The following is a 576716-nucleotide window of genomic DNA, read 5'->3' on the forward strand; positions in this document are numbered from 1 at the left end:
GCAGTGATTACATCTGCCCATCTTGCAATCCCAGTTTTGACCCCTAGATTGGGTCACATTGTCCCTTTGGGCCACAGGGTGAGGACCTCATTGCAAAGATCCCAGAAATTATCTAGTCCAAATAACTCATTGTCTCACGTAATAGAAGAATTCAGTGATAATGTATAGTTCAAATTTATGCTGATGGTCAGTTAGGGACAGAGTCAAGACCAAGACGCACATCCCTTGTGTGCCACAGTGAAGTGGAGAGAGCACAGAAATTCTTGGACAACTTTGAATTCTGCATCTCCAACATACTGTCTTTGTGACCTTAGCTAGTCCCTTAACCCTCTGAGCCTCAGTTTTTTTGACTGTGAAATGGAATAATAACAAATATCTCCTGCGGTAAACTGACTGATTTCAAGATAGTATTTATGAAAAGTGGGTGCTCTCTGAATGCTGGTTCTCTTTCCCTTTTTCACACCATTTTTGGATTGAAAATTTTTTTCTCTCATCCTGTCTCTCAGCAGTGATCCTCCTATTTAACAAAGGATACACTATCTTTTTTAATGTACAGTGACATTTTTAAAGCAGTGTCCCACTGACTAAATTCAGTTCTCCACATCTAAAATAGTTGAGAGATAATGCCTACCTGACCTTCTAAGCTGGTTGCAGACATGGCCCAGGCAGTGCCACTCTGAGAGTGGGGGCTTGGGAGGAAATCGTACTTCATTCCCTGGTGTTGGAGCTTAGCCAGCACCAAATCTAGCCTGGGCTATAAGTCCCACATCTTTCTCCAGGGAGTTACCTGTTACACTCCAGGGGTCATTTGGGCCCCGTCAAAGAAATTCAAGAGGTAGGTGAAGATATTGATAATGAAGAAGATAGTGGTGATTCCAGTAGATCCACTTTGGCTGGTACTTTCCTCTAAAGAATGAGAAGAGTCTTCCTTACAAAAATCAAAATGGGCCCCAGGCATTTTTCTTAGTTTATTTCAAAGGATTCTCATCTATGTGATAAGCATCCATCAAATGAAATTTAAATTACTTGAAATATCAGATATTATACTCTACCTCTCTTGAATCTTTGTAAATAAGCTATTTGTCTGTCTTTTAAAGATCATATATTCATGTTTGCTTATTTTTATTTGTTTTTCTTTTTGACTCTGAGTAGTATATTAATAGAGAGTTGACTACAATTAAATAGTTTGCTTACCATCTCTCAAACCTTAAGGTGAAGCTGAAAAATTGTATCAACTTTCACAGAATTTAAACAAAAGGGAAAACAGTTCAGGGACTGGTGAGGCCAACATGAAACTTCGTAATTGGAAGAAAATGAAAAGGGGCTTCTATTCTCTGCTCTCCAGCTCTGACTTCATTTCCTGAGTTGGACGCTCAGTGCAGGAAGGGAAAATTCACAGCCTTACTCACAATACTGGAAGCCCAACACAGGGCAGAAATCCTAAGCCAGGAGCTTGTGCTGCTGCATATTCATGGATGCAAATCAGGCCCCACTGCTATAGCACTTGGCTCTGAGATTTCAAATCTTGGTATTAGCAAGGAATCCTGCAAGTTTTTATGAATATAAACTGGGGGGAGAATGTCAAATAGGCAGTATTTAGAAATTTTTCTTCCAACCTGTTAAAAAAAAATGTAAGCTCTGGTAAGATGTCCTGTCCTTCCACTTAGCTCCTTTGTGATATGGAGCAGTAAAGGACTTTATCATTGAAAGAAAACAGGGAAGCCCTGGACCATGGACTCTTGCAGAGTCACTAGCAGCCCTGGACTGGAGGTGTCACAAGAGCAGGGACTGTGGCAATGACTGCGGTATCCCCAGCTGTTAGTGCAGTGCCTGACTCCCTGTACTAGTTCTCTATTATTGCATCACAAATTGCCACAAAACTGAGGGGCTTAAAACATTTAACATCTCACATTTTCTGTAAGTCAGGATCCAGGTGTGGCTCAGCTGAGTCTATTAGCTCTGGTTCTTTAATGAAGCTACAGTCAGTTCAAGGCTTGACTAGGAAGGATCCATGTCCTAGTTCACTCAAATGGCTGTTGGCAGGATTCAGTTTCTTGGGAGGCACTGGCCATTGTCTTTGTGGACCTCTCCACAGAGCATTTCACAGCATGCAACATGCTTCATCAGAGTGAGCACGTGAGGAAAGGGAGAATGTGCCAGCAAGAGACAGTGCTAGTAATATGAAAACCACAGTCATTTGAATGATGAACAATTATACATTTTGTCTATAATTACACAGATTCATTAAACTGAAGACTCAAGATTAATATTTTAAAAGGCTTATATGGGAACTTGCTGAAATGTCTTTACAAATCTTCTGTAAATATGAAGCTATTCTAAACTAAAAAGTTCATTAATACAAATACATGTTTTAGTTACACTATATGAAAAAGCACATACATTGTAACAGCAATAACCTAAAATATGAGAGGGAAGAGAAGTTAAAGTGTAGAGTTTATTAATTCTATTGAAGTTAAGTTGTTGTCAGTTTAAAATATGTTGTTATAAATAAGTTTAAATTATTTTATCTAAATCTCATCATAACCATGAGGAGAGAAACCAAAAGAAAATCCTATAGTAATTATACAGAAAGCGCAATAAAGAAGTCAAAGCATACTGATACCAAAAAACAACAAAATGAGAAAAAAAAAAAAGACAGCAGGATGAGAAGAGAAAAAAAGATCTATGAAACAATCAGAAAACAGTTAACAAAATGGCAATAGTAATTCCTTACCTATCAATACTTTAAATGTAAATGAATTAAGTTCTTCAATTAAAAACATAGAATGACTGAATGATTAGAAAAACAACAAAACAAGATTCAAAAAGATGTTGCCTACCAGAGACTGACTTTAGCCTTAAAGAATAGACTGAGAATTAAGTCAAGCAAATGATAACCCCCCCAAAAAGAAAAGTAGGACTAGCTGTAATTATAGACAAAATAAACTCCAAAAAATGATAAAATGATACAAAGATCATTATATACCAATAAAGGGGTTAATACATCAAGAAGACATAATCATTGCAAGTATTTATGTACCCAACATTGGAGCACTTAAATATATAAAGCAAAAATTTAAAGAGCTATAAAGATAAATAATATTGGGGTACTTTAAAACCCCACTCTCAACAATGGGTAGATCATCTAGACAGAGAATCAATAAGGAAACTGTGGATCTTAACATTACAGTCCAAGAATATATATAGAACATTCTATCCAACAGCAGCAGAATACACATTCTTCTCAAGCACATGTGGAACATTTTCTAGTGTAGACCATATGTTAGATCACAAAGTAAGTCTTAGAAAATTCATGAAGATTGACATCCTGTATGCTAGAAATTGACACATTTTAACTGACTGTACTTCAATTAAAAAAAAATAAAAAATTTTTTAAAAAGATTGAAACCATGCTAAATATCTTCTCTGACCACAATGGCATGAAACTAGAAATGAACAACATGAGAAAAACTGGAAAATTCAAAAACACATGTAAATTAACAACAGTCTCCTGAACAAACAACAGATCAAATAAGAAATTAAAAAGGAAATTTAAAAGTTTCTTGAGACAAAAAATGTAAACACAACACACCAGAGCTTGTGGGATACAGCAAAAGCAGTTCTAAGAGAGGTATTGCTAGCAATAAACATCTACATTAAAGCAAGAAAGACCCCAATAAGCAAACTATACCTTAAGGAATTAGAAAAAGAAGAACAGATTGAGCCCCAAATTTTGCAGAAGAAAGGAGATAACAAAGATTATCTTGATGCTCAAAACTAAAGGCCAGAGAATTGCCCTCAGGACTGTATACCTATTTTCCTCTTCTGATTTCTTTTTCTTTCTCTATTATTTATCATCAATGCTGGCCAGAGCTTTTATATTTTTTCTGTCCAGTTTGGAATTTTAAGATTTTGTTATCTCATTATGTGGCTCCTGGTACCCCATATTCTAATGGCATTGTTGTGGACTTTGCAGAATCTTAACTTAAGCACTTTTGAGAGAATAGAAGAACATATGACAAATGGCCAGCTTTTCTTATTCTTAAAGAATACTTTATTTATTCTTTTATTATTTATTTATTTATTCATTCATGCATACATTCATTCATTCATTCTTAAAGAATACACTCTTTTGGTGACTTGTGAAATTCTGCAAAAATTAGCAAAGTTTGTACTTGAAAATCCCTGCTTCTTTTTATGTACCCTGTCTTCTCCCTCATCAGTGGGCTCCCCAGGTTCCCCAGAAACCCCTTTCATGTAGGAAAGAGACCTAGGATACTGATTCACACAGATATGTTACACATTTAATGTGTTTCTCATTGAATACATATTTATGAGTGCCAGACACAACACTAGTATCTTCCCATATATCTCATTTATTCCTTACCCTTTTTTATACTTTCTTTAGTAGATATTTTCACTTCATTTTAATGATAATTTTAAACAAATAAACTATGGGTCAGAAAAAGTTAGTACTTTGCCCCAGGGGGTTCAAAATCAGGTCTCTTTAGTTCCAGGTAATCGCTGCCTTTTGCCTGGTGCAGGTCACGCACGGTCATCAGCAGAAGGTGCCACCCGTTACCTGCACAGAAGGCAGGTCCTGATAGAGAGCTAGCTGGGATCTCACCTCTCTATCCAGGTGATAATATTGCTCTTGCATTAGGGTTGGACATTTATGAGTATTGGATGTGAACAAAGGATGATAGGGACTCCTGAACCTTCACTCTTAGTGAGGGGAGAGGTTTCTATCAGATACTTAGATAATCCTAAGGCCCACTTCTACTTTGGGCAGAATTAGCATTTTTCCTTCTACCAGAATCAAGAGGAACCCCTGAAAGAGAGGAACAGGATGCCTTATGTAAGGAAGAAGGGAGCGCCATTTTGCTAAGAGCTTAGTGTGTTAGGTAATTTGCTAGAATTTTTCAGTCTTATCTCTAGGAATCTCATTCCCATTTTCCTTTATTGTGCCTAAACACTTTGTTTTTAGTTGAGGGAGAGAAAGTAGACAGAAAAAAATGAAAGTAAGGTAACTCAGTTTAATAGAACTTTAAAAATTCTTGTTTTGTTGTGTTTGTTTTTTCATGACCATCAATATTAAACTGAAGTTTGTTCCTGAACCTGGAAAACTTTTAAACATAGATATGAGATCTGCCAACCCTGGAAATAAAAGCACTTCCTCTGACTTGTCTTTTGGATGATACTTTTTAACCAATTTTCAGTGTTTACTTGAGGCATTCGTTTTACCTGTCATGTTCCCCTGCTTTGAGGATGAACATTGTATGATTCTGGGTTCTTTTATTTCCATCTCTCCTGAAAATTGCAAAAAGAACACAATGATACTCAGCAGTTCTCACAGAGTCCTGGGATTTGAGTTGCTCAGCAATGTTATCAGTGGACACCGTAAATGGAATCAGATTACAAATAATGCCCCCATCCTATTTCTAATTTAGATTCTAATTTAGAGGCTTTCTGCCCTCTGCTTAAAGCACTACTTGGGAAGGTCTGGATCACTAATTTTAGAGTTGCTACAAGTCAAGGCCTTAGACCACTACCATCTGTAGCATCCAAGTCAGATTGGATAAGTTCCTCTCAGACAGATTTAAAGTCCATCGGGTCTTGGGGAAATATCATCTAAACGGCCTTAAGATTGACTGATTTTTTTTTGTCTCCAAAGGAAACAAGTGAACATTTCCACAGAAGGAGATCAGCTAGTTTTAACCCATAAATCTGTCAGCAAAATTTATCCTTCATGTTCATAAAATTGGGCAAACGTTTTCTCCTCCATTCCATGTCATTTTGAATTATGTACTCTACAACACAGAGAGATCAGCTGTTTCTTGGCTGCTTGCTTATCTTTTGGAAATCTGGGATATGTTTTCTTTCCATGTCAATCTACTTCTGATTTGGCGCCTAGGGTGACTTTGGCCATATATCAGGTTAAAAATTAATCTTAAAAAGGTAAGTGCAAACCACGTTCCATTATAACCAATGAAATGTGATTGTTTCTTTTGATGACTCACTGAACTGCTTTGATTTTCGTAACTGGCTTAAACAGTGTATGAGTCTTTCACATTTTTCATCCCTGCTGTTCTACCAGTTACTTAACCTTCCCCAAGGAAAATAATGCTAGTTTCAACTGCCTTAAATGCATCTATCTTGTTTTCCTGCTATACATCACCCACAATAACATGATAATTACCATTTAAAAATACGACATATTCAGGACCATCACACAGATGTACCATACACAGGAGCACAGAGCTGAGGGGGTAACTGGAAGTTAACATTCAGTCTGATCTCCGCTTGACAAACTGTCCAGCCAGAGAAAGGATTATATTTTCCAACTTCATGACAGGAGCTATATTGGAAGCTATACAGATACTATTATATTTCGTCTGTCCCAAACTGGTCCTGGTTGGATGTTACTATCTGCATTTCCCAGATACAGAAACTAAGGCTCGGAAAAGTGAATTAGCTAGCCTGGGGTAACACAGTAAGTGGAGGCGTCGGATTCGCATCTTGATCTGCAGGGCTGTACAGCCCCCCCTCATTTCTCAGACCCGTGAGACCTCTTCTGCTCCAGAGGAGGCACCGTGTCTTCCCTGAGCACAGCTAGATTCAAATGGCTTCCTCATGACTCTCTTAAGTGTTATGGATACTTTTGCTTATAGTTTTTCCAGATCATTTTCATAGCATTGGCCAGTATGAAAATTTAGGAAAACCAAGTTTGTGTTTAGTGCTAGTCCAACTTTTGGTTTGCAGAGTGAACATAGGGTTTCTCTTCCAGTTAGATCTACTTTTGTGACAGGGAAGACAACAAGCTCAAAAAAAAAAAGAGTTGGGGGAAGGATTGTTGTATGACAATAGAGAGTTCCCAGGACAATGGGAGAAGAGCTGAGCACTAAACCCAAGAAATATCAAGAAGCAAATCTCCAGAAGGGCAGTTCTGCTATGTGGTGCTCTCTTAATCTCACTTTCTTCTGACTTCTTTTGGTAGACCCTCTGTACATGTGCTCCTTTCTGTTCTATTTCTTCTCATCCACTTTTTCCTAGATTCTACTCCTTCATGCTATGTGTCCATATAGGCTGGTAAAAGCAGCTTTAGACTCAAGGTCACAGGACTCTGAAACTCCACCATCAGAAATTCATTTCTTTGTCTTCTGGTTCTAGTTTCCAAATTGAAGCAGGTAGCCTTCGCTCATTTTTCCAAGCCAAGGAATAGCCAATTTATGGGTTGTCCATCCTTACTTAGGTGTCTATCCGTCATCCAGTTAATGTAATAGGAGTGAGCCATATAGGATTACATATTATTAAAGTAACCACTCGGAACGAGCTATAGGTGAGAAGAACTCTCATTAGGTGCATGGGTAGCAAGTACCTAAAGTTTATCTCAAAAACCTTCCAACCAACCACTCTGGCATCAAACTGTGCTTATAATCAACTTAGCAAAGGGCACTAACAGTCCCAGAGCGGAGCCAAGGAGCCAGTGGTTGTAGTTTCCTTCCAAGGAAGTTGTTATGATAAAAATTGATAATTGTAGTTTTTAAATACCTTTGCTGTAATCAGTTATAATTGATGATAATATTGATCTGAAATTAACAATCTTCATATATTCATAATTCCCAGGGAACCCCATCTTTCAAACAGTGCTACAGGACCATTTCCCTGATTCATTTTTTTCTCAAGAAATTGATGGTTAAGTAAAATATCCCCAGGGGCTTCCTGAAGGTCAAGGCCTGCCCCTAGGAGGCTGTCCCTTGCAGTGAGTTAGGCTAAGTGCAAGGTGTTAGGATTGCATTAGATTGGAGACTGTATCAGCAAGGCAGAATCTGATTATAGACTAATCCAGAAATCTAGTCCTTGCAGAGACAGAAACCTGACTGATATCCAGCAAGAGAGAGCCCATCTTATTTTCTTCAAAAAATAGCTCTTTTCTAATTGATAAGGTCTAAAATCATCCCCATCACCCACTACCCTAATTTAATAAAATACCTTATTAATTAAAATATGAAACAGCTTTTGTGCTCAATTTTGTGGGCCAAAATAAATAGGGGAGAATAATGACAAATAAAGTGAACGCCCATGCATTTTTCTTCTTTGTTTATTCAAGGCTGGGTCTCGGTCAAAGTAGTTGGTCATTGACATACCAAGCACTAGCAAATGAAGAAACATTCCCAGTGGAACCTCTTCAAAAAGGAAAGGATGCATATTCCAACGTCTGCCACTATGCCCTCTGTAGACTTACTACTGTGTGCAGCTGGCATGTAAATAGAGGGGCGGAGTTATCTATTTGCTTCTTGGACCATACTTGGACATTTGGGAAAAGCAAAATGCTATTGCTTCAATGATTATTTAGTCAAGAAATTTCCCTAATAGGTAAGACAGGTGCCCAGAGGTTTCTGGCTGCAAAGATTGTGTGTCAAGAATATCTGAAGGTCTCTTTAGCATGGATGGCAAAGTCCTCTGCAGTTTAACTGTGGAGCCTTATCTTTCATGTGATCCACCTGGTTCCTTTGCTCCAGCCACACCATGTTCACTTTCACCTCTGTGTTGACTTTCCCCAGCGTGAGACTCATCAACTCCTCTTTCTCCATGTCACTCCTTCAGCCCTTTAAGACACTGCCAACTTCTGCTCTGTCAGTGTCTCCAGTCACAGTAATGCATGACGACCAACGACCTCTACTTTCTTTAACCCTGTAGTTCTTTTGATGGTTACATCTTGCAGTAACTAAGTGCGCATGCTGTAGAGTCAGTTGGTCTGGAACAGAAAACTGCCATTTCGTAGGTGAGAGCTCTTGGGAAAGGTCTCAGTTCCCTCATATACAAAGTAGGGATAATAATAGTACCTATCTCAGGTCATCATGGTGGGGCTTGGAGAGCTCATACTGTTTTTAACGTAGTATCTGCAAAAAGTGATTTTTCCTTTTTGTGGGTATATTTTAGTAAAGAGACTGTACTTTATTTGAGGGCAGTGATTGTAAATTATATGTCTTTGTATCTACAAAAATGCTTGCAGTTGGCAGACACTAAAATAGATATGAATTGATTTATTTAATCAATACAGATAAACACTTAGTGATTGTGATGAACTGTGAATTAGCTTTTCTTTCTTCTTAATTCCATTAATGAAATCAACATTTTTGAGCATGTATTATACTTAGGGGTCTGTGGAAATACAGAGGGTCATGGCCCTGCCCTTAGGAAACAACATAAATAGACCCATGAATGAGTGATTTGAGCATGGGGAGAACAGTGCTGTGACATGGCTAACACAGGAGTCACAGGGACACACAGGGGAGGGCCGGGGGGCAGGTGACCCAAAGGAATCCCATCACACACAACCAGAGCTCACAATTATGGTGGCCTGTCTGATAAGGATGTTATCCATCCACTACTAAAGAATAGATAGATGGTGAAATTACATGCTGTAAACTCTATGGGGAAAAAAATTAATTTCAGGAGAAGACTGAGTCAAAACTGATAGTATTCCTTGAGATGAAAGAGGGGTTCAAGTTTACCCAATTTACTGTGATACTGTTTTCCTTTGCAGATACTCATCAGAAGGACAAAGGGGAGAAGGAATAATCCTTATTCATACAGTTGTTATTCCTGTGTATCTCCACTCCTGTACAAATTTTGAGGGTATATTCAGAACTGCTTTAATTGATTCAGATGGTTTTGTTTGGTACCAGTTTAGGCAAGAGCCAGGCAGCAAGCAACTTATGACTTAATTACTAGGCCATGTTAAAATATAGCAATTTAATTGCTGTTAGTATGATAATAATTTATTTATAAAATGCCAATGTATACATTTGTATTTGACAATCCATTTACTTTCAGCCTGGTACTGTGTGTGCTCCATTAAATTATAAAATGCCAGGTCATTAACCTGCAATTTCATTTGCATGTTATTAAATGACATCCTGTCCCTTTTCTGGTTGAGACAGAATTGTTAGATCATTTATCTGTACCATTTAATTTACCTGTGATCTTCCAAAAGCTCTTATCACTGCTAATTAAACAGGTGTGACCTGTGCTGAAAGCAGTTGGCACTCTTTGAACATCTGGCCAGGACCCAAAATTGGGTCAAGTCTCTTTAGTGTTCTCATTTTCCTCTTATTTGCCTTTGGTCATTAGCAATTTTGGCAGCTCAGTACCTGTTTTCATGTTCAGGATCATTAGCGTTTGGGGGGCTTTAAAGAGAGAGGTTGGCTTGTGACCAAGTGCACCATGGATAGAATGGAGAAGCAAAGCACTCCCTCTGCTACTAAAGCCAAGATGGTACTTAGTGTTGAGTGGTCAAGGCCGTTGAGCTCAGTGTTATGGATAATAAGTCATGGATTTGTAGAGTGGAACTTCCCAGGTGGGTTGTTTTTCATAGATAAAACCTATGTTTTCTGAACTTAGGGCACTTACACTCCCATTCCAGGATGTCTATCCACATACCTTACTGGGTACATCTGAGCTAGAAATTGGACAATCAGTCCAACTTTTATTCATGACTTTGGCAGAACAAGTGAAGAAGGAAAGAAAGAAATGGGAGTTACTATTTATATTCTCCCATTGGAGTATTATTTAATATCAAATGTGAAAGCTTTTAGCTCATGCTCGACTGAAGTTCCCTGTATTGCTCTCAGAGAGCTGTTGCTATAAACCCGGTTTTACAGGTAAAGAAACTAGGGCCCAGAGAGAAAAATATTCACTTGCCCAAGTGTGTACAGGTACTAGGTAGCTGAGCTAGAATTTAAAGTCAAGTCTGTAGAACTCCAAAATGCTTTGCAAGAAACCACACAATTCAGTTACCCTCTGGCACCACCATGCACAGAGCTGACTCTCAGTCTCCCTGAGCTTAGGTATCTTGTCTAAGGATTAATCATGTTTGAATGTTATCTTCCTCCCCTCTTTTGCTGACTCTCTACTGACCACGTTATTACCTGCTAATTTTTTTTTTCAAACTGAAGGAAAGAAAGAGCAGACATAGAAAGTATAAGGTAAATATAGTCAAATTTCAGATAATGGTAATTTTTGATCAATGAAGCAGCATGTACATATTTAAGGTCCAAATGTGAATGAAGAGAAAGAAAGAAAGAAAGAAAGGAAAGAAGGAAGAGAAGAAAGGAAGAATATATTCAGTGAAAATTGTATATATTTAAGGTATACAACATGATGTTTCAATATATATTTACGTAGTAAAATGATTACTACAGTCAAGCTAATTAGTATATCCATCTCCTAGTTACCTATTTTGTCTATGTCATGAGAGAACCTGAAGCCTATTCTAGTAGCAAAATCCCAGGATTCAGTACAGTGTTATTAGCTCTAATCATCGTGGTATACATTAGTTTTCTAGACTTAATCATTCTATCTAACTGCAACTTTGTACTCTTTGACCAATATGTTCTCACTTCCTCCACCTCCCCATCCCTGATAACCACATCTCTACTCTTTGCTTCTATGTATGTGACTTTTTCAGATTATGTGTAAAGTGAAATCATGCAGTATATTTCTGTGTCTTATGAAAGAGATGTTTTTAATTAACCTTTTTTCAAATGAATATCTTGTCTTTTTTTAACAGAGCTATTAATATGTGTATATGTATATATAATATTATTTTTAATATTACTTTTCTTGTATCTCATCTGCCTCCTCTGTGACACCTTAGACTCATAAGAGCGGTGACTTTGACTCTCTTAATTATTCTAGAATCTGTTCTCCACTAGAACAGGACTTGACATATAATCAGGTGTACTAAAACAGGGAATGAATATTCTGACTACTGTTAATTATGTAGTGTGATATTTGGGCAGTGTCCTCTAGGGTTCTCAATGCATAGGACTATTTTTCCATTTACTAAGCATCTGTATTTTGCCTTTTATGTCTGTTTGTTTTTTTTTTTTTTTACAGTGTCTCTCTGTATTTACTTTTCACTTCCATTTGTTATTTGTTTAGTTTTATAACTATGCCTGCCAAAAGCAGGTACTTCCTGATTCTAATATCAAGGCTGGAGTGAACAGGGGAAACAGATGCTCAAACTTAAAAAAAAATAAGTTATATTAATTTGTATATTAAACGTAAGAGAGGGCATCAGGGTTTTGTCTATGAGTTAGCAAACCAGTTTTAATGAATCTGCATTTGTAGCATCTGATTTGGGTATTCTTAAAGAAGACTAACTTGTAGTTTGAGGTATTCTCTTTCTCTCATTCTTTCTCTCTCCTTTTCCCCCTCTACCAACCCATGACAAATCTCAGTTCTCAAAGGGCGCTGTGGCAGGGTTCTTCTTTGTAAATCTATTTGCAAATTGCTGTTGTTCTTATCGGTCCTTCCACAAGCCTCTGCCCAATGACATGTCCGTACATAAACTTTTCCCATTAATTTCCCACTGTGTCCCTCCAGGGTGCATTAAGTAAGTGAATGTTACAAGCTATTTTTCATAAATTTGAAGTTATTGAGGGAAACATAAAATCACTAGCTGCTGGAAGTGAGCAAGTCCGGGAAATAAATGGAATATAAGACTTTGCAGAGGGTCCTAATTGCATCCATTTTTCCTACCTTATGAACCTGGTCCTGAGTGGAAGAGTCTCATGGCAATGGACTAAAGATTGAATCCCATTTCCATATGCTTAATATAGAACTTAAAGACCAATGAATGTAAAAGATCATTCTCTCAACTTTGCACACAGTGAGTCTCTTTGGGGCATGTTTCATAAATGTCAGCCAACAGTTTTGTGTTGTTTTAAATCCTAATGTAAGTTAAGCAGATCAATGTTTGATAGTTTCTTAATAAAATCCCAGACATGAACCCAAAGCTAACCTGGGTTATGGAACTGGCAGAACAATTGTGAGGCTGGCTGGTAAGAAACCAGACAGTTTGCTATTTCAGATGCTTTATGTTTCTTAGGAATTTTCAAGTTATTCTCAAAGGTAGTATTATGAGAAGAGATTAGTGTGAAAATCAGGATGCCTGCATTCAAGTCCTGGTTCCAACCAGGGCTCTGTCATATGGATAGACTCTTTCTTTCCCAAGATCTAAGTCCTAGGACCAGGACAGGGTAAGGCAAGTGAGGTGCCTCAGGCACAAAATTTAAGGAGGCCCTTAAAATACTCACTCTCAGAGTCCTTTCCAGGAAAGTGTGGTATCAGCCCTGAGAATTAGTGACTCCTTAAATTTTGCACCCTAAGCACCTCACTTACTTTACATTTGTCTTGATCCTGCTCAATCCCTTTTCTTTGCAATGAATGGTTTGACTTTAATTAGTAGTTCTCAAAGTGGGATGTACAGAACAAGAGTTTTCTGGCTGCTTTAGAAAATGAAATTCTGTAGGTGGAGGCAGTTGAATTTAGGAAATGTAATATGTTACATCCCTATCTTGGAAAATTATAATGCATCTTATATGATTGGCTCTGATCTGAGATAGCCTACAATAAAGATATCTTTTTAAAATGATACAATTCATTTTTTTCTAAAATCATTGGTTATCAAAATTTTTTGCTCTTCCTTGCTTAATAACTGTAAAAAAAATGCATCATTTAGAAAAACTGTACATTAGGGAACTCTACATGCAATTTCTAAATTAGTCCTTGGAACAGCCCTATGAGGTGGGCACAATTGCTATCCACAGTTTACAAAAAAGAAAACAGACTGAGAGAGAGAGTAAATTTGAAGAGACATTTGTGCTTTACCAGCGTGCTTTCTTATTGTTGTGGTGGACTTCACATTCACAGAGTTTTCTTGTGTTTATTACTTTCAAAATGAGTACATTTTATTTTCAAAATAATGAAAACTACTTTTGTAGGAATGAAGTAGCAGCTTGGTTTATGCTTGTCTTTCTCTCCCTCTTTTTTTCTTTTTTATAAAGTTCTCACCTTAACTGACTTGTAACGAAGCTTTTATTTACCTCTAAGCCCCCAGCCTGCCATGCTAGCATCGTTTTTCAGCATTGACTGGCTCAATAGGCTTCCACATACTCCTGAGCAATGTGAATTTCAACCACAGAGTTGCTCAGTGCTGATGCTGAGATCAGTAGATGGAACTGTAAGAAGGGTATTGAATAGCACTTTGTGTAGAGTTGGCTGCCCAGGGTGCGAGGAAGGAAGCAAGTGACAGAATGAACAATGGTCTCCAGAAGACCCTCTGTAAAGGAAATACCTCTTCTATGGAGTGTTATTATGATTTACACTGGAAGTTCATTATTCAGTGCCAATTATTATTACCAGGGACTGTCCCAGATCCCAGATTACAGTGGTGGAAATGATATACATGATCCATGTTGTCTTATAATGTCTAATCTGGTAGTCTGGTGTTCTACACAGATGCCCAAGTAAAGCTAATGAATAAATTGTGAATTGAGAAAATCACTTTCAATTCTCCACCATTTAACACTTCTCTCCACTGTCCCTTGTGATTGGCAGAACACATCCGTTTAAGGGACTGAGAGATGCTTCAGCTATATCCACAGAGAGTTATTGTATTTATATTTAGAAACTCAATCCTTCAGCAACTCTTAGTCCATGAGCTGTGGGTTCAGATACAATTTCCAAGAGTCCCTATTCAAGAAGGCTGAATTACACACTTTGGCTTCAGTGACAGTGACATATAAAATTCCCTCAGGACTTGCAGTGCCTGCTGGACTGCAGGACTTTGTGCTTGGGAGAAGCTGATGCAATTTAAGTTGACTACACTCAGTACAGATCTTCTTTTTCAGAGAATTTTGCTGACTTCTTAGCAAGGGGGTAAATAATTGGCCCCAACATGTATTTGCTAGGGCTATATTTAGAGGGCTGGGTCAGCTCAACATTTTATCACATTCTGATTTCCTATTTCGGAATGAGATCACCATCTCGATTTTATCTTCAGTCCTATCCCTACCATCCATATATGTTAGGGCATGTTTGCCTGATTGGTGGGGAAACTTGCCAATTAGTTATCTATGTATCAGACCAAGTTGCATCCCAGGAGAGAACTCATTCTCTGGGAGATGGAGTTATTCTTACAGCGCCTCATCATCAAGGGAGAGAGGGTTGATTCTCAGCACAGCATGAAAAGTTTAGAGCATACTTCCGTTAGGATTTGATAATGTTTTCTCCTTTTTTCTCACTAGATTTTTAAGAGCTTAAAGAATATAGAACATGTACTACTCACCTTTAAACCCTTGGTGTCTACTATAGTACCTTGTCCAGAGTAAGCACTAAATAAATATTTTGAATAAATAGAAATTACAGGGCATCCTAACTGATATTGGCACTTTGTGTTTTTCATTACAGAATATTTTGTTCTGTGCAAACTAACAGATGCTTAAAATATAAAATGTATTATTTTTATAGTGTCTGTGTGATAGTCCTTTTCTAAAGTTTTTCTGGTACTTTGACAAATTCCTCTGACTCCTTGAAAAAATCTGTCATATGATGTATTTTATAATATAATGCTGTTATACAGTATGATCAACTATAGTCCCCATGTTATTATACATTAGATCTCCAGACCTTATTCATCTCATAGCTGATTATGAACCCACTTAAGTTCACACTTATGTTCAGATACTTGTGTTAATTGTTTTTTCTGTGCAGTGACTACATTAAGCCCTTACTGTAGGGAGAAATAAGATTATCTGTGGATTTTCACAGCTGAATTTTACTGCACAAGCAATTATACTAAGATTTGGACTCTGTCTTGTGTTTTTTCACTATTCCTTGACTGATAATGCCTAAGGATTCAGCACTCACAAGCCTTATTGAATATGTTAAGAAAAACACATCTATAGGTCTGTTTAAGAGTTTTCTGACATTTGGATAAATTCTTATTTATTTGACCTTCAGATACTTCTGTAGTATTTGGCCTAAATCTATTAACCATTATGAATTACATTATATATTCTTATTGTGGAGTATAAGGACTCTTGTTAAGTAATAATATAAAGTCACCTGAAAACATTTAAGGTTAAAGCAACAATTTAAACACTCCTCTATTATGTTTTGAAATATTGCTGAATTCAGTTTTTTAATTTATCTCTCTTCAGCAGATTTGGTATGTTTTCATGATTAATTATATTAGTGATGTTTCATAATTCAGTGACGTTGTATTTTTAGATACACAGCCATTTATCATCCAAGTAGAGAGGCACCTCTTTCTTTCTCTAACTTTCATTGTATTAATTTAATATAAAATTTAACCTGATAATCTTTCAACTTCAAACATCTTAGGATAAGAAGTTGAACTCAAATCATCTAAGCCTTTAATATGTAGATCATATTACCTGCACTAAAAATAGAATACTTCATGTGATAAATGATTTTTTTTTTCTTATTGGTAAATGTACTTAATAAAAAGTTTTATTAACTTCATGGAAATTAATGAATTTAATGTAAAATGGTACCTGTACCATAAATTTCATGATTAATTTGATTTAGATGTTTTTTTTCTGGTCCTTTTTTCCCCTGTGTGTTTGATGTAAAAATATGCAGCAAATACCATAGTTAAATTTATTAACTTAATATGCATAAAACAATTACAGAAAGTTCAAGATGATCATATAACACATAAAACATGTTTTCTAAGTTAAATACTAAATGTGTGGCCCAGACACCAACTACATCGAGACTTAAGGTGAATGCCAGTTGCAGGGTTCTTCACCTAAGGCTAGGGTAAGCTTCAGAGAAATTATATGCCTATGTGTACACGTACATATACGTATACTTCTTCTGTTAAGTGTCCATCGCTTTCATATGATTCCCAGTGAAGCTCATGGCTCATACTGCCTAAGTTCTACTGATATAATAGTTTCTCCATTGGTATAATTGAAGACAATAGATTTTATTTTCCCTGAATTTCACTCCAACTCTCAGATTCTGATTATTCCTCTTGTGTGTTCACTGAGTTCCTTCTTTCCTTCCTTTTTTCCATCTTTCCTTTTTTTCCCTTCTCTCTTATGAAATGATGTAGTCACTCCCTCATTTTATAGATGAAAATAAGTTCTACTGAGGAGTAACAACTCTCCAAAATTTGTATGTTTGTCTCTCTCTCTCTTGTTTGGGAGCAAGATGTTAGGATGTTTTGAAATCAAGTTTTACCAAAGAAATATTTTATATAAAGTTGTTGGGAAGGAGTAGTGAGAGTGTAAAAATACACAGACAAAAAGGTAAGGGTCGTGGCAGCAGAATTGGCATGGACAATGAATTCACTTAGCCGTAGAAGGAAGTTTGTTTTTTTTTTAACAAAGTAAAGGACTAGAAAAATAGGGATCCAGGAAATGGAGTCAGAAATGGTAGAGTAATAGAAACAATAAAAAAAGTAGAGGATCAAAGCAGAAAACAGTACAGCACAATTGCTTGAAAGAGGTAGCATGGCATGATGTCCCAGGATTTCAACAAATAGACTGTGTTAAGTCTCATGGAAGAGACAACTGCATTCAAAGGTCATAGCAGAAAGCCCGAATCTACCGTTCTGCTGTCCCTCTACCATTCTGCTTTGTCACACACAGGCTTCTCTCTGCAACAACAAAAATCAAAAACTACTTAAGAATCTGGAAACTTCTGGAATTTACAAACATGAAGGAGAGCAACTGGGCCTTTGGTGATGAGGGAGCTTTGGCCTGTCATACCAAATGGAGAGAAGAGATGAGATTAACAATTCAAGTCAGGGGCATATAGGGTGTTCTTTGAGCATCAAATCAAAGCCTAGCCCCTTCTTTCTAGAAAGAAGGGCATATATCTGAGTGATCTAGTCTCTGCTTCTCTGTGAGGTGTCTCCATCATGGAAGGGCTCTCACATAGCATTCAAGAGGTGTTCACTGCCTGGACACCTGAGATACTGATAGGTAAAGTCTCTGAATTCTTTTTTGGGGGAAATTTCCACCACCAGGTTTTAGATAGCCTGAAATCATTCAGTAAATGGAATGAATGGTGTGGGGGAAAAGAGCATGAGATTTTGGAGGTCAAACAACACAAATTAAGTCAACTCAGTAATTTCATCACCAAGTAGTTTCCCCATATGACAAAAATGCAGATACATATGCCCTGGTTTCAGTTCAGAATTTAATTAGATTATGGATGTGGCAGAACTTAATAAAGTTCTTTACAAATGTTAGCTTACTTATTTATTTAAAAGATAAATATAACTCCCTGGCGCTTGCATGGCCCAAAGACCATTTAGAGGTTAAGCTTGCATACAGTAAACAGATCAATGCTCAGCTGGGGCACAGTGGGAACCTCTCCCTCGGCTACTTGTCCCCACCGAGCAGCTGGAAGCAGCCAAGCATCGTGAGCCAGCTCCCAGCATGAGGCCCATCAGAAGTCTTCCAAGTCTGACCCTTTCTCTGTGGGGAGATTTTCCAATGAAATGTTCCTACTGTAGCTTCTCTGGGCAGAAGTGATTGCGAGCAGGAGGGAGGGGAGGCTAAATCCAGGATGAGTCAGTAGCTCCTGAGCCTGGTGGTAGAGCAAGCATTTGACTTCCCATCGTCCTGTTTTGAGTGGAAGGAGACAAACGAGTTTCTTGGGGGGGGGCGGAGACCAAATGTCAGAAATGTTAGAGTTAGTAGGGGTCCCTCTGTTCACATCTCTGAGCCCCATGATGTGATGGGAAAGAGATCTGGACTTGGAGGTAGGAGGTTTGCTTTCCAGGCTGGCTGCTCCATTAACTCACCTTGGGAAGTCATTTGACTTCTCTGTTCTCCCATTTATAAAAATAGATTTTAAAATGTATCCTGTTTTCCTTATGAACTATTATGAAGTATATTTGAAAAGCGTTTTAAAGTCACAATATTATAAAGAGGTAGGTATGCACACACACACACCTTATATCATTTATATTGTGAGGACCACAATTCTCTTAATTTATGAGACACTATATTACACCTACTTATATGTGCTTTAGAAGTAGGGGGACTTGGGTTTGAATCTCTGCTCAATCTCTGCTACGTAATCTTGAATGATTTCCTTAAACAGCCTGGGATTAAGTTGGTTCACCTGGAAAATGGTCCTGAGGATGCCAGAATTGGCATCACAGAATTACTGCAAGGTGGAGAAGATGTGATAGATGTCCATACAGTATCTGGTCAACAATAGATTTTCATTAATCATTAACTCCATTCCACCCACACTGTACAGTATTAAAATGGAATTTATAAGTGATGTGAATGTAAAACTTTTTATCAGTCATCTGGCTTATTCTGCTGTCCTTTGGGTTTTCAATCTCCATATAGTACATAAAAGTGTTCCACATGGACATTTTAAGGAACAATTAAGAAAATAAATAGCACATTAAAGAATACATTAATGTGTTCAAGTGAGAGAGGAGTAATTTCCTTTTGAGGATTCTCATCTCCTTAGATTTAGTTTAAAATAAAATTAATATAGGAACAAGCACATCTGCAATGGGAAATGTAAAAGGCAGATGAATAAAGGAGATGTATTTTTTTTCTTCTGTGTCATGTTACCTTCAACACATCATGCATCTCTGTTGGGTATCAGTTTCTTTCTTCACAAAGTGATGCAGTTGAGCATAAGGCCCTTTCCAGCACTGTCATTTTTTTTAGTTCTGTGTTGCTCTGGCCATATTTCTGCATCTTTGCCTTGGATCCATTCACCCCTAAAAGAGGAAGCTTGGATTGATCACTGGGGACAGGCAGGAGGCAAAGTTAAACAGCAACATGAATGGATGACTGTGTTTCCAGCCTTACCCGTGTCTCTCCGACACCAGCCCTACCAAGGGTCACTGCTTCAGGACTTGGCTTAATGAACACGTGCAGCCGCACATTAAACTTCAGGTGGACCAGTGGCACTCCCCCCAGACCTGTGTCTCTTTCAGGGAGGGGGTTGTTTTATGGTTTTCTCTTGGTTGGAGTTAATTATAATGTGCTGGTCATGAGCAAAACAGACACTGCATCACCAGGAGCAGCAGGGTAAATCTAACTTGATGCATAAGTAAATTTACAGAAGGCACAGGTTCTAATATGGGTGTCGTTAATAGATACTTTTTATGTATAAAGTTGTTTTCATCTGCTGTGGTAGCCCTTGTGGAAGTAGAATGTGCCAGTTTTCACCTGGACGTAACAAATATGGTGTGAGAGACCTTCCACTGCTCGTGGAAAAAATGCCAGGTTTTAAGTTTTCTTGAAAGCAGGATGGTTTCAGTTCCCAGACATCAGCATGGGTGCTTTCTTTTTGTACCTTACTTTTGTTGGATTCAGTGGTTCTCTCATTTCAGGGGAAGTATGTTTTACCATACAGAGCTGTGTATTTCCAACAGTATATATTATACGTTATGAGTGGCTCAAGAGACTTCCCAGGATAATTTTGAAAACATGCAATTTTCATATTACATGATGAATATAGAATGGAACCCTAGTAGAAAGCAATTCTATTTTGTTTTTTGCTCTGAATATCGACAATTCTTAAAATCATGGGTAATAATGAGTTAGCTAAGCTTGGATGTGGGCACGCATACATTTGGGGTGAGAGGCTCAGCAAAACATTTTCAATAAGTAATTGGTCAATATCTTATCAACTTTAAAAGTATGCAAATTTTTACTTTGTAATTCCACTTCTAGCAGTTGTTTTTACAGACATATATATACAAGCGCCCAAAGATGTATAGAAGGATGTTTATTGTAGGATTGATTGTTGTTGTAAAACAAAGCCATTAATGGATATACTGCCTTAACTATTGTCATTTTGTACTTTGGATAAACGTGTGGTCTCTTACCTTGATCTTTAAGGCCCTGAAAGACCAGGCTTTTGGTTACATCTCCAGCCTTTTCTTGTGTTCTCTACCTTCTTGTCATCTATACAACAGTAACTGGTATTTTTCTAGTAACTCCACAAAAGTGGAGTGGATAATAGATAATACACCTAGACAAATGAAAAATTTGAGGTGGATGTATCTACAAAGATGAAAAGCTCTCCAAGGCAGCATCATCTTTTACAGAGGGACCTAGGGTGTGTCTGTGTGTGCATGTGCATACACGTAGCTTTTGCTCCTCTAGAATTATGCAGCAGATTTGTGAACCTGCTCCTTCACCTGGGCTGAGTGGAAAATCTGAATAAACTCTTGAAACTACCACTTCCAGGCTTACTCCTTTTCTCTCCCCTTCACAGAAATTTTCAAAGCATAATCACATTACTCCTCACTCTGGCCCCAGAGAATGCTTTCATAAGTCTGTCCTAAGCCTTATTATTTTTTATAATAGCAAGTATTTATCAAAAGTGAATTTGTGCAAGGTCTTGTATTTACTTTCCATATATTTAGTTTATACATTTAACTCAAAAGACTCATGATATAAATAGTCAATATCCTTATTTATAGTGTGGATCAGGAAGGTTAAATAACTTCTTACTCTGGTCATGCAACTAGTAAGTGATAAAGTCAGCATTTAAATCCAACTCAACTGACTCCAGAATCCATGCTTACTAGCACTAAACTGGCTGACAACAGGGGACAGAGGTAAAGTTTGTACTTAGTTAACTGACCATACCGTTTCCCCCGCCCCAAATCCCACACCAAGTAAGGCATGTAAGAGAGAAAGGACAGTTGGCTACATTGTTCTTAAAGGGGAAATGAGCTACAGCTCTGTGCTTCCATGTCTGAGACAACCAGAGACTCCTTAAACGTCACAAGATGTAGCTCCAAGTCATAGAAATATCTCACCATTCTCCTTAGAGCAGAGATGACTTGATCTCCTAATGGTTCCAGTCCAGTCCCTTCAGAATCATAGGGACAGAAAAGCAACCCAATGCAACTTACCTTCTATGACATCAATTGTCAGGCTCCTGAGCTCACAGGGAGGAGACCTAGGTCAGCTTTGCTATTTCCCTTTGTTCCAGAACTGTGTTGTTAGAGTTAACAGCTTCAGAGACAGACCTGTCCATGATTTATGGACTAGAGTCAAAAGGAACAGCTCTTAAACTTGCAAACATTGCTTATTTTCCTACTTTAAGGACCCTAATTGCATTTCTCACCTTTTGGTTTTAGACTTTGGCCATTATTTATTGCTGTGATTGGCTGTGATTTTGTAAGCAGTCATGCTAAATGCAGACGAAACTGTGAAAAGGAGGAGTCAGGAAGCTTCAGAAGCAAAGTGATAATATCTGGTCTGGACCTGCTGACCTTTACCTTGGTCAGATCATCAAGAAGTCATGGGTCCTCGGGACCCCCTACTCCACAGTGGTAATGGATCTTGTTACCCACTCACTGTCTGGTTTGCTAACGACTTTCTGAGTATGTGCCCATGCTCACTCGTTTCTGCTCCCAGAGAGTTTTTTTTTTTTTTTTAACTCTCATTCACTTAGCTTACACTTCAGCTGTTACAATTAACTACCATGGAAGTTGTACCATAAATGGTTTCAAAATATTTTTGTTCTTATCTTATATTGTTTTACTGATATCTATAGTAGACCATTGATTAAAAACAAAGATTAAAGGACATTACTAATTAAATATATAACAGCATAAAAAAATTCTGTAGATGCACATCACGGTGATCCATGAGCTTCTTGGATTGTTCTTCATCTGAGCAAAGTGGTACAGTCCATCAAGATGCCTCTGGCTTCTCTCCTTCAAGTACAGTTCACAAGATTTATTTCATGGCTACCCTAACAATGAGTGGAATTCTAAAATTTACTCTAAAGAACTTTGGCAAAGATTAAATAGACTGCCTCAGGAAGGGGTGTGACCTTGAGTTTGTGACTCTGTGCAGCTGAGGACATGCACGTGTCTTTGGGATATAAAGGAAAGAAACTTAAACTAACTTGCCTAAACAGGGTAGGAGATGGGGATGGGGATTATTATACAGTGCTATTCGAATTAGAAGTTGGAAAACTATGAAATAAAAATAGTAATTCCTTCTGTCTTTCCATTGTTTCTGTCTCTGACCTCTCCTAGATTGTCTTAATTTCTCTCTCTTTTTACCGGTCTCTCTCTGAGTCTCTGATGCCCTTTAGTCATTGTTTCTGCTTCTGTTCTTGTGCTCATTTCTCCTCTCTCTCAACTCTATTCTGCTTTTTCCTTCTCTCAAGATTTGATTTCTATGAAATATTGCATATGTGACCTCTTCCATCAGATGCCTACAGCAACTGGCAACAATCTCAGATCTCTTTTAGCTCTGTCCCAAAAAGGCTTGGAGCCTTTCTTCTGGGGTTGGGGAAAGGTTAAGGGATAAACCACAAGTTTACAGTAATGTGTTTGCCAAGATGGTCCCTCTTTGAATATCTTCATGAACTTGTAGATAAGGTAGGTTAAAAGCCAAACCTCAGGGATCCTGAGCTCCAACAAAACATAACCTATCATAACCTTTCAAACAATATTATAATGATCAAGCCTACATGATGGATAGTCTTACCTTAAAAAGATGTCTCAAGCACTAGAAAAAATGCCTATCAGTGCTTTCTATATAAAAAGGCACTACTAAGCCTCTGCCAGATAATGCCTCTTTGATTTTTTTTTCCTGTCAGAGTTATGTTTTATTTTTTGGGATAGTTTTCTTTGTGTCACCCATACTTTCTGTCCTGACCTTCTCTGTGATTTGTAGAGGGTATATGTGTTTTGGAGTAGGAGGACTAATTGTGAAAAAAAGCAAATTTATGTTCCACACAGGGATCACATTTATAACTGATCCTATGAGCACTGTCTTCACAGCAAATGAAAATTAATGGAAACAATGAACACACACACACACACACACACACACACACACACACACACACACACAGTGCTGCATACATACATAGAGGCAAGCCATTTCAAGCTCTGTCATGGAATCTCCCAGTGGCTTCACCAACTTGACCCTTGTAAGTCAACTCATGCCAATGGTGGATCCTAGTTAAAAATATTTTCCAAACAGCATCTTGGCTGTTTGTGTTTAAGGGTGACTAGTTCCTGATTGGTTTCATCTGGGTGAGGAAAAGCTAGTGCTTCCTTTGGTGGGTTGGTCAATGAATCCATGGCAATGGTGGGGTGTGGATTGATGAATATTCACTTCTTATTCTTGTTCCTGTTCCAACCAAAGGGCAGCCAGCTGGCAGTTCTCAGGCCTGGCATCCCAAACTGCTCAATAATCTGATACCTACTCATGTTCTCACATTGCTGAAAAACAAAGAAGCCCATCTCTCACTGGCTCCTACTCTCATCTAGTTCCTTAATAGCCATCTAAGTGCTATCTTGTCTTCTTTCTTTAGAACATCACTAAGATCACAGGATGTTTTGCCTAAGGTAGGCGGCTAAGGGAGGAAATAGCTGTTGGGTTAAGGCTTAACCATTAAGTAAAGGTAAATAACAGCATTGAACTCTCAGCTTTATAGGAATCATGCCTGGCTTTTGGGAACTGGTACAGGGAGTGAAAAGAAAGTGGATTTGGGGCTTCCTAGGCAGAATCTAAACCAAATACATCTCTTTCAATTACTAATTGTATGGATTTGGGGAAGTTAATTAAACTCCTTGAGCTTTAGTTTATTCTGTGAGTGAGGATGAAGTTTTTTTGAGATTGATTGTCTGTACCTTTGTGGAAGCAGAACTGAACCTCAACCACAGCTGGAAATCACTGATTATAAAGAAAGAACTAGACCCTTATCTCTTAGCTTTAGTTTCTTTAAAGAACCTCTGTACTTCTGGTATCCACTCAATCATTAAAAGGATTTGCATTTCTACCACAAGGTCATGAACTTTTCTTTTGCCTTTTAGAAAACCCCATTCACAGGAAAAAATAGGTAGTCTAGGGGAATAAGAAGGCTAATTATCCATCTTAAGGATATTAAAGTACATTGGTTTAAGAAAATTTGTATTATCACTCACTACTCAGAGATGACTTTTATTATGTAAAACTAAAGTCCATTGTATTATAGTTTACAATATTTCAGAAGAAACAATTGTTCCAACTTCATGTTGTAGTTTATACTTTATTAAGATCCATCATGTCCATTGAATCCTTAAAGGAACCATGTTACTAATTCTACTTGCCAGATGAAACAAACAAAAAATGTCAGTTCAGAGAGTTGTGACTCACCAGCCATCAGTATGAAATTAAGACCTTATTCAAGTGATTCTGAACTCTGTGTTTCTTCCATTGTTGCTATTTTGTGTCCCATTAATAATACTAGTTTTTATGATGTAATAGTAATAATGATATGCCTTAACAGGCATTATGTTGACATTTTTGTCCTGATTTCTGCAAAATACACCTTCCCTTTACCCCAAAAAATAAATAAAGACCATGTCTTTGATTTCATGATTTAGATTTTTGCTTAAATTTCCACTCAGGCACCCTCTTTTACCTCATGAATTATTTTTCAGTACTGTGTTATTGACATTAAATAAAGTTCCAAAAGGAAGTGTTCAACCATAACAATTCTAATGGGATATAAACATAATATGATAACCACATTTTACTCTTTATTATTAGAGGAGTTAATTGAACCTGGACTGCCACCAGCTAAAAATTTTGTTTTATGGAAATGGTGAATATAATTTCCTTCTTATATAATCCTTTGCAGTAGCAATGCAAATGAGGAGCAAGAAGATAGGCTTCAAGGATAAAACTTTAAAAGATTATTTCATTTGAGTTACTTGCTTTTTCTACATAGATGGGAAAAAAAAAACACTACCATATTTTAAAATGAAAATATGTATATATATTTCCTTTCCAATTGAAAGGCTAAAACACAATTTTTAACAGGTCGAATTTGGCATTGTAATCAAGCCCAGACAAAATCTACCAAAATGGGCTTCCCCTGTTCCTACTAGAATCTCAGCGAATCTCTATGACATAGAACATGTGTCTTTGAACTATATGAATGAATCTGGAAGAAGTTTGCTTTTGCCCTTGAATTTTTACTTTATTGGCATGTTACACGAATTATCTCTCTTTTTCAACGGTAATATTGAGGTATAATCTCTATAACCACAAAATTTGTCCATTTTTAAGTGTAAAGTTCTATGAATATTTAATAAATTTGGACAGTTATGCAACGATTATAAAATCCTACTTTAGATAGTTTCCATCACTCCCAGAAAGTTCTGATTCTCTTTTAAAAAGAAAAAAAAGCCCTTTGTTATTTACATCCCACTGACTTAAAATTATTGACAGTTCAGAAAAACAGGAACCTTATTACATACGAAAGAGGACTCTGGCAAGTATAGAACATCTTCAAGCCTCTCTTTAGTCATCTGTGGAAGTGATTAATAATCTCTGCTTCACTCATAAGATTTAAATGTGTTTCTACACTTTGAAGTGTAGAAATCTTACTTCCATTTGAGTCTCTTTATTTTCCCCCTTTTAAAATATAATCACATTTATTTTGTTATTTATAATTATGTAATTATATTTCCTGTACATATACTGAGCAACATGTCATATGGTGCTATAATTCTTGTTTCAGTAATACTATTTAAGGAGCTCACAAGAAGTAGATTAGGATATTATATTTACCCCTATCTTGCCCTTTCTGATGTTCTTTCCTTTCTAAAATTCTGTGCTTTCTTCTGTCCTTTATTTTCTATTTACAGAAATTACTTTAGCCTCTCACTGAGGTTAGTTATGCAAGCAACAAATTCTCTTGATTTTCTTTTGTCTGAGAATGTCTCAATATCCTTTTCATTTCTGAAGGTTATTTTTTGCCTGATATAGAAATAATGGCTGGTAATTCTTTTTATTTTTTCTAGTAGTTGAAAAATATTCCATTTTCTTATGGCCTGTGTGTTTTCAGATGAGAAATCTGTTATTCTAATTGGGGTTTCCCTACATGTGATATGCCATTTTTCTCTGACTTCTTTCAAGAATTTTCCTTTGTCTTGAGTTTTTAGATGTTTATTATCTTCAAGTTTATTCTATTTGGAGCTCAATTAGCTTCTTGAATCTGTAGATTTATGTTTTTCACTATATTTGGGAAATTTTCAGCCACTATTTCTTCTAATATATTTTCAGTCTTATTTTTTTTTCTCTCTCTCTCTCCCCTCTCCAGTCTGCTACTGAGACTGACACATGAATGTTAGCTCCTTTGTTACTATAACACAGATTCCTTATACTCTGTTATTTCTTTTGTGATCTAATTTGGTAAATTGTATTGTTGTGTCCTCAAATTCACTGATTCTATGCTCTGTCATTTCCACTTTACTTTTGAACCCATCTGGCAAATTTTGTTCTGCTTTGTTTTTAATCTTATTGCATTTTTCAGTTCTGGAATTTCCATTTGGTTCTTTTTTTATAATTTATTTCTTGACTAAAATTTTCTATTTATTCATTAGTTTCAAGTTAATTGGTTATTGTGCATTGAAGCATTTTAATGATGGTTGCTTAGAAAACCTTGTCAGGTAATTTTAACTTCTGATTTATTTCAGTGTTGGCATCTGTTGATGATCTTGTTTTTCATTTAAGTCATGAACTTCCTGGGTTTTGGTGAGATGAGGGCTTTTTAATGGTGCCACGTACGGTTTGGATATTATATTATGAGATTCTGAATCCTGCATTACCTCTGTTGAGGTGTAGAGTAAAGGCGAGTGAACACGTATGTACAGCTTTCTGCTGCCTTCCACCCTCCCATCCCACTGGCAGAAGTGCAGTGCTGCCTCGTTGCAAACGTATCAGATGGGAATTTAGCTTCCACCTCTGTCCACTACCACCTTCCTGGCAAAAGTGGGGCACCAGTTTAAGCTCCCTGCTAGCCCAGCTGACACAAGGGAAGGGGAAACAGAGAGTTGACTCATACCACTTTACTGCTGCCGGTTGAGGGCTAAAGCTTAGCTCCACACTGGGCCCCATTGGTACCTGGGGAGGGGAGAAAGGAATGAGTTCCAGAGTTACTGCTGGCCTCTGCTGATACCACCCTGTCAGGGGAATTAGAATACTTCCTAGTTCCACTGTGCAAGATGTGGAGATCAGCTCTCTGCTCAGCCCTATTGACACTACTTAGACACGGGCTATGAAATATCACCTTCTTTCAGTGAGCAGAACATTGAAGATTACCTTCCCATTCAGCCCTGCAGATACCAGTGGGCAGAGGAATTGGAATTCCACTGCCTGCTTCTATAGGGCACTTCTCTGGAGGTGGGGTAGAAGGTCATTTCCTGCTCAGCTCCACTGAAACTGTGGGAGTGGTATATGGCTTTTCTGTTGGTGTTTGGCCGAGTAGATTGGGTATTGCTAATTTTTCTTCCTACTCACCTATTTTCTGGTCCTTTGGCTAGGGGAGACAGGCTTTTCTTGGGGAAAAAAAATTGTAATGTTCCTGTGCCTGTCAGCAGTTCTGGGTTGGAGTCTTCTGCAGTGCTCTGTCCAGGAGATATGGGAGCCGCTAAGAAAACCAAGGAAGCTCATTACTATATTGTTCCTCAAGTCTTGAGTTCTCTAGGCAGTCCACCTTTCCACCTTCAAGGGTCTTCCTGTACTTCCTCAGTATTTTATGTCCAGGGCTTTTTGATTGGGCAAAAGGAAAAAAGGCCACTCCCTCTTGGCCAGAACCAGAAATCCTCTGATAAAGTGCTTTTAAATTTTAAAATCCAACATAAATGTAAGAAAATATTTTCTAAATTAAATCCAAGGGACAATGATTTAGACAAGTATATGGAAGAGAAATTATATTGCTTCAAGGAATAAGCTCTTTTCACCTGTCTGGAATTTTCATCCTCACAGTAAATATGGTAATGACAAATTTTCTATTAGTTCACTAAAACAGATTCTCTCCATGGAATGACTTCTGGTAGCATTTCGTTATGGAGATTGTAGTTATTGTGCCTTTTAAATGTATTCCATAACTCTTAATTTTCAGAAATTCAAAATGTTCATTACTTCACTAAGTGAACAAGTGTGCTAGTCATTTTCAATGCCTGAATTAACAAAGATGAAAATCTGTGTTGAAGTAAGCCCTTCCTTTTCCTTGTTAAAAAAGCAAAATTCTCCCCATAGAATCTGAACTTCTTATCTTATAAGTTAACTAGAGAAGATAAGAAATAGGCTAATTTTTTCTTAATCTGAACATTACAGCATAGTGTTCTATGGTGGCAAAACATGGTCCCTCATATTACAAATACAACATTTTAAATCTTCCTGCTTGATATAATTTCTTAGTATATTATTCAGTGCCTAGGAGTCAATTTACATCTCATAAAAGTCAGTATCCCTGCTATTTATTGGTTGTGCCTGCTATTGTTGCTCAGCGTGCCTTGTGTAAGTGATCCTAACTAAGCCTCATTTCACCAAGGTCTGTTTCCAAATATGTGTTTACCCAGAATGCACCCAGAATTATGCTACAAGATCTGATGGATGGACAAAGGTAATTGTTAATTTAAAATGCTACTGGTAATGATTATTATAAAAGTATATAATTGTTATAAAAGATGAAAGGAGCTTACAGTTGAGTAAGGAAGATGAACTAAATGCACAAAACTCTTAAAGATGTTGCAATTCACAGTCAGAGCCCATGAGAAGCTCTAGAGTCTGAATTCTACTACACTGTTGGTCTAATCATGATGATACAGGAAAAATGTGAGGTGTCACAAGATGGCTGTGACCCAGGTCCCAGGCGAGTCCCTGAGATGTGCCCCATCAAAGTCCTTGGCTTCAAGCAGGAAAGAATTCAAGGGTGAGCCATAGTTGAGTAAAAGTATATTTATTCAGAGGAATACACACTCCGTAGACAGTGCAGGCCGTCTCATATGGGATGAGAGAGCAACCGAGGCATGGGGGTGGTTAAAGCAAAAGTAGATGTACACACTTTGTAGACAGCGTACAGGCCATCTCAAAAGGCAAGAGAAAGGCCTAGGAGATATCTCATATGCAGAATGCAGGCCATCTTACTCAGAAGGGAGAGTGACAGCCTCAGAGCATGGGTCCACTAGGAAAAATGAGATCTGCCATGAGATGAGTGTGGGGTTGTTAGTTTTTATGGGCTTGGTAACTTCATATGCTAACAAGTGGGAGGATTATTCCAACTACTTTGGGGAAGGGGCTGGGATTCCCAAGAAGTGTACCATCACCCACTTTTTGACCTTTTATGGTTAGCCTTGAAACTGTCATGGCAACTGTGGGAGTGCCATGTAGCATACTGTTATATTTCAATGAGTGTATATTGAAACTCAAGGTCTACTGCGAGTTGAATCTTTCACCACCTTGGTGCTAATTGCTGTGTCATTCTTTTTATGGCTGTACCCTGTCCCCTTCCCTCTTGTCTCAATGAGGCAAGGATGCTGGGCTTTTGTATCTCCAGCTCAGCCAGTATTTGACTGTGGCCCACCTAGTCTCTTGGTGATACAGAGTATCACCAAGCAGGCAAGGCAACGTCTGTCTGAGAACAATTCTCAGAGGTAGGTGGTTATTATGAGGTGTTAGCTGACAACACCTATGGGAAATGTGGGATGGGTGCTCCTATACATGTGTTATGGGTTGCCTTGTGTTCCCCCAAAATTCATATGTTGAAATGCTAACTCCCAATGTTTCAGAATGTGACTTTATTTGGAGATAGGATCTTTCCAGAGCTAATCAAATTAAAGGGAGGTCACTAGGATGAGTCATAATCCAGTATGACTGAGGTACTTATAAAAAGGGGAAATTAGGATATAGAGATTGACATGCATAGAGGGAAGACAATTTGAAGAGACACAGGGAGAAGACAGCCATCTACAAGCCAAGGAGAGAAGCCTGAAACAGATCATTCTCTAGTTTTGTCTGAAGGAACCAACTCTGCTAACACCTTGATCTTGGACTTGTAGCTCCCAGAATTGTGAGGCAAAACATTTCTGTTTTTTAAGTCACTTAATTTGTGGTGCTTTTGTTAGAGCAGCCCTAGAAAACTAATACATTCAAATTTGGCTAATGTCTCTCTTCTCTGACTCAAGAAAGAACTTGAAATCTGCCCCTCTCTGGGAAGAAGGTATGCTCTGTAAAACTTGAGAATTCTTGTCAGTCTTAAGTTTTGGACCTGTGGAGAAAGCTAGCTTTTGATAGGAGAGAAAAATGAAGCTAATATCCAGAAAGAAGTAGACACAAGAGAGAGAAGGAGCACCTGCTAATGGCTATTTTATTTGAGGTTGTCTTTTAGGGTTCCTCGTATTTATCAAACTACCCTTTCTGTTCAGTGCATCTTTCCTCGCTTACAAGTGCATTTGTGTGTGGTGTGTGTGTTAGTTTAGATCCTAAACTAGCTCCTACATTATTTTTGTTCCAGTTTTTAAAAAGGCACCAACTCTGGTCAGATTTTTTCCTGTGGGCACAGTACTCAGTTAATGGAGTGTGAGCTGGATTTGAACTTAAAACAGCCCCCTCACTGGTTTTCCAGTAATCAATACAAACCACCTTTACAGAGAACCTGCGTGAATCTCAGCCTTGAGGTGCTAAATTCCACTTTTGTTTAATGCCTCCCCTCTGTTTCTCAAACACCAAATCCTTGTTTTTAATCACTCAAACATCCATGATACTAGCCAAAGTAATAGATCAATACCATCGAGCTGATCGGTCGTTAATTCATGAGTATGTTATTACCTCCTTCCCCATGGCTTCTGTAATAATCTATAAATGGAGCGGGTGGATGGTGGTGAAAGTGTTTGCTTGGTCTAGTGGTTTTTATCTTCTGAGGAGAAAAAGACAGGTTATTTCCCACATTGTCATTATTTTTGCTATAATATTGAGTTTAAATACCATATAATCCCTGGAAAATTGGAAATTACTTTGTTTCATTTCATTCTAGAAGTAAATAAAATCATAATGAAAACATCATGTCATCAGCAGGAAAAAAAATATGCCTGGACAGGGCTGGTCCAGCTCCAAGGCCTCCATATGTAACGTTCTAGAACGCGGGATGCCAGGTAGAGAGTGAGGTGGCAAAGGCAAGGTGATAGCAATTCTCAGCCACAGAGGCCAGAACATTATCCTAAATAGATGATTTTCTCTGAGATTTGGGAAGAAGCCAGGCACATGAAGAGAATCTTCAACATAAATAATCCCCCAATTTGTAAGCATTTTCATGAGGAAAAAATCAAATTTATAAAATCAGCTTAGGAAAGGAGAAATGCAACTTACTTAAGAGAGATATATTTAGTAAAGACTTATCTAGTTAAGGTGGAGGAAATGAAATTAAATGGAACATAGTATTTCTACAGATTCATATTTTTCCAGTTACATTACTCAGATTTAAAAATCTACGAGGCAGGGAGTTTGGGCTATGACTCACCTAGCTGGGGCCTTGTGTACACCATTTATGGGCTCTAAAAGCAGGTGATGTCACACCATGCTTTATGGGCTGCACAGGAAAGACACAGGATCCTAAAGATGGACAGGAAAAAAGCCTCTAATCTGTTTCTGAAGTTAATATTTATCTACTCTAAAAATCAGTCTGCTTTAGAAATCTTCCCTGTGCCCTCCCTGAAGGTGAACTGCTTTTAAAATGACTACTATAAAAGTTCAACTGCTTTGTCCTCTGTACTGTGATTTCCTGGGATTTCATTTCGGGTGGAGTCTCAGGGGACCACAGTAAATATCTGAAGGTACCCATGACTCAATTTATGCTGATACCATCACTACTTGCAGCCCTGAAAAAAGAACAAGTAGTCCAGTTAGTGTTTCCCTCGGTGAACTATTCTGATAACCTTTCATAATTTTTGACTCATGTTGTGTTAGCAGGTGATGATTCAGTTATCCTGTGGCAGAGAAGTAAATTCACATCATGCATTTTGTGTCAGTGGTCTGATTAAATGTCTGCAGCAGTGGCGGAAATAATCTTCGTCATTAAAAAGCTTGTAAAAAAGCTTTAAGCCTTCTTGGAGTCTTAGTATTTTTTTATACTCCATGACATCATCATCACCAACTTCATCATTGCCTCCTTCCTCAACATTATAAAAATGACACAGATAAAAATATGTATTCCGTACAAAGCAGACACTAAGCTAAGCACTTACATGTATTATCTCCTTTAATTCTTCCTAACACACACACAGATGAAGCAAAGAAGTTAGGTAACTTGCCAAAGGCAACTCAGTTAATAGCACCAGAGTCAGGATTGTCTGGTGTGTGTGTGTGTGTGTGTGTGTGTGTATACATGTGTGTTTGTATGTGTGTCTAATAAGTCTGAGGCCTTCACCATGTGCCATACCACCTCTCGTCTGAAAGCACGCCTGAAATCTTTAAAGTGGAGGTCTCAGAACCTACCCCAGACTTAACTTCTTCCTTTGCCCTTCCTTTGCTACTTGTATTAGCCTAGAGAGGGTAGAACTAACCTTTTAATACTCAGATCTTTTTTGTTTCTTTTCTGCAAAAATTTGTTAGTGCAGGGGGAGTGAAAGCATTATTTATTATGGCACTTATAGTGTACCAGGCTTTTGCATAGGTATGTTTATTCTCAAAGCAATCCTGAAAGGTGATTATATTCACTTAGGAGATGGTGTGACTGAAGCTTAGAGAGGTGCAGTGATGTTCCCAGGGTCACACTGAAATAGCCCAGACTGGCTAGAAACCCAAGTCTACTGGGCTAACCTCTAAGGGATCCTATTTCTAATACAGTTGTTGTCAGCCATAGCCCCTTGGTGTGAAACTGGAAATAAGGTCAAGTTAGAGAAATGAAGGATGGCGTGCAGCCAGCCGAGAGTAGCAGAAGATTAGCAGGAGGAATGAAGTGGGGCTACGGAAAAAGGGCATTGTAAGGGGTCCAGAGGAGGGAGTCAGGTGTGTGGGGTTGGGCAGGGAGGAGAACTCAAGAGCTAGGGGCAAAGGCAGTACAAGATCCGCTTTATTGTTTGACGCAGGCTGACTCTAGGAATGAAACTCTTGGTTGGAAAATAAAGACTGGCAGGGCTGCTTGTTCCAGATAGAGCCAGGGCTTCTGTTGCTCCCTCCCTCTTGATTTAATGACTTGAGTAAGACTGTATTTAACTAGTCGTGAGCACTTCTCAGAACCCCTCTGTTCTTGAGTGAAGAGTTGTACAGAAGGGGATGGTATGCAGGCTTCGTTTAAGGGGGAGGGAGCTGGAGTCACACTGATGTCGTCCTCATGTTTCTGTTGCCATTGCCATCGCTGGTGCTGATAAACCTTTCAGTACAACTAGCTGTTTTTCACTGTGTAAAGTACTACAATTAAAAATTAATAAAACTCCCAATAAATCAAGAGGTAAACATGGAAGTTATCCAGAGGGAAGACAAAAAGCAGTTATTCAATGAAGAGCATTTCATTCCTGAGATGAGTCTGGAGAACTTTGATGAATTTATATGGGTCCTGACTCATGACTGGGATCCCAGAGGGTACCAGTCACTCTGAGATTTTTTTCTCCTGACATCTAATAAGTTCTAAACACTTGGCTATTGAATTCACCTTGACTCTTTGAAGGGATAATGCCCAAACTAGTTCTCCCTGGCCACCCAATCATTTCTCATCAAACTTTACCCCATTTTGGTCACAGAAACGTCAGCTGGGAATAAGAGTGAATTTATATAATCTGGAATAAACTCTAATTTGCATAATAAATTTGCTTTAAATAGATTCCAAACCAATGATAGTATTGTGATTTATCTGATATATATTCTGTGATCAATTCCCACAAAATAAACTAAATCAAGTACAAATGAAGTCAACGCCTCATTAATCACATCTACTTTTTGAAAAAAGGTATAATGCTAATTTTTCTTAAAATGAGTATTGGTTAGTTGTATAAAACCACCACGCTCACTTGAGACTATTTTGCCAACACGATCTCATTCAAAATAGCATATATGTATATTCTGAAGACGAAGTACATACATTTACTTCTATAATTTTGTTTTGAAAACAACGTTTTTTTCTAACATGATTAATATACTAAGGATCAATTTGAGCATAACACATATTATGTATTTGCTTGTAAACACTTTTGTTCTTGAGAAATACTAGGTAAACTTAGAAAACCACACTCAGCCGAACAGAGCTGTGTAGGAATACACACACATGCGCACATGTCAAACATCTACAGACACCTCAGTTCACTGTGTTAAGTGCTACATCCATGTATGTCTGGCGTTATGACTTTTTGTCTGATTTCAGACAAAAAAATTTACTTCTACCACTTTACAATAACTCACAGGCTGCACCCTTTAAATGTCTGCCCCTCCAAATATGTATGAAGTCTTTGTAAGCTAAACTGCTACATTTATTAGAATATTATAAATTTCTTAACCATTTAATATATGGGAAACTGTACTACTGGTTTCTTGTGCTCCTATGTACATAGCTTTTTTGCTTATGAAGTTTTTGAATATTGTGCCTTTAGCCCCATTTCCTCCACAAGCCCTATAGCATTTGTTAACATGATTTTTCAAAGTATGAATATTTTTAAGAACACTTACAAGGAAAAAGTAAAATGTTTCATTTAAAAAAAAAACCAAAGTTACTTTAAGGCCCCAAAATGTATGTCATCGTGGATGTGCACAATATTATTACTTTCAAGAGATGGGGAGAAATGGGTGGTGTTACTACACCATGGAGGATTGCTGTGTGATGTTCAGATATTAAAAGTGATAAACCACTCCAGACAGTCCATCTGTATGTCATTCATTATTTCTGATTCAAGCGAGACATCTGCCCATTTAGGAGAAACGCCTTCTCCCCCACGAATCCTGACAAAGCTTGATACTGATACACAGACAATAAACCAACTATTACTGAGAAATAGAGAAGATGGGCCATGCATAGTTTAGAAGTGGACAAGGTCTAGAAGTGGAGATAAATTGTTTTGAAAGTAATCTTTTACCCAATGTTTGAGAAACAAGGATCACCACCATTGCCAGCAACGGTAATTATGAAGGACTACATTTGAAAAAGTGTCAATCCATATTTGTTGAAAGAAAGTAGAGCCAAGGTCTGTTGATTGCATATTCCAGGCTACATCTTATAGATTTTACATATATTTTCACAATAATCTTATGAGAAATCTTTTTGTGTGCTCTTTTTATAAATGGGAATTGTGAGTGTCAGAGAACTTAAATAACTTGCCTAAAGGCACGCAGTTAATATGTGCAGACCAAGATTCAAATTCCTTCTTTCTCTGTAATTCTTGTACTCTCCACAAAGCTAGAAATGGAAGCAAAAAGTAGGAATAAGGTATCTACTTAACATGCTTATATGTCTGTGTCTTTGTCAAGCTTCCAGTTTTCTGTCTATAACCCTCTCTTGGTCTCTCATCCTTGTTTTATTTCTATTTCTGCTATCTCACCACATATGGACATTTTGCCATTTATTTATCTTTCTGCAAATATGAATCAACTTGAGAAAATGTTGGACCCTTCATAATACTTAGTAACCTTGTAAAAATCTTGAAAACAAAATCCTTGGAAAGGAAGGCTGATTTACTTTCAGAATGAATTGAAAGATGCTTTCAAAGTTGGCTTTTCCTCCCCTACCTACAAACATGTATCCCAATATTGTGTACGGTTAGGAGCAAATAAAGCACCAAAGACTAGCTTGTGCCTGCTCAGGAAGAGGAAAGCTGATGATTCTTGACATAATTTGTACACTGCACAAAGGATGTGATTTGTACCTTAAGGACGTGATCATCATACTAGCCATGTGAAACAATCTCCTACTTTTTTTAATTTGGTACAAGTCAAAACAACATTGAAAATTGAGCTTCTTTGGTTACCAAGATTGCAGTGACTCTCTGCCTTTGATTAACATTAAGCCAAAAAGATTTGGTATTTTCTTTATACTTAAAAGAAACACATTTTTAGAAAGAGAACTGATGTAGCAATGACATTATAAGAGATAATGAATTCACTGGTATAAAGTCAAAGGAAAACCATCCAACAGTAGTTTTAAATGCTTTATTTATAACTTTATATGATAATGAAAGGGAACAAATTATGCTTGGGTGTATATGTTGTTTAGAAATCTAAAAATACTATCTGAACATTATTTTAATAAAGTTATAGAAGAGCTACAAATTGATCTCCACAGATGTACTTTGATTTTCATGTCAAGGTTGAACAATTTGAGTAACAGTCAACAAATCTTGATTTAAGGAAAAAAATACCCAGCTTATTGTTTGGCAGGACTTTAAAAATGTTGCAAATAAATATGAACCTTAATTAATGTGTATGGATGAAAATAACACCCAGTAAATTAACAAACTGAGTGAAGGAAGAACATTCAGTTAATTAGTATTAGGAATCTGGTTAGACTGTTTCCTGAAAGTTAATTTAATTGTCTAATTTTTTTTTTGATTAACGATAGAAGGAGAAACTAATTGGGTTTCTGTTGTGAAATGTATAAAATTAATACACAAGTGAAGAAAAACAAAGCTCTTTTAAATTTAATAACGGCCGTTTATGACTTTAATTAAGCAGACTATGTAACTGATAATAAATTATTGACCTTGTATTTGCTCATTATTTTTGTCTCTTCCAGACTTTAGTCATTGATGTCTGACTGTGACAAACATTTATGATTCCTTTGTCAGGGGCTCTTGTGTTTAGGGACGCTGGATGTAGATGGTAGCTTTTCTGTGTGTGTATAAATCTAGCTATAAAGTGTAGATGTTTAATTGCACCTTTAGTACTAGTCTCATTTGACTGTTCTACAGTCTGTGGTCAGAACTACTGTTTTAGAGCCTGTCATTGTAGCTTACTTGAGATTTGAATTCCTAGTTGCCCCAAAGCACTTGTTCAATTTCAGCAGCGCCATATCTTTTACATTCCTATAACATAAACCTGGCTATTGCTGTACCTTCCCACCCATGTCCAACGAGTGTACTTCTAAATTAACACGCAAACATCAGGGTACCTTCAAGATACTCTGTCTTCGCTATAAGCAATTGCACAGCCCCCTCTGGAGGTGATTTGGAAGGTGGGTCTGCTATGAAACAGGATAGTTTAGGACAGCTGGGAGCTGGAAGGTGGTCTGGGATGGGACTGACCTATGAAGCTTTCAAAAAGTCATCCCAAATTTATTATATGTTACCATAACATTCCTGAGCTGAAATTCAGTGATTTAGAGAAAGTCAGCTCCTAAGTGTTATGAGTCAATGACTCATTTTGTTGCAAAAGACCACTGTGCTTGATCAAAAACTGTCCACAGGCCTACCTGACCAGAGTGACAGCTGTGGAAAGTTTGTTGTTGTTGTTTTTATAGGTAGGCTGTGTCTCTCCTTCCATTTTCCTTCATCCTCTTCTAATTGTGCTACGTAAGGTCCTCATTTCATACGTCACATAATACTTTCCTCCACATTCCTGCTTTAAATGTATTTTCACTATTTCAAAGAAAACAACTGGTTTTAAAAGGTTGTCTCCACTCAGAGTTCTAGCAACTGTGGCTCACTCTCAGCCCAGAGTCCTGCAGTCTCTTCTGACTCCCTATACCCTCAACAGGGTTCCTCAAAGCACCTCCTTCTCATAATTCATCATCTCTTTAGTGGTATAAGCATCTCTTTGGTCATTCAATCCAGAGAGCCTCTTCCCTCTTACCTGTCTCTAAATTAATCACCGACACCTACTGGTCACACATTCCCCTATTTTCCCAGTGTATCCCAGTGAGGGGTTTCTCACATGCTGTATTTCTTACCTGGATACTACAGCAGGCTTCTACTTTCTTTCTCTGCCTTCAGCCTTGCTGGAGCCATTTTAGCTTCTTGAGAACACAGTGTCCATCAGTGAACCTCTCCTGATGTAATATGTATGGGACAGGAATGCCATGGGCCTCCAGTCATGCTCTGTCTGGGTTTGCTGGGGGTGGGGCTGGAGGAGGGTGGGTGCTGAGAGGGTTGGGTCTGAGCTGTAGGTTTGCTGAGGCCTTCAGCCTGGAAGTCCAGACATACTGTCTTGCCCCAAGGAGCCAAGATCCCACCTATACCAGAGTATTAGCTTCTGAAAGAGAAAGGCAAGTCCTGGGTTGTCAGGATCATGACACCTGCCAGTGACACCTGAATGCTGAGTAAGAATAAAATCAGAAGTAGAGCATATGCTTAGAGCAATAACAAGCAGGGAAAAAAATAAGACTTGAAAAAATGATTACTCTGGGGCCATCTGAGGGCTATTAGGAAACTCTTTTTCAATTATTTTCATCACCTATTTATCCTTGGTGCTTAAAATTCTACAAAATGATTTCTTCCTCTAGCCCAATGTACTGGGTTTCTGCAAAAACAATTATTTTTGAGAAAGGCCATATATTCAGTAATTATATATCATTAACTACCTCTCTATTCTCCCTCCCACACTCCCTCCCTCCCTTCCTTTTCACGTATCATGATGTCTTCAAGTTTCATCCATACTGTAGCACACATCAATATTGCATTATTTTGATGTGACAATGTAACATATACACCATCTTTCGTTTATCTACTTATTCATTGATGAACATCAGGGCTTCTTCCACTTTCGCTATTATAAATAATGCTGTTGTGAATGCTCGTGTGAAAGTTTTTGTGTGGACATATGTCTTCACTTCTCTTGAGTATATACCTAGAGGCGGAGTTGCTGGGTCCTACTCTAACTCTGTGTTTAACATTTTGAGGAATTATTGAAATGTTTTCTAAAGTGGCCACACCATTTTATAGCCCTACTAGCAATATACATGGGTTTCAGGGGGGAGGGTATAGCTCAAGTAGTAGGGCACATGCTTAGCATGTACAACGTCCTGGGTTCAATCCCCTGTACCTACTCCAAACATAAGCAAACCTAATTACCTCCCCCCACACCAAAATAAAGTAATTAAATAATACAATAATAAATGAATAAAATATTAAAAATATATATATATACAGGTTTCAACCTCTTCAGAGACTCATCAGTACTTTTGTCTTTTTGATTATAGCCGTCGTAGAGAATGTAAGTATCATCTTCCATATTGGCTGTTAATCACAGCTACAGTTCTGGAATCTAGATCATCATTTTCCCTGTTTTCTGATTCAGTCAAGTCTCCTCTTAAAGAAGTTATAGTCCAGCTCCTCTGGATGGGTTCACAGTGACTCTTATGTAAGGAGAAACTTAATAATTGCACCAAACATTTAGTGAACACTCACCATGGGCCAGGCCCTGCTCTAAACAGATATTACCTCATTAGATCTTCACAACTACCCTGTCCTTGACTGTGATCATCTATTATTCTGGAAAGTTACTGAACAAAACGTAAATATTTGAAAAGCTGTTTGTAAAACACATGTTCCTAACTCTCCTGGTTCTTCCAGGCATGTTGTTCTATTTCTCCCATAAGTGCCCTTCAAATATTTCCTATTACAAGGGGAAGTATTTTCCCAGAGCCTTAGCACACTGCAGACACACAGGGCAAGTTCATTCAGCTCACACAACCCCAGAGGTTCATGGAAGGGACACAGAAAGAGGTTTTCATACACCACTCCAGCTTTCAGCAAGTTCTCTCCACATGACTTCAGATCAGCGTGTTTCTCAATAAAAGGTAGGGTGAGGGGGTATTGATAAGGAATGAGAGAGAGTGTTTGAAGTAGTTTGAGGATTTCGCCACCCAAAAGGGAAGGAAAGCTCATGAATTGAGCAGGTGAAGGACTCTCTTGCCCCATTAATGAGGACACATTATTTTTGCTCTTTGTAGGTTGCACACAAGAGAATAATCATCCACAAAGGTTTTCTCATTTTATACTTCTATTCTACAAATGCTCAAAAGCCAATATGTGCAAAACCATTTAACAAAATGCCACCATGGGGTACATAGTTTGTGGTTTTAAAGAACAACAACCAAAGGCTGCTGTACCTCATAAATTATGTAATAAAAAGTTTTGAGTAAGATTGAAAAATAGGAATAAAACCTACATTCCCAGCAGGCAAAATATTGCTTGACATTTTTAATAATAATGAAACCTAAGACCTCAGTGGGGCAAAACAAAAACATATTTGCATGTCAAAGAATAGGTTCTATTTAATTTGTTTAGGTTTCTTTGTCAGCTTTTCTGTTTCTTATGGGATAATTCCAAGGATACAAAGAATGTAGTACATGTCTAATTGATTGAGAGGAGGTGTGAATCCAGAGGAAAACAGCTGATTTTCTAACTAGACTCTCGATGGAGAGGAATCTGTATGCAAGAAGTACCTTCTCTCCTTTGTTTCTTTCATATGGTTTTGTTTATTTCCAGAGGCAAAAAGGAAACCAAAGTATTGGCCAGCTTTACACTTATAGAATGTGTTTTCTCCTAACTGTGCATAAATGTAAGGGCTTACACTCTGTTTTTTGTCCTGAGGAAGCTTACCTAATTGTCACATTTTTGACCTTTTTGCAGGAGAAACACTGTCACAACAATCTCCTAAATTTAACACTTTGTGGCTTATTCACCTATTGCTGTTCATTCCTCCCTTTAGGAGAGAGGAGAAGCGGGGCTGCGTTTTATAGCGAAATTGAGGTTCACAGTTAGAACAGAGGTCACATATTATGTAAACTTTGGTTAGCCCCCCAGATCTTTAAGGATATTAAAAAACAAAACAAACAAAATGTTTATTATAATTTTTAAAAATCAATTCTTTCTACTTTATAATTGGTCTTTATTTCTCACTTGGTAAGATGAAAAGTAGTTTTAATGGCTGGTAAATCAATATAAAGGGACAAAAGTGTTTTCTATAGATTTTCTTATTTTAATTAATGCCGTAAATCTTTCTTTGGTTGGGTAAAGACTTTGAGACTAATTTATGCTTAACACAGTATTTTCACTTATCAGGAAAGCATTGTGTAGACCCTTGGCTAAATAATTCAATTAATTGTAATAATGTGTGGAAGCTAGAACTGAGTTTTTCAAGAGCTTGCACTTTACAGACCAATATTTTCCAACATTTTGGATTTTGTTGAACTGACCTTTAATGCACAGAAGATGTTTAAATACCATTTGGCGACATGTGGGTTGTGAGCTCTGTGTTTGCCTGGGTCTGTTCTCTTGAGTATTGTCCTGCTAAGGTAAGAGATGTTCCTCCAGGGCAGGGCAGTGGGTGCCCAAGTGCCTGACATTTACCAGGAACTCAAATATTTGCAAGGGTATATGTGTAAGTCCACAAATGAATGGATGAAATGAAATTATGGCTAAACCTGGTTTCTTGGGAGCCACGGTGTTGATTTGCACATTGTGATGGCGTTGGTAGAGATTTATGCAGTTGAATACTCACAGGTAGTGAACTCTAGGTTATGGAACCATGGCTCATTTATAGAATTTGAGTTGACCCGTGAATAAATCAATTTAAAATGGAAACCTGGGTATCGTCTGTTTTGCTGCAAAATTGGGTGGAATCATTCTTCATCTCCCAATGCCATCATTTCTCCTACCAATCTCCTTCTCTCATGGGCCTCCACTGTCGCATTGTTCCAGTTCTAGTGTTCCCAGTACAGCTGGGGTTTGAATTTTGATTCTGTCTACCTCTTACTGTGTTCTTTTGGGTAGATTACCTAATCTCTCCTAGCAGAAGTTGTTCATTTTTTTTAATTTGATTTTTTTTTTTGCAATGAGTATTAATTTTTGTTCTCCAAGAAAGCCATTTTTAAGAGAGAGTGCAAACACATACTTCTCAGTGTTGCAAGGTTTTAGTACAGTCATACATGTCTTCTCCTGGGGACATAGAAATATGTGGAAAAATAAGCTACCATCTATAGCAACAGCAGCAGCACCACCACCACCAGTAAGTAGTAATACGCTGATGGGGCAGTTACGCATTTATGTGATAACTTAATTTAAACCAGCCAATGTCTTCTCTGACCACTGGATGATGCCCCTTAAATGATAAAATGCCTTGACTGAGGTTTAATTACATATTTACTTAAAAAAAAAAACACTTCAGTGAGGGAAACTGTAAACTTCAGCATAACCTCAAGTTGTTGGTTGTTTCTGTGTATTAACATTGCAGTAGAATATTATTCCATGAGAAAGCAATATGTTTTGACATGATCACATCAAACCCTCCTGGACAAAGTGCAAATATCTTAATATGTTTGCAAAATATTACTAAATATCTGTTACCCATGTTGTTTTATGAACACCTCTCAAACAATGGAATGCAGTTCATTTTTTCCAGTTTTGATAAGATTATTTGTAGTTGAGGGAAAATAAGATTTTTATTCTATTAAAATAGTTAGTGTCTATATCAGAACTAATTATCAAAGCCATCTTTAAATGTTTTATTAAAATAAATGATTAATGACATTTTTAATATTATAAAAAGTACTGGAAGACTGTTAGACATATAATTTAGAATTTCTTTTGAAGTCTGGGGTGTTGAAAAAGAGATCACATGTGGCTCAAATATCCTCCGCCTGCTTTATTTCACCCCCATGTGTCTAATACATAATTCACCAAAGTAAGACAGTATATAGAAATATAAGCTGTATTTAAAGTAAAAAATATGTTTAATTCAGTGATTTTGTAGGCAAATTTTTTTTATTTATTCATTTATTTTTCCTGCTTTATTGAGGTTTAATTGAGAAAGAAAATGATCAGTTTTATATTTTTCTCTGTTGCTTCTTAATCCACTGAAAATAATTTCACAATACACACTTTTAAACAGCTTCTTTGTTACTTTCTTTGGTTCCTCCTTTTGGCAACAACATTCTATTTCAGGTTTCCGGTGTACAACATAATAATCAGATATTTGTATTTATTGCTAAATGATCATCACAATAAGTCTATTATTAGTTATATCTATTACCATTACAATTTTTTTCTTGTGATAAGAGCTTTTAAGATTTACTCTCTTAGCAACCTGCAGATATACAATACAGTATTATTAACTGTAGTTACCATATTGTGCATTACATCCCCATGACTTATTTATTTTATAACTGGAAGCTTATAACTTTTGACTCCCTTCAGCCATTTTGCCCAACCCCTCAACCTCACCTCTGGCAACAATCAATCTGTTCTCTATAAGTTTGATTTTTTTTTTTTTTTAGATTAAACATATAAGTGAGATCATACAGTAGTTGTCCTGTTTCTGGCTTATTTCACTTAGCCTAATGCTTCTGCTCTCAAGGTCGATCCATGTTGTCACAAATGGCAAGATTTCATTCTTTTTTATGGCTGAATAATATGCCATTATATTGTGGAAAATACCACATTTTTCAGTCACTCATCTACTGATAGATGATGATAGCTCAGTTTTCAGTGACAAACCTTTCCTTGTTGAACTTTTAAGAAGAAAAGCCTGTACCATAAAGGGTCCCAGATTCAGCAATCTGTACCTACAAACTTCACTGATAACTGCTTGCAGACTGATAGCTACCTGGTCATTTAACACATCCAACCTTGCTACTTTGGGCTCAAGAAAGTTCTCCATTTCTTCATTTACTTTAATTACATGTCCAATTTAAAAAACATTCAAGCATTTTGGGGATGTCACAACTAATGGAGTTGATATCTAAAGGGTATAAAGTGATGAGCTGATATATGAATACACTGTCAGGAGTCCCATCATCTCACTGTTGATTTAATTAACCTATTTAACACCTCACATATTTGCCTTTTTTTCATTAAATACTTAAGATCTACTATCTGAGCAAATGTCTATTACACAATGCAGTATTCAGCTAGAATCACTGCTATCCATTAGATCCTCAGATCTTACTCATCATGTGTAACTGAAAAGATTGTTTTTTACCCCATTTCCCTTTATCCCCCTGCCCATTCCTGACAACCACCATACCATTCTTTGTTTCTACGAGTTCAACTTTTTTTTTTTTAAGATTCCATACATATGAGTGATACTATGCAGTATTTTTTTTCCTTGTCTGGCTTAATTCATTAGGCATAATGCACTCCAGGCTCACCTATGTCATTGCAAACAGCAGGATTTCATTCCTTTATAAGGCTGAATAATTTTCCATTGTGTATATATATCACATTTTCTTTATCCATTTATCCATTAATGGATACTTGTTGTCTTATACCTTGACTATTGTGAATATACTACAATAAACACAGGAGTACAAATATGTCTTCAAAATAATTACTTTTCTTTTGAATATACATCTAGAAATGGGATTGTTGGATCAGATGATAGTTCTATTTTTAATTTTTTGAAGAATCTCTGTACTGTTTTCCATAGTGACTGTGCTAATTTACATTCCCACCAACAGTGTACAAGGGTTCTCTTTTCCCATATTCTCACCAACATTTGTTATCTGTTACCTTTTTGGTAATAGACATCCTAATGGGTGTGAGGAGATATTTCATTGTGATTTTGATTTGCATTAACCTGATGATTAGTGATGTTAAGTACCTTTTCATGTACCTGTACCCCATTTGTATGTCTTCTTTAAAAAAGTGTCTATTCAGGTCCTTTACCCATTTTCTGACTGGGTTATTGTTTCTTTGCTATTGAGTTATATTAGTTCCTTATATATTTTGAGTATTAACATCTTACTAGATAGGTGATTTGTGAATATTCTGCCCCCTTCCATAGGTTGCCTTATTATTTTGCTGATGGTTTTCTTTGCTGCAGCTTTTTAGTTTGATGTAGTCCCACTTGTTTATTTTTGCTTCTGTTGCCTTTGCTTTTGTTGTCATAGCCAAAAATTCCTAGCCAACACCAACATCAAGGAGCCTACCTCCTATATTTTCTTTTAGGAGTTTCAAGATTTCAGATATCACACTTAAGTCTTTATTTTGAGTTGATTTTCATGTATCGTATAAGGTAGGGATTTGTTTTCATTCTTTTGCATGTAGATATCCAGTTTTCTCAGTGCCATTTATTGAAAAGACTAACTGTTATCCATTGTGTATTCTTGGCCTTTTATGTCAAAAATTAATTGAACCTATAGTCATGGGTTCATTTTGGGCTCCTGGGATTCTTCTTTTCCATTAGTCTATGTGTCTGTTTTTCAATACCAATACCATACTATTTTGATGACTATAGCTTTGTAATATAGTTTGACATTAGTAATTGTGATGATTATAACTTTGTTCTTTTTTTGTCAAGGTTGCTTTGGCTATTTGGAGTCTTTTGTGTTTCTATACAAATTTTAAGATTGCTCCATTTATGTAAAAAAGTAGGGATTTTTTTATTGAAGTATAGTTGATTTGCAATGGTTCAAGTGTACAGAAAAGTCATTCAGTTTTATATATATGTATATTTTATGTATATATACGTAAGTTTGTTTCCTATGTCTGTAAGTCTATTTCTGCTTTGTAAATAAGTTCATTTGTATTATTTCTTTTAGATTTCACATATAAATGATATATGATAGTTTTCTTTCTTTGTCTGACTCACTTGGTATGATAATCTCCAGCTCAAACCATGTTGCTGCAAATGACATTATTTTATTCTTTTTCTTTATGGCTGAGTTATATATATATATATGTAATATATATATATATCTCCATCCATTTATCTTTCGATGGACATCATTTAGGTTGCTTTCATATCTTGGCTATTGTCAGGGAGAAGACAAGGATGCCCACTCTTGACACTTTTCTTCAACATAGCTTTGGAAGCCCTAGCCACAGCAATCAGAGAAGAAAAAGACACAGAAGGAATCCAAATTAGAAAGAAAGAACTAAAACTGTCACTGTTTGCAGATGACTTGAAAGTTACATGGAAAATCCTAAAGATGCTACCAGAAAACTAGTAGAGCTCATCAATGAATTCAGTAAAGTTGCTGAATATAAAATTAATATACAGAAATCTGTTGCATTTCTATACACTAACAAGGAAGTATCAGAGAGAGAAATTAAGGAAACAATGCCATTTGCCATTGCATAAAAAAGAATAAAATACCTAGGAATAAACCTACATAGGAGGTAAAAGACCTGTACTCCAAAAACTGTAAGACACTGATGAAATTGAAGACAACACAAATAAATGGAAAGATACACCGTTCTTGGATTGAAAGAATCGATATTGTTAAAATGACCATAATACCCAAGGCAATCTACAGATTCAATGCAATTCCTATCAAATTACCAATGACATTTTTCACAGAAATAGAGCAAAAAAAAAATGTTTAATTTGTATGGAAACATAAAAGGCCCTGAGCAGCCAAAAAATCTTGAGAAAGAACAGACCTGGAGGAATTACATTACCAGACTTCAGACTATACTACAAAGCTAAGTAATGGCACAAAAACGACACATAAATCAATGGGACAGGATTAAAAAGCCCAGAAATAAACCCACACATTTATGGTCAATTAATTTACAATAAAGGAGGCAAGAATATACAATGGGAAAAAAGACAGTCTCTTTAGTTAGTGGTGCTGGGAAAACTGGATAGCTATATGTAAAATAATGAAATTAGAATATTCTCTAACACCATATGAAAAAATAATCTCAAAATGGATAAAAGTCTGGATACTGTAAAACTCCTAGAGGAAAACATAAGCAGAACACTCTTTGACATAAATTGCAACAATATTTTTTTCGGCTCCATCTCTTAGAGTAAGGGAAACAAAAGCAAAAATAAACAAATAGGACCTAACTAAACTTAAAAGCTTTTGCACAGCAAAGGAAGCCATAAACAAAACAAAAAGACAGCCTATGAAATGGGAGAAAATATTTGCAAGCTATGCAACTGACAAGGGCTTAATTTCCAAAATATGCAAACAGCTTATACAGCTCAATATCAAAAACAGACAAACAAAAAACAGCCCAATTAAATAATGCGTAGAAAATTTCTCAAAAGGAGACGTACAGATGGCCAACATGCACATGAAAAGATGCTCAACATCAATGATTATTAGAGAAATGCAAATTAAAACTACAATGAGTACCTCATACCAGTCAGAACAGCCATCATCAAACATTTACAAATAATAAATGTTGGAGAAGATGTGTAGAAACGGGAACCTTCTACCTTGTTGATGGGGATAAAAATTGGTTCCGCCACTATAGAGAACAGTATGGAGGTTCCTTCAGAAACCAGAAATAGACTTCTCATGGGAATTTTAATAGTGCTTGCATTGATTCTGTCTATTGCTTTGGGTAATATGGACGCAGAAATCTTTCCATTTATTTGTAGGTCTTTCAATTTCTTTCATCAATGTTTTATAGTTTTCAACGTACAGAACTTTTACATCCTTGTCTAAATTTATTCCCAAATATTTTATTATATTTGTTGCTCTGTAAATGAGATTGCTTTCTGAATTTCTCTTGTTGATAGTTCATTGTTGGGCATAGAAGTGCAACTGACTTTTGTGTATTAATTTTGTATCTTGAAACTTTACTGAATTCTTTTCTTAGTTCAGACTGTTTCTTGGTCAAGTATTTAGTGTTTCCTTTATATAAGATGTCATCTATAAACAGAGACAATTTTACTTCTTCCTTTATGATTTGGATGCTTTTTTACTTCTTTTTCTTGCCTATTTTCTTTGGCTAAGACATCCAGTATTGTGTTGAATAAAAGTGGTGAGAGTGGACATCCTTGTCTTTGTTCCTGATCTTAGAGGACAAGTTTTTAGCTTTTCACCATAGAGTATAATGTTAGCTGGGTTGTCACATATGGCTTTTGTCATATTGAAGTTATACAGTGAGCTTGGGTGTACAGCCATGGTGGCAGTGAGGGTTCCTGCACCAATTTAAAAACTACTTCTTTGTTCACCATAGTCCTGTGGGACTTGAGATTACAAGCCCCATTGGTTTTTAGAGCTGGTTTATTTGGAGGCCCAACACTCAGGTGGCAACAATAAAAGTTGGGATGCTAGATGTGTGGATAATCTTTCAGGGAAAAGTTCATGACTTATTTATGGTAGGAATGAAACAGAGAGAGAAGGTGGTAGAAGTGCCCAGAGGCTCTTTTGAGCTTCAGGGAGGATCACAATCAGCGTTAGATGCATGCAAATTAAATGCTGGACCCTGAGCCAGCAGTTTGTAAAATATGTAGTCAGTCCCCTTCCAGAGAAACCCTGGCAGATCCGCATTTTTTTTTTTTTTCCTGTTTTCTCTTCATTAACCCAGGGTAGAGCCGGGAGCCACAGTGAATACTCATACTTCTGTTAACAACCACTTCTCCCTTTGCTATAGTACTGTGAGATTCATGAATGCAAGCCCCATTGGCTTTAGAGCTAGATTATTTGGGGTCTCATACCCTGGATGTCAGCCTTGTAAGTTGGGATATTGGCTGAGTGGTCCACACCCTTCACTTCTCAGGGAGATGCTAGGAGTTCCAGTGTTCCCTCCTGACTAGGATGCTGTGCCAGGTTTACCAGATTATGGTGAGAGTATGCCTCAACCTCGCCTGCTTTTTTCTGTGTGGGCTCTCTCTGTCTCTTGATGGGTAGGAGTCACTCAACCCATGTCTGAATTGCTGTCAAATGTATTGCTCTATGTGAAGGTGCATATTTAGTGTGTCTTTGGCAGGTGGGACATTCAGGAGCCTGCAATGTACCATCTTCATCCAAAGTCTGAAAAGGTACTCAACAAATCTATTTATTAAATGAAAGTAAAAAGTATGTTAGTTTTTATTGTTGAGTATATAGATATCAGACAACCTTAGATATAGCCAGTTAATGCAAAATTCTAAGAACGAGTACTTTGCGTAGAACATTTGACAATTCTTCGTGAAATAAGCCATTGTGAAAAATATACCTTCCCCGGTTCATTCCTTAATATGTATGTGTCATTTTTTACCATTAATTTTATGCCAGATGGATATACAGTGACCAATAATACCCTTAAGGTGCTTGTTCTTTTATAACTGACTTTCTAATTAGGGATGGAGGTAGGGCTGTGATGGGGGAAATAAAGACATAAACAAGTAAAGAAGTAGATTACTAAGGCAATCTCAGGTCATGGAATATGCTCTATAAAAAATAAAACAATGACCATGTGAGAGAGGCTTGTCATGGATGCAATTTTTGATTGAATCATCAGGGAAATCTTCTCTGAGGAAGTTACAAACAAGTGCCCTATCTAGTATGTGATGCCTGATCTCTCTAGTATTGTCAAAGACCTCCCTAGGGGTAAGGGGTGACAATGGGGTGAGATTCAGGGAAATATTAATTATGCCCTTTTTGCTTATAAATTGCTAATGAAGTGACAAAATTTCAATGCTTTATTTGTATGTCATATCACAATATCCTCATGAGAAAACAGTTATAAAAAAGCATGCATTTATGTAACAGAGAGAGAAAAAGGCTGGGGAGATTTAAGTGCTTTAGAGAAGATAAGTGTGATTTGGAGCCTGGCTTTGGGGTTATTCTGCTGCCCTGCCGTCTTCAGTTCTTATATTGGGGTCTTGGGAAAATTGGGAGGACTCTAGTTCTCAAAAACAATCCCAAGAAAAGCAGTAGAGTGTCAGCTTTTTGTGTTTGGTGAATGCATTTACTGCCTTACCCATCATAGGAAGAATACTCAGGATCTGCATATAGTCTATACAATTTAAATAAACTGTTTGATATGTGGTCTATTAAAATTATACATTAATTACACAATTTGCAATGGTAATCACATGTTTCAGATATCTGCAAGAGTGATGCTATAGGGAACTAATTGCCTTGGGGATTTATGATACAAACAAGGTGACAGAAACTGCATTTGGCTTTACAAGACCTTAGGTGAAGGTAGGGGATGTGTCTCATGTTCCTTTTTTACTCTAGATTTTATTTCAAGTAGTAAGTAAAGAGATATTTATAGGGGAATTCTTTTACCCAAGAATAAAGAAAGATGAAAGAACACTAGATCATCTACTTTGTGAAGACAAGGACAATGTCTACAATTTTTCTGCTATCTCTCCGGGACCTGACACATGATAAACTTTAAAACATACCTGTTGATGAATGAATGAACCAAGGAACAAATGAATTGAAATGGGGATTGTAAGCCTGATGCAACCATGGAGGCTAAAGGGTTTGGCCTGTGGGATATTGTTAGACATATTATGAGTGACTTTAAGAGATTAATCCAGGGACAGAGAGTAAGTTTTAGGCAGAGAATTCAGTTCAATATAAGGAAGAACGTGCTCTTGTAATTGCTGGTTTAGTGGCATCTCCTGCTAGCATGTGGGCTTTCTGAGTATGTGTCCAGGTGTATTGGGTTCACTGTGTAACAGATTGTCTGTCAAAAAGTGCCCTTCAAATAACTAGTATAAATACATAAAGAAATAATGATTCGAGCTGCCCAACTGTATGGAAGTAGTGATCTTCCTATCATTGGAGGTATTCTAGCATTGCCCAAGTATGACTACACAGCATGAGTATATAGCAAGGATTAAAGCATAAAGAGGCTGGACCATATAACATGCGGTATTTTCCTGTCTGGGTCTAACCTTGATCTTCTAGGCTTCCATTAAATTAGAACATGTGAGGTACCTTATTACCCAGTTGTTAGAGAAAACTACCTTTTCTACATTCAAATTATTTCTCCAAGAAGTCATAATTTCTTAATCAGTAGTGAGGAAAGACAGCTATGTGCTCTCTGCTGCAGTCAAGTGGGGGGAGGGAGCCATATATCTATAGGTCTTCGCCTTAATTCTTTCTAGATCATCTTCATCTTTACTGCAAAATTCTTACCTAGATTTCAGAAGATTCAGGTTGCTCAGGCAAATAGTAGAGGCCTTGCTTGACAGCATAACTTAATAAAAATTTCTTCCTAAATGATGCCAGAGTATGAGGCTTTTGCAGAAAATTCACTATGAAATTGTCCAGGTGACACGTCATCACTCCTGGGTAATGTTCCTCCCACTTTTCCATGATGATTTATCCAGTGGCAAACCCCCATTGAAATGTAAACATTTACTCTAATCAAGGACAGATTCATTTTATCACATTACTTGTTTTAAATCCCAAGTTGCATAACCTGAGATGTGTTTTTTAGGATCTATGATTCTTAGTTTTCTTCTCTGTAAAGTGAGGATATTAATAGCATACCTGGTTAGAGTCACTGTATGGATTTTGTGACACTACAATTTGGAAAAAAGGTCTCAGCCTATTCTGGATAACAATAAGGACTCAAAAATTGTTATTATTTTTATTAGTTTGTCCAGCATCTTTCTAGCACATGTGTTTTTATAGCACTTGAGGCAAATTACGTATCCTTTTATCTTATTAGTTCTTATTTTGTGTCACTTTTGTAATGTCCTCTCTCCCAATTACCAAGAAGGGCTGCCTGAGTTTCGCCAGGGTGTGATACTGGGGAGACTTAAGGATGTTGGTTTGGAACCAGAAGGCCTGGGTTACCATCCCAGTTCCACAGTTTACAAGCTCTATGCCTTCAGTGTCAGTTAATGTCTCTAGGCTTTAGATGCCTTATATAAAATGTATACCAGATCTGCTTCAGAGGGTTGTCAAAAGGACTAAATGAAGTACCACTGGGATGTTCCTAGTGCATTTCCCATCACATGGTAGATATTCATTAAGTGTTAGACTGAATCAGGGGACAGGAGGAGTGTCCCCTATGTCATGTCTACTAATTCTTTGGTAATGTGGCCCCCTCTTTGCATACTTATCACTTTCCCTTTTCTTAGTGGAATTTAAGATTTAAGATGTTTGTTATTTACTTCCAGTGTTAGTCATCTTAAGGACTTGATTTTCTCTGTAATTACACATGGAACTAGAGTTAACCCCTGAGGAAGGGAGTAGTAAAGATGGCCAGGCCCTTCAAATATCATAAACACAACCCCCCAGTGCAAAGACAGGACATCATTCCTCGTTTACATGGGAAATGCCTGCTCATCTAGTGCAGTTTTTGGAACTTAGGAGTTGTTGCTTGACTACCCCGGTGAAGTGGGCTGAGTCTTGCTGATGAGACTATAGATTCTGAATGAAAACTCCCCAGAATGGTCTATACCAACATTTCCCAAAGAGTAGTGTTCAGAGCACTCATCCCAAGAAGTGTTGACAAAATGGGCCCGTTCCTTGGGGCACTGCATGATGTCACCCTCAGAAGAGTCAGGAGCTTTGTGCTCTAGTACCAGCTCATGTAGGAGCTCAGCACTGGACTGTATGAAAATCAGTGGTCCCCACTTGATTTTATTCTTCGTTTGTGTTATTAAAGGGTGGGGCTAGAAGAGATGATGTCTTCTGTCTTTCCACAACTTTAATGTCTTTACCTCTATGAATATATATATTCATTTATATTCTTTTTTCCTCCTAAAAGCATTAGATAATGGATGCCTTGAATTTTAGTGGTATAGGGTACCATCCCAGTTCCAAATCAATGCCAGACCAACAAAGGCATATTTAAAAGAGTTAGTTTGTTATTTCTCCCATGAACATCTGGCAGTTATTTTCTAAGTCTTATCTTTCCTAACCCAAGACTGTGCCTGCTGGAAAAAAAATAATAATTAAACATAAGGAGGATAGATGAAACTACCTTGAAATTTTAATTAGGTTTGTCTGAGGCATAGTGGATAATTTTTACATTCTTCCTTTTACTTCTCCTGATTTATTATTTTTCCTACCATAAACTGTTATTTGTTTTATACCTTAAAATAAAAATGAATACGTATAAAATTATTAGTGTTCTGATATCATTTATTCCCATTTGTCTCACTGTTTTTTTCTCACAAATGGCATGTTTTTAATCTTTAATATTTTATCTCATTAATATCTATGTGATATTTATCATCTTTAATTAGATTATAAGCTTCTTTCAGGCAGGAGAATTGGTAGAAAAAAATTAATCTTGTGACGTATTTATTGCTCATATATTTTTTTTCTTGTAAATTGATGAAAATGGAGTTTTTTTTTTACAGTAAAATATTTGTAGGTTTTTTCATTTGTTTCTAACTTAAACATTTTTCTCTGCCTTTATTCATTTCCATTTTAATTCATGTTGTCAGGATTCTCAAACTTTGAATGGTGTCTCAAATAGTGATAACTCTCTGCTTATCCCAGACAAGATATAAATAAAGGCCCTTTAATAGGAATGACTGGGCAAAGGATGAATGAATTTATGTTTTGATTTACCAAGAGCCAAATACACACCCTTTCTTACCCCATCCTTTCTTGCCTTGGTGAGTCCAGCCTAAAGAGTATTAATGGCATTAGGACCTAGATTCTTCGGTCTTTAAAGAGTTAGAGAGCTCAAGACCTCTAAAGAAAAAATTCTTATCTTGGTTGTAGACAGCAGAAAAATGTCAGGAAACAATTACAGGTATTGTTGGCCATGGATGTCCTATGGAATCCACCACTCTGCTGTAGACGAGAGCTATTGCTTGATTCTCCTGTAGTACACTGGGGAAAATAGACTTATGGTATGCATTATAAATCTAAGCCTAGGACTAGGATTAGGGTGAGGAAAATAATGCCAAATCATGCAGCTGCAGGATTTGATCCTGATTTATCCTGTACTGATAATTCCATTGTACATAAATTGTTTTGTATTTATCTAAAATTTGTCTAAGTACTTTATTAAATATTATTTAATTTGATTGCTTATGTTTTTTTGAACTCCCTTGCGTGCTCTGATTGGGCCAACATGTTCTCCTTGGCTAGGATATTGAAATGTGGCATTGCTTTTTTCCATACGACTTCTAGGTTTTGCAAAGATAATAGTATTTTGCAAGTTACCATGCACTGTGTCTTTTTCTGGATTGCATCGGGATCCTCTGGAGGCTGTATCTGCTTCCATGAAGGTGCTGGAACATGGAAGGGATCCCATTTACCTTGCTCCCTTGATCTCCATTGTATCTCTAGTACTTTATGTTAGGCACTTAGGAATGGCTCATTAAATATTATTTGATAATATTTTTAAACATCATGTGTGTAGTAGTATGTGTAGTATACACACATGCAGGCAGTATGAATTTGCAAATGATATTTGTAAATAACATACCTGATAAGGGGCTAATATCCAAAAAATATAAAAAAACTCATCCAATTCATCATCAAAACAAACAACCTGATTAAAAAATGGGCAGAGGACGTAAATAGACTTTCTTCCGAAGAAGACATATATATGGCCAACAGACACATGAAAAATTACTCAGTATCACCAATCGTTAGGGAATTGCAAATTAAAACCACGGTGAGATATCACCTCACACCTGTCAGAATGGCTATTAAAAAAAAAAAGACAACAAATTATATGTGTTTGTGAGGATGTGGGTAAAAGTGGGAACCCTTGTGCATTGTTGGTGGGAATGTAAATTGGTGCAGCCACTATGGAAAACAGTATGGAGGTTTCTTAAAATAATAAAAATACACTTATTATATGATCCAGTAATCCTACTTCTGGGTATTTTTCCAAAGAAAACAAAAACACTAAATTGAAAAGATACATGAACCCCTATGTTCATTGCAATATTGTTCACAATATGCAATATATGGAAGTGGCCGAAGTGCCTGTAGGTAGATGAATGAATAAAGAAAATGTAGTATATATGTACAATGGAATATTACTTAGTTAAAAGCAAGAATGCCTCCCCTTTGAACTAGACCTAACCACCATCTAGGTATTACAGCCAGCCCTTGCTCTCATTTATACAACCTGCCCAGCCCTAGTTAGCATTGGAGCATGTGACCCCTGCTGCAGAGTTTCTGTCTGTAGCCTTTACAAAGGATGGCATGGCTCCAGTCCAGTCCCACTCACCACAAGGGGGAAAAGGAGAAAGACTTCATGGCTTTTTTCCTTCAGGTTTATTTGAAAGAAGAGCTTTTCTTCAGGTAGAAGGAGCTATTTCATCCATTTTTTCAAATAAAAGATGAAAAAAAAAGTCAAATAAGGGTAATAATTTTCCCAAAGTCACAGGTGGGCTGACAGGTCTGGCTTTCAATTCTGTCTTTTACCCATGTAGTTTGTTGGAGAACTATTATAGACTGACACCTGTGCACTGTTATGTTGAGGTCCCCATAAAATTCATATGTCAATGCTGTAACCCCTAGCTTGGCTGCATTTGGAGATGGGGTCTCTAAAGAAATAATTAGGTTTAAATGACTTCATAAAAGTGGAGCCCTCATCTGATATGATTCATGTCCTTGAGTTCTTTCTTCACCACCTCCTGTCTGTACCCACACACCAAGGAAAGCCCATGTGAAGATAAAGCCCTCACTAGAAAGGGGCCATACTGGCACCTTGATCTTGAATTTCTAGAATTCAGAAATGTGAAAAAATAAATTCCTGTTGTTAAAGTCCCCCAGCCTATGGTATTTAGTTATGGCAGCCTGAGAAGATTAATGCAAGGGTTAGAAATTAGTGTGAGGACACGTACACACGTTTGCCTTTGCTTATGCTGTTTAGGATACACATGGAACTCAAGAGCTGGTGGTTAAGACTGATGTAAAGTGATTTTCCTGTTCCCTTTGGAGAAGAGGCTATCTCAGTTCATTTCAGACATATTCATGATCTCTCAAGGAAAATGAAATATTCTTATAGGTATTTTATAAGGAATAACACCCTAATTGTCTTACCTGTTGATGGAGATAATTCAATTGATAGATATTGGGTGCTGTGTCCCATCAGCCTGAATTAAGGCACTGGCGGGTTCTAATCTCTATTCCTTCACCTACTAGTTTGGCAGTTTAGGGAAACTATTAATGTCTCTATATCTCAAGTCTATACTTGCTAAAATGAGAATAACAACAACTACCTCAAGGGCATGTTGCATACTCTCTAGTTTACCACTATATTATACTAAATGAGACAAAGTGTAAACATGCCCAGCCCCTGGCTAGCTTTAACAAATGCCGGTTCATTTCCCTCCCTGAAGCTGCACTGGTGGTTTGCTCTCCATTACACAGTTGCCTAGAGCAATGCAATGATGAGAGCTGGGGGCCAGCTCTGCCAAGCCCTTTTGCTTTGCTATCCTTACCTGCTGTTGTTAAGTCTGGCCCAGATCTTAACTTCCTTTAGGGTATTTATTCACAGCAAAATCTAGATGGCTAGGTTCTTAACTTGATAGTCCAATTCCCAGACAGCTTTACCTTGTCTGGACTTTTCTGTTCTTTTTAATCAGTAGGAATTATATATATACATATATATGTATGTATGTATATGATTATATGTTTAAATATATATAATTCTTATTTTTATTGAAGCATAGTTGATTTACAATGTTAGTTTCAGGTGTACAGCAAAATGATTCAATTATACATCTACATAGATACATACATATATATTTTTTGCAATTATTTTCCATTATGGCTCATTATAAGAAATTGAATATATTTCCCTGTAGGTCCTTATTGTTTATCTATTTTATATATAGTAATGTGTATCTGTTAATCCCAAACTCCTAATCTGATAGGAACAGAACATATTTCAGAGCAATGTATTATTTGATAATTCGAATCACAGAAAGCAAAGTTTGGTCTCTCTGCTTTATCAATAATTTTTTTTGCAAGGATCTAGACCAGTGGTTCCCAACCAGATATGATTTTGCTGAAGCTAACGTGAATTTTAATCTCAGGATCTACCATGTGTCATATTCCTTGACTGCAGCTCTTGGTCTATATCTTCTCAGCTTGAATCCATTGGCATGAGAATTTATTTATTTTTTCTAATCACTTAAGATCCTCAAAGGCAACAGATACCACTTTTCATCTTTCAACACCTTGAAGTCTAGCATAGAATCCTACACTCCACAAATACATAACATTAGATTTCCCAAGCAAATATATAGTGTCTCAATAGGAAAAACAAAAGAGTTGGGTCCCAGAAGGAAAATACATGTATCTTAAATTGTACAGCTGGATAGAAGCCAAGTGTAGAAAACATTAGTGTTTGCCTACAAGACAAGGTAATCCAATTTGCACTACTAATGAATGTCCAGAGATGTGATTGCTAATAAGATATGAGGAGAGGTCTGCTAGGGGTGTGCTCAGGAGAAAGAGAGTCTTTCTTTTAGCTTTTATAGAGACTCATGAGAAGAGACAGCCTCTCTCTTTGGCACAATGTTTATTATCAGCCTATGCCAGATGGAACTGCAGCACACATTATATGGCCAGGGAAGGGGCCAAAACACCGAGGCTGGCAGAGCTGAAAGTTAGGGGGGATCCAGGCCGTCATTAAGCTTTGTATTTAACGACCCAAGAATTGCCTGCTTCTGCGGTTCTTATTATACAAACCAATAAATGTGTTCATCATTTAAGCCACCTATGGTAGTGTTTCTGTCCCTTGCAGCCAAAGGCATCCTCACAGGTACCCGCAAGAATCAGGGCTTTTTCCAAGAGCTCAATTCACTTGTTGAGAAAGAAGACCTTTTTTTCCTCTGGAACATATAGGCAATTTTTGTCTGGCTGAAGCTGATGGAGAACATTTTTACCTGGTCGGGTATTTTATATATTCGACCTGCAGACAGTAAGCTGGCCTCTTTACATGCCCTCGCAGCAATAGACTAAAATTGCAAACATAGTTTGCCTGCCCTTAAGGAACTTTCCATCTCCCCAAAGACTTGAGGACTGGCCTGCACAACCTGATAAGTTACGTCTTAGCACGTTACTCTGTTTCTTATCTCAGCACTGCCATGCTTGTGGTAGGCACATCTGCAACACACAGCGTGATGGACAGATCAGGTGATCTGGACATTGTGAATCCAGGAGATGTGTCTCCAAAAATAGATGAGGGAAAAGGAGGAATGTAAGAGAAAATTTTAGAAGTATAACCAACCTTTATGTTATAAAAATAGTATTTTGCTTTGAATTCCTGGAAGACCTGGTCTCAGGGATTGGCAGTGACTTGTAATTAGAGATCTGAGTTTTTGAGTGAATGAACGAGGAACAACATAACTTCAGTAAAAAGCAGGTGTTCTATGTAATTCCTTCCAAATGAACATCTTAACATGATGATTGATTTTGTGTAACCTGAAAAAAATTTTAATTTTTTAAAGTAAAAAAAGAACATAAAATTTCTCACCTTAAACATTTTAAGGTACAGTTGTGGTGTTAAATATATTCATGTTGTGTAACAGATCTAAAACTTTTTCATCTTGTGAAGCTGAAGCTCTATACCCATTGAACACCTCTGCCCCACCTCTGCCCCTAGCAGCCAGCCATTCTGTATTCAGCTTCTATGTATTTGACTACTTTAGATATCTCACATATGTGGATATATATGTATACATATGAGGATATAGTATTTATCTTTTTGTTTGTATTTGACTTATTTCACTTAGCACGAGGTCCTCAAGGTGCACCCGTGTTGTAACATGTTTCATGATTTTTTTTAAGACTGAATAATATGCTATTGGTGGGTATGCCACATTTTATTTATCTATTTATCCATCCATAGACATTTGGGGTGCTTCCACCTCTTGGCTATTGTGGTTAATGCTCAAGTGAATATGGCTGTGCAAATATCTCTCCAAGATCCTGGTTTGGATTCATTTGTGTATATACCCAGAAGTGGGATTGCTGGGCCATATGCTAATTCTATTTTTAAGTTTCTGAAGAACTTTCATACTCTTTCCCACAGTGACTACACCAATTTACTTTCCCACTAGCAGGGCACAAGGATTCTAATTTCTCTACTTCCTCCCCAACCCTTGTCATTTTCTGGGGTTTGCTGGTTTGTTTGTGTTTTTGATAGTGACCATCCTAATGGGTATGGGGGAGATACTGTATTGTGGTTTTATATCTCGAGTGATTAAGGATGTGGAGCATCTTTTAATGTGGTTGTTGCATAGTTGTATGTCTTCTTTAGAGAAGTGTCTCTTCAACTTCTTTGCCCATTACAAAATTATTTTTGGTGTTGTGGTGGTAGTGGTTGAGTTATAGGAGTTTTTGTGTATTTTGGATATTAATCCCTTATCGGATATGTGATTAGGAAATGTTCCCTCCCATTCTGTAGGTTGCCATTTCACTCTACTAATTGTTTCCTTCAATGAGCAGAAATGTTTGAGTTAGATGTGGTCTCATTTGCCTATTTTTTGCTTTTCCTGTCTGTGCTTTTGGTGTAATATATAAGAAATCATAACCAAACCCAATGACATTAAGCTTTTTTATTATGTTTTCTTCCAGGAGTTTTATAGTTGTAGGTCTTAAGTTTAATTCATTTTGTGTTAATTTATTTCATATCATATGAGATAACTTCATTCCTTTACCTGTAGATACCCTGTTTCCCCAACATCACTTGTTGAAGAGACTGTTCTTTATTGTGTGGTCATGGTACCCTGAACCAGTTTCTAAGTCTTGAAGCAGATAAAGAACTGAGGCTAGATACATGTTTGGATAAATATAATGTTTTGCTTGTTTTGTTTTGTTTTTTAATAGGATTGTAAGCTCTTTAGAAATACTGTGTGTTACTTAAACAGGACATAAAACCAGAAATGCCACTCTTTAGGCACTGAAATCTCTTTTTTGTGTGTGCTTTGTTTTTCATATGCTATAAATAAAACTTATTTATTAGAATTATCTGACTTCTAAGAGAGATAGATCAATTAGATTAAAGTGATTTACCTGCTACAATTTCTGTATACCATGTGTTTTTCCCCTAGAAATAAAATAAAGCTGTGCAAAGTTTTCTACAGCCCTTATGAGACCAGATAAGATATTTTAAATATCATGAATTAAATTAGCTCTATTTTTGGTGTGTTTTTATTGATGGGGTGTGAGACAAATTAAATCATTATATATTTATTGAAATTTTACTTTGTGTTTAGTGGTGTATTAGATGAAAGATTAAAGAGAAATTATTTTTCTTAAGGATAAGATGGTTTAGTAAAAGTAATGTGTGCATTTAATAATAGTGTATGATAGAAAATAAATAACAAGCACTACATACAAGTAAAGGATGAGTTCCTGGCCACAAGGCATTCCAGGTCAGGTCAAGGCAGAAGTGGAACAGCAGGATCAGAAAAGGAATAAATGGGAGATGGCAGGGGACTCAATAAGGTACCTAGAATCCATTGAGGTGTTGGTAGAAAAGGATATTAGACATGAAGTTTAGGACAGAATAACAGGGGACTGCAAAATCTACAAAGTTTGTGCTTTATCCTGAAGACAAGGAAGAGTCATGAAGGGTGTTTGCATCAGGGAGTGGTGTGTTCAGAGTTGTGTTTTATGAAGATTAAACTATACAATATCAGTTTATCTACATAATAAGGTATAGATAAACTCACAGGGCATAACTTCTATGTTTAATTATGCTCAAATTGCTGAAAGAGAAATTGAGGCTCAGAGATTAAAAGATAAATTACTTCTAAGGTTCCTAAAATAATAAGTAAACATGAGTTGAGACAGTTAGCATTAAAACTTCAGTTTCATTGACTCCAAAATCCCTGGTTTTTGTGTGTTTATTTTGTTTTCCTGTTCATTGTTGTTTTTTTTTTTTTTTTTTTTTTTTTTCTCACAAGGAGAAGAGATATGCAGGTACGGATGCCAGCTAGGCAGCTCTCGTACTGCACAGAAGTGGTAATGAAAGCTTGCACTAGGAAGAAAGGAGAAATTTTTCAGTGGCTTGGAACATGCAGAATCATATTGTTTCCACCATTGACTGGGACTGGGAAACTTGGAAAAAAGAGGATCCAATAAAGATTCTGCAGGTTCAGGTAACTAGATAGATCTTAGGTTATCTAAACACTAGAATAAGGGGTAAGGGATGCATTTGAGGGTGAAGATGATGAGTTCCATTTTGGACGACCATCTTCCGGATGTCAGACATCATCCAAGTGAATATGTCCAGTAAGTAGTACAGGCATGTTGGAAGAAATTCAGAATGAAGATAGGGATTTGGAAACCAACATTCTCAGAAAAGTAACTTCTAATCCCACTCTCTTTTGAGCTTAATCGAAGGACTTTGCTATCAGATAAAGTAAACATGGCTCAATTGTTAAATACGTTTCATCACTGCAGTCCTATTTCAAAGAGAATTTGCTTTAAATTTTTTAAAATGTTTTGAGACTAGTATATGCAAATATGTAAATCTACATGCATATATATGTGTATATATTTATGTCTATATATTTTTTTAATTTTTTGACTTGTGTAAGCCAATACATAAATATACATGCATATACACATTTATATTTATGTCTATGCATTTGTAATGATAGATAGGGGGTTTTTTTGCATGAATAATATAAAAATAGAGGATTTTAATATATTTTTTTCCTCCTGGATCTAATATGACTCTGAAGCCTCAGTTTTATCCTGCTTCCACTTGCTGGTGGAAGAATTTTCTACAAGGAAAAAAAAATGCAGAGAAAAAAAGTCCAGCCAAACAGGCTGGCAAAGCCTGGTATCTGAAGTTTGGCATTTTAAGAGACATCAGAGATTTAGCCAGGAGGAAGGATTGGACTGAGCCTTCGAAGTGGGTCAGTACTGAACTTCCAATAATAAGATCAGACTTCGTTTTTGAGCTGTCTAGGGTGGCTGTTATGTTTCAGAGGAAACTGAGTTAAGTGCTCCGACACGAGGAGGGTCAAGTTTTCAATTCAGACTGTGAAGGTCATCGTTAACAAAGGCTTGAAGAGCAGAACTAGCTCAAGTCACCATTTGACTTTTTGAATTTGAATATATTAAGTTCCTTATGAGAAATATCAGAGATGATATTTATATCTTAATCCTTAAATCTAGGATTGCCTCAAAACAGACCATTGGCACATGTGGCAGAACAATTTTGTGCAAGTTCTAAGCCTAGTTCTCAAGAGATTTTGTTCGCTTTTGTTCATTCTCTGGAAACCTCTGTACCTTCCTTCACTGTGTGAAGATGCCCACACTAGCCTGTTGGAAGGTGAGAAAACATGCAGAGTAGGGATGAGACAATCCAGCTGAGATATGGTAGTTCAGCTAGCCCCAAGCCACCCCAGCTGCTGACCCAGACACAGGACTGAGCTGGATGAGTGCAGTAAGTCCTGCACTGAGCAGCAGAACCATACAGATGAGTCCAGCTCAAACTGATGACCCGCAAGTCACAAAATCATGAGCCAAATAAATCTTTGTCATTGTAAGCCACTGCATTTTTTTACTTGCTTATTTTAAAACATGACAAAAGCTAACTGACACAATCCAAGAAATTGGCTGGATGTGAAATGTGAAATCAATCAAATTGCCAGAGCTGAAGGCTGGGAAACGTTCAAGCCAATCAGACGTAGGACCTAAAGGATCACTTCACATGACATATATGGGGAAGGCAGAGTGTGAGAGTGTCCCCCCCAGTTTCTGCAAGATGGTTAGACTTGGAAAACATATAGACAAAATTGATACCTTATGCTTTTTTTCTTCTTTGCAAATACATGCTTAAAGGTGAAAGGGAGAATGTTTAAAATTACATCTAACCCTGCAGTAAAGTGATTTGTTTTTTCTCATCATATTCCCATGAAGGAAATGAAAGTTCTTCTGTTAAATATTTTTTGTTTGTTTCTCCCTTCCTACACCAAGAAAACATAACAGGAAACAAAAAATGAGAAGACAACAGGAAACTTTACATAGTTTCTTGAGCCATCTACAGTGAAAGTAAAATATAGTGATAAAGGGAAAGGGTGCTTCAAATTTTGTGCGAATTACACTCAGCCCAAGAGCCCAGTCTAGACAGAAGGCACAAAGCTCTGTCCTGGAGATAAGTCTGGAATTACAACTAAAGGAAACATAGAGGCTTGAGAGCCATGGGAGGGAGTTCAGACTGGGAAAAGGCGATTAACCCTTAAGTCCCTCACAAATGTATGATTCCCTTTCTGTCTTGGAAAAAACTCAGTTCAAAGATCAGATACAGGAACACCTGATATTGACTAAGTGACTAACATGGGGCAGAAGTGAAGCTCAGGATCATGATAGATGAAGAATTCCTGTACATATCTCCTATCTAGGATTTAGAAATGCTCCCAGAAGTAAATATTGACAGCCATCCATATTCACTGACATGGATATCTCTTCATTCTATTTTATTACTTAAGAAAAAAAGTCCTAAGATAATACTATAAGCATCCTTTTTTTGTATGAAAAAAAAACTGTAAATGCAGAAGAAAAAATTAATGAAAGCTTCTATAGCAGACTCTATTTTTAAAGATGACCAGCCAATACATCTTATCTCACAATCTGAGGGGGGCTGTAACTGTGATTGAATTAACACTGTGACTTCCAATGCCAAATTGTAAAAGCAATACGTAAGATAACACAGAAATAATTGCCACAGGCAAGATCTACCAATAAATGCTAAGTTTAGAGGGCAAGATTTAGGAGAAATAGTATACTTTCATAGTCTCAAAGTGTCTTTCCCAAAGTATTTGTTAATCACCAAGGGAAAAATAATAACTTTACAGAACGGAAACCTGGCAAACATCACCGTAACCCAGCAATGAAGATTTATGTTAAAAAAAAGTATCAATATCATCAGCTCCTTGATTGTGCCTGAGAAAGACACATCACCTCTGCATTATCCTTCCTAATAATGCATAACCTCCATCTAACCATGAGAGAAGATAGATAAATCCAATTTGAGGGACATTCTACAGTACACCTGACCAGTACTTTTCAAAAGTGTCAGCATCATGAAATACGAAGAACCAAAAAAACTATTAAAGATTGTAAAAGACTAAGGAGGCAAGTCTAAAAAGAGGTAATATGGTATCCTGAATTGGATTCTGGAGAAGAAAAATAAGACATTGGTGAAAAATAAAAAACTTGTGTAGTCTAAATGAAGACTAATGTTTAGTTATAGTATTGTAGCAATGTTCATTTCTGAATTTTGATAATTGGTCCATGATTATGCCAGTTATTAACATTAGGGGTAACTGGATGAAGGGTATTCAGAAATTCTGGTATATTAAATTTGCAGCTGTTTTATATATTCAAATTTTTACAAAATGTACAGTTTTCAGAAACATAGGCTAATACAGCTTTTGCTGGACTGTGTTGTGATATTTGCCCCTGAAACACAGCTATTACGCTGCAAAGAAGTCAAACAGCTGCATAGAAAGGATATGTGTAGTTTGTTCAGCCACAGCTCCTGCTGAGGTCCCAGGGACAGACAGCGTCAGACATGTGAACAAAAGAGTGTTCAGATGGTTCCAGTCCCAGTAGTCACAACACTCCAGCCAAAGCCAACGAGCAAAGATGAGTCACAACCCACCAGCCCCACACATATTGCAGACTTATAAGCAAAATAAATGTCATTTTTGTAAGTTACCATATTTTGAGGTGGTTTGTTATACAACAATGAATAAGTGGTATATACATATAAGAAGCTTTCGGGGGTTGTATATGGGTGACTTCTATTTTGCTTTTCTTACTTACATTTTCTATTACTATTATAGTGAAAATGAATTATTTTTATAATAAAATGAATAAAACATTGGAAGGACAAGCATTTACAAGTGCATCATTGCATTTCCAATGTCTCTCCAAAATGTTGGTAATCATGATGATGGGCTGAAACATGAATAGGCCTGGAGACTTAAGGGAAAACTGATTTTAACATTAAGGGAAGACTTAAATTTTTTTAATTGATAAAAAAGTAAATACTTACTGTTTTCCCTAGGTGACATACACTCTCTCATTGTGGGATTCTTAAAAATATTGAAAAGAAATATGCGATATAGTTACCTCATTCCAATGACTGTTAGCTATTTTGACCCTCACCATTAAACCAGCTTAGCACAAAGTTTACATTGTATGATTTAACATACATGAAACAAATCTGTTTATACAATTACTTATTTATTTCTACTCTCTGAAATCATAAGCATAGTGATAGATTAGATTACTGTTTCATTTATGACACAAAAGCCTGTAAGTCACCCACAAAGATAAAACTTAATAGTGTAAGTTGCAGAGAAAACAATGTTAATGAGACAGGGAGTTCGTATACGCATTAGATTTGGGTGTATTGGAAAAGGCAACAGTATATTAGGGATTGGCAAAATTATATCACAGAGTCAATCAATACCAGCATGGCACTTTTGTTAGTGAACAATTGGTATAAATAATGCTGAATTCATTTAAAATATCCTAACTACTGAAGAAAATAGTGGAATCAATAGTGGGAAGCAGATGGCTCTTTTAATTTATTTCTCAATTACAGCTGACACATTAGTTACAGAAACTTTAACGTCATTTATTTTTTTATGGTGCATTTTACAGCTGTGTTTATTGTTGTAATAAATAAATACATTATACCCTCTTATTAGAGCAGCCATGGAAATGTAGCAAAGCCCTCACACACTCACGTGACACTGACACCCCAAATGGAACACCAATAAGGGAGGTGTTCCCCCAGTAGAAGAATAAAGTTTCCCAAGTAGAAGAATAAAGTCTATGTGTGGTTAAAGGTGACGAAACCAAAATGGAGTCACAGCAAAGGGTAATATTTTTTAGTTTGCACAGGGGTCATTAATACTTGTGATTTTACATCTCACACAGTCTTTTGAAAAATACATACGCATTTATAAATCTGTGTGGACGTGTATCAGAAACAAGTGTGTTGCAAACTACCATCTAGTTCAGTAAGTTATTACCTCCATTCTAGATTCTCCCAACAACCAGCAGGGTCTAACAGGCTGATAGGAAACATCCCCACCAAGTTGATATTTTATAGCTTCATACATTGCATTAGGAGAATGGGGTCTATATTTGCAGATTAACAGCTAGATTGTTTTGTTTTCTCAGACTCTCAATTAGAGTAGGGAAGGAAAGGTCGTATGAATCAGTCAAGCAGCACATACTTCTTGAACACCTGCAATTTCTCTCCTGCTGCTACTTCCCTCTGTTAACAGGGCACTTTGGAAAACATCCCTTGTTTATTTGACTGTATTATTCAAACCTGTAACTATGTGGGCATTCTAGCCATTTATTGTATTCCTGAGCTGTTCTAGCCTTGACTAATTGTCCACTTGGATCTCCTTTTATCTCCGATTTTTGTCCTGAAAAGTCTTGGCAAACTGAATTTTAGGGACTATAAAGGGCTTGAGCTATCTGAATCAGAGAGAGATTAAAATCCTAGCTCTTCCGCAGGTGAGATATATGACTTTAGGGAATTCACCTAAATTTCTGGTGCCTTAGTTTCCTCATCCAAATTATAAGCATAATAATTGTATCTATCTCATAGGATAGTTAAGATTATATGAGCTAATTACTACAAAGTACTTCACAAGGTTCTTGGTATATACTATGGGTGATAGTATATATTTTGATTACATGTAATTGTAATATAATGTGATATTCATGCTGAAATAGGGATACACAAGATGCTGCTATGGGAGCACAATGTGCAGAAATCATTTAAAAAGGTGGTTTCTGAGTGAACCCTTAATAAGCAGGAAGAGACATGTTGCTTTTTAAACTGTGTAACTTTGCCAAAATTGCTTCTGTTCTCTGAGCCTCAATTTCTTTTCTCTGTAAAATGAGTGACACCAAACCGTGGAGCTGATGTGAAGATCAAACCAGCAAATGCAAGCCTAGCAGCATGCATGTGGTGGGCCCTCAGTAAACGCTGGTTGAATGAAAGCTTGAACTCCTTTTGATTCTGTTACTGTATTCATTTTACAGGTGAGCAAATTTAAGTTCAGAGAGGTGAAGTGCTCAAAGATCTCACAGCCAGTAAGTGACAGGCATTCCAAAGACCTCCAGTTTCATAATATATCTACCTGTCTTGGGTTTTTGACAAATTTGAGTAACTCTATACCGATTCATATACGCAGTTATGCTGTGAAGGAGAACATGGGACACACCTGAGAAATCAGTAGTTTAGGCAATTCATTCTGTACCTCCCTGTATTACACATCCCAATGCAATGAATCAATAGCATAATTTCCGATTTTAAACAATGGCTCAGCTCTTACAGTGCAGAAGCCATTAACAGGCATTGGGCATGATACGAACATGAACTACACCTGATAGCAACTCAAGACATTTTGTACGTTTACTTTTTTGTGTGCATATGCATATTTTCAAAGAATTTATAGCTTATTTGTAAGTATTATTTATTCATTAAAGAACACTCCAAAAATATTTGAAAGACCATTTAATAAATGTCCAGATGACAAGACAAAATATCCATCAAACCAACCAAAATGACACCACTGCCAAGAACAAGAAACAAAAGAACCTTCAAATAAATAAATCATAATATGAAACTTGGGGTTTAAACAAAAAGAAAGAGAAGGGAAGGGACAGGAGAAAGAAAGAGGAGAAGGAGGAGGAGAAAATTGAAGTATAATGACAGAGTGAAAAAATAGTCGATTAGAAAATTAAAGCTTAGAGAAGGTATTCTCACAAGGAAAAAAGATGAACTGAAATTCCTGAGAATAAAACAAAGAGCAAAATGTGATCTTTTACAGAGAACTTGATGTCTAATAAAAGGAAGTCAAGTCGGGTTTACTCACAGAAATATGCATTTGGTTATTTCTGTGAAGGGAGTTGGGCATCCTAACATACAAGACTGTTAAGTTTCAGTATTAGAATTCCAGATGCCTTACATATAATTCTTCTTTAAGAACTATTTTTAAAGAAACAACACTTGTATAGATACATGTAACTGAAACTAGTAAAGCGGACCTCTTGAAGAATGTTTTAGGCTTAGAAAGTTCTGATCAAGACAAATGTAGATGTTAATTTTATAGTCTTTACATTGTATCAGTGAAGACAGCATTGGCATTTAACTAAAAATGTGATAAAAGTGACACAGAAGAGTCCCTGAATGCGTATGTATGTGTAGAAGAGGTGAATAGTTTTCTGTGAGACAATGATGATTTAACAAACACATGAAGAGTGTGAAAGAATGTATTAGTGATGAGGAACAGAGAGAGCGAGAAGAGAGTGGGGACTCGAGTTTTACAAAATAGTGTGTGCAAAGGCCATGTGGCAAGAAAGCACGGTAGCTAGTAGAAACGAAAAGAAAACCATTGTGTGTGTGTGAATTGTGAAAACTGAGGGGTGTGGAAATAACACTGGAGCGTGAAAGGAAATAATGCCTGTAACAGACTTAGTAAAGAACATTCCAGCTAGTGAATATGCTCACTGTTGTTTCTATCATGGACTTCAATGTATGGCATCTATCCATAAAAGTCTGGTTAATAACAATTCATCTTTCTTCCATAAAATTATTTGGATTAAAGAAGGAAAAAGCAAGTCCTTTGAGGCTAACATAGAGGAACCAGGGAGCATTCTCAGTGCGACTTCTGTGGTTCTAGACAATTCTTTGCTAGTATTTGATTAATTCTTGAAAACCATCAAGCACCAGCACAAAGAGGGCCCTTCCAGCCAGTTCTGTGCAGAAGGAGACCAGACCAGTCAGCTGTGTATTAATATAAGAAATTAGCTATTTCCAAATATCTATTTCAAATGTCCTTGGCTCTTCGAGAAACAACATTTGTTAAATTCCAGTTTCATTGGACTGAGTCAAGAAGATAAACACATGTAATTGTGATAAGTGATCAGAATTATTTCCAGGTATGATTTTATTTGACTATTTTTCTTCTGGATGTTGTCATCTCTTTTAAGTACATATTTATTCATTGTGTTAACGTCTCTGGGTAAGTGATCACCAAATGCAATGTCTATGCAGTAAATTATATAATTGTGAGTTTAAGCAAAACTTAATGATTTCTGAACATGTTAGGTGTACAGATTGTGTGTTGTCTCCATAAAGGATTGCAGGGGGAGGAGTGGTTATGCCAGTAAAAAAGAAATGGAAAGGCAACTTAAGTCTACAATTGGAGAACAGGGAACTGCAGGGATTTGGAAGAATGCTGTTTATGAATCAGTAGCTGAGGAAGGAGATTATGGTAAGATTCAATTTTCATTAAGACCAACTACAAAACATTTACTCAGCTCCTGGCTATGGTGCTTGACTCTGAGCCCTATTTTTATTATGGTTGGTGGTGAAAAAGCTTACTTTAACACTGACCCTTCTGTAAAGGCAGCGTTAGCTTGCAATGTGCATGCAAATGTCTGGTTAAATTCTTCAGCAAGCTCATCATTATTCAGAATAAGTAGGTGCATTCCTGAGAGAAAAGCGGGGAACAGAATCATTGACTTGTACCCTGTAAAGTCAACATAATCAAGAGTCAGAAACTGCCTTTAAGTGAAAGGGTAGGTGGAGGGAAGGCTCTTCGTTGTTGATGTGAAGAGTTAGGGACGTGTGGCTGCTCTTAGGTCCCCCCCAGTCTGCATTTCTGCAGCCAACTCCTCTGGGCTTCTCCACAGTCTCATGCACGCCATTCTCTAGCCGTATTTCTGGTTGCACAGTGACATTTGTCAGCTACCATGTTGTGAAGAGGAAACTGCTGTAATTTTGTACCTGTAGCTATCTTTTGTTTCCTATCATTGCATATAAATTAAACCAGCAGGCATTTTTTGAAATTGTATACTGGTTGCATTGCAAATTCACACTGTGCTGCAGGACCCTGAGCCCTGTTTTTTACTCCATATGTTTGAATCTTATCTACTCTAGTTATAGCTCTTCTATGTAGACTCCCCTAATGCCTCAACTCACAGTTATCACTCTTGTCTTAATTGTTTTTTAAAAAAAAAACTAATGGCTCAATTTTTGGACACACTTTATAGTGTGATATATTATTATCATGTTTTGGAAATTATTGCATTTTCTGTGTATATATGAATTATAAACCCCAATTATATTCAATGTAAGTCTTAGGAATTCCATAAAGTCAAACAGCCTTGTCTTAAAAACAACTATAAAAATTTTAGACTTTCATACCCAAATTTGACTATAGGTTTTTTGCCATCTGAATCAAAATTCCAGCAGATTTAAAACAAATAGAAATTAATAAGCTGATTAAAAATTTATGTAGAAATAGGAAGGACCTAAACTAGTCAAAATCTTTAACAGGGGAAAAATTCAGTTAAGTGAACTGGGGGAAGGAGCAGAGGTTACATGGGACAAACAGGGAAGAGAAAAGATCTTGAAGAAAGACTTCAAGTGGGGAATGAACTTGGCCCTTTCTTGAAGTAGGAGAACAAAAAGTAAATAAAAATAAAACACCAGTTTGACTAGTATAAACATAGAAAGAGTATTAGAATGTTAGGTAAGCAAGAGTTGTAGGAGAGAACGGGTCATGAACCATGACGCTTATGTTGAAAATTATCCTGATATCTGGGGGGCAGCGACACTTGATTAACCCCCCACTCATGAGGAAGTGAAGAGCACATTCTTCTTCTCTGAGGAAAAGCTGCAAGTTCAAAGCTTAGAAGTGACCTATGGTCCTAGTAACTTTTATCAGCAAATATGTAACTCCTACCCATCTCACTGGAAAATTAAAATCTCTTGCAAAAGCAGAATATAGAATAGATTTAATCATAATATGTCTGTAGAGAAGGTCAAACAGTTACTTATAAATCTCTCTGTACTTCCTACAGGAGAGAAAATGTTAAACCATTTCCTTTCAAATGCTCTTGTACAGTTCAATATTAAGCTCATCTGAAAGAAATCTGGGGTTTGCGGAAGGTGGTTTTCATAATATCCAATATTTCAGGCTCCATGTAAAAATATCAACGAGCTAATTCAAACTTGCTTTTTCTGAACAGCTGGATTGACAAATCTACAACAGTCTTTACATATGCCAATACAGCAGCTCTTCCTTACAGAGAAAGCTAAATATGAATCTCATTATCTGTAACAGGAGAATTTTCCTCCTGGAAAATCTTTGTAAAGAAATTATTTGGGAGGAAATGTGAAAGTACCACGTTGCTGAGGCAAGCATGGAGTAACAGATTTTGCCTCTGAACAGTCCATCTAAATCAAATCCCTTTTTACAATCTTTTCAATTGCAATTCCCTGTTCTTCCCTGGGTAGGAAGATAAAGGCATTTGCTGCCTCTTTCCACGAATGAACCTAGACTTTACTCTGATATGAGGCACAATGATGTTCCTTTTGGAAAATGAGTGAGAGCTCAGACTTAACTCTTCTTAACCTTTGAAAATGATGGTTTCTAATTCAGATTCAGTGTTTCTTTTCCTGGAGGGAAGGAGTTGTATGGCGGTGGAGGGGAGGGAAGGGGGAGTAAGTCACCAGGAGATGGTGAGGTGGTGATGAAGGAAACCCTCAGACTTAACTTGGTACTTAACCAGGCAAGATTTTTTAACTCACTGCACTTACTGTCCAGTATGATTTTCCCAGGAAGTCAAAGCTTTCTCCAGCATTTTAGAAGTCATTTCAAGTCTGAATGGATTGGTCCATAGAGGAAGAAGAGGGGTTTTCATGCAGGAATGGTAGAGTCAGGTGGAGCATCAAGTCTGATTTCAAGAATTAGATGACCAAGAGCCTCCTAATTCAAAAAGAAAAGGCAGCTGATCTGCCCAGTTGCATGCAGGCAGCCTGTGTTCCCACACAGCTACACATAACCAATATCCACTTCATTTGCCTCCCAGGACACACTCATTTACACAGAAAATTCCAAGTGCTAGCATGATGCCAAACCCTTCTGCTTTGGGACTTTTTGGACTCAAATCACCTTCACAAGAAAAATAACAATGATAACTCTTATAATTGAATATTTACTCTGTGTGTGACAATGATGCTAAGCACTTTGAATAAATGATTTCCTTAAATATTTGGAACACTATGATAGTTATCAATAATATGTTTATTTTGAAATTTATAGGTAATTTAGACCTAAAGAGTTCATATAACTTGCCCCAAAGTCACACAAATAGCAACTATGAATATTTGAAACCCATTTAGGATAACTCTAGAGACTAAACTTTATTACATCTCTGAGTAACATCAGGACTGGGCCACAGACACAGTGGTGGATTTGCAGTCAGAGGGACTGAGTATAAACCCCTCTCCTCTGTTTGCTCCTGGGACCCCAGGCAGCTTCTCTGCAGAGATGCAGCCTATTTCCCTTTTTCTCAACCTCAGAGACTCTAGTCTCTCCTCCACACTCACACTAATTTGTCTGTTTAGCACGTACTTCCCAGCCAACAACATCCTTTCCATTATTATCTTTCTAGATCAATGGTTCCAAAGTGTTTTCAGTTTGGTGGCCTTTGGGTAATTTTCATGCTTGGGACAAATAGGGTAGACTTCCCTTCTTTGAAAGGGTTGTAACCGAGATTTTAACACAACGTTTTGGTGGTTTAATAAAGTGATTACACAATTGTTTCATCCAAATCATTTTATGTACAGCCTCGGGTATGCAAACGTGATATTTCAGTTATATTTTGTTAATATTGGAAAACTGGTGTTTCCTGGAAGAGCATGTTTTCCCAGAATTTACCTCTCAGCTCTATGATTCTGATATATCCTTTTTGTGATCCCCTCTTGCGCCTAAGACTGCTACTTGAGAGACCATTTTTGAGACCCATCTCCTTTAGTAAATAAAATGTAATTTTCCCCTAGAAATTGAATAATGGGAGCTCTTGAATTTAATCACTCAACTGTTTTCCACATGTGTCACTAAATTCTATTAACTGGATTGTTGTTTTCAGTGGCAATCCTTACTGCTTAATCGCTTTCTGCAGCACATCAGATCCAGGCTAAAAGAAATATTTTGTTTCACGATACTTCCCACTTAATTCACAAAAACAGATTGATTTTAAAGGTAGTGGGTAAGTTTTGCTTTTTGAAATAAGATATGGAACTCATTTTTATATTCATTTCTAACTTGGTTGTTAGAGAACTTTATTTTTGAAATTAAGGTAGTCTCACCCTTTTACTATTGATAATCAGGGGAAACAAAGTCTGAATGTTGTAATCATTCAATTTTTTCCAACATTTCCTCCCAGGAAGAATTATGAAATAATTATGGCTTTAAATGTATTACAGGAAAGTTGTACTTTTGGGGAAAGATATTTATACAGTCGTCAGCTATTAAATAATGAATGCTTTGGGTTGCTAAAATGTCTTTTTCTCCATAAACATGATGTAAGACTTTCGTTTCAAGAAATAGTTATTAGATGTTGTCTGTGGTTCAAGGAAATCCCTTGCCCTTTCCAAACGATAAAAAAGATGAGAGCTTTTGTCATACTAAGGGGAAAAAAATAGCACCTTTTATTGAAGTTCTGTCTGTGATATGTACTAAAAGTAATTCCAACCCTATAAATGGCTTATATAACCCCATCCTATACTTGTGGAATATAAGGTCAGGGAAGTTGAATAACTTGCTGATCATCAAACTCTGGAAGTAATGGAACCAAGACTGAAACACAAATCTCTGCAATTTCATACCCATGCTCTCAATTACTGCATGCTGCTCAACACACACTCATATACACACATGTGCATGCACACACATAGTCACATGTGCATAACACACACACACACAATCACACAGGTACAGAAACTGTTTTAGAGGGAGTTTTTAGCAGTGTTCAGAGTACAGACATTGGAGGCTAGGATACTGGAGAAATGAATTTCTAGGAAGGGTATCAGTGAAAGCAGACCTCTAAATCTTCATATTCTTCTCCAATCAAATGCTGGAATGTGTCATGTGACTCCTACAAAGGACAATTTTGACTCAGGTTGTGTGAGTTCTATTCAAAGCAAAATACGATGGTAGGTAAATGTTCAGTAACTGATGGAGATACATTCCAAAACAACAAAATGTATGAATCTAATATGGGAAAACCCAGAATATAGTTTCTGTTAATACTTGGTTAAATAATTCTTATTTGATTAATAACTGTAAGCAGAAATGTTATGTCAACATGGGTCATATTTTAACATTTTAAATTATTTTGTATAATGAATCAAATATATTGTACCCAAAGGAATCACCTAAAACAGCACAAACTTTTTTTCTTTTTATTGAAGTATAGTTGATTTACAGTGTTGTTAGTTTCTGGTGTACAGCATAGGGATTCAGTTCTACATTTTTTTTTTACTATAGGTTATTACAAGTTATTGAATATAGCTTCTTGCGCTATACAGTGGGACCTTGTTATTTATCTATTCTAAATATAGTAGTTTGTATCTGTAAACCCTGAACTCCCAATTTATCACTCTCTCCACTGTTTCCCTTTTGGTAACTGTAAGTTTGTTTTCTATGTCCATGAGTCTGTTCTTGGCTTATAAATAAGTTCATTTGTCTCATTTTTTTGGACTCCACATATAAGTGATAAAATGTGATGTTTGTCTTTCTCTGACTTCCTTCACTTAGTATGGTAATCTCTAGGTCCATCCATGTTGCTGAAAGTGGCATTATTTCATTCTCTTGTTGGTATTTCATTAGGCACATGAATAGATGTTCAGTATTACTAATTATCAGAGAAATATAAATCAAAACAACAATAAAGTATCACCTCAAACCGGTCAGAATGGCCATCATTTAAAAGTCCACAAACGATAAATGCTGGAAAAGATGTGGAGAAAAGGGAACACTCCTACACTGTTGGTGGGAATGTAATTTTGTGCAGGCATTATGGAGAATAGTATGGAGATTCATTACATAACTATAAATAGACTTATCATATGATCCAGCAATCTCACTCCTTTGCATATATCCAGAGAAAACTCCAATTTGAAAAGACAAATGCACCCCAGACTTTTTAATCTGAAAAAAATGATTAAGGTACCATCCACACGCCTTAGGAATAAAATTCGTTTCTTTGGTTTGGAAAGGACAATTGTAAAAGCAAATTGTAAAACTGGACATAACTATAAAACTATATAAAACCTATAATTTCTCGTAGCATATAGTAGTTGGTGAATTATTGGTGAACACCTGAATGAATAACAATGGGCATAAATTATGTTACTGACTGACCAGTGGAATATTTACTAAGATTAAAAGTTTATTGTACATAGGTAAAATATCTATTTCCTGAGATTTTATTTAAAATATGGTTTCTACCAGTACCTCCATTAATTCTAAAAATTTTGTAAGCAAGAGTAAAACAAATAAATCTTATATCTATAGTTATCAGTAAATACAAGGTTTAGCAAACTAATGAACTTATCTTAAAAGCATGTTCCACTTTGATTGTTTTGAGTAAAAATAGCCAGAAACCTTCAAGGATATTCACTGTTGTCTTTTTCCTCATAGAAGATGTTTTGAGAATAAATTAATTCTTCCCTTTCCTTACATTCCTCAGAATATTATTTTAAAATAATATTGTAGGAAAAAATATTCTCCTGACTCTGAAGTTTCAGAAATGACTGAGATTTTTAAGTATCTAAAACACTTCATGTGAAAAAAGATATCTTAAATTAAATTTTACTAAGACCCTAAAGTTTCATTAACACTGGTGAAAAATAAAATGCAAGGGAAGTTTGCTTTAGAGAGATTCAGAATCAATCTTATTTTAATGGCAACTGCTCAGTGGTTTGCAGAAAATAAATTTATCCTGTTTTGGAACAAGAATAAGTACATAATAGAAAATAAGGTGAAGCCTGATTCTAAAGTAAGACAGAAATACAGCCTAGCTAGCAAAATAATGGAAGAAAACATTCAGCTCAGATTTGTTATATTATTAAACTACTTCCTTTTTACAGAATTCTTAATATATGTGACAGAAAGAGGGGCGTCATAGGCTAACTTCTGTAGTCAGCAGCCTGGTTGAAGAATGAAATTACCTTGCCTCAGAAAATGATTTGTTGGCTTCTTTTGCTTGTAGTTCAAATAAGTTTAACTTCTCATTTGAGTTAATATATAAAAATATTTCAGAAATTCAGCATTGTTTCCTATTTCTTATACTTCTCAAATAATGGGTTTTTTCTAGGCAAATCAACATAAGTTGCAGAAGCTATAATCTATTTCGTTTGTGTAAATTTTAACAGCAAAGCTTTACTGAGTTTCAGTGATAGGCAAGGCATCGTGCAGGCTAGAAGTCAGAGTGGCATAGAAGAGCTGTCCCTGAGGGACATCTAACCTATTCAGAAGAAAAGAAGTATGTGTGGCAAAAGATAAACTGTCGTTCCAGGAAGTGAGCCTTAAGAGCCAAGCTGAGAAAGAGTCCTTGACCTCCACACTGGGGAGGTGCGCTGGCTCGTCCACTGTGATAGGGCGTAGACAGGGGAGGCTAGGATACGGGAGAAATGGATTTCTAGGAAGGGTACGACTAGTAATACTAATGCTAATACTCTTCTCCAGTCAAATGCTGGAATGTGTCATTTGACTCTTACAAAGGACAGTTTTGACTCGGGTTGTATGAGTTCTGTATTTCAAAGCAAAAGATGATGTTAGGTAAATGTTCAGTAACTGGATGGAGGTGTATTCACAGCCAGCAAACTATATAAATCTAATATGAGAAAACCCAGAATATTGTTTCTATAACTATTTGGTTAAATAATTCTCTAATCAAGGGCAGTCATTCCAATTCTTATTTCATCAGAATAACTCTCCTGCTGCTTGCTCTTGCATATTTATATTTATTTATTTATTTAGGAAATTCCTGTTAGAACTGTATTTTGGCATCTTGGGCTCCTTCCAAGTAATCATAGTTTACTCCTTAGAGCCTGGGCTTTTGTCTCTGCAGCACACTTACATGTGATTTTCTATTACAATCCAAATGAGATTAGCAAATTTTGTGGCTTCTGTTTGTGACTGAGAATGAGAATATATTAGAAGAAAGGATAATTGCCCTGGAAGGACGAATTAAACTTTAAAAAATGAAAATTATGTATGAGTGTACTTTCCTATATAAAATCCTAGCCACTCTCAAGAGTAGGTAACAAGAAGTTAAAAAGATTGGGGCCACATAAAATGAACCACTAGGATGAAAAATGCCAGCAGATTTGTTTAGTATTAGGTTACTTCAACACAATAGTCAATCTCAGACTTTCTCACTGACTGTGGAAGGACCCCATCAACATTGCTAATTTAAACAAAAGTAATATATGGAGAGGACTGGAGAGTTTAATTAGATTCCTGCTTCCAAAGTTCTACCCTTTCTTTGGGAAATCTTCATGATTCCGTACGTCACACCTTGTGAAAATGCTCCTACATTTTCCAGCCTTACAAGATTAGAGGTTGATTATATTGAGGGAGAGGGCAGGCTTAATATATTTCTTGTGTATTTTACAGGATGAAATAATAAGACACAAGTCAACCCACAAGAAAAAAAAAAAAAGGAAAAGAGGGATCTCCTTATTGGTATTTGGGGAAAATGGAAGGATTTCTATAAAAGCAATTAAATTTCAAAACTCTTAAATAAATACACACAAGATTTTTTTATTTTTTTAAGAACAAGACTCAATCACTTTGACCTCAGAAGCTTTGAACACCTTAGACTTGAACTGCTGTGACTGCTCGATGGTGGCTAGGGACAGTTTTTCTCTTTCCTTGTTGCCATCCTTCGAAGATAATTAACAAACTCAACTCCTCTGGAAAAAAAAATGGTATTTACCTGTCAAAGCCTATGCGCTCTCTCACTTTCAACATCTCTCACATGAAAGAATTAAAAAAAAAAAAACAAAAACCTGAGTCCTGCCAAGTCTTTTTTCTCTCAAGCTAGGTGTTTTTACAATTCCATGTTCAGACTCCCAATTAACTGTGCAACTTATTGTTTGCAATTATATGGTCAATCCATTTATCTGGTAGTCTCTCCTCTCTGTATTATCTCTCATTCTCAAGTATGTGTTCCTAAGTTATGTGTGTCCACTAGCACACACGTACTTCTTCAGGGCACTAAGGTTAATTCAAAGGACTGGATTATGCAAGGAGAGGAATTTGCTCCTCCTCATTAGATTGTCTTCCTAAGAAAGATTTGTCTCAACATTGAAGCTGCGGGATGTTTGTAGTTACCAGCCATGCTTCTCAGTGTGGTACAACGTGAGGGTTCAGCCCTTGACTTTATTGGAACGTATTCCTGCTGTCCTGGCTACTTTTAAATTCTCCTCTTTGGCCTTTTCACTGTTTGCCTCCACATCGTTCCGACTTATCTTTCTGTGTTCTCTACTGATGTTTCTGGACTTTGATGAAGAATGGATTCCTATCACTGCTGTTCTCCTGTCTTAAATTTAAATATTAATAAGTTTGTAATGGTCCTGAGACAGCAGGAAGGGTATTTTTTTCCCCACTTGCTTGACTCTTTGGTGCTTTGACTTCTCTTATGTACAAGACACTAAAGGGAAATCTGTTATTTTAAGACAAAACTTAAAGCCCTGAAAGACAATCCAAACTCTACAAAGGGTAATAGGATAACTTTGAAGTTGAAAGATTTTAATAGCTAAAAGCTGTTAGCAAAATCATTGTTGAAGAATGCTGTTGTTGTTATTTTAGCAGTGTTAATGGTCAGAGTCAGAGGTTAAGAGCTGGTGTAGGAGGCAGTTACACCTGTAGATGAATTAAAGCTGACGCAGTAAGTCAAGGTACAGGCAAAATCAGTTGGTTCCTTTTGCCCATCTGCAACCTCTCCCGTAATCACACTTCCTCCCAGCACCATGTTTTCCAGCCACATCTCCAAGGCTTCATCTTTGGGGAGGCAGTGTGCCAGGGGGCTCTATTTGTGACTCTACATTGGAGTTAACTTAAAGCCATAGGCAGTCTCTGTGTTTGCATCAGGAAATGAAGAACGCTGGAAGTTCTTGCAATCACCAGATCTGGAAGGTGGCCATCAGGGAAGCAGCAGAGATGGTGAAAGAGCAGAAGCGTTGTTATCAGAGTAACCAGTATTCAAATCCTGACTCCACCACTTTCTGCCTGTAGGACCTCAGGCAGTTACCTAATCTCTGAGCCTTGGTTTTCCACCTCTCACGTGGGGAATGTGATACCTGCTGTGTAATTTTCTTTGTGAAGAATAGTTACTGTATACGAAGTAGTTGAGTACGTGGTATAAATCTACCTCTGTATCTCTCTAGCTCTCTCTCTAGCTAGCTAGCTATCATCTGTCTATTATGTATCTATTTACCTATCTAATCATCTATCCCCAGACTATGCTGACAGGAAGCTCGGTATTCAGGAGCATTGCAAAAATACTTGAGCAGAAGGACAAGTATGATTTTAATTTCCATTTACTTGTTTTTTATTTTGAACTGGGGGGAAAAATCACCTACTTAATGACTGCGTACTGGAGTCTTATCCTTCCTCCTGCTGTAGAAGGTGACACTTTGGAGACTTTCTAGGACCCCCATCATTTTTTGTGTTTTTGACTAATTATTCAGTAAACAACATTTTCATTACTAAATTATGCATTTTATTTCCTTCATCTCCTTTCTGCCCATGAAGTCCATTGTTAGATGTAATTATAATTACTTTATAATCACTGTGTCATGGCATTAATTGATATCACATCAAGCCACTAACAATATTATTCTGCATAAAACTCATCTTGTCTCAATGATCATACGTGGTCCATACTTGGCCTATGATTGCCTGCCTCTCTTCTCCAGCTGTTACATTTTTTTTCCTTTTAAGAGATTTTAAAGAACTTTTTAACAGCTTGCATGTCCTCAAATTATTTTCTGCTCACAATAGGATCGTCTATCTGCAGTGTCTTGTGGAGCTTACTTTCTTATTCACAGCCTTAATTCTCTCAAAAGACATTGATTACCTTCCTCTCTCTGACTAGCAGCCTAAGTCCATGGTCAGAAAACTGGTTTGTGGGCTGCATGTGGCCAGTGAACTATTTTTACATAGTCTTTGAGTAAAAATGATTTTTACATTTTAAAGGGCTGCAAACAAACAAACAGAAACAAAGAATATGTGGCAGAGAGATATGGTACTGATAAAACATAAAATATTTAATATTTGAGCCATTATGGACAAAAGTTTGCTAACCACTGGACTAGGCTCATTATTAGAATTCCCATTCAAAGGAAGCCAGAGAGAAAGTATAAATTTCAGAGCCATCATTCTGTTTTGCACCTTCCTTCAGGACTGGAGGAATGGCCTCTGGCACAAATCGTTTGTCTCTATGTTTGTTATGTCATTATACAATTTTGTTATTTGTACATTAGTGTATTTTACTTTCTCTCTCTCTCTCTTGGATTGGACTCATGTTAAAGTTGCAATAAACAGGAAAAGGGTATAGGACTGTTTTCAAGGAGACTGGTTTATTTGTTCTATTTTTATTTGTGGTGTGATCATGTTTGAGTCCATTCAATACCTCTGGTCCTTAGTTTCATCATCTATAAAGTGGAGGAACTTGACACAATGATGTTGAAAGTCCATTACAGCTCCAACATTCTAGAATCGGACTGAGTGAAATGCAAGAATATTTAAATGACTTGGAGGCTAGAATGGCCTTATTGCTCTACTGAATGAGAGCTGGGAATTTGGGGATCTCCTTGAGTAACTACAGGGACAGAATGCTCAGACCTCCATCATCACGCAATTCTATCATAGGAAATCTCTTTGTTTCAACCTCATTGTAACTTCTATCCACTGGTCACAGTTCTGTGCTTTGAGAACACATAGAATTAGGATAGGACTGCAGATGTTAGAACCTGGCTAATATGTCCCACCAGATCTTTCTTCTAACATGTGAAGAAATTAACATGCCTTAATTTCTTTGAACCATTCAACAAATGGGTGATCTAGAAACATCCCTGTCACTCTGTGCCAAGAACACCATAATACATCTCTGTCCTCTTGAAAGGTGGCAATTAAGTCCATAAATTTCAGATGGGACCATATAAACCTGGGATATTTAATAAGTGTTCCAATACAATAGAAAGGCCAGTAGACAAACTGTGTCAAGCTTACTTTCTCTAAGGACATACTCTTTTTACATATTCTTTATAAATATTTGACAAAATATTTGTTTGTCTGAAATATTTTTCCTGTTGGCCTTTCATGGCACTGTTAGAGGAGTTCATCTGGAAGACATGACCACCAGCTGACCTGAGAGTTGGACCCAGTCAACTGGAGGCTCATCAGCCCCTCCTCTGTCCTAGGAATGTGTATCTCACCTACTGTTCCAATTCTAGCAGCTGTTTCAAGAATATAGTCTTGAGATAATTAGGTTTGTTGAGACTATCTGCATTGATTAAGTGACTGACCACAGTTAAGGCCTCTGTGTAAACTTTTAAGATTCTGGTGGACAGGTGTGAAGACCTACTCATCCTGCAGTAACCCAAGACAAGCCTTGAATGTAAGTTCCCTTGCTCATTAAAACTGCCTCCAACCAAGTGGGAGTTGGCTGCCACTTTCTTTGGTCTCTTCTTGACCTCCGTGTACTGGGGCCAGTTTTAACTGTGAAAACTCCCAAGGTTGCACCCCAACAGTTACCACAAAGCAATTCAATTATCCCAGTACTACAATTTCTCAGGTTAGTTGACAAGATTAGTCATTTTTGCTATAATTTAAAGCCCTAAATCAAAATAAAGAAAACCTTGGGAGTTAATTTTATCCAGTCCCAGACAGGAAGCAAGTGAATTTTTTATAAAGATTTTCGGTATTATAAACTCCAGGATGTTTCTCATTTTTATTAGAAAAAATTAAAGAAAATTTAATTATAAAATTAAAAATATAGTGCTAAAATACTTATAATAAAACAGTGTGAGTCCTGCTTCATCATTTCACTACTGTATAATTCACTCCCAGTTCCTATTTTTCTTCTAGTATCCCAATAGAGTCAATAAAAATGTATTCAAATAATGCCAACATTTATATTATTATGCCTCTGTGTATGTTATTCCCTGTAGAGTCAAATAATGCATTAAGATCATGTTTCTTTTCTGGCCACTTGCATAATTTTAACATACCCATTATAAATTATGTCTACCATTACCATTATATGGCTAACAGTATTTTTTTCCAAATGGCTCAAACATTTCTGAAAATTATTGATTCAAGTTGTATTTCCCCTGAGCCCTCTCAAAATTTCCATCCTCCATTCAAATACTGAAATTTCTGCCAATAACTTTTTGTTCTTTTTTAATTGAAGTATAATCTAGTTTACAATGTCATGTCAGTTTCTCATGCACAGCATAATACTTCAGTCATAAATACATATACATATATTCCTCCTCATATTCTCCCTCATTACAGGCTACTACGAGCTACTGAAAGTAGTTCCCTGTGCTATACAATATAAACTTATTGTTTATCTGGTTTTGTGATGATTCTCCTTGTATTTCTGATGTAAGAGATATTCTGCCAAAGTTCAGTAGGTATTCTATGGAACTGTGTAGAAGTAGTTTTTAATTTATTCATGGGAGACGGTGAGCTACGTGCCCTTCTACTTTGCGATTTTGGCCCAGCCTCCTCTGCCAATTACTTTTAGAGCTGTTATAACTCTCTTATTTTCTGAGTGTTGGATTCTCCATCTTTCTCTTTTGGTCTGTTAACTTACCTCATTTTTGTGGGATTTCACTTCGGTAGCTTCTAGAGAAGAACGCATGGAATCATAAAACAGAAACAAAACAAATGAAAAACAACTAACAAAAACAACCAAAAGAGTGAGTTCATGTCTATCATACTTTCTGTCTTCACATTTAAGGAAAGTTTGGCTGAGCACATACCTGTAAGCTGAAATTAATTTTCCTGCCTATTATTTGAAAACACAGCTCTGTTGTCTTTATCATCCAGTTCTGGCAGAGAAAATGCCGATGCTCTTCTATTCCCATAGTGGTCTAGCTGTTTCAAAGCCTGTAGGATGTCTTATTTATCCCTGGCATTCTGAAATTCCCCAAATACGTTCCTTGCTTTGGATTCATGTTATTCACTTTGGTGAACACTCATTAGACTCTTTCAATCTGGAATTGAATGTCATTCAGTTCTGAAAAATTTGCTGGTAAAGTTATTTATTTATGAAAGCCACCATTTTCAATCAGAGGCCCATGGTACTTGTATTTATGTATTTACTTTTAAATTACAGTTATTCCCTTTGGAAACTATTTATAGTTTTACTTACCCCCATTCTTCCTGGCTTGATAATTTGGAGACATTGCTTGGCATGGTGGCAATGGCTGCCTAAGTCACTCTAACTCTTCTCTACTCTGTGCTATACTCAGTCCATTCTCCATGTCTTCTTTCAAATCCTGTCTCTCTTTTCCCTTCAACTCCTCCCAAATTCTATTTGTCCAACATGGCCAGCTGAAGTCCAATGTCACCTAAGAAGACCTTTGACTATTGTAGCCCTTCTCTCTCCTTCCTGAAGTTCCTCACACTTGATCATTGTCACCCACGTGGCAGTGGGAAGTAGGTACTGTCAGTTTCTCATACTGCCTTTTTGGATTCTCCATAGTTTGCTCTTTCTAACCACTTTTATTCTAATACTGCAGGTTATGTGATGAGCTGTGCCATGATTTTATATTTAAATTCTCATTTTCCTATTCTAGGCAGCTCAGGGACTACAGGCTCTTGAGTGTACAATGCCATATGCTTTTATTTTGTTAGTTTTTAATTTCTAAATCTATGTTATGAACTCCTTGTTAGCTTGTAGCCCCAAAGAATATTTTATATATTTTGAGGAAAATATTTTATATATTTACATATTTTGGGAATTCCCAACATCCCCTTTCACTCTCATTTTGTTCATCTTGTTTCCAAAAAGACTTTAAGTGATTTAAAGAGCAGAGAAACTACTGATAATGATAATCTTAATAAAAATCATGATACTTTAATATTTTAATTTAAGACAAAATCTAATGTTTTTCAAAGGATTTTTACTTGAACTGATCTTCAGACATTTCATTAAAGAATAAATAATTCCAGTCACTTCAAACTCCTCCAGAGAAAATGCAAGAGCCATTGCAAAGTACGTAAAATTTTCAGTAGAGGACAAAGTGAATGAGTTTTAAATACTTTTAAAAATTCAAATTAGATAACGAAGTTCTTCTTCCTTTTGGTGATTGTAATCAATCTGTGCTGCCATGAGAGGGGTTGTTAAAACTGTCAGTGTTTACACTGAACTAAAAGCTTTGATATGATTCCTCCAGCAGAATATAATACCATAAAATATGTCTACATACACATGAAAACACTTATTTCATTTCTTTTGGGGAGAGGGTAAATGAGATTTTGTAAATCACTCTATTCGTCAATTTAAAGACATTTTAATTTAACTGCATTTTAAAATCGGCTTATCAAACTATAACTTACATACCAAATTCAGCAAATCCATACTTCAATGCATTTTGACAAATTCATACAATTATGCAATGACTGGCACAAAAAGGGTAAAGAATACTTCCCTCACTCCCAAGAGTTCCCTCAGCCCCTTCTCAGTCAGTGTTTCCTTCCAGTCTCTGCAAACTGCTTGTCTGCTTCCTGTCACTGAAGTTCACATAAATGGAATCATATAGATTGTAAACTTTTTATGTGTGTTTTTCACTTAGCACATAGCTTTTGAAATTCATCCGTGTCATTTCATAAACCAGTAGCTAATTTATTTTTTTTGCTGAGTGGTCTTCCACTGGGAATGTATCATCATTTGTTTATCCACTCACAAGTTGGAGGATGTTTGGATTCTCAGTGCTATTATTACCATTTGTGCACAAGTCTCTGTGGGAACGTAGTTGTTTTTTTCTTTCCCTTATGTAGTTACTTAAAAGCAGAGCTGCTGGATCGTGCAGTCATTTTGTATTCAATTTTAGAAGAAACTGCAAAACTATTTTCCATTGTGGTTGTGCTATTTTGCTTTCCCATCAACAATTTGTGAGATTTCCACTTACTGCACATTTTCACCAACACGTGATATTGTTAGTCTTTCGAATTTTAGCTATTCTACTAGGGGTACAGTAGTATCTAGTGGTTTTCATTTGATTTCCCTAGTGACTGACGATATTGTGCGTCTTATCCTTTGCCTAATTTCCATTTGCATATTTCCTTTGGTGAAATGTCTCTTCAAATATTTTGCCCATTTTAACTTGAAATGGATGATAGATCTAAATATATAAAGTTATTCAATTTCTAGAAATAAACAGGAGAAAATATTTGTGATTGGGATTATGACAAGGTTTCTAATATAGGATGCAAGAAGTAGAAATCATTAAAAAATGATGACTTTATCAAAATTTTAAACTTTTGCTTTCCTAAAGATGCTCTTCAGGAAATTAAAAGACAAATCACAGACTAGGAGAAAATATTTGAAAAACATATACGTGATAAAGTACTTATGTCCATAATACATAAAACACTCATACCTTATTAGTAAGATGTGCAGCTTGATAAAAATACATGAATGAATCACCTTTAAACATAGCATTAAACATTCTTCTCATTAACTAGTCAAAGAGCTTTAATTTTCAAAGCAGTGATTTATTTTTAAAATTTTCTTAGTTGGCATTTAAAATACTCAGTTTGTATTATTTTCTAAATTCATTTAATATTACTGGAATTTTACAAAATTGTAGAGTAGTGGGTATGTGGTGAGATTCAGTTTTTCCAAATCCCCTTACAGGTGCCTTATCAGAAGAATGCATGAAGTAATGAGGGGTTTCCAAAAGAAGAGGTTTCAAGTTGCTCCTGAAGGAAAAGCCAGAAGATACATTTCATCACAGGCAAGTAAGAAAAGGTTGTAAATGTCAACTGCCTAAGTTTTTGTATTTTCAGCATTTCCTCACTTTAAGCAACTTCATTTTGAAGGAGTAGGGAGTGTGTTACTGAAGTAGAAGAGGAATTATTTGCTGGTCTTAAGAGATAATGATGAAATATCAGATATTTAGATTTCTATAACCCTAAGGGTAAATTATTTTTCCAAAGGACTTTGCTGACCCAGCATGAAACCAACACTCTCTGGACAACAAATCTCTCCTTAAGGCAATTTTCAAATGAAGAGTAGACACACCTGATTCACAGGTCTCTCCTGACTCACATGAATATGTTCCATGAGCAAAGACAATGGGAAAATGATGCTCAAGGAAAGAGAAAGTAGTGAGTTTAAGTTAGGTTTAGAGAAGCAGAAGATTGAGAGCCTGATTATAGACATAGAACAAACTCACGGTTACCAGGGGGGAAAGGTGGTGGCAAGGGGTAAACTGGGAGTTAGAAATTTGCAGATACTAACTACTATATATAAAATAGATGAACAACAAGTTTCTTCTGTATAGCACAGGGAACTATATTCAATATCTTATAGCAACCAATTATGAAAATGAATATACATATGTATATGTATGAATGAAATATTATACTGCACACCAGAAATTGACACAACATTGTAAACTGACTATGCTTCAAAGAAAAAAAAGGCAAAAAAAAATGATTGAGAGTCTGAGATTAAAGATACTACCTAACACTTTTATTGTAGTTGCTATGTGCCAAGCACTTTACTTGTATTAACTTACATAGATCAAGTGCTTTGCATATATTTACGTATTTCGCTCTCACTGCTATTCAGGAGGTAGTTATCACACTGTGATCCTTGTTTCACCTTTGACAGTAACTGAGGCACAGAGAGATCTGGTTATTTGCTTCAGGCTGCACAGATGGTAAGTGGCAGAGCTAAAATTTAAGCACAGAAAATCTGGCCCAAGAGGCTGAACTCTTAGCCAATAACCTCTGCAGCCCCTTGTGTTTTCACAGGTTATGGAGTGGGTTATAAGTAAGTTGCTACTATTGTTCAAAAAACAAAAATCAGTCTGTTGATGACTTACATTTGAATCAGTGCTTGCTATCTCAGAAATCTCTCCCACTGAATTGCATTTTTAACTTCATGTCTGCTTTATTTATATACATTGCAGAAGAATCAAGACCCTCCAAGTCTGCAAGTAGATGTTGATTAATCCAGAGGAATGATTCTCAGACTTCACTGGACACATGAATTACCTAGCATAACTGTTAAAATCATGTCCTAGCCTCAGAGATTCAGATAGATTAGGTCTATTTCAGGACCCTGGAACTTACAAGATCTTAGATATTTTTTCCTTTTTTTCCCTGAAATACTGCCTTTAGATCAATCTGACTATTAGAGCATCTCACTGACCACACTCTATGTAACACTGGGTTAGGTGCCCCATATATTATAGACAAAGAAATGCCCTGTAAATCCATCCCAGCACTGACCACATAGTATATCAGCTGCCTATTTACTCATCTATCTCTCTTTCTGTTCTGGAAAACTTTTGAGGTTGATTCTTATATATGTTTTATTGCTGTGTATCTAAAATCTTTCTAGCAATTTATATATAGTTGGAGTTCACAAATAGCTGTGGAATAATGAAAGACTGAATGGATGAATGCATGACTGAAAATAAGGTCACTTCAGATCATGCAAAACTTTATCAGATGGCTGAATTCAATATGCAAAATTGTACATTTAGTTGAGTATTTGCAGAGATCAAGTGAAAAAGAACTTTAAGCAAAAATGGGATGGCATGGACTCAGCTCATCTTTGAAGGTCATAGAACACCACTTTAATACATGCAGACGTAGGCGCAGCAGCAGCAATGGATGGTGGTGCCTGGGGGTCTGTCTTACCAGCAAAACTGTCAGCAGCATGGGATTAATAATGTGTTCAGTGTTCACTTTGTGTCGTCCACTGTGCCATGCTGATTAATCACAAAAATAGGCTGCTATAGTCTGAATGTTTGTATCCCCCCAAAATTCATATTTTGAATCCTAATCCCCAAAGGTAATGGTATTAGGAGGTGGGAACTTTGGGAGCTGATTTGGCAGAGCCCACAAATAGGAGTAGTGCTCTTATAAAAGAAGCTTCAGAAACCTCCCTTGCCCTATTCACCATGCAAAGATACATGGACCTGGAAGAGGGCCCTCACCCAACCACATTAGCACCATGATCTTGGATGGAGTAAAACATTGGCATATTCATCATATGAAAGCCTGGGTACCAGTTACTTATAGATACCATAATGCTATTGCTTAATAAACATCCCCAAATCTTGATTACTTATAATTACTATTTATTTAGCTCAGTATTCTGTGGGTCAGAAAATTGGGCTGACTCAGATGAGTGATTCTTGCCTTTCCTTCTTGTTTTCCCACATATTTTTTGACCTGGCTTATCTGGAGCCTGGCTGGTCTCCAGAAAGAGAAGTTGGTTAGAATGTGGGCCACAGATCTCATATCACTAGCAGGATGGTCCGGACTTGTTCTCATGGCAGAGGTAGTTCTCTAAAAGGGCAATCAGAAGCATTCAGGGTCTCTTGTGTAGATTAATTATAAATTTGGTCCCGAGTATCTATTCATGCTTATCTGTAATCCTTAAAATTTGCTGCTCCCTCCATCAAGAAGTGGTTTCCATTTCCCTACTCTTTGAATCTGAACTGTCCTTAGAATTATGTTGGAAAAGAGAATGAGTAAATGTGACGTTGGGCTACTTTGAAGCCTATAGATAAAGAGGCCTGCCGTGCCTCTGCTAACTCTCTTGAAAACCTGCTACCACCAGGTGAAAAAGCCTGGGCTTGCCTGCTGAGTGATGAATAAGCCCTGCCAAGAGCATCTCAGAATGCCAAGGTACTCACATATTGCTGTGCCATTCTGGAGCTTTGTACTCATTGTTCGGAGATTCTGTTCAAAGAGTTGATATTTCATAATGCATCTTTTGCCAATTAGCCTTTTTGGTCGGGGGACATGGGCCTGTAAGTAAACACCTTGGATTATTTCCGTGATATGATTATTTTTTAGGACAGACTTTGATCTGCTACTGTAATATCCACTCAACTTAACACATATATCTATAGGAAAAAATGATATTTAATGCTAGACTACAACAATGTAGTTGTTGGAGTGTTTTACTGCACTGTATTCTTTTCCATACATTACTCCTTTGAGTCTTCAGACTGCTTCAGTGTAGATGGGTAAGCAGGCTCATTCTTATTTTTTGATGGTACTGAGAAGGGTTAATGACTCAGTCAAGTCTAGAATCCACAGTATAGAATTTAAGAGGTAAAGCATTGCAGAATATAATTCAGTTAATCCAACAAACATTAATTGAGCATTTAGCCATTGTGAGATACTGAACTAGCACTAGGGAAATGAAAATAAGACATTATTCCTCCATGCTGTTGCAAGTGGCATTATTTTATTCTTTTTTATGGCTGAGTAGTATTCCATTATATATACATATTCTTTTCATTATAGGCCATTACATATATTTTTTTCCCTGAAAAGAGATCTAGTCAGTACAAATTTCTCCTCTGTGCTACATTTGAGTGATAGTTTATGGATGGATGTCCTGTGTAGAAGCTCAGCTGGTGTCTTTGTGTAGGAATGTTGTCCACATGGGGAGGAAGGTAGGCTTCCGTGAGAGTGGGGGAAAGATGACATTTGGCTTTGTATGCCAAGTGTGGTGTTTAGACTAAAACTACAGGCTTGAGGGGTTGTTACTGTTGGGAAAATAGGTCTGGAAATGGTATCTCCTGGACTTAGATGGACTAGAGGAGGAAGTGGGTAGAAGTGAGGACACTAGAAGGAAGACTATTGTGCGAGTGAAAGAGAATACAGGCATCTGATTTAGGGGAATGACAGTGTCCCCAAAAAGGTGCACCAAAATTCAGGAGATACTTTGTGGTCCGGTCAGTAGAACTAATGATTTGTTAGTGGTGTTAGAGGGGGAAGAAGTAAAAAAGAAGATAAATTTCAGGGCATATTTCAGAATTCTGATTATGGAAACTGGATAGCTGATGACCTTGTAAATCATGATTGAGAATTCAGGAAACGTTGTTAACTTGGAGAGAGATAGGAATGGAAGTGGTGGGGAGAAGAAGTCATTGTGGACATTAGTATTAGGTTTCTTTTGAGCAGCTAGGTGAATCTAGTAGAGAGTGTTGAACTGTGGTAAACTAGTTCTGTACTCAGACTCTGGCAGGTGAAATTGGTATTTTGTCATTAATTAAGTCATTTGTGTAATTTTCATGCCAGAAACGTCCAATAAAATTTCACAAAAATCAAATGCTCTTGAGAGATAATGAAAGATACTCTTCTACATTGTTATAATGCTAATGTGTACACAGCGAGGAAAGGCATGGCTAGATCACTCAAGCAACACCACTGCTCTAACTACTCTATTTGAGACATTCATTTAAAGATAAGCTAAATAAAAATATAGAAAGGTAGTTACAAAAAAGAAAGTGATAGGGATAAATTGATTCAATGATAATTGACACAGCCTCAAACAATTATTGTCTGACCCTCTGTACACTGCTAAAGAAGTTCAACATTGTCTAGAAACTTGACTTGATGTGTCAAGTGAGAAGGGATAAATAGATGAACAGAGAAGTTGACCTTTGTTGGTTTTCTGAGGCAACCTTAACATGTGTCTTCTTGAGTTTTCTCAAGCATTGCCAGTGATGTAGAGTTTACTCTTTTGCAAAGCTACCCATTATATTGTATGGTTTCTGAATTATTATTTCTTCTTTGTTCTAAGGCAAAATTTGCTTCTCTGCACCAATGATCCACCAACCATTTTTCAGATTCACAGAACAATATCAACAGCTGATAGCACTATGTCTATATAATGCCTTCTTGTATTCTTTGCACATCATCTTCTCTAGACAATTCACTTTTTAAAAGAGTAACTCTATTTCCTAAGAATCCTAAATTTATTTTGTATGTGGACCAAGTTTAAAACCTCTTTTTTATATTTTTTATATTTATTATCTTGTGGAAGTTGTTATATCTAGTTTGCTCCCAAAGTCGCCTGAGATATCCAGGGCATGGTCACCTTGATAGTCTTTCCTGCTGGACAGTGTAGTGTGGCATTAAGAGCATGGGCTCAAGCATGAGCAGACTTGGCTGCAAAATGGGGATAACAGTCCCGTAAGGTTATTGTGACGATTCAATGGTAATTTCATGTTAATTGCCTAGCAACATGCCTGACACAGAGGCGTCGCATAACTAAGAAAGCTAAAGATGTCAAAATCTTAGATGATTTTTGTTGTTGTTCTGCTGGTCGGACTACAAGTTCATAATCAGCAAGGGGTCAATGAGCCCTTCAGGGTTTTCTGGAAAATGAATTTCTCTTAAACTGAAACTCTTCTACTACCTTAAACGTATAAACTTTCTTTTTTTTTTTTTTTCTACTTTAAATGGTAAAAAAAAAAAAAAATCTCTATTTAACAATGATAACTTTCTTCTTGCTTGTTTTTCAAATATTGGTGTTCACTCTCCCTCTTCGCTGGATGCCATACATACGGTTTTGAGTGTTGTTACTGCTTTTACTCTGATACATCTATCTATATATTGTTAAATAGCCTTTTAAGCCTTCATCCATGAAAATGAAAAGTTGTTTAAAAAGGAAGGTCCTATAATTTGGCAATGGACTTCTCATCAAATTGGCTTCAGACCTTTGTATGACCATTGTCGGGTGAAAGGCCTACACGTTTTGAAGTATTTGATAGCATTATAGAATGATGCAGCCGAGAGATGACCAAGGAAAACATTCACGTTTCCCTGCCTAACGTGCGTTAAGTTTGTTTTCTTAGGTCTCTTTGGCATCTTTAGATCCACCTCTTAAATTTCCCTTCCCAATCCCCACAGCCTTCCACTACAAATGCTTTTTAAAATACTATACATTGACTTTGCATCTTAGAAAAAAAAGTGAGATTTTTCTATAACTAAATCAATAAATAAGCCAAAATATCATATCTAAGAAGGTTTCTCTTAGGGAGGGAGTGACCTAAGTCCCCCAAACTTACTGCATCACAGTTGTGAAAATTTCATGCCATGATGTAAGGGAAGTGGTAAGTGCAGTGGAAGACTTATAAATGGTGCTCAATATGCACTTTTTTGAAAAATGAAATCTTAGGAAGTGTTTCTAGAAATGGATCTACATCATTATAATTCTGATTACTTTGTGGCAAGAGGAACTGAGTACTTCACTGTAGAAAGACTGTCTTACAATGTGACGTGGTCATTCCTCCGTTGAATTTAATGATGTTATATTTAATTTTTATCGAGGTAAAATTAATATACAACATCATATTAGTTTCAACATAATGGTTTGATTATTTGTATATATTGCAAAATGACCGCCACAGTAAGTCCAGTTCACATCCATCACCATACATAGTAACAGAATTTTTTATCTTTTGATGAGAAGTTTTAAGATCTATTGTCTTAGCAACTTTCAAATCTGCGATACAGCATTGACTATAGTCACCGTGCTGTACATTATACCCCCATGACTCATTTCCTTTTTAACTAGAAGTTTGTAACTTTTGACTGTCTTCATCCATTTTGCCCACTCTCAACCCCCACCTCTGGCAATCACCAAGAGAATGTTTTATTTATTTTTTTCTTCTAGAATATAGTTCTTCTTCTAAGAAACATATTTTAAGGTGACTTATTATGCTAAGAATCCTGGGCTCATTTTTTCTAGAAGAAACTGGCTTGGAGGACAAAGGGCAATTTATTAATTTTGACCATAGGTCTTTTCTAAGATGACGTGATTATTGCGTGACCACCAATGGCACATTTTAATGACACAAAATGCATAAAGTGGTTAAGCTGAACATTGTTTGTGCAAATTTAGTAAAGCCTGGTAATTCCCTTGTGTATAATATAATTTATAGCTATTCTATTTAAGACAGCTGTAAAAAAAAAATCAAGTAATTTTAAGTGCAAAAACAAACGCCTGGAGGATCAAGAATTCAGCTCCTTTCAATGGTACATCATTGTGTAATTTTGCGGTTACTCTAGTCTTAGAGTTTTAGTATATAGTTAATGCTGAGGGCAAAACTGATAGATTAAACTAGGTGGTTTTCAGCTCTTAAATGGCAGATTGAAACTTCAAGAAAGCTAGGAAAAAACTTTATAGACTTAACCGCAGGATACATAGGTTCTATTTTTGAAAGACACTTTATAAATAATTTTTTCTCATCATTTTCAACGTCCTTGTATTAGCTAAAATTTTTAAACATTAATCCTGGACAGATTTCTCAATATGCAAAATTAATTTAAAAAAAACTACTCTGATTGAAATCTAACTTTTCATTTTAGCTGTTCTTTTTACTAAAAATAAGAAACTGAGGTGTTTCTTAACTTCTTCTATCCCCATATTTCACTCCTTAGAGTAGGAAAGGAATTATGCCTGCATTTTTTTTTACCTCAGAGCATTATAAGCATCAGAAATAGTATTTCATGTGAAAATATTTTTATTATAAACTATGAAACAGTTCATCTATGTACTATTACTAGAGAGAGAAATTCTCAAGGTAGTTCAGACATGACAAAGTGATAAATGCGGGTTAGACAAAAAGTGTTCTAAAAATGGAGAGTAGGAACAATTCTATGTGGCTTATGCAGTAATCCTTTTCTACCCATTCAAAATGCCCCAATAGATAAGAGTACTTTGTATTTAGAGTATCTGAGATAACATTGATTATGGACATAGATCATCAGAGTTGACAAATAAGGTTTCCTTGAAATTTTGGTTCCATTTGCACAGAGAGTTTCCATGATAAGAATTTTGGGACTTTATTATCAGTAGGTGAAAGACTTTTCTGGTAAGTTGGTGATTTCTTCCACATATGGGAAATTGGACTGGTAACATTTGCACTCTATATTTTCCATCCATGTCATAATCTAACTTCCTTTGATTTTCTCTCCCTGTTTCTCTTTCCTGTGTCTTCAATCCTGGGTCCTTGTTGTTAGGCTCACATCATTCTTTAGAGCAACTGAGACCTTACTTTCCCAAAACTTTTAGTTGAGGTTGGACCTACATGTTCAAATTTTCCATTTCATAATATTTAGTCTTCTGGACTTCATTGTTTTAAATTCTGGCCAGTCTTCTAGCCATCAGAGTCCTTTATTCTATTGTACACTCTCTCTTTTATATACCACAGCATTCTTAGAAAAGAACCTCAGGCGAGGAAGATCCATGGAAACCCATTTCACTTAGGAATTTGTAAATTTATCATTACAGCATTTTAAGTGCCCCTTCCCTTTCTATGACACATTTTGTATAAGCATCCACACATTCTTTGTAGGGAACAGATAAAACATTGTGGATCATACCTAACAGGGTCTAAAATCTTCTTGATCTTGATCTGTGAATTTCAAACATGGTCTAGCTGCTCAGCACATGATCATTTTGGCCTGAGAGTTAAGGAACAAGAAGTGAAGTGAGCAACTCCTCAGGTTCCCCATGGGCTTAATGGGGAAATCAGTGTGACTTCATCAGTGGCTCCCAATACCAGAATGCCTTATCCTTGTGCAAAGTCAAGGGCTCTAACATGCCCATCAACATTTCCAACTTGTAGCAATAATCCTAATCATTCCAAAGAAGAGATGATAATAACAGCCTCTATCTTTAAAACTTGCCATGTAACTGCTGTGGCTCATGTGCACACTGGTCTTAATTCCATCTTTGGAATCAGCAGAAAACGACTGTTTTGCTTTCTGGAATAAGTAAAATGACTGATTAGAATAGATGTAAAAATCATTTCCTGCTTTATGATGCATGGATTAATGAAAGTATTAAAACACTCTAATAATAGCTAAGAAAATTACTCCACTATGGCCAAAAGAAATAGAACTCTATCTTAAATTAAAAAGTTCTAAAATTTTGTAAGTTCATAAAAAATGTGTGGACAGGAAAGGTACAAATTTATAACCCATTGTGGACTACCTTCCATATATCAACATTTATTGTGTGTCTGCTTTATTATTATTGCACAACTCCTCAAAATCTTGTGGGAATCATATTTTTCCAGAAAAGAAGAACAAGTATATATCACACTAATATACTTTTTATAGGGAGTGTTGTTGTATCCTAATTTATCAGGATGCTGCATTGTTAATTTTATGTCATTAGTATTGTTTCCTGTGTTATAGCCATGTCTTAAGTTTGAATGGCGTGGTATACTGTGCCTAGAGATTAAATTTGAATTTGAACTAAATTATTATACTGTGGATCCAAGGAATTAATTCCTGAGAAAGTAACAGGAGTTGTACATGGTTCCTTTAAATGGTGAGATTTGAAGGAGTTTTGAAGAAAGAGCCTACACTAGCTATAATGGAGATTAACCCTAAAAAGTGGATAAAAATCTGTATTACCTCTACTGTACAATTTCATTACACTCCAGGCCCCGTATTTTATAAAAGTAACCATAGCAATAATGTTCCATATAATCTTGGACTTGCTTTGTGTAGGTAAAAAATACCAGAGCCTCATTTCATGTCCCACACAAAACTGGATTAGCTTTATCCAATGGGCATAGGAGAAATTTGTCAAATTCTTTCCTTTTTCATTCTTAATGTGAAAATTTCTGATATGTGTATCTTTTTAAATTATTTTTAAAGATTTTAAAAATTGAATTATAGTTTAAAATGCTGTGTTAGTTTCTGGCATACAGCATAGTGATTCAGTTTTATATATATTTTCCTTTTCATATTCTTTTTCATTATAGGCTATTATAAGATATTGAATATAGTTCCCTGTGCTATACAGTAGGACATTGTTGTTTATTTATTTTATATATAGTAGTTAATATCTGCAAATCTCGAACTCCCAATTTATCCCTTCACCTCCTTCTTTCCCTCCTGAAAACCGTAAGTTTTCTGTGTCTGTGAGTCTCTTTCTGTTTTGTAAATAATTTTGTTTGTCTTTTTTTTTTTTTAAGATTCCACATATAAGTGTTATCATATGGTATTTTTCTTTCTTTTTCTGGCTTACTTCACTTAAAATGATATTCTCCAGGTCCACCCATGCTGCTGCAATGGCATTATTTTATTCTTTTTTATGGCTGAGTAGTATTCTATTGTGTGTGTGTGTGTGTGTGTGTGTGTGTGTGTGTGTGTGTGTGTGCGTGCGCGCACGCGCGCGTGTGCGTGTGTATCTCACAACTTTTTTATCCAGTCATCTGAGATGTATTCCTAATGCCTTCACATAATGCTCCCTAGGATCAAACTTAAATATCCTATAGCAGTAGGCAACTCAGTGATGTGTCTTGATACTGACTTTCTCTCTTTAACTACCTTGTCATCCCTCTTCTAAGATCACATTTCTGAATTAATGACATGGATGAAAGTTTTTGCTTTACATTTTCCTTATGGTCATACCCAAGCAAATATAATATCCCTCTTACCCTTTGCCAGTGACAATGATAGCAAGACTCCTGTGCTGAAACTCTCTCCTCTTTGTTCAACATTAATCTTTGGCACTGAGGCTAGGCATGGCCTCAGAATCTGTCTCAAGGCAAGGTCCTAGGAAACATGGTCAATGGACTGGGGGTAGTGTACCTGCCACAACCCTGCTGTCTCTACACCAGCAATTTCCAGTGTTCATTCTGTTTTTATGACTGTCATTCTGGAATCAGTTGCTTTTCAAAAATCCACAAAGAATTAGGGGAGTCCATACTCACCAGGCACCACATTTAGTAGTTGGATGCTGGACAGAAGCTAGATTTGCCCCTAACTTTTGTGACTCTCATATATAGTTATGTGGCATTGAGGATTTGATTTTGTGCCTCAAGAAAAATTAACTTTGTTGTTAGACTTTCATAGTCAGTTGAGAACAGTAGAAACTTCATATTTGACTGAAATATATCTATACCTATCATATAAAAAGTACTTGAGAACAATTATGCCTTGACCTAGTATAAGCCCACATGTATTATTTTACTCTCTCGAATTATTTGAATTTTTGATTCCTAGGCATTTCCATGTCTTGAACACCCAGTTCAGTTCCCTTAGTTCATGACAGTACTTGCCCACTCAAACTTATAACTCCATTATCAGGTTCTGCAGGTTCCCAGTTGGATTATGCTGTGACTTAGGTTCAACATGCCTAACCACTTTTGTAGGGTCCTCTAGAGCAACCTGGATGCACAGGGAAAAGGGGTCTCCCAGGATTGCCTGTGAGTAAAAGGATGCTGGTCCAGTGATACCAGAGCCTTGGAGCAGTGACTTGGCCCTCATCCTGAACTTCATCATGATCCTGATTGTTGTTCTGATCATATTATTTTAGTTCTAGATCTAGCAGCCAGGAGTGGAGGTAGGAGTGGGCCCTGAGTGGCACACAGGTGGTCCTGTAGGGGAGAGATCTCTGCATTGTGTTCCAGAATAGGGAGAATGATGGATTTTTAAAAGGAATGGGTATGCCATTTCTACAGACTCAAAATGTTCAAAGGAATAAGATCTTTGGGATCGTCTACTCATATTTCCCCTTCCTATGTGTCAGGAACTCTAAACCAAGGCCCAGCATATGGCATTCTAAAACTGTCTTGGTTGAGTTTTTTATGTCATTGACGTTCAGTCCCATATTGATCCTCTTCTTTCCTTGTCCACCCACAATAGAAGATAAAAGTTTCTTCATAGGCAACCAGAAAGGCCCTCTGGATTTCAGTTGCTTGAGACTCCGTCTCAGTTTCTTATGTTTCAATAGACCATCACAATTGCTTACTCATTCAAATTTATTATTCTATATCTACTCTTCCGTACTTCTCAAAAGTCTGAGACAGAGCCCTCTATTATGATGCTTTCCCCCAACTTCTCATATAGCTGTAATAAAAAGAAAAAAAGAAAAAAGAATTCTTTTCTTGTGATGAGAAGTCTTAGGATTTAGTTTCTTAACAACTTTCTTATATATCATATAGTAGTGTGAGCGACAGTCATCATGTTGTACATTGTATCCCTAGTACTTGCTTATCTTATAACTGGAAGTTTGCACCTTTTGATCACTGTACTCCAGTTCTCCTTCCAACCTACCCTCTACCTCTGATAACCACAACTTTGACCTCTTTTTATATGAGTTTTTCTTTAAGATTCTACACATAAGTGGAATCATACAGTATTTTTCTTTCTTTGTCTAACTTATTTCACTTTACATAATGCCTTCAGAGTCTGTCCATGTTATCATGAATGGTAGGGTCTTCTCATTTTTTATGTCAGAATAGTGTGTGTGTATGTGTAATAGTATATATTATAATTGTTGTATCTTCTTGATGTATATATCCCTTTTTCATTAAATAATGTCCTTCTTAGTCTCTTTTTACTATTTTTAAAGTCTATTTTATCTGATATAAGCCTAGGTACTCCATTTTTTTGTTGTTGTTGTTTGCTTGACATGTTTTTTCCATCCCTTCAGTCTCAGTATTTAAGGCTAAAATGAGTCTCTTATAGGCAACATATTACTGGATCTTGGTTTTTGTTTTGTTGTTTTTTAAACCATTCAGGCATTCTGTCTTTTAATTGGAAAATTTAATCCTTTTACATTTTAAGTAATTATTGATAGGTCAGGATTTACTGTTGCCTCTTTCTTAATTGTTTTGAACATCCATTGTTGCCTATTTCTTATCTTGCTGTCTTTTTCTGTTTTGATGTTTGTTGATACCAGTATGGTTTGACTCCTTTATAGTGTTATTTTGTGTAATTACTACAGGAACTTCCCTGTAGTTACCATGAGGCTTACATAAAATATCTTAAATTTATAATACCCCATTTTAAACTCATAATCAACTTAACTTAATTTGAATTTGTAAACTGCACATTTTTACTTCTCTTTCCCCTCACATTTTAGGTTATTATTGTTACAATTTACATGTTTTTTATACTGTATAACTAATACCAGAATATTATAGGGTTTTTTCCCTTTTTAAATCTTTTAAACTAGAGCTGTAAATAAAAAAAAAATACACCACTATTACCATATTGCAGAATCCAACTATGATTATACATTTGTTATTACCAGTGAGACTTACACTACCTTTTTGGTTTTATGATGTTAATTAGCATTCTTTCACTTTCAAAAAACTCCCTTTAGCATTTCTTACAAGGCAGATCTGGTTGTAATAAACTCCCTCACCTTTTGTTCATTCAGGAAAGTCTTTATTCCTCCTTTGTTTCTGAAAGACAGCTTTGTCAGCTATAGAATTCTTAGTTGACAGTTATTTTCTTTCAGCATTTCAGATATGCCATCCCATTCTCTCAGGGCCTGCAAAGTTTCTATTGAAAAATCTGCTGATAGTCTTATGGGGATTCCTTTTCATGTAACTTCTCTTATCTCTTGCTGCTCTTAAAATTCTTTTTTTGTCTTTGAATTTTGCAAATTTAAGTATAATGTGTCTATTCAGGTTTAACCTATTTGGGATCTTTTGGGTCTCATAGATTTGCATGTCTATTTGTCTCCTCAGGTTGGGGAAATTTTTAGACATTATTACTTTAAATGTACTTTCTGTTCCTTTCTCTTCTTTTTGTGGAATTCTTGTAATACAAATACTGTTTCTTTTCATTGTCTTATAATTTCCATAGGGCTTTTTCAATTTTCCTCCCTCTTTTGATGGGGTAATTTCCAATGCCGTATTCTCCAGGCATTCACTGATTCTTTCTTCTGCATGGTTGAGTGTACTTTGGAAATTGAACTGTTCAGCTCAGTTACTGTATTTTTCAGTGCTAGGATTTCTGGTTGTTGTGGTGGTGTTATTTTGATGGTTGCTAGTTCTTTGTCAAATTTCTTATTTTGTTCATGTATTGTCGTCTTAATTTCACTTGGTTATCTGTATTTTCTTGTAGTTCACTAAACTTTTTTGAGAGGATTATTCTGACTTTCTCTGACAGTTCATAGAACTCCATTTCTTTGGCGTCAGGTTTTGGAGCTTCATCAGTGCCCTCTGGTGGTGTCATATTGTCCTGATTTTTTGTGGTCGTTGACTCCTTATGTTGTTACCTGCTCACTTGAGTGGTCAGGCTCCTCTCCTACACTTTACAGGTTTGCTTTGGCAGAAACAGTTCTTCACCAGTCAGCTCATTTTGCGTTTCTGAGTATATCTGCAGGTACTATCCTTGGGTAGATAGAGCCTGGTATGATGATCTGGTTTAGGAATTCTGAAGATCAGGTTGGGAGTATATCACTGGCTGGGAACGGGTGGATAGGATTGCTGGCTTGGTTCCCTACCTGGGTGAAACTGTAGGATAGGCTCTGGGTTTGCCTGGATTCTCTGGTCAGGCTTACAAGCTGCTTGGGTCAGGGTAGTGTATTCAGTAGTATATGGGGTTATGAATTAGCTTCTCTGCCCTAGCAGAGCAGCAGGACAGGACTCAGAGGCTGTATAGCTCATTGTCTGGGGCCTAAATCAAGCAAGATTGTGCATTGGATTCCCTGGTCAGGTCTTCAGACAGCAAAGCCATGGGCTGTGCTCTCTGTCCAAACGCCACTGGATTTGGGGCTGTTAAATGGGCTGTTCAGCCTAATGTGTGTTCTGGTTAGGTTCCCTGCTGGACAGGCTGAAGGTTGCGTTCAGTGATGACCGGGCTGTGAATTAGATTGCTTGCTTGGGCACAGCAGGAGAAGCAGCTCTAAAGCTTCTAAAGCTCTTTGTTGTCTTAACTCAAGCTGACTTCCACCCCAAGTTCCTTGATAGAACAGGGTTACCATGTTTTCTCTGCAAACTATTGGCTCTGCATACCCACATCCTGGCTGTAGCACTGCTGGACCACACAGATTCCAGTTGTTGCCAGGCCTTCTGGACAGATGGGGCCAAAAATTGCTCTTCATAGCAGGTGGGGCCATGTGGCAGCTCCCTTGCCAAGGGGGGAGTGGGGAGGGGCGACTCCAGGATACTCTCAACTTCCCAAGCAGGCTCTCTGATTGTCAGTGGCCAGTAGCTACGCTTAGCCTTGGCTATGAATTAATCCTTCTGCCTGTGTGAAATTCCCTGAAAGGGGAGTGTTCCATACCTGGCACAGGCTTTGCTCTGGAGGTGATCAGGTGCTTGCCTGCATCTTGGCTTAAACTCCACTGGACTTCACTACTTCTAGGAGTTGTCACCAGCTTTTCTGGTCAGATGAGCCTGGAACACATTCTCCACAGTGAGTTGAGATGATGGGTAGCTCAGCCCTTTGCCTGGGTGTGGACAAAACTCCTCCTTTGAGTACCTGAATTAGGCCGATCTGTACCCTGCCAGATTCCTTGGTCAGAGTGCACCCCCAACTTGTTACAGCAGATGAGCAAAATGGGTTGGGATTACCATTGGATGCTGCAGATATGAACTCAATCTGCTGGTAGAAGTTTTAACAATTAAGACTCTACTTTGTTGCAGGAGCCATCTGTGCCCCACCTGCTACCAGTGATGTTATCTTGGTTGCCAGAGTGGTGATTAACCTACCATGAAATTCTATTTTATTGCCTTGCTTTTCTCAAGCAATGAACTGAAGTAGCAGTTATTGAAGGTAGCAGCTATTGAAGGCTGTATTCTCCAGAAGCAGATACTGAGGTGGACTTTGATTGTAAGATATTTTTAACGGATTGACACCTATGAATGGAAGAGGGAGAAAGCAGAATTGAGAAAAATGATAAATTAAATTGCAGTTTAGATCCTTAAATCTCATTCATCTTAGCAAGGGACTTTTGAACAAATAGTACTCCTCAGAATTGTCCCAATCTGGATCAAAATGTTTTGGCATTTATATCCCTGACTTGCCCAATCATCTAAGGAGCACTTTCCTAAGAAGGGAATTTCTTCATTTCAAGTGATTCTCTGCAGCTGAAGTAGATGCTGAAGGCTGTTTGCTGACCACATTCTCTGTAGCTGTGCATAAAGTCTTTCTTTGAGGGGGATACAGAACACAGTGCACTCCTATTACAGGAAACATACTATTTTAAAATCTTTCAAGTTATATTTATTTAAAATTTATTCATGAAAATTGAGTTTTCTTTCAAGGGAGAAGCCTCTCATTTTCAGGAAAAAATAAACAAGCACCTTATTAGCATCCATTGCTATTACATAAAGTTCTTACTGGGTCTTGTCTGTTTGGAAGGGTGAGTTATTTGTTCCACTGAGAGTGGTTCTTATCATGAAATGGAAGGAGAGTAGTGCCTTCTGTGAGTACAGAAGTTGGAGATTAAGAAACTTGAATTGAGCAGAGGTCAGTTTCCAGACTGCAGGTTATCAGGTTTGTTTTAGAGAAAGAAGCAAATCTCAGTTGTTGAGAAAAAGTAGAAGATCAACTATTTAATTCATTAGGCTGAGGCATCAAAATATGGGAACAGGAAACTTAATCCTTAGAGGAGGCTATTGGCGGTCAGAGGCACTTGGGGATTCTGGGAGAAGATGATAAGAACATAGAATGTGGATATCCTGGCAAACAAAGTAAACAATTTCAGGCAGTTTAGGGAAAAAGGGTAGTTTTCTGACCTCATACTATAAGGGACACTGTATACTTTTAAAACAGATGCTGCACACTTTACAAATAAGGATATAAGAGTAAGGTATCCTTCTTGGGGTTCAGATATCGATAGGAAATAAATTCGTAAATAACTGGTTAGAAGCATGGGCTTACTTGGTTGAAAATGACAGAAAGCTAACACTAACTGCTTTAAGCAAAGCTAATGTATTGACCCATCAAATTAAAAAGTTTAGGACGAGGCTGGATTCAAAGCCTCGAGTTATGTCTTGATTAAAATTACTTCTCTCCGTCTTTCTCTTCTACATTCTGTTTTGGAACCATTATAAAGTTTACTCCCCTTTTACAGTGGCCCCTGCTACTTAAGGTTTTCATTCTATTAGTTTCAAGCCAACAAAATAAATGCTTTGTTTCTCAGTGATTCTGATAAAGGCTTATTTCATAAGTCTCATTGACTCTGGTTGGTTGAACTTGGGTCACATGCCTGTGCTTCAGCCAATCAGACGTGATGTCTTGATGGGCGATTCTCAAATCACATGCCAGTCCCTGGAGCTGAGGATGAGGCAAACCTCTCTATCTCAACAGCATGATTTGCAAGTGACAGAGAGGTTTGAAAAGAAAAGAAAATGGGGAGGGGATGAATGCCAGGCAGACAAGAACAAGTGTTCAAGTTATGCTTTAATCTTCTTAATGTTACTTCCCAGAAACTTTGCCAGAATGAAAGCGCGGGAGATCATGCTTTTCTCCTACGTAGCCCTTTGCCTCACAGTCACACGCAGAGACTTCCTACTTGGACTCACACCTCATTTACCCTGCTCTTCTGGCGAATACACATCTCTTACAAACACTTCATTAGTTTCAATGTTTGCCTCAAAGCTCTAATGTGTTTGAAGGGTTTCTTTAAGGTTCGTTGGCATCACCCCTGAGTGCTCTCTGTGGACTTTTTCCATTTTCCCCCAGGCTCATTCCTCTCGGGACACTGCTGGCTACCTCAATATTTGTTAATGCTGTTTGACATGTTCTTCAATATTTGTTAATGCTGTTTGACATGTTCTTCAATATTTGTTAAAACTGTGTGCACTCAAGCAGTGAGAGAGACCTAGCGAGTTCATCAGATTCTTGCCAATGTGTTGTGTCATGTACTAGGGAGTCTTTATAATAAACAGAGGGACAGGCCGTGACTCTTTGATTGCCCAGTTTATCATGGAACTAACAGGGAAGAAGTAATGAGTAGTGCTGGATTCACTGAGGCAAGAGAGAGGGGCTGGACTGTTGACTATGTCTAGGAGAGTCTCCTAATTTTTATCTAAGTGGCAGAATATCCAGTCTGGCCTATTTGGGAACTTCTACTGTCTTTCTAGTTTGCATCTCAGGTAAGGAGAGCACTTAGGGTCCACTCTGGCTGGGCAGGGGATGCTCTGGACTAGGACAGGCAGTTCTCCATTAACTCATGATATCAGAATAGCACGATTCTGTCTCACACAAGCTATTAGAGATCAAAGACGATGTATTGCTGAGTCAAGAGTGAGAGCTTCAAATCCTGTGGAGCTCAGTTAACTGTACACTGTTCCCTGGCCTAAGGCTGCAGAGTAAGTCCTCACCAGTCATTTTTTTTTTCATTTTTGGAACTATTTATTTATTTATTTATATTGAAGCATAGTCAGTCTATAAGGTGTCAATTTCTGGTGTACAGCATAATGTTTCATTCATACATACACATATACTCATTTTCAGATTCTTTTTCATTATAGGTTACTACAAGATATTGAATATAGTTCCCTGTGCTATACAGAAGTCATGTGGGGTGACAGTTCCATGGGGTTTGGGAGAAGAAAGCATATTTGGCTCAGTACAGAGGATTTGCCCTGTAGGAAGAGTTCTCAAGATGAATGGCTTATTAACAATGAGTCAAGAGTACAATTCTAAATATGAGGCACATCTAACATCCAGAGCAGGAATTGTACATGGGTGGATGGTCAGCCTTGTCCAAACCATAGACAGTTGACTGGGATTCCTCATCTCATCATAGCTACAGCAAGAAATAGATTCCTAAGATTAACATCTAATCTTACGGGGTTTTTTTTTCCTTCCTATCTTCCAGCAGGATTTTCCTAAAGTATCATATCAAGTTGAGGACACCATGTCTATGCAAATACTTCTAGAAAAAATATTATTCTGTGTTAATGGACTTTTAATGATGTGGCTATATTTTAATTTCTGACTTTTTAATCTCTAAAGTCAGCATAATCAGCCAAGGAGAAGAAAGGTAAAACTTCTGCTGTAAAGCCTGGATATGACCTCTTTGGGAGAATTATGATAATTCTCCTGGCCATCACAAGCTAAAGAAGTTGCTAAGGTCACATTACTCTTTTAAAATTCCTTTCTGGGCTGTGCAGAGGTCTGTGCAGGCTAAGAGATGGAAACTTCCAGGCAGGCTAGGAATGTGGCACATGGCACAGCACAATACTGGAATATAGTAAGCACTCAAAACTTGGGAGGAGAATAGACAAAATTCCCAATCATCACAGTGTTTACATGCTGGGGATTAGGAGACAAACATAGACAATATAAATAAATAAAATATGTAATACGTTAGTGAAAAAATTCTCTGGAGAAAAATCAAGCAGGAAGGATGAAAGGGAATGTGGGTTGGGGTGAGATGCAATAGGATGGTTAGAAAAGGCTATTTGAACAAAGAGCTAATGGAGGTGAAGAAGAGAGTCACACTTGCGCAGAGGAGAAGCAGGAGGAAACACAAGAGATCAAAGGTAGGACCAAGAAAGAGGCCAGTGTGTCCAGAGAAGAAAGAGCAGAGTGCCTGAGGTCAACGTTGTTTTCCCATCCTGGACCCTTTTGATAAAGGTGTTCAATTGTCCAATCAGCACTATCACTGTGGCATGTGTTTTATTTTTTCATCACTCCCCAGAGCAGAAGACTTTGAAATCTGTGCTCTAGGAAGGTGAAATACCTGTCTTGCATATAATTAGTCTGCTTTGTTGATGTCTTTAATTTACCTTTGTCATGCTTTTTTTTTTTAACATTTTTTGATTTATAATCATTTTACAGTGTTGTGTCAAATTCCAGTGTAGAGCCCAATTTTTCAGTCATACATGAACATATATATATTCATTGTCACATTTTTTTCTCTGTGAACTACCATAAGATGTTGTGTATATTTCCCTGTGCTATACAGTATAATCTTGTGTATCTATTCTACAATTTTGAAATCCCTTCTATCCCTTCCAACCCTCCACCTTCTTGGCAACCACAAGTTTGTATTCTATGTCTATGAGTCTATTTCTGTTTTGTATTTATGCTTTGTTTTTTTGTTTTTGTTTTTGTTTTTGTTTTTTTAGATTCCACATATGAGTGAACTCATATGGTATTTTTCTTTCTCTTTCTGGCTTACTTCACTTAGAATGACATTCTCCAGGAGCATCCATGTTGCTGCAAATGGCGTTATGTTGTCGGTTTTTATGGCTGAGTAGTATTCCATTGTATAAATATACCACACCTTCTTTATCCAGTCACCTGTTGATGGACATTTAGGCTGTTTCCATGTTTTGGCTATTGTAAATAGTGCTGCTATGAACATTGGTGTGCAGGTGTCATCCTGAAGTAGATTTCCTTCTGGATACAAGCCCAGGAGTGGGATTCCTGGGTCATATGGTAAGTCTATTCCTAGTCTTTTGAGGAATCTCCACTCTGTTTTCCATAGTGGCTGCACCAAACTGCATTCCCACCAGCAGTGTAGGAGGGTTCCCCTTTCTCCACAGCCTCTCCAGCATTTGTCATTTGTGGATTTTTGAATGACGGCCAATCTGACTGGTGTGAGGTGATACCTCATTGTAGTTTTGATTTGCATTTCTCTGATAATTAGTGATATTGAGCATTTTTTCATGTGCCTTTTGATCATTTGTATGTCTTCCTTGGAGAATTGCTTGTTTAGTTCTTCTGCCCATTTTTGGATTGGGTTGTTTATTTTTTTCTTATTGAGTCGTATGAGCTGCTTATATATTCTGGAGATCAAGGCTTTGTCGGTTTCACTTGCAAAAATTTTCTCCCATTCCGTAGGTTTTCTTCTTGTTTTATTTCTGGTTTCCTTTGCTGTGCAGAAGCTTGTAAGTTTCATTAGGTCCCATTTGTTTATTCTTGCTTTTATTTCTTCTAGAAGAAAATTTTTTAAATGTATGTCAGATAATGTTTTGCCTATGTTTTCCTCTAGGAGGTTTATTGTATCTTGTCTTATGTTTAAGTCTTTGATCCATTTTGAGTTTTTTTTTTGTGTATGGTATAAGGGAGTGTTCTAGCTTCATTGTTTTACATGCTGCTGTCCAGTTTTCCCAACACCATTTGCTGAAGAGACTGTCTTTATTCCATTGTATATTCTTGCCTCCTTTGTCAAAGATGAGTTGACCAAAAGTTTGTGGGTTCATTTGTGGGCTCTCTATTCTGTTCCATTGGTCTATATGTCTGTTTTTGTACCAATACCATGCTGTCTTGATGACTGTAGCTCTATAGTATTGTCTGAAGTCTGGTAGAGTTATTCCTGCAGCCTCTTTCTTTCTCTTCAGTAATGCTTTGGCAATTCTCAGTCTTTGATGGTTCCATATAAATTTTATTATAATTTGTTCTAGTTCTGCCTTTGTCACGCTTTTTAATTCATGACATTAACATTTTTAAACAGCAATGGCCAAGTATCTTGTAGAATGGTCTTCAGTCTTGGTTTCTCTAATCTTCCCCCCAACATTGGATCCAGACAAAAGTCTGAGCAAGGCTATGCTACAAGAGTGCTACTCTCTTCTTCCCCTGCTTCCCAGAAAACGGGATGCCCTGTGCCCCACCATGGATGATGCCACATGGATCATCCAGTTAAGGTGGTGCCTTGGATTTCTTCTTTGTAAAGGTGCTTGTCCTGCTTTGTCAGTAGTAAATAATCTCAGAGACTGCATGGCTATCCTATTCCCTCATTTCTTTCAACCAGCAGTTTTAGCAAGAATCGATGATCCTTTTCTGAATGATTCGTTATATAGGTGGTTTTCCAATGGTGGGTTTTTTTTTCTGTTTTATCATGATTTCCATATACATTAGCTAATATTATTATGTAAAGAAGAGTTGTCCCTTGGTAAGACACCTTTTGGGGGAGTGAGGAAGGGATGGAATATTCTGAAATTTTCGTGTCTATTGGTGTAGAAAATACTTGGGAAAATACTTGTTGTGGTTCAGAGATACACTAGGTTAATGTTAAAGAAATTCAGGTGCTTCCTAGATTATGAATTATGTGTTCAGCTGAATGTCCCACAGCTCTTTAAGAGGACAGCATACTAGGGGCTACTTCTTGGCACTCTTTAAGTGCCACTCTTGGCTCCTTGTTGCCTTTTCTCATCTAGTTGGTGTTTATCCTCCCTGTTGTTTCTGCCTGCTCTGGCTCCAGCTGGGTTCTCACTGACTTAATCAACCAGTTCGATTTCTCTCAGAGGTTTTGTGACAGATTTGGGAGTGTTACTGAGGTTTTCAGTAAGATGCAGTTCAAAGCACTGGGCTGGAAGACTAGAGTCATAGACGCTAATCTAGACTCTGCTGTTAACCTTGTGACCCTTACTCTCAACATCTGTCTAATGAAGATGCTACACTCAGGTGTTTCCACTTTTACTGTTGGTTTGTCTTGGAATTATATGCCACTATATACTTTTCCATTAAATGTGTTAGTAGATTCCTGAGCATTTTATTCAGCTCTAATGATTTCGGAGATCTTAAGAACTATTTGTGAAATTTGCATGTGCCTAAAAATATTCTTTGAGGCCACAGTATATGTGTGATATCTTATGCCATTATCATCACCAGCATTTACTAGGGGCTTACTGTGTGCTGTACCAAATGCTTTATATATATTATCCTATTTAATCATTTTAATCTTCAATTATTTTGATATAAGAGGTAATATTATTACCTCAATTTTAGAGATGAGAAAACTCAAATTTAGAAAGAATGTGCTGACAATCAGTTAGGAAGTGCTAGACTCAAGTCTCAAACTCAAGCTTGTCCATTTCAAATCCCGTTCTTGTGCTACATTCGCTCCCATATGGGCATAATAAGAGTAATAAAATACTGGGCACTTTTTGGTGCTTTTTACAAAATCATTGACCTTTTGGGGAGAATGGATTTTCATCCTCAGATCCCCTTCCTCAATATATGTACCCTCAGTGCCCATTATAACTCCCACCCAATGAAAATAGAGGACTGTCAGTGCTGACACTCCCACTTCAATGATTTCACCTTTAAAATGTTTCCCTTGAATATATATATATTTATTTTTTAATTAATTAATTTTTATTGAAATATAGTTTATTTATAATTATTAATTTCTAGTGTACAGCATAGTGATTTTGTTTATATATATCTGTATATCATTATTTTTAAAGAAGCTATTGGATCTCTCCTCTGTTTCTGTGCTAGAAAAAGTTTTATTTTTGTTAAATTTAATCCTTGGAGTTTTCAGGGCAGCAAAAGTTTCAGAGACTCATAAAAACATTAAAATAAAAGCATACGATTTCCTTGCCTTTCTGGACTCCTTGTCATTTCCTTTCTCCTTCCCAAACCCCTAGTTTTTCTTTTACTAACATGCAGATTTCCGAGGGATACCTATTGGAAAGCATTTTCATATGTTCTACCTCTAGCATGTGTTTATGCAATGTGCTTTCAAACTTTTCTCTGTGATCTTGGATTATATATTCTAAAGTAAAAAAATAAAATATTCAAATGTCTCTTAGCTTAAAGAAAGAAATTCAGTTCTGAAAGGGTGTATTTATGTTGCCAGTCATTCTGTCTGTTGTGTAACTATGAGGAAAATGGCAAGAGAAAAAGCTCAGTGTGAAAATTGGATATTTATAAGCATCTGTAAGGTGCCTACTGTATGCTACCTCTGGCATTATAAGCCTTGGGATGATAAGGAAAAGAAGGCAAGAGATATGAGCTCTGTCTTCAGTAAAGTTATTAATATATATGTATACATAATTTTATACCTACTCTAGATAAGCACTCATAGACATTACCTTAATCATTGCTTCAACTGAATAGACGAGGCAATAAATACCAAATATTTACGATCCTTAAGTGTCCATGTCCTGTAAACAGTATGCACTGCATGAGCAAGCTGAGTGGGGATTAGGCAGTGCATGTATTTACAGTCTGGTTGAGAAACAAAAAGAACAACTCACATAAATTAACAGGAAAATAAAATGGTCTATTATTAAGCACAAAGTTGCATGACGTGGACTGTTATATGAGGCTCAGTGGAGGCAGAGCTCTGTTAGGGGACATCCGTAGGCTATTGGCAGGTTTACAGGCAAAACAACAACATAAGAAAGGACATTAATGTGGGGAGAGCAGCCAACCACATGGTGACTCTTCCAATTGGAGTTATATATCATATACTGAGGTTAAAAAGATGGGATTGGCCCTAAGTCACTTATTGTGGAGAAAATGTAGTAATTTGTGGGGATTGAAATGGACTTTTCTCATATGGGAGCATAGATTATCAGGACTGTTCAGGGCTGATGCTCTTAGGGGTTAGCTTGATACCACCAGAGGAATAAGAGTCATAAATAGCCAGAGAGACCCAACAATGGTTTTGAATACCTGCTTCCAGAAGCATCCTTTAGATTTCCTTTTATTTATTTATTTTTTAAATTATAAAGTAGTGTGAATTAGATCTTCTTTTGTCACTGGTAACAAAATTAAGATTGGCTAACAAAGAACAAAAGAACGGAAGGAGCAGGAAGTGAGTGAAGGGCAGAGACTCTTCCAGCAGAGGGGGCTGGGGAAATTATCCTGAAGGGAGATCCCTAATTGTCTCACATTTACAGAGAAGAAACTCATTTGACTGCAACAACTCACTCAGTAAATATTTTGATTTCTCTCTACTAGTGAGACCCTGCAAGATTCTAGCCTAGCCACGGAAACTTGGAGATCGCCAGCTGAAAGACAGAGCAGGAGAAGGTGACTATTTATTATTTAGCACTCAAGACCAGTATTGTTTCACTTTATTTTATTTAAAGATATTAAAGTTTGGTAGCTACTTGGAAGAAAGGCATTTTTCAATAACCAAGCATCATTTATTTAACTTATACTGCCTGCAATATGATTTATTTTATTGGTCATTCCACAAAATGCTGCTTTCAGAATAGACACTGCCTCCCTTATCTGTAGCCCCTCATCCCTTCAGTCAGTTCATCAGTCAATCTGTCTTCCTTTTTTCTCTTTCTTCCCTTTTCTCTTATTTTTTTTTTTATGAGAAAGAGACAGACAGACAGAGAGAGAGAACTAAGCAAATGACTCATAAGTAACCTGCAAATTATTTTATTAAAGGAATATCATGATATTCATGCTGCTGTGTATCCAATAAATGATACAGTTTCCATTCTTCATCCCACACATAAACCAAAAGCAAGCAGTGATTTACTTGGCATCACATCTTAAATGAAAGTAAACTTTGCTGAGAAGCTCTGGCTTCTGATGGTCATATCTTACTCTAATAAAGGTTGATGTAATGGGTGGAAGAGAGGTAAATTTGAGTTTATAATGAGGATGATCCTTTATCATTCCCGACAGATTCTGTGCTCTGAGTAGGCAGTAATGAAATAAGAGCCTCCAGACTTATAAAAGCATAAATAAGCTTCCTAGTAACAACTTTATTGCAACTTTGCTGGGATTAACCCCTGAATGCCCATGTAGATTTCTTTGCCCAGAACTCTTATGGATTACTTAGGTGGGGAAGAGATTGGAAGAACAATATTAGTGTCCCTTTCAAGGGGCAGCTTTTCCCTCAATATCCTCACAAATAAAGTGCAGGTTTGAAGGGAGCTACTGACACTATTCAAACATGTGCAGACTGGATCTCCAGAAAGGCTTCAAACTGGGATGACTTGGACCAAGAGGCCAATGAAGAGAAGTCATGGGGGAGAGGACTTCATCATGAAGGACTATTATGTAGGATAAGAGAGCAGTCAGTAGAGTCTAAAGGGCGAAAGTTTAAGAAAGGGCACATTTAGCCACACATTAAACAAAAAACATCAGCTGGAATTCTCTGCATTATTCTTTTTTTCCCTCCCCAGTTACACAAATGAGATCTTCTGCCATTTTGAGAGAGACACCTTATAAATCTAAACATACTTATATTCATGGCAGGGGAAGGGCTTAGAAGATGTTCAAAGGAATAGTAGTCATTTAAAAATTTTCTTCTGGTCCACCTTTACTCCATCCGTCTTTTCCAATTCAACTCCCTCTCTCAGCTGTGATTTACAGTAAAAGCATCAGACTGAAAATGAAAGTAATGTCAAATAGTTTACCTCTCTTGTGCTCTAATCCAATTATCATGTGTATTGAAAAGGATTCTAAGATCCAGCCTGGACTCAGACAAGGCGCTTGGAGTAAAGAGTGATGACTCCTATGGACATGGGGGAGAAGAGAAACTGGCCCTTGACGTTCTTTAAGAGAACCATTCAGACACCCCTGCAAATCCTCAGTCTTCATAACCGTCCTTAACATTTACCTAATCATTTCTGTGTGTCAGACAGTATTCCGTGTTCTATTTTTTCATCTCCAGAACAGCATGATGAACAAAGTGCTTTTATCAATGAGGAAACAGGCTTAGGGAAGTGAAATAATGGCTCTTGGTTACAAAGCATGGCTAACTACTTAGCTGTTTGGCAATAGCACTAATTGAGATAAAGATGCAGGAAGGTCGGGAAGCGACAGTCACCAACTCGTAAATTACTCTTCCATACCAGCCTCAGTACCAACTCATTCGAATTCTGGCTAAGCATTCTACATGCAGTGTCTCAGTTCATCTTCACAATGATTCTGTTGGGTAGCTGAATAGTCCCAAACAGTGACTGGCACGGTTAATAGCCAATAGTTAAAATGGAATTTATATACACACTAAGGAACAGTTGGAGTCCCAATTATCTTTCATGACTCCATTTAGAAGATTATCTTTTTGAGAACAGAAAAACAAGTGGGGCAACCCATTGGAGGTCCATGTTTATTCCCTATCACAGAATCACTCAGTTCAGCTATGCTGAAGTATCAGTATAGAGGCGATCTGCAAGTAGTGGAATGCTATATTTATGTCTTTATTTTAAGATAATATCAAAATTCAATGCAGGTGAATATTTTACACATCTCACTGTTTCTTATAATTCATTGTGTATCTCATTTCTCTTGTGCCAGTTTTACATGGTTTATTTTATGGACCAAAGCCCATTATGGAAATTAAAACATTAGCAGAGAGAAGAAGGAGGACCTTCTGTCAGCCATGTCTCCACTCCCTCACATAAACTGTCTCCTGAAAAACTAGTCAAGTTGATTTATTCTCATTAGGACTTTACCATTTCTGTTTTTGATGAGTGAGGTCACATCATGCTACCCTCCTTCTCAGTCCTTTTCCTAGAAAACTCACATACAACGTGGTCAGTAATTCATACAAGGAGGCAACGGAACACATAAATAATCCTTCAAATGCAGACGTTATCATTATTAACAGAGTGATGGCTGACAGTTCCCACTGTTTTTCACACATACTCTCGTTAATTCCTGTAATTATTCTGCTGTTTCATCTGGGAAACAGTGAGCGTCTTGGGAAGAAGGCTCTATTAGCAGGAATCTAGTCATCTCTGTACCATGTTTCTAGAAAGAAAATGTTATACAACTAAAAAACAACAGAAAAGAGCATAAGGCTTATGTACCCAATGGAAAGCACCAAAAAATATCTAGGTATCACTGCAACTGTAAAGGATAAAGAAGACAGGGAAAGCCAGAAGCATGCTACAGTGAAGGAAGCAAGGACTTTGGACTCCCCCAGACTCAGTCCTAGCCAGCTAGGCGACTGGGCGTATTTCACAGCATTGCTGAGACTGTCTCTTTATCTGTGACACTGACACCTGACAACCCAGGGTTAGAGTGGTAATTAAGTGATTAAATGCACACAAAGAGTCTAGCTCATTTTAAAAAAACTGTCAAAAATTTAAAAAAAAGAAATGAGATACATAATGAATTATACAAACAAGTGAGATTTGTAACACCTAATCTTTACTAGTTCAGTAAAGACTTAATTCCTTTCTTGGCACTGCCTCATCCCTCAAAAAGAAATATAGGATTTAACTTTTTTTCTCCAAACCCTTATTATTTCAGGAAAAACTCTGCTTATTCAAACAAAGACAGAACAGAAACAAACAAGCAAAAAAACAAAAACAAAACTGCCCCGCCCAGGAGAGAGGGCCAATTTTTGGTGAGGTATGCTGATGCCCATCTTAGGGTAGAACAGAAGAGATTGTCAAATTTCTTATTTTTCCAAGGTGACTGACAATCAATTTATTTAGTTCCCTCTAATATTTGTCTCTCACCTTTCCCTAGTAACAGAAAATAAATGTCCCTTTAGTAAACATTTGCCCCTACATACACCTTTCTCCTTTCTGCTCAAATGGTTCAGGTAGATTGGATCCCAGTTGCTAGTTTTAGGGTTAGGAGTATGCCCCAAGCTTGACCAATGACAAATTTCAAGAATATCTTATTTGCAACAACAAGAAATTATTTCTCTTAAGAGATGGTAGGGCAGGGGCCACCATATGGTAACATTTTATCCAAGAAGGTGTCTGACATAGAAATAGAGAGGTTTACCCCCCCCCCCAACACACACACCACATAGAAGCACAAAAGATGAGCATCTAAACCAACCCAGATGCAGGGACCCACAGAAACTTTCCAGGAGTGAGGGTCTGAGTTAGCTAGAGAAATAATGCCCACAGAGCACCATAAAAAGGAAACAGCATGTGCAAAGATAGTGCGGAATCATAGAAGAGATGTAAGGTTTTGGAAGTGGGACAAAGTTAAGAATGGCTAGAGCCACTGAATATGAGCAAGGGCCCCATGATTTGTGAGGTTTGAGGGCTTCACATAATTTGTTAAAATTTATTTTCAAATTTACATTTCTTCACTGCGAAAGAGAGTTGTGATGGCAATGGCAAATAAGTAACTCAGGTAACAGCTCTAACTTCTAAGGAAGGAGAACTGGAATCTTTGAATAATGTGCCAATTCCAGGAAATAGAATGGAATAAATTTGTGAAGAGGGATGGTACTGAACAGAGTCTACTATCGGGCAGGTGGGTCCACTTTCTTAGTAAGTAAAAAGAGACATACATTCTTACTTACGTAAGTTTTGCTTAGAATGTCCTCTTGTGTGCGAGTAAAATGCCCCCCCACCACTTCTACTTTATGTCTTTTTCCTTCTTAAAACTCTTTGAGTTGACCCCCTATACAGGGCTATGGGTAGATAAGTTTTTCCTAACTATCCCCAGCCCACCCTTATGATTTGTGCATTTTGCAAATGTGGTTTTGTAACTTTCTTTGTTTTATACAAAAAATGCCTGTACAAAAAGGAGCTTCCCTAAATAAGAGAAACACTGTGTGTATGAGAGGGCTGGCCACACCTGCGGCCCCTGAATGCATGACTTCAGCTGATGTATGTCCTGGTCACAAAGCATTCCTTCCTCTGGAATATTTTCTCAACAAATATATATTCATTTTTTATTTTATTCTAAATTTTATACTAGGCACAGATACAGTTTCAAAGACAATATTTGCATAATTTCTGCTTCAATAGTTCCTCTCTTCTCTAAGTTATATCCTTTTGAAACCTTGTATTAATTATAAACAATGCTGTAGTAAAACAAACAAGGATTTTGGAGACAGTCCTGAGTTCACATCAGAGTTCTAGTATTGATACATCAGTGAACTTTGAGTATTTATTTAACCTCTTCAGATATCAGTTACTTTATTTTAAAAATGGGGATAATAATACTGATTTATGGTAGTTGTTAAATAAAATAGTGCACATAAACTGCCCTGTCCCTTATACAGAAGTGAGCTACAAATATTGGCTCTACTTTCCTCCTGCTCACCTGAATATTCCTTGAGGGCAGCAGCCTTTTGTGATTTGATCTTAATATCTTTCAAAACTCCTGGCTGAATGCTAAGTAAATAGTGAGAATTCAATAAAAGTGAAAGGATGAATAGCAAGGAATATACTCCTAGGAGAAGTTACTTGGTTATTGAAATTTTCAGATATATGGAAGAACTGAAAGCAGGTGGGGGATTATGAGATTGCATGGTGTACCTCTGTGTGTGTCTATGTGTGTGTGTGAGAGAGAGAGAGATGATGATGATGATGATGATGATGATGATGATGATGATGATGATGATGATGATGATGATGATAAAACTTAGATGTCAAACTAAACCAGCTTTTACTATGTTACCAAAGTACAATTCTGTCATAATTTGAAATGCTGTTTTGAACTGCCTTCTTCTGTTCTTTGGTGAAGGGGAGAGGGTCATACTTCTTATAGAACCAAAACCAGCATCTGGTTACAAACTTAGAAACAAGATGTGACAGTGACACTTCTTTCAGGATCTGATGTTGTTCTCAGCTGGATCACACAGCCATGATGGAGGGGACTGGGTATGACATGCAAGCAGAGAGTCTTTCTTTGATCTTCAAATTAGGGACATGCCTCAGACAATTGGGATGTTCTGTCCTGAGGTGCTCTAATCACTCAACATATAATCTCCCTAGAATGTATCCAGGTCCCCTGATGCTGCAGTTAAATGCTTCCTGTGGTCATGGAAATTATATGTCACAGTAACTAATTAAAGGTTATAAAAATAAAAAGGGACTAGGAAGGTAATCTTAGAGCAACTACTGAGCAGACCGAGTTCTGGGTGGACCTAAGCTAATTGGCTTGCTTTTAGAGTTCTTCTCCAGGATCTCTAGGCCACCTTTTCCTTATTTATTCTTAATTTTTCCCCACCCTTTATTTTAATGAGGGTTTGCCAAGATTAGAGGCTTCTCAAAGCCCTCAGATGCAGTGTGGAATGGCTCAAGAGAATAAACTCTGTGATGGCCCCAAGGTTTCTGGGCTCAAACAGGATGTCATCCAAGAAGGTGCAGTGCAGTTTAGTTTCAATTATTTTACTTGCTCAGTTCCTAGTTCATAACTAGGAACAAGTGGCCTCATTTGCATTTTATGGATAATATGAAGCTAAGGCTCAGAAATATTTGCTCTGTTAAGCAATTCTTGACTTGAAACTAAAGTGTCCCAATGCCTGAACCTGAGACTCCCTGTGATATTTCACAGCCAAGTCGTTAAACACTTATTGCCTTGCTTACTCATGGAACTTACATTCCATTCAATTCTGTCATTGTTTTAGTTAAATTTGTTTATTATTTTTTAAAAATTTGACAACTGATCAAATATAAATAAAGCAGTGGTTTTACCTTGAAGATCTTCTTACCCTCCAGTTGTGAATTGAATTGTAGAAAGTAGGTGTACAGAGATAAGCACAGGCTGTGATTCTAAGGGACAAGCACGCAAAAGATATGACATCTAGGTGGAATTTTTTAAACAAGTGACTTGGATGGATGGAGAAATGGAATAAGAATTTATAAGCCTGGAAAATATCTCTACTGATACAGAATGTTGAGTGATGGACTGGGAGGCATCAATTTGGCTATTTCAGAGGCTTTACCTTGGGATGTAGAGGGAGATCAGAGTGAATGGCATGGTTATTTCAGACCAAAAAGACTTTGCTTTTGGATGGAGGGTGTTGGGTTTTTATCCCATGGATAAAAGGGAGTGATGTCCATAGGAAGGACGACTTTATAAGGTAATTTTGACTTAAATGTGCTGATTATGAATTAAAATGAAGGAATCAAAGTTGGGCTTCAGATCATGTGAAGCCCTAATGGTTCACAAATCACACACTGAAGGTGAGATTGAGAGAGTGGAAGCAGAGATAAAGACAATCCCACTGTAGCTACACTCTCTTCCAGGGGTCCTGCTTTTTCTTGTTTTCTTTCCTCATGGAACCTTATGTATGTTGCCTAAAAGATGAGCCCTAGACAACACAAGTATTTGTAGGACAGAGACAGAGGCTGGTTTAGAAGAAAGAGTATTGGATTAAGACAGAGGACTTGGATCTGTTTTTTTTTTTTTTAACATTTTTTATTGATTTATAATCATTTTACAATGTTGTGTCAAATTCCAGTGTAGAGCCCAATTTTTCAGTTATTCATGGACATATACACACTCATTGTCACATTTTTTTCTCTGTGAGTTATCATAACATTTTGTGTATATTTCCCTGTGCTATACAGTGTAGTCTATCCTACAATTTTGAAATCCCAGTCTATCCCTTCCCACCCTCCACCCCCCTGGTAACCACAAGTCTGTATTCTCTGTCTATGAGTCTATTTCTGTCCTTTATTTACGCTTTGTTTTTGTTTGTTTGTTTGTTTTTGTTTTTGTTTTTTAGATTCCACATATGAACGATCTCATATGGTATTTTTCTTTCTCTTTCTGGCTTACTTCACTTAGAATGACATTCTCCAGGAGCATCCATGTTGCTGCAAATGGCATTATGTTGTCGGTTTTTATGGCTGAGTAGTATTCCATTGTATAAATATACCACACCTTCTTTATCCAGTCACCTGTTGATGGACATTTAGGCTGTTTCCATGTTTTGGCTATTGTAAATAGTGCTGCTATGAACATTGGTGTGCAGGTGTCATCCTGAAGTAGATTTCCTTCTGGATACAAGCCCAGGAGTGGGATTCCTGGGTCATATGGTAAGTCTATTCCTAGTCTTTTGAGGAATCTCCACTCTGTTTTCCATAGTGGCTGCACCAAACTGCATTCCCACCAGCAGTGTAGGAGGGTTCCCCTTTCTCCACAGCCTCTCCAGCATTTGTCATTTGTGGATTTTTGAATGATGGCCAATCTGACTGGTGTGAGGTGATACCTCATTGTAGTTTTGATTTGCATTTCTCTGATAACTAGTGATATTGAGCATTTTTTCATGTGCTTTTTGATCATTTGTATGTCTTCCTTGGAGAATTGCTTGTTTAGTTCTTCTGCCCATTTTTGGATTGGGTTGTTTATTTTTTTCTTATTGAGTCGTATGAGCTGCTTATATATTCTGGAGATCAAGGCTTTGTCGGTTTCACTTGCAAAAATTTTCTCCCATTCCGTAGGTTTTCTTCTTGTTTTATTTCTGGTTTCCTTTGCTGTGCAGAAGCTTGTAAGTTTCATTAGGTCCCATTTGTTTATTCTTGCTTTTATTTCTTCTAGAAGAAAATTTTTTAAATGTATGTCAGATAATGTTTTGTTTATGTTAACAAGGCAACAGAGAAATTAAATACTACAATAGAAAAACTAGATTTGGTGGATATTTTCAGAGCATTACACCCCCAAAAAATAGGATATACATTCTTTTCAAGTGCACATGGAACATTTTCCAGGATCGATCACATACTTGGGCACAAAAGAAACCTCAACAATTTTAAGAAGATAGAAATTATCTCAAGCATCTTTACTGACCACAATGCCATGAAACTGGAAATCAACAACAGAGAAACAAAGGAGAGAAAAAGGAAAGCATGGAGATTAAACAATATGGTATTGAAAAAACAATGGATCAATGAGGAAATCAAAGCTGAAATTAAAAAATACCTTGAGACAAATGATAATGAAAGCACAACCACTCAAAACCTATGGGACACAGCAAAGGCAGTGCTAAGAGGGAAGTTTATAGCGATACAGGCCTTCCTCAAAAAAGAAGAACAATCTCAAATAAACAATTTAACCCACCACCCGAATGAATTAGAAAAAGAAGAACAAAAAGCCCCAAAAAGCAGCAGAAGGAAGGAAATAATAAAGATCAGAGAGGAATTAAATACAATAGAGATTAACAAGACCACAGAAAAAATCAACCAAACCAAAAGCTGGTTTTTTGAAAAAGTAAATAAAATCGACAAACCTCTGGCCAAACTCACAAAGAAGAAAAAAGAGAGAGCACAAATTAGCAAAATAAGAAAGGAAAATGGAGAAATTACAACAAACAAAATAGAAATACAGAATATCATACGAGAATATTATGAAAAACTATATGGAACCAAATTGGATAACCTAGAGGAGATGGACAAGTTTCTGGAAACATACTGTCCACCAAAACTGAATCAAGAAGAATCTGAACACTTAAACAATCCGATCACTAGAAAGGAAATAGAAATAGCAATTAAAAACCTCCCTACAAATAAAAGTCCAGGACCGGACGGCTTCACCGGGGAATTCTACCAGACATACAAAGGATCTGGTTTTTTGTTAGTTAGTTAGTTTGTTTGTTTGTTTTGAATTATCACTACTGGCCATGTAAAAAGAAAAAATTTAATAGTATTCTGTAACTCATTTTCCTCTGTTGACATGGTCTCATAGGGTTGCTGTTGGAACTTTTGTCTTTCCACTGTCTCACATTCTCCCCAGGTGATTGTATTTATGCCCTGGTTTCCATTATCATTCATATACTGATGGTTTCCAAGACATTTCTTCAATCCAGATTTCTCTCCAAATTTCCAGACCTAATTGTGTGACATCTCCAACCTCATGACCAAAGGAATCTCAAATTCAAGAGGTCAAAAAACAAAAGAACATAGTCCCTTCCCTTTTCCATCCTTTCACCAACAAGAGGCTTATCTTCTGCTGTACTCTTTATTCTATTGTATAGTAACTTTTCTGCTTCAAATATTTCCTTTCTTAGAGGAAACTGTACCTCAACCAGCTGGGAAGAAAAAAAACTGATATCACTAACCTAAAGATGGTTAAAATCCATATGTTAACTCTTTCAAAGGCAGTCTTCTCTTATTATACATAAGACCTTATATTTGTATGACTCTGTGTAGTCTGTGAAATGTGTTTTCAAAGATCTCATGGCTTTAAAGACAAAGGAATCAGTTTTAATTACAACATTTATACTGTAATGAGAAGTTATCAGAACAAAGAGTGTTGGATTAGGGAAACCAATTATGCTTTAAAATACACAAAACCAAATGTCTTTTCTAACCCATAACAGTCTGGATCTGTTTATTTCAGATTTTCAGTACTTGGTAGTTATTTACTAAGTCCTGATAAAAACAATGAATGAATGCCTTTCTAATGTGCATTCTGTCTACATATAATTCATGGACACAGACAGATACACCCTTATGCAGAAGAAGCTAAAACAGCTATTTCCAGCAAACAAAACTCCAGGATGACATGTATAGCATAGATTAAAGACAATGAGGATTATCGCATGATTTAGGAAATTCTGCATCCATTCTCTGTATTTTCTTCAGCTAAATGAGTTAGAGACACTTAACTCTGTAGACTTTCAGGGATTAGGAAATGAAAAATATAATAAGGTACAGGATATAAAGGGAAGGAAAAAAATGAACTCCTCTCTAAATGGAAATAGATCTGCACTCAGGTCTGCCTTCCCAGACCCAGAGTAGAAGGGAATTCTAGAAAAATCTTCAGGAATTATTATTACTATGTATGCGCCTGTTAAGGATGGCATGAAGAATTAGGCCAAGAGATTGTGACCTTTCATTTTATAAATGTATTTTAATAGCTTTCTTGTGATATAATTCACAAGCCATACATTTCACCCATTTACAGGGTACAGTTCCATTTTTATATGTTCATACAGTTTAGGTCAGATGGCATGTACAGTGACTACCACAATGTAACTTTAAACTAATCTAATTTTGTCATCCCACAAGAATACTTTAGCAGTCAAATCCACTCCCCTCCCCCAGCATTAACAAACATTAATAGATTTTTTGTCTCTATGGACTTACCTATTATAGACATTTCATGTAAATGGAATCATACAATATGTGGTCTTTTGTGACTAGCTTCTTTCTAGTAGGATAAAGTTTTCAAGGTTCATGCAAGTTTTAGCACATATTGGTACTTCACTATGTTACTGCTGAAAATTTTGTTTGAATATGTAACATTTTATTTTTCTTTTCACAAGATATTGGACATTTGGGTCCTTTGCACTTTTGGCAATTATGAACAAAGCTTCCAGGGAAATTTGAATGCAAGTTTTTCTGTAGACATATGTTTTTGCTACTCTTGGGTATAAATCTAGGAGTTAAAGTTCCTGAGTCATATTGGTAACTCTATTTAGACTTTTCCAAAATAGCTGTGCCATTGTACATTCTGACTAATAACGTATAAACGTTCTGATTCTTCACATCTTTATCAAAACTTGTTATTATTTGTTTTTTCAATTATAGCCATCCTAGTGGGTGTAAAGCAGCATCTCATGGTTTTAATTTTCATCTCCCTAATGGCTAGTGCTGCTGAGCATCTTCCCGTGAGGTTGTTGACCATTTGCTTATATACTTTGGAAACCTTGTACACTTTGGAGATGGACGAAGATTCTAGGTTTTTGGCACAGGAGAATTTTCCAGATTTATGATTCACAAAGGTAAAGCCAGGCATCTGGGTTTAGCAAGGCTCTTAGAAAGATTTGAAAAGGACCTCAGCTATAGCCCTAAGGCCAGTGATTTACCAAAACAAAGGATGACATTCAATTACCCAGTTTTTAAAATATACATTTTACCAGTCAGTGTTAACAGGGCACAAAAACACACTTAACCTCACTCAGAGTCCAGTCTGAATATATGATTCAGGGGCCACCTTGCACTCAGGACATTTTTCACATTTCTCATATGGGAATATGGGAGTGATTTGGGTTGAGGGGCTGGGACAGTATGTTGAGATGTCAGTAACTCATCCAGTGCCTGATTATAAGAGAATAATCATTAGCATCCCAGTGAGGCTTTCATTTTGAGATACTCCAGAAACTGGAGTCAGGAGAGGAATATGAGCCATAGTGGTTTGGCTAGTGTCACCTTGGTAGGATCCCTGTATTAGATACCAGGACATCTGAGCTCCACTGCCTAGTCTGAAAGGAATGGTCATAGCTAACATTTATAAAGAACTTGGACTGTAAACCACTGCACCACACTACTTATGCCTGACACATTAGATATCCCATCTCAATACAACTCAAATACACATATTTTTGTTACAACAGCTCCATTTATTATGTCATATTGTCAGGGGCTCAAATTTTTAAAAATGATAGAAATGAAGATACTTTTAAAAAGTATGTGATACTATGCAAAAAATAGCATTTTAAACTTATGTTCCAACAGAAGCCAGCTAGGTCACATGAAGAGAGTGATCGCTTCTATATGACAGGTACCAGTGAGCTCCATAGAAAGTGGGAATGTGGATTCAAAATGGTACAAATCCCACATCTAAAAAACTAAGAAGCTAAAACTTTGATGTAAAATCTGAATTTTAAATTTCACCTCAAAAAAACTTATTCAGATCCCAAAATTAAAAAAAAAATTCTGGGCTTTGACTTGAGGTATCTATATCAAGTATAGGGAAAATCTTGTTATTACAAGGAACCCTTGAACAACAGGAAGGAGACTAATCCTATTGTATGGGTTTGTGGAAGTCAGTTAACCTGGTACCTCAAGCGACATGTCTGAAAAACGGTTATGACAACAGGAATTTAGCCCAAGCTCTCTTTCAATGCTCTTTACCTGACCCTAGTCCAAACTTAAAAATCTTGGATTCTCATGTTAATAGCACTGGTCTTGCTCTTTAAGCACCTTACATTATTAAGAGATGGAAAGAGTATTTTAAAATGTGGGAATCATTTTAGAAAAGCCTAGACAAGTACAAATACCACTCCCACATTAACTTTTGTCTTCACTTTTCAAGGGAAGGGATGATAAGAATGGGGAAAGAAAAAATTCCGATGGTGAATTACTTGTCAGAGAATAGAAAGGACATAGAAAACAGAGACTCCAGATATGAAGGTGTATTTGGCAAAAACATTTGAATCTGGGCGTTAAACCAAATGTTGGGTTTCAGAGACTGACCCTTTGGGACAGTGAATAACCACCAAGAGGAGAGAAGTCTAAGGAGGCCATGGTGGGTGTTTTCAAATTTCCAAAGAGCTGTCAAAATGGGAAGAGAGGTTAAATTTGTTCTTTCTGGTCCCCAGAGTAAAATTAACATTAGTGAGTGAAATTTACTAGATCCAGCCTTGCTTGAATATTAGAAAGCAGTTTCAAAACTGCGTGGTATAGACAGGGATTCTTCTCTAAGAAGCGGTGAATTTCCGTCAGTAGAGGTAAGTAAATGATAACTAGAGTAACCCTTGGTAGGGATATTTCAAAATGGATTTTAGCATCAGAAATAGTGAGGAATAGGTAATGAGAAACTAGAGGTTAAAGGTCCTTAGCTTTTTCCAGTCCATCCAAATGTCCCCAGTTCAAGTCCACATGCTCATGGGAAAAATGTAGTAAGTAGGTTCTTCTTAAAACCTAGTCTCACCAGAGATTCTCTTTAAAACTATCCTATCTGATCTAGTTTTTGTAATATTTCTCTTTACATGCATTATATTATCTTACCTTTATCTCATCTTTCTGGGGTCTGTTGGAATTTACAGATGAGAAAAATGAGGCTTTGAGAGGCTATGTGGCTGGTGTGTGATGGAACAGAAATTTTATTTAGACACTTTCAACTTGAGAGCCTCTCAATCACTACACATACTGCATCCAGTATCTTGTTTTTGACTAGAAAACATGGGGTGCTCTTGGAGACTGTGTAAACCATATACCTCCAGGAAAAGAGGTTTGTGAGCAGAACACTCAAAGGGAACATTTGAGATTGCCAGGTTCCCAGTGTGGCCCTGTGATCTCAGTTGGCTTCTGTAAGTTTAGGAGTAAAATTAACTCAAGGGTCAGGGACAAAGGGGCAAGGGTGAGGAGGCAAAATAAAAATCTGAGAAAAATGTGTTTTCAGTGGGTAATGATATTTACGCAGTTAATGCCCTGGGCTGCCTGCCTATGTATAACGTAACCCTGTCTTCAAGGCAATACAGAACTTTCACAAAATGAGCTGGCTAGGAAGAACTGTGAACATGTGAAGCAACCCAATAATGCAAACATTATTGCAGTGCCCTCGGTGCTATAAGTTTCAATTTCCCATGTCTCAGCGTCAAAGCAAGGCAGAGTGGCCCTTTGTAATTAACAAGCAGCTCTGTTTACCTCTTTATTCCTTCCCCTAGGATAGGAAAAGGGAAATAAGAAAATCATGTTTCTTTCTTTTTTTTTTTCTATTCCAAGCTGACTGAATTTTTCTGAATTAAAATGGGATCTGAGTAAGTAAAGGTCAGTCCAGCCTTGACACTTTCTTCATTAACAGTAAATCGACATCTAGCTGTCTTTGCTCCTGGCTCTTTTACTAAATCAAGGTGCTTAAGATGTCATCAGAATGGGCCAGTGAGGCCTAGAATATATATCCAGAGCCATCCACAGCAGAGGCAATAGGCAATTATCATTTAGTTCAGTATATATATATATTTGATATGCATAACAGCACTGTAAATATGCTCACTAGATTTAATACCATACTCTTAACCCTAGAGATAATGTCTTTCTGCAGAAAACAATGAGGCACTTGTACAATTTTGCTTACTCAGAGGCTTTGGTTCCTCCAGATACAGAAGTGTTAAAAGTCACGCAGCCTCTATGACAATGCTGTAGTACTTTCCTGTTGAATTGGGTATTTGTCTATGTTGATACCCTTTTTATGGCCCCAAATGAATAAGCTCTCTAGAGGGATTGGGTAGATTTCTGTTAATATAGTCTGAAGTGAAAGGGAAGAAAAGCAATAGGAGAGCAATTTAGAGGACAATTAAAATGGAGCAGGAAAAAGCTAACAGTGAATCATGCTTCAGAAGCTGTATTTGAGCCTGGCCTATGGTAAGAATGTAGTAGGAACTGATTAAATGTTTAATAATTAGTAGACTCTGGTGACTAATTGGATGAGGAAGAGGTTAATTCTGAAACTTACATGAATGCAATATTTATTAAATGTAGGCAAATCTGTAAATTGATTTCTGTACTACTGAAACCAGCACAGTTAAACATTAAGTGTGATTTGCAGTATGTCTGTGAAATTTTTGTATATGTGGATCAAAACTTTTGATTTTTGTCATTTAATAACTTTATATTATAGAACAGTTTTAGATTTAGGGAAAAATTGTGAGGACAGTACATGTTCTCTGTACCCAGTCTTCTCTAATTATTAACACCTTGCTTTACAATAGTGGGTTCATTACAACTAATAAACTAATATTTTTACATTACTATTAGCTAAAGTTTATGCTTTATTCATAGGTCCTTACTATTTACCTTATGTCTTTACTTCTGTTCCAGAATTTCATTCTGGATTCATTATAAGCAGTATTCATACCTCCTTAGGATCTCCTTGGCTGTCATAGTTTCTCAGACTTCCCTTGTTTTTAATGGCCTTGTCAATTTTGAGAGGTACTAGTCAGGTGTTTTGAAGACTGTCTCTCAATTGGGATTCACCCATTGTTTTTCTCATTTTAAGGAAGGATTTGTGGGAGGAGGACCACAGAAATAATGTGCCATTTTCATGACATCACGTCGAGGGTAAATACTATTAACATGACTTATCACGGCTGATGTGAACTTCGATCGTCTGACTGAGGTGGTGTTTATTAGTTCTCTCTCCTGTAAAGTGAACCTCCCAGGCAAAGGAAGCCACTTGAGGAGTAGGGAGTTATAAACAGCCTCACTGAAGGCAGAGTACAGAAATTAATTAGAATTCTTCTGTTTGAGAGATGTGATGGCTTTTATTTTGATGAGGTATAAGTGTATCATTTTTCCTTTTTATGGATTATGATTTTGATGTCAAGTTTAAGATATGATGGAAAACTACTCAGCCATAAAAATAATGAAATTTTGCCATTTGTAGTAACATGGATGGACTTGGAGGGCTTCATGCTAAGTGAAATAAGTCAGAAAGACAAATACAGTGTGCTATCACACTCTCATATCGAATCTAAACAATACAACAAATAAGTAAAACAAGAAGCAGACTCACAGACATGGAGAACAAAGTTAACGGCTACCAGTGGGGAGAGGGAAGGGGAAGGGGCAGTATAGGGGTAAGGGAAAAAAGGGTTATTATGGGATTAAGTGAAATCACGTGTATGAAATATTTGACAGTTGTAAAGCACTACAGAATTTAAAGAATCTTTCATTCCATAAACAAAAAGTGGAAAACAAGAATGCTTTCCTTAGTCTGGATCCAGCAGAATTTCCCACGTGGATTTCTAAAAGTGTTATAGTAGTTCATTTAAATCTGAGATTTATTTTGAGTGATTCTTGCACAAGAACTGAGCTTTAAGTCAGGTTTATATTTGTAGTCTGTTGATATCCAGTTTCTTCAGTACCCTTTGTTGAAGAGATTGAATTGATCCTTCTATTGAATTGCTTTTGTACCTTTACCAAAATGCAGTTGGGCATATTTGTGTGGGTCTGTATGTGGCTTCTCTGCTCTGTTCCATTGATCTATGTGTCTATTCCTCTGCTCTTATGACAGTCTCCTGCTTATTGTAGCTATGTAGCAGACCGTAGTAGTGGGTAGAGTAATTTCTTCCACTTTATTCTTTTTTTAAGATTATTTTAACTATCCTAAAACCTCTGCCTTTCCATATAACTTTAGAATTAGCTTGTCTATATCTAGTAAAACATGCTAGGATTTTCATAGGAATCACATTAAGCCTAGAGATCAATTTGGGGGAGAATTGTTATGTTTACTATGTTGAGTCCTCCAATTCATGAATGCAGTATATTTCTCCATTTGTTTGTCTTCTTTGATATGAGAAGTCTTTACTTAAAGCTTTTGTTGTTTGTGCCCATTGGCAGTTCTGGGTTGGAGGCTTTTGAAATGCCTTGTCCTGATGAATGGGAGGCAATTAGGAAACTCAAGAACCCAGTATGCCTTCTTATTTCCACCTTTCTGAGCCTTTCTGTGACTGTTGTGCTATTCTCAGAGCTTTTTAGTTGTACGAGGAAGCACCTGGAAGAGATGAGAATACTCCATCTTGGCAGAAACATTAAGCCCCTTTAAAAAAAGAAAGTAATTTAAATTGAAATTATAACCCCTGAGTTTGTTAGTTTGTTTCTATCAGCCCGGTAGTATATAAGACACATATATATGGTTAGCCGTACTGCTTCCTGCTCAGACACACACATGCTTAATGGTCACACATAGAGACATCTGCTTCTCTTCTGATCTTACTTAGGTAGAGAATTCATCACACTTAATCAAAAGTGATGATTTAATTCATCAAGAGGCTATTGCATGATTTGAATTTTCAGTATCCAATTTCTTATTAGAAAGAAGCTCAGCACTGTGTTTAGAGCCAAGGTCATTATCAAACCATTCCCAGCATCTTCCCGTTGATGCTGCAGTCCCTATATCCATTCTTCACACACTCACAGTTTTAAAATCAGAATACAGAGTAGAGGCCTGTCCAGTAGTAGATAAGATATAATAATTCAATTATTGACACATTAGGTGCTCTTTTGTTTCCCATACCTTTTTCTTTGAAAAAAGGACACTGAGTCTTTTTAACCATATCTGTTTACAAATTGGGAAGGGACCTGTAGGTATAAGCACAAGAAAGCATCTAAGGAATCACCAACAGTGGAGCTTCAGCAACAGAGAAGGAAGGAATCTAAGTTTTTTAAATGCTGTAGTTATTAAAAATGTGTAGCAAAAAGAAGACTGTGTTTCAGAAAAATTTTAGGCTTTGAACATAAATGAGGAAAACTTACCATGTATGTGTGTTTTGGATTCTTATCTTTGCATGGTATTACTTTTATTTAAACAGAAAGTTAAATTGGCATTCACATTTTCCTTTAATCAAATTTAATCTCAATTTCTATAAAATTGCTTCACAGATATAAACATAAGAGTGCAATGTAATAAATCATTATATAAAAAGTCACCAAACATAAACCTAAATGTGAAACTGTAAAGTAATAAGAACTTACTGAGATTGCCTTATAACAGCCTTTTCTTTTCTAAAAGCATTTCTTATTTATGATAAAATGGTGTATTATTACCCACATGCAATAAGCTATTTGATTAGTATGTACATAAGGGAGAGAGTAAAGCCATTTTGATTTCTCACTTGGGCATCTCATTGTGTTTAGTATAAAAGGCCATCAAAAATATGCTACTGGTGGTGATATACTGTTACATAAACAGTAGTAAAAGTATCCATTTACAGAAGTAGAAAGGATTAGATGAATTTTTTAAGAGTTAAGTATTATATATCACCCAGGTCTTTAGAAATTAAGACTAAGTCGGAAACAGGATAGTTCAGGAATGGGTTTAAAGAGGATGAATAAGGTAGGAAGTGAGGTTAAGCTAAGATTTAGAGCCCAAACCACACATTTTCATGCACACATTTTGGGTCACTTAAGTTCTTGTGTCTTCAAAGAGTTGTACCTGTTTTTGCCAGGTGATTCTGAGCTGTCAGAAAGGCTGGATGCAAAGTTTTTGGGATCCAAAAGCAAGTTTTCTGAAAATAAGCCTTGAAGCATTGATAAATCCTCCTGGACATATTGGAAACTGACCATACTTTAAAGATTCATCCCCCAGTTACCTTCCCTGATTCATGAGCAAGTTAATCCAGGAAAACAGAAACAGTGGGATACATATATACATATACACAAGTTTCTCCTACCTTTCTATAAAGATTATCTATCTATCTAGGGGGAGAGGAGAGAGAGAGAGAGAGAAAGCCAGAGAGAGAGCGTGTGTGTGTGTGTATGTGTGTGTGTGTGTGTATGAGAGAGAGAGAGAGAGAGAGAGAGAGGGAGAGAGAAAGAGAGAGACAGGGAGAGAGAGATTGATTTTGAAGAAACTAGCTTACAAGATTTCAGGAGCTGGTGGGTCTGAAGTTTGTCGGGGCAAGGTGGCAGGCTCAGGAAGGATCTAATTGACACTGTAGTCTTGATGAAGAATTTCTTCTTCAAGGAAGAACGTTTTTCTCTACTTTCCTTTTTTTTTTTTTTTTTTTTTGCTGTTAAGTTCTTTCCGTTTGGATAAGCTCCACCCACACTATTGAGAATATACTTAAAATGAATGATTGTAGATGTTAATCACATCTGTAACATACCTTCACAGCAACACCTAGGTTAGTATTTGTTGAAATAACTGGATGCTATAGCTTAGACAAGTGAATACATAAAACTAACCATCATAGATTTCAATATAATATTCTTAACTATGGCAATAGTAATCATGGTATAAGAGAAAGGTTGCAAAACTGAAGAGCTGAGTTTGGAGCTACTTTGAACAGGTAGACACAGGAAGATCACAGCTTCAGCAGAAGTGAGGCCACCATATTTCCATCCTGACTTTGACGAGGGTAGCCTCTCATATTTGCCCACATATTGTCTTCTTAAGGCCATGTCAGAGAAAATTCATAGCACTTTTCTTGCCAGTTAGAATTCTGATGAAGACTTGGTTTGGAATACAATGAACAGCCTGGAGTAAAGTGAGCTGTCCCTATTGTGACCCCAGGCTGGCTAAATCCCAGCTTTTTGATCCAGGGTCCTTGTGGAATTTTTGAGTTGCAGATTCTCTATTTTAATCAGAGCAGTGCTGGTAGATTATACATTTCAACAGCTGATCTGGATGCTGATCAAGTAATTAATCTCCACCAATTCTAGACACTTTAACCTCCTAGCAGCCTCCGCATTTGGAGACACATACTGATCCCTGAAAAACTGGGCTCTGGCTTTTTCTAACTTCAAGTGGGAAGCTCACGTTTGTGGCTATCTATAGTGGATTAGATGCTGGCATCAGTGAGTGGTACCTGAATGAGCCATAGTTCTTACCCTCAGGGGTTTACAGGCTTCAGAAAGGAGTTGAATGTAAGAAAATAATAAACTTCTATACGGTAAGAGCCATAAAACCACATGCAAATTTCTTGATAAAAGTATAGCTCAGGAAGAAGACTCAAGGGGGAGGAAGAAGCCCATTACAAATGATATCCTTGACAGTGTGGTATCAGAATCTTGAAATTTAAGCAGGAATCTGTAAGGAGGAACAAGAAATATTCAGAACAACAGCAAACACTGTGGGATGCTTATTGAGTCTCAAGCAGTGTATATGCTTTACAAGTATTGGCTCTAACTCTAAGAGCTAGCAGCTTTTTTTTATCCCACTTTTACAGGTAAGGAAGTATAACCTGAGAGAAACTAAGTCATGGATCCAGCATTTAAACCCAGACAGTCTGGGGCTGGAGCATCTGTTCCTTTTGTCTGTGAGCCCTGCCTTCTGTATAATAACATAGAAGACAGTCCCTAATATAATATAAGGGGACAGTCTGTGCAAATGACATGAGGGAGTAAAGCTGAGTAATAACAAGTACATTGGGATAGTAGGAAGGGGCCAGATTATTAAAAAAAAAAAAAAAAACCTCAAATAAACATTGAATAAAATTCAGATTATACCTAGAATGCTATGGAGGACACTGAAGGAGTTCAAGACATGCCTTACAGAAAGCTGACTGTGCTAGTCACGTGGACAAAGAGGGTGTAGGCTAGTGAAATAAGTGACGGGGAGACAAAACAGACTGATACAAAATGAGGTGAGAAATAAAGAAGCATGAAAAAGACAGGAGCAGTGAAATACAGAGGCCAGGCAAGAATAAAGAGTCATTCTGAAGGTAGAATTTATAGGGCTTGATGACAGATTGCAAGCAGAGAATAACTCTGGGATGACTCCAAGGTTTCTCCAAGGAATGGGCAACTGGCTGAATGACTGTAACTCTCACTGAGATGGGAATACAACAAGAGAAGTAGATTTTTCAAGGAAGATTGTAACTTTGGTTTTTCTGATCTAGTTAAATTGGATGAGCCTCTAGCCCTGTGCTGTCCAATATGATAGCCATTAATCACACATGGTTATTTAAATTTAATTAGAATTAAGTAGAATTAAATCTTAGGACCTCCTTCTCACTAGCCACATTTCAGTTTCCTAATAGCCACACGTTGCCTGTAGGTGATCACTATGTTGGACAGCATAGATTTTAAAACATTTATATCATCACAGAAAGGTCTATTGGATAGCATTGCTCTAGATCATGCAAGAAAAGATATTTATTACAAACTTGAACATGTTGCTCTGAGATTCAGAATAACATGAAATGTGTTGCCTCAGAAAGTTAACAAATTTCTAATCTTTGAAGATATATCCTTAATGAAGATGTTGGATAGGAGATTTAATTGTCAGATGACTGGTTATGTTGGCTCTACATGTTCCAAGGGCTGCATTGTTTGTTAAGATAATACATACAATTATTATTAAATCTGATGATGATGATATAGGATGGCATTGCATGGAGAAGAACAGTAGTCACTTTTTTAATATTAAATTTATTCTGGGACATTGCTGTAAACTTTTCAACACAAAAACCATCAAAAATACTGTGAGAAGTTCTTAGTATTTTTAAATATCCATGCAGTTATATGAATATATAGTTTGTATGTGTTATTATACATTTATTTTTAGAACATATGTTTTTGGCTCAGTTTTGGTTTGGTCTAGATAGAAAAATAATTCATTTCTGAATTTATAAACTTTTGGATTATGAGATAGTGATTTTCTTTAATGTTGTGTTTTTTTTTAGGTACAATTTGCATACCATAAAATACTCCAATTTTAAATGTACAATTCAATGATTTTTAGGAAATGTACAATTATACAATTTTTACCACAATCCAATTTTAGAACATTTTCATCTCCCCAGAAAGATCCTTAGTGCCCATTTGCATTTACTTCCCATTACCACTCCCAGCCCCACCCCTAGTCCCAGGCAACCACTATTCTCATTTTTTCCTCTATAGGTATTCCTTTTCAGGACATGTCATATAAATGTAATCATCACGATGTGGTCTTTTACGTCTGGCTACATTTAGTTAGCATACTGTTATTTGATCTGTGTTGTAGCTTATCAGTCCCCTTTTCCTCGTTATTGCTGAATAGTGTTCTGCTTTAAAGGTATGTCACACTTTGTTTATTCATTCGTCAGTTGACGGTCATCTGAGTCATATCCAATTTTAGGCTATTTGGAATAATGCTGTTATGAAAAATTGCATGGAAGTTTTTGTATGAACATAAATGTTCCTTTCTCTAGGAATGATATCCAGGAGGGAAATTGCTGGTTAATATGATAAGTTGATATTTAACTGTTTAAGAATCCACCAAAGTTTCTGTGTCCTTTTAGATTCTCACCAGAGGGTAAGTTTCTCCGCATCCTCTCAAACACATCTCTTTTTATTTCAAACATTCTGGTAGGTGTGAAGTAGTATCTTGTTGTGATTTAAATTTGTATTTTCTAGTGATTTATGATGTTGAACATCTTTTCAAATGCTTGTTAGCTATTCACAGATCTCTTCGATGAGATGTCTTTTCATATCTGTTGCCCATTTTCTTTCTCTGATAACTCTTCACTTAGAATATTGTAGGTGTGCAGGTCCAGGTTGGAGGTGAAGTTCCCTCCTTAACATTCTCACTATTTGCATGTCCTAGAGGGAGAAATCCTTTGTTTTTCATTTTTCCTGTATACTTTTCTCTTCTTTCATAATATGATGCGGGGATCTCTCTTTAATGTCAGTGAGCAACTTGCTCAGAATAAATATATATGATACATATAAGATGACTTACCACGTAAGCAGATATAAAATTATTTTTCTGCCCTATGTTCTTGTCCCAGCCCTTTAACTGAAAAAATTGGAAGGAAGGAAGGAAGGAAGGAGGGAAGGGAGGAAGGGAGGGAAAGAAAGAGAAAGAAATCTTAGTATACTATATTAAAGTCATTACTAGTTGCTACTTCTACCCCAAGAGCCCTAAGAAGCCAGTCCATAGAGTGAAGCCCTGAGCAGCTTCCTGACCCTCTGAACCATTTATTTGGACGCATTGAGGTTAAGAGTGAAGCAGAAATTGTATTACCCCGGTTAATCCTCCTGCAATCAAAGCTTTTCAAATCCACATCAGTCTATAGCCCATGTTCTGGGGTCCATCCATGTATTAAGCACTGATGCGTCAGTAAGGAACATCAAATACATAACCCATGACCTCAAGAAGTTGGCATAAGAACCTCTCAGGAATGAAATCAAACATCTGAAATGGGATTTTCCTTAAATTAAGCCATCCTCAAATTCTACAATAATCTAAGGCTCTAGGCAGCACATGGCCCCAGAAGCTGGGCATTGTTTTCTTCCTGAGACCATCTCTGCCAGGCTCCTAGGCAGAAATCTTGTCAGTCATCCCCCTGAGGACCTGGAGGGGACCTCCTGCTCTGCTCTGATCCCCATCTTTGTTCTGAGCTTCCAGAGTGTGTGCTCTCTTGATGCAAAGCCACTGCTCATTCCCACCATCCCCTTCACAGTCACCAACCAGCCTGGCTGACCGGATTAAAAAGGCGAACAAATCCCTAATCTCACGGAGCTTAGTCTAGTACCAGAATCGGAAATCACTGAATATTCATAATACTAAATGTATATTTGCAATCGTTATGAGATGTTAAGGAAAAGCTATATAGCATTAAGGGATTTCACACAGGCTAAGAAGACTAACAATATTTCTAGATCAGGTGCAGCTCGATGACTGCCTGAAGCCTACAGTGATGAGAAGAAAGTCCCTTGCAGTGGAAGTATCCTCCTCCTCTGGCCTCTGATAATGAAACCATGCAGGTGAGAGGAAGGACACATGACCTGGGGAACGTCTTCCCAGGTCACAACTTCCAACTAGAAGCTGATTTTCTCTTCTTGATGTAGCTTGGCGGGGGGTGAGGAGGGGTGGGCGGGGGTGGATTTATTATATGTATTTATAACAAAAAATGTGCTGTATCATATATGACTTTTTGTCTCTAATAGTGTTATAATCTACAGTATAAAGTACTTCCTGGTTTGTTCAGCCAGAATGACAGGTGTGGGCCATATCATCCCAGGCACATTTCATTTCATTTCATTTCATTTCATTTCATTTTATTTATTTATTTATTTATTTATTTATTTATTTATTTATTTATTTATTTATTTTTATTGAAGTACAGTTAGCTTGCAATATTGTGTTAATTTCTGGTGTATAGCTTAGTGATTCAGTTATATATATGTATATGTATATATTCTTTTTCATATTCTTTTTCATTATAGGCTATTACAAGGTATTGAATATAGTTCCCTGTGCTATCCATTTCTTGAACTCTCATGCTATTATGGATACTTGGCATTCTTCATAATGGGCTGGTGGAAATGGGACCTATTCCAGTGGAAATCTGATGTTTTGGGCAGCATGAATCTTGAATAATAACAAGAAAAAATCGAAAATGGTTTTTTCTCTGTTTTGAAGTTTGTTCCACAAATAAATCTAGATGCCAACTATTTGTTAAATTATTTATAAAGAGCCATTTCATAAAAGATATGTCTTTTTGTCCTCCTTTTCTGCCTATCTTTTCTCTTTTTTTGGTCTATTTTTTCCATTAGCAGCGAATAATGTAAAAGTCAATGAATTTAGTAACTGGCTTGTGTGGTTAGTTCTTAATCCCCTACTAATAGGTCTCTGATGTGTTTCCTTGGTGTGGGCATCTTCTCTCTCTCACAGTTGGAAACATGGTATCTTTGTTGATGTAATAATAATAGCACTTCTGTTTTGCTCTCAGACCATGATAAATGTGTGCTAATTGGCTCCATTTTCACTCCATTTTCCTAGATATCATCTGCAGTATGAATATAATTTATGAAATATTTTGCATGGTATTAACAATGATGCCAACTGAAAATAATCGCATTTCAGGAAAGAATCATAGTGGCCACAAAAAGAAACAAAGACTCACTTTTTAAAATGCAGAATCTCAGAAATATTAATGAACAAAATTGACCTGAAAGAAAACTATGGACTCTCCTCCTTCAGTATGAAAATCTGAACTGCCACAAACAATTCAGCAAGGTTGAAAGGATGACAAAAAAGAACTGTGGTTATTCACAGAACCAAGGATTCTTTGTGTTTCCAAGGGACTCACTGCTGGGCGTCTTTAAAGGCTGAGTTATCGTAGTACATTTTAAGTATAATTCAATTTTTTACAATCTAAATCACCTCCAACTTTGCAGGAATGTACTTATTACTCTCATACAAAGCGAGACCCAAATGACATTAAAATCTGTAGCCCAGTAGGGCCCCTGCTGTAAGAGAAGAAGTCCCATAAAAGCAAATGTTATTTTTAGTCATGAACTATTCTGTGTGAAGTTAATGTGTACCCCCTGAAAGTTTCCCTCCAGTCACTTCTCAGCCTTTTAAGGTTGTGGTTCTTCCTCTAATGGTTCCAGACAGAGAGAGCATTCTTAAAGAATGCAGTTACAATCAAGGGTGGTAATGGGGGAGTCCGAGGTCCCCACACCGCTCCGGGGGGATGCTCTTTGAAGCTGCTTGAACTTTATTTCTTTTTGTTTGTCAGTTTGTTCATGTGTTTGTCTTAGGCTGTCTTTTCCTAAAAATGATGAATGCCATTGCTCATCATAGATTGTGTCATTAAAATGGGGCTTTTCTACCTGGGAAAAGACATCTTGATGCTGTTGGCCTAGAAAGATTTGAAGAAATACATCAAAATGAATTAGGCACTGTTGCTACTGCTACAACTTTCAAAGGGTTAAATTATGAACCTGTGCATCTAACAGTTTATATTAAAACTTATTTACTTATTTAAACATATGATTTTATAAAAGTATAATCATTGATATGAAAATGTTGATTTTAATCTGCTTTTAAAACAAAGTTAAAAGAATTACAGCAGAGCACAAGAGTTTTTAATGGGAAGTACATACACAGATGAGCAATACTGTGTGGACTTACCTAGAATATCTACAGAAGTTCTTTTTAGGTGGAAGGACTATGATTTTTGTTTGTTTGTTTGTTTATTTGCTTGTTTGTTTTAATCGTAGTTGATTTGCAACATTGTGTTAGTTTCTAACATACACCATGATTCAGTTATACATATATATATTCTTTTTCATATTATTTTTCACTATAGGTTATTACAAGCTATTGAATATAGTTCCCTGTGCTATACAGTAGGACCATGTTGTTTACCTATTTTATATATAGTTGTGTATCTGCTAATCCTATGACTGGTTTTTTATGTTCATTTTTCTCATTGATTTTCATGTTCAGATTTTCTTTCAACAAATTCTTATTGAATATTCAATACAACTATTTGAAGAAAAACTTGTATTTGAAGCTTCTCTCCTTAGGACAACACTCTAGTTATCTGCTTTTTTTCCCTCTGAGATCAGTGAATCACATCAGAAATTCACATGTGAAAATTAAATTTTAGATTTTTTGTATTTCACCACTAGGAGTTAATTAGCCAAGTTAACTAACTTTTGGAATGAAAATGTGATTGGATGGGGGAATTTTAAACTCTTTTAGGAGCAACCTTCTCTAACAGGGACATGTGCTCACTGATAGGCTGGCAAAATTAACAGAAGAATTGCATTCTTTTAGAAAGAGCTGCAGCAGGACGACATTCTTCCTCATCCCTCTTGGGAAAATAGCAGAGCCTTGTGCTTATTGCAGAAATTGATCTTTCTGTCTTTTCCCCTGTCAAATATGGCCTGAACACATGGGGTCAGTGTGACATCCTGAACAACTGTCTCCCCAGGGAAATCTCTCCTGTCCTGGAGAAGACAGTCTGGCTTCAAGGTACTGAAGTCAACTTCCACCTGCCTGTCTGGGTACCTGAAGGTGGAGACCTTACTGTGAGCCATTCACTGGATCAAACCACAGGGAGCATCTAAGACTCTCAGTTCTCATAATCAAACACAGAGACTGACCTCAAATGAACTCACTCTCTAAATGTGTAAAGATAAAGACTGGGACCTTAAGGCCCCCGAGTCCTTATCTCAACCTCCTTTTCTTGCCACCATCTCCTAAATCTTCTGCATTCAGGTTGTACCAGGCATTGCCCTGTCCTGCATTTCCATCATCAGTCATTCGGTCTCTTGGGGTGCTCCCTTCTCCCCTTTTGCCTATTAAAATCCTGTCCCTATCCAAAAATCACCCCTTCAATAAGCTTTGCTTAGAAAGAAGCTTTGCTTGATCACCTCGTATTGTTGCTACCATTTGAAGGCGCCTGTTCCCTTCCCCAGATTGGCAGCCTTTAAAGCCGTCACAGCACCAGGCATATGGAGATTTCTTAATACAGATTAATTGCAGGAAGGAACCAGTGAGCAATTCTTATCCTTCATGGTCTGTATATCTTATAAGACTTTGACTTCACATTATTTTGTCTCAGGGCCATGTTTTTTCCCCTTCTCTTCTTGCAGTGTAAACCTTGTGACTGTCAAGGATGCCTTAAGTGGTCCCCTTCTCCCCATCAGAACCTAACAGTATCTTTCATTGAGGAGGTAGTCAATACAGATTGTTTAAATGAAATAGTATCTAAAGAAATAAAGGAATCCCTATGCTGCAGGTTTCAACCACCTATCTGGCTATAATCCCAAGTCCCTTGAACCATTTGCCAGTCTTTCCTTTTTTATTGAGCCACAGATCAGCAACAATATACATGAACTTCAACAACATTTGATTCCATACCAACTTTTCAAGTGCAAACTATCATTGATACTTTCATATCTGCCCTCCAAATTGCACTCAGATTTCTTTTGTGAAAAATCCTAACACAGAGAGCCTACAGGGAAGAAATTCTAGGAAACATATTTCCATTTTAGCTAAAGTGACACAGTGCAAAGCTACCAAGGAGGCCCTGCTAAAATATTTGGATATTACAAAGAGATGTATAATAGATACATCTTCAGTTTTGTCTCGTTTTTTCCATGGAAATGTTGACAATTGAGACCACAGGTGAGTCTCAGTAATAGTAACTAATTTGTTAAATGCATTATTAACCAGTAAGCAAAACAAATGGAAACAAACCCTCTCCTATTTGTTTAATTTCGGACTGGAAGAAAATGCATCATCATGGTCTAAATTTAACCATCAGAAGTTTATGCATAAAGAATAGTACAATATTTAAAAGAAAATTTAATATAAGATAGAAACCCTCCCACCCATCACTGAATGAACTTACACATTCCTGTTTCAGCTCTCTCATTTCACCCATTTATTTTGTTTAGGCTACAAAATATCTTCTATTACACTTGGAACTATGATTCAAGATGTCACAACCAGGGCAGGTTGAAACTCTCTGTCCACAACCCATCTGGAAAACCAAGAGAGAAGCAGAATAAGAATGGCTCAACTCTTTGGTGGTACCAACCTTTCCGAGACCAACATGGTGGGTTCAAGTGAAGCAATTTGTGAAAAGCTAAAATGGTATTTGTCTTTTTCTGTCTCACTCTTCTTCCCCACCCTTCATGGTTTTCCCCCTTATTCTTTATCTAGTTAGTGTTTGCTTCTTCAGTAAAACTGCCTCATCTGCTTTTCTGTTTCTTTTTCATTCTCCTGATCACTCTTTGCCCTCCCAATCAATCCAAACCTCCTACACTACAGATTCTGTGATTCAGATCTCCTTTTATTTGTACTTCTATCTTTTTCCTTTCTTAATCTGTCTTCCTCCCTTATCTACATTTATCAGGTTCTATTTAGTCTTTGAAGCCTAGCCCAGTTTTCATTTCCCCAGGAAACTTTTCTCTGAGTTCTGCAGTGTGGCACAGACTTCTTCTAGAAAAGTCTCAGCCTCTGAGAATCTGTACCTACCCCCTTTTCACTCTGTGGTCACTGTCTCTAATTTTTTTACAAAAATTCCTGCATGGTGTCCCCAGTAAAACACACGTGCAGGAAATTGTAGATGCTCAATGAAAGCCTGTTAATAAATCAATGGTTATTGGTGAACCAATGGTTATTGGTGAAAATACATGTTTTTATAAAGGCCCTCCTTATTGTCCCTCTGCTATTTCTTGCATTTCCCCCTTTTCCTCTCATTTATCACCTGTTTTTCATTTACTTTTTCTTGCTCCTTCAGTTTCCTGTGGTAGGAGTTTGGGATGTCGGCTCAGGCTGGAAAAGACCTACTTTTGATGAGCCACTTGAAAGCAGAGAGGTAGGCCACGTGCACATGTGTGATTGTACAATAACAAGAATGTTACATAAAGAAATTTCAGAGCAGCTCTTCAGTGTGAGCTATTGTTGTGTAAATGTCACAAACAGATGGCATAATCTGTGAGAGTGTGCACGCCCTTGCTAGTTGTCAGAACTCTCCAGGATGTCCCCCCATGCAAACAAAAGCTACCTAGCCAGGAACACCTGCCTCAGAGTGTTGAGTTTACAGGGAAACACATTTTACTGTAATAAGACGTGGACATTTCCTAGTATTAGAACAATTAACGTATTATTCAAATACAAGGCTGCTCACAAGGCTAATAGCCGTGGCTTGTGTGGATTTTTGTCTTCCCAGTTTTGTCAGATTCCATTCCCCTAGCAGCACTACCACAGCATTCTTGGGAAACCTCTCTCTTTAGTTCATGTGGTTTCATTGGGGTGACCCCCATCTCCCTCCAGATTCAGAGGTGAGCATACGACCCAGGACTCACAGCCACCACATCAAATTCCCCTCCTCCACAGTGATAAAGGGACCTACAACCCACATTGGGGCAATTAAAATTATTATTAGTTTTATCTATGTTCCAAGGAAAAAAATTATATTTTACAAGATTTGCAGTTATAGGAGTGTCATTATAGAGGTTCTAGGCTTCTATGTGGGAAACGCCAGCCAGAGAAAGCAGGGATGAGATACAGAGAAAGCTGTTTGGTGACATTTTTCAAACACCTGAATCCAGCCATATTTGAAGCAAGGTGTCTGTGAAATTTTGACGTAAGGTAGCGTATAGACTCCCCTTTCCAATTAGTCAGTATAGTGGTTTTCCATCACAGCTCTAACACATTATCAAGAACTCAGTGGCTTAGACCACACAAATTTATTCTCATATAGCTCATATAGCTGGATGTCAGAAGTCTGAAACCAAGTCATTGGGCTAAAGTCAAAGTGTTGGCAGGGTTGGGTCCTTCAGGAAGCTCTAAGGAAGAATTGGTTCCCTGATATCCTTGCTTCTGTAGGCTGCCTACATTCCTTGGCTCACTGCCCCTTCCTTCATGCTGAAAGCCAACAGTGTAGCATCTTCTCTCCTTTCTGACCTCTGCTTCCATCCTTATATCTCTTTGATTCTGACCCCCCGCCTCCCTCTTATAAGGAACTTGTGATTATGTTAGGCCACAGAGATAATCCAGAATAATAGCTTCATCCTTAACTAAATCATATTTGCAAAGTTCCTTTTACCTCATAAGATATCACAGTTAGATATCATATTCAGAGCTTCTGGGAATTAGAAGATAGATATCCTTGAGGGGGTGGGTGGGAGGATTATGCAGTTTACCATAACTTAATTTGGGCTCCTTACGTGTTGCAGACCCTGTGTCTGTAGAATGTGCTTATAGCCCAAGCTGCAAGAAAAAGAAGAAAGAGAATGTGTATGGGGCAGAAATAAACAGACCATTATGTAGAAAAGTATAAAACACAGAAGTTCACAGAGGACACCCCATAAACACTTTTGAAAGGTTAAGCTGTAAGTTGTATGTGATGTGAATTATGCTATCCTGCTCTTGGGATGTTGTCTGTAGACCAGGGTTAATTACCTTTGGACTCCCTTACTATGCAATCCTTTAATAGTCCTATAACCTTAAATGTAAACCTTCTTTATAATTAGGGAGGCATTATAATTCATCACCCAAATCAGAATATCTTTGAAAGGGAAAAGTGCTTTTTAAAATTGTTACAGAGTAGCAAGCATACATCGAGACTCTCCCAGGAAGTTAGGACATGAGTTTACCTTACTTCTAATGAGATGTGGTGACAACATGTTATCAAAGCCAATTCATTCAAGTTCCAGGCAACATGACCTTACACTTACTTCTGTTTTATAGACAACAAAATATAAGTAGCTTAAAAAAAAAAGTCACTAGTTATTTTGTGGGTATTTTTCTCCTGAGTATGAAAATAATCCATAAGCTTACTTAAAATGTTGGACTTTAATATAGTCTATAGTAATGGGAAAACATCTACATGGGTGGTCTTCTTCTAGAAACCATTCAATTATTAAATATATTCATTCATTTATTCATCTACTTACCCAGTAGATATTTAGCAAGCACTTAATATATACTAGCCTCAATGCTACGACATGTAAAAATTATGGCCATGAGAGAAGTATATAAAAGATGCTGGGTGAAAAAGAAGGAAGAACCAGGGAGGACCTCTTTGAAAGAGTCAAGAAAGCATCTGATGCATTAGCAGGAGAGGAGGGGGTTCATTGTTTATTTTGGCTTAAGTGGTGAGGAAAGATGAAGGAGGTATTTGGAGAAAGTTTGTTGGGCCTTGATCTTGAAAAGCCAAGAATGTAAAATTCAGTCATCTCATTTGCGTGAGAGTGAATCAGCAGAGAAGTGTCAAATGCAGAATCATATGATCAGATGTACCTTTTAAGAAAATGGTTCTGAAGACTGCATGGTACAGGGAAATCCTGAGGAAGAGTTCAGGATAGAGATACCAACATCAGCAGCTGTAAGAGTTTCTGAACAGTTACTGGTTGCTGGGTACTGCTACAAGTGTTTTCCATATTTTAAATTCATATGCATCACCACAACTTCCTAAACTAATGAGAATTGCTTCCCTTGTTTTTCAGAGAAAGACACCAAGGCAGCAAGATATTAAGTAATTATTAATACCAAACAGCTATCAAGTAGTGTCTCTGGGATTCACTGGTGGTCTGTCTGACTTCAGGTCTGCAGAATTAGTTACTTATGTACTACTGTCTCCCCAAATGAATGATGCCTGAATTAAGAAAATGGATGTGACAATGAGGAGCAGAGACAACATTTAAAAGACACTTTTCTTGTCTTAGAGTTTGGATATCCCCAAACTTCTGAGCAGTTTTATGCAAAATATAGGATGAGAGAAGAATTAGAATTCAGTTTTCATGTCCATAATTTGGGACCTTGGAAGTACAGGGATGGGGATTGAAAGAGAAATTCTAGGTCAGGCCCTTTAAGAAAGATGCTATTCTCAGCTTGGAGTGTATTGAATCTGAAATTCCTGCAGCTCACAGTGGCAGATGTACATGCTCAGAAAAAGAATGAGTAAGAGTCAGAAGTAATTGCAGCCAAGGAAGTGAAGACAATGCATAATAGTTGGATTCCTACTTATCCTTCAAGACCCAACTCAGACATAACTCTGAGCACAGTTCGTAGGCCAACAGGGACAACCGACGAGAGCAGCTGCTTGACCAACTGAAAGAATGAATTTCTGCAAGAAACTTTTCGAACAATCCCATCCCACAGGGAGTGACCTTACCCACCTCTCAGTTCCTGAAGCACTTGCCACCTGGGCCACTCATTAGGCACCCATATGTGTCTCCCTCTGTTAGACTCATTCTCTGGGGATGCTCTGTCTTACCAGCTGGCTTGGAAGCTACTTAAAGACAAAGCCACCACATAAACATCTTGATATTCCCCACAGCTTCTAGCAAATCCTCTTGCCTAAGATCAGTGCTAAAGAAAACTCTTCGGATGGACACAAAGCAGCAGAAGCTTGCTGCAAAATCCCCGCATATGTCTACTATCCGCAAAGGGAAAGAAACAATTGGAAAAGCACCTGTATTTGAACACTCAGAATGAGTTCATGGCTATGCTAATTGCCTTACCCATTAACTCAAGCAATTCTCAGCGCAACCAAGAACAGTTGGTATTATTTTCCTCTTTACATAGATGAGGAAACTGAAAGCCAGAGAAGTTAAATGAGGCTCTAAAGATCTAAATCTAGACAGTGATGGGGCTGACCCTCAAATCCAGGTAAGACCTAGAAACCACTGCTTTCTTAAGTGGGACCACCCGCTTTCTCTTAGGCTACTTCTTCCCTTTCAGCACACAGATTTCCTCATCATTTTTCCAGAGTCTGGAGTCTGGAAGTACTGGAGATTGCGGGCAGGTAAAGAGCTACTTTCATGTCATTCCATGCAGGGTAGGGGCCTCTACATCCAGCAAGCCTCAGGCCCGGGTGAATAGAAAAGGAGAGGGCAATGCAGACTGCAAGACAGTCTTCATCTTACTCTGAGAACTTGGTTCCTGGGGCCCCTCACAGCAAGAATCTGTTGTGGCTGCTTTTGCAATCGGGAAAAGGCCAGGACTGATGAAAGCAGACCTAGCTCTCCTCGCCAAGAGAAACAGCAGGAGCTGGCCTGGCCCTCGCCCTGAGCAGACTGTGGCCTTAATAGTGTCCATGCTCTAGTCTTGTGAACCCTTCCAGCCCTAAAAGGAAGTCTGACACCTTAGGCTGCTGTGTCTTCTCTGATGCCCCCATCACCCTGCAGAGAGGTGTTTAACAGCTCCCCACAGAAACCCACTTGCCAAATCATAATAAACCAAACTAATATGTTCTGTTTTTTTAATAATTAGAGAAAAATTAAGGCATATTAACTGCTCTCAGCCATCAATTATGGCATATAGTAAAATAATTTGTAGAATTCAGTTTTAAGCAGGTTTCCTATTTTTATCTTGACAGCCCCATGGTAAAAAGTAGATTTTATATCCCTTGTTATCAGATTTAAAAACAGGTTCAGAGACTCAAATTCACTTGAACAACATCCCAGAGTTTTAAGCGTCATCCCTGGGTTTGAATTCAAGTTCGGTTTATCTACGTCATTCCATTGTACCACAGCTGCTGTTAACCAACAATGAGCGGGTGGTAGAGCTCGTAAATCTATTTCATGTGCATCATCTAATTTTATCCGTATAGGGATTCTGGCAAGTCAGATTGGCAGGCAGTGTTCTCTTTTTGAGTGAGGCTCAAAGCAGTTAAACTATTTGTCTCAGGGAACATGCAAAGTTAGATGCCGAGTCAGTGTCAGAAGCTTCTCTGGGGGACATTCCAGGATGGCTGTCTCCACTGCATCCAGACAAGCCATCAATAACCAAAGGCCCAGTTAATAAGTGCTTCTGTTCTTTCAATGGCACGGAGATGCTCTAATCTGATTTTTTAAATGAATGTACTGTCAACCAAAAAGGCAAATGGGAGGCACTTGGAGGCCATGAGGGTAACACAGGGTAAGTGGGCAGCCATGGGTACCCTGAAGCCAGGTCCTAAGGAGCAGCATGTGGGCAGCTGGCCCCTGGCTTCCTGGACTCTGTGATGTAAATTTGGAGACTCACTGCAAAAGTGGTTTATGACATAGGTTTTGGTGTCAGAGAAACCTGGGTTGGGTTCCAGGTGTGACTTGGCCCACTGTGGACTAAGTAGCCTTGGGCATCAGTTTTCTGATCTGTAAAATGGGATACCAATAGTGCCTAGTTCATGGGGCAGCTGTGCTGGCTAATGGGGATAATGCTTAGAGGACACTTAGCACAGTGGCCAGCACAACCCGAGAGGGAGATTGGAGATGTTGACAGGGTTGGGGCTAGGAGGGAAGGGAGAGACAGAGCTGCTAAATGTCTGATTTTTGCTCTGCTTTTTTCTCAAAATTAATTCTCAGTGAATATTATCAAATTGATCCTATTTTCCTTACTCTTTCATTGACATAGCCCCTGACAACACACGAAGCACTTGTCATAGGAATTAGCTGATTCCTCACGGCCAGTCTGGGAGAGAGATGCTGTGACGGGAGTAGGCATCTGAGAGAGGGAGAGGTTACCGGTTGAATATCTGGCGGGACAGAGGCCAGAAATCACCTCTTTCATCTTGTTATTCCCATTCTGGTGGCTCGTCCTTGGCTCCAATGGCAAGCAAACCAAGCCACAAATCTGAACATCAGAAAGACATCAAAGGACACCCACCCACCCATCTTCTACTCAAGGTAAGACTTCCCTATGACAGTGTTGATACCAGGGAGCTCCCTGAAACCCTCCACTTGACATTTCCTTTGCTGGGCAATTCCTGTCTTCACTATGCTCAAACTTGCCCCCCACGTCTCAATGGCACCATTAAGCCAGGATGCTGATTTTGTTTCCCTTTGTTTTTCAAAACCAGAGGACTGCGACATTCAGGAGTATCTACTCATTGATGCTAAAATATACCTGCGTGTTCTAAATGACAGATTCTTGTTCAAGTCATTTCCTGGGTCTAGAATATTATTTCCCTTATTCTCTTCCTGGCCAAATTATACCTCCTGTAAGTTCAAACTGTAGTGTTTCCTCATCCATGAATTTTCCTTTACATTCATCAATCCCCTCTTCCTTTGGATTAAACCATCTATCCTCTGTTTATTTCCAATTGTTAACACGCAGACAGCCTTGGGGCATCATTGACAGATGTGTATGCATTACCCACCTGGATTAGGTTCTCTCTGGGGCAAGAAATTGCCATCTTCATTTTTATATCATCTTTATATGATAGCCCAATGCCTGGCATATAGTAAAAAGCTCAATAAATATTTGTTACATGATTTGGTTAAATTAGAATATTATATTCCTTGGAATTATTATTAATTTACTTCAGAATTAGGGGTCTATATTCTTTATTATCAATAGTTTCCATTTATTGGATCCCCACTATTCAGACATATGGTTCGCTGAGCATTTTTCATACAGTGTAAGATCTGACACTTGGAAAATTTCAATATTGGAGCTATTACATCTGCTGTTGCTTTTCGTATGACTAAACTGAGGCACAGAGAAGCTACGTAACTTCCCCAGATGTACACACCTGGTAAAATGATGCAGTCAGGCTTTGGTTCCAGGAAGGCTCATGTCAGAACTCGCATTCTTACCACCACTTTATACTATTTCCTGGAATTTGGTTGGTTCTGTGATTCCCTCACACAAAGCAACTTCACAATAGGGGTGTTTTGTTCTTGATAATGATGGTGGCTGCTAATAATGCTGGCTTGCGAGATGCCAAGAAGAAAAGCTGTTCTCTGTTCATCTTTTTTTTTTTTTTTTTCCTCTTTTGGAGGTGGGTGGTAATTAGGTTTATTTATTTATTTACTTAGTGGAGGTACTGGGGATTGAACCCAGGACCTCATGCATTCTAGGAATACACTCTACCCGAGTTATACCCTCCCCCTCAAGAAAAGCTGATTCGAGGATGTGAATTGTTCTAAATGCAGAATTCCTAACACAGTTTAGATTCTACACACCTAGAATGAAAGAGGAAAAAAAATCACAAAATACTTATGATAGAAGTCAGATTTCAGCTATTGGTTCGTTCTTCTTTTTAAATTGCATTTTTGATCTGCAAGATCTGAAAATCCTTTTCTATCAGTATAAACACTTGCACCTTGCAAACATGCAAATACTTAAGGGACCTCAATGGAATTTCATTTTCCGTGGCAGTTCACTTCTAATCCTGATTGGCCAGCTGGTAAATGTCGCCAGGGTATGTCTAAAAATATATATTTCTTATCTGTAAAATACCACTTGTCCTTTTATTCTCATAAGAAACGGGTGAGATAGCTCAACTTTAAAGAGAGAGAAAGAGAAAGACAGAAATAGAGACTATTCTACCTAGGGTGAAATATGCTTTTAGAATTCATAACACCTGTTTCTTCCCCAAATGTTTCAAATGGAGCTTCCTAGTTTGGGGCGCATGATAGATCGGGCGTTTTGTTTTGTTTTGTATAAGTGTTTTTTTGTTTGTTTTTAATTACATAGACGTTTCCCTGTCACTTTGGCATATTTGGAATTCAAAATTCTGTTATAAAAAAGGAGAGAAATTTTTGATACTTTTTATTGAAAGTTTGAGGTTTTTTCTCTTAATAATTACTTAGGCTTTGATAGGAGCCCAGAGACAGGTCATTGTAACTCAGCTTTCATAATGTAAATAACTTAAAAAAAAAAATTAACCAACTTAACCATAGGGCACATAGCAAGGTCTAGCTAGGCGTGGTGAAGATAGCAACCATAACTTGACCCCACCTTAGACGGTCCATCTTTTATACTTACTTAGAGAATAAACGCAGGTCTAGGACAAATGAAATTGTATTAAGTCTTAAACTCCATGGTCTTTTCAGAGGTATCTAATGATCTCATACTCACTGGGCCAGAATTTAGATTAGAGAAGTATGGATCCATGATTTAGATATCAGAGAGTTTGGAAAGAAACCTAGAAATCCGTAGTTGTAAGAGAAATCCAGGTGATTCTGATTAACCAGGTTTAGATGCTACTGATTTAAGTCACGTGCTAATCATCCCAGCCTAACCCAGCTCACTTGACGAAGGCTCTTCGTTGAATAAACAGCACTAACCGGGCGAGAGGGTGCAGGAGAGCTCAGTTTTACTTTTGGTTTAGTCGCTAGTGTGTGGGCTCTGGGCTTGGCGCCTCACTACCACGTTTCTTCGCTGAATAAAGGTAAGTGTTGGATGGCCTTTCTAGCTCTAATGTCCGGGGATTGGAGAAAGCAGTTTAAAATTTAAAGATATTAGTATCCTCGTCAGTTCTCTGTCCGCCTCCCTGTTTCCTTCTTTTTTGCCATCCAGAAAGCGAAGCCCATAATCACCCCCAAATTTCCTCTGCCTTTGAGGGGTGCCAGCGCCAAGGAAGGCTGCACGATCAAGGGATGTAAACACATTTCAAGAGACTTCTCTCTACATTCTTGTCACAAAAGACGAGCACTTTTTTAAGAGAGTGAAGGAAACAGATTGGGTTTGTAGGAAGAAAAGAGATTAATATCTGAAAAGCTGGGAGAGCCTGTTGTGAAATTTTGAAAATACCTTTACTTTGAAACAACCCTGCTGAAAAATAATTAGATTTTAAGAAGGGCTCTCTGGCATATTTTCTGTCTGTAATTTTGTGGGTTTTCCTGTAAGAAAACTGTAGCTCTGTACTAAACAGCAAAAGCAACCTAAATGTGTCAGGGTGTAAAATGGGAGTTAAGAAAAAGAAAAGAAGAAAGAAACCTTGAGAATAAGTGGAGTTTTTCTTTCCAAGCAAATCTTCAGTAAGAGTTAGATCAGGGCATTGGCGGTAGGGCCAGGGGTGTTATTTCCTTAAATAAATGTTTCTCCAAATCTTTTTCATGGACTATTAGCATAATTCTCTGCAGAGGCTCCTAGAAAAAGTCTTTGTTTATATTTTGGCACAAAAACTTGGAGGATAAATAAATGAAGCTCCGCAGTGTACATTAAAATAATAGATACTGGTATAAGTCCTGCGGTTACAATAAACGCTTGCTAAACCTAATTATAAAAATCCTCCTCCCCCCAAAAAAATCCACACTTATCAGGGAAGTACATAACTAGCATTCTGTGGAAAAACAGGCTGCCAGTTTGAAATGCTGACGCTGTATAGCGCACAACTGAAAAATACTTGAGGTTGCCGTTAGCCTTGTAGTCATCAGAAACGTGTAGCATTTAAACCATTGCTATTTATTTTTTGCCATCTGCCAAAAAACAGCCATCACTTGAAGAAAGAGTGGTTTTTTGTTTTGTTTTGTTTTGTTTTTCAGTAAGTCTCAGTAATTTACTTTGTAGGATAGTGGTTAGGTGAGGGAAATATTTTAAACCAACTAGTATCTATGCTCTTAAAGGGCAGGGGGTGGAGTGGTGCCTCTCCTGGAGATATTTTAAGGTGCTAATCTAGGTTGTATTCTTTCCGCATTTTTTAAAGGCATACAGATATTTTAGTGAACATGTCAGTTGCTCATGGATATCCCATATCTTCAGCCGAGACATCTTTTTAATTAAAAAATCAGTAAATGGCTATCATGTGTAACTTAGGGCAATAAGCATTTCAAACATCCAGCTTTCTATTGCAGTAGAGTGAGAGTCACAGGATCAATCAGCCTTTAGAGTCCACTTGTTTGTTAGATTTGCATCTTGGGACTCCTAGAACAATGGAAGGATAGACAAAGTTTCTAGGCTTTAATGCTGACCCTTCAACCTACATGATACTGAATATGTAAATGTCATGCTCTAGCTCCATCCTTTCATGTGGAAAATGGATGTCATGTCTGCTGTGTGGAGATCAAATACACTAAATGACAGACATACGTGAAAGAACTTTGTAGATCAAAAGGCACTAGTGACTGATTACTAGTTAAGTAACTGAAAATTGTTAAAGTATTGTCTCTCAGGCGGAGCTGAGACTTCCACCACATTTCTGGTTTGCTAGCTGCCTTCTGTTCAACTGATAGTGTTACTAAAGGCAAGTTCTCATGCCTGGCGCACAGTGAGGCCAAACAAACTGAACCGTCTGAGTTTGGAGCAGAGAAAGGTTTGCTGCTGGGCTGAGCAAGGAGAATGGGTGGCTTGTGCTAAAAATATCCTGAACTCAAAGGATTTCATTTAGTAAAGCATTTTTAAAAGCCGGGTTTGGGGCGGGGGGTTGGGGGGTGGCATGTCACAGGATATGTGATGAGCTCGTGCACAACTCTCTGATTGGTGTGGTGGTAATAGGGTGGTTTAACATTATCAACCCTTAGGTGCCCATAGGTCTCAGGACTTAGGATCCTCAAGTAGTCAGTTTCTTCCATTTGGTGGTGGTTTTAGCATCTGTGAAACGACTCAGGAAATGTGCTTCATATACTATGATCTAGGTAGTTCAGAGAGGAGCTACAGCAGAGGATATGGGGGAGGTGTCTGTCCCAGGAAGGCCCCATAGAGTCCTGCTTGGTTACAATAGGGCACTAGTAAGGGACCAGAAAGCTAAAGAAAGTAAAAAAAAAAAAAAAACTTGCTCTGTTTGCCTCCTCTATCATTTTGCTTTTTGACTTTTTTTTGACTTCTATCCTGTTGGCTACACCCTAGCAAAGCTCCTTCCCCCTGGTTTCAGTGCCAGCAGCTGATTCCACTGTGCTTTCCCAATGTTGCAGAACTAGCTTCACTGTGTCCCTCAGACCCTGGCACCCTCCTGCTACTGCCTCTTTGGAGTTCAAGGACCCAGCCAAACGGGGCACTTCATCTTAAGAGACACCACCACTACCACCAAGCAGTAACTGCTGCTTCTCATAGGTCTGAATTTTTCTGCAGGGCTCTGAGTTCCCAAGTTGAAACAATTCCAACTTCTCCCCTTTGCTCCTCAACTTTTGGATTCAAAGCTGTTCTCTGTAGTATCTCAAATCTTGTCATAATCCATTAATGTTCTTTCCACCTCTTGAACTCTTTAATACCTAAATAACACTTCTGTCTAAATGTGTGTATTTTGGGGGGGTGGGGATCCTTACTGATAGAACTTGTGAACCAGGATTGCTTCCCTCTCCCCAGCCCCCAATATAATACTTGGTTTGTATATTTAAACCTATAGGCATAGTCTTCACTGCTACAGCAAAGTATGGTCTCTTGGTTATTCATCGTTATAAACATCCTACTCTCTTGGTATAACTTAATGGTCACACTTTGCTAGAGACATGAATCAAGTATTTTCCTTTACCTTTAAAACTATAGTCATACCTCGTCTTACTGCACTTTGAAGATACTGTGTCTCTTAAAAATTGAAGGTTTTGTAGCAACCCTGCATCAAGCAAGTCTATTGGTGATATTTTTCCAAATAATTTGTTCACTTTGAGCCTGGGTCACCATGTCTGGGTCTCAAAATATTTCCAAATGTTTGTTATGGTGATCTGTGATTAGTAATCTTTGTTAATAGTTTGGCATTTTTTAGCAACTTATCTTGAATGTATGCCGTCTGAGTGAAGTGAGTAGGCTGTGGGGCCCAGGCCAAAGTTCAGAATAGCTTGCACCTGGTAAGGGGTAAATGTACGCGTGCGCTAGGAGTGTGAGTCAGCACTATGAGCACCACACGTGCGCCAGTAACGTTATAAAAGGACAAGTGCTACACCTGAGCGCCACCTGCTGCGCCACCCACTTGTACTGCAATAAAGTGCTGTTTTGCTCCATGTTGGCTCCTCGCGCCTTCTTCCACTTGGGCAGCTCACCTCCTCGAATCCCTCTCCAGCCTCCCTTGGCTGACAATGTATATACATTATTTTTTAGGCATAATGCTACTGTGTGCTTAATAAACTACAGTATAATATAGCCAACTTTATTAAGTACTGGGAAACCAGAAGTTCATGTTAGTCACTTTATTGCAGTATCAGCTTTATTGCAGTGGTCTGGAACTGAATCTACAATATCTCCAGGGTAGGCCTGGACTTGAAATTTAAGTGCAACAGCTATATAAAAGGACAACCATTTCTTGACTTCAAAGTTGAGAAGAAACTAGGAGTAGTAGTGATTGTGCAAAGTGCACTCCAAAGGGTGTTAAATCCAGAAATAGTAAAAATTAAAACCAGATTGGTAAAATAGTATTTAGTAATAGTTTACACATAGGAAAATAGTTCGTGATGTGGAAGTCTTCAAATCCCAAACTGATACAAAGCTCAGAGGCACAATGTTAGAGCATGGCTTATAAAGTTAAAACGAGACAGTCCTTTAACCTTAACAATGACAGCAGAGGTTAAAAATGGTTTATTTTACATCATTTTAGGAAGATGAATTAGGTTTTTTGTCATTATCAGAGGCATTTACAAGAAATAACCTAATTTGCACTTCAACTTGTGAAATAAGCTAGATCTAGTTTGGCTTACATGGTTTCATCCTCTTAAATGGTTTCATCTGCTCAGAATTTTCAACTTTGGTCTTCATTTTGTACTTTAACAAGGGGTAGTAGGCCTTTTTATTAGGTACAGCTGACTAATAGGCTTGGTACTTAAGCACCTTTTTTTTTTTTTTTTTTTTAACAAGCAGCCAGAAACTAGTTGAATCTCCTAATCTTTAAATACTATGCACTATTTTAAGTTAAATACTAAAAAGGCTACCTCTGTAGACGTGGTCTTCTCCGAAGCATATTTGGTCCCCTGAGCGTCAGTTGGTAACTCTTTAATCTTTAAATGATTTACTTTTTTTTAGTTTTTATATAATTTTTAAAGGTTAGTTGGCAACTTTTAGAGAATCCAAAACATTGACAGCCTGGTCTGAACACATACTATATGGTAATCATATTAGCAAAAGCAGCAGAAGAAAAAGATTTTCCAATCAAGAGGAGAAATCAGTTATTAAGAGAAGCAATTGATCACATAATCATGATGTCAAAAAGCTCTATTGCTGAATAAGGGCTCTCTATTTCTGTAACAACTTGGAAAAGTATAATATTGCAAGAGTCCCTGTTGAGAAATTGTAGGAATGTAGAATTAGAATGATATTTTAATAGTGTTTTTTAATCACTTAAATATAATTAACATGCTTTTCCTAATATAGATCTTGAAATGCTAGCATCAAATTTTAGACAAATGGTATAGAAATTATAACAAGTCACTGCTATTCTCTAGGGCATATTTGACAAACTTGGGTTTAAGTTGATGGGAGGCAACACAGAATGGCCTTAGTCATATGCCTTCAGAACTCTCTAGGTGAATGAACCTGGGCAAGACAGATCAAGACATACATTGACACACAGTGGCAGATGGTAACTAATATACTGAGGAGATTGCTACTTGAGATGTAAATGAGTTTTCAATCATTGCATCAAATCAAGTTCCTGTTGCGAACTGCTTGGGGGAGCCATCAAATGTACACTATTCCCTTTCTCTGCTTTTGTTCAAGTGCTTCCATAGGCTTGGAAGTCTTCCCTTCTTTTTTACGCGCCCCCCCCCTTTTTTAGGGCACAGCTTCTAATCTCTTACGAGGCCTTTTCAGACCTCCTTAATAAAAATTATTTCTCTTCTCTCACAGCATACTATTTGTATGACTGACTTTCATGGCTCTATTTTTGTGAAAATATTTCAAGCAAGACTTTAATACCTCAAAGTAATTATTTTTAATATTGCATCTTTACCCTTTGTTTAGACACTTACTGTGAGCAAATTAATAAACATTCATTATTTTAATCATAACCCTTGACGGGAGGGTTAAGAAACTAAAACTGGTATCTATCTCCTGAGCTGCACACAGGTACTAACTCACTACGGGACATAGTCACCAGAAGATAACATAGGCATGTTCAGAAAACATCAACAGAATGTCATCAGAAATATCCACTTCTCCAGTGATTTCTATGTCAAATGACGTTATCCTCTAACCTGGATCCATAAATCCAGGCATTCTTCTGATGCAAGAAATTTTCACATGTTGAGATATGGGGAAGTCATTCTGGCTTATCCCTGATTTGGCTGGAACTTTGTTAACTAGAACTGTCTGTCTGTGTCCTGTCACACAGACATTGTGTACCTGCTTTAACCTTAAAGAAAAGAATGCACTTAAAAATCAAAATGGAGTGACTGTGGTTCAGGTGTTCAAGATGGAGCTGGATGGCCTGTGTGGATGTGGTTTCAGACATGTTCCTGCATTACTGAGGGCTTGAATTTTCTGAACCGCATCAGAGTCAAGGCCGCTACCTGCTGTTCTCAAAACAGTTCCTGTTAGCAGCTGCCAGCCACAACCTTAGGGTCTCGAGCTCTTCCCCTAGTAACTATGCAGCCATTTCAGGCCCCAGCCAACCCTTGCTTAACAAGTACCCTTAGTTGCTGCCAGTTTCAATTACAATTCTCAATAACTCACATAACTGACTGTAATGTTGTGTTTTTTGATTTTATAAGCCTCCCTTATTTTGTAGTCCTGCAGAGCACAATTCCAGTCTTGAATCTGTGTCTCAGGCTATAGTTCTTAGTTTGGCTCTAATAAAACTCTTTTCTATTCCCAGTGTAGCCTGTTCATTATTTGCCTCAACACTTCCCTTCCTCTATCATCCAAAGCTTGTAAGTCACTGTTGGGTTGCAACTTTGGGAGTTTCCCAGGTGAAATCTGAGAGACCAAAGTGGCAGGCCACTGCGGATAGATGTGTGGCAGGCTTAATCAGGGGATTTTACTTTGAGGCTTGTCCTGGGTGGCCACAAGATGAGTAGATATCTTCACCTACCCACTAGAATCTTAAAAGCTCAGATAGAGGCCTAAATTGGGTTCAGACCAGGTGATCTTGACAGCTTACTCTCTCAAGGCTGTATCCTTGGAAAGGCTGTTAGTACGGGAATAGTGTAGGCAGGATGTTCATTCCAAGGACAGGGGAGAGCGTGATGAGCCTCCAGTAGCCTGGGTCTAGCTTAGATCAATTGAAGGTCACAACTACGAGATGCCCTCCTTCCCATAGTCACCAGCTTTGTTCACTATCCTTAGGTCTCTCCTCCCTATTTAAAATGTTATCAATAAGACTTGAGACATTTTAACCACATGCAGTGAGGATCCTTGTTTGGTTCCTAGTTTGAAAAAACCAACTGCTTTTAAAAAGAGACAGTATAGAAGATTTTGAACACTGACTGGATATAAATGATAATAAGAGCATTAATATTTTTCAGTTGTGATAATGGTTTGAAAAATTGGAGGAAAATAAGTATTTACAAATGAAGAGATATGACTCATTGTCTTTAAGAGTCTCATATTGAGATGAAAAGTAGCTGGAAATAACAAAATATTTGGAAATACTGCTTAGTACTTCTGAACATGACCCACATGAATACTTGACATTCCCAGTTAGAATTAACTTAGTTCTCCCCATTTCCACTGTGGAAGCCACAATTCACCTCTTACCTATGTTCCTACAATAGTTCTGAACTGGTCTTATTCTGTCCCAGCCAATTCATTCTAAGCATGAAATATTTTTCTGAAAACACATTAGATCCATTCCCTTGCTTAAAATTCTCTGTGCCCAGTAATTTGAACTTTGTGCCAGTTTTCAAAGGTACTTACTATCTGATTCTTTGACTCTTTGTCTCTATTACCTATGTACACTTCACTCACATAAACAAATGTAATTTTCATTTCATTAACTTGCTATAATCTTGTATATGTCACATCAACTCATTTGGGTCGCCATTCTTGAACTTTTTAGCCTTTTTCCAATATATATTCCATATTTTTTCATCTTTCATTCTTTTCAGCTCACTCCAATTAGACTAGAGATCTTAAAGAGGTTATAAGGCATGCCATCTCCTATTAGTTGGCAGTCTATGCATGAATCTATGAGAGAAATATGAGGCTTTGCCTGGTTCAGTTGGGATTTTGGGGATACGCTATGAATGATGGGCAGTGTTTGCAAAAGAGTAGGAAATGAATTTTTTTTTTTAAGTGAGGAAGGGTACTGGGGATTGAGCCCAGGACCTTGTGTGTGCTAAGCACATGCTCTACCACTGAACTATACCCACCCCCCTGAATGCTTGTTTTTCTTTAATGATTGCTTTTATAATCACTAAACTGTTTGGAAAGACTCATGTTTAATTTTAACCTTTAAATTACATAATGAACAATCAAGTTGCTCATTAAATCCTTATATAAGGAGTATATGGCAGAAAGTATATAAAGCCATGTCTATTTAACTTTGGAATCCTTACCCCTTTTAGGGGAAAAAAACCAAATATTCAATAACCATTGTTCTTTAAGGTGTCCCCAAAGAATTTAGAGTATCCAGTCTGAACATAACTTTGTAAAAATAGGTTGTAAAATAAGACTGTTCTTGATGTCAGACTAGAAACCATTTTTAAATATAGTATTAAACATTAAATAACTGGAAATAAGTTCTAGACTATGTTCTATGTTTATAATTGTTTAGGGAAAGCCAATTAGAAAAAAAAGAATTTAGAAATTGATGTTATTGACCTGAAACCAACAGCCAGCCAGGTATTTGTCTAGCAAAGATGGGTTTATTCGGGATCAACAGAGAATTGTAATTTGGGGTTTGCAATTATGACAAGCCATGGCAGGGGAAGAACAACCCATTTACAGAGGGGAAAAGGAAGTTGGGAGGGCTTCAGTAAACAGTGTCTTACTACTTCTCATTGGCTGTCCTTGCCAGGAAAGAAGAGTCTTTCTTCTTACTATTGGGCTCTGCTATCCTCACAGGGTGTGAGAGCTCCTCTTTTTGGTCTCCCAACTCTATTTAATTGAACCTTGTTTATTAATTTTGTGTGTCTTTTATATTTACTCACTTATATGTTGGCCAAAATTTAGCCCTGCCTGGCTGCCAAAAGTGAAGCGATGTGCACCTTGCATCTTTTTTGGAGGTTGGAGGGCTTATCACCCTTTGGATGTCAGTTCATTATGTTGCCTTGTGAATTCAGTTCTCTTGGGCCCCACAAATGTCTGACTGTATTGCCTAGTTAGTGTGTGTGCTAATTTTTTGGATAGAGGTAACATTTCTTTGCAGTTTTCTCCAGCCTAAGTGAAAGTAGAACAACGCCGGCTTCACCATGTCGTCTCAGCTGTGAACAGCAGACCTGAGATCCTGGTGATGGAGAGACTGAGTGCACTCTCATTGGGTAATTAAGTCCTCATTATAACAAACGTCTTTTGCTTAAATTCATGTATGCTAATCTTGTCTATTTCCAGTAAATTCTGGTGTCTCTTTAAAAAAGTGACAGTTATAAGTGGAATATTAAATGCTGTGGTGGTAGTTCCATCTTACACTTACTTTAATAGGTCCTATAAAGTATAGGGGAAATATGTGGAATTTTAACTCAATCAATATGGATTTAAATCCTGATTTTTTTCCTACTTATTTTTTGACACAATTATAGTTTTTATTACCATCACAAAGATGAAGTGAGAGAGGCACAAATTGTTAAAGAGCAACAGGTATGTAGCCTTTAGGTAGCAAATAACCCACTAGAAAACCAAATTTAGAGCTGTCCCATTATAAAGCCCATGCTCTGTTCCCTACATGGCACTGTTCCCCGCAGGCCCACCTTGATCTCCCTTTTGTGTACAGTGAAGTTTTCTGCTTTTTTCTCCTTTCCATCTTCCTCTTCATCACCGACCCCACCAGCCAAATAAATAGGAGGGGTAAGCCTTTTCTACTGATTTTTGTGAATTTAGGAAAATGACTTATACACTCTGAGCCTCATTTATGGCATTTATATAGAGGGAAGGACAAGCTTTCTAACCAGCTTTGCAGTGTGTATTAAATGTGTGTCCAGCACACAGTTGGTGCTCAGAAAATATTAATGGTGGTGATGAGGATGGCGATGATGATGCCAGTGATGGTGGTGGTGATGTTGCTGACAAGTAATTTAGGAATATAGCACCAAGCCCTCCAGCTATTTATTCAAATTCACAGGTCTTGGGGCCAAAATCTATATGCCTCTTAGGTATTCTTTCCTCTGAACTCCTCTTGCAAATAATGCTACATGTTTACAATTACTGTTATGTAATCAGGTTGAAGAATTGCAACCCCTTGCTATTTATAATATGTTCTAGCTTAAAGTTTAATTAAAATTCAGAAAGCATCTATTAGGAAGCCTGGCACATAGTAAATACTATATATATATGTGTTAGCTGCTGTTAATACTAAAATTTTATAGTTAAGCGTCTATTTTGTGTAAGTATTCTACTATAGGCCAATCTCATTTCATATAGAATGACATCCTTTCCTGACAGGGTTGCATTGAAAAAGGGAGGCTGTGTGTGGAGCTCCTGCTTTTGAGCAACACTTGCTACACAGACTGTTGCATTTAATCTTCGCAGAAGCCTATTCAGCTGATAGCAAAACCCAAATTTGATGGAGATGGTAGCTGAACTGCCCGATTGCATAGCTAGTTAGTGGTAAATCCAGAATTCAGATGCCAGAAATCTGATACTGAACAGTTCTCTTAAGCTTTTACTAAGGCATTCAGTAACACGTGTGATTATATTCCAGTTAGCATTTAATGATAAAGTCGTATTTTGTTCTCTAACACAAGTTTCGTTCTCTAGTGTTGGTCTAAGCACTCTGAGACCCAGGACAGATTATACATGTTCCTAGTGTATTTCCAAGATCTATCACGAAATGTTCTATGTGCTCTCGAACTCCATCAAGTGAGCAATATTGACCAGAAGTCAGCATTTGAGGAATTAGAGAAAATGCAGACCAGCCAAATCAGCCTACAGTAACACAAATAGAACCAAGGAGAGACATCAGTAAGGATTTTAAGTCCTGGTCCTAAGCACTAGATCACCACGTGTGTCTTGTGATTTATGTGTGAAAAATCTGTTGAGAGGCCACTTCACAGACATTTAAAGAGCGATTAAGGTTGAATAATGTGTGCTCTGTATTAAATTTATGAGATGTGAACCCTGGAAATTTATACAAAAAAGGTCAAATTCCACACATTCAGAATAGTTCCCTTTGAGCTCCAAACAGGAAAGAAATTATTTTGGAAGGAAGATTTTTTACCTTCTCACTAATAAATACATCACCAGTGGTTACATATTCTAAAATAGCTGATGATACCCCAGAGCTCCAAATAGTTGATTCCTTTCTGTGGCTCCCCCAAAATGTAAGTTATTCCAATAATTGTGCACTTAATTCACTAATAAGCTTCTGAAAACTTGTTCTCATAAATGTTTTCCATAAAACTGACTGCCATGGTATAGTTAGAGGACAAGTGAATCTCACAATTTTGATGACAGCCTGGGAAACCAAAATCAAGGGCTATAAATGGCTCTGAGAGAAAAATCTATGTACTCTTTGACAGCATAATTATTATACTGTCAATTTTGGAGGGCTGTTTCAAGAAATCAGTATTTCATGCATATATTGTGTTTACTACAAAATATCATTTGGTGACATTAATTAGCTAGAAACTGTTAAATTGCCTTTTTTATTTGTATTTTATTTGATTTAAATATTTAGAAGATATAAAAGGCCATACAGTGAAAACTTGCTCTCTTGTTCCACATTTCCCAGTCCCTGCCTCCCACAACAGGTAATTACTGTCTTTTAAAATATTTTTAAAGTGCATTTTTATATCAGCATATAGGAATAAATTTCTTGAAGGTAGAGAATTTAGTCTGTTTTGTTGCTTCATGTCCTAAGAGTCTAGAGAAGTTCCTGGACATTGAACATGTTCAATAAATACATCTTAAATGATCAAATATATTCAACCCCACAGTTTTTTAAAGTGCCATTTTAAAAATATAATCCATGAGATACCATTAACCAGATAGGTTAATCATAATGAAAACAGGTATCAATATTTCTGTCACAAACTGGAGACTACACAACTAAGATTACCATCTTTGATAGATTTTACTATGTAGGTATGGTAAGGCTAACAAATCAGATGACTGCTACTGACAAGCCTGTTTGCTATTCACAGTTCCAAAGAGGAGGGAGCGCAGCGTGACCTGGACCATGACCTGAGGGGAGAGAAGGGGAGGCCCTGGGGTCTGTGGACAAAAACCTTCACGGTGGTTTCTTTAGGAAGGAAAGGTGAGGTAGGGTAAACAGGTTTAGAATTGGCCAGTCTGCATAATTTAAGAGAGCTCCGAGGCAAAGGAACTGTCCCTGGTGATCTGGTACCTGGCCCTGGGGTGATCAGGGCTGGTGGATAATGGCTCAGTGTGAGAGCCTAATAAAGGAGGGGTTTGAGGGTGTGGGCTCCAGATTGGTTTGTTTGCATTTGAAAAGCACCGACTGGGTAAGTGGTTTACCATCTGGAGGAATTTTGTTAGCTCTAGGAGGAGCAATTCCTCCTAGGTCAGCAAGGCCCCAGAGGTCAAAGCATCAGAATATAGAAAATAAGAGGCTTGCTTAATAAAATGACACTTATTAAGACTTGCAAGCCAGAAAGCCAAAAGCACATTGGAAATGTTGAGGAGAGTGCTGTGATTCTTGCGAGGGGATTTCCCTTCTCACAATACTCTTATTTACTTTGATAGACTACTAACAACTTTCAGGGAAGACACACGTGGCCCGGACTTACATGGAGAATTTAGCTGTACCTGTGTGTGCACGGATGAAACCATCACAGTTAATATAATGCACACATGCACTGCTTTCAAAAGTTGACTTGTACCCATTGTAGTTCCTCAGTCTTGACCCTGGCTACTCCCTCTTCCCATTTTCCAGGAAATGAATATGTTTTTTGTCACAATAGATTAGTTTGCATTTTATGGAATTTTACATGAAATCATGCATTGTCTTTTTTTGGTGGGGCTTTCACTCAACATAATTATTTTTGAGATTTATCCATGTTGATTATATCTATCGTTGATTTTTTTTTTTCCTAAGTAGAATTCAGCACTTGGGTCATCTGTTTGGGACTACAATAAGTAATGTTGCTGTGAAGTGCGTGACTAAGTCTCTGTACAGACATACTTTCATTCCTCTTAAGTGATAATCTGGGTCTAGAATTGCTGGGTCACATGGGAGGTGGTTATGTAATGTTTTAAGAAATGACCTGTTTTTCAAAGAGGTTGAACCATCTTCTATTCCCACTGGCACTGTATGAGGATTCTGGTTCTAACCTATCCTTAATACTATGTGGTGGTATAACCTTTTTCCCCTTAATTCTGATATTTAAATAGGTAAGAGTGCTACATTGTGGTTTTAAGTTACATTTCCTTAATGAGTAAAGGTGTTGAACATCTTTTTATTTGCCATCAGTACATCACTTCTGTAGTGTCTGCTCAATCTTTTGCCTACTTTATAGCATGAATTCCTTGTTTTGAGTCTTTTTTTGTTACATAATCTAGACATAAGTCCTTTGCTGTATATATTATTCGTAAATATTTTCTGGTAGTTGGTGAATGACTTTTTCATTGTAATTCCATCTCAAGAAGAGAAGTTCTATATCTTGATGTATAACTTACTGCATTTTCTTTTTATGGACAATATTATTAGTATCATATCTAAGACTTTAATATAGAATTTCAAATTTTCTGCTAGATTTTCCTGCAAAAGGTTTGTAATTTTGGGATTTGCATTTAAGGCTGTAATCTATTTTGAGTTTTTATAAAGATTATAACTATGACTTTAACTTTTTTTTGCAAATAGATAGCAGACTTTTCTAGTGCTTATAGAAAAACCTACACTTTTTCCATTTAATGTCCTTTGAAAATTTCACTGATGAAAAATATGTAGATATATTTCTAAACTCTCTCATTTTAATCTACTTGTCCATTGTATTGCAATTATTACTATAGCTTTAAAAACAAATTTTAAAGTCAGTGAGTGATATGTCTTAAAATTTCACATGTCATTTCTCAGTTTGGACTATTTCAGATTCTTTGCATTTCTATACTTTTAGACATTTTAATTTCTATAAGAAACTGCATGGATTTTGATTATGGTAGTGCTGAATCTAGATCAACTTGAGGAGAATTGACATTGTATCAACAATATCATCTGATCACAGGCATTGTATAACTTTTTTATTTTAATTATAAGCCATCCTTTTCCTCAAAGAATGCAAATTTCAGTTGGGATTATAAATCTATCAGAAACTTGAGTATCTAATAACATCTATTCAGTTATTTTTAGAAATGAACTTTAGAACATTTTCAGGTTCACAGCGTAAGCAAGCAGAAAGTACAGAATGTTCCCATACATCTTCCAACCTCACACATCAGCCTCCCCCACTACCCACATCCAGCACCAGAGTGGTACATTTGTTACAATCAGTGAACCTACACTGACATGTCTTTACCCAAATACCACAGTTTACATTAGGTTTCACTCTTGGTGTTGTGCATTCTGTGGGTTTTTACAAACACCTAACAATTAACCACCATTATAGTGTTGATAGAAAACAGTATCACTACCATAAAAATCCTGATCTGCCTAGCCATCCCTCCCATCACCAGCAACATCTGTCAACCACTGATATTTCCACTGTCTCCAAAGTTTTATCTCTTCCAGTCTATCATATGGTTGGAATCATACAGTATAAAGTCTTTTCAGATTGGCTTCTTTTGCTTGGAAATATGCACTTAATATTCTTCCATGTCTTTGCATGTCTTGACAGCACATTATTTTAATGCTGAATAATCCAATTCCTTCAAGTACCACAATTTATCTAACCATTTACCAGATGAAGGACATCTTGGTGCATCCAACCTTTGACATTTATAAAGCTGATATAAACACCCATGTTTAGGTCATGTGTGGATAAAATTTTTCAACTCATGTGGATAAATACCAAGGAACATGCTTTCTGAAACTTACGGTAAGAGTAACTTCAGTTTCATGAGAAACAGCCAAAATGTCTTCCAAACTGGCTATTCTATTCTGTATTCCCACCAGCAATAAGTGAGAGTTGATTTTATTCCATATCCTCACCAGCATTTGGTGGTGTCGGTGTTTTGGGTTTTGGCCCTTCTGTAGGTGAAGTAGTGGTATCTTACTGTGTTTTGACTTGCAGTACTCTAATTGAGAATAAATTGCATATGATGAGCATTTTTCATTAGTATATTTTTAGTAAGGTGTCTATTCAGGTATCTTGCTCTTTTTAAGCAGGTGACACGTTCTTATTGTTTAGTTTTGAGGGTTTTTGTGTATTTTGAATGACAAACCTTTATCAGATGCATCTTTTTTAAACACCTTTATTGGGTATGGTTCCTGTATAGTAAACTACACATATTTCAGATGTACACTTTGAATTTTTATAGATGGATACACCAGTGAAACCACTACCACAATCAAGATAGCTAACATTTACATCGCTCCAAGAGGTGCAATTTTTGAATTGCCAGTTTATTCCTTTCCATTCCCTTTACCTGCTGGTAATCATAAGTTCTCTATGTCCCTGAGTCTGTTTCATAAATGAGTTTGTATCCTTTTTTTTTTTTTTTTTTTTTAGATTCCACATGTAAGCAATATCATATGGCATTTTTCTTTATCTTTCTGGCTTACTTCACTTGGAATGATGATCTCCAGTTTTTGCTGCGAATGGCATTATTTTATTCTTTTTTATGGCTGAATAGTATTCCATTTTGTGTGTGTGTGTGTGTGTGTGTGTGTGTGTGTGTGTGTGTGTGTACATACACATCACATCTTTATCTAGTCATCTCTTAATGGACACTTGGGTTGTTTCTATGTCTTGGCTATTGTAAATACTGCTACCATGAATATTGAGTTGCATGTGTCTTTTTGAATTATATTTTTCTCTGGATATTTGCCCAGGAGTAGGATTGCTGGGTTATATGGTATGCCTATTTTTAGTTTTTTAAGGAACCTCCGTACTTTCCTCCATAGTGGCTGCACCAATTTACAGATCAGGTGCATCTTCTGCAAAGATTTCTCCTGGTCTGTGGTGTTACCTTACTCTCTTGAGGGTTTCTTTTGCAGAGCAGAAGCTTTTAATTTTAATTCAGTCCAGTGGATCAATATTTATTTCAAGGATTATGCCATTGTATTTGTATCCAAAAAGTCACTGCCATACCCAAGGTCATCTAAGTTGTTATGTTCTAGTAGTCAGTCTTAAAGGTTTGTGTTTTACATTTAGGTCTGTGATCAATTTTGAGTTAATTTTTGTGAAAAGTGAGATCTATGTCTAGGTTCATTTTTTTTTCTTTTGCATGTAAATATCCACTTGTTCTACCAGCATTTGTTGAAGTCCATCTTTACTCCATTGTATTGACTTTGCTCCTTTGTCAAAGATCAGTTGGCTACATTTGTGTGACTCTGCCTCTGAACCCTCTTTGCTGTACTAGTGATTTATTTGTAATTTTTTGGCCAATACCACACTCAGTTATTAAAGCTTTATAGTAGGTGCTGAAGTTGGGTAGTGTCAGTCTTCTTAAATATAATATTGTAGGTTCTTTGCAGGCACTCTTTATCATGTTGAAGAATTTTCCTTCTATCCCTAGTTTCCTGAAAGCATATGACAGATAAAAATCTGCTCATGAAAAACTTTTTCTGCATCTGTTGATACAGTCATGTGACTTTTTCATCTTTAGCCTGTTGATATGGTGGATTATATTGACTTTCAAATGTTGAATCAGCCTTGTATAGCTGAGGTAATCCTACTTGGTCATAATGTATAATTAGACATTATTGGATTCAATTTGTTACTGTTTTGTTGAGGATTTTTGCACCTATGTTCATGAGAGATACTGGTATGTAGTTTTCTGGTTGAGAAATTTCATTTTTGTCTGGTTTCGGTATTAAGAGTAATGCTGACCTCATAGAATAAGTTTTAAACTTTTTTTGGTGCATATATATATACATATATATATATATATAAAAGTACGTTTACAATGTTGTGTCAACTTCTGGTGAACAGTATAATGCTTCAGTCTTACATGAACATACATATATTGTTTCTATCTTCTGAACAATTACAGAGAATTGGTATAATTTACTAATGTTCAATAGAATTCACCAGTGAACCCATTAAGTATGGTACTTTCTCTTTTGGAAAATTACATTTTTATAACCTGAAGAAAACTACATTTTTTTCTCACAATTTTATTGAGATACAATTGACATATATAACTAAGTTTAAGGTGTACCACTTAATCATTTCCTGATGTATGTAGGTCAAATCATTATCACAATGGGCTTAGTGATGAAATCCATCATCTCAAATAGGTACTTCATTAAAGAAACAGAAAATAGTTTTCCCTGTGATGACAACTCATAAGATTTATTCTTTTAACAGCTATCACACTTAGTGTACAGCACTGTTATCTTAATCATTTTGTACATTATTGTGATTTTTTTACATACCTCTTTTCAAGGAATTGGTCCATTTGTAGGTTATCAAATTTGTGGGCATAGAGTTCCTGATATTATCTTTTTAATGTCCATGGGATATAAAGTTATGTTTCTTTTGTTTCTGATGTTATAATTTGTGTCTTGTTGTTGTTGTGAGCCTGTCTATAGGTATGTCAGTTTTATTTTTTCAAAATAACAAGCTTTTGGTTTCATTGCTTTCCTGATCTTCTGTCTTCAATTTCCTTGATTTCTGCTCTAAATTTTCTCTTCTGCTTACTTTGAATTTAATTCTTTCTAGTTCCCTAAGATAAAAGTTAAGATTACTAATTTTTAGGTCTTCCTTTTTAAACATACGCTTTCACTACATCCTGCAAATTTTGATGAGTTGTATTTTTTTTTTTCAAAATAACTACTTTTGACCCATACATATTTTTAAGTTTTTAATGTAATCTCCACATATATTGGGGTTTTCTAGGAATGTTCTGTTACTGATTTCTAGTTTAATTTTATTGTGGTCTGATAGCAGACATTGTGTGATTTATTTTCATCTGTTAAGGTATGTTATAACCCAGATGGAGTCTGGTGACTTTTCCATATCAGCTTCTACTTTCTTGGGAATGAAATAGGTTATAGATGTCAATTATATACAGCTGATTTATGATGCTGTCGAGTTAAATTATGTCCTGTGATTTTCTGACTGCCGTTTCTGTCTATTTCTGATAGTTGAAGTCTCCAACTATGATAGAACTGCAAGAAGAACAGATATTCCTACTATCAGATTTTGCCTCATGTTTGACATTCTCTTGTTAGACACACACATGTTAAGATTGCTATGTCTTCATGGAGAAATGAGCACTTTGTCTTTATGAAATGCCCTTATTTATCCCTGATAACTTTGCTTTCGGGAGGTTGGCTGTATCTAAAATTAACGTAACTACTTCAGCTTTTTTATTAGTATTAGTATGGTATGTTTCTCTATTTCCCTGTCTAATATATGTATAAACTGGCTTTCTCGCAGACAACATGCATGGGTCTTATTTTTTAATTCATTCTGATAATCTATTTTTTAATTGGTGTATTTATAAAATTGCTTGTTTAAAGTGATTATTGATACAGTTGGACTAATATCTGCCATATTTGTTACCATTAGCTATCCTTTGCTCTCCCTATTTTTATTTTCCACTTTTTCTGTCTTCTGTGGTTTTAATTGAGCATTTTATGATTCTGTTTATTCTCTTCATAGTGTTTACTCTCTTCATAATGTATTAACACTTTTTAAAAAACTTTTAGTAGTTTCCTGAAAGTCTGCTATATTCTCTTAGAACTAATCCAAGTTCACTTTCAAATAACACTGTACCTCGTCACTAGCAGTGCAGGTACCTTTATTCTAAAGAAATATTCCTAATTTCTCTTTCTTGTCCCTTGTATCTTTGCTGCTTTTCATTTCACTGAAGTATCCATATGCAGGCACACACATGCATGTAAGCATACACGACTGAATACATTGTTGCTGCTATTTTGAACTCAGTTGAAAATAAGAAAAATACAAGTTTTTAATCTTATTCCTTCTCCAGTGCACTTTCTTTCTTTGTTTCTGATCTGTATCATTTTCCTTTACTCTGGAAAAACTTGACATTTCTTGCAAGGAAAGTTTATTTGATAAATAATTTCTCTTCAATTTTTGCTGGTCTGAGACTATTTTCTTTGGTGAAGGATAATTTCTCAGGGTACAGATTTATTTTTGTTCTCCTCTTAATACTTTAAATAGTTCATGCTGCTCTCTTCTGCTTACAGGGTTTCTGAGAAGTCTGATGGAACTCTATCTTTGTTCCATTATAGGTAAAGACTTTTCTTTCAATTTTTTTCTGATTTTTCTATATTTTGGTTATGCTATGCCTGCCTAAATACATATTGTTGTGGCGTTTATCCTGTTACGTGTTCTCTAAGCATCCTGGATTTGTGGCTTGATGTCAGACATTAATTTGGAGGAAATTCTAAAGCCATTATTACTTGAGGTATTTGCTTCTTTCTCCTTCTGGTATTCCCATTATGTACAAGTTACAGCTTTTGTCCACTGTTAGATATTAACATTTTTTAAGACTTTTTTTCTTTGCTTTTCAGTTTTGAAAGTTTCTATTGACGTATCCTCAAGCCCAGATTCGTTCTATAGCCATGTTCAGTTACTTGTGAGCCCATCAGAATCATTTTTCATTTCTGTTACCATTTTTGATCTGTAGCATTTTTTTTGATCCTTAGATTTTTCATCTCTCTGCTTAGATATCCTGTTCTGGCATATTATTTACTTAATGCACTAGATTACTTAGGATATTAATCATTATCTCTGTTTTTTAAAAATGCTGGTATGTTCATTGCAACGTTCTTGACGTGTGACTTTGGTTCTAATGCTTACTCAGTTTCTTTAAACTATGCCTCTTGCCTTTTAGCCTTTTTGGTAATTTTTTTCTTGACTGCTGGACATGATGTATCAGGCAAAAAGAACTGCAGTAAATAGGTCTTTTATGTAATGTGGTGTTAAGGGTGGCAGGAGAGAAGAAGCATTCTATAATGTTATGATTAGGTCTTAGTGTTCTAGTGAGTCTGTGCTCTTAGACTGTGAACTTGCTAAATATTTCTCAGTACCTTCTACCTTAGGTAGGACAGGGTGGCTGGAGGACAGTGGATTTGTGTATTTCCCTGCCCCCATGTGGAAGACTAAACGGAGCTGGAGTTGAGTATTTCTTTTTCCCAAATCAGTCTGGCTGATTTAGAAAAGCAAAACAAATGAAAAACCCAGTATGTTAGGTTCTGGTGAAATTTCTCTTGAGGGCAGACTCTGTTAAGAATAGAATGACCTGGGGTGGGGAGCTGGGGGGAGGGGCACAGAGCTGGGACAGACACCTGGTTCTTGATTCCTGTAGCACAGTGCTTCCAATCCTGTGATTGGTATTATAATGCCAGTTTGGGGGGCAATGATGACAACATTGTATTCACAGTTAACCTGGCATTTATTTTTGTAGGATAGGGGGATAATCCTAGAAAACAAAACACGCACAAAGTAAAATGCATTATTACCTAGTTGTGGTTTCAATACTATAGGCTGTGTGTGTATTACACACGTCAAGTCCTCTAAATTCAACTTGTCTAAAATAACCCCACCGTGAGTAACTGCTTTTACCTGTCATGAGCCAGTATTGAACAAAGCCATTTTGTTGTTGATCGGACATTAGCGTGCGTAACACTCTCCTGGGAAAGAGGATTGTCTCTGAAGCAGAATAAATATTTTCTGTGTCTGCAAAGACAACATTCCTGGTGAAATCAGTATAAAAGCAGATGTAGGTTTGAACCTACAACTCACGGAGAGAATGTTAGATCTGTATTAGAACCTGATTCCCTGCATAATAAGTGGTTAACTTTATAAAATTTTGTAAAATTCAGGTTTATCCTAGGAGGCCTCTTCTTATTTCTCATATTGGAACCAAACTAAACAAAGAGGAGAGCTAGGCCAATAAAGGGGAATAGAATTGCTTGATTAAATTTTGTCCCGATTTTGGTGAGAATACTCAGTCATAAAAAATTAAAATAAAAACCCTACAATTAAAATATACTTTTTTTTCCTTGGCTTTAGTTTTTTTGTTTCTAAATTTATCTGGAGCTGGGGTGTATGCCTTCTGTTTATACTATAGCTTCCCAAGAATTGACAGTTTGTCTTGAATTTTGCCTCCATCCGATACCTATGTATCTAATACATATTGAACCTCAGAAACCACTGCAAGGGATGGATGGGAAGGTAAAAATATTTTCATGATGGTAATTCATCAATGAAAGCCAGTTCATACTAAGGGAATAGAACTGGAGAAATCTTTAGAGCCACTTACATCACTGGCTCTCTTTACAAAGTTGCTGTGTGTAGAAAGACATTTGAAACACAAGAAGTCACAGGAAGTAGAAAAAACTACTCACAGTTGTCTCAGCTTCAGGGTTTAGACTTTGGTCCAGAGCCAGTTTCAGAGTCTTATTTTAATTGAAATTTTTTACCCAATCTATGAAGCAGTAAGATTCTAGCAGGTAGAATTCATTGAGGGAAGTAGTTTTCTACAATAATATGATTTATCCACGAATCTCTCTGAGCTATTTAGAGAAAAGTATTCATAGGATTGCCATTAGTTAAAAGCTGCTGCAGTTTTGTCAGTGTAATTTCAAGACAGTTAAGGTTATTAGTCCAAAAATTCCCCCGCCCAAGTCTTGCGTTAGAAAGAAGAACATTTCAGGCCCGGTTTTGCCTATCCTGAGTACAATGAGAGAAAGGTCTTCATCTTTCTTAAAGCTTCTTTAATTGGTCGCCTGAAAGTGTCTGTTGGGTCTCTGAGATCCATGCTGGTTTGAGATTATTCCTCCAAGTTTTATGTGAAATTCCATTTTCTCCTGAATAAGTCTTGTTAAACCTTAAGCGCAAGGGGTTTATATTCAAGGGGACTTTTCCTAAAACATATGTGAATATATACATACATAAGTATAAAAACAAAAACAAAATCATGGGGGAAACACTTAACACACTTGAGAAATCTGCCTAATAGAATATACTGCCTTCCTCATAAGCAAATATTAAATGTTCAAAACATCAAGAAAAGGAGCAAAGAGAGAAGTAGACCTCGAAAGAGAATTATAAATAATGGGATGTGTAAGTCAGGAAAATCAAAGTGATCTCCTTTGGCTTTAGATTAAAAAAAAAAATAAGGTGGGTTTGTTTTGCTATATAGAGAAATTGTTGCATGTTCCTTTTCCATAAAGTGATGGGATTGTACACGATGCAAACTAGGAGAGCAGCCAAGCTGCCTGTGTCCCAGCATAGGCTTCTACCTGGAAGTTCTCTGGACTTTTTCTGGAGATACCTTTACATCCAAAACCGGGAGAGGGTTATTCTTTCCCCATTTAATGGCCTCATTGGTCTTGGGATGGGGTAGGACAAGCTAAGTGAAAAGTGTGATTTTTTGTTGTTGTTGTTGTTGTTCCTTTAAGGGGAAATATTTTAAAGGCTCTTGAGTTTTTAATGTTTCTTGTAAGATTTTGACTGCGTTATTCATCATGTTATTTGTCCAAGTGGGTAATACACTTTCCCTTATGTAGCTGGACCATTGAACACTTAGGTGTTCCTCCATTAGGTATAGGTGCTGCTACAGCTGCTATTACCATTACTTCTCAAGCTCCCATTAACTGAGAATCAACCCTGTGCTTAGCACTGTGCCAGGAAGCTTACGTATACCTCATATGCTTGCAAGGTAAAAACAAGTGCCCATGTTCACTGAAGCAGTTCACCACTTACAATGCTAGCTCAGCGTCTTTGAGAGATTAATTTTGCTTTCTCTGGTTCTCCATTTCCCCATCTGTAGAGTTTTCTAGTGTCATCAACCTTATAGGTTTTCTTAGTATTAAAGTGCATAGCACGTTACCTGAAATACATGGTAAGCTTTTGGTTAGGGTTTCCTATTACAATCATTGCTGTTGTTAGCTTCCCTTGTTACATAGGAAGAAACATATGAGAGAGGGCTTTGGCAATTTGAAAAAGTAAATCATAACAGTCATAGTCAAGAATCAAGTCCAGAGAGGGGATTGTGGGGAGATGGCAGAGTAGGAAGCGCTGGGAATGTGCCTCCCAATCCAGACAATCACCCTGCCAGAATCAGCCTAATGTAACTATTATGGAACTCTACAATCTTATTAAAGCTCTTCTGCTTCCAGCAGAAGTCTTGGATGGCAAATTCCAGTTAATTTCAGGCAAATGCAGCTCTTTTCTAGGCAGCAGCTACCCATCACCCAGGCCAACATAGCCCCATGGCAAGCAGGTGTGCATGTATTTCTAAAGCAGCTTGTTCACAGCTTGCAGGTTCCAGTGTGGGCAATAAAAATTCTGTCCTATAAATATCAGGAATCTGTGTCTCCATGGTCAAAACCAGCAAACAGAACAAGGGCAGGCAACCACTTTTGTACCTCCACCCATTAAATAAAAAGTCTAGTTTTAAACAACAAAAATAGTGTGGTACTGGTGTAAAGACAAAGACCCATGGTACAGAGGTCCCAGAAGTAAATGTATCGAACAACTCGTTGAGGAGGTCAAGACCATTCAGTGGGTACAGGACAATAAATGATGTTGGAAAAGCAGGATGTCCACAGGCAACATAAGAAAGTTGGACTGTGCACTAACATCAACAACTCAAAGTGGTTCAAGAACCTAAATGTAAGCCTTTGAAAAAACTACAAGGCAGAAGCCTTACAACATTGAATTTGGCAAGGTTTCTTGGCTATAATACCAGAGGTAAAGGCAACAACAACATAATACAAATTGGATTTCATAAAATTTAAAAAAAAAACATACACAAGACATGATTGCTGTACAGAGTGAAAAACCAAACCACCAAATAGAAGATATTTGCAAGTCTTATATCTGATTTAGGAATTAGTATCCAGAATACTCAGAGTACTTCTAAAGTTCAGTAGCAAAAAACAGCCTGATTCAAAATAGGCAATGTACTTGAAAAGATCTCTCTCCAAAAGCAGATACACAAACTATCACTAAGCACATAAAAAGATGTTCATCACTAATCATTAGAGAAGTGAAAATCAAAAACCACAATGATACATACAGCATTAGATAATCCATTAAGATGTCTCCAATCCGGAAAAAAAAAAAAAAAAGCATTGGCAAGCAAGTATGTGGGGAAACTGAAACCCTTGTGTAGTGTTGATGGGAATGTAAAATGCTACAGCTGGTATGTAAAACAGTATGGTGATTCCTCAACATATTAAGAATAGAATTACCGTGTTATCCTGAGCTTCCATTTCTGAGTGTATACCTCAAAGAACTGAAAGCAGGGTCTCCGAGAGACATTTGTACACGTATGTTCATAGCTGCATCATTTGCAGTAGCTAAAATGTGAAGCAACCGAAGTGTCTCTAGATGCATGAATGGTTAAGCACAATGTAATATATATGTACAAGGGCACATTATTCAGTCTTAGGAGGGAAACTATGACATGCTACACGGCAGATGGGCCTTGGGGACATTTATGTTAAGTGACATAAGCAAATCACAAAAAGACAAATATGTAGTCAAAACCATAGAGACAGAAAGTAGAGTGATACTTGCCAGGGGCTGGGTGAAAGGTGAAATGAGTAGTCACTGTCTAACCAGTAGAGACTTTTCATTTTTGCAAGGTGAAAAGAGTTTTGAAGGTGGATGGTGGTGTAGTTTCATAACAATATAAATGTATTTAATACCACTGAACTGAATACTTAACAATGATTAAGACGGTAAATTTTGTGTGTTTCATCACAATAAAAACTTGAAAGAAAAAATACTAATTCTGACTCCAGAACTTTGCTAAATCTACTACAAACAGACTTTGTACACAAGCACTTTGAACACTATTTGTGTACTTGCCTCAGTCAATGTTAAACATTTTGGGGAAGATTTTTACTCAACTTGTATCATTTCCAGTTAATAACTTGTTAATCCAACAGAAACCTGTTAAATGGTTGCTGATATGCTTGGAACTTTGATAACTCTAATTTATCTTCCTAAATATTCATAACACATTTTTTAGACTTTAAAATTTGTTAAATCTGTTATGCCATTTATTTTGCATTTTTATTTAAGAATGTGTTACTCTACATTCTGTAAACTTACTCATTTGGTAGTTGTTTCTCTCACTAGTTTGTTCAAGGACACCACTTATCAGTGTATTATCTCTGATAGATTTTCCATCTTTGCATTTTATCATTTTTTTCCTGCACTAACAAAGCTAGAATTTTATCTAGTTTTTTTTTTTATTTTTCTACAGCTTGAAATCTGCTCTATAATGCCTCCAGTGCTCATTGTTTTGTTTCTTAGCAGTTTTTTGTTACCTCACTTACATGCTTTTATTTCACATTTATCCTCTTACCTTGTTTGTTTGTTCCCCTTTTGAACGTCTTTATTTTTCAGCCACATGTGCTACTAATTCTTGAAGTTCCTTTAGGATGATGATAATTTAGTTGTCTATCCAATATTGTTCTTTGTTATAACCTGCATTTTCCTTCATTCGTCCTAAGTTCTTTGTAATTTCTCTTCCTTTTGTGTAAGTGAAAACTTTTACTTTGTATGACTTTTCTTGCTTCTGTTCCATTTCTGTTGCTGTGATAATTAAATTCCTTAAGAAGTGTTTAAAGGAAAATTCATGTGCATAATTCCTTTTTCTGGTTACCACGTTATAAATGGTATAACTAAGGTCTTAAGAGACTTGCCCAAGGAAACACAGCTAGTAAAGAGTAAGCAGAGTTAGCCTCAAACCCAAGCAGTGTTTTCAGAGTCCATGATACGCACCACTGTGTCAAATACTTCTTTCTTGTACTTTTTGTTGACAAATACTATAAACAGAGAAAGGCACATAGGTCAGAAGTTGACAGCTTATGTGATGGATGTTTACAGACACAGTATGCTGACATAACCAGCCTCTAGACTATGATGAGCTGCCCAGATTGTTTTTGGGTTTTTTCTGCCCTCTTCCGGTCTCTACCATGCCCCCGTGGTTTACCATGGTCCTACTCTTTAACAGTAAAGAATAGTTTTCTGTTTTTGTACTTTATAACAATAGAAATACACTATATCTACTTTAATTTACTACTTTTTAAAAATATTTATCATATTCATTTAGTTATTCTGTTGCTATGAAATAATGACATTGTGGGAATATCTGCCAGTTTCTCCATTCTAATGCTGATGGACATGTGGATAGTTTTTTTGCCCTATAAAAATATTGCTATATTCCAATATTTGAATTTTGCTTAACATTTCTGGTGTGTGTAAGTGTGGGCCTGCTGGACCTTAGCGTATTGCCACTGCTCAGCTTTATTAGATGTTCCTGAATAGAGTATCAGAGTGGCCATGCCCTTTTAACTCACCATCCGTGTCTATTAGAGCTTTGATCTATTCATAGTCTTAATGGCATTTCATAGGCACAGTGTTTATCTTTTCATGTAAACCATTCTCATGTTTTAATTTACACTTGCATGGTGTCTAAAGATGAATATCTCTTCATAAATATATTGGCTGTTTTAAAATACTTTTTTGTAAAAGGACAAGTCTTTTGTCCAATTTTCTATCAGGTCATGTGATTTTTCTTATTGATTTGTAGATGTCCTTCATATATTCTAAATTAAAATGCCTTTGTCATAAATATTAGTGTCAGTATGTTCTGTCAGTAGTTTGCCTTTTACTCTCTCTAATGTCTTGTGATAAGCATACATTTTTGTTTTAGTACGTTTGATATGCTTTCTTTCTTGTTAGTTTTTATGTCCTGTTAAAGATCTGTACCCACTCTACAAAGTGATGTCCTCCAATCTTTTTCTTCAAAAAGATTTTTTTTTTTTACTACTTTTCCATTTATATTTAGATCTGACATCTATTTGGAATTTTTATAAGTAGGAAGTTAAATCAATATCTAGATGTATTTCTTACCCAACTTACCTAACTGAGATGACCATCTTTTCCCCAGTGTTCTACCGCTTATCTTTTCAGTGACACCAGGTGAATTTAAAGGTGTGAGAGCTTCCTAGAGTCGGTGTCCTTGATTGTGTATCTGTCCTTGGACCATGATCATGACATGTTACCACAACTTTGCAGTAAATATTACTATTTGGTACTGTTAGCTTTCTTCAGCATGGCCTTGGTGATCTTTATGTACTTCAATTTTAGAATTAATTCATCAATTTCTATAATGACTAACACACACAAATTACTCTGATTTTAATTGGGGTGCCTTGAATTTACAGATTGATTTGGGGATCATTTTTATGGGTACATAATTGACTCTTTGAAATCATGAACCTATTGTAGCTCTCCTTTGACTTTGTTCTTTTAAAGTTCTATCAGTAATATTTTTAGTTTTCATCAGAAGTCTTGTATACCTTTTGTTATTTATGTGTTAATTTGCACAACTTTGGTTATTTGTATGTTAATTTATTTCTAGATGTTTGATTTTGAATACTTGTGCAATTGACAGAACTTACAATTTTATGCTATTTTAAATGGTATCATTTACAATTTCTTCTAGTTGTGTGTGTAGAATAAAACTGGAATTTTTAACTGGGTAGTCTGTGTGACTGCTACACAGACCGATTAATATTAATGCTTTGTCTTGAACACTAGTTTGAATTTTCTAGATAAGCAGATTTGTCTTCTACAAAGTATAATTTTGTTTATTCTCAACTTCATAGGATTTTTTTTTATTTTGTTTCATTTGCTGATACCCTCAGTATAACATTAAATTGTGATTTTTGACTTAAAGAAAAATGCACAACATGAGCTTAGTGGGTTTAAACTTTATTCAGGGTCTTACGGAGAACTATAGCCTGGGAGGTAGCCTTTCAGTAGCTCTGAGTAAACTGCTCTGAAAGGTAGTGGAGATGCATATATATATATATATATATATATATATTTTTTTTTTTTTTTTTTTTTTTTTTTTTGGCTAGGAAATACATATAGTCAAGCATACATCTTGGTAAAATATTACTGCTGGTCACAAAGAACATAGACCTCAAGTTAATGATTTTAGTGCTTTTCTACATGAGGGAAGATACAAAAATCTGGGATCACTGAAATCCTTTCTGAGATACACATTTTAACTATCTAGGGATCTGTTAATCCAGACACAGGATGCCTTGTTCTGTTTTTTCCATTCTGAATTCCCATGAGGAGACACTGTGAGTAGATGACTGCAGTAGGTTGCTTTTTAACTCTTGTACAACTGGACAATGAACAACAGTCTTTGTGTTTTCTTTGTTGTTATTCACATAGAATATTCTTTTCTGTTGCCTATTCAGGAGGGCAGCCTTTCAATATTTCAATATTGTGAGTGATCACAGATCGCATGTCAAGGGGTGAACCCATGTCTGGTTGTATGTGCAAGGGTAGAAACCTACTTGCTTCCTATCTTTCAGTCTTTCTCTTATAGTCTAATTTTTTTTACCAACTATTCTGTGGCTGTGCCATTAACATTCTCATCACTGATAGGCTGGTGATATTCCTTCTCTGTAGTGAAATGACCAATCCAGGTGCTACAGAGAGATTCTATGGGGAGGGTATTCCCTTCAAGATGACGTATACAGTGGAAAGACCTCATGATGGAGTTCGAGGTGTGTTTCTAGACAAATTGATGCCCAAGACACATTATATATTCCTTTGGTTTTGCTCTGGCTCTCCCACGGTCCCCTAGAATGATATGCTACCCCTAAACATGTCCTCACCCAGTGCCACTCAGCTCCTTTTCCACTGCTTTGGGTCTTCTGGGACCTTCACTCTGTAGTTAGTGTGAAATTTAACTTGTGGAAATTTCCCGTCTCACTGACTTTCACAACGTTTTTTATTTCTGTGGAACGAGTGGCATTGTCATCTCCCTGGATTTGTTGGCTTCTGAAGGAATTCATAGCTTCAATTCCCACATTTTTTGCTTCTGAGCTCTTGAAGAAATTCAGTCCTAGAATCATCTGACCTACCATATAATGTCTCTATGTTCAGTTTTTGCCTCATTCAGGCCAATTGTTGCTCTCATTTATAGAATTCAAGTAAAATACTAAAGCTAAGGAACATGTACATAATTCACATTCTGAGTAGAGGAAAATGAGCAAGCAGTCTTTAAAATTCCACTTCTTCTGTTTGCCATGGTTCAGCTCAGAAGGCAAAGCTTCAGGATCTCTTAATATTGTGGTAATTAATACTCAGTGTGTGATGTCTCATTTTATTCAATTCAGACTTAGCGTGCCCTGCCAAAATGCAATAAAGAGAAAATTTAAAAAGCCACGGAGGCATACATTATTAAAGCTTTTCCCCCCTGAAGCATGATTTCAAATAATAATCAGTTAATGCAGTGTTATCTAGAGCATTTGGAAATTAGTTTATTAATAAATATTTTGGCTCAGGTTCATTGTGCAGGCAGAGATAATGCCCATTAGATGTATCTTTCTTTATGCGTGACTAGATGGCTGCTCAGGAAGGGTGTTGGGTGCCTTTCTTCTGTCCTAAGAAAGCTCGATTGGTGAGAACTTCTGGAAAAATGCCTGAAGAGCAGTGAAAGTGGGGACCAGGAACTGCCCTGACCTCAAACTCAGGTAGCTTTTGCCAAGAGTGGATTTATTGAAAGTAGCATCCAGGGAGGAGAACTGGTGGTCTCAGACCTCTACTTCCCTTGAGCTCCTAAGAGGGGATCATGATTAAGAAGTAAATTAATCCTCTATCTCTGAGACCATCTGTGCTTGTCTGGATATCCTTATCAACTGACAAGTTGTCTTTAAAATTTGAATATTTGGCCAGGAAAATATTTATAATTAGGCTTATTGTAGCATTTCATGAAATAGGAAAGAATAGGAAATTACCAAAAATAAAAGAATAACTAAATTATGCTATAATCAATATTATAGAATATTGCACAGGTGTTAAAAAGTGTGAGGTATAACTACATAATATGAAAAGATTTCTAAGACTTAACTGAAAATGGAAAACTACAGAATATGTGAGCAATCTGAAACTAGTAAACTTAAGCAATATGATACATACACAAACACAGCATGCACATGTATGCACTTATGTGTATAGAAATGGATCTGGAAGGATGAACATCAAAATGATAACAATGAGTACCTCTGAGAAGGTTGCAGAACTGTGCATGGAAAAAGACAGTTAAAGGAATATTAGGTCATGTGTGACATACAAAATACAAAAAAAAATAATAATCCATATGTCACCTCTAAGAATTAACCAATGTAACATCTTATCTATTAGTTTCTGCTTTAATTTTTTGGCTAAAAGTTACGTGCTTATTATAAGGATTTTAAACAATGATGAAAAGTATAAAAGTGAAGTTGAAAATTAAAATAAAAGCTAATCTTTTTATTAGGTGAGCATGGTTCCAGACAACAAAGTGTGTAAGTATGCAGGTAGATACACATTCATAAAAAAAAATCTGGGGTCTCAATTTATAAAAATGTATTAAATGCATGTTCATTAACTTACATGGAGAACAAAGTAAAACAACTGCTGAATTTCAATTGCTTTTTCATCACAAAATGAATCATTTCCTAATTTATTCCTTTAAGTTTAAGAAAAAGATATTAAATAAGAGGATGGAGTCATTACAGTCTCTTATTTTTCATGTTTTATTTTTAGATACTTTTTAATATCTTGCTGTGAAAGAGCTGTTTTCAACTTTCATATCAGCTCCTATAATTTCTTCCCTCTATCTGCTGTTTTTGGTAGTTATGCTAACATTTTTATGCTAAGTTTTTAAACATTTTTTTCTTTAATCATCAATTCAGAATCTAAATTTGAATGGACTTACTTCATCAGTTCCCTTTTTTCAAATCAGTTTTTCCAATCCTGAGTTCTTTGGATTGCCAAACTTTAGTTAAATTTTGTATTTTTTTTTCCCCAAGTGGCCTTATGGGCATTTTATTCACCAAGCGTATTCATATTTGAGCCTATTGGATACGCCCTGATGCAGTTGTCCACATTTTGTTTCACAACATTGTAGATACCGGTCCTTTATTTTTTGACATTTGAGTTCTTATAGGAAGTCTGAGAACAGTCTTATTGAAAGGATACCCATAGAAAACTGGCTCTTTCTGCCTGCATGGCAGAAAATTGTCTTCTTATTCTTGCAGTTCAGTAGCTTAACTGGTGTATGAGTTAAGATTAAGTGCTGTGTGTCAAATTTATATACATAAATCTATTTATTGAACTATTTTTCTCACAGACACCACATTTTCTTACGTAGGGATATCTGTTTAAATTACTTTCTCTCTGTTATGGACTCTACCTTTGCTATTGTTATATTTTTACCTTCTTCTAATAATTCAGCTTTTTATTGGCAACTCTTTGGTGTGATGCTTTTTCCAAGTCTTTTATAAAGTCTACACTGGTACTGAATTTACCACATTAGCTTTGTACTAAAGCCCTTCATCTATTTCTGTGGTCATTTCCTCTTGTCGTTAAGGGCCTCTTTCACAAAACTGCAGTTCTTTGTTGGTTTTTCCATAGTGGTGAAGTATTGAGGAGATCTAATTAAAAAAAAAATATATATATATATATATATACCCCCAACCCAGACAACCTCTCCAAAATGGCAGAAGAGAAAGACTCTTCTTAGTGAATCAGTATTAAACCGGAATGTGATGCAACACACATAAGTTGCAAAGACAGAACAAATCTCACCTCTTCAGTTAGCTAAGCAGACACAATCCATCACATGTTACCAAGATCCACAGTATAGCTAGTACTCAAGAGGGCTTGACAGCACCATTTGTCACATACAGTTCACCTAGTAATTGAGATGGCCATCTGTGTTTGCTCCTCGGCTTTATCCAAAAGGAAAAATAAACTTCATACCTATGAATATACCTACATATCCATATCTACATATATGAGCGGTAGATAGTTATGCAACTCAAGGTGAGGCATCTGTTGAATTTACCAATCCACCTGTAGGAATTGAGAAAAAGGGGGCATTATCATTTATCTTCTTTGATTACATTTCAAAAAGATGATTTCAGATCCTTGGGCAAAAAAACAAAACATTCCTTGCTATTAAACCTGACAAGACTCTTACTTATTTAGCTTTTAAAATTTACATATATTTCAAAGAGACAGAGAAAGAACTTGTACATTTTCTAAAGTAAATGCTCTAAGAAAAGAGGGAGAGTGGGAAGACTCTTATTTCCAGTAGACAATTAAGTGTCTTGTTTTAATTTGTATTTGCCTGTACCTAAGCACTTGTGAGAAATGATTCTTTTTTTGAGTTACATTTTCTTCTGCCTGAATCTTTGTTTTCTTACAGTTTCCTTCCCTGTTTCTCCACCTAGGGTTTTTTTTTTTTTTTTCTTTTATCTTTTTTTTTTTTTTTTGGCCTGAGATTGGGTGGGGCATTTCTTGCCCATTTTATTTTTAGGTCTGGAGACTCACTCTTGTGGTGAATTAGCCTTGTGGTTGTTTTCCACATTTTGACACTTGTCTCTGTCACTGTTTCTAAAAATTCTCAGTCAAAAGAAGACTATAAAGATGATTTTTATGCATCTCTAGAATGCAAGTTCTAGTGAGAATGTTTAGGATTGTCTCCTCACCTGTATAGCTACTATGATGTTGGTGGGGAACTGGGAGAGTTTGACTTGGAGTTGGGGGAAGGTAGAGGGTACAAAGAGCTAAAACTTAAATTTCTATTTGCCATGCTCTGTACCCATTTTATCCTGTTTGCCAGGTTGTTTCTCCAAGGTGTCCTCTTCCCGGTGGGGCTGCATTTTCTGCTTGATATTTCAGAGGGAATTCCTTATCCTAATTTGCGTAGAATTCCCATAAAGGCTACCATGGCCCCATCTCAAATTGGAGCTCATACTATAGGTCATTTATTTATGTATGTACGTTTTTATTTACATCATCTTTTCTTGTTTGGTTTTAGGGGTCATGTGGAGGTGGCTTTTGCAGTCTTCTCTCCCTTTTAGAAAGTGCATGATCTGGTCTGTCACGCAAGTGCCAGGTCTCTGATGCTAAGTTTTGGCTTCAGTTTTCTCCAGGGTCTGTTAGATCTATCCATGGCTTCTGAACAAGAGATGGGCGTGGCTTCTCTCACAAGTACAATAGGATAACAAGGACAGATAACCTTTCCCAGTGTTTGCCAAGGTCCCGCCTCAAAGCTAATTACTTGATATTCACTAGTGCATTTAACTCTCATAAAAACTTTATAAGATGGATTTTTTAAATCCTTATTTTATAGGAGGGGACAGTGAGGGTCAGAAATTAACTTACATATGGTTGCAAGATTGATGGAGACAGCGTTTAAACCCAGGTTTCTCCAGCTCTAAAAGTCCTATTCTAACCACTCTCTTATTGATTCCTTTTAGAGTTCTTGTGATACACCAGTAATACAGTGTATGTAATAATTTTTAAATGTAAAGACAACATGTCATCATTTCATTTCAGTTCTCACACTACAACCTGTGTGGTGTTTCCTCTTTCACAGAAATCTCTCAGCCTTGGGTGATTCATTTATAAAATGAAGCCCTTACTGAAGTGTTCTTTTAATCATTTTTTGTTGAATCTCAGATATACTTACTCATTGATTATACATTCAATAAAAATGTTACCTCTCTTCCACGATAGACACCTTCCTAAGTCATAAGAAAAGTTTGTGATCTTGAAAGAGAAGTCCTACTCCTCAAATTCCACTGGAATTGATTTATAAAGAAAAAAAATTTTTAAATATCTAAAATAAGGAATGTAAAGAATGTTGTTTAAGAAAAAGATGGTATTTTAAGAGGTGATTTGGGAACAGAAACTTGAGTAAAGTGAAGGTGACAGAAATGGTAAGGCCTGAAGAGGTAACTTTCCGGGTTACATAAAGGTACAGTTAAAGGTTGAGGTGGGGAAGGATTTAGAACATTCAAGAAACAATGAGTTAGGTTGAGACCATGGATGTAGAAATGCTTGGAAAATTATGCCCTGGAAAAGTTTTTTTTTTACATTAACAGCATTATACTTTTTCTTTATTTTGTAATAGAGAAGCAGTTAAAAAACTCAATCTCTCCTCCAAGTTAGTAAGTCACAGTGATTCAGTGGTGTTAGCAATTGATACGACTTTAGAGTTTATGTATTAGATATCTGGTGTGTATTTTCAAACCCTAGCTTTGTGGAAAAATAGCTCTCATTTCCCATGTCACCTTTACCCCGTCCCCATCTACATGGTTGTCAAGAAGGAAGTAGCCATTCTTAATCAGATGAACCTTGATTACAGGGGGCCCCAGATCTGAAATATGTTATCCCTTCCTCAGTAATGTATTTGGCGTTGAAAAAAGTAGAGCAGGTTTCTTCTTCTCTAATTGCTGAAGGGAAGAAAGACGCAGCTATGGAACTTTTTTTTTCTGTTCCTACCATGTGGGAATTGTGCGTTAAAGAGTAATACAACAAAGACATATAAAGAGACCATAGGCAAGTGTTAGGAAGAAATATCTGCTGATGTGTATTCAACCCTGGATTCTTTTTCTGTCTGAAATCTTGCAGTCTTCCCATCCTTGAGTTACCTGACATAGTACTATATTTTGATTCTTCCCTTTTGATTAAAGTAGTTTGGAATGAGTATATTGTAACCAGAAGTATACTACTGATAGTTTTTTCTATGTATCATTTAATCTGATTCTAAAAATAAACATGTATAAAAAAGGCATTATTGTCTCAGCTGTACAGATGAGGAGCCTGAAACTCAAAATTCAAGTGCCTTATACAAGATCATATAATTAGTAAATTGAATACCTTCGTTCAGATCTCTAAGGCTCAGAAAATCATGTAGAAGAAAGTGACAGTTTTAGTCTATGGGGTTTGCATTAATAATTTCTTTGACTTTTTACAGCAGCCTAATGGGTAGTCTGGGGGTTTAATTGAGATGATACTGATGTGCAGGGTTATGATTGGGCATATTAAACTGCATGCAAGTGAACACAGGGAAGGCACTGAGGAGTGATGCAAATGAGCACACCTGCACTGTTCATTGTTGGCTCATTATCTTGTAGTTGGTGACCATGAATTTGGAAAGTTTTCCAAGGCCAGTAGGTTAAAATTCAGTATGTTTGACAGAGAAAATGACACCAGCCATTGGGTTGGTACAATGGCAGAGAGACTGAACTAGGAGACTTTGAGTGTTTTATTTAAATTCTATGGACCACTACTTCTACTAACTTTCTGCTCATAAATTGACTTCCCTTGGCATGTATTGTCTCAATTTTCTCTTCTGTTAAAATGAAAAATGTGCTTCTTAAGTCTGACTATTCTGTTGTGTATTCTGTTGTGTATTTCATCCCATCCCAGCCTCCTATTTAGAAAACTGCTTCATTGGTTAGAGCCCATTCTCCTCTATATCTTCACTCCTTAAAAAAAAATAAGAAAGCTCCCTGGATCTTATATTTTCCACAATCTTCTGCCTTGTTTCTTATTTCTCTTCGGAGAGAGAACATTTTAAAGAGTGGCATATCCTTGTGGTCCCCATTAGTCATTTTCCATGAATTATTCTCATCATTCCATGCAATGGCCACAAATATATCTATGGTGAAATTTTAAATGATTTAATCCTTACTGTCCTCAAACTCTGAGTAGCATTTAACACTGCTGAATACTTTATCTTCTTGAAATATCCTCTTAGTTCTTTTCCTAACTCTAAGCTCACCCTTTAGTCTTTTTTAAAGGAATTTATAATTTGTGATCTCAGGTCTTTATTCTAACCAATTTTTTTTTTTCACTCTATACACTCCCTTGAATCACCTACACTTCCATAGCTTTGGTGGTTGTTTATATTCTGATGATTGTACATTCCATGCCTGCATCTAGATTTACTTTCTGATAGAGATAGTTAATTATCTCCTTCTGGGGGCTGTGACACCGTGGATGAAATTATTATATTCCCCCACAGTGGGTATCAATGCCATCAACAGTGTTTTTTAAGTCAGAAAATGAGAAGTTATCCTTGACTGCTTCTTTCCATTGCCTTTACACTTCCAAGAAAATACCAGGTTTCGACCTTGTAAGTACCTCTCATACCTCTTTTAATCTCCTCTGTCCTGGATATCTGGAGGCACTGTTAAAGTCGTCTTTAGAACTGAGTCACTGTTCCTTTCATTTCATGAATTATTGCCTGATGTTCACTCCCAGGAGTCTCATGTGCAATTGCCCCCACCGGAGTGGTGTCATCTCATGCAGTGTTAAGCTCCTCTCCAAGCATAGCCCAGAGCCTACAACTGGTCAGAGCGCCTTAAAAATAAACAAAAACACTCCTGCCTCAGTTTGAAATCTCTCTGACTTGCCTTAATTTGAAATTGCCTCACAGTTTTGTTTAGGACAAGTGGAGACCTCTGTCTTAACAGCATCATAGTTCAATCTCTTTCTCTGCCCAAGCCTGCTTCACTCACCCAAGTTCTCCAACCCTCTGCATATTAATCTCTTCATCCGAATCTGTCTTCTTGTGCAATTAGCCTATCACTGCTCGTATTGACTGCGCTGTGATCTCTTGCTTGTCTCCCTGACTCTACTCTTGCTCTTCTGGTACCTTCCCCACACTGCATCAAAAGTGATCCTACTAATATCCCACTTAAGTCTGCGGAATCCTTGCTAAAGATAGTATTATAGATTCCAGTCACAGTTAGGTGAGACTTCAATGTCTTCTACATTATAATATAAATGAGAGGTCAAGAAGTAGACCTGTGTAATAAATTCCTGAATCCCAAATCCCTGACATGTAGTAGGTACTTAATGTTTTAAAATAAATCAATGATTGATCATCTACCCTATGCCTTAACTCCTTAATAATTAATAGTGAAAAGAACTACTAGACTAGAGAGCTAATCTTAATTTCTACTTTGTCTAGAATTAGTTGCATGACTTTGGGCCACTCTGGAAGAATTTTGCAACCAATAGAATTAGGAGGTTTTTCAACTAGCTGATTTCCAAGGATTCTACAAATATGACATTCTGTAGTGCTTACGTCTACCAAATTATTGATCAGCTTGTGTCTGAGCTCACAGATGAGCAAGTGAGGAATATAAAAAAAAAAAAGCTTAAAAGTGATCAATAAATATATTAATTTTGTATGAATTCTAAGTACTGCCCAAATGAGAAAAGTCCTCCCTTGCCTCTCTCCCCATCACTCCTTGAGTGTTGAATTGAGCATCTAGAATATGTGCCAACTACATAGAGTTCTAGACAGAGGTTAATGTCTTCTTGATAGAGCAAAGCCAAAAAAACAAAACAAAACAAAACTGTTCGGTGTGGGCTAGCTTGTAAACACTGAGATATAATTTGCTTATCTGTAGAAAGTCACAGTGGTCAAACCATATATTGCTATGTGAAACTATTTTTCTTATCAAGTGAGTCAACATATAAATGTTCACCTGTTTGAGAAATATGTAAATTTCATGTTTTTAAAAAAAAAAGGGACCAGTTAGCCTTACCTGCATATAATTTAACAAAACAGTAAATTCCTATCAAAAAAAAATTTGAGTACCATCTGTTGTACAATAAATGTTAAAAGGCTAAAAATACCTCCTCAGTAAATAGAATTTCAACATCCTATAGAGCAATCTTCCAGAGTCAAGACAATTTCCCTTTCCTAATTTAGTAGACTTTAACACAATAAACAATCTTAAGTAATACTTCATGCTTAAGCTTAGTAATAAATGTATATTGCCACAAAAATAGCAATGGAATTCCAGGGACTGAAATATACTACCTCTGGGAACTTTGACTCAAGGCAGCCAAATATATTAAGGCTAAGGTGATGAATGGTTTCGGAACTGCTAATGACCAAAATGAATGCTCATTGTCATGCTATGACAGATGTGTTAGTCCCCAAACACAGTAGTAACTATGTGTTGATTGCTGTGGTAAGAAAGAAATACAATCATAGCAGCTGGAGGTGTTACTCTTAATCATGTATGTGATCTTTCTTGTCTGCTTTTCACATAGGAGTTGAATGCCAGGGGGAACATTGTGGTGGAGAGAAAGTGACCTTCAGAGTCTCCCCACTTCACTTTCAGAGTCTTTCCCTCTGTGAAAAATGTAAGTAAGGCATGCGGATCATTTGATAGGATTATATGAACGTAAATCTCTTGGCTTTCATGATTATCTTTGGTTATGTAAGATGTAAAACATTTAGGGAAGCTGGTAAAGAGTAACAGGTACTATTTGGTTTAAAAAAATGCAGAATATAGTTTCATTATTGCAAAACAAGACAAGGAGGGGTTTGGACCAGACAGGTAAAAATTGGCCTGTTACTCAGAAGAGTCATTGCTGTGTAAGTGGACCCCAGCCTGTTCATCTAGGAAATTCTGCTTTATTAGAGCAGAGAGTCGCGACTTCTGAAGGAAACTGAGGTTGTTGACTCTTCCCAAAGCCTCCCACTGTGGCTTTAGCAAGTGGAACTGCGTTTTAAAATGGTGCCACCTCTGTTAAATGGTCACCTTCTATTTCTGAGTCCTGAGCATTGCCATTACTGCCCAGAGAATGGGATGAGAAGGGCATGTTTGCTACTTAAAAGGCTATGAGATAAAACATTCATTAACTTTAGCAGAAATGTGTTCGCTCAATTCACAGATGAAGTGATGAACCACTAGAAAATACATTCTCCCTATTGAAGTGAGTCATAGGCCTTCTACCTGCGCCTCCTGGTAAACTGAATGGTCTAGGCTTGAGGACACCTGGAGTTTCATCAACTCAGAGGCCCTAAAAAACTGGAGTTCAAGAAAACAGATAATGTTGTGTAATGGGGTGGGGGGTGTGGTTTGTGTTTGTATGTGATGGAAGGGGAGAAGAACCTCATATTTCAGGGCATAAGGCTTAGAGACAAGCTCTAAGTGTGTATCTGGATGGTGACGAAATGTTAGCTGATGAGTCCTGCACCCATGGCCAGGTTTCATTTAGAAGGTTTGGATATTTAAAGTTAATGGATATCCAAGTGTCTTTGGAAAATACAGGAAGCCTTTGGCTATCAAATCTTTTTTAAGTTTTATTTATTTGTAGGATAAGGGAAAAGGGAAAGTAGGAGATTAAAGAAAAAAATGACCTCAGAACAATAGGAAAGATGAGATGAATAAAAGGATAAAATAAAAGAATAGTTGCTAAAAATACAAAATACAGGGAATTAAAACCTGAAATCACAATTCTGTAGTTGCTCAGTTGTCTACTGCCTTGGACCAAATCCGATGTCATGCTTGTTTTTAAATTGTTTGGGTGCTGTCAGAAATGCGACGGTTCTATCACCTCTAACTTAAGAAAATGAAAAATCCCAGACATCCTGACAGCTTGACAGACATTTCGTACCATGGCGGTCTCAGATCCCTCTGATTATTCTGACCTTAGTCAAGCAGCCCTGGAGTTTCAGCTTGCCTGGTCCACAGGTCATCTAAGTCAGCTTCTTAACCTCTGTGTGAGAGAAAGTCTAATATGAGCAACTGGGAACATCTCTCTTAGTTTTCCCCGAAGAGATTGCTTTACCGTCTCTTTCCATGGGTTGGTTGTGGAGTGCTGTCTCCTCTCCCAATTAATTAACGCTGGAGTCTCAGTAATGACCTTCTCTCAGAGAAGCCTTCCCTTCATACTTCTAACATTTATTACTATTATAAGCATCTGTGAGGCTAATGGTATTCCCATGCTTCAGAACATCTTCCTTCCCTTTTAGATCACTATCACTCCATGGTGGTTGGTCCCAACTCTGAAAATGTAAACCAGGCTGTCTGCCATGAACTATACTCACATCACCCCATAAAAGGGCACTTTGAATGCTGCAAGTTCGTTTATGAAAAACTTAAAGATCTCTTGTCTTGGCTCTCGCTCAACTCACGTTCCTACCTCAACTCTATTCATTTATCCATTTGAGACCCTGCTTCCCACTTTGCTTTCTCTTGGATAGTAGTCATTCTTTCCTGGATAGTAGTCATTTTTCCAGCCTGTTTCTTTTCCTCTCCAGTCATCAATGCCTTGGAATGCTAGCTAATTCTAAATACTTTGTCAAGAACGAGAGACTTGTGTTGACACCCACAGCTCCCTTCCAACTCCATCCATAGAAATCTTTCTCTAAATGACCAAATCTCACATTTCAGTGTATCTTTCCCAGTTTGCCTTCAAGATCCACTGATACTTAATGATAAAGTCTATATTATTAATGTAAACAAATATTTGTAGTTTATAGTATGAGAAGCAGCAATTTAGTTCCTTAAAATGCAGCTCTGTTAAGATACTAAATATTCTTGTTCATGCTGTGTGTATTTCCACTGAGAGAAAGCCCTCATTTAAGAGACTGCTCATCAACAAGTAACAACGCTTTCTCTGGCACTAATCCACCACTTTGGCTAGAATTACCTGTGTTAACCTGTGTTAATGAAAAAACACTCATTCCCACACCACACAATTTTTGCTCTGACTGTATTTTATACAGAGTGCTTTGAAAATCTGTCCATAGGTTTCTATGACCCTACCGCTATTTATAGCCACTGAGACAAAGAAACAAAGTGGGCAAGTCTTGAACTCCTACATTAGATGCAGGCTTGTAAGCAGCTACGTTCTATATAAGCCTTAACAGGGGTCAGTTTCAAATCTTATTTTCTAGATTTGAAACTAGAGCTCAGGGATTTTAAGTAACTTCAGCAAGATCAGACTAGGCAGCAGTGGAGTGAGGATTTGAACATTTATCACTCTGGATTTCTGGCCCTGAGTGCTTTTCAAATTTATGATGTTCGGTTGTATTGGTCACCTTTCATGATTCTTAATCAAATTAGATGAGTCAAAACATTCCCATTTAATAAACTCATCATGCATTTACTCATTTGTTCATTTTTTGTCAAATGCGTATTTACCATAATTTAGTAACCAAGATAGACATTGGAGATGTTCTTAAGAAACTCAAAGCCCTGTAAGGAATTCAAAAGAGCACACACATATTTTGATAATATATCGTGCTTCTTAAAATTCTGATTACAATAGTTGCTTTCAGACTCACCTTCATAAGCAATTACAGAATTTGGCCAAGGTTATAAATCAGTTGTTTTAAGGCATTTGGCAGTAGACAGAGTGGAGCATTCTTCCTTGAAAGAAAGGGAAACTTACTACGTGAGTTAACTATATTCAACTCAGATTTCTGCTTAGGGATACTTCCCAAATGTGCAAAATGTTGGAGCCCCAAAAGGGAGCTGACGTTTCACTGCATGAATGAAATGGCATTCAGGGCTGTTAAGGCAACTGCAATCTGCAAGGTAGGGTACCTTAAAGAAGTACATGGAATTTTCTTCAGGCTACTTCCTTTTGTTCTTGTCTAAAATCCTAGGTGGCATGTGGGTGGGGTGACATTGCACAAGATATAGCCGAAAATACATGAGGGATTGAGAGCTGGACAAAGATTTGAGATGTTGCAGAGACCTGCAGGTATACTGGTTTTGAAGTAGCTAGAGTGAAAATAATTTGAAGAATAACACGAGTATTCAATTGAGATCCTAGAATGGCATCACCCTAGGAATAAGGTCCACAGCCTATTAGTTAAGGCTGTGCCTTAGTAGAAAGGAGAAAACTAATAAAACAAAAGCTAATCCTTGACAGGTTAAATCTAACAATTTAACTGCTTTTCTTTAAAAAAAAAAGTATATATGAACACATACATAGTATAGATATATACAGTATGCATGTATGTGTATACATACATAGTATAAAAGAATACCTTCAAAGTATCATTCACAAAAATCTAACAGTTTTAAAAAGTAGGAATAGAAAGATACAACTCATAATAGAAGAAATAATAATAGACAAAATAGTCAATAGTCACAAACATATGAGCTAGACATTAGAATTTCATACATGGTTTTAAAATGTTGAAGAATTTAGAGGAAAATTTAGACAAATGTAGACTTCAAATGACCACATTTGAATTTTAAAATTAAAAATAACAAAAAAAATTCTTTGGATGCATCTTAAAGCAGATTGTATGCAGCAAAAGTTGAGATAAGTGAAAACAAAAGTGGATCAAAAATGATGCAAAGATAGAGGTAAAAGAACAGCATAATAGAACTACAGGAAAGTATCAGACATTCTGCCATGCATGCAGTTGTATTCACAGAAGCAGAAGAAAGAAAATGCAGAAGAGAAAACATATCAAGAGATAATGACCATGTTTGACAAGAGATTAACCCACAGTTTGAGAAATCTTAGCCACAAGCAGGATAAATAAAAACAAAACAAAACCTAGCACAAAATAGACAAACTGCTGAAAATCAAAATATTGAAGACATTCAATAATGCATGTAGGTTTGATTCACTAGAAATACATGAAAATCCAAAATGTGTACTCATGAAACAACATAGTTTCAAAATAATGAAGAAAAATTGACATAAGTTAAAAGAGGAATAAAAAGTGGTTGTATGGTGGGGGGAGGGAGCGGTGATGGGGAGAAGGAATGAATAGGCAAAGCACACAGGATGTTTAGGACACTGAAAATGCTTTAATACTGTAATGATGGATATATGTCATACATTTTTCCAAACCCATAGAACATACAACACCATGAGTGAACACTATGGACTTTGGGTGATTATGATGTGCCAAAGTAGGTTTATCAGTTGTAATAAATATACCACTCTGAGGGATGTTGATAATAGGAGAAGGTTATGCATTTGTCAGGGCAGGAAATTTATGGGGGAATCTCTGTACCTCCCTCTTTTTCTGTGACCTTAAAACATCTCTAAAAAAATAGTCTTTAAAAAAAAAAGACAAATGTTGAAGAAATGCAAGATGGTGATCACTTCCACATAACTCACTTCCAGGATATGTTTTTGGTATATTTTCTTCAATAAACTTTTAATTAAAAGAAAAAAGCAAGTAGGTATGTAACTTTCAGTACTCTTAAGGTAAAAGATGAAATAGACACAGAGATCAATGCAACAGAATGGAGTCCAGAAATAGAAAACTTAAAGAAAACAAAAGAAAATCTAGGTGATTTTAGGTTTGGCAATACGTTTTAATATATAGCATCAAAAGCATGATCTGTGGAAGAAAAAGTAGAACTTTACTTAAATGGGGTCCTTGGGCCAAAGATTTGCCAATATAGGGGTCCCACATGAGCAGAAATGAGAGGACCCTGGTACACTCACCATGCTCAGTCCGTGGCTGGAAGCTGCTTGCGGATTCTGACGTTACATGCCTCCTATAGGTGCTAAGACCTGGAGGCTGTTAGTGCCAGCAGCACACTCCTGGAAGCTGAATGGAAAACTCTTTAATGGAGATCTGAGTAGCAAAAAGCAGGAGGCCAGTTAGCCGGCAACATTTAGGGCTCTGTCTGGTTGTGAGGTGTCTTGTATTGTTTCCATTTATAAATAGATCACTACCTCCATCAGGTCATGGTTCATGACCTGTACACTATTAGATGCCTCACTGCATTCTGCATGGATACTGAGTTGATCCTATTGTCCAAAATACAAAGACAAAAACACCTTACTTGATCTACTCTGTGTACTAGTACACTGGAGTAACACTGGACTACTGATTTGATGCTGGAGAAATAAAGATGAGAAAAATAGTCCCTTTTATATTTGTGCATGCAGCCTCAAATTTGCCTCAGTAAGTGGGTAAAATATAAGTTGTCATGTTATGAACATTTCTGTGCCATGGTTCCTTTACTGGGAACCTCTCTGAGGATACTGACAGAGACCTACTCAATTCTACATCTCTGTAAGTGCCTGACTTTCACAGGCACTTAATAGACTCCTCTTGCTGGGAGGATAAAGCATAAATATATTAAAGAGTTAGACATTATAAGAGACACATCTCACATTAGCAGGACAACACAAAAGGGATCATAAGGTAATTCATGCTCAATAGATACTTGTTAAATGGAATTGAGTGCAGTTAAATAAGTAAATAAATAAAATAATGCCTAGATCTTCTGAACTTTCTTTCCAAAAGTAGGAAACACAGGTGAAAAAAGATTCTAAATTATTTTGAAAGAAACCTGCAAAAGCATGGGAAAAATAAATGCATGCATGTTGTGGGAAAGTTGGAGATACGGGTGCTTTTTCAACCAAGTGTTTACCATTGTATAAATTACTGTTTGGTGAGTTGGCATTTGGTAAGTGAGCGCTTCAGATTGAGGTGAATGAGGGTGACTCGGGGGATGCCATGGAATGGGGTTTGAGTGACACTCATAAATCTGGGACTCAATAACTGCCCTGCAGTAGGCATCTCTTTTGAATTAACAGCCATGGTTTTGACAAGTTGAAAAGCTTTGAAAATACTCTGCTCCCAGCGTTAATGACCACAGCATCTCACCGGGCACTCAGGAAGCTGTTTTCTCTCACCTCTTCACTTTAAATTGATGGTTTTTACCTTCAGTTTACTATCTAGGTGCTCTCAGTAGTTTTGCATATTTGTTAGCTCTGTTTTATTTTAAACAGAAATCAAACAACCAGTCAAACCAAATCAACCCCTGTTTTACTTTTTGCTGACAACTGAGGGACAAGACCAAGTAATTAAGTGTGTTTTGCTCTACTACCCATTTAAAACCATCGCAGTAACCTTGGCTGGTAAATCACCTGTTAGCTCTTCTGCTGGCTTTTAGAATTTCTTCATCATCTAATTTTTCTTCCTGTTTCCCCTGAAAAAAATAAGGTCCTGAGGTCCTATCTCAGTTCGTGGAACTGGGAAGAAACTAATCCTTTACACTGTCTGCAGAGAATTCTAACATTTCTAATTCTCAAATTCAAATAGGCAGAAGCCAGCGCTCTAAAATGATGAGGACCCCACCGTCTAATGTTCTCCTTGTGTCATGTCCGAGGATATTAGAGTGGGGAGCCTGGCAGTGGTGCACTTTCACTGGTGCACTTTAATATTCCCTGCAGTTACTGTAAGAAAAGCTTTTATTTGGAAATTGGGCAGGAGAGATCCAGGTTTGGTGGGACCTAAAAACCATGAAATTCAGGCACCTCTTTTTAAAATAAGATTACAGCATTATAAATACAAATTTAGGAACAAGTGTTTTAGTTTCATTAATTCCCAGTGATAATTCATCCACTATAGTTTTGCAAAGCTACAAAAACTGAGGGCCTTGTGATTGAAACTGACAGAGCAGTTAGATTTGAAGAGAGAGAAGACTAGTGCAGGCATGAGGGGAGTGGTGAAGGAGGGCCTCATGTGGGAGCTGAGACATGGTTCAACTCACCTTACCTACCTGGACCTACCCTGACTCTCCCTGGTTCAGGTCATTCCTCTTGGGCTTAGTGGGTATTGAACCTGACAGTTAGTGAAAGCCATTATGTTACCATCCACTGTTGAGATTTATGTTCAACTCAGAAGGTTCAGAAAAGTTGTGAACATAAGCTTCTGTTTCTGCTTCCTTGTGTCTCCACCAGTCTACCCTAGTTTGTATGAGACTTCACCAACTTAACCTTAACACAATGATAATAGTTACAGTCTGGCTTAGATGTTTTCCAAGTCCCTATGTTTTACTCTCTGGACATCATTATGATAAATCTAGTTTCTCCCAGCATTCCTCCGAGCATTTATCTGTCTTTCCTCCATGGTACCTAAAGAAGAGCCTCCTTTCACTCAAAAGGAGCCACATCTTTCATTCACTGCAGTGACACCTGCAAGCACTGGATTCTTTAAGCACTAGTTCCATTTATTCATGACTTTGAATGATGTACCTTCTGAATGATTGATGACTTCTGCCTACCTATAGAATACCAAGAAATCTCTTCACTCTTGTAAACTTGAATTTAAACATCACAGTTAAAACTTGCTCTGCAAGGGAAAAGTGTTACCTGAGGACCTCTTAATTTGTTGTAGTTGTTGTTCTTACATATTAATGTAAGCAGTACTTAATGGTGCAAAGGTTTAAATGGTTTAAAGGGAAAGAAATTGAAACAAAGATATATATCACTGCTTAGTGAGCTTGTACTTTGGAAAGATGTACATGCATTTCCAAATATGTGTGTGTGCGCCTGCATTTCTGTGTATGCTCTCTTTCTCCCTGTCTCATGCAGAGAAGTCAGGGAGATCCTGATGGGAAAGTGGGAAGAATGGCCTAGAAGAGAGTAGTTATTAGATTATTAGTACTGTGTTTTGTGTATGTAGGGATGTATGTTTTTAAACAGGTGCTATGACAAAATTCAGAACCCATTAGAAGGCACTTGTGAGGCTCTTAGAACATGGTTATTGATAAAAAAAAAAAAACCAACAAACTAACTTTCACTTGGAAACTTTTCTTAAAATTTATTTTGGAGCATGTAGGTGATAATAGTTGTAATAGCTTAGGAAAGCTGTCTGCAAATCTTTGAATTGGAGCAGTTTCTATTTGGTCATTTCCAGGGCCTAATACAGCATTATGAGGTGCCTGTTTTCAACAACATACACGGTCATTTGTCCAGCAAAAATGTATAGCATCACCACTATGTACCAAGTCCTAGCCTATGTACCAGGGATATAATAGTACACAAAAGAGAAAAGGCTTCTATTAGAGTTCGTAGTCTAATTGGAATGACATATTTACTCAGTGAATAGGTTTAATTATAACTGCTATAGAGGGTAAGGATTATGGAAGTCTTAAGACATGAAGCAAGGAATTCAATGAGCCTTCTTTTTTGGAGAAAAGAGAAAAACTGAAATCTAATGCTTTTTAAACTTCCAGAATTCATCTAGAATTTCTGCAGTTGATCACCTAGACATACAGAACGGGGAGATATCTCGGCCTTTGGCTCTGTAGACTGCAGAGAACTCTCGTGGGCTGCCTGTCTGCCTTCTTGTTAGTTTCAGAAATGCATTTCTCTGACGATCCAGGGTTCAAAAACTGGTAAGCATTGAGAGAAGCTGAAGTAGAGGCAGAGGGTATGGGGGTCTTCAGGGAAGCAACAGCTGTTTTACAGTAGGAAGCAAAGTCAGACCACTTTCCTGGTTCACTTGCTCCAGTGCCCTCTCCCACCAGACTTTTGTCCAATCTTTGGTTATGTGGACGAATATGGATAGCAATGGATAGTTTAAAGGATTAAATATCAATTTGAAGTTAACTACTTGAGAACTGACCAGCCTCTATACTGAAATCAGTATATCCAGGCACATTTCAGCTCAGGGGGAGCCCAGAATAAAGGAGGAAATTATTTGCTATTGGTCTGGATGACTGCTGCCTCCTCAGATTGGTTCTTATTCATGATAACTGTTACTTTTTTTTTTCTAATATCTCTTGCTTGTTTTTTTTAAGGGTATTCTGTCACTACCTACTCCTAAATTTTTGTCCCAGTGACAAATAGTCCCACCTCTTCATTTCCTTTTCTCACTTGTGAATATTTATTTCTTTATAGAGTAAAACCGAGTAAAGAAAAATTTACATTAAGACATGGAACACAGAAATAGTGTAACAAGGAAGATCTCCTAATATTCAGCTCCCTTATATGGATGAGTGAGTCCCCAGGTGGAATTAGAAGAGGCCAGTCAAATGAAATTTTTAAAATTCCACTAGACATGGTCCTCCAGGATTGGCTGCCGGGAATTCTCCTACTTCAGCCAAACAGGAATGAAGAGAATGATCATTCTTTAAAAAGCCAAACTGTTTCCCCTCCTTGTTTGCAATTTATCTCTATGCTGAATGTTTTTAACTCATGATGAAATCAGCTATATCTGTTGTCAGCAGGATTCTCTGCTCTTCTGTGGCAAAATTCGTCAGGAACCAGAACAAAAGAGGAGGAGGGGATACTAGGGAAGCCCTTAAAAGAAAAACAGAACACAAAAAACAGTTTAGGTCCCCCAGGTAAAAGTCAGAATTCAGTGTGGCGGAATCTGGGGTCTTATTTCTTGCTCTACCCGTATTCTGTGGACAAAAGGAAAATGTCTGAAAATAGGACAAGTCTTGCTAATATATCACAGTGAAATTACCTGTTTATCCATCATATCCTAAAGTGTCTGAGTATCATTTTTGTTGGCCAAAAAGCAAAGATTTCATCTCCACAAAACCCTTTTTTCCCCCGTTATAAGTTCGAGAACATTTTTCTAAGATTGCTTTGTTTACTTGTGTGTATAACAGCCTTGTAAAGTACTATGAAACACTTGCCTAACCTAAGAAAATGTGAAAAATAAGCGTTGCTACATTGAGGTAGGACTGTAATGCCCAAGGAAAGATAGTAAGACCTCCTTTGCTTTATGTCAGAAAGATCAGCCCCTCTAAAATGTCACCACCACCACCTATTCTTCTGTAAATCAAATGTACTGTACCCCATCCAGGTAGCTTAAAAAGCACATCCACAGATATCTCCCTTAAAATCTCCAAACCGAGTACTCATATTAACTGAATTTTACTAATTAGGAAACGATAGCTCAGAACAGAGAAATAAATTGGCTCCTTTTCACAAGGCTGGTAAGTGGCAGACTGTAATTCAAAACTAGATTTGGTAATTTCAGAGCCCCATACTCTTCATTCTGCTACCCTGCTCTTCTGAAGTGTTTTTTTAGTGCCTTAGTCTCTAGCACCAGCCAGACAATATGTTTTACATGGTAAATATTCCCTGAACACTTAAACCCTTGTTTCTATGTGCCAAGCCAAATGACCACAAAGTGATAACACACGAAGCAATTGTTCATTCACAGGGAAATCCTCATGCAAATTCTCTCAGAGTTCATGCTTCTGGGTTGAAAGAATTAACCTGTCAACATGCCATTAGTGTCTCTACCCTGCCTGGCAGCATGCCAGCACTGACATCACTGCAGCCTCCTCTCCGTCCTGGTGGACCTCCCAGCTGGTGAAGGAGGTTCCCGGGGTGAGGGAAACTGTCCTCTTTCACAGCTCCCTCCCAGAGGGCAGGTCCCAACCCATTTCCTTTTTTCCCTTTCATCCTACCTGGTTAGGTGGGGATCTTTATTGCAGCTTTGGTTATATAATAGCTCTTCTGCCAGCTTTCACTAGGTGTTCAGAGAGAACTGTTCCAGAGGTAGATGTATTTTTGATGTATTTGTGGGGAGAGGTGAGCTCAACCTCCCTTTACTCCCCTGTCTTGATCTCCACCTGACCCCAGATTTTATTAGTGTTCTGTACCCCTTGTTTCCCAGACCAGGGTACGCAAGGATATGCATGTGCTCTGGGAAAGCAAAATCTGGGAATAGAAACAACTCATTGTTTATTAGGTATAAAAAGAAAGGCAAACAAGATGATACCAAAGGCAGGAAATTATCAGGGACCTCAAAGCAGTAGTGTCAATGAGGAATAATAAGTAGTAACAGATACAAATTAGCGAACAAGGAATTCTTGCTCTAAGTTACGTGATTAACAACACAAGAGAAAACAGGAAATTCTAAAAAGATCTTTAAGTCCTTTCAGTAGCCTTCAAGGCTGAGGTCCTCTGTTCGTTCCACATGCTGCTCTGACAGACCACATTCTCTTTGTCACCTCCAAAGTTTTCACTGTCAGCAGGATCTGTCTCTGGTTTGGTTTCTGATACCTGTTCAGCTACGCATTAGTGTCTGTCTTATCAGTTGCATGTTTTAGTTAACAAAGTTCAACATAGGTGAAAAAAGTTCCCAAAAAGTACTTCCATTTTTCCATTGTTTTTGAGATGTTCATCCAGATTTCATGACTTTCTGAGAAAAGAGCTGCCATTCTATTAAAATACAAAAAACAAAACACCTGTCTCAATCCACAGCCAACATCCCAGATCAGATCAGAGGGCAGAACAGAGCAAGCCAGCAGGTAGCACTTTTATATACTCCAGAGTGATCTAAGATAGTGTTTGCGATTGATTTAATCACTTTGTTCCAGTTGTTAGAGTGATAATAGAGTAATACATCTTAATGATAGCACATAATTTTATTATTTCCTATGACTAGTACTGTGAGATGAACATTAGCACATTTGCTAAATTATTTCTCATCTCAACCCCATCAAGCATGTACCATATCTTCATTTTTTCACATGATAAATCTGATTCTTCAATGACTTAAGCATCTTTCTGTAAATGACTTTCACACACTAAGTCTGATTCCTAAGCCCTGTCCATGGCTGTCAGGCAGGCGTGAGTGCCTGGTTGGCTTTCATAGTTGGTGGAGTTTTGTGAGTCATTTGTGTCAGATGCTCTTTTGTTTTTATCGCTTGACAGGCAGAGTCTAGCAATAAAATAAAGTGGATGGAGCTCACAACCAAGATGAGGATTTGCAAATAAAGAATTAGGCAAACAGCTCATTAGTGTCAACAGCCTGTAGGCATGAGGAAGAGAGAAAAAGTAGGGATACAAAGTCAGTGAGATGGAAATTGGCCTGACCAGGCAGAGTTAAAGTCAAAGCAAGAGTGAGTGGCAGAGCTTGAAGTGATTCTCAAAGCTTATCAACACCATATAAGAGTATCCTCACGTTAGGAAAATGTTAGATCTTTAGGACACAACATAACTGAGCATGAGATTGATGTTTTCCTAATGTGGAGAGTAGGTCACTGGTGGATTTTGATTGGTATAGATTATAAATATGTTAATTAAAAAAAAAAGCATAAATAGAGCATCAGTCAAAACTTCCTTGATAAAATATTGCTAAGTTAAAAAAATCAAATTTCAAGCCATATTGAGGTGGTAAATGGGTGTGCCAACCACATGAAGCCAGTCCTAGAATACCCTAAGATTTGGAAACAATGTGGTGATGCATTGTGATTGAAGCATTTCTCTTCATGATCTCCTCATCAGGGTACTAGATGGAAACAAAGAAAAAAGCCTTCTGTTTCTTGTAATCATAAAGCTTACAGACTGCTTTGTCACAAGGTGTCATTAACTGACTTGAGTGGGCAAAGTGAATACATCTTGGTTGGGTCCCAAGGTTCCAAACACAAATGCACTGTGTTTGGAAACAGGGGCTAAAAAACTTGATTTAAAGCTATATTTGAATGTGAAGGACATTATTACTGTTTAGACTGTGGATTTATTAAAGGTGGTTCTGGAGTGGTAGGGCTGGTGGGTTTGGTTGGTATGGTTGAGCTCTCACAGTTCTTCTCTTGGCATCACTAGTGGGAGACCAGGTTTGCCCCTCTCCCATTCTAAAGGGGCACAGCTAACAGAGACTGGTAGCTTATTACTAGTGCACACATCTTGCCAATTATCTAGTGAGAGGCAGTATTCATTGGTTCACATCAGCAAACTGTGGGACTCAACTTCTCTCTTTGTAGTTCTCTTCTTTTTGTTTTTTTACCTGTGTGTGTAGAGAAAACAGCGGAATCTTCAACTTCTGTCTTACCACACGAAGCCCATTGAACATTTCCAATATAGGAATGTTCACATTTTTTGTCCCAGTAACTGATTTCTTAAGCAACCATTTCCTTCAATAAAGAAACACTACTCAAGACTTAAGAGCACAGTACATGAGTCTGTTCCTTTTCTCATACCCCCATTTCCAACCTCCTACCCAGTAATAAGAGGGCCATCTCTGGCCTGAAAATCCTCTAAGCCTCTCAATTAGGGAATTTCAATAAAGGAAAGAGCAAGTGGCTTTCTCCTGCCTTCATGCTGACAACCTGATCACTTGACTTCTTGTGTCCTGGTCTCATTAGTAGAGGCTGTCTAAAATTAAGAACATTTAATTTTAAAAAAAATCAGTCTTAAAAATGGGTGATGGAAGTGGTTTCAACAAAGTGAATGTGTAGTGACAGTCTCTTATCTGAAGATCATGGGAGAAAGTACATCATGCATGATGCCTGGGTGGGGTCTTTACAGATTTGAAGTTAACAGGCTGTTAGAATTTTTTAATTATTTAAAAACATCATTTATATAATTTTATATGAAGAAAACCTGGAGATACATATTTTGGTGAGGATTGGGGGTCTATATTTGCTTCTTGTCACTGTTTCTAATTTTCCAATGTAGTCTATAGTCTACTAATTTACTACTACTGGAAAATAAAGTCCATAAAGACATTTCCTGCTTTTCCAAGTGGCCTCACACTCAGCCCCTGTAACTTCTGACCATCATCAGCTTATACGGTTCTCTGCAGTGACAGACACATTAAAGGGGCTTATGTTGTCTTCATCCAGATGCTTTCCAAATTAGAATCTGTCAAACATAGTGTATGCCAGGGTTTGATGCTATTGGACTAGGCAAATGGTAGATGTCAAGTTCTGCATTTCACTTGGAGACAGGGATTAAAATATTGGAATTAATGGCAGAGAAATACTTCATTCGACCCAGAAGGCGGGGCCAGTCCTTGAGGCACAAAACTGGCCATTATGTTTAGAGAAAGAAATGATTCAAGTTTGGAAAGTTAGGCAAGCTGCACTCAAAGAAGTTAGAAAATGATTTATGGGGAGGGTCCCATGGTGAGGATGAGATAATTTGGGGGGTGCTGTGAAGAAGCATAAAACAAAGTTAAACAAATGGACTTTATTTGATTAGTGATACTTCTTAAGATTTATCTAAGTGCTGTTAGGCCCCAGGAATGGAGCACTTTATAAAGACAGCAATACTTGCAAATATGTTTTACTAAGAGCCTTTTTTTCCCTAGACCTAAATCCAAGGTCTTTACATAATATTTAGCTTCTGACAGCAAGTCCTACACTCCCATTTTACAGATGAAAATTCATGGCATAAGTGCCTAAATTGTGGCATCTGTGTTTAATAACTCAATTTCAATACTTGGTACTTGAAATGCTTTGAGAATACTGATAAAACATCATACATAGAACATTAAAAATGAGAACCCAGTAAAACTTCAAGTAAGCATTTAATTAAAGTGCTTGCATGGTATGTGATGAGTGTACAACCTTCGCACCTGAGGCCTTTATTGGAGTTGTTTTGGGGAAAGAAATTACTTTAGATTTAAAGATTATCCTCAATCCCATGTTCCTCAGTGTCTGGTGAGAAGTCTCTCTTCCCTGAGTTGCAAGCATCTTTGTCTCTAGGGTTATTCTGGCCTTTTCCCCTGCATCCAAGCATGTGTTGCAGTTTACCATGAATTAGGACTACTTAGGCTCATGTGTCCTTTCTCTTTAGATTGTGAGATTTTTGAGTGAGGAGACTCTGTTGTTTATCACAAAGTGTTCTGCACAGTGCCTCCCCATTTATAAGAGAAATTCAATAAAACCTTGTGAAATTGGATGGAAACAAAACATGCCATGTATCTCTCAAGTGTGTTTTTAGCTGAAGTGTGTGCCCCTTGCATCCTCTCTTTCTCACTCCCTCCCTTTCTCATGTTTCCTCCAGTTTAGCCAGGTGTCTCTCTATATAAAGGACACATTGTATATTTTAGAAGAAGAAGCTTTCAAGCAGACAAAGAGATTATTGCTTTTAAGTGTATTCATTTCAAATTGGATTTTTAAACTTGAAATATAAAAACTTAGACTGGCAGCTTTACCCCATAGAATTGAATAGCCATGAAAAAAATGAAAATTATATGTCAGTGTGGTACTTGCAAGAAACATTCACCTAAATGAGCTATAGTGAGATAAATTTAAAAGATGTAGTTCAATCCTTCTTACTCAGTGGTAGATTGTCACTCTTTGTCCCTGATGAGTTTGATATCCTGAAATCAGACCTCCAATTGTTTTTGTAGAGACGAACAGAGAGACACAGACATCCATGTTTCCTGAAGTTGTCCAAGGCCCTCCCACGGCCTGCCTCTGTGACCTGTTTCTAGGTTCCTGAGGTATCCTTTTGTTTCTTCATTGTATTATCTTCACTTAAGATATTTTCAGTGATATGTTACTTTCAACCAAAGGAGACCTGGCAAAGGACACACAAGTAAACTTCATGGCTGTGTGAGTCAGACCATGCTTGAAATAGGAGTTCAGAGAAAGATGAAAAAAAAGTCTACACAACCCACTTCAAAGAACTGGCACTTGTGATGGACCTTGGGTATGAGGGATAGACACATAGTCAGAGGAAGAAAGAAGCCACTGGCAGTTTGTGAGAGCAGCATGATGTGAGGCAGAGAGACCATGAAGGCAATCTGGCTTACACAGAACCTTTATGCTGTGGAATGAACATATGTGTCCTCCTCCAAAATCATATGTGGAAGCCTTAATCCCCTGCGTGATGGTATTTAGGGGTGGGGCCTTGGGGAAGCAATTAGGTCATGAGTGTGGAGCCCTCATGAATGGGGTTAGTGCACTTGTAAGAAAACACATGAGACAGATGATCTCTCAGGTACGTAAGGAAACAGCAAAAAGGAGCCTTCTGCAAACCAAGAAGCATGTCTTTATCAGATACCAAATCTTCTGGCTCCTTGATCTTGGACTTCAGATACATTATTGTTGTTTAAGTCACCCATTCTGTAATAGTTTTATTATAGGCACACTTACTTAGTTTGTGATATAAATGTTAATACTGATATATCTAGAACATGAGAAATGTTCATATTGTTGTAGATCATGATTGTTACCAGTTGCCATGTTGATCTCAAGGTCAGGGTTGCATCAGTGATAGCCTTGACCTCCAGTTAACAGTTAGATGCCTGTGCATCATTTAACCTGACCTCTTATGTAAAACAAGACACTGGTATGGAAAAAAAATCATGCAAACATCGAGGAGAACTAGTTGGGTGTTTGAAACCCACGTCCATAACATACAAATTATATGAAAGAGGTATTGTCACTTCTCAAAACTACAGTGTTTTCATCTATAAACGAGAGAATATAAAGCCTACTTCACTGATTTAATGTGGAAATTAAATGGAACTCTAAACTCCCTAGTGCAGTTCCTCTGAGCCTTTAAGTCAGTGCTTTTCTTCCCCACTTTGATACTGTGCATCTACACTGCTGCCAGAATTGGAACACATCACTGATCATCATTATGGAAAAAGTAGAAGTACCTTCTAATAATAGTGATGTTACTATTAACTGAACAATGATAAAATGCATCATGAGCATTATGCTTAGGATTTTATATGTGTTCTATTATTCTTGCAACAACCTGATAGGAAGAAAATCCAGTACCGATTTACCTTTGCAGAGATCTTCCATGCAGTTATACTGGAGTTGGGATTATGACCAGTTTGTTTAGAAGCAGGACTAGTGAGTGCTTCTGTGCTATGAAATGGGGTTAACTTCTGTCATGGAAACAAACACCATCAAATCAAATGGCACTTTCTGTGTTTAAAGAAAGTCATGTAGCAAGTTCAGGAGAACACTGATTTATATTCTTGGGACATGGTGAGTATGTGTGCGGTAGGGCCTTCAGAAAGCATTGACTGAGTAGATTGCTTGGGGTGGTATGGACATTTTAACAATTCTTCCCGTCCCAGAACACGTGATATCAATGTTTTATAGTTTTCGGAGTATAGGTGTTTCACCTCCTTGTTTAAGTTCCTTTCTAGGTTTGTTATTCTTTTTGATCCAATTGTAAATGGGGTTGTTTCCTTAATTAATTTTTATGATAGTTCATTATTACTCTATAAGAAAGCAACACATTTCTGTATATCAATCTTATATCCTGCAACTTTACTGAATTATTAGTTCTAATAGTTTTTTTTTTTTTTTGGATGGAGACCTTAGGTTTTCTAAATTTATAGTCTCATGTCTTCTGTAAATAATGACAGTTTTACTTTTCCTCTTGCAATTTTGGGTGATTCTACTGAATTTTTGGTCTGACTGCTGTGGCTAGGACTTCCAACATTATGTTAAATAAAAGAGGCAAATGTGGGCATCCTTTTTCCTGATTTTAAAGGAAAAGCTTTCAGCTTTTAACCACTGAATATGTCCTTTCTCTTTTCTTCTTGGTGAGCCTGGCTAAAGGTTTATCAATTCTGTTTATCTTTTCAAATGACCAGTTCTTAGTGTCATTGGTCTTTTTTATTGTCTTTTTTCTTTTCTTTGGTCTCTATTTATTTCCTCTCTGACCTTTATTATTTTCTTCCTTTTTGCTGATTTGGGGCTTTGTTCTTTTTTCTAATTCCTTTAGATGGAAGGTTAGGTTGTTTGAGAATTTTTGTATGTTTTTTGAGGTAGTCCTGTGTCACTGGAAACTTCCCTCTAGGAACTGTTTTTGCTGCATCCTGTATTTTTGGGAAGTTGACTTACTGTTTTCATTTGTCTCAAGGTATTTTCTGATACTCTCTTTGATTTCTTCGTCGACCCATTGTTTTGTTTGTTTGTTTGGTTTTTTTGGTAGCATATTGTTTACTCTCCATGTGTTGTGCTTTTCCCATTTTTCTTCTTGTAATTAATTTCTAGTTTCATATTATTGTCTGAAAATGTGCTTGATATAATTTCTTCTTTAATTTGCTGAGCCTTGTGGCATAGCATGTGATCTATCCTAGAGAACCATCCGTATGCACTTGAAAAGAACACGTATTCTGCTATTTTGGCATGGAATGTCCTGTAGATACCTACCAAGTCAAACTGGTCTATTGTGTCATTTAAGACCACAGTTGCCTTACTTATTTTCTGTCTGATGATCTGTCCATTGATTCAGATGGGTTGTTAAAGTCCCCTACATTTATTGCATTGTTGTCAGTTTCCCCCTTGATGCCTATTAAGATGTGCTTTATCTATTTAGCTGCTCCTGTATTGCGTACATATGTATTAATGAGTGTAATATCCTCTTGTATTTCTCCTTTTATCATTATACAATGCCCTTATTTGTCTTCTGTTATAGACCTTGTTTTAAAGTCTACTTTGTCTGACATGAGTATTACTATCCCTTCTTTCTTATTGATTCTATTTGCATGAAAAAATATATCTATTGTAGGTTTTTGATTGTGGTTTCATGGGGTTCATACATGCTGACCTCAACTATGTTTCTTTTTAACAGGTAGTCCTCTAAGTTCAAACAGATTCTAAAAATCTACATTTATTCCCCTCCCCCTTTTGTGTTTTTGATGTCATATTTTGCAGCCTCATATTTATCTCTTTGCTAATTATTGTAGTTTACTTGATTTTAGATTTTGTTTAACTTTCTCTGTTTCTATGAAGTTAGGTGAAAAATTTACCTGTTGTGGTCTTGAAAGGGTGTCCTTATGTGAGAGCATCCTTAAACAGTCTGTGTGTGCCCAGTAGTTTTGATGAGAGAGTTGGATTTGATGTGAATACAAATCAAATTTTTTCTCAGGGTTTTACAGCAGCTGTCACCTTGGTAGGAGGTGGGGCTGGAGATGCAGGGGCCAGGGCTGGAGCCAGATGTGATGTGGAGCTTCTCCTATGCTCAGTGAGCACCACTACCCTATAAGAGGTAGAGTCAGATCCCATGTTACTGAAGCAGAAGCCCTGAGGTTTGGATCTGAGCCAACTCAGTCTCCTTCAAGTGTGTGCTCTCCCCACTCCTAGCACTGGCACACTTGCCTCAGAATGGGGCAGTGCTGGGGAGAGAGAGGCTGGCATTAGCAAGGCCTGGGGCCTGGGCTGTGGCAGTTTGGCTGCCATCAACTATTTAGACTCCGTCTGATGTGTCACCTGTGGAAATGCGAGCAGTGGCTGCCCCTACCCTGCTCAGATGCCCCTTTGGGTTTGAGTCACTTCAGTGCCTCACATTTGAGGCCTTTCCTCAAACATGGAAGCTTTCACTCCAGTGTGGAGCTGTGAGGTGAAGCAAGCAGGGCTGAAGTGCTCACTCATCTCAGGCTGTGGCATATGCCAAGGCAGTCATAGGATACCAGTCAGCCAGCCATGCAGTGTCAGTCTGCCCTCTCTGCCCTGTCTCAGGAGCAGCAAGTGTTGAGTTCCTGTTCTGCTGTCTTGATCTGGGTTCACTGTGCATCCTGTTTTAATAATAGTTGTCTTGAAATTTCCACTGTGGCACTTTACTGACCGCATCTGTCTAGGCCTCATTTGCCTGACTGAGATGTCTGTGATGCCCTCTCCCCATCTCCATATTGAGAAGCCACTGAGTGATGCAGGTTTATATCTTTGGGATAGTCCAGGGTGCCACGGACACCAGACCAGTGAGTGCCCACACATCAGCATTATCCTCAATTCCTTGGATCATCTGAAGTGAAAAATACTGCCCTCGATGTTTGGGCAAAATGCAGTCATTTCTAGGAGGGAGTTGGCTGTAACTCTAAGATGGCTGTGTTCAAGTGAATGTAACCTGACATTTTGATCAAAGCAGATTTTTAGTCATTAAGTTAAAAACGACAAGAATATTGTTATTGCTGCATACCAGCATTAACATAATATATGGGAAATGAGTGAAGAAATTCCTTCCTCGTAGAGCAGGGCTCCTGTGTACCATAGGTATCATAAAACATTATCTTGCTACAAAGTGTAATTTGAATGGAATGTAATCTGAGAATCCATAATTGTCTCCATAGCTACACCTTCTCTACATACTTATCGATTTTGAAGGACATGTTCGGTTGCCACTACCACAGGATCGATAAAAACTATTCAAACTGAGATGTTAACCAGCAACTGCGCATTCATAATAAGAACTGAGAGTTTATGTGCAGAGAGTGGAGTTAAGTGGCTAAGGTGTTGCAGGGGTAAGGGTGCTATGTGGGTAATCTCCTTGAATCGAACCCACATCTAATGAAGTCCTCTTATAAACAAAGGAAACTGGGGCAGAGAGAGGGTTAAGTACACACAATGAGTAAGTGGAGCAATAGGATGTAAACCAAGGAGAATTTGGTTCCAAAGTTCACACCCTCAATCTCCATGCTTTTTTGCCACCTGTCAAGGATGGTCTGAATAATTAAGCACCAGAGGAAACATCCATCTCTCTCACTTTATTTCTACAAAAAAGCATGGGTCTCTTACCACGCAGCCCCAAATATGTGTGTTACTCCTCACTTTTACATAGTTGTTGATCCTATTCTACTGCTGGGAAACATGCTTAAATTGGTTCTGAGTGACCAACAGATGCTGTGAAGGGAATTTGAAGCCACCTAGATTTTATTCCCTTTGTATTTCCCTCTTAGAATAGAGTTCTCACTTTAACTTTGGTATCAGGGGTTAAGGAAAAGATTGTATTTTACAGTGTGTCTGGGTAATTTTTATTTGGACCACAGAATAAAAGGCAGATCTTTATTTTGGCTTTTGGGGTCATCAGTCATCTGGCCTTCTCTAACATTTCCAATCCAATCCTTAACACTCTTCTTTGTGCACCACATGTTGCAATTTCATGTGGATTATCACAAGGCCAGGAGACTCCAAATGACGATCTAAAGAATTCGATTCTTTTGTTTCCAACCACACCCGTTAAGAGAGTAAGAGGACAAACATATTTGTTAAATACGATTGTTTGTTTGACAATGAGTCCAGTGCTTTCCCAACTTATTGACCTATTTAAAATATTGAGAAGTAGTTTGTTATTATCTAATACAAAAACTACTCTTAGGGGCTGAGAACTTCATGCCATTTTTATGGAACTGGGAGATTAGGGGACCAAGACTCAGGCTATTCTGTTGTCATGAAGACAGCTTAGTCTTGGTCCTTCTGTGTGAGAGGGAGAGTTATCGGCTGAAGTAACCTTTTGTGTGTGTGTTACTTTTCTGCTTTGAAACATTAAACACATACACCTGTGATCTTAGTAAAAATTTAAAGTCATAAAATATTTATAGTACCATGTCTAAGACAAATGACATACACTGCTCAACAGTTCAGTAAATTATGGATACAGACACTCAAATTGATTTCAATAGAAAATAAGCCTTTCCTTAACAATAGTCCTTTATCTGGAAGTTTTTTATTTTTATTCTGAAAGATGTTTCCCATACACCTTTTGAAAGTAGAAATAAATCCAGAATGTAACACTGTCTGACAGCCATTCGTACATATTCTGTCCTTTGGCTGTATCATTTCTCTAGATTCCTGCTGTTTCTTACAGCATCTGGCTTCCTCATAAAAGGATATTCCTAAGAACCTATTTGCTAAATGAAAAAACAATTTTAAGGTGAATTTCAAAGTTCTGAGTCACCCCCCTACTGTTTTGGTGTCTCAATAAAAGTGCTGGGTACATCAATAAATTCTTAGTCCCTAGGAAATAACAGTATATAGTTGTAGGCATTGCTTAAATTTGAACATGTCAGTTTTTCCTTTGTAGATTACTGAAACTGTGTATACTTTATGTTTTATTCATTTTCCCTTTGAATTATATTGCCTCTGCTACCTTTTTCTTACTCTACAATGCTTATTTTTCTTCTTTTTTCTCAAAATATCCATAGTTATCAATTGCTTATATATATATACACACACATACACACACACACACACACACATATATGTTTAATAGATATTTGTTTACTGAAAATGACTTAATGAAACTTTCTAATTGTATTCCAGGTTCTTTGTTAGGAGCTAGGTATGAAACAATGAGGGTTAAAAAAAATGTCACCATGAGGTCACAGTATTGTGGAAATGACAATCCTTAGTTAAATTATCAAGCAAAACCAATGGAAGATTACTGAACACCATTATATAAAGCAGAGTTCAACAAATTTTTCTGTAAATTGCTACATAGTAAATATTTTAGGCTTTGCAGGTCATATGGTCTTTATCACAACTAAATATTTAACTCTGCCATTGTATTATGAAAGTAGCCATAAGGAATATATGAATCAATTGACATGGTTGTGCTATAATAAAACTGTTTACAAAAGCAGGCAGCAGGGCACATGGCTGTCACTGGCTGATCCTTTGATGTAAATGAATAAAGGCAACATGGTTTATGGTAAGAGGAGTGAAAAAGTGAGCAAAATGTATTGTTAAGTTCTCATTTATTGATATGATCACTTACTGTGTGCCACTCATTGCAAAATTGACAGATTTATTCTTAAAGTTCACGGCATATCAGCTCCAAACAGATACTCTGCAACCCGACTTTATGTATTGACCCTCAGATCCTCAAAGATATTATCTTTGCTATGCAAATAAAGGAACCAAATGATGAAGAATTAATTTTCATAAGTGAGCACATTTGAAAGTTCATTGTGTATCTATGTAGTTAGTTCACATGCTGAGGTAGAACGTGAACATAAGACACCCTGCCACAGCCAACTTAATACTCAACGGTGAGAAGTTGAAAGCCTTCCTGCTAAAATCTGGAACAAGACAAGCCCATCGTCACCACTTCTGTCCAACATGATACTGGAAGTCCCAGACAGTAATCAGACAAGAAAAATAAATAGAAGAGATCCAAATTAGGAGAGAAGAGATAAAATTGTCACTGTATGCAAGTGACATGATATTATATATAGAAAGCCCTAAGGCTTACAAAAACACAAAACTACTAGAGCTGATAAAAGAATTGGGCAAGGTAGCAGGATACAAGATTCACGTACAGAAATCAGTTGCATTTCTTTTCTGATATTTCATTGTTAGTGTAAGGTAAAGAAACAATCCCTTTTAAAATCACATGAAAAACCTAGGAATAAATCTGAGGATATAAAAGACTTACACGTGGAGAATACAGAACATTGATCATGAAACTTAAAGATGATTTAAATAAATGGAAAGATATCCCATGCTCTTGGATTGGAATAATTAATATTGTTTAAATGGCCATACTACCCAAAGCAATCTACACATTTAATGCTATACCTATCAAATTAGCAAGGATATTTTTTACAGAAATAGAATAAATAATCCTAAAATTTATATGGAATCACAAAAGACCCAGAATCACCAAAGCAATACTAAAGGGAAAAAAAAAAAAGAGGCTGGAGGAATAACCCTCCCAGACTTCAGACAATACTACAGAGCTACAGTAGTCAACACAGTGTGGTATTGGCAAAAAAACAGACTTATGGATCAATGGAACAGAATAGAGATCCCAGAAATAAACCCACAGACTTACAGTTAATTAATCTTCGATAAAGGAGGCAAGAACATACAATGGAGGAAAGACAGTCTCTTCAACAAGTGGTGGTGGGAAAACTGGACAGCTGCCTGTGAATCAGTGAAGTTAGAACACTCCCTCACACCATACACAAAAATAAACTCAAAATGGCTTAAAGACTTAAACATAAGACAAGACACTATAAACCTCCTAGAATAAAACATAGGCAAAACATTTTTTGATGTAAATTTTAGCAGTATTCTCCTAAGGCAGTCTATCCAGGCAATAGAAATAAAAGCAAAAATAAACAAATGGGACCTAATTAAACACAAGCGTTTGCGTAGCAAAGGAAACCATAAGCAAAAAAAAAAATTACAACCTATGGAATGAGAGAAAATATTTGCAAATGATACAATTCACAAGGGCTTAATTTCCAGAATATATAAAAGCTCATACACCTTAATAACTAACAAACAAACAAACAAACAAACAAAACAGCCCAATCCAAAAATGGGCAGAAGACCTAAACAAGCAGTTCTCCAATGAAAACACACAAATGGCCAATAGGCACATGAAGAAATGCTCAGTATCCCTAATTATCAGAGAAATGCAAACCAGAGCTACAATGAGATATTTAATTATTTTGATTTACCCAGGGAAGAGTTTCAACTTTATAAGAAAAATCTGTTGAGATGCTGGTCATTTCAATCTAATCAGTATTTGTATAGGTTCAGGGCTGGATTGCAGCTTTCACTGGACATAGTATATCTCTGATTTCTAATGTCTCAAATATAAAACATCTTGTAGTTTTATTACAGTCCTCTAACAGGTCTTTGTCATCTAAGCAATACAAGATTGTAGGAAATTTCACTCTATTTTAATCCAGCTTTCTAGAGCACCATGCCACTCTATAACTCAGCTATGATCCTGTAGAGAAATCTTTCAGTGCTTCCATAGGAATATTGTTTTATTTTTGTTCTTAACACCTGTAACCAATGTCACAAACCCCACTATTTTCATTGTTTTCCCCTAGTAAAGATTTTCTCCTTTTAATACACTTAATCCTTAGTCCATAGCCAAACTCTGAAAAATGTTCATGGGGAAGAAAGCAGCCAGAAAACTCAGCTCACCTATGAAGGCCTCTTCACTCACTGAAGTTTTAGTTTATCTAGTTTTATTTGTATTTACAGCTCTCTGATATCTTTCATAGGAAATTTAATTTTATCTACTTCTACTACTTGCTATGGTGAGATTAATGATCAGCCATTATCTGTCTTTTCTATCTGGAAATGGAAAAAGATACTGCTATTATGTCACATTTTACTCCTTCATTGATTACAAAAGTTACTTAAAAATGTAAAATTATCATAGTAGTGTATTATAAATAACTGGCAGTATATGGAGAAAAAATTAAATTGATTGGGTCGGGAGGCTGAAAGAATAGCATCCCTTCTACATTTACTCTTTAATTCTATGACATTGGGTAAATGACTTTATTCTAAGAGATGCAAGTAATGCCTTCTCACCACCTATATTTCAGAGAACCTGTCATATTTTTTTGAGTTAGAAAAAAAAAATTCCAGACCTTGTTTAGACCTATGATGAGTTGAGAGTTACAAAATGCAGAGAAATACTATTTTTATTGCCAAGTTACTCCTAAAATGGACATGCTTTTTACAGTGTTCTTATAAGTTGGTTAGAGAATCCTAGCCCACTATTTAGAGATCAGAGAACTTAATTCTTAAATCCTTTCAGTTAAGTTGTCGTATAAGCTTTCCACAGAGATGTTGCAGGTTCAGTTCCAGACCAGTGCAATTAAGTGATATTGTAATAAAACAAGTAACACAAATATTTTGGTTTCCCAGTTCATATAAAAATTATGTTTACACTATACTACAGTCTACTAAGTCTGATATAGAATTATATCTAAGAAAACAATGTATTAAAAATTACAGTCCAGGAAAAAAATACTGTACATACCTTAATTTAAAAAATACTTTATTGCTAAAAGTGCTAAGCGTCATCTGACAATGCAGGGTTTCCACAAACCTTCAATTTGTGTAGAAACGAAAACAGTACCCAATATTTGTGAGGTACAGAAAAGTGAAGTGCAATAAAATTAGGTATGCCTGTATAAGCAGAGATACAGTTACTGATTTCAGCTCTATTTGTTGATGCTTGAGAGTATTTTAAGGGAAATCCCCATCATTCCCTGGGCAGGATATGAGAAGAATCAACATATTTGCTACCTAGTTTTCACTCTTGCTCTTTTATAAAAATGACCTAATATAGGAAGATATCTTCTCAAATGGTATTTGATAGCATTTTGAGAGCTAATAAGTCATTGTTCTATGCCATATTTCAAAAGTGTCTCTTTAAAACAGAAGATTTAAATGGAAGACACAGATTAATTTTTCTTCCCCTTCAACCTAAACTATAACATAGTTTATATATATATATATATATATATATTTGAAGTATAGTCTATTTACAATGTTATGTCAATTCTGGTGTACAGCATAATGCTTCAGTCATAAATGAATGTACATATATTCATTTTCATATTCTTTTTCACCTAAGTTACTATAAGATATTGATATAGTTCCCTGTGCTATACAGCATGAACGTGTTGCTTATCTATTATATATATATATATTAGTTAGTATCTGCACATCTTGAACTCCCAATTTATCCCTTCCCACCCCCTTCCCCCACCTGGTAACCATAAGTTTGTTTTCTGTGTCTGAGTCTGTTTCTGTTTTGTAAAAAAATTGGTTTGTATTTTTTTTTTTTTTTTTAGATTCCACATGTAAGCGATATCATATGATATTTTTCTTTTTCTTTCTGACTTACTTCATTTAGAATGACAATCTCCAGGTCCATCCATGTTGCTGCATATGGCATTATTTTATTCTGTTTTATGGCTGAGTAGTATTCCAGTGAAAAATATACAACTTCTTTATCAAAATAGTTTTATTAGTTTTCAGAATGGGTTGCTCAAATAGTTACCCAAAGTGCATATTAACAGTGCCCATATCATGGCCAATGTTCAGTATATACATACGTAGCTATTATGAGTCGAGAGGAGTAGTGTTAAATATTAAATCTTATGTTAAATATCAGACAGTCTGGTTTCAAAACCTGATTTCTTACTAACTAGATGTAATTCCATCAATCCCATTGATAAGGAGACTAATAATTCTTGCCTTAGAAAATCTTTCAAGTATGTGCATTTTGTATACATGTGTGCAGATGAATATTCAACATTATTTTTTGCTGCTACCTTTCCAGAGTGTCCCCTAAGCCAGAACCCTAGAGCTTGAATTCTGAGAATTAGGTCAAGGTGTCTTATCATTGAGTCTAAGGTGACAGAGTAGACTCTCCTCACTTCCAGCACTGTGACTACTTCCAGAGCCCAGAGTAGACCATCCCCACCAAAAGGGCACACGAGCTTATAGAGGGGACCTGTGGCTACAGGGTCACACAGCAGGCAGCTGCAGGGCTTGTGATGTGGAGGGGATGGGTCCTTAGCTGCTCATCCAGTCCCCATAGTCCCAGGTGCCCAGTTCCAGCTCAAGACATGGTGCTTTGAGGTATGGCAGTACCTGCCCCATCTGCTCCACCTCTGACTTCTGTTAGGCTCCATCCTGTGTGGCAGTGACTCACTTGGTCTGTATCCGCATTTGGCACCAGCCCAGGCAAGCGGCTGCTACCTGCCTGAACTGCTTCCACCCAATGTTGATGAAATTGGGGTCATAAGCATCTGCCCTGAGTGCTGGTTAGCTGAGAACCCAATGCCACCAACTTCTGTCTGGAACCTTCTTTTGGCTTCCATGGGGGAAAAGTTGGTGCTGGTGGTAGATTTGAGTGACAAATGGTCCTTGCACTCTAAGCATCTGCACTGGTGGCTCCTGGTGACCCGAACAGCCATTCCCATCTCTTTACCCAGGCTCCAACCTCACGGGGCTTCCCTTTCTAGGGCCCATGGAGCAAGACACGTGTCAAACCCTTGCAACCTCCTGGATGAAACATGTTTGTGAAGTGCTGCCCTCTGCATCCAGAAGAGACTAAAAGAGAGAGATGAGAGGGTGGGCTGGTGAAGGCAGGAACACCAACTCCTTAGAGTGTCTTGGAGGGAGGGCACTAGGATCATGGGCTTCAGAAGGTGACTTGGGAAAGGCCATCTGTTGGCAGGATTTGAGGTGACTCACACACAATCAGCCACAATCTACTTAGCAGGTTTGGCTTAGCAGAGCAGAAGGAGCTGTGAAGCTCTGGCAAGGTTAGTGGTAAAGGGGATTAAACAAAGCAGGTTGAGTGATCTGTTGGAGAATGGAAGTTGATGGGGCTTCTGGACCAAGGAAGTGCTGCAGATTTTCTCCCATTTTCTGAGAGCCCTAACTTCACAGTTTCACATGGCATACTTGCGCCTAAATAGCTTTCTCCAAACAAATCCCTAATTCCTGACCGTCTGCCCAGAACTTGTGGAGAGATAAAGACCAGAGCAAAGGGGAAAAGGGTCAATTTATAGTGCCTGAGATTTGATGATGAAATAATTATGTTTTCAGGTAATCTTTAATATGTGCTCTTAGTGTGTTCTTTTTTTTGCTGTTGAAAAATCTGACATTGTATGTTTTATGACAGGACACTTCTACATCTTCTAAAAGACCCTATGTGTTTGTGTGTATGTGTAGAGTTAGAGCTTTCTATCTTAAAGATGTGTCCTCCCCTTTACACAGAGAGGAAATTGCTAGATGACAGGAGGCTGACACTGGGGTTTGAGGGTGAGCTTTTGCTTTAAATAAAGCAAATTGTTAAGAGTAAAAGCCAGTGATCTTGGCTATATCCAAAAAGGTTTTAGGTTTTCAAGAAAATTATACATGTTTGCAATCTGAGACAGCTAGTCTAGTTTAAGCTAAATATGAAAAATAACTCACCCAAAGAGTAAGGAAACAACTGATGGTAAAAGCTCAAGACTGTTTAGATAGATAGATAGATAGATAGATAGATAGATAGATAGATAGATAGATAGATAGATAAAATTTTCAGCCTGTCGTATAGCAGGTAAGAGATCGTGAAAACTGAGGATGGCTATAAATTTTTAAAAATGGAAATTAAGTCAAGAAATGGGGAAATTTGTTTGTTGTAGGTAATGATTATTCAGGCTAGTAGCTTTCATAAAATTTTCAAATGTAATTTAATTGCCAGAAACCTTCCCAGAGAGGTACACATTAGTCGGTTGTGTTTATTTCTATATTTTTAATAATAAAAATCATGAACATTCAAGAAATAATAGCCTACATATTATGAATTATCTTGGTATGCAGATATAGATTGCAATGCTGTGAATCATGATAAAGCATTTAGTACTGATGTTTATGTCATGAGAACATCCTCAGAATTTCCCATTCTATTCCACCTTCATTATATGGGCTATGATTTTATAGTGGTTTTCAACTCTGGATTAATCAATAAATGAAGCATTAATCTTTCCCTTCAGGTACTGAAGGCTTTGCCCTCATTTCCTACCTTATTTGTTATAGTTCTTATGTCATGACCACTCTAATTAATCCTTCAATTTGAATTTGAATCTTACCAAACTAATTGAATAACTTTCTCTTTGCTTTAAATAATAACTCAAAGCTTTTGACATAAAAGGAAACCTTTAAAAATAAGCATGTAGTTATCATCAGACCAGGAAGCAGAGGACTTAGAAATTGTTTAAACTATAAAATATCACTCATGCATTAAACCTCTTTGATCTAGTTCATTTCTTAAAAGATCTTGGAAAGAATATGAAGATTGTATTTTTGGCTAACTGATAACACCACTTAAGAGTTGGTTCAAATTTCTACCATCTTTGCCCATCATTGGTTGCTTATAAGTATAGTGGGGTTTATTGGAGTTACAGCTTACAGAATAGCAGGCAAAGAAGTCTAGGGTAATGAAGTAACACAGAAGTGGTGATTACTAATTAATTCAGTGCCCTAACATGTAAACCTCTCTACTCTATAGGCATGTCTTTTCCTTAATACCCCTTCCCTCAAAACTTCTCTAACCACCCCTGCCACACACACACACCTTACTTTTTTCAGTGTTTACATACAGGTTGATGAGGGCGAAAATCTTTATTACCCAGGCCTTTCAAAAACAAAGAAGCTCAGTTTCCCTTAGTCTTCCTGATTCTGTCCAGTTTCTTGGGAAATTTATATATATTTATGTAATAATACTTTATTTATATATTTAATTGGGTTTGTGAATAAACCCTTGATGAAGGCACCTTGACAATGAAAACCAAAATAAGTACATTTTGGTTCAATTTATTTGTTGTTTGTGTGACCTTGGCAATTTGCTTATACTCCTAGACCGAGTTTTTTCATCTTTTAAGAGGGCTAGTGCCTATCTGAACTGGTTTACTGTGAGTCATATACCCTCAAATGAGTAAGAGTCCAGTGACACTGCCACGTTCTGTTCACTTGTGTGGTTTGTGACTTCTCTTCCCTCCATAAACCCCAAGCCTGAGGACCTTCTTAGGAGCTCTTATGATTTCACTTAGCTTTCCTCTCTCACTAAATAAACCTCCCAGCATCTTTAGGGCAATAAGTACCACTGACCAACTGACTCTACCCAGTTTATAAAATTGAAAGTGTTTGCTGTGGAGGTCTACTGATTGCAGTAACATCTGAGACACACATGTATGGCAGTGATAAGCTGTCTATCATTTTTCTTAGGGATTCTGGGTGGTGGTCTTGCCTCTCCCTTTTCTGTGCTATTCCTTTGTAGGTAGACTGACTACAGTTGTGTAAGTGATAAAATTGTTGTACTGTGACTCTCCTACTCTGTAACCTTAGTTGGCCTATTGGGAACCACTGATAGAGTTGGAGAGTGTGTGTGGAATCTTTCGGCCTGAAAGACAATGTGTATACAGGATCTTTCATGAACAAGACTGTTCACTTCTGCCCCACTTAGACATGATGTGTTAGGCCTGACTCAGTTTTATACAGTGATACTCAGTGTGCTAATGCAGGTATGTGTGTGTGTGTGTGTGTGTGTATGTACCTAGTATATTCTTAATTCTTGGAGTTCCAAAGTGCCACGCCACCAATAGTTCATCAGTCCTCTCAAAATTCTTCTTAGGTGGCAATCACTAGTGTCTCTTAGTATATCTTTCTCACGTGTTTATGCTGGGGTTAATTTAACAGTGGCAATGCATTTATAGGGAATGGTCATTGAAGAAAATCATTTTCAATAGTTTCATTGACTCCTCTTAATATTACTAAATTCTTAGTGCTGTTGATATGAGAAAGCTTGAATGTTTGATGATTTTCCATGTGCCTTCATCTTTGAGGAATATCAACCCCATCTTTCCTATTAAATGCCCAGTCTGGGGCATTTTAAAATTTGGTTTAATATCTTAGTTACTCTACATTTATGACCTCATTTAATTTTTCATTCATCTGTGGCACAGGGGTTATGATTCTCATTACCTGGGAGAAAGAACTGATGCTTAGAAAGAGACCGATGATTTGGCCAAGGACATGCAGGAGGTAAAGAGCAGAACAAAGACAGGAAATTCAGTTGATCTGTTACTAAAGCCTAGAGAATATCCTGGATCTTCGGCTTTAATGTTGGAAGGAGGAAAATGGATTTTGAAAAAAAACAATTGTATTTGAAGTGATTTAGTTGTAGGTAGATTCCATTGAACAGAAGGAGAAAGATGTATCTTTGGTTTGGATACTTTATCTCCTTGTAAAAGAGGAAGAGCTTTAGCACGTCCCTGTCACATGACTTTCCTTACCTGAAGTAGTGACTTAGTGTTTCTTTCATAGTTCCCCATAGTTAAGAACATCTACTCACAGGAAATCCTGAAATTTAAAATGCAGAGTGGCTTTCATTTAAAACAAAATACATGAGATGATGGATGTTCACTAAACTTAACGTGGTAATCATTTCCCAATGTAAGTCAAATCATCATGCTGTACACCTTAAACTTCTACAGTTCTATATCAATTATATCTCAATAAAATTGGGAGGAAAAAACAGAAACTGACTTTTCACATGGGAAAACAGTCCATGAATTAGTCCTGCATGTGATAGATTATAGGCAGCAATGTCTAGAATTACGACTATTGGCTTAAAATAAGTACTCACTACCATCAAGCTTAAAGAAAGTAAACTCTCGCTCCATGAAGACAGGTAGTAGAGTTTATACTGTCTACAAGTATATTCCAGGGACCTAAAATACTACCTGGCATAGTGTCAGAGAACAATATCTATGTGGTATCTGTGGATAGATAGGTATATTGATATGCAGATAGAGATGCGTCTGCAAATAAGCAAGATCATCTGGTTTTTCACTTCCAGAGGTGCCAACAGGAGGGAGCTACCAGGCCTTCAAGAACTACCTTGTTGATTAGAGGGGAGACTTGAAAATAATTATACCAATCTTACTTCATTTTCTGGACATTATGTGGACGTCAACCTCAAACAAAAGCTCGTATTAAACATTTTCTTTATATTAAATATATATGTATGTGTACACATATATACTCTTTATATGTAATCTATAGCCAATTATTCATATACATTTTAAAGTACTGTTGACTCTTGTACAGTAAAATTTAGTTACTTAGGCTGTAATAGGAATTCTCCACAACTGTTCAATACATTTCTGCTTTTTTTTCCCCCCTGCTTTTAAAGAAGGGAACATGACTGCTTTTTTTTTTTATCTTTTTGGTCAAGCAGCCTAAATTAAAGTATGTAATAGAATGCATTATGCCATATTGGCTGGTAACCACTTTTATTATTGTATTTTTTTCCTAAATTGTGCTCCCTTCAGTCAACTAGACTTATACATGCAAATAAGAGAGTGGTTTTACAAATTATACCAATTGGTATCTCTCAACATTTTAATGTTCACAGATCCTCATACAAAAGAGAAACTTAATTATTATTATAATCTGTATTTTTACAGTAATTTAAGGCATATAAAAATGATAGTTTGAAGCTGCTCAGGGAGAAACATTGAATCTAAATTAAGGATTACAGGCAGCCTGATATGGTGACCTCCTGGCTTGGTGGGTCAGGGAATCTGCGGTCATGTATAATCAGAATCCCTGACCTTCTTCAACATGTTGTTAACGAAACAAGAATGATACTGTTCCAGTGTTCTACATTTTCTCCTCATAATCACCTCCCTTTGATTAGCAGCTGAAAGGAAAGGAGCATTTCTTACTATCAAACCACTGACATCATTCCTCTCTACACTGGAGAGGTTAGACAAAAATACTCATTTAAACTAGGCTACTCTCGACAAGTATAACTTGATGAGTCAGTATAAGAAAGTACAGGATCAGGAATCAGACGGCTTGGGCTGATGTCCTGGCTCTGCCTCTTAACGACAATGTGATTCTGAACAAAATCCTTAGTATTTCTAAGCTTCAGTTCTCTGAGCTATAAAATGGGGTACAAAATAGTGTCTGCATCTATGGTGGTTGCGAGGATTAAATGAGACATTCAAATGAAGTCCTTAGCACAAAGCCTAGGATATAGTAAGAAGTCAATAAAAGTTAGCTCTTTGGGTTAGTAACCTACTTTAAAATTCCATTAGTAATACTCAGTGTGCAGTAGCTACTTACTGGCACATAAGCTTATTCCTGGGAGGTAGTAAATACATTCATACATAAAATGTCGGGGAGCTCAAACTGCAGTAGATGCCAAAGCATTATTTTCTGTATCTTAAGTATTGGGAAACCTCATTGTCAGTGGAGCTCCAATGATTGAATGCTTTCCATGAGAAGCAGTACACAGTGCACTTACCCTTCTATTGAAACCCAGTCTTGCTGCCATGATTGGCTGGAAATATGAGTTTCTGGGTCAGTTGATGGCAATTTCTTTCATTGATTGGTTAAAATTCCCTTGATGGGAAGCAAAAGATTCAATCCATTTGTAGTCCTCCTTAGTAAAGTGCATAGAATTTTTTAAAATTTCCTGACAGAATCCATTAAATCAAATCACTTTAAGATTCCTTAAATGAGAACCAAGTTTGTCTGAGTTTCTTCATCTGTAAAGTGAAGGGAACTTGGTGTTTACTGGGCACAGTGGCTTCCATTTTAGAGGTCCCAGTATCCTAAGGCCAAAGAAGCTAGTAATGAGAACCGAGATACATTTATGATAATCCACATACTCAATGGATCATTATATTTAATTTTAGTTGGCTGTCTATTCAATTTTTCACACTTTCAGATGAGGTTGGTCATCAGCCCTGTGTTACTCTCAGACTTCATACTAACATGGTTGGTTTTAGACAAAGTAGGAAGGAGCAAAAGGTTGTAAGGAAGGAAACATTAATATTTCCCAAACAATGTATTTGCTTATTGATCTTATCATCTTACTTGGAGCAAACTGACCTACTGCCACAACAAGCTTTGGATAATAGAAACACAAGTAGGGGGTCAAGACTTGGGGAAAGCAGTGGGGAGGAAGAAAATGATGCATGACTTTCCCTCTAGATTTGATTTGATTGTTATAAAGAGAGAGATCATGGACTATAGAGGTTGTATGTGTGAGTGTGTGATGCATGTGTGACAATGCATGTAATTTCAGCTGGACCACACCTCACATGACTTTCTTTCTGAATACATGGCTCTTTTGTAGACTGTTCATCAACAGACTGTAGAGCAGAGCTTTCCAGTAGAACTTTCTGCAGTGATGGAAATATACCTCTGCTCTGTCCTGCACAGTAGCTTCTAGCCACATGTGGCTGTTGACCATTTGAAATGTAGCTAGTGCAACAGTGGAACTGCATTTTAGTTTTATTTAAGTTTAATTAAATTAATACAGTATTAATAGCTACATGTAGTCAGTGGTAGAATATTGAATAGTACAGTTACATACTCCCTATTGATTGATAGCCATATACAAAATTCAGGTGTTCTTTATAAGTTCTTTTGTTGAATGATTCTAAAGACTGATGCATTGATCCTTTGATGAGTGAAAAAGACCAGCTATGCCATGCATGAAGCCATCCTCAAATTGGGTATCTCTGTGCCCACCTGTATACTCCCCACCCTTCTGTGGTGGCTGAAAGTACTTCAGCTCTTGCACCATCAGACCTTGTCTCTGAGACACCAGAACAGAGGGTCTGATTAACCAGAGTCCCAGAAGTGCATATCAGCAGCCCTTTTCCCTGAATGAGTCCATTTGTCTGAATTCTCATTAATAAGTGAGAGAGACTGAAAATTTGGAGCCAAACACCTGTAAAAATCATGAAGTTCAGTATTTTCCAAGTGTGGAATCTGTAATGCTATGGTATGTGAGATGATTTTAGTTAGGTGCACAATAATCTGCTTTGATGTAATATTTTAATTACACTAGTTAGCTTATTTTAATGCATAATTTAGAGTTAATATTTACATAGTATCTCTGTTTCTTTTGTCTTTGTGATACTACCTATACTTGGTGACATTGTGGAGACAAAGGATCACTTTTAAAAGTACATTTTAAATTCTGAAAAATGTGTTCTAGCAAAAGTATCTGTGACTCACTTGCTTTTCAGCAGATTAAAATCATGCTATCACTATCTGTTAAAGTGGGAAAATAATTCACATATTATCTGGAAAAAAAGATTGATACATCTGATGGAGTCAGGACTGAAGGAATGAGCTGGAGGCTATGGCTGAGACTGCCAGAAGTGTGGATACAGATTTGTAATTCACAGATACTCTTCTTTGTTCCCAGTTCCATGACAAACAATCTTTTTTTTTTTTTTTTAAGTAGGTTCTATAATTCTGTTCTGAGTCCTTGATTTGATTGAGGCATATATTGATGGAAATATAAGGAAATACATTGTCGTTCTTTCCCTTGAACTCACCATCTGGTTGGAGAGATAAGTTGGCTGGTTCTTTGAGCAGTAGGAGAGCAAGAATAGTTGAATTAATTAAGTTTAATTACATTTCTTGGGCCAGTCTTTGAGGCTGTGTCCCTAGATGAGGGTGGACCTCATTGACTCAGTTGCTCAATACAAGAAAATGAACCAGGCTTGTTGTAAATCCCAGACGTCTTGTTGCAGTAACACAGATGTGTTTTTGTCCCCATGAGTGACTGTTGGCCATAAATGTTTATTCCTAGTGAGGAATTCTTTCATGTTAATTAAAGCAGGCTCATAGGAACCATTTTAGAGGCTTGTACTTCAGCCTGTTTGTCATCAGTCTACTCTGTTTTTGTGTCTGAACTGTGCCCTTGTGAAATGAAGGATTCATTTTTTCAAGTTTGATTAAATAATTGAAAGAATAAGAATGGATAACTACTCCTTAATTTCTTTATTTCCTCTCATGTCTTATTTTTTCTGATTTGTGGTTCCAGGTTTCTCCCGTTCAGTCCAGAACACATAAGATTCATCGGAATACATGAATCTTTTTTTTTTATTATTATTATTTTCCACAGTCATCTTCCATGATAGGATTATGGAGAAGAACCTAGTGTTCAAAATGGGTCTTGATGTGAAACAGAGCAAGAACAGCTGTATAACTGAGGAAGGAAAACAGATTGTGTGACTGATTGTGAGTGTTTTGACAGATGGACCAGAGCCATGACTTTAAATATTAAGTTGGCGCTGTGGCTGATGGAGAACCTAATTAAGAGTTGGGTTGAACCAATTATGTGGAAACTACAGGTTGGTCATTGAATGATAGATTTCTGTTATTAAAAGTAAAAGCTTCAACCTCAAATATTAGGGTCATTTGGGTAATTGCAGAACTTTTGTTCACATATAAATTATATAAAGATGTCAAAATATCCTTTCTGTTGCAGTGATCATGAATGCAGATGTTCTAAGCAGTGATGTGGGAAGCAGTGTCCTCAGCTCTCTCCTTCATAAATTCCTTCCCTCCATGAAAGCAGGAACTGGGTTATAGCTCTAGTCCACTTTGTCTGAAACAGAGTTCTATTTTACTTTGACTTAAAGTTACAAGTGCCTACCAGATGGTTTTAGAGACAACATCTTTTGAGAATCATGTTACCTATTGAAGCCAATGAGAGTGGGTCAGAGGCTGGCTGAGTTCATTTCTACCACACTGGGCCACCCAGTGTGCAGTTTACAATAACTTCAGTTTCTTCTCTCTTCAACAGAAGATTATTTTGATTTAAAAACAAGTTTTTATCCTTTTTTTGGAGAAAGTTGGCATATCTGATTGTGTATTTGGGGGGCTCTCCCACCCCAGTCTACAGAAGGCAAGGTGGAGGCAAAACATCAGTGCTCACTCTGCTTTCTTAAGCAGAGCATTACTATTATAAAGCAAATTTGTAGAAATCAGTAAAATTATATGAAGGGTAGTAAAGCAGCTTATTAGTGTGGAGTCAGGCTTATTCACTTTATGGGGTCTATATAATTAATTATTAAAGGGTAAGACATTTACAGAAATTGTAAAAGCATTCTGTTAAGGTCAAGGCAATTAAGATTCAAGTTTAAGCATCTTCTGCCTTTGTCCTGATACCAGAACTCTGCACTCCATGATGAGGGTTGAGGTGGAGGGCTATTTGCTGTACTATATCTAGACAAGATTGCAAAAAAAAAAAAAAAAAACAAACAAACAAACAAAAAAAACACTTATTCTTCTTTCTAACTCAGTTTCTTAACTAAAAACTCTACTTTCTGAGATGTCTGCATTCACATGAATCTTATGTGTTCTGGACTGAAGGGGAGAAACCTGGAACCACAGGTCAGATCTGGCCACAGATCTTATCTGCTGTTTACCAGCTCTGTAATCTGGAGCCAGTCACTTCTCTTCTGTGACCTCCTCTCTTCCCATCTATGAAAAATGACCCTACTACTCTTCACTTCCTTAGACGTTTGCAAGGGTGCCACAAGATGCGTAAGCAGCTGGCACCTGGGGATCTCTGGCCCACACAGTGTTCGTAGGTTGAATCTCTCTATGATGTATTTTCTTCAAAAGAGCACTTTCAGGCAGTGTCTCCAAATAAGGAGAGTCTCATGTTTACAAGCCAGACAAACCCGTTATTATGAGCTCATCTGAGCTGTATATGTGAACCAGGACTTTAGAAGAACTTGGGCTTTGAGTCTGGGGTATTGCTGTTAATGCCAAGGAAGGAGCACTAGACCAGATCCAGGAGAACAGGGTTTTATTCTAACTCCACTCCATACTAGCAGTGTGATTTTGAGCAAATAAGATCACCTTTTCAGCATTGAGTCCTTATTTGGCAAAAAACCATATAACCCTGTGGTATGGTTGTACTCTGTGTGAGACTTCTCGAGTTGAATCCTAGTTCTGTTTCATGCTACGTGACCTTGGACAAGGACATAAGCCAGATGTGCCTGTTTCCTTCTCTGTAAAGTGAGCACAATGGTCATACCTACCTCACATTAGTTTATGCAAGGCAAAATCTTCCTTTTGTTTTAATGTGCTATGGGGACATATAAAAGACAACTCTCACTTTACAAACTCCCCTTTTAGAAGATTTAGGGAGATCTGCCTCAAAGTATTTTGTTTCCCTTGGTTATCTGTGTGACAGAACAAAATACTTAAAAACACTTTATAAATACTGTATATGCCAAGGATGTACTGCTAGGAAGAAAAATAACCAAAAATGGGAAAGGAAAGGAGGAGGAGCAGAATGATAAAGAGGGGAAAGAGGAGATGATGATGATGATAATGATGATGATGATGATGGAGGAGATCCACCCCCAGAGAAGTAACTCTGTCCCTGTGGATTTTTTGGCAGGAATATCGCATGTGTCTTCAGGATCCACACAACTGTGAGAGCAGAAGACTTCTCCTCAGCTGGAACCAAAGGTAGGTGGCTTTTCCTACACCAGGATTGTTTTCTAGTTCATGGAATGAACTCTTTAATGATTTGGAGTGGAAGCAGGTCCTTCCCCTCCTTGTGTCAGTCCCCAGCCTGCCTCAGACCCAGCCAGGCCAAGGGGTGATACGGCATGGGATGATTGAACTGAGATGAACTTTCAGAGACCTAGCATGGGGATGTGGCCTCAGCAATGTTGTTTCTCTGAGAAATTATGATGCTGGGTGAAACACGAGGTGGAGTCAAACAGACCCTTGGATGCTGCTGCCAGTCCTCTGTGACTGTCCTTCAATACCAGGTCGGTGCCACTTCCTTACTCTTTGCTGGCTTTTATTTTATGGACCTCTTGGTGTTGGGCATGAAACTTTTGCTTGAAGACTTGGCGGACAGAGCATTGGGCTGAAAGTTAACTAGGCATTGGTTGGCTCTGGTTTTGTCATTAATGACATTTGTGGGAGCAGTCATGGCTATCTTACTATTTACAATGTTGGCTATTAAATCACAAATTTGTTATTCTGGAGTCTTAGATCTGAGAGAGGAGGAGTAAAACTAGAGGTCATCTAACAGCCCTCACATGCAGGGTTTCCTCCACTCATTAGTATCTGTACAAGTGAGCTCTAGCTTAAGACAAACCATTCTGTCTGGAGAGCACTGCCTCAGGAGGTAGCTGGTCCTATATTTGGGAAGCTGTGGTTGTTAGAAAGGTGAAGCACATGGTTAATTTTAAAAGATAAGAAATGTTTCCAGAAGTTTCGCCATGAACGGCTCTGAGGAACCAATGACAGAGCTCACCCAGAGCTCAGGCATGCCCGCGCCTGGCCTGTGCTTTCTCTTCAGCAGAGGTAGGTGTTCATCTTGTTGGTCCCGGTGCACAAGTTGCTCGTGTTTTCCTGGTAAAACAGGAGTAGCATCTATGGATGATGTAATGAACTGTGTTGGTCACATACCTCATGCACCTCTATAAATGGTGAAACACCCTCCCCTCGACTGGTTCCTATTTGCATCTGTCGTTTGTGTATTAATACTGAGAGGAGTGCATCTCTGGTAAACTGGAGTTTGGGGTAGTTAATTACCGTAAAGAGCCATAGAACCTGCTGCTTCTTAATCTTTTATAGATTTTCAAAACCAGAAAATTCTGATGTTGGACTCTCTAACTTTGGTTTTAATACAGAACACAATGATAGAGGTGGATTCTCTTACAGAGAAACGTTAGAGGGAAGTGATGAGGATGCAGGGTTGTGGTGAAAAGGGAGGCAGGGTTCTCCACATCATTATCCTTTTTAAAATTTAAAGGATCAAGTAAATAAATTTAAAGTAATAGGTCTCATTATGTGTTAGGCCATCACCCAGAGAGATTCTTCTCTCCCAGCCATTATGGAGCTTTTAAATTTTGCAGCTGGGGGTGGTAAGTATCAGGTGCAGGAGAGCAGATGCCTGTGGGCAGCTCCACTGCAGCATATGTAGCAAAAATAGCAACGTGTGACTTTGTACAAAAAGCCAGATGGTCATCATGTAGGCCTCCCGACACTGTGGATAAGAACCCTTCAGAGCATGCCAGTTCTCCCACAGATGAGGAGAGAGGTTGTACAGGCCCTACCTAAAAGCCACAGTGTCTACGTGGGGGAAGTCAAGACTTTCCAAACAAAAGCCAGGGGACCGGAAGCCAAGCATTGATCTCTGTTATCTTGGTCTACGTGCAAGTGTCCAGGGTGCTAGATGGAGGGGCTCCAGGGACCCGAAGCAGGGCTTGAAGGATCACAAAGGTGTTTGATCAAGGTTACATCAGAACCCTGGGTCATAATTGGGGGAGACATGCTTAGCACAGGGCAGACAAGCTTAGTCCCAAATCAGACAGACAGTGGCCATATGGATACTAATTCCAAATGACAGAGCAAGGCAGGTGGTTCAGATTCTGGGAAAAACTCAAATCTCTGGCAAGAACTAGAAGAGCAGAGCAAAGTAAATAGATATGCCTGGAAAAATGAAATGAAAATGAATTTTTCGTTCATATGAGGAAGTCACTTCATCCCAGGAGTATGTATATACCTCTTGAAGTGGGGTTTATCCTCAAGTAGGGCCTTTTGAGTGGTAACAGAGATGCCTCTGAGTCAGGAGGAGAGATCACTCCCACTGGCTCCCTCTTATAGCAGCAATGGCATGGTTCTCTCAGCTGGAAACCCTTCCAGCTCCCCCAGCTCACCAATGGTGGCAGAACAAGTTCAGGGATCTTAGCTCCTTGATGCTTTTGTCATTCTGGTGCCGGGATGTTGTTTTCAGCATGTCACCTGTGGTGACTATTCAGTAAAGATGTGAGAGTGAAGACTGGGTCTGCTTTCTGCCTCTCTGCAGTGTCAGTGACCCAACAATTAGGGTCTCTCCAGAGTTGTACTCAGGAAGAAACTGCAGGAACGGGGCCTCCAGGAGGTTACGGGTGCCTCTTTAGAGAGACCAAACCTATTTCCATCTGTCTCCCATTTTTTGATGTGATGCTCTGGGAAAGTAAAAGGCGCAAGCCAGCATCCTAACATTGCTTAGCCTTTTTCTTCCTTCTCCCTGGCATCTGCCTTTTTGCTGTTACTGCTCTGGTTTTCGTACTCTAAGAAGAACCCCCAAACCTCTTTAGTATTTTTTGCACCACTTTGATCTTTTTATTTCAATTGTTGATGAATAAGCCAAAAATAATGCTGCTGCTGCACCAGAGGCATGGCTGCAGGAAGCTGAAAACTCTGGCAGGAGCATTCCCAACACCAGAAGCCAGGGTTTCCAAGCCAATAATGGCAACGCTATCAGTGTCTTGCTTGATCAAATTCCAGCCACAAGCATAGAATTCAAGACATCTTTATTGTCATGAGAATGTATTTAGGATTGGTGAATAAAAATATCAAAGCTGTGTGCCTCCCTAGTCATCTCTCTTTCTCGCAGAGCCATTGCTTTGTGTGTCAGGTGAGCTGTTTCCAGGCTTAGGGGCTGGAAGTCCTAAAAGAGCTGCTTGGAGTTTCCAGAAGTCGCAGTGACAGGGGGTTTTCTGGGCAGAAGCCTAGAGAATCCCAGCACTTAGCCTGGATTTATTGTAATATCTTTTTCTTTGCATTATAAAAGTAATTTTTGGTGAATACTTTCTACTATATATTTTTGTGATGACAGTTACATGAATTTATTCATGTGTGAAAATTTATATAACTGCCCACCAGGAATATAAACTATGACAAATGATTTAAAATTTAAAAGAAAACAGTATGCAGAATATAAACAAATAATATGCAAATTATAATGTGAATATCTTTAATACAGCTTTCGTATAACTTACGTATCCTTCCTGTTTCTTTTCTGTCCATGGATAAACAGATTCCATGTGCGTATGTATGTTTCCATTTATACATACATACACACATAGACACAATTTGGATCATAATATACATAACGTGATTTTTCACTTGGTGTTATTTTTTAGCCATTTTCCATATTGATAAATGTGGGTCTACTTCATTCTATTTAATGACTGTATACAATTACATTTTATAAACTTATTTAACTATCTTCATTAAACCTTAAGCTCTATCTTTCATTTGAATTACTTTAAAACAGATTAAACCAAAACTTACCTTTGGTCATTCACTAAAGCAAGATTGGCCACGTCTGAGGCCCAGAAAGTGAAATAAACTAATTTTACTAGTACAAAAATCAGGAAACATGGAATAAACTAACTTTAAACATCATGTTAGCTATATTTTGAAATAATATGTTCAATCTGCTTTTCTTCAATCTCTGTCTTTTAGGTATTTTTAAATTTAAGGCAAGATTGCTTGTCTGAAAATGCACTAGAGAGAAGTCCAAAAAAACTGAAAACACAAGGGAAAGGCTATATTTATGTACTGCAGATCAAGTGTATTTATCATCAAGGCATGATGAATAATGGAAGCAGTATTGGTTATGCTAATAGTATGATGTTATTAATACTATATAAATACTTAAGCACAATCTAGCCAAAATTATTCCCCCCCCCCCCTTTTTTTCCTCCTCCTAAGAATTCTTAATTCCACCTTGCTGCCTAGGTGAAAGGAAGGTTCAGAGCTAGTTCTCAAGTTACATTTGTAACCAAGACAAAGAAGAACAGAGATGATACTTCCAATTTGCAATATACATTTGATTCACTAGAGATCAGTTGTTGGATGCCTTTAGTTCACAATTGCTTGTATTTCTAATATGTTCCATAAGACTGAGCTTTAAGAAAAGGTTCCTCTTTGAATGATTGGACACATAACAGTCATATGACATTCATTTGTTACCCTCCCCTTCGCCAACAAGTCTCAGGGCCTCCTCTTTACAACTCAGCTGTTAACTTCCTCTATGATACCCTGAAGCTTTCTCTTTCTCAGAAAATGAAAGCTATGAATTGCAGCCGATTTGTAGTTTAAATAGACCATAACTCAGATGTGTTGGCAACCCCAGTGTTTGTTCACCAGGCCATTAAGCCTGTCCCTTTCCAAGGCAGCCTTCAGAGAAAAGTTTGATTTAATTGGCCAAGCCTCGGAAACAATTTCCAGGTGCTTTATGCCTGAAGCTTCATGCTTGGGTTTGCCTTGGCTTTTGGCATTTAAGTTCAAGAGAAATAAACCAGGCAACGTGGCCCTATAAAGATTGAGAACCAGAATAAAAATGTAATTTCACAAGAGCACAGAGCAAAGATTGGGTAATAAAAATGTGGGTCAAAATAAATGGCCTTTCTCACTTTTATATAAATGACACAAATTTTGGGATGGAAAAAGTGGTACTAGAGTAAAGCTAGAGAGTAAGTCCATGGGGGTAGATCTTACTTATTTGCTTTCTTTATCTTTGTTGTGAAGTTTATATCCTTTTCACAAAGGGGTTTAGATACGAGGATACGTTCCTTCAACCCACAAGTCACTAATTTGAGAAGAGTCATTTCTGCCTCTTGTAAAATTTCCCATCTGTGGAGCATGTGCCAGAGAGAGGTTCTTCCCTCCCAATCCCTTCTTAATTACTGTTTCTCTAGCCAGAGCATCAGGGTCTTTTATAGGATTTTATGCAATTTTTAAATGTTGGCAATTAATCCACATTTAAAAAGTGGGTAGTGTAATAATGCAATAATAATTGTAATAATAATACAATCCCATGGTAGTGGCCGTGGGTTCTAGGTTATGACCTGAGATTGCAAGCTTCTCAAGGAGTACCTAACTATCTCCTTTTCCCCCAGGCCTGTTACGCATAATGCTGAGTGAATATTTTCCAAATGAGTAGATTATTGTCAAGAAACAAGCACAGTAACAACTGAAGTTGTCAGTGGTAACCACTGAGACTTAATCATTCCTATCACAGTACCTTTGAAAGGGTACAACACTGAACATAAACTGCTTTCTCAGAACAAAGGAATTCTTTTTAAGCCGGATGTTCTGTGTTCTGACTGCAGTGTTGGGTCTCTCAACAACAGTACTCTTTGACGTTGGAAGAGCCGCCACACGTCATGTAGCCAGTCTCCTCATGTTACAGATGAGAAAACTGAGGTCAGGACTGCAGACGTAGTTCAATGTCATATTGATTCCTCCTCTCCTGGCCCCATCTCTTGGCTCTGAATGCAGGAAAGCAAACAGGTGGTGATGGCAACAGGTAGTGATGTTTGTTCAGCCCTAAAATACTCAAAGCCTGCCTTGTAAGCAGGTATCTCCCTGCCTCGAATCGCTACCTACTCATACTCACCTTTTCAAATCCTTCCTGTTGTGTCTCTTTCAAGTCTCACTTGTGTGTTTAAAATCTTTCCTGATTGCTTCACTTGAAACCCACTCCCCAAAATCTCTTTAGCATTTACTTTTCTTTTGAATTTCAAGCAACCATTCCATTGTATTATGTAATTTTTTTCAAGTCTCCCCAGTGATCACCATAGCTCCTTGGGTCACAGCATCAGACATGTAGAAGATACTTAATCATTATTAATAAAGTGAATGAACAAAATTTCCGATGTATTTACGGAGTAGTATTGAAAATGTGCAGGACCGCCAACGATTACCAGCTATGTGACTTTGGCAAATAGCTTCGACTTCTCTGAACTCCAGTTATTTAATTTGAAAGATAGATAGGAATGGTACTGAATTTAGAGGGTTGTGGTTAGGATTAAGTGAAATGCAATGCCGAGTGTCAGGCCTGAGCTCTGTGGGTAGGGAAAGCTGGTCTAGTTGAGAGGGTACTTTTGTTTACTCCCCAAGTTCACAAGGGCAGAAGCCTCCAAATCCAGACTTGCTTTCACAGTTTGTGGATGTGGTTTGATAAGATGAAAAAGAGCCTCCAGAGGCCCCTGATGCTAAACTAGGTGAGTGTTCAATTCAGCAGCCCAGAAACAATCCTGGGTCAGCCAGGAAAAATTTTAATACTGCAATTAGAGTCACTCACTGTAGTTTTACATTTTATGCTCCTTCAGGGTTTGCAAGCTCCCTAGACTAAAGTGTACATTTTGTTCAGATTCTCTGTCTTATAAAGTCCTGAAAAGAGTTGGGGGAAATGGGTTTAATCCTGGGCGTTGATTCTGTTATTGGAAATTTACAAGAGCACAAGAATAATAGTACAATTGCTGCATAGTTGCAATTTGATTTGGAAGAAAAATAGCATCCCCAAGTTTAATCTCTGACTTGTCTAAAATGGCCTTAAAATTAAAAAAAAAAATATTCCCCTTCAGAGGGCTCAGCTCTTTTCTACTTTGTTCATTTTGTTCTTTACCTCCACTTACCTTTTTAGTCCACTGCTGACTGCTTCCCACTTCATGGTTCCACTAAGACTATTTTTGGGAAGTCACCAAATCCCTCCAACAGGGTGACTATACATCCCCTTTTACACCTATTGTCTTGGCATAATTATGAAGAGCACTGCTTTTGGTCACCAAAGGATCCTGATGTGGGTAATAACTTACAGATTCATCTATGTCCTAGTCACCAAAGACCAAGCCCTCCATCTTCAGTCTCACTCATCCTTCTGTTATATGTGCCACAGTGGGGAATACTGGTGTAGAGTGTATTTATTTTTACATTTTTTTCAGAAAATACTTTTTGACAGCAGAGCAATATGGGTATAAATCCCAACTCCTTCACACATTAGCTATGTGACCTTATAAAAGTTCTTTAACACCTTTGTGTCTATTTTTTTCCTGTAAAGTAGAAATGATAGTAGCTTCCATACAAGATACATATAAGTGGGTTCACAAGTAGAGTTTCTAAAGTAATTGGCATGATGCCTAGCACAGTAAGAGGAAATCATTCCTCTTTGTCTCTTGCTTCTGGAAAGCTCTTGTCCCTTGGCTCTGATGACTTCCCACAATCTTATCCTGTCTCTGTGAGACGTTCTTGTCTCCTTTTCTGTCACCTGCCACTCTCTTTGTTTATCTCTCTGTCCTCTGTTGTCCTTGGCTGTGGCAGTTTGTTGGGGATTTGGGGGGGGGATGGGGGGATTGTGTGTGCGTATATGCATATGTGTGCGTGTACACACACAGGAACAGGGCTGAAGAGCATTGCCAGAGAGGTATATATTGGTGCAAGTGAACAACAAAGCCCAGCAGTTGGTGAGAGCGGAGGGAGTGTGGAGTAGTGAGTGCCCAGCCACGTGCTAAAGTGGAAGAGAACGGGCTCAGAGGCAAGGAGCTGCAGAGACTGGCAGAGCGGAAGGAAGAGCTGTCCTTCAGGTGAGAAGCCTGAGGCAGGGGGCAGCCATGCCTGATTTTTTTTTTCTTTTTTTTTTTTAAAGTACAGTTGATTCACGGTGCTGTGTTAGTTGCTGGTAAACAGCATAGGATTCACATTTTTTTATTATAGCTTATTACAAGCTGTTGAATGTAGTTCCCTGTGCTATACAGTGGGACCTTGTTTATCTAGTCTGTATATAATGGTTTCTGTCTGCTAATCCCAAACTCCCAGTTTATCCACCCCTTTCCCCTTTGCTAACAGTAAATTTGTTTTCTATGTCACTGAGTCACTTTATGTTTTGCAAAACGTTCTTTTGTTTTTTATCTGCTCAAGAGACAAGTTTCCATATTAAATGTTCATGGTGTAAATGATCAAAATAGGACTATCTTCAGGGTGTACCTTAGAATTTGGGGGAAATTAATATTTCATGGGTAGGAGGAAGGACAGGGACTTGGGAGTCAGATGGGCTTAGGTTCACATTTTCCTCTATTTGCGGATCATAGGAAAAGATCTAGCCTTCCTAAGCCTCATTGTTTGTTTGTTTGTTTTTGTTTTTTGGGGTTTTTTTTTTTTAAATCTGTGCTTAAGCATAGAGACTCGGAATAGTTTGACTTGGGTTTCTATTTTGGCTTTCCTAGTTGATGGCTTTGTGGCATTAGGATAGCTGCTAAAAAGAGTTTCCATTCCCAATTGTTAAATGGAATTGAGTGCCTGCTCATAGGATTATCACGAGGTTGAATTCCGGCAGTGTGTGGAAGTACTCGGCATAGCTTACAATGTTGGTACATCTTAGCTTCTATTAAAAACCCTCATTGCTATTGTCATTATTCCCCAGTATTCGGAAACTCCATCTCCTTTTCTGCAAAATGGGAATGGGAATCACTTTCTAGGGATATTGGGGGAATTTATTGAACTACCACTTGTAAGTGCTGGATACGTAAAGGTCATTGAATAAATCGCAAATTTAAAGAAGCCTAGGGTAAAATGTAACTGAGATTGATTAAAAGTTACGGTGACTAATTACCTTATTTGTATACTTCCACCTACTCTTCCTCTTCCCTTCCGTCCTATTTCAGTGCTTGTCTCTCCTCCATCCTCCCAAAATATAAACTCCAAAGACAAAGGACTGTGGTTGTCTTTCTAACTCTTTGTCACACACTTGGCACAGTTCCTGGTGCATAACAGATATCCAACAACTGTCCATTGAAAACACAAAAATTGATGAGAAGCCAGAGACAAAACTCAATGGGAATTATGGGACAGGAAAACGCAGATTTAGTGGCTGGCAAAAAGTGGCAGATGAATGAATGTTGTAAATTATTTCCATTCATTAAAATGAAGGCTGATCTGTGCACTTCCTGAGTCATAACCCAGCTATCTGACACCAAGTCACTGACTGATACAGAGAAACCACCTACCATTGGGGTCCAGGGTTATTGAACTAATTTGCATTGGTTGAAAGATGGCTTTTGTAATTGAGTTGCAGTATAGGATGTGAGCTTAAATTTGACCCTAGAAAAGTCCGTGCGTGTCTAATACAGGGTTACTTTGCAGGTAAATGCATTGGATGCTAGAATTCTCTAATGTCTTATATTTGTTCTTTTAATTACTCCAGCACATGGTTCTGAGGTCTGTCCTGGAACCTGATTGGCTGTTTGACATTAATGATGGCAAACTCCGGGTTCCCTGTTCTGTGGATAGTGTTTGGTCTCCTGCTTTTATACTAAAGTGTCTCACAGAAGACATCTATGTAAAGAAAATCATGAGATAATTATTGAAATAAAATCCTTCTTTGGCCTAGAGGATACACGGTGGGGCAAACTGAATTTAATGGTCCATTCATTCATTTGGGGGCATATGTGCTTCAGAAGACATCTTTGTATTCCAACTGTGACCTGTTCCCTTCAGTCCCTGAGCTTCAGAATCTCTGCCTATGCTAAAAAAACAAAGCAAACAAAAATAATGAAGTATAGGCAGGAGAACATGATGCATATTTTTATAGAACCATAAAAAATGCAAATTTTTCCGGGTGTTTGGTCCCCTGGGAGAGACTTGTCCTTGGAAATGAGGATTTTTTGGAAAGGGTATGCCCAATGGGCAGAAATATGACTGAGATTATGATTTCCTGATTTTCTTTGTCTCCCCTTGTACACAGTGCCTGCTGCCTGTAGCCAGGACTCTGTGCTCTTACTCCTGTCTTCAAATTCAGGTCGTAGATCCTTTTCAAGGAAAAGGAAGTAATTACAGACACCAGGCTTATAAATGCTGAAAAATAAGTTTGCTAATAATTGCTTTTTCCAGTCTCTGACAGTGGCTGGTTCTTCTCAACTTTATTATTCATACAGTGGGGATCTGTCAGACCATGTTCTGGGGACTAAGGAGATGGAACAGACAAAATAAATGTAGGTCCTGCCTTTATGGAGCTGACTGAGGATAACTGATTCAGGGCATCCCCCACCATTCATACTCCATTTTATTCCCCTTTTCTTTCTACCTTGTCCACTGGCATCTCTGGATTTCTAATTTCTCTTTATGGCATCCCCATTAGAAGTGAATGGGACCCTAGAAATAAAACATCTCTATCTGTGGAAAAATAATATATTGTATCTACTTATGCAACTGTGTTAAAAGGTATGACTAATTCTCTGCAAAGGAGACACATTGGATTTCCCGAGGAAGACCAGAAATGTAGTCATGGGGACCAGTAGGAAGGAGGCTTGAAGAAGAAAAGTGTAAGAAATACAAACCGTCACCTGCATATGAAAGTTTTCCAATGTACGTTTGCTGAAATGAAGCTGGTTTAGAAAGCAAAAGAGAGAGGGTTCGTGTTTCAGGATCTGCAGCCTGGTACTTTGCCATTCTTTTTCTCTTTGGAACCAAAAATCCAGCCTTTCCCATCACACTTGCAAGTGTGAGAAAAGCCCATTTCTTCATTGGTAATTTAGACACTTGCAAACTCTAAGAAAAGCATTTATTGAGGGATCATTCCATGCCAACTTCTGTGCTAAATATTTTTAACATACATTCTGTCATTTAGTTAAATCCTTGTGGCAACACCAAGAGGTAGGTCTTTTTTGTTCTTTAACATTTTTATAAATGGTTAATTAAGAATCAAAGAGAAAAAGTAATTTTCCAAGATTTTACAAATCCCATATAAAAGAGCTTGAGTTTAAATTTCAGTCTGTTAGACCACTCTCCCCAGGCTTTAATGACTGGTTCTTTCATGCTCACGTTCTGGGAGACAATGCCTGTCAGTGCTTTCTCTTTCCCAAGATAAGATGTTAGGGTGCTTGCATGTGGTGTGCACACGTGTGTGATTGTGGTTGTGCCTGTGTTCGTGCTCATGCACATACTTTCATGTGTGTTTTAAAAGGAAAGAGACATGATAGTTTCATCTGAGAGAATGTAGCTTTTGGCCAGGAAAGGAAATTTTCTTGGAATCATTTGAGCATGTCTCAAATAAATAGATGGAGACTTGTTCCTCAGACTTCTCGGGGGAGTCATGGTGACTCATTTCATTTTTTTATAGGGACCTAGCCTGCAGTTTATGAGCATCATCTTTTCAGGAGGCAGGAGCACTGGCTTGTATTAATGAATTTCTCCTCACTCCCACAACTTCAAAGGTGAGGAATGGGAAGGCATTACTGGGAGTATAGTTACAATCCAAGATGGGACCATGTGAAATTGACACCTTCTTACTCATCTCAATTGCTCCCGTGTACAGTCTTGACTTCCCCACCTCAGTAAGTTATAAAGTTCATTCTTGACAGCATCCCAGTGAGAATCTCATAGTCGTGGTTTTGATTTAGGAACTGGCGTGAAGACCCAGGTAAGTAGATACTGATTTCATTCTTAAAACTTTGCTGGAAAGTAATTTTTAAAAATCTTTTGAGTAGATTTTCTTACCTGGTAGGTATGAATCCAAAGGCAAATAATGGCAGGACAAAATAAATGAACTGTTTACAGAATGTGCATTTGAGAAACAGAGCTAAGTGTGAATCCTGGCTGTGGTGTTTACTAGGCCTGTGAAAGATTTTAATCAGTCTTCCTAAGCCTCATTTTTCTTACCTGTACAACATGGATAATACTTAACCTCATAATGTTTTGGGAAGATCAAGTGAATTAAGTGCTTAAGTGTCCAGCATAGTACTAGAGCCTAATTAGTTCTCACTAGTGATAATTAACTTTAATAAAAACCTCCTGCTGTACCTACTCTTATAGTTTACCACACACATTGACACCTTGTCATTTCATCTTTGCCACAGAGAGATATATGCAGCTATATTTGCTTTCATGAAACACAAGTTAGAATGGCTTATTTAGATGCCTATTACTGTGACTTTTCCAGGAGAAGAGACTCCCTTAGCCCTATGAGACTAAGGGCTGAATCTGAACAATATATCTGTGGCAGGTTCATTGCCCTTCCAAGATAAAACAAAACATCTTAGGGAAAAGAGACCCTTCTTGAGCTCCCAGCTCATCCCTGGCCCTTGATCAAGGACCATGGAAGACAAGACATGAGATTAAACCATTCTACCTATGGCAGATACTTCATGCTTATCATGGGTCTGGATTTGCTACCCTTATTAGGGTATTGGATCTCCTTACTTTTCTGATGCATTTAAAGAGAACACTAATATTCTATTTGTCAATAAGCAATTCCAGAAGCTGTCTAGAATCTGGAAAGGTTAGGTGTCAACCTCAGAACTGTGTTTGTTTGTTTGTTTGTTTTGTCTATAATATGGAATGGTTTAGGCAACACTGTTTTGTGATTTCAAGGCTTTTGGCCTCTGAATTTCTATCTTTAAAATAATTTGTGGTGGCCTTTCTCTTTGTCAGACACTGAGCTTAAGCCTAAATAGCCACTTTGCCTCTCTGAAGAGAGGAGACATGGGATAGAGACAAACCGAAGAGTGGACAGGGGCAGAAAAAATATATTTCAAATGGAAAGAAAAGTGCTTCAAAGATAAAGAGTGCTTGAGAGTCAAAAGAAAGGGAGATGATCCACCGCATTCCCAGAATTCTGCCCAGAAACTTCTTTTCACTGGGAAAAGTCATCTTATAATTGATCTGGATTCCATGAGTCACTGGTTCTTCGGGGTGGGGAGATGAAGAAAGGAAAATAGATTGAGGGCCTTGGTCTCATGAAGGAGACTAGGGGACTAGAAACACAGAAATGGGAAATAAAATATCAACTTCAACAGTCTTTCATTGCAGTCATGGCATCAGGTTTGGCTGTGGTCTTATCTGAAGCTGGACTTAAAGATGTGCTTCCAAGCTTGCATGATTGTTGACAGTATTTAATTCTTGCAGGCTGTGAGATCAAAGGCCTTACTTTCTTGCAGACTCTTGGCCAGACACCAACCTCAACCCCTTGTTCCAAAGCCTTCTTAACATGACTCTTGGCTTCCTCAAAGTCAGCCAGGGAGAGAGTCTGCTTTTGTGATGGGTGTTTTAATCTTATGTATTCTATCCTAGCGTACATAATTATGTCTATCCTGCCACTTCGGCCATATTCTATCAGTTAGAATCAAGTAACAGGTCTTGCCTACACTCTGGAAAATAAAATTACGTAGGGCTGTGAATTCTAGGAGGCAGGGGTCATGGAGGACACCTTAAAAATTGGTCTTCTCACAGATTTTAAATTAGTGAATCTTTAGGGTATGGTTTTGATTTAACCATACTGTGTCGAATTAGTTCTATGTTTTGGGATCATCTGTCAACAAAGTGGAGACTACAGAGATGAACAAACTCCAATATGCCTTTGATAAGTTAGCAGTCTCAGTCTAGTAAAGAAGATAAGATATAATCAAGTAACTCTAGAATGAAGCACATAGGATAAGAATCACCTGAGGACAGTGGTCGTTGGAATTGGGGATGGATTTCTTTGGGAAGGTAGAGGACTTTTTAATTAGGATTATAGAATAGACAGGATTTGGGGCAGTGAACAAAGAGCAACACAGTTGTGAAAATGGACCACAGAGATTTCAGCATAGCCTTAAGAAGTTAGGTTTGATCCCAAATACTGTCATTAAAAAAGTTGGAGGGCCTTTTCTTTTCTGAAGGTTAATTAATAGATATATTGATAACTCAGATAGCTATTATGAAGATGAAATGAGGTGGTGCCAGAGAGTTAAAGCATAATTAAAAGCTTTGCAAGGGATTTCCTGCTAGGCCAGTGTCCTGGGAGGCAGCTAAATTATGTAGCAGTGACAGTTCAAAATCTCTTATGAAATTTCTCCCCAAGTTTCTTAAATCCATATTCTAGTTGTTTGTGATCTTCAGACACCGATGTTACCATCTCTAGAAAGCAAACTCAGATGATTTGTCTCCACAGTATAGAATTAAAATGTGGCCTTAGTCTCAGAGCGGTGGCTTTGCTGCCTTTGCCAAAGTACGTAGGTGGGACTTCCCTCAGTGAGGCATCCTCTGTCATCTGGTGCCCTTCAGAAAATAGCAGCTTGTGTTAAGAAATTGTGATTTGTCAGGAAAAAATTTGTAAAAACGTTGCTGTTTCCCTGAAGTGTTTTGTCCCATGACTATTTCTCCAAGAGAACAAGTTGTCAGTCATCAAAATGGTAGCACTTTTAACAAATTTTGTTTTGCTTTCTTTCAAACAATTTCAAAATTATAGACAAATTGTAAGAAAAATAACAACAAAATTTCCTGTCACTTTCACCTAGATTCTGAAACTCTTGACATATACCACCTTTTCTTTAATAATTCTCTATATATGCAATAAATATGTGTGTGCATGCAATATTTTTGAACCATTTAAATTAAGTTATAGACATAATCCTTCACTATCCTGAAGTCTTTCACTTGCGTTCTTAACATCAAAGGACATTTCCCTGCATATCCACAAAACCCATCAAAATTGAGAACTTAATAATTACAGTAATCTAATCCACAAATTCTATTAAAAATTTGTCCAGTTTTTATCAATATTGTTTTTTTCTTATAGGAAATATCATAATTATTGTGGTATTCCTTTAATGGTAGAAGCCTATCATTTGCAGGGCTGACCAAAAGGCTTTTTTAAAACTCCACACATAAATATCAAATTCCTATTTAACATGGTGAATGCTACTAAGACTTCTTTTTTTAGAGAAGTTTTAAATATGCAACAAAATTGCGAAGGAGATACGGAGACTTGCTATATACCCACTTCCTCCATGCACACACAGCCTCCCCGCCATTGTCAACCTTACTCACCAGAATGCAGCACTTGTCACCACGGATGAGCTTACATTCACATATCATAATCACCCGAAGTCCATAGTTAACCTTAGTGCTAACTTGGTGTTGGACATTTTATGCATTGGCACAAATGTATAATGGCATGTATCCCTCAGTATCACACAGAGTGTTTTCACTGCCCTAGAAATTCTGTGCTCTGCCTGTTTTACCTTTACTGTCCCCCTCCATCTTCTCCAACAACCACTAATCTTTGTACTATCGCCATAGGAATGTCACGTAGTTGGAATGATACAGTGTGTAGCCTTCTGAGACCGGCTTCTTTTATTTAGTAGTAAGCATGTAAGTTTCCTTCATATCTTTTCATGGCTTGAAAGCACTCTTCTTTTTAGTGCAGGATAGCATTCCCCATTTTAGATGTACCACATATCAACTCTTGTACTGAGAGACATCTTGGTTGCTCCCATGTTTTGACAATTATAAGTAAAGCCACTATAAACATTTCTGTGCAGGTTTTTGTGTGGACGTAAGTTATCAGTTCCTTTTGGTAAAAACCAAAGAGCTCAGCTGCTGAATGTTATAGTAAGAGTATCTTGAGTTTTGTGAGAAACTGCTGAAATGTCTTCCACTGAAGCTGGACTACTCTGCTGTCCCACCAGCAGTGAATGAGAGATGCTGTTACTCCACATTCTCACTAGGATTTGGTGTTGTCAGCGTTTTGCTGCTTTCTCAGCTTCCTGCATTTGTAGTTTGGTGTCTGACATAATTTAGGGAAATACTCAGGCATTGTTTTAAAGACTTCTTCTGTTCCTTTCTCTTCTCCTCTGGTATTACTTGCATGCATGTGTTACAGTTTTTGTAGTTGTCCCTCAGTCCTTGGATATTTTGTTTTTGTATATGTGTTTTTAGTCTTTTTTCTGTTTGCCTTTTTTTTTTTTTTTTTGTGAGGGTGGTAATTAGATTTTCTATTTGTATATTTTTATTCTAATGGAGGTACTGGGGATTGAATTTAGGACCTCCTGCATGCTAAGCACATGCTCTACCACTTGCACTATCCCCCCACTCTCTGCTTTTTGGTTTTTAAAGATTTTGTTGGTATCCTCTAACACAGATTCTTTCCTCTGCCGTGTCCAATCTACTAATAAGAAAATCAAGTGTTCTTCATTTCTGTTGTAGTATTTTTGATCCTTAGCATTTCTTTTTGATTCTTTCTTAGGATTTACATCTCTCCATGAACATTGCCCATCTAGTCTTGCATGCTCTGTACTTTATCCAAATATCTTTAGCGTATTAATTATAGTTGTTCTAAATTCCTGTTACGATCATTCTAATATCCCTTCATGTCTGATCTGATGCTTGCTCTATCTCTTCAGACTGTTTTTTTTTTTTTTTTTTGCTTTTTAGTATGTCTTGTAATTTTTTCTTGATAGCTGGACATAATGAACCAGGTAAAAATAACTGCTGGAAATGGGCCATGTGATGGTAAGATGTGGGGGAGAGGAAGCCTTCTGTAGTGCTACTGTTAGGTCTAAATTCTTAGTGAGCTCATGCTCTAGACTAAGAACTTCACAAGTGTTTCTCAATTTCTTTTTCTTTCTGTTTTCTTTTTTTTTTTTTTTCTTTTTGTCCCCTCCATGTAGGACAGGAAGGCTAGAGGGGGCTGGAGTTGGATATTTCCCTTCCCCAAAGTCAATTGGCCTCTGATAATGCCAGTAGGTTAGGCTCTAGTTAATTAGTTTCCTCTGAAGACAGTCCTTGTTAAGAACAGAGTAGTCTATGAGTATCTGAAAATGGTTTCTTTTCCCTGCCCCTGCCCCTGCCCCTGCCCCTTGCCAGAAGCATGAGGGAATTTTTCTCTGATACAGACTCTGAGAACCTGGTTGAGCTCCTGAAGGTTAATCTTGCAAAACTGTGGGACGACTCCTATGACTGGGTCTCCCTGGACGTTTTTAGCTCTGGGTTGTCTGCACTGAGCCTCCAGTAATTCATCAGTTATAGTCCAGGTGTTCCTATGCAGGCAGTGGTTCCCATAGAAGGCTCAGCTTACGAGTCTCTGGTCCAGTAAGCTGTGACTCATTGTATATGCCTCTGTGTTTCTCCAGTCTTGGGGGCAGTGGTTTGCCCTGTGTCCTCCCCGTCTCTTATGGATCCAAGAATGGTTGAGTTTTCAGTCTGTTCAGCTTTTTGCTTGTTGTTAGTTCTGAGGTCCTCCCATATAGAACTGGAAACCACCCAGTCTAAGATAATGTATTTGATTTAGTTATGTCTTTTTAGTGTCTTTGGGATGGTTCCTCAGTTTGTTCTAATATTTCATGTTTTTTTTAAGATTCCAGACAAATTATTTGGCAAATGTTGCTCAGTATTCATTTTGAGTTTTCTCATGATTGGATCCAGGTTACATATTTTTGTCCCAAATAACACAAAAATGATAATAACGTTCTTACTGAATCATACCTGGTGCTACTCCGTATGGGCTTGTCTCACGATTGTTAATGTTCACTTTGAAGTCACTAGGTTAAGGCTGTATCTCTCAGATTTCTCCTCTATACAATTATTTTCTTTTCTCTTTGAAATAATTATTTTATGGGGACATATTTGAAACTATGTAAATATCTTTTTTTCTCATTGCATTTCTCATTAGTTTTGATACAGTTTTTTCTTGCCTGAATCACTTACTGCTATGAAGTCTATCAAATGTTTATTTTTATACTATTATTTCTCCTCTATTCATTACTGGGCATTTTGCTCTAAAGAAGGGTTTCATTTTCATCTATTTAATCATATATTTATTTATATCAATATCATTCATAGATTTTTATTTTACTTGATGGGTCTTAATCTTTTCTTATGCTCAAATTAGCCAAGTTGACCAATGGAAACCTTTTGCAAGGGCACTTCTATGTCCTTTGGGCATTTTATTATTCTCTGAACACTAATTCCGGATTGAAACAGTAAGTTATTCCAGTGTCATCTTCTGCTTTCACCATGCCAATCTTAATGTCATTTCTCCAATGAGCTCTGGTTAGTTTTAATGGAAAATGGTATTTAGAAATCAGGATCTGAGTGCTTAGGTGTACCCACTGCTACTTGACCTTTCAGTGGACAGAGATGGAAATATTATATGTCTAATACAAACATACTCTTTCTATGTTTATATCTGTATCTATACTTCCAGTTCAAATCCAACAACTTGTGGTTCATTCTAGGCTCCTACTTTCTATATTTGTAACTCTCTTCTCTGATAGAAATTTGTCTCCCATTATTCTCAGTGTATTTTCTTATTTGCTCATTACCCCCGAGTGTTTCTAATCCACTACCAACTGCTTACCTGGGCAGCCACCTTACTTCTATGTGTTCTTGCTGTGCACTGCACACCCAGAGTACACTTGCTCACATACCCACTTTGCTCACCTCCAAATCCTGGAGCTCCTTCACTCAGCGCTCTTCCTTGTTCGTCTCCAAATCTTGCCGCACGACTGTTTTTCTTAGCTGCTTTCCTCTTGGGTTCTAAATCAGATCAGGCCACCACCATGCTTAGCTGCCTTCCTCTCTCATCCCTGAACTCCACCAACAGCCTCCAACAAATACTCAGGAAGAGCCATGGAAAATAAAGCATGTGGTGAAAACTCTGACTCAGTTTAATTGGGCTTCATATCTAACATTGTAGTATCTTCTTGCCTAGAACACTTCTGGAATACAAGTTTGAAACAGCCATTGGCACCACTGGTTGTCATTCTCCTTTATGAAGATGTCACTGCCTGCTGTGCCAATGGTATGGTTTCTTCCTGTCTGCTTTCAAATGTGTATCACCTTATCTCAGAAATATTTAATTCTGAGAAAAGAGAAGCTGTGTGTGACAGGATGTAATTTCACTAGTCAGAGCCTGACCAACGACTTGAGAAGGTTTTTTGGAGCTCACCATGGTTAGATGATTAAGAATAAGCATGAATGCTACACTTGGGCTGCCTGCATTAAAAACCCAGCTTCGTCTTTTACTAGGACGGGAAGTTATGTATAAGGATGAACATTGGTACCAATCAGACAGATGTGTGTTCAAACCCCAAATATATCTGTAATAGTTGAATGAACTTGAAGAAACCCCTTAACATCTCTGATCCAAGAGGTGGGAGAACCTGGGAAATCTTGGTTCAAGAGCTGGATGTTGAGGGGCAACTACTGCTGTGAAGAGCACAAGGGAATCTGGGATTCTGAAGAGAGAGACTCACCTGCCATGTTTGATGAACTGTGTTGGGTTGTAAGGCTAGTGTGGCTGCTTTGGGAGAGGGACCACTGGGGAGGGATATTGGTTGCTTTAACAACAGAGTTGAAGTCTAACTGTCTCAGTATTTCCCATTCATGTGTGTGCTTGCCAGTTGGCTCACACAGTCCAGTGGGCTTTTACAGATAAGAGAGACAATCATTTGGAACTAGAAGTGTCTGAAGGAAATTATTTGAATAGAAATGTCCATACATAGGTTTCAAGCTCTACAACTCAGATCTGTCATCCTGCTTGCTCTTAGAATTTACAGTAATGTGCTGCTAGATCCTAACACAGAGGTCTTAGCCATGGGGTAAGGGTTTATTACTTCTGGGAGAAAGAAGCTTTCCAACTGGAGTAAATGTTTCTTAGTACTGTTCCTGCTATAAGGATATCCAAGAGCTTGTCTCCTTCAGTCATTAGATTTTGAAGAAGGTTCTGAAGGAGTTGTACTGGAAACCCTTGGGGATTTGGCATTTCGGTGTTGATCATTTATCAACCCATTACCTTCTCATTGATCTGTCCTAATTTTGATCTTTCTCTCTAAGCCAGCAAATGACAGTAGGGAAAATCCACTTTAAAATTGACATATGAATGAACCTTGATAATGTTAGGCTAGGTGAAACAAACCAGTCAAAATGGCAAATATTGTATGGTTTCACTTACATGTGGAACCCAGAGTACTCAAGTTCACAAAGCCAGAAGGTAGAATGCGGGGTTCAGGGAATGGGGAATTACTGTTTAATGGGTACAGAGTTCCAATTTTCCAAGATGAAGAGAGTTCTGGAGATGAACGGTGGTGATGGTTGCCTAGTAATGTGCGCATACTTAATGATTCTGAACTGTCACTTAAAAATAAGATGGGGAATTTTATGTATATTTTACTACAATTATGAATAAATAAGGTGAGTTCTATTTTTGAAAAGTGGCATTTAGATATTTAGAAAAAAAAATACATTTTCTGTCCAGTTACGGGTCACACTGTGGAAGCTAGGATTGATATTACTGATTCCTAGGACACCATGAAACCCACTTGGAGTTTCTAAATTCCTGTCCAGGTAGGGGTTGCATGTTCTAAGACAGTGCTCAGTGGTAGATGTGTCAGAAAGAAGAGGGTAAAGGGAGGCATGAAAAACATAAAATGATACAATTATTTAAAATTGGTTTTGATTGAAGTGTAGTTGATTTACAATGTTAATTTCAAGTGTACAGCAAAGCAATTCAGTATACATATGCATACAAATACATATGTTTTAAGATTCTTTTCCATTATATGTTACAAGAAATTGAACATAGTTGCCTGTGCTATACAGTAGGTCCTTGTTTATAAAATGATACAATTTTAGTATCTCTGGAACACTGTGCTTTTTCTTAAACTGTTGGCTGAGCTAGGATCTGTGCAATATGCCTGCTTAAAGTAATTTCGGTTAAAGCTGCTGTTGAAACATAACTTCAGTTGCCATCTCCACTCTTCATAATACCTCCAAATCTCACCAAATGTTATTTTTTCATGTGACAATTCAAGATGCCATCGTCTTGATTTTTACTTTTGCCTCTGTTTAAACTCATGTATTTCTGTCAGAGCCCCTCCTTATGTGATTAAATGTAGGACTACTTACTCATTGCTGCCTGGTTTATACTTTTAGTCTGGAGAAAGAGAAGTCTAAGGTAAACACACTTGATAAGCACTATTAGTGAGTTGAAACATCCTTGACATCATTAGGAGATCCTTTATTAGCAAGTGTTAAATGTCCAAGCAGCATCTTGTCTACTTTTCTTAGACGGGATGTGATTTACCAACCTTTCCATATGAGTAATTATAATGTAAATCACTTATTTTTAACATTGGATCAAATCATACCTGTTACAGTCTGGATCTTTTTGTCCCCCCAAAATTCATACGTGGAAACACAGCCTCCAAGGTGATGGTATTAGGAGGAGGTGGGGGCTTTCAGAGGTGATCAGGTCATAAGGGTATATCCCTCATGAATGGGATTAGTGCTCTTATAAAAGAGGCCCAAGAGAGCTCTCTCACCTCTTCTGCCACCTGAAGTTACAGCTGGAACTGTCTAGTTCTGTCTGTGAACCAGAAAGTGGAATTTCACCAGACACTGAATCTGCTAGCACCTTGATTTTGAACTTCCCAGCTTCCAGAACTGTGAGAAATAAATTTAGGTCTCTAAGCCACCCAGTCTACGGTATTCTGTTAGAGCATCCCAAACAGACTAAGAAAGAAAATCAGTACCAAGAAATGGAGGTGCTGCTGTAACAAATACCTAAAATATGGAAGTGGCTTTAGAAATGGGTAATGGGTAGAGGCTGGCAGAGTTTTGAGATGCATGCTAGAAAAAGTTTGCATTGCTGTGAAGGGTCAGTTAAGGGTGATTCTGATGAAAGCCCAGAAGGAAAATAAGAAATCTGTAGCAAAATCCCCAGTCTTCTTAGAGAAGACCTAAATGGTCATGAACAGCATGTTGGCAGAAATATAAACAGTAAAGGCCATTCTGGTGAGATCTTAGATGGAAATGAGGAACATATTGTTGAAAACTGGAGGAAAGGTGATCCTCATTATAAAGTGGCAAAGTGTTTGGCTGAATTGTGTTTGTATCTTAGTTTTCTGTGGAAGGTAAAACTTGCGAGTGATAAAACTGGATCCTTGAATGAGGACATTTCTAAGCAAAGTACTGAAGGAGCAGCCTACTTCCTTCCTTCTGTTGGCTTTAGTAAAATGTGATGAGAAAGAAAGAAAGATTGAATTGTTAAAAGGGAAATAGAAATAAGGTTTTGAAAAATCCTCAAACTATATTAGAAAAAAAAATGAGTCTGTTCAGGAGAGCACTAAAAGTGTGGCCAAATTTCAGGGTATTAGTCAGCCATCTAAACAGAAGCCAATATCTTTTGTCCAGGAGAATAAAAGAATGATTCTAAAGGTAATTTGAAGTTCATCAGGGTTACCACCCCAACCACAGGCTAGGGTACAAGGGCCAGGGATGGATACAGAATGATTACGAAGAAGGGGCCAGTCGACGGCAATTTGTTATGGCAGCCCAAACTAGACACAAGTAAGTTTCCTAATGTGTTCTGTAGGGAGGCGGGGAAGCATCTTTCATGTTTGGTTATACTTCTCTGAATGCGAGAAAGAATGACATTTTCATATGGCTGTTTACTAGTTGAGAATTCTACTGATTTTCTGTTCCTGAAGCAAGAACCTGTGATATAGCCTGTCTAAAGATGAGCTGCTGAGCACGTGACATGTCCAGCATCCTAGATTTCTTTAAATTCAGACTGGCAGCTTGTGGGGATGTGGGAGGAAGGGGATTCAAGAGGGAAAGTTGGAATAAATAGCCTTTGGGTCATTTTCAGTTCTGAGAATTCGACAATTACAGTTGGGGTGAAAGGGTACTTAACTCACACACACGCTGTGTCTGAAAGTGCTGAATTCAGGGTAGAAGAATCTTCAAGGTGACTCTTTCCCCCTTTTATGTATTGCTCTCATGCCCTGACTTTCTCTCCTTTTTCTATTTTACTGCTTCCTAGCGGGTGTAATCTTGATAACATTTCTCTAATGGTCACTTTCTGATTAGGTCTTTCAAGCTCAGCCAAGTTATAACCAGGCATTTACTTTCCTTCATCTCCAGGGTCTGGAGATCTTGCATTGTTGCTTCACAAAGCGGACTTTCCATCAGTAAGTTGCCTTTTTGAAGGCACGTATCAGTAAGTGGAGATAAGTACGGGAGAAAGTGTGGCGTATAACAGATAATCAGAAAAACTGGTCCGATGAAAGTCTACTGAATCTCCTTGGTAGCTGGGCCAATTTCATAGTTTGCTTTACTTAGATCCAGTGATAACACAGTGTAAAGGTGCTCGTGTTGCAAGAATTTTTTTTAAAGTTTCATTATTTTAAACTGTTTGGCATTTCCAAATATGAAAATGCTGTGTTTGATTTGTTTTTGCTTCACACTCTCATGAAGAGATTAGAATGAATCGCAACTCATAGGGCAAGGGCACCTGGTATATCTGGGTTTTCCCACAAGGCTCTGTCACCCTGAGTGAGAGCCAAGTGGTGAAGGCCACCACAGAGCATTCGTGACAAACCCTGCATGTGCCTGTGTGTGAGCATTTTCCCATATCACACGTGGTGGGATCAAGAGAAAGAGTCTTTTTTGGTTCTCACAGAAAGTTTTTACTTTTATTGAAAGAATTATGGTTAATCAGACACTCTTGGGACTGTAATGGCTGGATAATATTGGGGTCAAGGAGTCTGACTCTAAAACAGTGTGCTTCAGCCATTTAAAAGGAATATAGCGGGGAGGGTGTAGCTCAAGTGGTAGAGTGCATGCTTAGCATGTATGAGGTTCTGGGTTCAATACCCAGTACCCGCTCCTAAAAATAAATAAATTAATAAACCTTATTACCTCCCTCTCCCCCGCAAAATAAATAAATAAATAAATAAATAAATAAATAAATAAATAAATAAATAAATAGAATATAAAGCAGCATGATGTGGAATGAGCCATGCATAAGGAGTGTGTAGACCTCCTCCTGGTTCTGTCCTTAAGTTGCTGAGTGACTTGATGCATAATTTCATTTTTCTGGGTACCAGTTTCCTCAACTGTAAAATAAAAAGTTTAGACTTTGTCTCTAGGGCCACTGCCCACTGTAAAATTTTGAGACAGCCATCTTTCATGTCTTAAATCACTAAGCAACGCAATCCCATGTGTTCCCCATTAAGTCACTACTCAAAACTTGTGGGATCAGAAGACAGTTTATGTTGGTCCTAAGTGGCTTGGTCTATGGAATACAAAAGAAATTGTCCATAAGCGTTCCAAGAAGCCCCTGTCTATGTGTCTCCAAGTTTATCAATTGCTCTGTTACCACTCAGTGATAATACCTGTTTTGTGGTTGAGCAACTTAACACTTTCTTGGATAATCATGTGGGTTCTGAATCCTAAGACCTGAGTTGGAATTCTGGCTCATCCGCTGGTCAGTTTTATGAGTCTAGGTACTTATTTAACCTCTTGGACCTTAGTTTTTCTCAGCTGTGAAATCTGTATGATTTATAACTACTTCATTAGGTAGACAGGAAAATAAAATGTGACAATCATATGAAGCCTAGTACCTAATGCCATGAAAATAATGTGCCTAGTACATAGTAAAGATTCAAGAAATAGTAGCTAGGATTTTTATCCATCCAAATTGGTTATCTACTTTTGCCTCACATATCACTCCAAAATTTAGTAATTTTAAACAATGATTTTTTTTTATGGCCACAACAAATTGTGTATTTGTATTAAGCAAAAGGAGACCTTTATTTTAAGTTGTATATTTCCTCAAAAGTAAGGATTTTACCAAACATTTTATATAGTCTGGAAAATATACAATGATTAGAAAAGTGCATGTCATAGTAATTTTTCGTATATGTACTCCAGAACCTCAAACACACAAAGCATGGGATAGCTTAAAGTGTATAACCTTAAGACTGCAAAATTTTATAAATTAGGCTTTAATAAAATGTACAAAACACTTATTTTAATTTAAAAAGTTTGTTTTTCAAGACATAGGTACTTCACTGCTATCCCCCTCCCCACAAGACTCACATGAAAAGAAGACACTTAATATAGAAAAAGAGGAAGAAGTCAAATGAAAGGAAGAAAAGAAAAACTGGTTCACAGCATTTGATTTACTTCTGGACTCTCTTTCTGGTTTTCAAATGGGTTTGAGTGGCCTCTTCTGTCCGTGTATCTGAGCATTCCATATCATCAACACTAGATTCTGCGCTTTCCTCAATTTCTTTCTTTCTCTTTGTTATTGTTTCTATTTTCAAACCTCCATTCTCCACAACACTGAGGTCCAGTTTGCCATCATCCTTACTTCCTATAGCTTTTAGTCCTTGCAAAAGAATATCTTGTAACTTCTTATAAAGAAGTTTTTCAGCATAGTCCAGTACATGCAGTACACACATGTGAGACGGTTGAAGGCTAACTAATCACCATTGACCGTTTTACGCAAAAAGGAGAAAATGTGAGCACAAGGAATCATTAGACAGTAACAGTTTTGAAATCCAGCAGAGCACGTGTTGGCAGTTCCTTAATTAAAGCTAACTTCTATTAGAAGGAATTCTGCACCCAAACTCTTGGCCCTGACTTCTGAATTCCTGGTTTTGAGCTGAGTCATATGACTTCATAGGAAATGGCTAGTGTCTGAAGTTAAAACAGGTAATCCAGTTTTCTTTAGATTACCATTGGCATGGTATATCTTTCTCCATCCCTTCACTTTTAGCTTAGCTGAGGCTTTATATGTGAAGAGTTTTGTTTATTTTTTAATGTATTCAGACAAAATCTACCTAAATTGAGAATTCTTCTGTACTTGAAGTCTGACTCTTCTCCCCATCTATTTATTTTATTAGTATAGACTTAGTTTTTAATCACTAATTAACATTCTGTTGTATGGAAGTATCACTGTTTATCCATTCACCTATTGAAGTCCATATGGTTGATGCCGGTTTTTGATAGTTTTGAATAAAGATGCTGTAAACATTTGCTTGCAAATTTTGTATAGACATAACTTTTAAAGTCAGTTAAGTAAATATGTAGGAGCACAATTGCTAGAATGTGTAATAAGTCTATGTTTAGTTTTGTAAGAAACTGCTCTCTGCCTTCCAAAGTGGCTTTATTCTTTTTCATTGTCCTCAGCAATGAAAGAGGACTCTTATGCTCTGTATCCTCATGGACAATTGGTATGTTTATTTTTAGGCATGCTAATGGGTGTGTCATTGTTAAATAAGCTTTTTTAAAGATAATTTTATCTCTTGTATTGACTTACTGTTTATACTTCTTACTAAACTTTCTGGTGCTTGTCCTAGTGTTAACAATATACTTTTAAAATTAATCTAAGACTAGTTTCAAATACTATTGGCTTCATATGTAGTGAAGATACCACATAACAAGAATATTTACAACTCCTCTATCCTGTCCCTTGTGATGCTGCTGTCATTCATTTTCACTTTTACTTATACTTGAGACATTCATCTTTTAGGTAAATTAAGAATAGGAAACATGAAATATTATATTTATCTTCATCCATCTCTTTTAGGATGCTCTTCAAGTTTTTTGACATTTATCATTTTTCTTCTAATTGAAGACCTTAACATTTCTTACAGGATAGGACCACTGGCAATTAATTTCCTCTCTTTTCGTTTGGTAAGATGTGTGTGTAGATAAAAATATCTATATATATATATATATATATACACTTACACACATATATATACACACACACACCTTACTTTTGAAGAAACTTTTCACTGGCTTTAGAGTTTTGAGGTGATCATATGATCTTTATCCTTCATTTTGTCAACTATATTGATTTTGTAGATGGTGAACCATGCTTGCATCCCTGTAATAAATCCCTTGAGTGTGATGCATGATCCTTTTAATGTATTGTTGAATTCAGTTTGCTAATACATTATTGAGGACTTTGCATCTATGTTTATCAGGGATATTGGCTGTAATTTTCTCTTCGTGTGGTGTCCTTGTCTGTTTTTGGTATTAGGGTAATGATGGTCTTGTAAAAGGAGTTTGGAAGTGTTCCTTCTTCTGCATTATGGAAGAGTTTGAGAAATATTGGTATTATTTTTTTTTTGAATGTGCAATAGAATTCACCAGTGAAGCTGTCTGGTCTTGAATTTTTGTTTGTTGGGAGTGATTACTGATTCAATCTCCTTACTAGTAATTAGTCTGTTCACATTTTCTATTTCATCATGATTCAATCTTAGAAGGTTGTATGTTTCTTGGGATTTACCCATTTTCCTCAATTGTCCAATTTGTTAGCATATATTCATTCACAGTAGTCTCTTAAATGATCCTTTGTATCTCTGTGGTATCAGTTGAAATGTTTCCTCTTTCATTTCTAATTTTATTTGAATGTTTTCTTTTTTTTTCTTGAGTCTAAAGTTTTGTCAGTTTGTTTATCTTTTCAAAGAAACAGCTCTTTTATTGATTTTTTCTGTTGCCTTCTTGGTCCCTTTTGTATTTCTGCTATGATCTTTATTTCCTTTCTTCTACCAACTTTGAGCTTCATTTGTTATTTTTTTTCTAGTTCCTTGATATGTAAAATTAGGTTCTTTGACGTCTTGTTTCGTGAGGTAGGTATTTATTGCTATGAACTTCCCTATTAGAATTGCTTGTGCTGCGTGCCATAAATTGTGTTATATTGTGTTTCCATTTTCATTTGTCTCAATATTTTTTCAATTTCTTTTGATTTTTTCTTTTAAAAATTGGTTTTTCAGTAGTATATTTTTTAATTGCCACATAGTTTTGAATTTTCCAGTTTTCTTCTTGTAATTGAGCTCTAGTTACATACTATTGTGGTTGGATGAGATTTCAATCTCCTTTAATGTTTTAAGACTTGTTTTGTGGCATAACTTAGGATCTATCCTGGAAAATATTCTAGGTGGACTTGAGAAGACAGTGTATTCTATTGATTTTTGGATGGAATGTTTTCTGTGTATCTGTTAAGTCTGTTTAGTCTAACATGTTGTTTAAGGTTGATGTTTTACTGATTTTCTGGATGGGGTCTATTTATTGATGTAAGTGGGATACTAAAGTCCCCTGTTGGATTGCTATTTATTTCTCCTTTTAGATCTGTCAATATTGGCTTTATATATTTATGTGCTCCCATGTTGTATGCATACATATTGACAAATGTTACATGCTCTTGCTGGATTGACCCCTTTAGCATTATGTAATGCCTTGAACTGACTTTTAATTTCACATCTCATACTGTAGAAGATTTATACCAGCACTATGCAATGGAAATACATGAATCACAAATGCATTGTATAAATGTAATTTCTTTTTTTTAATTGAAGTACAGTCAGTTATAATGTGTCAATTTCTAGTGTACAGCACAATGTGCTAGTCATGCATATACATACATATATTTGTTTTCATATTATTTTCATTAAATATTATTACAAGACATTGAATGTAGTTCCTTGTGCTATACAAAAGAAATTTGTTTTTTATCTCTTTTTATATATAGTGGCTTACATTTGCAAATCTGAGACTTACAAACTATAATTTCAAATTGTCTAGTATCCACATAAAGACATGTGGCTACTTTCAAGGATTAAAAAAAAGGTCAATTTAATTTTAATAATACATTATTTAACTGAGTATATGTAAAATATCATTTTAACATATAATCAATATTGAATTTACGAGACATTTCATATCCTAGCTTTTGTACTAACTTTCAGAATTCAGTTTGTATTTACACTTATAATACATTTCACCTTGGACTAGTCATATTTCAAGTACACAGTAGACATGTGTGGCTATTAGCTACTGTCTAAGGCAGCACAAATCTATACCTACAATTCTTGCATTTCAGACATGTTCTTTAAACTGCTCAGCTTTGCTGAGTATAAATTTAGGTGAAAAGCTAATCAGCATTCAATTCGAAAGCAAGTTGTCAGAAAGCTGCTTCTCTTAATGGAGAATTCAGCCAGGGAGCCTCTGTTAATGACTTCATTGGCAAGGGATAATGTATTTGGCAAGGGGGAAGTTTTCCATTTGTTTAATTAAATAAAGATAGAGGTTAAAATTTCTGACCTTTGAGTTATTTCAGGCTGTAGCTCCAGGAGCTTTTACTTCTCTGAAACATGAAAGACAACAGAGCATGAACTTGTTAAGAAGAAATAAGAGCCAGCCAAGCCAATGGCAAGGGGCCAGCTGGGCATTTTCGAGCCTCTCCTGGGGCAAGTTTCCTTTCTACAGTGATCACTTTAAGTTACTTAGGCATTTGTTGACACAGTTCTGCAAAATTCTGGGATGACCTGCATGCTGACTGCCAGTGATTGTACAGGGTAGACTTCTTTCTTTTCAATTTGTGTGTAGAATGTAGTCATCGCTGTGTAGTTATTCTCTTCTGTCATGTTTCACCAGTGGAACCAGTAGACAACTGAAATGGGAATGGGTGGCCTTATTTACTACTGAATATTTTCCTCTGGACCAGAGCTATCTGCTTATGATATGTAAGCAAATCTGATACGTCCCAATACCACACATTCAACATATTGACCCTTGTTCTCCAGAGAAACTTATATTTGACAAAATCCCTTCTTATACATTACATCATTTTCTGTATCATCTTTGTGAGTTGTATTAGTACTCATTATTTATCATACAGATGAGGGAAATGAGACTCAAAAGCTTTTGAATGACTTACCCTATGTCTGTCTCTCACTTTGCAAACTGTCCTCCACACTGCTGCTAGGGCGATGCAATGTGATAGAAAATTTTACTATGTCATGCCCTGACTAAAACATGCCCTGCTCCCGCCTGACCATAATACAAACTCCTTGATGTGACCTATGGGCCCCTCTATGATCTGTCCCCTTGTTTCTCTCTTCAGCCTAAATTCTAATCTCTGCACACTGAGAATGCTACTCATACCAGCATGTGGACAATAATTGTAGTCAATGTAACTGAGTGCTCATTGTATCCTAGCTATTGTTGTAAACAGTTCTGTGTATTCACTTATTTGTTGAGAGCACATGAAGTACTAAATATTCTTACCTCACTCATTTTAATGAGTTGTATCAGCTGTATACCCCCAGGTAACCACTATGAAAAACAATGTACAGAACACTTCCAGCCCCCCAGGAACTTTCCTCATGTCCCATTTCAGTCAATTCCTCATTAAAATGAGCTCTTCAGATCTCAAGATCTGTGCATTTTATTGTATGATGAAAATTTCAGTTTTAAAAGGATAACACAGGCACATAGCATATTTAATTTACAAGTGCCCCCAGCAACTGGATCTCTTATTCAACCTCTGACTCAAGCTTTGTTCTCCCCTTTCCTTCTCCTCACTCACAGGATTATCTGATTCTCTGCCAGACTATTTTCAGTCTCTGCATATGATAAATTGCCAAATTCAATCACTTATCATCTTGACCAGTTTTGGACAAATATTAAATATGTAAAACTAGTATGTTTTAAATAATACGTATGTCTATCCAGCAGTTCCTGAGTGTTAAGCTACACCAGTGTGTAGCAGGACTATATAAGTCTATGATCAGGGTCAATAGTATGGGTCTTGGGAAAATGCAGATCAAATCCATAGTGAGCTGTTACCTCACAACAGTTAAAATGGCTTTCATGAAAAAGACAGATGACGATTAGTGTTGGTGAGGATGTGGAGAATAAAGAACACTTGTGCACTGTTGGTGGAAATGTAAATTGGTACAGCCACTATGAAAAATAGTATGAAAGTTCCTCAAAAGATTAAAAATAGAACTTCCATATGATCCTAAAATTCCACTCCTGGGTGTATATCTGAAAGGAACAAGATCACTATATTGAAAATAGAACTGTACTCACATGTTCATTGCAGTATTGTTCAGAATAGTGAAGACATGACAACAACCTAAATGTCCATCAACAGGTGACTGGATAAGCACACACAATGAAATGTTATTCAGCCATAAAGAAGGAAAGCCTGTCTTTTGCAACACCATATGTAAACTTGGAAGGCATTATGCTAAATGAAATAGATAAGAAAGAGAAAGACAAATACTGCATGGTATCACTTACATGTGGAATCTACCAAAGCTCAACTTACAGAAACAGAATACATCCATGGTTGCCAGGAGCTGGGTGGTTGGGCAAAAGGGGAGATGTTAGTCAAAGGGTAAATTTCCAGTTATAAGATGAGTAAATTCTGAAGACTTAGTGTAGAGCACAGTGACTATAGTTAACAATATTGTATTATATACTAGAAAGTTGCTAGGAGAATAAAATGTAAAGATATCACAAAGAAAGATAATTATGTGAGTAGGGAGGTGTTAATTAGCCTTATTGTAGTAATCAATTTGCCATATATAGCTGTATTAAATCATCATGTTTTATACCTGAGACTTATACATTGTTATATGTCAGTTACATCTCAAAGCCAGACTGAAAAAAAGGACTGTGGGCCCTGGGATCAGACTGCTTGGGTTTGACTTTGGCTTGCCATTTTATATACTTAGTGCAACAAAATGCCATGAACATGTATTATTATCTCTAACAGATGAGGAAACTGGGGCTTAGAAATGTCAGGTAACCAGGCTAAATTACACAGACAACAAGGAAAAATGGAGTAATTTGGCCCTGATCTTCCTGAGTGGAAAGTCCAGGCCCTTAGTTAAAGGCATTATGACAGGACTCAACCCTGCTGGTTCAGATTCCTTTGTTTTTGTCACTGATGATATTTTGATGCCTCTTTTCCTGCTAAAAGCAAAATGTTGTTTAAGGCAATTCATATCAAACATAGCTGATAATTGTAAGGGTTCTCCTGAGAGGAATTTATGCTGCTGAACATTGAATTTATTTCTTAAGGATGCTAAAGGTGCATTTAAAAAAAAAAAAATTAGCTCTCATACCCAGGGTTTCTAATTTTAAAAATCAAATATTTATTTCTTTAGAATTTTAGCAATGACAGTATTTAATAGAATTTTTTAATACTTCTAATTCTAGGCTTAATTTAAATGACATCATTGCTGCTGGTTTAAATATTTGTTTTTAGGGTTCAGAACCATACTGTACTTCTACACTTAACAGGCTTATGCAGTCCTTTAAATGTCCTTCCTTCTTGCTTTTATAAGTTGGTTATATCCAAATACTGATGTTCCTTATAAAATGGAACTTTGTTGGTTTTTTTAAGCAAAAAAGTTTTGGTTTTGTTTTTTTTTTTTTTTTGAAAGCTTATATATTACAGTGATATGAATCTTCAAGGAAAACTTAAGCTATGACTCCACCTTATACATCCACATACAAATGATTCCATTTATTTTTAAATTATTGAGCACTTTTCTGCTGTTACTAATTAGATGCTAATTTTTTTTTTTTTTTTGCTTGCTCATTTATTTGTAATCTTTTTCTTCCTGTCAGGGCCCTTGAAAGTGTATAAATTGCATTCATGGCTTTTATCTGCTCTTGAAACAGATTGTGGAATAAAGTAGTCATTTTGAAAATTATAGCAGGCTGGCAACTATATTTGACAAAGACGCAAAATTCTGGGGGATATTATTAACCTGACAGTAATTAATGATTTCAGTGAGAATGTTTCACAACAAGATGCATTATGAATTTCTTGACTTATAGATATCTTTTAATGTTTCAAAACTAACATATGTCAGATATATGCTGTTACTTCATCTTTAAATGTTTCTGATTAATGGTAGACTAGTACCTGTTTATAGAGGAGAAGACTGAGACTTTCAGAGTTTACATATGTCAGGTTGGAGGGAGAACACCACGTAGGGGGGCAGCATGTGCAAAGGTCCAAAATTCAAAGAAACATGGCAGTTAGAGGAAGGGAAGGGATTGCTGAGCAGAAGCCCGTGTTGCAGGCACATCCAGGATCTCTAGGACATGGTTAAGGGTTTGGCGAGTCATCCATTGTCTGTTAGGAAGATCACACTCACTACAACATGAAGAATGAATTTAAAAAGATAAGAGAGGAGAAACATACCCGTCAGTAAAGACAAATAATGGTAGCTCCCTCTAGGAATATTGGCAGTTAAAGTGTAGAACAGATAGTTTTGAGAAAGATTTTCTAAGTGAACTGAGAGGCTCCTTTATAGGTTAGATGAGGATGGCCACAAGTGAGGGAGACAGAGGTATGGAGTGTGGTTTTTTAGGTGTTCAGCTTCCAAAACTGAGAAGTAAATGGGAATTTTTTTTTTTCCTTTAAACAAAGAGCTTCAGAAAAGGAAAAAAAAAATCAAAGGAGCTATCATAGGTTGGGCTGACACAGGAAATAGACTCTGAGGCTGTAATTTACTTGTAGGAGGTTTACTGAGGAAAGGGACCCTGCAGAGAAATAAGGTCCGCACAATGTAGTTGCAACAGAGGCCTCACCACTCCCACAGGGAGTCTGACGCTGGAATGGCTTTTCAAAGACATTCTGAATTTAGGCAAGTAAGGCTCATTGGTCCATAATTGATACACGATTCCTCTAGGGGAAAAGAATCTAACCTGAGGTGTCAGTTCCCAACAACTCCTGAAGAGGACTCAACTGAACTTTGAGCAAGCAATCATGCTGGCAGCTGAGAAAATAAGTGAATTGATTCTATAGGGGTGAGGGACAACATACATCTACTGCATTCCCTCTTTGCACCTCTAAAATCCACTGCAAACGGCTTTTCTAGGATTCTTGTGGGACTTTTCCTGGGGAAATTTTCAAGAGAATGATTATTGAGACAGACCATACTCCTGTGGCTAGAACTGCTTTGGGGGTTACTGTTAAAGCAGGCAGATAGCTAGCTATGAGCAGAGAAAGGGGGACCCAGGCCAGGTGGCAGGAAACCATATATCTTGTGAAAAATGGGGGCCTTGGGCAGACACAGAAAAGCAGAAACTTCCAGACTGACAGAAAGCCCTATGTCTTGAGGGGTCCTAGAGGCAGACAAAGAAAGGTAGGAAAAGGTGGGACTCTTTGGCATCAGAACGTAACCTGTTGCTCTTTAAGCCCTTATTACAATAAAATTAGCTTTGTCGATAAAAAGCACCCATCATGCACAGAAGCCGGGGTACTCCCAATCATTACCAAAAAAGGACAAAAATCCCTCTTCACCGTGGGAAGGTAGAGCTGGGATGAAAATTAGGAAATATGACCCCAAATTCGTCCCTCCCCAATGTATATTTCACCCATTCATTTTTACACCCCTACAGCCAGCTTGCCAAAGACACTGAGGGCAGCTACTCACCTGAGTCTGCCTGCTCTCTCCTTTAGAGTGTACAATTGCTTAATAAATCCTCCATTTGCTTTCTTGACCTCCCTGTCTCTTTGATGAGACCAGAACCTACTCTCCAGTACCACTGACACTGAATCTTTCTTCTATGTTGTACATTCAGATTACCCTCACCTTTGTGGTCTGTGCCTCTGCTGATCTAAGTGGCTCACATAATTGGGTGATCAAATCCTTCTTGCTGAGGTGTGAGAACCCCTGACAGCCATGCCCTTCTCAAGTCATGGCCAAAGCAGTTGTCAATTTACCAGAGGAATCAGACAGGGGAATACCAAGAACATGGAAGCACTGAGTGAGCTTTCCTGGTCGACCATGCGGCAGAAACCTAAACTCGTCTTCCGTGTCCCCTCTGTGTTACACTCCCCTGCATCCTTCTGGTGACTGAAGTTAGTTACCCTCCCAGATTGATCACTTCTTTCTTTGTCTACTAGTCTTTCCACATAAGTACCTTACAGTCCTGGGCAAAAGCCTAACCTGAAAGTTTGCCTTCTCCTCTGATGGGAGCTTCCCTCTCTTGAAATCAGAACATCTCTTTTTCTGCCTTGTAGCTGTAGGAGATAAGTCTCACTTTATGCTGCCATCAAGAACTTCTGAATTTTAAACCTCATCTGAAATCGTCCTTAGGCAATTGTCCCTTAGGCAATCAATGACCTGATTTTATAAAATACAGCAATGCTACTTCCAAAACATCACCTAAGACCCTTAAAAATCATTAGCGTCAAGAAGTTTAAACATAACTACCTAGGAGTTATATGTGAAATTAAATTTAGGTTAAACTTGAAATTTGTGAAAAAAAATTTTTTTAGTTCACCTTGGTGGATTGAAATGTGATTTTGTATTTTACAGTTGAAGTGCTGGATGAAACCCCCTCAATGTTCTATTTGTTGAAAACAGTAAGCCAACCCCACAGGGTGAAATGCAAATTGAGTTTTAGAGATAGAGAAAAGGTGTGTTGGAACATGACCAAGGTTTGAAATTAGGATGACTTGGAGTTTTTTCACATGACCTGAGAAACTTGTGACTTACCTGTCTCCTTTCGGAAGAGGGCTGCAGACAGCAGATTTGGTTATAGAGGATGTGGGTCACATGTCAGCTTTTGATAAGCTCCAACTCAGATTTTTCTTTGCATGAAAAAACACGAAACCTCTCTGCTGAAAGTTTCTCTCCCCCTGTCCCCACTCTCTGTCTCTCACACATATGCATATAAATAAGCTAGGCATAACCTAAGTCACTAAATAAAACCAGAACCTCATATGTTAGATTTTTACACTTTGAATGGCTCTTAGTTATGATTCTGTAAATACAACTAAGTTATTTTTTTCTTTTCCAAAACAAAGCTGTGTGTAGTATAGTCAGGTTTTTTTGACAGACATGCACCTCTAAAGGACTAATGATCCACCCATTGCTACCTAGAGATGGACCCCTCAAACTGAAAGCCAGACGCCTCCAATTCATGGTGATGTGTGTGCCCTGCCCTCTTGGAACATACATTTTTCCACAGTCCCTCTGTCAGTGCCTCCCTCTTACTCTTGACTCTGGGACCTTGACCCCATAACTTGAGCTTTCTATACACCAGTTTCTTCAACTACAAGAAGGAGAAAGTCAAACATTTCTTCACATACTACTCTGAATATAATAAGATCATCTCTTTTCCTTTCTCTGGACCTACTTTTTCCTCTCAATGTCGCTTAGCTTTCTGGGATGATCATGGACAGGCATTTTCAGTCTTGTAGCAAACTCTTTCCCTCTGAGGCCAGTTGATCCTCACATTAAAGATGAAGAGAAGGTTTTATAAGGTTATCGGTAGGGAGCTGGAGTGAGTGAGCTCAGAGAACAGGGACTGACCAATGAATGAGGTCAGATATTAAAAAATTACTTTGAGCATTGTTAACCATAGTATTTCTCAAAAAAGTGGCTCCCAGCTGCCAGATTTACTTCAGATGATGGTTCAACACTGAGATTCCTCAGCTTCACCCAAGATCCAGTGGAGTTTTCTTTAGAAGCTTTGCTTTGTTCAGAAGTTTTGCTAAACCCTGTTTTGAGTCTCACAGAACCTTAACAACCACTAGCCTACTTTGTGCCTATTGCTGTAGGAGTTTCAAAGGGGATAGGGATTTTTAAAAATCTTTCTAGGTTTAATGCATTTTTAGTTTTCAAGGAATAACTGACAATCCTTGTGCACCCTTACACCACCCACACCAGCAGAGGTGCACTGGGTTGGGATGAATGGAACCAGCTGTAGGCATCCCAGGCTGCAACCATGGTACAGAGGTGAGTGCTCCTTACATCACTTCAAATAAGCTGAGCACATCTTATAAACAAATGCATCAGAAAAGCTGCCAAAACCTTGTGTGCTCTAAAAGGAGCCTCACACTGCAGTGCTCAGATCCACAGGCATCAAGAAACTTGAAAATATGAAGGCATACTCACAGCCTCCAGAACATCACCAGCTGTGCGAAGCAGGTGTCAAATGAAAATTTTCTCATAGTGGATAATATCATGTTCTTTTTTGTTTGAAACCAATAGCAAAACTGAAGCACTTTCCTGATTCCCACCTTTATATGTTCTAATACCTGTGAGATGTGTTTTTCTTTTGCTCCAGGAGTTCAGGCTGACCAGCAGTACGGCATTGTTGATTCTTACTTTTTCCATTTAATAAGAAGCATGCAACAAGAGCCCACAAACATGTTCTAAATCCTTCTAAGCCAGACATAAAATCTTTTTGCAAAGCAGAAGAGAGAAAACTTCTCATTTAAAAAAAAACTCTAATCTTAAAAAGAGCAGTTAAGGATACAGAGAGTTGGTAAATAGCTAGTCTCAGCCACTTTGGCACTACCCTCTGTGCATCCCCACAGATAGACTTTCCAACACGCATCCACATGCCTTTTTGTGGAGGCTGAGAAATTTCAGTAGAGAAGCAAAATGTATGACTGGACTCTGATTCCTGGTTCTTATTAGCCTGTTCTATTTACTTTTACTGTAGCGTCCAACATCTAAACATTCTTTGCGTGTTGACTTCTTACTGTATTTGCCTTCATGCCTGGTTTTTGCTCTACTCCTGTGCATCTCTGTCTGCCTCCCAACCTGTCTGTATGTTCTCGGGGAATAATGACTGTTTTTCCTCAGTCTCTGATTGATGCTTGTTGGAAAGTTTAACAACTTCCTACCTTATTCATCAACCCCATCTTTTTTATTCCCCGTTCTCAAAGTGGTATCACATGGTTTGTGTGTGGAAGATGTTTTTATTATTTTTAGACTTAGTTCATATTTCATGTCAAATTTAGTCACTTTGTCTGCAATCATATTTCAAACCATCATCAATATAGTTTTTACCAATATCATGCATACTTGTAGTAAACGTGTGTGTACACATGCAGTAGTTCATAATTAAAATGGCTTTTCATACCATTGTTTCCCACCTTCAGTCTCACCCATAAACGCAACCATTATTAATAATTTCTGTCTCTAGTGCTTTGATGGTTAACACGTAATTGTTTATAATATGCTCCTATCTCTATATCTTGGTTTATCCACTAATGAACTTTTTATTTTTATTTTTTCTCATCTCTCCTTCTCGTTAATTCTCTCTCTTGATAATGAGTTCAGAGAGAGAAACTTAGTGAAAGGCAGTGAGGAAATGGGGATTCCTCCGCCTCTCATTTCAGTTCTCTGGTCTTCTTAGGATGAATATCTACCCAAAGAAACCACTGTTCTAATACCAAAAGTCATTCAGTGATCTCAAGGATGGGGACTCATGGAAATGTAGGGCTCCTTGTGTTGTTTTTTTTTATTAATTTATTCCATTGTAGGATAGGACATGTAAAGTTATTCATAATCCCCTGCATGACCAGCAATGTCAGGCAAAATTAAATGCTCTTTGAGATGCTGTGTAAGTTGGCTTTGACGTTAACATATCTTTCCTTTTCTCTACCATCTGCCTGTATCTTAATGGCATAACATGTGTATTCAGACCTGGAATTCTACAACTGTCAAAATAAATGAGGTGCAGCATAAATCCCTTTGTGTTATTCTGCTGCACTTGGGGTTGATTTTCTAAACCAATTATTAAAAAATACAGCATTATTACCTTGTCTCCTTAGGGCAATGGATGAAGGTTTACTATAAATCAATGCCCAGATTTCATCTGGAGTAAGCCTGTGGCTGATCAGAGATGTTAGCAGGAAAGAGATATTTCTCATAAGGAAAATTGAAAAGGACTTTCTGAGTAGTGGAGAAAGACTCAGTAGAGAAAGTAACAGAAGAATACGCATTAATGGCTAGTGCTGAGAAAACCAGTGGAATACCCTTGTCAACAGGAAAGATCTAATCAGAAGGAAAATTTTTAATTTGGATGTAAACAAAACCATTCACTGGGCGTAGAGGATTTAATCTGAGACATTTATCCAGAGGATTAGATACTAAAGACAGTCTCATGAAATTTTAATAATAAAAATAGAAGCAGCAGGAGGAGGAGGGGGAGGACAGGAGGAAGATGACTACAGCAGCAATGACAGCTTAACAAAAGAGGAATTGAGGGGCAAATTAGCTGCAGTAGAATTTGCCTGTTGATGAAAGTTTTATAATAATATGGTCTTTCTTTCCCTCTGATTTCAAGAAAAGTGTCCACAGACTACAGCCACATGCTTTACACATACATCAAGGCATAAATAATATAAAATAATATTATCTTTTTGGGGGGTATTTCAACTTTGATGTTTGTTTCATAAATTTAATCTTGAATAACTGCATGAAATAGGTGGGGTAGGATGTTTAGATAAGGAAAAAGATACCCACGGTATGTGGATAACTTAACACTGAGCCTGGACTTGAGCTCCCTTCTCTTTCATTCTTATGTTCCCTAAACTAGATGTCAGGATTCAAAATGACTAAAACAAAACACTCTGATTTTCTTTTATTTATTCATTTATTTATTTTTACTTTTTAAATGTTTTATTGAAGTAGATTCGGTTGACGATGTGTTTATTTCTGGTGTACGGCACAGTGATTCAGTTATATATATATATTCCTTTTCCATATTCCTTTTCATTCTAGGTTATTACAGATGTTGAGTATAGTTCCCTGTGCTATACAGTAGGATCTTGCTGTTTATCTATTTTATATATAGTGGTATCTGCAAATCCTGACTTGAACGCCCTTCTCTTTAACTCTTACATTCCCTCGACTAGATGGCAAGGTTCAAAATGAGTAAAACAAACAAAATACTCTTCTTGTCTTTTAAATACACATTTCTTTCCTCAAAAAAGTGTCTTATAATCCTTATTATATTTTGTATACTCCCAGAATTAAAGTGAAGAGTGTGGAATACACCCCCGCCACACACACACCCTGACCCACACAGCACTGATAGTCTTCCCAGTATACCAAGCTCCAAGTTAGAATTTGGAAATACAGTTCAGTCTACTAATTTAGAGCATGGGTTTTTAAGTCAATCAAATCTGGATCAAGTTGGCTCCAAAAATTATACAGGGAGACAATGTTAGGCATATAAGCTAACCTCTTCAAGCTTCCTTTCTTCAGATGTAATATAGTGAAATAATTAAGCCTATGTATAATGAATGTAAGAATTTTTGTCTGCTACCTTTACTACTTTTCTAGATGATTCTGATGTGGCCAAGAATAAAGGGACTTACTCCCTAGACCTCAAGGTTTGCCATGGGAACCAGAATAGGCCAAGCAGAAAATGTCTTCCCCCAAACTATGATATTGGTTAAAGAATGAACACATGACCCAAGGCGAGCCAATCAGTGTTCTTCCTTGATACTTCTCAGCTAGGGCAGTAGAGGTACCTCCCTCCTGTAGCTGTAGGTAACTGTCTATCATCCCTGCCACAGTTGGGAGTCATATTCTGAAAGAAGAGAAAGACACCAAATCTAAAAGGAGAAAATGAGAGAGAAAAGTAGAATACATAAGGATTCTGAGTTCTGAGTATCAGATTGAGCGTTGCCTTTCAGTATCTTGAACTGCCATTATCTAACTACATCCACTTTTCTTACCTTAAGCTACATTGAGTCCTTATAGAAACTGGAAGAATCCTGACTAATATAATACCTTGTAGGTTTGTATGGTTACAGTAAGCATTAAGTGAATTAATACGTGTAAAGGTTTAGTACATTGCCTGGCACACAGTAATTATACAGTAAATGTTTGATGAAGATAATGATGATGATGACAATGACAGTGGTGCCTTCCCTTTCCTCTTCATTCCTGGAGAGCTTCTTGTGGAGCACCACGTAAATAGTAGGTGCTCACTTGGTTCTGTCTGGAATTCACAAAGAGTTAAAGAGTTAAGACTGGAAGAGAACTTGAATGACATGAGTGAATAATCAGTTTCTGTTGTCAGATCTAACCACCCCTTACTTTCTATCACTTTTATTCTCATTCATTCTTATCATGGTTAACTCAGATGGAAACCTCAACTCAGGCTTATAGTTGAAAAAATAGTTCAATCTCTGCTCCATGTGTTTCTATTTGGAGGAGAAAATGCGTTTGTTATCTCGTGGACACTGTGACTGTGTGGGGCTGATTGAAGCTGGCTGTCATTTATGTGAATTTAAAGTCCTAGATCATTGTGTTCACTCTCAAGTGTTCTTTGTGGCTGTCTAGAAAAAGGGGACTCCAAAGGCAGTACAGAGTGGAGGTGATTTGGGAAATCACGAAAATAAAAAACAAAAAAACAGTGATAACAGTTAATTCTTGTAAGCCTTTTTAAGATGATGTACTGATGAGGAAAATTCTGTTAGAAGGAATTTGACTCAGTTTGGGAGAAATACGATAATCATCACAAACTTACTGCTAATGATGACTAGGTATTATCATTGTCCTCATTTGTGTCCACATTATCAGTGATAATATGATAATATTATGGTTAACCCCTGAACCCTGGCTTTGGAACATAAAAGAGCATTTGCATTGTGTAGCTAGGCGTCTAATCAATGAATTTTAGGTAAGGACTTTAATAAAAGCAAAAATCTCATTGAGATTTAAAAAGAATAGTCAGCTTTGAGAATAGAAAACGAAGGACAAATTTTTAACTGTCATTTCTTCTCTGTGGACTTCAGCCGTTGTTTGGACTTCAGATTCAGTGACTGCTCTGGGGAAATGCATAAACTGTATCTAAATGAAGGGTTGACATAGGACTTCATTTTAAACTTTCCATATCTCTGTGAGAGAAAAAGTCATGGGAAAAATAAAATGGGGCTTAGGAAGCAAATAGCTGCCTTAATCGGTGAGTGTTATCTGAATTACTGACTTGTAAATAACTTTTAAAATCATGACAGATTCTCAGTGACATCCACATGCACATAGCTAGTCTGTATTCTTTTGATCCTTTCCATTGGATGTGGCCTTGAGACTAACTTCTGGTCAATGGCAAGTAGACAGAGGCAATATAGGCCACTTCCATGCCTTCTCCCACCTTCCTCCGCCCCACCCCAACTCGCCCTCCCCTTCTCCCTGGCTCTTTTTGTTTACTAAATGTGGACTGTCCAGAAGAGGATCATTAAGGAGGGAAGACGAAGATGAATGAAATCTGAATCCTTTTTAGGGCTATGAAGGACATGCGATAATGAGAAGCATGGGGGACTCACTGAGGACTTAAGAGTTATTAATGCATTTTACTGTGTCAAGCCAGAATGATTTGGAGGTATGTTTGTATAGCAGATAGGGATATTTACAATACACTACACTACATAACAGTAATATGAAAACCCTCCAGCCTGTTAAGAATTACTTTACATTTTAAATATTATATGATAAAGAAATATATTTTAGATTACTGTTACATGAAAATTGTATTACAAATCAAATACAAAATGTATAGTACTTGTAACACTTAAGAATACATTTTAACTTTGCATTAACAAACCTTGCTTACTTTTTAGTTGAAGTTTATGATGATTTTCTAATTTGTGTTAATTATATTACATTTTACTTTGTCTTTGATTGAGGCAGTCCAGTATGAGGTTACCTAGGTTTGGATATTAGCAAGCTGTCTGAAGTCAAGTGACATACGTAACCTCTTTAAGACTCAACATCTCCATCTAGAAAATAGGGATAATGACATTTACTTCACAATGTATTGCTTCTCTCCTGAAATGAGATCTCATAGCACAGTTGATCCTTGAACAATGTGAGGTTCAGGGACATGTCAAAAATTCATGTATAACTTATAGTCAGTGCTCCGTATTCAGTTTCTTCATATCCATGGTTCTGCATCAACCAACGGGGATCATGTAGCACTGCAGTATTTACTATGGAAAAAAAAAATCCACATATAGATGGACTCCTGCAGTTGAAACTTCTGTTGTTCAAGGGTCTACAGTATTTACCTCATGGGTTATTGCCAGAATTATTAGTTGATACATATAAAAGGTATCATCATCATTAGTACTCTGGCTACCATATTTTCACATCTTTCAATCTGTACCCAGTGGGACAACATGATAATTTTTCAGTCAGTGACGCTCCCTCAAAGTCTTTGTAGAAATGTCAAAGTTCAGTGGGGGTTTCAGAGAGCAACTCTGCCTTCCCTTCCATTCCCCAGATTAGCAGCGAGGATAATATTTGTAAATGCAAACCAGATCATATTATTTTCCCCAAACACCTACCCACCTATTGTCATGCAGTACATTTCAGTGCCTTTCTGCTACTCTTAAAATTAAATTATCTACTTGGATTAAAAAGCCCTGTGTGATCTTATCTCTGCTGGTGACTCTAGGATTACTTTCACCACATTCTGTCGTCTCTGACATCATTGTGGTATCCTCCTCCTCCCCCCCCTCCCTCACCCCCTCCCCCTCATCCCTCTTCCTCCTCCTCCCTGAAATGCATCATGCTTTTGGAACTATAGGGCCTTTGCATGGAGAATTTATATGCTAGGAATACTTTTCCCTCATCCCTCTACCTAGTTAAATTTCTCAAATCTTGGCTTAATTATAACTTAGGAAAAACATCTCTTCTCAAACTAGGTCAGATCCTCCTGCTACATATGTCCATAGCTTTGGATAATACTTGTTCAAAGCACCTATCACAGTTCATAATTGTGTATCTATATATCGGACTCTTGGATGAACTACGCAGATCCACCTTCAGGATAGAAGTTACTAAGAAATGCCTTGCCCGAAGAAAGTCACCCTGCTAACTAGGACAGCTTGCATCTAATGACTGCCTGACACAGGGATAGAAAGTTCAGCCTACTTTGGAAAACTCTGAAGGCTATTTCAGAGCCAGACTTCCTCTTAGGTGTGACCGAGGCCATTGTTGATACTGTATTACAGCCCTGCTTCTATCCAGTCCTGCTTCTCCTGCTCGCTTCCCCCAGGTGGTGGTCATAAACCAAATCATTTTAGTAATTTTCATCTCAGAGTCTGCTTCCTGGGGAACCTGACTTGTAACAATCTATTTGGGTTTTGGGGGATTGATGTTCATCTCCCCCATTGTCAACTTTGTTTTTTTCACCTCTGTATGGTCAATATCAAGCACAGATCCTAACACATGAGAGGCCCTCAAAAATATTTCATGAATTAATAGCATCTGCCTTCCTCATGTTATGAATGAGTCAAGATGTAGAAAAGTCCCCAAGGGGCACAGCTGACCAGCCTGTTTATCTCGGTCCCACTTCCCCAACTATCCTATTTTTTTTTTCCTTTGTTCTTTTCAGGGACCCAAAAGCTCCTGCAGCCTACCACTAGAAAGGAGCAAGCTTTCTATCCCTTGCAAAAGGCAGCTTTTCTTTTTAGGTCAAAAAATTTGCTCGGTCCAATAAGATCTCTGGTGAGTGGCTGGAACTCTGAAAGCATCAATATTAACTGGACATTCTCCTCTGAGCTATCAGAGAGCCCAAGTCCAAAAAATCCAACCTCCTGACGTTGGTGAAAGGAACTCGGCTAACACCAATATCCTTCACCATCACAGCTAAGTAAGAGGGAAATCCTTTAATGGACTACGGAACCACATCAGAGGCTATTTGTTCTCCATATAATTTAGGGTGTTTTTAGACTGCAAAAGACTTTAATGAGAGGCACATCATTCTGCTTTTGAATTTGAAGAGTGACATTGTTGATTTGTTTTTCTTACTAGTCCCCCCTTCTCCCCTGTTCTACTACAGAAGTTTCTACAGAGTTAAGAAAAAAGTTCGCCCCTTTGGAATGGCAAGCCTAGTGTTTGGTGCCAAAACAAATATTTCTGCAGAAAAATATTGCAGTTTGGTACAAACTTAGGGAATGTTCTGCATGTGTTTGTGTGTGTATTTGTATTTTCCTGTGTGTGTGTGTGTGCCCTCTTGTTCATCAAAATGTGTGAACTTAAAAGTCTCTTGTTGAACTTCTAATGCCCACCTGCGACTTCTACCACATTGAGTACACAGTTACTTTCTGGACGGCACAGAGTTGAAAAAGAAGAGTGTGACCTCTGCAGTTAGAACTTCATCTTCTGTATTCAGTTGAGTATTGGCTTTACCACTTAGCAGTAATGGGTCCTTGGGCAACAGCGTATTTAATGTCTCTGAGCTTAACTTAGTGCATGATAATTTGAATACTCAGTGTGGTTGTGTATTTTAAATGACCTAATAAATACAGCAAGCTCTCAGTTAATGCCAGGTATTTCAAGAATTATGACACATTTGGCCTCAAGTACCCCTAACACTTCACTCATATCTTCCTTGCAGCCTTATCATAGACTCTTGAGATCAGAAAGAGCAGAAAAGACCATGTCTTTTTTTAGTTTTTAAGTCTCTAGAACAAAGCACAACCAGCCTAGTTGGTAAATAGCCTCTTAATATTGTTTAATCTGTAAATTTCTGAATTTAAAAGTTTATGATGGATTCTGTCTTCATTAAAGGCGATTAGCATCTTGCAATGGCAGTTGTTGAACTTGACAAAGTGATAAAATATGTATGTGATTACGCTTGTATCCCTGTGACTAACTGATGCTCTGAGAGCCTTAAAGAAGATAAACATAGCATTAAAATAAAAATTGAGTTTCACATGTGCAGTCTACTGATTTGCTAATCATTGGCTTATTCATTGATGTACACTAGATAAGTCAGTTAGTCAGTTTTGTGTGGGGGAATATAAGGATTTAAATTTACTGTGAAATAGTATTAAAAGCAAGAAGAGGTTACAGGTAATAATTAGAATCAACCACAAGGATTTTCCAAACCAGTATCCCTTCTTGGTGTCATCAACTATTGTTACGTAACAAACCACCCCAAAACTAAAGCAATAGTTTATTAGTATCTTTGACAGTTCTGTGTATAGACTTGGTGGTTCCCATTAGGGCATCTCATGCAGTTGAGCTACAATATGCATGGTGCTCCTCTGTGTCTGTTGATCTGTCTGTCCGTCTCTTTCTAGTCCCCCCCCCCCATCTGTCTGTCTGTCTGTCCTCTCCCTGTCCATATTGTCTCTTCTTCCAAGGTTCTCCCCATAAATTGGGCTTTCACGGTGTGTTGGTCTCAGGAAATCTATACATCTAACATAGCCAATGATTTCAAGGGGCTAGAAGCAGAAGCTGCCTGGCCAGTTAAGGGCTAAGCCCAGAATTTGCATAGAATCTTAGAGAAAACCTCCCAGCATCTTGATGAGGTAATTTTTCTCTCATGTTGAAGAAATTACAAGATGTCTTTTTGTAATGAAGACTCAAGATAAAGAAATAGTACAGAAGTTGGCTACTTTGAGATTCTGTCTACTTTCTAAACTAAAACTGCATATGACATGAGAATTTCTAGACTGTTCTTTGGGAAAGAGGCCCAAAGACAACTTGGACTTCGATTTTCATTTGTAAAAATTAGGAGACCAGCCCAGTGATAGCTGCTGTCTACACCCCATGTTTCTGAAAACTGCCACATATAAAGACATAGGTCATAGTAATACGTCTACAAGTATGTCAGCACCTTGATTCTCTGCTGACAGAAGCCAGGAAACAGCCTTGGATATCTCGGTGTTCACTGGTCCCACATGAGCCCTGACTCTCCAGAGATGGGACCCCATTTCTTCATTTTAAATAACTGCCTCCAAGTGATTCTAAGACACAATCAGTTGTTGAAGATACTTATCTAGTTAAGTTCTCAAACTTTTGATAGTATCAAAATGCTCTAGAGGGCTAGTTCAAACCACAGGGGTCAGCAATTTTTTTTTTCTAAATGGTCTGTATATTTAAAATCTAAATACACACTGCTGGATTATCCTCCTCTCTGGCTTTCCAGATTTGTACTTGACCACCGTGTCTGAGCAAACCTTAATTACCCTCCTCCTTACCACTACGTGAACTTTTCAGACCGTTGAATTTTTGCCAACCTGATGTCTTCCAGCTCTGTATGGACCACCATCTCTGGAAGTTCAGCAGTCTCTGGGCTTTTCCCAGTCTGAGATGAGGCATGCAGGTCCTAATTGTGTGTGCTGAGGATATGGGGAATGACACACCTCGATGATAGTCTTCTTGTCATTGCTCAGATCACCAGTGGCAAGAGCGGGCAAACAATAATTGATCCTCCATGCACAGGCAGATCTAGAGAAGAGTTTCTCTACCTCAGCACTATTGCTATTTGGGGCCTGATAAATCCTTTGTTGTGGGGCCTGATAAATCCTTTGTTGTGTACACTGTAGGATGTTCGGTGACATCCCTGGTCTCTATGTACTGTATGCAAACAGCAATCCCTACCAGGTTGTGTCAAGAATGACCCCCGACATTGCCAGATGGCCTCCAGGGGACAAAACTGCCCCAGCTGATATCCACTATCATGGGCCACAATAATTGTTCTTCACTTGTATCACTGGCTGCCATGGTTGTGACCTTTTCCAGAATGAGTGCTATAAACTGTTGACTTCTCAAGTGAGTCAGTCTTTATTAACGACCTCATGTGTGCCCACACTTTGGTGGAGGCTGCATCCAAAAAGAAAAGGAAATAGTCATAATCTTATTTTCAAGGAATTCATTCATGTCTGACTGAAATCAGAAACTAAAAGCCCTTGGATCTGACTATGGCCAAAACTACTTTATTTAGCTCATATATGGTTTAAAAAACATTTTTAACTACCTGCCAACATTTTAAAAATGGGAGAATTCATTATCTGAAATCTCAGATAATGGAATTTCAAGCTTCCTTTTAAAATTAGAAAAATCTGACAACATTGAACTTGAATTCCTTCAATGATCGGCTAGAGCTGTGTAGTGGCCAACTTAATAGATGGGCATGTGCTCTTCAGATTTCTGTAGTCCCTACCCATGTGTTTATCCTCATTCTGCCATATTCTCATGATCTGTGTGTGTTTGAGGTACAACGTTTTGGCTTGGATTGTTGGATCTGTATGGTTTCAAACCATAGGTAGGGAGGTGAGATTGACCGAAGGAAAGGACTGACGTGGTCTTCAATTTATAGGAATGATTGCAAATCAGAAATTTACCATTTTAAAATTTGTGCTGCTTTTGCATTTAGCCAATGCTGGCTAATGGAAAAAAAATCATTGAGCACCATTTAATTGAGGATGGAGAGTGGAAAAAATGATAAAGTGATGTTATAAATGTCATATAATAGGTTTGTTATTTGCTGATTTATTTGCAGGGTTTTTTTTCTCCTTAATCTTATGCAGTGTCTCCTATTGAAATGATGGAAAGATACTTGGAACAAGGCTGAACGATTTCCTCCAAGGCAGGGAGCCGGCAATTATAAATAATTAAAATTAGTTTTCCACTTACAATTGAAGATTGTCTCTTTGAAAGAATACTCCAGCATTGGCAACCCATGCATTATAAGTCACAATTTCCCCTCTCTAAGTAAATAAAACTGTTTTATGCTCTAGAGGAGAGTATAGATGTGTTACCTGGCATTATATCTCATTATCTGATCTCTGTTCCTTATGTTAAAGTAAGGAGTTTGTTAACACAGTGTCTCATGTATCATAGAAGGTGACACTGTTTTGGAGACAGATGCTAGCTGCACAGAATAGAGATCACAAACAGTGGAGGTTTAGAAGTCACATTAACCTGGGGGTGTCCCTGTTCACTTCTGAGGGCTGAGAGAGGACCAGAAGCTCCCTAGTTCCTTGGTGTGTGGTGACTGCATGACACTTGCTAACCTACAATTATCTAGGCTTCATATGGCCTCTGTCTCAAAGTAATTTTTTGGGAGAATTGTCTTGTTAGTTAAGATTTCTGTGTGAAAATAGAAGTCAATGTATGAATTGCAGTCATGTCCAATGGAACATTCAACAGTAATGGAAATGTGCTCTAATCTGTGCTGTTCAGTGTGGTAGCTACTAGCTGCTAATGTATATTGGCCACTTGAAATGTGGCTAGTGTGGGGGAAGATGTGACTTTATAAGTGTATTAGTTTTAACTCATATGTAAAGAACCACATGTGACTAGTAGCTACCCTATTGGACAACTCAGGTCTAGAGTCTTTTGGTGACATTCCAGACTGCAGGTTGGTTGTCAGCAGTATGAGATGAATGGCAGTGATTTATAAGGAATTTAGAATAAGGAACCAAAAGGCTACTGTTTTAGTCAGTGTTCTCCAAAGAAACAACCAACATGGGAAGGGTGTAGGGGGGTGTATATAGAGAGAGATTTAACTGTCTATTTCACTGTCTATTTTAAGGAATTAGCTCATACAACTGTGGAGGCTTGATAAGTCCAAAATCTGCAGGGAAGGCTGTATGCCAGGAGTCTGGAGAACTGAGAAAAGGTAGTTCAATTACAAAGCAGTCTGCTGGTAGAATTCCTCCTGTCCAGGGGAGGGCTGTCTTTGTTTAATTAAGGCCTTCAACTGATTAAATGAGGCCCACTCATAATGGAGAGTTGTCTGTTTTACTCAAAATCCACACACTTAGAAGGGGGAAGGTATAGCTCAAGTGGTAGAGCACATGCTTAGCATGCATGAGGCCCTGGGTTCAATCCCCAGTCCCTCATCCAAAAATAAATTAATTGCCTCCCTCCCACCAAAATAAAATAATTAAATAATACAATAATAAATAAAATTTTTTTAAAAATCCACATATTTAAATGTTAATCTTACTCAAAATTCAGCTTCACAGAAACATCCAAAATAATGTTTGGCCACGTATCTGGGCACTGTGGCCTAGTCACACTGATGCATGTGATTAAATATCACAACTACTCTAATGAGAAGAAAACTTTGGTTACCTGCAGAGGAAAGAGAAGATACTGAAGCCTTAGGGACAGTGCAAGGGAAGCAAACATGGAGTGAACAACCATGTAAAATCTTGTGTTGTTTTGGAAGGCACATTAATCCTTTCATTTTGATCCTTTTTCTTCCTGGTTACAAGAATAATTCATATTTATTATCAAGCATGTTATAGAAATATGACTTAGCACAGTCCTGCCCACATTTATTTTTCTGTGTCGGCTTGTTTAAGACTGAGTGCTACACGTTTCTGAATACCTTTCCCTATAAAGTTTTGTGTTTGAGTTGTGGGTGTAAAAAGGAAGTTATGTAAGATTTGAAAGGCAGTAGTCCAGCAAGTCAGTACTCTTGGGAGATTATCACGGTTAGATAGATGACAAGGAAATGTTGAGCTGCTCTGCCACGTGTAAGCTTCTCCTCATTTTCCTCCTCTCCACGTCCATGCTGTCTCCCCAGCTGCTGTTCCTGCAGACCAGCAGTGGCCCCCGGCCTGTCAGCCTGTGGAGACCTGAAGATTCACAGAGGCATTGGCCGGAGGGAGGCATTGTCTCCCTGTGCTCGTCTCCATGAGCCCCACAGCCACCCCATTCCCCCTCCTAGATATGCTCAGCTTCTAAGACTGCCCTACAGGTTTCAACGTACTCACCTGCATTAGTGTTTCAGGTCGACTGGTTAGTGATTCTTTCCCTGATCCACTCAACCTCCCTTTGAGGCTTCACTTCTCCATCTCCTCCAATGTTTAATAATGTCTGATGACCATTATCCATCTCTTATTCCCGTAATAAAGTGGCTCTACTTCAGTGATTAAGCCCTGATTGGTACAAAGCAGTCTCATGATTGACTCAGCTGTTTACATCTGTGCTGCTGTGAAGCTGTGACTCCCCGTGCTGAATGATCAGTGGATCATTGTGCAATTATTCTGGTTAGATCTTGTTCCAGAGATTAAGGACAGCATTTGATCATTTTGAAATAATTTTAGTTGCTGGTTCAAGTGATTTTTTTTTCAAGTTTGCAGGCCTGTTCTCTATAATATAAGCAAGAAAGCAGCTTTAGAAAGTGAGCACACGGAGCAGTAAGGGAAGAAGTAGACAATTTGCTTGTTTGATTTAGCAATGGCTAAATCAGACACTGTGATTCATGGACATGGGGCAGATTGTAATGATAAGACATTTTCCTGTATGTTTCCCTTTCAATATGACTTTGTAGGTCTTCCATTAAGAAACAAAGTTGTAGCTTGATTTGACCAAGAAAATTTGGGTACAGTGACATCATGTGAATGCCAAAGGCTGAGCCTCAAAAGGCTTTGCACCTTCTTCTGGTCCTGTGAAGCCCTGACCAGCCCACTTGAGGATGACAGACCATACGGAACCAGTGACTGTAAAGATGTGGAGAGACAGGTCTGACTAAATCTGATCAATAATTATAATGTGTGTGCTGGTGAGGGTGGTGTACCTCACACCAACAAGAAATCGTTAGACAGCACCTAAGTGTCCTAATAGTTCCACTCAATTCTCACCTGAAGACGGCATCAGATCCCACAGATGAAGGGTTCAGTCCTTTAAGACTGCTCCCCTCAACACACACACTTCCAGTTCCAGTCACAAGTCCACGTTGTTATCTGTGCTTTTGATCTAATGACTGAAAAAACAGAGGTTCCCACTACTCCTTCTGTGGGTTCTGTTAAATTTTTAGAGCTGCTCACAGGACTCAGGAATCCAATTTGCTCACTAGATTACCAGTTTATGATAAAAGGCTATCACTCAGGAACAGCCAGACGGAGGAGATACACAGGGCAAGCTATACACGAAGAGCAAGGAACTTCCGTGTCCTCTCCAGGCACACCACTCTCCCACATCTCCATGTACTTGACAACCCAGAAGCTCTCTGAGTGCCATCCTTTTGGGTTTTTATGGAGGCTGTGTTACACAGGCATGACTGATTAAATCATTGGCCTCTGGTGGTTGGACTCAACCTCTAATCTCAGTCCCTGCCTTGGAGATCAAGGGGGTGGTATTGAAAGTTCCAACTCTCTAATCATAAGATTGGTTTCCCTGGAAACAGCCCCGCCTATCCTGAGACTACCTAGGGACTGTCCAAAAGTTTCCTTATTAACATAACAAAAACACCTTTATATCTCTCTCAAAACTTAAGAAATTCTAAGCAGTTTTTTTAGGAGCTCTGTTCCAGAAAATAGGACAAAAAACATTTGTGTGTGTATATATAAAAAAATATATAGATTATTTAAAATGTATATATATATTTTACTATAAATCACAATATCATAGGCTCCAGGATGAGAATCTTTCCCCCCACTTCCCAATTACTAAAATACTCATTTCTCCTTTTGAAATACTTTTTTTTTTTAATATCCTAGCATCAGAATTCCCATTTTCCAGATTTTCTAGAAGTGTTAAATCATAAGTGATAAACCAAAAGGAATTTTCTTGTTTTCCTTTGCTTCCTCACACAGACTGAAGCTGATTCTCCTGTCTAATTAGTTCTTTGGTGTCCAGGGATTCTACAAGGGTGTCTGATAACAGCAGTCTCTTCTTCGCCACAGGTCACGTTACTTTGGGAATTAAACCCCAGGTCCCAGCTCATCTGCAAACATCCGCTCTTCATTGATAACACCACCGGGCACTTAGTTCAGTTCCTCTTTCTGCTCTGTAACCGTCTGTGAACGGCCTCTCTTGAGTTTCTTTTTTCTTAATTCTGAAATGACATGTTGAAAACATAGTCCAAAAAGTGTAGTTCTGTGGAGAGCAACAAGCCAATCTGGGACTTTTCCTTCGCTAAAATGAACCTTCCTGATGGCTTCATCTAGTCAGGGCTTGAAATGTCTAAGTACATTACATTTAGGGAAATACTTTATATATATATAATGATTATATATATAAAATGTTCTAGCTTGGGGAGAAATGTGTTTATCTGCATTTCACCAAAAGTTAATAACGGGTATAGGTGTCCTAATCTAAATAACTCACTTGGAGGGCTATTTAAGATAATGTGGGTTGAGTTGTATCTCTTATATGAGCCCCTTGGAGAAGTGATTAACTTAAATGCATCTCTACCCTTTGTGCCCTGTTCAATAAGTAGCTTCTTGAATTATTGATCAATCACATCAATTTGCTTAGGAGACTTGATAACTCAAAGTTACAGTGGTATGAAGCTACTAAGCCAGATTTGTATGAGAACTAGTTTGCCTCACTAGCTAGTTGTGTGAGCTGCAATAAGTTACGTAAGCACTCTCGGCTTCTGTTTTCTCCTTGGTGAATGAAATGCCTTCTGTGTGCCACACCCTACCCTCATCTGCAGGTTGTTGTAATTTTCAAAAAAGATGTTATATAAAAACCAGTTGTAGGCTGAAATGTGTAAGACACTTGTATCAGTATTCACCAGGGCAGCTGCCTTTTATTTATAAAACAATCTGATGAAGAAGGATGGAACTAATTTTGTGGCTTTTAAGTAGTTTAAAAGTTAAGTTTTTCTTGACGGCAAAATTTTTGAGGCAAATTGTCCCAGTTTAGCTCACCTACTGTAAATTGCCATCCTCTGAAGACTCTTATTTCTAAAAATAATGACCTTTTAGAGTTTGATTCATAAACTGGTTATAAGGTTTGGTGCAATGATTCTCTACCTTGACTTCTCATCACAATCACTGTGGCCCTTTAAAAACTTACCCATGCTCCATCTTCATCCAACTCAGAATCCCTGAAGTCCAGTACTTGTATTATTGAAATATACTCGTGATATTAAGGGACAGTGAAGAATCCATTCACTGACTCAGTAGAAATAGTACCAGCTTTTGAGTCAGCCATCCTTGGCTGTGCCGTTTGATGGTTGTATGACCTTCAGCTGAGAAGTCTGTGAAACTGACAAGTGTATTGCCAGGCTGCTGTGAGACTGGGAAGTCACTTAGGCAGCATGCTTAAGCCAGTAGGAACTCAATAGTGTTAAATAAACATTGTGACTATATTCTGACATATATTCTGTACTGCTGTTTCACGCGTGTTTGCCTTGTGGTCTCAACTATTTTTTAAGAGTTCCACAGGTACTCTTTGAGGATGAGACTGTGTTTTATTTTTCTTCTCTACACTCCACAACACATGATAGAATGTTGAATATATAGCACGCAGGTGCTTAAAAAAAAATTCATTGGCAGAAAAAATGATCAAAGTTATTTTGAGCTTTGTCTAGTGCAATTAAAACAGAAAAAAAATGCATTCTAGTGTATTAATTAGAGCTTTAGATAAAATTCTTGGAACATTTTCTCATCTGCAACCAGACACGTAGAAATGTGTTATAAATCAGCCTATGGAACCTATTGGTTTAGAGATTGTTTTTATAGGAAAGTTTGCACTAAATCATTCTATTTAAGGATTTTAAGAAAGTTCTGTATATATTTTGAGGACAGTGGTTGGATAAAATTTCTGAAAGTACCAATATGAATCTCTGCTTCTTCAGTTAACGGGGCTTTATTAACATTTATTAACATTAACAGAGTGAATGGGCCAGATTAGATGGGAGGGCATTAACAGTGTAATTTTTAAGGACTTGGTGCAAACTTGAGAGAAACATGAGAAACTGAAAAGACATTTATTGAAGGGTATGGATTACAAGGACTGTCCCCAGGAAGAGCAGGAGTCGAGGGGTCAGCCCTGGGTCCTGCATTATGGTCAGACCAAACAGGAGGAAGGCTGGATCTTAAGCAAGATGCACTGGATTTGGATTTGGAAAGAAGTATAAGAAGGAAAGCTGAAGATACTGAAGTCTTCCCTATTCAGTCCAAGATGTGCCTCACAGATGGTTCAGTTCTGAGCCCACAGATGGAGAAATCATTGGTTCTAGTCATGGTGATCTAGAAAGAGATATAAGAAGAAACCAAGATAGGGCCTGACATTCCATCTGGACAAGTATGATGCATCACACTGTGACTTTTCTTGCTGTTAACCACACTGAGGTGGGCAGCAGGCAGAATAGAAAGTACATTGGTGACTCAGACATGCTTTGTATGACTCTTGTATTGGCTGAGATTATATTTTAAAAGGCACTTCTGTCCAAGGGCCTCTTTTGGTCATGTCTCCAACATACATCTCTGTAATGTCATTCTTTTGTGTTATTTTTCTCATCTCTGGATATTTGAGCTTACTAACTCTGAGCAAAGACATATTAATAGCCATAGGTCTTCACTGTAGTCTCCCTAAATCACTCACCTTTCATTACACATTTCAGGATTCAGTCTTATGCCAGTTTATGATTTCTTTCTCATACAAAATGGACAACTGGACCAAGAAATTAACAACATTTAGGTCTTACCCTGAATTACTGTGTGTCATGGGCATGTGTTAAGTTTAAGGATCAAGGAAGTTGTACATAATCCTGTAGTTGTAAGAGATCAAAAGAAGAAGCAGTCCTGAAGTCAGGAAAGCAAAGTCAGATTTTGGGGCAGCCCCAAATAAAGTGTTAATGAAGATTAAAACTCTGAAATCTTTAAAGACAATAAATCAAGCCAATAACCTAGCCATGTGAGCACATGATATACACCAGAAGTAAGGATACTGTCTGCCTCTGCCAAAAGTCTCTTATCTACAGTTCTCTCTACCAGGTGGAGGGGACCCCAGGCATGAGATGCAGCTTTGATAGTATTTTTAGTTGGTTGAGCAAGGCTGTCACCACCTCAAATCAAGATATATTTCTAATGTAAGAGAGTAGATACTCCTGATGTTTCCTCACAGTGCTCAGGAAAAAACAAGGAACTTTTGTGAAGCAATTCATCAGATAAGATGATTCTGATAGGAAAGAAAATATGGAGGTTACTTTGAAATTGATGATTGCATGGGGAAAATCCTCTCACTAACAGAAGTATAGTAGTTAGAACATGCTTGGAATTATTGGGAGAAAGATTCTGAATTTTGGAGTTTTGTTTTTCTTTATTTTCTCAACCACAAGGTTTAGCTTATCAATATTTATCTTTCACAAATAATACTCTGACCTTTTGGGGTCTGCTGGTGATGAAATTTGCTAAAGATTCCAGTATCCTGAGGCCATGAGTTAATTTGTCCAAGGTGCCTGAATGAGTTCTCAGCCAGCACAGTCCCACTGAGTCAATTAGATTGAACTGCTTCCCACGGTGAGTGAACTGAGGTCCCCAGGTGTGTGACTCAATAAAGCAAAAGAGATGAAACTTTTCCAGTTTTAGCAGTAGATTCTCATGTGACTTCATGGTGCCTTGTGTAGAGCAACTGTGATTTCCTTTAGGTAAATCTCTTTCCTCCCAGGCTTAATGAGTGGGTTTGACATGCCATCTATTACAGGACCAGTTGTATCTCTCTGCTCTTGTTCCAGATGGCTTCCATAATTACTTTTGAAGATGTTGTAAGGGAACTTCAGGATGTAAGTCAACAGTGAAACTTAGCAGGTAATAAAAATAGGCTTTTTCAGGAGATCATTCACTATGTGGGAAAACAAATATATTTTTGTTGTCATAGTCAAGGACCATGGACCATGAATCCAACATTTCCTTAGATACTAGGAAATGCATTCTCAATTATTTGTGATTACAAATTGTTCTTATTACTTCTTGGGTGATTGGAGTTATGGAAATAATTTTAATAGAGAAGAGTCACATTTTTCTGAGCTAATTAAAACCAAAAAATCTTTTTTTCATTTTATGTAAATTTGGAGATACAAAAGTATTTTGACATTTAAGAAGAAAGCCAGGTAGGTACTTCTATCCTCATGTTTCTGGTGAGGAAACTGAGGCTCAGATGGCTTATGTGTCTATTCATGGTCATATGGCAATCCATTGGAGAAAGCAACCAGTCTCTGTTAATCTAACCTTTTCCTGTTTTCCAGCAACATATGTCTTTCAGATCACAAGCACCAATTGAGATGAATAAACTAGACATTGTGTCTCCTTCCTGTAACTGTCTTGATTAGGAAAGCAGAATCTGTTTTCTGTGGATTGCCTTAGGATCAAATTCTAGATTGTAGCATCCTTAATCCACAAAAGAAGTCATTAAGCAACTTTTCACAAAAATAACCCCAATTATGTAATTCAGGATGGTTTTTGAGAGTCATAAACTCAAACATTCAACCCATTGTATAGACTTCCCTGGTCCAGCTTCAAAGAATGTTTAATAAACCCAAAGTTAAAATAACATTTAATTTGCCTGCACATGTGCATTTTGGGCAGCACTTAGATTTCTGTTCCACTCAGCTTCAGTATGGTATCTCAAAGGCTGGTAGCTCTAATCATGTGAAAGCTCACTCAGTCATACTCATGTCTGGTGCTTGGGTAGGGGGTACTCAAACTGCTAGGGCTGGAACAGCTGAGTTTCTTTGCACATCTTTATCTCAGTGTGGTCCCTGCATGTTCTTTCCAGCATGACAGCTTTAAGGTAGTGAGTCTCGTTACATGGCAGCTCAGAGCTCCAAAGACACCTACTCCCATATCCACATTCACTCCCAGGGTGGGTGGGGAGGAGAGAGAGGAAAGAGTGAGGTGGAGGGAAGAAGAGAGAGGGAATAGAGATTCTGTTACTTTTTCTAACTTCATCTTGGAAGTGGCATAGCTTAATATTTGTTGTAGTCATAGACTTGCTCAGTTTACAGTCAAGGAGAGGGAATATAGACTTCAGCTCTCAATGCAGAAGTATCATTATCATCATGAGAAATTATAAAGATTAGGATACAGGAATACAGTGCTCTCCTAAGGATCTCTGATAGTTACTCATTTTAATTCAGACTGAATATTTCTGTAGTTTAGTTGATTTATTTCATTTTTGTGCAGTACTTAGAGAAGCTTTCTTAAGGGGTCTGTGAAATCAACCTCCTTCCTCTTATAAGTTAGTCTTGGGTCCGTTTTGTATTGAGCAAATGGGAAGCTCTGCTTATGGTGAATAGGGAAGAATGTCGGATTTGGTCATTTCAGTGTTCATCTATCTCAAATATTCTACCTAGAAATGCTTAATATTAGTATAAAATAGTTTAGCTTTCTAAATAATTTACTACAGACACCTTGAATTTCCAATGCATCATCATATGAGATGATTTCTGGTTGTGTCCTATGTTAGTCATGTTTATACATCAGTATGATTGAAATTCTCCAATATATGCCAGCACTTCACTTCTCTCAAAGTGTCTGCTGTTAGTGTGAAAGAGTGGTAGTAAATGTCACCTAGTGAGGGGATGGGTTTTTTTTTTTTTCAATAGGGTGTTAGTAAGCCACAGATTGATGAGAGATATCTGTTTTATATGAGTAATTGGTAATGTTATTTACGTGATGGTAGTAGATAAAATTGTAAAACTGTACAGTGAAGTAACTGGGGGGTGGGGACAATGAGAACTGTGCTGTAACTCCTAAAAACACTAATATAAATAATCTAAATGGGAATTATACCAAGAGAAAAATATTAAGGTTAGTATGAATAAATTAAATTGAATAGTAAAACAAAATCTTACTGAGTAATGGATAATATAAGGAGGAGATTGTAGAATTGTTAAATTCCTAAAAACAAGGCCAGAATAAATCAAGATTTCATCTGGAGTCCAGCAAAGTATATATAAAGTCTTAATTCATGTTGAATGATACATGTTCCCATACTCTGCCATTTTCAGGGATATCCTACTCCTGATGATAATTTTAAAAGATGCAACTCAAAGACTACTCAATAACACCTTGAGGGAGGATCTGGGGAGAATTTTAGTAGCGATTCATGCAGCATATAGATAAGATCACCAAGAAACAATGGTGTTTTAAGAGTCTGTGCATTAAGGAATTTCCTGGTTAGGGCGGACCTCTTTTACCTCCCATGGACTTTAGTTCGGCTCTTTGGAAGCAATATTCTAAAGGTTTGGGCATCCACTTTATATTAAAAATATTGTTTTGGGAGAGAGGGGTATAGCTCACTGGTAGAAATGTGTGCCTAGCATGCACAAGATCCTGAGTTCAATCCCCAGTACCTCTGTTTAAAAATATATATGTAAACCTAAGTATCTCTCCTGCCAAACAAAACAAAACATTTTTAAAAATACTGTTTTATGTAATTACTACATTGGAGGGAATCAGAAAGGGAGCATCCTTCAAAATACTGAGTATCTATGGCCAGAAGACTTGACCAAGATGGGCAACTTCTTTGATCCTGACTCAGAGTTGAAAACACGTGAATTTAGATTTGTTCACGGGTATGAAGTGACTGACTGTTAAATCTGCAAAGTGGCAATATTGGGACAACAGTAATAGATATACATGTATATTCGAAATTTGGAAAATAGAGAAAACAGTCAAAGTAATTTTAATGCACGTATTTTCTACATGGACTTATGTTTACTTGATTTAGAGACAGCTATATTTTGCAAATTTGGAGTTGTACTACCACTGCAATCTTTCAAAATCACTATCAAATATTAACTAATGTTGCTAAAAATACCTGTAATCTTGATTTTGTTAATGGGCTGTATAATTTGATCATCTACATTTTATTTAGTCAGTGACCTGTTACAGGAATTTAGAAATGTTTTCCATTTTTAACACAATCATTTATACACATTTATGAATATTTAAGGTAATTTTTATGGTTGGAAATATTGAGTTAAAGGCATGGGCACGTTTAGCCATTTGAAAGGTATCAGTGAGCACATATTTTCTTATTGAATGATCAAAACACTATGTATATATTTTTATGAAAAACACAATTTTGGAAATTTGATGAGCCAAAAGTGGTATTTGACACTGGTTTTCTTTGATTAACACATATGTGCATGCACAAGCACATTTGTTTTCTAAGACTGATTTTTTTTTCTTGAATGACTATATGTTTTCCATTTGGACTTTATCATTTTCTAAATTACCTGTCTATGCCCCTTTGAACAGTTTGACTTCAACTTAGCACCTATATTTCTTTTTAATCAGCAGATTTTCTGCAAGTACAACCCTTAATCATACTGGAAGCTTCAACCACAGCTTTGATACTGGATGGTTACATAATTTAGAGTAAAGTCTTTTCATTTCTGTGTCTTGGTTTCGTCATTTAAAGAATGGCTATAATACTTCATCCAGTGTATTTCACTGAAATGTCATTATATTAACTGAGATAATGACTTAGCTCCTCTGATGCCTCTTAGATGACTGTGAAAGGTAAATTTACATTTTATATCTTCATTGTGTTATGCATTGGTTATTTTCAAGTTATTCCTGTTACAGCCCTCCTCTACTGACACTCTTAGAAGTTTGAAGGTGGTAAAGGATTTACAGATCATTCTTAACTTTCCCATCTTAGCAAAATACAAGCTGAAATAGCAATGTGGGGAGTGGATGAAACTAAACCTGGGATTAGAATTTAGGTGACCTAATGTTTCCATTATGCCTCTGTTTACCTTAGGAAATCATGGCTGCTCTTTGACTCAAGGAAATAATTAACACAAGTGTAAAGAAGGTGTACGCATGCTTAATTAGTACAGTTTCTAATATCACAAAACTGAATATAACCCACATTTCCTTAGTAGTTCATTTACAAATAAATTAGAAAATATAGATACAAGGGAATATGATCTTGTCACTTAGAAGAATGATATAAAGCTCTATTTGTTGACCTTAGTATATGTTCATGATTATTTTAAAAAACCTGATCATAAAACAGCATATAGGACATTTTCCTCTGTGTTTAAAGTCATGTACATGGATCTACATGGGGACTGAGTACAAGAAATGTTTGGAATAATGTTAAAAGTGTTAGAGTATGCAGTTTCTCTGGTGAGATAATGATACTCCAACTTTTTAATTCTTTTTGAATTTTTCAAGTGATAATTTATAATCATTATTTATCATTTTTACAAAAACAAAATAGCATTATTTAAAATAAGACAACAGTTCCGATTCTGTGTGTTTCACTGTTCGAACTGTTTTTTGCTGAATTCTCTGGCTGGCCTTTTTAATTCTCACTCCATGTGTAGTTTCTGACAGTCCTGGCCAGAAGACTTCTTTTTTTTTTTTTTTTTTTTCCATTCATTTGTTTTATATCTTTCTAGGCAAATGGAACCCTGGAGTTTCTTATATTTTATTGTAGTTGGTAAACATAAGTTTTGGGAGTCATTTTCTTAAATTTGAAGCACACCATTATGCAGCCAGGAACACTGTTCAATAATCAGCTCTCTCAGGAGAGATCTTTTATCTTCATACCCTTGACTGAGGATGTTCTCCGACTTTATGGCAATGTTATCTGTTTAAATGTATGAACAACTTGGGAGTAATCATGCTTCTCAAGAAACAATGATAATAGTCAGGCTATTCAGCAAATGAAATGAGGTCTTAGAACGCTAATTTTAAACACATTTCCTTTGTGTATTTTTCTAAATAAAAATGTCAATTTTGGGAGAACATTGCATTTCTCAAAGTTAATATGAAGGAGTAAAGCATTCAAGTATTTGCTTTAAATTAAGCTTGAGAGTGACAACTTATGAGAAGGGACTAGATTTTCATTAATAGATGCTGCATAAGTAAGACCCTGGACTTAAAAAGAAAGGGGGTTCATCTTTGTTCCTAGTCTGGGCTTAGGACATCTCATTATATTTATGCTTGTTTTCTTCATTCACCACTCTTACGCAAGTGAGAATAACAATCACTAACAGCTACTGAGCATTTAATTTGTGTAGTTCATGCCCTACGGTATTTACCTGAATTTTTATTTGATTTCCACAATGAATCTAAATGATTAAAACTATAATGACCTCCATTTTGCAGATGACTTAATTGAAAGTTAAAGAGTTAGAGTTAAGGAACTTTATTTAGATTAAAAAGACAGTGCAAGTTGTGGATATCATACTTCGACTCACATTTACCTGACTACAACATCCGAACTCCCAATCATTGGACTTTTATCTAGTATTTCCAGACAACAGTTTTAGGACCCACGAGTGTTTGGTTTTTTGTTTGTTTGTTTTGTTTTGTTTTTTGTTTTTAAAGACACTGGTGATGATCCAGCTAACCTTGAATGACTTTGATAATGGATTAGGGTGTGTGCTCTCTGCTTTATCTTTAGCCCACAGACCATCTCCTAAAACACTTTCTGATCAACTCTTAGATAATAACTTATCTTCTATTTCATGGAAAATGGATTCTCAAGCTTCTTTCTGTTTTAGCAATGGAAACTCAGTTTCACAAGTTGATTAGAAACTGAGAGAAAAAGGGAAGTTCATAAATGAGGAAACTGTATGCCAGCTTTCCTTTTTCGTTCTATCACTTTGTCAGGAAGGCAGCTGGGTCTGTTTATTCCAATACTGCATATGTTTAGAGAGATTTTCCAGGCACCATCTTAATTGGCATCTCCAAGAAAGGAACATTCTCTCATTTGTCATGTGAGTTGTTTTGTTGAGACTACAATCTAGGAGATTAATCTAGATTAGTCCGTAGATTGAATAAACAATGATGACAACACAACTTTGGGAAGGAGATAATTCATTTAATGATAACAATGTGCAGCACGTGACCACAGAGCTGCTCTTAAGCAGCTGACTGACCGTCCCATTTCACAGATTGCTTTGTCTCTTTACGTAGAGACATGAGAGCTTTCTGAGGCCAGCAAGAGGAGAATTTCAGGCAACACCACCCAAGGCCTAAATTAGGGTCTTACAGTGTTGGGGGCATATCTTTGTGAACATCTGATTTTTCAAGCATTGTTATTTAATGAATGAGGAAATCATATCTAAGAAAATTCTCGTTGGAGGTTTCTGGGTTTTTAACAGAATTACTTTGACTAAAAATAAGAGAAAACCATCTAAATTGTTTAAACAGGGCTGAAGGTAGGGTGGGATTCATATTTCATTCAATCAAGATACCACTTTGTGTTTTTCTGACTTTTTCCCCTTCTGAGGGTACACCCTTCTTCGTGTGCTGGATTCACTCTCGGGCTCTCATCATGTTTGCAGTGTGTGCTGCCACCAGAGGCTTAGCTGTGTTCCTCCTCATCAAACCTGGGGGCAGGAGAGATTTCCTTCTTAAAAATATAAACGAAAAGGCCTGAATTTTAATGTAATCAGGAAGAAAAAATATATATATATATGATCAGGGTGATTCAGTGATCAGAAGGTCTTAGTCCTGCATTACCAATCTCTTAAACTAGCATTGTGGCAAATTCCATGAAATTAGAGTCATTTCCCTTTAACCACCACCCAGTGAAAAATCTGAGAGGGATGGGAAGAGTGGAGGAGTGGAGATACTGGGTAGACAACTCAGCTGCATTAAAAAAAAAAATGTTCTTTCATTCGTTCCAGTCTTCTGTATTAGCTAGCTTCCTCCCTTCCTTCCTTCCTTCCTCCCTCCCTTCCTTCCTTCCTTGTTTCATTATTGTGGTAAAATACAAATAACATAAAATTGATCATTTTAGCCATTTTTAAATGTAGAATTCATTGATACTAAGTACATTCACAGTGTTGTCCAGTCATCACCACTGTCAATTTGCAGAATATTTCCTCATCGCAAACAGAAACTCTGTAGCCCCTAAGCAATAATTTCCCATTTGCCTCCCCCTTTAGCCCCTTTTTAGCCTCTATTCTAGTTGGTGTGTCTGTGAATGTGCCTATTGTAGGTACCTCATGTGGGATCATGCAGATGTGTCCTTTACTGTCTGACTTATTTTACTTGACCTAATGTTTTTAAGGCTTGTCTACATTGTGGCATGCATCACAAGTTCATTTTTTAAGGTTGAGTAGTATTCCATTGTGTGTGTGTATCATATTTTGTGTATCTCTTCATCTGTCAGTAAACATTGGGGCTGTTTTTACCTTTTTGTTATTGTGAATAATGCTGCTAGGAACACTGGTTTACAAGCACTTCGGTAAGTCCCTGCTGTCAATTATTTTGTGTATATACTCAGAAGTGGAATTGCGGGATCATATGGTTAATTATGTTTAATTTTTTGAGGAACCACCGAAGTGTTTTCCACGGTGGCTATACCATTTCACATTCCTACCAACAGCATAAACATTTTTTCTAATTTCTCGACTGCCTTTCCAACATTTGATATTTTCTGTTCTTGTTTCTTTGATTTCTTTTTTAATAGCCTCCCTAATGGATGTGAAGTGGTATCTCATTATGATTTTAATTTGAATTTCTCTGATGGCTGCTTATGTGGAGCATCTTTTCATTGGCTTATTGGCCTCTTTTCTTTACTTTTTCTTTTTCTCATCCTTTTCCTTTTTTCTTCACTTTTCAGTACTCTTCCCCTGTTTTTCTCCCCTTTACTTAACTTTTCCCACTTTTTCTGCTTCCTTTTTCCTTCATCCCCATCTCCCACCCTTTCTTTTCTCTTCCTTCCCCACCCTTCCCTCCCTTCTTCCCTCCTCTCTTCCTTCCTCGAAGGACATGATAAAGTATGAAGTGACTCTGTACACCCAGGGCTTTGTCCCTTCTCCATCCAATCAAAATCCTAACTAGCCCAGAATTGTGTGTCTGGTAGATAGTAATCAGTATTCATAATCCTGTGTTTGATGACAAGCTCTTAAAAATGTTACACTAATTTCAACAACAGAAACTTCTGAGGTTTATTTACACACATTTAATATATGGCTACTATGTTTCAGGCATTGTTCCAGATGCTGGGGATGTATCCTTAAACAAAACCAATAATCTCTATCTTCCTGGAGTTCACTATTTAGTAAAAGTAAAGGAAGGTTTCAGTTGACTTGATGAGTAATAATAAATACATCACTTGTCTATGGACCTCAGTTTCATCAGCTGTAAAATTGGAACATTTTACTCTAAGTTATTTAGCTCCAGCATTCTATTTTAAGATGCCTTTTTTCCCCCCTTCAAGTCTCAGTCCCAGCTCAATCTATCTTTAGGCCACTTTAAGTTCCCTTAATAGCTTTCATGACGTTTCATTCTGCATGATTTGATTTGTCCTAGACTGTCAGTGCTGTGATGTGTTGACTTGGTAGCAGCAGTGTTCTGCCAGCTTTGCTCCACCCACCTTTCTCCTCCCACCTGTGCCAGACGGCTGATGGCCTGTGGCCTGCCGCCATGCTTGAGGGCTCCCTGCTGTTCTCACAAATGGGCCCAGATGATGGGGTCACGGCATCATGTGTCAGAATCAAATGAAGTCATTAGAAGTTATTACCGACAACTGTTCGTGGGTTATCATGAAATGATCTGCCCATCTGGGCCTCAGAGGAGCCATGGGTCAATATGGTTCAGTTCTTAAGCAACATATTGTAATTTAGTCATTACAAATATTTTTCCCCCTCATAAAAAGAACATGGGAGATACTGGAATTGGGAATAAGAGGATTCTGGGTGTTGATTCGCTGTGTGATATCTTTGCTGAAAATGGTTGTTATTAGATGCCCATCTCAATTTTTTATCATTAATTTTCCGCAAATAATTTGTTTGTTCATTCAATTATATACATTGATGTATTTTAAGACCTGTATTAGAGATACATATATTATCAATAAAATGTGTCTCTTTGTCCTTAAGGAGTTCATATGGCTTACAGACATACAGAAGTTAAGTGATTTTTCTCCATTTTAGATAAAAATTGGGTATGGTCTGTAACACCAAGAAATCTAGATTTCCAGAAATGCCAATGCAGATAATAATGGAGGTATGTAAGCAAAAGCCTTGTTCTGGTGGCTAACCATGTATGTAATGTATAAAGGTGCCCAGTTTCAGAGAGAAAGAGCAGAGAGCTCACTTTCCTGGGTGAGTTAGTGGAGGAGTAGAAGGTATCGCTGTCTTTGCACAACTTGGCAGTTCAGACCATGTTATGTATAGAGAGTATAATCTTATTGATTATTTTCACTTATGAGGGGAAGGAATGATTTGAGTACTTTGCAAAGACATGTTTTGATTCCTATCAAAAAAGGCCCAAATAGCCAGCATTCATATTTCTTCTATTTTGAACAAAATGCTTTTCTTTTCTTTCTTTCTTTTTTTTTTTCCTGAATTTGCATCACTGGGCTGCAAATAAGTAACTGACAGTGGCACGCTAAGGCTTTGGCTTGTTAGGAAAGTCTAATAATCTTATAATATTTTATAATATATAATTTATAATAAAGCACTCCGTACTTCCTAGGAGATGCAGTGATCAAGCAACCCATAACTAGGTAAACTGTCTAAGGAATAATCCTGAGCATACACTAACTGTCCGCTTGTCCTATCCAGTTCACTCCCTAAAACTTCCCCTTTGAATGGTACATTTTATGATCAACCTGACATATAGCCAACACATCTTTGCGTTCTCCCTACAAATCAAATCCTAAGACAAATATGGTACTCCAGCACTTTCCAGGAAGAGATTTGGCCAACAAGGGGGGTGGTGGGGAGAAGGCATGTATAACAAACTCTGTGTCTGTTCCCGGTAGTTAAATTCTCTTGACAATTCAGATATTTTTATAGATGCTAAAGCCAAGTAATGTGATATTTGCCTTATTGCTTTAGAGAAAAGGGGTGGGTGGTGGTTAGGCAAAAATAAAATAACAATAAAGTTCAATTGCTTGTTTAAATGGATTCCCATTTCTGGCACAGAGGATGTGATATGTATTTAATAGGCCATGGCTAAGCATTATGTGGTCGTGAATAGCAAATTGCTGAAAACAGCAGAATGGAACATTCTTTTCCAGGTTGGTAAGTGTGGCTGCTGCTAGGAGAGCTCAGTAATTCCAGCAAGAACTGGAAAGATTTTTTTTTTAAGAGGACAGCATAGTAGTTAAGATAAGGAATTTTGAAATAATGTAGACTTGTCTTAAAATAGCTGTGTAATCTTGAGTCTAACGCTTCTTAATTAAAATCTCAATTTCCTAGTCCCTGTGAAGTGTGCAATATTCCTCTTATATGAAGATTGAGATTATATAGATATATGCACATATACATTACATATAGTATAATTATATAGTATATTATTGTATAGTACATATGTAGAGATATATGTGTGTATATGTGTGCGTATATGTATCTAATGTGTTAAATAGTGTCTGATATCTAGAAAGAGCTAGAACAGCTTGTAATTGTTACACTCTTCTGATTGGAAATGAAGATCTGTTACCGCTATTTCTCCCTCTTTTTTTGTTTTACCCACGTTCTGGCTGTGCATGGAGGACTTTATTATTTTTTTTTGCTGTGTATAGCTTCAAAGCATTTACATTTCTCTGAAAAAGTCTGTGCTGCATCGTCTATCCAGGGTAGCTTCTGTACATTTTTGTCTCTTTGATGTCTGCATTCAGCAGAGTTGGGGCAACTTATTTGTTCAGTGTTACCAAGTTTTATTCCTATGTGTGGGTTTGTTTCCCAATAATTATTATTTAGTATTCTCCTTGGGCACACAAGCAGGAAAATACTACATTTCAGAGGCTCTTTACTTTGTGCCTTTGCTTCCCATCTTGAAATACACTTAGGCTCCTCTTTATCCTCCTTTGCTCAAATTTCATGCCAACCTACACCTGTGGTGTAACCACAGCAGCCTCATACACAGTTCCTGGAAGGTCTTGTTTCTTGATATTAGAACATCATGGTTACTGAACTAAGAAACCAGAAGCTCCCAAAGTTGGGAAGGATAACAGAGGAAAAGTGGAGAAACAAAGAACTCTCTAAGCATCTTAAAAATAAATAAAAACTTTATTTAATCTGTGTTGGAGTTCAGGACAGTGCAGGTCTTTCTGGAATATGAGGGAAACGGGGAAAGGAAGCAGTGTACCGGTGTGTGGAGCACCACGTGTGGTATGAAACTTGGACCACCTCTTCTACCTCTGGCCCCAGAAATGCGTGAGTTAAAATCCCCTTGGGCTACTTCCTAAGCCCATGATTTTGGACTTAGAAAGTGGCCACTTCCCACTGAGAGAAATGAGGAGACCTTGGAGGTTTATGAGCAGAGAAGAAGTGTGATCTAACTTAGGTTTTGTATAATTGCCCTGGCTTCTGTAAGAGTGTATAGACTCAGTTTCAGTTTTCTCATTCCACTGTTAACTCCTACTTCTATGGTCAGCTGCCTCCATTTAGAATCTAGACCACTTCTCACTTAACTCTTACAAGGGAAGGGTTTATGGTGTGGACTGTTAACCTCTGAAGAGAGAGCAGAATTCCTCCCATCCCAGGAGCTGGACAATGTTTTAACAATATATGAAGTATTATATTGCTAAAACCATATGGCATAATAACCATTTCAAATGAAAAAGATGGAAAAAATTAGCCAGGAGAGTAGATAGAAAAGTTCAAATCAAATCTTATGTAGTAGTATTTATCATTAAGTCAATCAGCCAGTCTCTCTCTCCCTCTTTCTCCCCCTCTCATAACTGGAATTGAGATTTACAAAGGATTGAAAAAAAATGTTGTGTTCTTCCAAGTGTGTATACCCTTCCTAGAGAAAGGGAACACTCAGATCTATTAATCGTATTACAGAACTAAACTATCCACTGTGTTACCAGTGAGAGACAATAGGTCTTCAAAAGATTACACAATGCAGTGGTGTAACCACTGGTTATTCTTTAAATTGAAGTGTGTCTCTTTTTTCTTTTCTTTTCCATCTTTTTTCTTGGCTTTATTTTAGCCCATTGTATTTTCATTAATGTCTGTCTTTTAATAAAATTTCAAAAATTATACTCTTTTCTTCTTCTGACTTTTCAAGGTTAAGTTAGAAAGCAACCTCCCATTTTTTTTGCTGTTCCTTGGAGCAGATCTAAATGCCAGGACAGGGGTTTTGTCTTGCAATTGTGGAAGAGAAATTCCACACTTTGCCTCAGAAGCACTATAGAAAATCCACCAGATTGGATGGGCTCCTTGACATCTGTCTTTTAGTTGAGTATTTTCCCTATAGTTTGTTTTTTCCTGAATTAACAAGGCCTGATATTTCTCCCCAACCTGAAGTTTTTTCATCATAGAAAATAATATTAGAGAAATTAAAACAATCATTATGATTGCATTTATCCAGTCTCCACATTAATTTTTATAGATAAACTTTCTATAATATTGTAACAAGAGAACAAAATTAACTTAATGCTACTTACTGTCCATAAACAGTCACCACCTCATCTTCCCTACAGTTCTCTAACAGTTTTCCTTTGTGGACTCCTGCTTACTTTGCTTATGGTGGTGTATGTGGGTGGAGGACAGTGAGGATGAAAAAATTTGCAGTCCTATGGGAAATGACTTTGAAAATGCATTTTGACACAAAGTGTTTTATAATAGTTCATCTTAAGTGTGAGGATTTACTAACGATCATCCAAGTCTCTACTTAGTGTTTTGGTTATAAAAACATTCTAAAATAAGCTAAATATAGATATTCATTGTGTAAATACATTGAAAATTCAGAAAGTTGGAGTAGTCTTTGAGCTAAAGGACAAAGTCATTTTGACATAATGTTATGCTTTTCAATTAGTGACAAACATGTCAGTGTTGTCTGTGTGAAAAATAACTATTTTATTCAAATCTTGACTTTGGCAGTAGAATGTCCAAAATGCAGGTCACAAAGTTCACTGCTAGAAAGACTGAGCTAATAGATCATTGATCTGTTTAATAGTTGAAAAATAATTTTTACATCAGCTCTACTATTGTACATCTGGAGTCCAGTCCAATAAAAAATCTCTTATTTGATACAAGCGTCTTACATCATGTAGCATACATCTTAAATTAACGAATTCTAATTATTACTGCTGTCACTTGCTGTTTTGGTATCACTGCCACATTGAGAAGTCTCCCTGTTTAGAGGCTTCGTTTTCTGTGCCCGTGTCAAGGCTGATCAATTCTATCCACTCAGTTTGCAAGCACAGTGCCCTAATTTGCAAGCACAAAGGTAGGCTGCTATTTGATTATTCCATCACCCACTAACCACCCATTATGCTTGACTAAGCTTCCCATTATTTGATATTGTGATGAGATACATTAAAATGACACTGCTTTAGTAATCTCACCTTCACTGTAGGAATTCTAATATTTGAATACACATGAGATGAAATATTTTGATAATGTATAGGCACTGAATTCTGTTTTGAATGAGAAGGTACTGGACTTTTAAAAGAACAGACTTCCTACTCCCAATTACATGTAGTGTGTGTGCGTGTGTGCATGTGTGTGTGTGTGTGTGTGTGTGTTTAGTCTTCCAAAATTTTGTGAAATGGAGGTTGTTGATTTGCTTCTGACGTATATAATAATAATGTTTAAAAACTTTTCCATAAATAGACTAACTTGTGGATACATAATTTGTGTATGTGGAATTATGTTTGCATTTATACTTCTTTTCTCATTTACCTTTCCTCCAGACTTAACTGATCTACTTCACTTCCTTGAGCAAGTTTTTCACATTTGAGAAGCAGAATAGAACTGAAGTCTATCATTGTAGGTTCTGGAGTCAGGCAGCCTGGAGTCATGTCAGTTCTGACACTTGATGGTTCTGTGACCTTGGGTAAAGCACATAGCCTCCTTTTCCATATCTCTAATACAAGGTTAATATCAGCGGCATTCCTCCTAGGGTTGGTATTTCAAGGGTTAGTATTTCAATGTAGAATGGCAATGAGCACATATTAGTCATTATTATATGATTTAACTATTATTAACCTTTAACAATCATGTGTAGTAGATTCCAGTTGAATTGCCTTTTGAGTATCTCTTTCTCCCTCCTTTGGTAACAGTCCCTAAAGTTTCCTTTGGAGCCACCTCTCCGTTGTACATGGCCCTCTTAGCACCATCGGTTGAGATGTATTTCCTCCCCTGGGCAAAGATGAATGAGCAAGTGAGAACTTATCTCTCAAGAGCTTGAACTTTGGGCAGTTATATAAGGTCAGATTTGGAAGAACAGGCTGAACCTAATATATGTCATGACTGGTGGTCTTAAGAAAATGTACTTTCGTCCTTGCCGTTCACATCCTCATAGTTGTCCTATTACTGTATTTCCCTCTTAACGGACAGTTTGTTCATATTCACCATTGTTTTTTCTAACCTAATATTCATATCCTTCCAAAGTTACCTTCTGTTCTTGCAGTTAAAGGACCCTAACTGGGCCAATACTGTTTGTAATATTCCTTACTTCATACCTTCTAATCATCCCTCTTTCTTAAAACTCTGATTTACGATCTTTCCTCTTCAAGAAATCCCTGACAACCACAAAACTCCATGACCTCTTCCATTCTGAAGGTTTTTACTTTGTTGTCTGTACCATTTATTCGAGTACTCAATATTTCCCTGTATGGTTAGCTTTTTTGTATATGTTTATCAGTTTTTAATTGCAGTGTGACAAAAAAACTGTGAATCTTAATGGTATGTATTTAGCTCTAGATTCTGTAGATTAGAAAATTTGTCTGGGGTTATCTGAGAAGTTGGTGGTGTCCTGGGCTCAATCATGCCTTTGCATCCAGATGCCAGTTTAGTTGGAGGATGGTTCATGATGATGGTGGTCATGCATAAAGTGTAGAGTTAAATGTCTCATTTCTTCCATGTAGTAACATCAGCATTTAGTAGGGTTGCATGGCCTTGTTCACACAGTCAGCAGTTCCAGAAGCAGTAAGAGAGGGCCAGCCCTACTGCTCAAGTTCTTTCTCAGCCTCTGCTTACTAACATCTCCTTGGCCAAATCAAGCCGTATGACCAAGTCCAGAGTTAGTCTGTAACGGGAAATAGACTCCATGCCTTGATAAAGGAAGTTGTGACATATCGTGGGCATTGTTACAATCTACTAGATACGCAGACTTGTAGAGCTAGAATTTATCAGGAGTGTTTAGAGATGCATTTCCTTATATAAGAGGTGCTGGAGAGATGACTAACCAGCTTTTTTATTTTTATTTAAACATTTCTGGTGATTACAAACTCACTACTTTAAGAAGCAGCGTATTCACAGTTAGAACAAATCTAACTTTATTTAAGTTTTAGTTTTCCTTTTTTTCCCTCTCCTAATTCTTACATGTGAGTACTGGTCTCTGGAGGATTAGAATAAGCTAGCCCCTTTCTCCCGCAGAACAACCCTTCAGATATTTGTAAAGAGCTATTACATCTATAGTGAAACTTGGTTTTTTTTTTTCCCTAAGTGAAATACTTTTTATTCCATTAATTATTCCAGGTGGGAGAGTTTCCTGTCAGCCTTGTCACAATCTCTGGATACATTCCAGTTAACTTATCTTCCCAATTAACTTATAAAATGACAGAAGAAATAGTTGTTTAGGTCATGGTAGTGCTACTAGTTAATGTTCAGGGACTATTTCAACTTTGTAGTTTTGAAGAAATCATTGACGAGAGTAAAGTAAAAGGGACTGTTGTAAAACTGAGGCGTTTAATAATGTCTTTCCAGGAACCCACTTTTAACAAACCCAAATTTTAATCTTCTCTTCACTGTAAATGGGAATCTGTGGGTACATGGCATCCCGTTCTTTGGACCAAATGATCTCAATGGGTTGGCTTCATTGAAAAAAGAAAGTCTTCTATAAAAATAATTTATGAATTATATAACTTAGCAAGAGATCGAATGAGTTCCCAGAAGGATGTGACACAAACTTGATCAGAATTCATTAAAAATATTGTGTATTCAAAAAATAAATTTATGTGAATTTCAAAATTATGTCATGCATCTATTATGTAAAATGGAGTATTCCAGTAATCTTTAATGTGACTTGAGATTGGAGTCTCAGAATGATGGATTCATTAATCAACTATTTAAGGAGCCAAATTCAGAATTCAACAGTATCATTGAATGTAATATAGTGTGAAAGGGCTACATCAGGATGAGGGTGGGGTGGCAGCAGTGAGACGGGGGGGCTTCAGTCTGAGTCTGTGCTGTGTTCATTGCTGAGATTTGGAGATGCTCGAACGTAACCAAAGACACAGTGAGATGGGAATGTGAGCTTGGAGTTCTTTATTCAGTGGGCAGTAGAGCAGATACAGGAAACAGACTTTTCAAAGAGTGAAACAAACTTTATTGATCAGGAAAGTGTAACCTAAAAAAATTATTACAACATATTAAAGTTCTTATTACTTGATTAGAAGTGTTAATAAACCTAGTTCTAGTCATTAAATATAATGATTATAAATTTATTATTTTCTTCTCCCAGTCTCACTTAAAATTGGTATTATTTTACACCAGAAGTTAATAGATTTTCAAATTAGAGTCTCCTGTCGTGGATGATAGCCAAAGTGTAGCCTTGAGCAGTGGCCTTTATATAACAATTATGAGGACTCAGATACTCATAATTAGGCTTCTACAGGTTTGGGCTATAAAAGACCTAAAGATGAACATTTTCCAGGAAAGATAAGATTTAAATATTGAAGGAAAGAGGTACTATCTATTTGACTTAGTTTTTCATTAAAAATAGGTGAAAGATACCTCATACCCCAGGTCCTTATCTTGGCTGAACTACAACCAGAGCCTCCTAGTGTTCTCTCTACTTGGAGTCAACAGTGTGATGCATTAAAAAAAAAATAAGTTGACCCCATCACTCACTCCACAGATAGCATTTTTACATAATGAGCATAGTGTTTCCCTATAACACACATACTTCAACAGGAGAAATGCTATTTTTTAAAAAAAATCTGTTTATAAAACTAGAATTCTGTATAAATTTTATTGGATCAAAATTATGAACTGATCAAAATAATTTGAACTATATTTTTTACATAAGAAATAAGTTCAGTGTGACTTGGCTTCTTTCTCCATCTCCATCTCAAGCGTCCATTTATTTCTCCAACTTAATTGACCTGCCATGCTGTTGTTAGATTCTGTGTCTTTGCTCCTTATGGCTCTGTCTACTAGATGTGCTCTTTGTGCCCATTTTTGTTGAGCTAATTCTTAATTACACTTTAAGACTAAGTTTAGGAGACATCTCCAGGGAACATCTGCTTATTCACAAGGAGTATTAGGGACACCACTTCATTAATCCCTAAGCATATTTCAGTGGCCAAACTTCTACAAACTATTTTATGTTTTCCTGAAACATAAAAAACATGTCTGAAATGTTCTAGAATTCCAGGGCAAATATAAATGAGATATCTTCTGGTGAGAGAACCTGTAATTTCTTTAGTTACTTTTGATTCTAGGAAGGGTCTAGGGCCAGAGAAAGTTAAATCTGACATGTTGACCTGTTGGGGGCACTATCTGCAGAGTGAGAGAAAAATTTTATTCTTCTCTAATCTTTAATCCCTAACAAAGTGCCTGTGTTTGCAAAGTGGGAGCATAATAAATGCTGAGTGCATGAAGAATATAATTATTACATCATATGACTCAGTTTGTGGTGGTTCACACTGTTAACCTCAGCCCAACCTAGGAGTACTTTCTTAGTATGAATTGCACCCACTATTCCAAAGGCAGCATTTCTGTTTGGACCATGTAGATGTCAGTAGATGGCTAGAAATATATTTTTTAAAAGTAGTCTTTCTTGTTAAGAATAAGCATTAACCAGTAGCTCCCTGACTAAGTGGAATGGTATCAGAGAGCTCTTCTACCCAGTCTTCTGTGAGGCTAAGGGTCCCAAAAGAATCCATAAATTCAATGCAGCTCCTCTTCCCAAACAATCAAAATATAAGTTGCATTTATTTTGGGAAAAGTGACAACATATTTTAAAGTGTACAGAAATAAGTATGCTGGTACAGGCAAAATACAGCCCCCCAAAAAAGAAAGAAAGAAAGAAAAAAGGAAGGAAAATAAAGAGGATTAGCCCTGTCAGGTATTTAAAGAGTGTAAAACTACTGGAGATGTCCTTGGGATAAACCAGCAAAACTCACTGGGAATCCCCCACTATATATAGGAACAGAGATTATGATAAAAGGAACAACATACAATTCTGCTGCAGAATTCCTCTTTACCCATTAACAGAAATTCAACCTGGTTCCTTTGCAGTGTATGTCCAGAAATCGATGTTAAATAGCATTCAATTTAAGCTAATTTATCACTGGCAGAAGACCAGGACCATAGCTTATGTAAAGTCTGCTCTGCTTTTGTTCTACTTGAGAAAGTTATAAGAGAATCTTTTCACATTCTCTATTAAGAACAAGGGCTATTACTTTTTGAACAGTTATCATATGCCTGGCATTGTGCTATGTTCTTTCAATGTATTCTAACCTTTTTATTCTTACTCAACCCTCTAAGAACTATTTTTATTCTCAAGAAAGTTGAATTTGGGGCTCTGACTTTGACGTCATGCTTTGGGGAGTGCGCTTTACAATTTCTGAAAATCTGTAATGCTGGGACTACGAAGCCCACTCTGGTTAGTGTCATAGGGTACATTCAATGTCCATTCCCCTAGTCTTCACCCCCCTCGCCAGTGTTAAACCCCTTTACCTAGCCTCTACGGACGCAGAATTGGAGCAGGGCTAACTGGGAGGGTGTCATATCTCCCTGCCTAGGCAGCTCTTTCCAGCTTTCACAGTCTGTGACTCAGACAATGCAGCACACAAAGCCTCTCTATAAGGGGCTGTCTCCTGCAGTTCTGTTTTGTGATGCCCTAAACCTTAATGATATTTCTGTCTGGTTTCTATCATCTCAGGAAATATGTGCATGTGTGAAGTAACAGTCTACTGTTTAGAGAACAAGAGCTTCTGGTCACTTTATTCTGTTTGTTTATTTCCCTTTAACTGTTCAAAATTACCATGTTTGGCTCAGATATTAGTCCTTAAGTAATTACGCATTTTGTTTCTTACTTAGTAGTTTGTTTAAACTGTTTTATTTTTTAGGCACTGGCTCTTTCTTTTTAAAGCCAAATTTTGAAATTAAGAGTAAATAAAATTGGGAGGCAGAGGAAAAATAATAACATTTTTGTTATCAAGCACTTGATTTTTAAAAAGTCATGCCTACAGATTTACCAAAGTGTGACTACCAGCTTAAAGTTATTTGACTCCTGGTTCTTTGGGTTTGATGCATACTCTAAAGATAATTCACATCTTATGGCTTCACAAATGCTTGAATGGGAGAGGAAGTGGAGGGAAGAATGTAAGGTTTAAAAAAAAAGGAATTAAAAATAACACATGATTTAATATCAAATAATTCCACCTCCTATACAAGAAATTTCCCAATATTCCCAGTAACACTACAGAATTGATACTATTATCTCATATGATTTAAGAGGAAACTAAAAGAGTAGTTAGATCTCACAACTGAGACCAGAGCCAGGATTTGCTACAGATTCTCTGATTGCAAAGCCTGAGCTCCTACCACTTGCATTACACTGTTCTTCTGGTGGTACCTCAGGAACCTTTGAACTGTATCTAGAAATTAGAACCCATTTGCTCTTTGGTAATAAAGACTGAAGTGAGGTCCCTGAGGTGAGGTCCCTTTCTGAATTCATTGCTCAGTCCAACATTCAAATTATTGAAGCTCACTCTAACTAGGTATTTATTATTTATCAGATATCTTTTGCAAATACTTTATGGGTATTAACTCTTCCATTGCTCATGAGAAGAGCAGGTAAGGTACCATTGTTGTTGTTGCTATATTTCTATTTTTCAGTGTAGAAAACTGAGTCAGAGATTTGGAAACCCACCTAAGGTTACACAGTCAGTGGCTGGAGACAGGATTCCAGCCTCTGCAGTTCAGAGTCTATGTATGCTCTTGACTGTGATGCTGTGCCTCCCTTGCAGATCTAATACTGTCTGGTTTCTAGAATTTAGGAGATATTGCCTGGCCAGCCTTTTCTGATTTCTTCTGTTAGTCATGCTGGTGAGTTTACTGCTTTGGGGATAAGCATCTCATGTCAGACTAATAACATCTTAGGTCCTGAAAAGACTGAGAACATTAATATTATCAAGGTACTAAATTCTGCTTCTAGAGGTGAGCAATGAAATATTCCAAATGGCCCTGCACAGGCTCACAGCATCAAAACACCCATGTATAAAATATGGCCCACCAGCCATTGGAAACCAGTGTAGGTTTTTCATTGGATACTCCCTGTCCTGGACACAGATTGCTTTTGGCATGGTTACAGCACATGTTCACTTGGAAACTGAAGATAATGGCTTACTCTTCATCCTGTTAAATAAAAGACTCCCACACAAAAGCACGTACATGTGTCCACACACACACACACACACACAAAACTCTCTCTTTCCCTTAGTTTGTTGAGAGAATTGTCTGTACTCACTGCCCTTCCATTTTCTCCTCCTCCTGTTTTCTCTTGAGCATTCCTCAGTCATCACCGATCCTCTGAAATTACTCTTATCACAGTTATTAATGATCTCTACTTTGCTGAACATAATGATCAATTCTCAGCCCATCTAAGTTGATCTATAAGTAGTTTAACTATATATTCCATTTTTCCCAGGACAATCCTGGTTCATGTCTGTTGTCTTAAGTATTTATAGCTTCCACTTAAGCTCTCCAATGCATCCACGTTTGGATAATAAATGATATGGCCACCCTAATTATCAGCAGTTTATGACCCAATCAGTCCTCCATGAAACATTGTTTACACTTGTCTTCCAAGACACCACAGCCTTGTTTCTCCTCCTTGCCTCTTTGACTTCTTAATCGCTGCTGATTGCTCTTCACGTTCTCATATATTTGAATTCTTTAGGATTCAATCATTGGGACTCCTCTTATATATTTATATATATATATATATATCCCTTCACCCTAGAGCTTCTCATTTAATTTTGTGACTTTATGTATGATAACTCCCAGATTTCTACCTTTAATCCAGACTCCTCCCTATAACTCTACACATAGACTCTTATACCTAATGTTCTACTTCGACATTTTCAGTTGAATGTCTGATAGGCATCTCAAATGTAGTATATCAAAGAAAATGCTTATCACCACCCCACATCTTGTCCTTGCAAGCCTTCCCTCTGCAAACTTGTTCAGTTAATGATGACCTCAATTTTTCAAGTTCTTAGACCATAGAAATCTTGGGTCTTTCTTGCATCTTCTCTCTTGCTGTGATATACAATGTAAATACCTTTGTCAAGAAAGAACCAGAGTTGTTGTTTTTTTTTTTTTTCCCCTTCTCTCTTTGTTAGCTGTAAATGCCTGAGAAGTCTCTTGTGACTTACTGGTTTCTCTGTTAAATGACTATGTGTCTTATGATCCTAGAAGACTAATGTGTAGGCAGAATACCTCATCATGGCTGTCCCTGTATTTGAAATATTAAAATATGCCTACATTATTTGGCAAATAGTCCATAAGTTCAGTCCCCCACTCTTCCACCTGTGCTGGTCAGGTGGCCACCTTTGCCCCTCCCTCGTCTTCAAACTTTGCTCTAGTCCAGTGCCTGAAAGCCCACAGGACCTCACTCCAGAGCTGTGGGCTGGCAACCCTTTTGAATTCAAGCCATGCTGACTGTAAACTACTTTGACTCTCACTGTTGCTTATCCCTCAGTGGAATCAGAAGAATGAAGTGCTTTGAGTACCTATCAATAAATCACCAATGCTAATTACCATTAAATAAACTTTTCAAGTTCTCTTTAACTCACTTTTAACAAGGTGCAGCTGCTACTTGATCATCTGAATGATTCATTTCCCTGGGCCATGGATTGCTGTTTTTAAAAATAACTTAATTCTTTTGTGACTCAACATCTTCTGCATAACACCTTGTGATAGATATTTTCATGTATCCCCGCATTCTTCCCCGCTGCAGGGGCGGAACCTCCTCCACCTGCCATGCTCAGGTATAGAACAGCAGCAACTAACCTTGACCCTAATACAGTTTCTCTTTTTCTTTAGACTGTCTGCTGGTAACAAAGATGATTAAGAAAGAAAATTGATGAATATGTTTCTGGATTAAATAAAGTTCTATCCTTGGTGTCTGGGAGCCAGAGGCAGAGGGGGTCATGAACTATGTCAATTTAGGTCTCCCCATGAGGGAGAAGGGGGCCCTATAGATCAGGCCTGAGCAAGGAGACACCTTCATATTCCTTACAGAGCTCGGAATAAGAACTTCTGGAACAAACCTCACTGACTCATTCATTTTCCATAAAGCTATTAAAATTTGTCTATCGGCCATCAATTCATTCAGACCTTGTTCACTTAGTGAAAATTACTGTATGCTCTTGGGAAGGTCAAACATTGATGTGGACTGATCTGTCAACTTCTTCAAGTTAGTATTTTTAAACTAGTTGTCCAAAATTTGTAAAATTTTCTGAAAATATTCAAGTGACTTGTTGGGAAAGACCTAGAAATTAGAACCTGGGGCCTGGGTGAGACCCTTCTTTTTATCCTGAGAAGTTCAGCTCAGCCAGAACAAAGCCTAATGACCCACAGTTTCCAGAACCAGCCGTCACAGAAGGCATTTGATGAGTATATGTTGTTACTTACCAGTGCTTACCTCCCGGAAGTCTCAGGTCCTACCTGATAAAGGATTTTTCTGGATAGCTAGCTCTTCCAACCATACAGAGTCCTCTCCTTGAGATAAATTTTCTTTACTCCTTTTCATTCCCAATGATGTGATCATAACCAAGAGTTACATAAGAGCCCTTTCAGATGCGTATCCAGGGATATTGGCTGAGTTTGTTTCTAACACTGGAAATTCAGCCCCAGCATAATTTCACTGATTCAGCCTCACTTTTTTTCTCCCCATTTGGTATGAATAATTTGACCTTTTTTATTCTTAGATTCTTGTCACATTCTTGCCTAAATTCATGGAATATTCCGAAGTACCATTTTTTTTTTTACCCCAATGAGCACTTGCAGAAGAGAATGAAGACGCAGTTTGAGTGGAGATATTTATTATATAATCTACAAAAAGTTTCAAGTGAAGGGAGATATCTGATATTCTGGAATAGTATAAATATAAATGTGTTAATTTAATACATAGACACAAATCCATCAACAAATACTTGTTGATGCCTTTTCTGTGTCAAGTTCTTTACTAGGTTTGGGATACAATGATGAATGAAACAGTCCCTGCTCTCAAGGAGTTTTGGGGACAAATGCGATCCTATTAATACTTTATTGTTGAACTCACAGTGTCTGCCACTGCCCATCAGCTTTTTTGCTACATGAACCCTCCCTTATATTAACGTGTGCCTTAGTCATTTCTGGAAATTTCTCAACATCATTTAGAAATGATTTCCAAATGTTTCTAAACATTCTTTTTATTGAACCATGGCCGTAGTTGAAACAGGATTTAATTTTACGAAAAGAATTTACATGTAGTATATCAGGAAACAACTGTTTAGAATAGGAAGGCATGCTCATAATAGATGTCATCTAAAATGCTGATAATGTGGTATCAGATTCCTTCTGCCTTTGCCCTGATCTCTCTCTCATACTTTATGTTTCCCTCTCTTGTGTGTCTGCTGCAATGCCATGGTGGTGTCAACCAAAAACAATGCAGGAGGCTGCAAGTAAGAAAAGGGTTTATTTGAGGTCTTGAGAACAGCAATTCAGGAGACACACCTGAAAACCTGACAGTGTTCTGGTCAAGAGAAAGGTCAGGAGCTCATAAAGACAAAAAGCCACAAGGTTGTTAAAAGTTGCCTGGTGAGGTAAACCAAAGCAAAAGTAAACGAACAGGACTGCATCAAACTAAAAAGCTTTTGCACAGTGAAGGAAACTATCAACAAAATGAAAAGGCCACCTACTGAGTGGGAGAAGATAGTTGCAAACTATTTATCCAATAAGGAGTTAATAATCCAAAATATATAAAGAACTCATACAACTCACTATCAAAACAAACAACCCAATTATAAAATGGGCAGACGATCTGAATAGAGGTTTTTCCAAAGAAGATACACAGATGGCCAACCAGAACATGAAAAGATGTTTCACATCACCAATTATCAGGAAAATGCAAATCAAAAACAATGAAATATCACTTCACACCTGTCCAAAAGGCTTTTATCAAAGAGATGATAAAAAAATTCATGTTGGCAAGGATGTGGAGAAAAGGGAAAGGAACCTGTATACTGTCAGTGAGAATATATATTAGTGTAGACACTGTGGGAAACAGTATTTCATCAAAAAATTAAAAATAGAACTACCATATAATCTAACAATTTCACTCCTGGGTATTTATCCAAAGGAAATAAAAACACTAATTTGAAAAGATGTATGCTCTCCTATGTTCATCGAAGCATTATTTACAATAGCCAAGAGATGGAAGCAACCTATGAATGGGTAGAAGGTGTGGTTGTGTGTGTGTGTGTGTGTATACACACACACACATATATACACCCAATGGAATATTACTCAGCCATAACAAGAATGAAATCTTGCCATTTGAGACAACATGGATGGGCTTAGAGGGTATTATGCTAAGTGAAATAAATCAGATAAAGACAAATACTGTATGATTTTACTTATGTGTGGAATCTAAAAAAATGAATAAACAAAACAGAAATAGAGTCATTGAGAAAGATCACAAGTGGGTTGTTGACAAAGGAGAGAGGGGAAGGAGGAGGAGAGAGATAAGAGAGGGGGAGTATGAGGTACAAACTTCCAGTTGCAAAGTAAATGAGTCACAGATATGAATACAGTCAGTAACTGTAATATCTTTGTATGATGGTGATAGATTGTAACTACACTTATCCTGGTGATCATTTTTTAATGCACAGAAATACTGAATCACTATGTTTGTAACAGGAGCTAACACTAACAGTGTTATAGGTCAGTTATGTTTCCAAAACAAACTCATATGAAAATAGATCGGATATGTGGTTACCAGAGGTGGTGGGGTGGTCAGGAGAGGGGGGAGTTGAAGGCAGTCAAAATGTACAGACCTCCAGTTATAAGATACATAATTACTAGGGATATAATGTACAAGATGATGAATATAATTAACAGTGCTGTTATGTTATATATGAAAGTTGCTAAATAAGTAAATCCTGAGTTCTCACTATAAGGAAACAATAGTTTTTTTTATGTTTCTTTGATCTTTGTATCTATGAGATGATGAATGTTCACTAAACTTACTGTGGTAATTATTTTATAAAATATGTAAGTCAAATCATTATGCTGCAGACTTTAATCTTATACAGTGCTGTATGTCAATTACATCAGTAAAACTGGAAGGAAAAAAAAGTTGCTTGGCAAAAATTGTGATTGACTCTCATATGAGTCAGGAAATACTTATCCTTAAGGAATCATGAGTTATTTTAGGGTAGAGTTTTGATAAGTTATTTTAGGGTAAGGTTCTGATAAGTATGCTGAATTTCTGGCAGATGTTATGGGTGACTACCTTAGGACAATATGTGGTCAAAATTTCCAATTCCATCAAGGCTGAGATGTGCATAATTCACACTTCCTTAGTGGTCTCCCAGCTCCATTTTAGAGATATCTTTTAGCAATTTTGATTTTCCTGTCACAGTGGGCAGGGATCTCTCACTTTCTATAGAGGATGCATAAAGTAATTTAGAGAGAAAACAGGAATTAATAGCAAAGAAAACAGTAACAAAACTTACCTTGGTCATGGGCAGCATTTAAGAAATCTTGATGGAAGATGTTGATTCAGATCATGATATTCTTTTATAAAAATGTCTAGGATTTTCATTTTCCTCCAGTTTAATCACCAATGCAGTCATCTGGGCAATTGTGATTTGATTTGTGATAGGATCCCACTATTGAATGGTGTGATATCAGGAAGACCTGCCCAAAACCTGTGGGTTTTTTTCTGGCAGAAGGAAGAGTGGTGGTCTTCTCCATAGATAAGACTCATACAGTCCATACAGACTGCTTTCCGATTTCCTCATGCTGCACCTTATTGGATCAGATCTTCTTTAGAATAATGCTTGTTTCATCATCTGAACTGAAGCACAAACACATTTGTGTACCTTCAGCTACCCCTTGATGCTGCCTAGGGTGTGTGAGTCCAATCTCTTCCGGTGCCTAGTCACTCAGCAAACTCTGTTCTTTACACTTTACCCATTTATCTTCCATTATGGTCAGAATCCTCACTACTGAGAGAAAATAGGGATTAAAGTCAGATAAAAGACTGGGTGGGGAAAAGGAGTACTGAGATCAGTGTGCCTCCTTAACTGTTTAACCAGTTTCACCAAAAGCCTTCAGGCATTACTGTAGGGAATAACTGTGCATTGCCAATAGACTATTGCTGGATCAGATGACTTATTGTAACAGGTCTTACCCCCCACGCCTTACTCATTTGGAAAATAACCTTATGATGGAAATGGATTGGTTGAATGATCTCCAACTGAACCAAGTCTTCAAAAGTCATTTTATAGCTTCTTTGAATCTGGTGATTTAAAAGAATAACCTCCAGATAAATTTTGCAGTCCATCTCCATTAAAAAGCTAGTGGTTATTAATATTAAAGTGACAGTTACTCCCAATTACTCTTTATTGCAGAGAATCATTAGATTAACCTTTCATGGGTATTTAATATATTGTGCGTGTTTCTGTAATTATAAATATACTCCTGCCTTTTTATTCATTTTGAAGAAATCTTTCCAGACAGCACTTACTCATTTTTATAATCAAATATTCAAATAATATGTATAAGAAATATTAAAACAAGGATTTACTGTATAACACAGGGAAGTGTATTCAATATCTTGTAATAACCTATAATGGGAAAGAATCTGAAAAAGAATATATATATATAATATACATAATAAGATATATTTATATATAAATGAATCACTGCACTGTATACCTGAAACATTGTAAATCAACTATACTTCAATAAATTAAAAAAAGAAACATTAAAACAACTCTGATAGAGTGGAAATATGTTTTCTTATGTGTATATCATGACAACTTTAATAAAAACCAATGAAAAGATGAACAAAGTAGTGAAACAGGAAGGAAAGGGGCAGGACACAGCCCTTAAGGGAATGACACAGCAGTCAGCACCAAGGTGGTGGAAAAGTCAATTCCCTATAGATCTTGAGGCCCAAGATGATGGGAGATTCGACCTCCAGTGGCCCTCGAGCTTCATTATACACATTGTAATGTCCTAGCATGGTGAGTGACACACCCACAGGCACCATGGTAGTTCCAAGGCCGACCATGAAAGGTCAAAAAGAGGGCGATGGCCCAATTCCTAGGAATCCCAGCCCCTGCCTCAAAATAGCTGGAATAATGCTCTCACTTGTTAGCATATAAATCTAGGAATACCGTGCCTTACTTGCTCTCTCTTTTGCCTTCTGAGATGGCCTGCACTCTGTCTATGGAGTTTACGCCTCTCTGAATAAATCTACTTTTACTCAATTGTGGCTCTCTCTTGAGTTGTTTCCTGCGTGAAGCCATGGACCCTCACTTGGCTGGGTGCATTCCAGGGACTCAACCGAGACCTGGGACACGGCCATCCTCTCGCTCTCCCCAATTTTTTCCTGTATCAGTAGGAAGAATGAAATTCATCCTTCATGAAGTGTTTCTTGTACATTTTATCTGGAGAACAAATATGAGCAGAGTTCAAATAGCAGAGACACTTGGTAGTACTTTAACTGAAACTTTAGTGACTACTGTCTGCTCCTGATAAGAAGTATTTTTTCTTCCTCTTCCTCCCCTCCTTCCTCTTTTTTCTTCCTTCTTCTCTTCCCTCTCTCCCTCCTTCTCTTCCCCTTCCTTCATTTATTTTTGTCTTGACAGTAGCCCATGTACTTGATCTCCTGTATATATCGAATATCTTTGTCTAGAAAATCAGAATGAAGCTCTACAATTGTATATATTATATATATCTAATAGAACAGGGTATTGGAACTCATTTTGGAGAGTGCCAGATTATTTTGCCTTGGGTCATCATGTCAAATCCCAAAGTCTAAGATTTGTAAGCAGGGTAATAAAATCGCTAGATCCTTGAGGCAATCCTTGAGACTCAGCTTGAGCTCTGTCTCAGTTGAATGTGACATCTCAGAGTGGGCAGCCACCAAAACAGTCCTAGTATTAAGTAAAATGATAGAGGTTTCCTCTGTCTGAGGGAGGCACTGTAGGCTAGCATGTTACCGCATAGTGAGGATGGACAAATTGGCACCAGGCACCATCTATTGGATAAGAGAGAGATTGGTAAGGAGAACTTAGCAAATTCTGAGAAAGGCTTCTATTGAAAATGTAGTTGGAATATCTCCACCCTCTATCTCACTTAGATAATCCTTTACACTGGAATGTTTCGGATAATGAGCCTTTTCAATGAAAAAATGCTAAATTAGAAATGCACTACCTTCTATTAAAAAAGCATCACAGCCGAGGTTGCTGGCTTGGTAGTTAAACCCTAAAACAGAATATTCATTATGGAAACAGTCCCTTCATTACCCTTGCCTATGAGTCTGTGAATGTCGGTTGATACCCAGGCTTTGGCTACAAGTTCATTATTGTGATCTTCTTCTAAAACTAACACCTAGCCAAGAAATTACTAAGCATGGCGAAAACATTAGCCCTCTCACTATTCATGAATCTCTAGAGCTATGAGTGAGATGAACCCTGAGACGAATTATCCTGAGTTTCAGCTTTTTAAGGGCTGATTTTAATAATCACTTACTGAACAAATAAAATAAGAGAAACAATGGAAGAGCTATTACTGAAATAAGTCACATGTGTCTCTGCAGGTTGTTGCCCTCTCTGCTTGAAGAAGTTTACACTTTGAATGGAGTAACATAATGGTATAAAAAAGCTACAAGGATAGCATAAAGACATAATTAATTGACCCATTTATGTATTCAATTTAGAGTGCCTTACTTTATTGACAGTTGCTTTGTAATTATCCTTATATTGTTTCATGTGCGTGTGTCTAGTTCCACAAACATGTTGCAAGCTCTTTGAAGGAAATCTCCGTGCTGTCTCGGTGTTTAAAAATCCCCTGGAGTATCCCAAACTTAATACGAGTACAAAAAAGCTTCTCCGCTAACTGAAGGTCAAACGCAAAGTCAAAGTTAACATAAAACAGTGCATTGTAAAGTATATGGGAATAACAGATGATGCTCGTGGAGAGTGTAATTGATAGGAAGGAATAAAAGGTAGGTAGAAGGGAGGCACTATGGCGATTCATTGGTATGTCTTGCTAATAATGCACTTTGTGGTTTTCTGTGTAAGTTCAGCATAGTTTATGCTGCTGATTTTTAAGTCTGAGTAAGTAATGCATTTCAAACACAGGTATCCACACTTTTCCCACATAGTTTTAGTAAATTTCAGTTATGCCAAGACCGATGTATTGCTATTAAGTGTAATGAGTGACGCAGCATGAATAAACCGTCAGCTGTTGCTTGGTACCAAAGGGGGATGGCTGCATTACATTTAAGTTCTTGTACTGACCATCATTTAAAACATGGAAGATGGTATTTCAGTATTTTTTACCCTGTATGAGATATATCTAAGAGTAAAAAGCAAAGCTATTGTAGGGACATTGGTTTTTTTTTTTTTTAATTGGTAATTCTTCATTTCTCATGGTTATAAATGGCTTATGACACTTGACACACATAAGGGAAATGATTACGCATCATGCCTGGATGTCTTAGACCTGGCAAGCTGGCAATGTATTTGTTTGCCAAACAGTAAAATGAGAAAAATAACTGAGATTTCTGTATCTCAGATCCTCTGAGACTTTTATTATCTCAAGTCTCATCCTAATGATGAAGCTAAATTTCCCTGGTGATTCAAAAACTGTTGAGGAGCGAGAATATTCTGCATTCTTGTTCTTTCTAATTGTTTGAATTGTCCCTGAAGCAAGCCAGTAGTACAGGGAAAGGGGAGAACATGACATGCTCATTAGTCCCTAAAAAGGTATATGGTTCCAGAGCTAGGACACAGAGGGAAGACAGGCCCCTCTTGCAACTGTTTTCCCGTTTTGTCCCCTGGATTTCACAGCTGTATGTCCCTGAAACTCAGTAACTGAGTTCTAGAACCTCACCAGAAACTAGAGAGAATGTTAAAGTCAGAGGGTAGGAAACTGGTTATAAATAAGGAGAAAGAAATAAAAATAAAGAAATAAAAATTTTCCAGTCTCTGTCCACCACTACCTCCCAAATAATAGCTTTAGAGGCTGAAGTTTATCTTGCTTTTTTTATAGCCAACTAGGGGCCAAGAGTGGTGGTAGGTGTCAGAATTGTATGTCAAATAATCTGGTTTAATTGATAAGAATTCTTGAGTTCAACAAACACAGACTCATCTATGATGCTTACTAGTGGTGTGAACTGGGGTAAGTTACTTTATTCCATGCCTCAGTTTCCTCATCTATAAAATAGGAGCAAGTAATAAAATGAGTATGTGATATTTTTTAAAGATACTAATAAAGCAGGTTGACAGAGTACTGAAATATTTGAGGATTATTAACTGTTTAATAATTATTCTTAACGGATGTCAACTGTGTTAGGTCCCCTGCTAAATGCTGGAATAACAGCAATAAGTAATTCTGTCTTTTGCTCTTGAGAACTTGACTTAAAAAAAAAACATAAATAGAAAAAGAGTAGAGAGGGAAAGAAAGAATTCCATGTGACATATGTAGTAGCAGCGTGGAGGAGATAAAGTAAATAGAACTTATCTGGATATGAGAAGACTTATGAATGGCTTCCCAAATTGAAAATGATTATTTGAGCTGCATCTTGAAGTATAGAAGAAATCTGCCACATGTGAGAGGTGTGTGGAGAGGCAACAGGAATAACCCATATCAGCATAGCTTAATTGGTAAGTAGCAAGGAGGTTACAGTGTCTGGGCAGCTATCCTCAGGGATCCAGCAATCTGTTTAAACCAGAGTGAAAGTGTTGGGGACCAGAAGGACACAGGTACACTGTGACCTTGTGTGGGGCCATCGCAAATGCACGCAATCCAGAATCAGTGATGCACCTCCAGGGAATATGCCCTTCAACCTAAGCACCTCAGTCCCACCGTGTAGACCCTTACTTTGGCTAAGAACCCTCTAGATCTTCAAGGGCCTCAGTGTCGAGAATCATTTTTGGGCATCTTAGAAATCACATGTATTGTAAATTGAATTATTTGATGCTATTCTCCCCACACAAAATTATTCCAGCTATTCAAGATCATTTGCTTTTCCATATAAATGTTAGAAATGGCTTTTTCATATCTACCAACATCCTTCAGGAATTTTGATCATGATTGCATTGGCTCTATGGGTCAGATTTAGTAGAACTTGATAATACTGAATTTTACACTCCATGATCGCAGAATATAGATTTATTTATCTCGGTCTTATCTTTTTGATCATTGTTTTGTGCTTTCAGCATACAAACCTTGCTTAGACACACACCTATGTGTTTAATGTTTTTAGTAATATTATAAATCATATTTTAACTTATTTCCAATTGTAACTATTAGTAGGTCTTGCTCCCTTTAACCTTACTAAACTGACTTATTAGATCTAACAATATTTTTATAGGATCTTTTGGGATTTTCTAGACCATCATGTAATCTACAAGAGTTATATTTCTTACTTAGCAATCAATTGACTTTTAATTATTTGTTTTGCATTATTGAGATGATAGGTCCTCCTGGATGATGGAGAATAAGAGAAAGTGAACATCCTTTCTTTGTTCTTGATCTTCTGGGATATTTTCTTCCACAGTTAAGTAAGATGTTAGTTATGCATGATTTGTAGATGCCCTTTTATCTAGTGGAGGAAGTGTCCTGCTGTTCTCAGGTTGGTAAATAATTTTGCCTTGACTATGGGTGTTAAATTTCTGCAAATGTTTTACATCATTGTTTTAGATGATCTTGTGGGTTTTCTTTTTTATAGTGTTGGTATGGTGAATTACATTATTTTTTAGATATTAAACCAACCTTGCACTTTCAGCACACTGCAGTCATAATACGTTACCTTTTTTTTTTTTAATATATTGCTAGGCTTAATTTGTTACCATTTTATTGAGAACTTTTCATTTATGTTTATGAGGGACACTGGTGTGTGGTTTTTTTTTTTCTTGTAATAACATTGCCTTGTTTGATACTGGGGAGGCTGGCCCTCACAATGAATTAGGAATTTTTCTCACTTCTATATTTTTTGGAAGAATTTGTATAGGATTATTATGTGCAAGATAGGCCATAGGCCTGGACTTGTCTTTGATGGAAAGTATTGAGTTAAAAATTCAAATTCAATTTATTTAATATCTCTATCTCTTTATCTGTCTATTAGATATAAGTATGATATTCAGATTTTCAATACTTCTTCAGGAAACCTTAATATTTTAAGTATTTCCTTATTATCCTATTAGCACAGGTAAGGCCTGTAATGTACCTTTGTTTCACTCCTGATATTGGTAAATTTTATACTTAATTTATTCCAATCAATATATGTGGGTTATATCTATATCTTGCTATTTATCCCATGTGTTGTTTCTTTTTCCCTCTTTTACTATTTTCTGTTTTATTAGTGTTTTTTTAAATTATTTAATTCCATTTCCACAGTTTGTTTTCTTAGCCATATTATACACACACACACACACACACACACACACACACACGCACACTAGTAGTGACTCCATGATATATACATTTACTTATGATAAAAAATATTATATGTCTTCATTTATGATGTAAGACACTTATAGCAACAGAACATTTACATTTTTGCTTTCTATATTTTGTGACATTATTATGCATTATATTACACATACTATACATTTTATAACACACTTTAACATTCAACTACCTTTTAAAGGGCTTGATAGTAAAATGAGAAAAATACATTTATGCATTTAGTATTTCCAATGTTCTTCATTTGTTTAATCCATATTTTGTCTGTTACTATCTTCTGTGTCAGGAACTTTATTAACATTTCTTATAGTGCAGACATGGTGGCAATACATTCTCTGATTTTTTTTTCTTTAAAACATTATACTTTATCTTTGAAAGAAGAATGTTATGTTGAAAGTTTGATAGTTTGACAGTTTTTGTTTCTCCATCAGCACTATATTTAAACTCTCTCTTTTGGCTTGCACCATTTTTGAAAAGCATTCCACTATCATTCTTTTGTCCTCTGTACACAATACTTCACTCTGTCTGAAGATGTTCTCTTTTGTATTGATTTTTAAAATTAATTTGATTATGAAAGTATTTGGCATTGTTTCTTTGTATTTATGTGGCCTGGGCTTCATTTTGTCTTTGGTTGAGAGTTTATCTCAGTGATAAACTTTCTGTGAAGAACCAAATAGTAACTATTTTAGGTTTTGTGTCCACATACCATCTCTGTCACATTTTATTTTTCTTTCTTCAACCTTTTAAACGTGTAAAATTGATTTATAGCTCAGAAATCGCACAAAGCAGGCCACGTGCTAAATTTGGCCTGCAGTTAGTAGTTTGACATCCCCTAACTTACAATATAGTTCATCACAAGATTGTTTTTGTTTCTACAAATATTTTTACTGTCTTCCCCTAATTTTCTGGTGTTCCAGTTTCCTGTATGTTCTATCACATGCTTTGTTCATTTCCTTTTATTTTTTTCCCTGTGCTTAAGTTTTATACTTCCCATTGCTCTATATTGAAGCTTTCACTTTTTTGAAGTGTCTCCTATGTAGTGACTGTCTTGTATTATTCCAATCAAATACGCTTTTAGTACGCTTTTTACCAGTTTCCTATCGATCTCTTTTACATTTTTCCTTTTTCACTTTATCATGTTTTCAAGGTTCCCTCTGCTCTCTCGAGTAGATGGATCATATATAATTGCTGTTTTTATTATGGTTGTCACTTAATTGTATCATCTTCATCATTTCTGTATCCATTTCTATTGAATGATTATTTTCATAATTATAAATTATATTTTCCTGATTCTTTGTATAACTAGTATTTTTTGATTGGATGATGGGCATTTTAAAATTTTATAGTGAGTAGTAGGTTTTGTTGTATCCATAAAATACAGTTGACTTTTGTTGTCAAAAGCTAAGCTACTTGGAATCAGGCCTTCTAAGATTTGCTTTTAATTTTTAAAGGTTTGTTAAAATTGCTCTTAATTTAGGGCTAATTTTCTTACATAATTAATTTAGTATTTCTCTGAAATAATGTGATCATTTTGGGAAATGGGTTAAGTTTGAGATATCTATTGAAAGATCAAGATAAAGAGATAAATTAGTTTTAAATATGATGTTGAGCTTTTAGAGATTAGGACTGAGGATGTGTAAGATTTGGAGTTATTAACATGTTTAATTGTCACAGAATCCAAGGCTAAAATTGGAAGTGAGAGTCTCAGTCTACTAAGAGAATTTTCTTGCCTTTAATTTTCTCCATTCCCTAATATCCACTGGATCTATTTTTGTGTGCCACCTTGATCTTAGCTCCATTATACTCCTTATCTCTTTTGACTTCATTTGCCCAAATCTAGATTCCATGGTATGCTATTTCAATTATGTGTTTATTTCCTACCTAGAATCATATACTCTTTCAATGTTTCCCATTTTTACCTTACCAATATCTTTATTTCCACACTTTGAAACATGTCTCATTTCTTTTACCGTTTTTCAATTAACAGCACTACTCTCTACCAACAGAATGATCTTGGACTCCTCTCCTATCTCACCTTAGTCCAATCAATGACGTTCTCATTAAGCTGCCTAATAGCACTCGTATCAAAAACTCTTCTTTATCCCTGCTGCTGCTGACTTAGTCTCAGCGTATTGCAGTTGGGTTATTGCAGTAACCTAACTCATCTCCCATGTCTTCAGTATTATCCCTCCAATTCATTCTCTACCCAAACAGCATACATACTTGCTTAAAATTCTCCAATGAACCCTTTTCTTCTTCAGGATAGTATCTTTAATATGTCAAGCCAAGTTTTTCATCGTCTGATTCTTGCATATCCATCAGTCCAGTCTGTCATCACTTAACTCTTCTTTCATACCCTCTAAACTCTTTGGTTGGAACTGTATCCTGTGCATTCTTGTCTCCACCTCTGTCATACATACTAAAAATGCATTGTGCATTCTTAATATGATCATTGGATGTGTTCGTAAGTAAGCAGATAAACTGAAGAAGCATAATAACAAAGCATTTTTATAATGCTAGGTGAATCCACAAACTTTTTTTGCATCTACTTAAAAATTTGTTCTTACATCATAGTGGGTCTCTTGATGCTGCCAAATATATTTTATTTCATCTTAAATATTTGATATATTTTAATGACAGATTTTATAAACATTTCCTATTCTTTACCCTCCAGTTTTACTTCTGGTCCCTTGTTCTCATAAATTAAGTCTTCGTATGCTTGTTTGGGTCAATGTTATATAATATGGAATTGCCTCATTCTGTTGTCTTTAGAAGCCTATGTTTCTTCCCCTACCAGCTTTGTATTTTTAATGAATGGTCCTTGTTTATCCTTTTATAGCCTCCTGGATACCTTCCTTTTATGTTTGCCTCTTTATTTATTTATTTATTTTAATAGTTTCCCATGCTAAATGAACAACAAAGATATTATCAATGTCAAACCTTTTTTGTCTTCCTAAGAGAACGTTTCTTGAATTGAATACCTGCTTAAGCTACGTTGGCATTTCTTCCCCCTTTCCTGTGCTGTAGAAATAATAATTTAAAAAGTAGTCTATACTAGCTGACTCTTATCTTTCCTCCACTATGAAATCCTCAAGTCTTTGCAGTCTAGCTCAGTAACTTGGTTTTTTGATTTTTTTTTAATATTTAGGATTTAAAAAAAATATCCTCAATACCTTGCAAACCCCCATTCCAAAGGCCTTTACTGACTTGCATTTTGCTAGGCATCTGCGCCAAGCTGTTCCAGCCCCTGTCCTGTTCTCCTGCTTATTTTCTCTTTGCTCCTTTTGGCGGTATCTTTTCCAACTCCAACCCCTTATATATTCCTCAAAATTGCGTTGCCCTTCCAGGTAGCGGTACCTATTCCGCAGCTCCATCTATACCTCTACTACTGACTTTACTATCTACATCCACAGTCTCTCTCCTAAGTTGCAGACACACAATTTCAAGTGCATATTAGATACCGGAAACTAGTAACTAATCAATACTTCAAAAGACAAATTTGGGTTCATCTTTAACTCATTTGCTGTCTGTTCCTACCATTAATTTGAACTTTAAGAGATCTTTGCCTCCACAGTTTTCTCTCATTTGAAGCTCCACTTTCAGTTGCACTGACCTTGCCCTAGCTCAGAGTCCAGTACTGATCATCTACACTGGCCTCTGTACTGTTAGGCATCTCCCATCCCAGGAAACTGTTTCTGTGCCACGGTAATTTTCTGTTTGTTTTTTAACCCCTTCATACCTCTCATTTGAACAAAATCCTTTGATATCTAGTTATTACTTTCCTATTGATGAAATGCACGTTTGAGCCTGGAATTAAACAGTGACACTCAGTATTCAGGCCCTAATCCCCTGACATGCCTCTTCCTCACTGCTGGACCTCACTGCAGTTGAACTGGGCTGATCACAGTTCTCAGAATAAGCTTGTACGGTCTTGTGTCAGTGACATCCTCTGAGCCAACTTAGAACTCACGCACAACCCCACCTGTTGTCTTTTTTCCTTTCTCCATGGCTAAATTAAAAGATGTCCCCCTGTGAAATGTTCTGTGATCCCCTACTACCAGCTATAATAGCATGGTCTCTCTCCCTCTTGCCGTCACTGTCTTTACCACCTGGCCTCTGTTTCCTTCTAGATTTAGATGATGCTTTTAAAAAAGTACAACCTCTTCTGACGAAATACCAACTTAAATTCCAGATGGGTAAAAGTTAGATGTAAACCAAACAAAAAAGTACATCCTTAAATATCTTGCAGAATTATTGATAAAAAATCTAAATGTTTCTAAGAAAAAACACATGAATTAATATGAGTTCAGTAACTCTCTCTGTCTAAATGCACAAATAAAAAGGTTAAATAAAACCAGAGAGAATAATTCAATCAAATAATAGTATTATTAACATCCAAATAACTTATACAAATAAAACAATAAGTTACCTGTAGATTAAAGGGTAGAGGGAAACATCTACTTGCAGATAACATAGAAAACATGAGTGGAAGTAAAAAGTCAATACCTTAGTGTTTTAAATAAATAAAGCTAGCATAATAATGTATTGTTTTGTTTCATGTTTATCTAGCAGATAAGTAATGAAGAAAATAATTAATGACGGTAATGGTACTGGCAATAAAATGGGCAGTTTAGTTGTACTTCTGACATGATTTTACACTGGCTCAAACTTCCTGAAAAGCAATTTTCAATTCACTATAATAAACTTTTAAAAAGTAGATAACCTTAAACCAACTTTTTGCTCATGGAGGAAACTGTCCTCACATATGAGAAAAATCTGTCACACACATACACAAAGTTTCGCTTTTATTTCAAATAGTCGGAGATAATCTGAACATTCACATTTTGGCTAATAGTTAGATTTTACCATACTAAAGAATAGAAATGGCATGCAACATTCATAATGTTGTTTTCAAATATATTTAATGACAGAAGAAATAGTTGGCATAGTGTTAAGATAAATACATATAAAATTTTCTACGTCACCACCATGATTATAAATCACACACATGCACAACCGCCAAATTATGAAGTAGACAGAATACCATCTTTTCTCTAATACAAGATCATGAGTGATACTATTTTTTCATTTTATTTTCTTTCCAAAGCCTTTTTTGTTATCATGATTATTATTTTGTAGTAAAAAGGTGTGAAACAATTACGTGTTTATTAAGCTGTTGCTGTCAGCATGTTATCATTGGAAAGTGACCTCATGGATTAGGAGGAAGAGCTGAGGCAATGGAAGTAAAATGTGCTCAGGGTATCTGATGCCGGAGAGTGGGGAGAGGAGAGTGTATATCAGATGTTTCTCTCCCACCTTGTGAACACAAACTGCTGACACCTGACTCAACCCACAGGCGCTCAGTAGCAAGTTAACTTGACGTGCATTTGTCAGTCTCAGCTGAAGTCTCATTAGACAGGATGCTTCTGCTACTTCTTGACATTCTTATCAAGGTCAGGCTGGGACAGGTGGCCCATCAGTGATAAACTATTAGAGGACCCCCGGGGAGTTTGCATTTTTAAATGTTTTCTCCCTTTGGGAAACTTGGCAGCATTGAGGTTTATTAAGGCACTCTAAAAAAGTTACCTTTATTATTCACCCTGCCAAATGTGCAGTATTTGCTTATTTTAAAATAATCCTTCAATTATGTTTTTTGTATAACTAATTTCCAAAATTGCAGATTTTGTGCCTTTGTGAAGATTATTAATTATTAAAACAAACAAGTCATTGGTTTTTGTGTTATATTAAGCTAGTTGGGTTCAATTCCCACTGACATTTGATGACCTGGAAGTCTTGGGCAATTAATATAAACTCAAATCTTTAGTATGAGCAACTTCAAAATAGATGAAAATACATATTTTTATCAGACAAGATACAGAAGTTACAGAAAAGCCATTTCAAAATAAACAATGAAGGGAATTTATTAGATTATAAATTGGAATATAGGCATTAAACAGTTTTCTCAGGGTTACGGTTCCCTTTCGTGTGTGTGTGTGTGTGTGTGTGTGTGTGTTTCTTTTTTCCCCTGACTCTGGCATATCCTACATGTTTGTGTTGTCCTCAGGCCGACTTCCCTACCTATTACAAGATGACTACTACAACGCTAGCGCTGCAAACTTCAACTAAAGAAAGGGTGGGATTTACTCTTCTTTTTCTAGTTTCCCAAGGTGGAAACTTAGATGATTACTTTTAGGTCTTCTGTTCTGATATATTTATTAAAAGCTTTCAGTTTCCTACTAAGCACTACTTTACCTGTATCCCACAAATTATTGTGTGTTTTTATTTTCATTTAGTTCAAAATATTCTTTAATTTCTCTGATTTCCTTTTTGACCCATCGGTTACTTATAAATATATTATTTAATCTCCACATATTTTATGTTTTTTCCACTAATCTTTCAATTATTGATTTCTAGTTTAATTCCAATGTTTTCTGAGAGCAGACGTTGTATGATTTCTACTATTTTTAATTTGTTAAACTGTTACGGCCCAGAATGTTTCATGTGAACTTGGGAATAATGTGCATTCTGTTTTTGTTGGATGAACTAGTTTATAGACATCAATTATAAGCAATTGATTAATGGTGTTGATGAGTTCAACTATGTCTTTACTGATTTTCTGCCTGTTAAATCTGTCCATTTCTGCTAAAGAAGTATTGTAGTCTCCAACTATAATAGCAGGTTCAAATATTTCTTTTTTCACTTCTATTAGATTATGCCTTTCATAGTTTGATACCGTGTTATAAGATGCATAAATTTAAGGATTATGACCCCTTTATCATTATGTAATGCTCCTCTTTATCCCTGATAACTTTCCTTGAATTGCATCTGCTCTGTCTGAATTAAAGTAGCATCTTCTGCTTTCTTTTGATTAGTGGTGGCAGGTATATTGTCTTCCATTCATTTACTTTTAATCTACACGCATCTTCATATTTAAAGTATAAAGGTTTCTGGTAGACAACATATTGTTTTGACATTCCTGCCATGTGTGATTCTGATGCTTGCTCTGTTTCTTCGAAGTGTGTGTGTTTCCTTCTAGAATGCTCTGTAATTTTTTCTTGATAACCAGCCACGATGTACTGGGTAAAAGGAACTGCTGTAAATAAACTTTTAGTTGTGTGGTGGGAAGGTGTGTGGGGAGAAGACGCATTCCATACTCCTGCAATTTTTAGTCTTTTAGTAAGTCTCAGAACTATGATCTTCACAAGTGTTCCTCAGTCATCCCCACCCCTCAGGTGGGACAGGATGGCTGGAGTGAGCTGAAGTTAAGTATTTTCATTCTCATTGTAAAAGGGCTAGATGGGCCTGGAGTTAGGTATTTCCCTTCCCCCAGGTCAGTTAGGATCTGACAGTACCCCACTGGATTGAGCTCTGGTTAATAGTTTCCCCTGAGGGCAGGCCTCGTTAGAAGAACTGAGTGCTCTGGCATATTTCAGAATGGTTCCATTTCCCCTTCCCCTGCTGGAACTCTGATGTTTACTGTGAGAACCCCCTTGATCTCCCGGAGGTAAATATCAGAAAACTAGGGAGGTGAGCTCCTCTGACTGGGTCTCCCTGGAGTCGTTAACTCTCAGAGTTGTCCATGCAAAGCCTCTAGCAATTTATCAGTTAAAGGTCAGATTTTTACACTGTCACCGGTTCCTGAGGTTCTTTCTGCTATCGGGTCTCTGTGTTGTAAACTGTGATCCTCTGTATTTGCCTGTCTCTTAAGTCTTGAGGGCAGGTATTTTGTGTTCCCCCTTCTCTTTCATGCATAACAAAAGTAGTTTATTTTTCAATCTGTTGGAGCTTCCTATTGTTAGGAAGGAGTGGTAACTTTCAAGCTCCTTGAATGTGGAACCACAGTGCTATCATTTTTTGTTATAGCAGTTGGGATGAAAAGTTTGTCCAGACATTTGTTTGATATATACAAAGTTGATGTTGATGTTTTTTTCCCCCATAGGGGTCTCCTGAGTCTAATGGTTCATGGACACTCTCCTATTTCCCACTAATCTATAACCTAAACAACCCATTCAGAGTGCCCAAGGGCTGGTCACCAAATCCCTTCATTGTCTGTTCTCAGTTCTTGAACTCTGACTTGTCTATATTTCCCTTAAAGCAGACACCTGCCTCAAACATAAAACACACTTGAGGCCATTTTATGGCTCATTTCTTTCTTGAAATTCAAGATAACTCTGGTTTCATCTGAAATGATCTTACTCTGAAACCAATAGTTTTAAATTGTTGACTCCTTTATTGATTTTATCATTTATCTGATAACATTTTGTTTTCTGTGTTTTCTACTTCTCTTGACTCCATTACAGCATCCAATCATAGTATGCAGTCACATATAAATTGTAAGAGCAAGAAAGTATCTATACAGATAAGGTGGTTAATCTATACTATTAATAGGGATTTCCCTTTGAGACTGTGCCCAATTGTGAAAGATGAATTTTCCATTAGAAGTCTGAAATTCAAAATGAAAGAAACCATCTGCATATAATGATCTCTCTGATTATGCTATATAATTCCTAGTATATAAAAAGACATTTTTATTATTATTCTGTGCTCTTGGATTGCTTATATTCCCTGTACTATCTCTTAAATGAAAGCAAGATTTTCTGTAATGAAAATTGGCCCCAGAATGAGATTAAAGTTGATGAAAATCCTCCAAACAGGGCATCAGTGATAAACCCTGAAGTTTAACTTTCCACTTTCACAGGATTTTCATGGAAATATATTTATTTTTCCCTAAGACAAATGTATTCATTTTAATAAAAACCAATCCAGATAAGAGTGTTAGTAGAATATATGGATTTTGCATAAAGCCCTTCTATATTTGAGGGGAAAAAAGACTACATTGAATAGTATTACCATCTGGTTATACAAGAAGCATGAGTGAGAGGAATACTGTGAGGCTAACATTCCTGGTTATTGACTTACGAAATTAATCTGTGTGAAAGTAGTAGACCAAACCAAACTCCTACTTCAGTTTTCCTTATAACTTTGGGCTGGTGCCAGCAAATACTCCCAGAAATTACCATTTCTATACAGAAGAGTTCACCTACCACAAGACTGGATATAGCCCTGGAACATATAGAAGACACTCAGTATCAAATTACTATTCTTTAAGGGATTGACTCCTCCAAACAGTCTACATGATTTATTTCTGGCTTGCCCAAATAGGGTGTGAAGCCTGTGTTGGCCCAACAGAATATTCTATACCCCAGTCACTGAGCTTATTTCAGACATGGTCATGTGACCCAAGTCAGTTCTGGAACTTATGCTAAAATAATTGGGGAAGAGGTGCTTGTATTAACCAGTATGGCTAGTCTATGCTTGGGTAACAAATAAACCCTGAAATCTCAGTGGCTTTGCACAATGAAGGTTTATTTCTCAATAATGCAAACTCTAATATGGATTGGATGACCTTCTTACATCTTGTAGCTCTACTGCCTGGAACACGTGCATTGGCAAGGATACCACAGCATTGGATGAAAAGCTGAATGGCCCAGCAAGAAGCTCTTAAGACTATGCTTAGACATAACCGCTTCTGACTACATTTCAGTAGCCAGCATTTAGTTGTAACCCTAAACTTACTGCTAGGGAAGCCCTTAAATTTAACTGTCTCTTGTACTCATGAAATGGCACAGTGAGGTAAAAACATGGCACTGTCCCTGACTCAGTGCTCTTATACTAGGATTGCCAGTCTCATAATATACAAGCCCTGAGTAGCTGGTGATCTATTTTATGTACTATACATGAGCCTACCTATGAAGTCAATGACAATAAGCCAAACTGAGACATGAATAAACTGTTGCACTCATCTTAAATGTTTGAGTCTTTAGATCTGCATACCTGTAAGCTAATAAATTGGTATTGTTGCTCCTATCATTTTACTGTCAATTTAAGTCAGGTTGAGTTGGAATTCTGCTTCATGGAAGCAAGAGTCATCATTAAATCAGAAGCTTTTACCACCCACACATATGCTTGCTAAAACAAGTTAATTAATTAATTAATTAATTGATCGGTCCATTTATCAGTGAAACAACTGGGAACTCTTTATTGGGTATTAGCTAAGTTCGTAGCATACCTGATGACTTTTACTCATCTGTCAAACTCCAGTCACCTTCTCAATGGAGTCTTACCATAAATCTCTATAAACAGTCTATCATAAGTTCAGTTCTGATATATAGCATGGGGTGATAGAGAAAGCAGAGGCTCTGGAGTTCTGCTACAACAGAGTCGTCCATGGATAGAGATGAGAGATTTGTTATCCAGGTGAGTGATAAAATCTCTGGAAGCAGCAGACAGACAAGTGGGAAGAAAAAGGAAGGGAAATCGTAGAAGGCAAGCAAGTGAGAAGGAAATCCTTGTGCCTACCATAGGCAGCCTTTGTATGTGTGTAGGAGGTGGCTAGAGTCATATTTAGGGTTGTTATGGGTCCACAGACCATCTGTGTCAGGCTTTCACTCACTGCAGAGACTTTCCTATGAGTAGGGGTTAGGTGTATTGTAGAAGTAAGGCTTGGTAGACCCTGCATGTGTAGCCAAAGAAGAACATGTAAAACAAATCTGCAAGTAAAAAACAAACACACACGAATGATCTCTAGAAAGATACGACAAAAATTCATTAACTTTAACAATAGATTCTGCCTGGGCTTTTGAGATCATATGGTCTATGGTTTCCAAATACGCAGTGTCATCAGAATTACCCATGGATCTTCTTAAAAAGAGATACTAAGGGCCCTTCTGTGTCATATGAATCAGAAACTTTTGAGTTGGAGCCTGGATTATTGGCATTTCCACAATATCCTTTGCAAGATTCTGGGGCTGAGCTAGAGTTGAGAATCAGTGACCTAATCCAATCCCTTTATTTACATGTAGCACAAATTCCCCTAAGCTAGACCTGCTTGTGTATTTGAATGAGATCACAGACCCAAATATAGCAAACATGACTGACTCCTAATCCCATTTCTGAAACAAGACCTCATTTTGTTGAGAACATCTTCAAAAAAGTTTTCGGCGTCCCTAATGTGTCTTACCTGTGCTCACGAACTGGTCAAAGCAGATGCTGCAGAACATAGTGTAGGAGGCTTATTGAAGGTGCCATGAATGGAAGGAAGCAGACGAGTTTGGAAGTTGTGAAATTTGTCTCCAAGAGAGCCGTGGGCAGTACTGTCAGGAGACTCAGGCAGAATTAGTGAGCTTAGGTAACTCAGCTCACAGTCCCCTAGCCAGCCTCTTCAGATGTTCAGTCAGTCCTCAGCCTTCTAGAACTCACACTCCCTCTATTGATTAGCTTTAGGCTAACCTTCTGTATGATACTGATTTAGAGAGGGGGATTATATATGCTTTTCTTTCTCCTTAATTAGCGATCTCACATGTAAGACTTGATATAAAAGAAAGAAGAATTCTTTCAGCTATACAAAATATTTACTAAAAGATGAAGGCAAAAATGTCAACTCTCTTATAAATGTATTTTGGATTATTTGACTCATAAATTGAAATTAGATAAATCTTTTATTGGAAAGGCTATGTGCAATTTTAAGCACCAATAATTTTCTTCCTTGAGCTCTAGGCAGTCATCACTGCAAACTATAATTTGCTATCTCCTATACTGTATGTGAAAAGCATTGGTTGGGTTTATTTGATTAGAGAAATTAACTGAAGAGGAGCCATCTATTGGTCCCAGTATGTGTTGTTTTATTGATAATAGGCTGACATTGTTTAATTGCAGATGTAACGATACCTATTTTTGTATCCACCTCAATTTCCTGTCATATGAGGATATTCTAATATCTAATAATTATTGCTCCAACCCTTCTGCAAGGCTTTTAGGGCTATTTTTGAAAAGTGTATTTGTGATTATACGAAGCATAGGCCATGAAAAGCTAGATTTCAGTGTAAACATTTTCTCTCGGATGCTTCCTTGTCACAAGAAAGCTCTTACCTTAAGGACTGGTACATGGTGAAGCATGACTGCTTTTTAAGCAATTGATGTCAATATTATTTATCACTAATATCATAATAGCATAATCCTCTCTCTTCCCCTCTCTGGCATAATCTTTGGTAGTTGTAAAGGTATCAGGCCAATCAGAAATATAAGGCTAGCAGAAACTGTTTTAAAGTAAAATCAGAAAATCTGAAAAGTATTTTTCAGAGCAACTAGACAGAAGATCAGGGAAACAGAACACCTAAAGAACTCTGTAAACTAACTTGACCTAATAAACATCTACATGACATACTACCCAACAGTAGCAGAAACGACATTCTTATTAAGCACACATGGAATATTGTCCAGAACAGACCACATTTTAGGCCATAAAAGAAGCCTCAATAAATTTTAAAACAATGAAATGAAATTAGAAATCAGTAATATAAGGAAATTTGGGGATTCACAAATGTGTAAAAAATTAAACATTATACTTACAATGAATTGTTTAAAAAATCACAAGAGAAATTGAAAAATACTTCGAGATAAATGGAAAAAAATGTCAAAACTTAGGATATTCAGTGAGAGCAGTACTCAGAGAGAAATGTAAAGTTGTAAATGCCTATATTTTAAAACATCTGACTTCTTTCACTAAGCATAATACCCCCAGGTCCATCCATGTTGTTTCAAATGGAAAATGATTCTTTTTTATGGTTAATATTACATTGCATGTGTGTGTGTGTATCTCATGATTTCTTTATCCATTCATATTTTTTAGGTCCTAAGGTTGCTCTTAAATCTTGGCTATTATAAATAATGCCACTATGAATATTGAAGTTCATGTGTCTTTTTGAAGGAGTGTTTTTGTTTTCTTCAGATAAATACCCCAGAGTGAGATCACTGGATTTTATGGTAGTTCTATTTTTAATTTTTTAAGGAACCTCCATATTGTTTTCCATAATGGCTGCACCAATTTACATTCCCACCAACAGTGCACAAGAATTTTTATTTCTCCACATGCTTGCCAATACTTGTTATTTCTTGACTCTTTGACATAGCTATTCTAACAGCTGTGAGGTGATATCTCACTATGATTTTGATTTCCATTTCCCTGATGTAACATAGAGCACAGGGAATATAGTCAGTATTTTATAATAAGATTTTAGGGAGTATAATCTATAAACACCAAATTGTTATGTTGTATAGTTGAAACTAATATTTTAAATAAATTATACTTCAGTGTAAAATAAATAAAAACAGTAACCTAAACTTCAATCTTATCACATTAGTAAAGGAGGGGAAAAAATAAACTAAAACAGAAGTAGGAAATAATAATTGTGAAACATAGGATAAAGAATAAAAAATAGAGAAAAAAGTTGGTTATTTGGAAAGATTGACCAAATTGACAAACCATTAACTATACTGTCCAAGAGATTTAAAAAAAAAAAAAAAGGACTTCAGTTATTAAAATCAAGAGTGGAAAAGGGCCTATAATTCTTACCTTACAGAAATAAAAATGATTGTAAGGGAATATTATACTTTAATGCCATGAAATTAGATGACTTAGATTCCTTAAATTTTTAAAAAGATAACATCTACCAAAAGTGACTCAAGAAGTAAAACATTTGAAGAACTCTAACAAATAAAAGAGATTGAATTAGTAATCAAAAGCTGCCCACAAAGTAAAGCTCAGTACCAGATGGCTTTACTGGTGAATTTTACCAAACATTTAAAGATTTGACAGCAGTCCTTCCCAAACCACTTTCAAAAACAGAAGAGGAAGGAAGACTTCATAATTCATTTTATGAGTCTGGCATTGCTTTAATAGTAAACCACAAAATGATACAGCAAGAAAATTGGAGATGTATATTCCTCATGGCTGTATAAGCAAAATTTCTCCACAAAATACCAGCAAATTAAATCCAGCCACATATAAAAAATTATTATATATCATGATCAAGTAACATTTATTTCAGGAATATAAGGTTGGTTCAACATTCAAAATTACTAAATACTGCAGTTTATTAGGAAAAAAGGACACAAACTGATCATTACAGTAGATATCTATTGAGAGTTTGAGTATAAAAATCACTTACCAGTGAATCATTTAAAAAAAGATATTTGGGAAAAAAGCTGGGGGTGGGGGGAAACCAACATTTCATGATGGGGAAAAAAACAAAAACAAAACACCACTCTAGGAATAGAAGGGAACGCCTCAAACTGCTAAACTGCATATATGAAAAATCCAGAACTCACATCATACTTAATGGTGACAGCCTAATAACTTACCTCTTACCATGAAAAGCAGGGAAAGTATATCTACTCTTATCAGCTCTATTCAACATTGTACAGTTACTTCTAAACATGAAAACTAGGCAAGTAAAATAAGTAGCATACTGATTAAAAGGAAGAACTTTCCATTTGCAGAAAATACGGTCTTGCATATAGACTATTCTAAGTAATCCCTCACAAAATTTATTGAAGGTAATAAGTTTAGCAAGATTGTATGTGAAATGATCAATATATGAAAATTAATTTTATTTCTACACTCTAGCAATGAGCAATCTAAAATGAAATTTGTAAAGCAATTCCGTTAAAAATAACTTTTAAAAGTAATAAAACTTAGGAGTAAATTTAACCAAAGGAAGTATAATTTTTAATTTCTGGAGATTAGAAAACATAACTGAAAGAAATTATACTTAAATGAAATGGTACCTCATGTTAATGGATTTGACTGTAATATCATTAAGATAACAACACTCCCCCAGATTGATCTACAGATTCAGCAAAATCTTTATCAAAATCCCAGCTCCCTTTTTTTGTAAAAATTGACAAGGTGACCCTAAAATTCATATGAAAATTGAAGTGACTCATAAAGTCAAGACAATATTGAAAAGGAAGAACAAAGATAGTGGACTCACACTCTTAGATTACAAAATGTACTACAAAGCTAAGGAGATTATGGATGGATAGACTGGCCAGGAATAAACCCATACATTTAAAATCAATTGATATTTTAGAGGTTGCTAAGACAATTCAATGAAAAAAGAGTAGCCTTTTCAATACATAGTGCTGAGACAAGTGGATAGCCACATAAAAAAACAGAATCTGACCCTTACCTCACTCCAAATACTAAAAGACCCAAATGTATGCACTAAAATTATAAAACTCTTAGAGGAAAATATAGTTAGAAATCTTTGTGACCTTGGATTAAGCAAGAGATTCTTAGATATGACACCCAAAGCACAAACAACCAAAGGAAAAATAGAAAATCTTTTCTCCAAATTTCATATTCAAGAAAGTGAAAGACAAGCCACAGAATGAGAGACATGCATCTATTAGAGGAGTAGCATCCAGATTGTATAAAAAAATCCTAAATACAGCAAAAAAAAAAAAAAAAGACAACCTAGTTTAAAAAATTGGACAACAGATTGGGAATAAACATTTCTTCAAAATGGATGTAAATATAGCCAGTAAACATATGGGAAAATTAGTGATTAGAGACATGCAAAACAAAACCGACAAAAATCACTTCAGATCTACTAGGATGGCTACAATAAAAATGATGAAAAGAGTTGACAAAGGTGTGGAGAAATTGGAACTCTCATACATTGCTGATGGGAATATAAAATAATGTGTCTCTCTCTCTATATATATATATGCCTGCATATATGTATATACCCCTAAGTGATCCCAAGCACAAGGAACTTTTGGGATTTTATATTCGGCTTTCCCCACTTATGAGCTCTGTTTTGGTACACTTCCAACTCAGTATATGGAATTGGATGTTAAAAATAAACAAACAAAAGGCACCTCAACTGCAACAAATTAAGAACTACAATCTCCATCTACGTTCCCCAAAACTAGTTTATTTCCAGTGTTACAAATCCAAGGTTCCTAATCTTTATTATGTTGAGCAAATTTAGAAACTATCCTTTATAACCTTGGTACCCCTTTCTCCCTGTATATAGTCTATCATCAATTCCTGGTGATTCTATCTAAATATCTCTTGATTGTGTTGCTCAGGTAAATAACTGAAAACTTTTGAGATGTAAAAAGTTCCTATGATTTGAAACCCCAGAAGAAGATTTTTTTTTTTTTAAACCGTGGTCAGGGCTGTGGTGGTGGTGCCCTCAAAGCTGACTGTGGCCTTTTCAAGCTGATCGAGTAAGAAAGTGCTTTGTGTTACAGTTTAATAAGCTCTGTTAGCTCTAATGATATATCTTCTTTCTTCAGCAATCAAAGATAATTTCTATGGTTGTAGAGTCAAGTAAATTTTAGGTTTCTTTATTGCTTTTACTTTCTTCTCTGTTGTTCAAGACACACTGACAATTTAACACAAATCCAATTTTTTCCCTACCTTCCTCATGGAAATGAATTACATTTTCTGCCACGCGACTCTCGGCCACAGAAGGACCTAATGCAAAGCAAGCCTGATACCATGCTGGTTTAGGGCCATTTCACGTTACACTGACAAATCATGCAGGCACAAGTCATTTGTCAAAAATACATTTACTTGAATCGAATTTGCTTTGCATGCAGGGGGTGCTGGATTCATATCTAGCTTTCACTGAATAATTTATAACACAAAATCCTTAATAAAATTAAACAAATTTTCTGTACCTAGGAATCATATACTGGGTGAAATGTACAGCTCATCAGAATACCTCAATACCATTATGCTGATTTCAATAGTTGATAGGTTGTTGGTGTGTTGCAAAGTACACACAATAAATTCAGTTGAATATAATTTTATACATTGTTGTTGATTTCTTTACTACTTCTTGCTTTTCCACGCACCCCATGCCCATTTTCTGCTGTGGGATGAGGAGAAAATACTAATCTCATGTGCTTAAAGACAAAGGTTTTGGTTTTTCCTTTGGTCTTAACTGAACCTCAGTACCTTATGTCCAGTCCATCAATGAAACACTCCAGTGTACAAAAGGAAAAGACAGTACTTGCTATATACAAAACTCTAAGGACTCTGGATTTGGAGAGAAAAAACTTGCCCTGATTTGAAATAATGGGTAAAGGGGTGACTGTGCCCTTTGAGCTGATAAACATGTAGTGTTTCCCTGTCCCCAGCCAAAGGTGTCCCAAGTAGAGGGGCCACTAAAATATAGGGGTTAAGTAGGTAGGCTCTAGAATGTGGCAAATGAGCTTTGAATTATGGTTCTGTCACTGTCTTAGTGTTACTTTAGATAGTTCTTTGCTTTTCAGTTTTCTCATGCAGTGCAGACCATTAAAGATGTCTATGGCTTAGCGTTAGTGGGAGGATTAAATCACAGAATCATGTGTCTGACTCATAGGAGGCACTCAGGAGGGGCTGAGGCTAGCTCCACCAATAACATCCACTTAGTCACTCAGCCCCTTTCAATTAAAATTAATGAAGCTTTCTAGCTTCTGCCTGAGCCTAACAAATCCCTGAGATTTTCTGAGCAGCTGGAATTTAATTAGCACTTTTAGTGTGCCAGTTCACAGGGTCTGTGTGGTGGTGTCTTTTATGTGGTCTGGATATGTGTGTTTATAATTGATGGCTTTCTCAACCTCACCTTTTTGTTCCCTTGGTTCTGCCCATATGACTGCATTTCCCTGTTGGCATCTTTGCACTGGACTTGATTTCCCAGACTGAGTTTCTGAATCCTGGCCTACTTGGCAGGGCTCTTGATATTCTATCTATCCTGCTCTTGCCATCAACTTTTCCCACAAAGATGAATTTTTTCCTTCTATATTATCAGCCATAATCTGGCTTCTTACAATAAATTAACCAATAAATAAACCAATTACTCAGAGCCATAGTAATTCCCCGCATCTGCATTAGAAAAAGACCTTCCTCTTGACATTTCTGAAAGAGACATCCATGAATACTGGAACCTGTCTGAAATTCTTCCATTTGTCATACCTTTGGACTGAATGTTAGCTGTCAGCAAGGGTCAGCCCTTCAGCCTTGTCATTTTCTGTAGCCCCAGGGAGGGCTTCTTTCCATTAGCTCTGGGCCAGAATTTGTAACATCCTAGCTTGCTTTCCAGTTAACCTACATGTGGTAAAAACATAATTAAAGGTTGCTGAATTTTCCTTTGATTATCAAGAAGGCTTTTTTAAAAAAAAATTTTTAGGCTGTGTCAGAGCAACTTGGATGATGGCCTCTATAAAACTCAGCGTTTGGAGATACTCTTTTCCTTTTTTCTCTGTGCCAGTTTATTGCTGAGTATTATGCTACTGTTTCAATTGCAAAATCTCAGTATCAATAATTCTAAATGTCATAGAATATTTTTCCTACATAGATTCATCGTACTCTACTTTTGTAGTACAGTTCTGCTGTTGATGAATTCTTACAGTGTTTGTATTTCTGAGAAGCTCTTTGTTTCACCTTCATTTTTAACAGCTTTCTTGAGATATAAATGACATTCAATAAAATGCATATATTTAAGGTGCCCAACTGGGTAAGTTTTGGTAAACATACACACCCAGAAGCTATCAGTGTAAACAAAATAGTGAACATACTCATCACCTCCGAATGTGTCACTGTTCCTGTGATATTGTGATCTATTAGAAATATATCTGTTTTTCCTCCCCTTTTCTTGCCACTTAGCTCCTAAATCATAAAATTGGAATTTCCTTGGTGATGAGCCATAAAGGTGTCTTCTGTTATGTTAATAAGGGAAACTTTTGGAAAGATTGAAGGCTGGGAAATGGTTGCCAATAGAATCTATTAGAGGGTTGGAATTTTCAGTACCAGCCATTTGACCTCTAGAGGTGGGAAGAGAGTCTGGAGGTTTAATCAATTGCCAGTGATTGACTCAATCATGCCTATGTAATGAAGCCTCTATAAAAACCCAAAAGGACAGGTTCACAGAGCTTCTGGGTTGATGAACATGTAGAGATGTGGGCAGAGTAGCACTCTGAGAAAGAGTAGAGAGGCATCACACTCTTCACCTATATCTTGCCCTATGCATCACTTCCATCTGGCTATTCCTGAGCTGTAATAGAGTAAGTAAACATTTTTCTTGAGTTCTGCTAATTGCTCTAGGAAATTAATCAAACCCAAAAAGGGGGTTGTGGGAACCTGTGATTTATAGCTAGTGGATCAGAAGCACAGGTGACAACCTGGGTATTCGATTGGCATCTGAAGTGTGTGTCAAGGGGAAGTCTTTTAGGACTGACCCGTTAAACTCTGAGATCTGACACTATCTCAAGGTAGGTAGTGTCAGAATTGAGTTAAATTGTAGGACACCCAGCTGGTGTCAGAGAATTGCTTTTTTGGTATATAGGGAGGGGGCTGCCCCCACACACCCACATGTCAGAATTGGTGACATGACACTCTATTTTCAGTCTTTTAAGGAACCTCCATACTGTTTGCCATAGTGACTACACCAGTTTACGTTCCCACCAACAATGTATGAGGGTGTTCTTTTCTCCACAGCCACTCTAGAATTTATTATTTGTATACTTTTTGATATTAGCTAATCTGACCAGTGTAAGGTGGTACTTCATTGTGGTTTTGATTTTGATTTGCATTACTCTAATAATTAGCAATGTTGAGTAACTTTTCATGTGACTGTTGGCCATCTGTATGTCTTCTTTGGAAAAATTCCCAGTTTTGATTGGGTTTTTTTTTTTTCTGATACTGAGTTGTAAGAACTGTTTGGCACTGATGAATGGTTGAAGGCAAGGGAGGCTTTTGGAAAAATTAGTACAACCAAATCAGTCATTCATGGAAGAATAAAAGAACAGGGAAGGAGAGGTCTATGGAAGACTACCCCTCTCCAGTGTGTGTTTTATTATATTGTCACCAAGCTCTATTCTAAAGATAAAGATACACAGCAAATTGGTTTCCTGCCTTTTACATTATGTGTTATGGACGGTGCATTTAAAATCAGAACAAAATCTCTTAACCATTTTACACAGTAAATTAATGGTAGTTATTGATAGCTAGATTTTAATAATGTCAAAAGAGGACTATTACAGGACCAAAGTAGGGTGACTAATTCAAGACAGGGATATAGAGGGATCTAGCTAAACTTTAGAACTCTCAGTATTGGTATATAGAGAACAAGTGCCCAGTAACTCTGAATGCATAAACAAGGAAATGGAAATAAAATGGGGAAAGGATAAAATGGATATTCTCAAGAGTCAGGTCTCATATGCATGTTTTACACCTTTAAAGCAATCATTTTATGTTTGAATTTTGATGAAATTATTCTACTTCAAGTGAAAGACTTTGGTAAACCAAGTATCTAAATTACCAATTTCATTTTGAAAAGCATTTTTGGTATCATCCATTATACTCCATATTTTCCAAAAGAGAAAATTGGGGTTCAGCAAAATTAGTAGTTATCTGAGATAATACCATTCATCAACAGGAGAGCTAGGATTATAATCTAGATTTTCTAAGAGAAGATCACAAGCCTGAGTGTAGACTAGCACAAAGCATGGATATGCACAGAGGAGCCATGGAAAAACCTTTGGAGTCATTAGTAAATGACCTGAGTTTCAAAGTGTGGCCAGTGGAGGTGCCTCAGAGATGTCTAAGCAGGTGTCATTGAACCAAACTCAGGTATGTTGACCCAACACACAAAATCAATCTACTTTTGACACCTATTCAGTACATGATCTACTTTGGTTTTAATTAAAGCCTAGGGAATTAACATCAATAAAATTCTGATTTTATCTCCTTTTTGTTTATAGCCCTATTCATATCATGTATTACCTATTATTATCCATTTTTAAAATATTTAATAAGAACTTACTACATGTCACCAGGAAATGACTAAATACTTGAATAACAATGACATGGTCTCTATCCTCATAGAACTTACGTGAAGCAGGCATTGAATTTAAAATAGCTAATTACAAAAGAGCTTTAGAATAGAAGTGTGGTAGGTGTTTTAGCCTACTGGAAGTGTTACTATTCCAATTTTAATATATGTGAATGTTGAAACCCCTCAATGAGTTGTTATGGACAAGAATCTGAGAAATTTTATTTTAATTTCAGTATTCCCACCATTCATATCTATCTTAAAAGATTTTACAGAACCATTGATTTATATAAGTTCTTAACCATTTTAAAGAAAATTAGATTACAATGAAAATCTGATGAAAGTTATAGAATTGCTTCCCAGAAAAATACATTCATGAATTGCAGTGATTTCTAGTTTCGGCCTGCACAATATCCATCCTCACTTCTTGTAAAAGCAGCTTGATTTTCTTTTCAAGAAGTTATTTCTACTTATCTGTCATTGTGATTTGGTTCAGGGATATTCTCAACTTTCTGGCCACAGTGACTGTTCAGGAATGATTTCTGATCCAAGTTGGCACATTCTGGATATACTGTGAAAGAGAAGCCTGCTTTCTGCTGAACTTGCAAAGAAGGTCCTAAGGCTTGAGCCACTGAAGCTATAATGTGAAGAGACTCCACCTGCGTAAAGTCACACGAAGGAACGTAGAAGCCAGAGAAACAGTGTATCAGGAAAATGATGATATCCTTTGAGCCTGTGGATTATGTCTGAAGCTGGAATTCTACTTCTGAATACCTTATATAGAAGTCGCTGCAGTCTCGGTTTTGCTTAAGCCAGTGTGATTTCAGTTTTCTGACACTTGTGGAACTAAGTGTTCTCCTTAGCTGTTATCTAAACTGTACAGCACAGGGCCCATTACGGGCTTTCCTGTGAGGTGCTTTCAAGAAGGAGAACTTATAATGGAACTGTCCCTCTTTAGAGGAGTCCTAGAGTTTTTTTGAAAGGCTATAGGGAGTGAGAATCAGTTAGAAATCAACAGACATCGTCATAGGAAATTGCCACGAAGAAGAGCTGCTGTCACATTTCTTTGGAGCAAGGAGCAGGGAAATCACAGGTCAGAGCTTTAGGGAACCTGACAGGAGTCACCACAAATATTTGTAAACACTAATTATGTAACAGGCTTCTTTGCTAGTTTGATGGAAAGAGTCAGAAAGATATAGCATGGCTTCTACTCCAAAAAACTTTGTAATCTAGGGAGAGAGAACATGTAGATGCAAACCCATGTAAAAGAGAGGTGAGGACCAAATGATTGAAATTGATAAAGTTCCATGTAAGAATTGGGAGTAAAGTGTAAAGCAAAATCCAGGACAATTCATAGAGGAGGTGGTGTTTGAGTACGGCCTTGAAAGATGTGCACAATTTTAGTGACTTAGGTTTTGAAAGAGACATTTGAAGTAAATAGTATGAGAAGAGGATTAGAAACAGAAGATCACAAGCCTGAATGTAGACTAGCACAAAGTATGGATTTGTGCAGAGGAGTCACTGGAAATAGCCATTACAGTCATTTGTAAATGACCTGAATTTCCATCTGTGGCCTCAAAGTAGAGTGGAGTTGCCTCAGAGATGTCTAAGCAAGTGTTACTGAACTGAACTCAGCTCTGCGTACCAAACATGCAGCAAAGTCAATCTATGATGAAACAAGGTGTGGTGAAGGGAAGTACAGTGTTTATTTGCAGGGCACCAAGCAAGGAGAAATTCAGCTACTGCTCACAAGACCCAAACTCCTTGCTTCGTGCCCTGCAAATAAATGCTGTACTTTCATTTACCACAACCCAGTGTCAGTAGATTGCCTTTGCTAAGGATGGGGAAGAAGACCCAAGTTTGGTTCAGTAACAGTTTTGGTGACCATGTAGGGACCAATGTCCCAAGTGGCTGCTGCATCTGTGGCACATCAGCCCTTGGCCAATGGCAGCTCTCAGGTTCTGTCCAGCAGCCACCTGAGCACCTTTGTCTCAGGGACAGGCCCGAGCACTTGATGCCTATCTGGCTTCATTGGCATGTGACACTTTTAGTTTTGCAGAAGAGGAAAGCAGTCAAGTACAGCAAAATAGTAAAGGTTTAGCCATAAAACAAAGTCAAGGACCCTCAGTTTCTCCTCAAGGGCAATGGATGATATATTGATGGATATCCTTAAGTTGTTTGGCAGAAATTAAAACCCTCACCGGGTGGAGGATATTGATTGCATTCTGAATACCAGAAGATAACCCCAGATTAGCTGGAGACAGAAAACTGATAATTGACATTTCTGAAATATCACCATGTTATCTCACCACCAGCCAGTCAGAATACTATCCATGAGCTGATCACATACCCAACAACACTCACCCTGAACGTTGCCTTTAGTAACCTTTCCTTGAAAGTCTCCAGGGCGTTCTGGTCTTTGAGCACTAGCTGTTTGTTCTCCGTGATTGCTGCCCTGCAAATAAATGCTCCACAACCTGGTGTTAGTAGGTTGGCTCTGCTGTGCATCTGGAGAGTGGATCCAAGTTGAGTTCAAGTAACAGAGGAGGGTGTGATGTTCTGGATAAATTAAACTGATGGGAAACCCAAATTGGTAAGAGAACAATAAAGCTCTTCACCTGAGTTTGAGTAAAGACCTTGAAAATAAGACACTATTTTATTAACCTTGAGATTAAGATAGCACACATTACCTAGTGCACTCAACCCAGACCAACCTATCATGGATACTTTACAAAAAATCTTAAAGATTTTCAGTAATTTTTTTTCAAAATTAGACATCTGAGATTTGCTCTAGCAATTTCATTCCTTGGAATTCATCTTCTAGATTTACATACATTGTGTGAAATGGCACGTACACAAAAAGTTTCACGGCAGCACTGCTTATAATGGCCATCGAGTTAACTTAAATCACGTGTCCATTAACAGAGGGCTGGTTAAATCATGGTTAATCTATTTGCTTGAATAGCAAATAAATAATAAAATAAATGCCATGAGCAAAATAAAATTTCTAAAAAATTGAAATAAAAGCATGCCAAATAATGTGCATCATATTTAATCTATTTCAAAGAAGAGGTAGTGATAATTTATATTTGCTTACATTTGTATAAAATTAGAAGGAAACACCTATGAAACTAGTAATAGTGGTTATCTACAAATAGGAGGGTAGAAACTAAGTAAGGGAGATAATGAATCTTCCCTGTGTAGTTTTAAAGTTTTTATGTATAATTTTTCTAATTTTTAAGCCATATATTATTAGTTGAATATTAAATATAGAAAAATGCTAACAGGCAGACTACATTAAGCTGGACTTGAACTGTACATGTATTTGGACTCTGATTCAAAGCTCTCATAAAAACTCTGAACAAAGTCCTGAGGAGTGTGCTCATCCACACATCCCTGGACTCACTTAACATCACTAATCCTTTGAATTTTCTTTGGGAGCATTTGTCTAATTCTTGCTCTTTACTATCAGGCAGAGCTCAATGTTCACCTTGAAGTATAATGTGTGTCTCCAGTGAGGCTTTGACCACATTACACAGGGACATGCTCCATGACTATCATCCGGGATCACTCCTAGTTTCCAACTCTCTTGGCAGAAGGAAATAGCCAACGTACCACTAGCCAGTGCCCCAGGCACAATGCGTACCTGCCTACAGTGTCAAAGGTTTTCCCTCCACTGTGCTTTGACAAGGGGTACCAAGTTAGGAGAGGAAAACATAATAAGCATTATCATAAAAGATTATGAAGTTGTCTCGTGTGTGTTAGCATGAAAAGACACAGGGTTTCAGCTGTGATTAGGATTAGGGGACCCTTAAGTCATCAGCACCACTTGAATGTGAGTTCCACAAGACAGATGGCATAGTTAATTTATCACACCATCCCAGCTGTTAGCATGCTACCTAATATACAGTAGATGTTCAGTAAATGTTGACTAAAGGGATGAATAATTTCAGAATTTAATTCTTTCCTATCTTCTCTTCTTGGCTCATCTAATGTAGATTAGCATTCCTACCCATATGTCCCTCCATCTATAATGAAAACTCCATGAGGGCAGGAAATTATCAATAAATGTAGTACTAAGAGCAATTACTGTTAATTAAGTACTTATTCCTGGTAACAGGCCTTGTGAGAAACACCACATATAAATATAGTCTTTCCCTGTTCCTCCTGGCAGGTGAAGAAACATGGTCAGGAAGGTTAAGTGACTTGCTGCGGTCACACAGCATACTCATGGCAGAGCATCCCAAGCTCACGTTACTAACCACCATGCTACTCTGATACTGCTCATACATCTTACACAATGCTTAGCATGACATTCAACCTTTGTGTAATTGAAGTTGGTAGGTGTGGCTTAGTTAAAAGTCTGTCGTTAGGGGAGCTGCCATTCCTGCCGATTTCTGTTCTGAGTAGCATCGTGCCATTCTAGGGCTGCCCTGACTCCCCATTAGCAAATCCCATGTAGACCCACCATGACCAGGAAATAGCCTATCCCTGCACTGCCTCAGACCCCTTCTCACCAAGAAAACTTACTGTCTTTTCCCCTGACATCTGTTGACTGATTTTGTTAAGCCAAAATATGCTAAACTCTACAGGCTGTCCCGTAATTCTAACAGTTACCCTAAAAAATAAGTTCTATCATGATCCCCATTTTAAGGATACAGAAATTGAGTCTCAGGTTACATAACTTGGCCAAAGTCAAAGAAATGTGACTAATTTACTTCCTTTACTTATTTGGGTTAAGGACCAAAATATACTTTAACAAATTTGGGCACTATTCTAAGATATAACTATTCTTATATCTGCTGACTTCAGTGTTTTTTAAAATATGTTTTCCCACACATTATTTCTCATTTATCTTCTTAACCAAATTTCTAAGGAGAGCAGAGCGCTAAGGCTCAAAAACCTTAAGTGATAATTGGATTGTCATTACAAGCCTGGGGCCGATGCATAGGTCTCCTGACTCCTTGCCAACTTCTCTCTCCACCACAGGACACTAATCCTCACAAGGATCACTAGCGAGTTTTAACAGAGGCCATTCCTCAAATCAGCAAATTTCAAATTTCTGCAAGTAGAAATCACAGACCCCACAGTAGGATCATGAGGGTGATATCTGGGAGCATAGCGACTACCTTTGGTGTTTCTTCAGTCTAACCACCAAAGATGTCTACGTCGTTGCAGCCAAAGACCTACTGTATCCTTTATCCAAGGTATGTTGATGGTAGGCTGGTGTCACATCAGACTAGCACGCACCGTATCATAGAGAAATGGAGAGTTTGGGAATCAGAGCTCATCTTTCTCATGATGAAAGAACATTTTGCTTCACTTTAGTTTCCTTTCTTTATCAGGTGAATTTTATACTTCTCTGCATAGAGATTGCTGGAAAGACTTTTGTCAGCTATCTCTAGCCTTGGTGGTGACATACTGAGACATGCAGTTTTTAATATCTTTTTTATATTACACAAGATGTTTAACCAATGGAAAGGACATGCCTGGTTCCTTCTTACAGGGATTCCTGCCAAGTGAAGCTCTAACCAAATTCACTCCCGGCTGCATGTCTTATCCTTCAGGTAGCCTTAAGACCCTCCTTGCAGAGAACAGTTCAAATTACTAGAAGTTCTCTTACTGAAAAATGATTAACAGTATCCTGTTTTGTTTTTAAAATTATCTTGATAAACACAATAAATTACACAACTGCCTTAATGTATTCTGCAGCTGGTGGCTGCTGTGTTCTACTAAAGTAAGGGAAAAATGTTATCTATTATTTTAAATTAATAGGGAACTAAGAACATTATCTATTGTTTTACATTAATGGGGGTGACAAAGTGTGATCATTCCACATATTACATCTTAGACCCCAAAGAGTGAGAAAAGCTATCTTTAAAATGTAGTGATGGTTTCATTGTACCACAACCTAGGCGCAAAATAGTGAGAGAAGCTACCTGTAAAACTAACAGCCACTGAGGGGCGATAACAGACCCAGGCCGGGAGTGTTTCCCCTTACAGATCTGAGGAAGCGTGCAGTCTCACTGGCTAATGATAGTCATTTCACTTGGATCTTTCTATGCTGCTGTACCTGCACCCTTCCCTGGGAAGCCCTGCATAATTACATCTTTATTTGCCCTGCACAGCAAAAGCGTTGATCTTCAAACACTCCACAATCCTCAGGATTTCCCTTTCTCTGGGAAAATTAGTTTTCTTTAAAGATACATACACAAACACACGCATGCATAGGCGTACACACACAGTTTACAAAAAAGGGACCGCCACTCCACCGATGGTCTCTGGGGCGTAGGTTTCTAGAAGGAGGCTGCTGGAGTTTTCTTCATATTTACATTTTTCTTATTTTTTTAATTAAGTCGAGAGGACAAGAAATAGTTCCTTTAATAAATATTACTAACCACAAGAAGGATTTATTCTAACTTGTCTTGTTTTAAGCATTTTAACTAGAGAAATGGTTTCAGAGTCTTTTATATCTTTTACTTTTTGTGCCTTTTTCTTTCCTTTAAAGGTGGTATTTATTATTAATCATAAATTATCTTCCAAATAACTCTGAGTAGGTACTACCATTATCTTCAGTTCACTACGTAGAGAACTTAGGCAGGAAGATGTCATTTATCAACTGTGGGTTGGCTGGGATCAGCAGGACAGTTCATTCTTAGGGTGTCAAATGTAGCAGCTGTGGCTGGAATTATCTAAAAACCTTTACTGACATGAAGCCCAAGACAGCTTTTTCACTCAATTATCTGATACCTCATTTGGAGGGGGTAGGACAGTTGTCTCCTGGCTACCCATATCTCTTTCTTCACAGAGCATCTCTGTGTGACTAGTTTGGGCTTCCTCAAAGCATGGTGATCTCAGCGTATTCATACTCATTTCTTAGAGGCTAGAGAAGAAGCATTTAAAAAAACCAAGACATCTGCTAAAAATAACCTTACGACCTAGCCTTGGAAGTCACAAGGTATCTCTTTTGCCAGGTATTATTGGATAAAAGCAAGTTATATTTGGGCTGGCCAGATTTCAAGTGAAGGGAACTGCCCGGTGGCATGGGTATTGGAAGGTACGTTCCTGGATAGGTCATGTTTAGAGAGGAGCTACTTTAATACTCTAGAGGGAAACAAAACAAAACTTCTTTATTAATTCTAATGCTTTTCCTTTGGTCCTAATTTAGATTCAGTAATTCTCCAGGAATTGTGTAAATGAAGTTAATTATGTCAGTAGAGAACATGAAATACCTCAGACGGAGCTTCTGCCAGATGACAGTCATAAGGGTTAGAAGCATTTGGCATTTTGGGAGTGTTTTGCTTACTTTCAGGGTTCTGTGAGTTCCTTCAATCTTTATTCTAATCCCAGTGGACAGGGTGTGTCCTGTTGGTCCTAGGTATATATTTTCGCTTTCATGAGCAAGATCAGTGCTCATGAAAGCAGGGAGCTGCCTGCTCTGTTGGGTCTGGTGCTTTGTATATTCATGAAGCACTTGCCTCTCTGCTGAGGAGGCGAGTGCCAGTGGCCTAGAAATTCTCTTTGTGTTCAGGAACAATGGAATCCTGTTACTGGGGAGTTGTGTTTTTCCCTGAGTATTCCTTGACTCAGCGAGGGGGCTTCTAACTTGGGCAGTTTCTCCCCTGCGAAGGCCTTTGTTTCTGGCTGTGTTCATTTTTCCTGGACTCTATTTTCATAGCTTTTCAGTGCTTCTGAGAAAGCATAATCATTTTTTTTTCAAATATATGAACAATTTTGCCTGAATCTCAGCTGCAGGTTAACTAATCTAGAATAATAACAGTAAAATAGAATCTGGTTGCTCTGAATGTCATTTTTTTGACCAGTTTCTACTGTAAAGCTGGTCCAACATATTTATTCGAGGAAGTAAATGGTAACACTGATATTCTTTATTGGGTACCATTTATGGATTGTATATCATACATCAAATTTTGAATAAATCCCCTTGCATTCTCTCATTTACTTCTCATACAATCCTATACAGTTCTTACTATAATTTTTATTCACATTTTACAGATGAGGAAGCTGAGGCTTAAAGAGTACAAGATGATTTATGCACGTAGGCAGTGCTCAGCCTGGTACTCAAAACCAGGCAGTTGATTCAGAGCATGTACTTCTAGCCATGTGCTCTTTCCCATTCAACACACATCTTTTGAAACTCTAGTCTGGGAGAATGTTATAATTAGTGGGTTTTTGTTTTGTTTATTTGTTCCCATTGTTTTTTAATGGGTTATTTGGGAAAGCTCAGCACACTCAAATTGTCTTGGTAACAAAAGTGAAAAGACAGAGGGTTGCCTCGTTTTTCGATCCATTTCTTTTTCTTTCCAGAATGATTCTAGTCTCAGTTCTTGAGATTTCTTTTTTCTATTCGGCTTATAATGTTGAGTTTTCTTTCTTACTATCATACTATACACTTCAGATATATTTTTATTGAAGTATAGTTGATTTACAATATTGTTAGTGACATTTGTATTTTAACATAAATGTATGGTAATAAAGTAGCAGTTATCACATGGACCTTTTTCCCCTGAAGGAATAAGAAAAATCTGAGACTTGGGAAATGTTGCAACATTTAGCAGTTTGTCATAGGACACTCCAGATGTTCTATGACATCTGGATGTTTGGATTTAAAAGTAAGGCTTGAAGTGAGAGGAAATGTTTACCTGAAAGAAATCCATCTCAAGTGATAATATTTGTATTAGAGTTTCCCAGAGAAACAGAACCAATAGGAGACACACACACACATACACACACACAAAGATTCATTGTAAGGAATTGATTCACATGGTTGTGGAGGCTGAGAAGCCAGACCAAGGAGAGCCTAGAGTGTCAGTTCTAGTTGAAAGGCAGGAAAAGACTCATGTTTCACTTCAAGGACATCCGTGTAAAGACAAAAACAAAACAAAACAAAAAAACTCTTACTCAAATCTTTTATTCTATTTAGGCCTTCAATAGATTGAAGAGGCCCATCCAGACTGGGAAGAACAATCTGCTTAGTGTGTGTATTCAAATACTAACCTCATCACAAAAAATCCTCACACACACACAGCCAGAAATAATATTTGACCAAATATTTGGGTGCCCAGTCAACGTGACACATTAAATTACCCCTTCACGATATTTTAAGGCAAAGTATTACCAGTTATTTATTAAGTGCCAGGTTTTAATCCTCACCTCACCCCAAGCAAATATTTTGATCCCCATTTCACTTAAAAATTTTTTTAAAGCAAAACACAAAAACACTACATCCCAGAGAGGCTAACTAGCTTGTCTTGTGTGTTAGAGCTAGTAAATAGGGCAAATAATACACTCCGTCTATTTGTTAACCTTAAATAATAAAATAGCCAGTTATTTTTATCAGAAAAATGGGTTTATTTGGGAGCAGCAGATAGTTGCAATTCAGGACATGCAACTATGGTGAACCACATGCAAGTCCGGTAAAGCAGAGGAGAGGAAACTCTAATAGATGAGACGGGAAAATTGGGAGGGGCTGTTACAAGCTAACAGTCCATCGGAGTAAACTGGGAATTTAAAGTATAGTGGCTTTTCATTGGCTGAGCTGTTTCCAGGTAAGGAGAATAATCTTTCTTCCTCCTGCCAGAGGTATGAAGTAGTGTCACTTCCTGCTGGAGATACAGGTCATCTCTTTCTGTGGGGACTTGTACTGATGTCCAGTGGTATGTGCAGGAGAGCGCCCCCTTCTGGCCTCCTGACTCCATTTTAGTGAGGTTTCTTACTATTTTTCACACACTACAGTCAGTCTGACTGAACACACTAACGGAGGAGAGCCTAAAGAGTGGTAATGGTCAGCTCCAGGTGCCACCCAGGTTGGCAGAAAGTTCGCTAGGATTCCCCCAGCTTTGCTAAGGCTATAAGGTTTTCTTCCTATTTGTGGTGGGCATTTAACTGACTATTAAGCAGATGGTAAAGATGTTTCCTGAACCTTGACTTGTACTGAGAAAGGAGGTTTCTATCAGTGACTCAGAGAATCTTCTTGGACATAATTAGCACCCTCTCTTCCATTGCCCTCGGTAGGGACATCTCTGGAAGGAGGCAAATGGGATGGCCCACCTGTGGATGGGGGAGGAGGGGATTTTATAGAACATCTACTTAGTAAGTACCATGCTAGGAACTCTCAGTCAAATATATTTCACAAAAAGCAAAACCCTTTCCTTTGATCAGGGTTTGCTGTGTAACCACTGTTTGGGGCATAAGATGGATAGAAAAAAAATTAATTCAGTTTGGTGAAAGATTATTGTTCCAGGAATTTTTATGACCTTAACCACACAACAGAGGGTGTTAAAGGAAAGTTTTTTTGAACTTAAGCCCTTTGGGACTATTCAGTGCCCCCAGACAGAAGCTGCCAAGTCTGGTCACAAACATATTTTTGCCTTGTTTCTTGGATGATAGTTTTAAACCAATTTCCAGCAATTTCTTAAGGCGCTCTTGGTAGCTGTCAGAGTGACTGGCCTCCTTGTCCTGGAGATGCATGATCACGTGATTTTAAGTTCTTTTCTTTCCACCTTCATGGAAAGGTGAGGTGAGAAAGGAACACAATGTGCCTGTGTCTTTGTCCATGTGGCCTGTGGTTTGTGTCACTTGGCTGTTGGAGAAGATGGATTTTTAAACAGGAGCAGGGATTGCAGATGTCATCTCACTCACATTAATTGGGGGTCCTGGGGACTCTCTAGGATAAAATACCACCTGAAGGGTAGCATGCCACCTTCAGTGCCTCTGTGACTCAGAACCTCAGACAGCTACAGTTTGAACACTGACTCAGATTTAGTATGTTACTCCCTGACAGATTTAACGTCCATCAGGAGCTGGGGAAAGAGCATCTGACAAGCCTCGAGATTAACTATGTTCTAAGGGAAATGAGTGAAAAAAAAAACCTCAGCAGAGGAATGTTTAACGAGTTGAAACACATAAATTTGTCAGGAAACTTTACTCTTCATGTACGTGAAATTAGGCAAGGCTTTTTAATGCCATTTTGAATTATGTACTCTGCAATATAGATACATAAACTGCTCCTTGTTTGTTGGCCGATCATTTGGAAGCAAGGATGGGTTATATTTCCATGCCAGTCTGCTTCTGATTCAGTAGTTAGTGTGACGTATTGCCAGGCATCACATTAAAAAAAGAGCTGTTAGAGTAAGTGAAAACTGTTTTCCATTATGCCCATTGAGATATAATTGGTTCTATTGACAACACTCTGGATTTGATTTTCTTTTTTCAACTGAAAACCTTTAACGTTCTTTTTTTTTTTCTCCTTTCATTTTCCTATTCTAACTATTCTATTCAGAGTTTTGAAATAATTTCTAAGGACAATCTACATTATTTGCAATTTTCTTATGTGTATCTAAGTTGTGATCTTGAATTAAACATGGATATAAATCATCCAAAATGACAACCTAAAAATTGCCTGCATTATCTAAAGTCATCCTTGCACAAGTTCTATTATTACCTAATCATATTATCCCTATTTTACATGTGATGAAATTAACCTTCACAGGGTTAAGTAATTTACAGAGAAGCACAGTCAATAGATGGCCTTCGTGGGATGCAAACCCACTTGGGGCTGACTGGAGTCTATACGCTATGGACCATATTATATTTGTTACTGGCAAAGGACAGACTCTTCCTAGTTAACCCTGATGGTATTTCCTGACGCACCACCTGTCTGTTTCTCCAGACACCTGAGACTTCTAAATTATAAGCTGCTTGCGTGCAGGAACCAGAGCACGACTCTCGTATAACACCAGCCTCCTTAAACATGAGTTAAGCTCTCAAATACTTGAAATCTAGCCAGGCCTATGATTGATTTCAGCCATTGTTAGCCCCATCAAAGACAAACTACAGCTATATTGTTTCTTCTCATTTTAAGACTGGCCTTCTAAAGATAAAAGATTTAGAGTTGTTTTTCTGATCGGCTGGCAATGATGGGAATCATTATCTCTCGAACAAGTTTATTCTGAAGAAACTGTCGCTGTGAGAAGCAGAAAATGTAATTATATGGCCACTGGTCTGTTCTGGTAATTTGCATCACTTATGGTGATTTGATAACCTCCCCCACCCCATCCCCTGCCCAAAATCGCTCTTCACTGATATCTCTGTATTTTCTCAACCCTCACTCCACCCGTAGAGAACACTGGATAGTTTGAAAACCCTGCCTGCCTTTCCCACATGCAAAGCCTAGTTTACTATATAGTCTCTGTTAAAGGAAGACTCTTAAAACAGCTCTTTATCATTAGGGGACAAATGAAAAAAAGGAGCAGCCCTTATTCTCTCTGGTCTCTCCATGCTCCCTCCCAACAAGGTGAGCTGAGGCGAGGGGAGGGGGTGGAATTCAGATCATGTTGTTCCATCTACACACTAGGGGAAGTAGGAATGATTTGGAGCCAGATGTAAACGTCAGACTCTGGTCTGTCGCAGTAATGACTCGTGTGTAGGAAGAGGCCATTAGGCTCACCTACACACTTACCTTCTGACACGATCACACACATCTGTGAGGTCCTTTTATTCCAAATCATGACATCTGCCCATGCACTCGAAGCAACCCAGACAGAAAGGGAGCAAGTCCTCAGCTTTCTCTAGCTGGTCCTCAGGGCCCCTCCTTTTCATTTGCCCCCGAGCTAATACGGGACACAGTATCTGGAGTCAATTTCTTCAGTTGCAGTAGGGGTTGATGCGGCGCACTCTGTACTTTCCCATTCACTGCTAAATAGATCATACTCTTTTCATAATTGTTGATACTGAACCTGGTCAGTAAGAGCAGCAGATTTATGAAAAAAAAAAATTTTTTTTTTTTCAGTCCACTAAGACAAGTCTTGATTTTTTTCTAAAGAACTCTGCCTTCACCCCACCCTCTACCATGGAAGCAAAGTAGCAAAACTTCCTGCTTTGCTTTAGTGTCTCATTAAATACCATGGAATCTGTACCTACTTTTCCTGTACGCTGGTTTGCCCTATTTTCCAAAGTCCTACACAGTATCTGAAGACAGTTTGAAATCTGTTGGTGGTTCAGTCAGTCATTTTCCACTCTGCTCCATCTCCCCCCAACACATAACACTGAATTTCAACAGAGGCTTTCAAGAAGATAGACCCCAAATCTTAGCAATAAATAGCTGCTGATTTTATCTGTGTTGGTAATGAGTAGTCTTTCTAGACAGAACTCAGATTGTCTGGTACAGACTCCTCTGTACCCCATTAACCTGGGGCATTAGAAACAGTACTGGTGGGATAGACTATGGGGGCTAAGACAATGAGCTTTTGAATCTGAAAAGACTGGTCTTAAACCCTAGCATTGACAATAAATAGCCGTTCGGCCTTAGGAAATCACTTTACCATTCTGAAACTCAGGTTCTTTACCACCGCAGCCCAAGAAACCAAGAGATGGTTATAATTTCCATTTTATAAGGTTATAATGAGGATGAAATTAGTCATTCAAGGTCCTAGAACAGTAAGGCCTTTCCAGTTGAGCTGTTGTCATGCCATCACTTCTCTTGTTAGTGATGGTAATGTTGACCTAAAATGGTTAAAATATTTGTTCATCCAGGATACTAGACCCCACATGGAGCTCTCCTCTATATGACCATGCCATACTTTGATTTCTCCCAGGATGCTGAGATCAAGTGGAGATGCCTCCAGGTCCTACCTGATGGCCAGTATATGTCCGGTAGAGAGCTGCCTTCTTCAATCAGTCGGGCTGAGCACAGTGGAGTGCTAACTGAATTAGATAAGAACATGGATGGGGAAGGCCAGATCTGATTACTAACTCAGAGTGCCTGTAGCTGCAAATGCAGCTGCCTGGCTTGCTTATCTCTGGATACCGAGGGCCTATCTTGTTGTCTTTAAAAAGGAAGCCGTTCATAATTGATCATAACTGAGAAAATTTCCATCCTCCACCACCCTAACTTAATGAAATACCTCGTTAACTGAAACAGTGGTGCCTGAAGTAGCTATTGATTTCACCTTTCATTTGGGGGCAAACTAACTTCTCACAGATAGGAGGCAGAGTGGGGCTAGGGGCATCCCACTGACAAAATGAGAGGTAGTCTCAGGAACTAAGTGTTGTGGTCCATCCTAGCTGGGTACCTCCATTAGTCAAAGCAGCTGGATGTTGACAGCAAAAATATGCAAAACAAGAAAACAGACTCTATGAATCCTCTGCGAAGGGGAAACTGGGTAACCCCCAAGGCCTGTGGTTCCTTGCTGGAACCCACTTCCTCCCATCCTCTGAAAAAATTAAAGTGCATGGTTATGCATGAAAAGGAGTGACAGTGTGTTTCCCTGCTGCTGGGCCTTCTTTTGAAAAACTGATAGATCTGAGGAAAAGCAGTGTGTTAACTATTAAGTGGTATTTAGCCAGGAAACCTGAGGTATGAAGCCTTCCAGGCTTTTGATGCCATCAAATTGTTACGGAAGTCTCTAAGTTGTATCAGCAGCAGAGTTTTGCTGGAAGTCACCAATGGCTTTAATTTGAAGAAATTAAAAAATGCATTATTTTCAGTCTACTTGAGGGGTATATTAGTTTTCAAGGGTTGCCTTAATAAAGTGTCACATATTAGGTGGCTTAACAAAGCATAAATTGATTGTCTCACAATTCTGGGTGCTGGAAGTCTGAAATGAGGTGTAGGCAAGACTAAATCCCTTTGAGGAAGAACTTGTTTCATGCCTCTGTCCTAGCTTCTGGTGACAGCTGGCAATCCTTGGTGTTCTTTCGCTTATAAATGCATCATTCTAACCTGTCTCCATTTTCATGTGGTGTTCTTCCTGTGTCTCTGCACCCTCTTCCCTCTGCGCGTGTCTGTCTCTGCGTCCAAGTTTCCCCTTCTTATGAGGACCCTAGTCATATTCAAGTAGGGCCCACCCTCATGGCCTTGTCTCAATGTGATGACATCTTTAAAGACCCTAGTTCCAAATAAGGTCACACTGAGATACTGTGATTAGGACCTCAACATACCTTGTTTGGGAGATACAAGTCAACCTATAACAAGGAGTCACTATGTACTTGGTACATTTAAAGTGCTCATTAGTATTTCTTAAGACCAAATAAGGGCAAGAAAATTTTCCCATTAAACATAACTGGAATGTAAACTGAATTATAATTTAGGGAACAATGGTTGGCAGCAGGACATGGTGTCAACTCTTAAGGAATCAACTCTAACAGATCATCTGACTCTAACAGATCCTCAAGGTGAGGGTGATTGGAAATATTGCAAATACAGATTTATCATAACTACCCCAACATCCGAGAAAAGAATAGTCAACGGACATCTCTGTGTTTCCTTCAGTCTACCTCCACCCTATTCCATGACTGGAGTGACAACTGTTGAGTTTCCTAACAGTGTTTTGTTTTGTTTTTACAGTGACATAGGGCAAATTGGCATGTTGCTCTTATTTTTCAAAAAGTTAATAAGTACTTTTTGTGGATTCTCCCTTAATCTTTTAAATCTCCTGAAAATTACTTTATCATTCTACAACAGTCAGGCTTCACTCATGTTTATACTTGTTTTGTGGCAAACACGGGCCCACTTGTTCTCCAAGCAGGCACATCCTCTGTCTTGATTGGCTCTTAATTTATTCATGTGAAAGGATATGACCGTGGGCCTCACCTGCCAGCCACTCAGGAGAACTCCTGGGCTACCTGGACATAGAGAAATGACACTGTGGAGCAGGAGGTAGGTCTCTTAAGGCCCAGGGGAAGAAGGGTCACCTCCATAGGGCTTTCCTCTTCCGTTTTGCCAGTTATTTCCCCTAGTCACCCTCCATATTTTGTTACTTGAGTCTTCTCTTGATAGCAGTTTCCTTTTACCAGATTTTAGTGCAATGCCAGACATTGTATGTGTTTTTGGTAAGTGTGTGTGCTGAGGTGAACGGCACTGGGATAACTTTTTAAAATAAAGAAATGGATGCATGCCATTGTAGAAAATTCTGAAAATATGGATGTCTAAGGATGATGAAAAACGAAACAACAGTAACACTGTAAAGTGATATTGAACATTTTTTCATGTGCTTATTGGCCATTTGTACGTCTTCATTGGAGAATTGCTTGTTTAGGTCTTCTGCCCATTTTTGGATTGGGTTGTTTGTTATCTTAAGTTGTATGAGCTCTATATATATTCTGGAAATTAAGCCCTTGTCAGTCTTCATCTTTTGCAAATATTTTCTCCCATTCTGTAGGTTGTCTGTTTTGCTTATGGTTTCCTTTGCTATGCAAAAGCTTGTAAGTTTAATTAGGTTTCATTTGTTTATTTTTGCTTTTATTTCTATTGCCTGGGTAGACTGCCCTAGGAGAACACTGCTGAGATTTATGTCAGATAATGTTTTGCCCATGTTTTCTTCTAAGAGGTTTATAGTGTCTTATGTTTAAGTCTTTAAGCCATTTTGAGTTTATTTATGTATGGTGTGAGGGAGTATTCTAACTTCATTGATTTACATGCTGCTGTCCAGTTTTCCCAACACCATTTGCTGAGGAGACTGTCTTTACTCCATTGTATATTCTTGCCTCTTTGTCAAAGATTAATTTACCAAAACTTTGTGGGTTTATCCTCACACCAGTAAGAATGACCATTATTCAAAAGTCCACAAATGATAACATGCTGGAGAGGCTGTGGAGAAAAGGGAGCCTCCTGCACTGCTGGTGGGAGTGCAGTGTGGTGCAGCTGTTACGGAAAACAGTATGCAGATTCCTCACAAAACTAAAAATAGACTTACCGTATGATCCAGCAACCCCACTGCTGGGCATATATCCAGAAGGAACCTTAATCCAAAAAGGGACATGCACCCTCCTCCTGCTACCCCGTCCACTCAAATCCACGGTGACTTTTCTCAGTCTGCTCCCCTTACTGGTTCCTCTTTGCACGTGTACATCTTCCCAACCTTGAAAGGCTTAGCTCATCATCTGCCTTGCCTGCCACTTTCTCTGGTTTAATTCTTAGTTGTCAATGACTTTATTTCCTTTGAATTCAAAGCATTTATTTTTTGACAGTCACATGGTGAAGCTGTTCTTGGTAAATCCCTCATTACATTTAAACCTGGTCCATAACTTGTCTATAGAGAGGTGGTAACAATGTTTCCCAATTTGTGCTTCAGTTTCCTCATCAGTAAAATGAGATAATAGTGCATCTTCGCTCTGGGCTCTGGTAAGGAGCAACATCTTGGTTTTTAATGTAACACCTAGAAAATAGTGTTATTGTTTGTTAGCTGGTCTTAATATTGTATTCCTTTTTAAGCAACTGATTCTTTAATTTTTTGAAAGGAGAAATTATGTCTTCAATATTTGGCTTTTAGTGTTAAAGGTTATAGCACAAGGAAGACACCAAATAAGTAGTGATGGTTAAGTAAATAAACAAACGCACATTGGCTTTTAGTGATTGGCATAAGCAGCAGATTTGACATCGTTCCTTCTTTGCTTTTTTCAGCCAGTCACTATTACTAGAGCATCTGCTGAATTCCAGGCATGGGGATGCAAAGAGGATCATGGTCCTGGTCTCAGGAACCCACATAAACAGGCACATGAATAAATGTGGTGAGAAATGCGGTGTGAGGGAGCTGCACACACATAGGAAGTCTGGGGCTAAAAGGAAGGACACCTGCCCCCAAATAAACCTGGGGGAGGTTTACACGAAGCCAGAGACAAGCTCACCATTGTGGCATTCTGACCAGGGAGGCAAGTCTCCAGTAACAAGGAAAAGATGAACGTTTTCCTAAAGCCTTAGCAACAGTCACCATCTTAGAGAGAGGACCAAGTCAGAACTGGTGGTGTTTCTTACAGGTCAAGAGGGGCTCAGTTTTACCTGACCCATTACAGTGCTAGTTTTCTCTTGTATGTATACAAAGAAACAAAGACCAAACAGCATCACCAACAGAAACAATCATTTTGTATATAGTTGGTATGCCTGGCGCTCCTACCCTAATGAAAGAAAAGTATGGGGTTACACTATGACTAAGTTAGCTACTTTTGTTTGATACCAGTTTAGGGAAGAGCCAGGCACTGAACAATGTATTGTGTAATTACAGGATCATATCAAAGAAGGCAATTTAATTGCAATTAGTGTTATAATAATTTATTTAGGAAATGCCAGGATATGCGTTTATATCCTATCGTTCATTTACTTCCACTCTGGTGCAATGTCTGCCCTATTAAATTACAAAATGCAAGTTTATTAACCTGCAATTTTGCTTGCAATCATGTTATTAGATTGCATTCTGTTCCTCTCTGGTACAGCATCATTAAGCCTTTTTGAGTCATTTATCTGTAGCTATGTAATTCCTCAGTGGTCATCCAAAGATTCTTATCACTGCTGATTAAGCAGGTGTGACTGTGCTGAAAGCAGGTGGTGCTTTCCTTGAGCATCTGATGAGGATCCAAAATTGAGTCAGACCCCTTCAGTTATCACTAGTGCTTCACATTTGCCTTTTGTGATTAGTGATTCAGGACACTCAAAGCATGACCCATGCTTCCGATCATCAAAGTTTCGAGGGTTTTCACGGAGGGCGCTTGACAAAGTATACCACGGGTAGGTTTCAAAAACAAAATCATGAAGCTGAGATTACCACTTAGCCATCTGTTTATCTTTCTCATGTGCTGGTTAAAAGAGGGGGAGAGTTCAGTGTAAACCCATTTTCACTGCTGACTGAATGACTAAGAGGTAGCAGAGTAGAATACTGTTTGAGCTATTTTCACTGTTACTGTGGGAAATACCGAGCTGGGACTTTCCATATCCATGGTCCCAGGCAAAGTCCCCAGTGATACTGTACTGCATTTTACAAATTAGCTGAGGTACAGAGTTTACTCAAGATAGTTGAGCTGGGATTTAAACCCAGACCTATTGGACTCCCAAGTTCTTTGGAACATCCCACACTCCACTGTCCCTGCAGTGTCACTATATAGAGAGCTGACTCTTGATTTTACAGAAACTGATTATCCTGTCTGAGGATTAAGTGTCTTACCTTTATCTTCCTTCTCTCTTAATGGTCTATTATTAACCAACCATTGATTGCTAAAGTCATCACACAGAGGGTAAGCAGGAACTAGAGGAAGAAATAAAGAGTAATTATAAACAAATTCAACCAGTGATGACTTCTGGGGAGTGCATGTGCGTGTGCAGATGTCTGGAGAGTTGAGTTGGCATCGCAGATAAAGCAGTATGCTGATATTTAAGTATTTGAATTCTGTTTGGCTTTCACAGCCCAAGTCGCCTGCCCCTAGTCTCTTTCCTTTATACAACTTGGTTAGAGACAGACACAGTGGACATGTTTCCAACAGATGGTGGGTCTGACTATGATGCTTTTTGAGACTTTGATTTTATGTTTTATTAAGTGCACTATATGGGGAAAAGGTGTGCTGGGTAGGTGCTATGTCAAATGTGGGAATTACCCCATCATCTGGTGTATTAATGTTTGGTTAGGATGCAACAAGGCAGCACTACATCTATCAGTAATGAGAGTTTATTGTCCTCTGTGGACATTAGAAATAAATGATTCATCACTTAGGTTGAAGAGTGTGTTGTTGAATTGGTTTTGGTTCACTGATACAGGGAAACATTTTTTTCATTCTTTAATCTGACAGACTGTAGCAGTATAAAGGGTATAGTGTGCGTGTAATGTAGTTGAATATAAAAAGCGTTCAAGGAAGTAACAAAATACTTCTTGTTCTACATACCCCTTTGCCCATGTAGCACCACAGCTCAAAGATGGAGAGTGTGTAGGGGCACTGGGTTTATTCAGTCAACATTTCCTGAGAGCTTATATACTGGAACAAAAGATACTGTAAAGACACATGTTCTCTGTACACTCTGAATCCCAGGGATGAGGTCAGATGTTTTATAGGAAATGGTCACTCTTGGAGGCTCAGCGATGGCCGGGTGACAGAGTGCCTGAGCTCTCTGAATACAACTATACTCACCTTCTCACTCAGAACTTTATTGATCCTCTGCCTTCTCACCCTCATTCTGGCACTTGTTCCCCATAGCATTCTTTAAAAAATTAGGCAATTATGTTGTGTGGTTGTGTATCTTCTTGTTGTGAGGAGAACACTCTAGGCTGGAGCTGTGTGGTGTTCTATTTATCTTTATCTGCCCAATGTCCAGCAGTCGGGTACACAGTAGCAGTATATGTAATTTATAAGAGAAAATATGTGGAGCTTAGAGTCAGAACAGGATGACTTATAAGTCACAGCTAACTGAGTGAGATTCAGCTTCCTTATTTGTAAATGGGTATAATCGCCACCTTCTTTCAAAGACATAGGATGGGGATTACACATGAATAAGTAAATTTTGGTTATTTAAAATTGCTATGTAAATGAGGGCTACTTATGCGGTTTTACAATTATCTCACTAAGGTGTACTTTCTGGGGTCATATGTTTGTTTATATATTTTCTACTGCTACTGTTACCCAAAACACACACACACACACACACACACACAGAGAAAGTAAGAAGGGAGAGTACAGAGCTTTAATTATGGGAGACTGAGTAATTCTACATTGACTTTAACTGTTAAGAAATAATTTTATTTAATGTGATCCATTAACTTTTTAAAATTGAAATACAGTTGCTAATACAGTGTTACCTAATTTACAGGTGTATTCTCCATTTATAGCTATTATAAAACACTGGCTATATTCCCTGTGTTGTACAATATATCCTTATCATTTATTTTATACCTAACTGTTTGTACCAGTACTGTACCCCTACCTCCATATTGCCCCTCCCCCTGCACTCTCCCCTGCACTGGTAACCACTAGTTCAGTCTCTGTATCTGTGAGTCTGCTTTTTTAAAATTAGAGTCACTAATTTGTGGTATTTTTTAGATTCCATATATAAGTGGTATCATACAGTATTTGTCTTTCTCTGTCTGACTTATTTCACTTAGCATAATGCCATCCATGTTGTTGCAAATAGCAAAATTTCATTCTTTTTATGGCCAAGTAGTGTTCGATCATATTCCATACCGCATCTTCTTTATCCATTCATCTGTTGTTTCCATATTTTGGTAATTGTAAAGAATGCTGCTATGAACGTTGGGATGCATGTTCCTTTTCAAATTAGTGTTGTTTTTTTTTTCAGGTATATAACTAGGCGTGGAATTGCAGGGTCATACGGTAGTTCTGTTTTTAGTTTCTTGAGAAACCTCCACACTGTTTCCCATAGTGGCTGCACCAATTTACATTTCCACCAGTAGTGTATGAGGGTTCCCTTTTCTCCACATCATTTCCAGCATTTGTTATCTGTAGAACTTTTGATGATGGCCATCTGACAGGTGTGAGGTAGTATCTCACTGTGGTTTTGATTTGCACTTCCCTGATGATTAGTGATACTGAGCATCTTCTCATGTGCTTGTTGGCCATCTGCATTTCCTCATTAGAAAAATGTCTATTCAGTTCTTTTGCCATTTTTCAACTGGAGTGTTAGTTTTTTTGATGTTGAGTTGTATGAGCTGTTTATGTAGGTTGGATAGTAATTCCTTATAGGTCATATCATTTGCAAATATTTTCTTTCATTCAGCAGGCTGTGGTTGCATTTCATTGATTCTTTGCCATACAAAAGCTTTTAAGTTTATTTGGTCTCATTTGTTTATTCTTGCTTTTATTTCCTTTGCTTTAGGAGACACTGATCCATTAGCATTAAAATTTTTTTCCCACAACATAAATTGTGTCAAAATACTGATTTTTAGATTCATAATTTAGCCTACATTTCCAAATAATTTTTGTAAATTTTATAGCTCTAAAATATTCTTCATCCTTTTTCTTATTTACATTTTCTTCATTGATATAAGCATCTATAGAAACATTTTTCACTTTTAATATGTGATTGTGCTATTAATTTGTATCTATTGACAATTATTCACATATGCAGTGTTTGGTTTTTATTTTTATTATTACTTTTTTAACTTTTCAAAACTTTGACAAAGTGTCAAAAGCAATGCCTGTTTTCTTGGCTTCTACTCACTTTACACATGGACTTTTTTTTTTTTTAATTGAAGTCCCATCAGTTACAATGTATCAATTTCTAGTGTACAGCACAATGTCACAATCATGCAAATAATACATATATTTGTTTCATATTCTTTTTCATTAAAGGTTATTACAAGGTATTGAACATAGTTCTCAGTGCTATACAGCAGAAGCTTTTTAAAAATTATTTTTATATATAGTGGCTAACATTTATAAATCTCAAATTCTCCAATTTATCCCTTCCCAACCCCTTTCCCTGGTAACCATAGATTCTTTACTATGTCTGCGAGTCTGTTTCTGTTTTGTAGATGAGTTCATGTTGTCCCTTTTTTTTTTTTTAGATTCCACTTATGAGTGATATCATATAGTATTTTTCTTCCTCTTTCTGGCTTACTTCACTTAGAACAACATTCTCCAGGTCCATCCAGGTTGCTACAAATGGCATTATTTTATTCTTTTTTATGGCTGAGTAGTATTCCCTTGTATAAATATACCACAACTTCTTTATTCAGTCCTCTGTCAATGGACATTTAGGTTGTTTCCATGTCTTGGCTATTGTAAATAGTGCTGCTATGAACATTGGGTGCAGGTGTCTTTTTGAATTAATGTTCCCTTTGAATATATATTCAGAAGTGGGATTGCTAGATCATATGGAAAGTCCATTTTTAGTTTTTTGAGGAATCTCCATAATGTTTTCCATAGTGGCTGTACCAAACTACATCCCCACCAACAGTGTAGGAGGGTTCCCTTTTCTCCACACTTTCTCCATTTATCATTGATGGACTTTTTTATGATGGCCATTCTGACTGGTTTGAGGTGATACCTCATTGTAGTTTTGATTTGCATTTCTGTGATAATTAGTGATATTAAGCATTTTTTTCATTTACCTATTGGCCATTTGTATGTTTTCACTGAGAATTGCTTGTTTAGGTATTCTGCCCATTTTTGGATTGAGTTTATTTTTTTCTAATCAAGTTGTATGAGCTGTTTATATATTCTGGAAATTAAACCTTTGTCAGTTGTATCATTTGCAAATATTTTCTCCCATTCTGCAGGTTGTCACTGTGCTTTGCTTATGGTTTCTTTTGCTGTGCAAAAACTTGTAAGTTTAATTAGGTCCCATTTATTTATTTTATTTCTATTGCTTGGGTAGACTGCCCTTGGAGAACAATGCTTAGATTTATGTCAGAGAATGTTTTGCCTATGTTTTCTTCTAGGAGATTTATCTTGTCTTATTTTTAAGTCTTTAAGCCATATTGAGTTTATTTTTGTGTATGGAGTGAAGGAGTATTCTAACTTCATTGATTAAAATACTGCTGTCCAGTTTTCTCAACACCACTTCCTGAAAAGACTGTCTTTTCTCCAGTGTGTATATTCTTGTCTCCTTTGTTGAAGTTAACTGGCTATAGGTGTGTGGGTTTATTTCTGGGCTCTCTATTCTGTTCCATTGATCCATATGTCTGTTTTTATGCCAATACCATGCTGTTTTGATTACTGTATCTCTGTAGTATTGTCTGAAGTCTGGGAGGGTTATTCCTCCAGCTTCATTCTTTTTCTTCAATGTTGCTTTGGCAATTCTGGGTCTTTTGTGATTCCATATAAATTTTAGGATTCTTTTTTCTAGTTCTGTGAAAAACTAGAATGTCCTTGGTAATTAGATAGGGATTGCATTCAATATGTAGATTGCTTTAGGTAGTATGGCCATTTTAACAATATTAATTCTTCTAATCCAAGAGCATGGAATATCTTTCCCCGTCCTGGCCCATCACTGCCAGCTTGTCTAGGGCTGGGGATCACAGGGACCTTTTGTGCCTATATCATTTACTTCTATTGGCCAAGGGCTGCTGTGCTTAGGTCTGCGCTTCAGAGGATCCCTCTCGGTCCCCAATGACCTCTCCATTGGAGAGGGGAGTCCCAGCATAAGAGCGCTATTCCTTCTTAGCTGCTTCCTCCAGTGCAGGACTTGTCCTGTACTAATTTCCTTTTTCTTCTTTTTTTTCCCTCCTACCAAATTTTGTCTTTTGAAGAAGGTGATGTTCTGAGTGAATGGGTGAGTCCATGGATGTCTCTCTTGGTGTATTCGTGGGAGAGGGTGAGCTAAGAATGTCCTACTCTGCCATCTTGGCCTCTTCTCGAAATTTCAGTCACGTTTTAAACACTACTTTATGGCTCCTAAGTCAGTTAAAAGTGTTTGGATGTGTAAAAATAATAGCTAAAATGTATGAATCTCAGTTATGTACAAGCATCATGCTTTACACAGAAGGACTCATTTCAGATTCTCATTTACTTCAGTAGGTTAGCTTAGTATAATAAGAATTTTGCAGGTGAGAAAATTTAAGTCTCAAGAGGTTAAATTATTTGCCTAGGTTCACATCACTAGTAGGAGGGAATCCAGAATTCTAAATCAGGTCATTGACTACAGAACCCATGTGATTAACCACTACATTATTTAATTTGACTTTTCTTGATCACACTAGTACCAGGTACCAACCATTCTCACATCCACTGAGGACTGACAGAACAATTTTGAATATGGTTAATGAGCTTGAAAGGGGACTACTTTGAATGTATATGATTCATGTTCCTTAAGTACTATATTCTGAGACACTCAGGTACAGCGCAAGGTATATATTGGCTTCATAAGTTTGGGAATACCTTATTGTGAAAGGTATGTTATTTCTTTGACTGGCAATTTCTAAGGTAGGAAAGATGGCTGTCCTATAAAATTGTATAGTTATTTGGGATTGTTTAGTTCTATTCCTGTCATTTTATATTTGAGGAACCTGGTTCCCATGGACATGGAGAAATTTTTCCAGTTACAAAACTGGATGAGTGATAAAACTAGGATTAAAATTCAGTTCTGTCAACTCCCTAAGCTACAGATCTTTTGATGATTTCAGATGTTTAATCTTCTTAAAAACAGTTCAGAGGTGAGAAGACAAATCTGTAGACCTTAGTGATCCCTGACTAGGCTAAATTAGCCACAAGAGGTTTCCAAAATAAATTCTTAACAGGAAGGTCATTTTTTTTCCCCATAAATGGGATCCAAGATGAGAAACTTCCCTTGGAGAGAAAAACATAGGATCTTAAAACAATGGAGATGAGAGACAGCAAATTTTAGGCTAAAATGGCATGTTTTAGAAGGTTGCTAATCTGAAGTGGCTAGTAGATAATGATACGATACCAACATCTTGTTTTGGAGAGGGAAAAATAAGAGAACAAGTAGAGTGAAAATGAGGAAACAGAGGCAACATCAAAAAGGGGAAAATTTTCTCAAAAATTCTCTGAATTTAGATATAGTTCATTTAAGATATAGTTCATTTCTATGTAGTCTTTTATCCACAACTACATTGTCAAGATTCTAAGGAGACCTGAAGGTCTTTTATTCAAAGAGACTTCGAGGCTCTTTATTCCAAATATTACTTTGTTTTCATTCTACAAAGTAGTTGTTTAGCCCATGTTTAAATAACTGCTGGAAATGCATGACCTTGCTCATTAGTTCATTCATTCTTTAAATATCCTTATGATATTTATTCTGCAGCAATACAAATTTAAGTGGGATTCCCAACTATTTAAACAAACATGAAACATCGTCATTTTATAAGGTAAATTAGCAAAACATATTTTTTGATGATGATGACCTATGCAGGTTCATAACTTTCCTTGATTCTCTCAGACAGTTTGGATTGTAAGGCAACTAACTAGTAAAACAAATACATATATAACATGTTATATATAACATACATTATATACATATATATGAGAGATACTTTCAAGGAAAGACAAGATGCAAACACTGGCTTAGATGGGACAGACACAAGTGGATAATGATGACTAGAATTTGATTGGAAAATTGGTGAAGGACAGTGTGCATGGATGAGAAAGTGTAAAACCCCTGGAGATGAGTGATATTAGAGGCGTCAGTACACTCTGAGTTTTTCTGTAGTAATCCCAACAGGTACTCACACAAAGAATGTAGAGAGTCCTAAGAAAGTGTTCCTTGTGGTACAGACCTGGGAGACAAAATAGCAACCACTGCTATTGAGGCACACCACTCCACTGGGTGACTAGTCACCACTTATCTTTTCATAAATCTTTTACCTGAGTTAGAAGATGTAGTGTGTTGAACGGTGCACCAACCCCCATGCCAGATACATGTCCATTCCTTGATCCATAGGCCCTCTTGAGTATTACCTTATATGGCAAAGATGTGATTAAGGATTTTGAGAAGGGGAATTTATTTTGGATTATCTAGGTAGGCCTTAAATGCCATAACATGCATTCTTATAGACACACAGAAGAGGGAAGGCATGAAGGCGAGGGTGATGTGAAAAAAAGATGTGACTTCAAGACCAGAAATGCCAGGGCAGTCCCAGAAATTGAAAGAGGAAAGGAATGGATTCTTCCCACAGAACACCTGGAGGGAGCATGGCCCTGCTGGATTTCAGACTTGTAGCATCCAGAACAGTGAGTGATTTAATTCATGTTGTTTTAAGCCACCACTGTCTGTGACCATTGTAATAGCAGCCTCAGGATACTAACACAAAAGGGGAAAACTGATACCCTAAGGATAATAGTGCAGTCCTATTACAGATGAAGGAAGGAAACAGGAAAAAAAAACACTCTTTCTGGAGGAGGGGCAGGGATAGGTTCAGGACCAAGAACTATAGCCAAGTAAGGAACACTGGTAAGACCACAGACCAAAGGTAGTGGTGTCCACTTAGACTGAAGCTTAACTAGAAAAACAATGAATGCCCTACATGTCTCTCATTGCTGAGATGACAAGCATCAAATAACAAGAAACAAGGAAATAATGCTGGACAGTGGTAGTTGAAGGACTAGAGTGTGGGAAAAAAAGACCCTTTTTGAGATGGAGTACAGAAGGTTGGTGTGGAACAGGGTTTTAAGCAAAGCGATCTGGCAAATAAGCCCCTACTTCAAACACAAAATATTGCTGGAGGAATTTGAAGCCTGTGTCACACTGAGGGTAACCACATCAACAGCAAACTTAAAACCAGTCGAATCCCAATAAGAACCACTCAAACCTCACTCTAAAGTCCTAGCAGAATAAAAGTAGTCTCTACTGTGCTTCCCAAGATACTCACCTTTTTACAAAAAAATATGAGAGACATAAAGAGAGAAAAAGAAAAAATATATATAACACACTATCAAAAAGCAAAGCAATCATTACCAGGCTGAGATATAACATAGATTTTGGAACCACTCAGCAGAATATTGGCAATAATTATAATTCATTTGCTAAAGGCTCTAAAACGGTGGAAAGCATCTTAAATCAGAAGGGTAGTTTCAGCAGAAGCAGAGTTGGAAAACCATAAGACGGACTCAAATGTAAATACTTCAAGTGAAAAATATAGCAACCAAGATGAGGACTGTCTTTGAATTGAAAGGTTCATCAGGAGACTCCAAAGGGTGAAATAAAGACTGTGAAGATATATCAATTGAAGTTACTCAAAGGAAAGAAACAGAAAAAGAAAAGAAATAAAAAAATTTTTAAACTGCATCTAAGAGCTGTATGACAATATCAAAAACTCTTATCATATGAGTAATTAGAATCCCAGATGAAAAGAGCAGCCTGATAGTGACAGAAATAAATATGAGGAAATAATGACCAAGAATTTTCTAAAATTAATTACAGATCTAAAAAGCTAAACAATCTGAATCAACCTTCAAATAATATGCCAAAAGGCATATGCAACATGAAATAAGTTATTCAGAGAGGAGCAATATGATAATGGTTGGAGACTTAGATCCACACTATGAATCACTAGCATTTGAAATGGAATAAATGAAAGTAACAAAAGACCTCATTTTTCTTTTAACTGCCCTAAAAGATAATTGGTTCTTTAACACAAATACAGTAATAATGCATTTTATGTTTCTAATGTACGTAAATATAAAAATGTAATAATGGCACCAACGATGGAAGGAAGAACTTGGAAAAATACTGTCACAAGTTTCTTGGAGTACACCTGGAGTGGTATGGTATTATTTGCGGGTTGATTCAGATTATTTAGAAATGTTAAAGGAAGTTTTCGAAGAAGATGTATATTTAAAGAATATGCAAAATAAATGAGCAATAGAACAAGATAAGACTTGAGACTATACAGCTGTATGTCCCTTAAATTACATATTAAAGCTTTATAATACTAAAGTCTTTTTTAATTGAATAAAGATATCTAATATCAATCCTAGGAAAACTGTTATATACTTTTAAATGTTTCAGTAATAAGCCAATAGAGGAGATAAAATGATACCATAAATATGTGCAAGTAACTCAAGAGAAGGCAGAAAAAAAGAATAAATCAAATGGAATACATACATGAATAATATGGTAGATTTTAGTTAATTTTTTTGATAAAATAATTAATGTAAATGGTCTAAACATAGTATTTAAAAGGCAGACTGGATAGAAAAAGCAAGATTACATATATACTGTCTGCAAGAATCCCATTTTAAATATAAAGGAATATAATTGCAAATTATATTTCTTACAAAGAACTTGTATCCAAAATATATAATGAAATGTTAAACTCAAATTAAGACAAACAGCACAATAAGACAGAGAAAAACATCTAAACAGATATTTTGTCAAAGATGTTATATGAATGGTAAATAATATAGTGATAAGCTCAACATGACTAATCATTAGAGAAACACAAATGGGAACCACAGTGATCTCTATAAACCTACTAGAATGGCAAAAAAAAAAAAAATACTGACAATATGAAGTGCTGGGAAAAAAATGGATCAACTAGAATTCTTATTCATCACCAGTGGAAATACGAAATAGTGGCTCTGGAGAAAAAAAATAGTTTAGCAGTTTCTTATAAAGTTAAAATATAACCCTGTCGTATGTCCCAGTGATTCCATTCATACCCAAGTGATTCCATTCGTTACCCAAGAGAAAATTTATGTTCATGCACATACACACACACACAGGTGTATGTGGATTTTTATTGCAGCTTTATTCAAAATTGTCATATTCTGAAAGCAACCCAGATATACTACAACTGGGGAAGTACTGTGGTACACACATACAAACACTATTTAGCCCTAAAAATTGCAAACAAAGGAGAGGGATAAGATAGGTAAGCAAACACACAATAGATGTAAAGTAACATGAATAAATCTTTAAAATATTTTTCCAAGTGAAAGAAGCCATAACCAGTAGGCTACATGTCTTATAATTTAATTTGGAAGAGTTGAAGTTACACAGTAAAGAAGTCTCCCTCCCATCCTTGCAAGTAGAAGGGGGTATGTTAAAAGGGCTCAGGGGTAATCTGAAAGACTTCCAGTGGTCACACTTAGAGTAATTTGAGCAAAATAAATAATAAAGTGTGGACCATAATCCAAAGCATAAAAGATAAATCTCAAATATAGAAGAAGTGAGGAAACTAGAATATCACTATTTAGAACACTATTGTAATATTTGATTTGGTTCTTGCAATACATGACTTAAGGTCCTTGAAACAATAAAAAGGAGAAACAGGATATTTACATAGTTTCAAAGTATTTCTCCTTCAGATAGTTATTAATTATAAGGAAATAATACTCTCTCATATGGTGCCCTGAGGAAGACATCAGTTTTACACAATGGATAATCTCAGTTGAATCATTAGAAAATACCAGAAATTCAAATTGAGAGAGATTCTGCAAATACCTAATCAGTACTTTTCAAAACTTTGGAGTTAGTGAGAAACAAGATTAAGAAACTATTACAGATTGGGGGAGACAGTGAAGGTGTGATAACTATATGCAATGAGGGATTCTGAATTTTTCTTGGTAAAGACAGAAACTGGTGTAAAACTAATGAAGTCTGAGCAAAGGCTGTAGTTGAGTTAATTGTTCAATAGCTAAGTTTAAATTAGGAGATGTTGAATAAATGTTATCTGGGAAATCTTGGTACTAATTTTGTAACTCTTCTGTAAGTCTTATTATCGTAATATAAAAAGTTAAAAAATATATGAAGCAAAGCCTTAACATTTTTGGAGACTTTAAAAACATAACTTTTATACATCAGTTATATTTTCAAAAGTTAGGAAGGTTAAGTGTGTAAGTGGATATGGAAATCGTATAAGTAATTACATTACACAGGTTAGTTGGTCTGGTAGGTAACTAAGGAGATAAGTAGGGAAAGTGTTGGAAAGAGCCTTTGTACTTTCATTCATTCTCCCACAGTCTGACTACTTGAACACAGCCACAGTCCACAGTCTTAGACAAGGTACACAGTGGGGAAGGCTACGCTGGGACAGGAGATTTGAGTACATAACAATTTGAGAATATCAATTACTGTGCTACACTGTCTATAAATTAAAAATGTGTTAAATAACATACCTTATCATGTAGTGTTATCTCAATACTGCATCCCCAGAATCCCTAACTCTACAGAATTCTATGATATCTTTGATTCTACACAGAAATTCTTAGCTCCCTCAAACCTTGGGTCAACAGCCTGTAGAGTTCTTACCAGCCAAGCTGTGCAACTGTTTGGATACAAAATAGGAGCAACTAGAATATAGAAGGGAGGGAGGAGGAAGGCAGACCACAATCAACACAAATTATTGTTTCACTCCAAAGACACTGAACAGCTTATTTGAACAATCCTATTTGAAATAGTCCCAAGGAATTCAAACCTTTAACCAATAATTCTTTTTTAAAGTAAATGATGACCTGAATTTATTAGCTGCATTGTATGTACATGCTTTCTATTTTTTTCTTTATTTTATTAAAAAAAAAAAGTACAGGTCCTACTCTGCTGGCTTGGAGGAACACAGGTAAATTTCTTAGGGATCTTTGGCCTGCATGGCCATCACCCAAAAAAAGTGAGAAGTCAAAATACAAACTATTTGAATGCTGCATGTTAGAAAAAGTTTCAACTTTACTAATCATGCTTCAAACATTCAAACAAAGGTCCCTGTTGTCTTTGAACACTTACAATATGAAGAAAAGAGGCTGCATAAAGAAAATGAGGTAAAAGTAGCTCACATCAGGGAATACTCACAACTCTCTAGAGACAGAGGAGAGAGGATATTTTAAGTCACCTAAGAGGTAGATACCTACTGTGAAGACATTCATGATTTACAGCAGTCTGGAGTTGAGCACCTCCACACTTAGGGCAGTAGCTCAGCAACGCCATTAGGAAAACCATTTTTTCCACCTCCTGCCCTGCTGTCTTCATCCTTTGTCCTCACCTTACCTTCACAAGGAGTCTAAACACATTCAATACAAGTACAAATGGAAAGGTCTGGTACCTCAGAGCTCTGTCTCCTTCAGGATGCTCTCAGCCTTTACTAACAGTGTTCCCATTCTGTATTATTGACCATAACTGAGTTACCTGACCCTCCTTAGCTGCAAGAGAAACTATAAAAGGGGCAACAGAAGTATAACAATTAACACTTCACTGCCATCCCCACCCCCAGGAAAAACACCAAACATTGCTATTTGGAAGAAGAATTACTGCGTAGACAACAGTGAGAGTATACAGTCCAAGGCTGGTTTTTTTTTTTTTTAAGGCTTAATCCCTTGATCCATCAAAGACTCTGACAAAGACAAGAAGTTGCCAATTATAGTCATAATATTCTTTTAAAGGTTAGTTATGTGCCTATCCTACTCATTAGGTTGAAACAATCGATATGAAAGTAAGCCGTCTACATCAGCTTTCTCAAATGTCCTCCACTGAACATTAGCTCTAAAATAAGGACCAAGAGGAAAACATTCCTGTTGTCAAATACACTGGAGATTCTTAATGCAGTTTTTATCAAAGGCTCTGGCAAGTGCTAAAATTAAATATGCTGAACATAACGTTACCCAAATCACAAACACACTTTTCTAACGAATACAACCATTTGTTGAATTAATTTGGACAACACTGATAAGCCTTCCAAGCTTATGAGAAAAAGCTTATTTTCTACAGACAAAAATTTTCTACAGATGATTTTTCAATAAATCCACTGATATTTCAGTTCATTGCTAACAGTGCTGTTTGTCAAAAGTTTTTTCAGTTCAAGCTAGTGGATCAAGTTGGAATGAAAAAGCAGTCTTACTGTTTTTAGTTAACAAGTCTCTGACAGAAGCAGACAGGTTTTAGCAAGTCAACTGAAAATTTAACATGACATTCTGAATTATAATATGGGAAAATAAACAGTATGTGATGAAGTTTAAGAGATTATGAAAAAGTAGAAACAGACAATAATGTGCTGTGATTATTAAAAAAATATATCATTTAACTCACTTAAAAATGACTTTTTATACCCCAGCTCTGTTTCAAGAAAAGAGGGAAGCTATAGACTTGAATCATCTATGATGGTATTTCATTTTACACCTTTCTCCCATGTCCCTCCCTCTCCAAATCTTACAGTTTAGTGTCCTAAAGTAGGCAACTCTGAAAGTATGAAAAAAAAAAAAAAAAAGATGGGCTATGCCTTAGGGTTCAGTAATATTACTCCCAATGCTAATAACTTGAGATGTTAATGGACATAAAATGTGTTCTGACTATTCTAACTCCACATCTTAAGGGGTGGGAGAGGAGTGATACAATCATTTGTTGACACATACGGGCCACTGTAGTCAAACCAGGCTAGTTATCGTACACTTAGTTCAGAAATGAAAATTGGAATGTTAAGAATCTTTGCCTATTCTCTCTTCTCTGGCATAAATCCTAGCGATGTTTTTCTGGGTCAGTCTACCAAGGCAATAGAAATAAAGGCAAAAATAAACAAATAAGACCTAATTAAACTTGTAAGCTTTTGCACAGCATAGGAAACTACAAACAAAATGAAAAGACAACCTACAGACTGGGAGAAAATATTTGCAAGCGATTCTACTGACAAGGGCTTAGTTTCCAGAATCTACAAACAGCTCACACAACTCAGTAACAAAAACAAAATAATCAGCCCAATCAAACAAAGGGCAGAAGACCTAAACAGACATTTCTCCAGTGTAAGTGTTATGAAGAAAAGAGGCTACACTTACAAGAGGAAAAAAAGAAGCTGAATAAAGAAAATGAGGTAAATGATGGCCAACAGGCACATGAACAGATGCTCAGTATCACTAATTATCAGAGAAATGCAAATCAAAACTACAATGAGGTATCACCTCACACCAGTCAGAATGGCCATCATAAAAAACTCCAGAAATGATAAGTAGTGGAGACGGTGTGGAGAAAAGGGAGCCCTCCTACACTGTTGGTGGGAGTGTAGTTTGGTGCAGCCACTAAGGACAACAGTATGGAGTTACCTCAAAAAACTAAAAATAGACTTACCATATGATCCAGCAATCCCACTCCTGGGCAAATATCTGGATAAAACTCGAATTTGAAAAGATACATGTACCCCAATGTTCATAGCAACATTATTTACAGTAGCCAAGACCTAAATGTCCATCAATAGATGACTGGATAAAGAAGATGGAATACTACTCAGCCATAAAAAGGATGAAAAAATGCCATTTGCAGCAACCTGAATGGACCTAGAGATTATCATACTAGGTGAAGTAAGTCAGAGAAAGACAGAAACAAACTCACAGACATAGAAAACAAACTTATGATTACTAAAGGGAAAGGTGGGGGATAAATTGGGAGTTTGGAATTAGCAGATAGAAACTACAGTATACAGAATAAACAACAAGGTCCTACTGCATAGCACAGGGAACTATATTCAATAACTTGTAATAACCTATACTGAGAAAGAATATATGTCTGTGTAACTGAATCACTATGCTGTACATCAGAAACTAACACACTTAAATAAAAAAAATGTTGCATCACTCATATGTGGAATCTTAAAAAAGAGACATTAATGAGATATACAAAACAGAAACAGACTCACAAACATAGTAAACAATCTTATGGTTACTGGGGGAAGGGGTGGGAAGGGATAAATTTAGGAGTTTGAGATTTGCAAATGTTAGCCACTATATATAAAAAGATAAAAATTTCTTCTGTATAGCACAGGGAACTATATTCAATATCTTATAATAACCTTTAATGAAAAAAATTATGAAAACGAATATATGTATGTATATATATGACTGGGACATTGTGGTGTACACCAGAAATTGACACATTGTAACTGACTATAATTCAATTAAAAAAAAAGTTAAGACTCTAATACACCACCACAGAACCCCCTGTACTCCAAAGACTCTTTAGAAGACATGGCTTTGATATCTGATGAATAACCTACAAATAATAGGTTTCACTAATGCACACAGAAACAACCAGAACTCTTTACCTGGTAAACTTCTCCCTACAAATATTAAACTCAAACCTACTAGCTGTCAGGAAAGTCAAAGTCTTAAGACCTAGCAGCATTTTACTATAAACCCTGATTGCAAAAAACATATTTTTTAGTTTTTAAAGTTCAGATTTCTAAATTAAAACACACATACAAATTTTTCCTTTCTTTTCCTCTTTCCCTCTAATGATTGTTACTCTCAATCTCACATTGGATGCTGTGGGCTAAGTGTAGAACACACACACACACAGATGGAAACCTTGGTGGCTGGGAGCGATCCAGGGAAATCCTGCAGAGAATTTACTGGGATACACAGCTGGAAGTGGTCAACTTTCTTGTCAACTTTTATCCCACCAGAATGTCCACATCAACCTTGTCAATCCTTCTAATCTTATGTTATCAATGCAGCCTTGGAGCATCAATACCTTCTTGGAATCCCCATCATAATCCAGGTCTTCTGCATCTGTCTTTTCCACAACTTCCCCACTTCCCCCAGCCCTTCCTTCAGGGAAGTTAAGTAGAAGGGCTCAGATTTGAGCAAAGGTTTGTGTGACTGTCTGACTCCAAAGTCCATCCATGCTCTTCATTTTTTCAAACAGGAGTAATGTTCTGATACTGCTCCCCTAGTAGGAGGTGGAGTTGTGAACTCTGGTCCAAATAGTCTAAATGCAGAGTCCACATCCAGACTTGGTTTCTAGGGCCTACAGAGGGTGCACTGGGGTTGGTGACCAGTTTGTTGTGTGAAATCCAGCTACTTTCACATAGCCTAGAATCACTGAAATGTTGGTGAAGCAAAGAGAGGAATACTGTGGAGATTTAAAGAAGAAAATGATAGTCTGGCCACTTCAGGGTAATGTCTTTATAGATGTCAACTAGTGGTTCTACTGGCAGTTTCAAACCAACATTTTGGACATTCTCCAAGCAAGTGATTACTATAAAGTGAGACTCAAAATCCCATCAAATTTATGAGGCCGCTTACACACTGACTTTACTGTGACATGTTTGTGTGAATAAAGCATCATGAAAACAGCTCCATCTATTTCTGGCAAATGTTAGCTTTTTAACAAGTAGCAGCTATTTTATGGAAAGCATAAGCTGTTAGGAGATCCTTCTTCAAGAGAAATTCCAATTCCTTTCCTGCTTAGAGTGACTAATCTCCTCCACTGGGCCTAACCCAAGGTCATACATTTTAAATCACTATCTATCTTCAGATAATTTTAATCTGTATGCACTATTTTTTTAAGCTTTGTTAGCTACTACATTTTCAGATTACAAAATAACTAGAATGAAGTTTTAAACAACTTACTTAGAAATATCATTTAGAACTTGGTACTGTGGCTGCCATCAGATTTAGCTGTCTCATGGGAAAGTGATCTAGCAGAAAATCCACATAATACTCTTAATTCCTCATCATTCCTCTGGTATCACCTCAATTAATCCTTATCATACCACTCAGTGCATCAAGTAATTAACCTTTAGAAGAATTAAGACTGTCCCCAGGATATTTTTAAATTAAAAACAAATTATGGATCAAACCAATTTTCTCAGTGGTGAATTGCAAGTCAGTATTCTAAATGTGTTGTTTTATAGTCCAGTTTACAAATTCTTTCCCATTCTCTGGAAGGACTCCCTCCCTCCTCTAGGCTCCCCTAATCCTTTGTTTATTCTTGTCCTATGGCATTTATAATCTGCCTTGCTTTAGAGATACTTAAACTAATGGATGCAAATTCCATGAAAACAAATTGGAATCTATTCATCTTTGTGGATTCCACCGTATCTAGAAAAAGCCTAATTATATTGAAATATAAATACATTGAAATAGAAGTAATTCAGAATAATCCTACTAAATGCGTATATGTTCAAAACTAAATACCAGCATCATTTAGGTGATTAAACAACACCTAAACAGTCTGAACCATAAAAAACTAGAATAATAAAAGTGAAATCTTTAATATCAGGCAGACTTAGAGTTTATGTCTGACAATTACCATCAAAGAGACCATGGAAAATAGTTTCATAAATCTGGGGTTTCCTATCTGTAAAATGGGTAATATTAAGGCAAAATAGCTTTTAGGGTTGGTGTGAAGAAATACAGTGCCTACCAGCAATGTTCTCTTAGGGTAATCTACCCCAGCAATAGAAATAAAAGCAAAAATAAACAAGTGGACCTAATTAAACTTATAAGCTTTTGCACAGCAAAGGAAACCATAAGCAAAACAAAAAGATAACCTATGGAATGGGAGAAAATATTTGCAAAAGATGAGACTGACAAGGGCTTAATCTCCAGAATATATAAACAGCTCATACGACTTAATAAGAAAAAAACACACAACCCAATCCAAAAGGCAGAAGACCTAAACAAGCAATTCTCCAATTAAGACATACGAATGGCCAATAGGCACATGAAAAAATCCTCAATATCGCTAACTATCAGAGAAATGCAAATCAAAACTACAATGAGGTATCACCTCACACCAGTCAGAATGGCCATCATTCAAAGATCCATGAACGATAAATGCTGGAAAGGGTGTGGAGAAAAGGGAGCCCCCCTACACTGTTGGTGGGAATGTAGTGTGGTGCAGCCATTAAGGAAAATAGTATGGAGATGCCTCAAAAAACTAAACAGACTTTCCATATGATCCAGCAATTCCACTCCTGGGCATATATCCAGAAGGAACCTTAATTCAAAAAGACACATGCACCTCAATGTTCATAGCAGCACTATTTACAATAGCCAAGTCACGGAAACAACCTAAATGTCCATTGAGAGATGACTGGATAAAGAAGTTCTGGTATATTTATACAGTGAAATACTACTCAGCCATAAAAAAGAATAAAATAATGCCATTTGCAGCAACATGGATGGACCTGGAGAATGTCATTCTAAATGAAGTAAGCCAGAAAGAAAAATACCATATGATATTACTTATATGTGGAATCTGAAAAAGCCAAACAAACTTATTTACAAAACAGGAACGGATTCACAGACATAGAAAACGAACTTATGGCTATGGGGCTGGGAAGGGATAAATTGGGAGTTCAAGATTTGCAGATACTAACTAATATATATAAGATAGATAAACAACAAGTTTATACTGTATAGCATAGGGAACTATATTCAATATCTTGTAGTAACTTATGGTGAAAAAGACTATGAAAATGAATATATGTATGTTCCCATATGACTGAAGTATTGTGCTGTTCACCTGAAGTTGACACATTGTAAACTGACTATACTTCAATAAAAAACAAACATAAAATAAAAAATAATATAAAAAGAAACTTGACTGAGATATTCCACTAATAAAATTTAACCCAGTTGTCATAGAGAAACTAAATTATTGGATTAATTTTTTCTCAGGCTTAAATCTTTCTTTCATAAGTATTTAATCCTCAAAGCTTGATTCAACTTGGTAATATTGGATCTAATATAAGATGATATCTGATACAGCCTGAAATGTTTTCCACTTGTCTCAATATCTCAATGTATTCTGCAAAGACCACTGTAACCTCCAGAAACTCCACCTCTTCATACCAGATGAAGGTATCTGAACATAATCTATACCACTTCAAATGTTCAACATCTCCGAACTCTCAGCAGGCAGGACTAATGAGAGTAGAAATAGGCAGCTTCTCATTAGCTCTCTATATCCACTCACCAAATCACAGAGCCATTGCATACGCTGTGCAAGTTGTGTGCTGCAGAACAAGAACAGTTAAAGGGCACCAGCACATCACCAGATCAGGTACTTGTGTATTTATCATGAAACAGTCACACAGCCAGCAGTAACATGTATTTTTTTTATAACAAATCAGTTTATTATCACCATATTCTGTCAAAGATAACTAAACTGCCTTGAGAAAAGAATGAGCTTAAAAAAACACACACACAAAAAAGCAGCTTACGGTTTAGAAATGACCTGTATACTATTTCATCCAAGTTGCTGCTTTATGCATTGTCACATGCCTACTGTGTTTCAGATCCTAGCTATATTCTTAAAAAGCTACTTATAGAAATTGAGCTTTAGCAAACTGAATCTCTCTTATGAAGGGAGGCTCAAAAAATGTAGTGTAATTATAATAATTTAAAGCTGAGTTCTCTAATAATGCTAACAATTACCATATAGACATACCCTGGATAGATCTTCTCACATCAACCCAGGCAAAAGGTAAAAGTTTCGGGGAAGAATTGTGAACATCCTTCCCAAGTCCTGACTCTGTTATACCAGTTTCTACATTACACTGTTCCCACTTAGCAGTTAACAAGTCAATTCTTAAGCCTACCACATTCTTAAAAGTGTATCTCGGAGTGTAAGATTCATGATGAGAATTACATTCAGTTTGGTGTGAAAAGTACATATGTGTGTGGATGTAAATGAATAAAAGTGGTATGTGAGGCAGACACATTCCAAGGCCCTAAGAATTCAGCACTTTTTGCTCCCAGTCTGTATTGTTAAAGTGCAGCAGCAGTCCCTGCCTTCTTCCTGGGTCACCACCACTTCTACTGAACTTTTTCCCCCAGGTCACTAATAGCTCAGCCAAAACCAAAACTTGAATGTCAAGTGATCTGCAAATACACCAGTGACTTCTTGAGTAAATCCTGGTCCCTGTGAATGAGCCTCTCTAGGGGGTAAATTCGACAAGATATTTCAGGGAATAGCTTGCTTTAAGCCTCCTGGGAGAGATAAGAATTTGAAGGAATGAAAGAAAACCTTACTTTAGGACCTTAGTTGGAGAAAATACATCCACAACTTTGAAAACTGAAGCCAGAGTCCTTCAAAACCATTAGTCCTTCTTTACACTTATTTAATTTACCAAACTTTAACTTTTAGCATATTCAGGACTTTTCTGCTACACTAACCAAGCATTTAAATCAACCCTTCCTACTGCCAGCAAAAGTCAGCAGAAGAGGAAAGAATGTAGAAGTAAAATATAGCTTACCTATTTCTAGAGACTGGATGTATTGCTTTTAACAGTCGTGATGCATGCAGTTTGGGCGTGGACTAGAGACCGCCAACTAGAGACATCCCACCAACTAGAGACATACATTGACGTACTCCAGACATACAAAAAGTAATTATAAAGTGATTCACATCCCTTCATGTACTTTTCTTTGTTTACTGTGGTAAGAATATTTAGCATGAGATCTACCCTTCTAATCAATTTTCATTTGTACAAGACAGTACTGTTGACTATGGGTACAATGCTGTACAGCAGATCTCTAGAACTTACCCATCTTATATAAGTGAAACTTCATGACTGCTGATTGGTAATTCCTCATTTCCAGAAAATGTAAACCAAAACCACAGTGAGATTTCACCTCATGCCTGTCAGGATGCCTATCATCAAAAATAAACAGAAGACTGTAAGTGCTGGTGAAGATGTGGAAAAAATTGGGACCCTTACACACTGTTGGTGAAAATGGAAATTGGTACAGTCACTATGAAAAACAGTATGAGGTTTAAAAAAAATTAAAAACAGAATTACCATATGATCCATCAATTCACTTCTGGGTATTTCCAAAAGAATTGAAATCACAGTCTTAAAGAGATACTAGCACACAGTGTTCACTGTGGCACTATTCACAATAGTCAAGACATGGAACCTAACATCCATCCATCGGCAGATGAATGGATAAAGAAAATGTGATTGATACGTGTGTGTCTATATACACACACACTGAATGTATACATATACTTTTAAAACACCCACTACAGTAACCTTTACTCTTCCCTCCTTAAAAAGTATCCATCCGTATAAAACTAAATAGCAAATTGTAACTCCAGGTACCAATGAGAAACAATACTGGGAAAGTAAACCACTTTTTTTTTCTTACTTGACCTCTATTGTCCTCCTCCCCTTGCCCTTTTCACAGACACTTCCATGAAGCATGAGCAAAGAAAAAAGATTGAGAAGTGCAACATCTCCTCTAAAATTCACTGGGAAATGGGAAAGAGGATTTCTGGAAATCTCACTTAATCATTTAACTAGTAATGTCAAGGACTTAGAAGTCATTACCCAAATTTAGTGCTGACCTACCAAGAAAGATGCAGGAGTTTGAACTTTGGGAATACAAAAGAAACGGAGGATATGGGTTTCCTTCTTGCCCAAGTGCTGATAGTTGTTTAAAGAACACTATTGGATCATTTATTTTAATAGCTTTTTATTTCCTGTTTCAGTTTGTAATACCTATGGGAATGAGTGCTATCTAAAGACAAGTTCCTTTTGGTAAACATTTATCCACTTGGTCTTATTCTGATTGGAGTTGAAATAAACTGTTCTCTTTCCCTATTTTTATTCCCCATCATTTCAGATGAATGTCCCTACCTGACCTAAGGTTGTTAGTCACAAAATCCTTTCAGCACAATCACTGTCAGATCCTGGGTCATCTCACTTTCCTACTTGAGGAAAGAGCAAAAAATGAGAGCTCATCTTGCTTTCTCTGGCATGGAAAACAAATCTGTTTTAGGAAAAAGGAAAACTTTAACAAATAATTATACCATTTCCTCAAAAGTGTTAAAGTGTACCAATCAGTTTTCTGATAGCTCTCCCTTCCGATCAGCTTTGTTTTACCAGATCAGTTTCTACATCTGCAAAATGAAATTAATAATAGTACTGTCTTCAGAGCATTGTTGTGAGGATTCAGTAAGACAATGCTTACCAAGCAGAAGATCTAGGAAAGATCATATTAACTCGGTATCTATGGATTCAAGCCAGACCATGGTACTAGAAAAGAAGAAATGCCATTGGAATATACATGTGTACACACACCCCCTTCAGACTAGTGGTATACTGTCTTGGAGATGCATAAAAAACAGTCTACAGTCTACAGCCACTGTTGACCCTAATGGGAAATAGTCGCTAAGGGGAAAATATTACTGCCAGGCATATTCTTAGAGCTGCTTAAAAAACACATACCCAGCAACATGTCCTGGCAGATATAAAGGCAAGAATAAGGGTAGGCTATTTCTAGACAAAACATACGAAATGTATGCAGAGAAGAAAAATCAAGAATATGCAGATTAATGCCTTCTTCCTGACAAAGCTGACATAATTTCTCGTATTCCCATTGTATCTCCGTTTTGTGTCATTTTTTTCTCTCACCTTTTGAGGGAATAAATCCCACAACCTGTTTATTTTTCCTTATTTCTACAAATTACCCAAGCCTGATGAGTTCTACAAATTACCCAAGCCTGATGAGAACACTAGGGAAGGATATCTGCATTTTACTGTATGAACCTCACTTCCCTGAACAAGCTGTTGGGGCTCAGGGCAGACCACCCCAAGCTTTGCCCAAGTGGCATATTGATTATTTTGAATTAAAGTTACTTAAGAAACAGCTGGTGCAAGAAGGGCACTTTGAACGTCGTCTGTCTCCCTGAAAGCAGGAAATAAATCTCCCATGTGAACGGCACCCTCCCAGTACCAGGAGCTAGAAAAGCAGTCCTTTACTAATTTACTACCCCAAACTCAAAATCTGTTTAGATTCTTCACTAACGAAGTACCCAAGCTTAAGTTTATCTTATCGACTCTTCATAGGTTTCTTGTTTCTCTGTCATAAAAATGTAAAAGCTGCCTGCTTTGGCCATTCTTGGGTCCTATTTCAGTGAGACCTCCATACATACAAATTACATTTGCTTTTTTTCTCCTGTTAATCTGTCCTGTGTCAATTTAGTTATTTTAACAATCAAAAGAACTAAAAAAGGGTAGGAGGGGGAAAAGTCTCTTTCCCCAACAAAGCCTTTTTCTGTATGTTTCTGTGAACACTTGAAATAATCCCATAGCATTTCCTAGCTCACCACCTGCTCGATGGAAAATCAGATTCAAGCCTTGGAATTGCACCAACTTTCTCCATAACTTATTTTCCTGATTCATAGAGAAAAAGAATCATTTTTTCCCCCAAAGAAACTAAGTCAACAGAACAAATACCCTGAAATTTATCAGAAAAGTTAAACAAAATTGAAGTTTTTCCCCAAGGTGCTTATTACCATGGACTGGAAGGATTCTGGTCTTTAGGGTCTTATTCCTTCAGACCATCTGTCCTACTGTGGAAGAGCAGGGGCTCGTTCTGAGGCAGTCCCTAATAGAGCCATCCAGCATGTACCAGGGCAAGGAGGGCCACTATCCTCTCCTCCTGGTGGCAGCTGTTGTGATAGAAAGAGCATTGGATGAAGTCTATCCACACCATGCATTCAATTTATGAAACCTGTCTGCAAATGGAAACAAGAGTGCATGCCTACTTGAATGGACTGCTCTGAGGAAAAAGTGGCATGTGAATGTGCTCTGTAAATTATATGTGGGAAGATAAATGATAGATGGGGGAAATGTTCTAATTATTTTCAATTTATATCATTATCAGCACTGAGAACTCACTATGTGCCAAGTACTATGTTAAGCAGTATATGTATTTAACTCATTCAACGTTCCCCCAAACCTCAAGAAACATGTCAGGATGCTTATGCTACAAATGGGAGCCCAGAAAGGTTATGTGACTTAATCTCACTTCAGGTTATTACATGGCAGTGTGGGGACTCACACTGAAATCTCTGACTCCAAAGTTTACATTCTACCAATAGTTCACCTCTTTTCTTTGCATTTATTCATCTTACATGTAACATATGGGGTAAGAAAAAACATTTGGCATAAAATCTTAGCTTTCAGAAAAGTTTTAGCCAATACTCCTACAGAATAATGGAGAGTGAGTTTCAGCTAGCAATATACCCTGCCTGCCCTGCTGAGATGGGAGCTCAGGACTAGGACTCACGAATGGACCAGTGTGTTGAGCCAAAAGGTAACATTTTATGTGGCCCCTTCTTGGGTTGTATCTCTATCCCTCTAATGCCCTTTCATTTCTCACTCTCAGAAGTGTGGGGTGAGAAAGAGATTAACTGCAGTGAGCCCATGCACCTGCCCCCTGACAGAATGTGTCTCATAAATGGTGTGCTAAGGATAGATGTTCCTATGAAAACTGAAACGAGAGGACATTCTCCCTCTGGAAAAGACTGAGAATAGGCATTACTCTTGTGTTGAGAGATGCTCAGACTAGTCAAAGGGCACTTCCTCTTCTTATCAGAGCCACATCCGTTGAAATGACAAGATCATCTCTCCCCTGTCCTAACACACCTGTTTAGGCATGTGTATGGATGCACGCATTCCAGACGTAAACATAATATATATGTGGACTCAGACACATGCATTCACACAGAGACTCAGGCATATATGCGTGTGCGCATGCACACATACACACCAAACTCTAGAGGGAAGAAATCAAGCTGTCTCTGAGTCTGACAGACTGCTCCTCAGATTCTAGGTCCATTATACATTATCTGTAAAATGTAAATGTTTCTTTCCTCTCTGAGATTCAGTTTTCCACATGTATAAATTAGATATAATACTATCTCTTTAATGGGAGTGTTGTGCAGATTACGTTAAAGGAAACAGTGCATGTGGGTACAACTTAACACAGGGGAAAGTGAGCACCGAGGAAAGGCTTGGCAGAGCGTATACATTCCTAGAATCCAAATTAGGCAAGAGCCTTCTTGGTTATGACATACAATAGTATGTGTATAATCCTAAGAGGACAGAATTGTGAGAGCAGGAAGGATCTGAGGCCTTCTTTTGATTCTTCCAAGTTTTTATAGTGAAGGAAAGCGAAAAGGACAAATTAAGAGAAAGGAAAAAGATTATTTAGAAGATGCAATAAATGATTCAAAATCATTGATTTAACCAAGAGTACTTAAGGAAAAAAAGAAAAAAAGAAGGGGGCAGAGAGTGGAGAAAAAGCAATAAGCTAAAAAGCACAATGATCTGGAATCTGGTCCAGGCTCTACCGCTGACTGACCTGTGACCTTACTTAAGCCACAGTCCATCCCTGGACTCCATATTAAATAAAAATTCCAACACTAGATGAGATGCTTTGTAAGACCCCCCTTTTACACTGATAGTCTATGATCTTCGTTCTACTCCTATGAAAGAGTGTGGATAACTAATGTTTTATTAAATATGAACCAAAACAAGTAAGAAAATACAAGTCTAATAATAAATGTAAGTGAATACACACCATTATCAGGCAACTCTAACAATAAAACATGGAATAATTCCACCTAGCAAGAACAGTTGTCAAAACTCCATAGCTAATTATTAAAAAGATGGTTTGAAAGTGCCTAGAAGTTCATTTGTTCATTCATTCAGAGAGGGAAGGAGAAAAATTAGATGCGATTCTTAGGAGCTAGTATGAATTATACTCTAAAATGAAATGTTGTGTTTCTCTTTTTTTGCCACCTAATATTGTGTGACCATATGATTTTGAAATGCACCTAACAGGGAAGGAAGAAAAGCCAGGGAAGAAAATGAACTATGTATTCTTTTACTAGCATTTCACAATAATATATTGCTGTTATAATTTTAGAAAATAGGACAAAAATTCATTACAGAAATTATTAGTTGTTGAGTCTCATGGTGACTCTTATTTATAAAATATGATTCTCCTTGGACGAACATCAGTGACATTTAAGGACATTATTCTATATATACACAGTTAATGGAAGCCCTCGACTGTTCAATGGGTCAACCTAGAGATTCATATCTAGAATTCTGCTAGAAATATTTTTACTTGGACCTCTCTAGTACAGCATTTTTTTTTACAAATGTAGATAAATACATAAAATAATTATCTCATTTAGACAATAATATAAAACTGAGGTAAAATGCCATAGTTATTTAAAAACAATCAAGAAAAAAATTTTAGTCAGTAATCCCAATAACAGCATTTTAACCTAAGACAAAAATTAGGCAAACGTCATTGGAATACAGAATACCCAAAATAGATTAGCATTTCATAGAATAGTTTTCATTATTTAATAAACCCTGTATGAGTAGTTCTACATAATTATTATACAACTATACAATGAAACATTTAATAATCACATGCAGAAGAACATATATTGATATCCTGCATGCTGATATTGTATTGTTAAGTGTGTGTGTGTGGTGGGGGGGTTACCTGCAGAAGAGTGTTGCAGTATAATAACATTTTTTAAAAGGCCAAATTATTTTTTAAACTTGCAAGAACGTATACTTAAAATTTAAGAGTAATTATGTTTGGAGAGTGAGATTATACCTAATATGTTCAACCATCTCCCTCTTTCAAATTTGTTTATGTGTGTTTATAAAGTTTCTAAGGACTACCAAACGTCTTCTCATGGTTTGGAAATAAAACCTTTATCACTGAATATTAATGATCTTATATATGGCTGAACTAATATAAAAGAGCAAAGATCATAGGGAAGAAAATTTTGTCTCAATAAGACAAGGAGCTTCCTAAGTATAAGAACATCCAACAATGGGTGAAGTATCTTATAAACCAGAGAGTTCCACACTGGAGACTAAATTACCATCATTAGAGGATGTAGTAGAAGATCCTCCATCAGGTGAGAGATTAACGCAGATGATGCTTCATGTTACAATTTTAATATTTCTCACTAGTAACTATAGGGACTCAGGAAAGAGATCCAAGCACTTCAGACATTGGTTAAGACAACCTACAGGTGGCTGGGAGTCTCACTCTCATTCAACTTTGACCATTAGGGGATGACTCAGAGTGTCAGAATGTGAAGAACTAGTCAAATTTTGCCAAGGCACACATTTAAAATGTGTATTTAAAGTGACTAGTATTAGATATTAAGTGAATCTGACTATTCAATAGGGATATCAGATTGTTTAAAATTTAGTTTGCTTATCTTCTGTTTATTATGTTCCTGAAATAAGAATGTGCTTTATCCTGGTGGTATTTTTGAACTTTGGGATTCTTAAAAATGTTGGTATCAGTTCATCAGAAAAATTAAATCCTAAGGACAAACGACAGGGAGAATGGACAGTGCTAGCCTCTACCAGCACAGTGAGACCCACCAGAAAAGGACCTTGGAAGCCTCTCTCTCTCCCTCCTTTCCGCAATTCATACAGTTATGTGCCTGTACTGTGTTATGTGCTGTGGACGATACTATGGAGAAACAATTATCCTTGTGTTCAAGGAGATTTTTAAATTTTGGGGGAAAAGCACTCCATTTGCTCAAATAAAGCAGGTGCAGAAATAAGAGTTAATGATAATGCTTTAAAGTTTTCTGACACCTTGACCTATGTGGGTTAACCTGAAAGTGTTCAAGTGAAATTTTGTTTTGTAAGAATTCTTTGAATTATGTAGAACAGAGCTTTGTATGCCTATTTTGCAGATTAAATACTTCACCTTATTCCTGCTATTGATTGAATTGTGTCTCCCCAGAATTCATATTTTGAAGCCCTAACCCCACAATGCAATGGTATTTAAGATGGAGCCTTTGAAAAGCAATTAGATTTAGAGAACGTCATGACAGTGAGGCATCCTTGATAGAATGATGTCCTTATAGGAAGATACACCAGAGAGCTTCTCTCTCTGTCTCTCTCTTTGCTGTGTGAGGACTCAGTGAAATGACTGTCTGTAAGCCAGGAAGAGAGCCTTCACCAGAACCTAACCATGCTGGCATCCTGATCTTAGACTTCTCAGCTTCCAGAAACTGTGAGAAATAAGTTTATGTTATTTAAACCACCCAGGCTATGGTACTTATTACGGCAGCCTGAGCAGGTCAGAAGATGTAGGAGAGAACAAGGCCAACCAATCACACCTCCTCCTAGCATTGATCAGGTTCCCTCTATTGGGAATTGATACATCAGTACTCCTTCCCTCTCCATTTGCACACGGAGAGCATGAAATATGACCAGACCGCATGCAGGTGGCATGTAGGAAATTATATTTCCTTTCCCATTGAAGCCAGAACTAGAAGTGCCAGAGCTGAAGGTAATTTCACACTCCAAAATTATCATTTGTCTTACAGGTAATGGAACAGAGGCCCAGAGAGCTCAAATAGCTTGCCTAAGGCCATGCTACGAGTTTTTGGCAGCTTTTTTTGTTGTCACCTTGAACTGGCATGGAGAGTCCAGAATCTGTCCTAGTCAGCCCTCCATCAGAGTCATATGCCTCGTCTCAAATGGATTTTAATTAATACTAAAATGAAAACGTTTAAGGGTGGAGGGAATTAGCTGAAACTACCTTGTTCTTTGCCCCCAAGTATAAAAACCCTTGACTGCTGGTGATAAGCTAGAGAAACACTGAAACAAAGACAATGTGATCCTGGAGAAAGCTTCTCTGCCATTTTTATGTCACCAGCTCCTTCTTTTGGCAGCTCAATTTTATGATGCTAAATTCAGCATTCAAATTGTGTAAGTAAAATATACATCAACAAGGAAGATATGCTGGGGGTGAGGCTGTAGGATGAGATATACTATGGCCATAGGTGACAAGACTTCATTACTTATCTGCAGGAGACCATGGGGCTTTTTAAGGAAGAGATGACTGTGCTTCCAGTAATAAAACTGGGGCTTCAGGGAGAGAAGGGTGAAGAGAAGGGACTAGATCACGAGAGGAGAAAGAGGTGGTAGGATCTGAGGTTCTGACTTCAGAAGGTTATCAATAAGGAAGGTGAGAAAACTCTGTTCTCAGTCAATGCAAAGTGTTAATCTTGTAATGCAACACACATGATAATAGGATAATTAGGATATTACTTTCTTGTGATGGTGTAGAAATTTGTAACATTTTACGCCAAAGGATTTCCACAGTAGTGATCCTATCTGATTCTGTCTTATCCTATCTTACTCTTATCATAACTCAGACTTCCAGAATCCCAGCTTCTGCCCTTCCACCTAGGTCAGTCCTGTATCCTTTTGAAAGAGAGGTCCAGCTCTGAAGGTTGCACCATGAGGTGGTTTCAAGGAGAGCAGCTTGCTCTGTATCATCAGCTTCAAAATCTCACAGGTTCCTCAAATATGATCTGGGTAGAGACCAACTGGGAACTAGTTTTGACCTTACTGAACTAGCTTCAGTTCAGTAAATACCTATGAGTACCCACTAAATAGAAGAAAGATTTGTATTTCTTTCAGTTTACTTTTTCAAAGAAGAATCTCCTCCCTGTCTTTATACTACAAAGCTACAGTAATCAAAACAGTATGGTATTGGCACAAAAATAGACACATAGGTCAATGAAACAGGATAGAAAGTCCAGAAATAAACCCACACACTTATAGTCAATCTGTAACAAAGGAGGCAAGAATATACAATGGAGAAAAGACAGTCTATTCAACAAGTAGTGCTGGGAAAACTGGACAGCTACCTGTAAAAGACTGAAATTAGAACATTTTCTAACACCAAAGACAAAAATAAACTCAAAATGGATTAAAGACCTAAATTAAGACCAGCTACTATAAAACTAGAGAAAATCATAGGCATAACACTCTTTAACATAAATCACAGCAGTATTTTTTGAACCAGCTCCTAGAATAATAAACAAATGAGATCTAATTAAACTTAAAAGCTTTTGCACAGCTAAGGATACCATCAACAAAATGAAAAGACAATCCACAGAATGGGAGAAAATATTTGCAAATGATGTAACTGATAAATGACTAATTTCAAAAATATACAAATAGCTCATACAGCTTAATATCAAAACAACAAACAACTCAATAAAAAAGTGGACAGAAGACCTAAATAGACATCTCTCCAAATAAGACATCCAGATGGCCAACAAGCACATGAAAACATGCTCAACATCACCAATTGCATTTCTCTAACAAATTAAAGCCACAAGGAGATATCACCTCACACCAATCAGAATGGCCATCATTAAAAAGCCCACAAACAATAAATACTGGAGAGGGTGTGGAGAAAAGAAAACCCTCCTACACTGCTGGTAGGAATGCAGTTTGGTGTAGCCAGTATGGAGGACATTTTTTAAGATTCCTTAAAAAGATAAAAATAGACTTACCATATGATCCAGCAGTCCCACTCCTGGGCATATATCTGGAGGAAATACAATTTGAAAAGACACATGCACCCCAATATTCACAGCAGCAGTATTTACAATAGCCAGGACACAAACAATCCAAATGTCCATCAACAGATGACTGGATAAAGAAGATTTGAGGGAGATACACAAACAAACACACACACACACACACACACACAGGAATACTACCCAGCCATAAAAAAAAGAATGAAACAATGCCATTTGCAGCAACATGGATGGACCTGGAGATTGTCATTTTAAGTGAAGCCAGAAAGAGAAAGAAAAATACCATATTATATCACTTATATGTGGAATCTAAAAAAAAGGCCACAAATGAACTTATTTATAAATCAGAAACAGACTTACAGACAGAGAGAACAAAACTTACGGTTTCCAGGGGTGAAGAGCGTTGGAAGGGATAAATTGGGAATTCGAAATTTGCACCTCTTGGGGAATGATGGAAGTGTTAGCAATCTTGATTGTGGTGGTGGTTTCATTGGTGTATACATCTATCAAAATTCATCAAATTGTACATGTGAAATATGTGTAGTTTACTGTACAGAAATCATACCACGATAAAGGTATTAAAAAAACAACAAAGAATCTAGCCCTGTAAATTAAGCTAGTTATTTTGCAGAATGCCCTTCAATAGCTAAATTTGTCTAGCTATCCTCATGACTAGATCCAGTTTATGCATTTTGGTAAGAATGCCAGAAGAGTGATGTTATATGCTTTCAATGCATCATATCAAGAAGGCACACTGATGTCATTTTTGTCCCAATATTAATTGTTACCTTTGGTAACATGATTAAGGTGGTGTCCAGTTTCCTTTACTGAGGTCACTCTTTTTGTGATAATTAGGTAATTTGGGGAACATAATTTGAGATTTTGTATATATCCAGCAATGGTACAGAAGTCCTAAATGATATTTTCTAAATGATATATCTTGATGTAGATATGGGAATATTTAAAAAATTTTTCCATGTGATTATAATGGATAGCCAGTTTGCAAACTGCTATCCTAGATGTACTGACTTGGGAAAATGTCAGTGCAAGGAGAAGAACTGTATGCAGACTATGACTACATTAAAAAGAAAGAACAAAACATTTGCTAATCTAGTAATATGTATAAGCATAAAAAAAATAAACATGGAAAAATCTGAAATATGGGAATTTGATAAAGCTGGCTAGTAACATGTAAAGAAGTGTTCAATACACTATTCCCTGTTGTTTCTTGTATGCCTGTAATAGCTCAAAATAGTATTTCAAATATTTTAAAATATATAAATACATAAAACCTTAACACAATATTCTCTACAGAAAAATGAAAAATAATCATTTGAAAATTTATACCCTTGTATATTGTTTCAATTTGTTTCAAAATATATATCATTATCTTACAAAATGCTGAACTCAATACAGTTTTTTAATATAATAACCTAAGTCTCATAAATGCACAGCTGGCCTGTGAACAACCACTTAGGACACTTTCTCATTCTTATCTGCCTGCCTCATACCGAAACAATCCCTAGGAAGCGTCTTACCTTTTTGAGTGACTCTTTGTTGATTTTTAATATAATGACTCATGGTTGGTTGGGTTATGATAGAAGCAATTCAGGAAGCAGGCTCAATGTAGGTATCTCCATGCCTAAAGGGACACTGTCTCACAGTCCAGGAATGACTCCTGCTTTAGAGAACACCTCCATGCTTGGCACTTATCCCACTGAGATATTGTTCATGTCACAGTATTTAAATAATGCAGAAAAAAATTCTTTAAACCTAGAAAAGATTATGAGAAAACAATGAGAAGATTTAATGGGAACATTGGGTCCAGGGACAGATACCTGAAACATATCTCCAGAGTCTTTGTCATGTTATCTAGAGGCAACAAACAGACTAGATCACAATCAAATACATGTAATTATATTAAAAAATAATTACTAGGTCCCATCAAACAAATAACAAAAACAACAAATTTAAATTAGTAAAAAGAATTGGACAAGATTGTGAAATACTGGAGCACTCAGCCAGTGCTGGCAGCAAAGTAAATTTTTTTTCCATCTTTCAAAAGGGCAATAATCTGAGCAGGTAACAAGAGCGATAAAAATGCTATTCACTTTGACCTAGTAATCTCAGTGCTGGGAATTTATCCCAATGAAAAAAATAATAGTAATGTGAACAATAATGGTAAAAGTAGGTAACAATAGGAGTATAAAGTAAATCTCAGTGCATCAGCTCTATACACCACTATACAGTCATAACAAGCCCTCTGAAGCCCATGTTGATTACGTGAGAAGCTGTTAAGAAATCAGAGCAGGAAGAGTCCTTAGAAGGAGCCAAGTTCATCACACTCTAAGATGCAAAGTATCAATTTTAGAGCTTGCTAATGCAGATCCTAAGACCTGAAGTATCAATTTGCCATGCCAGAGCCCAGGCTTAGTTCCCATGCTTGGCTCTCCCAGGCCAGCTCTTTGCCAACTCATTATCAAATTGGGTTTCTGAGATATCAGCAGATATATTGTTACTGACCTTCCAGTAGTCGAACTAAGGAGACTCTTACAGTCTCTTGAGGTCCTAACTGGGAGGAATTCAGAAGAATAATCCAGAATGAGTTTAATGCTGGCAGAAACAAGCTTTGGTAACTCCAGTCACTTTTCCCTTGCCAGCCTCCCAGCCTGCCAAAATGACTAATAGAGAAAGGGGGTGTCAAAGAGAAACTGCACTAGACAGATTTTAACAGGGGAGGGAGACGTTATTCAAGACTATTGAAAAAGAGGAGAGAGAATAAGCTCAACTCTGCTGAATAAAAGGCAAGAGTTTTTAAGCACCTGGTGAGCTACTGGAAAACTAGTGGAGGACATTAGGAAGAAACGTGGTCAATGTAATTAGACCAGCTCTGTTTGCTGAATTGGTGCTTATCAAAGTTAGGCTCCTACCTTCTCACAGAGACTGAGAAATAAGGCTCCTCTTTCTTGATAATTAAAGGAACAGCTCCTATCCTTGAGAAAGATATCCCTGGATTGTAAAACTGGCAAGTGCTAGAAGATTTACATCTCAAAGAGGCAGACAAAGCATTTAAAATTCCAAATTTTCTAAAGTAAATGCTCTAATAAATGGAAGTCTAAACATTGTCTAAAGATTAGTCAAGCTGAAGGGAATATTAAGTCAACCTGGTCAAGTAGAAAACATCCATGAGAGGGCAGCTGGCTGGGACCATGTTCGTTTGGGAATCCCATCTACCTGGACTACCTAGTATCAATCATGGTACCATACTGTCATCAATTTTATTATTATATTCTAATGGCTAGGTTGATGCAATGTACTTTTGCATGTTCAGCTTCTTATCAGTTACATCTGTGACAGGTCATGTGAAAGCAGATTTTGGGAAGCCAATGTGACAACATAGGTTTGTGTGCTGGAAATTTATTGGCCATTGTCCTCGGGATCAAACTCTGAGGGGGAGTGAAGAAAGCAGAGTTGGGCAGAAGGAGAAATAGAAATGTGATGCAATCTTAGTGAAAGTCTCAGTCAACCCTGTGGGGAGTTTTAGAGCTAAGAAGGCCCTGTACAGTTGTCCCTTATTAGCATGAGGTGCCCAGGTCTTTACAAGCTTATTTGATGATTCATTACATGTGAACTCTCTCAACATCTCCCTGGAAGGAAACACAGCCTTGGGTTAGGCAGCTTTCTTCAGCTGAAGGCAGTCACTAAAGGGGAAAACTGAACTGCAAGATGACCATCCAATTTAAAATATCCCATTCAGACTCTCCTTATCACAATTATAAATTACGCTTTACAATTTTTACATGTATCATCGCCTGAAACTGTCATGTTTATTTGTGTAATTGTTTGTTGTGTCTCTTTCTCCATCTAGACTATAAACTCCACTGAAGATAGACTTTGTTTTATTTGTCCTTGTGTTCCCAACATGTAGCATGCTTCGTGGGTTACAGTAAATAATAAAATTTGCTGAATGAGTCACTAAATAGATGTGTCAAATGCTTTCTGTATATTACGAATTAGAAAAAATTTTGAGAGATTTTTGACCTTATCTGTAAATGACCCATTTTTAAAAGCTCTGGTCTTGAAGAAGTCCATCTCCTGAAGCTGAGCTCCCCTGTACCTTACTTTAGGGCATTCTGTTCCATTAGGGTACAGATTTTTGTGCATTCTTTTCTCTGTGGCACTTAACAAAAATGCCTGGCATTTAGTTGATGTTCTGTGAATAAATGAGACAATAACTGAATCAATCTTAACCCTTCCCTTTGGAGCCAAATGAAATTAATCTGAGACTCCTCTCTGTAACTGCCATTTAGTCCCTCAAAATCCTGGTCTGCTCCTACTTAATCTCTCTAAGACAATACCTCTGAGGTCTTTCCTTCATTCTTCAGAAGACTAGTTTCTAAACTCCTGCAACATCCTAGCCTACATTTCTGGACTAAAATCAAGGTGCTCCAAAGGCTTATTCAAGTTTTACTGATTTATATTTTCCTTCACAACTAAGATAGAAGATCCCTGAGAGCAGAGACTGTGCCAAGGCAGGTCACACAACTAGTGCTTAGTACTCACCCTATCCTAACTGCTACAGCACTTGACAACACTGCATGTAGTAGGTGCACAGTAACATCTGCAAATGAAGTTGTTAGCACTTTCAAGATTGCAAGTTGACAAAATTAAACCTAATTAAGGTGATTTATGATTAAATCTCTTTCCCTTTGCCTTTTCTTTTCACCCCTCCCTCTCTCTCTTACACACAGTCTCTAATCTATGGGAATTAAAGAAATGCTCCCCTTATCTCAGTATCTAATTAAGGTTTTCCGATAATTACAATAGTTGTCAGAAGACACCACATGCCTTAAGATCCTAACAGTAAGCCCTTCCTTAAACTAAGGTGATTCTTTGCCCATAAATCTTTCAATGTGTATAGTAAGTAATAAAATCCGTAAGAGAAAATTAGAAGCATCAATGGACAAAGAGAATATGGGGGCAAGAGCATGAATTTGCTGCAAATAAGGCATAAATAAAACAACATAGACTGGAGAAAGAATCTACAGCTTAATTACTAATACTCTGCATATTTAATGCAAATAGCCTCTCTTCAACAACTCTGGAAATAATTTTCAAAATTCATTAGTCCATAGAAATCTACCATCCACCAGCTGTGCATGTCCCATAATTACCAGTAAAACTTTTTCTCCCTAGTCCCTCCTGTTTGTGTATATATTAGTACACACTGACTTTGTATTAGAAACTGTGTTTAGTACTAGGCATCCAGTGGTCAGTGGTCGATAATACAGACAAAGCTCTGAACTCTTGGGATATCATTTTAGCATGAAAATAGATGGTAATCACAGAATTATACAGCTGCTAAATACAGTGTTACTGCATCTTTCTGGTTAGTCTTAGGCAGCAAATGATTATTATTTTCCCATCTTATAGATAAAGATACTGATCCTAATGAATAATGTTGATAATATCATCTAAAACTTACTGATTGTTTATGATACGGCAGACTCTTATGTATACTATTTCAGTCACCCTCATGGCCATCCCATTAGGATGAAGAAGCTCAGGAAGGTTAAGAACTGTTCCCAGGTCACACAGCTGGTACTTAGAATTTAGTCTACTTCCAGCCCCTGTGTTCTGAACCCCAAGCTGTACTGAAGACTTTTGGGAAAACTGCAGCTTAGAGAGATAGAGTGATCGGTCCAGGATCATATGCCTGGTAAATAAAAGATGATGTAACCCAGCATGTCTGACTCCAAATTGCAAGCTCTCACCACTAAACATGAAGGACTGAGTTTCTCAGTGTCCTAAGTTGGGGCCTGAGGATATTGTGATTTGGGCCTAAACTTCTCCAACAGAGAACCAGCCTTGCCCCTCAAGAAGTTGAGGAAATAGACATCCTGCATCCAGCCCAGTCACTCCTACCTACAAGGATATCCTTCCCTCTATTTTCTGACAATACACTTGCCTCCATCCTTTCCATTTTCTCTAGAGCAGTCCTGTCCATGCAGAGCCTTCACATGTTTTACTACAGGGCTGATGAGCTCTCCCTGCTCTGCATCCCCTGAGCACTTATCAACTCCATGGGCACTTCATTAATCTGCACCTGTTTATGTGCTGCTCTGAGAGTGTTCCTAAGCCATTTTCATGTGTGTACACTCTGCCCTCAATTCAGCTTTACATTTTTGCAAGGCAGGATTAGAGCCCTTTATGGTTTCTGCAGTGACCTCCATAGAACTTAGTTCAGTTCCTGCAAACAGTGGGGTTAATTAAATCAAGCCATTCTCACTTCCCCTGGACATACTGATGCAAACTGCATGATAAAGGACAGAAACAAGGAGAGTAAACATTTGTAGGTGCTAATTGTGGGGAAAAATATTATCTTCAGAGAGAACACAACATGGAAAGCATTGCACCTGTTGGAAAGAGACAGGCAATGTCTCAGAGGAGTACATGGCATGGAGAGAATCCCTCCACTTAGAGGTTATTAGGGAAGTCAGAGTGATGACATCTGAGTTGAACTTCAAAGTATGGTCGTAATTAGGTATTTAGAAATGGGAGAATATTGAGATGGATGGAACAATGGAAACAATGGCCCCAATGAGGTAACTGCAGTCAGACACGAGGATGAGGGAACGGGTCCTTTAGGCTGGGCCACTGGGTACAGCAATGTGTGCAAATGAGAAACAATGTCTGAAGGTTAAGTAGGGTCTAGATAGGAGAGAGCTTGAATAGCAGGACCTAGAGTTTGAAATTTAATCAGTAGACAATGGGGAACCACAGGATTTCTTAGTATCAAAGAATCACATAATCAGAAATGTGATTCAGGAAACATCATCTGGTTTACCATAAACAATAGATTGAAGGAGGGCAGGTTGTAGGCAGGAAAACTAATCATGAAGTTATTCTACTAGTTCAGAAAGAATGAATCAAGGTCTGAACTAGGGCAAGGGTGATGTAAAGGGAAGGAGAGGGCCTGTGAGGGCTCCAGAGAGAATGAATGCACAGGACTAAGCATAGATTCTATACGGGGGCAGAGTAGAGGGAGGAATGAAAGCAGGGCCAAAATATCTAATCTGGTGGCTGAGGATAACAATAGCTACCATTTTGTGGTTACTTGCTCTGTTCCAGGTACCATGCTAAGCACCTGATATATGCCTTAGCTCGCTGACTCTTTATAACTTCTTTCAAATAGGTAGCATCGTGTACTTAGATATGGCTATAAACCTCATTTTATAATTATAGTAGCCAAAGCAACAAAAGGTAAAATAACTAGTCCAAGTAAATTCAGCTATTAAGTGACAGATCTGGGATTATGAAACCTTGGGGTCAGGCTGCTCAGACAACAGCTTCACCATAAGGCATTAGTATAGTGTCAACCACAGAGACCCTCAACCACAGTGAGTGTGCTATGGGTAAACGGCGATAGAACAGAAGGATGGCAAGAAACATCACCAGAGGTGAGAAGACACTGTGGGGAAATTGAGTTAGATTCAGCAAGATCCAGTGATAACTGTTTCCACTTACTGAATTAAGCTTACTCTATGCCAGGCACTGCACAACATACTTTCAGTAATTTTCTTGTTGATCTCACGTAACTACATTATTACTAGTTTCTTTTTACAGATGAAGAAACTGAGAATTAGAATAACTAAGTAACTCACCTAGGACCACACAGGAGAGCTAGGAATTGATCTAGAACACTGTAATCAAAGCATATGCTCATAAGCATTAGATACACATGCTCATTGTGGCAAGTCTCAGTAAGAATGAGGGCTCAGTAATGACCATTTAAATGGTGACTAAGAAGTAGTCTTGAACATATAATTTATTCTCCAATTTGTGAGATTTTTGTGAATTTAAAAACAGGGATCCATTAATATGAGTTACAGGACCACAGACGTATACTATTACTATCCCATGAAAATTATGATGTGGGGACACTCTACCAAGAAGACACAGGCATCCCTCAAAAGACTGTCCACAGAACAGTGTGAATGGGAGCCAGACAGCCATGGCTCGAGGAGAAAATTGGAGATGAGGAACATGAAGAATTTGAAGATGTAAAGAAATAACTAAAGAGAGAGGCTGGACTTGCCTCTGTGGGTTGGGCTGGCAGGTGGACATGTGATAAACAACCAATACATACAACTCACTATCAGGTCAAAGGAAAGGGGCTACTTTTGTTTGTTTCACTTTGCTTTTGTTTATCTTATTTTCTAAGATGGGAATCTTGAGCATATGTGTAGGTAGAAGGGGAGGACACAGAAGAAAGAGGTAAGAGATGCAAATGTGAGAGGAGAAAACTGAAAAAAAGAATGGCTGGAGAGCCTCAAGTGTTCAAGGAAAGGAATTTTTCTTGAAAAAGGAAGGAAAAATAATCTTAAAGAGATAATCCAGTGGCCAAAAGATGCTTAAGTATGAAAGAGACAGCTGTCAATCAAGAGGTGCCCAGCTCCCTGGCTGAAGATGGGTAACAGCAGAATGCATTCTAGGTCTCAGTAAGTATAGACTGAGTGTCTGCCAAGTGCGGGCACCTGAAACATGCACCCTCATGTAAGTTGGGCCCTGCCTGGTGGAGATGCCTCAAGCACAATGATTATCTCAGGCTGAAGGAGCCTGCAGCATGGCCGAGGCCCTGGACTAAGCTGAGGAAACCTGGACTCCATGTCCAGTTTGATCACTGATTTGCTTCATGACTTTGAATAAGATAGTTTCTCCTCTCTGATCCTCGGTTTCTTGATCTGTTAAAAGGGAAACCAGATCAGATCAGTGCTTTCCAAATGTCTTAGGTCTATATAGGACTTTGATGACACATTCTTTTTTATTTATTTAAACTGAAGAATATATACCACAAAAATATATAAAATAGGGTAAACCTTGCTGAATTTTCACAAAATGAATTGAAGTATGTAACATTAGCTGGATCAAGAAACAACATTACTGGTATCCTGGAAGTGTGCCCTCCTTCATTCTCTTCCAGATAATCCCCATTTACCCCTTGATGATAACCTACTACCCTGCCTCACATCAGCAGAGATCAACTTAATCTGTTTATATCCTTTCTATAAATGGAACGACAGTATGAACAATTTTATGTCTGGCTTCTTACACTCACCATTAAACTTGTGAGATTTATCCTTATTGTAGAGTATAATGTTGAAGGGTTCAGTAATGCATGCTTTAAATAAAAGAAAAAAAATTAGAAAATAAAGTATATTTTTTATAAAATGAAATTTATTCGAAATAAATGATTGTCCTTTCATTTGAGATTATGTGCTTCCATCCTTTTGGTGATAAAAATGGTTTTTGAAAGCTACTGTTAACTGCTGGAAGTTTGGTTTTAGTGTTTTATTTTTTGTTTTGATTTCACTTTAATGTGCTAACTTCACAAATTCAGCCCCAAGTTTTATTATTCTGTAAAATTTGACTGGGCGTGAAATTCCCAAGCATGGGTTCCATAGGGCTAGGAGCCCCCTGAGTTTCTTGGCTCTGATTTACAGGCCAACTGGAGGGTTTGGGCCTTGGTAATAGCCACATTTGATGGCCAGCTCCTAAGGACAGATTCTCAGAAGTACCCACAAAACCCAGAGTTACCAATTACTGATGTTTCTTGAGAGAGATAACGAGAGCTTTTTTTCATGCTTGTAGTCTACATGCATAAAAAAACAAATACCAACATCAATTTCTCTATTGTCAGGTCAGATTAGATCTTACCAGAAGGCCTTTAGAACTGCCAGGAAGAAAGGGCTAGGAAAGGATGCATGATCCACATGCAGGAAAGGACAGGAGAACAGAGATATCAAGCATGAAATTCCCGTTCCCCAGTTTTCTGGGAAAAGGAAAAGGTGCCCTGGGCTGCTGGCTCTCAAGGAAAGCCTTATCACCACAAGTGGCTTAAATGTAGTGGCTCTTAGCAGCACTCAGCTAACAAAAATAATTCCTTGGAAAAGAGGAGAAAATCAATCATTCTAGTCAGGGCTGGTATCACATGCATCTTGTAAAGAAAAAATCATATATATGCTCACACACACAAGAAAAAAGAAAAGGAATCCCAGAATATTCAGTTCATAAGAGGTAAGTGTCTGGTTGAACTAGTGGGATCTGTGATGGAATCTTCCATCAAAATCTATTCAAGAGAAGAGATTCCTGCTGGCAGAATTCAGAATCCTCTTCCCCAAGGGATCTCAATTACATATTCAGCCTCCTTCCCTTGGAGAAAGCCATTACAGGACAATTCTACTTTTAAACAAAATCAGTCTGAGGCTCTGTTTTTCATTACTAGCTGTGAAAAGATGCAGCATCCAAATTATTGCAAATAAATGGTTACCGTTTTACAACTGAAATAAGAAAGAAAGCTTTTCAGAAATCTATGTTATATAACACAAGAAACACACACACATGCACACACACAAACACACATGCATTATATATAGTCTTTACATTCTTTTCTAGAAATGAAATCATTTCTGAATGATTAGAACTCCACATTTCTCCAATGTTTCTGGAACATGTCCATCTCCTTCTTGGCTAGTTCTCCAAAGTGTAAGATCTTAGCAGAATTTAAGTCCAACCTCCCTCTGCCACCTCCCTCTGATGAGAGCCAAGGAGACCATATCGTTCCTCTTCCATCTCCTGGAAAAGCCAAGAGGTGGGTTGGTGACCCAGTCTTGGTCAACTGGATCCTCTCTTTCAGGACTTTGAATCTTGATTAAATGATACTAAGAGTAAGGGAATGTCTGAAGCTCAGAAGTGCATAAATCATACCATCACTTTGTTAGAATCTTAGTTGAGGTTCCTGCTGCCTTATCCCCAGGGCTAATGACAGCTTTCCAATAAATCTCTCACCTTTTAAGTTGAGTTTATTTCTATGGCTTTCAAGTAAGAACAGCTTCAGAGGCATGATCTGCTGACCACACATACATCCAAGTATATTTTAATTTTCAAAGGTCAAAAACACATTTTCTTTTATACATTCTCATTTTATCAAGTAAATGAGGTGTTTGAAAAAAAATTAATTTTCACTTCCTGATATTGCCAAAAGGCAGGTAAAATTATTAGATAACCTCACAGCCCAAGAATTCAAAGCTAAAGATGAAGTTTCCTGAGGAAAGGCAAACAGAAGCATCTTAAAATCTTGCACAGGTATTTTTTAAAAATAATATAGCTTTAATATTGAAGTGCAAGAACAGAAATAAATATGCTATGTATCTGCTTCAAGATACACTATTCCTGATGCCCTTATTAATTTACAGTCACCGTGAGAATTTCTTTTAATCAGTAAACACTGTTTCACCCAATGAGGAGGGGACGTTTCTTCTAGTTAGCACCAGATCTGGCTCACATACACACGTCCTCTAATTCCATATGCCATAGTCCAGAGTCTGGAATCCAAAAGAGAGAAGGGCATGTGGCCCTGTCTTTCCCTTTACACCTAGAAGGTATTTCATTAACTGCTGCCCAAAGACTTGACTGTGGGAATTTAGTTCCCTCCCTGCTACTGGACACTTGACACAGTGTGCCTCAAATTCTACCGATCCTGACCCCTGAAAAAACCTTAATGAGGTCCTGAATTTGAACACTTGTGGATGCAAATTCAGTTCCCTTGATGACAGAACCATGGGTCCCTTTCCCCTCAGATCCCTCCTCAGAGCTGCTCCAACATATCCAGTGTGTCTAAAGTCTGTTTGAATCAGAAAATGATTCAAATGATTCAGAAAACACCCACCTGAGGATGGCTTCAGCTGCAGGGAAGCAGAGAACCTGTGGAGCCAGTGCCTGAAGTTAAATTCTGGCTCTGTCTCTCAGTAGCCACAGAACCTTCTGTGGTTAATTAGTTTCTCTAAACTCCAGTTTCCACGTTTGTAAAACAGCTATTATGCCATCCATATCGTGGGTCTGCTGTGCACAGTAAATGAAATGGTAAGTGTGTAGCACTTAGAAGACAGTCTGTCACAGAAAATGTTCAGTAAGTGTTTATTTTTATTCTGTTTTGACACATGAACTTTCTAGAGACCCTGAGGTCAACTTACAGTGATCTCAGTGGACACAAATGGCCCTAATGTCGGCAGTGTCACCTTTTTTGTTGTTGGTATATAAAGGTGATGCAGGTGACTCAATTTCCATATCAAGTTTTCTTTGAACAAGGTTCCCAGGGATAGCAATGGGCTGCACTGATTCATCCCCCTCCCTTATCTGGTTGCTGCTGAGCCCAGGACTGCAAAGAGGGAGTTAGTCAGTCTCAGGGCTTCCCTGGGAAGGGAAAGAGATCATAGCACACCCACTGCAATGTGGAGCAACACAAACATTCAGAGATAAATTGCACTGCAGAGTAAGATGAGCAGTGGTAATCTAGTCTGGTGGTCACTTCAGGGAAATTCTTCAAAAAGGAGGGTGCCCTACTAAATGAGGGGCGGCATGGCCTTGTGTCATTTGAGAGTGAGCAAATCTGGACATTCAGGCAGATGGTTGGCATCAAAGTGTAGCAGCTATAGCCAGGCCCAGAGAAGAGAAACTCAGGAGAGAGAAAGAGAAAAGAGAAAGGGAAGGAGGGAGAGAGAAAGGGAAGGAGGGAGGGAAAGAAAGATAGGATAATGGGAAGTAATGTCTTTATGTCTTGTCTCTATGTACAGCTGCTTGCTGTATCTTATTAAGTTCCACCATACCTTATAAGGCAGTATTATTAACCACCACCACACCTTTTAAAAAAGAAAGAAACTGAGGTTCAGAACTAGAGAACTTAGGCAAGGTCACAGGCCCAGTATATGGTGGAGCCAGAATTTGGCTTTGCCTTCCCAGGAAACAACAAGAGGTCTGGGCAAGAAACCACAGCTGTATCTTAGGCAAGGAGAATAATTCAGTAGCCTGATTCCCAATTAATAATGCCTAAGGTATCCTCTCAGACACAGGCACAAGAAAGCAGCAGGAATCCCCTGGCAGAGAGAGGATTCAGAACAACTTAGCTCTCAGCTACATACAGCGGGCTCACTTCCCTTGACTGAGAACTGCTTTCTTCGGGGATTTTGCTGTGGAAGGGACAACAGGATCCCTCCAGTGCTACTATTTTCAGACAGCTTGGGGATGCTCACTGTTGCAGTAACCCTTAGAGTCTACAGAAGGTGTTCACAGAAACTTGGGGTTTTTGTTGGTTTGTTTGTTTGTTTTTGAAGGAGAACATGATTTTTTTTTTCCAGCAGAGAAGATTTGAAGCCAAGACTAGGACTCAACCTAAGGAATATTTTGGTCCAAAATGATATGTAACAATGAAATGAAAGTATTGATTTTTTCCTGAAGTTTATAAACATCTATTAAAAATGTAAATTCCCAATATTAACCCCATTTACCCCAATCTGCTAAAGACTAGAAAAGATTGAGATGATGGAATAAAATATTAATTTGTCTCTGTGTAATGTAAAAACCCTTAGGAAACATAAAAAGCAAAACATAAAATGAGTGCCTTTAATTGTAATATTTAAACTCTCCCTGGCTGTCCCAACACCATTTATAGGCAGCTTAATTAAACACTATCCCAATTTAGCATAAGGAGACCCTAGGGGACATACTTTATACCTTCAAACTACAAGAGTGAAAGTTTTGTTTTTTTGTTCCTAAGGCTTTTGTCCTTGTAATGTTTAGGCAACTTGGAGAACATTCATAGGTCACCCCCACTGCTCCCCCTCAGGTCACCTAGGAGGTCAAAGAGGACAGTGCTGACCTGCTTTAAGGGAAGAGACCTTTTGCCACACACTCTCCACATCCCCCTGTTCTCCAGGAACCTGAAATTTTGATTCTCTATTGTATCATGCTGGCAGCTTCCATTTTTACAACATGCTCCGGCTGAGGAGCTGGGCTTCAGCTACACTCAGGATCATCACTATACTGAGGAGTCTTGGTGACCTCTTCTACAATAAGCAAAATTTTTGCATTTTAATATCTATGAAATTCAGGATGCATCTTAGAATGGATGGAATATAACAGCCAGTGTCAGCCAGATGGCAATTATAGAACTATAGAGCAAAAACCTTCTATAGACATCTTCTGGAAAAATCAAGAAAGCACCATCATCTAAGCACTTCAGAGTCACTGACATGTGAGTGTATATAGCTGATAGTTACTGATCACTTCCCATGGGTTGGTGTACCAGGTATCTGGTGCCACATTAATGCTGTCTAACCAACACCCATGAAACCTTAGTATTATAGAACAATTGACATTTATTATTTCTCATGAATCTGTGGGGTGATTGAGCAACTCTGCTGATCTAGGCCAGGCCCAGCTGGACTCACCACATGTCAGTCAGTTTCTGCTGATCTTGGTTGGGTTCTGTCCTGTTCGGAAGTTAACTGGCTCGGGGCTAGTTGTCTGGAACACGTTTCCTTCCTCTTGTGGTCTTTCATCCTCAGTCAGGTTAGCCTAAGCTTGTACTTAGTGTAGCAGGATTCCAAAAGAGGAGGTGAACTCACGTGAGCAGTTTTTTCGGGATTCTGCATGAATGATGAGTAATTTTAACTTTCTATTGGCCAAAGCAAGTCATTTGCCTAAGCCCAGAATGATCTATAAAAAACACACTTGAAGATTTTCAGCTTTTCCTCTGAGCTCTCTTTGGCATACTGTAACACTTAGCTGGAGATGGACATCTGCTGGCCCCTTTAGGGTTGGTGACCACTTTTCAGCCTACCACCTCCTGATCCTGCCAGCCCAACTCCTGAGCCTTATCTGCCTGATATCTGTGGCTTTCCAGACTATGCATCCTATTTAATTCTTAACATCTCCACCTTTAACTATCACTGTAATTAAAAACTACAGTAGGGCTTTGAAAATGGCCAAACACATCCTCCTCTCAAAGCCATCCATCATCCACAAAGCCCAAAGTGCTACAGCTTTTGCTAAAAAAGTGTATCAAAGGGACTCATACAGGATCCTTGTGGAAATTCCTTTACATCTCTCCCAAGAAAACGGAAACTTACCAATTGTTCATGAACATCAAGGCCAAAATCTTGCTCAAGATTGGTGATCATAATCCCAATTTCTTTTAAATCAACGTGTCTGAATTTGCACTCTGCATCAGTCTGATGAGAATGACTGATAACTGTTAGAAGCCAGTTCTGTTATTGCTAGACTCATGCTAACTGCTGGTCTTGTAAATAAAACTTTAAGAAAAGGATAAAGTAGTGAGTCAAAGGTACAGGGCCTGTTCATCTGAATGTATTTTGTAACTTTAGCCTATCGACTGTTCTCTCTAAATAATTTTTCAATTATTTACATAAAAGTGAGGAAAAACATTCCTTTCATGTCACATTTTTATCCCCAAACAATCCTTTTGGGATATTGTGTATTACAATTTTATTGTGGTCTTCAGTCTTCATGGGGCCATCTCACCAAGTTTATTTCTCTCTAACTTAGATGCTAGCAGATGGCAAGGTTCAGGCAAAAAGCTTCAGACAAGCAGGGCACCTGGATATTTTTGTTTCTTGTGCTTGAACAATTAAATAAAACTTTGCTCTGTAGGCTGCCTTGAGAAATGGCAGACTTAACAGTCTGGTGAACAAATAGTGGAGCTGCCGTCACACTTGAGTTACAGTCTGTTTAAACTTCAAATCAGTTACAACTCAGGGCCCACATTTCCTGAGCAGGTGGATGGAAGAGGCTTCAGGATATCATGGAGACAACTGCCTAAATCCTAAAGAGGAGGTTTCTAGATCGTTAATGGGGACACCAGACAAATAATAAATTGAACCTCTTCCTAAATGTTCAAAGAACAGCTTCCTTTAAAGTCTAATCTTATGAAGTACATTAGAGATGTAAGCAAATATAATTCAAAGGTGTTCCAAAATGGTCTCTAATAGATCAAAATTTAGACCGCTATTGTGAAACATCATTTTAAGGTTCCTTGACTTGGTTACAAATATAACCTGAGAACTAGGAGAGAATTAAGGTTCAACTATGTTATTTTGAACTAGTCAGTGGTTCTTGGGAAAAAACACCACACAGTTAATAGATCTGTCTGTCTGTCATTTGTCTATCTTATCTATCTATCATCTATCTATCAATGCTAAGTTGTTTTTAGGTGTTTATTTTTCAGTAGGCTTACCCTATTATTACAATCTAGTTTGCTGCTACTTATGCTTATATATTTGACAACTGTCGTCCTGGGTGGTAAACATAGATTGGTTTTCTTCACTTTCTGAGCCTCCAGCTTGACCAAGTTATATATCACCATATCTGATTTAGTGGTGAGTTGTGAACAAACTGTGTCTGTTTGTTCACTTTTTAAAATCATCCAAATTAAAGATGCACTTAAGCATTAATAAGGGTTCTTAAATACATCCATATAATAGACTGGTAGCCATTAAACATGATGAGGTAACAATAAAATCAAAAAATGAAATACTTTGGTATAAATATAAGAACACATGTATAGGAACTGTATGAGGAAAATTACCAAACTCTGTTCATAGAAATTAAAGGAAAACTAAAAAATTTGAGAGATAGTCCATATTCATGAATAGGAGGACTCAATAGTGTTAAGATGCTCAATAGTGTTAAGTCTTCCTGACTTGATATATATAGATTCAATGCAATTCCAGTCAAAATCCCAATACATTATTTTGTGGATATCAGTGATTTGATTCTAAAGTTTATATGGAGAGAGGCAAGACACCAGAAGCGCTGACACAATATTAAAAGAACAAAGTTGGAGGACTGACATTATTTGACTTCAAGTCTTATTACCAAACTACTATAATCAAGGCAGTGTGGCTTTGGCAAAAGACTAAATAGATCAATAGGAGAAAATAAAGAGTGCAGAAATAGACTCACACAAATAAGAGTTAACAGATCTTTGACAAAGGAGGAAAGGCAAATCAGTGGAGATAGGAGTCTCCCAACAAGTGATGCTGGACAACTGGACAGCCACATGACACAGAGCTTGCCACTGTCATAAAAATTAACTCAAAAAGGATCACAAACCTAAATATAAAACACAAAACTATAAAATTCCTAGAAGAGGAGAAAATCTAAATGACTGGAGTTTGGAAATGACTTTTTAGATACATCACTAAATGATTCATGAAAGGCTCAATTCACTTTGAAAGAAAGTTTGGCAGTTTTTTTTTTTAAACATGACTAAATGTTATTTAATCATACAATTCAGTCCTCATATTCCTTGGTATTTACCCACCTGAGCTGAAAAATTAGGTCAACACAAAAACCTTCACACAAATGTTTATAGCAACCATATTCATCATTACCAAAATTTGGAAGCAAGGGAGATGTCCTTCAGGAGGTGAGTGGGCAACTAAACTGTGATACACCCATACAATGGAATATTATTCACCACTGAAAATAAGCTATAGAGCCACATTAAGGCATGAAAGATCCTTAAATGCATATTGCAAAATGAAAGATGCCAACTGGAAAAACTACATACTAGATGATTCTAACTATATAACATTCTGGAAAGGGAAAAACTGTAAAGACAATAAAAAGATCAGTGGTGATCAGGAGTTTACGCTAAGACGGGATGAATAGGTGAAGCACAGAGGATCTTTATGGTAGAGAAACTGCTCTGTATGATGCTATAATAGTGAATAAATGTCATTGTACATTTATCAAAATCCATAGAACATAAAAGACAATGAATGATCTGTAATGCAAACTGTGGTTGATAATGGTGTGCCAATGTTTGCTCACGGATTGTAACAAATGTGCCCCTGTGTTGTGGGATGTTGAATGTGAGGGGAGGCTGTGTATGTGAGGAGCAGAGTGGTTATGTGAGTATATTCTGCTCTTTCTGCTCAATTTTTCTGTGACTATAAAACTGAAAAATAGACTCTATTACTTAAAAAAAAAAGATGAAGTAGATCTGCATGGATCAATAGGAAAAAATGACTCACATCTATTGCCAGCAAAAGAGGCAAATTGTACAATATGCACTGTATGAACTGATTCCTCTGTGTGTGTTTGTGTTTTTAAGTATTATTTTATAAATATATAAAATATTGTTCCTGAAAAGCATCAAAGAAAACTGGAAGAATATATTAGTTAATGGTGATTATCCATAAGCGGCAGCTTAATAATGGGTGACCGTCACTTTAGATTTTTTAAATTTATATTGCTTAATATTTATTATATCAAGTATGTATTAGTTTTATAATCAGTAAAAAGTGCTATAAGAAAAGGAGACAAAGTTTACAATCAGTTAAGCCAGGCAGCTTGAGGAAATGATGCCAGAGTTCTCTCTTCAAGTTGGGGCAGATTGGGGAGGTGTTTTCTGTCTGCAAAACTACTGCCACAAAGGCCGCATCAATAGCAAATTCTCCAACATATAGACTCCAGGTCCTGAAGCCAGTTTGTCTGACAATGGGGGAGATCACACTGTGGACAAAGAGATGACTGAGAGGGGGCATAGCTTTTCTACTGCCTACTGGTCAGACACACAGTGTTACGAGGTTCAAGTCATCAGTAATAACTACTATCACATGGGAGCACTCTTCTACCATCACTGGCCAGAGCTACATGGCTTCCAAGGGGCTGCCTGCATCCAGATTTTCAGCCCTGAGTGAGCATTCAGTTGGTGCAGTCATTTTATGCTTGAATCATATTCAACAATCACAGAAGAAAAATAGGAGCAAAAAGTTTGCAAGAAAACATGAAATACTTTTAGTTGTTATTATGTTGCCATTTTTGGAGTATGGACCACTCTTCCCCACCAAAAACAAAGTTCAGGAGGAAGGAAAGGAAGGGAAGGAGAGGAAAACTAGAGGATTTCAGGACTCAGATGTTAACTCTTTTCCCTTTTGCCCTAAACATATTTAAAAAAAAAAAACAACTGTAGCGATATGTCAATGCTCTTTGGAGGTGGGTCTGGTCTCTGAGAGCTCCCTCATCCCCATTCTTAGCATTCTTCTGAGCACTTCTCAGAGAGGCAGGGGGACAGACCCCACATCCACTGAGAACTTTCCTGAAACACTCCTACATATGAGGGGCGCTGGGACCCTGTGGTCACAAACATAAAGAAGCTAGGTCTGATGCTCCAGGGAGACAGCAGTCTTTGCTCTGCCACCATCTGTGGGGCTTCCAAGAGGGGAATTCCAAGCTGTGCTCAGCTTCCTTTAGGAGATGAGTGCCCCCCTCAGCCCTCAGCCCTCATAAGTGCTTTTATTTAATACCACACATAAGGCCCAAATGGGTCCTAAGGTCCAAATGGTGCCCCTGCCTAATAATGTAAACAAAGCCTTTTGGGATAAGACTGAGTCCCATTATTCAGGCACACCCTCTGCTTTTTGGACTGCCCTCTTGACTTCTGACAGTCATTTGCTTTCTATGAGACTTATGAGCCCTTACCTGGCTGTGCCTCTAGAATTTTTGTCCCTCTGGCTCTTGTCCTCCTGCTTTGGGCCTGTTTAGTCTGCCGTGTGCTGACTGTGCTGCACTGGTGTGTGTGATCCACGGTTCTGCTCTTACTGAGAACAGTACCTGAGTTCCCTCAGACCCTGCTCCAGGGCACTGAGCCTGCCATCTCTTCAGCACTTAAACCCTTTACTTAAAGGGTTTTCAAGACCTGTACCCTCTGAGCTTGAGCGGCACCCAGACTCTGGGAGTAACCAGCTGCTCTTGTGAAGGGTTTCATGGATCCACCATGGTGAGGGCTAACTCGTGGGGCACATTTCCACCTCCCTCCTCCTCCATGTGAGAACTGGGCACATGTTTAAGAAATCTGCTTCCCATTTCCTTAATGCTCCAGGAAACATATGGACAAATGGCCTTGAGGTCCATCTGCATTTTTACGGGAGGCAATACTTTAATGGAGGGATGCCCCCAGTTTTCTGTGGCTCCAGCCACACTGAAAGTGGGTACCTACACCTCTCACCAACAAAATCCAAAAGCCTCAGAATACCTAGGCAACAGAAAACATATTCATGCCCCTTACAGGTGGCCCACCAAAGAGAAGCAATTCTTTTTTTTTCAAGTAGCCCCCAACTTTCAGACTCAAGATACCCATACTTCTGAGAAGAAGAAACTGACCACACCTCTCTTCTGCTTCCCTAACTTCTCCCTTTCCTGCTTTTCATAAGATAATTCTTATCTATTATCTTTGTCTGTGTTAGGACCAAAGTTAGATGTTTAAAGATCTGGTTTCCCTGGCTGCTGAAATTATACCATGGGAAAGGGGAGTTGATAGGACTTTCAGACTTCTTTACTGCAGCCCACCACCATGAGTACCTGCCCACCAGCTATGGGCACCTTCACTCCTGGCACCAGGAGGTCATCTTGTTAGGTTGACTTTTCATCCTTCCTAAGCAGCACATCAGTTACACTATGAACAGTTTCTCACCTGCACAAGTAGAAACTGTGACATCAGCAACCTCTGAACAGTGTGTTGGAAGCACCCCAACAACCACCCCAGTAAGGTTAATGCTTCCTTGGGCTGGATGGAGGCACAGATGGAGTGAAGCTGTGTCTGGGCTCAGCCTTTTGTACTGGATTTTGAGAATTCTACTGCGGCTGAGCAACCAGAAGTTTCTGTTTGGTTTTATTTTTATTTCTTTCAACAGTCAACCATATGCTACTGCCTCAAACCAGCCAGTCCCCATTGGTGATAACACACAGTTTTTATCCATTCCACAGGGTGGTATTGGCCTGCGATGGAGGAGTGCAGCTGGCTCTCTATTAGTGGCAGTGCCTTTGGGGAGATGTGGGATACTTCTTTCAGAAAAAGATAATGTCTTAATTGGAAAAATCCCTTCTATCATCTTTGCTACAGGTTTTTGAAGCTACTGCATTCCAATCATGTGATAACAACCAAAAATGAAACCCAAAGTGAAGCTCAATATCTAAGACGTTAGGGGCTTGTTGGAAATATGGGTGTGGGGACAGGACAATTCTTTTTCAGACTAACCTGATAGCCTGGAAACCTTTTTCAGTGTATGGGTTGCAGTGCATTTCTTAAATTTACCTGACAAAATTCACTTGGGAATTTTGTAAACCACAGAGTTTCCTGTTGCCAGTATCTTGGTGATGGGTTCTGCAAGTCTACAGAGGAGTGGGGATATTGCCCCCTTAACTGTGACCCCAGATGACTGATCTGATTACATGAGAGTGGAGCCTTCTGCTGCTGGCCTAGGCTCTAACAAACAAGGGAGCCCCAAGTTATGTTAATGGGAGACAAATCTGTGATTATTTGATTCCCAGCTCTGGATTCAAGTACATTGAAAGTTTTCTTCCGGATATTGAAGGACAGCAGTTCCCTGATACTTGGGTTTTTCAAATTTCCTTGATCAAGGAAAATCCTTGAAATTACAGGAAAGAGGTAGCCCAAGCCTTTGGTGGGCCCAGTTTGTATCAGTAAATGAAAGAAACACAGACATCTTCTTGATCATAGAAATCACCAGTGTAGCATTTAAAATTTGAACTTGTAAAGTGTGGACACATACACACACACAAATCAACCTGTGCCTGCAGCTTTCCAGCTCTCACAGGATCTGATCTACATGTTCTGTTAACTCTGCCCACTTAGGAAAAGAAAAAGCAGTGAAGGGATTACCCCAAGATGTGGAAAATAAAATCCTGAGGGAATTCAGAGGTGATGCCTTCTCCCATTTCGACTTCTGAAAGAGAATAGCCCTGAAGTTCCTGAAAACTGGCTATAAATTAGGGATAACAATAGAGGGTTAATTAAGTAAATTATAGAGTATTCATTCAATAGAATATTATGATGCAACCATTATGATACTTATCAATAATTGATAATGACATGCAAAAAGACAATATAATGTTCAGTAAGAGCAAAATGCAGAACCACATAACCACGTGTGTTGCATAATTTCAAGCATACCCACTACGTGTGGGGACACCTATCATTAGTAATAATAATAAACAGACTTGACTCTAGGGATCTTCAGGAAAAATTTTATAACTGATGTCACAAGGACCCTCAAGAGTGTACAGGAACACCTGACACCATGTCTTGTTACAGTCAGTATAGATCAGAACTCCAAAGACAGAGCAGCCAGAGGAGCTGAAAAGATGACTGGGTAACTGCTTCAGAAAACTGACTGTATTTTTTACAGCAGTCTTCAATACACAGAACATTTTGAGATTAAATGCACTTTAGGATCCAGAGGTAAAACAGAAACCAGCAGATAAAAGTCACTGGGGGGTTCTGATTTCAGCGCAGCACTAGGAAGAACTTCCTAGCAGTCTGCGCTCCCGAGGAGGGCAGCTCCCCAGCCAGCCAGAGCTCAGTCTGAAGCTGGAGGGTCATTTGTCCAGAATGCTGGTGAGACGATGGTGGCTACAGCAGACAGAAACTGTATTAGACAACATGCAAGCTTCCCACCCAGCTATGGGATCCTCAGGTTTTGGATTTACAACGCTGAGATTTTATTTGACCAAGCAGGCAGGACAGACGTGACTACTCCCATCATACAGATGAGAAATGTGAGGCTCAGAGAGATTAATGAACTGACTGCCTGAGTCATCCAGCTAGAGAGTGGCAGAACAACGGACTTCAGACCAATGTTGTGGGTACCAGGGTATGTACTCAAATAAGGATATTTGTACAAAGCCAGAACACCAATAACTCTAACGAGGATTTGGGGAGATAGACCCTTGAGTGGTAAACAGGAAGGAGAAACGGCAGCTTCCCCTCAACCTTTGGCCTTTGTGACTCGGTTACACTCTGTGGGGAGCATCTTCTTGTTTCATCCAATACTACTGTTGGTCAGGCAAGAGTCACAGCTGAAGCCACAGTCCAATCTAAAGCTTTGTTCTCCGAGAGGCCCTGGGAGCTTCCCAGGAGCTCACAGAGAAGCACTCCACGCAGCAGCCCTACTTGTCTACACTGGGTCTGAGGCTGGCGCCGGAGCTGCTGAGACAGGAAGGGAAAGGCGTGAACTCCCACCTGGGTGGAGAAACGCTTGGTTCCCAAGTGAGACTAGGAACCTGCCACCAGGCACGCAGGAACCGTCTGCCTCTGGTTCCAGGAAGACTGCTGTGCTATGCAGCTCCTGAGGAAATAAGCGAAGTGTTTCTGCCAGTGAACACCCAGCAGCACAGGAGAGGACTGGGCGGGAAGGGTGGTCTTTTTCATCCTTGGTTCTGGCAGTTTGGCCCCTGACTGTAGTTGGTATTGTTGCTGTTGCTGCCCTGCCACAAGCAGACATCACAGTCAGAAAAAAAAAAAAAAAGAGGGAGAGAGAGAGAGACAGAGACAGAGACAGAGACAGAAAGAGAAAGAAAGAAAATTCCACTAAAATAAAACTGAGAGCATTGGACAGGTTTTCTTTTTTTTTCCCAGAAAACCGTCATGGCATTAACACTATATTAACTGTGTACTCAGCACTCCAGTTTCCATGATTGGTGATTTCATTCAAGTGAGAGCTGGGAAGAAGTAAAAATCATTCCAGTTAACGTTTATTGAGCACGTATCATACAACAGGCACTCTGCTAGAGCATTTTGTAAGTGATGAATCATGTCAGCTTCTTAAAGATCTTGCGACGTGGCTGTTATCACTGTGCTTATTTTAGAGATAAGGGAAGACACCGAGAAATCTCAGTAACCTGTCCACGGTTACTATTTAGTAAGTAGTAGAGCTGAGATTCAAATTCTGGCAGTTTCACTCAGAGCCCATGTTACTCTGCAGTATTATTCCTACAGCCCAGGTGAGGAAAATGAACGCTCAAGAAAGATTATGTGACTTGCCCAACAAATGAAGGACAAATCAGAACTAAAATTCTAATCTTCTAGATCAGGTCTGATGATCTTCCTTCAGCCTAAAAAGAATATCCTGGAGCAGTGCTCACAAATCATGACCAGTGGCATCTTATGAAACTTGCCGGCTCACAGAGACTTGCTGAACAAACTCTCTTAGAGAAGACAGACATATCTATTTAAACCAAATGTTCACCAGATACCTGCAGTGGGTCAGGCCCTCAATATGTCACATGTGCTCATGGCTTATGGATTCCTCACAGCTGACTTGGGAAATGGTATTTTTATCTCCTTATTTATGGAATGTAAGTGCCGTATTTGAGGTCTCAGAGACAGTTCACAGCAGAGGAGGAATATAAAGAAAGTCCTCTGACCCTAAATCCAGACCTCTCCACCTCACATCCCAGATTATCTCCCCAGATGCAAGAGATTTCTTGAAGCAACACAATAGCAAAAACAATTTAAACTTGGATCTTAGCCACTCTGACCTAAATAGCACGCTGTTAAAATTGTCTGTAAATGTCTTAGCATTTAATAATTAATTAAATTGAGCTCTTAAACAGGATAATCCTGACTCTACTATAATGAAGTATTTTATTCTCTCTCATATAATTTTACTGACGTCTGCAATCACTTTCCATGAAAGTAATGTCCTTCTCAAGGAAATGAGTTGATACATCTAAGGTCTCGCCTTCATCTTACCTTCTCATGGACTGTGAGGAACCCGAAACCCACAGACCAGGTAAAACTGGTGGGGGCAAGCTTTTCCAATAAGAAAAGAACAGATTCATTTTTAAATCAAAATGAGTCTTTGGAGATAAGAGATATATCTACATTTACATCTATATAGAGAATGAATATTCATTACACAAGCAGCCAATATGGTGAGAAAGAACACAGCCAGCCCTTGGCACTTATGAACTAGCAATTTCACAGAGATCTGCTTTGCTCTGGTCAGAAGCATGAGGAAATCTGTAATACCAAGAGAGTGTAAAACAGCAGTATTTCCAGAAGTGAACTCGAGCCGAAACTACTCATGCTGGAATGGTGAGTGGTTCACTGGACAGAGACTCTCGGGATACAGAGGAGCCGATTCTTAGAACAATCTCATCATACATTCCAAAATAGAAAATGATGCCTCCTGGGATCCTGCTACATTCCTTCAGTGAAGTATAAGGAAAAATTAAATCTCAATAGAGTCCAGAAATACACCTACAAATTTATAATCCACAAATTTGTGGAAGAGGTCATTCTGCAAAGTAGTGAGGAAAGAATCATCTTGTCAATAAGGAATCCTGTGTCAATTCTATAGCCATGGAGAAAAATCACACACGTGCGCATCTTTACTATTACTCCATATCACACACAAAAATCAAGATGAGTCACACATTGAAATGTGAAAGATACGGTAATACATATTTTATAAGAAAATATAGGAAAACGCTTTGATGACTTTGATGTAGACTGGTTTCCTTAGCTCAAAAGTTCTGAACAGCAGTAACTTTATAGGAATAGATTGCAATTAAGAACTTTTATACATTAAAAGACACCACTAATATAGTAAAAAAAATCACATGGTAGGAAAATATGTGAATATATATGAAAAGTAACTCAATCAGATTAGATATATAACAAATACAACAAAACTCTAAAATTTCCAAAAATCAGTAAAAGACAGACAGATGAAATAACAGGATAAAATTCAAAAGATCTGAAAAAACATACAAACATACAAACAAAACAAAATGAAAACCTCAAGATACAGGGAACAAATGGGTGGTTGCCAGAGAGGAGGGTGAGGTGGAGTGGAATAAGTGAGGGATTAGGAGGTACAAACCTTCAGTTATAAAATAAATAAGGCATGGTGATATAATTAATATACAGCCTAAGAAATACGGTCAATAATATTATAATAACTTTGTATAAGTATGCATTGTTACTACACTTATTGTGGTGATCATTTCACAATAAATGTCAAATTGTTATGTAGTAGACCTGCAACTGACACAATATTATACATTAACCATATTTCAGGGAAAGGAGGACTTGAACAAACAAGTAAAAAAAGGGGCTACCTAAATGAAAAATGAACTTTAGTAGTAATCAGGGAAATACTTATTAAAACCAGTCTGTGATACTACTTCACTATCAAAGGATAGATAAAATGAAAAACATGGAAAATATCAAGTGGTAGTATATGCAGGAACCAAAACACTCATTCACTGCTGATGGGAGTATAAACTGGTAGAATTACTCTGGGAAAATATGTGGCAGTATCTACTAAAGCTGAACATTACTTCCCTGAGAATTGGAGATGTGTCTGTATGTTCACCAAGAGACACATACGAGAATAAATCTCAAACTATAGTGTGCAAATAATTCACAAATAAATACAATTTGGAAGAAATTAAAAAACATAATACTGAACAAAAAAAAGCCAGACATAAAAAAGGACACAGAATTGGATTCCATTTGCATAAACTTTATATGAAGTATTAAATCAGTTAAAACCAGCCTATGCTACTTGAAGTCAAATCAGAGGTTATCCTAGGGAAGGGAATGGACCATGAAGGCTATGTATGGCATCTCTGGGGTGCTGCAGTTACATGAGCGCTGGCTACACTGGTGGGTTCTGTCCATTTGTGAAAATCCTACAAGCAGTCAAGTGATGCTATGGGCAATTTTTAATGTATAGGTACCTTTAAAAAATTAAAATATTCGTAGTAGGAAGAAGAGATGGACAGGAATCCTTGGAGAAAAAAAAAAAGTCTTACATGAGTTAACTTTCTTCTTTGGGAGCAGCTCTGAGAAATCTGTTAAAATTACAATCATGAGCTATGCATTGACCTAATTTAGGTCCACAGTCCCTCATGTATATAACCAAGTCGACTGTAGATATGGTGATGTCATTCCTGCTATCACGTCATCACACTGCCTCGGGAAACAATACTGCACTAATAGAAAATGACAAGGGACTTGTCATAATCACCCCAACAGCCACACTGATTCAGGCTACATGCCCAAGAAAATGAAAGAATCACTCATTTCCCTCTGGTGCAGAAGCACCAACATAACGAGTATCAGGGAGAAACTCTGTCATAACCATGCTAGTGAAATTCTACTGTGAAGAGACAAGAGGGCAAATGTGTAAGATTTAAGGCAAGTCTTTATGTTTGGGAACTCAGATTCTTTGGTCTAGTCAGAGACATGATACTCAAAAGGAAAAAAAAATAATCAAACATGATATTTAAAGACTGTTAGTCAGTCCCAAATGGCATGGAGATGCCTCTAAAAAGGAAGAATGACTGGCCACATATTATTAAAAATATTAAGAACCAATAAATTGGATCTAATTCTCATAAAAAAGAGGGAGAAAAAAAAGGTACCGATAGCTTCTCCTCCTCCCAATCGTCCGTGGCTTGGCAAATTCTAATCTTTATAAAGGTCAGCTCCAATATCAATTCCTTATAAAATCAGTCCTTCCCTCTCCCAGGAGGATTAGTTGACTCTCCACCATTTTTGGTGTCATTTGGCACAGTTCTTGTTGTACTTACTGTGCACTTATCACTCTAAATTGCAAGTTTTCTGTTTGTACAGCTGTCTGTTCCCACCAGCATATGCAAATACCCTCAAGGGCAAAGGCTACACCTTAGCATGCAGCACAATCATTTAAAATGTTGTAAACAGTTCTAGGACAAACGGAGCACATGCACATGGTGAAAAAATTCGAAACGGCATAGGCAAATATAAAAGGAATAGTTAAAAATTTCCTCCTCCTGATCTAGACCAGGGGTCAGCAAGCTCTTCTTGTAAAAGGCCAGATAGAAAATATCTTGGATGCTGCAGGCATATGGTCTCTATTACAACTATGCAACTGTGCTGCTGTACCGTGTATCACAAAAGCAGCTACAGATGATAGGTAAAAATGAGTGAAGTTGCATTCCAATAAAACTTTATTACATGAAATTAAGATTTACTGTAAAGCAATAGGACTCAGGATGGTGTGCTGTTCCCTAAGGAAAAAAATACAAATAATTTTAACAATATAGGGAGTTCACAAATACACCTACACATATGTGATCCACTGTTTACCAAGAATGTTACAAAGACAATTCAAAGGGTAAAGGCTAGTCCCTTAAAGAAATGCTCTAGGAACTTATGGAGATTCATAAATTAGAAAGTAACCACTGGCTGTTTTGTTACAATATATCTGAAAAGTTGGATCATGTAAAATACTGGTTATATTTCCAGTGGTGTACAATATATCCTTACAGCTTATTTATTTTTTACATAGTGGTTTGTACCTCTTAGTCTCCTACCCTTCTCTTGTCCCTCCCCCATTCCCTCTCCCCTCTGGTAACCACTAATTTGCTCTCTTCATCTACAAGCCTATTTCTGTTTTATTATATTTCAATTTTTTAGATTCCACATATAGGTGATAACATACAGTATTTGCCTTTCTCTGTCTCAATAAAACTTTACTTAGAAAAACAGGTAGCAAACCATATTTATCCCATGGGACACAGTTTGGCCACCCCGGTACTAGACCATAGTCTCATGTCCCAAATTGACAACTATTAAGAGTTTCTTATAAAATTGAGTAAGTTTCTTATAAAACTGAGCTAGCTGAGTAAATCCTTTGTGCTGTGCCAGCTAAAGACAGCAAAAATACACACTAGTTGATCTGTGCTAGTTTCTCCAAAGAGGGGGAATTCCTAAACTTTTTATTTTTTTCCATAAAGAGACTTTTATGTGGCTTAGGTAGCTACCAACTACCTTTGCTGAGTGTCTGGAGAGTGAACAAAAAAGTAACTGTATTCAAGTCTTTGGTGACACCACATCTAATCTTCAGCATGACCTCTAAAGTAGTTTTCAGCAGGAAGGAAACTGCCAATTCTAGTTTAATGCTCAGATAAGCCTATAAAGTTAATTAACCTATTGGACATGTGAGTTACAACATAAGCTCTAAGACAAGGACCCTGGGCTTTTCTGGTTACCTGTTCATCTAACCACTAGGGTGAACACTGTTTCAAAGGTAAAACACAATCTGAGCCAAAATGAAAACAAAACAACAACAACAACAACAACAAAAAGTTTGAAATACCCTCTTTGCAAAGCCAGGAGACACATCACATGCCTTTGAAAAGAAAGTGTGTGGCTACTGGTTACCCCTGTGCCCACAGTCTGTTACATATCTCATGACTCCTTTAGTAGTACAATATGGTATACATGAATAAACACTTCAGAACTTACACCAAAACTTAAAAACAAAACAAAACACCTCATTGGTAGGAAAGGCTTTAGGGAAAGTAAGCTCAAGTTCTACTCTGGAACTTTCAAGAAACACTGATAAATTACAAATTCTCCACTGTCACTGGCTGTCCTTGGTTTCTCACTCTCCCCATGATTCTCTCTTTGAATCTCTGGGTCTCCATATTTCTGACTGAGCCCTTTTCTCCCTCCCCCAATCCTCCTCCTCTCATTCCTCTCCCTCTCCTTTGCTTTGTTTCTCTCAATATTTTTTGTCTTTCCCTTTTTCCATCTCTCTGTATCTCAGTCTCTGTCTCCTCTTTCTCTCTTTCTTTGTCCTAAGATGCCTTCCATTTAAGCAATTCAAGCAGTAAACTTCTTTTCCAAGGCCATGCAAGACCGTCTAGTGACTCTCCATCATGGGTGAGGAGTCACAGGTAGAGTGTGAGTGCTTAACTCCCTATGTATATACATCTGGTAAGGATGTGGTTGTGTGTACGTGTAAGTATGCATAGATACAAATAAATAAGTAGGTACATGAAGATCAAGAGCAAGCTAATGTCTGAGATTTTAACTGAGATATATGTGTATTCTTTCTTGGAATTACAGGTCACCAGAATGTCTAGTATATGACATATAGTCTTGTTGGTACAAGTATCTCCTTTTCTGTCTTTTCTCTAATTAAAAAACAAACAAAAAATAAAAACAAACCCCCAAACAAACAAAAAGCTAATGAGTTAAGGCCTGGAAGCATCTATACTCACATGTTCAAAAGGAGAAACACAAAATGATCTTCTTGCCACCTTTGGCATCAAAACTATTTGTCAATACTAGTAACTAGAGAGATTTTGGGGGTTCAAATTTAGGTGCCTAAAATTAAGCATAATGATATTTTTTGTTTAGTATAAAATACTTAAAAAATAATACTAGCACATGTTCATAGTAGAAATATAAGAAAATACAATTTAAATGATAGTCAAAATAGTCATAATCAATGGTAACATTTTAGCCTATCTATTCGGATTTTTTTCATATTTTCCTTCTTTCATATTTTTTAAATAAAAATAGAAATCTATTCAACAGAGTTTACTGAGTTTCTGTTATGTACCAGTTGTCCTGTTAAATATTTGAGATACATCTAAGAAAACAATAGACAAAATTTCTACTCTCATGGAATTTAAAATTTTCCAAAATTTAAAATGTATATTTTATGCTTTTTTTTGCTGTGTTGGACATTTTTCTAAGTCACTAAATATATGTCTATAGTATATTTAACGGCTATATAATATTTTATCACCTTCATATACAAGGTCAGGTGTTTTATTTGCTTTAGTGGACCAAGAAAAGTAAAAACAAACAAAAATCACAGCCAGAATTTAGTAAGTATTTACTCTGAGTAAATAGTTATAAATGCTGTAAGGGATGTACAGAAAATAACAAAAAATTTTAAAAAATGAGAAATGGCTTCAGCCCTCTAAGACATGAAAATGGAAAAAGGAAAGCGCATTATTACAAAAGCAGTAATATCACAAGCAACATACAATACATATTTGCTAAGTGGGTTATTAGGCATATGTTTATTATCATGATTGTTGTTATCAATTCAATGACAATAACAAAGTAATAATGATAATACAAGTCACATTTGTGAGTGCTTACTAAGTGCCAGTTACTGTTTCAAGCACTACATGTCGATCAACCTGTATAACAAATCTTAGGAGACAATCAAGTTGCAACAAACAAAACTTTAAGAAGGATATTTTTTACATATGAGGAAACAGAGGCCTAGAGTCACAATTATTTACTTGAAGTCACAGAGCTAGTAAATGTTGAAGTAATATTTCAAATCTAAGGAGTCTGTACACAGAGTTTTTGCTACTGATCATTATGTTATAGTTAAAACATGCACCCTTTTATCCTCAGAACACAAATCATGTTCATGTGCATAAGGAGGAAAGATGGTACCTGGAACTCATCCCCATTGCGCAAACTATAAAGCAGTGTTTATGTCAATAGTAGAAAAATCACTTCCCAGGAAAGCTATTATTGTCTCTCCTCTTTCTGAAGAGCTGGCAAGACATCCTATATGTGCATCACCATCTTTCCACCCACCTGCTTCTGAAGCTCTTACCTCATTGTATTCACAGATTCCTGGAGAAGCTACTGAAAGCTATGGACTTCAACTCTTTCCAGAAAAAAAAAAAAGCTCAAAAGCACACAGCATGCAGGTAATCTCAGCAAGCTCACAGACTTGAAGCCCATAGAAGAAGCCCTTAGGGAAACACTTTCCCAACCTTAGGGTTCATAAGAATGACCTACGGGTTATTAAAACACAACCATGTCTGCTCACTGCCCTGCCCCTCTAGCAATATACTAATTCTGGAGTCTAAATTTACTTAAAACATCCCAGATTATTTAAATGCAGGAGACTGAAGACATAACATCTGAACATTGTTTTGTCGTGAAGAGTGCCCATGGCTGCCCAGTTCAAAATCCTTCTACCCACTGAGCAAAATACAGGGCGGGGCAGGTGGAGATTAGAGGCAGCATTTCCAAACCAGGGTGACAATTGCCCTTTTCATGATTCTAATCAAAAGAGAGGCGGGACATGAAGAACTAAACCAAAGACCTTTGGCAAACTCTGGATCAGATGGGCCATCCTCTGTTATTCTAATTAGGACAGGTGACCAGAACCCTCAAACCTTTGGGTCTGGGCGAATGATAACACGTCTCAGGAGCACTGCCTTAGAGTGAATGTCCATGTTGTCAACATGGCCTCTCTAAGCATCAGTAGCCAGCAGGGAGAATGCAAATGCCAGCTTCCACACATTCTTCTTGAATGACAAGCTGGAGATGATACACGTTAGTGGTGCTGTGTGAGTCATTCAGAGGGAGAAACGGAGATCACAAAAAGAATAAAACAAGCCAGCAACCTGAGAACAGGGGACCTGGAATGGGGCACACTTACGATTTTCCTTCTCATGCCAAGAGCTCTTCCTACCATCACTCTGAACTCTCTTACATTCTCTAAGATACCCCCCAACTTAACCCATACACAGGGGCGGTGTGATCCAGTAGAAAGAGCTTTGGTGTCAAAATCAGAGAGACATTCAAATCCCTGATCTGTCACTCTGTAGGTAATTTGGGGCAGGTTTCTTCACTTCTCTGAGCCTCAGTTTCCACAATGTTTAGAACAGAGATAATATCTACTTTACAGGGATGTTGTGAGCATTCAATTAAATAACAGTGATATTCTGCAATGTGCTTACACAGAATTGCTCAAAAGATGTGGTGATTTTTATTATTATTGTTAAAAGTCACCATCCATTATCATGTCGGTAGCAGATCTGGGTGGCACAGAGTTGCTCTAGTGTTTGGCAAACTCCCCTCTGCCTTGTCTCCAACCCCCAGCCTCAATTAGATATAAGAAGAGCAAAAGAAGGTGTTCATGACTTAAAATTGTCTGCACTTAAAATAACACTTGCATCAACAGGAAATGACACCTCACTTGCAGTAAATCTTATTGGTGCTACGCATCGTCACTTTTTAAAGGCTAGTAATGACCCACAAATCAACCTGGACAAGCAACTTGCTCTAAAGCCCAGCACATGTAATTTGCAGAGGTTCCCCTGGAAGCCAGGGGCCCTGTGTCTAATCTCTATACTTCTCCCCAGCTGTCTTGAGTGCAGGCTGCAGATAAAAACATAAACTCTGTCCTCAACCCACGGCAGAAAAAAAAAAAAAAAAAAAAGCCTGACAAGTCGAGGTTTTAGCAGAATGCTGTGTCCTAAATTTTAGTCCACCTTCCTCCAACTGAAGTGTAAATCACTTGGCTAATCAGGCACTTCCTGTTTTACCTCCCACAAAATGTAGGATATCTGTGCTTCTAATCTCTTAGGACTATGATGAAAATAAAACTGAAGTCATGTGACAAAATTCTTCAAAAGCAAGTCATTTTAAACAGTGCAAAGGTACATTCCTGATCTAATGTAGTATAAAAACATTCCACAGATCTCAGCAGAAATAGAGACATAAGACATTTCATGTATGTGTGAAAGTTCATGTCGGAGCATTCAGGTCCTTTTATCCCTACTGACTCTTCAGAATAAGCTCTGTTCTTCCAGTATAAACCTTGCACAGTAAGATTTCACTTTTCTTTCTTGACAACCTTTTAACTATCTGGATCCATGTGATCCGATGTGAGCAGAGCCCACCCTCCGCAGGAACCTTTTCATTCTGAGATATCTGGTTCCCTCTCACACTGGCCACTCTTCTTAGAGGCCATCACTTTTGGCCACTGCAGGGATGCTATTTGGCCAGTTCCCCTCTGGAGACAAAGGTGCAGTCTCCATACTTTCTAGAGATACAGGGCAATAATTAAGATATACTTAAAGGCAGGTCACAGAATTTGCATATATATTTAAAGGCGTAAAGCAAAGTGACAGTCTGGGCAGCCTGGCTGAAGATGCCTCTTATAGAGTTTACTAAATAAATAACAGACTTTTTATTTTTATTTTCAACTGTGTTTGAGAAATAAGTCAGCGTAAAAAGAAGCAACAACATCCAAGGTGAGATTTAAATGTGTGAATAAGAACAATCATATCTTTAAGGGATTGTGTCGGCTTTTTTTGGGCATAGATTTTCAATTTCTAATTGGGCATCAATATAACCATAATCATTCAAAATTGATATCATAGATGAAGGAATTTAAATCTCTCTCCTCTCCATATTTTCTCCTGCAGTCCCTTTCCCTACCATGTGCTTATGGTCATGTCAAAAGTCCCCTTTAAAAATTCTTACTACTATTCATGGTCCAAAGTAAGCAACACCCTTTCCAGAAGCCTTCATAACCATCCCAGCTAGAAGGTTTTCATCTTACCTTTTCTACTTCTCTAGCAGTTTTGCCACCAGATGACATGCATCTTCTTACTGCCTCATATGAATGTTCATTAGTTTTTGTACTACTTCACACACACACCTCTTGATCAGTGCCTAGAAAATATTAGGTGCTCAGAAAATATCAGTAGAATTAAAAGTAATAAGATAATTTGTATAAGGTTGTTAGTGCTGTCCCTGGCACACAGTTTGGACTCCTTGGATGCTAGCAGTTATTAACATCAAAAATAAACAAAATACTCCATGTATTTTTGTGCTCGATTCTATTCTATGCATAACTTTCTAAGAAATGTGAATCATTCCCAGAGTCAAAACAGATGACTGGATAAAGAAGTTGTGGTATATCTATACAATGGAATACTACTCAGCCATAAAAAAAGAATAAAATAATGCCATTTGCAGCAACATGGATGGAACTGGAGATTGTCATTCTAAGTGAAGTAAGCCAGAAAGAGACAGAAAAATACCATATGATATCACTTATATGTGGAATCTTAAAAAAAAAAAAGACAAATGAACTTATTTACAAAACAGAAACACTCACAGACAGAAAATGAACTTATGGTTACCAGGGGTAAGGGGATAAATTGGGAACTTGAGATTTGAAGATATTAACTAATATATATATAAAATAGATAAACAACAATTTCATACTGTATAGCCAGGGAATGATATTCAGTATCTTTTAGTAACTTACGGTGAAAAAGAATATGAAAATGAACATATGTATGTTCATGTATGACTGAAGCATTATGCTGTACACCAGAAATTGACATGACATTGTAAACTGACTATATTTCTATGAAAATTTATGTTAAAAAATTTATAAATACTTAGTTATCTTTTCTAGAGGGTACTGGCGAATTTCAAAAAAGGGTTTAATTTCTGTTCTTAGGTTACCCATTTTGGAGCTGAATATTCCATGGCTGCCAACACAAAGATGATATAAAACAAACCATTACATCTTTATATCTTACTGTAAATACCAGTATGTGATTTAAATAATGGGTTTCAAATTTCAGGAATTTCTATAAACACATAGGTATATGAAAAATAGGGAACACTTAATCATGTGAAATAGAAGGTCTGCTTACTCCCAGGTCAAGTCAAAGGCATAGATAATTGTGTCATTTTTGTTTCCCTAGAACTTGACTTACAAGTACAAAGTGTTCAACACTCTCAAGTTGGAGACACTGAAACATTGTGTCAGACCTGGGTGGGGTGTCAGAGAAACTATGTGCCATCAGAAAGCAGAAAGCAGATACTCCCTCTACTTTTAAGGAGAGCTAGTAAGGAGATACGAGATTCAAATCTAGGTACATGTGCCTCCACGTCTTTTGCTTTTTCCCTCTGCAGCATGTTTTTCATGCCACACTGCATTTGCATTCTTGACCAGGACCAAAGCCCTGATCAGAAAAGGAAAAATGTAAGTTTGCTAAATAAAGCCAGTTCTATTAAAATTTAAAAGGTCAGGTGAAAAGATCTGACACAAATGATCACCAAACCCAGTTTTCACAACCAATGTCAAAATAAAATCAGGTTCTGTCGTTAACTCAGAAATATATTAACTAAGACTAGATCTCAAAATGTGCCGATGACCTTGTGCTCAATAAATCATCCAAGTGTTGATTTGAAGACTCTCTAAAGATGAAGAAGAGAGTGTGGGAACAATGTGATCTCTATTGGAGCTAAGGAAAGAAGTGTGACAGGCACATGTTAAAAACATTCCTATTTCACAAGGAGACAGAGTTTCCACAACCAGGGTTTACCTCCTCTCAACCTCTGAAATCCATTCAAGATGAATAATTTTATAAACAATCTTAAAAGGGTCTGATTTCTAAATTCTACATTAAAATCCATCAGTCAAGGATAGATTCTGGAGTGCAATCAAAGTAGGTTCCAAATTGTGCTCTGTTGCTCACCTGCCGTAACAGACTTGGCCAAGTTACTGATCCTTTCTGAACCCATTCCCTGTTTTGTACAAGGGAGTGATAACCTAATCCTCACAAAATTAACATGAAAATTAAATAAATGATGAATATAAGGCATTTTACCAAAACAAAACAAAACAAAACGAAACAAAACAAAAAAACCCAGTTTAACTACCAAGGTTGTATGGATACATCTCAGATCTAAAAATATCAGAAGAAGACATGTATGTCAAACAGTCAAGCAATTTGACAAAGCAGTATTAATACCATCATATGATGTAAGTTAAATAACATACTGCAGAGGACTATCTTTCAGCAGCATTGCTAGTAAGAAAGAGATAAGGGGTTGAGAAACGAAAACACTTGAATCATATTCCACACAAAATGTGAGAAAGAGAGATTCATGCTTACTACCTACCTTACAAAAATTTTGTAGGGATTAGTGAGCGAATGCTGGTTAGCATTTTGGAACTCAGAGGGAGAAAGAATAACACGCATACGGACACCACAAGGCAGTAGATATCATCATATAAAATTAGATCACATATAAAAGAAGTTGTGCAGAAGCAACAAGTTCTTGCCTCCAACAAATTATCTGCACTCAGCATCTTTAATGCCACAGGAGTCCCTCATTTGGTCCAGATCTTGCAAAGATTTCCATTCTAGAAATGCTGTCCTACATGACAAGGAAGCAAATGTCAGTACCTGGATTTAAAAAATGGCTCTCAAATTTGGGGAATTTCTCTGAAAGCACATACACACCCACAGAACAGGGAAAGGTCTAACCATGTGCATAGCAACAATTACAACCACAAATGGCTGCCCCAAGAAGTCATCAGCACAAGGAGACAGGAAGGAGATAGGAAGGAGGCAAGGAAACCATTCAGAGTTCTTGACAAGTTAGTATGGACAGCCTATAATCACCATAAATTCATACCTTGAATTCAGGTGTTATTACAGTAATTAGTCTTAGCCTTGGCTTTTAGCTAAAGATCAGATAGGTTTAAAGGATGTGTGGTGCCTGCACCCCATCTCTTTCTGGGGGAGGAGATCTAAGTGGCAAATCATGAATTTCTGACTTTGTCTTCAGATTTAAGGTTGATGAATTGCTCCTTTTAATGATAAGAGGAAAAAAAAGTGTTGGAAATGGCTGTGACACACACGTGTATAGGACTTTACCACAATAATGCCCTTTGTCTGTATCATGGTATGTGATTCTGTCAATTAATCCTGACTGGCATGAACCCACTTTACAGATCAAGAAATTCAAAGTCACATTATTATATTGACTTGCCAAAGGTGCATTAACAAATAAATAGGACTAGAACTCAAATCTCCATTCTTGCTTTTCTTTTCAAGTTGTCTCCATCAAAGAAGTTTCCTCTGATTCCCCGTACTCCAATTTACAAAAATGATAACTTTAAATGTTATTTTCTCCATCATGCTCAAATAGGTACATGTGGCTAGATGAAACTGACTAGCTCTGTTTTTGAGGGCATGTACATATATATTTAAAAAGGATGTGTGTGTATGTATTGTGTTTGTGTGTGAGGGGTTGGCATTAAGAAATGGAAGACTTCAGACAAGAGAGAAAGCTCACTAGTGAGAAAATTTTGAGTGCTCAAACATTAACAGTCACCATACAATAAGTAACCTTAGTAGACCTACTGCATGCCACCCATCCATGATTTGACCCACACTGTCCCTACTGTGCTTGTAAGCATAAACATATGAGAATACATGTCTCTCTCTCACATACACAAACACATACACACACACACACACAACCTGACAATGCATTTCAGTCATTTCTTAAACGCAAGCATATGGTTTACCAAAGATGCATTTTTTTCTCTTATTCTATACAAAAGTCTTCCGAGAAGAGGTAAGGGATACTTTGCAGCTTGGATAACAGCCTATGTTTCTACTTCAGAGTCCTTTGATGTGTCTGACACTTCCCTTTAAAGCCAGAAATTCTGAAATAACTAACTGAAGAAGTGCAGAAGTTTTAACAACTCAAATTTAAATGGGATGAATAATTTTAGTGATGATATTAAAGATGTGATTATTAAAGAATGGAGTGAAGGCAGAGGTCTCCAGTAGCTTGATGCCCAGAACCTCTGGTGCAATTATTTCAGTAAACTTATGTATGAACAGCATACAAATCAGACACTGTCCTCAATGCTAGATATTAGGGCAGTGGATGCTCTTGGGACAGGGCTATCAATACCGAGTGCTGTTATGATTTGCATCAATGCTGTCCATACCTGTGTACCAACAGAATTCCTGATGAGCAGTTATTGATTTAAAAATGTTCAGAAGTCTTAGTTCAAAAGCTAACAAAGAGTGTAACCCACTGCTTATCTCTGGGAAGGGTTCTGGAAATTATATCACAAATGAGGACATGGTGGAAGTTTCTAAGCTGGATAATCTGTGCGTATTTCAAAGAGTAAATGCTCAATTTCCTGAGTGAATTCTCACTTATCCATTCATGTGTTTACTTTTTGCCCATTCTTGGTCATAATGTTCTCAACGCCTTCTTTAAAATAGCCTTGAGAACTTTCACACACTTTTAAAATGCTCTTTAATCATTACCAGAAAAGCTGCTGTTTATTACTTCTGCCAATAAGAATTTTCTTGTTCAAAATTAAATTGACAGCTCTGATAGATGGAAAAGCTACAGACTTATTCCTCTAAATCGAAAACCTCTCCTGGCATGGCCCCAAATCACCAACTTTCACCCTTACCAACCTCTCTGTGTCCAGCAGAAGCCTACCACACACCCTCTCTCCCTAAGAGTCAGCCTCCTGTAAACTGTCAATCTCTTTTGTCTCATAAGGAAAGGTCAGACTTTTATTTGTGCTCTTCACTAGAGGAGGTCAAGCAATGGGGGAGACCAGGGAGTTGTTATCACTAGGGTACTGATGTTTCTAGGACTGCACCACACTGGAGAACTGATAATTCACAAATTGCAAAGCTCCAGCTCTACACACACACACACACACCTTTAGAAGGTGATGCAGGCTCTCTCTGTAACTTGCACTCCCTGAGTGCCAAGAGATAATGATGACACTGAAGGGCAATAACTGCCCGTTACTATTCTCATTCACTTTAAACTCCCCTAAAAATAGGTCATCTTAGACTTATTATAGACACGAGTAAGCTTGTAGCAAGTAAAGGGGAAATCATTCCGGGGAATGTTAGACTAAAGTTAACCCTCTGACCTTCACATTTCAAATACTTAGTAATATCCTCCTCTTTGCGCCATCTTCAACTCTACTGACCATTGGTTGACAGAAGTAGGATTTACATGCTAACTTGGCAGTTTCTTTCACAGTTGGCACTTGGAGAAGATGAAGGTCCCGGAGGGAGGGATTTGGCACATCTTGAAGGTGATATAATTCCTGAGAAAGGTGGGCAGACGCTTCATTTCGCACACTTTCTAAGTCAGAAGCCTCATACTCCCTTCTCCACCTGTCCCTCCGGCCCACTTTAATGCCTAGCACCTCTCACCTCTTTGACCCCGCCCCACCACCACTTCTCTACTCACCAGGCTGTCGGTCAGGACAACGGAGCGATCTTTGTGTGGGGGAGCTCCTTGTCACTGCTAACATGCTGTTTGTCTGCCTCAGCTCCTCCATCCTGGGAGCCTGTGGCTTTTTCTTATTCTTGCTCCTGAGTTCTAGGCTCCTGCTGCCCAAAGTCACTAGGGGCGTCTACTCCTGCTCCTTGTGCTCCTGCACACGTTGCACTACTCAGTGCGGGCGGCGCTCTGGGAAGGCACGGGCGTAGCAGGAGCCCATGCTCGGAGCTACTGGTGAGGAATCGCCAGGGTACAGACTCTCCTACCGGGACCCAGCAGGAGCCTTCACCGCAGGCGCCCAGAGCGCGGAGGACCGAGAGCCCCGTGCCAGCGAGGATCACACTCAGCCCGGCCGGGAGCTGCGGCTCGCACCAACTATTCTCAACCCAGGAGCGAAGCGGAGAGAGGGGCCCGGACCAGAGGTGGCGGGACGGGGCTCTCCACAGGCGTGCGCTCAGGACCCCAACTCCATCCAAGTTCGGCCGAGGTTGGGGGCGGGTGGGGAGCACCGCCGGGTAGCGGGCAGCCGCTTGCACGAGCAAGGCGACGCCACGCAGGCTGGTCTGGAGTCTGTGGGACCAGGGCGCGGCCGCCTGCGGAGCCCACGCGTGGGGCCAGCGGGAAGCACTCAGGCACCTGCCCCAAGCCCGGCTCCCCTCACTGAACCACTGCGGGCTGAGATCGACTGCAAGCGCGGAGGACCCTCCCTCTCTTGCTCTTAGCCTCCTGCTTTGTTCTTCCGTTTTCCCTGCAAGGAGCCCAGATTTCCTCTGCGGCCAGTACCCTCACCAGTGTCTTTGGGAGGAGAGGGATTGAGGGATTCCCGCTTTTTCCGCTTTGCCTCTGTGAATCAGCATGTTGACCTAACACAGAACACAATGTGTTTTAGCCTGGGAAAGACACCAGAAGGGCAATAGAGGACATGGGGTGGGGTTTTATGTGAGACAGATCAACAGATTGATCTATCTTAGATATATCTATCGATATATTTCTTCTTCCTGTCTATCTATCCGTCTGTCTTGTCTATCAGTCTATCCCTCCCTCCATCTCTCCAATGATGATGATGGTATGTGTGTTTAAGGGTTTCTCCATCAGTTGCCATGATTTGCTCCCTTTCTCTCACCCTCTATACTCATTCTGTCTAAAACCAGTCTTTTTGCATAATCCCATTTGAAAGAACACCTTGCTACTAGCCTTGTTCTAAATGTTTTGTATGTATACACTTCCATGTCTCCCAAACTCCACAAAGTCCTGGAGGTACTCAAAAAGAAGCTCAAACTGTGGGCTTGGGACCATTCTGGTTTTTGCACACTATCGTAATTCCAGGGATTAGCACAGAAGTCAAGGAAATCAGTAATCTATTAGAGACATGTTACTACATACCTCTATTATAAAACTGTTTCGTAAGCTCACCAGTTAACTTGTATCAGCTCTCACTTGGGTGTCTAGCAGGAGATAACCTTTCTGAAACCTTGAGATGAACTTGCCATGTAGTTAGCAGTCTTTTATTTGTGTACAAGGTGGTCTGCCACTAATATCTGTGAGATCTCAGGGAATCATCATGCTTGGCTGCTTAAGCTCAAAAATGAATGTGTTGCAAATTAGAAACACTCTACAAAATAAGAAGCCAGTACAATTAAAAAATATCAGCATCATGGGCAAAGAAACTGAGGAATTGCCGCTGTTTAAAGGAGGTTTAAGAGACAAGGAAACAGAAGGTGTGATCCTGGATTGGATCCCAGACCAGGAAAAAGACATTAGTAGGTTAACTGGCAAAATTTAAATAAGGTCTGTAAATCAGTTGACAGTACCATATCACATTTACTTTCCCAGTTTTGGAATTGTACTATAATTATAGAAGATGTTCATAATTGTGGAAGTTAAATAAAAGGTTTATAAGATTTACACTTTTGTAACTTTTTATAATCTGATACTATTTTAAAATGAAAATGAAAAAAATTGGTATTATAAAAATATAATAAAAAGTTTGGATTAAATGACCTTTAAAACCTTTCTGAGCCTAGAATTCTTCAACTGAATGACTATAATGTCTACCATGCCAGCTCTCCTGCTGCTGCTGTTATAAAGTTTAAATGGAGATTTTAGGGAAGAAAAATGACTCTGAAAATTGCGAAGTATTTCTTAAAATCCAGACCTTTTCAAGTAGACAGTTTCTTTCTCTAAGAGAGAAATGTCTTCAGATTCCTTTGCAATTTTCACAAAATTAATCAGACTCCTGTATGCATATGTAGGTATTCAGTGTGCAACAAATGAGTGCCAGAAAGATGTTAGGTATAATAATAAAATGTTAAAATTTCTCTAAATATATTTTGTTTTCTCCATGGAAACTTCATTGAAAACTATAATTTCTAGATCTGTGATGGGGCCACTTTGAAGATGATAAAGTGACTCTTTCTCATTAATAAGGCTTTTCTAACATGTGAAATAGAAGATTCTCTTACACAAGCTCTTTTTTGTAAAAGGGGTTTTTAGAAGAATCTTCTAAGTTATTCCTTCGAGCAATCTCTAGAGTGAATGTAAACAAAGCATCCATTTTAGCCATTAAATTTCAATGCTTCCTTGTTAGGAACAATAGAGTGTCCTAAATGGTAGTTTAGTTTATTCATTACTGAAGCCTGGTATATTCCTCCAAAAATATCTTTACTACTGGTAAGTAAGGGCTTATCCTTGGAAAACAGACCTGTACCCTACTAACACAGCAACAAGCTCACCAGCTGTGGTCTGTACGTGGGAGACAGGAACACCTGGCCCTCCTCCCTCCCCAGACCATAAACACTATTTGTTAAAGTCCAGAAGAGCTGTCTCCCTCTCCTCTCACAATAGTTTCAGAATTTGCAGAAGTATTTGTTTAATGTTTTTTCTACAAACCTTTCTAACTTCTTTCTAGCCATGGTAAGTGTGTAAAAATTATTTGACAGGTGGAAAACCAGATTAAAAAGCCAAAATACAATAGGTCCGTATAAAAATAAAGAATTGGATAAAGCACAGGAAAAAGGAAAGAAGGAACAGATAACTTTGAAGGATAAGGACTAATGTTGATTTTGAAATAGTGTTCTTAACATTTTAGCCCTAGATTATCTGTCATCCTTCTAGCATAAAAGGATGGCTATCCAGACTGAAACAGTTCCCAGAGAAACTTGGTAAGGATACAGATGCCTTGGTTTGTTCTTGTTTTTGTTTTCCTCCATTTAAATGTTACTTTTCCCAACCTCCCAAATACACTTTCTCAGATCATTCACTTAAAGAAGTGGTCCACAAGATTCAGTTATGGGAATTCACTAAGGCTGGGCAATTTTTTCCAGCATATTTAAAAATTAAACTACTTTTAGAACATTTTTAGATTTACCAAAAAAGTGTGAAGATACTATAAAGAATGGGCTTTTAAGGTAAAATTTCCTCATTGAGGGTGGTGACTGAGATCTGGGGCTGTTCCCTACCTTGCACATCAACTGAGCATTCAGCAACTCAAGGTGGACATTTACTCATAAAAAAGTCAACCATTGTTCCCACCTCCAGTACCAGACCAGTGGCTCAGATATTTTGCTCACAAGGAGAGTCAGGCCACAGAACAGAGCTCCAATCCTGTCTCCAACCCCCAAGGAACTGATTTCAACTGCAATGACAAATAAAGAAGTTCAAGCCTATGGGAATTCTGAAAAGCAGTATAAATTACGATGAAAGGCAACTGGGAAAAGATCAGTAGATTCACTGGTGATAAAGGCTATGTGGGAGTCTGTCGTTGTCCTTATTTCAGTGGAGAGATATAAGGACAGTGCCAGCTGGGAAGAACTCTCTTGGGTTAGACAAATATCAAACCCTGACTTCAGGAACTATCCCTTCAAAGGAGTCCCAATTTGATTGGATTAGTCTGTAAAGGAATTTATGGCCTAAGGCATTGCTGAAAGCAAAGGAGCAATTGGTCAGAGTTAATGGAGCTGAAAGCTGTGTGTGATCAGGAAACCAGACAGCCAAAGCAAGCTCTACCATAATCACCGTCATCCTAGGATGACTGTGGACATAACCAAGTCTATGTCCCCTGAGGAGCAAAATCAGAGGCTTCACCATGGTTGTCTATGTGTGTCTGTGGGGGCATGGGGTGGGATGACAGACTTCACTAAAATAATTCAGACCATCACTAAACAGGCAAGTAAGGAAATAATAAGACCTGCAAAGAGATGGGTATATTATCTGAAATGTCCGATTCCAAAACAAACAAAAAAACCCCAAACAAAACATGACACACGCAAAGATCTTAACAAAGGTATGATCCATACACCAGAAAAAAAAATTATGGAAACTGCCTATGAGAACAATCAAATGTCAGATTTAATAGATTTAAAAGTAGTCATTATAAATATGCTTAAAAAATTACAGGAAATATAATTAAATTTTAAAAAATGGTATGATGACAATATATCAAATAGTCAATATCAAAAAAGAGAAAGAAATTACAAAAAAAAAAAAAAAAAGAGAACCAAATAGAAATTCTTGAGTTGAAAAGTACATATAATTAAAATAAAAATTCATTAAAGGGCTCAATGGTAGATTTGAACTGACAAAAGAAAGCACTGAAGAACTTTAGATAGATCTATGGAGTTCATGCACTCCAAAGAACAGAGAGAAAAAGAAGAATGAAAAAAAAAGAAACAGAGCCTCAGTAAAATGTGGAAACTATTTAACTCTCCAGATACATATATGAGAATTAGAAGGAGTCAGAGAAAGATGCAGATGAAATATTCAAAGAAATTATGGCAGAAAACTTTCTAAATTTATCGAAAAACTTTACACATCCAGGAAACAACTTTATTACAATTTCCAAAATACTCCTTTTACGGCAAACTCTTAAAATTATTGGATCAAAATAGTCTTGAAATCACTCAACATAATTTATTTTAGTCCTGTCATTTCATACAATAGTTTTGAAATGGATCATCCTCAACCAACCCCTACAGTTCTCTAAAATACTAGTCCAGTTTAAAAATAACATGATGATGTATTGAATTCATAAAGCCAACTCTAAAAGGTATAAATGGAAAGAATGAATTAGAAAGCCCAAACTGCTCATTATAATTTATTTGGGATCATCAACTTAATAAGGAAGAGCAGAAGGATAGATGGGTATCTTTCTAACTGTTTCTCTAAGGAATAGTGACGGGCTGTGTCAGGAAACAAGGCGTCATTTTTTTCCATCTAACTTCAAAGAGCTTATCCAAAGATGAGTAAGTAGATTTGGGGCCACAGGATTCCAACAAGAGTCTATCTGTATCAGTTGAAGGGTGGCCACTGCAGTGGCAGAGTAATAGAGAAGTCCCTTTTTCACTGTGGGTTTTGCACTGAAGTCATCTCCAACTTGGGGAGGGAAGAGATGTCAATGCTAAATTAAGTTCACACTTTTGATTAAACTCAGATTGCACATTCTCATTTCTGATGTGAGATTGTTTTGTGACTTAAAGTAGGATTTCCTCGTATCAAAAAGTGAACATAAAAGTCATGGACTTAAGGAATTTTCACTCATTGCTCAAGAAAGATCTGCTCCTAAACATTTCAAAGGAACAGCGAGAGATAAAGTTGTGTTTTGATTATGAGTCATGCTTAATCAATATACTGGTTTCATACATGTTGTATCTTAAGCAATTTGCTTCAAATTCAGGATGTTTAAAGAGCCAAAGCTGAGCTAATAGCAAGTCTATGCATGGATGAATGCCAGATTTTCAAGACAACATCAGCTGTGAGTTTAATTTTAAAACCTTTTGTAACGATATGGAGTAATTTTGCAATGGCAATTCAGTGTAATGAATGAAGATTTTCTGCCTTTCAGTCTTAACTCCTGGTATGAAGTCCTAAGTCTGCCACACAGTAGTCGTACTATATGGAATGTATTCCACATTCCACAGATTGTGTAATGAACAGCTGGTCTGGGTGATTTTTAATACTGATGGGATTCTACAGAATTCTATAGAATTATCTAAGGGTATTAATGTATGAATAAAATATGAATTCCTGTTTCCGTCCATACACTCATAATGCAATCTTTAGCAAATAGTTAAATTTCTCTAAACCTCATTGTCGTATACTTAAAATGACTGCCCTACATTCCTACAGAGTATGTGTGGACTCAAAAATATTAATATCTGAGTATCTTTGAAAGGTTTAACACACTCTAAAGGTTATCAAGCATGTCTCTTTCCTCCTCCTCACCCCATTCTTATCCTTAACTGGACGCTACTCTTTTCCTAAATATTACAGGCAAAGCTATTCATCAAAAAAAGCAAGGATACCAAATCTAGATTCTCAAGAATCTATTTCATATTACATCAAAGGGGGTCAAAAAGCAAACAACACTATTTTTTATTATCTGTGCAGTTACCAAACATTACTATGGTGAAAAAATCTCCACATCATCAAATTATAAGTTTATATCAAAGGACTTTAATTCTTGTTTTTAGGCAACACCTATTATTTGACTGTCTTTTCAAATTTACTCAAGTAATTAAGGCAAATGTTTCAAAGTATAAAATGAAATTACTATCTGTAGTTCAAACAAATAACAAATGATATTGTGTGTACAAAAGTCATTTAAGATATTAGATACTGATAGTAAAACTCCTTTTTTTCATGTATAATTTACTCTTGAAAATTGACCACTTGTAGGTTGAGAATACCTACAATGACTTAATTAACATGTTTATATTTTTATATAACTCTGAGTGTTTGTGTATAGTACATCCTTCAGTCAATTTAGAAATCTGCATATTAGATCTCCAGAATTTTGATATACCAAAGTCTCCCTCAACTCTTGTATCTATATGACTTTGCATTATTTTAGTCAACAAACATTAATATCTCTCTCACTGCATTTGTCCTCTATTCATAAAGAGACAAGTACATTTTATGTCTTAAGTCATCTCTCAGAAGGTTTTGATTTGTTATCATTGTGCCTAGCATAATAAAGACTTTCTTTGGGCAATGATGATGATTGTTGATGAGTCACAGTCTTAATTTTTTTTTTCTGGGTGTGTGTTGGCATATTTATCTGATACGATATTATTTTGTACAGCATTTTAATGATGTGTCATGAATTATAAGATTATTTCTGATTTCAGCTCTTCTTCCCCTGCCATTGTTTAGTTGCCAGGTCCTCACTAAAAGACTTGAAACAACCCACTAGAGGGAAGAGGGTCCCAGCATCTCCCCAACCGTTTCATTCTGACTGGTCCTCCATGCTGAAAATACCACAGTATCTGTTCTTTTTTACTTACCTCTAGATGTACAATTTATGGTTAACACTTTGAAATGACATCACAGAGAGTATAAGAGTGATTACCATGTTGGGGACTTCTAAGCCTCAAGAAATTTCCCTTATAAAGAGGAAGATGTGAAGTTGAGAGTCACAATTTTCTAAAAAATACTCAAATATTCTCTAAGTTTGCTTTCATGAGAAATTATTTTTTAAATCTGAAAAAAAATTTTCAAATATATTTCATGTGTTAGAGAGAAATCTTGCAGGAGACAAATAGGTAGAAATTTTAGGAGAATTACTTTCTATACTTTTGTACAAAATTTATTTCTCCATTCAGATTCTTGGGGATGTAGGATGATTTTAAAGCTTTGATTTCTTCAGCCATTAATGAGGCAAAAGGAGGGTTTGATTATTTGGTCTAATGGGAATTCCTCCAGTGTTAATCGGAAGGTGTAAGAATAGGCATATTTAGAAATGTTTTCCATGCCACATTATTGAAGAAGGAATAGTCTGGAGTTTAAGAGGTTGCACTCAAATGTCAGACAGGCTACCAAGATTTCAGTTTTACTACCTTCCTACTGTGCAAACTTAGGAAAGTAGATTTATCTCTGTGAAAATGTTACTTTCTGTTTGATTTATTATATGCAAAAGAAATAGTTTCCTATAAATTGGTGATAAATTGTTTTTTAAAAAAGAAAGCAAAGGAAAAGAAAGCCCAATTCCTTAAGAATAAAGTGGTCACATGGGTCTTTGTAGGCTAAAGCAAGGACAAGAAATCTACCCACAAAAAACTTAAAATTTGGCAGTGAGTTTTACTTTAAGTATAGACACACAGACACACAATCATGTTAGAGAAATCAGTCAGGGACTGAGTCATTATAATTTATCATATTTCAAAAATTACTTAATTTGTATTGTTCAATGTAAAAGTTATTTGTGGCTTGTTTTGAACCAGATAATACAAAAGGCCAACCTCATAAATCAAAGTTTGGAACACATTCTCCACTTCGAAAAACTCAAAACCTAGTTTGGATATGACACTGTCAACATGATGGTGGAGGCTGCCTCAACTGACTCTTGAGGATGGAAAAGAGGTGAAGGGCATTACTTAGCTTGATTAATGGGTAGAATTATAAAACAGCATGAGACAATATGCAAAATTCAGTACTGCCAAGTAAAAAATGAAGAATTACACACTTCTGCTCTCCCACCCACCTCCCCAACCCTGAGTTCCACATATGCACATGTTTCCACCTATTCTTACAGGCTCAACTCAAATCTCACCTCCTCCCTCCATGGAGTATTTTCAGATGGCCACTTTAAGGAATGTTAGCACATTTCTTAAGCTTATAATCAATCAGCACCAAATGTTAAGTTCTTTATAAGTACGATCCATGTCTAAGTTATCTTTTATGCCTACTATGATGCCCAGGCAGGGTTTGCCCATAGTAGATGGTCAAAAACATTCATTGAATAAATGAGGTAAACTAATCTGTCAGCAGAACAGCCTCTAAGTCCTACCTTGACGGGTCCAGTCTACCTAAAATAAACCTCTCCTTTCACTGAGTTCCTATTGCAAGTATGATTGAAACAATAAAGATTAGTGCCTATCATCTGTGAGATATTCTTTGCTTAAAATTAAGAGACTGGCTCAACCAAGGAAGAGAAAAATATTGGAAAAAATAAAAGGGTATCTTCTGTAACCCAAAGGCACATGATATTAAGTGGACCTTATGAGGGATTTGAACCAAGATCAGAAAGCCTTTGAGAACCAAAGCATTGACGCTGTTCCCTTTTTTCCTCTTTTCCTCTGTTCTTTATCTTTATTTTTTCCTACACATGATTCTTCTGGACTCCCTAAATCATACATATCATTGCAGTTCAAGCCCAACATAGATTCATATAATTCATATATTGTGGGAAAGAGATTCTTACTGGCCCAGCTTTGGTCAGGTGTCCATTCCTACTCCATTCGGACTGTTACCCAGTCACCATTGTAGTGGGGTTATGGATGGTTTAATCTACTTTGCCACTTCATAAACACTGCTGTTCTATTTTTAATGTATAACAATTCATATTGACTTCATATAAAGCTCTTTATGGGACAGACAATGGCTTTGGCTTTTTGTGAGGCCTCCACAACATAGGTACACAGAATTCCACAGCTGGTTAGCGTATCAGGTCATCAATGGGAAGCTGAAGGACACTAGTTAGAGATCTCCTTCAGACATAATAGTTTGGAGTGTATGAAAACAGATGTGCTAACACCCCACACTTTGCTAGATGAAGATCCTGTCAAGTTTAGATCCAAGGAATAAGAAAGTTGCACTGGAACAACCGGATTCGAACAGAACAAAGTGGAGCACAGTGGGCAGGACCTGAGGGAACAGTCACTCAGAGTTCCCCTGGGAATGTTAGACTATACTGCACTTTGGATAAACCTAGAGATGATCATTCAGGTTTCCAGACAATTCCCAAGTCAGGGTGAACGAAGTGGAGGAAGAGCATGGCCCAGCCTCAGCACCTCCCAGAAGCCCCATCTTTGGAGGACTAAGCCAATGGTATGATGCTGCAGAGATGCACTTTCCAGACTTCTCTATTTTTCCAGTAACCCTTACTTTCTGTAATAGAGCATAAGTAATGAGTTTTGATCAAATCTATGCTGAAAGAGCTCTGAGAATGGCAATTACATCTTACTACTAATGAAGGCCTTTGCTGCTCTCCCCAGAAAATGAGGCATTTTATGCCTGCTTCTATAGAAAGGACTATTTTTAGCCAAGCATGTGTTTCTCACAGTGGCTGGGACATGCCTCAGTATAGGTGACCTTTCCACCAAGTATACTTACTACGTTCTATTTCCAAGTGAACCTCATTGGATAATCTTGGTTCTGATGACCAGTCATTGTCCAGTGAATACTGATAAGGGCTTGGGGTCACCTGAGAAGACCATAGATGGCAAATCCATTTGTGTGTGTCTGAATGACTCACGCAAATCCGTTTGTGTGTGTGAACCATTTCTTTCTCTATCAGAAGATTACCAAAACTCAACAGTTAATAATAATTTTTAAAAAACTTAATGCTATTCTTGGTCAGAGGGAAGATACTATCATTCCACCTGAGAAACCAAGCCACCTGGGCAAATTTGGGTAAGTTTGGGCTGCATCTTCTGTGCCATAGGGTAAAGTGATAATTTTTACTAGATTAGTAGTATTACTAGTGATATTTTTATTAATTATTGCCATACTAATGAGAAAGAGACCTTTTTCAAAATGTAAGAAATTGACCATGATGGCTGATTCAAACCCGGCCATGTCTTAAACAAGCCACACAAAATTCATACATAAAATAAATATATATTCCTCATCACAAAAAGAGGAGGGGTATCTCCCACCAGTGGTAGGCAGAATTCTCACATGGCCCCAAGTTTCTCAACCCTCTGTACAGTCCTCTTCCCTTCTGGGCAGAACCTGTGAATATGATGCATACTTACTCCCATGACTGGGTTATGTTCTACATGGCAAACAGAGATAGGATAGTCACTCCCATTATTCTGTTACATTGTATTACCTCCTCTGAGCAGACTAGAGAGGAAGTAAGTCAGAGAGCAGCAGATCTGCTGACTCCAAGAAAGCAAATGGCCTTGTTGTGAATGACCTGTGGAACCATAAGGCAAGAAATTGAGGTCAACTTCCAGGAGATGAGAGCTACCCCTGGCTGACAGCTAGCAAGAAAGCAGGATCTTAGTAACGTGGCTGCAGGGCAATACACTTTGCCAGCAATCTGCGAGCTTGGAAAAGGATCCTGGGCCTCAGATTAGAGGCCAGCATTTTGATTTCAGCCTGGTGATAACCCTGAGCAGAGCAGCCAGCTGACATGTACCTGGACTCCTAATCCAAAGAAATTATAAAATAATAAACAGGTGTTGTCAAAATCACTAGGTTTGCAGTAATTTGTTATACGGTAATAAATACTAACAAACCATTAATAGTCAGTACATTCATTTAGCAGTAATTTAATAAACACCTATTGGGAAAGTGCTACATGCTAAAGAGCATAATAGGTAATAGGATGTCAGAGTCAAACATGACCACCATCACCCCACCAGTGCAAATGCGGAAGGATCTTCATTAGGAACAGCTCACCTGTTAAGAAAGAAAGAACTCCCTGAACTTCTCAGAATACTGTCATCTGTTAGGGATAAATAAGTAGATTCAGATTACAGAAGAGAATAACTAGAATTTATAATCAGATTTCAAAGACTGTCAGGCTATCACAGGATTGAAAATGACTCCCTCATGTTGCAACTCCTTCCTTTCCCTTTCTTCCCATCCACTATATTCTTTTTTTTCTGTCCAAGCCAGAAACAAAATCAAAAGTTCCCTGTTATAGGAAAGATATTTGTAAAGAGTGTTCCAAATTTCTGAGATGTTCAGCCTTGCAAAGGCATCCTTTCTCCTCCCAAAAGTCTCTGACTCAACTAGCCTCGAGTTCAGATTTGTGGGTGCAGAAATCATCTGTGGGGTCCTGGTTTCAGCCACACCATGCTTAGGGGAGACAGTGAATACATGGCAAACGGCTACAGAATCTAGGGTTAAAGCAACTCTTTATAATTTCTCTCACACCAGCCCAGGCAGAAAACAGCCCCTTCCCAGACACCATCGTCAGCACACCTACACACACACACACAGTCTATTTTCACTGTTTCACACCTCTGCCATTCCAGATGGCAAAAATGCAAGTGTTTTCCTTATACTAGAAATGTTAAAATCCAATTTAACTTGTATAACCTGAAATACAATTCATCCCTTTGGAAGTTTATTTTTTCTGACTCCTTCAGCTTCTTCATTTGGAGTGATTAGGCAAAATTTATTGTTCTGTGAAGGGACTAATGGTCCAAACTGAGAGACTGATAGAGAGCAAGGAAGAATATTACAGGGAGAGAGGGAGACAGGAGCAGGAGACAGAGAGAAACTGAAGGAATGGGCCCATCCCATCACTGCACAGCTACCATATTTGTAGGAGGCCCAGGGTGGAGCATTTACAGGTAATGAGAGCTATCTAAATTTTCAGTTTGCTAACATGGTACTCTGGCCAGGGTGTCATCTTGGGCCTAGAAACTCATTTCAACAATACTAAAGCCATAGTTTATGTTATAAACATGTGTTTCCCCTTTCATAAGAAATTGTTTTATTTCTCCTTACTGTCATTACTTATTTATTATGATAGATTACCTGCCATGCAAATATTAGTGTTAACATAAGTAAAGCCCTTAGCTTAATCCCTGATATAATTATCACCAGAGTGTGCAGCAGACTTGAACTCAAGGGCATATATTTTAAGGTAGATGCCCTAAAATAAAACAAAAAGAAATATTTTTATTATCTTCAAGCTGGCTCTGCTTCCCACCCCCCAGATGACTTCATTTGCAACATGGAATTCTTCCACTTATCCTTAAACTTACTAAAATACAAGCTAAAAATGCCTGACTTTCCCAGCTTTGTCATTTTCCCCTACCATGTAGATTCTAGTGTTCTAAGTGTAGAACTGGTGCTCTTCTTTGTAGTGAGAGAATTTGGCCCATAAAATTAATTCCAAAATTGCAATCTTTGTCTTAAAAATAAAAGTTAGACACAACATGCGTCTTTTGTCTATTTCAGTTAATGATGGATTGCTTGCACCCCAAGTGTTTGATAGACTGTAAATTGAGATGCTTCTAAATGGAGAAAGCATAAGCCTTTTATATGTATGTGTCACTTTTGAGGCAATCATTCTTTATAGGTACCTGTCACTTTTTCAGGACTATAAGAGTGGTGATGTACAGAAGATACAAGGGCCACTTTGATAAACAGAAAGGTTCGTTTTAGGGTTTTAGACAGTGGTAAATAAATCAACCCATTTCAGCCTGCTGGAAAGAAAGGGACCAGGGCAAAAAGAAAAACAAGAAATAAATGCAATAAAGCCTGGAATATGTACCCAGAAGTGTCCCTCCAAGTTTTTCCATGTAAAATCTAATAAAGATATGATTCAATATTATATTTCTCCACCACAGTCTATTACACTCAACCACTCAACGCAGGCAACCCCAGTCGTCAATGGAGCTGACATCATTTTGCTTACAGTATTTAGAGAAATTAAACTGTCAGTCTTCATTTCTCCTGATGCCTATACCAACATGTCCCATTTTCGTCTAAGAAGCTTATTTGAATTTAAAATCATCCTAGTGGCTTCAGAGTCCTTACTTTCAGATTTCTAGCTTCTGATAAGACCCAGGATACTGGAATCCAAGCCATCAATACAAATAAAGTTTGACCACATCAGAGGACAATGGAAGCACTTTTCTTCCTGTCTACCTTGAAATTCTCTAATGAGAAAGCTCAGAATTATTTCAGGTCCAGAGATGACCTCATTGTTTCTGAGACAGGAGGGGAGAGGCCTAAGAACTATGTCCCAGGATTACAGCAAACATCTGGGAGATGAAGAGAAGTCTTCCTATCTGCGAAATCAACAGTACAATGACTCCCACAGCCCGGTGATCACCCCAAACCTGCACCGCTGAGGACTTGTCTGGAAGTAGCATTACCTTTCTTGTCATTTCAGAAGCCTGAGCTCCATCAAATGCGGACTTTGCAGATTTAGGACGTCATAAAGCTATTCAATTAATGGAACTCAACAAATAAAGCAACAGGGACAATAGAGAAGCACTGGGCACAGATTTCCACTGTCCTTGACCCAAATCACTATATGCCTGGCTCTAGGGTAAATCACCCTACAGGTGAATTTGACTTTGAGGGCCACCCATGCCCATTTCAAGATTCTGCCATACTTTTGCTGTCTACTTACACAGCCTCCCAGCATTCTCATGTTGCTTTCTGTCACTCCAAACTTCCAGCCTACATTTAGTTCCTACCCTACTTGTGCTGCCTGTTAAGCCATGACTTCTCCTTTCTTCATTCAGAACAGCAGTATTTCTAGTCACTTCCTGCCCTCAGGAAGGGCAAAAGCTACCTGTCATTCAACAGCGTATGGAAATTAATCAGCTAACAGATTAGCAGTTCTCAAAGTGCATCCTGAATCGGCAGCATTAGCATCACTTGGGAACTTCATTAAGGATTAAAATTATCAGGCAACATCTCTGACTTAATAGAGCAAGGGGTGGGAGGAGAGTTCTACAATTCATTTTAACAAGTCTTCTGGATAATTCAGACACTCTTAAGTTTCTGAACCGCTGAGTGAGAAAAACTAAATCTGATTAAACTGATTTACCTGAAAATGTGAATGGCTGCTAGATTTCACATTTAAAAAAAAAAAAAAGTTCAGTAGAGCACATTTTAACCTAAAACAAAGCTCTTTTGGGACATGGCTATCTCTTACTCATGTTTGTATGTTCCAAATGCTTAGCAGTATGCCTTGAATACAATGAGAAATTACCAAAAAATGCTGGATTTGTTTGACTCAAAAGAATTTCAGAATTACAAACTAAATGGAACCCATCCTCTGTGGAGATAGGGTGGCCTTGTGATTAAGAGTAGGGGCGATATGGTCAGATGAATCTATCTGGGTTCAAATTCTGAATTTACCCATTGCGTCGGCTAGCATGTTCTTAGGTAGGCTGTTACTGATATCTAAGTTTCTAAGTTGTCTCATCTATAAATTATTGATAGTGGAAACCATCTCAAAATGTTGTTGTTGGGGTTTAGTGATGACTTTAAATATGACACCAAAGGTATGATCTATGAAAGAAAGAATTGATAAGCTGAACTTCAATAAAGTTAAAATTTTCTGCTCTTCAAAAGATACTGTCAAGAGAGGAATAAGATACATAGAAAAATCTCTGTACTTTCCTATTGTTCTGTAAACCCAAAACTGCTTTAAGGAATAAAATCTATTGTGAGTATTACATAAGATGATATCTGTAAGGTGCTCTGTATAATTGTGAGTATAGTGTAAATGTGTTAATAACACTTATTACTGTTATCTTCCCTACCTTTTAAAATACGATTTTAGGGTTTGTCTTAATGGGTTAAAATAGACCATAATAGATATTTGTTTTCCAGGAAGCTGCTAGAAAAATAAAATCCTTAACATTTAATCCTCAATGCCTATTTCATTTCTGTTAATAGACAGTCATTTTGTCTCAAGTATCTTAGAGCATATAGACCACATCTGACTTGAACTCATACAATAGTATTTTCTAGCAGTGGCTTTTCTTTTCTCCCTCAGGGACTGTTGGGTTACATCACAGATCATGTTATTGGTCAGGAAACTTATGAATCTTAAATTGCTATAAATAAGGCCATGTCAGCACATGTACACATGCAGGTCCATAAACTCAATTAAAAAAATTTCAGTTTTCAGATTTGTGAAAATAGTAGTGTCAGGTCCCTTCATTTGGGGAAATAATTTATGAGACATCAGTCCCTCCAGCAGGCTTCCAGTTTGGGGAATAAACATCTGTTTGTTTTCTGCAGATATATGAAGGGTATGAAGCCAGGAGGGAGATACTGGATCCCAATTTGTGGTGTAAACTGTCACAAAGCCTGAGTGTTGTCTCTAATTTGGTTCTGTGCAGAATGTGTGCATAGCTGCTCAATTAAACTAAGCAATCAACCACTGGGAAGGCTTGCCACATTTACTGTGGAAGGAAACCTGGTCTGTAACCAGTGTTGTCAGTGTAACTTGAGAGATCTCTAGTTCTGCCACTCCATGCTCCATTAGCTACCTCCCAAACCATTTCAAGTAAACACATAATCTTTAAAAATAAAAAAACATAAACACTATCAGATATTCAAAGCATCTTCAGACCAACTGTTGTATTCCTGCTGCTGAGTCTAGCAGATGTTGTTCGGATAAAAATTATGTGAATTACCAAAGGAGCTGGAACTGAATCAGGAACAATAGGCAGAAGACTATACCAATTGGCTTGCTTCAGGAAATTGGGAAAAAGACTAAGTTGTTGAACTCCTCATTAAATAAATGTTATTTAGACATTCATTTATAATAGTTCAATGATGGCCCACCAGTGATAATATTTTAAATATACTTAGGTACAAATTGTCTGCCTTCATTTAGCTCTAGTTTAGTTTGCATATGACCTGATTTCACAAAGAGGACTGGTTTTCTTTCCTTTTGAATTTGGGGGTGGGAGTAATAGTAATGGCTAAACTCAACCATATTCAGAAGCAACCCTTCACAAATTCTAGGTTATTATAAAAGGCATTAAACTCAAATGTGCAATATAAGAGCAAAAAACAGGCTAAAATGATGCATTTTTATTTCAAATGCAAATTGGATTTGATTATTCTTACAATGTTATTACTATGATCAAAATTGTTTCATTTTGACACTGTAGAAAGAGTACCCAAGGAAACGTGGCTTGAAACCAAGAATATTAAAGAAAAACTTCTTGAGAATATACTTGTAATACAGCATTCCATTCAGGAAGCTCAATGTATTAGGCATAGCACAGACACTTAGAAATGGAGACAAAGTTGCTATACAAAGGGCAGTGAACTTGACCCTAAGCAATGTCATTGAAGAACTGCATGACTCTGGACAAATGGTACTACTCCCACCATAAAGTTCCATAAAAAGCATTATGATGAAAACTATTTAATGCTTCCATGCCTTGCACAAGCTGTTCCCTTTGCAGGAAAATCATTCCCCTCTTTTCTATGAAGTCCACTTACAGTACATTCTTTGTTTTCCTTTAAGTCTTGCTCAAGTAATACCTCATTAGAGCTTCTCTGGATCTTCCTACTTAGAGCTGACTGTAAAATACCTTCAATAATAAAGACAACCTCTAATATTTGTTTATGCAAACTGTCACAGTGGCAATAGGCTTCAGTAATCACAATCTTGTGATTATTTTGTCTACATGCCTGCTGGTCTTATCAGATATGTGTCTTAAAAACAAAGTGTGCCTTGCCCAACTTTGATTTCATACTGTCAACGTCACCCATCATACATGTACTCCTAGACATTTAGTAAAATTGTTAAATAATGATCTTCCTCAATAGCATGAGATAATGTTGACTGTGCTCTCCATCTCACAGAACACTAGATCAGTGAATAAATCATGGATAATAAAAATACAAATAATAATTTTAACAAATCATGCCTTTGTCAGAAGTTATTATAATCTCCCAAAGAGAATCTTTGTGAGAAATCATGCAATTACTCATCAATGGAACAGGAATCTAGGTTGTGGGAACCCTAATGCACAATCTCAAGCTGCTCATCAGGAGATGAAAACAAACACCATATATACTGAGTCACAACAGGAAAGTTGAAGCCATGCTATTTATGTTTATTTTGTTTTGTTTTCAAGTAAGATACAGAGTGTGGAGAGATGCAAGGCATGACAAAATGGAGACACTTTGAAACAAAACCCACATTTAAAAAATATTTTCAGTCATTCTGTCACAAGTCTATACTTTACATGTCAAATCTGCTTCTGAAATCTAGGGCCATTTCCTTCTCCAGAGAGTCTGGGTGAGTAACTTTGATTTCAACATGGCGCATGCCCCTTCAATACCAGATAGGATCACACGAGGCATCAGAAAGGCCAGAGAATTGTGTTTGACTCATAGAAGGAGCCCAAGGAGAAAGATAACTATGGTCAGGACAGCCTGGGTCACTTCTGTCACTGCTGGTTAGGATGGTTATCTAGGCTTTGGTGTCCTTAATGCTCATCCTGTGCCCGTATGGACACAGCTGGGAGGCAAGAGGAGAGAACTCATCACCAAGATACAAGGGGATATATGGGAAAACAAGGAAGAAAGAGGCACCTGAATCTTGATATTAACCCCAAGACTGTATTTCCATTTGCCACTGATAGCCACATGTTTGCAAATACAAGTCATTTCCACAGCCTCAATTCTGAATTTGCTGCAGATATATTTTGTGGTTATGGAGACAACACAGAAACAAGTGATTACTTTCTTTGGTCGGCTTGAGGACTACAAGACACTGCAACTAGAGTGCCTAGGGCATTCTTCCCTTGCTATTAAAAATCCTGTTGGGTTGAGGATAGGAAGAGGCAATGTAAAATGGTGTCAACTGAATATATTCATGCTCGTTCTCTCCAGCTAGTCTAGACAACATAATAAGCTCTATGAGACTCCTCTCACCTGGCACAGAGCCTATCATATAACGTGGAAACGCACAGACATCTTCTATTTCATAAAAAAAATTGAATGAACATTCTTAATAGTGACACATTCAAACAGAAGTGCACCTAAGGTCTATTCAAGGAAGAAGGTACTTTGAGGGTGAGTAAACAGAGCGTTTAAAGTCTGAGACAGGACATTAACCTAGAGATCACTCTTCCCATGAAAGAACATTCCAGAAGATGTGTTTCTACCATGAGATACAGGAGTGGGGCAGGTGCATGGCACTTACCTCTATTCCAGTTCTGCTCAGCATCCTCCCAATCCACAGCAGGGGGAGAGCCCTGGAGATAAAGAAATGGGAATCCAGGTCAGTTCCTGCTATTGTCAGCTACATAGTCTGGACAAGCCATTTTGGTTTTCTAGGTTCCTCTTTTCTTGATCTTAAAAATGGTGTGGAGGCTGGCAGATCACTCTGTGCTTCTGAAGCAATTCCTCTCAGACAAGTCTGACAGCAAAGGCAAGTGAAAGTCTAAACCCCGTCAAGCCTAAGGAGTCTAAAACCAAGCATTTCTACAGTATCTCACATTTACTTGTTAAAATCCAAGCACGTCCCTCCCTTCAATTCAAAATCTATCCATGTTTGTTCTAATATAAAATATTTTTATGTATAAAATCTTCTAAGGGAAGAGAAATCTTCCTGCAAGCTAAGCTGTTTTAGCCTTTGATTTCTAGTAATCCCTAGCATACCACATCATGCCCTCATGGGTATTGCATTTCAGCAGCAAAAGCACAAAGATAAATGATGTCTAGTTACTTGTTTATGCCCAAAATATAACTGGAAAAACAATTTTAAGGATTACTCTCCCTCTGTTTCCCCAAACTTCACACAATTTAGCTTTTCTTCTAATATTTCTTCCAATATTTTGAACTAAAACTGTCCTTCAGTTAGTAAATTTAGGCAATGTTAAATATAGGAGAGCATTTAGCAAATTCTTAAATTACTTAAGCATCCTTTGTTGGGTTGATGGGATTTATTGGTTCCAATCTTACTTCTCAACAAATCAAATAAAGATATGTATTAAATATCTAGTAAAAATTATCTCCCTTCTCTAAAAGCATGTTATAAATATAGTAGTATTTCGCTTGTGCTCATCATACCAGCTAGCCCACTTCCTTCCTGATTTTACATGACTGAAATTCCTACAGATAGCATATTTGTTTCCTTGTTTTGTTGTTATTATTGTTGTTTTCCTCATCAGTGCTGTAATTTTTAGACCTATTTTGTCAGGGGCAAACTATTGCGTTTTAAAGAAAAACACTTGGGTTACTGGGGATTAATATATGTTGAGAAATTCCAAGATTATTTGGTGAGAACATTGTCTGTCTCTCATTTTCCTGGGGACAATTTACCAGCATTTCCCCATAATGCCCTTTCAAACTGAGTAAAAGCTCCTTAATTGCAAGGGGCACAAAAGAGAAGCCCTATTTGAGGCAGACCTTGGGAGGACACTTGCTGTTAAGCTGCCAAGAGATTACTGAGGTCTTTAAATCAGAATGCCATCTCTAACCTTCAGGATAGGAAGCCAGAGGCTGCCTTCTTCTGAGTTAAATTTACTAGCATCAAAGACCCATCTCCAACTGTGAAGGTCTCTCCCAAGATATGTCTCTTACTCACCACATGCAACAATCTACATCAAAAAAAAAGAATTTTTCAGCATTTGGAATAATTTACTAGCAAGTTGCCTTTGGGGAAACAATATAAATAATAAAGTTTAATCTGAATGGGGAAAAATGCATCATTACCTTTACAACTGAGAATTTCTTTATTTTTAACACTCCATATCTTAATCCACATTGAAATGCATCCCCAAAGCTGATTTGAATCAAATGTAACTGTAACACATACTCACTGGTTGTTGCTGACCTAGTGCTTCAACTACACAGCTAGAATCTCCCTTGCTGGACAGAAACATATTTTTGGTTTCAGTATATTGTATAATTTGAAAATACACTACATGCATTTCCGAGCCAACTGAAGTCCAGTAAAAACAAGAGATTTACATCACTTATTCCAGGTCCACGGGTTTAGACACGATCAGGAAAACAATTAGGTGATTTTTTCCTTTTGCAAGGTAGAGATTTTAATTATATCCATGGCTGTGATTCAGAATTAAGGAATTTATAATCAGTTTATCAAAATGGGAGCTTTGTCTACTTGTAAGATATAAATAATAACTCACAACAAATACTTCAATAATTTGTTAATTAAATTAGCAACTTAATGGTGATTGAAGAGGTGAAAAAAGAGGGGCAAGAGACTGGAGACAGAGTATTCAGTCATTTTTGAGGGAGTGATCAGAAGCAGTCTCCAGATTTCTGGGGTAGATGTCCACTAAAGGCTGTGAAATAATTTCTTAGGCAATATTTTATTGTTTTCACTTTATGACATATATATATGTGTGTGTGTGTGTGTGTGTGTATGTATGTATATATATATATATATATATATATATATATATATAAAGTATGTTCACAAAAGTATACACAAGTGATCAACTTGAATATTGAAAAAAAAAATAAACTGAACACCGTATGTAACCAGCGTTCAGATCAATTAACAGGATATCACTAGCATCCCAGAAGCTCTCTTATTTGTTTCCAGTCACTATTGAAAGGTAGACATTATTCTTATTTATGACAGCACAGATGAGTTATGTATTTTTTCCTTAACATAAATGTAACACTATAGCATGTATTCTTTTATTAAACACATAGCTTCTTTTGTTAAACATTATGTCTACGAGATTCATCTTTTTGCATATAGTTCTAGACTGTCCATCCTCAGTACTATATGGGTTTTCACTGAGTAAATACACCATATTCTACTTATACATATTTATTTTCTTCATTTTTTTTATTAGCTTGCTTAGGTTAATTTAAATGTTGGCATAAACTCTTTATAACCTTGTTATACATTTTGTTATTTAAGACACAAAATCATATATGGTATGCTAAAATAAGCCTTAAAAAAACCTATAGGGAATCTGTCAAATGCTACTATTAACTTCAGTTCCTCTTGGGCATTTTACTGTATCTTTGTTCAATTTTTATTTAAATTTTTCTAAATTATTTTATTTTAGTATTTGGGGGAAATAATTCATATTATGAATAATTTAGGCCCCACTAAACCAATTTCACCAAAAATTACTATAACTTACTAATTGTTTGAAATTGTGTCAAGCCAAGCCTATAGCATAGGGCAGAACCATTCTTCTCTGAGTGACATCCCACCAAGGTGGAAAAAATGAAGTCAGCAAACAAATGACTATTTGCTTACCTATGTACATGAAATTTACTAATCAGTCTGAGTTCACTTTAGGGATAAGAAGCTGACCATTAATCCTCAAATCCTCCAGAAGAATTTATTACAGACACAAAATCCTGTAGGTTGAGAGATATGTGTTCTCATATTGACATATTTTCATGTCAAAGGTACAGTCCTCATACTGTCACATACAGGGCAAAAGGAGAAACGCTCACTGACAGCATATCAAACTCAAGTTTCTGTTCAGTTATTTGCAAGGTTATTTGGTTTCTGCTGTCCCTGACCATGTAGAGGTCACCAGGAAGGCCCCAAGTGCCCAAGAACAACCTGCATAAGGCCCTCTGGCTAGCAAGCACGTGCTTCCCCAGCCCAGTCATCTCTGCAGAGCCTCAAGGAGCAGCATCCAAGGCAGCTAGACTTCAAAACAAGACTTAAAATGATAAAAATAAAAATGCCAACTATTTCAAGCTAAACAAATTTGCCCCTTTCTTCATCCCTCTATCTCCTTTTTATCCTCTGTGTGGGCATGAGGTGTGTGGGCTCCTAAGGCCAGATGGTGCAGCAGCTAAACAGCCAGAGTGAGGAGTCCAAACTTAGCTGGAAAGTCATGTCATATCCTCTCAAGAAGCTACAGGCCCACCATATTATCAGGTGATGAAGTTTTGACTTTCCTTCAGGGGGCTGTTTGAGAACTTTCCCTCTCCCTTAGATTGCCCAGGTTGTAAATATTAGCCCCAGAATAAATTCCTAAGATTTCCATGTTCTCTTGAAATATAATGGCTTTTACATTCAACTGATCTGTTCCCTTTTCCCTCTCTCTCCTCCCACATTTATCCCAAGGTTCACAGAAGTTTGAATGAAGATATAAACTCCTGGTCTGTTGCCTCATTCCCAGTCACTATACCATATCAAAGCAACATGAAACATCAAGGATAAAAACCTGAGGCTATGACTGTGGAGCTGAGATCCAAGCTTAACTCACTCAGTATCTCAGAAGTTCTAAAGATGACATCAGTTCTAAAGAGATTACCAAGAATCCTGCAGTGACACCTCAGGTTCTCTTTGTCACATTTTTGATGATTAAATATATTTTAGATCATGTTAAATAAATCCTGCTCAGCCTTGAATGCTAAATACTTTATATCAAAACCACCTCTGTGACAGGGTTCCCTGAAATCTCCTCCCCACAGCTGCTCTAATCTAACTCTCTGAAGCTTTTTCCTCTCACTGCCCAGCTCCCCACTAAAGTCTTCGACCCCACTAAGGTCTTTGAAAGAAACACATTATTAGTAGCCATGTGTACAGTTAAGGAAAGTGAGAGTTAAGTAAGTGTTCTCAAGTCATAGAGATAAAATGGCTAGGCTGAACTCAGGCCTTTTCAACATACCACATCCTGGAGAGGCTTAACCTTTCCAGGAGGCAATTCTCCTTCCTGCAAGAACTGTTACTGTCTCAGATTTTGAACTCTCAGAGAGCAGCAGTTATGCCTCATTTACTCCCAAGTGCACTGCGCTAGGTGCAATGCCTGGTCAAAATCGCTGCCCAGTAAATCTTTGTTGTATCAAAGAGATGGGCTAAAGTGGTGATGATATTTTGGCTTTGGAAGAAGGTTTTAGCTCCCTCTAACGCATACTCAAGTTGGCAACTTTTTTTTACTGTCCCTGTCTATCTTCAAAAAGGAAATGGAAGTATCTATGCGGACAGCACAGGTATATCTAAGCACTTCCTGGTGCTTTCAGGGCAAGCGTCTGATAAGAAGGTACATAGCCAGGACAGTTATTTCTGCCTTCCCATTCTCCCCTGGTTGACTGAACCATGACTTCAGTATCTCTAATAGATGTATTGCATAGGAGAATCTAAATTTCTTATCTTTGGACAGAGGTATTTAGCTTCCCTTAAAAACCTTTGCAACCTGGTACATAATAGGTACTCAAAAACACTTGAGTTATAAAATATTAGAGAATGATGTAATAGCAAAAGCAAGTTGTTCAATTATTTTATGTTACTGATGATAATAATAAAATCAAAAGTGGGGACAGTACTTGTCCATAGTTATCAAACCAACAGATTACTTCTGCTAGTTTGACTAAATTGAAATAGAATGACTTGCCCTCCCTACAATCTATTATTGATATTGAGAACTATAGCTCCAGAGAATGTCTAGAAGACTTGACTATTTGACCCAAAGAAATTCAAATTAAATATGAAAGTGATGATGAGGCCCTTGAGGAAATACTTCTGTTGGGCTTGACACCTTGACCTGTTAAAGATTAGCTACTCTTTGGTTAATGCCCAGGGTCAAGAATATGATGTCTAACAAGAAGGGCTACAGGGGAAATGCTTTCTCATCAAGATCAAGGTTAATGTGGGCTATTATAGGAGGCTCAGGTGGTTGTAATATCAGGAGTATTAGTCACACAGCTTCGGTTTTGTCACTTCCATAATTAAATAACACATAAAGACTGAAAAGACTTAACATCTGAGGTCCTGACACACATCTTTCAGTTTTCTGCAAATGTATTGTGTATTAAAGATAAACAATTATAAATATGTATCCCAATGTAATGTGTATTAGGGTGCTGACATAATATAGAATCACTGGATGGCATTTAATAAATATAGATTGTTATAACCACCATAATTATCAAAATCAGTAAATGACTAATTGTCAAGTGACAGTATTTATAAAGTTGCAGTCAACATTCTGGAGACTATCATCCTAAACATGTATTTCTCAAAGATGATTTGTTGATTAGTATTTCCTGGCAAACATTAAAGGTAATGTATTTTACTGTCTATGCATGTTGGGGGAGGAATATCATTAGTGTTTTCCAATGATTTTATTTCTCTGAATCTTGAGGCAGAGAACTCAGGAGGAGGAAGACAGATTCATTCAGCCTAAGTTTTGATTAGAATTTTATTGGAGAACTGGATAATTATTGATCTTCTAAGACTTGGCCACCTTCAATATTAAGGAAGAAAGCAAAGAGAAAAAAAAAAAACAAAAAAATTAGGCTGTCTTCAGTACCAGTATGGTCCAGGCACTATGTTCAGTTCTTCACACATCTTATATCATGTGATCCTTATGACAATCTTGGAACTAGGTACAACTATCCTAATTGTATGGATGTGGAAATTGAGGCAAAGAGAGCTTAAATGATATAAGTACCTGATCTATGATGAAGACTAGATTTGATCCCTTGATTTTCTGACATATAAAGCCATGCTCTTTCCTTAATCCCAGGTGCCTAAGATTTGCTGGCTTTATGCACACAAATAAATTAATGGCACATTAAGGATATTAAGTAGCTATCATGTCACAGTAGTAGCGATATGGAAATAGTCAGAGCACATCTTTAAGATGTGGCCCAGCCATATTTAAGGTACCAAGTTTCCATTAGCAAAACTATTTTGAGGAAAAGTAAATTTACTGATGTATACAACCATAGATGCACATGTTTTTTATCTTGAGGATATCCTTGAGATCTTTTAATTTAAACTACTCCTTTTACAGAGGAGAAAAATGATATTCAGGAGGTGATGTGCTTTGCCCAAAGTCACAAAGCAAGCAGGAATCCGAGACCTCGAGATGACCTATTTACAATCCTGGTTCTCTTGTGGCTATTCCACAATTCTATTAACCAATCAATTACAAAATATAGAGACAAGCAGTTCTGAGTGGCATTTTCTGAATTCTGTTACTTGACTCAGGGAAAGAACATCAAGGATACAAGAGCCACGCAGCTGGAGCCTGGGGTTTAGAGTTTGTAAGGGAACCTGAGTCCGATATCATTAGCAGTGGACATTGAATGTGTAGATTATTGATTTCCTTTTCCCCTTATTCATGACACATATTACTAAAGAGTGGAATATACTGTGAGTACCAGGCTAGGTTCTGACAACATTGGGAGGAAGTAAACATCCTGAAAAGGTTGCTGGCTGATGCGGCAAACATTTTACAGACATTGAGCTTGTTGTAAGACTTTCTAGGCTAGAAAATATACCATACACAGGAAGCCCATTAAGTACTGTAATGAAGCATTGCTTGTCCTACAGTAATTTCTAATATTAATTGTTAGGTGAAAGAAATGAGGAAACTCAGTTATCTCCTCTCTGGGAAAGGAGTGAACAGTGATACTACTCCTGCTTGGCAGATATGGGGATTGAATTTCTGATCTGACTGTGGAAGTGTCCATGAAGTCTCAGGTGTGTATCATGCCCACAGAACAAGACTCACATTGCATCCCAAGGGAAACCAAGCCCTTTGGCATGGAAACAGATGATTCCATCAGGACTAAAGAGAACCACGTACAATTAGAGCAGAGCAAGGTCAGCTGTCTCTCACATGACCTGGCCTCAATCTTTGCTAAAGAAAGATACTCCACAGCTGAGTAGCAATGTGACAACCAAAATTTCTTCACGGATAGTATAAAACACGTGCATGTTCAAATACTTGACCACCTTACATGTAAGGGTATGGCTCATTTAATCATGAGAAAATACCTATTCAAGAATTTTAAGACAATATGAACCACTACCACAACAAAGCAGTTGTTACTACAAAGTAGTTTACTACTACAGATGAGTAGTAAATAAAGGTGGACATTTAAACTCTTCACAACTCTTGGGGACTTCATCATCAGAACCACTTTTAAGTCACATAACACAGTAACAAGGAGAGAGACTGTGTTTTCTAAAGTGAAGTTGTTTGAGACACAGCACTTTTAAAATCAGTACCCAACATGACTACTAAAATTTTAACTTAAGCCACAAGTACCCATTCATACAGTATTGAAGCAATATTTTAACCACCCTTGAAATGTGTATCTGTGATCTTCACAGCTTAACTCCACAACAACTACTGTTTTGTTTTATAGTACCATCATTAAAAGGCTTCTTTACAATAATATTTATGATTTTCAATTACTGAGGCGTACCGCTCTGCCCAAATACTAAATCTGTTTAGTTTCCCGTACTTCGGTTTTATTTTTTTTAAATGTGATTTGATGCAATAAACTTTATCACAGACTCCAGTGCTTAGGAATGTGGGTTCCAGAGAGAGACAGCCTTTGCTGAAGTCTTGGCTTTTCCATTTCATGTACCACTCTTTTCTCCATTTCCTCATCTGTGAAATGGGGTAATAACAGCATCTGCCTCACAGAATTAATTAATATAAAGAGTAACAGAAAATCTAAATGAAGATCATGGCCTTAAGCATTATTAGCACTTGATGAATTCTATTTTTATTAGCATCCCAAGCTAACAAGGGTTGACACAAGTTCACAATAATGTGTTTTCCCCAAATTGTTTGTGTGTTAGTTTTTTTGTTTAAAATAAAATAATTGAGTGTGCATGTCACAATAGAGCTCATCTGTAAGCCCTCAGAGATTAACCTCCTCTTTTATGGGAGATAACTATCAAAGAAATTCCCACTTTTAAATTTTTATATCTTTAATATTAAAGAATAAAGGAAAGAAAAGTCACCAGTACTTTGGATTTATCATGAAAGAAGCCAAACTATTTCTTTGGGCTTTCTCTATGGCTTGCTATTATCCCTCACAGTTTAAAGGCCGTGACCCCAGCGACCTCAGGCTTATTTCTGTGATTCCTTGGAATGAACAAGGACTAATGTTAATTCCTCTAACTAAACAATATCTCTGAACAATCTTTAACATCACAATGGCTTAAAATATGTTTATGCTAATGACTCACAAGCTTCACTCACTAGATAAGACATCTCCCTGGGGAATCATACTTACGTACTAATTTGCATATTTCACAGAAGATATAATAGGAAGACAATCAGCCCATCTTTAAAAGTGATGAGCCACTGGATCATCTAGTTTGAATTATCTCAGTTAAGATGATCACAAATTACTTGAAAATAAGAACATACAATGAAATAAAGACAGTCTCTTCAGCAAATGGTGGAAATGGGAAATGGGAAAACTGGACAGCAGCATGTAAATCAGTGAAGCTAGAACACTCCCTTATACCATACACAAAAATCAACTCAAAATGGATCAAAGACTTAAACATAAAACACGATACAATAAACCTTCTAAAGAAAACATAGACAAAACATTATATGACATACATCTCAGCAATGTTCTCCTAGGGCAGTCTACCCATGCAACAGAAATAAAAGCAACAATAAACAAATGGGACCTAATTAAACTTACAAGCTTCTGCACAGCAAAGGAAACCATAAGCAAAACAAAACAACAACGTACAGAATGGGAGAAAATACGTGCAAAAGATGAAACTGACAGGGGCTTGATCTCCAGAATATATAAACAGCTCATACGACTTAATAAGAAAAAAACAAACAACCCAATCCAAAAATGGGCAGAAGACCTAAACAAGCAATTCTCCAAAGACGACATACGAATGATCAATAGGCACATGAAAAAATGCTCAATATCACTAATTATCAGAGAAATGCAAGTCAAAACTACAATGAGGTATCACCTCACACCAGTCAGAATGGTCACCATTCAAAAGTCCACAAATGACAAATGCTGGAGAGGCTGTGGAGAAAAGGGAACCCTCCTACACTGCTGGTGGGAATGCAGTTTGGTGCAGCCACTGTGGAAAACAGTATGGAGATCTCTCAAAAGACTAGGAATAGACTTACCATATGACCCAGGAATCCCTGCTCTTGGGCATATATCCAGAAGGAACCCTACTTCAAAAAGACACCTGCACCCCAATGTTCATAGCAGAACTATTTACAACAGCCAAGACATGGAAACAGCCTAAATGTCCATGGACAGATGACTGGATAAAGAAGATGTAGTATATTTATACAATGGAATACTATTCAGCCATTAAATGACAATGTAATGCCATTTGCAGCAACATGGATGTCCCTGGAAAATGTCATTCTAAGTCAAGTAAGCCAGAAAGAGAAAGAAAAATAACACATGAGATCACTCATATGTGAAATCTAAAAAAGAAAAGAAAAGAAAAGGACAAATGAACATAAATACAAAACAGAAACAGACTCATAGACAGACAATACAAACTTGTGGTTGCCAGAGGGGAGGGGAGTGAGAAGGGACAGACTGGGAGCTTGGAATTTGTAGATACTGACAGGTATATATAAAATAGACAAACAAGATTATACTGTATAGCACAGGGAAATACATACAAGATCTTGTGGTAGCTCACAGTGAAAAAGAATGTGACAATGAATATATGTATGTTCATGTATAACTGAAAAATTGTGTTCTACACTGGAAATTGACATAACATTGTAAACAGACTATAACTCAATAAAATAAAATTAGAAGAAAAAAAAACAAATCATTTGAAAATAACTCAACGTTTATTTTACCATTTCCCAAAGCCAAGTATTTACTAGTTACTATTAGTAGTCATTGCCTCCTTTCTTTATTTCTTGGCTCTCATCACTTCTCACTTGGTCTATTAAAATAGCCTCTGGAGTAGGTATCTGACCACAGCTTCTCTATTCGTCTAATCAATATGCCAAAGATCCAAAAGGGTGTCTTCAAAATGCAAATTTAATCAATTAATTGCTTAATACACATACTGGTGATTTCCATTTCCTATAGGACAAGATTCTATACATAAATGAAAAGACCTTTCATGATCTATCCCTTCTCTCTTATTTGAAATATACATTGAGTAAGGTGCATAATCTGAGGTATAAAACTCAATTATTACATGTATATACCTTGGGTAAACACCTACAAGATAGGGACTACTTCTAGTATCCCGTAAAGCTCTCTCTGGACCTTTCCCAGCCAGTGTTTCTTCAGATGTCCTTTATTCTGGCTTCCATCACATTAAATTACTTGTTCTTGAAGATCATTTTTAGAACTGTACAGTATGTACTCTGCCCTCTTTTATTAAATATTTGTGATGTTCATTTACATTATTGCGTATTTCTGACTCTGTTCATGTTGACAATGGAGAAAATATCTTAGCATGATCTTTATTGAGATAACTTTTCTTTTCAGCTGTATTCACATTAACCGGTTAATGTTTTTCATATTTTAAGATCAGGATTGAAAATTTTTGATGATTCTCTGACATAAACCATGAATCCCAGCCAGATGCAAATGTCCGTTGCTCACTTAGTGAAGATACATATTACCATCTCTACCTACTGAAACTAACCAAAATATTAGTTGTTTCTTCACTCACAGGCTCTTTTCTCAAATCACAGTGAAAGATGTTATGGTCTCTGTCCTGGTGGGTGGATGGAATTGTTAAGACTAGAAGTCAGAGTCCTGCAGAGTGAGCAGACAGATTAAGTTCTTGGGTAAAAAGCTGAAGGGTTAATTACTTCTACCAAAAGGCATACAGTTCAAAGGAATTTACATGCTATTTCCCTGTGAATGAAAAACAAAATACTTACAAATAGCTTCTTTTTTCTGAGCCATTTATTAAAATACTGTATATATTTATGTATGTGGTTTTAGAGCAGAATATATAGAGAAGAGAGGAGAAGAAAGAAACTAATTAGCACATATAATTTGTCATCTGAATATTTTTAAGCAATGAAGACCCAAAAGTGTTTGAGAAGGACAAATATGTAGGATGGGAAGAATATAGGGTTTTGGAATCCACGCTAGGTTTAAGTTTGGACTTATTCACTCTCTAAGCAAACCATCCCTCTTTCTGAACGTTAGGTTTTTTCATCGTCAATAAAGTTAAAATAAAGGTAATAATATCAACCACACAGGGTTGTCCTGAGATTTAAATGAGAGGGTACTCATGAAAATGCTCCACAAAGGAAGAGAGTTCCATTTAATTATGCTACTGATTAATGGAACCATAGTGGGATTTTTATTAAAGCTTCAGAGCAGATATTATACATAAAGTGGGTTAGGGGAATTTTTTGGAATGTTCTTCAAGGCTGATAATGTAGCATAATCATAATCTTAGTAGTAGTAGTAGCACTAGTAAATGGATAGGAGAGAAATCATCTTACCCTTTTAATGGCAAAACAGACACTAATTTAAGGTTAATTATACTTTTTGGTTGACAAAATAAATACATGGACACTGCAGGAAATGATTATAATATAAACAGAAATTTATCAGAAGATATTAGCAGGACTGAACTGCCTGTTTCCACACAAATTTTTCCCTTGATCACACAATCAGAAAGACACCTGGAATTAGGATCTAAGTTCTCAAACACTGAGTTCAGATATTCATTCATGAGATCAGGCTACTTCTTTATAGTTAATGATTTCCCTTAGTACCCTCATCCTTCTTTCCTTCCAGTTCTTGATAAATTTGACATCAGAAAAGCAGACTCTTGCTTCTCTTAATATAGTTGATTTTAGCAGAAATCACAGAATTCAGCAGAGAGAAAAACTGAGCTGAAGATAAAAAAAATCCCTTTATGATCTTTTTGTCTCTAATTCTCTTGCGGCTGAAACTAGGAAATTCCTGACAGCTCATCTACCATAACTTTGTCCAGCTGAGTTTTAAATAACTCGCTTTATTGGCCTCTTACTATTGCTCCTGGGAGCTTGTTCTGTCATATAATAGAGCTGAATGTTAGGGAGTTCTTCCTAATATAATATACCTGGGCTCAATTCTTGAGAAAATTTCCTCTGTACAGTCTCATCTCCATAAAAAAATTCAGTGGGAATCAACAACAGACAAGAAAACACTTGGCAGGTGAATGGGATGAGGGGGCTGTGGGATAGGGTCAGGGAAGCAGCACTGTTAGAATACATGCCAGGAAAGAAAGGAAGTAGGCAAAGTCAGGGTACATCAAAAGAAAAGACTGGCTGGAGAGAAAAAACAGTTCCTCTAAATGAATCTTAGAACAGCATCCTTGGAATCAATGGAAAATGCTATCCCTAACTGCTGGCACTCTCTCAGCTGCAATGATCCTCAAGATGCTGACTTTAGCAACATGTAGGGGTGTGTTTAGTCTTCAGATTGGTAACCTCAAGTTAACATTTAATCCATTAAAAAAAATTTCTATCCAGGTTAACAAGCATAACAGGGCAAACATCAGCTGTGGGAGTATCTGGCGTGGGAGTGGGTAAAACAATTTAACTCTCCTCTGGGTTTTAATAAAACTGTTACTTTCTCACTGATACCCACTAATCCCTACCTCTCTCATCACATTTCCTATCTTCTTTGAATCTTGAAAGGAGTTCAAAGCAGTGGATTTGGGGAAGTAGTGATGTAAGAACACACATACAGAACACAAAATGGCTCTATGCATTTCAGCCAGCTTTTTTTTTTTCTTTTTTCCTTTTTCAACCTGCCTGTTCAGGTAGTCAAGGGCAGTTTGACTCGAAGGATGTTCCAAAGACAAAAATAAATGATAAAAATTTTAGAGTACTCTTGGGAAAGACATCTTAAAAGGAGAGAAATTCACAACAGTGTTTCATTCATGCCAGACAAATTTAGGCATGCTTTAATTCAAAGTTAAGCTTTGCTATATTTTATAGACATAGAATGCTGAAGTTTCCAGATACCAGAAAATTCAAATCCAGTGGGTCACAATGATTTTGGGACACAATTCAAAATTATTAATTTGATGAATAGGACACTGCATAATCTGTCTGTTTCTCCAGACTCACCTCTGACCAGTCTTATCTGCTTTCTGGCCATACTGGCCAGTATGAACTTCCTTAAAGTTCCTCAAAGCCATGCCTCCTCTGCACAGTTATCTTGTATTTAATTGACTCCTCCTCTGCCCTACTTTATCCTCTACTTCTCCTACCTACTTTTGAGAGCATTGCCTAATTTTCACATTCTTAGGAAAATCACCATCAGAGTGTGTAACTTATTTGGTTGTGAGTTCCCATATGACTTTTACTCTAAAACTGATGCAATTAAACATACTCCCACTAGAAAATATATATATATATGTTCCTTACTAAAATGTAAGCTCCCTGACGACAGAGTTCTCGTCTCTTTTGTTCATTACAATATCCTTAGTGCCAGGTCAGTGCCCACTGCATTACGGACCTCTGTAAGCTTTTGTTGAATAAATATGCATATTACAGCTTATAATAAGACATGCCTACTTATAGCAAAGTGTGACCTATCTAGGAATAGCTGAATAGAACCTTTAATAACTACCTGTTTTGAAATGAGTAAACAAAGCTTTTCACAAATGTAAATTCGTTTGCTGACTACTTGGGTCATCAAAGCCATGCTCCAAAAAACAAATACACATGCTTCCCTCCACACAGCAAAAATAAGCTTAAATAATCATTTAACTTCTCAACACGCTTTCCATTTACACTGTGTGTTTTCTCATTTCACATTTCTCATATATGGTATATATGTATATATATGAAATACATATATTTGGGTTTTTTTCTAGCTTAAATTGTAAACCTGCTGAAAAAGGACTGCACCTTTCTTTTTCCCACAGCAGTAAGGTACACTATCAAATAAGCCTTACAATACTACTTAAGGATAACAGCCGCAGCATATACCTTTGAAAATTTAAGAGGATCTCAGAATACTTTTATCTTATGTAGTGGATAGATAATTATGATATTTAAATTCAAGCTGACAAGTGCATTACAAGAATAAAGAAATGCTCTGGTATTTCACAGATATGAAGAAAACACGTATCATTCAGAAGCTGTTTTATTCAAAGGTACGAGTAAAAGGAAAAGATCAATCGAAATTCCACTGACTTATGTACAAATAAGCAATGCTAGTTTGAAGAGGAGAACGCAACTTTTCCAGAGGCATTATTAGGGTAAAGACACCTTAAAATGTGGAGAAGTGGGAATGAATAGATAGTGATAGGGTCCCCAAGAGGAAGACAATAGGGCTTAGCATGTAGGCAAATAGGAGCATAGCTGTTCATCACGCTAAGGCTGAGTTGACGAAGAGCTATAGGGCAGACATTTGAACACTCAGAATGGTAGCTCTACAAACAGGAGCTTATAACTGCAACTTTCCTAATGCCTAAAGCTGAGATATAAAATTCAACAGTAGTTAAAGCACATATACCCCAAGTTGAATTGCCAAGACCAAATGGGCAAATGAGGGTTCAAGAAGGGGGTTTCAATGAGAATGGGCTAACTAACCTAGCCCATGAAGACATCCATCATTCCCCCAACGAACAGTGGTTCCTTCACCTGGACTCCTCTTGTACTCACTGTTAGACTCAGTAATGAGGTTCAATATTTTAGGTGATCATTATCTTTAGAGTGCAGTCTCCCTCTTCTACCCAGTAAGGTCAAGGAGGCCAGGGTCAAAAGACTTTGGTCTACCTTCCATTATTCTCTTGGCCAACACAGTATATTGCCTGAAACATGGTCCCTTTAAAAGGGTTTTTTAAAATTTTAAAATAGCCTTGTTATACATTCAAGTCACAACCATTGTTCCTGAGTGCAGTTCTAGAAATCTGTTCCTAATAAAGTGCTGGTCCTAGTGCTGGACATCCAAAAGAACAGCTATTTTCAGAAGTAGTTATACGAGGCAGATACTCTCTGATAGAATATCTCAGCAATCACAACATGTTTCTCATGGAACTGTAAATACATGAATTGTCTTTCTTTTCCCTTCTCTCTGCTTTGAAGAAGCACTGGGTCTTGACAGTGCAGGTTGTATAGGTATGTCTACTTAATTAGGCTTGCTTCTAAGTTATGTCTTGTTTCTTGCTAGGCGTTCCTAGATGCTGGCTATATGAGAGGACATTTTCATTTTCACATTGGATACTGTGCTGAACTCTTCAAAACAACTGGTTTTTTAGAAGTTGTGGGGCCACTGGATTTAGTTGACTCTGGACTAGTGTCTGAAATGAACTCAAATTCACTCCTTCCCTTGCCTCCTGCTTACAAGACTTGAAATTAATGCTTGGGTGCATAGTCTGGAGCTAAGATGAAGTGAGTAAAGTAAATCAGATCCTTAATCCACTTAAGTTAGTGCAATAATTTATAGGAAGTCAACCCAGAATCATAACATCTTCAATTTCAGGCCCTAGGTTAGATGGCAGAGCACAAGGTAAACTGGTATCAATTCTATAGCCATTAGATTTTGCTTTGTAACAGACTTCCCCAGAACAGGATGCCTTAAAACACACCTCCTTTTATTGGTGTGGATTACACATTTGGGCTGAATTCAGCTAGCTATCCTACTTATTATGTTCTGGTTTAGCTGTTTTGGGATGAGGGTGACTGGAATGTCTGGAATACCTGCGGTGACTGGTGTTTCTCCCCACAGAGTCTCTTATCTACTAGTAGGCGAACTTCATATCTTAGTAGCAAGATTCCAAGACACATCAAATAATGATGGATAAGACAGGTGAAATACTGCTCATTTTTTCTAGTAGGGATCATTCCATGATACTTCATCTTTCAATGCACAATCCCTTTTCAAGCCTCTGCATGTGCCAGATTTCTATTGTCCAACTGCCTCAAATAAGACATGTGCCTAACCCAGAGCTGCTGACAGGAGTCTACGCAAAGTCATGAGCATGGACATAGAGGGGCCCCAACAAACTGAGAGTCATTACTGCAGCAGTCTGCCGAGATTACATTTACAGCTGTGACTACCCAGCGTAATTTCTCTGGAAAAAAAGTCACCCTATCTTTTGAGGTCTCTGCTTCTTGGTTTATAAAATGAAAGTTTAGACTGAATCAACTAGTTCTAACACATTTTCTAACTTAAAATTCTACAAACATGTGGCTCAAAAACTTGAAACCCGATGGGGAATAAACCTGTCCTAGTCTAGTGAATATTTGCATATGAATGAATGAAAGATAAATAGAGTAAGGAATGCCATTAGGTAATGTCCTTAATTTTCACCAGTAAAAATTAATTTTCCAACAATGGGACAGTCATACGCAATGTTACTTTGCAAATTAAATAAAATATAATAAAGCAGTAACCAAAAAAGAAGTGTTTATTATTGCCAGACACTATGCTAAATTTTTCCCATAGCATCTATTATTATCTTTACAACAATTCTAAGAAGGCCTTACTATCTTCACTTTAACAGATAAGAAAACCAAGGTTTAGACTAAAGTGGCAAAGTTATTAAGTTGTGTTCTTATATTCAAACACATATCTTTCTAATTTTAAAGCCACTATTTCTACACTCTGTATGGAATAAACAAAGCACCTGTGTTTTCAATAAACATTAATTCAGAAGATTCTGCAAATATTAGAAGGAATGATGTACAGAACACTGAAAGGTTGGCTCTTTTTTGTTGTAGGAAATACCCTGTGATACTCTGTGATTCTATTTCATTATTTCCATGGCATTATTGATTTCATTCAGTCTGTCTTTTTGATGAAAAAAGTTTATCATCATATGATCAGTAGGGTCTGTGATGTTATATGAAATTCTCTGCCTGCACTGGTTGGCAAATATAATAGGATTGGTCTTCTGACATTCAGACCTAGAAAAAGAAATTTTCTATAAACAGTCAAATGTCCTTTCTAGGAATAAAAGTCTCTAAAGTGGATATCAAGAGAAGACACCTGTTCTAAAATTTGGTTGCTGGGATTCTATAGACAGCTTAGACTCCATCAACCCAACCACATATACATACACACACACACAAGGCAGGTTCATCAGTAAGCACCCTTAAACTGGCGCTGATTTCATGGCTTTTGCACTGGGGCTAAAGTGTTCAGAAAGTGCCCAATGTACTCTGTCCAATCCAAGACTGAAGAGGACCACTACCACTTGAGGCAGGACAACTTTAGGGTCCACTCTATATATTATTGCATAAAGTTACTGGGTTTAATGTGATGAATACTCAGTGAGTGACTCCCTAATCCACCTAGCACAGGAAGGACTGCAGAAGTTTTCATGTAAAGATATTTATCACCAAAGGATTCAGTCAATCCCAATATTTTCTACAGATAGAGTGCAGTATTTTTATAGATATAGTCATTGCTACCTGTAAAGCCCATTTAAATCTATTGAGTAAACTATTTTTGCTTCCTGTGCATTCCATGGCTTATTGTTCCTTTTTTTCACTTACATAAACAAGAGAAATTCAACAATCCTGAACTGGCATATGAGAACTGGACCCAGAAAGAATATACCCAGTGAATACTTAACTAACAGCTCATGCCAACTGTAGAGTGTGCACTTTGAGTTCTTTTTCTAATAATGGAGTGGTGATATTTTTAATTATTCATTCTCTCTAGGGTGGTCTTCACTTGCTATTGTGGAAGATTCCAATTCTCAGGACAGTGGGCTCACTCAGAGGCTCGCTCCATTTAGTTTTAAAAGTAGAAGAAACCAAAGAAACCACATAGTCTGAACTCTGATTGCCTGGGGCTGGAGAACTGGTCTCTATGGGAATTGATCCATGACTTTGGCCTCAGTAACACCCTGACCTTCAACATTGGCTAGGCACATTTGCTTTCAGGTTACACTGAATCATTTGAGCTAGTTTAAGATTGAAAAAATTATACTATATGATAAAGATAGAAGTGTTTTTCTCAGAAATAAATAAAAGCACCTTCAATCTTCTCTCTCTTCAGACAGGCTCTCTTTGCCCAAATCTTACTGTGGAATGGGTTGCTGCTACAGCTGTGTAGAAGACATTGACAAAAGTCAAGTTTTCCAGTCTCTATTCTCAAGGAAAGGACTTTGAATGGCCCAGCTTGGGTCTAATACAACAGTAGTTTAATTATTTTGTCTCCATTATATTACTGCCACATAATAGCTCCATACTTGCACCATGGTGCCATGGCCACAGGGTTGGCAGAATATACATCCTTCCCCCAACTAAGTTTGTGCTTCCATGTGACTTGGTTTAGCAAATGGGAAGCTAGCAGTTATGACACAGGTAAAGGATTGAAATGCATACATGAGGGCTTATTCTCTTGTGATCTGATGATCCAGGATGAGAACATGTTTCACGAAGCTACAGTAACTTCAGCTGAGGTCTCTGAACAGACACATCTGGAGTAGACCAGAACTGAAGCAGCAGCCTGATGCTGAGGCCAGTCTGGATCAGCTAAACTCCAGTCATTTTACAGTCCCACGAGCATAATAATAATGCTGCTTTAAGTTTTGGGGTAACTTGTTATGCAATAGTATTGCCATAATAATTGACCAATAAAGAAATCAGTACTGAAAGTTTTGTCCCACCAAAGAACACTTTAAAGCACTGAGAAAGGACAATAGATGGTATGTAAACTATTACAGGGACTAGAAAATTAGCAACATTATTTATAACAATGTAAAGATAGAAATGGACCTTCTGAACATAAAGCATTGTATGAGGGAATCTCTATTGAAAAGGTAAGTTGTTAGTAGCTAAATTTGATAAAGTTCACCAAGGAGATTAGCTCAGAAACAATTCTGCTTATGAATTGAAACGAAATATAGAGAGCCTAGAAATATGAGAATCACAATGTTGTCAATGAAACTGTTTCCAAATATTTAAAAGCTGTGAACATTTAAATGCTAAGGACTTTAGGATCCCAAGCAAATCCATATAATTTCTTATTTGGATTTCTAAATATAGATGCTACTTGTTGTGACTTTTATGCCATTATATTTTTATAGGTAAATATATATTCATTCTACTCATTACATTTTATATGCCCTTTCATCCAATTTTACTGACAAATACCTTTAACTCAATGTCTGATGAGTATGTATCTCGGTAGATAATTTCTCCTAATTGGCACTTAATATGTAGAGCCTATCATTTTTAAAAAATATCCACACCAAAAGTTAATTTGTTTAAAACATTTAGGGCTGCCCATGATTTTGATGAATTTACATGATCTTTCTGAGTATGGCTGATGGGAATTCTACATTGTTTTTGTTGCATAAATCACATAATGGATCATCTATATAATTCTAATTCCTATATATTTAAAGTAAAATAAGAAATTGAGCATGTGAAAAAATTTGCAGGTATCTTTATCATGTCTTCTTATCATGTCTTTACAAAGTGCATGACAGTTTTTTATGCCAACAGTTCTCTCTCCATACCTTTAAATCAATACTTTACAATATTAAGTTAACCACATAATTAAAATAAGTGCATAATTTCTATTATGGCTACCAGAATCTCTGTATTGCCCACGAGGCTTTTACATGTTGATGAAGCAGGCTTCCAGATTGCAGAAGTCCGCATGGCAAGGGAATTTAGGAAGCCTCCAGTCAGCAGGAACTAAGGTCCTTAGTCCAACAACCCTCGAGGTTCTGCCAACAACCCAATGAGTTTCAAAGGTTATCTGTCTCCAGTCAAGCTTTGTGATGAGACCCAGCCTTGGGTACCAGCCTTACTGCAGACTTGTGAGATGCCCCAAAGCAGAAGAACCAGCTAACCAATGCCCAGACTCCTGACATGCACAAAGCATAGAATAATAAATGTGTAATATTTAAAAGTCACTTAAAAAAATAAGAATCCAGGGCACGACTTTTAAGACCAATAATCAGATCAAAGACATAATCAAGAAACCAAGATGTAACTATCATATTTTTACTAATATCTCTGCAAGAATTAAAGTGGCATCTTGTAGATCCCCTTAGCTGTAGAAATGTATCCAGCTGGGTTTTAGAAATACCAAAAATGTGGTCTTACAGAAGAAGCCAGATATACATGCAGTCTAGAGAGCCATGTCTGAAAAAAATTGCAGTTCTGGCTTTTGGCATGTAGAACAGACTTAAAATAACTGTGCAAATAAAAAATGATTCAAGTTTTTAGCACTATATACATATAAAAATTAAACTAACTCCAAAATGCAACTGGCAAATGGGATATAAGTAAGCGATTATTCACAAATTTCTTCCAGACATGCCTACTTCTCAAAAGTTTATGCTGTGTCTGCTCTGTCCCCTGAAACCTGGTACATTCTTTGCTTCAACTGGATTCCAATTCCTGGGCAGCACTGCATTGCTACCATCATCACCTTGCAGGATTCCTGCTTCTATCAGGCTCAAATAGATAAGGCAGAAAACTGCATGGTTAAGTTACAAGCTGCCAAGAAGGAGACAGTTATAATACAGAGAAGACAGGATGACTCACCATTTCATTGTGTTCATGTAAATTGTATGATGCCCTAGAGAGAGCTTTAAATAAAAAGTGAATTCTGATCATCAAAGTGCAAAGCAAAGGAAATGTAATCATCTTCCTTTTTCTCTCCCCCCACCCCCACTTCAATCATTAAGTTTGAGAATTATGGCATCACTGAGGAAAGTCTCATTAATGCTTAATGTTTCCAGGTCACTTCATTGCTTAAGAAGGGACTGCCCTGATCTAGGAGACAACAGTGAATTTGAGTATATAGGATGGTCAGGCAGGCAGCTGTGACATCCCTGAACCAGAGTACTGCTGCCTGAAAGCTCAGTCTTTGTGACTTAGACCATCACAGGGCTCTGAAAACTTAGATGTTCACAGAGCTCTGCAGATTTAACCCACAAGATCCAGGTGGATGTCAATGTGCAAATCTTGGCCCAGATAAGAGATGCTTTTCCTTGGGGGGAAAGAAAAGAGCTGTATGTAAGCAAAGCAGGGAGCTGGATTTAGAAGCAAGAGGTTTGGAGCTGACATACAAAGGCAAAAAACAACCTAACAACAGTTAGGTTTTTTTTTTTCCCCCATCTATAAAATGGGGCTAATGAAACAAGAAACAAATGCTTTAACATGAAACACAAATGAGAAGTTTTCTTTTAATTTCCACTTCTCATAACTTCGTGTCTAATCATCCAATACTTTACACTTTATGCTGCTCATGAAATCTGTGATACAGTCTCTCCTTGGCTCGGTTCAATTGGTAAGTTGGATTCAGAAGAAGGAATTTCAAAGCATTAGTGAGCAATATAGGAGATGACAGCTTGGGCTGGAGGGGCTTGGCTGTGGTTTGCACTGCACACTTCTCCAAAAAAGTAATTTAACCTAAATCCTGCTCCTTCTTCATGGACTTGCTATACCCTGAAGGAGCTTTGGGGCAACTCTGTGGACAGAGTCCCTCTCTCTGGATTTCCCCAGGGTAGCATGTTAGGATCCCCCTCAACTTCTTTATCTGGCCTCTTTTTGGGTTTCTCTTCTATTTCTTCTTTTCTACCCCTTGATCTCAGGATAGTCATGTGCTATATCTGTTTATAGCAGAAGAAACTAGGGTACCTGAGCTTATAGTTCAGGTCTTATTGTTTATTCTAAGTCATATTATTTGCAAAATATTTGCAAATAATTTTTATCTAAAACATATAAAGGGATTGTTATCTAAAATATATAAAGGACTCATACAACTCAATAGCAAAAAAATATGATTAAAAAATGGGCAGAGGATGTGAATAGACGTTTTCCCAAAGAAGACATACATACAGATGGCCAACAGGCACATGAAAAGATGCTCAACATCACTAATTGTCAGGTAAATGCAAATCAAAACCACAATGAGATATTACCTCGCACCTATTAGAATGACTATTATCAAAAAGATAAGAAATAACAAGTGCTGACAAGGAGGTGGAGAGAAGGGAATGCTTGTTAATTGTTAGTGGGAATGTAAATTGGTGCAGCCACTTTGAAAAATAGTGTGGATGTTTCTTAAAACATTAAACATAGAAATACCACATTATTCAGAAATTCCACATCTGGGTGTTTATCTGAAGAAAAACAAATATATATGCACCCCCATGTTCTCTGCAGCATTATTTACAATAGCCAAGATATGAAAACAACCTAGGTGTCCACTGATGGATGAAAGGCTAAAGAAAATGTGGAAATGTGAATGTTTACCACATATATATGTATGTATGAGTGTATATACACATACACACATATGTATAATATGAATATATATATTTATTCAGCCATACAAAAGAATGAGGTCTTGCAATTTGCAACAACATGGATGCGCCTTGAGGGTATTATGCTAACTAAAGTAATAAACCAACCTCATACACGAAGAGAACAGACTGATGATTGCCAGAGGTGGGGGTTGGGGTGGGCAAAATGAGTGAAGGGGGTCAAAAAAGGTACAACCTTTCAGTTATAAAATAAGCCATGGAGATGTAATGGACAGCATGTTGAGTAGAGTTAATAATACTCTACTGCATATCTGAAAGTTTCTAAGAGAGTAGACGTTAAAAGTTCTCACTGAAAGAAAAATTATTTGTAACTATGCATGATGACAGATGTTAACTAGACTAATTGTAGTGAACATTTCACAACATAAATACTGAATCATTCTGTTGTAAACCCTGATACTAATATAATCTTTTATGTCAATTATACCTCAATGAAAATAAAAAAAGAACTTCACTTAGACTCATTTTAGCAAATAAAATTGCCATCATTTCATTACATTTAAACTCATCTCTAGTGGACTTTCCAGAAGACAACAGACAATGAATCTTATTGATGATTCTTCAAATACCACTGTCCTGTCATCCTCTCTCGTGAGAGGTTTCGGCATCAACTACTGTAGCTTATCCTTTAGGGTCCCTAACTTAGAATACCCCCTTTCCAAGGCCTCTTATTTCTTCACTCTAAAGAAGTATCTATTTTAATTTTTACTTATTTTGTACTTTTTTCCTTAAAAAGGTTCTCCAATTTTTAACAGTCAGGCCCCACAAAACCTGGATCTTTCCCGGTCCTACTTTGTAAACACCTTGCTCTGAGTGACACAGAAATCTAGAAATGCCACAATAACTATGCTCCATAACTTTTCCCTACCTCAAAGCTTCCCAACTCATCTGAATATCCTTAGAAATATACAGTGGGAGTCAGCACAAAAGGAAGAAGTTAAAAACCAAGCAGCAAATTTGTGAGAGTAAAAAAAAAAAATTGGAGTATTGTTATAGGATGGAGTAGAAGCAGAGAGAATCGAATTCTAGGGAGAAAGTAGTTCAGGATTAACACCGTGGCAGTATTACAAAGCCAGGCATAGTCATTGACCCTAACTCTAAAGAGGAAGCTGAGTAGAAAAATTAGATCTAGAGAAAATTCTTTTTAAAAAATAATAAATTGATAATTTACTACTCAGGACGACTGGCGACATTCAAAATGAGCAGCCCATCTAGACAACTCATTTGCTCTTTCTCTTAGCTAGCATCAGAAAATAAAATTGTAGATTCTTTTCTATCTAAAGAAAGCAATCCATAAAGAAGTTGACACACTGTCAAATTTGAAATGTAATCTGACAGCAAAAAAACCCCATCAATTTTAAGTGAAGGGAAGAGGCAAGAAGAGAGGGGTTTCTTGAAGCCCACGAGAAGGTTTGACTATTAAGGACAGAAGTACAATCTTTTAAATAATAGTTCTGGCTGCTTTATGAACATGAGTGAATTCAAAGCAAGTACCTATTGTGGCTAAAAGAGACTCCTGGCTCATTTGCTGCCTGTGAGCCAAATCCAGCAAATTGCTTTATCTCATTAAGAATCTGAGAAAAAAATTCAAACTTCTTAACTAATCAGGAAAATAGAAATTAAAATTATAATCAGCTCTTATTTCAGGCCCATAAAATTGCTAAACTATAAAAAATATATGTGTATACACACACACACATATATAAGAGCTACACACTACTATTACTAGTGCAACTCAGTGCAGCCCTTTTGCTATTTGGATATATCTAATATAGATGACACACCTAATTTATTAATATTAAGTGAGACAGCCTTTCTACTCTTAGTTTTACCCAGAGTAAGGCATGTGTGAGTTTACCAAAGTATGGGCATTAAAATGCTCACAAAAGCACAACTTATAATATCTATGGATAAGACATTACCCAAATATCCATCAGCTGTGGAGTACATAAATATACTGTGGTGCATCTGCCAAATAAAATACTATACAGCAATACAAATTGATGATTTACAGCAACATACAACAACATGAATGAAATCCACAAATGCAACTTTGAGAAAGTACAAAAACAGTCAAAACCAATCTATGCCCTTAAACATCAGGACAGTATTTATTCTTGGTGAGACAGGCTGCTCATGGAGCAAGATAGGGGATTCTGCAGGAATTGATAACATCTAGTTTCTTGAGCTCAGTGCTGATTGTACAGGATTGCTCAGTTTCTAAAATCCATTGTGCTGTGAATATATGTCATATGCCCTCCTCCATATTTATACCGTTATCTTTAAAAAGCATTGCACAATCTGCCCATGCTTGGTCATGCTGCTTTCACACCTGCGTAGGAGTCCTTCTACATCACTGCTCCACAGGCCCCTGTGTCCAGCTTATTAGCTTTCCCACTTGCTTTTTATATTTTCTGCCCTCTTTAGATGATTGTACTTTTTCTTCTTTTTTTTACCCCCTCTTTCTAGTGCTGGCCTTATGCAGCTTCTCTACTGAATCATTCATGCTACTTCTCCTTATCATAGCAAATAGTCAAAGAAATTTCAGTCCCTGTATCTCTTTGTTTCTTCACGTGTTATCCTGGTCTCACTTATTCTGTATTTTCCCACAGGAAAACATGGACTTACAAAAGAGAAAAAAATCTATACCCTACCCAGATATTTTTAAGAAAAGATTTAGGAGCAAGAGTCATTGCTAAGAACAGAGACCTAATTAACCACCATAGATTCTTTGGCCATGACCCTTCCTTCCAGCTGCTGACAGAGACAGAAGCCTGACTGCTGGCTCTACTCTGTACTCTAGACACTGCACCCACTCTATCTGGGTACAATCTTTAGAAAATACACCTAAAAAGAGGCTGTTTGTATTTAGAAAGTTTGGGAAGAAAGGAAGTAAGCAGCCAGGAGCAGATCTTTACCCAGTCTTTATCATTCACCATGTTAACCTGGGTTAATTTGTCATCAAAGGATGTGAATCCCACCTCTTTCCACATGCAACAGTTTCTTCATAGTCTTTGAAAGATACATCTAACTTGCATTACCTCTGCTAGTTCAATTCATCTCACTCAAGCAACTTATTAATAATACAACGTGCTATCCCCAAATGGCCTGGATGACACTGTACTGACTAAATGTTATTTAAAACCATGCTTCAGAGGGGGAAAAATGCCATATATTACGCCACCCTAGCCATTTTAATTTTCTTTTATTGCATCTTGGCAGGAGCTTAATAACTATACATTGAATAAAATGAGACATTACACATCATGTACTAATTACCACAACGTTAAAGAATGCAGTCTCTGCTCTCAGAGACGGCAACTCGAAGTAAATGGAATTTTAAAATATCACTTGCCAATTTTCCTTCATCCAGGATGCAAGATATAAATATATTTCCTTATTTTTTTCTAAGAGGGCAATTATTGTTTTAGAGGAAGGGAACTGGTAACCAAAGAACTGTAGTAATTCTGTGACACAAGAACTGTTCAGAAGGGTTCTACCATCACTTGCATGTCTGATTTAGCCCCTGGTAGATACTCTTTTAGATTCTAGCAGGAAAAGTGAGATACTCAGTGGCATTCCCAGTTCACCACTGTCATTTTTTCCTCTGTATCCTCTTTCTGCAAATGCTTTCTCAATTCCTTGCATATTAGGTGCTATAAATGAGGAGTCCCAATAGCATAGCAGTGAGTTTCCAGAACTTTGAACCAAGTTCCTTGAGTTTTTTTTCCCCTAGCTTTATTGAAGTATAATGGACAAATAAAATTTGTATACATTTAAGGTATACAATGTGATGTTTTTATATCTGTATACATTTTCAAATGTTGACCACAGTCATGCTAACTAATTCATCCATCCCCTCACACAGTTCCATTTTGTGTGTATGGTGAGAACACTTAAGATCTACTCTCTTAGCAAATTTAAAGTATATAATATAGTATTACTAACAATAGTTACCATGTTGTACATTAGACCTCTGGAACTAATCCATCTTATAACTCAAAGTTTGTATCATTTCATTATCATCTTCCTATTCTCCTCCCTGCCCCCAGCCCTTGGAAACCACCATTATATTCTCTACTTCTGTGAGATATTTTTAGATTCTACACATAAGTGAAATCACACAAAGCTTGTCTTTCTGTGTCTACCTTACTTCATTTAGCATAATATCCTCCAGATGTTGTCACAAACGGCGGTATTTCCTTCTGTTGTATGGCTGAAATTATGGTCTATTGTTATATATATCCTATTTTCTTTATCTATTCATCCATAAATTTAAATCCTAATTCACCTACTTACAGTACGACTATATGATTTCTCTTAACTACAAATTTCTTATCTATAAAATGGGGTTAATTATATCTACAAAACCCGAAGTGTTCAATGTGTACTAAATGAACAATTCATGTAAATGCTTGAAAATATCAAGTATTCTAGTATTCATTAGTTTATTGCAGAATTATTTTCATTAAGTTAATCAGAGCCCACTTATTTCATGTCTGTCTAACCTCCACTTCTATCAGAGCATCATATATGAACTTATTTTAAATTTACTATGGTGACACTTGGACAGACTGAGGTTGTTTCTCCTGCTTTTTGTTAAATCCAGATGTCCCATGAGCATTTCTCTAACTCTTGTGATACCAAAAAAACCCAAACCAAAACAAAAAAAAAACTAATTCAACCACCACCAATTAGAGGTATGAAAATTTCCCCAAGATTCTGTCATATTTTTACGGGGCTTATGTTTTCGGTGACTGCCCCCAAAACCCTTTCAACAAGAATGAATAGTCAAAACTATATTCATAATAATACTTAGATGTTATTTGTGTTTTTTTCTCATCTGTGTTTCTTATATCAACTGAGATTTAATATATAACCAAATAATTATTTAGAAATACATTTTAAAATTTTTACATATGTGGTATTTTCCTAGATTATTGCTAATCTTATGATAGTCATTTAGAGTAACACACTGATTTCAAACCTTTTAAATATATTGAGATTTGTTTTATTGCCTAGAAAATGGTCTCTTTGAATCAAAGTAACTTGTGCACTTAAAAAGTGGTTGTACTCTACAGTTGGAACTACAGTTCCACAAATGAAAATAGATCAAGTGGGTTTTTCAAATATTCTATTTCTATTCTATTTTTGTCTGATGTTTCTACCAATTGCTGAGAGGAGGGTATAAACTTCCCAATTGTGACTTGGGATTTTTTCTTTATTTAATTCACTCAATTTTTTGCTTCATGCATTTTGTAGCTTTCTTAGAATGAATGTTGTCCTTCTTTATTGTGAAACGTCCTTCTCTATCTTTGATAATACTATTTATCCTGAAGTCTGTATATCTAATCTGGACTCCTTATGCATACTGTTTGCATGACCTATGTTCTCCCTTTATGTACTTTTAAACCTATCAATATTTTACATTATGTGTCTTTCTTTTAGATATTATACTACTGAGTTGGTTGTGCACTTTGACCACTGTCATTAATGTTATTAATATAGTTATATTTATCTGTAATTGTATTATTTTTGATTATCCCTCTTTTTGTTGCTTTTGTTCTAAACCTAATTCCTTTTCTATCTTCTATATTTTTTGAATATTTTACTGTACTATTTAACATATTTCTCTCTATTTCTTTCTATTTTTATTTACAATAGGGAGTATAACTTACATACCTAAACTTTAATACTTTGTACTTAATATTATTTCATTCAACTTAAATTGGAGATAATGTGATAACATTTGCTTTGAAAGTGGTATGTGTATTTTAAAGGACTTAAGAGGAAAAAAATATTTTTCATTTACCCAGATAACATCATTTCAGACACTGTCACTTCATTTCTAAAAATTCAAGTTTCCTTCAGGTATTATATTTCTCCAGTTCATAGAAATTATTTTTGCATTTCTTATAGAAATTATATGATGGTGACACTTTCTATTAAGTACTCCTTCTCTGACATGTATGTATTTTACCTTCATTCCTGAAGGATATTTTTGCTAAACACAGAATTTTTTATTGACAGTGTTTTCCTTTTCTTTTTTTCCCCGTTTCAGGTCTTTACATATGTTGATACACATTGTATTTTGGTCACCATGCTTTTTTCTTGGAAAAAATCTAGTCATTTGAATTATTACTCTACTGTATATAATACATTAGATTTTTCTGTATTGTTTCCTGAGGCTTTTGTTTTCTGTTCTTGAGATTAGATCATTTGCATTCATCTGTCTTCAAGTTCAATGACTCTTTTTTTTTTAATTTTATTCTGCTATAGATCCCATCTAGACATTTAATTGTAATTCTGAAATTTATGTTTTAGTCTTTCTTATTATTTCTATTTCTCTAAGATTTTCTATAATTAACTTTATGCCTTTCTCCTTTAGCTCCAGTATATAATTATAGTAAATTTCCATAAGTTTTAGACTGATAATTTCAACATTTGAATAATCTCAGGGATGGCCATTGTTTGTCTTTTCTCCTAATATTATGCTACATTTTTCTTGTTCTTAGTGTGTTGATTAATTCTGGTTCACATGCTAGATATTATGAGAGTTTCATTCTGCTGTGTCTGAATTCTCTTATAATCTTTCCTGAATGATGATGTTTTAGCAGACCATCAGTGCAAGATCAGACAAGTTCTGTCTCACCTTCCATGAGTGATTATTCACAACCCAATTCAGTTCTCAGATGCTTTTCTTACCAGTCTTATGTCTGTTTGCATATGCGTAACTTAGCAGTTATGCTGAGATTTGGATATGTGTTGTACACCTCACTCTGGTTCTGAGAAACTTTGCTATTTTGATTTGTGCCTGCTTCTGTGAAGGCATTGTTCAATGGTTTGCATGATATAGATGAAAACTGTTCAAATCTTTTAATTTTCTTGTAAAAAGAATACAACATGAGATCTACTCTTGTAACCAAATATTAAGCACATAATACTGTATTGTTAACTACCATAGGCACAATGTCGTATAGCAGATCTCTAGAACTTATTCATCTCATATTCTTAAAATTTATTTCCAGTGAACGCAACTCCTCATTTCCTCCTCCCTGCAACAGGCTAGAACGGAGTGGGATAATATATTCAAAGTGCTGGGGTAAAAAAAACTGCCAACCAAGATTACTATACCCTACAAAACTATCCTTCAAAAACAAAGAAGTGATAAAGACTTCCTAGACCTGCCGTATAAGAAATGTTAAAGGAAGTTCTTCGATTTCAAAAGAAAAGATAATAAACAGCAGCAAGAATGCATTTGAAAATATAAAACTCAATGGTAAAGGTAAATGCATAAGACAAATAGAGTACTGTAATGTTATAATGGTGGTGTGTAAAACACATGATTCTAGTATAAAAGTTGAAAACAAAAGTAGTAATAATACCTATAACTAAAATATGTTAATAAATACACAATATGAACAAATCTAAAATGTGACATTGATAAAGTATGGGAGGAGAAATAAAAGCTTAGAATTTCTGTATGCAATTGAAGTTGTTATGAAATTAAGGTAGACTGTTAAAACTATAAAAAATGTTCAAATCTGAATTAGTTCTCAATACTTTTGTCACATTTGTTGGATAGAATTTATTCCATATTTGCCTAACTTAGTAGCCTGACACTCATGGAAGTAGTTTCAAATTCAGTACTTTTCCTAAATTGGCACACATCTATTTCATGCATGTATGAATGAGGCATTAGGCTGGAGATATGTGAGTTCATGTACAGAATTTGAAGTTCCCTTCTCTTTATCTTTACCCTCTGAGATTTTCCTTCAAATTCCTGCCTGCATGAAAGCTTTTTTAGCCACTGGGGCCTGAACTTGGAGCAAAGCTGCCAGAGAGAAAGAAAAAAGGAAACTCTCCCTTATCTGAGTCACTTCTCCAAGTTTTTTAACTCTACTCCATAATCAACTTCCTTTTGTTTACTTTCCAGAATCCTCAAATAATTGTTCTGTGGTTTTCTTTTCCAGATATGTTAATTGCAGTCAGCAGGAGGAAAAACCCAGTAGGGGTTTTCACTTCTGTCATGGCATCAAAACTTTAACAAATAGTACCACAAAGTAAAACATTTATGTTACCACAAAATTATCCTTAGTTTTCACAGCATTGCTCAGTCATTCTTCAGTACTGTATTACTGCTTAATTGCTCAGACTATATTTACATTCTCAAAAGACAAAATTATGTCATTGCCCATGGATTTTCTTTCATTCTGGCTATGTTATGCTCAGTTCATACCGATGATATATTGTATGCTATGTTCAGTATACACAACAAACACACTGACATTGATTAGGACTCAGCAGCATATATATATAAAGTACTGCTCACCAGTGTGTCCCACTGTACACAGAGCACTATGGTACTGTATACCTTGATCAATGGGGCCATTAATACACAATAATAGTCTGCTCATATTGAAAGTATTATTATTGTTTTGGGGCATGACAGAGTAGGAAAAAAGAAGAAAGGAAAAGGGAATTAATAAGTTACTGAGTGTCTGTTACATGGTACAGTGGGCTATGAACTTCACACATGCTCTCATTTAATTCTCAAACAAATCTTAGTTAATATATTACTAGGCCCATTTATAATAAAAAAGCAAGGCAAAACAAAACACAAAGACAGGAAAAAAGAAGAGTCTCAGGTAAGTTAAGTGTATCTAGGTAATATGTTAAAAAAATGAAGGATCTAAAATTCATTCGAAATTACATGATTACAAATCTCATGTTCTTCATCTTAAAATATGAGTCCATTTAGAAAAATTATAAACAGCTCTTTCAAGAAAAAGGCAAGGATGTCAATTTCACTTTACTCTATGCCATTTTTGGAGAAATTATATAATAATGTGGCTTAGTACTGTGGTGGCTGAGTGAAATTTCAGGCTTCAGATTAAGTATTGAAATTCTTGTTGACAATTACTGCCCTTAGGACGCTAGGTTAACTTTCTTAACTTCCTAGAATTGCTTAAAGGGAAAAAGGTAGATAAAGCATTCAGTATAGTACTTTGAATAAAGGCAGAAATTGGTCAATGGCTCATTATTACAGAGTATGCAGGCAAATTACATGGTCATTTTCTTTTTACATTTACCCAGGCCCTAATCACAGAACATCTGATACAGTGCATCTGAAATTCAAATTCCTGTATTTTGGAAGAAAATGTTATTTCTCTCAGGTGATTCTAATTATAGATTTGTTTATGCTTCAGTTCAATTAAAAGAACAATAAAGTCCCATCTACTTCTGAAGTTCTGTGATTTTAATGATTCATGTTGGCTGTTGGGGAAGATTACATGGAGAAGTTGGAGTTGACCTTCTTGTTGAAATATAGACACTAAAATACTACATGTGGTATTGATTAGAAACCTCATATTGAAGCTCCTATTTATATGTGTAGAAATGTCAAGTCACCTGTAGATAAGAGATATAAGTGAAATAACATAGAAGACCTTTGAAAATAGTGAACAATTAAAACCCAAAACAGTTTTCATATACGGGGTTTTTGTGGGTTTGCTATGTATTATAATTTGTTTGCTTCAAGCCCGGTATTTCTTTTCCACTTTTTTCACATGGCTGAATGAAAGTTCAAGAAAAGAGTATCTAGCTACAGGAAACAAAATAATCACACACTTAGAAAAAACTTTCCACTCAGAAAACTTACTAGAATTTCTATAAGTAAACTTAAGAGAGACTGACCATTAATGATGTGAAAAATGCTACTAAGAAAGCCCCACTTGAAGCTACAGTAGTCAAGAAAGAGTGGTATTGGTGAAAGAAAAGACAAATCAACAGAACAGAACAGAGTGCCCAGAAACAGACCCCCATAAATAAAGTCAACTGGTTTTTGACAAAGAAGCAAAGGTAATTCAATGGAGCAAAGACAGTCGCTTCAACAAATGGCACTGGAAAAACTGGACATCCACATGCAAAGAAAAAATGAATACAGACACAGACACAGACACAGACCTTACATTCTTCATAAATATTAATTTAATATAGATAATAGATCTAAGTAAAAAACACAAAACTATGAAACTCATTGAAGATAACAGAGATGACCTTGGGTATAGTGATACTTTTTTAGATATGAAGCAAAGATATAATCCATGAAACAAATAATTAATAAGCTTGAATTTATTAAAATTTAATTGCTTTGTGAAGGACAATTTCAAGAGAATGAGAAGACAAGCCACAGACTAGGAGAAACATTTGCAAAAGATTTATCTGATAAAGGACCTATCCAAAATATACAAAGAACTCTTAAAACTCAATAAGAATAAAGTAAAGAACCCAATTAAAAAATAGGTCAAGGCCTTAACCTCTACCTCAGCAATGAAGCTAATACAAATGGCAAATAAGCTTATGAGAAGATGCTTGACATCACATGTTATCAGGGTGAACGATAATTAAAACAGCAGTGAGATACCACTATATCTACTAGAATGGCCAAAATCCAGAATACTGACAACACCAAATGCTGGACAGGATGTGGAGCAATTGGGAATCTAATGCAGTGCTAGTGAGAAGGCAAATGGTACAGCCATTTAAAAATACAGTTTGATACTATAGCTCATTTAGGAGATAGTTTGGCAGTTACTTACAAAACTAAACATACTCTTACCATGAAATCCAGCAACTGTACTTGGTATTTACCCAAAGAAGCTGAAAACTTATGTTCACACAAAAACTTACCCACAAATGTTCATGCAGTTTTATTCATAACTGCTAAAACTTGGAAGCAACTAAGATGTCTTTCAGTAGATGAATGGGTAAATAAACTGTGCTATATCCAAACAATGGAATACTATTCATCACTAAGAAAGGAGCCATGAAAAGATATGGAGGTAAAATGGTCACACTGCCTAAGGCAATCTACAGATTTAATGCAATCCCTATCAAATTACCGAGGACATATTTCACAGAACTAGAACAAATCATAATAAAATTTATATGGAACCACAAAACACCTAGAATTGCCAAAGCACTACTGAAGAGAAAGAAAGAGGCTGGAAGAATAACTCTCCCAGACTTCAGACAATACTATAGAGATACAGTCATCAAGACAGCATGGTATTGGTACAAAAATAGACATATAGACCAACAGAACAGAATAGAGAGCCCAGAAATGAACCCACAAACTTTTGGTCAACTCATCTTCGAAAAAGGAGGCAAGAATATACAATGGAATAAAGACAGTTTCTTCAGCAAATGGTGTTGGGAAAACTGGACAGCAGCATGTAAATCGGTGAAGCTAGAACACTCCCTTACACCATACACAAAAATCATCTCAAAATGGATTAAAGACTTAAACATAAGACAAGATACAATAAAACTCCTAGAAGAAAATATAGGCAAAACATTATCTGACATACATCTCAAAAATGTTCTCCTAGGACAGTCTACCCAGGCAATAGAAATATGAGCAAGAATAAAGGAATGGGACCTAATTAAACGTACAAGCTTCTGCACAGCAAAGGAAACCATAAGTAAAACAAAAAGACAACCTACAGAATGGGAGAAAATTTTTGCAAATTTAACCGCAAAGGCTTGATCTCCATAATATATAAGCAGCTCATATGACTTAATAAGAAAAAAACAAGCAACTCAATCCAAAAATGGGCAGAAGACCTAAACAAGCAATTCTCCAAGGAAGAAATACAAATGATCAATAGGCACAGTGAAAAAATGCTCAATATCACTAATTATCAGAAAAATGCAAATCAAAACTACAATGAGTATCACCTCATACCAGTCAGAATGGCCATCATTCGAAAGTCCACAAATGTGGAGAAAAGGGAACCCTCCTACACTGTTGGTGGGAATGCAGTTTGGTGCAGCCACTGTGGAAAACAGTATGAAGATCCCTCAGAAGACTAGGAACAGACTTACCATATGACCCAGGAATCCTGCTCCTGGGCATATATCCAGAAGGAACCTTACTTCAAAATGACACCTGCACCCCAATGTTCATAGCATCACTGTTTACAATAGCCAAGACATGGAAACAGCCTAAATGTCCATCAACAGATGATTGGATAAAGAAGATGTGGTATATTTCTACAATGGAATACTACTCAGCCATAAAAACGGACAACGTAATGCCATTTGCAGCAACATGGATGCTCCTGGAGAATGTCATTCTAAGTCAAGTAAGCCAGAAAGAGAAAGAAAAATACCATATGAGATTGCTCATATGTGGAATTTAAAAACAAAACAAAACAAAACAAATTCAAAACAGAAACAGACTCATAGACTTACAATACAAACTTGTGGTTGCCAAGGGGGCAGGGGGTGGGAAGGGATAGACTGGGATTTCAAAATGTAGAACAGATAAACAAGATTATACTGTATAGCACAGGGAAATATATACAAGATCTTATGGTAGCTCAGAGCAAAAAAAAATGTGGCAATGAATATATATATGTTCATGTATAACTGAAAAATTGTGCTGAACACTGGAATTTGACACAACATTGTAAAATGACTCACTCAATTAAAAAAAACCCCAAAAACAAGAAGCATAAAACACACACACACAAAACAAAAGGAAATAGAAATGGATTAGTCAATATGCCTTCAGTAAAAGGAAATGCTTCAATAAAGAAAAAAAGAAAAGAAAAGATATGGAGGAAACTTAAACGCATACTACTTGCTTAAAAGTAAGCCAATCTGAGACTACGTAACGCAAGATTCCAACTATCCAACTTTCTAGAAAAGGCAAAATTATGAAGAAAATGAAAAGATCAGTGGTTACAGAGAATGAGGAGAAGATGAAGAGATAGATTACAGAGGATTTTGTGGGCAATGAAAATGCTTTGTATATTATAATAGTAAATATGGGTCATTATACTTTTGTCCAAACCCAAAGAATGTGCAACACCAAGGGTGAGCTTTGAGGTAAAGTATGGACTTTTGGTGATCATGATGTGTCAAAGTAGGTTCATCCTTTCCTGAATGTAAAAAAAGTTTCCATTCTGGTGTGTGATATTGAAAATAGGGTAGCCATGTGTTGGGGTAGTGGTATATGGGTAATCTCTATACCTTCCTCTTAATTTTGTTATAAACTGCTCTTAAAAAAATCATATATGAACCAACTAATATAGTTCCACTTGCCTATTTCTCAAAAGCCTTCAAATTAATAGAGTTTGAATGTTTTTCTTGCTCTCAAATTCCCTCTCATAAGTATCATTAAAAATATTTTTTGGGAAATTTTCCTGTGAAATTATCCTTTGAATACACCTCTATAAAAGCTGGGCAGAAGGAAACTGAAGAATAACTGTTGGTCAGGAAATATAAAGATAAAAAATCAAACACTTTCACTATTTTTGACAAAATTTTATGTAAAATGTTTGATAAATATGGGAATACGGATTGTAATTTTCCATACTGCAAGTATTTATTTAGAAGAGAGAAAATGTCCATTTTTCTCCCACATAATCAAACAGTCTCTTACCTTAAAGAGACATCTAAATATATTTATAAGAAAAAGATGTCTCTTTACTTGATTTTTCTGAGCTATCTGTCAGTCTCTGACTGCATTTGTTCCATGGAAATCTGCCTTTACTTTTGGTTTGCCCTTTTCATAAGGACTCTTCTGGACATTTAAAATTTATGATAATTGAGATCAATAGAAAGATAAGAATTTAGATATGTTTAGTACTTTTCTGGTTTAAGAAAAAATCTCCTGACTGTAAACTCCTAATCACTACATTACAGGAAGAAGAAAAAATTGTTTCTCATGCAACTTAAAGGAATTGCTTGAGTTCCATGTGGTATCTGGAGAAATTTCTGAAGATCTATACAGAACTAACCAGGCTTTCAGAAGAAGTTAAAGGAAATGAGCTTAAAAAGCCATTTTTCTCTCAACACATCTAAGCCAGGTATAGCTGGGCTGACAATTCCATTTGACTACACAACAATCTCTAATGAAGGATTTAGGGGTGAATTAAGCCTTTGAAAACAGCAGAAGAGGAAAGGTTCTGTTTTCAACCCCATCTATGGGGCTAGTTACAAACAGATAATCTTTGAATCACATTTTTAACAAAATGGAATGAGTCAGTCACTTTTTCAAACATGTTTTTCTAACTAATGCTCTTACATGGCTTAAAAACATACTGATACACAAACAATTGCAGCAGCTTTTAAAACGATGATACAACCCCATAATTTCTTCTAAATAGCTCAGACATGTGGATGAATGAATCATACATCCCTTCAGAAAGTAATTTTTCTCAGTAAATTCTAATTGTTGAAATCCTAGCACACCACGAGTAGGTAAAAGGCTTTCAATTGAAATAGAAATCTGTAACTTTCTCCAGAGCAAAACCTAAATCCTGTGGGTAAGACAGCTTTGAATATATTTAGGACTTTTCACTTCTTGAGAGCTTTTAGTTCCAGACATCTTCCTTATGCACACAGCAATTTACTTTATAAAGGAATCCAGTTATGTAAGTGGCTTTCGACAATTCCTGTCAAGTTCCATTCCCCAGAGCTGCAATAACAAAGTACCACAAACATAGTGGTTTAAATAAAACAAACAAAAAAAATCATTCTTTCACGGTTCTGGTGGCTAGAAAAGTACAATATTAAGGTGTAGGCAGGGCTGGTTTTTTCTGAGGGCTTGAAGACGACTATGTTTCATGCATCTCCTTTAGCTTCTGGGGTGTTGCTGGCAATCTTTGGCATCCCTTGCCTTGTAGAAGCATCGCCCCTTTGTACATACATGGCATGCTCCCTGTGATGTGTCTCTGTGTCTAATTTCCCACTTAAGGACACAGTCATACTGGAGTAGGGGCCCATTCTTCTTCATGATCTCATGTTAATTATATCTGCAGCAACCCTTTGACAAATAATGTCACATTCTTAAGTACTGGACACTAGAATGTTAACAAATGAAATTGGGAGGATTTATAATTCAACCCATTATATCCTTAATATGGGGTGGCCTTCCTTGATGAAGTGTCATCTTGCAAGTGCCTCACAGGTATCTTCTGGAAGTTTATTTCCCTCTACTCTTCAATATTTCACAGGTATATAGATGCTCACTGGAAAACAAAGATACCTTACCAAACCAAACATCAAATCCCAAGATTTCTAACAGGAAGTATATCATGTACCCCAGCTCCAAAGAGTATTACAGTCTTTTTATTGCTTTTGACTTAAATTTTTTTTTGTTTTGGTTTGTTTTTTTGTATCTAGCGCTTTTATTCCAAGTTTCATTTATTTATGTATCTATTCAGTCTACTTATTCTTTTTTTGTTTCTGTTTATTTTTATGATGAAGCTTTTTTTTTTTTAACTGGGACAAGATCTAAGCAGGAAAACTAAAATTCAGCTATCTTTTCTTTTTATGCTTTTAGGTCTAAGGAATACACCAAAGCCTTCTTGAACTCGACCAGGAATCCCTCAGCCTCATAATAATCGAGCCAAAAAACAGACCCTCTCTATCTACAAGCACTTTTTTGTTTCATTGGAAGGACAAGCACAAGACTTACAGAATTTATGATAGAATCTATATGAGAACAGTATAAATGTGCATCCATTATGAAAATGAAGGAACATCGGAGAAACTGGCTCCTGTGTTAGCACCTGGTTCTGCATGGATTAGATGTCAACTTTGCATAATTCATGTTTTGGTTTTGAGTTTCAAGTCCTTTTTCTTACATCTTCTGACACCACTGTAAAGTCTTGATCTGTGTTTCTAAGGCTTGAATAAATTTGTCCTTTCTTTCTCATTTTAATAGTCTCAATTCAACCTCTCTACTAGGCTGCCTCACTACTCCTCTCCTTACTTTGGATAGAGGAATGGAGATGTATCTTAAGAGATACAAATGCTACAAAGTCTGAGAATCCAGACTCCAGTGTTCTTTTTGTTTGCCCCATCAGTTTGGTAAAAGACTGTAGGACCAGAGCCTATTCTAAATGTGTTATATGCTTCATTGTAGCTAATTTTTGAATAAACCCAGGTGAGAGACAGGATTGTCTTTTGTTTTAAATGCACAAAATTTTGTCATGTTGGGTAACTTGTCCCCAGATGAACAGCTAGAAAGGCTTGGTTTGAAATGACATCAGTTGAGCTAAACCACTGTACTCTGTAACTCACCCACCCCATTTCCATTGTGTCATCAATTTGCATTTTAAATAAAAATATCTAATAATAAAAATATATATTTCTAATCTCAAAATTTCAGATTTACAGGAAACTGGTAAGAGATAGTTACTTTAGCAGGTGTTGCCATTTTGGCATCTCAGATCTTACCAGGGACTTAGTCTATGCAGGGTAGCTAGCTAGAGATGTGCTCCAGTTCCTCACTGCACAGAGAGGTTGTCTGAGACTTTGCCCCTTTCTTCTCTCAAGAAGTGTAATTCACCAGCAAGTCATCATTCGCTTGTTGAGGCTGAGATAATCTCACAGGGCCAACTTTGGGCATGAGTTGAAATTTTTGATGTTGAGAAGTTTGCTTTTTATTTCAGGTGACAAGAAGAGTTTCTTATATCATTCTGAGATAAGGATGCTCCTTATACATCAATGGGGCAGGTATGACCAATCATATTCCCAGGGATTTTGGAAGTTTTGAAAAGTCCTAACTCACTGGTCCAACCAGTGGAGCGATGATTCAGCTTTCAACTTGGATTCTAAACAAAGCCAAAATCAGAGGCACAGATCTTAGTTTTCAATCATGTAATCAATAATAAAGAAAAAGTGAACCTATACTAATATGTACTGGAGGCACTAAACCATGAAGCCACATTATTTTTTTGTTTTTCTCTTCTGCCTGAGATTCTCAGGTACAGTGAATCCGTATTATGTTTTTATATTTAAGACTCAAAATTAGCTGACAGAGAGTGAGAAATTCAGACCCAATCCAGATGGATTTGGATTCTGAGAAATGATTCTATTTTACTGCTCTATGGGAATGGAAAAAAATCAGTAATAGCAGAGATGTTGTGACTATTAGGACCTGAGTTCCTAGGTAGCCCACCTATTGCTGACGTTAAAGTGTCTGACATTGATCTTGCCTCATAAGTTCATCAAATGTTGCTTCCATTTATTAGAAAGTAAAAATAATCTTATCTCTATAATGTTCATTAGCCAGACTGGTGCTTGAGCATATTGGTTTTGCCATGATCAAGCAATCTCAGTGAAATTATCATCTTTGAGATTCACATACTTACCTATAATGATGTTCCAAATCAGCTGGAACTACCCACAGCTTCCAGATGTAATGTTCCACCAAAAAGTATGGTGGTAATAGAACAGGGCTAACCATGTATGCTAAGACGAAGAACTAAGTGGCCTAGAGTTTCCAAACAACAGTCTACAAGCCAGAGAATCCAAAGGGACCATATGGAACAGATCAACAATTAACTGAGAACAGAGAATAGGGATTAAACTAAGGAGGGACGTGCAGGCACATCTTGGTCTTCTGGGCAGTATGATTCAAAGCCTGAGGGCAAGCATATCAGGAAAATAAGACTTGAACAGTCAAGGGGGAGTGCAAGGTAAACTCAGGTCCACGGTCACAGAAGAGTGACCCAAACCTAAGGTCACTGGTTGTTTTCAGAGTCAAACAGGAAGTGAGATAAACCCTATTTAACACTGAAATAAGATGGGACCATTAAGCCCTGAGAATAATCTCATACAGAGAAGAACCTGGTGTTAGATATGTAGGTGTGATTGGATGGGCTCTTCTTGGACTGTAAAGTTGGAAACCCAGATGTCCAGAGTTCAAGGCTAAAGAGAAAGAATAAATGACTGCTTCTGATGCAAGTATTCAGATACCAGAGCATTTGTAGTTAACACTGAATCTACCTAGTAATAAATAACAAACAGAAAAAGAATAATAAATTGTACTTTCTTCTTTCCACTATATATTTCAAGGGAAGATAAAGTTTTTTGTTTTTGCTTTTCTTTTTTTGGTCTGAAAGATGATCACAGTTCTTGCATTCACTAAGTTACAGCACAGATGAAGTCTGTAGACAAGAAAGAAAGATTTTTCTTCTTGAAAAGGGTGCACATCTCTAAATATATCAGGCAATTCTAATAAGGGAATGCATGGCTAATGCATCCTGCATGCATCAAGCAGCTATTCCCCATCCCTCATCCTCAGAGTGAAAAGCATGTCCTTGTTTTACCTGAACAGGAAAATTATTCACTCAGGAATAACAAGTCATTTAATTTCATGATTATTCTCTACAATATAAACTCAAATATAAGTTTAAATGAGAATGGAATGGGATACTCCACAAGCCATCTCCAGAAAGTCAGCATAGAAATACGGGCTCTTGGGCCATAGCTACCAAAAGCCAGACATTCGCCTTTGATATTTGGGCCTTTGAGTTTCCTCAAAATGAGAAGGTGAGCCTAAATGAGCTGAAAATCCTATCCTCCTTTATTACATGGGTCCATCCCATGGGACCACGAAGTGTATATTAACACCTTCCAGCGTATTAACAGAGCATTTCTATGTGTGGATGTTAGTGACGTTAAGCTCCTGTTGGTAACCCAGAGATCTAATAGGTATTTAATGCATGATAAGTATTACTGTTGCCAAAATAAAATTGTGTGACTTTTGTATACTGTCTAATGATGGTGGAAGATTTTAGAAGTGTGAAATATACATAGACTGCATAATTTCTTAGTTTTCTGGATAATACATTTCTGGAATGTTTTATTGGCACTATACAGGCTATAAAATGGCATCTGTATTCACCTATTTGGAGCAAATACTATATTAAATGATCTCCCTCCATCTCTTTAGCTTAATTTCCTTTACCAAGCTATTTATTTTTGGGTAATCATTTTACCTCTCTACAGCTTAGTTTTCTCTTTTGGTAAATTAATAGGGTTGAAATAGAGCAATACTTTCCAAAATGAGTTTTATAAAATGCATCATAAAAACACAGTTTTGTAATCAAATGTTTGAAAAAATGCTGTATTCTATATTTCTTCTTAGAAATCTGGATTTTTCATTGATAGAATAGAGGTTCTGAGAAGTATGACAGGGAAGAAATTTGTTTAATTTTAATTTTCCCATTTATTTCAGATTTGATTGTGATTTTTTTTAAATTTCTGAATCATAGCAATTAATAAAGGGCCATCACATATTAATTTTGTATTCTGCAGCTTCACCAACTTCACTGATAAACTCTAGTAGCTTTTTGGTGGCATCTTTAGGATTTTCTATGTAACATGTCACCTGCAAACAGTGACAATTTTATTTCTTCTTTTCCAATTTGGTGTCCTTTTATTTCTTTTTCTTAATTGCTGTGTCAAGACTTCCAATACTTCCAAGCTGAATAAAAGTGGCAAGAGTGGGCATGTTTGCCTTGTTCCTGATCTTAAAGGAACTCTTCTTAAAGGAAATGCTTTCAGCTTTCACCATTGGGTAAGATGTTAGCTTTGGGTTTGTCATATGTGGCCTTCATTACATTAAGGTATGTTCCCCTAAACCTACTTTCTGAAGCGTTGTAATCATAAAAGAACGTTGAAATGCTTTTCTGCATCTATTGAGTTGATTATATGGTTTTTGTTTTTCAGTTTGTTAATGTGGTATATCAGATTGATTGATTTGAAGATACTGAACTATCCTTGAATCCCTGAGATAAATCCCCTGTTGATCATGGTATATGATAATCCTTTACGTATTGTGTTGTAATGTATGTATTGTTGAATTCAGATTGCTAATATTTTGTTGAGGGTTTATGCATCTATGTTCATCTGTGATACTGGCCTGTAATTTGTGTGTTTTTTGTGATATTTTTGTTTGGTTTTGATATTAGGTGATGCTAGCCTCACAGACTGAGTTAAGAAATGCTCTTCCCTCTGCAGTATTTTGGAATAGTTTGAAAAGTAAAGGTAACTCTTCTCTAAATGTCTGAAAGAATTCACCTGTGAAGCCATCAGGTCCTGGACTTTTGCTTGTTGGGAGTTTTTTGTTTTGTTTTTTTTTTTAATTACTGATATAATTTCATTAGTGGTAACTGGTCTGTTCATATTTTCTATTTCTTCCTGGTTCAGTCTTGGGAGATTGTACATTTCTAGGAATTTGTCCATTTCTTCTAGGTTGTCCATTTTACTGGCATAGAGTTGTTTTTAGTAATAAAATAAAGACAACACAAAGAGATGTAAAGATATACCATGTTCATGGATTGGAAGAATTAAAATTGTTTAAAATGATCATACTACCCAACGCAATCTACAGATTCAATGCAATCCCTATCAAAATATCAAAGGCATTTTTTCATATAACTAAAACAAATAATTTAAAAATTTGTATGAGAACACAAAAGATCCTTAATAGCCAAAATAATCTTGAGAAAGAAGAACACAACTGAAGATGTCAATGCTCCCTGACTTCAGACTATACTACAAAGCTACCATAATCAAAAACATATGGTACTGGTACAAAAACAGACACACAAATCAAAGGAACAGTATAGGAAATGCAGAAATAAACCCACACACTTACGGCCAATTAGTCTACAGAAAAAGAGGCAAGAATATACAATGGAGAAGTAACAGTCTCTTCAATAAGTGGTGCTGGGAAAATAGCTACATATAAAAGAATAAACTTAGAACATTTTCTCACATCATATACAAAAATAAGTTCAAATGAATAAAAGACCTAAATGTAGGGCCAGAAACCATTAAACTCCCAGGAAAAAAATATAGTTAGAACCCTCTTTGACATAAAATGTAGCAATATATTTTTGGATCTGTCTCCTAAGGCAAAGGAAACAAAACAGATTGGACCTAAATAAACTTAAGAGCTTTTGCACAGCAGTAGAAAGAAACCATCAACAAAATGAAAAGGCAACTTACTGAATGGGAGTAAATATTTGCAAATGATATGACCAGTAAAATGGTTAATATCCAAATATATAAATAGCTCTTATAGTTCAATATTTAAAAAATGGATTAAAAAACAGGCAGCAATCTTGAATAGAAATTTTTCCAAATGAGATATACAGATGGCCAAGAGGCACATGAAAAGATGATCAGCATCACTAATCATCAAAGAAATGCAAATCAAAACCACAATGAAGTATCACTTCACACCCTTCAGAATGGCTATCACCAAAAGACCACAAACAGCAAATGCTGAAGAGGATGTAGATAAAGGGGAACCCCTGTATTACTACTAATGTGAATGTAAATTGGTGCAGCCACTATGGAAAACAGTATGCAGGTTCCTCAAAAAACTAATAGAACTACCATGTGATCCAGCAATTCCACTCCTGGGTATATATCCAAGAAAGTGAAAACATTAATTTGAAAACATGTATGCACCCCAACTTTCACAGCAGCATTATTTACAATAGCCAAAATATGGAAGTAACCTAAGTGTCCATCAACAAATGGATTTTTTAAATTGTGGTAATATATATACAATGGAATATGACTTATTTATAAAAAGGAATGAAACTTTGCCATCTGCAACAACATGGATGCACCTGGAGGGTATTATGCCTATTGAAATAAGCCAGATAGAGAAAGAAAAATACTGTATGTTATCACTTATGTATGGAATCTAAAAAGTAAATTACTGAATATAACAAAAAAGAAACAGACTCACAGATATAGAGAACAAACTAGTGGTTACCAGTGCGAAGAGGGAAAGGGGGAGGGCACAATAGGGGTAGGGGACTAAAAGGTACAAACTACTATATATAAAATAAATATTACAAGGGTGTTTTGTACAGCACAAGGAATATAGCCAACAGCTATACATGGAGAATAATGTGTAAAATTTTTTAATTATCATATTGTACAACAGAAATTAGCAATGTAAATCAACCATCCCTCAATAAAAAAAAAATAGTGTTGTCAGAGGACTTCTAGAACAGTGAACATATTCTGTATGATACTGTAATGATGAATACATGTCATCATACTTTGATCAAACCAAAAAAATGTACAATAACAAGAGCGAACCCTAGTCTAAACTACAGACTTTGGGTGATAAGATGTGTTGATATAGATTTATCAACTGTAACAAATGTACCACTCTGGTGGGGGATGTTGATAATGGGGAAGACTATGCATGTGTGAGGTCAGGGGGGTTATATGGGAAATCTCTGTACCTTCTCCTCAATTTTGATGTGAATCTAAACCTGCTCTAAAAAACAAACTCTTACATTAAAAAAAAAAAAAGCATGGTGGTGTTGCAATTTAAGACTGCCTAATTACATAGCAGAATGCATGAATCTTCATTATTAGATAGCCCTTTCCTACCTATTCTTTCCCTATTTTATAGAGAGAAAAACAGGTTTAATAGTATATAACCTCTTTCTCTATACCCAGGCTAAGAGCTGTGTGTGTGTGTGAGTGTGTGTGTGTGTGTGTGTGTGTGTGTGTGTGTGTGTGTTTGAATAAAACTGGGCATGAGGTTGGAAACTAAACTCCTTAGAATGTGTCTAGTCATTATAATATGCTGGGCAAATTAACCTATCCATATGTTAGTTTTTCTTATTTGGAAAATGATTTCAATACATGCTACCTTGTCTTACTTACTTACTTACTTACTTACTTAGTTACTTAGTTACTTACTTACATTACTTATATGTCTTACATATAACAAATAAAATGTGTAAAATGGGGCTCAACATTAGATTCTCATCCTACAGAAAGGCAGAATAAAAGAGCTGTGTTTAAAACTAAAAATCATGAAAGATTCAAATGAGAAGAACTCAGTACTTTTCATTGATTTCTGAAATACAAGACCTATGGAGTCCCCTATGAATTTCAAAACAGGTAATTTTAGGACACAGATAAATGAAGTAATTACATCAAGCTTGCTATTTTGAAGATCATCCAAGCAGTAAGTAAACTAAAATTAATGATGAGAATACAGTTTAAACAAGGGATTGCAGACACTAAAAGATGATACCACTGCAGTAGATTCTTAAAGATATAATATTTAAAGACAGTTTTCACTTTTGAAAGTTGAACCTATAGTCTCAGATCTGAAAAAGGTCCTTCCAGGTGATTTAACCTATCCTGTCCCTTAATACCGCCCCCCCCCACCCCACATCTGACACAAATGATGTCAAGAATGACAATGAATCTCCATATACTGCATCCCCTGTTTTCTCTTGAGGGGGAGAATCTGCTCCAGTCTGTCCCACTATGTTCTTTAATAAAGGACTTTGCAGAAAATGCTGTTCTCTCCAAATACAAAATGGCTAATACAACATGAGCCCTAAAACTGATCATATTTATTAAGGCAAGTCATCAAACATTAAAAAAAAAAAAAGTACACATACCACAGAACCAAAAACACTCTTGTATAGAACTTTATGCTATTGCAGTAAGTGTTTGAAATAAGTGGACTTGACTGGAATCATTTGTCAAATCAATGGATTTCACTGCATCCTGGAAAGAGAAATGAAGAATCCAATGAGAGAATTTATACTCTGTGCTTACAGAGTTGGTTTTGCCTCCCACACATTATTTCCCCCATCCTTAGCTGTACTCTGGGATTCAGGATTTGTGTCCACTTTTGCTTCAAGCTGTATCTTCATTGTATACATTTTTCTCTGCTATTAAATGCTGACCCTATAGTCTAAATTTCCCTGTGAAGCTTCCAATTAAACTATTAAGTCTTTTGAGGACAGGGACTTTTATCATTTTCTTCTTTTGCTAGTCTCTTAGCCCTTAGGAGAGAGGAGGACAAGAAAGAAGCTCTATAAATATTTACTGTATGTATGAAGAAATGGGCATATGGATAAGTAGATGGATTCTGATTTCATTTTAATTATTCACAAACTGTTTCAGAGGTGACCAACCAATCCTGAACTTCACATTATCATTCATGTGCATTTCATATTTACTACTTATTGATTGATCCCTAAAACTTTACTATGAAGTATTTTTATGTTTTCAAAATGATTACATTATTTTTCCCTTCTGCAGCTTAATTTTACTCACTTGAAGGATTCTAATACACTTCTTTTAACTGTTCAAAAGTATTTGATTGTAAAAATACAGCCTATTTCCTTTATATATTTTATATTGATAGAAATTTGGGTTTTGCTTCCCAGTTTACTTTTAACAAAATGCTGCTATGTACATTGTTACTCATGTTTTAGATTATACACGCAAGCAGCTTTCTCTAGGGAATAGCCTTAGGAGTGGAATTGCTGAGCCATTAAGGTGTACATATATTCAGCTTTATTAGGATTTGTCAGATACCTCTTTAAAACGATTATTAAATTTATACTCCTATGAATCCTTATTTTATAAAACTTTAGTTTTCCAACACTAACTCTTAGTCTTCTGGGGCACTAACTTCTATAAAAAGATTGTCTTGGCTTCCAGGCTTGCTCAAGGAGCTGTGTCTCGAAGCTCCTAAGATACAGTCCTGGGTGTTTAAGAACAGGCAATTGGACCTGTCGCCCTCTGAATGGGTTCCAATTACAATTCACAACTTGAAGTTATAGTGGTGCTCAGTGTCCAGAGTCTAAAATTAAATGTCTTTCCTCCTTATCCTCAACTGTTTGCAGCCCACTTATTGTAAACACAGGTTCCAGCATAACTGAAGGTTATCACTGACAGCAAAAAAAGGCTCGCACTTATCTAAGCTGACTGATGCTAACAGAACTGATCTCATTTCTATTTATCTGCTTCTGAGCTTCCTGTGTTCTAAGAGCTTTAATATCCTGTTACATCATGCTATGGCTAATAGCACACAGGGCGACAACATGGCTGCTGAGGTTTTGGTCACTGCAGGTTTCAATTTACGATCTCCATGTTCAATTTATTAAATATCACAATGCCTCAAAAAAGTTTCATTAAAAAATAAGACTCTGCAGGATTCAGGAGGTATTTCAAAGGGAAGCTTCCATTAACAATCTTTTAATTAAGCATTTGCTACCAAGAATAATCCATCCCATTTAGAGCTATGGTCACTACTGGTATATATTTCTCTTTTAACAGGTACTTTTCACCTCAGCATTCTCTGAAAGTAGTAATCTCTCAAAAGAGATGAAAGTTCATATAAGGTTTTACTTTTTTGTTGTTGTATTATTTGCTTAGTTCCTATGCATTTATACCTGCCTTTTCTTTTTAACCAATGTGGATTTTAGGTGACCTTTTTTTTTTCAGTTGTTGCTTTGCATTTAAAGAAAATGTTTTTACGTAAGAAAACATGAATATAGGGAAATGAAAAATTCAGGTCAATATATTTTCACCAAGTGCATGTGGTTTGTGATCAGACCATGATCAGTTAACCGAACACATCTTCAGAGACTCCCTGATTTTCTCTTCCAGGCACTCTCTAAACTTCAGACTAGACTATCTGGGTTTTAAATACACACTGCACATCAAAAAAACCTTACATATATGATATCAGTAAAACTCAGAAGAAATAATTCGTTCAAGGTTACACAAAGAGTACAAGAATCAGCACCAGACCTGTATTGTTATATGCAGCCTTAAACAGTGGAGGAAAAATGACAACACAAGTTAAGCATGCCTCTTATGTACCCAAGACAACTTTCAGAGCCTGTGCTGAAATTTGGACATACTGGATTCAACCAGTATTCTTGCCTTTAAGCCAAACCCCTGTTCCATGACATCATACGTCAGTTACTTAATATTCCAATGAATGCTGGCTTGATTATTTGGTAACGCAATTGAAAGATCATGGAATACTGGAGACCAACATCTCAACTTAAGTTTCACTATACACATCTTTCTTTTGTTTCTTTAATTTCTTAAGCTTTCCATTTGTAGAATTTTGCATTCTACATCTCATCCGTAGAATGATGAAAATAAAAATTATCTTGGAGCACTGGTTATAGAATTCTTGATAATATAATCTCAGAGCTTTATTCCTTAAAACACTCAACACATGAAAACTATATTTAAAATCTGTAATGGGAATATTCATTTCCCTTGTGATCCCCTCAAACCCTTACTCTTACTGTAAGGCTACATTCTCTAAGGGCTCAGCTGATGGCAGGGCAGGGGACTCTCACATATGGGATAAACCATGGATGGGCAATTCCTCTGGAAGCTCTGAAGGGAGTCACCTTCACAGGACTGTCAACAAAAGCTATGGTTGGGTGGTGAGCATCCAGAGGTACTGTCCCAATTCCACTCTGAGTGCTTTAGGGACCACTTACCTGAATCCAAGTGGAAGCCTGACCTGCTGGGGCCCTCAACACTCTCCTCAGGACCTTACAGCAATGACTGACTTTCAGAGATGGCTCCTGTTGTTTGTCCATACACACACCTGAATCTGGTCACTGACCACAGGTATTTTATGGGTGGACCATTTCTTTCTTTTCTTTTTCTTCTTTTTCCCTCACCTCGCAGCCTTCCTTACCTTCACAATTACACTCTTGGGCCCACATGCTGGTTAGAGGCCCAGCAAAAATCAAGAAACCCCCAAACAGATATAGACTTAATCATGGAAGTCATTATTGATGGACTGGAATGACAAAGAAATATTTTCTCCCAGAGCCTGAGGATGGAATATTCATTTTCCACCTTGGCTACCCATGCCGTGTCTCTGGGACACAAGCCCAGAGAAGGGAGACTGCAAGAGCTCCCAATGGCCCCCACAGACTACTCTCCTCTGGTGCCTCAGCTGCCTCAGGGGCTCAGTTAGTCCAGAATAGACTGAGAGTCTGAGGTATTTCTCAGTGTTAGCTGTGTGGACTCTTCACCTACTGAGAGTTTCTTCCCCCACCTTCTGACCATTTTCCCCTCCTTTTCAGAAAAGAGAGGGCCACCTCAGGACACTATTATTCTCTCTGAATGTTTTATTTCCTCATAACCTTCTGTAATGGCCTTTCTACAATCAGGAAGATGACATGAAAAGAGCCTTGAATTTGGAGTTTGAGGATCAGGAATGGATTTTAACTCTGCCAGTAGCTTGCTGCGTGTCCTTGGGGAATTTAACCAGCCTCTTTGAATCTCAGATTATTTATCTGTAAAACATGAACATGTCTCAATCCACCAGGTAGTTAGAAAGTGTAAATGATGAATACGTAAGAGTGAAATATAAGAAGTACCTGAAGTAAACATCAATCAAGTCACTTCCCTGCTCAAAATCCTATAGTAGCTTTTATTACTCACAAGTATGGAGTCCAAATGTCTCTGCCTGGCTTTCCCTGCTACCTCCGAGCACAGGCTATTTATCTGACCTAAGATTTACTTCTCCCCACCATATACACTCTCCCATCCTGGCTACATTCCTCTACCTGTCAAGTATACATTCCAAGCTCACTTCAGTGGCACTATTCTGACTTGTGATTCCCCCACCTCCACAACCCCACCATATAGGAAAGCACCCCACCGCACCCCCATCTCTGGTCCAAATCCTACCCATTTTTCAAGACCTTGATCAAGTTCCTATTCTTTCATAAAATTTCACTCAAATATACCCACCAGCACTGATTACATCCTCTGAAAACTTATTTTTTTTTTTTTTACTAATGGCCAGAACACTTAATATGAGGTCTATCCACTTACCAAATTTTAAGTGTACAGTAATATTAACTATAGGTTCTATGTTGTAGAGCAAATCTCCAGAACTAATTTATCTTGCATCACTAAAACTTTATACCAGTTGAACAACTCCCCATTTCTTCCTCCTTGCCCTGCCCAGCCCCTGGCAACCACCTTTCCACTCTCTACGTCTTTGAGTTTATTTTGTCCTAGAAACTACTCCAAACATATCCTTACTTACCAATTGGCTAATTATTTCAGATGTACTCATTTTATCTTTGTCATCATACACTTTTTAAGAGCAAGGACATCATCAAATTACATGCCTCCCCCAGAATATTCTTACTTCACTCTATCACCAAGGAGTGACTTAGCAAATCTCAGTTGAGTGGTACTATGATTAAGAGACTGGAGTGTCAGAGGCTTCAGACATTTTAGTCATTTCAACAGGTGGATGGATGGTGTCTCTCCCATTCATTTATTCCTTCAACAAGTTCTTTCTGGCCACTTCCATATGCCAGATATTCTATCAGGAATACAGATATAAATAAGATGAATAAAATCCTTTTTATCAAGTAATCAATCTATAATCTAATGAGGGAAATAAGTGGAATGAGTTTGAGAAAATTGTATTATTTTAGCAGCAACTGCAGGATTTCTCTTGCAGAGAGAAATCTTTTGGATAAATTTGGATAAGGACTTGGGGTACAAGTTGAACTTCTCTAGACCCACCCTAATTGCCCAAGTGCTGGTTGATGGCCAAGTTTCACACGGCAAAAGGTACTCTGAATAATGAAAGTCATCAATTTGGGTTTCCTAAACCAGCTGGAGAGACAAGAGATGAGGAACAGAAATATGCTTTGCCTGTGAGCCTATAACCAAAAAACCTCCCTCAAAAAGTCCTCAAAAAATATGTACACAAAAATGCTTCTAATTATTCTTCTTGTTTTGCTGCTATTTAAACTGAACACCAGCATAAGTTTCAACTCAGGGCCCAGGTAGTGCAGTACAGTTATCTCTCACTTACCCACCATCTCTAAGACAAGAGAATAAATGCCCACTCACAACTCCTTCACTTCACCTTTGTAATTAGCAGCCAATATGTGGAGGGATGAATTTTCTTAGGCCATGACACAGAGAGGTTCAACCCAATTTTATCCAGACTTCAAAAGGCAAGAATGTCTCTAGCTGACATTGTTACAAAAGCACATCAGCAATTAAGTACAGAAAAAATACCAGTATTAAATGAGATAATATAAAATGCAGTCTGAGGAATGGGAGGTTAGTGAGGTGGGTTAGTGAGAGGAGGAGGAACTTACCAGAGGAAGTGACATTTATATTGAAGCCAGAAGGATGAAAAGAAGTAAGCAGAGTGAAAATGGATATCATTTTGACATGTTTAAATTCTCACATACCAGAGCCAGGAGAAAAATTTAGAGAAAGAGAAAGACAGAAGGGGAGTCAGGAGGAGAGAGAATAAAAAGACGTAGATAAAGGGGAAAACTGAAAGAACTACGTCTACACTCCAGGCCCCTCCAGTGTAGACTAATCCATCTAAGGTGGGTATTGCAATTTCTCTAGAAAAGCCCAGTAAACGTAAGGGGATATTTGGGCTTGAGAATTATTTGGAAATTTTCTATAGTATCCTCATTATGCTACTATATAGATAGTACCCCAGAGTTTGGTCCTGTGCTTGAGCTACAAGAAAGTCATGTTCTTGTGAAGTGGGGTGAGCAAGGCTAAGCCTTGGAGAAGACTGTACATGAGCAAAAATCTTATGTAATATTTATGTATGATTCACTTGGAAGACAGAACTGGAACTCAGAAATATGTGGGATTGGCCAATTGACAAAGTTGATCTTTGGTTACCTGTTTCCCGCATCCCTCTGTAGTAGTAATCAGGGCTCTGCATTTGTTCATCAGGTGCTCGTAAGTGTCCAGCTCCCAATTTATGATTTCAAACTACCCTCCACCAAAGTCTTCTTTAACCCTGGTGTTTATTCTCACTTGTTAGAAAACACAGACAATTTGACAACTATACTTCCCCTGGGTCATTAATAGCTGACTAAAGCATTCCGTCATCCGCCTAGAAAGTATTAGCTTTCAAACATGTCTGTCAGGTGCTCTGATCGAGAAAAGGAGAGGAAGCTTTCAGTGGTGGGGATAGAGGGGATTCACCATGTAGACATGTAACTCAATTTTTGACCATTGAGATGAAAAATGAACTTCTCGTTGGTGAAAGACACCTCCCTGTTCATGAAAAACCATGACCACACACACACACACACACACACACACACACACGTGAATACACACAGAGATGTATGTCTATTCACCCTCCACAGGAAACCAGGACTTCAATCTCGTTTCATAGCCATCAACAGAGCCTGACTTGTGCAATGGAGATCAGATCTAAAATCATACACTGGAGGTTTTCAGCCCAAATCCCTTTCTCCACAACCTCTAAGTAATTATTTGAAAGAAAATTGCAATACATATTAAATAAAGTAATTTATTTCCTAGATCCATCTCAGACTTTAAGCATTTTAAAACTGGCAATTTTTAGTAAAGTAATTGTGGAATTAGGAATACATTTTCCACTAGTCAGTAATTATTTTACTTTGAACATATAAAAATGGCTTTTAAAAGAGGGGAAATTAAAAAGGGTTATTAAGAGTTTTACTGGATTGAATGAAACTTTCAAGTTTTATTGGCAAAAAATAAAAAGACTAATTAGAATTGGTTTATAGATTTACATGCTAATTTTCAACAAGGGAACATGATGAATATGTAAGGGTAGAATATAATGTGGCTAGACTCTCACTAACATCCTTGTGCAACACAGAATTACAACAGGACTAAGACAAAGCTGGTGTCTGTCCTTCCTACTTCCCTTCCTCTGCCCATATTCCCCTCAGCCCTCAGTTTGTCATCAAGACTTTGCATCTCCTCAACTCCAGCACCACCCTTGTTAAAGCCCCCATTCACCTCTCATCTGAACTAGTCTGCTAGCTGGTTTCTTATTTCACTCTTGTACCCTGCAACCATTCGTAGCACAAGAATGATCACCCTTCCAAATCCCAAATCCAACCATGGCAGAGGAAGCTCTCTTCTGATTTAAACCCTCTAACCAATCCCCTTGTCCTTTGGGTGCTTAATATAATATCTTTAATATAATCTTCAAATTCTGCCTGATCTCTTCCTTGCCACACACTGGCCTCATCTCATAGGACTTTCTCAATGCTCCAACAACACCATCTTTTTTGATCAGAAGAATTCTTTATTTCTTCCTTTCTGGGGTTTATTTGTATAGGTTTTGCCTCTACTCACTTGAGTTGGTTATTTTCTATTAATTCTTTTCACCTCAGTTCAATCATTGCTTCTTCAAAGAAGCTTCTTTTTGAACCCTGTACTTAGGTCGTATCTTTTACTATATAACCTCTTTGCACCAGGTACTCTCTTTGATGACCTATAAGATGGCAGTGATTGCTTATTTATTTCCCTTTTTAAGCAACACTGTCTCTCTCCAAGACTTGACTGCACATTGTATTTGGGCAGGTTCAATGTCTGTTTACGTTCACCATTTTAATTAATAAAGTAATAAAAAAAAGAACACAAAATATGCATTAAAGTCATAATACGAATAAATAAAATAATTTTAAAATAAATAAATGAATTAGGTTTGCTCTCTCAGTGGCTTCTTTTTTTCCCCCCCTTTCTGCGGGGTTGGGAGGAGGGTAAATTAGGTTTATTTATTTTTATCTATTTATTTTTTTAATGGAGCTAATGGGGATTGAACCCAGGACCTCACGCATGCTGGGCATATGCTCTCCCACTGAGCTATACCCTCCTCCCTCTCAGTGGCTTCTAATTAAGATGGAAATATTGATATGCTACTATTAATAGTTGGCTCTGAAGCCCTCAAAGTATATATTTTAGGAAGACTTTAATCATCCTTGGTATCAACATTAAAGGTTAAGTATATACTCTTCTTCTACTATACCTTCAGTTATAACAATGATGCCCCTCACTTCTTCGGACACATTTTTAATAACTGGAGCAAAATAGGTAGGCATATTTCTGTCACTAGTTCACTCACTGTGTGTTTGAGTCATTTATGCATTGTGCTAGGTTCTGGGAATAAAAATGTGTTAAAGACTTAGTTCTTAGCTATATGAGCACGTACCACTTTTTACTACCCAACATGTATATCACTTTCCTATATTTGGCAAATTCCTTTAAATCATCAGTGTTGGTATGGGACAGTTTGCCTCCCTCTCTAGAAGATGAGAATGCAAGACACTCATGCTCCTAGCTTCTTCTGTACATGTCTGTGACCTGAAACTCTGCCAATCAGAGGAGCCCACACTGGACCTTGAATCTGAAGTCACACAGAAAAAGCGAAGCCTTTGCACAATTCATTGTGGTGAGGACTACAGAGATCAGAAGCCACTCACAAGTTCCTTTAGAGGTAAGACAGTCTACCCTACTTTTTCTACATATTGTTTAAGGCTTGGTAGAAATACTTTTACTTCTCATCCTGCAACTGAGATGTAGAAGTACATGACAAGAGGTGAAAAGTGCTGATATTTTGGTTTTAAAATGTGAATAGCTATACAGATAAATTTCGATTAAATTTAGTCTTTCTTAATTGTTACAACTAGTCAATAATGTACTTTTTATGTAAAGTGCTTAAAAGGGTGGCTGGCCCAAATTAAAGACTTTATAAAACTGTTGGCCAGTTTCTCTACATACTTTACAATTATATAATATTTCATCCTTTTTAAACTTTCCATGTTAATTACCACTTTTATTATTCCAGTTTTCATGTTCTTCTCAACGTTTTTTGTGAGAAGGAAAAAGATGTATTAGATCTTGGTGTTTAATGAGAAAACTGAGACCCAAGGAGATTAAATAATTTTGCCCTGCTCATATTGCTGGGGACTTCTGAAGCAGAAATTAGAAGTCTTTCTGGCATTCTGACCCTTAGGGGAAAGCACTTCTCACTACATATCTCTATCCAAGGGGCTGAAAGGACAGGGGGAGGAGTAGATCTGATGACAGATTTTCTTTCTTTGCTAAGGATGTTTATCTTCTTTAACTTATAACTATATTCATGGCACAGCAAAATAAAACCCCTTAATGGTAGGCAGGATTCTGAGATGAGCCCCCGAAGATTCCTGCTCCCTCCTGCACACTTGTAATAATCCCCTCCCTCTGAGTATGGATGGAATCTCTGATTGTAATTAGTCAGTCTCCCTTAAATTAGGTCATGTTACTTAAGATCTTGCAGCACATTAGAGTCTCCTGCTGGCTCTGAATCTAGGAGCTAAAATAACCCCCGGCCAATAGCTAGTAAAAAAAAAAAAAAAAGGGGGATCTTTGGTCCTACAGTCAGAAGAAACTGAATACCATTAATAACTCAAATGAGGTTGATATATAGGACCCTTACCCCCAGATGAAAATGCTGCCTTACGAAAACACTGATTTAAGCTTTTGAGACTCTGAGCAAAGCACCTAGCTAACCTGTGCCTGAACTCCTGACCCACAGAAATAATGAGACAATAAATAAATGTCTATCATTAGTGGTAACATTACACAGCAATAGAAAACATTCATCCTTAGAGACACCAATCTCTGTCTCAAAGATAATAATGATGATGATGGTAATAATAGTAACAATAATAATAATAATAATACCTAATGCCTTAGGGAGTAAAACACCTAAACATGGAAAGTCTGTTTATAGTAGAACCATGCTCAGATAAATCTTAATTTATGCACACATCTATGGCACACTAAGGTATACCCTTCCTCTGCAGTCATATTAGAGATGAAAAGGGGACAGATAGCCTGCATGGATAAGCTCCTGGTATTCTGACAGCCATCATTTGTGTTTTATATGTATTGTGTTTTATATGTCTATTGCAAAATTTTGAAGAAATTATTCCTAGACTACTTCATAATCTTTCCAAGGTATAACCTAGTCTTAACACATTTTTTGTGTGAATACTAGGAACAAAGTTTTAACACAGATATAAGGGGAAGAAATTATGGTGGACTTGAGTGCATTTTTGATGATTTTCTACTGACATTACTATTATTACCATTCCCAGTATCAATGATCATAGTGCTTTTTGTGGGCAGAGCCCTGAACAGTTTGAAAATGCCTTGCATGACCACTGACCTGCTTTTGGCTTGCACAAAAGCATTATGTGTTAGCCATTTCTCTTTATGCAGCTGTTGGCATTGAGATCACACAACATGATGGTTTGATATATGTATACATTGTGAAATGATTACACAGTCAAGATAATTAACACAAATGCACTATATCAAAATCTGCTGCATAATCTTAATCAAGTCACTTCACTCCCTGGGCTTCAGGTCATTCTCCTGAAAAGCAAAGAAGTTAGATAATAGATCCCTGTCTCCTCTATTTTTAAAATCCTGAGTTCTTTAGATCAGAGGACACACTAATTTCATTGTATTGTACTCAAGATCATAAATCTCCTAAAATGTTGCTGAATACATTTATATAAAATCCATGTGAATCAACCAACAAATATTAATTGAATCTATCAAGCCAGAAGTTCTGCATAAGATGCTGTAACGAGATGAAAGAATCATATAACAAAGGGCTTCTCCTCAAAGAACTAATAGTCCAGCTAAGGAAATGAGATAGCACTTGAGGACAAGGAAAAAGAAATTAGTCACTAGGTAATTAATGTTGCTCAGTAGAGAAAAAAAGTTTATTTTGTAGAAAGGGAGGCCAAAGAGAGACAAAGAATTGTGCACGGATATGCCAGAGGCTGCACTGAGTTCAGGGGATAAATTGGATATAAAAGATGGTGTAGAAGAGAGAGACACTGCATGGCTCACAGTGACCTAGGGAAGAAATAAGGACAGAAATGGCCCACTTGAGGCAAAGCAGGGGAACAGATTTGGCCAGACCAGGTAGTGGTGCCAGGAAGACTAGCGATTAATCCTGGTCAGATACAGAGTTAACTGCTCTCAAGTAGAAAGCTGATTTTTCACTATTTTGTGGTTGCAAACTGAGACGGCACCAATTTGAGACAGCACCACATTTTTTAAAAATGTTGCCTGATTTGCTGCTCTAACAGCGGAGTTTAGACAGGGCATTTCTGTGGTCAGTGCACACCAATGTGGAGTTATTAGAGCTTCTCCTGTGACGAGATGTGCATGAGGCTGCCTCTTGTGAAGCAGTTGAGCATCCCTGATAATACATGCTGGCCTCCATCTCAAATTCCCCAGCGGAAAATCAGGCATCTCCTCCTGCCTCCTTCTGGTGCTCTGCAGATGCCAGGCTTTCATTAGTAACATACCTGAAAACCTGACTAAAAAAGGGAAGAGAGCAGTATATTCAGTCCCTCGTAGCTCCTTTGTTCTCAGTTGGGAAAGGCAACTGCTTTGTAACTTGGCTCAGAATTGGGGATTTCTTAGTTTTTGCCCTAAACATCTAATACCTATAGATTCTGCCACCTAGTTCTCTCTGTGGAGATGCATTACTGAAGGGCTCTACTATGGCAGGTTCTGTCAAGTCACCCTAAAAGATAAAGGGTTTGGGGAGTCCTGAGAGTAGTGGATTAGGACTTGGACACGTCTGCAATGTCTACTTTAACATTCTCCACCCCGTAGGGGTAATAAGATTCAAAATTGCCTCAGGAGTTGCTGAGAGGTAAAAAGAGAGAAAATAGTGGTAGGTGAAGATGACTTTCAAATCACAATGCAGGTCTGAAACCTGAGAAAGGAGAAAAGGAAGAGAGGTAAATTGGAAAGAACATCTTCAAACTAAAGCACAGTTCTGGAAAAAAAAGATCTTAAGAAGGTCTGGCTTCTGTAATGAGAAAGGAGTGACATCACCAAGATGGTGACATAGGTTATTCCTCACTTTGACCTCCCTCATAAGAAGATCAACTAATAGCTATTCATGAACAAGACATAATAGTGAAAATCCAATGATGACAAAGAATATGGTAAAGCTAATTAAAGGTGCCTAAGAGTCTACCTGAATATGGTTTGAGATTTGACTGAAAATTTTAGGGTCATTAGGAAGAGAGATAACCCCTCCATATATCACCATACCTCTCCTCTGTTGCAGGCCTACATTCCAGCCCAGGAAGGAGGCTAGGGAGAAGAATCAGGATATTTTCTTACACGGAAATGCATTGAGAAACTGATCAACCAAAGGACCACTGGGAGATGTGAAGGTTAGCTACTGCTGGGAGAACATCAGATACTAGAGTTTCTTGGCTGCTATTTCCTACTCCATCTTCTCACAGACTCACCTCCACTAGAATGGATAATAAATCATTCCCATCAATCTGTGGATCTGATCCTAATGCCCTACATTTGCTTCCCACATTTCTGTACCTTAGTAAAATTTTATTTATGTGCTAAGTACAGTGAGGGTTAATGAAAAACTTACATAAAATGCTTCAAGGCATTTTACCAAAGACACAAAGCCAAACATAGTATCATTATCACAAACATACTTGAAAAACCAAACAAATTGTCCCTTTTTATATCTCTCCTAAATAAACAGCGATGTTTCCAATTCTATAGAGACCACAAAAAAGGCATTAATCTTCATTCTTGGAAAAACGTAGTCTTGAGTGACAGCTTGATGTTGAAATGTATATACCATTTCCCTCTACATGTCAAACCCATGCAATTAGTTTTGGGTGCATATTTTTCAACACTTAAAAATCAAGGTTGAAAAAAATCAAGATAAAGATAAGATCTCTTTTTCTACCAAATACATTTTATTATCAACCTTCATTATCTTAGAGTATTGAAGACTCTCTACTTGTGTTCAACAAGTCATTCTGTAAAAGCTGTGTTCCTGCTGTGATGAATGGGGGATAAAAATATCAGTAAGGATATAGGATGATGTTGATGTTTAAAAAATAGTAATATTAGCAGAGTGACTGAGGACACATGGCTTAACCACTGAAAGCCTTAATTTCCTCATCTATAAAGTTAGACTCAGAAGGCATTATCTAAAATGCTTTAAGTTTCAAGTGAAAAAAGCTTACCATGTGCTCAAGAGCAAGTACTCAAAAAACAGTGACAGCTATTACAGGAAAGCATTCAAGTGTCCTGGTTACAATGACTGACTCTAACTCAGACTGCCTGAGTACAAAGTCACACTAGGACACTTTTTAGCTGTGTAGCATTGGGGAAGTTATTTAATACTGCTAAACTTGCATTTCCATTTCTGAAAAATGGGGTAATGCCATAACCTATCTCACACTGCTGAGGAAATTAAACAATACAGTATGTGTAAAGAACCTATAAGAGTGCCAGGCAGACAGTAATCATTTAGCAAATGCCAGTTAAATTATTATAATAGCTGTCATAAGGATAAAAATGCCTTTCACTTACTGGTAAACATCAGCTCAAAGACTATAGACTTTACAAAAGTGAGACCTTTGCTGTAAGTTAAAATATTATAAAATAAAAGAGACTACTGCTGGAGAGGAAATATCTCTCTTCTAAATAAAAGTCACAACACCCTCTTAAATAATTTCAATACTGTGATTGATACTGAGACTTTCAAATCTTCTAAGCAGAGCCTCCTTAATGTGCTTTTCCCCTTGTTTTCTGTGGATCCCTACTTTGAAACTGATGCAATCCCAGAGAACTTTCAGGATGGGAGGGCTATTTGATTATGGCATCTCATGCATTTATTGGATTTGCCGTTTTTAAATATAAAGGTTCCTAAATTATTAAGTTTCTCGAAGTGATATTTGATAGCAAAGTACTATCAGCATGAAGTATTAGATGATTTTTATTTTTTAAAAAAGCCAAGTAATTTGACAGAGTGTAATAATTACACTGTCCAAGAATATAAGTTTCTATTTTCTCAGAGAAATCTATATTGCATGGTTTCTGTTTCACAGGCTGTCATCAAGATGGTAAGACTCATTCCTCCTTTAATTGCACCATGGCAGTTGTTTTATGAAAAATGTATATGCAGTGCCTGCTTTTCAGAAGGGTGCCAAATCCATGACATCACTTATACAGTCACTCATGTGCATAGTTGTGAAGCTGGCTTGCATTCCAACGAAACTGGAGGGAAACCAGAATCAAAGTCCTCTCGTGGTGGTCAGATGTGGTAACATAGATAGCAATGATGATCTAACAGTAGTGTGAAGAACAAAAATAGACCTGTCCAAAAGAACTTTTCCCTCCATTTGAAGGAAGCTCAAAGTAACTGCTCACCAAAGAGAGTCAGCTTTACGGCTAGTTCAAGGTTTATGAGCAGCATCCCTTTTTAACCTCAGAAATTTCACCCATAAATCATACAGAAGCAGACAATAATCTAGAGCTGAGGTTCATGGGATGGAGTTAATACTTCCCTACCTCCTTAGATCATCACCTTGTGTCATTTTATGCCAATCTAGTTTGTCTGCATGCATTACAACTCCTCAAAGACTATTTCTGTTCAACATCACAAATTGAAAGGGATTCAGAAGGTAGAAGGCTGATGTCTCCTTTTGTGCTAGGCCCTGACAGCAGGAAGCAATCCCCATATGATACATTCCACTCCTCAGAATCTTTATAACTGCACTGGATAATTAAAATGCATTCGCAATTTTTTTTACATTTTTTTTTAATTTAAAAAATTAAAATCTGTGTTTACATCCTAGAAATCAGAGCACAGCTTAAGGATGCATTTTCTAGGGAAGCAAGGAGCTTGCCAGCTCAGAAAGTACTATAGAGCTCCCACATCAGTTGGGAAACAGGTGGAAGACTTAATATTCTTTCTCACAGTGATATCCATGACTGTTATGCTTGCAATGGGGAACTGTGCAACTGAAATGATGAAAGGAATGAGGTGATTTCTGGCCCTTGCCCTATTTCAGTCCCCTTCACCCATGACCACAGGCAGGTCCTTCACTCTATCTGTGACCATGATTCCCACCCAAGTATCTTTATGTGAGGATTTGATGAACTTATTCCAGTGAAAATGTCTGGTATATTGTCTCAGGCTGTGTTGATGCAAGATTTGATATTCACAGCACAGAATCTGTCCTGGGTACAAAGTTGGAAAAAGAGGCACCTTACAAACTTCTTTGTCCATCTTTCCCATAACGACTTGCACTGCTATAGATGACTTCACTCACTCTCCCTCTGTCTCTCCCTGAATTGTATTTCTTCAACATTCAAGATCTGAACCCAACTTAATCCTTTTCTCTAACTATACTCCTCAACTTTACCCAACATGTAAGGTAAAATAAATGTTTCCCATTTCTCCATACGTGTGACACAGCCTTTTCTGACCCTTTCAGCTAACTCTTCCCTATCATTGTGTGTCCTGTATCTTCCTCCTGAGAATCATACACAGACCTCACCCATTGCCCTAGTTGCAGTGCATCATAAGCATATTTTTGAGTATCTCTTTCCAGGTTAGAATGACATCTGTGTCTAACTTCTGTTCAAGCACAGTGGTTGGCACAAATGAACTCATTATTATTTTGATTTCCTGAATATGTGTAATCACATTTGACTGTCCTTTATGATTGGATTATTGCATTCTGTTGATTCTTATTTTGTAGTTGGCTTTATTCCTTTGATGACTATGTAAGTTTAAAAAGCTAGAGATCTAATCTTAGAAACAATAATTAGTACATATATGTAAACTAAAAAAATTGCAGTATACTGTATATATGTATGTACATGCAAAATAATGTGTATGTGCAATCGAACTATAATAATTCTACCTAATAAAACTGAAAAAGGAAAAAAAATAATAAAAACCTGCAAACTTAACATGTCCAGGATCAAATACATAATCTTTCTCCCCAAACCTGGTCTCCCTCCAGCTCCACTACCTCCATTCCATTTTTTGAAGCCAGAAATACCAGAGTAAACATTATCACCTCATTTTCCTTTATATACCATATCCAATACATCATCATCTCTTCTACTCTCCTATACATCTTAACTCCAATTCAGATATCTCCACCTACGTGGAGACAATGTAGATATAATGGGCAACAAATAAGAATTTGATGAGTAAATACATATCCATGTAGTAGACAAAATAATGTCTATCCCCCAACCAAAAACCAAAAAAGGTATCTATGTCCTAATACCTGGAAAACTATGAATGTTACTATGTAGTAAATAATCTGATTTCTACCCAAGCATACCAACCATACCCATCTGCTTTATGTCCCTTACATTTGGCATACTTCCTGCTTGATTCTCTCTTCTCCCTCCCATCCAACTATATCTAGAAATTCCAACTCATCCTCGATGTTCCAGGTCATTTTTCACTTCCTCGAGTATACTCACATCTCCCAAAGTCAACCTATTCTATTTTAGTCTTCTAATACAATATACCTCTGAAGGTATAATTTTAATTTGTATGGTGTTCTGCATTTGTGTGAGTGTGTGTGTGTCTGCCTGTCTCCCCTCAAAGTGCTAGCTTTGAGAGTGTAGGCTCCAGGAGGGCAAAAATAATTTATGCTTATTCTATTACAACCCCTACTTATCACAGTGGATGCTCAATCAATTGAATACAATGAATACATATAAACTAAAAGGTTTCTGTCCAGTTACAGCTCTGCCATGAACTATGGTGCCTTCAACAAAGAAGTATCTGCCTTTTGTTACTGAAATTTATATATATACAATACAATCTCATCCACTAGAGGGACCAAACTTTTGGGAATAAATCCTTTAAGAAGTGTTCTCAGTCTCCTAAAGTTTGAGCAAGGAAACTGAAATATAAACATCATCTCTCGTTTCCATTTTTCAGATTAAGAAATTGAGAATTAAAGAAAGCAGTGGTCCTACTCTGTATTCCCCCCTCTAGTCAGTCTAGTTTCAAACTCAGCTTTTTATACAATGAAATCACTACATTTCTTTAAAATGCTCCCCTCCACCACTAACTCCTTCATACTATACATACACTTATACATATATACATACACATTTATTTTTCTCTCTCTCTCTATATAGATGATACGTAGATAAGTCTATGTTGAGATAATATGAAATTATGTACATACATATGTATATAGTATATATATATACATATATTAAGAGATACTATATACATATTCTCCCAACATAGACTATAAACTCTTTGGGGAGGAGGCAGTGTTTTATGATTCTATATCAACACTAGATTGGTGGTCTGATATTTGAAGAGCGAGTCAAGTATAAATCTGGTGACCAAGGCACTTAGACCCCAAACCCCTGATATGAGAAAATAGCAATAGTTAGACATTCTAGGGCAGAGATGATTTCCTCATTGTTGGGTGTAATGGTATACTGAACCACCAAGTCCCTTTACTTTCCATATCTCCCACAACACAGAACATGGCTTAATGCCTAAATAAATATGGCATTAAGTTAAGTTGGAAAGCTTTACAATAAAGAAAAAAATCAAGATCCTTTCAATCCCACTGTTAACTAAAGCCAAACTTTCCTCGGCAACTTTAAAGGAAAGATCTGTTATCTCTTCCCTTGCTTCTATTCTTGACAGAGATAAGATGACGGACCTTCCAGTGCATAGGTTGAAAGTGAAGTTAAACCCTCTATAAGCCACAGCAGGTTGAGTTGTGAAAGGACCTATTAATATGCTTTTCATCTTCCACTAGCTTCCCCAGTATGATCATGCTGCCTTTTTTTTTCCTTTAGGGATAATGGACTGATATAAAATCTCAATATTTGATAAGCAATGACTTCGATTATTTTCAGGAAATGGCAGGCAAGCAAAGAAAATAAGGCACGGATAACTTCAGAAAACATCTTGCTCGGGAGAAGAAAAATAAGAAAAAAAAATGCACCTTACCCCCACCACTCTTGATTGTACTTGTGATGTCCAGTAATCCTGCCTCAGTTCAGAGCTGTTAGAGGTAGAATTTCAGATGTAAAAAGTTGACTTCCAGGGAAGTAACTGCAGTGAAACTTTTCTGGCCTAAATACTAACTTTATACTTGAATAGCGAGTGATTATGAATAATTCTTAGAAGATTTATGGACCTTTTTTGAACAAGAGACCCCATTGAGCCATAAGGAGTCCTATAATCAGCCCACTTCCAATTCTGCACATCCTCCCTTTATATAAGAGTAACAGCCCATTCCTGCATAGTCAGGTTAGAATTTACAAACAATCCCATTTATAATGCATTAGAGTAACTCAATATTGAAGTTGCTTTGCAATGAATCCTATGGAAATTCATACATTTCCTTTACCCTGTGAAAATCCATGGCTCTCAAAACTATGTTAATTTGATTATGTGAGCTGAGTTTTTATAATTGGGTTGGATTACCTATAGCTTACTTGTACTTCGCTCTTCTCGTCATTATTTATGGGTGCATTTCATTTTAAACAGTGAAAGTTAATTTCATTCTGTGGCTTTTAAGTCTTTTTTTCCCCTAAAATCAATCCTTTAGTTTGTCATCCCTAATATTGTTGTTCTAAATATAAGAGATGGGAAATGCACTGTTCCAAATTATGAAGCCAATTAGCATAGACTTGTGACAACCTAACAGGTGGAAAGAAAAAGAATCAAAACTGTCCTACCACATCGTTAGTAATAGCCCAGTCTCAGCTGTGAGAAGAGAGAGGTTGCTCATGCTTTGGGGAAAAGCAAAAAAAATACCAATGTGGAGAATCATAACTAACTATGAAAAACATTTTTTCTTGATAATCTTTTTTCGTTTTCATTACTTATTTATGGTGGGAAAGATATAAACATAAAACTTTTCAGGAGAACTGTCATTTCTGAATGACTGTACTTAAGTCTAGAATAAGAATATATGTAGAGCAAACTTCTAGAGAGTACGTGCAAATATTTTAGTTTCCTTATTTTAGAGCTTAGCAGATATACATCTAGAATCACAACCAAAATAGGATACAATTTCTTCAGGCTCACTTGAGGAAAATGCAGAGTCCAAAATCACAAACTTCAAGTTGTCTCAGTAGCAGGAGGTTCTAGGAGTGCCTGCTCACAGTTCCGCATTAGACTCATGTAATACTGAATCTTTATAGATCTTTGCTTTGAGGGATACTAAGACCTGCATCTGTTTAATTAAAGCTTAACAAATCAAAAAATAAACTGTTTGTTTTAAAACAAATTAAACTAAAGCAAACAAAATTGTAGGACATGAGCCAGAAAAACCTTTTATAAAGATACAATAAATATCTGCCTCTTCTTAACAACCTGCAAACATGAAGAGACGGTTAATCATAGGCATTAGTGTTGGTTACAGATGAGGCCTTGATAACATGCTTTTCTCTCTCCTTACATGGTCTGAATCCTCTGCTGCAAGGGAAGGATGGAATCTCAAAGCAAAGAGCTTTCCTTTGTTGAACCTGGGCCACAGGCTGTTAGCCAGCTAGTTCATTGGAAGCTTCTCCTGCTGCTTGCATATATCCTGACTCCCTGGCCTGGGTGAAATCAATTTTTACAAAATCCTATTATACTGTGTACTTCTCTTTTAAATACACATAGAAGTTGTGAATATACACTCAATTCCATGAATGTTTGACTATTTCTTTCTCCTCTACTAGACTGCAAGCACCGTGAACACAAGACTCCTGTATTTTTCTCATTTCTGTGTATCCTAGCAGCAATTCCTTTTAGTTCTCTATTGCTGTGTATCAAATTGCCATAAACCCTAGTGACTTAAAACAACACATACCTAGTAAAATGGTACAAATAGTGGAAACCAGTATGACAATTACTCAAAAATATTACCATAAAATTACTACTTCTAGGTGTATGTCAAAGAAATTGAAAACAAGGACTTGAACAGATGTATAGCCATGTTCACAGCAGCATTATCATAATAGCCAAAAAGTGGAGGGAATCCAAGTGTCCATCAAGAATAAAGGAATAAACAAAATGTGGTATACACATACAATGGAATATTATTCAGCCTTAAAAAGGAAGGAAATTCTGACATATGTTACAATATGGATGAAACTTGAAGTAGTGATGCTAAGTGAAATAACTCAGTCACAAAAGAACAAACAGTGTATGATTCAACTTGTATGAGGTACCTAGAGTAGTCAAAATTAGAGATGGAAAGTAGAACTGCAGTTGGCCAGAGGCTGGGAGGTGAGGCATAATGGGAAGTTAGTGTAGAAGGGTACTGAGTTTCAGCTTGGGAAGATGAGAAGGTTCTGAAGGGGGATGGTAGTGATGGTTATACAACAATGTGAATGTACTTAATGCCATGGAATTCTACATTTAAAGATGGCTGAAATAGTAAATTTTATGTTATGTATATTTTACCACTATACATTCACACACACACCCTAACTACACCTTACAGTTTTTGTGAGCCAGAAATGTACAAGTGATAAAACTGGGTCCACTGTTTAAGGTCTCTCACAAAGCTTCAAACAAGGTGACAGCTAGGACTAGGGTCTCATCTTAAGAACTGACTGCAGAAGGATCTACCTTCAAGCTCCTGTAACTGTTTGCTGAATCTGTACCTCAAGGGCTGTTGTTCTGAGGGCTTCACTTCCTAACTGGCTGTTGGCTGCAGGCTGCTTTCCATTCCTTGCTATGTAATCCTCTTCAAAATAGCAGCTGTGTTCATGAAAGCAGATCAGTCAAGAGAGCAAGACAGATGTCACAATATTTTAATCTATTCATGGAAGTGTATCTCTCAATGCTATCATAGTCATTTGGTTAGGGAGGTGACTGCAGAAGGCCATAAACATCAAGAGGTAGGGAACACTTGGGGCTATTTTCAAACTCTGTCTACCACATGGTCCTAGGACTGTGAAGGTAAATTCTGGGAATAGGCAGTGACTCCAAAAGGAAGCTGGTAATGGGAGTCCAAACAATGGCAGGGGGTCAGAAAAAACAGAATGTCAACCCCAAGTCTTCATCAGGAAAGCTAAAATTATAGGCAGGATTGTGTCAGAGCCAGTCTCCAGGAAGGAAGACAATTATGTTATTTCAGGAAATAATGATCAGCTGTCTGGGCCAGAGGATGCTCAGAGTCTAAGACAGGTGCCAGGGTGGCAGCACTATTTAAGGTCTAGTCCAGCTCAAATGCTCTAAATCCTGCCTGATGGGTCTTCATGCAGCTGTTTGAGGTAAAAACCTTGGTTATCAATTTCTCTAAATTTCTTTCTCTAATTTCCCCCCACAGGAACTGGGATGGGCTCCAAATTGATTACCTGATAAACTTCTCTGGGTTTGAAAACTTTGATGGCAAAATATTCATTAAGGCAATTCAACTTCCCATCTTTTCTGTCAATAAGATTTAGAAAATCCACTTCTGAACCAAGGCCATGGAAACCATTCAGGAGCTGCAATCTGAGGTTCTCTTTTTCTGACTGTTGGGCCAATAAATTCCTGGGTGATCACTGTAGCCTCTGATTAGGAATCTTATTAAGGGGAGTGGGCAGAAATGGTGATGAGGCTGGAGTGAAGAGACAGAACTTTTTTTTGTTTTCATGGAGTGTCATCATTATTTTTTTTTTTATTGTTGTGCTTCTTATAGTAAGATACTAAGAGAAAAGCAAAGAAACAAGCATCTCACTGGGTCAAAGGAGAAAAAACGTACACAGCAAAACAATGGGGAGCCTCTCCCTAACCTGAAGCAGTCTCCTTCAATGTTCTAAATGGCTATCATTTGTTCTAAGTGATAAGAACTTCTGATACCAGAAAACAGTTTGCTTTTAGTCCAACACTTTTTGAAACCAAGTGATATTATTCCTCTATGTAAGTCAAACATGTTAACTATGTGAATATGGAATATATATCTGCTTAATAATGTTCAAAAATGGCATGTGCCTATTTGAAAATTGAACATGTATTTTAAACTACTGAGGAATTTTTGCTGTTTCATTTTTTTCCATTTGAATACAAAATCAATCTATAGAGTGGCCATAGTTCACTTTCTCTATCATGTGCCATAAACATTGTTAATTCTATCACATGGCATCATTATTGATAGGTAAAATAACACCCAGGTATATTAACCTACGTGTAACTAGATAAGGATGGGTAGACACAGAAGGAGAAGCTCCTACTGGACTGACTTCCTCGAATCAGTGGAGCTTTTTGACGTAAACATAAAAATAGGTAGTTGGATGTATAATCCTGCCAGTGAAGTTCTGACTAGCATGAGGAGCTGGTACTTCAGATACCCGATGAAAACTGCAAATACAAAAACTGATGCAGCCAAGCCTCACTTTTCATCAAGTCAGTTTGTTTCTAGCCCATTTTGTTGGTTCCAAATCCACTGTAGCACAAGGAATCCTGCATGGGCAAAAAAGTGCCAAGTACTCATTAATTATGAAGATTTGTATAAAGATTTTAGACAAAGTGGCTTCCTTTGTCAAAATGATGATGATAATGTAGTGGCCTTACCTTTATTGCCTCTGCCACTTTTATTCTATTGTTCTGAAAGTTACAAATAAAAAGCAAGAACTAGGTTCCATTTTTCCATCTAGAAATTCAACCCAACCCTCGCTGTTTTGAACACATTCCTCTTTCTAGAGAGGTCACTATTTCCGGTACTACAAATGTGCTCTTTCAACGTGAAGTGTCACTTGCAGTTTTAAAGCTCATTCCCTGTTTACAAGGATCTTTTCTCTCTGGTATTTCTTCTGTGATACCTGAACTTGCTCAACAATCTTGGAATGCACTTGAGAGACCAAATCTTTAAAATTATATTCGGCTTTCAAGTGTTCCAGAACTGCTCAGCACATCAAGACTTCCTTTCTGAAACCCTTGCTCTCACAACCAGACAACTCCAGAATATTTCCCTCCTGTTCCTCCATTTACCTGACAATATTTGGTGGAACTTTGTAGAAATAACAGTTTGAGTACAATCTAGAATTTTTTGCGTGCCACTATGTGATTTGGCTTTAAAAATTCACCTCTTCCGCACTATTTGCTTCTTTCTTTTTCATCTACTTTAAACACCTTCATAACAGACCTCCTTTTACACTGTCTAGGTTCTATAAGGCATGCACTATGCACAGTCCTTAAGATTCTATTCACTTCCTAGAGGATGAGAATGGAACTACTGTTCATGGAAAAATATATCATGGCCATCAGTATATTTCAATGGCTCAAAACAAGAAATTCAATGAAACACCCAAGTGAGAGGTCCAAAATTGCTTGTTCCTTTATTTACAGACAAACTGGATGGCTTATTGTATTTGAGTTTCATTATACTATTTTATTGTAAATGAGGAACACTTTTAGAAAAGATGTGTTATAAATTTAAGTTCACTCAATATTCTCATTTTGTTTTTACATCTGATTTTTTTGTTTACTGATTTGCTATATTGCAGAGCATTATATTTAACTCAGTAAGAACAATTTTTCAAAAAACAGGGACAGAATTTAAAGTAAGCATGTATGAAAATTTTTTTTGTTTTGTTTTTGTTTTTCTGGGGGGAGGTAATCAATTTTATTTATTTTTTAATGGAGGTACTAGGGATTGGACCCATGACCTCAGGCATGCTAAGCATGCCCTCTACCACTGAGCTGTATCCTCCCTCACCATCCCCACCCCGCCTGCAAATTTAATTCTAGTTAGGTTCAACATTACCTAGAAAGGTAAGAACTCAAGACACACACATGCACACACATACAACATAGATATATCAGATTTTTCCTTAGTATCTTTCTGGAAAATTGAAAGTCTGTGACGTATTTTATATGTTATTAACATATGGAGTTATATATTTACATACAACTGTATATATAATTTTACATGGATAAATATGTATGTGTGTATGTATGTATGTGTATGTGTATACACATCTTTGAACTTGAATTTGGAGATTCAGTCCCTATTTTATACAAAAATATAGTTAAAACCTGAAAAAAGCTTACTTTGAAGAATGACTCATTGCTGCCAGCAAAGCTCTACCTACCAATCATTATGCTACTCCACTTCCCCCCAAATTTATCCTCTGTGCTCTGCTTTATAATGCTGGAACTGAGACTGCAAACTGCATTTCTCCTTCCTTAGATGGTTTCCTGTTAGGTCCCATAAAAGGCACAAAGGAGGACAAGTGAAAAAGATAAGGAATTGATTCTTCCTATTTTGTTTGCTGTTTCTATCAACAACAGTTTTTTACCCTAGAATCAGCAGGGTAACAGGCTCCAGTTTCTCTTATTATTCCCCAAAATATCCTTCCTGTGCCTCTTTAAAGACAGCAGAACCACCTGAGTAAGGTGTCTGGAGATGGCTGGGTGGTTACTTGGTCCTGAACATGATGCTGAGCCTTTTACTAAAATTACATGGGAAATTGGCAACCTGTGGCATACAGTTTCATCACATTTAAGTATAATACCAGCTGTAGGCAAAGATCCTACTAGAGCAAATGCCTTGGGCACAAGTAGTGACTGTGTTTGACAGTTATGGTAGCAATAAAAACTGTGAGGGCTGTGAGTAAGATGGCCAATATCATCTTGCACTGGAGTGCTTTCCGAGAGAAATAGTAAGTTTGAGGCTCCAATCTCTGAGATCAACTTAATATCAAAGGAACAGCTTCTGGCTTCAGTGGTGGCTAGAAACTAATATCTTATTTCTTGCAGCCATAGGAAAACATCTCTGAAAAATAAATTCAAATCTTATTATATGTGTTGCATAATTTCTAGATAATGAGATTTACAGACATAAACCCTCTTATGTGACTGTTAGGGAACTGGAAAGAAGGAGACTGAATCTTGGAATAGAAACATCTGGGTCAATTTAGAAGAAGAAAATCTTAAGACTACAAGTTCTCAGTGTCTCTTGCCAATGGAATCAGCTTGCCCTCCCATCTCTGAGGACACTAATTATGAATTAATTGAACCTTTGTAATAACTTCATTAATTCTCTATGTTAAATTCACTTTGCTAAACACTAAGATGATTTCTATTTTTCTGAGTGGACTGTGACTGATAAAATATTTGAATACACCTTCTTATTCTCCTTAAACTATAATGAACTAGGGAGAGGAAACTTTGATAATGGTCATAATCCACTATAATTCATTTTTAACACTATGCTTCTCTAATAAAACATAATAGAACATTTGCTTAAAAGCTGCCATATTTCTCAATGCAGAGGTCATATTTTGATATAAATACAGCTCACAGTATATAGTTTACTGCCTTCTTTCACATATTTTTTCTTTTCCCCTTCAATTTGCAGTGACACCTGCTATTGCCAAGGCCAATAACTTTAAACCAAACATAACAGTTTCCACCTACTCTAAATCTGTACCTTTTCTTGTGTCTCCCACCAGGTTTAACTTCTCATTTATCAAATTAGTTGCCAAATTCAATTTAGTTCAGCAAAGATTTTGGGACTCACGATGTGTCCAGTATAGGTGCTAGACACAAATCCTGCCACTGAGGCAAACTTCATGCTCATTTACCCCTATCCATTCTTTCTATTCCATCTTACTCTCCTTACTGGTCTTTGTGCCTCATTTCTCTCTCTCTGTCTTTTTTTTTAAAAAAAAGGTTATGCTTGTTGGCAGAATTCTAAACTGTTATCTCTAGAAAGCCTATATAAAATTTGTAACATAAAAAGACATTAACTTAGCCCAATATTACGATAAAGAACTACCATACACCCTGTCTTAGATGCCATCTGACTTAATTTGATTTTAATTTGCCTATAATTGATGGACTCAAAATATCCAAATTAGCAGACTTGTTTAACACAATGGTTCTACTCTTTCCATAAGTATTACATCTCTAGATTTAATGTTGTGATATTTTACTCAATTAAGTATATTTATTATGCCACCATGTCAAATACATCTATACACCTATCTCTCTCTCCCTCTCTGTGTATGTTCTATGTAATTGACTTTTCCCTCAAAACTGTACAATTCTGTAACATAATATATGCATTACTGAACCCTTCTGATGGCATTTCCAAGTTTCCCTGTTTGATAAAAGAGCTGAAAGCAATAGTAGTTATATGTTGATTTGTTGATAATGAAGAAAAAGTGCCAGGCTGAGCTTTACATATCCAGAGTACATTTTGATGTAGCAAAATTTGATGTCCTTAACACCAAAAAAAAAAAAAAAAAAAAAAAAAAAAGGATTTCGCATTTCTATTTTCTTACATTGAAGAAATAAGTAAACTAAATAGGAGAACAGAACTGAGTTGCCAGGTACTCCAACCTCTGGGAAATGGAAATGTCCAACATCAGACTTTGTTTCATCTGGGAGACTTACTGGTTTCAGATATTTAAGGGAATATTCATTAAATTATTAGTTGACCACTAAAGCTAACCTAACAGAGACTTAGTTGTCACACACAACACAGCACAGAGTTTTCATATTTAGATCACAAGAGTCACCAAATAAACAACAACTATAAGAATAAACAGCAACAGCAACCAACTCCGGAGAGGAAAGATAATTTGATTTCCAGAGCTGCCATATTTTATTAGGCAAAATGACCAGCTTTCAACAACAAAGTACGAGATATGCAAATAAATTACAAAGTATGGCCAAGGCACAGAAAAATAAAAATACTCAACAGAAACTAACCCAGAGGAACCACAGACACTGGACTTACTAGACAAATCAGCTATTTTAAATAAAATCACATCTAAAGAACTGGAAATATTTTAGTTTAGTATGAGTTTAATTTAGTATGAGAATGATGTTTTAGCAAATAGAGACTATCACTATATAGGCAGAACTTTTAAAAAAAGAACCAAATAGAAATTCTGGAGTTGAAAAGGCAATAATGAAATGAAAAATTCAATAGAGAAGCTCAAAGACAGATTTAAACAGGCAGGAAAATAAAAATCAGTGAACTTGAAGATAGCTTAATTGAGATTCAGTTCAAGGAACAAAAAGGAAAAAAGAATGAAGGAAAGTGAAAAGAACCTCAGAGACCTACAAGGCATCAGTGAGCATACGCGTATTTGCACGAGAGATTCCCAGGAGGAGAGGAGAGAAAGAGGCAGGAAAAACACTTGAGGATCTAATGGCCAACAGCTTCTCAAATCTGCTGAAGAAATATTAGTATCAACAACCAAGAAGTTCAGCAAACTTCAGGTGGGACAAAGTTAAATAAACCCTCACCTAGATACATCATAAACTGTCATCATCAGAATCCATGCAGGCCAGGAGACAACAGAATGACATATTCAAAGTGATGAAAATAAAATGCTCTTAATTAAGAATCCTATATCCAATAAAAAAAGAAAAAAAAACTATCAAAAGTGAAAGTGAAATCAGACATTCACAATATACAAAAAACTGAGAGAATTCACTGCTATTAGACATGCCCAAGAAATAAATACTACAGGGAGTCCTTAAGGATGAAATTAAAGCAAACTAGAGAGTAAAGTGAATCCACACAAACAAATAAATGAGCACAGGTAAAGATAACAGAGCTAGCCTAAATACCTTCAGTATAGTGAACTCACTCCCTTTGGAGCAAACTTCTCATATATACCTAACCAAGCTGTCTCTTGCACTATTCACGCAGCGATGTTTCTTGGGCCTCAAGTGACAAATTTAACTTCCATTCCCTTTGAAAGCCTTACAGTTGTTTTAAAACACTTATCACTTTCCCTTGAGTCCTCTCTCTATAGGATGATATATCCCATACTAAAGTATCAGCCTCTTGATTACTAAATGCTTGCCGAATTTGCTCCCACCATTAGACTGTGGTTCATGCTTCCTATTCTGATATCCAGCCTACCTTTTGAATGTTGCAAAGTTTAATTAGTTACTCTTTCCCTTGAGTGCTGAGTACAGAAGACACTCTTGTCTATAAGGTGCCACAGAATGTTCCTCCTGTCATTTTTATCAATGAGTTTTCTATCTCCTCATTGTAATCAGGTTTAAGACCATGACTTTTTTTTTTTTTAACAAGAATCTAAATTTCTTAGTAGTTTACAACACTTAGTAGCTTACATAACCTTGGGATAGTCACTTAAACCTACTGAGATATGGTTTACTCATTTGTATGAAGAACATGAAAGCATTTTTTGGAAAAAATTAAAAAAAGAATGAGAAGTTTTAAGAAAATGCCCAATAAATGTTCATTATTGAAATTTATTGCAGGCAAGGAACTGGAACCAAGATCTTCTAACTTCTAGTGCAGAAATTTTCCTACTATGGCCCCCTGTCACACCTATCATTTCTTAGGTGCCTTCCTAGTTCCTAATCTCTGCTGCTTTGCAAAGTAAAAGTTTTGCAGAATGGGGAGATTCTGAAACATCTCATATCCAAGCATTTAATGAGCAAGCGAACATTTTTCAACATCCTGTGTTAACCAAATCCACCCTCAAAGATTTTTATATGTGAATCTCATGCTTGCCCTGTGTGGGTGGGGCTTACTGAGTCATATATTTAGTTTGATCCTGAATAGGACTAGATGATTTTATGTCCAATTATCCATGACTGTTGGAGCAAAAACGAGAATAATCAAATTTCATGCTTCAGTAGGTAAATCAATGGCTGTGCAAGTACAGCTGATGTCCTTTTCAAATGTTCCTAAGAGCCTTGCACAATTCATTGGACATCTAAGAGGGCAGCTTTACCTCTGTTAAATCAATAATGTAAAAGCTTTACCTGTACCCCAAATCCAGAGTACTCAATCCCACAACTGGGGACAGATTTTGTAGCCAGCCAGACATTACATTCTCAGTGTTCTTTCTTCTTTCTCTAGTTTTAGGCATTTGACCTGAATTTTTCAATATACCGTTAACAGTACTATGACCAAATGAAATATTGCATATGAAAATTCAGACTCAATGGGCAGATTTTTGTTTTTGTTTTTTTTGAAGTGGCATTTCCTAAAGCCTCTAAAACTTCATGGATAAAAGAGTCTGAAGCATGAATGACAGCATTTTTTAGAGTTTGTTTCTTGGCTCACCTGTCTCAGAATTACCCATTGTAATTATAAATACAACAACAAAAATAACACCATAATAAGAAGGGAATACATAAGAAAATGAGAGAGAAGAGAGGAGAGGAGAGAAATATTTTAAGTTCATAGTGAAACAAACTTCAGAGTCTTTGGAGAGAAAAGCCCAGGAATTTGCCTTTGTAACATACACCTCTGAGGAAACTGATGTACACAGAAATATGAGAATTTCTGAGCAATTGAATCAATAAACCAAAAAACAAATAAGCCAATAATAGCTTGAAGAGAACTGTTTGAGATTTAAGGAAATGAACTACTAGCATCATTCCAGCAACAGATCTTACCATGCATCATTTGGACTTCAAATGATGGAACATTTGACTTCAAAATTATGGAACCAACCCATTAGGAGCATGCACTTTACTTAACTTCTTTATGCGTAATGAAAGCAGATGCTAATGATTAAGTAATAAAGTGGGTAATGCAGACAGTAAGTGCCATATTGAATTCAGTGATGGAGATCTAATAATAAACAGAATAATCTGGAAAGGGAGGTGGCATGATTTGAGATAGGTCTTAAAATCTGGTTAGGACATTAAAGGATGAACAGAAGAAGACAGGATTTTCCAGGTAGAGACAGATAATATGGATAAATAGAGGGAGATATGAATAATATGTTATTTTGGAGTGATAAAGATCGGAATAAATGGGAATAAATAGACTAAGAAAATGTATCCTTTTTCCAAAAATACTCATGTCAGGAATACTTTTTGTATTGTATTGTAGTCTCCCATTATCAATGCAAACCTCCAATCCAACTTACAGTGTACCCAGTGTGAAACCGACTAAGATATTTGACCCACAAAGTCTCCTCCTTCCTAATGGATCAGTTTTACTTTGAATCTAAAGCAGTGGGAAATTGAGACAAGACATAATGAAGCCCTTGAGACGGCAACCAGAATCTCCACTAAGCACAGGGCAGAGTGATAAAGCAGAACATCTACCTTTGCTTCTCTAGCTGGGAATCAGAGGGGTCACCTCGGTGGAAGTATATATGTGAAAGGATATCAACCCACAACACTTTATGTAGTGAAATGTTGTTGCGATGATAACTGGAATAGTCATTCTTTTTAATAAACTCTAAAATGTGGAATTACACTATTTTGTGAGGATTTGGGGTTACATTTAGTAATTCTCATGCTAAATTCTAAGTAACTTAGGAAATCCACACAAGATCAACACATTGTCTTGAGTTTTCTGTTTCATACAGTCAGAGAAATAAAGTTTTCATCTTTTCTTTTCCCATCTCCTAATGAGGTCAGTCCAATCATTCACAGGGTTCTGGAATTGCAATCAGTAGTGACATGGCACTAGAGGCCCTGATACACGGACACACATGCATATTTATCTGCTGAAGAAATTGTTTACATGTTAATGCAAGTGGAGCATGTGTTACATGAGAGGATTCCAGTAGCTATACTCTGTCTATGTCTTATGAGAAGGGCCTTTTTCCATAGGTAGTGAAAAAGTACTGTCAGCCTTTATCCTAAATGTTGGTCTAGTGGCCAGAAGAAGGCTGACCATTGGAATAGGAGGCATAGTTTCAAAATACAAGAAGGCTGAATTGAGCAGCCTCAAGACAGAAGCAGGAGACAAGGAGGTTAGCCCAGTAAAGCAAAGGTTATGGTGATAACTGACACTCTCAAAAGGTTTGAAGAGGTCAAAGTCGCTGTACTCTCTCCTTTTGGGATCCACCATCTCCAGGCATGAGGAAATCTTCATGAAGCTTCTCAGTCCACAGCAGCTCCACCATGTGCATGTTGTGATTGGGATTTTCCTCATCAATCTATTTCCTTTTGCTTTTCCGATGTCATAGTTTCTCATTAATTGAAAGTCCTCCCAACTTTTCTAAGCTATGGAGTATGAGAAGGAATCTGTGACTTTTAATTCTCTAGATTTAATTAGAACTCCCAAATGAATTTTTCAAATTATATCTCCCTCAAATCATTTCACTTTCTTGGGATGTAATTTTTCTAATTAGCATTTCCCCCTGATTGTACTTCAATGTTTCATGAAAGTATCCAGTAAATGGTACCTCAGCTTTTCCCATCTACTGTTAATTTCTCCCCTTTTTATTATGAACCAGAGCCCTGAAAAGAGTGTGAAAGCCTTATGAAAGAAGGGGGATTTGAGTCTTGTTTTAAATAACAGACAGACACAAATTAGGAATTGAGACAACGGAAGGGATTTCATGGAATATGGACCAAAATGAATAAAAGGCCCTGAGATGTGAAATTTGAGACTGAGTCTGAAGAATAGTGAATAATCAGGTCTGAGTAGATCAAAGGTGTATAAAGGGGTAGTGTACGCAAAATCCTAGCATTACAGGGATGCAAATCTGATAGCGGAGTATCAGACATTTCCTAAATGTGCATAAATAAGGAAATAAATATATTGTGGATAAAATATATTAATCCAAATGGAATTACTCCCTCCACAATGGCCTAGGGAATTTCTTGGTGGAAGCAGAGGTTTCACTTGAATTGATTTGGAAAGTATAACACTCCTCTGAAGCCTTGTACTTTTTCTTCAAAAGCACAAGGAGGATTGTGCTATAATTTGGCACATAATATATGAATCTATGAGCATCTGACTGATATTACTCATGTATACTTTAACATAATAACACATTCCCAGAATACTAATAAATCATATTTATCTTGTGTCTTAGTGTATCCTGTGGCAAACTACTGCAGAGTACCAATTTAAGTACAATCTTATTAGGTATTTAATTTTTGCTATATTACAACTGTAGAGGGAAAAAGTAATATAAATAATACAACAATGTAAGACATTTCTTTTGCAGTTTTAGAGAAATTTAAATTCATATCAAGGATATAGGGAGTTATTTGAAATCATTTTGTGGTTCTACAAAATTAGGACTGAAATGTCAAGTTTAAGGAAACCTTTTGAGTGCAATTCCTTGCTCCAGGAAACTCAGTTTTAAGGACCAAACTTAGGACAGCATTGTCCAAACTACAAAAATGTTATTAGCTGGTAATTGGGGCATAAAGGAATATTTTCTGCCAGAATGACACCTTTCATGGGCATTTACTTTCTCCACATACCTGAGTTTCTCTAACTTATAGGTTCCTCTCTGTATTATTTTCTTATTGCTGCTGTAACAGATTACCACAAAGTTGTGCTTAGAAACAACACAAATGTGTGATCTTACAGTTCTAGAGGTCAGGGAGCCTTATGGGTCTTACAGGCTAAAATCAAGTTGTCAGCAGAGACGTGTTCTATCTAGAGTCTCAAGGGAACCCTGTCCTTTTCAGCTGTTAGAAACTGCCCACAATCCTTGGCTCTTGGCCTCATCACTCAGACTTCCGCTTCCATTGTCACATCTCCTCTAACTTGACTCTCTAGCCTCCTTTCATAAGGACCCTTGATCTACCTGGACAACCCAAGATAACTCCCTCATCTCAAAATCCTTAACTTAATCACATCTGCAAAGTATCTTTTGTTATGTATGGTCACATAGTCAAATATCAGGGATTTAGGGCATGGGTATCCTTAGTGTGAGGGACAATTATTCTGTCTACCACAGTCTCCATGCTGCTGACAGAAATAAAATGCCCAGAGCCTCTGTGGAAAAAACTTAACACCTCCAACCTTGCTTTCCTTTTCTTTGAAGAATAGGTAGGATGTTCTTCCTAAATGATTCCTTGACTCCTCCTATAGAAGCCATTAACAGAGGCTTGCTCACCCAGGACAAAGTCCAAGGTTCAGTTATGAAGCCAAAATGCTTATTCTGGGACTGATGAAGTCCAAGTCATGTAAACTTAGTAGGTGAAAAATCGTAAGGATAGCTGGCTTTTACATGATATGGCATGTGTGTGTGTACATGTATCATGCATATTCATACATGTTTTTGACAATATATAAAATATGTAAGATGTTTTAATATATAATGGAGTGAGAAAATCATTATCTTTGCTTCCTTTATACTCCTTTCCAAGCACATTTATCAATCACCTACTTTGTGACAAACCCAGTTGAAAATACAACAAAAAAGATTCCATTCCATCTTAAAGGGACATGAAGGAACAGTAAAACCCTATAGAGAAAAAAAAATGACAAAATCATAGACTGTGTCTGTGGCAAAAAAAAAAAAAAAAGGCAGAGGAAAAGTATAATTTGAACTTAGAATAGGGAGCAAACATCTCATCATCCCATAAAATGCTTACAGCCAGTCTCTCTCTCTCTCTCTCTCTCTCTCTCTCTCTCTCTCTCTCTCTCTCTATATATATATATATATATATACATATATATATATACACACATATATATCTCCCCTATATAAACATGGCCAATTTATTTCCAGTCTTTCTGGTTGTTGTTGAGGCAGAGAAGCTAAATAAATAATCACAGATTATAAAACTAAAGGATGAAACAGGATTAAAAACTAATCACCTTATCATTAATTTAGTATTCCATCTTCCCTCTCAAAAAAAAAAGGTGTAAAAATAACAAAAAGAACATAATAAACAGACAAATGCTAATGCTTAGTTCTCTTAGACTATAGCAATGAACAAATCACAGTGGCCCACATCCAACTACCAATTTAAAGCTGACTGAGTTCATATCTGAATTATGAATTAGAAAGTGGTTAATATAGAGACAATTTAAACTTTAAAGATAAATCTTACTGTTCCATAAGCAATCTTCTCCTCCTCTTTTCTCTGTATTATCCCATGCTACAACCAGAAGGAGCATTTACATGTCCCACAAACATATCGATCTATTTCTACACAGAGAATGATGTGACTCAGGCCCTGGTGTTGCCACCTGAGTCCAGTTCTGGACCCCTTGTGCACCTTTTCTTCCCCTATTTTCATGGTTTTCCCCTTGCTTAAGTATTTGATCCTTTAGTCAATGAATAACTTATATAAGAGAAGTGAGGTACATACAATGTAATGTAAACACAGGCGACTTATGTATGTGAAGTGTAACATGGTGCTATGTGAGCATAAGGGTAGATACACCTGGTACTACAACATACATCCACATCCTCTGTATTTTGATCTGTTTTTGTTTACTGAAATTTTCCATTATTGGAAATAATAAAGACTTTGCCTACTAGTCTTCACTGCTCTGTTGTCAAGGGCTGATCTTCTAATCTTTAAATTAAGTGGTGAAAGATACTTTGTGCTACAATAGTCCACTGTTATTCACAGCTGTAGTCTTTAATATTTTCTAGAGACCCTGAAAGTGAACACCAGGAAACATCACAACTATGCTGTAAGATTGCTGTGGAGATTAAGTAAGACAATGTACATAGAATGCCCGGCCAAGGATGAATAAAAACAATCATGAGACTGCTGTTAAGGAGCAAATTAAGCAGCTAATGAGTGAGGCCACCCAGTGCTCCTACCTTCCCATCTCAGTTACTTGTAGTTCTCCTACACATTGGAGATCCTAGACCATAGAGGTTAAGACTTGTCAGACTCTCTGGGTTTGAATCCCAGCTCCACTAACTGCTACCTGTGTAAATGTCAACACATTATTTAACTTCTGTAAGCCTCAGATTTCTTAAAGGTTAACTGGGTTATAATAATTACACCAAGTTCATGGGACTGCTGTGAAAATTAAGAGAGCGAGAGAGCACGTGTGTAAAGTATTAATAGTGAATGATAGATAAAAAGGGTTTAGGAAAATATGAGTAGTATTATCAAGACCAATGGCTTTCAGAAACATCTGAATACATCTCTGGAGAAAGCTAAGAGTCAACCATTCATGTAGTAAATGCCAGCATGGTGACAACAGGCTCCAGATTTCATGAAATCTAATTTCTAGAATTACTTTTATACTATTGCCCATCTTGCAGTGTCTTTCAAAACATGCAGAAATTAGACATAACTGGAACAAATGTTGCTATACTTATTGCTAACTCATGACAACCAAGACCAATAAATTCCAAAACTATTTTTGAGTTCTGGAAAGTTCTTATAATACTTCTCTACACAAATCTGGATGATGACTATATTACTGTTGCTGCTCTATCAAATTACTATAAAACTGTTGGCTTAAAATAACAAATTTATCCTTTTACAATTCCAGAGACAAGAAGTTCAAATTTCATGAGACTAAAATCACGGTTTAATCAGAGTTGATACCCCTGAAGGTTCCAAGGGAGAATTTGTTCCTTGCCTCCTTCAGCTCCTAGTGGCTGCTGGCATCCCTTGGCTGAGCCCTACTCCAATATCTTGCTTCTATTGTCTTGTCTCCTACTTCCTTTTCCTTCTATCCTCACTTTAAGGATACTTGTGATTGTATTTTGTTCTCACCCAGATAATCCAGAATAATCTCTCTATCTCAAACCCTTAATTTTATCTCATCTGAAAAGGTTCTTTTGCCAAATAAGGTAACATTGGAACAGGTTCCAGAAAGTAGAATCTGGATATCTTTGGAGACTATTATGCAGGCTATCACAACCATAATGAATTGATAAGAACCAGCATATGAGACTCAGAAGTAGTGGAATTGATGAAGTCAAGATGACAAACTGGGTAGGAAGAGAACAAAGAATGACTGATGTCTCCTCGTAGCATCTGCAAAGGCTAATCCTTGTTATGAACACTCATCTTCATTATCACAGCAAGATGACTTGTAAGAACATAAAGTCAGCTCATTTTCAAAATTTGTCAGTGTAAAAGCTCAAATAATAAAATATTTAAACTCGTACAGGTGCTGAAGTAAAACTGACAGAATTTATCTTTAAAATTGGAATGGTTGAGGGAAGAATGAAGAAAGTGAGAGTTGGCATTTTCCCTTATAAATGGAGAAATGCTACTCCATCTCTTCAACCATTTATGGGGAGATTATTAAACACTCAATGCAATAATTATAGAAAAAGGAAATAATCATATTGTATTTTAGGTAACTTCATTTGGGGGCATAACCTTTGGGTAAAACCTTTGATTTGAAAACAAGGAGAAGAAAAAATATTATCTTGTGTTTACTCTAAGTTAAAAATTGACTACTGAGATATGAAATTAAAGTACAAATGATGGAAAGGTCTATGTTACTCTGTCCTAATTAAATATGGAAGAAAGAGTACTAGGTGACTTTTTGATAATGATTCTCTCCAGTTTGCGTTCAGTATTTCAGCATTTCCAACTAAACCCACTTGATTTGAAATAAGCCAGTAAGGGTGAAAACTTGCCAGGTACTCCTTAACAGTTCTTTGAACAGCTTTGAACAGCTGAAAAGGGTAGACTTTTTGTAACTTACGTCCATGAAGTTAATTTTTTATTTGTTAATATTTTAAAGTATCTGTTCATCTCAGAATTGACCCCTGATCCACAGGATTGAAGACCTAGAAGTTACTGTTTTGATCCTGAACCCACCACAGTTAATTGGACCACAGGTAAGTGCTAAACTCAAGTTGAGACAACTACCTGCTCTCATAAAAGAAATTCCTATGCGATGGTGACAGAGCAAATCTGTATACAGATCTGGACATGACTGGACTGTCAATATGTACATTTCAGAATTTACAGGTAGACAGAGTTAGTCTGGAAAGAGTGAAAGAGGAAGGTGATGGACATGGATAAGGACAATGAGAAGATATATCCAAAGACATCAGAAAAACACAAATATTCCCCCAGTATCCAGCCTGTTTCTAATGCTTCGCTACATTATTCTTCAGTAACACTGGTTATAGGAAAGCTAGTTAGAAGAAATCACAGCTTGTTAAGATCATTATTCGTCTGGTTCTTTTGAAACATGCCTTGCCCTTTTTCAAGACTACTGTGTTGGTGAGTCTTCAAGTGGCTTCTAAACTTTATCAAGACACTCTGTCCTACACTAGATCTATTGCTAAGACATGAACCCAACTTTTTAATGAAAATTGTTTATTAAAACTAACAAGCAGATTCACATACATTCTGTGTTCTGGTTAGCACATGAGATTAGCTTTTTCTCCTGGACTAACATGCAATTATACCAATCTTTCCAAAGCCAACAGGAGATATATGATTAATACATACATTTTACCATGAATACTTTCTTGTACCCCTACAACAACCATGAGATAAACAATAATACATATATTTTACAGATGGATGAATATAAACCCAGATATTAAGAAATAAGTTCAATGCTTAGTAACTAGTAAGTGCCCTATTTGGAATGTTAACCCAGGATGGCCAGGAATCACAAAGTTATTTACAGGGCACCGTTCTTTTTCTCCCTCTTCCTTACAGATAAGCAATAATCTTCAGATCCTTTGCTTACTCAATTTAATGGGCATCATCTTCTGTGAAAATATCATTTAAGTTTATTTGGGCAATTTCCTCACGCCACTGTGAAATGCTCACAGCCACACTCCAGAAAATTACAGGCATGTGAATCCTTCTATTTGGGGAAAAAATTTTTTTAAGGATAAAGAGATCTCTTGGCTATCAAATGTATATTTTTGTGAGTGATGTAGTATGAAATAGCTCTCTTTATGTTTACAAAGCTGTTTACTAATGATTTAATCTTTTCATCTTGCTAATATTAATTTTCTCTAGCTTTACCAGTCCAAATTAACTTCTAAAGTAGAGACAGCTTGCTCTTTTGGAGTGACCATCCATCAAATTTTTGGATCCCACAAAGGAAGATCAAAGGCACAAACAAGTATGACACTCATGTCTTTATATGAAAGGTCCACAGTTATTCTTGTATGATTAATTCTGTGGAGGGTATATATAAGCCTTCAAAGCAAAAAATTTAACACTTCACGGTTGAAGGAATTAATTTTAGATCAACTGCCCAATATTAATGCACAATACACAGCATTTAGAGACTTACAATTTGGAAGAATCATTTCTTTAGTATGATTTGCAAAAAGGTGTGATGCTTTTGATGGAGTAATTAACAAAGGCCTTTCTAGAAAGTAGACAAAGAAAATAATCTATCAGAATCCCTCGGAAATCTGTTTTCTTCCTGTTGCAACATAGAAGGATGGAACATTCTGGCCAATGGCTAGGATTTGGTCAAAGCTGACCATGTGTCCATACTGAAACTTAATCCACCATCTAATTTTTTTGTGCATTTGAAAATGTCTCTCCTAATTAATCTTCTATAAAACATACTTGCCAAACAGTTTTCTTACCATAAGAGATCCTAGCGCTCTGAGTCCAATGTGTTCTGTCCTTCCATTTTTGTGCCAACAATGTTACACCAGATTGAAATCTAAATGGTAAAAAGTTGAGCTAAACCCTGTTGATGTGGGAAAAGCTAAAGTCAATTATGCTGCCTAGGAACTGGATACATCCTGGTGGACCCCACAGTATACATTATCAATGGTCAACATAATTTTTAATAGTATTGTTGGGACATAATTTTCCAATTCCTTTGATTTGAGTCAGTAGAGAATTATCTGAGACAATCAAGGATATATGAAAATACACTCATTCACAGATGAAGGGTTACCTGATGGACCCTGGATGCTTTATATATTCACTTGTAACTTGAAATTCAATCTAAAATGACTATACAATTTCCTGAATAGGTATTCATATTCTTTCATGGAGATAATGAGTAAAAGAGTAAGCTTGGGATATTGAACAACTTTTTCCTTCCCTCTCATTACATCTCTACCATCATCCAATCATATCTGTCTTGTTAGTTCCTTGATGAACTGAGCTCCCAGAATGCCACATTTTGCCCTTCTGTTTATCACGAAAATTCCCTAGTAGATAAAACATCAAGAAGAGTCTGATGACCTCAGGAGCTCCCCTTCAGTGCCTAAATGTCATGATAAAGACAGTCATGAAATATAATGTTGATAATGCAAGTACATTTTTTAGAGTATTGGCCATGTGGGAAAACTGAGGTGTCTCACCATGATCATTTGGGAGATGTCATCTGACCATAAACAAACTTCTCAAATACACCAAAGCACTAAGCCAAATATCAAAACTAATAATGTGCTTATGACAGAACACATATTCACCAGGGAAAACAGGATAAATCAGGCAACAGAATAAGTAGTAAATTTATGGAGGGTCTTTAGGGTACTAGGGTAGGGTTAGGGAAGTACAAATTCATAAACTTTCTGCCTGTCAAAGGGGCTATGAAGTATGAATGAGATGACGGAACTGTGTAGTGTCATTTTCTATTTTTGTCTGCCCAAAATTCATGTTCACTTATTATGGTATTATCTTTCTGATTTTACTTGGTGAACAAACCATGTTTTTAAGGTAAGTAGGCATTAGATATTTCTGAGCTACATATAATCTCTATAGCTAACAGAATATCACATCTTACTGGCTACAACGTGTAAATAGAGTCAGCCCAACCAGGGAAAAATGATACTCAATTCTATGCCTTCTGTTGAAAAACCTTTGGGAAAGGAAAATATTTTTCTGCTAGACTCAAAAATTAGAAAGGTAAAAACCTGTGGCTCTAGAAGGTTACCATGATGGGGAAGCCTGTTTAAGAATGAAGCTAACATACACACATAAACATAAGTGGACACACACACAGAAGTGTGCTTACACACACATATGTATGCAGATCTGAAAGATGAAGAGAGGCCAATTACTAATAGACCTTTTGAGCCCCTATCTAGTTCCCCAACATTATTAATATATAGGCCCAAATAAGTAATCATTTTTGCTTAAAATTAGTTTAGGTTATTTTTCTTCAGCATAGTCATTATATATGCAAATTTTTAGACATGTGTCTCAATTTCTCTTAAAATACAGAAGTTGACAAATAAGCCCTTGTATAGCCTTGAGTATAGTTAATTTATCTTAGGAAATAATCTCAATGAATGAATATGGGAACTAGGTAGTAACAGGGTATTAGGGAATGCTAATTAAGGTTACAGAGTTTACCATTATGATGGACAAATGGTCATCAATGCTGCTAGGCACATTCTGGTACTGTTCATCCAAAAAATGGAATAGGACACTAGCTTCTAGCCATACACCTGATACATAATGGTAGAGTAAACATAGGATAATCACTATTGAATCACTTTTACAAAATTGTACACTTTTACAAAATTGTGTAAACAGGAGAAATACAGCAGTCAATCATGCAAAGCAATTCTGAATTCAAAAGGTCTGGCCCATCGAGGGAGCAAAAACATAGAGCCAGATCTTATTTCACATGATTGTCCTTCAGTATCTTTTATATGGTGGATTAATGTGATTTATGTAATTAGAAAAATCAACATTTGTGTTTTCAACTATTTTCAATTTATCTTCATGATGAGTGATTATAATTATACTGAGACACAAATTTCTTTATCGATTTCACAAAATTAGTATATGGGAAAGCCCTGCCAACTCTCCTGCCCCCACGTTGCAGCAGTGAATGTATTATTTGTCCCATGTGGGTAGTCTTAGTTCTTCAGATATAATTGCAATCAGTAATTAATGGATGAAAGACAGAGAATCCATGAGAACCCATGAAACTAATTTGCTTTGGAGCAGTGAAAAAAGAGCTAGGACAAAGATACTAACTCTCATCAGTTGATAATACCTGCCCGGAACATTGTTTTATGTGAGTTTGTGAAGCCATGTTGTGTGGAGTAACTCCATCTTTCATCAATGGGTAAGAGACTGCAAAGGATTAGCAGGCGTGCCTTTTACTTGCCATTCCTGAAAAAGGATTGAGAGGGATATTATCTCAGGGATGAAAGAGGGAAGCAATTATTCAATGGCTCTCATCTTGAAATTGGCAATAGAGGCTGTAGTATGCCAATTCTCCTATACTCCCAGATAGGACATATATGATGTCCTGCAGATATCTTATATCTTGGCAATGGAGAAGCACCAAGGCAAGAAGGGAGAAATATATGCTGCAAGGCCTGAGGCAAGGTACTACCAGGTTCCATCATCAGAAAGTTTGCCAAAATAGTGGTCACCATAGCTATGGAGATGACAGAAAGTCATAGGCAAGAGAAGTTCAATAGAGATATTCCACTACCCACAATTTATGACATTATACTCTGCAGTACCCTGTGCTGGTGAAACAACAAATTCCGTAAGATTTACCATTATGAGGGAATAGCACTCCTAGTGTGACAGTTTAAAAATATATCCAACCATTTATTATAAATTCAGATTTAATCTTTGAGTAGCAATCATTCCATTCAAACTTAGGGAACAGCTGCTATCTAAAGGAGTGACAATGAAATAAAAATTACCAATGTAACATAATAACAAAATGGGGGAAATCCCAGCATTCCTCTTAAAAACATAAAATTCCGACCCACATTTATACCTACTATCTGCAAAAATTGGTGTTTTCCATAAGTTTTAGGGAATAAAATCAACAGATATGAAGCAGAAAAAATGATGGATGTTAAGAAATTAAGGTGCCTCATAATGGGTTATAAAACTGTACTCCTTTGTTGCCCATGCACTATTGATGAGCTTGCAACATTTTAGACCTCTTTAATTTATGATGAAACAGTTTTATTTCTTTCAGCAACAGCAGATATAATTTCCTTATCTATCATTAGAATAGTTTAATACCTTCATTAATTCACACATCATAAAGCACAGAGTGATTTTTATCTCGACTCCAATCACTCACTGTTCCTGTTCCAGAAAAGAACACACTGTTTCCTGCAGATACCAAAAGCAGACGTAAGTCCAGTTACCTTCATGATCTATCACAATTAGAGTGGGGCGATAAAAAGGCAGCACTTCCATTGCCATGTTTCTTTATAGCCATGATCAGGGATATTATTAAGGCTTCAGAACAAATCAGAAGCACATATTGCAATGCTGAATGTTTAACAGTGGAAATGAGCAATACTGACTCTTGGGAGCAGGGAGCTTGCTTTGTTACCAAATTCATGGGAGACTTCTGGAGGTGGTCTCTTCATCCCTGGCCTCTTCTCTCAGTGGCAAAAGGTCTCATGAGCAAAGCTCATGGGATGAGGATGAAAGTCATAGCTCAAAATGGAGCTGAGGACATTTGAGTCATCTTCCCAGAGGAACCCTGACTATTACCTTATTCCTTCCTCTACTGAATATCTCCTCAAAAGTCTTTCTCTTTTTCCTATACAGGGTACCTTTATGTTGTATTCATAATGTACTGGAAATAGGGAAGAGGCATTTATAATACTGTAATAATAAACTATTCAGTCCCTAAGTGTTATAGACCTCAATAAAACTTAAGAATTTTAGCAAGTTTCTAAAACTGTTGTGATACTGAAGGACAGCATGCACTAAAAAGAAAAAGCCACTAATGAACTGGGAGACTGGCAACTGGCCATAATTTAAAAGCAGAGAGGCTCAGAAGATACTGTGCCAAGAGAAAACCTGATAATTTACTCTAATCAGCAATTTTGGGAATGATGGATTCTATGTCTCATGAAATAATAAGGGCCAAAACACCAAGAATGCAGGTTGAGGAAAGGGGATAAATAGTCCAGGGAGTAAATATAACCTATGATATGAATGGAAAGTGTATAGCAGGTCCCATCTTTTACCCTAAGACATTACTAATCTACCAGAAACACTCTTTTATACAAAGTACTGAAAACATCTCAGAAACTTCTGCAACATAAAACCCTTAAGCATACATTCCCAACCTTTCAAAAAAAGAATTCTATGTGTAATCTCTGATCTGTAAACATAATAGTTTTATCTTACATTCTGAGCCCCAATATAATATGTCAGTATGGAGGTAACATTAAAAGTGAGTTTTAAAAGAAAACAGCTTTCATTTTCACAAACTACCTGAAAACCTGAAATGTTCCTTTCACTACTTTAGAATATCTAGTATCCATCTGTCACTTCACCATGTATTACCATGTACATATGATACTGTATAATTTACATAATTCTTTCATACTTATTTTTTTTGATCTTACAGCAACTATATGAGGTAAAACAAGGCAAGCGTCAATATTACTAATCTAAGATTTAAAAGTTTTAAAAAGTAAAATCAAAGAAACCAATAAACAAAAGAATAATCAAAGCAGCTAGTTTTTTGGTATATATATTTCAAGAATACTGAAATATATTGAAATAAATACTGATGATTTAAAAAAGACTAGTTGCTAAAATGAAGTTTAAGAATAAATTATTATAGAAATTATTATTAAGGTCTATTCCAAGAAGAACATCTAAGAATTCTTTGGCTACAGCCAGAAAGGGTCTTCCTAGTTTTCCTGAGATCTTATCATGGATCCTATTTGGTAACTAGGTAACTAAGAGCTATCCCGTTTAATTTAGCAATTCTGTCACCACATAAATAGTGTTTCAAGATGTCAAGATTAGAGGAAACCAGAAAATTACACAATAATATTTTGTGGGGAAAATATGTTTTCTCACTCTCCAGGGCATTGTTTTTATATACTGAAACAGAATATTTACTCTTTTAACTGTCTATATGACTAGCTATAAATATTAGGCACAGGTAACTACTATGCTCAAAAAAACCCCCAAACAACAACAACAACAACAACAACAACAACAAATAGAAATTGTAGAAATCATAGAGCTAATCCAGGAACTGGGACTTTGTTATGAATGAAGTAGAAATCAAGACTTTTTAAACAAATTATAATTTTTACAAACTACTTGAAACCTGTCCCATAACACAGGGTCAAGTTTCTTACGATAGTTAATAGTTAATATTCTGGAGCCAGGCTGCCTGGTTTCACACTTTGCTTTCTTGCCCAAGGCTGAGCACTTTATGAACAGATCACAAACTCTCAGTGCCCCAATTTCCTCTTTTTTTGTTTGTTTGATTTTTAAAATACTGTAGTAGGGAAGAACCTTTGTATTCTATTACAAGGTAATCACTAAAGGAATGTGGCCTATGAGCTTAAATTATACATAATGGCCCATCTCTGGGAACCCTGCCTTCCAGGTATTGAGAGTTAAGCTAAAATACCTTTGTTTAGCTCACAGGAAACATCCTGACCAGGCCCACCTGTGAATGACTGCAGGCAAGAAGAAATTAAACATCCTCTCCAGAGGCTGACCAGAACCAGGAAATGTTTCACTTTACTCCCTTCCCTTTTAGTATAAAAGCAGCGTGAATTTTAACTCAAGCAAGATGTTTTTTTGCCTCGTTAGTCCGCCATCTTCTCCATCTGCTGGCTTTCCAAATAAAGTTGCTATTCCTTGCCCCAACAATTTGTCCCTCAGTTTTTTGGCCTGTCATGTGGCTAGCAGTATGAGCTTGGAGTTGGTAACAGTATGATAGGAGAATCTAAAATCTACATCATTGGACTACTATGAGGACTTAATAAGTTAGTATCTATAAAATACAAAGAATAGCCACTGGCACATACACACACACACACACATAGTAAGTACTATTTAAGCATCTGATATTATTATTCATCTGATTTTTATTCATTTTATTTTTTCTAAGCTATCTGCATTAACTCTCATCTTTGATCATCCCTTTCCTTTTGATAATGTCCATGTTGTCTTTTCAAATGGAATGTTTAGATTTGAAATACTGTTTTGATTTTATAGAAAATGGTTGTATTCTCATCTTAGAGATGCCCAGATAAGAGATTTGTTTCCCCAGATAGAACTGGTCACATTCTTGCTCACCACAGATTTTGAGGGAATTAATCAGTTTACTCTTCCTTAGGATAAGAAACGGTAATAAATCCGATGCTTTATTTATATATCTTGTACTCAGAAAATAATTATCTTCTCTTTTCAATAGTACACTACCCAGTCCTTCAGAAGAAGTCACTGCAAGTGACAATTTACCTTTAATACAAAAATTAAGAAGCTTATATGAAACCTCAGCAGATTTACTTTCCTCTGGTATACTGTATACAAATCAGAATTTCTCATCTGTTGTTCCACTCCACATTCCCAGTGTTCTTACATATGATTAAACTTATGTTTCTGTCCCTTAACTTTCAGATGTTTTATATACTGGCTTTTCCCTGTTTGGTCTCTTACAGATCTTTTCTCTGGAAAACAACCTATTAATTCATGAAATCTTTTGATAATGAGCCTAGAAATGAGGCCAGGAAAATGTATAAACATAAACCTATGTTTAAATACTCTAAAATTTCATAATTTTACGGTGTAATTAAGTAAGCTTAAACATAATAGGAGAAGAATATTTAAAGACTCTAAAAGCATTTAAAGAGATTTTTAAAGTATTTTATTACTTTAGAAATTAAACTACTTTGGTCAGCTAGGAAGGAGTTTAAAACTATATTTAAAATACATTTAAATTAAAATGTAGGTATAGGTTAAGTAATACAGTCACTTATAAAGCCTCATCTGGCTCAGAAAAACCTACTCGAAGGAAACGTATTCTGCACATTTAGGCATAGCTTATCGCGTCCATATTATGCTGGAGGAAAAATAACAATGTCTGCAGCTCAATGAGAATACCAAAATTGATTTAAACTTCTTTTCACTGGAGCAAAATTTATTACATTCATCTTGAGCAAGTAAGAGTTTAATTTTCTAATGAGATTTTTATTAGCATTAAAAAAAACCTGTTTGCCTTCTCTACAAAGGATAATTTCAAGTCATTAAAAATGGTTCCATTTTTTTCATTTAAGAAGTTAGATGCATTTTCTTAAAAAATGGAAATGAAATTGCTGAAGATCATTACAATGGGAAAAGCTTTGAAAAAAATCTTCAATATTTTATAAAAATGAAAGTACTAAGGTACATGGACTTACGCTTTCTGGTGTAGAATCTAAGAAGCTTAGCAGTTGCCACTCCACGCTAAAAACAAGGAAAAAGATAAACAAACTGAAAAATCTACAAGCTTTCTTAGATTTGGCGGAGAAGTGATGTCTCAGGGCAAACTGCTGCCTCCAAATTGGAGTGACACAGGCAGATACAGAGAATCACAATCTACTGGCACAGAAACCGAGGAACAAAAACCTCTGCGGCAATCAGAGGCAGGTAGGAAAATCTGAATTATAACTGACAAATTGCTGGAGGCTTAGCAAGAATAACTCAGAGTTAAAAATTCCAGGGGAATCTAATAAAAGAGAGGCCTTTACATTTTCCTGAGTTTTACCTAGAGGAGTTCTAACAGGTCCTCACAGAGAATATCAGATAAAAATCTCCTCTCACTTTCAGTGAGGAGAGGAGGAAAGGAACCACTTTGAAATACCTCAGAGCATTCTGTTCTTAACAGGGCTTACTCTCAGGAGAAACTATTTTACTGGAGCCTAGCCTGCTGGGGTTTTATCACAGACTAACCTGACTGGACTGGGGGTGGGCGGAGTGGGCAATACCTAACTCTAGTCATCTTTAACTTTCCACATGAGGAAAGAGAACTACCCAACTCTAACCTCTCAAGCCTTATACATAGCAGAAGGGAAATACACAACTCCAACCTCCCTCTCAGCTATCCTTTCTACTTAAGGGACAGGGGGTTACTAAGATCACTGATGATGTTCACAGTCTAGGGGATAAACTCACCAAAAGACTGAGACTTAATCATAGGACCACAGAATGCTTTCTCCTGCCCACCTCAGTACATTACTGAAGACCTAGTCACCACAGTTTCTTTTACCCAATGCATTATGTCTGCCTTTGAATAAAACACTACAAAGCATACTAAAAGGAAAAAAAACCCCACAAATTTGGAAGAGATTGAACAAACATCATGACCAGAGGCAGACTTAGCAGGCATATTTGAATTATCAGGTGAATAATTCATAAAAACTATGATTAACATACTAAGGATTATCAGAAAAAGTAGACAACATGCCAGAAAAGATGGATAAGTGGGAAGATGGAAATTCTAAGAAATAATCAAAAAGAAATGCTGGAGATCAAAAACACTGTAACAAAAATGAAGAATATCCTTGATGGCCTCATTGGTAGACTAAACACTGTTGAGAAACAATTCACTGAGTTTGAGGAGATTACAATATACATTTCCAGAAGTGAAAAGCAGAAAGAAAAAAAGTACTGGGAAAAAAAAGAAAGAGTATCCAAGAGCTGTAGGCAAATTACAAAAGGTGTAAAATACATATAATGGGAATAGTAAGAAGAAAGAGGGAAAGGGACAGAAGAAATATTTGAAACAATAAAGACTGAGAGCCCTCCCCCATTAATGGCAGACACCAAATAACAGATTCAGGAAGCTCAAAGAACAATAAAAATAATAAATATAAAATAAATGACATCTAGGTATATTATATTCAAAAGTTAGAAATTCAAAAATAAGGAAAAATATTGAAAAATATTAGAGAAAAAAAGACAATACTGACAGATGAGCAAAGATAAGAATTACAACCACCTTCTTCTCATAAAGCAAACAAGCAAGAAGTGAGCAGAATGAAAATTTAAAGTGTTGAGAGAAAAACACACACACACCAAAAAAAACACAACAACAACAAACAGAAAGACCTCCACCGACTTAAAACTCTAGTCTGCAAAATTTTCTTTCAAAAGTGAAGGAGAATTAAAGTATCTCTCAGAGAAGCAAAAATGTAGAAATGTTGTTTCCAGTAGATCTGCCTTGTAAGAAATGTTACAGCAAGTTTTTCAAAAAGGTGGAAAATTACATAGTTCAAAAACTTGGATCTACATAAAAAAAGAGGCATCCTGGAGATGGAATAAGTAAAGATAAAATAAAAACTTTCATTTTTCTTATTCTTAATTGATCTAAAGGTAACAGTTTGTTTAAAAATTTCAACACTGTATTCAATTACATACCCTTGTGTGTATATATGTATACATACATGTATACATATATATACACACATATATTTATGAATAAGTTAAATGAAGGACAGCAATGATACCACAGATGGGAGGGGCAATTAGATTTCTGTTATAAGGCACTTTCACTATCATAAAGTGGTAAAGTGTTATTAGAAAGTGGATTTGGATTAGTCATACATATATAATTCAAACTCTGAGATAATCACTAGTCTTTTTTAAAGAAGTCTAATTGATATGATAATAAAGGAAAGAAAATAGAATATATTATACCCACACAAAACCCCAAAGGCCAAAAAAAAAAAAAACTGGAGAAAACAAAAACAGGGAGAACAAGGGTAACAACTAGAAAATGGTAGGAAAAAAAGGTAGCTATTAATTCAATTATACCAATAATCCCTTTAAATGGTAACGGTCTAAAGATACCAATTAAACAACAGAGATTGTCAGAATGGATGAAAACAAAAGACCCGATTAAATGTTGTCTAGAAGAAACCACTTTAAACATAAAGTCACAGAGATTAAAAAGAGAAGGAAACAAAGATATTCCACATTAAATTAATCAAAAGAAAGGAGCAGCTATACCAATTCCCACCAGAGCAGACTGCAGAACAAGCAAAGTAATCAGAGATAAAGAAGGCCATGATAAAGGGGTCAATACTCCAAGAAAACATAATAATTCTCAATATGTACACACCTAAAAATAAGGTGTCAAAAGTACACAAGGTAAAAACTGATACAACTACAAGAAGAAATAGACAGATCCACTTTTATATTAGGAGAATGAAGAGCTCTCTATCAAAAATGTATTAGTTACACAGATAATCAGTAAGAACATAGTAGAACTCAACAACATGATCAATTAACTGGATATAATGGTCATTGACAGTCTATTTAACCCAACAAGGGCAGACTATCCATTCTTTTCAAGCTCACATGGAAAATTCACCAAAATAAATCACATTCTGGGCTATAAAACACACTTAAATTATTATGATCAATATTGTCTTCAGAAGTAATTTGCATGATATTTTAAATTTTTAATTCTTTCTGGAATAAGATGAAAGTAATAAAAAAAAGTGAGAGTAAATCAGGAATTTTTGTAATCCCTTTTATGTTCTTAAAGTCATGTACTAAGGCAATATAGAATCATAAATAAATAACACAGCTTAAAATGTAAGTCTAGCATATATGAAATAATATGACATTATATACTCAACTGTTTATAATCCCTCTGTCAAAATTAATAAGTAAGGCAGAGCTGGAAAAGCAAGAAACTATACAAGTCAAAGAAACACTAAAAACAAAAAGCATAACCCTAGAACTAATAAGCAATTATAACAAGGTTACACAATGTTAACATACAAAAGTTGATCTCTTTTTTATATACCAAAAACAAACAAGCAGAATTCAAAATTAAAAACACAGTACCATTTATATTAGACCTTTTCCAAATGAAATACTTAGGTATAAATTTAACAAATATCTACAACATCTATATAAGGAAAACTACAAAAGTCTGATGAATGAAATCAAGAACAAATCAAATAAATGGAGAGATATTTCATTCTTATAGACAAAAACACTCAATATTGTCAAGATGTCAGTTTTTCCCAAGTTGATCTATAGATTCAATGCAATCCCAATCAAAATGCCATCATGTTATTTTATGGGTATAGAATAACTGATTCCTTAAAGTTTATATCAGGAGTCAAAAGACTCAGAATAGCCAAAACAATATTGAAGAATTAAGTTGGAGGACTGATGCTTCCCAACTTTAAGACTCACTAGAATGCTATGGGAACCAAGAAAGTGAAGTATTGGTGAACAGAAAAATAGATGAATGTAACAGAATAAAGAACCCAGAAAGAAGCCTGCATAAATATAGTGAATTAATGTTTGATAAAATAGCAAAGGCAATACAATGGAGAAAATATAGTATTTTCAAAAAAATTGTTGCTGGAAATCCATATGCAAAAAATAAGTAATAATCATCTAGATACAAATTTTACACTGTTCCCCCCAAAAATAACTCAAAATGGATCATAGGCCCAAATGCAAATGCAAAACTTTAAAACTCGTAAGATAAATATCAGGAGAAAAATATCTGCAAAAGACAAACTCAAAAATAAGAACACGAACAACCCAATTAAGCAATGGCCCAGAAACTTTAACAGGTACCTCACCAAAGAAGATGGACAGATGGAAAATAAGCATATGAAAAGATGATCTACATATGTCATCAGGGAAATGCAAATTAAAATAAGATACTACTATGTACCCATTAGAATGGACAAAGTTAATAACATCAAATTATGGCAAGGATGAGGAGCAATAGCAACTCTCATACATTGTTGCTGGGAATACAAAACGGTAGAGCCACTCTGGAAAACAGTTTGGTGATTACTTACAAAACTAAACACACTCTTACAATATGATCCAGCAGTTATGCTCTTTGGCATTAACCCCAAGGAGTTGAAAACTTACGACTACACAAAAACCTGCACAAGGATGTTTACAGCAGCTTCATACATACTTGTCAAGCCATGGAAGCAACCAAGATGTCCTTCAGCAGGTTACTAGGTAAATAGTGTTACATCCAGGTAATGGAACACTATTCATCTCTAAAAAGAAATGAACTATCAAGCCATTAAAAGATACGGGGGAAACTTAAATGCATATTACTAAGTGAAATAAGCCAATCTGAGAAGTCCTCACACTATATGATTCCAAGTACATAACTTTTTGTAAAAGGCCAAACTATGGAGACAATAAAGAGATCTACTGGTTCCAAGGCTCGGTGGCTGGGGGATAAACAGGCAGGAAATAGTGGACATTAAGGGCAGTGAAAATGCTCTGTATGATATTATAATGATAGACATATGTCATTATAAATTTATCCAAACCTACAGAATGTGCAAAACCAAGAGTCAGCCCTAAGGTAAACTAAAGATTTTGGTGATTATGATGTGTCAAAGTTAAATTTGTCCTCAGTTAAAAAACACAAAACAAAGAAAAAAAACCACATACCATTCTGTTGAGTAATGTTGATAATGGAGGAGGGTGTACACACGCTGGGTCAGGGAGATACATGTCAAATCTCTGTACCCTCCTCTCAATCTTATGGTAAACCTACAACTGCTCTAAAAATAGTCTTTAATAAAATTAGAAGAAAAAAAAGCAATCTATCAGAAAACTTTCTGAAATATTTACATAAATATACTTAGAATGACCAATCTATCCTGAGTTCAAAAAACATTACCTAGGACACATTATGATGCCTTCTGCCTACTATCATGCATACAAAATTGCTAGTGTGGGGTTCAAGGGTTCAGAGAAAAACAGAAAATAAATAGAATACTCAGAAGTCTCCCCAAAGAATATGGACCATGCACTGAAATTTATTACAGTAGTACAATTTGGATGAGTGGAATGAAAGGAAAAAAAAGAAGAAAGAAAACACTTGTGCAAATTGTAACGAACATGGTCTAGGGTAGGAGGCACTTGGCAGCAGGTTTGGTAACTATTGTAATCATACTGAGTATGGTCCCCAGAACATCAAACAATGAAAAGAAGGCTTGAATGACTATTGAGTCTGTTTCATATTAACAAATAATGAGAATTTAGAAAAAAAAAAACTTTAATCTGGATTTCCTATTTAGAATACTAGCTTGAGAAAAAAATTAATGAATAATTTCCAGATTGAGTAAGTCAGAGGCTGAGTATCCCATACAGCAAATAAAAAGAGAACCAACAAGTCATACCTTGCTAAATTTCAGAATTCAAAAAGTAAAGAGATCATGAGCATTTCCAGAGAGCTAAAATAGTATGGAAAATAGGACGGCATCAGGAATCTCAGTGGGCTTATCAATGACAGAAAACATAAGATATATGCATTCAGTAACATTATGAGAAAAACATTACTTTCAACCTAATACTGTATGTTCAGCAAATCTCCCAATCCAGTGTGGCAATAAAATAGAATTTTTAGACATGCATAATCTTTATTTTCCTCCATCTCCTCTTCTTCCTCCTTCGCCCCTCTGCCGTTACCCCCACACTTTTCCTCATGAAGCTACTGACCTAGAAGGTATCTAACCACATAGATTAAACAAAACCAACAAACTGATAAAGATCAAGACAGCAAAATCCAGGAAACAACAGCCACACTCGCAGATACAAAACATAAAGAATGCAATCTATTTTTCAGTAGGAGGTCAGAAGACTCCCGAAAGTGGATTTCCCAGAGAACACAATTGCAATCAATGGAGTCTGAGATACAGTTCCGAATTTGGAAAGAGAAATATTGACTGGCATATGAGAGGTCAGGTGTAGTTCACAGAAAGCTGTACTTTGAACTGAGTGGTGCCTACAGTACCATACCAAGGTAAACAGTGACTAGTTATTTAAGTAAACACTGTTCTATATGTGCTGAATGTCTCCAGGTTAACTTGATTAAGGTGAGACCTTAGCAAAACTGGAGCTGTATATCCCAAATTGCCCACCTCTGTATAGTACCGGTCTTAGGTTGACAAAAAGGGGAAATTACATGACAGTTGGAAGGAGGAAATGCAGCAATTGCTATTAATATCAGAAGGCTGTCTTGGGCAGATATGCTTACATACAGATACAGATAGGCATGTCTAGTTTGTTTTTCGATGTCCTCTGATTTGTATCTTGATTATTTTCCAGACTGCAAACCTAGCTTCCTATGAGCCCTCTATCAAATGAATAGCAGAAGCACAGAGGTGGTAATAACATACCAGCACACCTTGCTGTCAATCTCCCTATGAGCTCACCTTACAGATCTACTTTAGCAGCTGGATTTTACTTGGCTTTTCAGATTTCATCCAAGGCTCTGACTTGTTCAACTGTGCCAGTGCTTGAGAGGAACAACTAGGGATACTTTCTCTAATCTTCTGATTCTTAGATTCTGACCTGTATCTCTCCAGCTCTCGCCTCAGATTTAATATCTAAAATAAATTCTTTAATCTCCAAATACTCCACCCTTGCTCCGTGACTAAAGGCTCAGATATTGAAGTTTTGGTATCAGAAGTGGTTCCATGGAAAGAGAAACTTAAGGATAGAAATGTAGAATGGGTTTATTGATCTGACAAGATTTAGCTGAACTAATGGCACCACTACTAGGGATAAATAGGACATTCCTAGCATCTGTTAGGGATTGGCCAGAATTACTAAAATTGAGACCTTTAGCCACTTGAGTAAAGTGTTTTCAGAGGCAAGGCTTTGGGTGTTCAACTAGCTGTTACCGCACAGAGCCAAATAACAATTTAATGGAAATTAAGAGTATAGTAATTGGAAGACCGTGTAGTTGCTTCTAAGAGTTGCTGATTCACTTGTGCAGAAAAAGGCTGAGCTCAGGACTTCAAATTCCCAGATAAACATTTGAATAAGAACCAGAATACTTCTATTTCGCCCTGAAAGTAACCCGTATGTCCTCTAGTCACAGTGTTAAGATTGCTGAAAATCCCAAGACTAATAAACCTTATAGTTTGCTTATGTTAATATTAGAATATTGCTGGGAAAGCGAGACACATTGAAAATTGTAATAAAAACACAATGGGAAATTCAGACGAGACCGAATGCTTTAAGCTCCAAATTCTGCCAAATCTCTACCAGTAGAAGCAGCTCATTCTGCCCAGTATGAGTGGATTCTTTATACCTTTCCTGAAGAACTTTAAGAGGTTCTCCTGAGAGACTTGCCTTGTGAATAGGGATCCTGCTCAACACATATCCACATAATATCTCAGTACCTCTATGTTTATAACCAAATTTAGCATCAACAGGCCCCAGAAAAGTGGATCTGAGGTGTGAGCCCTGAGGAGGAGCTGTAGGTCAACAGAATTTAACATTTCGCTAATTTACTTGATCAGAACTGGAATACGTATGGGAAGGAATTATAAGGATTTTGGATCAGAATGGAAAAAATATATTGTTGAGTTAAAGCAACTGTTTCAAATGCGTACAGCTGCCAAAATTCCTGGATTTAGTAAAGTGGAACAGTGAGGAGTGGGTCTGACAGTCTTCGCAGTCAGATGTCTGAACGCTGAACTCAGAGGTGGTCTGCACTACATCAAGCTGAGATGTCGGAATGTACATGGTGTGTTACAGAGGAGATTTCCCAGAAGTTAGATATCAGAATACTCGAGTTAATTTACAATAAAATATATGCTCAACCCAGAGGACAGTGAATTTTGCCTTTAAGAAGAAATGGCCAAAGACAGGGAACTACTCTAATTTGTGTCAGTGACTAATGGTTTGTCTGGATGCTCAAGTATTTAGATGGAAGGTAATAGGAAAACTAGTGACCAGTGAGTCTGGGGAAGAGGTATGCCCCATGCTCCAATGCTCACTGAAGAGTAACTTCAGCTGAGAGACTGTAAAATATCAGTAATCAAGTACATAAGTTAAAATAGTTAATGGATGTTGTTACACTCTCTCCCCAGGCCTCCCTGTCCTTGCCCAATGGGCTCATGAACTAGTTGGCCATAGTGGCAGGGCTAGAACTTATACATGGGCTCAGAAACTTGGATTTCACTTCATCAAGGGTATTTAATATGGCTACAGTGACTGACGAGAACTCTAACTTGCCAACAGCACAGATTAACAGTGAGCCTGCAATTAGCCAGGGGGACAACCAGCCACTAAGTGCCTAGTTGATTACACTGTACTATTTCCATTATGAAAGAGACAGTACTTTATTCTCATTGAAAGAGGCACTTATTTTGGATATATATTTTCTTTCCTGACTACAATGATTTTGCCAAAACCCCCAACTGAAGACTAACTGCCATGCATACCACTTAGTGTTGCTTCTGACCAGGCAACTCATTTTATGTAAAATATGTAAACAAGGTAGTTTCAAACCAATGCAAGTCATTGCTCTTACCACATTTCCCATCACCATGAAGCAGCTGGCTTGACAGATTAGAGGAGGACATTTAAAAGATGCACTGATAGCACCAGAGGATGACAACACTCTAAGACTCTTGAGGTTGTATCCCTCAGGAAGTGTTATATTCTCTGAATGTGTGATAAACATACAGCAATCATTCTCCTACTTCTAGAATTCATGGGTCCAGGGATCAAGGCATGCAAATGGTGGGTGATATACCAACTATGGCCCCAATGGCCCATTAAAAAAGTTGTTTTTCCAGACTAATAAACAAATCTGGGTTATTCTGCTTTAGGGAATTTCATCCCCCAGTGGAGGAATACTTCCAACAGATGACAAAATGGAATTATCCTATTAACTGGATGCTGAGGCTGCCACTTAACACCTTTGGGCTTTTCATGCTAACAAATCAATAGCGATGAATAGAGTAACTGTACTGGTTGGAGTGACTGATCCCGATTACCAAGGAAATATTGGATTTTTTCTTAAAAAAAAAAAAAAGAGATATTGAAAAACACAACTGGATGTAGCATGTATTCTAGTGTGCCACTTAGTACTTCTATGTCCTATTAAAACGTTAATGTTAAACATCAAAAACAAAATACAGGCAGAACTTCTAATGGCACAGATATTTTAGGAATAAAAGTTCAGGTCATCCCACCACATACGGATTCATGACCAGATGAGGTGCTTTCTGAAGGCAAAGGGTATATGGTATGACTCTGGAAGGAAGATTTGAAACTAGGTACTAGTATGTGAGAAATTGCATAAATGAACACTTTAGTGTTTATGAGTATATCTATGTTTCGACAAGAATATTTTTGTATGTACAACTCAATGTAAAAAATATTCTCCTATTTATCAAACATCTAAAAGTAACTGGTGCTAAAAATGAGTAATAATGATTAAACTTAAATCTCAGTGTTTCAAGTTCAGAATATAGGTATACTTGGTTTTACTGAGCTTCACTGCACTTCACAGGTAATACTTTTTTTTTTTTTTTCCAAATTGAAGGTTCATGGCAACCCTGCATTGTCAGGTGAGGGTTAGCATTTTTTTAGCAATAAAGTAATTTTTAGATTAAGGTATGTATATTATGTCTAAAAACAATGCTATTGCACGCAATATACTACAGTATAATGTAAACATAACTTTTATATGCAATGGAAACCAAAAAACAAACAAACAAAAAAAACCTCATGCCACTCATTTATTGTGGTATGTATAACCCACAGTATCTCCAAAGTACACTGGAATATAGGAGGACTGTGAATAAACTAACATGAGGAAGGAAAATACCCACAGATGGATTAATATTAAAAACATGACAAATGATAGTTTCTGTGCTTTCTTTGGGGATAAAGTGTGTTTTCAGTTTTGCAAAGAATAATTGTATCATTTTATATGGAGGAAAGAATTAACTCTTTCGAAACATGGGGCTTGAGAGTTAAGAGCTGGATGGAGAGATCACAGGTGTTTGGCCTTACCTGTAGGAAAAGTAAACTTATTCGTATCTTCAAGACAGGAGGTAGTTTACAGCTTTGAGCAAGGCACTCACCTAAAAATTAGGCTTCTATTTCCCCATATAAATTGGGAAATAGGAGTGCTGTCTTCCTTGACTATTTTACAAAGGAATGACTCCAAGGTCCTTGATAAAGACATTCCTTGGGTCCTAAAACTGGCAAGAGGCTTTTAAGGAGATTTATGCATATTTCAAAGGAGGCAGAGAATAACTTGCAACTTTTCTAAAGTAAATGTTTCTATAATCAGGAAAAAAAATTTCTCTGAAATTTAGTCAAACTGAGGGGAATTTTAATACTATCTTGGTCAACAATTTTGTTCTCTTCATCTCTTTACTTCAATCTTGAGGAAGGAGAAAAACCTCCTGAATCAAAGCCACAATTGCCAAAATGTCTAAGCTATTTGAAAGTGCAATGAGGATTCCTTAGACTTTCACATATTTATTTTTAAGTTCCTAAGTTTTGGGGTTTTTAAAGTAACAGAATTTGTTTTCTCTTCTTATCTTGGTTCTAAGGGAAGTCTGAAACAACAAAAGGCCAAGACAGAGACAGAAACCCTACATATTTTCTTTCCTCTGTGCCCTCAGATATCAATCAATATTCAAATTCAAGAAAAGACAGTGAGGGCTCTACCATAAATCAAAGCATACAAACACAAGCAGAGAATGCAGAAAGAGAGATAGGAGGCACTGAGTGTCAGGGGAGAGGTGAAGACAGTGAAATAGATTTTAACCAAGGAGAACAGAAGGAAATTTCAGTAAAGTCAAGAACTGCATCTCTGACAATATGCCCAGTAAGAGGTATGACTGGTGACTACAAATACTCTGTATCGTCAGTATTGAGGTAAGTCAACTCGCTTTGATATGTACTTTTTTTTTTTTTAAGATATCATTTCATTAGAGTGATCATCAGTCCTATTCAATTACTTGAAGTACATTTAATGACTCAAAAAAGTTATTTCCATGAATGCAAATCTCATGTGAGCTAAAATAATGGCCTATTGTTGGACCTAGTAGATATCCTCCAGCAGAGCCAAAGTTTCCTAATAAGTCCAATACCCTCATTTATATATACTACATTCTCACCAAGGAATTATTTACCCCTCTTTGCACATAAGGAAACCACAATCAAAGAGAGGTTGCTCAGAGTCACATGGATAAATGGGAAAACGGGTTCACACTCAGTCCTTCTAACTCAAGTCCACAAATATTTCTCACCTCTTACCAGTCTTTCCATAGGTGCACTGACAGCTTAGGTTCTGTAGATATAACAGACTAGTTTTAAATATTCATTTTACCAAACACTATCTGAGAGACTTTGGGAAGGTTTACTGGTCTCAAAAACCTCAATATCTTAACATACATAATAGAGGTAATGATATTATCCATGTCATAAGATTCTTATAAAATTTAATACAATATTGCACACAAAGTACTTAGTACAGTACCTCATAAAAATTAAATGCTCAAAAATAATTGTTATTGTTATTTCTCTGGAAAAAAACTGATTTAAAACCTCAAAGCAGACTGTATTAAAAGTTCACACTTAGAATCTGTGAGACATAGGTGACTGCCTCGTGAGATGATGCTGTATCATGGATGCTGGGTGCAGATACTTGTTGGAGAGTAAGGTTGCTTATAGGAAGAAGACTGAGACAGCTGTAACTGTGTCCATCTCCTGTGATGAGATTAACCAGAACCTGTAAGTCCTACCTACACTCCAGCATCAATACCACAGTAAAAGCATCACTCCTTCCTGCAAGGTTCACAGTCCACTCAAACATGAAATAATTGTTGAAACTCTGGAGAAAGCCTTGAACTTTCTGGAGAAATGTGAATGGAGCAATGGTAGGAAATTCTTTAATAAATAGCATCTAAGTGAGCCAGGGGACTACATTAACAGTTTATGCGTTCTTCTCTTGTGGTCAGGGAGGCAATCCCTTATCTGAACTAAAAATAGCTCATTGCACAGTTAACAGGAGCCAACATTAAATGTAAACTCTCATTTATTTCCAAAAAAGGAAACCATCAATATCCTAATTGGAGAAAGCCTAGGCTGGTTCAGGGTAGAGTTTCTTCCAAAGTAAAAATATTCCTACTGCAGAACTTATGAACTGTACTTGAGAGGAAAAAAAGACTGTAAAAGTAATTCAAGCAGATTGTTTGGAGGCAAAACTTGTCACTTTCAGGCAGGCAAGGGCAACTAAGGTGCTCTCAGGGTTGCCAAAGATAACGGGCTGTTTGCAAAGAGCTCCAGGAGGAAAGTTCTCCAGCTACATATGCCGACATTCCTATTTGCTCTTTCCTGGAGAGGCAGGGTGGGAGCCGCTGAATAATAAATTAGTCCATGTAAACCTCTTTCTCCACTTGTGAGTCCTGGTGCCCAGAAATAGGAAGTTTGAATCAACTCACTGACAGTTTTACATGAGGTCTGAAAAACTGGATATTGCAAAAATCAACTTCTGTAACCCCCACAGGCCTTTCTTTCACCAAGAACAATATTGCCCTGAACAAGAGACTTTGAAGGGAAATGGTTTGAAATATTCTTTCATGTGGGAAGCTTGGGAAGATTTATAAGCACATACCTGACCTTCTCTGAGAAACATTTTGATTTAATCTCTTTCATATTCTGCCTTTGCCAAGAGGCTTTGAAATTTTCTCAGGATGGGTAGAATATAACTCATGAATAAAATTTGCCTGGCTTAATATGCTACTGCTGAGCTCCCAGTTACAAGAGAAAACAATTTAATGCCTCATCCCAAGGGTGAGAGGCAGTCAAGTTTCTCCAACCTCATAATATTAAGGACAACATTCAATACAGCATCAAACCTCACACCCTGTTTCTTCCGCAAAACCCCACCCCAACCTCGTCCTGCTTCCCTGATGCTCATATTCACAGTTTCTCTCTCTCTCTCTCTCCCTCCTCATCTCTCTCTGTCCTATACCAGACAGAATCCCCTTCTTTCGGTTATTTGAATGCACCAAACATATTTTCACTTCAGTTACTATGTTCAAGGTATTCCTTCTGACCTCTCGTTTCAAAATCACAACTTTACTTTCATCAAACAGGCGCCTTCATATCCTTGACATTAAACTCCATTTCTCCTGAAGGGACATTCATGATCCTAAAATAAATTCTATCCTGCAGCCTTTCTTTCTTAGGAGCTTCTAATTTGCTTCATAACAACTGCATAATTGTTCATGGATGTATTTTTGTTTGTATTACTGTTGTCTCTCTCAGGTGACTGGAACTTTCAAAAGATCAGGGACAAAATGTGTGTTTTGGTTTGTTTCTGCATTAATGTATCTGTTGCACCTAGCACCGAGCCCAGGGAAGTGTGACTAATTTATGTTTGTTAAAGTAATACACGAGCTGGATTCCTTGCTCTAGGCTCCACAGCACTTATGTCTTAATGCCTCAGTAGATACGGATGGTATCTGCTCTTAAAACATTAGCTATTTTCTTCCCATGGCCCATTTTCGTTTGCAGACTGAAACATGAAGGTCCATCCTGTTGATTCTTTATGTGCCTAAATATGTTTTGAGAAGAGGAGACACAATCAATATTTATTGGTTAAAGTCCGACTCCATAGTCAAATTTCAAACATCTAAAAGATCAAGTATACTAAAAAAAAGAAGACTAAAAAGGAAGGAAAAGTTTACAGATAAATTTCCAAAGGCCTTTTGTGACTGCATTAAAAAAAAAAATCCATTGGGAAACAAATAAATCATCTGTAGGTCCCATTCTGCTAAACACGTTAGCTTTTAAAAAGCCAAAATCAGTAACCATCTTACCTTTTGTTTAATCCCTAACTATTATGGGCTTCCATAAGCATTAAGCCAGGAGGCAGCATAGGTGAGACAAATCCTGACCTGGCTTTGTCATTAATTAGTTGGATAATCTTGGGAGAAACCAAAACCCACCTTGTGCCCTTTTCTTCCAAAACGGAGCATAATACTATTAAAATATAAGAAAGTTTAGAAGTCATCTATTCCTATCTCCCACCCATGGAAAAAGAATGGACCCCTGACTCAATTTCTGGTCAAATACTCCTAGTTGCAAGGGGCTCACTGCTATGCAAGTCTGCCTCTTCCACTGTGACTGGATCTTGCTCTTAAAAAGTGTTTCTTAATAGTGAACTAAAATCTGTACCTGATCTATTTTAAACAGCATTTTAGTACTATCATTTCAGATGTGTGGAAGAACAATGATTTTCTTCCTTCTTCATGCTTCCATCCCATGCATTCACCTCTCTGTCCCCTCAACATACACAAACATCACACAGACATCTCAGAAGTTGCCAGGGTAACTTAAGATTATGATAATAAAGTAAGGCTCTTAGAAGCAAACGCATCACAAAATATCTGCTCAGTAAGTGTTAGTCACAGAATCCTGATCCTTACCAAGCAGAAATGGGAAGAGCACAAGATGAAAAGACTCGGGGGAGAAGTAACCAAGTGGAACTTAAGGTTTTATTTTTTGCCTTCTAGACCCAGAGAGGGATAGCCGTGTGGCTGCCAGGGACTCTAGTTCAAGGATACTAGAAGAGTTAAAGATCTGGGTAGGTAACCAAAATAGACAAAGCATATAAAGGAAAGTGATAATTCAGTGTAATGTTCTCAAATCCTGCTCATCCCTCCCCCACAAAAGTCTATTTTTAGGAATAGCTCTTGGTCAGTTCCTAGCCACTGAACTCTGAGCACTATGAATATTCTATCTGATGATGGGTTTTGTATGCCTGAGGCGTTGGACCATGCTGTAGAAGTTTGATCAGACAGATTATGCTAACGATATGATTTATGGTGAATACCTAGATTTTTCTTTGAGAGCTGAGGTCATTCCCACAAGTACTGAATGTTCACATGACTGGCTTCCAATAAAAATCCTGGACAGCAATGTTCAGGTGAGCTCCTCTTTTTTGCAACAATCTGTATGTACTATTACACATCTTTGCAGGAAAAATTATACAGTGTGTCCCATGTGATTCCACTGGTATTTTGTACCTCACATATTCCAGACATGGCCCCTCCTGCCTTTTCCCTTTGCTGATTTTCATCTGTATCCATTCACTGTAATAAACCATACAGTGAGTATAATAATTTTTGAGTCCTGTGGGTCATTCTAGTGAATCACCGAGGGTGGTCTTGGCAACCCCTGACAGATGAGCCCTAGCTCCTATAACCGAATGCTCTCTGAATTATTTTAGCTCAATTAAAATAGCAATATCAATGCCACATGAGATTACGGAAACATCAATTGACCATAAAATTACTGTTTTTATTGATGTGTTATTATTGTTGTTTACATCATTCTTATTAGGGATGGCAGGAGATGCCCCTTTTGAAACTGTAACTATACATAGGGCCATGAGGTATAATTCAATCCTGCAGATAAATGACTGCTTTGCACATCCTCCAGGGCCATGTGTCTAGTGGGCCAGTTAACAGTAAAGTCATTTGATAATGAACAGTCGCAACCTGTAGTCAAGTAAAATCTGTTTTAGTCTGGATTCTCCAAAGACACAGAATCAAAAAAAGATAGAGTTGACCCAAGATGGGAGGATACAGCTCAAGTGCTAGAGCACATGCTTAGTATGCACGAGGTCCTGGGGAATGGTCAATCCCCAGGACCTCCATTAAATAAATAACCCTAATTACCTACCTCCCCCTGCAAAAAAAAAGATAGAATTGACCCTTGAACAAGCAGGGATCAGGGGCACCAATCCTGCGAACAAAAATTTGCATAAAACTTTATAGTCGGCCCCCCATATCCACAGACTCAAGCAACTGGGAATTCTATAGTACTGCAGTACATATTTATTGAAAAAAATCTATGTATAAGTGGACTCATGCAGTTCAAAACCTCTGTTGTTCAAGGATCAATTTTACACACACACACACACACACACACACACACACACACACACACACAGAGTTATGGAAGATGAGAGTCCCACAGTCTGCAATCAGAAAGCTGAAGACCCAGGGTGGCTGATGGTTTAGTCCAGACCCAGTCTGGAGTCCTGAAAACCAGTAATTTCCAGTCTGAATCCAAGTCTGAAGGCAAGAGAAGACTTACATTGTCCCAGATCAAAGACAGTCAGGCAGAGAGAGCAAACCCTCCTTACTCTGTCTTTTTGTTCTGTTAAGAACTCCAATGGATTTGAGACCAAAATAAGACAGAATTCTTATTATTTTGTGCTTCCAAACTCTCTGTATTCAGAAACTGTTGACATTCTTAACCATACTTTCATTTCACACTAATTCAAGACATCTGATTTAACTCTAGATTAAGACACCATTCCTGCATTCTAGTTCCCATTCTTACACAGATTGCTGATTTTTGTCCCTCAGCTCTGGTCCCCTGTCCAAACTGAAAAATGAAGATCTCTAAATCTCTAAATGGCATGGGGACTGTGTAAGCTAAGGAAGTAGGGAATTTCAATTCTTGAGAGGGCGCTTACCCTGCGACGACTCCCTCAAGCTAGGGCAATGAATGATTTCTTTAACCCCAACCAGGGCTTTCTGAAAACTGATGTTTCACCCTGGTCTCTTGTGAATAAGAACTTTTTGAAAGTAAAGCCTGTACACAAATATTGCAAAATGCCTCCCATTGTTAAGACTTAAAGTTAAGTTCACCACTAATGGGATCTATCTTCAATATTCTCCATCACAGTTAGACAGGGTAGAGACTGACCTCTTACCAGGTTTGAAGGTCTGGACTCATTTTAAAATCCCTCCTCCCCACCTCTGCCATATACACATGTTTGTTTAACCAATACAGTCTAGTCAACTCTATTTAGGTGTGTCCAGCTATTTACTCAACACGTATTTGAGAAGCCAGGAACTAGTTTAGTCAATGGGAATATAGTTGTGGAACAAAACACATAGTCTCTGACCTCAAGAATTCAGGGTTAATTAAGGAGGTTACCATTAAAAGAAAGCTATTAAAAATATACATTTATCACTTTAATTGGCATTTATAATTATGTTATGATAATAATATACAGATAGGAAATTTAACCAGGATAAATGAGATAACCTTACAAAGGGCTCTAATTTAGAACAGGAGTTCAGAAGAGGTTTGACTGACTATCAGCACCTGACATGAATAGCTCTCCTTATTCATATCTCAGTAAAACTAGTAAAAATTATTTTTTTAAAAACTGAAAGCCTCTGGAAACAGTAGTAAAGGTAAAGAGCAAATGAAGAAATTTGCTCAAGAAAATCTGTGCAAATTCAGTAAGAAAGACAAGAGTCTGTGGTATCTGAACGAAGACTACTCTCTCTTCACCCTTCCTTTAGCTCAGCAAGGTAGAGACTGCTCCAGATTACTGGAGCCAAGAACCTAGCACATCCTCTTCCCCCAGCTCCAAGTCAAGAGAGTTTTCTTCCCAGGAGAAGCAAGACTTCAGAATTCTTCATCCTGTCCCCAACTACCTGCTACTGAGACCAAGCCCTGGGTTAATGAATTAAAAAGGTGAGAGCTCCCGTCTTTGTTCCAGTCCCACTCGTGAAACAGAGAGAAATTCTACCTTGGACATGACAATTTGAGAAATCTGGGATGCCTATAGTCTTTGCCCGCTGGCTTGTGAGTGACTTTATTCTGAGAGGCAAGCAGAAAGGACCTCAGGCTGCTGCCCCACCCTCCACTGAATTCTCAGTTACTAGAGTAAGGGTATCTGGAAGAAAAAGCAAGTAGCAAAAGAAATAGCTCCTAATCTCTTCCCAATAATTGATTTCATTTGCAAAGGAGCTTGGACAAATACAAACCTAAGGGTGCTATCAAGAACAGAGGGGTTGCAATGAAAGGCAATTGGAAGGGGATTAATAGATTTGATGAAAATCCAGCCTAGTCTGTAGGCCAGCTAGCGTGCACGAGAGAATTGGGGAATGACACAGCTGAGAAGAGCCCACCTGGGATTAGAATAAATACATAACATGGACCTCAGAAACTTTCCTTCAAAGAAGGTGCAATTTGATTAGATCAGTTTGTAAGGAGTTTGATGCTCCAAGGCATTGTTGAAACAGTACAGCCATCAACAGGAAATTAGTAGAGTTTAAAAACTATGTGTGATTAGAAAGAGAAAAATAGCCCTACAAACACCATTGTCAACCCAGGGTGACTGTGAGTATACGCAAAGCTGTGCCTCCCTGAAAAGAAACATCAAAAGCTCTATGAAGAGAGGAATATAATTCACTCAAAAAATTAAATCAGTCCCAAAAAACAAACAAGGAAACAATGATAGCAGTCCTTAGTCGAGGGTGAGTGAAGCACCATACTACAATATATTATTTAAAATTATCATTTTGTTTTAAACAAAACATATTAGGCATGGGGAAAAAAAATAGGACAATACAACCTACATTGGAAAAGAAGGCAACACAAACTGCCTGTGATAGCAATCAGATGTCAGATTTTACAGAAAAAGGGTTCAAAATTGTCATTATAAATACATTCATAGAACTAAAGGAAAGCATAACTAAAGAAGTGAAGGGAGATATAGTGGCAATGTCACAACAAATAGAAAATGTCAATAAAGATAAAGAAATGATTAAAAAATGGAATTTCTGGAGCTGAAAAGTGAAACAACTGCAATTTTTAAAAAAATCCCTAGAAGGGCTCGATTCAGTAGATTTGAATTGCCACAAGAATTAGTGAAACTGAAGGTGATTAAAAGAGACTACTGAAGCCAGAGAACAGCCTCAGAGAAATGTGTGACACCAGTAAAAACATTAATATATGCATAATGGGAGACTCAGAGACGTAGAGAAAAGAGAATAAAAATATACAAAAATAGAAATACGTAATAATGGTAGAAAATTCCCCAAATTTATTCCTAAATAACTTCCTACACATCCAGGAAGCTAAAAAAACAAAAAAACTCCAAGAAAGATAAACACAAAGCAATCCACAAACAAATACATTTTAGTAAAAATGTTGAAAGTCAAAAAACGAGAAAATCTTGAAAGCACCAACTGAAAAAGGACTCCTCATTTACAAAAGAACCACAGTTAAGATTAACAGCTGACTTCTCAATGGAAATAATAAAGGCAGAGTGCTGAGGATAACGTAAATTAATTCTAATTCATGGTAGTTATGCTCTATAAAATCACCGTAAACAATGAATTAACAAATACTGAATGACTGCTCCTAGAGGAAATACAAGTTTAGATTCCCATGAGCCTCTGGTTATAGCATTTGGTCAACCACAACGATTTTATAGATTGCATTATATATGTTTGCTCCCCAGAATGCTTATAAAACAAGCCAGTTTCATCAGTGTTGGAAACTTCCTCTTTCACATAATCTGCTTCCTGTATAATGCTAAGTATGTTTTTTTTTTTAATTCTTTCACAGCCTTCCCACCTTTGATTTGGCAAATAATTCTTAGAAATATTATCAAAAGCACAAGCAAACAACAACAACAAAAAAATAGATACAGTGAACTCCATTAATTTTTTAAATGTGTACTTCAAATGATAGTACAAAGAAAGTGACAGTACAACCCATATAATGGGACAAAGTTTTGCAAATCATGTATCTGAAAAGGGACTTGTATCTAGAATATATAAAGAAGCCTTAAATACTAAATAATAATAGAACAAATAACTCAATTTTTAAAAAAAAATGGGCAAATGATCTGAATGGACATTTCTCCAAGGAAGACACACAAACAGCTAACTTCACTACTAGGTATACTTAAGAGAAATAAAAATACATGTACACAAACACTTGTACATGAATATTTGTAACAGCATTACTCATAATAGCAAAAAGGTGGAAACATCTCAAAAGTATCAATGAACAACCAAAATGTGATATATCAATAAAATGAATTATTATTCACATTATAAAAAAGGATGAATTACCAATACATGCCATAACACGGATGAATCTTGAAAACATTATGGTAAGTGAAACTGACTATAAAAGCCCATACATTATATGATTCTATTGAGATGAAAGTCCGTAATAGGGAAATCTATAGATTAATGGTTGCTTAGGGCTGCGGGTGGAGGTGGGAAGATAGGGATTACATATACATGTGAAGATACCACAAAATCCTGAACACCTTAAATAGGTGAACTGTATCTTCTCTGAGTTCTCTCTCAAAAGAGCTATTTTCATAAAAGAAGAAAAAGCATCTCTAATGAAGAGATCCAGATGCTAAGACCTCAGTGTTGAGTCTTGGTGGAATATAACAAGAAGGGAAGAATAGTCCAGGAAGAGGAGCAGCTAATGTAGAGGCACTGAGTTGAAAGAGCTCATTACTGGCAGAATTGGATAAAAACTAATGCTGACAGGATGTGGATAAAGGGAGTGGAAGTGGCAGAGAATGAGAAAAGTAGGCCTGAGAGACAGAAATTTGATGGCAGTATGAAGGATTTTAGGCTCATTCCTACACCAAATGAATAGATAACTAAAAATAAAACAAAACAAAAAAACCCCTTAAGCAGGAAAGAGACATATGATATGGCTTTTCAACATATTCTGGGAGAGGTTTGCAGAGAGTGGATTAGAGGAGTTGAGTGGAGACAGGCCCAGGGGTTACAAGTCTACAGTGAATTATCCCTCTGGAATTTTTTGGATGCAGAAGTTTCCCAGTATCTTCTGTGTTACTATGGAGAATGGAGGGTTCCTCATTGCCAACAGACTTAGGGGAAGCAGGACTGAAGCAAAATTAGGGAGGCACTCACTCTCAGGGTCATGCTAGCATAGGGTCAGCACTTGTAAGACTCTGAGAACCATGGTCTCTTTATATTTAAACTTTTCACACTCTAGTCATCATAGTTACAATGCCTGCCCTCTTCCCCTCACGAAGTCCTGATGGGAAGCTTAGGGTTTTGATCCAAAAGAAAATCCACTGCCTACCAAATTTGTGAACAGAGGCAGGTATCTTAATTTCTCTTGTGCTTAGATTGGTCACATGCAAAATGAGATTCATGTTACCTACTTCACTGTGTAGTTCTGAAGCATTAATTTTAGAAGATTACAACAGTAAAGCTCCTACAAAAAGGCCAAGGGATTTAAGAAGCACTCTCTGACTAGAAGTTCTTCTTGTAAGACCTTAAATATGGATTTTGTAGCTCCCCTGGTTTAAAAAAATAAAGAGGTTTCAAAACAGGATTTTACAGGATCAGCTCCTTTGCTTGGGACATAAATCATTTTACCACTTTGCCCAAACTTATTTCTCCAGCCTTATCTCCTTATATTGTAATTCCCAACGAGGTCCTTAGGCTCGAGGCAAGTTGCAATTCTCACCCTTACAGAGTACATAGCCATGCCTTTTTATAACTCTGTGTCTTCAGGAACATACTTTTTTTCTGTATATGATGTCTATTCCTATTTGTTCACCCAGCAAAGTCAACTCATCCTACAGTACTCTGAAACTGAGATCTCCTTGGTAAAGTCTTTACAAACCCTGAAAAGAATTAACTGACACACTTATCAACAACCCTTAGCACTCTTTTTATTTCATGAATTTATTTAACATATATTATGTTATATATGTCTATTTATATGACCCGAAGAGACTCTAAAATTTTGAAAGCTGGAGAGATATATGTGTTTTGTTCAAATCTTTGGAACCCTAGCAAGCAGCACATACTTATCAAGCACAGGTTATATCCATATTTATGCATTCACTCATAACCATTTCTATTGGAGGTAGTTCCTGTGTTTGACTGAAAAAAAAAGATAATTAAAAAGTATAGAAGAAACTATAGAATAAAATAATGTAGATTTAGAAGCTATTGTAAGCATCACCCTTGTCCTTTGTATCTTCATCTTTAAAATGAAGACATTATAAAATCCCACCTCAGAGGACTTTCATTAAGGCACATATTTAATTGCCTCCACAGAACTGCAAAACATTATGGGGACCTCAGACGAGGTCTTTTGTTTCTAAGGATGTTATTAATTTGGGAAAGTTACAACCTCTATATATCTAGGTGAAATACAGTAATACTCATAAAATGATAAAAATATAAGGCAATTAAAGCTGTATTACAACAACGGTGCCACTAGTTAGTTTTATCATACAGAAATAATCACTATGACTTGAGATAGTAGGTGGAGGCCTGGAATGGAGCCAGGGATGCTCACAGGTTTCTAATCTGCACATTAATTCCAGTCTCCTCTCTACCTGCCCTTTCATTTAAAGGCAGTTTTTGACTCTCAGTATTCATCTCCACTGAGTGCAAGTAATTTTGCTCTCTAGGTCTTCCTAGGGACTACTTCTGTCATTCCTGACTACCAATGGATTTCCTAAACAAGTTGGCCAGACAACTGCATGCAAATTGCATGCGTAGCTCTTATGATGATACTGTGTGTTAAAGTGAGATTCCCATCTCAAAGAAATAAGCAAACAAAAAATTACAAACAATGGAAGCCAGAGATTTTTGTTATAGTTTAACAAAAACACACACTTTCTCCAGCTTCCTTTCCCTTATTATTGATTCACAAGTAAGATTGCTTCCAAATCTCTCCAGTTCATTCTTTGCCAATTATAGGCATGGCAGTTATTTTTCTGTTGCTATTTTATTGCCATTATTTTACAATCTTTCATTTAGAAACATGCAATCCATATACCTAACTCTTCCCAACTACCTTGAGTTTTCTTTAACTCAGAGTATCATTCTTTCCTGCGGAGGCATTGCACTTGACAATCACCTCCTTGAGTCCTGAATAAGATGAATAAATACGTACTTTAAATAGGCACTGTTCCCCAGAAAAGAAAGTATAAAATAGATCAATATTTGAAAATAGTTCTGATCATGTATCACAGATTCCTATGTTTATTGTCTCACCTCAGTCAAATGAAACTGATGCAAAACAAGCTTTACTTCTCAAAGACATTGCATAATAATATTTGAAAACAGTATTTTACATTCTTAAAAAAATAGCTCAACCCCTTCTCCAGAAGAGACTGCCTTTCTTCCCTGCACAGAACAGGCTGGGAAGTCTCAACCTTTGACGGAGTTCTGAGAGAACTCCTCTAGCACAGCAGGAATCCTTTTTTTACTCCTTATAAAACCAAGTCAGAGTAATTATTTTCCTTTCTTACTCTACCACATAATTTTAAGTCTATGGTAGAATTAATAATAATAACTCCAATAATAACAATATGATTGAACATTCACATTGTTATACCCTATTAAACCCTTTATTAGCTCTGTCTAATTTCCTAATAACCCCCGCCCAATTCTCTAGTCTCATTTTCCTCCTCAGTCTTTACAGCTAACCACACTGGACCTTCCTTAACTTTCCTGTACATACCTTGCTCTTTCCCATCAAGGGATACCTGCCCATGTTTTTTGTTGCTGATCTTCATTTACCTAAAGTGTATCTCTCTACACCATTACACAACAACCCTCACCCCCCTTCCATTTCTCTGTGTAGTAAATTCCTAGTACATTTCTACTAGTTCTCTTGTATTTTTCAAAACATTCCTGCCTTTAAAAAGACTGAGTGTAATTGTCACACATATCTGTAACCCTCCATTTCTGCTGCACATTTCTAACAATTTGTCAATATCTGTCCTCCCTGATAGATCACAAACTTCCCGAGGCAGAGACAACAGCAGTCTTATTCAGAGGTCTAGTTCCCTTTCTGAGGCTTCAACTTGGTTAACGTCTGAAAAACCTTAACTTCTGCTGACAAGGAAAAAAAACTTTTCAAAGTTCTTGTTCTGTTATGGGTCCTGGATTTGTGTAAATATAAAATTATTTTTAATGAGTTCTTAGATGTCAAAGTAAGGTATTTAAATTTTGAACAAATATGTGCTATGAAATATTATATTTAAGCTGTCCAATATCCTCTGCAAAAACAGAATGAGAAATATCTGAGTGTAGGACTGTTAAAACTTAGATTAAATTACTGTAACTGGACAGTAAGAACTATGTTGTATATCTTGCATTAATTTTTACATTGGTAATTAGTTTGCTCATAGCTAGGTTTTCTGCCCCATATACTTCCAAAAGTCTAGATTTTGTGACATAGTTATACTAATTTGCCTTTCTCTTTATCATTGTTATGTAATTCTTTCTTTCTTTTTCTTTGTTTTTTTACTTTTTATTGTTTGAAGGCTTTTATTGTTATTAATTTGGGGGAGGATTGGTTGGCTTTGGTATCTCTTCATTTTATTTATGTTCCCAGAAATCTTTTTTGAAACCTCTTGACAAATAAATACTTCTAACAAATGCCTATAAATCTATAGAAAGAAAAATCACATACATGCATAGAACATGCACTTGCCTGTTAGGAGACTGTTTTGTATGATTTATTGTTCTGTCTTGTACAATGCCTAGTATGGTGGTTTTCACATAGATGGTTTTCAATTACTTCACTAAAAATAAAGTTATTCTACCGGTGGGTGCAATGCATTTAGATATAAGAAGGGAGGAGAGGATCATGAGTGTTCCCTGTCACGAGAATGGCAAAGGGAAATCTGTGTCGTGTTAGGTGGGATTTTCTAAAACCCATAGCAAGAGGGGAAGGTGTTATGCTTGTGGGCTTTGAGTCAGACTGCTGTGGTTAGAAATCCAGCTCTGTCACAGACTATGAGATCTCTACTAACTTTCTTTGCCCTCTGAGCCTCCACTTCCTTACCTGTAAAATGAAAAGAACAATATCTGCCATCTACACTCAGGAATTCACTCAAACAACGTTTATGAAATCACTACTGTTTGTCAAGCATTGTCCAAAGGGCTCTTTTGTATTAGTAATTTAATACTCATGATAGTACTATTAATTTGTTATTACCCATTTTACATACCAGAGGAACAGCAAGTTAGAGAGGTTAAGCTATTTACCCATGATAGACAATAAATGAGTGGCCTAAGACTGTGCTCTCAAATTTTCTAGCATACATGTAATCTCATGGCTATGATGGTCTCTCCCGCTCATTAATAATTTCTATTTTATCTTAACATACTATTGAGATTTACCTTTATTAGGACTTTACATACACAGGAAAAATAGTATATCTTATAATAGGTGAAACAATAATCTATTCTCTCAGTGGCAATTCCAATAAGCGGTGAACAAGTCACACAAGATACATCTCCAGACAAAATCTCTGTGCTAATATTATTCAGAGGTGAAGGTTGATACAGACAACAGCCTTTGGAATTAATTAAATACAATCATACAAAATTTACCCCATGACTTGTTATAATCATCTTACCACGAGATAGCATATGGTATTGCAAAGAAAGGTAACAATAATTACTTTCATATTTCCATGATTTTTATTTTGAACTTCCTTGTTCAAGAAACTTTACCTTTTTTCAGTCACCAATCAAGAAAAAATATTCAAAATTATTTGGGGTGAATGAGGCTGTGAAACTCAAATTTTAAATATCTTTATTGCCATTTTTTAAAAATTACCCAATACCTATGTTTAAGTATAAAAGTTATATAAATTATTCAAATAAACACAGAAATAAAATATATACTCTTATCATATAGAGAAAATTTGCTAACACTTTGTTGGGTTTTCATATACACGGTCAACTTTAAAAATGAGATGATGCAATGTAATTTACTTCTCATATGTATGCAAATATATATGAATATATCACTGTTACTACCAAAAGCCTGCATGCCAATTGGTTATTAACTAGGACCATGTTGGTGCCAACTAGACTATTTTGGTATTTCCATTATTTTTTATTTATTTGTCTAGTTTATTAACTTCACTAAAGCCCCTCATGTCTCTTTGGTCAGCTGCATGAACACTCTTAAACCAATCACTAATGTGAATAATAAGATTATGGTGATTAGCTTGAACTAAGAAATGTTTCTAGGAGGCTTCTATACATAATTTTCCCCCATTCTCTTAAAACCTTTTATTTGTTTAAGTACAGATATAAAAGCTGAGACTCAATAGTAGTAAGTAACATGCCTAAGCCACAAAGCTTATTCATGACAGAGTCAAACACAAAATGTCCCCAAAACTTAACTTTTAATTTAGTATTCTTTGCCTACTTCAAGGTCTAGCCATAAGGACAATCTGTGACTTCATTCTGTGCTGTCCTATGGTAGGTGCTTAGTAAGTACTGGTTAATTGTGACAATGAATGCTGCCAGCCCTGATTGTTTATGGCATGGAGTTTAATCTGTTCTTCCTATGAGAATATGTCCAGTGAGGGCCATATTTTGGGGATAGAAATTAATATGGGAGAAATACAGGTTTTTCTCTACAGTTGTAAATAGCAAAAAAATCAATCAATCTAAATTATACCATATTTTTATTGCTCACAGCTCCACAAAACAGATTAGAAAGACCAGAAAGATAAACTTCACTAGAATTTGAGACAAGATCTGCCCATAGAAAATGGCCTTTTGTGTAGATCTCTGCTTCTCAATAGAAGTTTAAATCTGAGTCAAAACTAACTACTACTAGTAGTTGATGTTAGGAAAATGGCTGGGAAGATGACAATTCAAATCATCCTCTACCACTGTTTGATTTTTCCTAAACCATTCCTTTTTTTTTTTTTTTTTTAAATTAGAGAGTATGAAGGAAGAGCCATGGAAGGAAAGATATCATCATATAATGAAAACTAGCTATGGCTAAGGCATTTCTATACTGGCTGCTGTGTGGAATATTTCAGTAACTTAAGAAGTTGGCATAAGTTACTATCCTATAAGATAAGGAAAAAAAATGACTAACTGGAATTTCTGAACACTGACATTTTCAAAGTAACCCAGTTAGGATAAAGGCCTCTTATTTGTCAGTTCTTAGTTATCTTGCCCATGCATTCTGATGGCTGATTGAGGTTCTATTGGTTACTGTTGGAAGGGCAAAACTCCATAAGTCGTAGTAGAGATTGACTTCTTAAGGGCTGAGATCTGATTGGTGACATCAAAGGTTACACTGTGCACGGAGAGATTGGAATGCTGAATTAGCTACATTAGAGGCACCTTGATAAAAGTTTTGAGCATTAAGTAAAGGCCCTGGCAATGACAAAGTTTTGTGTTATAGACCTACAGTATGTGTCATCACCAAAAAGTTCCAAACCAAAATGGACTCATCAAAGAATAAAACCACATGTCACAGAACCTTGAGGATGTAGCAGAAACCTAAATGTATGATAGAACAAAACAAAACACCTCTGAAGGAACGACTGCATAACCAGACACCCCAGTGTCTGTTGTCCTCAATGTTGAGCCCACACCCCAGTGACCCACCAGGAGGATAAAAACAAAGGAAACAACCAGACTCATACAATTTTCAATCTGCAGAAAATCAAAGAAACACAGAAATCTTGGGTGCAGACAAGAAGAAAATAGATTTCATACTGAGAAAAAATTATCCATTGTATACCTGGCCTACCGTAAGGAACAATGGTGGCCAGAAGACACTAGTGCAAGTAAAGCAAACATGAAACAAGAATAATTCTACATCTGTACAGAAAAATATGTGTTAAAAAAAAAGGTAAAATAGAGACACTTTCAAACAAATAAAAGTCCTTAAGAAACTCATACCAACGGGTTTTTTTTTTAACTACAACAATGTTAAAGGAGTCTCACTAGCATAAAGGAAAATAGAATCAGACAAAAACTTGATTTTATAGGAAATAATGAACTATATCAGAAATTATCACAAAAATAAAATTATTTTAACTTACTTGAAACACAACTCCTAAAGCAAAAATAATAGCATGAAATTTTAAGACTTACTACATATATAGTAAAATATGTCACAGTGACACATGTGGGCAATAAATGTAATTTTACTCTTTTAAGGTTCTTACAGTTTTTGTGAAATGGTGCATTACTAACTATGGACTGTGACAACTTAAGGGTGTTTACTATAGTTGCTACAACAACTATAAAAATAATACAAAAAGGTATAGTTAAAAAGCCAACTGAGGCACTGAAATTAAAAAAAACATTAAAGAAAGAAATAATAACCTAAAAGAAGTTAATAAAGGAGGAACACAAAGACAAAATAGAAGAAAAAATACTTAGGAACACAAATGAAACATAAATAGTACCACTGAATTTCTAATCCTGCCATACTGATAGATATAATAAATATAAATGAACTAAACATTCCAATTTTTAGAAATGTATTTTCAAACTAGATAAAAAGAAAGACCAAATTATGTTATATGTACAAGAGATAGATGAGAAAGACTTAGATAGGTCAAAAATGGTAAAAGATATGCTATGTAGAAAATAAACACAATAAAATATTGCCTATATTAGTATCAAGCTAAAAGGGTTAATCTATCAGCAAGGCTTATAATGTTTACCACTTACAAAAGAACTGAAACATATACAGAAAAGCCTGATAGGATTAAAGAGAAGTAGATAAATCCACAAATGTCATTGAAGATTTTGACACTTCTCAGGAAGTGTTTGATGAAACAGCTAAAACTTACACATACACACACACACACACACACATAAGATTTGAATTTTGTCAACAATCTGGCCTTATTTACACTGATAGAGCCACTAACTCAGGAGTCAGTAACTCAGATAAAATAATATTTTTCAACTGTGCATAAAACAATCACCAAAATATATTTCGAGACAAAATAACTTCCTAATATTGTTTTAAAATTGAAATATCACATAGTAAATTATCTCATCATAATAGAATTAGAACTACATTACAAATCAGTAACAGTAGGGCACCTAGAAAGTATTTCAATATGAAATAAAGCAACAGATTTTATAATAATTGATAGATCAAAGAAGAGATTATAAACATGTTAAAATATATTAAAATCAATGATAAAGGTATTTATTCAACAAAATTTCTGGAATGCACAAAAGGAAATACATAGACAGAAATATATAGCTATAAATGCATATATTAGAAAAGAATAGATATACTGTGATGTACATTTCTACCTTAAGTATCTAGAATTAGAATTAGAAGATAAAATTAAACCCAAATTAAGTAGAAAGGGAAATAATAAAGAGGCAGCAGTAGAAAATAAAAACAGTTATTGAAAGTTTTTTAAACCAGAAGCAGTTCTGGTTTAAAGATAAAAATATCATTAAAATTGATCAATCCCTAGCTAGACTATGCAATAAAAAAAGAGAAGACAGAAATGATCAGTATCAGAAATGTAAGAGAGGATAGTAACTCAGATCTTTTAGATATTAAAATAACAACCTGATAGCTTTGATGAAATGGACAATGTCCTTGCAACATACAAATTAACAAAACTGACATAAGTAGAAAATCCGAATACCACTTACCTGTGAAAATCATAATTTGTAATCCCCCCTCTGCCCAAAAAATAACTTTCTAGTCTCACATGGTTTCATTCTTAAACTCTACAAACCATTTAGGTTACATTTGTAAATTCTACTAGCCATTTATGTTAAATAATACTGACTTTATATAAAATATTTCAGAAAACAGATAGGAAGAAACCATCCCTGACGCATTTCATGACTCTTGAGTAATACTTTTGGTATTAATATTGGTACCAAAACTTGACAAAGACCTTACCAGAAAATAAAATTACAAAATAATTACCATCATGAACATAGACTTAAAAATCCTTAATAAAATCCTAACAAATTGTCCAGAAATAGACTGAAATGAGAATGCATCTTGAATAAGTAGGATTCATTGCAGGAATGCAAGTTTGTTTTAATATTTAACAATTAATCAATATACTGTATCACAATTATAAAATCAAATAGTGAGAGAAGGACAGAGAAAGGGAGGGAGATAAGAGAGACCATCACATAAGGGCAGAAAAAGCATTTGACCAAATTTAATAGATGTTCATGATAAAAGATGTCAGCAAATTAGAGGTAGGAGTAAACTTCCTCAGACTTATAAAGCTTTACTTGTAAAAACCTATAATTAAGATCAAACTTAAGGGAGAAACAGTGATTATTTTCCCACTAAAACAGGAAACCACAAAGAGTGCTTATTTTCCCTATTTCTATTATACACTAAATTGTACAGTAAGTATAATATACATGGTCAATGTACCAAAAGCAATTGCATTTCTATATATTAGCACTGAATAACTGGAAATTTAAAATATCAATTTGAAAAAGCATTTATAATAGATATAGCAAAAGAAATGCAAGACCCTTTGCTGAAAATTGCAAAGTATTATTAAGAAAAAAACAAAGAACTGTGTTATGTCATGTTCTCTGACTGGAAAAATCAATACTATCAAGGTATTTATTCATTTACCTTATTTGATTTATAGATTCAAAGTAACCCTGATAAAAATGTAAATAGTTTTTTTTTTTCCCCTTATGGAACCAAGATCAATTGTTGGAGATTATTTGTCTGTAAGGCATAGGCTAATGTAAAACTCATTTCTTCCTTATTTAGTCTATCACAACCAACTGAATCATTTTTCCAAAGGAACTCATGCTTACATTAAGTATGCTTACGTGCTATGTTTATTAAACATTAAATAGAAGTGTTTTAAGCATCAATCACATTCTCCCAAAAATCTTCTTTAAATCAAAAAGAATCTGGAAGTAATTGGAAATGAACATTAATGATAGATATTTTTCTCCCTCATATCAGTTACCAAATTATCAAAAGGCTCTTCACTGGTAACTGATATAAACTAGTTATAAATAGAAGATTAGTACTTTCATTTATACATGAAAGGTTTTAAAAATAACTTTAAATTGCATTATTTCAAGCCAACTAAATTTCATCAGCATGTTTCCTCAACTGTCACCCCTGCTCTTAATTTCTCCTTCTTCCCGGAGGAGGATTTAATGTGTTAATAAACTATCAGATAGTTAAATTTTAGGGCACCTGAAGTATTGTGATTTTCACAAGTAGAGTTGGAAAATGTGACTCATACTCTTACCAGATACAACAAGAAAATGGGTTGAAATCCTTAAATTTAAGCACGGCCAGGAGAACATAGGTTATGTAAAGCCAATTTGGCAGATATTTTGATTTTCTTTTTGTCTGGAAAGTGAAACAAACGTGCATCAATGAAGCAAAGGTGGAGTCATTTCTTGCATAGAGATTTTTTTCTTTCAGAGGTTTGTTGGAAAAGTTAGTCTCTGTACAATCATTTAGACATTTATTTTACTTTTCTTAACCTTGAACTTATTCTATTAGAGTTACAGAATCTAACAAAGTAACCCAAACAAATTTGTTGCAAACAAGTCTTTGACATGCAAAATGGATTCCTGTCTTGCCCTACCTAGGTCTTATGTTTCATTATTATTAAAAATGTCAGTAATATTTTGCCTGCTGGGAACACCTATTTTCCTTCAATTTTTCAATCTTATTCAAAACCCTCTATTGACTATTTTACATGTTGCAGCAGATCTTTGTTATTGCTTTTTAAAATTACAAACTGTAAAGCCTATGTTGGCATTTTGCTAAATAGTTTTCTGCACATGTAGACTTGTCAAAGATTTACAGAAAAAAAATATGAGAAGACCATTCTTGGATGATTATAATCTTATATGTGACCTTCAGAATAAAAACAAACAATAAGGCTTCATCAAGGGAGCAGGCTGTGTTCCTCCACAGTCAACACACTCAGTTCATAAGCTCCCCTTCCACTGTGTGTCACATAGTCCATCAAATACTTCAAATACTATCAATTCTTTCTCGTCTTCTGTCCTCCCCTCCTACCCTGTGTGCATGTAACTTTAGAAACACCTACTGATAAGGGTCAAGTAGAAATAATTAATGTAATGAAAATTTCCTTTGTTTTATTCTGCCTTACCCATTGGTTTTCTATGAGTTTATAAATTTTTACTGTGTGTCTTCAGAATGCTAAGGCTGCCTTAAGAACTGTTAAATTTGCAGTTGAGAGAAATTTAGGGGGACTCAAGGGGGAAAAAAATGAAACAAAATGTCTGTGAGAATACGTAAGTAGAGGAACACAGAGACTTTAGAAATTTTATTTTAAATATTGAGGTTTGTGTACTAATGTTAATAAGACTGAAAAGATAATCAGATAAATATTAAACTGTATATGTATATATACACACACCTATATTTCTGTATCTGTTCACTTATTCATAAATTTAAATCTAAATCTACATTTATATATATATCCTTATCTATATCTAGATATTCAAAACCACATATTCACACTATTACTTTCAGTTTCATTCCAACACCATAGTATTTATTCAAGCTTCTGAACTTCCACAATTTTGACTTCTCTGACAAAAAGACACTAACTCTCCTTATTCACAACAGATTCACTTAGATGTTCAGTTTAAAAATATACATCAAGTCATTTCAGAATGACTAATGCATACAATTATGAAAAATAAACCTACTAACTAGAGTCATTAAACACACACACATTCTTTTTTCTTTAGCCTGTGGGCATACACTCGAAGTACTGTGTTCAAGAATTATTTCCCCATACCCAAAATACTTGTATTATTCATTTGAAATACAGTTAGATTCATGTGTTTCTGTTCATATTCCATTTCCTTCAAATCCTTGGTGTTTCTATTTATTATTTGCATGTTCAAGTATCTGAAATAGAACACGGTTCTAAAATCAGTTACTTTAAAAAATGGTGTACTTATTAGAAGTGTTACCACTCCAGTCTCTTGTATCTCAGTCCTCTCCTCCATCCAGCTCTCCATGTACCCTTTCTGCCATCTTTTCCATCCAGTTCCCCCACACCCTCGTTGATAGCCAATATCATGGATTTCTAATTTGGCCTTCCCGTATTTCTGTTCGCACAAATGAGAGTGTGTGTGTGTGTGCGCGCGCGTGCATGTGTGTGTATATAGTTTTTATTCATAATTTTTTATACAAAAGATACTCATTTGCAGTTTGCTTTCTGCAACGAGAAACACATCCAGGAAATAAGTCCTCATCAGTTCATGGAGATCTTTCCCCATTTTTAGAAAGCTGGATAGGACTCCACTGGGTTTACATACTTTATTAAACTACTCTCCTATATATAAACATTTAATATGTTTCCACTATGTACAAGCAATGCTGCAATGAATGTGTGTGTGTGTATACAGCATTGCTTACTATGTATTTGTAGAGTAAATTCCTAGAAGTAGAATCAATGGGTCATCAGGTAAATACAGATGCAGTTTTGTATTGTATCACCAGATCTCCTCATAGTACTGTAAAATGTTTCTTTCCACCAGCAATATCTAACAGACCAGAATGCTTTTCTCCCCACAGTCTGATCAACAGCATAACAGAAGGTATTGTCATATCTGTATTTATCCATATAGTTATATATACAGAGATACATAGTTGATAGTATATATCCCATAATATCTAATCTAATAGATTCAAAGTTTCCTGTATAGTAATTAAGAAACAAATTTTAATAGTTGGATTCAGGCAACAAGGCCTAGTAGGTGAAGAAGAAATATGGTAAAAGGAAAACAATCTAATATTGCTCAAATAATCTCTTCAATTAACTACTTTTCCCCAAATACTACCATTTATCTGTCTCCCTTCTTGACACATATACTATTAGTTCTTTTTATTATTATTTTATTATGGTATAATTTTCACACATTAAAACTGATCAATTTAAAATATAAAATGTGATAAATCTTGACAAATACATACATCTGTGTAACTGTAATCAGAAACATAACACTCAACCTACAAAGACTGAATCAGGAAGAAACAGACAATCTGAACAGATCGATCACTAGTGGTAAAATTTAATTTGTAATAAGTAAAAGAACTCCCAGTAAACAAAAGATGGCTGTAGAGGGAGAATTCTATCTACCAAGCATATAAAGAATATAAAGGAGAGCTGGTACATATCTTTCTTAAACTATTCCAAAAAGTTGAACAGTATGGACCACTGCCAAATTCATTTTAAGAGGCCACAATTACCTTGCTACCAAAATTAGACAAAAACACTACAAAAAAAGAAAATTATAGGCTAGTGTCTCTGATGAATACAGACAAAAATATTCAACAAAATATTGGCAAATTGAATCCAAAATTATACAAAATGGATCAAACACCATTATCAAAATGGGATTTACTCCAGGGATACAAAGCTGTTTCACTATTTGCAAACCAATCAACATGATACACCACATTAACAAAAGGATAAAAATCACATAATCATCTCAATAGGTGTAGAAAAAACATTTCATAAAATTCAACATCCATCCATGATGAAAACTCTCATCAAAGTTGGTATAGGGGAAACATATTAACATAATAAATGTTACATATGACAAACCCACAGCTAACATCATACTCAATGGTGAAAAAATGAAAACCTCTTCTGTAAAATCTGAAACAAGAACAAGGATGTCCATTATCTACACTTCTATTTAACATAGCGTTTGAAGTCCTGGCTATAGCAATCAGACAAGAAAAGAAATAAAATACATCCAATTTGGAAGAGAACTAAAACTGTCACTGTTTGCAGATGAAATGATGCCATATATATATAAAAAAAAACCCTAAATTCCCCACCCCAAAACTATTAGAACAAAATAATTCAGTAATATTGCAAGATACAAAATTAATACACATGAATCTGTTGCTTATCTATATACTAATAAACTATCAGAAAGAGAAAGCAAGAGAACAGCCCTATATAAAAGCACATCAAAAAGAATTAAAAATATAGGTATAAACTTAACCAAGGAGGTGGAAGACCTAAACTCCGAAAACTATAAAACACCAGTTAAGGAATTTATGGTACAAAGAAATGTAAAGATACCTTGTGTTCTTAAATTAGAAGAATTAATACTGTAAAATGTCCATAATACAGAAAGCAATCTACATGTTTAATGTTATTCCTATCAAAATACCCATGACATTTTTCACAGAACTAGAACAAATACTCCTAAAATTTATATGAAACCACGAAAGACCTAAATACCCAAAGAAATCTTGAGAAAAAAAGAAGAAAGGTGGTGGTTATCATGTTCCCTGACCTCAGACCATATTACAAAGTTATAATAATCAAAACAGTATGGTAATGGCACAAAACAGACACATAGATCACTAGAACTTAGAATATTACTCAGCCATAAAAAATATTTTAATTCTGCCATTTGCAACAACATGGATGGATCTAGAGAATATTATACTTTGTGAAATAAATCAGACAGAGAAAGACACTCTATGTTATCACTCATATGTAGAATCTAAAAAACAAAACAAGCAAAGGTATACAACAAAACAGAAACAGACTCACAGATATAGGGAACAAACTAATGGTTACTAGGGAGGAGAGAGGCACGATAGGGGTGTGGGATTAAAAGCTACAAACTACTATGTATATAATAGGCAACAAGGATATATAGGGAAACAAAAAGAAATACAGCCATTGTTTTGTCGTAAAGTTACATGGAATCTAATCTACAGAAGTATCAAATCACTATGTTGCACACCTGAAACTAATATAATTGTTGTAAATCAACTATACTTCAATTATAACTAACATATGGACCATGTTTTGACCATCCTGAACCTCACTCCAGGCCATCCTCCATCTCTATCCTAATCTGACCACACCACACTAGGACAGAGCGTCATACAGAAACTTCCATAATGAAGTGTGCAATTGCTGATAAAGGAACCCCTGGCAACCAATGGACACTACCAACTGTGGACAGAATTTGTGCCTGAATCTGCTTAAAACATTCCCATGGTCAGCATTCAAACAGAACACAGAAATTCAGCTGCCTTAGCAGATGACACCATTTAAGCTTGAATCTTTTCTCATCTAATTTATTTGGAAAGAATCCAGCAAAATTGCCAGAAAAAAAGTCCCTGCAAGGAAACAAATGCACTCTTAATAGGAATCCCGCTATTCTTATGGTTAAAGTTAATGTTAGAAGCAGGTCACAATAAACTAAAATGACTAGGGGGCAAGTAAATGGAAGCCAGAATCCTCGACACTCAACCACAGTTATGAGCTTTCAGTCATTTTGTGGGTTTTTCAAACAGCCTGACAGTGCAGCAGTTAGCTAAAAATTCACATAACCACCAAATTAGACAACTGAGAGCAGCTAGTCTCACCCACATTTGCCTTGTTAGCTGGTTGTTAACCTGCTTGTGGGGCAGAGGGAAACAGGTATTCCTAATAAATTCTGCAGTGAACACACACACAAAGCTTAAAGGATACAAAGACAAAGGTCACTGTACTATTACATTTAGCTACATACTTGTTTAACATCCCACTTTTATCCAGAAAGGACAGCCATGGAGTGTGATGCCATTGTGATAGGTGGGTGGCAATGCCAGTTCTCAGTCGCCCCTGCATCCAGTGCAAAAAGGGAAACTTTGGTAGTTACAAAATTCACAGTAGTATTATGGGCTAAGGTTGTAAGTTCTGTTCCATATATGTACAAAGGGCTTCGGTGTGGGCTACAGGAAAAAGGTATTTTGATGCCAATGTGCCGCTATGGAGGCATAGCAGAAGACATTCAGGAAAGCAAAGCAATAACCTGGTTCAGGTAACATGATATTAAGGGGCATGATGTGTTGAGTCTCAAAGAGCTTTGCTTCAAACAGCAAACAAAGTGTCAAAGTTGTCTAAAACCAGTCTCTTAAAGCAGTAGTTCTTACTGAAACACAGTAACAGTATGGAAGGAAAAAGACAGTTTGACAGGACCTTGCATCTGCTGACACAGATAGTAACCAGCAGCATGATTCTCAAACAGACCAATAACACATACATCACAAATGTATGCCACAACCAGAGACCCACCTCAAGTCTAGAGCAAATTAAAATAACAAGCAAATTCAGTACTCACATTTCCATCACTCAAGGTCAATCATAACTTCTTAGGGAGAAGACCTGTTTTAACTACAGAGACTAGTGTCACATTTCTATTTCCACACTTGTATTTTAATGTCATACATTTTACTGTTTTACATCAAGAATCTAGTTGTTATTTTTCCATTTAAATTAATTATTGTTCACAATAGAAATGGATGCAATCCCATAATTCAACTTGCAAATATTATTTTGATCCTTAGTTTATCAGTTTTTAAATGTTTTTCCTCTCCCACAGACAGTAGCTATTGTCATCTTAACAACATTTTGCAACCCCTAGCTAAAAAGTGAACTGGACAATCTTTCCCTAAATCAAAGTTTTTTAAGGTAATTCATACTGCCCAATGGCAGAATATAAAAGTAAGGTAGATTTAGTGAAGGGCAGCTTGTATTGTTTCCATATGATTGCTAAACAAATGCTGTTAGAAGTTCTAGCATTCAAGGTAATTTACATGCCTGAGCAAGATTTTTATCTTTCTTTGGGCACCTTCATGAGCAAAGTTTGCAACTGCGTCATTGGCTGATTTGATCAATAGATTCACATTCTCTCCATAGTCCTCCATATGTATATGTATAGTCCTCCATAACATTAGCACTCTTTCTATAAATACATTTCTTTTCATGTAAGTCAGAAAAATAAATGATTTTACTTTAATCATAGCAGAGGCCAAGTGTAGGCGGTCACAGAGAACTTGGTAAACAGAGCGCCTCATCCCTGTGGACCCTGCAGACTGGCCCCTCACCAGGCTTCCCCTACTGGCACTGCTGGCATACATTTTGTGAAAGATGTGTCTCATTTGTCTTCATTCCCACCAGGGTAATGCTGTCTAAGTGTAGAGCTTACTGAATTTCTAGTTTTTTCTGCATGTAAGAGAGGAGTCAAAATCATCAAGTATGGGCTCTGCTGAGACTTCAACCACTAACCTCAAGACAACTCTACTCCCTCTCTTACTGAGTCCACCACCACCAAGATATGCAGGTAAATATCACCCAGCAACATTCTTGGGAGACTGAAATTCCAGGAAGATCTGGTCAAGCCACTGTCTGTTTGCACAAGCTTCCTCCTGGACTTCATAAAAATATAACTATATTTATTTCCTTGCATATCATGTTATAAGTGAAAATTTATAAACACAGAAAAACAAACTTAAACATGGAAAACTGTACTTAAATGTATTCTTTGCCATTTGCCTTTTTATCCTGTCAGCATAGTATACAGACAAGCTAGAGCCCTAAGCTATAACTCAGCTTTCCTGCTCTCATTTCCCTTCATGAATGTTTCAGTATTTACACTTCTGCTTAATATACTAAGATGGATAGCATTGCCTCTTGATAGATATCAATATTGGCTTCCAAGTTGCTGGGATGTTTGCTTTCTCCTCTAATATTTCTATAATACCTAAAGTTCATTTCCACTGCTCATATCCTTACAGTGTGCTCATTTTTCAAATACCTATCTCCCAACATAATATTTTCAAGGTAACAGCATTTACCCAGAGGAATTATTTGATTAGCGCACAGCACGATGTTACAATGGCTGTGCGTACTCAGTTCAAATTTCCTCCAGCTTTACAGCTTGCCATGCCCCGCTGCCCATTCACCAGGAGAAAAATACAGAGGAAAGGGCCAGAAATATGAAATATTAAGAAAAAGAAACAGTATCAGCTGGCAATAGCTATGTCCTCAGAAATGTCTTTAAGGTTCTTACTTCCTCATTTGCTACTTTGTTTTTACCAACATAAGCCAATTGAAAATGGAATAGACCCACCTTAAACATGAATGTAAATGCCAGCCCAGACCACAGATAATTTTCATAAAATATAACTCTTTGAACACTGAGTAGATATCATCAAAATCTACTAGCACAAAATGTCAAGCTAAATAGAAGTAACCAATTCTTTAAGCAATCACCTATGCCAAGTCCTGGGCCATGACAGATACAAGGATTCACTGAAATATACAGTCTAAGGAGATATAAGAGCCAGAGAGGCTCTTGAATTCAAGATTCCAATGGACGCAGAGACCTTTACCAATGCACCACCAGAAGCCAATTATAACAGCTGCAGATGTTTATTGAACACTTACTAATCTGGATGAACTCTGCTAGGTGCTATCCTATTCAATCTTCCAACAACCTGCTGGAGGAGAAAACTGAGGCTTGGAGAGGCTAAGGAGCTTGCCTAAGGTGATATGGCAAGACAGTCAGGAAGCCTGAATTAAGACACAGTATGTCTAACTTTTAACCATTTGCATAAATGGAGAGAGAGACAAAGACAGAATTATTCAAACGTTGAAATAGTGCACTGTCCTGCATCTCACTGCTGCTTTTTCTGACTCTAGAAGGAAATAAGACCTAGCTTAGCTATCCACTTCCTTAGGGAACTTTCACAAATGCTTCTTATATTGTCAGCATGTTGCTGCTCTGGGTATTGTCTTAATATTTAAAGACATTAATTATCCATTCATATGGCCTTTAAACACAAGCCAAGTAATCATCAGCCTTAAAAACAAAAGAACCTTCACTACTCTGGTGGAAGACCAGTGGTCTCTCTGAGAGGTTGTACCTTGTTCTCCACTGTGGCACCTTTCTGAGCAGATTTCAGGAGTAATTTTAAGTTGGTCCTGATATACTGCCTTTAGAACCTAACATCTCAGTAAGAGGAAGCTCCTTTCTAGAATCTGTCTCTTCTCATTCATATCCCAACCAACAACTCAGGCCACAGGTCATCCCAAGGTTCTTGTTTTTTTTGCTGGTTATCTTTCATAATAAGGAATGTATAATGGTGGGGAGTATAAGTAGTCAAGGCTTTGAGAACAACTTTGATTAAAATAAGCAAAAGCAATTAAAGGTGCCTACCAATGATTGGTGGTTTTATTTGAGAAATTTATGATTGTCCTAAGGATTTTAGTGACTCAATACTATTCTGCATTTTCCCCGTGTGAATGTGCATATCTACAGAAATACAAATAAATGAGAGATCTATCATGCAGGGATGCCTAATGAAGATGGAGCATGAAAGTAAGAGGCAGAAACAGACAGGAACATCACACACAGGCTTGGTTTTGTTCCCTTCCTTGTCCTACTTCCCTACCACCTAGGGGAGTTTTATTGTTGATTTGATTTGTTCTTTCCCTGGAAATACTTGGCAATAAAACACTTCCACAAGCATCCTCATCTCAGGGTCTGCTTCTGGACACCTATCCAAAGACAATAAGCCTTTATAGATGTCTTCTCTTCCCTATCTCATTTACCAAATCCCCTGACTGTGTTCAATATTCCATATAAACACCCTGCACTAAAGTTTTTGCCAAAGTGTGCTTCTGAGTAACCCAAATAGGATATATATTATGAACTCAGATAACCAGCTCCAAATCAGTGCCTTTTGTGTTCTTCATCAATATTCATGCTTGCATTATCCTGCACCACTTTCCTTCAAGGAGTTAGAAGGGGATTCGTTTTTTAAAAAAAATTTTATTGAAGTATAGTTGATTTATAATGTTAGTTTCATGTGTACAGCAAAGTGATACAGTTATACATACACATACATAAATATTTTCTTTTCAGATTCCTTTCCATTATGTTATTACAAGAAATAGAATATAGTTCCCTGTGCTATACAGTAGGTTCCTGGTTATCTACTTTATATATAGTAGTGTGCATATGTTAACCCCAAAGCCCTCATTTACCCCTCTCCTCCCTTTCCCCTTTGGTAACCATAGTTTGTTTTCTATGTCCATGAGTCTGTTTTTGGTTTGTAAATAGAATTTATATCATTTTTTGGATACAACATATAAGTGATATATTTGTCTTTCTCTGTCTGACTTACTTCAGTTAATATGATAATCTCTAGGTCCATCCATGTTGCTGCAAATGGCATTATTTCATTCTTTTTCTGGGTGATTCAGTGGCTCCAAATCTGACAACCATGGTGCCACAGACCTACATCTACTTGGCGGGAACTGTAAAGTTCAGGGGCATCCTTTTGATTTGATTTACTTTATTTATAAATGATTTACTTTCCTAATTAGGTTTCATTGTAGCTAATGTGAAATCAATTCTTATTCCTAGACATCGACATGTGACTGAAATGACTGAAGTCTAACCAAAAATGTATTAGATGGTGGGGAGAACTAGCCTGGCCATTACCTACTGCTATAGGAGAGTAAGATAAGCCCAACAGCCACATCTTGAGAATCCACTGTGTGACAAGAGCTGGGATGCATCTCAGAATGGTCAGCTAGTATGTGGTCTTTGATCATCATACAGGAGCTGACCTGTCGAGGCAGGAATAGCCAGCTCTTCCTGCTTCTGTCTCTTCCCTTTGACAGTGTTCTGTATTCATATTTTAACTGTCTAACAGTTGTTTTTCTTTATTATTAATATAATTTTATCAAATTACTTCAAGCATTTATCTTAAAATGGTATATTGTTTCAATTTTATTAACCAAAACAATTACAGCCTCAGCCATTTCCATTTCCACCTCTCTCCACCTCACACTTTGGTGCCCAAGACAGAGTTAGCGACTGTCAACTCAAGTAAGTTGTTTGTTGTTTTTTGTTTTGTTTTTAACTATTTAAAATAAAATATACCTCTGATTACCATCTGTCCTCCCAATCTTCAAGAAAAGAATAGTACTGTGCTGGACTATGTAGACCATGTCAACCTAACTTTCTCCTCAGCTTGACAAAATTTTAGACGGATTTCTCCTTGACAGTAGGCCCCCGGCCTCTCTTTTCTTAGAGCATTTACTTTAGAAAACTTGGAATTATAAATCCTTTCTGTGCTCCTCTGCGACTGAGAGCCTCTTCCCAGTTTTACAACCCAGGAATTTCATTCTCAAGGACCTGACACTTAGCCTTTGAATTATCATCATTGAGAAAGATATGGCCCCTATCTCCCAGTGTCTAGAGGAGGACTGGAATCTAATAACTTTGATAAGTACCAACTAGCAAACACAGATGGTCTAATCACATTGACCAACCTCTCACCTAATGTCGTCTGGTACTTTTCCATTAGCTCATCCCGCACTTAAAAACCCTTCCGCCTTTTGTTTCAGTGAAGTTGAGTCCAATCTCTCTTGCCTTCTGTGATAGCCATGAATAACATCTTCCTCATCTGTTTAACTCTGTCCAAAGCATTTTTTTATTTGTTGACATTCATTCATCCCCATTTTCTTGTGTTAACATAAGCCACTAAATACAGAACAGGAGAGAATACAGGAATGTACAGGAGGGTTTGGAACAAGTAGCACTTGCATCAAATAAGTTTTCCTTCCCCAGGTCATTGCTCAAGGCAGCCTTCAGTAAATAAGAAAAGTAGACCTTATGTGGCCACTGGCCCTTATTTTCATCCCTCTTGCATTCTGCCCCCTCTACTCTGCCCACTATCACCATCTGGATATGTTATTTTATTTCTTCCTCAGCTCCACTTTTTCCTTCTCTCTCAGCCATCCTGTATCCTAACATGAATTCAGAGTTTCACACCAAGTGGGCAATCATCAATCATAACTAGGCCAAAAGGCAAGAGAGGGGCTCTGATATCTCAGTGTCGCTTTGAATTGTGACTCTGCTATGTTAATAAGGATGACCTTCAAGATGTGATTTGATATTTTTCAGCCTTAGTTACACATTTTCCCAAAATGAGAATAACATTATCTAGATTTCATGATTTCTCTGAGAATAACGGAGAGTATACAAAACAACTGATACATGAGGAACATCAAAACAACTGAAACATAAGCAAGAAACAAATGTTACCTTTTCTCCTGTAATGAAAACTGGTAAAAGAAACAAAACAGAAGTATTGACAGTAACAACAATTTCTTATTATTATAGCACAGATCTTAGATCTTAGCCATTAGAGTCCTGCCTCTCCTTTCCAAACTTGACACTAATTTGCTGTGAAAACTTCTGATTTTTGATGACAGATTTAATAGAGAAAATAGCTTGAGTATTTATGGGCATTACTGAACATTAATTACCATTAACGACCATACTCAAAATAGGACACAAGGATAAATTAATTTATGACTGTGGCTGATCCTGAGATCTCCATACGAAAGAGTCTCAAGATACTTTCAGATGAAAAGTGATAAATAACAGTGGGTAAGTTTCCAGATTCGTTCCAGAAAGACAGATAACTCCTGCCTTCAAGTGAGACTTACAGGAAATTTTCTTTGGTAGGATCTTAGAAGTTCTGTATTTCATTGAGGAACTATTGATATTGATGTTAAGTGCATGGCAGGAATTTACTTTTCCCCAAAGGATAATTAAATATATTAATCATAATTTTAAGAGTACAGTAATTCACTAGGAGAGGTATCTACTGCACCACTGTGACATCTTCATGCAGGGCCCCAAATGATGGCCTTAACATATATTTAGCCATTTGGAAATTCAAATATTTACTGTGGCCCCAAGACTCCTCTGATGAAGTCCCGGAAAATGAAATGATGGTAATAAAAACAGATGTATGTTTACAGTAGTTCTTTAAAAATAGTTTATCTTAGGGGAGCGTTAGAAGAATATTTTTCAAAGCCGACTGGGTATTAGAATAGATAAATTTTAAAAGTCAAATAATATATTAGAGCTTTTTTCACTTCATCTTCAGGGTCCCATGTTTTTCCCTCACAATGTTGTGTGATCCTTACAGGTTAACAGATTCCTCTCCTCTCAAAGCAAGATTCTCTGAGGATACAGGAAGTTCACCAAGTGGCCCAGCTCGTAAGTAAATCACAGCCCAGGAACAGGCGTGCAGCCTGTGCTGTTGTTTCCAGGGCATCCAGACCACACCTACATCTGATAAACAGTCACACATAAAAACCTTTCAGTATCTCCAAGTATCTGCAAATAAAACCAGGACTTCTCAGTGGTCAGAGTAAGCTTGGACTAACTCCACTTTCTGTGAATGCCAGGGTAAGTTTACAAATTGTGGCATGCTCTATGTATTCACATTTTACAGGTAATACTTTTTACACACACTCAGATACACACCAAATATCCTAATGCAATGGTCCTATTCAAAAGAATTTTAGGACTAACACAAAATGTTTTTTAGTAATTTAAGTATTTAAGTTGATGAATGAACGTATTCTATCAATTCAATTAAGATATCTATACATCTTAATGTGCAATACAGTTTAGATTTAAAATAATCCACAAATAATTTGACAATAGTTAGATGCCACCCTACTTTCATGATAAGCCACCATAGAATCCATAAGGACTCACAGAAATAGAAGGAAGAATGGAAATACTATTTTCTGACTCCTTAAAATAATTTCTATTACCATTTCAAAGACCAATAACACAACTCATCTCTGGAGTTACAAAAAAATCTTAATTATTTATCCAGGAAAATCACCAGCTTCCTCTTTTCTGTCTTGGAACTGATACTGTATGCCAATTATGAATCACAAATATCTCATTATTAAAGCAGGCCAAATAATCATGCAAAAAACATGCTTTTCATTTCCAGAAGGCTTAAGTGTAAAATCTCACTGCCCCATATAATATTGATATATATGAATCCTGACCTTCAATACAATGGCTGTTCAGTTCAGCAAAAATAAGCAGAATGCATGTCTAGTGTGGTTCAAGAAATCTCATAATTACAATATGACATTTTAAAAAACCCTCTTTACTAAGATATGAAAGGAATTAATTATTATCTACAATAGTGTGATCTATAAAGCTAAAAAAAAAATG

At 37.1% G+C, this 576716-nt stretch overlaps 2 long non-coding RNA genes across 2 annotated transcripts; one reads left to right on the forward strand and one right to left on the reverse strand.

Moving 5' to 3' along the window:
* Window positions 1–129158: 129158 nt before the first annotated feature.
* LOC116667357 lies at window positions 129159–142906 on the reverse strand. Its single transcript, XR_004324245.1, has 3 exons — window positions 142896–142906; window positions 141309–141314; window positions 129159–129336 (listed from the first exon to the last, which is right to left on the reverse strand). It is a non-coding gene; the product is annotated as an uncharacterized LOC116667357 (long non-coding RNA).
* A 4721-nt stretch (window positions 142907–147627) lies between these two features.
* Window positions 147628–478918, forward strand: LOC116667020. The gene is made up of 5 exons (XR_004323797.1): window positions 147628–147744; window positions 185312–185404; window positions 223775–223845; window positions 476526–476689; window positions 478168–478918. It is a non-coding gene; the product is annotated as an uncharacterized LOC116667020 (long non-coding RNA).
* The last annotated feature ends 97798 nt before the right edge of the window (window positions 478919–576716 follow it).

This window comes from Camelus ferus, chromosome 11 (genome assembly GCF_009834535.1).
Source record: "Camelus ferus isolate YT-003-E chromosome 11, BCGSAC_Cfer_1.0, whole genome shotgun sequence".
Taxonomy (NCBI): Eukaryota; Metazoa; Chordata; class Mammalia; order Artiodactyla; family Camelidae; genus Camelus; species Camelus ferus.